Source organism: Balearica regulorum, chromosome 1, assembly GCF_011004875.1.
Source record: "Balearica regulorum gibbericeps isolate bBalReg1 chromosome 1, bBalReg1.pri, whole genome shotgun sequence".
Taxonomy (NCBI): Eukaryota; Metazoa; Chordata; class Aves; order Gruiformes; family Gruidae; genus Balearica; species Balearica regulorum.
The window spans coordinates 22681236-23201627 of NC_046184.1; the positions used below are offsets into that span (position 1 = coordinate 22681236).

Consider the following 520392-nt stretch of genomic DNA (forward strand, 5'->3'; position numbering starts at 1 on the left):
GTACTCTTCCACTTTGGCCCAGCTCGGATGATGAAATATTCTGGTACTTTCCACCAGCTGCACAGACTCAGAACTGTTCTGGCATCCCCCCCCTTTTTGGGCCACGGCTCAGGCACAGGTGCACCAGGTGGTGATCAATTATCACCATTGTTCCCAAGCAATGAGGGAGCAAGAACGTCACGGTTCAAGCACAGTTGTACCAGACCGTTCCTGTTCCCAAAGAGGCAAGAAACGGGCACATTAAGGGGGTGCCTTAACGCTCTGGTCTGCTGCCCAGAGAAGGGGGGGAGAGATTGTGCCAAGCACCAAGCGGCTCAGGAGAGGGGGGATTGCACCACCACAATCTGCCCCGTGACTAAAGTCAATGTGTCTCGTCCATAGAGTGGCAGTGTGGTTGCCTCTTGCCTCTATGCCTATAAACAGATAATGCCGTAATCCAATTAAAATTGTGAGGGAAATTTTGTGTGTTTGGTTAGCTTCTGCCAATTAACTGAAGTTTCACAAAAGTAATTAAGCGTTATTATTGGGGGGGGTGTGCATATATGTGGGGAAATTTTTGCAGCAATGTAATTTGTGTAGCCATTTTCCACATTCAGGTGTATAAAATAATAATTAGCAACAAGCATAGTAAAACAACAGTTAGCAAAGTCACGATGGGGTGCAACATCAGATTCAGTGTCCCAGTTGCTGTCAGAGACCATCCAAACAGGGCTTCCCACCAGCAGTGCTCTCCGTCTTTTTTGACTCTTCTTAACACTTGATGTATTTCATTCACATCATGATGAACTGTGAGAAGGGTCTTTTGTCCGGTTTCTCATGCTTGTTGTAGGAGGCTGATCAAATCAGGATGGTGGAGGAGTTGTTTGATTATGGTTAGATACATCCCGATAGGTGTAGGTTATAGCATGTAATCAAAAGACAGATCATCATGAGTAATTACTGCTACAGAGTAATTAACATCACAACCAATGATCATAGAAAAATTACATACACATAGATTAAATTGATTGGTTATGTTATAAGCAAAGTTATTGATCAATAAGGATCTATGTCATGTTCACATGCAAATACATCCTTTTTCAAAATACATTACTACAGTTTCAGGAACTTCATTTGGATGGATTTCAAAGTGGCAAATGTTTTGTTCCGTGTCCAAACAGATGCCTTGAGCTTTAAGGGTATTACTTCCACAAATGAAACCCTGTTGTTCTCATACAATGTGTGCATTTACATCAATTGTTTGCCACTTTTCCTCCTTTTGATGGGCCCACACTCAATGCTCTAAGGGATAGAGTATGGTTCCACTGTGATTCAGTTCTAATGCTATGGTTGGGAATATATTGTAGACCAAAGCATTGCATATAGTGAGGACAAAGGCGACAATCTTATCACTTTCTGCGTGATAAGTGAAGTTGACTGATTGCCACCATGATTGAAACTCCTTTTCAAATTCTGAGGTGTTGCCCCAATCAATTTACGAATTTCAGTGGATTAAGGTTCCAATTTGGATAAGTCATCGGTAGTAGCAGTTAGTTAGTTTATTCATTGTAACTTCACTGTCTATGCTATTTAGTACTCCTAATCCTGTTCCAAATAACCCAGAGGCATCCCATTGCATACATCAGGATTGTTTTAAAGATTGTAATGCAATTACAGGTTCAGTAAAAGTGAAATTGTACCAACAATCTAAATTTGAATCTGTTACTTTATAACAATCGTTGCTGTCTTTTGTTTTGGAAAAATTGGTATAAAATATTTTAATTTTGGTTGGCTTATGGTAAGTGGATCTATTGATTACCCAGCACCCAATTTAGATGTTAGATGTGTTGTTTGTTCCCACGATGTCATTGATGGAGTTCATTATTTCTGTTAAAGAGAAAAAAAGAGAGAATCGTCTCGGCGGGGAAGGCCGAACAGGTTACCCCTTTGAAGATATGGAATAAATCTGGTACTGATTTTGTGCTCTATTCAATCATACATCAATAATCAATTGTCAAATGCCATCTCCTGTCCAGTTTACGGACTGGCCAAACTGGAGAGTTATATGGGGAGTGGGTTCTAGAAATAATTTGCTGTTTTTCCAGACCTTTAATTACTTCAGAAATTCCAGTCCGTGCTGCAGCAGAAATTGAGTACTGTGGGACATTAGTGACTTTTGATTTGGGAAGTACTGGAGCTGTGTGGAGCACTCGTACTGTGGCAGCTTGTTGATTTTTATTAAAGTTGGTAATTGACCCAAAAGACCACAGACTACCGTCTGGCAGGTTCAGTCATTCAAGGCATCAAAACCAAGGATATTTTCATTGTAATCTTTGATTGCAAAGCAAAAAGATGTTTTATGCTTTTCGCCAGGGAGCCGTAAATCAACTGTTGCGGTTTGGCACAGAACACAACTTCCCATAACTCCACTAATTTTAACTCTTTGCCGTTCAGGTTGTATGTCCCGCTTGTCGGCATCTTGTTGTGTAAGTACTGAAATTTGTGCTCCAGTATCAATTAAATTTGTTTTAAATTCTTGTCAAGGACCTACTGGAATTAAAATGTAAGGGCCATTTTCGTTTAGCCATTGATATGCTTGCACTTGCTGGACAGGCAGGCCTAATTGCTGTCTGGACACTATTAGCTTTTTTGGCTTCTGTCTTGTAATAGATCTTTACCAAGAGAGAAAGGGTAAAGGCTCCTTCTAGGAGCAAGCAACGGAGGAGTTGGAGTATTTGGATGGTTGCGTTTCTTAAATGTTCGAATTAGACTCAGAATAACGTCGGTAGGCTGTCTCTGAATCACAGCTCTAGGAATTCCTAGGGCCAATGCTTGTTTCCATATCTCATTTCTCCACTCCTGGCTGTTTAGTTGTCGCTCAGAGGATTTGGGTTCTTGGGAGCCATTTTGATATGATTGTTTAATTTGCCTAACAGCACGACCTGTGTTTTTTGTTTCACTGGGACTTTTGTTCCATCCCATTTCTCGTGCATGTTTTATAGTTTCATGCATTAATGCTGCCCAGGTGGGAACTTCCCTTTGCACTGATTCTGCTTCTTCATTATCTCCAACAGCTAGTGCTGAATTTATCGATTCATTGTGTTTTAGATCTCTTTGGATTTCGTCTCGCTTTGCAATGAAAAAGGGTTTGAGTGTGGCAGGGGCTCCTTTTATTACTGTTTTAAGTATAGCAGGATCTACCGGTGCTGAGACAGGAACATCAATGGGATTGTGTTGATGCATGGCCTGAATACAGGCAGCTTTTGTGAAAGCTACGGAGAGTTCATTTAGAGATTTAATGGGTATTAATGGAGGTTCTCCTCTCTCCAAGATATCGATACCACCAGCCCAATATGCCACTCTGCTTGTAAGTGAGTGGGGCTGATCCAGAGGGTCAGGGCCAGCATTTAAGAAGACACCAGGACCCCAAAAGCCATTGGCTTCATCACTGTTTAGCAAAATTCTGTCTCCCCCAGTTAGACACACTCTCCATAGATACTCAGTTTCAGTTTCTCCAGGCTTTCGGCTGTAACGTTCTTGTAAATTGGCCATTTGAAGTGGATCAAATGGGGTTCTTTTACTAGTGCGATCACCTGCACCACCCTGAGGTCCTGCAGTTTCTTCTGTTTTAATAGCTGGTCCACGTGGGAGTTGGGGGGGCTCAGGCAGATGAAGAGAATTACCTTCATCTGAGCTACTATTATTTGAATCACCCCAAATATTACCATCCCAGTCTTTGGGAGACACAATTAATTTTCTAATTTGCACTATGTTGGGGGGTGTTGGAGATTGCATTAGCATATTTTCAATGCATTCTCCCAGTTTTTGTTGTTTTAATTGAGATTCTTTAAGTTGTTTTTGCAGTTGTTCAATTTTAACAGATAACAGCAGCTCGGTGGATTTGCGCCCCTCTATCTCATCCTCTAGATCCTGTATTTTATGGGTAAGTTTTCCTCTTTCCTGACAGGCAGCTTCTAGGCACACTCCCAATATTTTACAAATTATAACTTTATCTTTTCCAACTTCAGTTGAACCTCTGGCATCGTTTAACTGTTTCTCTACTGCTTCCCAGTTATGCCAATTGTTACAAGCCCAGTCCTCTGGGAAGGTGGGATTTGGTTGGATACCGTGTTTTTGTAAGTATTCAGTGATTTTGCTTGTCATCCTGCCGACTACACCAATTTGTCACGGATGAAGGTGTTTGACACGGTTATGGTTTAGTCAATTCAGAATTTATTATAATATAAGGTAAATCAAAGGTTAAATTTTAGCAGCACTTAATGATTGATTAATTTTAAAGAGTTACAAGTAATTCGATAAAATGTATTATGATCAAAACAGTGACTTAATTACAGATTCTAAGATGACAGGATTCACACTAACTTACTATAAGGTATCTTAAATCAAAGTGTATAGATACATATACATATAAACATAAACCGTAAGACCAACAGGTACAAACAGGGATATTTGGGCCCAGTGATATATGCCACCCACACTTGTAAAGGCAAAGGTATTTAAACACGTATATAAGTGGAGAGGTGGATGAAGGGAGCTAGCGTATAGTTAGGATTTCCCTCTCTGAGTTTAGAGTAAATACTCACAATGCATCGGCATTCCTCAACGGGCGATAGTTGAGACTGGAGAAGGCTGGCTTCGCCCTGCCAGATGATTCTCACCAGCTTCGTGCCTCGGAGGTGTCCCAGCTCGGGGTGGGTGGGGGGTGCTGGTGACAGCCCGCTGCAATCCAGGAGAGCTCCAAGGGTCTCACTTAGAATCGCTATTTATAGGGCCCGAGACAATTGACTCTTCTACTTTGGCCCAGCTCGGATGATGAAATATTCTGGTACTTTCCACCAGCTGCACAGACTCAGAACTGTTCTGGCAACCCCCCATCAGGCACAGGTGCACCAGGTTGTCAGGAGGTGATCAATTATCACCATTGTTCCCAAGCAATGAGGGAGCAAGAACGTCACGGTTCAAGCACAGTTGTACCAGGCCGTTCCCGTTCCCAAAGAAGCAAGAGCCGGGCACATTAAGGGGGTGCCTTAACGCTCTGGTCTGCTGCCCAGAGAAGGGGGGAGAGATTGCGCCAAGCACCGAGCGGCTCAGGAGACAGGGGGTTGCACCACCACATGAGCTGATTGTGAAGAGAATCCCATTCATTTTAGAGTCTCCAGATAGTCACTTGTTTACATATGGTTATGGTGTCACACCTGTTCTGATAATTCAGCAACCTTAATGTAAAGCATTAACAGAGTGTTTAGAAGCCATAAGGGGAGTTGTGTTCAAGGCCCGTGACGGGACATGGGACTGGGAGTTCACTTGTGTCCCTGGTCACTTACCCCTCCCGCTCTGCCGGCAGGCAGGACTCAATCTCAGCATTCATAATGTTCTCACTGCTGTGGTTTTACCTCTCTGATGAGTTCGACTGTTTAAGATATTTGTAATGCCTTTGAAAAATCCTCCTGTGTTGTCTTTTCTTTGTTTGAAGGAAATCTGTGCTCTCTTGCAGTTATTTTCCTTCCTACCTCATCATTACTTTTGCACAAATGTATCATGTATGAAAAACTTTATTAGGGCAAATGATATTCTCATGACATTTACTTGATCAAAATCCTGTTAATAACAAATGAGAGACTCACAGCACTTATAGTAGATGTGCCAAATGGCAGGGAAGATACGTATTATTTCCATTTTATTTTGGAGCACTGCCAATAAATCTTTTCAACTTGACCTTAATTTAATGTAAACCACTGTGTCTAGGTCAGGGCAGAAGTGGGGGCGGGGGGCAGCTGGAAACAGCCCCAGCTGCGGACGTGGGGTACCTCCTGCTGGGACATCAGCCTGCCGGTGGTGGTGGCTTGGTGGGACCCATGGCTGGGCGCATGGCCGCAGGGCAGCAGGAGCTGCAGCCAAGGTGAGAGCCTCAGCTGGAAGCAGCTCCAATGGGTCAGGGTTCGGCCCCATGACGTCTGGGAGCCTCTCCCCAGGTTCACCATGGGGAAGGGGCCACCCTTGGCTGCACCGGCTCTGACCTGGCCCCCAGCCTGGGGAAGTGAAACCTCCGCGAGACCCCAGGGATGCTCTCACAGCCCTTACAGTAGAGCTCACCATCATGCTTTCCTAAATAACTACTTCACAAAGGCTGCATTTTTATTATTTTATGGCTAGAGGACAACAGCATAAAGAGATTACAGTCATATGCATCCATCAGTTTGGGGTGAGCACAATTTTCCAGGCACCGTTGGCTCTGTGGCCGTGTCTTTGCTAATAAATTAACCACACCTGGAACAGTGTGCTGGAGCTAAGACCACTTGGCAAGAAACTGCCTGACTCCATGCTATGAAAGCCTCTTACCCTCCAAAGCTGGCTGACGGCATCCCATTGCCTGTTAGGAGCACTACCCGGCCACCGCCAGCTTCTCAGCTGTGCTGGGGGAGCCACAGTGCTGCCCGGCCCAAAACTGTGTTAGCGATTTAACAGAGTAGGCAGCTGAAGTTCAGCACCTGGAAACGCTCCCAGCCCTGGTGAGTTTGTTAGTGCAGAGCCCACATGTCCAACATGCAGCTCCCACTGACCCGCATGTGCAAGCCCAGAGCACTCCCCGCCGGACCAGGCACTCAGGTCTCCAGCTCACCAGCCAAAACACAAGGAACAGTCAAAGGCAGCTTTGGTGGAGGTGAGAGGAGGGATCTATAGCTTCTATAGAGGATCATTTTGGATCCTGTGCTTGGCCTTGTCTTAGCGGTCACACACTTGCCACCTGCAAGAGCTGGGGGGCAGGAGCAATAATCTTTTCTGGTAAAAACATCCTAACACATTCCTAGAGAAGACTTACTCATTGCCCTCAATGGAAGTGATACCACATGAAGAAAAATAACATAAACCTATGTGCTAAAACACATGACAAGGAACTCAGGATCACCTAGGTAAACTGTGCTGAGGGTAGTGATGGTATGGACAGATTGGGACTATAATGATCCTCAGAGATGAATCTCCCTGTAGCTATGTTTTGGCCTGGAAATCCAAAATTAAAAACCCTATCTAAGATACTAAGGGATGTGTTACCTTTAATGTAATCATTTAAATGCAATGAAACATTTGTCTGATTTGATTATCTTGTTCCAGCAAGATGGAACAACATAGATGTTTCTAGATCAACACACATTTCTGAAGGATGCTTTCACAGGAGTTGCCTGCATTGTGGGGTCTCCCTCACCAACATGCAAACCTGCTTCAGGACTACCCGACATTTTGTGTACACCAGTCATATTTCCTCTTTATTGAAAGCTTATACTATGTTAATTTTCTGCATTAAACAAAAAGATTCCTTAGGGTTCTGTAAGAGTTCAAACTCTAACTGAAAATACTGGGTTACTCCAGCCATGGATCAGGATTCTTCCCGAGTAGCAATTTTGATTCCTTGTAACTGAGGTTTATTTCATCATATATCCTAGATCTTGAGAGAGCGGTTTACTTTTTTTAAAATGTTTTCCTGATTAGAATTCTGAGTCACATTTTCTCTCCTTACAGTAGCGCACTACTGTCTTCATGAAAAAGAAAATTCAATCTTGACTCGCAAGCAAAAATGTAAGGAGTTTTCTCGGAATAGCAAAATGGTTGGGCACATGCCAAGCGGTACTACTTGGCAGCAGGAACTCTGTCACGTACAAACAGTGCTTTTAAAATGCCCAAAACACCTGCCTTGGCCGAAGCCCCAAGTGCACTAAATGCCCGTGGTTTCCCAGGCAGTATAAAATTTACTCTTATCATATGTTATACTACAACCGTTATAATGAGTTTCGCATTCATATCAGACTGAATTGGATTAGGTGGCAGTCTTTGGTTGTGTTGGTATCACAAGCGTCACTCAGACGAGAGCCTTGCTGCTGCAGGCACCTCACAAACACAGCAAGAGACATTTCCTGCTCCCTACGAGCATGTGCCCCCAGGACACTGCAGGGCAAAACTGAGAGCATTCTCAAACGAGATCTGAGCAGTTTCATTTGGTTGCTTCACCAGTAACCTCATTTTGCCTCTCAAAGATATCGGTGTATTCAAAATACTTCAGTAAAAAGCACAGGAGTTGCATGTCTGGATTGCTCAAACTTAGCTGGGAAATACCTCGTCGCGTACTGACAAAGACGACCTGGGAGTGAACGAGAAAACTCCAGCATGGAAATTTAGCAAGGTTCAGCATAAGGGAGCTCTGCTTGCAGAGCAGGGTAGCAGCAAATACAATGAATCCTTAAATTACTTCCTTGTCTCCACTTAGCTCCTTGCAGAGGGATGCTGTTCCTGGTAGCTAAAAGCATGCATCATTCCCATGCCCAAGCGCTGCATGTGGTTGCTAGGTGGCAATGCAGTTTTAGATCATTATGTTACTATCCCAGAGGGCTGCAAATAATCTGTGTGCAAGAGCTGCTCATTAAGTAGTAGTTCATGATGTTTCAGTGTCTGTAGGATGGAAGTCTTCCTCCCTTGATCCTTCTCCAACACATGCTTCTGAATTCTTAAAAAATACTTGGGAGGAGATTTTAAGTGCTGTAGTCCATGAAACTGCTTCTGGTATTATTTGACTTACACAACCAGTGTATTGAGGAGATGGAGAATTAATCAGCAGGTATTATGAGCGCCTATTCTTTCCCTGGTACCTGCAGGGACCACCTAAAGCCCTACAGGAATATTTCATACCAAGATCCAGTGAATGATAGCAGCGGCTTCATTCTCTGACCTTAGCTGAAGCAGACCAGAAACATCTGATATTCATATTTGAACAGCAGATCAGAAAGTAGGAAGCTCAAAGAAGCCCACCCAGCTCATATGCCTGGTAGTTCTGAATCAATAACAAAGTGGATCTTCCGAACACGTTTTGTAGGACACGTATTAGCACTGACCTCAGCGTTATCCTGCAAAACCCCCAGGAATAATCAGGAAATGAAATTGGGAGCCACATCTGACCCACAGCAGCACCTTATCAAAATTCATCATGAACGATGAGTCTTCAATGCAACGAAGACTAATACTTAAGGGAACAACCTTGCTCTGAAACAGTCAGGGGCACATGGGTTTTCAGGGCAAAGGTCCCATATATCCTCCTAGAACTCTGTTAACTCAAACTTCCCCATCCAACTCAAAGATATATATGCTTGATGACAGTCAATCTAACTTTGGGTTTTAAAATCAGGCTGAGGAATGCAACTGTTTAAGGACTGAAATCCTGTCCTTTGGAACAAAGCAGAGTTGTCTAGTAACATCCAAGATGCTGTAAGAAATAATGAGGTGGAGCTAGTACAATCAGATCAGCTCTGTGGCTGACTTGAAGTTTGGAAAATGGGAAAAAGGTTAGCATCTGTGGTCTGACGGACTTCCAAAATAAACTACATCAGCAGCCCACGTTACATGAAATGTACCTACACTATTAGGTTTCATAGAGTTGCCTTATACCAAAAATACTATTTTCAGGAATGATTATACATTTGGGAATACATATGGGGAAAATACGACCATTATTGTGTAAAAAACAAACCCCCAACATTTATTTGTCACAATACATTTTCAAGTACATGCAGAAGGTATTTACATTTCTCTTTAAGGCAAACAGAAATTGGGTTCTTATTCCTGAGTTGCTTAGCACCAGTAGAAATAGCAAATAAAAACGTAGGAAATGTTGTCTCTCCCTTTGAAGCAGCAGCTGCCTCCCATGCAAAATATTTCTGCTTTCACCTTGCATTTCTTTTAATGAGCTATTTATACTAATAATCTCTATTGCTGTTTGAAGCCATTTCTGCAGATTTCAATCTCTTTGCAGAAACTTCTTGCCAAGACGTGACAAACTTTCCACATTTTGTTATTTTACCTTATATAGACTGTTTGCTGACTAGACAGCACAGCAGTACTTCTGTCTTTGCTGGCACATGCATCAAGGTCTTCGGTTACGGTAAGAGTTCTGTATTCCTCCAGTATCTAGAAAAACTAACATTATCTTCCTCTGGCTTTCTCATATGGGCTAGCTGCTTCTCCAATACTAGACTAAGATTAAGAGAGGCAAAAGTTCACCTCAGCCAGTGGAGAATTTTAGGGCTTGACTTCACTAAAGCCAAAGGTGGGGGGAAATGAAAATGCCCATTGAAGCGTTGGCAGTCATGAAGAAAATGCAAAGCAGTTTTTCAATGAAGAAAAAAAAAAACCTCCCTCGAAGTCTGACTAACATTTGAGCCACCTGCATTATCTCAAAACTTTAGATCTTTGCTAGAATTTAGGATGTTGAAATTCAATTTAAAATATACAGGGAGAATTTTCAAAAAAGTTTTTGACATTTTCCATTTCCCATTGACTGGCTCTATCAGTCTCACTAAATCCAATAGGCACTTTTCTCCCATGACTTCTAAGAGGACCACAGAGCATGATCCTAAGAAAAAACATCTATTCTGTAAAAAATAAAGTTCCCATTTAACGTAAAAGTGTAGTCCAAGCAGAAAGTCGATAGTGCAAAATGGGGTATAACTCTGTGCCTTCCTTGGTGAGCTGTAGTGTAGAAAAATGTTCTGTTTCAAATTAAATTCTCTGGCTTTTTTTATGCCTTCCTGAAACCATAATTTTTAACAACTTGTCAAATACATCAATAATTCAAGGTTTCTGTTACTATTTAGTCTTTCTAGGTGCCCCTCTCAACTAATCAATGCTCATCACAAACAATTTTTAAACAAATGCTAATAATCACAGGTCTTTAACTTAAACATTCATTGAAGGAAATAACAACTGTGCCTTTACTAAACTTCTGGTTTAAATCGGTTATTAAAGCAAAAATACCCCAAGTAATTTCTTCTTTTCCCATTATTACCTGCTAAGAGCAAATGTCTTCCTTCACAACTGTTTCATTTAGCAGCAAAACACAATAGCATATGGCATTGGGAATAATCCACATCCAAACAGTCAATTGTAAAGACACCACCTTTAACAAGGTAAAGCGATTCTCACAAAGAAATTCTTCACCAAAGGGTTGCCAATTTCTTTTTCCTACCTCTGAGAGATTATTACAAACTAAGCACCGAGGACAATACAGGAAGAGGACAGTAAGATGAACTCATGAAGTGTCTAACCAATCTATCCCATCAGGAAGCTGACTCCTGGTAAGGCACCTCTCAACATAAGGTCTGAGGGTTTTTCCACGTAAGATGAGTTCAACAGGCTAAAAAAAAGGAATGGTTGTTATTCTGCACCTGGCAACACCTCTGTACACTGTGAACAAAACAGCTTGCTGCAGGTATTGCCAATGAACAGCTGCAGTGTAGCATTTTTATCCTCATTTCATTTTCTGTAATGTGACCCGCGTGCAGCTTTATTTCTAAAATCAGCATGTCCTCTGAGAAGATGTACTTTCTCAATGATCATTTCAATACTAAGATGCTAGAGAGCTTACAAAATTTTAGAAAGTTTTAAGAATGTCTCCCCAGAAAACCCCGATCCCTAGGCTATTACACAAAGAGTCTGCACCATATTTAGAGGAAAATATTGTACCTCTTGACAGTGATTGTTCATCCAGTGACTGCTCACCTCGTGTGTTTGTGAAATCTTGTCTTGCTATGCTGGTTACTTTGGAAAAAATCTAGGACATCGACACTTCTCTGCTGCTTGCCTCTTGCCCAGATCTGTCAGAACTGGCTGGAACTCAGGTTCTCCTCCACTCACGTACGACAGGGGACATATAGACATTCATTTGGGCTGTGTCTCCATTACCTGCTGCACTAGCTGAGGTAGCAGAAGCTGATTAGCCTCCCTGGGCATCTTACCAAAGGAAATATTCCAGAGGAAGTCACATGAGTACTTCTTGCATTCAAGATAGTTCAGTGGCCTTGGAGAGCAGTCATGGCACATCTCTGACATACTCTGTGTCTCAGCGTGCTTGGGGTGGTAACTTGTACTCTTCTGATCTCTGAGCTGAAGAATTAGTCACACCTGCTCTTTTGAGGATGGCACCAGGTTATCACAGTCTGAATCCTTTCATGCAGAAGGAAGAAGTTGTAGGCAGGAATACGTTTCTGGATGGCTCTGAAATGCTACTCCCAAAGGCACCAACTTCCACATGCAGGGTAAAAGACATTGCTCTTTCTTACAGTGCAGATGAAACAGATTACATCCAGTTTATTTATAAAAGTTTTATACACCTGAAACATCACAAACATTTACAACTTTCCTGCTTTCTTCCAAGTTTTGAAAAGACCAAGTCATGCAATTACACCGCTGTCTCCTTTGACTCTGACGTTTGCGGTGGCTTGAAGTTCAGTATCTCTTTATATGTAATCCCTGGAAAACAAAAGAATAAACAGAGTGTTGCTGGTCTAATCAGAAAAGGAGCTGCATGGACACGAGCAAGGTGCAACACCCAGCACGGTTAGGCTCTGATCTAGGTCAGGAAGAGAGAGACCTCTTCAGGCAAAAAAAGAGAGAAAGAGTACAAAACGTAAGGGAATCAAGGATCAATTTTTTACCATTTCAGATTTGAAGTAGCCCAATATTGAAATGTTATAGGTGCTTTCAAAGGGATGTAAGCATTGACTTTACAGTATAATGGGCAATATCATCAGAAAGAGCTACTGAGCAAATCAGCTTTAAAAGTCCTCCTTAAAAGCCACAAAACAAACCTCTGACATTAGATGAAAACTAGATTCAGACTTAAATCTCTGCTGACATAGATCTTAAAATTAAGGCCAGCAACCATTGCAGTCCTGTAGAGTCAACAGTTGAGAAATCTGTTCACCTGTCCTGTCCACTGGAATGAACATGTTACAGAAATAATTTCTTTCCTGTGTTGCAGAAGATGGGAGAACAGACAGAAGAAGAAGGAGAATGTTGTTAGGAGGCAGAGAAGAAACCTTTTGGGATTGTTCCAGGAGGACTTTATAAGAGGAACACTGGCTTATCAACAGCATTTCTCTATCTTAATGCTATTTACTCCATTCCATCAAAAGCAGAGAAAGTAATTTGTAAAGGGGAATACTCCTATTTCTGGATGGCCTTTCTATCTGGTTATTTTTGAAAACATCACAAAACTAAACTCACGCTTCCACTCATCTAGCGGAAGATCCATGTTATCAAATGTGTCGTCATATTTCTCAGCTTCAATTTCTTCCTCAGGATCGTGAATTGGTTCAAAGTAAGGATGCATCAAAGCCTCAGCTGCTGTGACTCTCTTCTCTGCATCCAGCACCAGCATCTTCTCCAAAAGGTTTACAGCTATTGCACAGAAAACAAACAGTGTATTCAAGTCACACCACTGATTCCAGCTTGTACACAGTAACGTTGCCCTGGAGATATTTTAAACAAATACACATAATTACAAAGCAGAATCATTGGGTGTTCATTCTATAGCCAGTGGGGCCCATCTGCATGACAAAATAGCATTGTGAGCAAGCTGGGACGTGTACAAAGCCTGATGCAACGCAGAGGTGCTCCCTTGCTTCTGTATGCAATACAGCCACATCACCTCAGCTAATGACTTCTCAGCTTCTGGCTGCAGGACCACAGTGCCTGGGGCTTTCCCAGGTGTTGCCATCACTGCCACCGTATTGTGGTTCTAAGGTACATCATAACCTGACAGCAGCAGTATGAACAGGTGGGTGTAGAGCTAATGGTAATTGCTCTGTATGTGACCAAATCCAAGCCCAAGTACACTTTGAAGTCTACTAAGACAAGTCAGCTGTCCATGCTCAGAATCTCAGCGCAAACACATCTGCTATGTGTTTTTGACCTCAGCCAAAACAATCCATGAAAATCTTTTACATTCCTCTCCAGTGGATTTTGGATCAGGTTCACTGTTAGACTGTCAAAATGGGCTAGTGTAAACAGGTATGATGAATGATTTGTTTATTCTCTGTTTTTCTATATGAAAGAATGTTCCTGGGTTGGGTGGAGCAGCTGAAACGAAGAAGAGGCAGCACTGTGGGATGGGATGCTGCAACTCCTGCTTGCCACGTTGTGGATTCTCTCCAACCTTCTCTCCCAGACCATGAGCAATTGTTCTCTACGTAAGGAGCAGCCAGATGGCCACAGAGGTGATAGGCAGAAACGTCCTAAAAACTAAATGGAAATGTGTAGTTTGTTGTAGCTGAGGTGGTCAGTGAGCTAACCATGCAGTCAGGGTAAGAGCTGCTTATTAATCATGTTTATTTCTACTATATTTGAACATATAACTTTAACTTCTTAAATTGAGCAGATTCAATTATCCTAATTTATATCCTAATAAAACTGGCTTTGTGAGTGTTTCAGTCACTGGGGAACGGATAAGGTTTGGGCAGAGCCATCTCAGAGCTCTGGCTGCCTTGGGTCATGTCACAGTTATGCACACTTGGTATGTTCTTCTGGCTATCAAATCCAAACCAGCGCTTCTCAGGAATGCACAGATGTTTCTCAGGATGTATTAATTCCATGACTAAAATGTCAGCTTTCTATTTGCTTGCATTTCTACTGCAGATCAGATTGAGCTTTCAGAATTGTATTTCAAATACAATACAGAGAAAAATTTGTTGCATGTATTTAATCTCCATGGGCTCTTGAGAAAGCTGCTCTAGTAAAACCATTAAGCAGATGCTGGATCGAAGCCTAAAACACAAAATAACTTCTTTTTTGACACTTCTAAGAAACATTTGATTCCTGGCAGGGTCTAAACTTGGCAAAATTTAGCCATTACAACCAAAGTTATGAATTATGGAAAGCAAGAAATAGAAAAGCATGAGAACCATCACATAACCTATCACATGACTGATACTGCTGCTGCCTCCAATGCAAACACAAGAACAAGACAAATCATACAGATCCACACAAACTATCTTACCCAAAGGATTCGCATACTTCAAGATGGATGCAAAATCTTTTTTCTGGACTTTTGGGAGGCTTTTGATATAGTTTTTTGCCTTAAAAGAAACATGGATATTAAATTAGACCTTTGCCACCTTTGTAATGTGACAACATTAACTATCTGCTTAATAGGTAACTTTGTTTTTTAAATCAAGCCTTAAAATTGTGATTAAGAAATTATAATATAAAGCTTTAATTATTAGTGCTGTGTATTTAATAAATTAATTAGAATAAATATGCATGCATCACTTGAAAGAATGTCATAGTGAGTTTGCAGGAACGTAAACCTTATATAATAATTCATTTTTGAACCTTATATAGTAATTCATTAGTATTTAAACTGTATAGTTAGTCTAATGAATAATTTTAGGTTCTTTATAGTAGGGGCATAACGATTCTAGAAGGACATCCACACAAGAACAGGAAAGACAAAGTCAGACAACTACAAACAACTGGGTTTTCTGAATAGGTTCATGCTTTCAGTACATATCCAATAAAAGTAGTAATGCATCAGCTCAACTGTTTATATGGTACACAATGGAAACTTTGAAGTATTTGAATATATAGATTTTTCAAGTGTTCTGATCATTTTCTGCCCCCCCTCTTAATCTCCAGTAGCTATTCTGGGTGTGCAAAGCACTTCAAGGCAGAGATGCACCATCAGGGGTCATTTCAGTAGTCAATACATATTATCTCAGCCAGTCTAAGAACTGAGCATGGCTTAAGTAAAATTAAGACATGTAAAGCCAACTGACAAAGCAGAATACTCACATCTTGACTGTGCAGTTTTTGAACAAAATCTTGAGCTGGTGTACCTGTTATTTTCATTATTTCTGTGAGTTGGTCCAGATCTGAATACCAGAAATAAGGAGCAAAATCTTTCACCACAAGAAAACTAAGCACCCTGCAAAAATTGTGGGTTTCTTTGCTATTGGAGAATAAAGCAAAAAAATCACAATGCAATGACTGAACAGAAGATTTTCAAAAGATGAGATAAAAGTTCTCCATTTTTCTTGCAAAAGGGAAAGACACTGAAAGCACCTGAAATAAAATATCCTATAACTTGGGAACGCATAATTGAATCACCTGCAAATTCCTCTAATATCATCAGGCCTCTTCCGTATTTTTACTCATAATCAGTCCAAAAGTATTGGAGTATCTGAACAATCAACACATGCATTGTATGCATCGCCCTGGTCTATCCAATACTTAGGTGACGTAGATTCAGGAAGAGTCACAGGGAACATCAGGTGTTATGATAAACAGAGCAAAAATCAGAGGAAATCAGTCTGTGTTAGTTCTTCTCCACACTGAGAAACTTCAAGAGGAAAAAAATTAATCCCTCTCCTCCTCATTTCCCACATGCTTAGCTGGATTCCAGATGCTGAGATGTTGGAGACACTGGGGTGAGCCATCAGAACACTCCCTAATCTTCTGTGTCCTAAACCAGCACAGATTAATCAGCAACAATATTAGCTGTTTCAAAGAAGAAACACCGTATTTACAGGAGGCTAATGCTGCAGAGAACAGCTTTATGACTCATTTGCTACTCTGGTAAGAGCAGCAGATGAGAAGCTAGAAGCTAGATCAGAGCTCAGGGCACAGTAGGATTCCACCAACCTCTGCAGAGAAAGTGGGTAATGCTGATGAAATAAATAAATAAATAAAATCCCATACCAAGTTTGCAGGACAACCTATTCATAATACTAAACCAAAAATCTCTTAAGTTAGCTGTTTTCTTATCCACCTACCCACAGCTGAAAGCACAGCTGCATTTCCCTGATGATAGGTAATACTGATTCACATACTCAAAGGCCAGCAAGGACTATTATGCTGGGGTAATCATCTCCTTCATAACACAGGACGTAGAACTTCAGCCAATAGTTCTGAAATCTCCAAAACCCAGTATGACTAAAATATTAGCTTTTCCACTCTTACATTTGCAGTGCAACTTCAAAATTATGACTCATTCATTTTCTTATTTATGTACCAGAATGCTCAAGGTTTGCATTAGTTGAGAAATGCTGTGTGTTAGTCAACAGCTGTTCTTTGGCAGGCCTTTTAGTATTTTCTTCTTAAGAACTAATGTGTAATTAAAATCTGTACAGCTGAAATAATTTGATGTATTCTCCTTTTCCATAGTCCTGTCATTTTTTTGGTGAATGCAATCTCCCTTTTTTATATTTTTCCTGACAAAACGAGAATAATATGATCCATGCAATGAAGTCCTTACATGTAAGTACTTTAATACAAATATAGCTAAAATTAAACAATTGTGATTCTGTAAACAAGTATTTGCAGATAAGCAATTTATTGACTGGAACTCCACAAGGGGAAAAGCAGTGCAAAATGATTAGGCTGAGCTGTCAAACAGAAAAAAAAAAGTAAAAAAATTCTTACTGTAGTCTATATCAACAGTGTCGTCTATTAACCATCACAACTACTACTGCCAATGAAGTATCACTTGAGGCTGAATTATGGCTTAATTGTAACTATTTTCTTAATTTCTCAGAAATGAAATGATAGGACTAGATGTTTTCTGTAAATCTAAAACATTTTACTAGATGTTACTTGCATAACATTTTTTAGTAAAAGTCTCAAAAAGCATGAAATGGACATGCATGTGTGCCTAAGTCCGTATACTACAGCAGAATCTTCTGTGCGTGTTCTGGAATTGTGGAGTCTATTATTAAAAAAAGTAAAATCAAAATATGCCTTTTCTATCATCACAGAACCTTTTACCTGATCATTTGAGATGTGATTCAAAGATCACCTCTCTTTACTGAAAAAGTTCAGTAATACAGGTTTTAAATGGCAGATGTGCAAAAGTGGTACAGGTATCAAATAATCAATTAATGAGAAAGGTGCAAGCCATTTGACTATTCATTTCAATTTATGCTCATCAGTTTTTGAACAGACCTACGGCATCACCTAAGAACATCGCATCGTTTTCTTACATTAGTGTCATAAATTCACTGAAGGATACGATCATTTCCTTTGAACAGAGGCCTCCCTGTTATCATCTCAGCCATTATACAGCCCACAGACCAGATGTCAACTGAAAAAAAGATGAATAGTCACATTAAATTGCTGAATATTTGTCCACTGAAATATATACAAAGTTTAATTTAAAACATATTTTAAAGAAGTGTAAAATTTACTTTTATAGCCTGTTAGAAAATAAATGAGTGCCTTGCCAAGCATGATGAACAGTATAGGTAAAACTACCTTTTCTAATTAGCAAACTGCAGATAATCTAGTAATACAGACAATCAGTTTCTCAGTAACAGGCAGATGCATGTGGGAAGTAAATTTTCAATGCTTTCAAAAACTTCATAGTTATCCCAGAGTTACTTGAATTCCATCCTTCTGCCACTTTCCCCTGTCTGTTCACGTTACAATCAGCACATCTTTGCAGGAAGATGATGGTCAGTGCAGAACACAAGAACACAGACCAGACTCTCACATCTGTATACATTTATATCACTTTTTTTCCAACCACCGTGGCACTTTCTGTTACTCTCAGAAAATATACAAAAAAGCCCCCAAACTCACAACCACCAAACGACTACCTGCAATTTATCTACAACGAAGTTTTGCATAATTATATTGTCATTTCCACCTCCAATTTTTCATTCACTTCAGAAACAAAGACTTGCTTATACATTGCCTGATTCAGTGAATGCTTTAGCTCTGTTAAGACTTTTCTGGAGAGATGCTGACCTGTTTGTGTGTAATGCATCCAGTTAAGTATGACCTCTGGGGCTCTGTACCACCTTGTAACCACGTAACCAGTCATCTCACTGTCTGTATGCCTCGCCAATCCAAAATCCAGAATCTGTAGTGGAAGCACAAAGAACATCCTGATCAGACAGCTAGTTATCTATTTCATACAGACTTTACAAATGTGGAAAATAAAAGAATTGGAGCAATCTGCAGAGACTGGTTTATTTTTGCATCTTTTTCTCACTGAAGTGTCTTGTTCTCATTTTAAAAATCAAGACAGAAGTAGCAAGGAGTTTTATAATTTTTTTTTCCAAGTTAGATACTCCTATAGCAACACTAAAAGCTGCAAAAGCAGTAAAGAAAATGATAAATTCTTCAATTATTAATTAAAAAGACACTGGTCACATTCAATGCAAAAAATTCCCTGGCCATGGAATCACTATCATATCATGTTAGGGCTAAAACACCCATCTTAGAGGGTATTCATTGCTCTCATATCCCAGGTGGGACAATTATTCAAGAGTGTGTTCCAATAATATTCTGAAAGAAGGAGGTATCATTACTTCTATTTTATGAGTAACTCATACAAAGGAAGGCTTCCTCTAAGTCATATTGAAAATCTGCAACGAGAGGAGAGAATTACCCTTATTTAGTCTCACTGAGTTTTCTCCAACCTACTGCATCAACCACAGAAAAACCCTCTGTAAGGAATGCAAGTTCAGTGCAATATTTTTAAAGGATTATGCACAATTCAGTTTATTTCTAAGACTCTCAGATATTTATCTCTAGATACAGCAATATGTACAGCAGCAAGATTAAAAATGAACATTACGGCCTTTTGTCAACTTCTACAAAATTTGCCTCATAAGGGATACCTGCATGGAGCATCAAAAGATGGTGCCAAAAGGTGCCGCCAACAGCAAGAAAATTCCATTCCTGGAATGACAGTCAGTTTGTCTGAATCAGGAGGATCATGCTTCTAACAAGAAGCAGGGGGCTTGGGTAAGTTAAGTATATTCAAGAGAAATCATCATCATCCACAGATACGTGACTATGTAGCTTTGCATGAACAGTCACTAGTTTCCATGGGTATCAGGCCTCAGATATATATTGACAGGGCAGAAGTTTTTACTAGGAGCACCTGTGCATTACTATAGCAAGAGTGATGGTTTTGTAATGCTCTCTATAATTAAACATTTTAAAATGTTTCAGGATAGTATCATCATTCCCTGGCAAACATTTTAAAGTATTTCAGGATAGTTTCATCATTCGCTGGCCCTAACAGAAAGGAAAATTATATTTTCATTCATAGATCAAGAGTATAAAATGTTATGGTTTATCTTTATTGCCATACTTGAAACATCATTTCCATGTTTTCTCCATACCTGCTGATTACCTACAACTGCTGATTTAAAAACAAGAATAGGATGCAAAGGGAGAGATTTTTATTCTTACCAACAAAATGCACTTGATTACAGCCAATTCTTTGGCTATTGTCAATTTACTGGACTCAAAATATTCGCAATAGCAAAATACAGCTATTTTATATACAGCTTTCAAATTTATTTTACATATACAGCACCCATTATGTTTTCCCAGCAATACGGTGGCGGGGGGGGGGGGGGCGGGAAGGAAAAAGGAAGTTTAATGTAACAGGTCAAAAGCCACATGCGGCTTCCAAGCTTTTTAGGCCTTTTCCATACTAAGGCTTGTGACACTTGGAGTTGGAAACAACTAAAATATAATTTGGGTTTATATTTTTGTAAAAGCAGAAAATGACAGCAAGAATTTTTGTGCCTTATGTATTAACTTCAGGATTTCTTTTCATTTACATATTCATTAGGCTCAGGAACAAGTGTATCCTGTTAGTACTTAATATTAACATGGTACCACTTCAACAACAATCTTCACATGAAACTATTATTCTCATACTCCAATCTTCAACTTTTCAGCGGGAACTTCCAAAGCAATTTTCAGAGCAAGTTTGAAAATCCTTTTCATAATGAAGGAATTATGAAAGAGAGAGCAAATTCCCCTCAGCTCCTCAAGGATAAGCTCCCCTTCTACTCAGCAAACTTAATTTTCCTAACTTGCTTCAGTAACCGTAACAAAAATAACTTGTGACTTCAAGACTGAAGAAAGGGCAGTGATTTCCCCTCAGGCAGCCTTATTAATTAATTACCAATTCAAGGAACTGTTCCAACTTACCTATAGCCTCTTTGCCACCAGAGTTGATGTAAGGGAAGCTGCTGAGTACACAGACATGGGGGGAAAAGAGTTTGGACTGTCCCTGGCAGCATGGTCCTGTGCCCACATTGAATTCACTTTGAAAGTGCGCTCTCTGAGCAGGGCCACATCCTGCCCATTGCACCCAAACGCACGCGGGGGAAGTCAGCTCAACTCCTTCAGTCTAAGAGAGATCCCAGTTAAATCCTTGCCTTGATATTTTTAATGCACACTTCTCAAGATATTATAGTTTGCTTTCTGTTTACAGACCAGTTGCCATTTGACAACCAGTATTTCCTAATTGCAAATTTGCACTTTTCTTCTGCACATGGTATCAGAGCTTATTGTACAACCAGGGAGAGTATTTCTCTTGGAGAGTTAAGAAACAAAACCTAAAACTTATTGCTTCATTTTCTCCTTGTCATTTCACAAAAATGTGTTGTAATATGGAATTATTTGCCTCAGTTTATCTAAAAGCTTAGAAATGTCCAAGGTAACAGAAAAAGAAGTTGTGTTAAATAAGGAGATACAGTGATTGTATCATGGAAGAATGTCTTAGACCTGGGCTGCATCTCAAAATGTAATTGCACAGCTGGGGGGGGTGGGGAAAAGAAACACCTCAACCTGTTTTTTCCAGATTCTCTTTTTCTCCCCATCATCTGGGACCCACTCACCATTTGGCCACCTACAGGCCAGGAGGAGACAATGGCTATTTGTGTTAGGGAAATTCTGAAATGACAGGATGCTTAACATTCAGGTCAGTCCCCAAAGAGAAAAAAATTGTATTACAACAGCCACATGCAAGTATATCGTTTGTACATTATATGCTAAAATACATTTTTGCAGTGTTGCATCAACTTTTATTTCATTTAATTAAGGGTGTGCTTCACAACCTTTGATCTTCTTCTGTATCTCCCAGCTTGCGGAGCTAGACTTTTTACATTTATTGAAAGCTGGAATTCTAACGTAACTGAACTACTCCCATAAAGTCTTATGTCTCTTTTAGGGAGGAAACCTTGGCCGTAAGATCTAAATGTACTTACATATCAGGACACAAAGGCCCCCATTCAAATTTACTATTGTTTTGTGAGGATGTATAGGCCAATTGTGATTCAAGCACAGGATAGAAGACATGGCTTGATTTTGTAATTAATTAAAAAACCCTGACTAGCCTTTCAGATTGCTAGAGCTAAGAGAAGATAGATGATGAAAACAATTCTAAAAATTAATAAAAAATTAAAATACAAGAACAGAATTAATTGGAGACTGGAAGTAGTCTGGGACTACTATCTCTACACTCAAGAGAATAAACTACATTCCTAAAATAAGCAGTGTTGAGTACTACATAACTCTACTTCATAATAAATAATTGGCTTTTTTATAACAAAGTCATTCTACACAGCCAAATAGGTCAGGGTACATTGCAAAATTGTTTCTGAAGTAGAAATATTATCTGCTTTAGCAGGCTTTGGAAGATTTCCAATACATATAAGAAACTGCAATGAGAACTGGTCAGATTCAGTATTTCAGTTCAACAATTTAGAAGGCGGCTTGAGGTGACAAACATACAGGAGAAGAATTACTACTCAGATGGATTCTACTGATAACATTTCCAAGCAAGTGGCAACACCTACACTTTAGGACAGGTAACTTTCCACAATGGGTGCTACAGCCCTGGTCTCCAAGGCTGCATGCCAACTAATCCCAGTTTCCATAGTGGGAAGGGGTGTGGGTTTGCACCAATCTCCTGCCCATCTTTGGAGGGCAGCTCCGATGGGTAGGATGAAGGGAGCCATGGTACACGCCAATACTTGCCCCACTCCAGAGAAGTAGCAACCAGGTAATATAAAAAATGCCATCAAATCAACCTGTCTTGCAGTGTAGTGGCAGAAACAGCTAACAGCTGAACTGTAGGAAGCTGAATTAGGAATTGTCTCCCTTTGATGAATTTTTTTCTCACTACTTCGACTAAGAGCAAAAATGAAGCAGAACTGATATATTCCTGCTATGAAATATACTCTAGCCTACATGCAATTGATATTACTGTTAGTGGTGACAGTGCACAAGGAATCACTTTCAAAGAAATAAGATCTTCTTGTTCGTGATGAGCAGTGTGTGATTCCTCTCATGCCTCTCTGAAGTGATTAGCTGCAACATATCATAAAAACAGCTCTCCATTACAGCTCTTATCCGACTGTAACCATGACATGATTTTTTTCTTGAAAAGTATTTTTAGTTGAGTGACTGCATAAAAACATACCCCTATTCATTGCAACGTACACATCACACAGGAAAAAGGTGACTATTACTGTCATGCACACGTGCTTGGTGTGGGCGCACCCCTGTGGCATGGGCTGCTCCTTCAACGCCAAACCCACAGAAGCAGTTTCAGGTCTTACACTGCCCTTCACCCAGCTGGAAAGACCCAAGTCAGCAACAGCTCCAACAATGCCACGAATGTAATAACCTGCAGTGCTGACTTCCTCACCAGAAATCCTCCCTGGCATCTTGATGCCAAGCCTCATCTCTCCCCTGTTAGAACTGGGTACCACCTTCCCGGAGTGTCCTGTCTGGACATTTTTCAGCTGGGACATCCCAGGCAATGTTTCCAGCTTGAGGCACAGCCATTTCTTGTGCTTGGCTCCAGAATGATCTCAGAAATTCATCATCGCCTCTGCCATTCGTATGAAATGCACGTTTATGTCAGTCAAGGACATACAAATAGAAGGTGAATAGATTCTCACTCTTTGGGGCTTTATTTCTTAAATATTTAATTATTCTTGTGGTGACTGAAGTCAGACAAATGGGAAAATATTTATAAGGAAAATATTTATAATCTTTTTCAAGGTTGTTACCACTGTCCATCTGATCCTTTTCATTTCCAGCATTCCCCTATTTCTCCATGACTCCTCAAAGCCCGTGGGCTGAAAGCCTGGCCCATGGCTGAAACCAGCCAGCACATCTACAGCTGTTGCACACGTTGTCTTCTGTGGTGTGTTTCTATTACATTTGACTGTTTTTTTCAAATAAACATATCCTACCTTCAATTCACAGTCTTCATTTACTGCCAAGTTTCCAGGCTTTAGATCCTGTAATCAGATTTGAAATGGATGTTACTTACTTATTTTACAGCAAGCACAATAAAGCACTCTTTCTTTTCTTTCTTTCTGGTTTAATGGTTTTCATACAACTACTTAGAACAGCAACAGGTAAAAAAAGGTCATAAATCTAAATTAGAAAATTAAATATAACAAATAACAGAAACAAAGACACAAACCTGAATATGTTTGGTTTTTTACTAGTATGTTTTCCCCCAAGACAAATCAAATTTTTTTCTCCTAGAAGTCAGGAAAATACTTGCCAGTGAAGGAATTCGCTCATCTTACTATGAGTGGGGTTTGGACATAAATTTATTGCATTTAATACTAACACCACGAAGTTAAGGATTCACATAGATATTTCTGGACTATACATAGTGCATATTAAAATATACTTTAAAAAGGTTCCATATCCTGATAGACTTAACTTAGAAGGAGTACTGAAGGAATCAAACAAGATTTTACATAAAAGCCTATGCTCTCTTCTGTGGGAAAATCAATTTCCTAACAAAGTCAATTGAATGGAGACTGTAATATGAAAAAAAAAAAAATCCCTTAAGCCTCTTTAGCTAGTGTAGAGACTTCTAATGATCTTCTAAGTTTAGCAGCAAAGAGAAGAGTACTGGCAATGACTAAGATTTTGTAACGTCAGTAACTCTTAGACATTCACAGCTATAAAGAGAAAGAAAAAGTCAGAAATAAATGTTCCTTCAGCTTTTTCAAACCTTTGTTTGACACACTTTGGCACAAGACGTTTAGAAGAATCTTCTCTCTGAACTTTTTGAACTGTTTTATATGGAGATGTTTTAAGATCAGAGTGGCCTTGGAGAGAAACAATTTGGTGCAAAGAACTGTAATGAAACCAAGTAGCTCAAGAGCCATCAAGAGGGAGCTTAGAAAAAGTCTAAGCAAGTGTAAATTTAGACTGTGATCACAGCAGTTGAGAAATAAAAATATCAATTTATTCTATTATTTTGGCAGTTTGCGTAGTTTCCATGTCTAGCTTAAAGCTACTATACAACGTGCGCTTTCTGTGACACCCCTGATATTTTATTACAAACAGCCAGTTTCTACTGTTCTGATGCAGTTTTGGGGGAAGTTATGCTGCTTGGTACTGCAAGGGCATCATTCAGAACTCCTTCACAGTGCAAAAGCGATTTTAAGTGGACTTTAGACACAGCAGGGATTCAAAAAGAATCAGATGCTTAATTTCAGAAAAAAAAATCAAGGTTTTCAAGGCTTTAAAATTTTGGACTATTTTTTCCACTATGTTTTCATTCCCCCATGCCCTAAATTTGAACATTAACATGATGTTTAAACAACATTTAAACATTGCTTTTAAAAGTTTAATCTTAATTTTTTAAAAAACTCTTATCCATCTCAATTTTGACACTATTTGCTCTCATGGGGAATTACAACTCAACTTCACGAAGTAATTTAAGAAATCCAAATCCAAGCTGTATTCAGTGCAACTTGAGTGCCCAACTTCCATTGATGTAGCCATACCACCTTTTCCTTCTACTCATGAAGAAACCGAAGGTATCAAACCGAGACATTATAAAGGCATATTTATGAGCATGCTTATACACAAACACAACTCCCATTATCAGAATATAAACATCTTCTACATAGTTTCCACTTACCCTGTGAATTATGCCCGATGAGTGAATATACTGTAACAAGAGAAAGTATTTTTTAGTTAATGAGGTCCTGACTTTAAGAAGTTGCCTGGGGCATGGGAGAAAGTACTTTTTCATGGTGCTAAAGTAATCTGAAATTAGAAAATGTTTATTTATTGCACAGAAGATCTTTTTAGCTACATTTTTAACGTCCAGATAATTAAACTAGCATTTTGCCCTTCCCCTCCCCCAATAATGAGAAACCTGTAAATCAATTTGAGTACTGCAACAGATCATACATTTTTTCCTGATTCTTCCCATACACAAAATCCCATTTCCAGTTAACTTTTGGCATTGCTAGATATATATACATGTATCAGAATAAATCCTGCTATTTTATATATCAGAAATCCTCTCTTGCAATGGACGTCTCTGGTGTGCTATCATAGCTATCATACACTCCAGCAGCACTGAGTTTTAAGAGATAATTTCAGACCAGGATGAAGGCCAGTCCAGATCTTAGCTGAGAAGTCTTGCTACATGCTTCAATACCTCCTCAATGAAACATGGAGAGGTCATGTTACAAGACATTCTCCTTTACCTGAACATTGGCATCACCCTTCCAGTGATCTATTTAAGGGCTCACAAAAGTCAAACCAACAAACTGGACACCTAGGACTAGCTCTCTTTGAAAAACATCTGGCCAAATACAGATGTCTGCACCCGTGACTGTCACTCAGTGCTCCCCACTGAGGTACGCAGTTCCGCTCACCAGCTGAATGATGCCCTAGAAGAGACTATTGTCATCACAGACAGTAAAGGGAGCCTCTAGTAACTAGTTCGGACACAGGCATCTCTTTTGCAAGGACTGAAATGCAGAAAGTTGTCCTGAACTGAGGACATGCTTTCCAAGGGCAGCCTGGTATGTGCTGGTACTGTTAACTTCAGGTGTGGGGAACTGATCTGAAAACCCCACAGACCACACTACTGATGGCAGCTCATACTACTGACACTAAGCAATACAAGAACAATAAAGGCTTTTTTAAAAAGTCGCCAGAGAAGATGGATGAGATGTGAATCCCACCAGCTTCACCTGGACAGTCTTCATTTTATTCCACCCTGAAGAACAGGACAATAACTGCGAAAAGAGTTACTGGGAACCAGCTGTGAGAGCCAGGAAAGACCAGTCAGGGACAGTCAGGGTGGTCTCGTGGAAGCGTACAGAAGCACTGAACTTTGCAGGGTAAGTGCCAACCAGCCATAGCCCCAGCAACCACTGCCTTCTTCCCCAGCAGCCATGAAGATGAGCAATTAACCTTGTAAATGCAGCAGTCCCTCTGCAAAGCGATCCTCACAGTCCACCTGATGAGGGGACCAGGGAAAAGAAAGCAAAGCTACAGATCAAAGCAAACTTCTAGACAAATCCGATGTGCATTTCAGACTTAGGTTTCTGAACTTAAACAAAAGCCATACAGCCCAAGCAGCACAAGATCTGGATTTAAGGCACCGAGTTTTTAAAGCAGTGACTGAACAAAAATAAAATCTCTGACATTTACTTTTTCCTCTCTCACAGCTGACAGGGTGCTCCAGATGTGGTCTCATAGGTTCTGAAAAGAGGCTAAAATATCACTTCCCTTAACCCTGTGCCTACAACTTTACCAGTCCGGCCCGGACCATGGTAGGGCTCCAGGGTCGCACAGATGCACTGCTGACTGCTGTGCCCAAGTCCATGCAGGACTTGGCATTTGTGGTACACCAGTTCCTGCTGCATCTTACTTGCAGATGAAGTAAGGTTTAACATCACCCACAGGAATTGCCAAAGCGCTTCAGAGTATTTCCTGGGGCAGACACGAGGGTCTGAGGGTGCAGAGCTGTTCCCCAGAACGTAGGCTGTAAAACTGCTACAGCAAACGAAGAACTACCAAACATCGTTTCTGTCATGGATGTGCATGAAGTGGATCAGGATGGGAGGAAGCAGAAGCAAAAAGAGGAAGTTTGTAATTTGTATGCACAGACCAGATAGGATATATACCTTTTTTTTTTTTTTTTAAAGAAATGTATCTATAAGCAGTTAGACTCCCAACAAATGAAAAAGCTGACGACTTCTGCCAATAGCCATCTCAGTCAAGGATATCACAATGACTACTTGCATTCTAAATAATTTCAATATCTTCTTACTAAAGCCTCTTGATTTTCCAGAGCAGATGCTTAAAATATTCTATAGGCTATTTTTGCTGGTATGACTGTACACAGTAAGGAAATAACTGACAGATCCAGGAATTTCTGCATCTAAGAATGCGGAATACAGAAACAGGAATTAAAAGGACTGCACGCTTTGGAGTTTTAGTTAATATCTCACCTGTTTGAGGGGAAGAGCATGGTTTCGCTGGTGGTTCTCCACCCCACTGAAGGTTTTATGAGTGTTCACAGCATCAAAATCATATTAACACTTTGGGGAGAACCTTATTTTCTAAACATTCCTCTTAATGCAACACTACTGAGATTACATGAAATCGCACTTATTCCTGTACACATGTACACATCAGCCTTTCTGTAAGATGAAATACTGGTGCTGTGCTGCACCAGTAACAATACTGCTGTGTTTCTGTAACAATAGCAGTATTTTTTTAACTGCATTTTATTACCTCCTGGCAGGTAGCAGCACTGGAACTATGCCAGTCTTCAGAAAATTTTCCATTTCAGTTCAATAACCTTCTGAAACAGGATCCTGTTCTTACTGATACTCCTCATTAAATTATCCATTTATTGGCAGATTTTTCACACTTAACATGGCAAAAACATCCACAGCAGAGCAGACATATCCTTCACAATGTCATTACCACTTCACCTGAACAGTATTTGATTCAAGAAGCCAGTTAACGTGAGCAAAGTGCCTTGGAGCACAGGAGCTCTGTGCTTTAGGATAAAGACAATTTTTGGTAACATGCATAAATCCTTGAATGCAAGCTTCAGATTGTGCTAGGAAGCTATCCAACCGTTGTCTAAATTCTAAGCATTCTTGTCTGTATATGCAATCTCTGCACAAAATAAAAAGCTAATCAAAAGGGAATTAGAAAAGACTCAGGAGCAAGTATTCTAGGCAGCATGCAAAATGAAAATGAGGAGTGACTTGGCAGGGAAGGAAAAACTGAAGAGGAAATGGGTGAGAGGGGGAAGGGAAAACAGAAGCCCAAAGAACAACATAAACACGGACAAAGGCCAGTAAACAGGGATGTCAAAAGGAGAGAACTACAGCAGGTAGTATTACCCTGAGTATGGCAAAAGAAGGTTGAACAGGTGTTTGCATGGCTATCCGTCCATTCTCAAATACTGAACGAATAAAGAAACAGGACTGCCACCCACCTCCCCCGACCTCTGGGAACACAAACCCAACTGGCACTCCTGCAGAAGAGGGACCCAAGACTGAAAGAGCTGGAAGCTCCAGCCCCTTTCCACCTACATAAAGACATTTATGTTCAGCTTGCCTTCTGTAGTCCTTGACAATATACAGCTTTTCTGTCAAACAAAAAAATGATGAAAGCTCTTCCAAGTTGCAAGCTCATACTTAAATAAAATTTAATGCCAGACTAAAGCTCGACTAGGAAACAGACAAAAGAAAGGCACATCACTGTTTTTAAGCGGTGGCAAATCGCATTGTTTTTTCCCAACCACAGATGAAGTTAAATTCTGATAAATTGCAAGGCTCACCAAAGAAAGAATGAGTATTTCATTATCTATAGAAAGAAGACAGTAAAATGGCAAGACCAGAAAGTAACTGACAAACAAGGACTGCATAGACTTACAGAGCAAAGATCTGAGGGCTTGATACAAATCCCCCTGAACTCAGTATGAACTTTCTGTTGACCTCAATTTATATATATATTTTAAATCAAGCCTGTTCAGCATTTTAGTATGCAACCAATCCAGAACCAGTCTACAGGTAGAATGTAGAAATTAAGCCTGCAAGGAAAAATCTCTCTTATCCCTTCACAATACTCAGGCAGAGTTTCTTTTACATGCATTTAACTGTCACATGTGAACAGGCTGTTAAAATACAAGTATGCAATGTAACAAAAATGATGAACAACCTTTTGCCTTTGACCAGTGCTTATGTACTTCATGTACTTTACACAAAAGACAAATGCATATTGCAGGTAACATCTTTAACACCAAAAAAACCCACAAAAAAGAGTCCACCAAAGTTAAAAGGTGCAAAAAAAATAATATGCATTATAAAAATGAGAGGCTTAGCTTGGGGAGTTGAAAGAGTTTTACAACAAAGATCTATAGTGGCATATTCCTCCTTCCCAGGTGATGCAAGTATTTTTCCGTCATAATGCCTCAACCGAGCGCTAGCTAAGTGTGTGCTTTGTTCCCCTGCCCTGCCAAAAAAGCAATCTAAGTAAACACAGATGGGCTGTCTTTAATCCAGATACAGTAGACCTTAAAAAGTACAAGATTTTAATGCAATACTTGGCAGATCCTTTCTTAAACAGCTAACTTACTGATACCTGTAAAAGAAGAAAGAAATTACTGACCCATTTTCTTTTTTCTGTGCATGCTAGCAATACTGCTTTCAGCTTTACCCATTTCCTAGCATGGACAGTGCTGCAAGAATGTCCCTCAAGCACTGGACCACTCCTATTTCTTAAAGATATTTCCAACTAGGTGTATTATTGAGGCTGGATGAATCGGTTCAAGAAGAATCCAAAATTTAATGGAACAGATACAATAAAGACAGTTGTCAAATGTTTGCTGTGCAATAGGAAATGACAAAACATCAGTCTAGTAGCTGAATAATGTCTTATTTCCTGCTGGTAATTTTGAGGTAAGTACAGTTGTGCTCTTCAAAAATGTGGGGGAAGAGACAAAATAACTCAGGTGAACCACTCCTTATAGAAGATCTAACACAGTTACAGAAACCAGAGGTACAACTTACTAAGACCATCTCAGCACCCCTGCTTGTTGCCTCGTAACTGGAATGAGAACTGCCCTCGTTTTTATAAAATCGTGGCAATAGCAGCTTATATCAAGAACTTCCTGCTCTTTTCCCCTGTGCTGGGCTGACCTTGGCTGGCCAGGAGGTGCCCACTGAGCCGTTCTCTCATTCCCTCTCCTCGGCAGGGGCAGGGGGGTTGCAGAGAAAATACAATGGAATGACTTGTGGGTTGAGACAAGGACAGGGAAATCACTCACCAATTACCATCACAGGAAAAACAGACTCCACTTGGGGAAGATTAATTTAATTTATTGCCAATTAATAAAAAAAGTAGGACAGTTAGAAACAAAAAACAAAACTAAAACCACCTTCTCCCCACTCCTCCCTTCCTCCCAGGCTCAACTTCACTCCTGCCTCTCCTACCTCCCCATCCCGAGCGGTGCAGAGGGATGGGGAAAGGGGACTGGTCAGCTCATTATGTGTTGTTTCTGCTGTTCTTTCCTATTCACGCTCTTCCCCTGATCCAGCATGGGGTCCCTCCCATGGGAGACAGTCCTTCATGAACTGTTCCAGCAGCTGTCCTTTCCATGGGGTACAGTCCTTCAGGAGCGGCCTGCTCCAGAGTGGGTCCCCCACGGGGTCACAGGTCTTGCCGCGAAACCTGCCAGGAGCCTGCTCCAGCACGGGGTCCTCGGTGGGCTGCAGTGTGGATATCTGCTCTGACGTGGTCCTCCATGGGTTGCAGGGGGGCAACTTGCGCCATCATGGTCTTCTGCACGGGCTGCAGGGGAATGCCTGCTCTGGTGCCTGGAGCACCTCCTCCCTCTCATTCCTCACTGATCTTGGTGTCTGCAGGGCTGTTTCTCTCACATTTTCTCACTACTTTCTCACAGCTGCTGCACCGCATTTTTCACCCCTCCTTAAACCCGCTATCACAGAAGTGCCACAAACATTGCTGATGGGCTCAGGGTTAGCCAGCAGCGGGTCCCGTCTAGAAGCGAGCTGGAACTGACTGTGTCTGATGTGGGGGGCAGCTCCTGGTGTCTTCTCCCAGAAGCCACGCCTGCAGCCCTCCACCACCAAACCTTGCCACACAAACCCAACACATCCTCTTTAATTCTTGCTCTGTTTTCTTCAGATGTATGCCAACCATACACCGTTGCTCTGCTTGCCTTCCACATTTACTGATCCAACAGATTTCAGTGTCAACCTTTGAGGCCCACAAATTCCACTCTATTGACCTCTGTGACATAATCTAGGCCACTAGAACCAAAATATGGTTCTAGGCCATTTCACTAGAATTAAATTTATTATTCATCCTTTCCACTACATTCAACTCAAGCTAATTTTTATAGTTCACGTATTGCATGCCTATAAAATTAGCCAAAATGAAGTTTTTTATCTCTGGTGACTAGCATGCCTCTGTTGGAAAACTGTTTCCCAGACAGTTACCTGTAATTAAACAGACCACTCCGCTTCTATCCTCCTTGAGAAAACACTTATTAGAACATGGCTTTGTAATTAGGGAACTAACTACAAAACTGAAATCATAACTCCACGTTCAAAGCCCAGATCAGAGGTGAATTTACTCTAGTTTAAATAAAGCCAATTTTGCTAAACCTGACTTTAGTTTCTGCATTTGTAAAATGGGAATTACAGACACAACCGTAGAATAAAAGGGATAATTACTCAGCATACGTAAAAGGCTGTGTGAGTGAAAATCTACTGAATGAATAACACAAAATCCAAGGTAGGGTCAAAAAGAAATCAATAATGCAGGAATCAACAACAGAGTATATTTACTCAGTTTTGTGATGGGAGTAAAATAATTTACTTGCCCTTCTGTAGCTGTTAAGTACTGAGAGACAAAGGAATCTTGGGTACACTGTTCCTGATGTTCTTGTCCAGGAACAGCAAGCTGTCCTGTGATATTATTTATTTTTAACAGTGTTTGGCAATGCAAATATAGATCTGGAAGAATCAGCATCCTGATGGATGTGCCAGACCTTCATGTATCAAAACTAGTTCTGTATTTCCACGGCACAAGCACATCCCTATGCAACACACCTTCCAGCACACTGACTCCACTTGTCTCCATACCGCAGAGGAAAGTCTGCCCATATGTTGTATGTTGCAGGCACAGAACTGTAAAACCAAAATTGTACAGTGCAAGCAGCAGCCAAGGAACAACATTCAATTCCAGACAGTGCCGTCCCATGGCCTCGTTACAACGTGCATCCCAGAGCAGCACAGGGAATTAAACAGCCATCGCTGCAGGAGAGCCTGGCTGAAGCCTGCAGAGCTAGGTCAAAGTTTTTCTTCTCTTGGAATTGTGTCACCAAAAGAGAAAAATAATAAAGAAGTAATAGCCTTTTTATGATCAATGGTTTTGTACACCCAAAAAGCAAACACTGTAATTTAAGAACTGCAGTACCAATCTAGATTGAGAAGTGTTTTCATGTCACATTAATATAGTTTATAGATGGACAGGGAGCTTAAGAAGTATCTTCTTTTTGTGTTGTAAGATACAAACTTTAATAATCACACTCTGTTTTTTAAAAGCCCAATAGAGGAAAAAAGCAGTAGCAATAATAAACATTATCTAGCAGAGAGATGAGGAAGAAAAACATGCAAAGTATAGGCCAGCTAACACATCTAGAATCATCTTTGTGAGAGTCAGTAAAATTCAAAGATATGTTGTTTTGCTATAGCTGTTAGCTGTAGAAGTATAAGATCCAAGAGATAAGAGAGAGATGAATATAAACATTATTTCTGCGAAAGAGTGGGGGATTAACAGTCAGGCTTAACTGGGCTTACAGTCAGGGTTGTTCTCTGCAAAAAAAATGAGAATCCCAACAACTAACTCAAGGATGGAGTCTGGTTATACTTTTTGTTCAAGTATAAGAAAATTTTACACGGAAATTATTCTTCCCCAGACACCATGCTCTAGCTAAGTTGTGACTTACTGGAAGAGCTACAAGATGAAACTTTCCTACACAGTTCAAAACTAGACAAATCTGAATTGTCCCTTCTGGCCTTTTATGTGCAAAATGCCAGCACATTACAAAAACAGGTGCTAGACGACAAAACCAAGCAAAGGTGGCAGGAGGCCTGCATGATGAACAAAGATCTCCTAAGGAAACCAAAACATAAACAGGAAGCGTACATGAGGTGGAAACAGAGTCAGGTCACCCAGAAGGAATGTGGGGACACTGTCCAAGTATGCAGAGATAGAGTTAGGAAAGGCAAAGCCTAGCTGGTGCTGACTCTGGTGAGGGACATGAAGGACAACAAGGAGGGCTTCTAGATGCACATCAGGAGCAAAAAGAAAACAAGGCAAAATGCCGGTCCACTGCTGAATGGGGCAGAGCATCAGGTGACAAGGGGCATGGAAAAGGCCTGGGTACTCAATGCCTTCTTTCCCTCTATCTTTACTGGTAATATTTGCGAAATCATAGGTCCCTGAGACCACTGGGAAAGTCTGGAGCAAGGAAGACTTAACTTCAGTGGAGGAGGATCGGATTAAGGAACATTTAAACACACTGCATAGACCCAAGTCGCTGGACCCTGATGGGATGCGCTCACGAATGCTAGGGGAAGTTGGCCAATGTCATTTGTGAGGCCACTCGATAATATGTAAAAGTTTACGGTGATCACGAGATGTTCCTTATAATAGGAAGAAAGCAAATATTGTTCATGTCTTCAAAAAGGGCAAGGAGGAAGAGGATCAAGGAACTATAGGTCAGTCAGCCACACCTCAATCCCTGGGAAGGTAATGAGCAAATAATTCTGCAAACCACTTCCAAACATAACAGCGACAAGGAAGTGACTGACAATAGTCAACAAAGGGGAAAATCATGCCTGATTAACCTGTTAGCCTTCTGTGATAAGATGACTAGCTTGGTCGATGATAGGAGGGCAGTCAATATTGTTTACCTTGATTCTAGCAAGGCTTTTGAAACTCTTTCCCATGTCTCCTCTGTCTTCCTCATACACAGAGGAAGTCCGAGTTAGATTAATGGACAGTGGGGTAGACTGAACTGCCTGGATCAAAGTTGACTCAGTCAGTTGGCTGAACTGCATGGATCAAAGGGTTGTGACCAGTGGCAGGAAGTCCAGCTGGAGGCCCATCACTAGCAGTGCCCTCCCTAGGGTCAGTACTGAGGCCAGTCCTGTTTAACACCTTCGTTACTAACCTGGATGATGCTACAGAGTGCAACCTCAGCAAGTCAGCAAATGATACAAAACTGAGAGGAATGTTCATACACCAGATGGTCGTGCTTCCATTCAGTGAGACCTCCACAGGCTGGAGAAGTGGGCTGACAGGAACCCACCAAAGTTCCAACAAAATCCTGCACCTGGGAAGGAATAATCCCATGCACCGGTACAGGCTGGGGGTTGACCAGCTTGGCAGAAAAGGACCTGGAGGTCCTGATGAGCAATGTGCCCTTGCAGCAAAGATGACCAAAAGTCTCCTGCATTAGGCAGAGGATTGCCAGCAATTTCTGAGCTCTGGTGAGATACACCTGGAGTACTGTGTCCAGCACTGGACTTCCCAGCTAAAGAGAGACACTGAAGCAAAGCCAGTGAAGCTCCATGAAGATCATTATGGGACTGGAACATTTGATACTAGAAGAGAAACTAAGACAGCCAGGATTGTTTAGCTGGGAAAAAGCTCATGATGCATCTTATCAATGTGCATAAATACTTGATGAAGGCAGTAACAAAGACAGAACCTGATACTTCCAAATAGTGCCCAGTGAAAGGACAAGAGGCAATTGGCAAAAACTGAAACACAGGAATTTCCATTTAAACATAAGAAAAACTTATTTTGCTGTAAGGAAGATTGAATCCTGGAACAGGCTGCCAGAGAGGCTGTGGAGTCTCCATCCTTGGAGATACTCAAAACCCAACTGCACAAGCACCTGAGCAGCCTGCTCAGTTTGACCCTGCTTTGTGCAGAGGGGTTGGAATATACAGTCTCCAGAGGTCCCTTCCAATCTCAATGGGTCTGTTAAAAGGCATTGAGAAGTTATTCAGTGGACTCCCTTCTGACATCTTTCACAGCTGTTTAACTCAGGTGCCTATTAGTTTGGGCTTGTAAGTGATTTACCTGTGCTCCTCTCAGCCACCTTCAACTCAGATTTGTCACTAAAAATCCACAGTCCTTCCTCTTTATCAAAGCTGTCCCAGACCTGAAGACCTCAGAGACTCTTCAACTTTACATGTGTGTTATGCAAACGACACATACTTTTCAATTTCACAGAAAATATTCAGACATCTGGGTCAGAAAGGTATGTCAATATAGTAATAACCTCAAGGACTTACCTATTTAAATTTAGCAATGAATGAGCTTTAGTACTTTGCAGAACTGGACTTCTAACACACAGAGACCAAACTAGCACTTGCTGTGGTCCTTGAACATTTCCCAAAACCAGTGTGAGCACTAGGAGTCAACAGGGCTCAGAGTCGCTCTCAGGGTCAGACTTTCACCCCAAAATACCATACCTATAGGTTGATAGATATGTATGGCACATATATACCATATCTATATAGCGTACCATATCTATATATAGCATACCTATACATGTATCATATATACAGGTACGGTATAAATATACACACACACCCCCCCAATAACAGATATATATGTATATAACGCGCGCACTCACACACATATGCTCTTCAGCAGAGCACGGAACAACACTACATTTAGAGCAGGTTGGGTGCAGAGTGCCTTAGCAACAGTGTATCAGAGCAGTATTGTTAAGCCATGGAAAAATTTTCAAATTAGAGAAATTTGAAGCTGATGACATAGCTGAGGGCTCAAGTCAAGGGGAGTCCCACCTCTGAACTCACCAGTAATTTCACTCTCAGTCTCTGCATTCTGCAGCTAGCCAGAGGTGTGGCAAAGCAGCACCACAATCAGCTACTAGGGAAGAAAGCAACTAAAAATCACAGGAATAAGGAAACCAAGGTCATCCTGGATCAATGTACTATATAGATCTTGAATGACTACCTTTTCTTTTTGCTTGAAAAAAGCCACAGATAAAATCGTCACACAAAAAAACCCAGATAACATTTATCATTGCAAACCAACTGCTATGCAGAATGTCATTACTTTTACTATACAAGGCGAGATAAATTTTAGCCTGCTATCCAATGACAAGTATTTATAGCTCTCCATAATGGTTTACTAGGAAAAAAGATTGTGAAATCAAAATAATATTAAAAGTGGCAAACCTTTAAGCCTTTCAACATCTGATATACCAGGAACTGGATTCGGTCTTCAGTTAGTTTCTCATGCTTCATTATTTTACTCAAGTCTGTTCCCATAAATGGCATGACAAGGTAGCTTAAAAAAAAAAAAAAAAGACAGAAAAAAGAACAAAATAATTTTAATTTGTCAAATAAATTGAAATATAATTGTATGTTATAGTTCAGTGACAATATTAAATTACAGATCATTCCATCTACCAAACAATTCCATCATCATCCCCCTGCCCTCCAAGTTTCTCTGGTTTTATCTATTTTGATTGTCATAAAGAGGTATTGCCCAACTCTGTCACTGATTACGGAAAGTTGCTAGTTAACAGAAGAGTGCAGATTCTGAACTAGTTAGAAAGAACCTAACCAAGAGCCATGTGATACTTCAAAGACACCTACACAGAAAACAAAGACATCCACACAATTCTATGCTACGTATCTCACAATCACGATCATAGCGTTGAATTAGCATCAACCAAACCGCCTAGATGGTTCATTCAAATAGGCAAGGTGAGACGTAACAGAAATAGTGTTACTGGTATGGGACACCAGTAACACAAAGCTTGAGAATGCCAAGCTGGCAGTTCAGGGCTAATCTTCCTTTAAGATCTAAAACTGGTAGTAAACTCATCCTTCAGAGTCTATCCCTAGAGTCAGGTCTGGAAATAGATAGAGCCAGTCACGTCTGGCACCTGAGGATAAAGTCATCAGTTTTCCTCTTCTTATGAAGATGAGCAGATGCATTTTCATGAAGGGAAGAATTAGATGTGATCATTATTTTGTAGCTACAAATTTTATTGTTTAGACTTAAGTGGGTTTACTCTGGTTAAAACACGCAAATTATAATTCTGCTGATTTCTACTGTTAAATCTGTATGAAGACTTCATTTATTCTATTAGAATTATAACTATAAACAAAATAGAAATTGAATATGAAGTCGTAAGAGAGATGGGACACTGATTTAGTAACTAGGAGTTATAGGTAATATTTTCAACATTTCTTTGGTACCAAACATTTTTCCCCACAACTTTGGGCATCAGGACTCAAGATCCCATTCCCAGCATTCACAGACAAATTTGCTATCCTTTGGATACAACAGATGAGCAATTTAATTCTGTAACTATGTGAGGACAGAGCAAATATGGAGAAGAGAATGACATTTCTTATCTCTGCCCCAGAATAACACACAAATTGTTTCCCATCAAGAGTCCAAATGACTTAGAAACTGGAGTTTAACTTCTTTGTTGATGTTCCAGAAAGCATATTAAGTTCTCCTGCCACTCAGACTTACTAAATACATTTTCCCAGAGGTCATTAATATTTGGAATGAGCCATAAAAAACCTTTAGTCACATGTGCTATGTTTACAAATCAGCGAATTCAAATCTCTTACGGTCAAATAGAGAGGACTAGGTGGGTGGAGAAACAAACAAAATGTAAGAAAGGGAAAACTCACTCCTATCTGGGTTTGAAAATCCAAACTTTAGTAGCAATTTACGAGCAACACAATGGAACAGGACAACAATGGGATCAAACACTACGGGCTCACTTTTAACACTTCGCCTACTACTTAAAATTTTGCAAACTTATTTCTATTACTAAAAACATATTTATGATTCACAGCTGGAATCATCAAATAAGCTGAGAAGGTTAGGCACCTGATTAATAATTCACTTCAACAGGAACTTGATGCCTAACACATTTAAGCATTAAGCATCTTTGCAAGTTCCAGTTAAAACCCCAAATTCTTACAAAATGAGGAGCAGCAACCCGTTCTGGCACACTGTCTATGATACAAGCACAGACAATGCAAGGAATAGAGATGAAGGGGGTAAAAAGCAGCTGGTAGAATGGTAAAGATCTATGCATTTCTGATTTTGTACACCAATCAGCTGAACTTCTAAAACTGAAGGAAGTTCAAGGCAAGCATGAGCAGGGAAAGGATGTTGAATATTCCTTCATAAAGGAAATGAGATGTCGTCTTCAACTGTTGTTACATTGACTGGTAGAGCAGAGGAGCAGGAGAGCAGAGTGGCAGGTAGAACAGGAGCATGCTAGGGCTAGAAGTTGTCTGAGACCTTGGGTTTCTTAGCTAATACCAACTTTAGGGACTGGCTCTGGTGAAACCACCCGCTTTGCTTCTGCTGCTTTTACCCACAAATCCACTCAAATTTGATCTTTATACAATAGGACACAGGCAATGTCTCATGACTAGTCCACAAAAAAGAAAGTCTACCTCAAATGACCCATTTGACTTTTAATTCACAAAAGCAGTTTCACCACTTTTGTTTTAAATGTACACACATCTACCTCTGCTCATTTCTAACAGCTTCCACAAAGTCTTGAAAGTAAATTTTGCCATATGTTCATCTGTTGCAGTTTCAATTATAAAAATGTCCCTCCTACTTGACTTGCACCTCCAAAACTTGAAGGAAGATTTTAGGGTCCCATTTAAAACACAGCGCTTGAAAGCTAATCATATACATGTGCACAATAAGCAATATGGACAACATCCTTTTTGGCTCAATGATCGTTTTGGCCCAAATGATCAATATGAACATACGGTCCATGTTTTCTGTACTTCATTTTCTACATTTTCCTGTCAGATAGCTTTCTTTGTTAACATATAAATATGCAAGTTTGGTTTTGAAACATAGTTACATTAGATGAAATCCAGAACGGTTCTACAAATATGACATGAAATCTACATTAAGCCCACCAAGACTGCTGACCACTCTAACTCACAAGAACTGCAGCAGGACTGACAACCAGAACAACAGACATCCTAAATATCTTGTGTCTGAGATGCTGCCAAAAGGCCAGGGAGATGTACATGCTTGGTGCTAGACACGATCTATAGCATGTGTTGTTTGGACCACTGGACTGGGAAACCAGTCAGGGAAAACAACAAACCACAGTGCAGATAACCACTAAAAAATTCAGCAGCATCAGCAGTTTTGAATTAATCCCTGAATTAGGACGGATGACACCAGAGATGTGTTGTGTAGGAGGCATCATTTTCAGCCTACTTGTTTGGGTGAAGAATTCTCCTGTCATTTGGGCAGCCTGGGCCTTAGGGTAAGCAATCAGTACTGGAAAGGTGGAGTAAGGAATCCACCAAACTGCCATTTACTAAGGCTTGAAAGAAGTACATACCTTGTAAGATAGGTAACTGATTCTAACGACAATCTGAAAACCTCAGCCTATCAATTCTGAAGTTGCATATAAGAGTTATATTAAGATGAAATTCAGAAAAAAATCCATTAAGCAACAATTTTGGAATTCTCCATTTAAAAAAGCAACAACCGTTCCTCCAGGGCAATAATGCCCTGCTTCCAAACACAAACAACTCAGAACTTACAAGTCATTAAACTTCTCCAGTGTTACATCTGGTGTGAATACATCCAGTATTCCAATGACCTAAAAATAAGGGAGGGAGAAGAGAAAAAAACAACATGGATTAATACAAATGGATTAACACAAAAAATCCCAAACTGCATAGTAAGTGAAAAAATATAATCAAAAATATTTCCATAGTGAGACATTAGCTACAGGCATAGAGATGGCAGAAAGAATACCTAAAGTAGCACCTAGCAACACCAGGGTTTGTTATGTGTTGGATTTTATAACTCTGAGGGCTGTTTGACCCTGTGATAAAAAATAGAAAAATGTACTTGAAGAACAAAAAGTTCAGAGGCTAACAGTTTTATGTAAGAGGAGAGACCATCTTTTAACTTGAACCACTGAAGTGTCAAAAATAAACCAGACAAATCGGTTTATAACCTGAAGCAGCTGTAAGTGCTATTCACCTAGCTGGGCCTGCTGCTTGACAACGAAGAACATTTTAAATATCTTCTAATTTCAGTAACAGGGTAATTTAGGTACATAGACTACAGTATCTAATTGGGAGTATGGAGAAGAAACCAGAACTATACTGGTTTTATAAAGAGTAATTATCAAGAGCTTAATATGATTTACTATGGCTTATACCTTTGGTTCTCCTTAAGAGTATTTTTTGTCAAACAAAAGCATTCTAGCACTCAATAGAGAAATATCAATCTAGTAAAACTGATTTCCCACCACAGTTTTTCCTACTAGTATGGTTTTCAGCAGAACTATACCAACTGACTAGGTGCATTAGGGTAAATGCCAATGCTTCTCTCAAGCCCATTAAACACCAGAAAATTAAATATACAGAAGTCGATACTCCCAAAGATGTAGCTGGAATTGCCTAAAGCCAGATCTCAGCTTGGATGCAGCTTCATCCAGGCAGTGCCTAAATAGCACAGGCTTTTAGAGTCGCTTCTTTTCTACTTCTACTATTAATTCATGACTATTTCTGTCTGCTCAGAGGAAGCCTTCAAAACCCTGGACTGCTCGTGGCATTTCCCAGGTGCAGGCTGCCATGTCGATAGGGGCGTGCAGGGGTTTGCTGGAAAGCAAGCTAAAAGACTAATAACCTTTACAACCTTGTTCAGACCTATCTCCACAGCCATACAATTTAAAGACATGTACATCAAACTAAAGCTGTATAAAATTAGAAACTGCAAGAAAGAAAGCAGGGGTAATGGCATATTACATTGCCTGATGTTATCATCAAAACACTAAAAGGAGGACTGAAAAATCCCTTTTGATAACAAGCAAGATAGATTTTGGACATTACTACTATCTCTTAATTGCTTGACAAAACAGAGTTCTTTCAAAAGAGTATGTGAAAGTAAAGAGAAGTGAGAGCAGAAATGCAGGGAAAAAATTGCAGGAAAGGAAAGGCAACTTCCTTTATTTAGAGCTTTAAATAAAAATCTCCAACTGTGATGAAATCCTTACTGCACGCATTGTTATCTTTTCCACATTCAGAGGGAACTACTACAGTTAGCCTGGATATTATCAAAATGTCTTAATGATGAACAAGATAGAAAAACTAATAAAGATGAAGACAGAAAATGACAACTTTTTTTCTTTGTAGCCACATATATCTTTGAAAAAAATCACTAATAACATTTTCCCAAGGACTGTTATATTAAACTAATTAAATAAGAATAACATAACTACCACAAAATAATAATTAAACCCACAGAGCATGTGGTTATTATTTGAAGTAATACCTTCAGTGCTAACATTACAGCAAGATTTTTTTTTTATTATTTTTTTGCATGACAGTTTTACATAAGGTTTTCCATTTCTATGTGGAGGCAGGGAGAGAAAGGGAGGAGAGAGGAATTTGGAAGATGTTTGTGACAACGGCGCATAATGCAGCTCTATGGGCATTTCCTAAGGCAGCGTGTATATGCACACACAGAGCATACACAGCCAGAAAAGTTGTGTGCTCTCCAAAGATTTCAGTATTAAAAAGAAGGACGTTAATATTTTAATAGTAATCTTATCCAATATGCACTTCTACCTCTATTAAGCCCCATTTTTTTCAGAAGTCCTGCTTGTTCTCCTCAAGGAGATATTTCCATGCCTTCATTTACCTAAGCAAGAAACGTAAGAAAGTGAAGCCCATCACGTCTGACTGTAGCAGTGAAAGACGCAGGGACACCACCATAACGAGAAAGGACACAGCAGAGGATGAAATAGTCTGGTTGCCGTACCACATCCATCTGCGCACCAAGGTGCTATCAGGCACCCACTCTGAAACACGGGAGCATGAAGAACACGTTTCCATAAAGAACATAGCAGCCCAAAAACACACTTAATGAAGTTCACTAACTTTTTACTACTTCTCCATTCAAGTAAACAGAGTTCCCAGTAGTTACTTAATGCTGCCTGAGACACAATATACATTACTTCTGAGGTAAGGTTGCAAACTGATGGAAACAAGCTTATTGTTGCTGCAAATCCTTTGCAGGGAAGAGTATCACCAAGACCAACGCTCATCTCCCACTGAAGGGAATTTTAAATAATAAACCAGAAAACGTTTCTAACATGCCAAAGACTTCACAATACTTCTTTTCTTCTTCTTACTTCAGCTTTCTAAAAATCTTGAAATCGATTTTAGTGTTTGAAGCGGCAAGACATGCTAATAGTTAATCAATTTAAAAATAAAAGTGAGGGACTCATTTCCTTTTCCTCAGTGATCTTTCTTTAATAGCTGTGCTTTGAGATGATTTTCCTATACTGAAACAGAGTCATTAGTATTTCCATTTAGGTCACAGCTTGCTGCAGATATGTTAAGCACAAGGAGGTACAGGATAAAACAAATCCTCTGAGGAAGATACAATTCCAGCTACTTCTTCAGGAAAATGAAAAGAACTGAACAAAGTGCAGGAAACTCCCTCCTCCATAATATCACGGAAAATCCTGTGCCCGTCTAAAATGCTCTCAACTAAATACAGTATTTGTAAAAAAAACCCACTTTACAATACTTAAAGATAATATCCCAGCACAAAAGTAAACCCCCGTAAAACAATTACAAGAATCATTTGTTTTTCATAGTGTGGCCTATATGGAATGTAACAGAGGTATCTGATAAACCTTCTGTAGATCTATCTTCGGTGTTAATCCAGCACACTTACTGATACTATCAAAGATGGAAGCATAGCCGAGGAACAAACGCAGTACACTCTGCAATGGCCATGAAGAGCATCTGTGGAAACCAGCAGCACCACTGCCCTTTCAGGGTCTCATTTTTTCCCCATTAAGTCTGCCAAAAGGCAATTTCTCAAATAAATTAGCCCACAAAGGATGCACCTTGTTTCCTACCACCCCATCTGACTGAAAACCAACCAGGATTTCTGCAGCCTCCACTGAAGTACCTTCCTTGCTTGTATCTGGAGGAGAGAGCGTGATACTGTGTCTCTCCCATCTTCCTGCAAAGCAAAACCACAGTAATAGTAAAACTACCTGTCTACTGGTCTAACTTGTTTTCCACAGGTCTGCCTTTACTCAATATATTTACTTTGCTGACTGTGTCTCTTCCCTATGAAGCCAGTGGGGGTGGGTGGCAGTATCTCCAGCCTTTCTGATCCCTATCGTCTGTCCTCCCACCATGGCATTTATACTGCCCACTCTGAACAGCTTTAACTACCACCAACAAATAAGTAACAGCTTTGTGCTGGTAAGGTGGTTTCTGCCCTTCCCTTCTCTGCTGCCTCCTTTTCCAAAGGTTATTCCAGCAGTGGAGCACAACAGCGAGGAGCTCCTCATTTCTATCCTCCCCCGCACTTTCATATATCGGATTACTTTTATTCAAGGACCATTCCACTGCATTTCTGTAAAGGAAAGTTTCTGATGTAAGCAGCAGCACATCAACAAAAGACTCAGATCTCGTATAAATTAATAAATAATGTAGGTTATGTCTCTTATACGTTAAGTGCTGCTTTCTCTTGCAGATGTTATGCATGAAAACACAGTAAAGCTGAATGGCTTTGGCACTTGAGCAAGTACATTTTTTAAGAGAGATCCCTGCTGGGGTGCACTGAACTACATATTATGCTGCATTAAATTTTCTGCAGGGTTAGCTTCAAGTCCATGTTCCTTTGCTGTTCCACATCACAGGGCACCTGCATCCTTTTACCACACTAAGAAGTCTCAATCTTCTTAAAATTTTAAGTATCCACGCACAAGGCTTGCACCACAGTCACCTTTCTTCCTCATTGATTATTGCTCCATGACACGAGGGATGCCTGCTGATGGACAGAGACCCCTTTCCTTTTCTCCTGCCAGTCAGCACACCAGCCGGCACGAGCCACACCCATGAGCATCACCACACTCTGCTTTCAAAGGACCCATATGTAACACAGGACAGATCCAAATCCTGCAGACAGACACATCTTCATCTCTGGATTGGCTGGCAATCCAAAGAAGAGGTTTGGGTTTCAGTGCTGGCTGCCTTACTTTCATTTACTGGACTAGGCTAATCCGTTTGCTTTATTAGTGCCCAAGGCTAGGGTGTGAACAAATGACTATCAGCTGAAGTCCAGCCTAGGTAAAACACCTATTAGGCAGGCTTGTGAAAATAAGCAGAGGTGACAACCAATACCACTATGTTAATTTATTGGCCTTTGAGTACCAAAATAACAGCCTTTAGACAGCAATAAACTACTCAGTTATAACTGTATTTTTGCTTTCATAAGGACCCATAAGGAGATTTGCCATCACCAGCCAAGATTCCTGAATTGCACTTTACTGGCACTTGTGTACCCAAAGGACGTGAATTTTCAGCACCAGTCCTGCAGGACTTGCTGCAGGAAACCTCTTCTAACATAGTGAGCATGCTTTCATCTGTAAAAGCATCACTCATCTACAGCTCCCTTCTTGGTCTGATTTTGTACACTACAGAGGCTGTTGCTCTTCCAATGCTCACATCATGCTAGATGAACTGCAAAAGCTGACAGTTTTAAGATTTTTTCAGGCAGGAACATAGAGTGTCCCACTTTTTTTCTTTTTTTTTGAACAAACTCCACCTTTCGTTGATACTGAATAGGTGTAAATAAAAAGCCCAACATTTTTTGAAAATAAAGAAGTCAACAGAATTAAACATTAGCCAACCTAAAAGTGAAGACCTGCATCATCCTCAGAAATGTAACTAGAAAGACAGACAATTTGGTGTCTGTTTGACACCCGAGTTCCTTCCAAAAGGGGAAAAAAAGTTGCATGGTTCTCATAATGCAAAACACACACTGGTCTTCAGATGTGGGAATACACCAGAGAATAATTTCCACTCAGAGCAATGAATGAGAACATAATATAGAGTACCTTTAAACAAATACTGCAGTTGCCTCTTACATACAGGGTATCCAGGAAGAGAAAACATCTGTAGAATATTAACCAACCCAAGAATCATTTAACAGGCATTTGTCAAAAATTTTGTGCCAGAAATACATTTGGAATTGAAGTTGGTAGAACTGGGTCAGAATTACTCTGCGTACAGATAGGTATATCCATATATACACACACATATGCGTATATCGCACTTTTATAAAATCCACGTTCTCTTCTGACACAAGACATTGGCACAAGCCGCTGCTTTTCTCTCCCTCTCTCCGGTGCCATCTCCCCTCGCCATCTCCCCTGCGCTCCTGCTGGCAACTCCAAGACTTCTGTTAGCAAACTGGGATGTGAGAAGGGCACCAAGACTGGACCGGTACGAGTCACTATGCAGTTGTTTCAACAAAAGTAGGTATCACGGTATCACTTCCTGTCCAGATGCATAATAAAATCCGAGCTATTTACCAAATGAAACTACTGGTTCTGCACCTCTGCTTACTTGTCTGCATTTAGCATTGCATACACAGACATCTCCATTAACTTCAGAAGAGCGCACAAATGCAAACATTTGAGAGCCAAAGCCAGGGCTAAAGTTAGCATGCTGGCCATATTTTCAGTTTCTGGCTTTAAGTCAGAGCTAAAATTGATAGTTTTAAGGGTCCTCACTTTAACTGAGCACAAAATGGAAAGAAACAGGGAACAAAAGCAGCACTACTGAAAAAAAAACTTTGTAAAGGTTTGTTCTGTTGTTCTATACAAGGTGCAGCAGATGCCAAAGAAATAATCAAGAGCTGCTAAGGTTGTAGTGTGATGAATACTTCAAGCTAGCATGAATAAATGAAGAAAAAAACAATCCAAAACAGTGCTTTCTTCATTGTGCCTTAGCTGTTTTTATTCCTCGTTTTCACACCATTCCCCCTCATGTGCCAGAATATGTGTTTATGCAGCTACACAGCGATCCTGCAGCTTATCCTGCTGGAAACTAACTTTTCTTTTTGGCAATGTCTGAGGAATTGATCTGGGTTAGACTGCTTCTGAGGCAGCAGAAGTAGCTCATGATGTTTGTGAAACATCGCAGATCCTCTCAAATTATAAGGCCTACCAAAAAAGAATGGATGCCAGTGCCATTAAAGACAGAATTTTATCTCCTAGCAGCCAGGTCTTGCCCTCCTCACACATAGCCTCTGCCCCATGGTCCTCAACACTATTCCTCCTCAGCATTTGTTTGCAAAGGGTTGATGAGAAGTCCCATGCTACCAAGTTTGCACTGTTTATATAGAAATATTCCTCACTACATTTAAGTAATGTCTTGCTTGACAGCCATGAGAGAGCATAAAGGTCTAGCATATATAATGAAAGATGGTCAGCCTAGCAACCAGAGTCGCCTCTTCTTGAAAACACCTAAATAGACAAGCAAACTGACCCCTGAGCTAGCTTCCTTACAGAGTAAAATACAATTCCAGTAAAATACAGTTGGATGACTCCTATATTTGGTTTTACAGGACTCCTGGTCATCGTACAACCCTTCCACATTAAGCAGATGAACATATTCCTCAAAGGGTCTATAATGGAGGTCATCCAGGGTATTAAGGAGTTTTCCTCCATTTTCTTCACTGAAGCATGACATGCTGATGAATTATATCTCTGTGGCACAGGTTTAATGGTATCTTCTGCCACCTTAATGGAAGATCAGAGATGCTATTTTTAACATGATGTGTCAGACCATTACAATTTCTTCCATCATTCTGAATACAGCATAAGGTTAAATAAACTATGATAATGTATTGCTACATGCTTAATGCAACACTTCCCTGAAAGCTATGAAGGGCAGAGATGGTCCATCGAGAGGTAGTCACAGGGAAACAAACATCACACTTTTCATGAAATCCAACATCAAATGCATCGCTATTACAGAAGTAATTTTAAAAGAAAAACAGATCAGAAGAGCGAATTGGATGTAATTTTAACTATCAGATAAACAGAACCTTGAAATAGTTTATATCCTGAAGTAGGAAAAAAGCAAGGTGAAGATTTGTACTGGCAGATTAGCGCAACGTTGCAACAATATCCGAAGTCTAATCCACAGTGGCAGTACCATTAGACTGCCTGTCACACACCAGCTCCTCTACATACTCAGATTACCAACACCCAAGACAGAGTTAACAATGGCATCGCTATTTTATTGTGGTCTTTGAAACAATTACTTCAGTTTTATTAATTTTTAATAGCAGTTGTATTTATAGTACAGCCAGAAAGATAGGTAACTGCTATTTTATACAAGTATACTATAATGTATTAATTAACAGAAAAATCAAGAAAGATACTTAAATCACTGTTCTATTCTACTAATTCCTGCTATGAGGAGATATGCACCCACGCTGACTGGGGCCTGTTCAAAACTCCATAGCCAGACCCACAGAAGCCACAATGGTAATGACAGAGGACAGGCAGATCTCCTGCCACTAATGTACAAATCATTAAAGGTGTGCACAGCACGCTGGGGACTGCCGATGTGAATAGGAAAGGACCTTACTGTCTGCCTGTAAAGCCATCCTGTGGTGGAAATACGCAAAAAAAAGGCTCTTTGACACAACGGTGCTGGGTCAAAGGAGGGGCTGAAAATCCTGATGAGGAGTGATACTGCCACTCTGATTTAATTTGGGATGGGAGGAGCGGCTAAAAGAGTATCCTGAGACCAGCACAGGGACTAGAAATCCTAAAAGGTGCTGTTGCTACTCCTAATTCACCATGGGTGAAATGACTGACAGAAGGGTGTGAGGCTGGGATGGTGGATAGAAATTCTCTTGATGAGCTGTACTGCCATCTCAGCCTCATCGCGGACAAGTGGAGTAGTCACCTTCTGTCCCCACAGTGCCCACAAATCCCTGCAGGATCACTTATTCAGTCTTTGTTCTCTAATGAGTACATGCCATAATTCATGGTAAAACTTTTATTTGCTACATAGACCACACTCTTCTTTCTGTGACCCAAACTGTTTCCTAAGACTGTAAATTATTCCCTTCATTCATATATATTGGTTTGTAACTTTTACAGATTGTGCTCACGTTCTTCAGTGAGCATTTTCTTCTAGACTCTTTAATTATCAAAACAGTTCCAGAGTATTATCCTGAAGGGCATACACCGCATAAAACCCGCCAGGAGTGGAAAATGCTGCCCAACAGATTATTCTGGGAAACAGAAGAAAAATAATCTCAAAATTCTGGACACAGTTAGGAGCTTGGCAACTGCACAAGGTGCTCTGCTCCCAAATGTTCAGTAAAGAAAATGCTGAGAGTATGAAAGCCCATGCATGACACAGAAGTTCCCTGCAAACATTAACTCTTTAACATATACAGTAGTGGTTATGAAGCAGTTACTTCAGAGGAATCACCAAGTAAAATGATCAAAGGTATTAAAAGATTCAGACTAAAATGTTAAGCCTACAAAAAGCTCCTTTTTTTCCTGGACAGTCAGGATATCCCACAGATTATTCTTCACAATGAACCTGGATATTGTTGGTACTCACAATGTTGATACTAAAACGTGAAATGGCAATGACTGGCTATTGTTATTAACAGTTTCTCTTATCCTCGCTTTTGATCTCTTAGCTTTCCTTGAAGGACATCTGAACGGAGCTATGCTCTAATCTCTTACATTAGTAACATTTTAAACCAGATGTTTATGCATCATATTAACAACTCCCTCCAAACTCTCTTTTTTTTTTCCTTTTCCACATGCATTCACGATGAACAGCATTTAAAACCACTACTGTGATGCTCCAAGCCCACCCTGGGACCCTTCTCACCTGGAGTCTGTGCTTTGATTCCACAATAACTGTTTTCACACAAATCTCTCCCCCTTTATTTTATTCTTAAACCATTAAGCACTGTTGGGACCAAGAGTCTTTATCTCAATGACACTTTCAACACTTCTTTCTACGGCTGTTCTTCTGTCACACAATGTGGGAATCTGCACTGAGCTCTGTATCCTATTCTCTGCTTCCCAGTAAAGCAATTTATTTAGTCATTCACGAACTTTTCCTGTTTCACATTAGTACAAACCCAAAACTTTCAAATGCTTCATGAAAGGTTAAAAAACAAACAAAAAAGGAAAACCCTACCCCCTCCCCAAAGACATGCACATATACCATAGCCATCTTCATGTAAGTTCAGAAAAACAGAGATGCTGGCAGCCGAGACACACAGGCACAGATCCATGCTCTGCATTCTCCTGCACCTCACAGGAACATAGCAATGGAGACTAATTTCTGGTCCTTAATCTCTCTCACTAGCTCTGAGCGCAAATTCCACTCTGGTCCTAACCTTCCCCACCCAACCTTTCCTACATGGAAATGGTGTTTCCCACAGGATATTCTAGTTTGTGCTAACTGACGTCTGTAGATAAAGGACAGAAAGAAAAGACAGGCTGAAAGATTCCTGAATTCCATTCAGCCACACATCTGCCTTGTCCAAATCTGCATATTTTCTTTGTTTTTAGGGTGCGTAAGCTGCAGCCTTGGCGGGGATATCTGCTAACGACCCAACCCACTCACATTTTCATGCTTCATGTGTTTCAGAAGGCGCAGCTCTCGGTAGGCTCGTTTGGCAAAGAGTTCAGACTGAAACGGGCGGTACAATTTCTTAATGGCCACTTTGGTACCACTTCTTCCATCGACGGCTGAGCTTTAAGGGAAAAGGAAGAGTTTGGTGAGTGAGGACCAAAGCGAAACTGCAAACCCTGCGGCGCTGGAGAGCGGCCACATCCTGCCCTGTGCTGCCCAGCCCTCAACCTGCGGCCTGCCGGGTGCCTGGGCGGCCTCCCTGTGCCAAGGGAGGGGATTGCCTCCCCAAAACACCTCACTGGCAGCATCCGGCGTCTAGTTTTGTTCGTCTAAAAGGCTGCCAGGCCCTGCGATGAAAAGTAGCCAATTTTCAAAAGCTCTGGGGAGGGAGAAAAAGAAACGAAAACAACAACAAAAACCCCCAAACCCCCATCAACATAAACCCAAACCTCGCGTCCTGTCCCAAGGGCCAGCACCCCAGGTTTTGGGGACGCTGCCGCTGCGAGTGATCCCCGGGCCGGGGCCGGCCACGGCGAGCAGCGCTGCCCGGGCAGGGCTGGGCAGGGCTGGGGCGGCGCCCCGGGCTCCAATTGCTCCGGGGACTAAAACACGCGTGGGACGGAACGCGGTATGCCTGCCGGCTGCCCCCCGAGGGGCCGGGCTCCCCCGGCGGCACAGCCCGCCTCCCGGCGCCCGGCTCGGGGGGCGGCCCCGCTGCCCACCTGGCTGCCGGGGGGCCCGGCAGCACCGGGCGGGGCCAGGCCGGGTCAGGCACAACAACCGGAAAAAGTTGGCACGGAACAAGGCGAGAGAGGGCCGGGCAGGGCAGCGTCCCCCCGGCCCGGGGCAGAGGCCACCGCGACGCCCCGCCGCCGCCCCCCCACCGCCTCCTCCCGGAGCTGCCCTGCCCCGCCTCGCCCCGCTCACCAGACGGCTCCGTAGGCGCCTGACCCCACCGGCTGCAGGTCCCGGTAGCGGTCCCGCACTTCCCAGAGGGTCTTGGTGATCTCCTGCCGGTAGAAGCCGTTCTTGGGGGAGGACATGGCGCTGCAGCCCCCCGCCGGCACCCGCCGACAAAGAGCCCGGGCGGGGGGGAGCAGGAGCGGCCAGCGCCGCCGAGCCGGGCTGCGGCGAGGGGCTGGGCTTGGGCGAGCGGCGCCTCCCGCCCCCGCCCCGCGCACCCCCCGCGGGAGGCCCGGCCGCCCGCCCTGCGCCTCCTCCGGTGGGGCTGGGACCGGGACGGGGACGGGGACCGGCGCTGGGCGTGCCCCCCCCCCCCCCCCCCCCCCTTGCCCGGGCACCCGGGGGTGCGCTCCGCCGAGGTGGAGGGTGGAGAACCGCAGGGTGTCCCAGCGGTGGTGTGGGGGCAGTGAGCCGTCCAGCCTGCCAGTGCCCGGCGGCAGCGGAGCCTGCATAGGCAGGGAAACAGGTGCCCAGGCTCTCGCCGCCTGCACAAGTCCTTGCTGTGGAGCTGGAAGCAAATCCATCCCAGCCCTCTTTTCGTGCGTGTACACGCCGTGGTGCGGTACTTCACTCGGGGCTCGTTTTGCGATCCTGTTTTGGATCTGGTAAGATGTAACCGAGTTTTACAGGTTAAGGAATGGAGTTTGATGACAGCTGGCAGTACAAAAGTGAGCTTTCAAATGACCTTTGCACGAAGGTGTACAGCTGAGGCCTTCCCAGTTCATGTCGGGGTCAGACCTCAAGTTTCAACATATTTCATGTAGTTAAATAGAAACAAGCACACACTTGATTCAGTTGCTCAGAGTGAGGTGTCCCGTGCGAGGCTGGTGCGAGATGAAACGGTTCAAGCAGCAGCTTGAAACATCTGCCGTGCTGGAGTACGGAGAGTAGCGACCTCAATATCTCTCTAGTAAATAGGCCTGAACCGGCATGTGTAAGGCAAAGACCTACTTTAAAAAAAAAAAAGTTTTACATGTTCTTGGTGTGACTATAATTAAAATTCTTGTCCTTCGGGGTCTGGTGAAGCCTTTGCTTTGTCTGACTTCACCCCTGAGCAATGTTGCTGAGGTTAGATAATTCAAACTTGGTGTCATTAGAGTTCAATTTGTAGCTTAGCTCAAAAGGGGCAATCTGGCTAAGTTTCGTTGCTCCCGATGCCTTTTTGGTAGCTGCCACAGGCCTAGACCTTTTTGTGCCCCACTGCCGAATGTGGAAGAGGAGCCCTGCCCTCCCTCCTCCTGATATTTATGTGTTGAGTATAGGAGAAAAGCACCATTTCTGAAGTTGCTGCAGAGCAGCACTGCAAATTCGCTAAGCCCAGACTAACATCCTTCCACCCAATCACTCTGTTTTCCAGTGCTGCTCTCTGCCGACCAGTGACCTGTTTGACTCCCTGGTTTGATGAGAACAGAAACCAACCTTCTGATATCTGGCAGGTAATGTGAGGCTCATGTCAAGTGTTAGATTATGCACTGTCCCAGCAGATTTATTTTATTTTATTTTATTTTATTTTATTTTATTTTATTTTATTTTATTTTATTTTATTTTATTTTACTTTATTTTACTTTATTTTATTTTATATGATCACTTTTATGCCATGTTTGCTATTCAGATGATGGCTGAAGTGAAATGTAGCATGGGCAAGGTTAAGGATAGAGCAGCTTTACCTTCCACTCAGTTTTGAGCCAGTCCATTAGTTAAATTACTTTTAATGACATATATATATGTCTAGTACAGTAAGGATTAGTTCTGCTTTTGATCTCTCGCCTATTTTTCTTCATCCAGTTGTGGCAAAATTATGCTTTCTTACTACTTGCTTTTTGTTGAGGTAGAAAGTAGATTATTTTGATACAGTAGATGAAAGTACTAACCCAGCACCAAGACAATATCATTCTTGTGCAGAAGCGCAGAAGATTACAGAGCAACTTTTGTAAGATATTTTAAATTCAGTGATAAAATTGGCCAATGCTGTTTCCCCCTTTCCTTTGTGTAAGTGTTTAGAGATACTTTGCTATAGATGGATGAGGTAGCAGTGCAGGTCAGATGGATACAAGACCGCTTTTTCTTGTCAAGTCACACACACAATAGCAGACGAACTGATAAATTTACTGAAAAGACTGGGGGATCGGCGCTGTTGTGAGAAGGGAAGCTTTGTCTAACAAAACCATTACAAGTGTCTATCAAGGGAGTGACAGGGGAAATTTGGATCTCTCCACAGCTGGTAGATCTTACAGCAGCATCACAAGACGCGTGAGCCTCAGCATTGTGCTAGGCTCGGCTGGATGTATGGTGTTATATTTTCCCAAAGATAATCTGTTGCAATGAGACTAATAGGATACTACAGCCATATCTTATCCTAGGCAGTGTGTGCTTGATAGGGTAAATTAAAAAAAGGAATGCTATCAGATGTTTCTGCTTTTGGCATGTATTTATTGTAAAATTTATAGAACAAAAAGGGACCTTCTTCAGACATCATGAATAAAAGGTAACAAATGCAGTAACGATGCAAAAATCCCCCTTTCCTCATGCCTATCCCATAAATGGAAGGATGACAAAGTTATTGCCATGAAGAAACATTCATTTTGATACCTTTTTTTTTTTTTTTAAAGAGCCAACTTTCAATGTGTTGGAAGGTTGCCATCAGCTGCAGAGCATATGAGGTAGATGGGATGTATACAGTAGTCTTCCTAATCCCTCTGGGGACTGAGAACTCAATTTACGCTCCAGCCTGCACATGAGGCTTTGGTGCTGGAGCAGGAGCTCTGCCAGAAAGCCACAAAAAAGCTCACCATGTTTTCCTGAGAAGTTCTACAGGTACTGAGTCTGGTGAGAGAGTTTGACAGCAACATTGCTCACAACGAACTGTTTATTAGCAGTGATAAAATGGCATGGCTTAGTTTGTCAGGAGCTGAACTGCAGGCTGGCTGCTGGGTCCCAGGCAAAGGAGATGCATCTGCATGAGCAGGGAGAGGGACTGGCACCTTGATCCTCAGACTGGGCACTGGCAATGTGGATTCAGCTGGGGAAAGCAAGAGATCATACAAAGTCCTTGGAAAAATCAAATGTCTTCCCACCTTTCTGTCTGTTCACGTCTATATGATGTCTTTCCCACGGTCGTTTTATTCTTGATATGCTAATTCACATATGAATAATTTAGTTCTGTAAAACATACCTTAAATGTCAATAAACATAAAATCTTGATGAATTGTCAAAAGCTGATTCCTAGAGTATTATTTTTTTAACCAGCTTTCTATCCCCACCTTCAAAAAGTACTCTGTTCTCTATTTAGATATGTTGCCATGGAGGAAGTAAGTCCATTTTATTTATTACAAGAACTACAGCTTAAATAAAAATAAAAAAATTCTCAGTTTTCATCTGAAAATATTCCCATGTTATTGTGTCCCCACCCTTCCCCAGTGGAGCTGCTGCCAACTATTTTGCAACTTTTCTGTTTCTGTCTCTCTGACCCCTGAGCAGGGTGCTTCAGTTCCAGTTTCTGTGGGACAGAGAACGCCCGGGAGCGTCACTGTGCTGCGAGGGTACTTGGCCACCAGCGGAAAGGAATAAATATACACCACTTAAGTGCTTTTTTTAAAAAAAAGAAATTCTTTTTTTTTTAAACTGGCCGTTTCATTTGTTCAAGAGGTCGAGTGAGAACTCACTAAGTAACTGTTTACTACCCTGTTATCCCTGCTTGCTGGAGGGGGGTGGGGGAAGTGGGGCTGGGTGTAGAGGGTAGGAGACAGCTATGTGTAAACTAACTGCTTTTAACACTCTTTCTCCTCAGAGCCTGCCTAAAGGTCCTTTTCATACTCATTCCTAGACTAAACTCTAGGAGTTTAGTTTTTAAACTATCACAGATTGTCGTAGTCTGAGATGCTATTGTGCATGGAGGAAAATATGCTGGTGTTGAAGAGTTTCCCAACTTCAATGCAAAAGTCATACAAAAAGAGCATTAAAAGATATCGCTGATAGATTTATGTATTTGTCATTACATAGTTGTGCACATCACCTGTCTAAATCGCCAGAAACTTAGCGGTACATTTACCCTGTATTTCCTATCCTCCTTAACATTGCATTCATTTGTTGCGTTTCCATCTCAACCTCATGAGAGGGTTGGGCAGGACAGAAGTACGCTGTGGTTTTTTTGCACAGGATATAACGTAACTAGGGTTTATTCTTGATTGAAGCCTTCAGGCTCTATTATAAAATGAGTATGAAATAGGAATATATTATCTTAGTGCTAGTCTACAGGTTATTATTCTGTAAGGAGCAAATTATGGTTCAGTGGAGGCTGCCAGTTACGGCAGATTTAATGTATATTTGTCTCAGGGCTGCCACTGTGATTCAGTATTTCTACTGCGTTCAGTAATACTTGTGATCAAATTGAAACCTAAAAGGACAAGCTAAAACCTCTGTACTATGGTACACATCTTAATTTGTGACAATAATTGAAGCTGGGGGACTATGTGAGTGGAAAATGAAGCATTTGTATGCATTCAGGATCGAAGCCTAATTGACCAGTTTCGCTCATTCTGTAAAAATTTCCCATATAATGGATTAAATGTTGGATTGGTTGGAAGATCAGCGTTCGCATAGGAAACTCGTGATATATTCCCTCCTTGTAGTGAAAACTCAGACCTTTTTAGGCATATCAGTTCAATGTTTTATCTTACAGCAGAAAGAAGGTCAGTGGCAGCTACACTAATGCAGGTTTCTGAGTCTCTTGGTACTAGTCCCATAAACCCCCTTATGCTTTTTGCCCAGACTCATAAATTAATGACACTTGGTACTCCCACATATGCCAGCATGCTGATTTTCTAAGGACCAGCTTTAGAGAGTTGCGCTACATCTGTACATGCTAGCGGCACAATTCACACGTAAGAGAAACAAGAAGCTGCTTTTAAAGCAAACAGAGGTGTCACTATTAGTTCCTTCCTAAGGGGACTGAGCTTGCCGAGGCTGAACTCCTTTCTGCTGCTTCCAAGGGGCACAATTTACCCAATTTACAGTGCAATTTTCTTATAGCAAGAATTAAAGCTTTACCATTGCTCATCTGTCAGGGATTCTTGGGCCAAGTCAGCATTTTACAGATGTAGTGAAGGATACTTAAGTATTGTGTGCCTGCAGCTAAAAATGGTACTTTTTTTAGCAGATCCACCGTTGACCAAGTCCTGAGAGTCAGGAAGGTGGATGTCTGGTTTTTGTTACGATCCAGGAGCACACGTGACAGGAAGAAAGGAGGAAGTGGCTTTTGTACTGACTGCTCCCCATCTCTGTCAGAGGTGCTTTTGCTGCCAGCCTTTTGTCCTTGAAAGGGTGTCCCCCCTCCTGCCCTAGGGTGAGCTCCCTGTGTCGGATCCTGCAGCGTACTGAACCTCCTTCCCCCCTGCTTTCATCTTTTGCACCACATGAAAAACGTGCCAAGAGCACTAATGGGAATTCTGCAACAATGCTGTCTAAGTAATGGCTCTTGACCTACTGGTACATGATTGTGGTGGGTTGACCCTGGCTAAGGGCCAGGTGCCCACCAGAGCCACTCTATCACTCCCCTCTTTCATTAGACAGGGGAGAAAAGGTACAATGAAAAAAAAACTTATGGGTCGAGATAAGGACAGGGAGAGATCATTCTCTAATTATCATCACGAGCAAAACAGACCGAACTTAGAGAGGGAATTCATCTTATTTATTACTAAGCAACACACAGTAGAGCAATGAGAAATAAAACCAAATCTTAAAACACTTCCCCACACCCCTCCCATCTTCCCGGGCTCAACTTCACTCCCGGCTTCAACCTCCTCCCCCCTCAGCGGCACAGGGGGACGGGGAATGGGGGTTACGGTCAGTTCATCACGCGGTGTTTCTGCCGCTTCTTCATCCTCAGGGGAAGGACTCCTCTCATCGTTCCCCTGCTCCAGCGTGGGGTCCCTCTCACGGGAGACAGTCCTTCATGAACTTCTCCAATGTGGGTCTCTCCCACGGGCTACAGTCCTCCACGACCTTCTCCAACGTGAGTCTCCTCCACGGGGTGCAGACCTTCAGGAGCAAACTGCTCCAGCGTGGGTCTCTCCCACGGGGTGCAGACCTTCAGGAGCAAACTGCTCCAGCGTGGGTCCCCCACGGGGTCACAAGTCCTGTCAGCAAACCTGCTCTGGCGTGGGCTCCTCTCTCCACGGGTCCACAGGTCCTGCCAGGAGCTTGCTCCAGCATGGGCTTCCCACGGGGTCACAGCCTCCTTCAGGTGTCTCCACCTGCTCCGGCGTGGGGTCCTCCATGGGCTGCAGGTGGAATCTCTACACCCCCTCATCCTTCCCCCATGGGCTGCAGGGGGACAGCCTGCTTCACCATGGTCTTCACCACGGGCTGCAGGGGGATCTCTGCTCCGGTGCCTGGAGCACCTCCTCCCCCTCCTTCTGCACTGACCTTGGTGTCTGCAGATGTTCTTACATCTTCTCACTCCTCTCTCCGGCTGCAAAAGCGCTCCCTAACTGTTTTTTTTCCTTCTTAAACATGTTATCCCAGAGGTGCTGATTGGCTTGGCCTTGGCCAGCGGCGGGTCCATCTTGGAGCCGGCTGGCATTGGCTCTGTCAGACAGAGGGGAAGCTTCTAGCAGCTTCTCACAGAAGCCACCCCTGTAGCCCCCCCCGCTACCAAAACCTTGCCACGCAAAACCAACACAATGATATATTTTTTCATATATCAGGGTTGATTACCTAATTTCCTATCCCCCCACTAAATTCCCAAAGTTATTAGTAACCCTGCTGTTTCATACTCGTGTAGCCACTTTCTATGTTCTGGGAGGAGGGAATTCTGTGTATTATGATGAGTGATACCCTCTAACACTGTGCTTTTCTTCTAAACCATCCTGAGTTTTTCTTTCCATTAGCACACTTGTAAATTAGAGGTTTGTTTAGTCTTAATTCTGCTTTGGCTGTGGTATATCAATTTCCTGCTGCTGGGCTTCAGTGCTGATGAGGTAGCTTAAAAAATGAAGATGCAGATTTTAAAAGAAATGTAGTGTATATTCTTATGCATATCAAAAGATTGAGATGCATGTAAAATTTTTTTTTTTACCTTTTGCGAGACCTTTTGCTTCCAATGATGATAAAATTACTAGACTTGGAGTTGATTTTAATTCAGTATGTGGAGGGATAACAAGCTTTCATGACTGAAAGCTGAAATTAGGTAAATTCAGATTAGAAGTAAATTGTTAACAATAACAATAATTAACCAGAGAAAGCCCTTGGAGAGTTGTGTCCTGCCCCAGTGGAAGCCTGAGCCGCCTCCTCTGCTAGCATCGCCCAGCCATGCTCCTCTGAGCATCCCTTCTGTGCTTCACAGGTTGTCAGGGATGATGAGCACCCTAATTTAGGGTGGGGTAAAACCTACGATGCTCTCCTCATACATGCAATGTATAAAGGACCTTCAAAAGCAGGATTGTAGTAACGAGAGTAAGAGTGGTGTCAGGAGATTAAAAGCCCACAATTTAAGCAGCCTCCACTAAAAGTTTTGCTAATAAAATTTGTAAACAATGCCTTCATTAAAGACATTTTTAGCAAATAAATGTTTATAAAATAAAATCCTTATTATATTTATTTACTCTTTAAAATTTCTTTTTAAGTGATCTGTCTTAAAGGTTCATGGAGCACGACGAAGCCCTCACTCCCAGATGTTTACTTCTATTCACCTGTTTTCTGTTGGTTGACAAATGTTTTTTTCCATCTGTGCTCAAACGATAAGCGTTGTTAGTGGCGAGCCCTCCACCGTTCTGTCCCGGGGGGGTACCGCCTTTCCAATTCCCCTCTCCTGCTGCTCTAAACTGATAAACTTACCACACTGCAGTCCCACGTTGCAGTACCTCAAGGGAGTTGGTTACCTATTCTAGAAAAATACTTTAATTAGTGGCTTCTGAGGTCTAAGAAATTGCCTTCATTTTGTAAATCTAGGAAAAGGATGTCTCTCTCTGCCTACTGTTTTTCTTGACATTAAAATGAGATGACTTACGAGTTTTGATGGTATTTCATTAAAAATAGCTGAGCTCTTGTTACCCGTTACTGTCACCTTGGATTAGTTTAAACGTGGCTATGATCATATTCTTCGTACATAATTTATCTCCTAGAAAAAAATGACATCTTTGAATATAATATTGTAACTGTCCGGTTAAAGAAGATTCAGAGTTGCCAAAAGAGCAAATTTTGGAAGTGATATAAAACTTTCTGTCTTTCTACCTCGAGTAGCAGAGCTGTGGCAAGAGCAGACCGTCTGGTCTTTGCCTATCACGGAGTTTTACACATCCTTTGAAACATTTGGCGACGGCCACCCTCATAGTTAGGAAACCAGATTAAACAAACGATGGGACAAATCCCACACTAAATTAATTATCGTTGGATGCAGAAGGTTCTCGTGAAATGTCTTTATTTCATCCTTGCCATTCCAGCTGGAACAGAGCTGCAGAACAGGCTAGCAAGCTCATACTATCATATTGCAGAGAAAACGAAGCACTGAGCTACTCTTCTGTTAAATGGTAAACAAATGAAAAAAAAAGAAGTATTTAAGACATGACTAAGTGATTATTTTCATTATGTAGTCAGACAAATCATTTAAGGATTTACAACCTTTTCACCTATTTTAATCAGCAGGAAATTCAGTCATTGACTGTTACAGGCCTCGTCTAGGAGTATCCTCATTACAGGAAGCCGAAGTAATGATGGCCAGGCAACAATTCAGAGGATTCCCAGGAAATCCACAAAAGCATTTACTTTCAGATTAATATACCTTGTAGAAAGCCGAATATAAATGGCTGCATTCTACTGGATGCAAGTATCAGATAATTGGCCAACATGATCAACAACAGTCCACTACTTAGCCCACAAATTAGGAGCGCATTTTCTAGAGGGAATGCTTATTTCTATTTCTCAAAGATGACAAACGATACTGTGTCAAGTATCTCTGAAAAATCAGAATTCTTGGACTTGATTTTTTAAAAATCTGTTTATTAAGAAAAAAGCTTCTCTTTTTACATAGAAAAGATACAGAGGAAAGTAAATTACCTCAGGTAATAGCTGTACAACTGAATCTTAATGACAAAAGTTGCAGAAAACCTAAATAATATAAAAAGCCACCTCCAAAATGAGACTCTGACAGAGCGAGAACGAGACATAAAAATGAACATTGAACAACTGTGAATCATAAGTATGTAGAAAGACGCAGCCAGTACACCACAAGAGGCCTCATGCCTGTTTCAGTATTACGCCTTCAATGGGGAAATGAGATAAATTTAATTATTTAAGACATCTTGGTAGCTAGTGTACCCTGCAATTTATTATTTAATTCCCCAACATTTCAGGGCTGGAAAGCCTTTAAAATTTTGCTTAAAAAGCAACTCTGATGAGATGGATGTTTTGTTTTTCACAAACAAATTCTTAAATCTTCTTGGTTTGTTTTGTCTTCCAATGGCAATTATTTGGTTCTTTTCCCAAGGATTATGTGAAGGAAAACAAGACAACGAGGAATATTGAATTGAAAGCTATGAACCGAACCGAGCGCTGTTGTGCTGCCATCTGCGACAGCCTTTGCCGGAGCTTGCCGCAGCCTCAGAGATCTGCCACACCGCCTTCAGGGCACCTTCCCGTAAACTGGGCACATTCGCCAGCACTCCACTGATGGCGTGGTTAGGAGTACCATCGGGAATTAAAATGGTCTCGCAAACTGACACTGTGCAGATTAAAATAATATACATGGGGAAAAGAATGAGAGCAGACACTTGAATGGCAACAGAAGACAAAGATTTATTTTTACTGACTGTCAACTGGTGTTAAGATTGCTTGAGAGACATCCAGTAAATTTGTAAGACCACCACAGATGTGACTACATATGCATATTCTGTCTAGCTCACTACCACACCTCTCTTCGTAAAGGCACTAACTATAGATAATATGAAAACGGACAGATAAAATGCCAGAAAAAAAATGGATTGCTTGTATGGACTTCTATGTTTATGTTCGTATACATTCATGCTTTAAATGTACAATTTTAAAATTAATTTAAAACGTCACCTTTTATTTTGGCAATACAACTGATAAAATGAAACATGCAGAACACACAGCTTGACAGAACTCAGTGCATAATTTTGTCAGAATGAAGCAGTTCTCCATCACCCTTCTGTGAGTTGGGAATACATTCATATTACAAGGCAAAAAAAAACCCCCAACAAAACCAACCCCATCCAAAACAGACAACATCTGGCTTCTGTATAATGCATCTGCTTTTCCACATCTTCTCCAACATCTTTGGATAGTAAAATCTACGTCTGACCACAGGTTAAATTGTATGGTTATATTTTAACAGTCTTCATAGTGCAGCAAGGCAAGACGGAGCTGACTGTATTCACTGTTCTATCTCCAGGCTGTCCATTTTTAAGTCGGGGGGTTTAAAGCTAATCACTTCTTCGTAGGTAAGTTCTGTAGAGAGGGGGTAAGGGAGAGAGAGAATTAGGTGATATTCTCTTCAAAAGAAAAATATTCCAGAAAAAAAAACAACAAACAAAAAAACCCACCAGTTCTATGGCTGCACATGACTTGCAGTTTGTATTTCCAGCCTTTTTATAGTCCAGATGCAAAAATAGACTGAATTCACCCGGAATCCTTCTGTTAACCTCAGATTATGAATTAAGACTCACAAACACTATTATTGTACAACATGTCCATCCCCTTCAGCTAATTACTAAAACACACAGGCCCTGAAATGGAAACATCAATTATGCTGTCAGATGACCTGCCAAAACGATGTAATAAAAGCGAAATTGTAATGGAAAATGGAATCTTTAAAAGCACCCAAACGGATTTTAAAATGTACACTTTTAACTGTGGAGAATGTTCTTTATCATCTCTCAGTCAATTGTCTTCAACATAAATCACTTGCGGCTCTGTGCTAATGCCCTGGGATCTAGGTTTTGGTTGGGGTTTTTTATATATATATTTTATTGTAAAGAACTTAATTTTAAGGTCCTCTGAAAAAATGTTCTTTTGTAGTCTTCTCATCAAGAAAAGCTTAACTAGTAACATGGATTCCTTGCTATTCTACCCTGCTTTGGGAATAGCCCTTTAGCTTTTCATGCTGACAGTCACATCCTTTTTTGTGCCTTCCACAGTAATGGACTATGCTGTCAGTGGTGACGTCCTATGTATTTTCTCAAGTTAGATATTGTATTCTAAGGACCAAATCCTGTTCACGCAAATATATGGCTAACAATGCATTACTTCAGGATCTGTTTTCCAAACATAGATGTTTAAATCGTCTCAAACTTGTGCCTATTAGCTTGTTTATAAAATAGATCTGTCCAAGACAGCTGCTACACATGCAAGTAGAACTTGCACTCCTCTAAAAAAAATCTGTAAAAATATTTGGGCTGAATCTTGCAACCACTCCGGTTGTGTTATGCTGTAGCATGGTGTACAGTGACTGGCGTGCCAGCTTCAGCGAAGGATTTCTCTGAAAGAAATTCTGTGTGCAGAACCCCTGAGGCAGAAGGATTCGTTACGTGACCCTTCCAGTGATTGATCTCCTGCTCTTAAGTAGCATCTGGCCACAGGCAGCCAGGTGGGAGCTAGAGCGGTCCTGACTGAACTCGGAGGAAGCCAGCATCCTCAGAAATTGGATGCCTGGGACTCTGTTAGAAATTATTCCTGTTGGCTGTGTACTGTATGTTTATGAAGCTCCTTAATCGGTTCTCGTGCCACCTACTCAGCTGAGAGTACAGATGTTAAGCTGAGATGTGTGTAACTGGAGCAGCAGCTAAGGAGAGACAGTGCAGAGCATTCAGCTCTGAATAGCATACTCTTCGCCTCTAAAATTTTGAAATATTTTCTAAAACTGATTAAATGTGTCAGAAAGAAATCTATGACCTTGGGCTGCAAACCTCAGCAGTGCACAATAGAGGCCAAGGAAACTCTTAATTGCATAATGTGTAAGACAAAGGTCTGAAATCTCATTTTACTTCAGTGCTTTGTCTCTCTTAGGATCAAGTGCCACTGATTTTTTCATTTGAACAGAAAAAGAGGGGAAATACGCCATTAACATCTTGAGAAACCAGGCCAATATTTCATGAACAATACAAACATTTTATGCAAATGGTGACCTTTCATGTCATCTTACTTAAATGTGGCATGTACCATACCTGAAAATAAAAAGTTTATTCTCCGAGATAAAAATACGGCCAGGAGGAAGAGGTACATGTCCTGTGCCAGTTTTGAGATTTTTGTCTCGGGCCTGTTTTTGTCCCCTGGGTAAAGAAGGAATTTTAACTGTAGTTCCAGCAAGGACAGTGGTGTAGAAAAATATGATTCTGTCCTTCTGAGGGAATTCACCTCCATTTCCCCATTTCAGTTCAGCAAGTGTTAAGCTAAGATTGTTCCTGAAATAATTTCAATGGAGTTTCATCACAAACAGAAATCAGCTTCATGACTCGGAAATTGTTAAACTTTCCTGTTAAAGACTCAGTCAGCTGAAAAAGTAGCAGAAAACAAATCATCCACTGGTAAGTACAGCAGCAAATTGAACATGCCTCTCAATAAACAAGATGTATGGGTGCTGCTGTGCGCTGCCAGGTTTTGCAGAGGAGAGTATTGTGTAAGGAATAAGCGATACCAGTCAATCCTCCTTGTTTGTACAGATGCAGTAGGCTTCTAGAGAACCCTTTCCAGGGCTCTAGGAGGTTGCTTTATTGTAGAAAGACCCATGACCCCACTCCTATCTTTCTTTAAGATGTACTTGCTGTAGTCAGTCTGCTTGTCTCCCCTGCAATGCCCAGGATAAAACATGGCACAAGTGGAAAGGCATGAGTAACACACGGCAGGTCAGTATTTTTCATCATAAACCTACCCACTGTGCAAATATATTTTTATCAAACCTTTCTGGAGTAAAAGTTATAGAATATACAAATAGAAACAGAAGAGTTTTTTTTATATAGAATACATATTTCATCTTAAGCCAAGGAAAGGACTTTATTGATAAACAGGAACAATTAGTTTTCTAGAGTATTAATCTCAATTTAAAATGTCTAGTAAGGATTTTTTAGCATAGTATATCCTCACTAGACAATGATGAAATTGGACTGTACTTTTCAGTACACTTGTAACCTAAATGTTTAGCCATGTTACTTCCGTGGTACTGTAGTGCAATATGATCATGATGCAAGCATGGAATTAACTAATAAAAAAAAGGTGGTTGCACTATTTCTCAAGAATGGGTTTTGGGTTGTCACTCCAAAGTAAAATCATCATCTCCAACAGGATCAGCAGCACAGTTTATCTATTAATCCCAATTGCTTGGCTATATAAAAAATGATTACCCAAATACATATTTATGTGGAAAAGTTTCATTTTTGGTTCTGAACAAAGCTAGGTCAGAATCCCAAATAGCGTCACTTGCCCTAGAACAGTTACTTTAGCTGAGGATCTGACCTAGAAAACTAAGACAGAATGAGTGGTTACCTGGTAACTCGCATCACCTTTTAGTTAAGAGTAAACTTGCTATAGGGAATGTAGTGAGGAGATGGTAGAACGGGGAAAGGGAGCGAAATCCAGAGAGGAAACACAACCCTTTCCACGTCTCTGCTCCCACAAGCACACACACGGACTTACCTTGTTTCCCTGAGGCTTAAGAGTTCAAATTGCTCTGGTTAGAAACAGGAAAACTGTTACTCAAGTAAGGTTTTGTTCTGCTGCGTGCATTAACTACTGCATGCAATTCTGTTACCTTTCCATTCGTCTATGGTTCGCTCCTTGTTCTCTATTGACTCATCATACAGCTCAGCCTCAGGTTCATCATCCGGATCGTGATACTGTACAAAGTATGGATGTGCAAGTGCTTCTGAGGCAGTAATTCTTTTATCGCTGTCTAGTATAAGCATCTTCTCAAGAAGATCTACAGCTAAGAGAAAAAGAGAAACGTAGTTCAAAGCCAGAGGAGACTGTCTAGAAGAAAAGGCAGCTGTTTACACACAATCTATTCTCACTCACCTTAAACACAGTTAATGTTATTGGCAAACCCACAAAATTTAGGTGATATATCAAACAAGCTTTGAGGATTTTATACTGTAAGTACAATTTTCAGAGCTGAAGGAAGCTTCTGGTTTGCTTGTGGTGTGCACAAAGGTTCATTACAGTCTATTTGATATCTGATTCACCTCTTCAGACATCCAAGGCCTTCATTCTGAAAAGATCTCCGTGTGCTTAGAAGTTAAATATCCTGTGTTGTGCATCATGTGCTTAACTTGGTCCTGATCAGTGCAAACTTAAGTAATTTAAAATTGCGAATGTGAGATTACACTTTTAAGTAGCTGCACCAATTAAATCATCAGATGAAAACCGCAAAGCAACTTTACAGGACCCAGCATAAAGAAAATATGTTTGAAGTTGACTGTTGCAGAATATTAGAAATGAGAAAGATCTGTAAGGCTGAAATTGGTTTTATGTGGAAAGTTTATCGTAAGTATTTCAAATATGATATAAAAATGATTTTTAGTGCTTTCTTATAAGCATTGTCATTAATTTGCCTTTATGATATTAATATGCAGCATGCTTCATGTACCTCATGCAAATAAATCCAATTTTTAATAAAAAAGTGTTCACAGATACTTGTATTTGTAAAAATAAAGTTGTCTTTTAATACACAGAATTCAAAACATTTTAACTCATAATACTTCCCTATATACAATGTTTTAATGAGAACTTGATGGGACTGACCAAGCACTGTAGTAAGATGACTCCAGTGACTCAAACATTTGTCTCCTTTGCCATGTCACAAGAAATGGTTCACAGAAACATCTCTATTGCAGAGGCAGAACCAATTGGTTAGACATAAAAACGACTGTGCAGGATCAGACCAAAGGTCCGTCTAGCCCAGTATCCTGTGTCCAACAATGGCTAATACATTCCTAGGAAACAGCACTCAAAAGGGTCATTCAAACGGCTATATTTCCTGGTATATTCTTCTGCTCGCCAGCAAATTACAGCTCATGGCCTTCCTGAGCCAGAAGTGATGTCTCTAGTCTAGACCCCGTGACATTTTTATTGATTCCTGCTATATATAGCTGGCTTTTGCTTTTCACCCCCAGGCCGTTTCCCTTTAGAAGGTTCCCGTAATTTCCACCAGAAACAAAAGACACAGGCTTCATGAAGGGAAAACAGTCTCGGGATAAAAGGTTAAGCAATGCTCTTCTCACTGGTCTGATCATTATTATATGGGATCATATAGCAAAGGAAGGCCTGAGTTCCTATGTTAGTGAAAGATTTAAACTATATCAGTATGACTTTCTTACCTAATGGATTGGCACCACGAAATACTGCTTTCAAATCTTGTTGTGGCATATGTGGAAGAGATTCAATGTATTTTCTTGCCTAGGAATAAATCAATACACATACCACATGCACAGAGGTTAAACTTTGCCCAACAGTAACCATATCAACTCTAAAAAAACAGACGTAATATTTATGTTTCCTATACACAGAAAACCTTCTTTACATAAAACGATAATGTATGATTTTGTTTTAAACAGGCACTCCTGTATATTGCGCAATAAGCACGAGAGTTTTAAACAGGTATATTTTACCCTAAGGGTTATGCGTTAGCACTTGTGTTTTCACCTACGCATACTGGTTCACTGCAGTATATCCCCAGGGAACACATGCATGTAGTCCTCAACCAGAAATTGCAATTTAAATCATCTTTCAGTTACCCTCAGCGAAGTGGTATAACCCAGTCTGTGTCCTTTCCTCCTCTCTCTTCTCTGTCCCACAGCAGCTTCACTAACCAAAGAACAAATCCTGATACTCCCAGGGTGCAGATCTTCAGATGTTTAACAGAATTTATAGCTTGCCTTGTCACCGTAGGTGGGAAAGGCTCATCCAAACTCAGCTAGGAAAGGGCTGCCCTCGTATTTGACCCACAATGTCAGCACGGAGCCTGACATGATGTTAGCCACGAATTTCTGGGCTGAGGTAGACAGGTAAATGTTTATCGGCAAGAGAAGAAGTTGAATGCTGGTCCTAAAGGCTGAGACTGGACAGAACAGGGAGTTCCAAAATGGAACAGTTCAAGAAGAGGCAAACGGCTGTCCCCAAATCCGTAGAAAACCCAGCTGGTCTTTGAACAAACCTTAATCCTTTTAAAACATGTTTGTGCTACAGGGACGTCTCTTCCTGCAATCCTGTTGGAAGGAGACTATCTGCAGGAGGCTAACTGGGCATCCTTGGCCTACTGAAGACAGCGAAGGCAATAAAGTTGTTCACACTGAGCAGCTCCATGGCTTCATGTGAGAGATGAGATTAAGAATTGTGGAACTATCTTCAGGATTGACCATCTCAGTGCATCATGAAGTAACTATAAAATACTCTGCTGGGTGCAATCCTACAACCACACTTAGGAAACACATCCTCAGTTCTCTCTGCCATCATCTTAATTTCTGCAGCTATGATGAATGGATAGAAAGGTATTTTATATCATTACACAGCAGTCTCTTTTCAAATTGTGTTCTAATTTAATAAGGCAGATCTATTTATTTTTTTCTGCTTTTTAGAAGATGTAAGCATGTTCTAACAAAACTCTGGACTACCGTCAGTGACACACTACAGACTCTTACTAAAAGAAGCAAACCTTCATGCATTATGTCCCCAACCTGTTAGATCTATATTAGCATTTTCCCTCTTTATTATGGGGGCTGACAGCAAGGCTTACTAAGAGGATTTTTTTTCTTAGCAGCTGTAGCCATTTATGCAGAGAACAATGTTTAAAGACTAGTCAAACACCTTCACTCCACCTATTTTATGCCCCTGAAGTTCATAAAGGCAGCAAACATCTGCTACAGGGTCAGGTGTGCAGCTCCTATCAGAGTTAAGGCTTCCAGGGCATTAGTTTATACCTGTGTATGAACAGCAGAGCAACAGAGAGTTGTCACACATTTTTGCATGGAAGCGATGGACTAGGGTGGAAACAAGAGGTAAATTTATCTTATAACAAACATCTGTGGATTTGTGGATTATTTGTTTCTGTATGGACATCAATTAACATCACTAATCCAAACATGACTGAACAAGATATGGCCAAAATTATCTCCAACCTTGTCCAGAAGTCCTTTGAAAACAACACAGACCTATCAAAGTATACTTACCAACCCATCCACTCTGCTTATATATTCCCCACAGAAACCTAACCAATAGAATCTAGACATTTGAATTATCCTGAAAATAATTAAATGCAGTCACTGTTTAAACCTGTATTAACGTGAAAGACTGACAAATCAGCTCAGTAATTTGTGCTGAAACATCCCATGAGGTTTCCAATTCTTTAATCCTCTACGTATGACTGAAAATAGGCTTGGCATTTCAGAAAACCTCTGATCTTGCTGTTAGAGGAATGGAAAAAATTGTCCCAGGACTGCAAGCTGCATTAAAAAACGTCTGAGGAATAAAGTCAAACTACAAGGTAAAGAACTAGAATGAAGGCATGGAATAGACACTCCCTTGCAAGAGGCGAGTACCTCCAAGCAAGGTATGTATCCTCCTTTGACATCGCTCCTCTAACCAGGCAGCAGCAGCCCAGAGGTGACCTAGCAGCACTCCCATTCATTAACTTGGTTTTTGTGTTCTCTCTATGCTCTAAAGGTATAATTAGCCCCAGTAAAACAGTTTCAGGTCCTGCAGCTCACTGAGGTATGCTCTGAAACACTATAAATTAAAGACAAAAGCAGATACTCTCTCCAGTCAATATTTAGGGTGCTTAATCTCATAATCAAAAAGCTCACAACTGACTACTTGTGGGCAAACCACACATTTGTGTACACTACTCTGAAAGCGTTACTGCAAAAGCCACAGGATCTTAGCACATGAAGGCTATACAAGGACCTACGCTTAGACAGCACAGTCCGAGATTTGCTGGTTGATCCGGTCCCTGGCACAAGGACGGATCCTCCTCCTGCCCCAGCCATCCCCCGGTGCTGGGTACCCCCAAGCTCTGGGGCTGTGTCTTGGCCTGCTCTGATGAGGTTTCATTACGCTTGGACCTTCCAGAAATAACAGTGTTGCTCTGGCTCTCTTACTGTTCCTGCTTATTTAACCCATGCATGTATCAAGTTCAAAGAAAACCCATCAATATACACACATGAGCTGAAAAAATAGCCACTAGTATTAGACTGAGGTCCATATAGAAAAAATTTAAGAAAACAGCGTCAGCTCAGGGGGTATCTGTGTGCTGCTGTTTATCTGAATTTTTACACTGTGCCCATCGCCTGCCTTTATCAGTCAATACCACATCTCATTCCTCAGCTGGATATCCACAGTTACTGCTTAAAATGAATCCTTTAAGTGCAGCTTTAGCAGAGAAACAAAGTGGAAATTGTTAATTTACTAGATTACTTTCTTAAAGAAGTCATATGGAGAGTTAAAAATCACACTGTTAACTAGAGATATTATCATGAAAGCGGACCTCATGCAAACATTCAGAAAGATGAATAAATATGAATTTCAAATTAGGGATCCAAATAAGAGCACTCATGCAGAACACACATTATTTGATTCTGATATCTCTATTTAGATCCCTTACAACAACTGAAAGCATAAAAATTAAAGAGACATCAGATTTAACAACAACAGTATAATGCTCTGACCTGAGCATCAGTTTGATATTTTTTTTAATTCTAAGTATAGCAGTAAAATAAAAGATCATAAGACCAACTGCAAAACTCCTTTCAAAAACAGTACGTGAGAACAAGTATCAAAATTAATCCAGCTGACAGTCAAGGTATCTGGATACCTCTAACAAGAGTATTTTTTTTAATCACACCGTTCTAGCAACAAAAAAAGAGACATCACTTTGACATGTTTGCCCATCTCCAAATCAGAATATCTGCATAACACAACCAGTGACATATGATGGCAATTAGAGAAAAGAGTGATAGAAAGTCTGTTAACTGAATGAAGCTGTGAACTCACATGTTCTGATGATATCTTCTTCAGAAGTTCAGAACTGGGAGTGCCCACAATTTCCATTATTCTCTTTAGTTGATCAATATCTGCATTATTTCAGGGAAATAAACAGCACACGGTCCTTCTGGGTTTAAACAATTAATGAGCTTTCATGCAGATAGTTAAGATGTTTAAAACTATTCAGCAAGACAATTCCGTCACAGTCCATGGAAGGACACCAATTCATACCTGCTTAAGCCTAGTCCTGGAGTATCAAATTATCTGTTTGCACTATGTGAATCTCTGTCAGGTATGCCTGTATGTGAGAGAGGTGCATGCAAAATATTGCTTCCTTGTCCTAGTTCCCAATTTAACATATTCTTCTTAAGCTTAGTTTTAATAGCACATTTACATTTCAGTGATCTGAAGGATTTCTGAAAAACAGCCTAGTACAGCACATAGGGCTAGATTACTAATCTGAGGGCTGCTAAGTGGAAAATTCCCATTTGGTAGCTTTAAAAATCTGTTTTATATCACTCCCAAGATTAAAAACTTTTAAATGTTCATTTTTCATAGTCATATATGACCTGTAAAGTATATTACATTTTCCCTAGAGACTCTGGGTTATTTTACAGCTTTATCTAAATTGATGTAATCACACAATTGTAGACAATATTTTGTAACAGAAAAAAAAAAAGTAAATCTTATTTCTTGAAAACTAGATATATTGATTTTTCCAAATACCACATATCATGTAATCAAACAGTCTGAAGCACACTCATCATCCAGATGATGAACATCTGGACAATGCCTGTGGTTACAATAGCGCCTAATGATGCTGAGCACAATAGAAAGGTCAGTGGGGAGACTTGGCCTCTCAGCTCTCTTAACAGTTCTGCAGGCAATTCGAACGTCATGTTGTTTTGCACCTGGCAATGGCTTAGTTTTAGCAGAAGCGTTTGCTTTTTGAGGGGTTTCAAAGTAGTGAGAAATGTCAATATTCAGGACAAAAGAACGTGCCTTTGTTTCTCATATTAAAAGCTTTCCTCCTCTGATGCAGTTATTTCCTCATTATCTGTTTTTCTTCAGTTTTCTTTTATTATTTTACTACTATCCTCAACAACGTTTGGTTTTTTTTTCTCCTGCCAGCACAGGAAACGCCAATGGAAATCCCTGACACTCCATCAGGGACCACAGCACAGCACTGAAGAAAAAAGAGGGTTTTGTTGCTTCCATGGCATTTCTGGAACTGCTGGCTTTTTTTAATAACAGGACACAATATGTCTATTAATTCACTTATTATTCAGAAGTTAATTTGTTTGCATTTTAGGAATTTCCAGCCTAAAAGCAGTTCTATTTTTTAGATTATATTAGCTGATCAAAACCTACTGCCTTCAGCTTTCATGTATTTCAGCGAGATACACACATGGAAGAAATCTGCTCTGTTGTAACTAGGTTATTACTTAAATACAGATACACAACAAAGAGTAAATGTAACTTATCATCGTTTAGGAACATCTGTTACAGGGGTTTTTTCCTACCAATGGGTCTCATATTCAGCTGTCATACACACTAAACTGAAAGATTAGCAAAAATTGTTTACTGTTTTAGAAGTTTGTTACCTCAAAAACATTTCCATAGAAACACTCAAGTAATTAGGCAAAAAAGAAAAAATTAGAGAGTATTTTTATAGCTGCTTTTATGTTTTATGTTAAGGATACAATCATTTCCTGGAAATAGGGCCTTCCCTTTCAATAGCTCTGCCATGATGCATCCAACCGACCAGATGTCAACTGCCAAAAAACGGGGAGAGAAATGTGTGCGATGAATCGAAGAGATCCGTAAACGGAGCTGCTGCTTGGTTTAAAACTATCACTATATCCAGCTGTAGCAAAATGCAAGTCTTCGCAGTTTACCTGTTTGGTTGTAGTGCATCCAGTTTAACATAATTTCTGGAGCTCTGTACCATCTTGTTGCAACATATCCGGTCATTTCATCATCAGTTTGTCGAGCTAAACCAAAGTCTAAAATCTACAGAATAAAAAAGAATTAATAAAAATCCCTTTCCACTTTTGTTACAGGTACTGATTCTTCCCATTACTTATTTCTGAGTTTATCCAGAAGTCCAAGCCCCTCGCCATCAGTGAAGTAAACTAGCAACACGCTGCAGATGAGCTCATCTGCTCTCCCTGCCGTATCCCTGCAGCCTACAGGTCTGCGTCAAGACATGTCCACTGCGATGAGCCTGGCCCTTGGTCTGCTAAGGCAGATTTTATATTTTGCCTCAAGTTAAATTTTCCTCTGACATTCGTTTGCTAAAAATAAGCACTGCTGCTATAAAAATTAATCATTCCCAAGTGGGAACGTTTGTGTTAAATGCCAACAGCAAGTGCCACTGGCCGCTTAAACACCTGAAGACCATATGAGCTGACCTCAAATCCACAGAATTTCTGTTGTTTCCCTCTCACGTCGACCTAACCGCTGTTGCACACAAGTCGCAATGCCACTAGGAGAGAAGCATATATACTGCGTAACAAGGTAGATTTAAATCACATACCATCTCTTTTTGGTAGAACTCCCCCACCGAAACAACACAGGAGCTCTGTTTAGGTACACATATTACTCCGAGGCTCAAAGGCAAAATGTTCCCCTCCATATGCTCTCCCTTGCTAAGTTTACATTGATGGCAAATTATTTCAATTACATTTTCCCTGCTCATTTCTTTGCTTTCTATTTTTTGATGTCCCACTAATACGGAGCTAAAAGGTATTCCTAACTCTAAGACAGACTGTTGTGAAAAGGGTGCCATCTGAGCCTCCGCGCTGTTCGTTAAGTAAACAGAAATGTGAATTAAGATCAGTAGCAACCTCCCATGATGAGATCCCGGATTATTTATTAAGATGATGGCTAATCCTTTTCATTGGGAGTAAGAAAATGTTAAGAGCATCATTCCTCAGTTATAATCCAATTTAAAGATATTAAAAACCTAAAGAAAAATATTAAGATATAAAGAACACATTAACATCTTTACTTCTAATACAGTTTAAAAGCATTATTTCTTAAATAAGCAAAAATAAAAGCAGGAGGCAAGCAAGGCATGAATAATGGCGCGAAACTCAAACACTAACACCCTTATTTTTATAAAGGTTTCGGCAATATTTTTCTTTAATAGCCGATCCCTTCTATCCAATGTGTACACACATGTTTTCCTTCTTTTTGCTTCTATTTCCTTTGTGTTTGTACCTGGAAATATCTACTACTTTGTTCTATTAGAAAATAATTTGGTATCAGAGGAAGTAAAGCTATAAATACAAACAAAGCAAAGAGCAGTGTAACAAATGCTAGGCAGGGAGATGCACAGATACCACGATAATAGAAAAAAAAGATTAAAAGTCTCCTTTACTTACAGCACAAAAACACAGCACACATTTTAGAGTGCATGATCAGACCCAGATGACCCATAAAATTTCACAGATGCTCAACATACATGCATGAAGACATTAAAGGGATAATCATTAAACTTACTGAGCATCTGCAAGTGCCACTAAACCAAACAGGAACTCATTTCTCACCACAGATCCAGATTAACGTGAGAACCTAACTGTGCTGCTCTTACTCACTATTGTGATTTTTTTGCTGATCTTGTAGTATTTGGAATCTTTTCTTAAATCCCTCGCAGCTGGAATAAAGTGATTACACCAGAGTCTCAGTCACAGGGAGAAAGATGTTTTTGGCTGTCATGAAGAAATGCTAAACTTCTCATTCTTAGGCTTAAAGGCTTAGAAAGCCAGAAGACATCTTTTCCTTCTCCAGAGTCTCATGCTTATTATGTAATAGCATATCACACAGATACACGTATTTATATAGAAGTATACATTAGAACAGCATTGGAGAAGTGTGAATTACAGGGTTTTTTGGTTGGGGTTTGGGTTTTGGGCTTTTTTTAATTTACTGCCTATCATTGATCACATAAGTGGTAATACTGGTATCTTTTTTCATATCATTGTTTAATTTAGCTTGTATATTCTGTAGACATAAAAATGAAAGTTGTTACAAGGCTTCATCTAAACAAGGCAGATGCAGATACATATCACAGGTCAAACTTTCATGATATACTCAGTTAAGTACTCGCTCATGGGCCAAATTATTAGCCCATGTACCATCTGCGAGGGACTAGGGATGAACATTTTGCAAAGATCCTTGTGTTTGTAGTAAATTAACACTTGGGAGAAAACACATGTTCATGGAAATGGGCTTTCTATGCCGGGGAGCAACAGTAGCACACAGTTGAAACTAATGGAGTCAGAAATAAAAATGGTAGCTAATGTTTTCTCAGAAAACTGTCATGTTGAGAGCTTTTACAACATTCTTCATTACAACAGCATGATACCTACCCTTAATTCACAGTCTTCATTTACAGCTAGGTTACTGGGCTTCAGGTCCTATAGGAGAACAGACAGTTAGTCAAGTACAATTTTAATCTTTTAAAGTATATTATAACTATGTCTTAGTAACACATCTGATGCACAGAGGGACACACTCCATTTTTATTATCGTAATGAGTGAACTCACCCGGTGGATGATTCCAGCTGAGTGAATATACTGTGAAACAAAAAGGAAAAAAAAAGGTAAGATTTGAAGCTAGAGGTGAAGTAAGGTTTAAGTCACTTGTGTTTTCTCTTTGCTTCCGAGACTGATGGTTTTACATACAGAAAAGACTTACGTCACACTACATTTTTAGATCAAACGGAGATACGATGAACTTCAAAACCTCCTTGTTTTGTTTTATCCAGAGCTGGATATTTCAGTAAAGGTAACCATAAAGTCTAGATTCTACCATAAAAGATCACTTGCAGTGATCCTTCTGTTGAAAGTTTCTTACCAATTCGGAATTTGTGCCAGTCTTATCTAGATGTCCATGTTGATCAGCTAGTGCCTCAATGAAGGCAGGGACCTAGGGACCAGTATGGTTGAGTCCTAGATGATGTAAGTCACCTTCCCATGCCACGAACACTGAATGTGGGTGAGAGATACTCACACTGTGGGACAGGTTAGTCACCAAAATACCCACCTAAGCCACAGCATCGCTGCAGGTCCACTTTCAAAGCAGGGACCCAAAGCAGTATCTCAATGGCTATTTAGTGTCTCGGCTATTTTATATAAAACTTGAAAGCTCAAAGATTGAGAAAAGCTTACTCTGTAATTTCCTCTGTTAGAGTTAACAGCCAATTTATCTATGATCTTACTGACCAGGATCAGCAAGACCTTGAAAACCTTCTCTTCTATTCTCCAGAGGTGAATTTACCTTCTTTTTTAGGAGCAGAGATTACACACAAAACCTGTGTATCAACTGGGAAAACCCAAAGAAAACACAAGGGCATTCTTCTTGTTCCAGACCTACACAGTGTTTATCAGCAGGGCAGGGCCACCCCGAGCGCTCCTCGCAACAGCTGCGAGCAGCTGACCGAAGAGGAAACCAAAGCACCACTTGCGACAGAAGGAGCCGCGTCCCTGCTCGGCTGAGACACGAGTTCCTCTCGGTGCCACCGAGCAGCCCCCACCAGCCAGCGCAGGAGCCTGCCAAACCACGCAGCTCCACACTAACGCTTCGCCTGCCCAGACGGCTTCTGCAGGGCGCGAAGCCTCTGCTCCATACCGCTGAACGCACCCACCAGCGAGCCCAAAGCTTGCTTGAGTATGCAAATACACGTTGTAATGGCTCCAGTGCAGATGTAAGGGAGGAGATCAAATGTTCATTTCACTAATCAGACAGGAGAACTTCAATTCCAGAAGAGATGAGCCACCACCAACCCCACCCCTTTGAAACAGAGCCAGAAATGCACCTGAGTGTGCATTTCTGAAATTAATATTCACTTTAGAGAGCACAACTCTTACTATTATTTAGCTCTGACACAACATAGCCTTATATTCAAAACCACAAGCTGGATAATTAACTCCAGAATCCATCTTCCTAATTAAGCTATTAACTTAAGTAAATGAGACAAAGCAATTAAGGGCTCAGTCCTGCAATTTTTATTCACTAAAATCTGCACCTAAATTGACAGAACTCGCATGCATGAATAAGAATTACTGTCTCAGGCACAAGGTGAGTTGCTGAAGATCACGTAATAAGTATATTTCAGAGCCAGTATTTACCATGGCTTGCTTTCAAACATACAGTTATTTTCCACATCTAAAACATCAGTTACTGTTAAGTTATCTACTACAGCAGCTGACTCCTCTTTTTTCTTTTTGCTTATACTGGGAATATCAACACTGGTCTGAGAAAATGCTTATCGCTGAGTAATGGGAAACGTTTTCTGTATCTTCTCCCATTTAAAGACACTTACATGCTTAATATCAGCAAAATGATACACATTTTAATTCTTTTGGAAGAAAATTTTGCTACAGTATCATTGCCAATTGCCCATGTTACTTAATTGTACAAACTTTAACTGATATGATTAAAGGAAACAATGACTTTACAGGCAGAGTAAATCCTTGGTGATTGTGTGCAACATCGTACATTGCTAGGATAATCTCCTACTTCCAGACCTTTCCCATAGAACCCAACTAACTTGGTTATCTCTTCATCCCTGTGACACTCTCTATGAAAATCAGGGCTGTAGTTTTTCAAACTCGCTCATGTCTTTCAAAGCACAAATGTGAGTTACTTGTCATATTGTTCTTTATCAATTTCAAAATAAAATTCTTCAGAAGTTTTTTCACTACCTTCTTGTGACAGCTCAAGTGCCTAAACCACACATTGTGCGCTACAGAACATGTTCACTTGAGACACTATATAGCAAGTGATTCTCTTTCAATAATAAATTAAATAGATATTTATCTAAAGTTAACGTTCAAGCGGAGTATTCACATATACTGCACATTTTAACATTGGCAGGCCCGGGGTTTTATTTCTGGTTAGAAAGATGATCTGATAATTTCTGAAATGATTGCTGCTACCTGCATATTCTTCAGACATAAAAAAAAAAAGTGTTTAAGTACTGTCACTGCTATGAACCAGTTGTTACTACAACATTTGGGTTGCTGACTCTAAAACTCCTGCATTCAGCCAGTACCTTAAGACCTCGAAGTAACTGATAGATAAGAAACTGTATATGGTCATCTGTTAACTTCTGGCACTTCACGATGTTATTCAGGTCAGCACCCATTAAATTTGTCACAAGATACCTGTGAAAATAAAACAGAGAGAAGAAAACAAAGAAATACACCTCATTTAAGAATGGCAGGATGTAAATCCCTCTAAAAGCAGCACATCTACACGCTCCCATGTAGGTTCCTTTTCTATTTTCCACTAACACACAGTTTATACTCTATAAATCAGCTACGAGCTTTAATAATGGAATAACACGAGATTTAATATCATGAAAAAGAAAAATCCTTATGGTACGTTAAAAGCTATTATCTCTGTTTTCTCCATGACACCCTACAGCAGTTCAGTGAGGGGAGAATGCATCATATTTTGACATGAATAGGAAGCCTCACCCGACATCAAATTGGGAGCCTGAGACACCGAAACTGCAGTACCTCCAAGGCCAGGGAATATCTGATGATGGAGATGTACATTGGATGGGTTGAAATAAGAGAGTTTTGTGTAAATTCCCTCCCTGCCCCCACTGGAAGTGTGGGGTTTTTTGACAAATTTTGCAGAAACGTTGATTGTCTTCCAAAAACAGTGCCGGGACAAAAGTATGCATCCATCATACTCGCTTCTCGTTTGTGTAATTTTGCCCCAGAGTCAAAGGAGTTTAATTTCCATGGAGACAAACATATATTAATTACTATTTATTTTGCTAAATTGTTTACCTAAGTGCTTATACACAATGTAAACCAAGAGGAACTCAGTATAAATTGTATGTTTGAGTAACACCAAAATACACCTAGTCCTAGTGTAGTCAGGAATCTAGCCTAAATTTATCTCGTCTCAGTTAACCAACAGAATACTTTCCTTCATTCCTAACCTATCCCATCTAGCTGTAAAAAAAAAAAAAAAAAAACTACAGCTAACGCATAATTGAACTGAAAAAGTTTTAAGTTTACTGGCATTTATGCAGCATCAAACCATAATCTTATTAACTATCATTCAAAAAAGTACAAAAATGAGGCCCATCCTCCTTCCTCCTCTTTTGCAGAAAAGTTGCAAAAATATTTATTTGGGTTCTTCATGCAAAGCCAACTGTGGCTGCAAGTCTATTAGAAAAGTACATGCTTTCTTTTTAAAACCAGCGTGGTGCTTGCTTACTTACTAACTATTCAGAATGTTTTTAAAATTTTACTTACACTTCATTAAAATTTTCTATTGATGTTGCAGGTGTAAAAACATCTAGCAATCCTATAACCTGAAAGATGAAGGAATCAACATATTATTTTTAGAAATCTGTAAAGCAACATGTAATTAGTATTGACAGTGCTTAGCATTTTTGGAATGAAACTTAAAAAAAAATGACATACAGCCCATCCTGAAAACAGTACCACTGGCACAATAGGTGGTCTATACAGGTATAGCCTCATCTATCTCCATGACCAACAAAAAATTATATTAATTACAAAAAGTAATTACAACAAGACTTTATACAATCAGAAATAAAGGCAGGAAAAATAAAGTCTCATTACAGAAAAGCTGACACATGACTTATACACTTGTTATACATAAGATCATGCACATTTTCATGGGCTATCTTGTTTTGTTGTTAACTTTTTCAGCATCCTGTCTCCAGGATACATTTCAATCCACTGTATTTTATTCCGGCTTCAATTCATCACACTACTTTTAAGCAGATGGATACTCCCAGTGAAATCAACTGTTTGCCACATAAACTTAGAAGAGTACTCACTTATTTGGGGCCTTAAGTTCTACTATTTAAAGAATATCCATTTCATCTACATATTACACTGCTGTTGATTTCAATGAGAAATTAGCCCTTAGTTTCTCAACAGAATCCAAATTCAGCAAAAGCAGATTTGAGAGTTGTTTTTTTTCTGGACTGATGTTTCAAGAGCATCCAACTGTGTCGAGCAGAACATTCTTATTACTTTAGTTAGAAAAGAGTAGGACCACTTCTTTTGGATTTCATTAGCTGCATCTTCTAAGATGATAATTTTTCAGTAAAAAGGCAGCCTTTTACTGGAAGTCTCTAAAGCCCAGTGATTTCACTACACGTAAGATGGCTAGGTCCAGGTATCTTGGACAGCTAGAGAGTTGGATACACTTTTCGAAAGAGATTGTACTTAACTGAAATTAAGCCCATATTGCAAACTTTTGTCATAAAAATCCAAAGGGAAAGAACTCACTCTCCACTTACGTTCTCATGCTTCATGTGCTTAAGCAACCTAAGCTCTCGGTAGGTCCTCCTCGCATGAATAAGCGATTGAAAAGGTCTTGAGAGCTTTTTTACTGCCACCTTCTGTCTTGTTTTTGTATCATAAGCTGAACTAGAAGAGAAAAATAAAAAGTCTGCGTTGATGGCATGCTCTACTTCAAAGCCCTCAGCTAGTTCACTGGAGAAACCTGTACTCTCTTGGGGGGTGGTGTCTCGCTCCTTCCTTTGCCCTCTTTCACCTTCTACTGAGGGACTGCAACTGGGGAGCTAGTCAGCACTAACTCTGAGTATTCAAAGACAGTTCCCTTGTTTTCCATCTAGCAAATTACTAATATTTATGATGATGTTCAGGACTCATCCCCAGGTAACCCTTCCCCATATGGCAAGAAAAGTAACCAGAGGATTAGCTCCATTAGTGCAGCTCCAGCTCCAAGGTAAGGCTTGTAGGAAATATGGGGATTCAAACTCTGGGTCTTGCAGAACAAACTGGAGCCTCTACTAATGAGAGGAATGCTGCCATTGTGTCTAGCAATATTAATTACCTATGCGACCATTAGCTTGCTAGACGACAATGCCACAAAATCAAATCAGGTGTTGACATAGCCAAGGCCATACCGTTTCCTTGGGAAATGCCGGTAACAACTGAACAACGGGTACATGTCTTACACTTCAGCCCACGGATCCTGCTGACATGCAGCATGTGCTTAACTTCATACCGATGGAGCCGCCCCTCTGAAGAGGACACTAAATACACTGTCACCATTTGCACAAAAGGGAGACCCATTGTTTTTTGTGCATTAGAAAGACATGACAAGCACAACAAGCCACAAATAAATGTTGCCTGTTATATAGCACAGGAATAAAAATTATCCCCATATGTGTTACTTCATGACATGACACAGTGCAATTATGAAAAGATTCAGTTTGCTATCTTTTCTTGTGAAGAAAAAAATTGTCTTTAAATTGCTACTCTTATCCATTAAGTTAAAATTGTATTCAATTAAAATACCTTGAAATTGTCTGTTTAAACTGTGGGTAACACTATCTGTGCTGGCTAGAGAGCATTAGCAGGCCGAGAACCTTCACACATTTATTTTACAGAACTTTTTTGGAGTTGCAAACACTGAAAATGAGCTAACATGAAATATCCACGAGTACGATCACAGCAGTCAACAGTCACACCAAATGCTAGTAGCTCCTTATGAATAGTGTTTTAGACACTCCCGCAAACTGTGGTAGGAGACACCTCCTAGGGACAAAAAAACATTGATTGTGCCGGGAGTAGCTCCCAAACTACTACGATGAGTCTACAATCAGCTCCAAGTAGGTGGACTCCCACACATATTTGATGCTCTGCTAAATTCATGAAGAACTGAGTGAAGAGCAAAGCCTCTTTATTTGCGTGTAGCTGGAGGACAAGGTGGTGTTCCTAATGAGAAGCAACAAAGGATACGAGCAACAAATGGGCAGGAAGAACAGAGTGGCATCCAAAAGGTGCCCGTGATCCGGTTGTCCTAGAATTCACCCAACCTCCATGAAGGCCAATACAGGGCACAATCCACCAATATTTTTATTTGATAAAAACTGAGTAAAAGGAAGTAGATTTAATCAACAAGTTTCTTGCAGGCACCTTGGAAGGACTGAGTCACTCATGAGATAAATGAAATAGATAAGCAGATTACTTAGCTAGTTTCTTGCAAGCATCACAGAAGTGGATCGTCAGGGAAGTTTTAAAGGTGTGCAGGGCTATGGCTTTGCTGAGCACCTCAGGAAGGACATTTCCTGAGCAGAAGAAAGCAAGCATAGGAAGAAGGAGAAGACTGGCATCACTCTGAGGGGCGAGTGCAAGGAATACAACAGAGATACTTGTTCCGACAGTAGGGTAGGGACACAGTTATTCAGGATATGACAACGCTATGTCGCTCATATGGGGAGAAGCTCAAGGAATAAACAGTGTGAGAAGAACTGACAACAGAGATATCTTAAACTCCACACGACTGGCCACGGAAACAACGTGGAGGTTGCACAAGTGAATTTGCAGAAATAAAAAGGAAGCCAATGTTTAGATGTTAACATAATAAAGATTAGACATAATTGCTCTGCATGTAATCCTGGTGAGCAAAGCTAATGGAGACTCAGAAATACATACTCTCTATATCCTTTCCAACTTCTTTCCAGTGAAAAAGGAAATGTTTATCCAGATAAATAAATAACATTGCCCAAACCAGCAGCCTGTGCTTAACATCTCAGCTGTTCTGGTAATTCACAAGCCTTCCCACTCACACTTGCACCGGTTTGTGAAATACTGTGTACATTATACAAGGCTAGGAGGAATTAGGGTTTAAATCCCGGTATCATGATAAACATCCCTTTCCTTGCAATTCTAAGGTCAAATGGGGGTTTCAGTGGTTTAAAAGCTGCTGATCTTTAAGATGGATTGCTTTTTACCCTCCATATATATGACTCAAGGCTGTGAAGCTTTCAGATGGTATAAAGCACTATTTTTTTTTAGCTTCAGTAATTCTTTTGACAGAAGCTTTTAGACCCAGGGTGGAAGCACATAAGGGGAAAGAGAGAGGAAAAAAAAGGAAAGAGAAAACAAATGGCAACTTGAGTTCTGGGACGTCCAATGGGAAATCATGAATTGAAGCTGCACAGGCCAGGAACTGACTTGCTTTAAATGAGTTCTTCCACAGTCAAGAAACTGTACCAAATGATAAAATCAGAGCTAACGCCTTCAGGCTTTTTCCTTTCCTGCTTTACCATCATCGTAACTCAAGTTATTTACAGTGAAGCATTCAAAAATACAGATTTTGCACTGTTGAACTCTCTTGTTTGTCAGATTCAAGGATGACTTGCATCTGTGATCTCTGCCACTGCCTCTGTGATCACATTTTGCAAGCAGCAGGCCACTGTCTGCATTCCTCCCTGTGTACACTTATGCCTCTTATCTTAGACTCGGTCTCCTTCTCTTGCTGTTACATCATCATAGCTGCAATCTGGGTTGTCCCCTGAATCCTCCATCATCCCCCAAGTAAACTGTTAGGTGGCAGGATGAGCTGCTTCCCTTGCTGTGCATTTCCCCATGAACATTCAGCTTTCAGACTACTCTGTGGATAGGACATCAGCAAGAATATGCTTGTCACCTGCAAACCCTTCCTTGGGGGCAGGTAGCCAGCCTGACTAAAATGACTCAAAACAGCTTCTTAAAAAACCCCAAAAACAAACAACAAAAAAACCCCAACCCATTAGGTATTTTATGGGGAAGAAAAGGGTTAGAGACCCTCACCTTCCCTTACCCTGCATGACACCCAACTCACACCCTCCCCATCTCTGCACCTGGACCGGAGAGGGCTTCTCTGCCAGTCTCTTGGTGGTGTCATCGCCTCACGAACAACTGCCGGCAACTTACAGAGAGCCTTGTTCTTTTCCAAGGTTATTTTCTACAGGCCTTGGCTTTGGCCAACTGCTTGTGTTTATACTTGGTTTATAACCACTTACACCTGGAAACAAATCATCCTTCCAATGGTTCAGCTACTGCTTCCTGAGCTGCTTTGAAACTACTTATTCTGAGGTATCTTACCTCTGATTATGATGTTACCTCATGTAGCTGGACAGAATAGTACGATGGAGATAAACTTTGATACTTGCAAAGGGATAGCATCTCCCATCTCTAATCTATTATTTACTGTTAGCATTTAATGATGTAGGCAGTGAAAATAAGTGGCTTTTTAATTGCATATTGTGAGTATTTTTTACATTACCATAGAGCAATATGCTTGCATGCCCTGATAGTACATTGGAACACCACTTTAGACAGAGTTTCTACCATGCTTCAAAAAGAAATGCAATTTTCACTATTTTTTTATTTTACAAGAACCAACTTTGTAACAATCTCAGCAACAGCTTTTTCAGATACGATCGTTCTTGACCCAGAACCCGTTGCAGTTATGACACATTTTTTGCTGTCTGTCCTTTCAAAGATCAAGGATAAAAAGCCATTATTCTGCTTACAGGGATGGCATCATTTTCACACAGATTAGAGACTTTTGCTTAGTGTGATTTTCAATCATTGCTTAAATTAGACCTACCTTTTCAGTGTTATCAACTCCTATATTTAATAATTCTATTGAAGTTCCACTAGATGAAATACGATTCTCTATTTATATGCACATTTTCCCAGTTCTTAAGGTTTCAGAGAAAAGTTTGAACACCAGAAGCTAATGCAGTCTAAAAAAAACTCAGGAGGCAAAAAGCACAGGATTTTAACAGCTTCTTGCTAACTTCAGAACTTTTGATGGGGCATGGATTTTTCGTAGTTGGTGTTTATAAACATGGCCATACATACAGTCATTTCTGAGTACCACAGACAGTTTATCCTCTGTGGTTGCAGAGCAGTAACACTGGACAGACAGGCCATTCATGTGAGCAGCCTGCTCAGATCCTTCAGCGCTTTGGGGATTAGGAGCACACTGTTCAGCTATGGCTACTGAGCCTTCAGGATCAAATTTGCTTGTATCCTGTTTAGTAAACTCCAATATCCAATGCAGGAAGGATACTGGAACTCTTCGACAGAACTTCCTAATGCTTTGGGCTCAGAGGGGGCTTATGAGCCAGGCACGGTACTTCCCAAAACGCCTGGAAAAAGTTCAGCTTGAGTGCAGTGTTTTGTCTAGCGAGTTGCCTTCACTCCTGGAGCCAGCTCAGGTCTAGCTGATGCAGAATGAAGGTGTGACCCAAGCTGGTTGTGCGTGGTACCAGTCTCGCGTCTGCAGTGAACTCCCCATTCACTGTAGGTTACCGATGTCAGCCAATATTCCATCCCCATCACCTCAGATAACCGCCAGGTTTTGGTTGTCTACAAAGCATGATTTTATGCTTGTTGGAAGCATTATAGCTGTACAAATAATTAGGTATACTTATTCTAAGGGATTCATTTGGGGTTAAGTGCAAAAATTACAGAGAAGATTAACTTTTCCAATTTATTTTATATAATTCAGTGTTCCAGCTTGCGAGGCTATTACCCCTACATCATCACAAGTTTGACAACTGGTTGGACATGCTATACCAAACTTGGAGAGAATACTGTACACAAGCAGATCCTTAAATTTGCTCCATGTGACAATGATACTGGGTCGGGGTTTTCCCCACATTGTTCCAGGCTATTTTTTTTTCTTTCAGTGCAGCACAACGCAAGTTTCTTTCCTTCACTGGGTCACATTCCTCCAGAACACGTGAAGATTCTCCATTACATGTAAGTGTTATGAGAAAAAACAAGGAAAAAAATGCAACTCAAGCTCAAAACAGATTCACATGAGCAGAACTTTACTGATTTTGGTAAGAAAGAAGGTAAACATCCAGAGAACAAAATGGAAAGTACACAGAATTTCTGCCACATATTTAGTAGAGCCACAACTTTGAGCTCTTATCCACAGACCTCAGCACCCTTTCGTGTACCCACTGACTCCTTCCACGACAGGAGACATGAACCTCCCTGTGGCCAAATGTCCCCCTAGTTTGTAAGATCTGACTTCCTAAGAAAAACAAGTAACAGCAGCAGAGGAGTGTATGTGAGCCAACATTGAGGGGAAGGAACGGAAGAGAGGTCAGCACGCAGAGAACCCAATCATTGAGGCAGACAGCCCTTACTGCCCTCTGCACTGGCAAGTGAGATAGAAAGAGGGACATAGAGGAATGCTGTCCTGGGACATTTTCTAGTCCCCAGTGATATCAGCTGTGTTCCTCAAAAATGCAGTGAATGACAACTCTTTTTACATCTCCCAGATGTTATATACGTGAATGAAAGTCATCACACAAATAACATGGCATTTATTTTTTTGTTTGCAAGGTTTAGTTTGTGAGCTTTGTCTTCTGGGTCTTCTCCAGGATCTTGCTCTTTGTTTAAACAGAATTTTTTTTTAATGGGGCTATTTTTTATTGAGATTTGGAATAGTCTTGAAAAAAAGCACATGCAGCATCCATCCACTACCAGAAAACGGACTGTAACAGCTATTGGCAGCACAGCAGGAGAACAACAGAGAAAGGTCACCCATGGTAAGCTTAAGTTAAGCAGCAATGTAAACCTAAACTTAGGAAATAGTTCATTTGTTTCTTCTTTATAAATGTTTTGTTACTTTACACAAGTTCAAGTCGGTGATTTCCACCCTCTAAGAGCTAGACTTCAGGTACAGAGAGTGTATTTGTTTACTAAACCACACAAATCATGAGAGGTACGTGCATCAGAAGGAAACTATAAGAAAAAAATGAGATGGTAGCAAGACAAAAGGTAGGAGGATGGGTAATGGGCAGCTCTGAAACAACATGTTAATCTCCTCTTAGAGGAAAAAAACCCCTTGCTTGATGATGACAGGTTGTTGTATTGTAAACTTCCATCCCATCACTTGGATATTATTCCAACACACCACGCTGACCACTAGCATCAATTGTTTTGGCTTTATCTCAATCACTGTCAATTATCTCAGATTCATTTACCACTAGATCTAAACATAAAAGTACAGAATATCTCTTACATATGAAACAAAAATGTGTGTAGTTTTAAGCAGACATTGAAAAAACCAATAAAAATTAACTGCTATCCATATGTTTACGTGAATACATCATCAGTCTTCTTTCAATGTAACAACAACATGATCAGAAAAACACTGTACCAGCCTCTGAATCCACAAGCTGTTTTTTGGTTTCTGATCTCTCTCTCATGTCTCCACAGTGTTTTAAATATTCAAATATTTACAGAGGAACAGTCATACTTTTCTAGGTGAAGTTATCAACAGTATACCTTACATTAGTGGGAGAAATGCATGTAAAATCATGCTTGTGAAAAAAACCCCAAACATACAGAAGGTTGGGGTCATAAGCTGTTAGCCTCCTCACCACGTGTAACCACCTCATGGATACTAAAACAGCAATGCAGTTTAGATAGCCTATAAGCCTAATGTCAGTATTTAAACAAGAAAATCTGTCAGCTGCTACTAAGCCAGTACACTGCTAATGACAAATGTATTCTATTCATCATTTCATTTAAAAAAGACTGCTAGGTAGTTATAAACTGTGGTCACAGAAGCTAAAGCTAGAAAAGCTAGTGGTTAATCTGGATATAGAGTTTAACATAAAAAATAACGGTGCTTTCAAATGCATTACATAAATCTAAACAAACGAAGTCTCACTTATATCCCTGTCCTTCTTTTTCCTATTCCTCCCCCACTTCTGCTTCACATTTCCTGTTTTCTCTCTCTACAACGGCCAAAATATTAAATAACAGCAATTTGGTCCCAGGTCACATAGAGGTTTTGAAACACCCTTTCCCTTCCTGACTGTACAGATGGAACTAAGGTACTGGATTTTTGGTACCAACTAGCCAATAGGTTCTGAAATTGCAAACAGCTCTTTGGGAAGCTGTGTTGAAGCAAGCAGGCCCTAAGACTTTAAGGGCTCTGGAACAGGGACTGTGTCCCCTAGCCAACTGCAATCATAATCACGACCGACGGCAGGAGAGGAAAGCAGTTAGCTATGCCACTGCTGCATCATGTGGTCAGGAAGGTGCTTATTATAACAAATTATATTGAAGTAGGGATGGAGGATACCATCTGCAGAGAATTTTTATTCTACTAATGTATTCCTACAGCCACACAGAAGGCTGTAATTCCATGATCCTTGCTGTCTTTCTGCCACAAGTGGCTCATCTCGTGCTGCTCATCTCTTTTTCCACCCCGTGCCCCTTCTGTCTAAAAAAGATCTCAGTAATTCCTCCTGAAAGAAAAACTGCACAATACAAAGTGCTCTTCCCCACTTCTTGCATTTGCCTTTTCTTCACCCTTCCTACAACTCCTTCTATCACCCTCCCCACACACAGATGTTTCCCATTTGCTCTCGAACTACTCCACGGGCTTTGTGATAGCATGATACCTAAAGATCTCTGTCACAGCCATTCTTATCTGTCTCCACAAACATCTCCTTCCTGATTCAATCTCCTTCATTAAAAGCATTCTCAGACACTTTCATTTTAAATAGGAACCTTGACTCCACTAATTACCATCCCACTTCCCTTTCCTTTCCGAAGTCAGTAACTACACTGTTCCAACAACTGTAAGATACACAGGAGGAAAGTGGACAAAGGAATGACAAGCAATCTGCATTCCCTCCTCATACCTCAACAAAACGACTCTCAAGGAACTTTCTAGTGATGTTTCCCCAGCCAGTGCTCAGAAACACTCTTCCATCTTCCTTCACATGTCTCTCACAAATTTTCTTGAATTCTTGACCTCCCTTGGCTTGGTAGCTGCAAACCCCATGATGTCTTCATTTGTACTAGCTATTTTATCATGTCCCTCTGTGGATCTTTCTCACTCTGCTACATTTTTTGTTGCTTCACTTACTTTCATCCATTCATTCTAGCAATGCTGCTGCAAAGATCCTCCTCCTCCTAGCCTGTAACGTTGATCATGCAACTCCTTTTATTTAGTTCTCCTCCCTATTGCAACCTCATTTTCAAGGCCTCATTTCTAAGTATTGTTATTACATATACTCACCCTTAAGAGATGTCCTGCCTCTGACTGGACTCTCGTATTGGCCCTCATCTGTCACTCAGTTTTCAAGTAAGTGCTTGAATAAGCTTAGAAGGGCTCATTGTAAATATCTGCAAAACTAATGAAGGCTTCAAAATGCTCCTTATGAATGATGTATAACAAAAATAGACAACTGCTGACAGATCTTGGATAGAAGTATTTTAACAATATTGTTCAAAATGTTTCCAATAAAAAATATAACCATAAACTTATGTAGGATGAAGTTCAGCCGATGTACTTGCATTGCAAACAAAAGACCTAAGCCAAAAGAAAAACAGCCCACTAAAATCAACTAGCTCTACGCATGCTTGGGATTCTGCCTTCAGCCTGTGGAGATCTATACGGTCTCCAATTTCCAGCTGTATTTACATACAGTAGGTGTGTGTTACTACTACTCTAAAAGCTTATCTCAGCATTTACCATTTAAACTAGCATGTAATGTTACAGTGATACACATCATAACTCTGGTACCCTCATCTCCTAGTTGAAATCATATACTTAGTATCACTACAGCTAAGTGAAAGATCCCTTCAAAAAAATACATCCAAAAGTCATCAAGTACAATCTTGGATGAAGGAATTTTTCTCTTTGTCAGTCAAAGACAATTTATATCAGCTTTAAAAAAACCCCAAACCTCACATGCTACGGAGTTGTCTCAGCATCTCCTTAGAGGTCCTCAATGTGAAAAGGACAGTATTAGCAATGTTATATTCCTGTCTTGCAAGCTACTGCCCTCAAAACTCTAGTGAGTGACAATCTAACCAGAAGCACAGGACAGGGTTGATGGGTGGAAAAAAGGGGGTTAAACTTCAGGATTAAAGCCTTCCGCTTCTATTTTTCCACTTGTACTTCCTCAAAGCAGAACAGAAGCCTAACCACCATCCCACCTTCCCCCATTCTCACCGAAAATTAGCCAGGACAAAGACTTAATGGATCTTAAGCATGCACTTAAAATTAGCAGGATAGAGGGACCTACCGAGTGCTGCATTGTGTAAATGACTTAAGGCAGGCTTTGCTTTCCTGCTTTTATTGAACTGATGCCTGTGCCATTCCACTTTGACTTAGCAGACCTCTTTTTTAAAATGGTTAAAAAACCTGAGTTGGTGTTAGGCATTGCATACTCTTAGAATTAAGAGAGACTGACTGCATGATGTAAGTACTGTTGATGCCAATGGCCTCTGAGGAAACAGTGCAGGAGTTTCTGGTTGGGAAGAAGCTCTGGACTCACTTTGGTTCATCTTGTAAGGTCTGTTCTTCCCAAAAAGGGCAGAACACAGAGCTTGCAAAATGCTAAAGGGAAACAACCTGTTGGAGAGATCAGAGACAGCGTGCTGCAGAAGGCAGTCTATACCTCCCAGGCAAAAATAGGACTAAGAGGGTTGGAAGACAGTTTACAAAAGCTGGCATGAAAACAGGCATACAGGCTTTTAAAAAAAAAACCGAAAAAACAACAACCCACAAACAAACAAAAAATCCCCCAACATCCAAAACAACCAGTAAACCAAGAGTCTATCCACGTTACATAATTTGTGGTATAATAAAAAGTCTTTAAAAAAAAGAAGAGATGAAGAAGCTCTTTCTGAAGCTCCCAGAGGAAAAGGCAGACAGTTACCAATCCATAGTGGATCTACCAGGGTAATACAGCAGAAATGCTGCAGCCCAGAGGTCTGGTTTATAAGCAGCATCACTGGGACAGCTGAAAGACTCAAACACAGGCAGAATTCTAATTTAAAAGGGAGAATCACAAGGGACAAGAGTTTAAAATGCAGTTTGACCTGGATGTGAATTGTCTTTTCTCTAGAACTGAAGAGAAATGGTTGTAGATGAAGATTACCTTGTGAAAGTAAGCTTGCTTGCTTCCCATCTAAATGGCTATCAGCTTAAATGCTGTACTTAAAGACAGAAATGTTTTTAAAACTCACAATTAGCAGGGATAATGCCTGGTCTGTAAGAGTCAACTAGCTCTTCGGGTTCTGTGAGAGATAAATCCACCTTTGAGGGAGGACACAGTGAAAATGCATTTTTCAAAAACCTTTAAATGTAACTGAGTTTTGGCTGGAGGAAGAGATAAAATAATTGTCTAATATAAAAACCTCAACTTGACAAGCAAAGCTACAGCACAAAAAGAAAACAACTCCAAAAGAAACAGACATGCATGTAAACTTGATATTTGTAATATTCAAACAACCCCTGAAAAATGAAAAATTAACCAAAACATACTGTTGAAGACTCCATTGATCATTTTAAATGTAATTAAACTACCATACACACACCACACTTCCATAGGGCTTTAATTTTTTTTCCTAAATTTAAAAAAAACAACAGATCTGCCAGCAGCAAGTAACAGAACATCCACCAGCTTGAATGGCCACAGGAAAGAGCCCAGGTAAAAGGAAGCCCTCCGCAGAGTTAAAATACAAGAGTAACACAAAATGTACTGCAAGGGTGAAGTACTTGAGGGAAAGACCTCACAGTTCTCTCTGTGGCTGATGTAGATGCTGAAGCACAACTCTGCTTGGCAGTGCGGCCAAGTTCTCCTGAGGATTTCCAAGAAGGACTGTTCTTTATGATGTGTCATTAAAAAAGTGAGAAAAGCAGTAGAGCTCTTTTTACTAAGGAAGGTTTGCTTTTTATACCTATTCCACATGTAAATAAAAAAAACCAAGAAAAATAGACTGGAAAGTACTGTGCTCGATATAAATACATCTCTAAAAGTGAATCTGTTTTAAAATAATAATACCTATCTCCATAGCATATATGATGCATCTGCATGCAAAAACTAGCTCAAACCTGAACTAGACTTACAAAATGTCAAGAAATTGGGCCAAAACACAGTCTCCTGACACAAACTCTTCTATTGATTTTGAGCTGCAAGCAAAAGAAAGGCAAGTAGAAGTTAGTTTAAAGGCAAATATTTACAATATGTTTCTTATTGTCAGTTATCATTTCAGTTGCACAAGTCTGTTGGATGTGACTGATGAATTACTGTAAAAAAGGAAAAGGCAGGACTAGAGAAGAGTTTCACTGAGGCAGAAAAACATTTGTTACAACAACTTTGTTCCTCTTTTACAAGCCAGTATTTGGAGTTCAGGACCTTGGCTTCTATTCAGCAAAGCACTTAAGAATTTGTTTAATTCCAGTGGTTTCTGTAAGACTTAAATATGTTTTTAGATATTTTACTGAATAGGAGTACAATTATTCACAAAAGCAATATAGCATATTACTCAAGGGAATGATTATGTCTTGTGGGTCTCCTGGGTAAAGCACATGCACATAGAGAGGGAAAAAAAAAAAATCAATTTCAATAGACTAAAAATAGATGGCTTTTCTGAGAGAGATGTGAACCTTTTCCTCACATCCAGGCTTCTGTTTTGGTTTACAGTTCATCGATGTTAACAAGGCTATTAATATAGACTAATATTTTATTGCTGTATTCTGTTCTTAAACGTATATTTTAGAGTAAACCTTTCCCATAGCATCTTCCAGTCTCCATTTTATGTCCCAGTTCCTAGGGAACTCCATTGATAAAATACTAGGACTTCCTTGGCTTTGCAGACAGAAAATAAGTAAGTACAACAAATTAACAACACTAACAGTTTAAAAAAAACAAAGCACCAGCTGTGCTGCAAGTGAACTACCACATGTTTTCATTTCCTTTGCAATTTCTCAAAAGTCTTGACATCTCATTACAAAATTCAGCAGAGTAGGTCTTCTCCTTAAAGCTATGTCAGCATAAATAGGGAAAACAACCAGAAATGCAGGTTCAGTTGGAACACAATAGTTACTCTCCTACTGTATATCCAGCTCCTAGTCTGTAAAATAAAAGAGGATAAAGTAAACTAAGAGTTTATAGTCTAAATAAACTAGGTCCTTGTGAAACTACTCACATCAGATAGTCACAGGACTATATGCTTAACTAGAATGGCAAGTACCAACAGTCACACGGTATTTGCCTAGATTTCCCTGGTCCAAGCATAAGCCTGAGATAATAAAAAAGAGAAGAATTCAGAAATACTTCACACTAGTCCTGAGTATTTCTGCTGATTGTTGGAGGGGTTTTAAATGTGTATTCCTAGTTTACATGAAATTGAGGCATTTCACAGAGCTAGAGAAGAAAACAGCAAATACAAAACTCCATAAATGTTCTCTGGCATCTGACTGTGAAAAGAAAAAAAGCGAGCGACTATTGCACAAGTTTAGTCCACAGTGGAAAGTTAAGTTCTAAGGAAATATTTTTTGGTAGTACATTTATTTACAGGCCCATTATGGATTGTTATTACATAATTCCACTTACCCATCTTACAAAAAACGCATATTTTTTTTTTTTCAGAAACCCCTTAAACATCACTATTACTTCAAAAAATTGGTTCAAAGCTTTTACAAGCATAGTTAAATGTGCATCAGATATGAAAATAATAGCCCAATCTGCACTGGAACGTCCCAAAAGTACAAACCTGATAGAGTAATTAACAAAAAAAGCGAAATGCTTTATGATAAGATGTGATAAGCCCTTACACAACCCTAAGGTGCCAAACCCCTTGGGCGGCAATCTGCCCTAATTAGCGATTCCTCCCGAACACGCCGGGTGAACCCCCCCTTCCCTCCCCTCTGCCCCCCGACACGGCCCGGCTCCGGGGGCTTCTTCCATTGTTCCCGAGGCCAGAATTCAGCCCCGTGTGTGTCCCGGCCCGTCAGGGCAGCCCCGCGAACCTCCCCGCCTGGAAGGTGCACCCCTCCACTGACGGGGCCGGCAGGGCCGCGGCCAGCCGGTGAGCCCTCCCGGGCCGGCAGCGGGGAGAGCTCCGGCAGCCGTGCCCCGCGCCCTGCTGCTGCCTCCCCGTACTCCCCGCTCGGACACGCCATGACTGTGCAAGATTCTCGGCTTTGGGGCAATTTTCACTCCGACGCGAGCGGCGCCATCCGACGAGCAGCCCCGCAGCGGCCGGTCGGTTTCACCGGCACCGAGGAGCGGAGCCGGCGGTGCGGCCAGCGGGCCCGGCGAGACCCTCGCAACTCCCCCGTGAGGCGGCGGAGCGGCCGGCGCGGCGGCCTGAAGGGGTGGCAGCGGCGGGAAGGCCGGCAGGGGCCGCCCTCCGGCGGCGGCGGGCCCGGTTGCCCGGGTTACGGCGAGGCATGCCCCGGTCCCGCGGGGCCGCCGGCCGGGGGGGGTTAGGGGGGTCCAGCGCCGCGCCACACATCCCGGCTGCCCAGCGGACACGCCCCCGCCCTGGCACGCTGGGGGCCGGCCCCGCTGCCGCCGCTCGGGCATCCCCCTCCCGCCCCGCTCGGCGCACTCGACCCCCGGCGGTCGGCACGGCCGCGCGGGCCTCCCGGGCATTGTCTGCCCCCGCGGGGCGGCGCCGGGGCTGCACCACCCCCCCCCGCTGCCGGCCGGCAGCACCTGCCGGCTCCCGGCCCCTCTCACGCCGCCCTGCACCTACCAGACGGAGCCGTAGGCGCCGGAGCCGACGGGGGTGAGGTTCTGGTAGCGCTGGGGCACCTCCCACACCGTCTTGTTCAGCTCCTGCCGGTAGAAGCCGCCGCGCTCGGACATTTTCCCGGAGCGGCCGCCGGCAGCGGCAGCAGCAGCGGCAGCCGCCCCTCAGCCGGGGCGGGGAGCGAGGCGGGCACGGCCGGCGCCGGCGGGGAGGAGGGACCGGGAGGGGAAGGGGAGGGGAAGGCGGGAGGCCGAGGGGGTGGGGGCAGCGTCCGAGGCCGGGGGGAGCCCGGGCGGGGGCGAGGGGCGCCGGGCGCACAGGCCCCGGAGCCCCGGGGTGTGGCGAAGCGCCGAGCCCGCCCCGGAGCGGCCGGCATCGCTGCCGGAGCGGCGCCTGCGACCGCATCGGCCGGACCTGCTGGAACGTGCGGGAAGGGGCCCGGTCACCTAGCCCTTCACCCGGCATCCTTCAGGCTTTTTAAAGCCTTGCCGACACCCTTCTCGTTTTGCCGCGGCCACCTGCAGCTCCTCCTCGGCCCGCCAGACTCCCTCGCTCGCGTTGCGGCGGCAGAGGCGGTGACCCCGCACCGCGGTCTGAGTCGGGGCAGCACCCACCGAGCCGCAGGGCCGGCCGCGGCCCTCGGTCACGGACAGAGCTCCAGCCAGATCTCGGATTTACCAGGAGTCCCCTGGTACCTAGGATTTCCCCTTAAAGCATTAACTCCTGCATGCGTTCAATCATCTGAACACCTCTGCTTTCATCAAAGAAGACTTGACCCCTCAGGATAACAGTGTACTGGTTTTGGCTGGGTAGAGTTAATTTTCTTCACAGTAGCTAGTATAGGGCTGTGGTTTGGGTTTGTGCTGAAAACAGTGCTGATAACCCAGGGATGTTTTCGTTCCTGCTGAGCAGTGCTGACACAGAGCCAAGGCCTTTTCTGCCTCTCACCCCACCCCACCAGCGAGGAGGCTGGGGGGGCACAAGGAGTTGGGAGGGGACACAGCTGGGACAGCTGACCCCAACTGACCCAAGGGATATTCCATACCATATGGCATCATGCTCAGCATATAAAGCTGGGGGAAGAAGAAGGAAGGGGGAGGATGTTTGGAGTGATGGTGTTCGTCTTCCCAAATAGCCGTTAGGCATGATGGAGCCCTGCTTTCCTGGGGATGGCTGAACACCTGCCTGCCCATGGGAAGTCGTGAATGAATTCCATGTTCTGCTTTTGCTTTCCCTATTAAACTGTCTTTATGTCGACCCATGAGTTTTCTCACTTTTAGTCTTCTGATTCTCTCCCCCATCCCACGGAGGGGGAGAGTGAGTGAGCAGCTGTGGGTTAAACCACAACACAGAGGAAAAATCTTGAAAACTTTAAATTCCCCAAACACATATACCAACTAACATAAAATGTTCTCTGATTTGTTTACTACTTTTTTTTCTTTGTTCAAAATGTGTTTTATATGATATATCAATGACTCATGGAATCATTGTAGCACTACTGCAATGTTACCAGTATATTTTGCTGTGTATTATTTCCTTCCATAACTTTTTATGCTTCCTTCAGCACCTCTAATGACTTGTGTGTAGCCTGCTTACATAGATTCAGTGTATGGAGATTGCTCTGCACCTGCCTTTGAATCAGTGAGGAATCCAAGTCCTCTCTTTTCAGAACCCTCATATAAATCCACTGTGTTCCTATAGCATGAATTGCAGTTCACTTTGACAGATGGATGCTCAGCTCATGACAGGTCATCACTGTGAGCGTACAGAACATGCACACTTGAATAGTTGTGAGCATGATGAGCCAGAAGGCAAGTTTTATGGACATTCCAAACACTGGATGGTTCAAGTTCCAGCTCCGAAACCCCAGCCCATGTTGCATGATGGGACTTCCATACTAGGCCTACCTGAGTGAGCAGTGCCAGCAACTTTGGCATTTAGGTCAGCGCATTTCAAATTAAAAAAATATATGAATGACGCTACTACAGCCATTTATCTGCAGCCATCCACTCAAGGGGTACTAAGTACTCCTAAATCATAGCCTAGTTCTCACTTCTACCCTGCGCTAGCGCAACAGACATCTCCAGTCCTCTCCAGACTGCTCCTCAGTCCCACTTGAATTTCTCAGCAGAGGACATAGTACTTGAAGGAAGTGGTAAGTGTAAAAAATCCAACAATACATTAATGTATCTTATTTTTCTCAGTACCACCATTTTGAGTTTTAAAATCAGAACAACAGTGCAGTCACTCTACACCAAGCCAAGAAGAAATACTTCCACCCCCCTCAAAGTAAGCAGGCCCAAATGTTTTCCAGTGCCAAAATGAAGCAAATAATCCTACTTGCTGAATTTTATTCTACTTGGTGTCTAGAGGTGTTTTGGCCTCTGGCCCTCACCCAGTCACCAAGTATTAGATTATTTCTCGCTAACTGGAGCCATGATTTTTGGAAGTTGAGTGTATCCACGTCCACCCAAGCTTCTAATTGTGCAATTTCCACAGGAGTTAATTTTCTGTCTTGTTGATAGTTACAGTCGCTCTCAAATTCCTGTCTTCTGTCAAGTATTTGTATTGCAGTCATGACTCTGAGATTGTGCTTGATTACCTTGTTTTACTGGATACCACATATATGATGTTCTACTCCATGTAATGAGGGAGATGTTAGAAAACAGAGGTTGGAGGACAGCGCATTTGAGCTGTCTCAGAGCTAGGGAGGTTACAGGTGTCCAGAAGCCTCCCATAAAGCCAGCCCTGACAGCTGCTCCTCCCATGGCAGAAAAGGAGGATCAGCTCATCCATCTTTGCTGGCTCTGCAGAGGCGCATGAGAAAGAGGAAGAGGCAGCTCCCTCGTCAGCCGCATTCTTGTCTTTCAGTTCCTGTTTTACAGGCCAGCCAGGTCTCTGTGTGTACAGAGGAGAGGAGAGTGAGCGCACTCTGAAGAGCTGGAAGGCATAAGGAAGAGATAAGGTCTCGGCTTCCTCTGCACATATGTTGCATTCTTAGGACTTCATTTCCTATACATGAAGGACTGCTACATTGAACTGTGCCTGAGGCTGTGCTGGGGCTGCCCATGGGCAGGGGGAGGCCATAAAACTGATGTGGACAGTGCTCACGCCTGACCCTCCTGCCCTGACTGCTGCGTAGCTCCTGGTGACAATTCCTCATCATGCCAAGTGCTGATGGCCAGAGGGCGACAGGGTACGTGGGGTGTCAGATGCGGGCGTGAGGAGGCCGTGTCCCCGGGAGGGAGGGGATGTGCGGTCCCTTTGATGCACAGCAGTTCTGGCAGGTGCTGAAGGAAGAAAACTTGGCGGTATAGCAGGGCACTACTTTTCTATTGTGGGTGTTCTTGCACTGCATAGTCAAATCCTACATTATTCTCACTAGAACAAACTCCAAAGAAAAACAAAGGATTTTATTATTTTAGCCAGTTGTGAGTTACTAATTTCCGGTTATTCCTCATTCATCTTTTACTTCTTTTTTTGTTTTTTTGTTTGTTTGTTTGTTTGACACTGTGGAAAGCTTGCACGTCTTTGCTAACGTGCTTCTTGCTCCTTTTGATTCTCATTTATTCTCTCTCTCCACCTCTGTTTTGATTTTCATTTTAGGAATCACAAATACAATATTTAATGCAGTTTAAAGATTGCAACTTTCATACTAATAAAAGTGCATCTAATAAACGTGGAAATGCAAAGAAAGAAAATGCCACCTTAGTACTGAAAAAGTATCATTTTCTGGTTGGAAACATAATCATATTATTGTAAACTCAGCACCGATTTAAAACAGAGTTTGGAAAATATCGGACAGACTGTCAGCAGATCAGAGTTCAAACTGTTCTCAATATAATTGCTGTAAATGTAGGGCAGCCCTAACTAAAGATTTACCGAGTATCAACGAGGTTTGAAGATGAACCACCTTGATTCTGTCACTAGATCTGTCACAGACTTAATTTTGAACTTGGAGATGTCCATTAATAGATTTCACCATGTCCACCTGAAATTAATAACAGTAAAATAAACCCGAGAATGCCATGAAGATGCTTCCTGTGCCGCTTTCTTTTGAAAATGTTGTAAGGAATAATTAACATATTTACAAAAGACACATTTATATTGGAATGTTATATACATTTCTATTTATTAATAATAAAACATTGTGGTAATTAGTTATAGTGTGGTTTTATTTGCAGGTTCTTGCGAATTTCTGAAACGATGTCTACGAATATGTAATTATAACATAGGAAAGCTGTCACTGTTTGTAACGACAGAAAAGACAAAGTACAGGCAGCAGGAAAGGCTTAATGAAGCCTTCTGTAAACAGTGAGTCAATCATTAGCTAGTCTTAATACAGAAGTTTCCATGAGACTGCTTTGTGAGAGACTATATATCTTTGTTACTGAATTACAAGACACTTGTTCCATATGCCTGCAAGGTACTATCAGTCTTATTTCTGCTATTAACACTCTTGGCTGCTGAAGACCTATTTGGAAGCCTTATAGAGTACTCAAGTTGATTCTGATGACCTGCCCCAGCCTGAGACTATTACGTCCTGTTACGGCTTAGATATTTAAACTGGTGAAGCTTTTTTTGATGTTGTGAGAACATGAAGGGTCTTACTTTGGAGAAAACAGTTAAAATTTAGCTACTCATTTTGAACCTCAAGTTTGATCATGAAAAATCCAAGGTATTTCATATGATCATGTATGATTAGGTATGAAATCCACTGAGGAATCCTGCTATTGACTGAGGACTTTTAAAATCTGGATTATATTATAATATTTACATAGCAAGAATAGGTTTTTATAATTTCTGAGAAGACAGATTCTAATATGGTCTGAGTTCAGAGCTGGGGCTTTCTTTCCTTCTCTCTCCCATTCTTTCTATGTGAAATTGAGATGGGCACTAGATACCTCTGTGCCACCTTTCCACATTTATGAACTGAAGGTAGGATTGTTTCCCTATTTTAAATATCTAAGGTTGATACTACCTGAGATAGTAATAGCACTTGTACAAGCTGTGATTATTGTTTGCAGACATTGATAACAACATTTTTCAAATATTCCTTTCATACTGCTGTGGGTGCAGGGTGGGAAATATTTTCTAATATCCTGCTAAATTAATGTAATTCTGAAAAAAAAAATCAATATCTCCTTTACCTGAAGTTATAGTGAAGTATATCTTGGCCTCCTGTAGTCTACCAGTACAGGGTGGCAGTGTTTTCTTCATCCAGGAGCAACATATAAGTATTATTCTAAGCTCATGTTGAAATTAGATTTTTAATGTGACTGGGACTGCAAACATGCTAGCAATTGCTGTCAGAAGTCTCCAAAGTAAATTTAATAAAATACAATATCCTGCTCAGTCATGACAAGAGCTTCTCACTGTATGTACATTCAGAACAAGGCTATCATCAGAAAAATAAGTACAGATTTAACTTTAAAATAATTCCTAATTAAGTAAACAAAGGTCCAGATATTAGAAGGAAGGCTGAGATGGGCTATTAATATATAATGCTATATTTTGCTTTGTATTTGTCTTGCAACCCATGTAATTATGTTGCCTGGTGTCTCACAACAACTTCATGATACTTTATTCTTATGCATAATACAGCATCATTCAAACACAGCCCAATATTGACATGTATAATCAGTAGCTGTGGAGAGCCCAGCACTGCTCCCATTCAAGTCAAAGGCAAATTTCATTATGTGAATGGGAGCAAGAACACATTGTTCCAAATGCATTAATTTGGGTTTATGTCCTGAATAAACATCAGCTGTAAATTTCTCCTGGTTGACTGAAGACACTCCAAAGATAAAAGCAGATGAGAGCCAACATACACCGAGCTCTATGCTTTTCTGATGCATATAAGAAATCACGCTCAAGGAAGGCTGTTTAATTGACTATTGTGTTGTCTCTTTTGGCTCCAAAGAAAACACCATGGGATCTTTAAAATGACTGTGCATTTCTAATTATGAATTCCTCTAATCGCAATCCAAAAATATTTATGTATTATATATTAATATTGTGTTTATTCTAGACACTAAATCAATATGAACAGAACACGTTACTTACAGGGCTTCTAAACAGCCACAGTTGTAGATGTGTACAAACTTGCACCTACACCTGTAGGGCTGCTCTGCCCGATTCCTGTGAGCTTCAAAACATGGTAAGCACTAATAGAGTGCTTCAAAAATATGCAAATATTTGCAGTTAAGGAAGAACAATATGTGTGTTCTGATTCAGCTTTAATTCTTCATGAACACCTAGAGGAAACAGTTACCAATGCTACAACTTGTAAAAGCAGAACACAAATCTCTAGTAAATTATCAGCTTGGCTTAGTATGGGATGCATGTATTCACATGCCTTCATTTGCCATCTGCTACTCATCTACAGAATTTTGTACTTCAATCTGGTGCTGTTCATTTCCCATAAAGCAGTTACACTCAATCTTATCATACTGAAAATGCTGCATCCTTCTCCATCATTGTGTTTTTCAGTCATTATTCGATATATTGTGAGGATGCAACTCAGGCTATTTGAGAAAAATGGCACAAATTCAGTTGTTCTATTGTATATGTATCTCTCCAACCTATCTGTAGGGTTTTTTCCACCAGCATGACTCCAGTGTACGGTGGGCTATTCCACAGAGGTGAAAAGTGGAATTTCTACTTCAATAACAATTTCCTCCTCACTGATGTTATAATGTCACTTACTTGATTTTGACTTAATATCCTGTCTTTGGATTTTGCTGAACAGACTTTTGGTTCCTCAAAGTAAGTGTCAGCAAGGCTCCAAATAATGGTTGTAATGTGACTGTAACGCATGTCGTGGTTTAGCCCCAGCCAGCGACTGGGCACCACACAGCTGCTTGCTTACTCCCTGCCTCTGGCTGGGATGGGGGAGAGAAGCAGAAGAATAAAAGTAAGAAAACTCATGGGTTGAGATAAAGACAGTTCAACAAGTAAAGCAAAGCCGCACACACAAGCAAAGCAAAGCAAGGAATTCATTCACCACTTCCCATGGGCAGGCAGGTGTTCAGCCATCCCCAGGAAAGCAGGGCTCCATCACGCGTAACAGTTACTTGGGAAGACAAACACCATCACTCTGAACATCCCTCCGCCCCTTCCATCTTCTTTCCCCAGCTTTATCTGCTGAGCATGATGTCACATGGTATGGGATATCCCTTTGGTCAGTTGAGGTCAGCTGTCCCGGCTGTGTCCAGGAGAAGCATAAAAGGCCTTGGCTCCGTGTAAGCACTGCTCAGCAGTAACGAAAACATCCCTGGGTTATCAACACTGTTTTCAGCACAAATCCAAAACATAGTTCCATACTAGCTACTATGAAGAAAATTAACCTCAGCCAAAACCAGCACACACAACAAATTATACTGCAGATGTTGAGCAGTGTGAACAATAATGGACCTGATGGAGGCATGCCCTCTGCTGAGGTGTCACAGGGGCTTAAAAAACCCAGTGAAGTGGTTGTTGCATGGCTTGGCACGCTGTTCATTTATTGGGCACATTCGAACCCACAACATACTTTGCTTGCTAAATATCTGGATCAAACTTTCTGCTTTTATTATGATGGCAGGATGGTAGGACAATAATGTGATGTGTTTCAAATAATTCCAAACAGCCATTTGGATTAAAAATGTGATCCACATGATCCACATTCTGTTCAAGAGCTGCCATCCATAAAAGGGCACAATTTTTCACAGTTTCATTATAATTCAGGATGTGTTTGATACACATTGGATTTTCAGGCTACTTAGACCATGCATGTATTGAAATTTAATCATATTTCTATTACTGAACCTACATTGTCTGTATGAAACTGCTGTGAAAGAGTAGTTAGTTACTCCTCATTTTTTCTTGTACTTATAGGAGTTCTAATGAACTGAGCTGCATAAGCCGTACCCACAGATTAAGCAACCTTCTTATACATGTATTGCCATCTTAAAACCAGTAAAGCCTATGTATATAGAGTTGTGTAGACATATGATATATGTCTACTAATATTTCAGAAATAAACATCAGGTGGCACCTCAGTTTACCTGTTTTATATTATTGTACCTGACTGTACACAGTTAAATTGATAAATAAAAGCAATGGCAGAGACAAGGCTCTTCTGAAAAACAATTAATTGAGGACCCTGAACCCGAGGATTTAAGCCCTTTAAAATGTCCCTTTATAAACTGGAACTTAACAAAGGGAATACTAAATCACTGTAAGATCAGAGGCCCTGGAAGGGAATAGGGTTATCCGCAGTTGCAAGAAATAAGTGAGACAGATCCTGACTGCAGCAAGTATACAGCCACACAAAAAGGTGAAGGGAACTGTGTTGGAAAGAGCTTTCAAAGGAAGGCTGCCGCGGCGATAAGGAATATAAGACTGGAGTTGACTTCCCAGATAGGTCATGGAGTTAAAGGTGCTACATTCACCATCACAAACTTACTACACGCCAATTTAAAAGTAATTCATTTTCGCTGGTCTTATCAGAAAATTTATACTAGTTTGTAAACTACCAATATATATTTGTGCTTGTGCAAATGCTGCTCTGTGGCCTTTCCTCGGCATTCCTGTTTCCCCTGGTGTATTTCCAGACATCAGGCGTGTCTGTGGCGGCATTCAAATGAAATACGCCGAGCTCATTATGTCTCCTGCGTTAAGACATGCTCAGCCTTCCCTGTATGATTCTGAGGAGAAGGGCAAGCAAAAACTCTAACAGCTCCTCCTGTGGAGTTCATTATTTTATGAAAAATACTGTGTGACGGTTCTCTGTGGCCACCGGGGAGTTATGAAGTAGTTCTTTTTTGTACTACAGTCTATTGTTTAAGCTAGAATTAATTATTCCCAATTTCCTTGAGGTTTTACTCAGCCTGTAGCAAAACACACAGACTGTCCTTTTGCTGCTTGCTTACTGTTATCTCCTGCTTCTAATGGTAAAATAACAAATAGACTGCGCTTTCTTATTGACTGAGACTCTTGGACGTGAATGGCATAGCAGTGGGCTTTCAAAAGTAATGGTCATGCCCATTGCCTTCTTTGTGTGAACATTTAAATGACAGGACAGTGACCTGTGGCAAAACCTTTTACATCCCCAGAGTGCGTTTGGGGGCTTCTCTCTCAATGTGAACATAATTAAGCTTGGCAGAGGTAAGAGACCTACAAGCAAAGGCAAGAGGTATTTCAATACAATTTTTCAATGCATGCAAAGTTACCATTCCTGTCACGCTGAGGGGAACCAGTGCAAGATGTCTTTACTGGCAAAGGCAGCACGTTTATGCTAAACACCAGCCTGTTTTACAGCAAAATACCTCGCTAAGTTAACATTTCTTAACACCACTCCTTATCATCTTCAATCTCCATTTTATGTAGGATTAGACTGAGTATACCTTAAGGAAATTCTTATCACCAGCTAATAAGGCAAATATGTCCTTAATTGCAGATAACAGTGATTTCTATGCCATGCTACTGGCGTTCTTAAAATCATCACAGTGATGAGTGTGAGCCCATTTTTTATCACTGACACATTTACATGCTCTGTCTCACCTCGGTTAGCCTTCTTTATACATCTAGTGATCTGCCTCTCTTTTGCAGTAGTGTGAAACAGTGGATGAGCTTTTAAGCAGCCTCTTCTTCAAGTATAATTTTTGGTTTCATCTGTTCCAACCTGTTCCAGTTTCCTCCTGAAAGACATCAGCCAACTGCCTTGTCCAGCAGTTTCAACAATTTTCACCTTGGGATAGAGCCCAGTATTTTCTTTAACACCTTGGATTGATTGTAAGCATGGGCATTGAAACAAATTTTCTCTGGCAGTCTTTATCCCTCTATTTCTTAACATAGAGGTTTAGCAAATAGTGTATCAGTTCTAACTAATTCTCCTTCTAGAAAGCTTCATAGAAGGCTTTTCCCAGTAGGGGTTTTAGAAGCACCAGGTTTTCTGTAACTTTTCTTCTCTTACTAGTTTTCACAACTTTTTGTGTTTTGAAATATAGAAGCAGAAAACCTTGGATCAAGCTTCATTTGAAAGTGGTTTTTGTTATGTATTGTAAAATTCAAGTTGTTTACTGTCTTCTGAACTTAATGGATGTCCTTGAAGGGTGTCCTTTTACTCCTTCTGCCCGATCTGTATCTTGTTTTTCTGTGTGATGCTGTTGCACGTACCCAGCAACTTTACCAGGTCTCTCTTCCCTGACTCAGCAATTATTAATGCATCTTCAAGGCCCAAATGAATATCTGGAGTTGCCTCAGTTTGTGCATCCTACACTAACACATCTTTTGAAAGAAGGGTTAGCAGCATTTCAAGGGCCCCGTGTTAGACTGGTTTTTTACTCCAGTTTAGACAACAAGCATGTTACTAAGAGCTCAGTGGAGTGGTGATGGTTTTGCCTTTATACAAATAGAGAGTGCTGGGTTTTGAGCCCAATGAGATCCAAGTACCTGTGAATGTCGCTGAATCTCTCCCAAGATACGCCATGGTGCTCAGGGCCTGGTTCTGCTCCAGTTCTGCTGTGTGCCACTCAAAAGAGGCCATGTCCCATCTTTGTTACTCCTCCTACAGTTTCCTGCCCCTTGCTTTGGTGTGATGGATTGCTAAACTCATAATGTTTCACCAAACTCTTAATCCAGCCGCATACTGGGAAAATATGGTACTTTCTGTTTGACTCTGCTATGGCAGCAGAAGAGCCTTGCAATCACCAGTGGCTTTGTGGACATATGATCCTGCAAAGTCATTCAATCTCAGCACTACTTTGTGTGCTGACTTACAGAAATTGCTAGCTATAGAGTAGCTCCTTTACTCTCAGAAAATCAGTAAATTGTGTCATTAGCTATTAGAAATTCCCGCACTCCCCATGCAGATGGAGCAGTAGATTTTTTGCAAGCATCCAACCTTTTGAAGCTTTTTTATCTCCTAGACAAGTGTTTTTCTCACATTGCAACAGCTGCAAGGTGATGAGGTCTTTTTAGTTTCATTCAGCTGGCTTCTCCCTTTTCCTCATTTGCAGTTTAGGACTCCAGCCTCATTCCAAATTGGCAGGAGTCTCACTCTGCAAATAACAACCACTTGTTAAGACTGGACCCCATCAAGGCATTCATACTGCACAGTTTTACATCGGTTTTGATCATTGTAACAATATTTGATGGCAGCGGGAGCCTAGACTTGACCTGCGAGATTCCTCCCCAGTACTGTGACATTCCTATTACAAATCACACATGCAAAAGACCAAATGGCAAAGAGAAGGAAAAGATAAATCACAACATATAGATAAGAAACAGCACAAGAAGGAGTTCTCAGGGAAGGCACAGTCCCCGACCTCAACCTCACCGGCCAGTGCCTCATTGTACCTCAAACCCACACTGCACTACAAAGCTTAATTACAATTATTACTCAGATCCTCACAACTACATAAAAAGCCACATAGACCAGAAAACATCTTTTTTGCTTAAAATGAAAGTAAGATGAGAAGGCTGGATTATCTTTCAAGAGTACTCTGTTTTCAGTTATTTCCTTCTGTAGTCATGTGTGCATAGTTATCAGCAGTTCTGCTTTAATAGGGAGAAGAACTTTCCCTAAATATTCCTAGACTTTCCATGTTCCTTTCCTCAATATTCACCCCAGCAGCGTGAACATTTTCCGTTTTCCTTCCTTTCTTTCTTTCTTTCTTTCTTTCTTTCTTTCTTTCTTTCTTTCTTTCTTCCTTCCTTCCTTCCTTCCTTTCTTTCTTTCTTTCTTTCTTTCTTTCTTTCTTTCTTTCTTTCTTTCTTTCTTTCTTTCTTTCTTTCTTTCTTTCTTTCTTTCTTTCTTTCTTTCTTTCTTTCTTTCTTTCTTTCTTTCTTTCTTTCTTTCTTTCTTTCTTTCTTTCTTTCTTTCTTTCTTTCTTTCTTTCTTTCTTTCTCTTTCCCATGTGTCTTAAACCAAAGCAAGCCCTGAAGACATTTCCCACAGTCCCACATGGCACAGAAGACAAAAAGAAACTGCAGGCAGCTGGGCTGGCTATCAGTAGCCCCCACTGCTGTGTTGATCACGCATTCTCTCTCATTAGCTTACCTAGAAAGAGGAAGTTCGACCTACTGGATTCTGCATGCTCTCTTTCTTCCCTTATGTCTACTTTTCACCATTCTGCTGATAGATCTATATGGCTGGAGGGATCTGCCTACCGGGGAATTTCCCTGCCCTAGTGCAAGCTGCAGACAGTATGAATGTGGGAATAGCCTGGAAGGATCATGAGGGCATGAGGACCAAAATTACTGAGCTTGGGCTCAGTGACCTTCTCCTTTCCATTCATGAGTTCTGCAGTAAGCATAACTCAACCTGAACTAATAACAGCTACTTGATATTTGTTCAACAAGTAAACAAAAAAGAACAACAATAACAACAGCTTAACCAAGGTTTGGGTTTGCTTTCTCAGGTACAAATTGATAGAAGTCTAGCTTAGACATAAATATTAGTTTCATCAGATCTCTTGGCACTTAGTGTAAGGAATATGACAGTCGATGCTTTGAGAGGAGATGGCAACAGATGAGGATGCTTAGACTATAAATGTTGTAGCTTTCCCTCTTTATTTAATGAAATAACTGTAATCATAGAAAAGAAAGCAGACAAATGTTTCACACATATGGCAAGCTTCAGCAGTCAATCAAACAATTCCCCCAACACAATGAACACAATCTTTCCAGCTCTAGGCCTTTGCCGCAAAGCTAATAGCTCTACTGTTCCGGAAAGCAATCACATGCCCCATGCCTCTCCCTGCAGGTGCAGCTTTCCTGGTCAATCCGACCATAAACACTGTCTTTTTGCACTCCCTGATACAGGAATAAGTTGCAATCCTGCAATCAGGAAATGCTGTGATCAGAAGTCATTATGTTGAATTCTCTGAAGTAATGCAAAGGCACGCAGGGAATAGCTTTCCATGATTCTAAAGCCTTTACACAAGGGCTTCTAGACTGAAGTAAAATGATAGGCTATTGCTTCCCCCCCCCCCCCCTTGGAAAGGAAAATAGAGATAAATCTATTCTTATGAAATAGAAATAGACTTTTACTATAAATAAATCTTGGACAAAACCAGAGCAAGCAAGAACACTGCTGCTTCTCTTTTTGGCAGGTAACTTGGTAAAGCATGGGACAGGTGGCTTCAGGAAGTAAAATACTCCATACCGCTGCAAGTGCTTGGCGATCTGTTGAAATAGCAGCTGTCCCACTCTCAGCCATAAGGAGAAGGCAATTATAATAGCCTCAGTTACAACTATAGGTAAGCAGACAGGCTTCAGCACAAATTTAATCCTGGGTCTTTTGCTCTTGTTTACCAGAAGCCACACACTGCCCTAGGCATTTCACACAGCAAGCGGACACCTCCATTATCAGCCAGAAAGAGGAAGGGTGTTCACTGACGTTGGCAGTTGCCCAGATCTTAAGAAATGTGGGTTCAGTTCTTGTGCTCTCGCACACATCCTATGGGACTTTATACAAAGAATTTAGTTTGTCTGGTCCAGATACTGAAAAAGACTTGCTTTTTTTCTAATACGTAAAACATTTACATGCTCATCCTCTGAAGAAGACACTATGAAGAAGAGCTTGGTACCAAAGTTGCACAGGGATTGAGCATCTAGAAAGTGTTAGAGAAAGAGTGTCCCTTCTTCTAACACTAGGAGAAACAGACACTTTTCTGTACAAGACTTCAGTATTTGGAGAACTTATCTAGGAGTGAGAAAGATGATTTTCAATTCTTCCTTCAAACTTACTGTCTTGAACCCTACATTTCTGCCCATTGCCTAAGGCTGTCCCAGTTCCCAGGTTCCAAGGTATGAGGGAGGAGGAAGGGAAGTACAAATGGATCAAGATGGGATGGGAAGGAGAAACTGTTCCTCCTACAGAATGTGTAGTGTTTTGTACTGACAAAATTTAAAGACCAAATAAGCTGGAGGGCAAATAAGCAGCTCCTTGGTTGTGCAGCACACCTGGATTCCAGATGTTGCTTTGATCAAGTCATCTCAAGGACAATTTTTTAAATTTAAAATATCTTTATCTCTTTTTCTTAGTGAATATTTGATTCTTGTTTGCAAAATGGAGCTGCTTCAAACAAAGTAAGAGCACTGCTGCACCCACATAACCCAAGTCCTTAAGGTCCCAGTGGATGAGGGAAGGACAGGGCAAAGAGAGGAAAGAAGAACTTTGATTTTGCATAAGCAGAGGGAAGCACAGAATCCAGCCACTCATTTCCTAAGTACCATAACCACCTGGACCATGTCTTCCAGAGAAGGAGTTCAATGGATACACTTCAGGAAAGCCCATTTTTTACGTCCTAGTCAGTTCAAGTATGAGAGCTATGAGTTTCTAGGCCTGAAGAGATGGAGGCGGTTCCACTTGTTCACAAAGTAGAATTGTAGGCAAGGGACCTCCAATATTAAAACCCTGGTAACCATGGACTTAGACACTAGGAGTACAAGCCAGAGTTTTGAAATTCATGTTATTAGACTTCTGCATCTAACTGCTATCTACAAACAGAGGTGGATATAAAAGCTGACCTTCTGGATCTGATCCTCCTTATTTCTTTTCCTCCTCTTCTCATGCAACAATAATAGTTCTTACATTTTCCCAAGGCTTTTTATGAGGGTAACAACCCTAAACATGCTAAGTGGTAAGCTGGCATGGTAATAAGGGTCTATATGAACATCTAAAATGTTGCATATCCAGTGGAGGGCATGTGTGACTGGAAGGTAAGCAAGCACACAAACTTTAGTGTGAGTGACTAACAGTGGAGCATCAAAGGAGCATCTGTGGATGCAGTGGATTATAAGAACATAAGGATATTAACTTATGGGGATGGGATGGGAGCATCAGGACAGGCCAAAACCCAGAAAACAGGCCTAAAGAGACCATATTTTCCTCCAGTGCAAGAGCAGACACCCCACTAATGTGAGCAGGTAAGGGTGAGAAATGAACCCCACTCCTGCATCAGCCCACGCTAGGGGCGTTCTCCCCACCTTACGCTATGTAAAGGGGTACAGCCTTCACTCTGCATCACATATGTCCTCCTGATGTCGAGTCATTCCCTAGCTCCTGCAGATGCAGCCTGACTTCATCTCCTTGCAGCCTGGGAAGGTGCAAGTTCTTGCTGTCATGGAATGGGAGAAAAAGATAGGCTTGTAGGGAGGGACCAAACAATTAAGAGTGTAAAATGAACCAAGTTTTTATTGCCTTGGTGTATCTGGTTGTGCCTGCTTTGGTTGGGAGCATGTGCTGAGGACTGTGATCTTAAGGCATCACAGCCGTTGTTACCAACCCACGATACAATCACACCTTCAGTTTGCCATGGGAACTTATCCTGAGGGGTGTATCTGTGCTGCACGCTGTGTATAGAGCAGAGGTGGATGAGCCAACATTACAGAAAAGGTGGGGATAGTTATGAGATGTGGAACTCCATGCTGCTGTGGGTTATTTAGAAGAAGCCCAGGTATTCACAGGTAACACAGAGTTGTGCTGAGCAGACACATAAGTACAGGAATGGGTGATATTTTTCAAGTAAATATACTTGGCAAAAGATGCTAACAAAAATAATCCATTTTCTAGTCCGTCAGAACTGATACCATTGACTCCCTGTGCCTTGATGATGTTTAAAATATTGCTGACTGCTGCTGTGTTGATACAAATAATGCAAATCCATGCACTTTCTGACAGTGAAAAACACAGGAAAACAGCAGCTCCAGGGCCAAACAGTCTATTGCAGCAGGAAATGTTTTCAGAACAAAAAGTGACTGGGTCATACATAAGCTTTGCGATAGCAGTTATTCTGGCAGCTGAATAGTCTGTCAGGGGAGGCAGGTCAGTTCATCTCGCTTGACCTAGAGTACTTTTTTCCTTTATTTATTGGCTGCTTTGACTTCCTGGTTTTGGTCCCTAAGTTTTGTTTACTTTCTTTCTTTTTCTTTTTCTTTTTTTTTTTTTTTTTTTTGGTAAGAGAAAAAAGATGTATGTTAGAAGAGACCACAGGTATCATAGACAGCAATGCCTCTCCATTGACAATGTCTGATTTTTCAGTAACCTTGGCGTACGTCATATGAAGGGGTTAGGAGATAAACCCCAATCCAGGCATAGCTCACTGTTATTGCAACAATCTATTTAGCTTTACACTGACTTTCGATATACAGGAAGTTTTCAAGCAAGCAAAGATCTCGTGGGAGGTGGGAGTGCATCAAGGCATGGAATCCAACTTCCATATCAGTTTCAGGGACTTTTCCTTCTGAAGCCTAAATCATCCAAATGAGAACATTCCTGAGTTAACAAGAACATGTGTCTCACTCTGAGCCGCCCACCAAAAGTCTTTAAGCAAAACATAAAAAGTGACTCATGGTGATATGAACTCCCCTGACACATGCCCAGCCAAGACTAATATTATGGTACAGTATGTTATGCTTGATTAAACAAAATGTTTTGGTACTCGCATTTGACAAGCTTTTGCATAAAGCAATAGTGTCAAACTACACATCTGAGTCAGAAAACTTTAATTTGTTCCAAGGCTGAGTGTTCACGGTTTTTTCTCCTTCTACTTCCTTGTTTCTCTGACAAGAAGCAGCTCATGCCATCATGAGCCATCACACCTGAATGTACATGACATGTCCAGAATGTCTCGCTGAACCTGCAAGGGGATCCCAACAAGTACGGACGACCTCACTGGAGAGGTGCAAGGACAGTGTAGTCACTGAACAGAGAGCTTGAGGATGACTGGACTGTTTTTGCAGTGTGCCTCTGGTACTTGAAGGAGGGGGAGAGAACACTGAAATGACCAAGAGGCTCTGAACTGGATTAGCCAGATTCAGATAACTTCACTAGCCTGGCTTCAGTGCCTGTTCTGTGGGAAGCAGGTTCAGAGCGAGTGGGAAGAAGCAGAATAAGCATGGGTAAGGAGTGAGCCCGGAGCCAGGAGGGACAGTCCCGGTACAGCTGGAGGAGATGGCTGAGCACACGGAGGCAGTAACAAAGATCCGGGCCCAGACAGGGGCAGACCAGCACTGGTCTTTTTCATACAAGCCTCATCTAGAGGAAGGTTGATAACCACTGAAGCAGCCCAGATGATCAGCTCCCCTCACTCACTCAACACAATTATCTAGCAGACAAAATATAGTTGGCAATGGCCATTTGGAGGGACAAGGCAAATAGATGCTGCAACTTTTAGATGCAGAACTGCCCAAAGAGATGGATTTTGTAGCAGGTGTGTCTTGATAGGATGTAGGATAGCACACATGACTGGCTGAAGTGAGCACGATCCTATGAGCATGATCATCAGCTGAGAAACCAGCTGTTGCAGGAATTCTACCATGAAATAACTGCTGATGAGTTCAGCTTCCCAGGGGGGGTATGAAGTCTTATTAGCATAAGTAAAGATCAAGACTTTCACTGGTTTGTGTCACCAATGTTTTCATATGCTTTAAATTTTCTTATTTTTTTAAGATCTGCATCCTGAAGTACATAAATCATTGATAAACTATTGTACGAGTTCAACCTGCTTATAAATCATCTTTAAACCATGTCACACACTATTGCCTGTACACCTTGATCAAACTGTGAGAAAGGCAGAGAGTGCAAGATCAAAGCAAGCAGGAAACTTCTAGTGTGGCTGGACTGGTGAAAACATTTGCCTGTTGCCATGCTTGTATAATCACTCACGTCGTGGCTCTCAGACAACAACCGATACTTGCATCATTCTGCACACTGCAGTTCACCAGCGGTAGCTACGGTGCTGTAGTTTCAAGGAAGAACATGCACCAGAACTACAAGGCAGTTAATGGCAAGTGAGACCCAAGCCTCTGCTCTTCCTACTGCTCTTCATAGGTATTTTTTAAAGTGATTCCTGCCATATCTTAGCCAAGATAAGGTTTATTTTAACTAATGTCTTCTGTAGCCTTGATTTATTACTTTGGGCTTTTATTACCAAGAAGATGCTCAAAACTACGTTTCCTTTGCATTTTTAAAAAGCACCACATTACGTTTTGGGTTTTAATGCTTCTGTCAATGTAAACTCCTGATGCACTGAGATCTGTGTAGCATTTAAAAGACAGACCCTTAATCAAAAAGTTTGCAGGCTTGTTGAATTAGAGCAGTATCTTGAAAAGAAGAAACCTTGTCTCATTTGTGAGACAGTAAAGGCAAGGATAAAATAGTTACACTTCCCACTGAGTTGTTTTTGTTGCTGGAAATATACTTGCTGTCCTTGAATAACAATTTGGGACTACAAGCAGTGCATAAAAATTAAGTATTTAAGAGCAATCTTGCTTTTTGAAACAAACATTCACTCAGCATGAGCAACCTATGTAGTTTGCATAGGCAATATGAGCAGTTACTCAGACATAGAGTAAAAGATGTCAGAAGAAAGAGAATTCCCTTGCAGCACTTTCCTTGAGGCATTTTTTACTTCAACCTGGCAAGTCCTTGTGTAGCCAAAATCCATGCTGAGGCCTCAGAGCTTCTCAGCTGCACTTTTTCATTATCAAAGTTCATCGCAACTATGCTGCACCTTGGCCACAGCTTTCTGAGAAGAATGCATGATGCAAGCATTGTGAAAAAGGTAATCCATGCCCAATAAAAAAACTCTGGAAGACAGATGATGAGCATCCTTCCAGCAGCTTGTTTTCTTTTCCCTTTTTCCCTCCACTCCCCAGTAAAGATTCATCACAAGTTGTTACAAGTCGCTATTACTGGAGGCCAGTGAGAGGCTGGACCTAGGATTCAGCCTGTTGCCCAGCACTGAATTGGTATCTGCACAAATTTGACTTTGTTATCACTGGTGCTAGGGGTGAAAGAGATGTGTAGCACATACAACAAGGATGACGTCTCCATTACTGTGCTTCTTTCCCTCCATAAAAGTTGAGCTAGTTTAGATCAATTAAACAAAAGCAGTGTTCCTACAGAAACTGCATTAATTTGAAGAGTAGGAGAAATAAGTTTACAATCACAGCTAGATATCACCACAGCCCCAGGCAAAGGCAATTGACCATCAATATTAGACTGTATTTGGATATTACATATACCTGTATAACTCTTCTCTGCACCATTGCTTCTTCTGTCCATGTTCTCTGTTCTCCATGAGGCTGAAGCAATAGTACTGCAGCAGCTGTGATGCTTTAAGGGTGTCAGACTCAAGGTTTGTGGGGAGAGGAATTAGCCTGTATTAGATTAGAAGAGCAGAATTAGCCTATATTAAGTCTCTTGATGCAATTGAAAAAAGAGATATGCTTTCAGCTTTGTAAGTTCTTGACTTTCACAGAGTTGGGCATTTGAAATCAAGAGTTCATCTTAAATTCTGTCTTATGGATTATGGACCCAAAAATTCCTCTTAAGCAGCGCAAAGTCACTTACCTTTGATAATATCAAAGGCCAGTGGTCACCAACTTGTGACACAGGAACATATTTGGAACAGCCCATAGTGCAGTTTGGGACAGTGTTGGGAAATTCTGCAGTTTGAAAATTCACCTGTGGAAGGCAAAAGTTTCTAGTTTCTTCTGAATTCAGTGGAATCCTTTGAATTTAGAGGACACAGACAGTCCCTGCCCTTCAGAGGCAAGGTACTGCCAATTGGTTGATTGGTATCGTCTTGCCTCTCTGCAAGGCAGCATACCTCAGCTCCCACTGAGCTTCTACCAGAGCTCTTCTTAACCTCTAAATTGAGAAAGAAAATAAAACTTTGGCATGTGCTTTTAAAAAAGTTGCTTCTCCAGCTTTACAGCTCAATCATCTTTGAGGATGATCCATTTATTTGGGCTCAAACACAGTTTTTAATTGAAGATGTTAAAGCTCCAGACTGAACAGTGTTTTTAAAATTTGGTATATCCCCTATGAATCACATCATATCCTGAGATCTGTATTGTATCAAGTTGCCTTTTTACAGCTCTAGGCTAAACACTTAAAAGCAAAATATTTTTAAAAGGCTGAATGAAAGAAAGGAAAGACAAAGAGGTTGGTTTGGCTCACAGCCAGGCCAAGGTTGCTATCTGGAGAATATTCTGAAACACAAATCACAAACTATGGAGACTTGCCATGTCATCAGTTATTTTTAGCAGAGTGAAGAAGAATGAACTCAGTTTTAAGACATGTGTAAGATTAAAGATGCAGCCTTAAAATTAACTTTGGTTTAGGCTTGTTCCTTGAACTATTGGTATTGAACACTGTGATTTGTATTTTACATATCCCTTGTAAACATCTGTTGTTCTGTGTACAAATTGAAAATACACTTGTTTTTATATAGTAACAACAGTAAGATTGAATAAACACCTATGAAGTTAAAACATAGCATGAAAAACAAGAGTTAGAATAATTTGGAAAAAAACCCAGTTCTGCACATTTTCAAAGGCCTTGCATTTCTATACTTCAAGTGTCAGCTTGCCTGATATTTCCATGAAATTTCAGAGGGGTGATATCCAAAGATCTACTCATTCAACATACTGAATGAGTACTTACACCTTGCTAGGTTGTTATACATAACATATTTCTGGCCTCTTTATTCTTTATTCTTTTCAAGTGCTATAGTTCTTAATCTTGTACATGCTTTAGACTTCAATGGATCTCAGGATGTGATGCAGATATTGATATGCTTACCTGAAGAACCATAAGCACATGAAGTAATGTTCTAGAAACCAATTTTGCTGTGAGACACAGAATCAGATCTATTGCTTTCCCACGTATGTGGGATGCAAATAGTGATGGCAGTGGCAACCACTCAGTTATGCCAGGCCATGGTGAGAAAGAGGCGAATGACAGCCTGCTGATCGGTTCTAGAGCTGTAGCCCACAACTTCCTTTGCTTCCTTGCACTGTAGCAATGTCCACTGTTAAACACTTATTCCTGACTTTCATTGAACTTAGTGTAGACAGCCTGCTGCAGAGGAAAATCCCTCCTGCTACTCAGTCCCAAGCTGACTGGAAACTGGTTGCTTCTGATAAGTCATCTTGCACTATCTGGGATGTTGCTTTTTATCAAAATAGATTTTTCTCCTTTAAAACAAATTAAATGAAAACTGATGAAGGCTCAAAATTCCCCTCAGGCAAAATAACTGCTCTGTAAAATCAATGACATATTTCTGACACAAACAGTGACTCCTGATTGCTGAAGCTTTTCTCATGGCTGAGTGTGGCCACCAAGTTAGTGGAGGAGCTGGGGCAGCCACTCCTGCGCTTGCGACTGGATGTATTTGTTAGCCAGTACTAGCATGAAAGAGGAGGGAGAGGAACAGGGATGTAGAGTTTTCTCAGTTCTTTGGAAAGTCAAACTGCTTCCCACTGCAGTACTCAAGACATGAGTCCTGGTGTGCGTGCAGGTGATCTACAGGCCTTACTTGCACATCGAGGACCATATCCTCCTCTCTTTTCCGCAAGCAAACTGAGAATAATTCAATTGAAATTCATGTTCCTGAAGCAGGGAGGAGAGCTTTTGATTCCTCTTTTTTTAATTAAGCTTCTCTAGCAAGTTATCACTTGCATGCGATGCAAGATGTCCCCTTGCAGAAACCTTAAGTGCTGTTGGCAGAAATGTTCCAGTTTAATTAAGGTGTTAAAAGAGACTGCTACTTTTCATGTCGGAGGAGGGCTACTTTCAGTGATAGCTACAGCAGAAATAGCTTCCTCCAGCAGAAACTAACTGGCTGGGGGAAAATAAGCCAATAGCTGGACACAGTGCAAATAAGGACTGAATAGCAACCCAAAGGAAGAATAAGGAACAGATCAGCGAGGATGAAGGCCAAGAAAACATACGAGTAACAGTTTTAAAGAAAATGACTTCTCATGCAAAAGCCATGAAAATGCTAGACTATCTCTCTGACAGAACTTTACTGTGTCAGGAAGTAGTGATCACTGTGTTAAATTATGATTTGGAAACTGGAAGGTGAAAAGTGCTAACTTAAAATGCAGCCCACCTCATTAAAAAATCTGAGAGCTCAAAAAGAAGCTATTTTTCAAGATTGGATTGTAGATGCACAGGATGAAGGAACTATGTGTGAAGAAAAGTTCAGAAGAAATGAGAAAAATAAAAAGTTAACATCCAAAGCATTTCTTTATGATTCTGAAAGCAGTTCTTCAGACTGAATGCATGAGAAACCTCAGAGAAATTGGTGAAAGACTTCCAGCACTAAACATTAGATTTCTGCAATTTGTAGTGACTGACCATGTGTGTATAATAAAAATCATCTTGAACAAGAGAAAGGTCAAACTGAAGAAGAAGGAAAAAAAATATTGAAAGGACAAAGGGAGAAAAAGCAGCTCTGCAAATTAATGTGAGAAAGAGGATGCATGAAAAAGCAGCTTGTCGGGGGGGAAAGGGACTGAAGAGCATGATGGAAAAAACAGTTCAGACATATACCTGGTAATGAGTCTGTTCCTGGGTGTCTTTGCCCTGCTGCAGGGATGTGGGGAGGTCAGATCCGTGCTCAGGTTAGTCAAGGATCAAAGGCTTCCAAAAGCCGCATAAAGCCGATTTTTCTTTTTAACATGGTTTGGGACACCTCTCGGCTAGTCCCATCTATACAGCTGGAGTTTAAAGAAGAGGAATGGAATGAAAAGACTGAGAAGGAGGAAGAACATAAACAGGAGGAATAGAGCTATTTTTAGCTTTTTTTTTCCCCCAGTACAGTGTCAAAGTGATGAAATGTAATTAATATTGATCCTCTGTGATTCAGAAACTGCCTGTAGCAGTTTCTTTGAATACATATGCCACTTGCACAGCTGCTGTTGGTTTTGCAGGTGCACAGAACTGCACCGAACACCACAAACCATGCAGAAGAGAAAAGGTACCACTGATGGGGGAGCTAAAGAGAGGTAATGGTTTTAGCAAGTGCATTTAAATAGGTGCCTATCACAGCAATGCTTGAAATTGTTAGGGATTGGGGAAGGCACTCATTAAGTTGATGCAGCAGTGGCTAACACATATGGCTATGTTTGGGAGCACTCTCGTAGACAGAGTAAAGCATAACTACTCCAAGTTGTGACAGTTCATCATGAAGTTCATCATCTGTGTCACCTGCTTGCGCCCTCATACAAAACCTCCTGGAAAACCTGCGTCCTGGAAAGCTAGAGGCAAGAAGAGCAGATCCTGCGGGCTGTCAAAGTGCCCTTGCTGATATATTTCTGTCAATCCATTTTCATGACAAAGTTGCCACTCTTCTGCCCAGCCACAGTAAGGCACTGCATGTCACCATCTCCCAGCCCATCTGTCCTATCAAATTGGCTTTTCTCCCTCTGGCTCTTTTGTGTTTCACTGGCGTATGCAGGTTTTAATCCCTCCATCTGATTACTTAGGAGAAAAAACAGTCTTAATCTGATAACAGCAGGACAATGTAGCACCGCAAAGATAGGATGATTTAATTATCGAATAATTTTTATTTATTTACTTACTTATTTATGTGCTGTTCAGCAGAAAGCAATACTTTTTGTTTCCAAGAAACTAAAAAGTTATCCAAAAAGCACACTGGATTTAAGAACACTTTATGAAATACTGATATTCTCCAGTAAGAAGAGATTTCTCTGAGTTCATCGGTAGCATGTTTTTATGCTGGTGTTCCTAATGGACTTAGCCTGCCCTTGGATTGCCTCTTCTTGCCTCAATTTGCCCAGCCTGGGAAATTTTGTACATTCAGAAAAATAAAACTCAAGCAAATGTACCCTTATTAGAACAAGGAGCTGCTCCAAAGAAATTTCCTTGCATTTATTTCTACAATGACCTGGCTGCAATAATATGCAGATTTAAAGCTTAAATTGACAACATATCAGAAGTTTGTGTTAAACAGAAGTGATTTATGCAGGCCTCAACATTTTAGCTATTGGTCCATGTCTCAGACAGATTAGCTGGGAATTTGGAAACCCATTTCTTTAAATTGTTTAAGTAAGCTTATTAAAAATCTTGTAAGACATGAAAACGGGTGTTTAATAGACTTTTCCTTTGTACCGAGGTGTGAAACCCAACTTGTTCACATTGGGAGGCACACATCTGGCACAGTCTGGATGAGAAAAGGCACATCTGGGTTACATGATGGCAGTGAGCCTCCAGCCTACCTCCCAAGTGCACAAAACCCCCTCCAGAGGTCTGGCTGGGACCTTCTCTCCTGATATCCCTCCTGGTCGGTGACTCCAGGTGACCACCCACAGATGTCTGGCTGCTCTAATTACAGAGGGTCCCGCAGGGCGGGGAGGCTGTGGGGGGGGGACACAGACATGGAGAGGCAGCTTGTCCAGAGCACCTCGTGCCTCAGGCAGAACTCAAAGCACACAGTCAGCAGCTGGACTAACTCAGGCGCAGATCAAGGCCACTGCCACTGACCTCAGTCAGGCTGGAATTCGCAGAGCCCTTTCAAGAGTCTTTAGCTGCTTCTGTTGGCAATATTTAGGCATTTGATTTTAAGCTGAACATATTAAATAATCATATCAAATAAATACATATTTTAGCTTATCTTGCTGAGTCCAGTTTGGGGACTTATGCCAAGGAAAAATTAAAATCACAGCAGGAATCTTCACAATGTAAAGTTGTCTTCCATATAAAAACAGACACACACACACAGAGAATTGTAAAAGAACAGCATTTACAGAAACCAGGCAGAGTAAAACTAACCCTTCTTCATAATAAGCCATGGTACCATAGAATGGTTTGGATTGGAAGGGACCTTTGAAGACCACCTAGTCCAACCCCCCTGGGCAGGGACATCTTTCATTAGCTAAGCTGTCTCAAAGTGCCATGCAAACTGACCTTGAGCACTTCCAAGTAGTTAAGCTGCATTACCTTGTAGGTGGATGTAGACTTCACATGGGGGCTGGGGGCTGACTTCTGGTCAAACCAGCCCAACACACCTCCTCCAGGCTAGTGCTCTCGGTGCTAAGATGTTTTGGCTTTGAGACACAGGACCCATCTGAAGATCACCCAGACTATTCCCGACTGGCTCCCTTGCAACCATGCCATTCCGCATGGCGAGAGCCTCCTTCCTAATGATTTGGTAGCACTGAGCAAGCTTGACTCAGAGCACTGAATATAATATACAAAAATCTCTGCTGAAGTTGGATACATAGATAAATCAATTGATAGACTGATTTATTGATTGATTGATTGATTTTAGAAAAGTCCACGGCTGCCTGACATAATTATTTTGCCATTTTAGGACATTGGTATGTGCATCATGTAAATGCTGAAAGGGGAATTAAACCAGTCTGTTATCTGAGGAAGAAAAGTTTCCTAAGAAAAAAATGAACATAATAATTACAATGAGAAATATGGTCAGAACATTTTTTTTTTTCCTCAGCAAAAGGAAATGGGCAATATGATTCAGGTCTCTTACTAATGGATACTTCTGGCAGTATAAAATATGGAAGAACATTTTTTATCACAGGCACTGGGATTTTAGCTGTAGTGAATTATTATCAATATCTAAATGACAAGAAGATCTTAAAAGTTCAAGTTTCAAAAATAAACGATGTGAAAGACTACATCTATCACGGATCAAAAGGATGGCGCAGGAGAGATGAACAGTCATTGAATTTACACAGGATGATTGTAAAATACAATGCTCTTTTTGGAAGCGTCTGACTAACACTTGATTGTACTGTAACCTTTTGTTAACAAGAATTTAAGTAGTTGCCTCCCCTCGGGCATAAATGAAATTATTTTATGTAGAGTATACAAGTAGTACAGCCCATTATTGATATGGTCCCGTACACTTCATCACATTTATAGTCTCACCAAATGTTACTGTTTTTTTTTTTAAGTTTCCTTGTTGAATATCTGCTTTGCACTGAAATTTTAATTAGAAAATTTTATACAACACAATTGACTCATTTCTTACAGCAGCGCCTTGCTCTGCCATGGAGCTGTGCCCATTCCCCAAGCACTGTCCTGGGGCTGGGAGCCGGTCTGGCCGAGTCCTGTAGCTCTGCTGACACTGTTCTTCAGCTCTGGGCAAACCTGTGTAATGCTGAGAACTACACACTGACTGCCTCACCGGAGTGTTTTAAGCATTCTCTATGCTTTCTGAGCTCAGGAGAGATCTTTAAGCAGCCTTTCAAGTCTCTTACACCTGGCAGGAGGTTCCTTCAGAAGGTCTTCTGCCTTCCTGGTCTTTTCTGTCTGGGTTCTTGCTTTTGCACCCTGATGCCGATGCTTCAGGCGACGGTTACTCAGGTGCGGGCAGACAACGTTAATGCATCTGTCCGCTACTGCAGTTACAAATGTTCTCCACCTCCTTACAGAACTCCCGACAGCAACACCTCTCAAGCATAACACCACCATGTACTCAAAGCAAACCTCTTCCTCATGTCCCCTTTCCACACATCACCTCTTTGTCCCACCAGATGTTTACAGGACACCCTCTCCTTGTCTGAGGAACATGGAGGGGTTTTTACTTTAGGCTTACACAGAGAGGGCTGGTCAGAGAGTGACTCCTGCACCAGGTAAGGCATGCAGGCAACTGAAGTGCAGTTCCTGAAGAAGGGTCATGTCATGTGGCTGTCATCAGGGTGGTGCTGGTTGAGAGGCTGAACCCCTGCAATGGGAGGGAGTGAAAACGAGCTGCTGAGGCTGGCTGTTAGACCAGCCGGGACCCTGCTTGGTCCTGTGGTAGAGGATCAGATCTAAGAAACTTGTTGCCTTCTTCCTCCTCTCAGTTCCCTGATGGTGTGTCAACCATGCGAAGATTTGTAATAGCTTCTACACAGCCTGCTTGTGTCAGCATTGGTAGGCAGCAGCAGGCAGTTACCACTGAATCACGAGCTTTTCTTGCTGCATCTGGGCAAGCTGGCACTTTCAATGTCTGGACAAGTTGCAGTAATATTTTTCAGCAGGTGTCAGTATGTCTCTTTCCAAATGTTAATGTGCAAAGCTCATACCTGCCCCAAATAGACTTAGAATGATGGAGAAAACACCTGCTCCCTGAGCAGATCATTCCAGGAGTTAATATGCTCGTTGTGGAAAAATGCAGTCCTTATTTCTGTTCTGGTCTTATTTGGCTTAGCTTCCAGCTAAAGAATCTTCCTTTTCTTTCAGCTTTGGCTGTTAGATATCTTCTCCTAAACAGATACTTTGATTGAATCAAGTCTGAGCTTTCTCTTCATCGCAATATATAGTTTGAGGTTCTTCTGTTATTAGGTTCCCTAAGTCTTTTTGGAAGTCCTTTCACATTTTTCAGGGTTCTTCAAAGAATGCAGCTAACGCTGGGCATTATTCCAGGTACAGCCACAGTCTTCATCTCAATGGAGGTGCAGGAGTGCTCTGGGGCATGTTGTGCATTCTTTGCCTTCTAACCATGCAATAAATTAAAGCCATGCTGGCCATGAGTTTGTGGTTACGTAAACCACCAAGTAACAGAAATTGTATCATCACTGCTTCTTCAGACTTCAGTGCTCTACAAGCCTCCCCATGTCTCTCTGAAAGGCCACATGCATCTTTTCCCTTTTAATTAAAAAGCCTTAAAGGTTCAGCTCATCTCTGAAAAAAAGAGTTATTAGAAATCTATCTTTCATAATTTACTTCCAAGCCCAGACGCCTTCAGTATCTACAATGTTGATTCTGCTTTGTATTCACTAAAGCAATTTCAGCTTGTTTGGGAACTGGTTTCATTGGTCTCTGTCCATGTCGCTGTATTTTAACACACAACATATTCTGCAAGGCTGATGCATTAATCTGGTTAAGAAACCAGAACAGGTATTTCTGGCCTGAGAGGTTTCACTCGTTGAACCCCCAAGGGCATTTTACTCTGTTATTGTGGATTGAATTTATGACTGTTTTTATTTCAATTGAATCAGAATTGTTATGCTGGGGATAAATTTGTCCTGGCTTGTTTACTGGCTTATTTGAATGATTATACAATTGCCACACTCTAGGAAATAATTTTGCTATTCCGAGCATAAGGCTAATCAGAATTTTCTCCTTGGAAATAAAAGATTATGGGTAAACAGCACAGAGGAGAACAGGCTATATTATCTCATGAAAGCAATCAACAAACACTAATCCCTTTAAGTGCTCAGTTTTGAAGCGGAATAGCACTGTGCATGGTACAGAATTGGAAATCAAATATACAGAATACAAAAGGATCAGTCTGTAGTACTAGAGAGGTGGACAAAGTAATTAGACAAATCACTTCATTCTCCAGTTTGCATGTTTCTGTAAGAAATGTTCTTTCTTCCTGTTGTTCACACGCTGGATTGCTGTTTGCACAGCTCTGTGATTTTCAGTTACTACTGCAAGAGACAAAGTAATTATATTTGTTTTAGAAGTACTGTTATTATGTCAACAGTCATATTTCTGTTACTTAATTATCACTTTGAATCACCCTATATGAACCTTGCTATTTTATTTCTTTTTTTTTGTTTAGTTTGGGCAAATGGTTTAGCTGATTACCATAGGCATTTGCTTCACTTGAAAAATGCTCAAGAAAGGACATCAGGACATTGGCCACATTAGATTGCATTCAGGAACATGAAGGAGACCTGGCTGGAGATCATTCATATAGTACATCATCATTCATATAAAGTTTGCTGACCTCTCTCATAGTTGCCCAGCAACAAAGCATCCAAGCCAGTCTGTTTTAATGAATGACTTGGGAAGCAGGGGGTTAATAAATAACACAAAGATATGGGACTTCAAAGATAAGGTCTTGACAGCTCTTGTCTTCAACACATCGAGCTGGATTTTAACCTAGGAAAATTCTTCTTTCTCTCGTATTATTTAAATAAATGTCTCATAAGGCTATTCAAATTTAAACTGTGAATTAAATGCCTCTACATAGAGTAACTTAAAGATCATAATCAATTTCTAGATGATGGGTGATCATGATCAATTTCTAGATCATAATCTAATTTCTAGATGATGGGTGTTCTACCTGGGTAAGTTGAAGAAAAAATGGTTTTGCCAGACACATGTTCTGACCTTAAAAATCATACAGACAAAACGCTCTTAACACATGGGTTGCTATATAAGGTGGGATTGCCAAGACATTAACACTATCTTCATTTTTTCACTCCTTCTCCATGCTGGGTTTATACAACCTAATTGCTCCCCAGCTCTACAGTGCTATATACGCTGTTTCAGTAAAGTGTTCACAGCTACTCAGGTCTGTTACTCAGAGTATAGCTCTTAATAGAGTTGTAAAATAGCTTCTAGGGAAGCCTTGCCTTCTAAAAATAGGCCAGGACAATAAAGTTGCAATTGTGTTTCAAAAATTTTGCCAGAAATGTTTATAAGCCCTGGTACAGCCCTGGGTGAGGACGGGGGGAGGGGGTGATGGGGGTGGTTTATCAGCACTTGACGCACAACAGCCATATCATTTAGGTGAAGGCAAAAGTGAGGAGAAATATTTCTGTGTGTTACCAAGAAACGAGCTTCCTTGTGAAATTTATTGCCCATGAAAATAATGGATTGTAGAATTAACCTGTCACACAGAGAAACAGATAACCTGGCCTGCTGGTCTCAGCTCAATGGCCGTGGTCAGGCTGGAGGTTACTGGCAGCACAGGAGATGCGGGGCTATACGCAGTTTCATGAAATAATCATGGCAGAAATCTCCCAGGTTTTTGGTTTGCGTTTTGTTTTTGTTGGGTTTTTTTTTTTTTTTTTCATACAGTGCAAACCCGCACAAATTAGTGTCTTCAAGATGTTTTTTATAACCCCAGGGCTGGCACCGCTGCCTGAGTGGTGTTTGGGCCCCGAGGGCCGCAGAGCCTGCGGGCAGGAGGCTGGGCTGAGGGCCTGTGGAAAGCGGCACCAGAGCAATGTTGCTTAATGCCACGGGCTCGTTAAATGGCGCCTGGATGTTTCCTAATGGGCTCTCCAGGGGGGCTCTGAGAGCTGCAGCCCTTCCGGACCGGCTGACTGGCACGGCGATGGATGCGTACGTGTGTTTTAGGCGCTTCCTCTGGAAGCGCTGGGGAAAATGGGGAACGCAAAAGGTCAAAGCAGCCTTCTCCACGAGGCCCCGGCTAATTAGAGGCGTTGTGGGAACTGAAAATCCTGGCCTTTAAAGCACGTTAAAAATAAATGTTTTATTGATGCTACCCAGTCATCTGATTTGGGGTCAGATAGCGCCAGTCAGGCCGCTCTGCCCGAGGGCGAGCACCGGGAAATTCTCTCCGTTCTCTTCCTGAGCCCCCCGGGCAAGCAGAGGGAGCGAGGGCTCCGCCCCGCAGCAGCCCGGCGGGCCCGGCAGAGACACCTCCCCGCTGGCACGGCGGCGGCGCGGGGGCCGCCAGGACGAGGCGCTTTCCCGCCGGCTGCCGGTGGTGCCCGCCCGCCCGCACGTCCGCCGCTAGATGGCGCCCGCCGCCAGCCGGAGCCGCCGCGCTGAGGAGGGCCGGGTGCCTGGCGGGGGAGCGGGGCCGGGGCACCCCTTGGGCGCCCCGTTAAACTTGCCCAAGGGGTCTTCGTTTGTTTATTTGTTAAGCAAGTATTTAGGATTTCGTCAAATGCAGGTGAGTGCCCGGAGATTTACAGGCAGGGAGAGTCGCAAGGCGTTGGCGCCCGTTGGCCCATGTTCCCGCCCGCTCCCTCAGCCCCTCGGTGAAGGCCCCGCTGCCGTTACTGGCGGACAAGCAGCGGGAAGGTTTTTCTGCTGCCCCGAGCCCCGTTTAGAGCAAACCCACTTGCATCTGAGCTCACGTCCTCTTTGCTCCGACCGCCTATTGCACCGAGTGAATTACCGGCACGAATATTTGCGGATAAGACGTGTTTAGTTACGCAACGAAAAGGAAAACACACCGTAAAATCTGTCTCAATCACCAAATTGTATTTTTTTAATGCGATTGCAATATAAAAGGTGGTAAATCCCAATAATATAAAAGCATTTTTTAATCTACTTTAAACAAATTTTGGTTGCATAAGTGTGACTATAGAGATGTTTAAATAATTTGAGGTTTTTTTCACTCAAGCAGTACAGGCTTAGTAGTGTCTATTTTTCAGTTTGCCAGAAGAGAGAGAAGAATTTTCTAGGAATGCAAGAAGCTATTCGGTCTACTGGTTTATGAGGATGTTCACTGGTAATATTTATCAACTTGCAGCGGTTTTGCTGTCTTGTCCGGAGGGGAATTCTAGCCAGGGAGTTTGAGAAGTGTGTTCAGTTTATTTTAGTGTTTGTAATATTTTTCCAAGCTGTGTGCTACTCATTAGAGAAAACAGCAAAAATGAAATGAACCCCAAAGCAGTTGGAATGAATGCAGTAGGAGAGAAAACAGCACCAGATTGCTTTTGTGACCAAGGTCAAAAAGGAGAAACTGAAGGAAAATAACAGCGTAGATATGTTCCAGGATGTCGTCGTTTTAATTTTCTTAGCATTAAGCTAAGGCTTCAGGGAACTGATGCAGCCTTTCTGATAGAAGTGATTTAGTATCAGAAATCTGAGATAAAACTGAGTTTATGTGGGAGGGAAATAGATGGAGGTTTAACTGAAAAACATTTCTTATAAATTAGGACAACAGAGCAGAATGGCAGCAAGGACCAACTTTTGGTGGTTATGATTCTGCTGAAATACTGAGTTTTTTTCTGTAAAGGCAAAGGAAAACCATTCTAATTAATTAGATTTATTTAGAGCAACCAGGTTTGGGATCAAAATAATTGCCTTGAGACTGAAGTGCAGCTGCAACATTCCAGATGTGCAATGTAACACTGTATTGCGGCCGACATTATTTTCTGATTTTAAACCCAGAATTGGTCAGAACTGGTAAAGTGAGTAAATTCATACTGTCTTCTGAATTAATCCAATGCAGAGGTGCTGTCACATTCCCCAAATAATCAGATATGTTTTGGGGACAGGCAGGGAAATAGCTTCCTGCTAGATGAAAGGTCACCCAGGAAAGGTCATCACTTGGGTCTGGGAGGTAGGAAACTGCTAATCCCTGGGATACGTATGCTCACAAGATCTTAATTTGTGTTGTGGTTTGAAGCTTGGCTCAGCAACAAGTTACCACCTCACTCCTCATGTGGATCATGTTGGGATCTTCAGGTGCAGGAATCCACCAGGAATCGCGCCCATGTCCTGCAGCTGCCTCCTGCCACACTTCCTCTGCAGAGAGCAGGCACTTCTTGCTCGTCCTTTTTTTTTATTCTCCCATAGTTCAGATCATTTTTATATTAGGCTACTGAGAGACATCATGTGAACAGCTTAATGAAAACAAATGATAAAATGAAAGAACCTGTAGAAAAGCTAAGCTTTGCCACTTTCCTCAGGCACCTAATGAGACCTACTGTTCACAAGAATATCAAACAAGCTTTCCCATAACTCCCTCAGCTTCTTTTTCAGCAGAGGGTGATGACAAGTGAGTATCTTTCTCAGTAATTTTTAAAGGAAATTGGATATGCTGTCCCATGCTTAATGCTTATTTCAAACTGAGACAGTCAATCTAATTAAACTGATATGTGTATTTTTTTCATTCCTTTGTTACTCTTTCCTCAGCATAGCTGGACAGAAGTATCACAAGCATGTGATGTACATCCCCAGTCTACTATGCTGTTTTTACCTATCATCAGAAGTGGTTTTCCTCAAAACTCCAGCTGGTTTAATTCTTCTGAAGTGTCTTTTTACATCTGTTTTAGGTGTCCAATTGAGATATGCTGAATAGGCCAGATTTTAGAGGCCCAAGTGTCTGATTCCTTAGGAAAAAAAGACAGGCCCCTTTGAGGTGCCTTTGGGAACCAAAATTCAGTGCGTTTTCCATAGGAGGCAGCCTGGGCTTGGCGTAGACAGAGCACAAAACCTCCCACAGTTCATTAGATTAGGGAGAACTGTAGAAGAAACTCCAAAGTTAACTGAAATGTACTTTTATTTCCTCCTAACTTGTGCTATCAGATGCCAAACTTTCTTATAACAGGAAAGGATTTCTTTTGTCATAGGTCATGTTACTGGGTCTCCCTTCCATAAAAATGTCAGTGCTGCCTCAGCATCACTGAGGGCTCAGAGGAGCAGGGGTTGCTTCATTTTGGCATGGACATTCAGGAACAGGTTCAATAATAGACAGCCTGGGATGGTATAATGTCCAGGAGGGTAAAATAAGTCATGTTGAGCACTAACTAACGAATATTCCTTCGTGAAGAGGAAAAAGAATTCCTACAAGAACTAGTCTGGATCTCTGCATTACCTGCTCCAGCTTATGATTTCTCCATTAGTAGAAAAGTCAAATGAGTTTGAGATGTTTCCTTAGGTGGTTTTAAACATTAGTTTTTTGGCGGAAGCCCATGCTGGATTGTAAGGTATTGTGTCGTGCTAGGCAATGGACCAGATTTCACCCTAAGATAGACAAGGATGTTATGGAAAGGAATGCCAGTGTTTATCCTTGAATAAATGAGCTTTTTAATTTGCTCCTTATTGTGTCAGAAACAGCTTGTTTACCTTTTTGTGAGTCAGAACTCTCAAACAAGGACGTATCAGGGACAATATAGGAAACAGCATAGAAAAAGTAGTGCAATGGTAGAAAGTTAAATACAGCCTAGTGGGAGAAAGCGTGGTGTATTATTGTTCTGTTTGAGACATGGTAATTGTCTCAGTGTATTCATTTTTCAGCTATAAATACTTGTATCATTTTAGAGATAGAATTTAATTAATGTTCTTCATGTAATGCTTTTGCATCTATAGGTATAGTTTTGGGGGCATATGTATTCAAAACATCAGAATTAGAGAGTTTACCCAGCAATGACATCAGAGAGTTGGGATGGTTCTTGTCTCCTCTGTGTTTCTGTCTATCCTATGTGCTGCAAGTTGTGTGAATACCTGGTTTTCTCAGCTGAAAAGTAAAACAAAATTAACATCAGACTAAGAACCTTCATATCACTGTATAGAGAACTGTCCATGACAGTAACTATGGCGCTTCAGCAGTAGTACTCAAAGCACAAGAGAGAGTACACAGGATAGTGATAGTGATCTATCCTCCCCTGCTTTCCTGAGTCAGAGGTTGAATTAAGACTAGTATTTAGTTATTTTTTATTATTTTCACCAGTGGACCAGCCCTCCCTGAATTTCTCTAATGACTTTTTGACTTTATGTATACTTTTGGCCTGCACAGCAGCCCGTGACAATATAATTATGCACTATGCAAAGAAATACCTACTCTCTCCTCCTAATTTGACACCTGATAATTTCAGTGGGTGCCCTGTAGTTTTTGTGTGATGCGACGCAGTGAATAATCATTACCTCATCACCTCTTCAGCACCATTCATTGTTTGTAGCCTTCCTCATTTGTCATTTTCCAACCTGAAGACTCCTCATCTGTTTTTGTCTTATACAGAAACTGTTCGCTGCCTTGGACCATCCTCACTGCCTTCATCTCTGCTTTTCAGCTTTTGCCCACCCCCCCTACCCCGCCGAGGTGAAAGGATCAGACTGCATGCACGGGCTCATCCGCCATGGACAGGTTTTTGTCAAAATAAAACATGAGAATGGATTGTAACCTTGATTTGTTTCTGAACAGGTCTGATAAAATCAGAGGCTTTCAGTCTCCCACAGAGTGGGAGAAGTGGTAGTGATGACCCTTATGTGTACATCTCAGTTGTCAAGATGACATGATGGCATAAGTCATGAAAGGAATGAAATCTGAGTTCAGATCCTTTCTGCCTACCTTTGAGAAGGGAACTGAACTAGTGCCTGAGCTACAGGCTGATCTGGACACAGTCTCTCTTGTTTTAGCTGCTCTGGTTTTGCTCAGAGCTCTTTGAAAGCAGCTGGAATAGGAACTGACCCGCTATCATTTCACTTCCCAGGCATGTGCCTTCAGCACTCGGTTAGGGAAATAGTTCCTTGTTCATGCTCTCTCTGCACGCCTTTGCTATGAACAGCACGCTATCAAATGTCCTCAATAGCTATCAGTTTATGTCCTTGAATAAGTTTGGGCTGATGTCCTCCAGGACACAAGAGTTCAGAATCCTAATGTTTTATCAAACAGCTGCAGTTGCTGAGGGTGCAGTTGCTAATTACTGAGCTGGTACTGCATCCTCCTGAGCAGTGCTAGAAGTTCAGGAACAGCATGTCTTTGTTGTAAAACAGTTGTGGCACTGGCCTTGCTTTGACTACTGGGAGAAATTTCTTTGGAAGTTGGGGAGGAGGCATTGCTGGAGCTCAACCCAGCTGCCCACACACTCCTACCAGCAAAGGTGCTTTCATTGATCAAAGAAAGGACAGATGTTTCTTAGACAACACTTAGGCAGAGAGTCTGTCAGCTTGGAGCTTTCTCTTCAGCTTGAAAACTAAAGATATAACTTCTGCTGGGTGCGGAGTCCCAGCAACACATGGATTCTGTGATAAATCTGGGCTCCATGCTGAGCCCTGCCCATCTTCTCCCTGCTCTGGGCCCCCTCCCTCCGGGCTTTTAGAAACACAACAACAGAGATCCCTTACAAAAAGAAGAAAAAACACATTTTCACCTATTGCCAAGACAAAACAAAAAAAGGAAAAAAAAGCATGTGGCCTATTTTGACTGTACAAGCCTTTTAGGTAGATGTAATTAGAGACAGCATTTGTTGGCCGCCATTAGGCTTAATTAGATGTGGATTGGTAGGCAGCTCTCACTCTGGCCAGTACCTCTTCCACATGGTTCTTCCTGTCCTGGAAGTATTCAGCAGCATCATTCAGTGGTGCTTTCTGGCCTCTTTTAGGCCTGGAGGGTTTCACAAAATGCACATGCTTGATCGCAGTTCACCTCATTAACATGGAGCTGTTTCTGTACCAGCATACCTGGATGATCTCTGGTCACTCTAGCCAGCACTGGAAATGCTAGAACTTCCAGTTCTACTTGTCCTCACAATGGTCTTTAAAAACAAACAAACACAAATCAATGTTCGAAGCATGAAAAATGAGAGAAAAAAATAACTTCTTGGCAGTCGTTTTTCTGCTTCAGTAACAGGTTTGCATTTGCATTTAAAAGCACAACCTTGTGTGCAAGCCCAGCCACCAACTCGATGTCACAGGTTGTTTGGAGACACAACATTTGACCCATACGTGACTCAGGGTTCATCTGCAGTGCAAGAGGAGCTAGCTGAGGTTTCCACAGCACCCTGACACATACCCTCTGGACATAGTGATTCCTATCTCTGCATCTGCTCTATCATCCCTGACTTGGCAGATGAATCTAAACAATGTTGCAAGGTGCATGTTACTCTTTTCTGTTCCTAAGAAAATCCTTGGCAAAATACAAGGATCTAGATGGTATACAGGCAAGCAGCATGAGCTGGTCTGAAATCAGTGCCCTGTAGAAACACCTGAAAGGCAGTATGCTGAGCTTGTGGTGATTGCTTCCTATGTCTTCTTCCATTATTAACAAAAGCCCAGGCTGTGCTGGACATTTGAAATGTATTTCTTCCCATCCAATCTGTTTCAAAAAGTGGTTGAGAAACTGAAATAAGAGCGCTTCAGGGATAAGATTGATAGCCCAGGCATAGCTGTGGCAAAACCAGGTTGCCAGCTACCGTGTGCTGTTATTTCAGCCTCCAAAAGTATTTCCTCTTATTGTGGGTACATGCTTAGATTTATCCTGGTGAGCTTTGGAGCTTGATGTAGATGTCTCATAGGGCTACAGCTGGTGTGGGTTCCTGCTGTGACAAAAGAGAAAGAGCCATATTTGCAGGACAAGTCAGATATTCAAAGAATGATTCAACGCATGTACTATGCCTGGTTTCCCCCCGTTGGTTATATTTTTATCAAAGGAAGCCATGTTCCTGATTTAGTTGCCCTGGTGAAGTGTGTGTGGTCCTGCTGTGGCAGCGAGCCCTGTGCTGAAGCAAACACCAAAGTATGCACTGAAAGCACCCAGAGCAACATGACATTTAAACAGAAAGCAAAGGAAATAAAGCAGTAACCATTTTGAGATGACAGATTGATTGGCCTACCTAACATGCCAGCATTGAGTGCTGTGTAATAGGTAAAGTAAGCGATACAGTATTGCCCAATGTGGAATAAAATTATGCTTGTGATAATAACTTATCTCTCCAGTGATATCAAGAAATGAAAAACCTGGCACTCAGATGAACCCCAGAGCTGGAGCAAGGGAGGGAGGCAGAGAAAAGGGGGAAGGAACAAAGCAGAAGGGAAGTAACATGGCAAGTGGAGGGCAACAAAGTTTTCCACCTTTCAACAGCGATGAGCCTTTGATTTGGGTTGTTCATATCACAAAACCATCCCCACAAGGACCCTACCTGAGATGTCTTTACTTTTTGTCTGTTTGAGCTCATGATAAACACTTACATGAGTTTTTTTTCCCCCTGGAGAAAAAGAATAGAGAGCAGAATGACTTTTATCGATCCAGAAAGTCAAACTACAAAGGACATTAAACAGTGTAGTAGAAAAAGTGTAAAATCTCCACTGAGAGTATCTTAGTCTGCATTTTGTTTTATCTAGGCAGATATGATAGCTCTTTTCTGATATTTGTTGTGAATTTTGTCATTCAGAAAATAAAATACAGCAGTTTGGAGAAACTTGGGAGATTGCAACACATGGACAAAAGCTTACCAGATGGAGAAAAACTTACATTCTATCCTTTTTCTCCCTAATATTTCCTGGTCTATGTAATTTTGGTTTTGCTAATGACATTTTCCCATAACTATAATCCTAAAAAACCCCACCCAACATGATAAGTAGTAGAAGAAAGAATTATCAGCTACTGTGAACACGTTACAGAAGAAAATAGGTGATATTTGTTTACCTGACAGTTGCACATCCACAACTGGAAATGCTACACCTGAGAGACGGCAGGAACACTGTTACTGTGAAACTTTCAGTTTGTGCATTAAAGCAAATGATAGTTAAGGTTGGGAAAGACCTCACAATATCAGTTTATCTGCTAGTTTTAAATTAAATTTAGCTGTGGGGAGGGGAGAAGTGTCCTGGAACACAACATCAGGGGCTACTGTGCTCTAGAAAGCCTCTTTCTCCATCCCTTCACTCTGGGACTTTTATTTAGACTTGGAGGTGATGCATTTCTGAAGCGATTAAAAATCCTGATGTAAGTAAGTCAGTGAAAACAGGAACACTAGATCACTTTTTGTATTAAAGGAGAATGCAGTAAGCCTGGGAAGCAATAGCATCTGTATCATATAGAGCCTAATAACGTTACCTTTGGAATAGTTACATATATGAGTACTCCTTTACACCAGTAATTCAACTACTGCCTTGTAGCAATGTAATTACCCTGCTTTCTCTTTGAAGGATGGCTGTGGTTTCATTTACTTTCTAAAGAAACCTAATTTTTTAATAATAAAAAAAGCCTTCTCCAGGTCTTAGCAGGTCTGGAGATCTCTGCTAGGCCAGTGCTGGCCTGAGAATTATGGACAAATGTGATGCTCCTAAAAAGAGCCAAACAGGCTATTTAAGTCCTCTGATCCACAGAATCAGAGCAACCTACTACAGACAGCTGTGCAGACACCCACCCAGTAAAACATGGTTTTGTGGGAGGACGAAACATTCCCAACTGCTAGCCTGTATTCAGTCTTCTCTCAGGAGTGTTTGGTGTTGTGGTGCTGCTTTTGTCTGGACACATGGACATTAGTGGTGGGGAAGAGCATCCTGCCATCAGCTGGTAGCAAACTGACGGCTGCTATAGGTTGGAGACAAGAGCTTTGCTTTCCATTAGCAGGTTGCTGAACACCCGACATGTGAGATACTGGTTTCTCCCCTCAAAAATGCCACAGTCCCAGTAATAAGAACATGAATGACCCAGCTCAGTGTGAGTTTGGATGATATGCAGCCAAGAAGTCCTGGGCAAGAAATGTGTTTTCTGAAGGGATGAGGTAAATACGTTGAGCAGGTGCCTGTTCAGCAAAGGCTGTGCATTCTGCAAACAGGAGGGTCTGTGGAAACAATGTAAGTGTAAAATATGTGGAATGTGAATGTCAAGAGTGCAGAATGGCTGTATACAAAAGCTGCAAATCTTTTTACTTACCTTGAGCCATACAGAAACCGGTGTCTAGTCTAATCTAATTCCTTATCATCCCACTGTGGATCTGACACTCCATCTGGACAAGCCCATCCTCCCCTCCAGTTGTAGAGGCACTGTAGAAGAGTAGATAAAGCTGGAGAGAAACTTTTAGATAGCTCAAGTTAAGTGATATGAATTAGGACTACATCCCAGGAGTCAAATTATTGCTATTATGGATAGCTTCAATTCTGATATTTCCCAAGATTACTGTAGCTCTTTCAAGAGATTTCTTGGATGCATATGGAAGGGGTCCATGAATTCCCAGATTGCATCTAAGTAATTTATACACAGGCTGCGCAGAAATCTGAACTCTCTAGAGATTGGGGAAGTGCTAAAATGCTCAGTTTCTCCTAATGTAACATTTCCAGGTGAAAAAATAAGGTATGTCCACTGAGACTTGACAATCTCAATGACCCAACAGTTTGAGCTGTTCTTAACGCAGTCTCTCTGTTCTCTTAACAAAGATTTTTCACATTTGTGACGATGTCACAAGCGTGATGTGGAGTGAGCTTGTAATATATGATTTCGACTGGTGTCTTTCATTGCCTAGGGACCTTTAAAACATGCCCTCTGTGTCCACTTATGGCAGTTGTATTGAATTGGAGACAATTTTACCTAAGCAAAATAAGAGAGTAAAATCTAGGCAAGAATGTTGTTCCTAAGTGAATTATATTTAGCGCTAACTCCTTGCAGGCCCTATTTTCACTCTGTCAATAACAGATGTGCTGTTTGCAGTGTATGGCTGAACAAATCTATTTTCAAACGTCTCCTTGACTCCTTCACAATCTGTTGCATTCCATTGATAGTACAATAAGCTGCTCAGTTGGGAGAAGAAGTATGGAAGATGGGAACAAACTTGAATTTATTCATTTTGGAAAAAAAAAAAAAGGAAAAATAAAAAAGACGCTTGGGTTCTTTTTATTTATTCATGAATAAGTCAAATTAGGAAATCTAGTTGTGTAACTTCTGACTCCAGGAATGGTGAATGGTGATAGGAACAATAATAAATATTAGCTCTTATTAGTGGAGAGCTCTCTTTTGATTACTTACAACTACTTATTTGCATACACTGTTTGTTTAAATTGTACCCATGCCAGAAGTGCCTTTTTAAGCAAGCACATGTGGTCTTTCTCAAGGTCTCAAGGCACTGCAACATTTAAAATTGTATATCACAAATACATGCATTAATTCTCACTCAGCATAATCTTAATAAATCAATTTTTTACTCTGAAAATAAACAGATTTTAAGTTGATAATTAAATGACTCATTGGGATCGACAAGAACAGTATGCAGTGCTTCGAAAAATAGAGAATGTTTTTTGCCCAAGAACATTAAAATTTAAGAGACAAAGTTAGTTCCAATGAATAGGTGTGCTTTATCTGATTGGGGTTTAATGGTTGTCCTTTCAATGCTATCTTATGTCAGGGTGAAAACCTTCTGAAAGAGCTTTTAGAGAGTGATGGAAACTTATGAAGCACAGCAGTGAAAGCCAATTCCCAGTGCCTTGCAGGTGAGCACTTAAATAATTTGGTCCAGGCAAAAAAAAATTAGGAAACAGGCTGAACTTATGATACTTATCAAAAAATAAAACATGAGGATTTCCCTTTTATTAAACTTCTGAATTTTGAACCTAACAATTAGTGCTTCACCATTAGCACTGATTTGTGGGGCTGGAGTGTAGAAAGGGGTACAGTATTTCCACAAGACCCCAAAATAAACTGGTATAAATCAATTTTGCTCCATTGCCTTCAGCTAAATATGTTGGTTAATGCCAGGTGAGGGCGTAGCTAACTTTATTAACACTACAAATGCAAATACATGTTTGTTCACCTGGAGTAATTCCTGTGTACAACGTGGGTGTGTCATTAACAGCAAACTCAGTGTGCCCAGGGTTGGTCTCTGACACTGAGATCAACTGGCATGAAACAGGCTGTGTCCGTACCATTAAACTCTCTTAAGGGAAGGGCAACTGACGTCATCTACCTGGACTTGTGCAAGGCATTTGACACTGTCCCACACAATATCCTTGTGTCTAAATTGGAGAGACATGGATTCGATGGATGGACCACTCGGTGGATAAGGAATTGGCTGGATGGTCGCATTCAAAGAGTTGTGGTCAGCGGCTCAATGTCCAAGTGGAGAACGGTGACGAGTGGTGTTCCTCAGAGGTCAGTACTGGGACTGGCACTGTTTAAGATCTTTGTCGGCGACATGGACAGTGGGATCGAGTGCACCCTCAGCAAGTTTGCTGACGACACCAAGCTGTGTGGTGTGGTCGACACGCTGGAGGGAAGGGATGCCATCCAGAGGGACCATGACAGGCTGGAGAGGTGGGCCTGTGCGAACCGCATGAAGTTCAGCAAGGCCAAGTGCAAGGTCCTGCACATGAGTCGGCACAATCCCAAGCATGACTACAGGCTGGGCGAGCAATGGATTGAAAGCAGCCCCGAAGAGAAGGATTTGGGGGTATTGATTGATGGGAAGCTCCACATGAGCCGGCAGTGTGCGCTTGCAGCCCAGAAAGCCAACCGTGTCCTGGGCGGCATCAAAAGAAGTGTGACCAGCAGGTCGAGGGAGGTGATCCTGCCCCTCTACTCTGCTCTTGTGAGACCCCACCTGGAGTACTGCGTTCAGCTCTGGGGCCACCAGTACAGGAGAGACATGGAGCTGTTGGAGTGAGTCCAGAGGAGGCCACAAAGCTGATCAGAGGGCTGGAGCACCTCTCCTGTGAGGACAGGCTGAGAGAGTTGGGGTTGTTCAGCCTGGAGAAAAGAAGGCTCCGGGGAGATCTAATTGTGGCTTACCAGTACCTGAAGGGGCCTACAGGAAAGATGGTGAGGGACTGTTTATCAGGGAGTGTAGTGACAGGACAAGGGGTAATGGGTTCAAGCTGAAGGAGGGTCGATTTAGATTAGATGTTAGAAAGAAATTCTTTACTGTGAGAGTGGTGAGGCACTGGAACAGGTTGCCCAGAGAGGTTGTGGATGCCCCATCCCTGGAAGCATTTAAGACCAGGTTGGATGGGGCTTTGGGCAACGTGGTCTAGTGGAGGGTGTCCCTGCCTGTGGCAGGGGGGTTGGAGCTAGATGATCTTTAAGGTCCCTTCCAACCCAAACCTTTCTATGATTCTATGATTCTATCTGCCAAAACTGGGTCAACTCCCACAATTTGCCTCTTGGGAGTGGTATGCTAATGCCTGAATTATGGCCAAGAATTGTGTGGAGGATTATTTCTTGGCCCTGGCCAGGAGTGTGCCGGTGCTGGTCTGGGAATTTAGTTTGTGAGTTAACCTAGCTCACATCCCTTTGGCTTTGTGTTGAGAAAGAGACCATGTGTGCATGTTCTGCTGCACCTCTCGGGAAAGAGCAAGGAGGAAAAGGATGCGACTTGACATTGCCCTGGTTCCCTCCAAACATGCAGAGTCACTCCTCGGGCTCCCTTCTAACTTGATACCACAATGGTCAAAATGTGTGTGGTGGGTTGGGTCTGGCTAGCAGCCGAACTCCCACCCAGCTGCTCGCCTCCCACCTCAGCAGCACAGGCCATGGGGAAAATAGGAATAACAGGAGCGAGTAAGCTCATGGGTCAAGATAAAGACATTTATACCCCTCAGGTATTTATCACGCTTTTTAGTTCCCTCCTCCTCCTCTGCCTGGCTGGCATTTCCTCCTCTTTCTTAAATACATTATCACAGAGGGCCAGCAGGTTGGCCGAGGGGCTGAGCCGTGCCCTGCAGTGGGTGGATTGAAGCCGGCTGGACTTGGCTGTGTCTGACACGGGGGAGCCCTGGCCTCTCCTCACAGAAGCCGCCCTTGCAGCATCCCCCTCTGCCAAAATGTTGCCATGGACACCCAACACAGTGTCCTGGAAGGACAATGGCAGAAAAGCCTGGTCTGGAGCATACTGTCCAAGCTCTGAACATGCCTGGGGAGGTTGTGCTTAACAGACCGTAAGATGAAACTAAGAAAACAAAGGAATCATTAGTAGGATTAAATTTCCCTTTTCTATTGGAAATGACCTTTCCTGTCTGCCATGTTAACAATATACAAATGGTGATTCTCAGAAGCATAGAATTTGATCAAACATAGATGTTTTGTGGCCAGAAGAAGGCAGTGTTCCTGTGCCATATTTCACATTCCTGCTCTAGACCATAAAGACAACAGGCTTACTCAGTGTGTCAACTCAAAGAAAACACCAGACCATTCTTGCCATGCATGAAGTGACTGTAAAGAAAGGAACCATGAAACACATAGTTGATTTTTTTTTTTCAACTTATGTATGGCAAAATTTTAACTAGGAGGAAATAGTGCCTAACAGAAAGTTTTGAGAAAATTTAACTTAACCATCGATCTCAAAACCACCAACAACTAGTTATAAATACCTTACGGGACAGGAGGGGTCCTTAGATCATTTGATGTGGCTTCCCATGTGTCACAGGCAATTAAGGATACCCTATATTGAAGTGATAATAGTTTCTTTCCACTGAAAGCCATGTTTGGGAAAACATGCAGACTTCATTTAAAAATCCAAATGATGAAGACCAAACCTTTTCATTTGGTAGTTTGTTTCAGTGGTCAATCACCTGCTTTATGAAACAGTTCTACAGTTGATCTACCTCCCTACCTGCCTTACTTTTCTTTCTTTCACCACTGGTTCTGGATAGGTTTTTCACTGCTGGAATTAAAAACTCTGTTACTGGTCACTAGTTTATTCCTTTGAAAGTGCTTACCTAACCACTCTTCGGTCTTCATTTTGGTAAGCTAAAAGAGATCAGGCTTGTTATCTTTGTCACTCCAGCTCTCCAAAAATTTAGTTGCTTTATCTTCTCCAGTTTGTCAACATTCTTTTTAAAAATGGGCCCCAAACCACACACAGTATTTCAGTCTTCACTCACCATTACCTGTAGCACTTAATCAGTTTACTAATCCTCTTCAACCTTCCCCTAGCTAATGGATTAAGCTGGGTTTTGTTGCTACAGTTTTGGTCTACCATACCTTCAGTCTTTTCTTGCATTCTTTTCCCTATTTGGTAAGTCTAGCCTTCCCTTCATCTTTTTAGAAAGGAAGACTATCCTTTGTCTATCCCAGTTTGTTTGAATGGGATCAGATTATCATGCAATCAGAGGGTTTTGTCTGCTCTGTTCTCCATTACTGTTTACCACTTTTTCAGTCCTCGTCCCTAGAATTACAATTTACTCCTTGGTCACTTACTTACTTATGAAAACAGTCAAAATTCTGATTAGTGAAACTTTCCCACAGTCACTGATGGTACTCTGTTGGCAATGATGTTTTCCACAAATAGAGTTTACTTTCTACCTTATTGCATTTATGTTATATAGCACCAATTTTTAGATCAGTGTAATGTACTAATTCAACAGATCTATAAAAGTCAAAGATAACTGTGGAGCTATGACACAATTAAAGTTGTAATAACATTTTACATTAATTCAGGTTTATTTGACAAGAGCTGTTTCCCTAAACCCATGTTGACGAGGGTTTATTACATTCCTATCCTCTCAATCTTTTTAAAGTTGAACCAATGAAAAATGATATTTACTGATTCCAGAAGGAAGGTAAAAGAAAGATGTTCACAGAAAGAGGTAAGTGGATGCTCACGGTACAGAAATGAGGGTAAGATGGCATTGATGGTTTAGCATGGGGAAGCATAGCAATACTTTAGCAATCCATATTCTGGTTCTTTTTGCTACCTGCAAGAAGGACTTAAGTCTCCAAATCGCTTAGAGAAGGTGAGAGCATAGTGATGAGAGGTTTCTGTTCCAAGTCTCAAAAAAAAAAAAAAAGCAGAGTCAAGCCATTATCTAAAACTGTTCATACAAGTAAAGAAAGCGTTAAAGAGAAAAAGATGAGATTAGCAAAACCCAAGATTCTCAGTGCTATCCCCCAAAGGCTGTGTTTGATAAATAAGACAAATGTGAAATTGGGAGTTAATGAACAAAATTTTATGTGCTGCATGCTGGGTCTAATAATGAAAGCATGGGTGGCTGAGCCTGTCCATGTTTATGGGGTTGTAAATATCAGTGACAGGAGAACAGATGGACTGGAAGGAGCAAGCTTTACATTCCCACCTCTAGGGTTGTGGGATCCATAGTGACAACCTGTGCCTTCAGAAGCCCAGAGGTGTCACAGCTGAGACAGCCAGAGCCTGGCTAGGTCACATCCACCATGTCTTTCCTGAATATCACCTTTTTTCAACTTCCCTGTCTTCTTTCTTCTCTTTCCTTATCTGGTTGTTTATGCCTTCTCTTTAATGGAAGTCTGGTTCAGCTGACTAAGCTTGAATCTTTGCACTGTTATTCTAACCTATGGCCAAAAAGGCAACTAAAAGAAAAAAGTTTAAACAAGCTGATGCTTGTATACATCTGTGACTGATAAGGCTATGCATGCATCTGTCATTCTTCAGCAGAGAGTTATACCAGAAACAGAGGCTGCATTTGTTATCTCTTGCTTTTATGTGACTTCCTCTAATTTGTGTTCAGGAAAGCCAGATCAGACTCCAGCAGAAAAAAAGCAAAATCTCTGCACTTCAAACTTCAGACATCATCTATTTGTTTATCACTATACAGAGACAGGTTCATTCAGTACATGTGTACTCTGGACCAGTTAATACTCAGGAAATGAACATGGCTTATTTTTATTAAGAGCCATCTGGCTTGTTACCTGGAAGGCTGAAATACTTTTTCATAAATCACAAAATCATAGAATGGTTTGGGTTGGAGGGGACCTTCAAATATCATCTAGTCCAACCCCCCTGCCATGAGCAGGGACACCCTCCACTAGACCAGGTTGCCCAAAGCCCCATCCAACCTGGCCAGGGAGGGGGCATCCACAATGTCTCTGGGAAATCTGTTCCAGTGCCTCACCACACTTACTGTAAAAAAATTCATTTTGTTCAGAAGTTTAGTAAGTTCTCTTCTCCTTTACAACAGACCTGTGTCATGTAGGACTTTTTGGCCTTTAAAATGCCACAGTTAGCATCTCTCTTCAGCTAACTGTTGTAGAGTACAGGGCTCTCAGCACCACATCATCTTTCCCCTCTCACGTTCACTAAGCTGGAGAATTTTGGAGGAGAAAAAGACATCCATATAAAACAAAATAAAAAAAGCATGGAAATGTGAGAAAGTTCCTTTCTGAGTGGGATATTTCTGATGGCCCCCTGGTTCTATGTAAGGTCAAAGTCAAGGAAAAGGTGCTAGTCTAAAAACCTAACACTCCTTTTCCTCCAATCAATCAGCAAGGCTTAAAATGATCCACTCGGAAGGCCTCTCCTCCACTCCAGTCTGGTTGCATCCCTCTAACGAAGAACAGCTGGCACCACTGCTGTAAGAACCACCCGTTGGGGTCAATGGGGATTGTCACACAGCTCCTTCATGGGTATCATTATGGTTCACTGGTATCATTACATGAACACAGCAAAAGCCTGTTTCAATCCAGCCCTCTTGTACTGACAGACAGTTTTCTTTCTCTTTGGCTATTCTCTAATGTAAAACATTCAAACCACAGTTGCTTGCCAGCCTCTACAGTACCACAGTCTGGAGGCAAACAATGAAAGTGCTTCTGGGCATATCCACTTTGTACAATAGCACACATGGCTTTGGCTAGACTGTATTTCACAGTCTATTGCCATAGCAAGCCCAGCACTGAAAGTGGCATAACTAGCTCAGAGTAGTAATTAGAGAGAGTAAGTAGTGCTGAGAAATAGGACAGGGTGGGCTGGGCATCGTGCCATGCTGCATGCAGGTTAAAATTAGTGCCACCTCTGTAGGGACATCTGGCTGTACTCAATGATTAACCTGTCTGCAGATCCTAGACCACACAGGTCCTCACCCTAGGGGTCCATTTTAACAATTCAGAGTAGTAGATAATTGAAGAACTATTTTACCAGGCCTCAGAGAAAGGAGATGTCACAAATAGTTGCAGCATAATTTAAACTAACATCAATTTGTTGGAGAAGAACCAGCACCTACCGTGTGTCTTCAAATTTCTGCTAGAGAAATACAGAAGCAATGTGTCTCTTAGTGGAACTTATCACTGGCTATGTCTAAAACCGCCTGAGCTTCAAAAGCCCTGAAGCAACCTAAATTCCACAGCTGCACTGTTTCCCACGTATATCTCCCAAGCGGGATGTTCTTCACGGGGTTCCCTGGGGGTGTCATTCTGGATCCCTCTAACCTGTTTCTCCTGGCTTGCCATGAGGTTGAAGCTTGTCCAGTGCTGGAGAGTAACTTTGTGGGTTAGGAGGTCCTCATGAATACTCTGCTCTTGCCTCATGGTGGCTAGGGAAGAAGACTTTTCAGAATCTCATTTTCATTGACTTTGGTATACAGAATGTATAACAAAAGTGAAGCATTTCACTTTATGTATTATTTATTATTTCATTACAGTCTTCCTTTTATTTCTGTATTTGTTATATTCCTTTTTACCTCTCATCCACTTGCAGCTGTGTGTGGATGACTGCCATTCAAGGTGGGCTTTTTGCTCTTTAAAAAGGACATCAAAAATCCACTAGGGCCAAGTATGATGCTGTGATTCTATGAAGTTCTATGATTCTATGAAATTCTGTGATTCTATGAAATAACCCTGTATCTGCTCTGCACAGGGCATGAAAATAGGGAGTATATGGAATCTAACTCCAGACTGTTGGTAAAGCTCGTCCTTTAGGTTTAATTGGTGCCCTAGAGGAACATGAAGGCCAGAGTCAACTCTGAGGAGTGAAGTAACCAGCCTTTGGAGTTAACCTCCCTACCAATGTGTGAAACCACTATTGTGATTTCAAAGTCTCATTAAGTATTAAATATAGAGCATACCAGAAGTGATTTTGCAGTTAATAAAAATGTTCATCCATTTAAATAATCAAACTGTAGTCTCTTTACAGCTGTATTGCATGAAACATTATTTGTAGAGAAGAGTTCTTAATCATCCAATTCAGTAAAATTTATAGAGAAACCAGCTTTAGTGAGTGAGTTAATTTCAAAGAATAACATGTTTGGTCTTAGATTATTCTTTCACAGCTGCAAAGAAAATCAAAGTGTTTTGAAAATTATTCTGAAAGAACAGAAAATTATAAACAACATACAGTGAATGACTTGTAGCTGCCCTTTTGCAAGAGAGGAAAACAGGGAACTCGCAAAACAGATCCTGCCTCCAGTAAGAGAAAATCATGTACAGACACTCCCCTGCCTCCAGCACAGGAATCAGACACCAAAAAAAAAATCAAGGGAATAGAAACTCAGAGAGACTTTCAGACCTTCCAGATGGAAGATTTTACCCTTTCACCCAAAGATCCTTTTACCTGAGAGACAGCGTTGACATTGCTAATGAGAGATGGCAAATATCTTTTTAACTCTCGCTGTGGTCTTCTGTGCTATTGTAAACACTATGCCTAATAATAGCGGAAATAAAGTCTTTGATGCTGTTACTGTCTGGGAGGGGGGATTTCAGATGACTGATGTAACATGTTAGTAACAGATATTTTTACATTAATATTTATAGATTTGTAGACTTAAAAAGAAATCTTTTGATTTTCTAAACAGTGCAGGCCAGGGAGTGCCATCCAAACAAAATGACATGTCTCTTCTGGCCACAGGCTCATTCTGGGATTTCGTGAAATGGGTGTTTGCCCATGCCTGTTGTCCTCCTACCATGCCCCACTACAAAGAGCCTGGCTCTGTGTTCCTGATGACTTCCCGTTAGGCAGTGGGGGGCTGCTGTTGGGTCTGCCTGAAGCCAGGCTGGACAAGCCCAATTCCCTCAGCCTTCCCTCCAGGCAACTGCTATAACACCCAACTGTTGCTGTGGCCCTGCATCGAATGTGTTCCAGTTGATAGATATCTTTCTTGTACTGACTGGGACAGACAGACCAGGCGCAGTACTCTAGATGAGGTCCAACAACTTCTAAGTAGAGAGGGATAATCCCTTACTGAAGTCCTTTCCAACCTGAATTATCCCATGATCCTATGGAATGGATGGTGGCTAGTAGGTCCAAGAGGCATAAGGGAACAAGGGTGCAGGAGTTTGTGTGAGAATAGGTGGGGGGGATGAAAAGATCAGGTGTGTCACAGGAGAGAAGCTGTTGGGGCAACAAGGGAAAAGTCACAATAAATAATTCTAGAAAAACTCACCTCCAGAAGTTCAGCAAAAGGCTCCATGGTTTAGCTAGAAATCATGGGAATCTTCTGCAAATGGAGCTGATGAAGTGATTAACCTCAGAAGAAAATTTCTGAAATGGAACCTAGTGATTTTAGGTATAAGATAGTGCTCACTTGAGGTCTCTTTTCTATTATAGAAAAGATCATAGAATCATAGAATCTTAAGGTTGGAAAAGACCTCTAGGATCATCAAGTCCAACTGTCAACCCAACACCACTGTGTCTACTAGACCATGTCCCAAAGCGCCATGTCTACGTGCTTTTTGAACACCTCCAGGGACGGTGACTCCACCACCTCTCTGGGGACCCTGTTCCAATGTCTGACCACCTTTTCAGTGAAGAAATTTTTCCTAATATCCAACCTAAACCTCCCCTGGAATAATTTGAGGCCATTTCCTCTTGTCCTATCACTTTTTGCTTGGTTGAAGAGACCAACACCCACCTCACCACAATCTCCTTTCAGGTAGTTGTAGAGACCGATAAGGTCTCCCCTCAGCCTCCTCTTCTCCTGACTAAACTACCCCAGTTCCCTCAGCCATACCTCGTAAGACTTGTGCTCCAGACCCTTCACCAGCTTTGTTGCCCTTCTCAGTGCAATTATTATTGCTTTCAAATGAAAGCACTGAGAGGAAGAAATGGATACAGGAGTGCCTGCAGGCTTCTTGGTTTCTGGGCATGCTTTAGTGTGACAGTCTATGGCAAAAGCCCTCCCTCTTCTCCTGACTGAGAAGGGAGCATGAGAAAGCAAAAAGGGGAGGGCAACAAGTAAAAACATTCTGCTCCTCTGATCTGGAGACCAGGCTTGTCACCGCTTCGTTGGACTGCATCCTAAGCCTCAGGATATTTTGTTTTCTCTTAAAGCTCTAGTTGCTAGAACTGAGAAGTGAGCCTTTACGGTTTTGGAGAACACCTAGAAAAAACTGAGGACATTGCAAGGTTTAGGGTCTAGAGAGTAAATGCTGCCAACCCTCTGTTTCACACTTTTCTCTTTCCTTTTTTTCCCCTAGTCCCAGGAGCAGTTGGTCAAACTGGCCGCCATAACAGCATCTTTACCTCCTGGAACACTAACGATTGAATACACTGTTCAGGCAAACCTGTGGTGAACAGAGGAGATGTCATCTCTGGGTTTTAAGCTCTCTTTTTTACCTGCTGACAGTGAGGAGCTGCGGACACACCTTTGTGCTAGGGCAGATGGTGGAGGAGGCAGGTGCTGGGCTGTTGGGGAGCAATGGCAGTCCAGACCCCAGGTGCTCATCTCCTGTCTGGTCTTCAGGGGCTCTGTGCTAGAGAAAGAGAAGGAGGAGAAGGAGGAGATTTTTTGCTTTCATCACAGCCCAGGCATAGGACCGGAGGAAATACCTACTGTAGCCAGTGACATGAGAGAAGACCGCCTGTGGTAGGAAACAGCTCCAAATCCATGGTGGCCTACCAAGATGATAGAGTGTGAGGTGCACTGAGACGCAGGGATGGGGCACGTGAGATGCCCCACAGAGCCGCTGGCTTGGTGGGTATGTGACTGGACGAAATTATCCTCTTGTAGTAAATCCTCCCTGAGGGGAGAAGATGAGCAGGGCAATGTGCCCCAGCTCTGAAGGGTCGTTAGCACAGCAAGCTCCTCGTACTTATTCCAATGACAAACATGTTCGACTTGAGTTGCACAAAATCTGCTTTAAAAATTCATGTTTCCTTTTTCCTCCTGCCCCCGGTAGCTCTGTGTGCTGTTTGAAAAATGACTCATCTCTCTCCGAGACCACATTATATTCAAACAGCTAAACTACTGATTTAACCAAGGTTTTGTTGAAAGATTCCCTCCGGCCTTGCCAGCTCTTTTGGGCAAACACTTTTTTTGCCTTGCCGTGCAGATACCCTTATGTATCACATCAAAGAGCAGAAGCAAAAGGTTTTGAGACAATTCTTGCCAAAACAGCAGAGGCAAACTTCAGTTCAACGTGAAAGTTGGGCCAGGAAGCAAAAACCTGGGTGTGTGGAGTGACCCATCCTGGTGAGCACGAACACCGTGCGGCTGCCTCTTCGTGCCGAGTGTGCAGCAAACCGAACAAAAGCTGTGCTGATACAGTACAGTGATGGCACCGGAGCGGCTGGGTATTTTGGCTCTTTTGGGATATATTGTTGTTACTTGTAAATAGGAAATTTTCATGTTCTAAACAATGACAACTGGAGGTGGCAAGACTGTTATGTCAGTATGTCTGAGAGCTAGTGTAAAAAAGCTCACACAAAGAAAAAAAATATACTTTCTTACTCTTCAGAACAGTTAAGAGTAGACAGGGTTTATGTTGATCACAAATATTCACCGATTTTACCATCTTCCCTGCAATAACACTAAGTCTACATTTGCTTCTGGAAAATATTCTAGATGGGTGGCATGGAGGTTAAATTTTAACTAAGCTCTTTGATGATATAGCTGTTCTCTTTCTCATTTATGTCTTGAATAAGTGTAGATAAATGTTCACATTTGCAGTAAAATTCAGAGGCAAAGAGGGTTTCATCTTGGTTTTGCAGTGACCGTATCTGATCAGGGACTATTAATATTGATCATCAAAATCTAATTCAAAGCAGAGAGAAAAACTCAGGGATGTTAAAGCCTTGGGCAAAATTGTCATAATTTACTGTTATGTGCAAAAAATTGTGGTTAGCTGCTTGGATTAAAAATCTCTGAGAGTTTTCCACAGGAAAGTTTTATTAAAGGCATGCAGTGTTAAATATAGTTATACAACACTCCCTGTTCACATATATATTTATGTATCTGTAAAATCAAATTTCCTTGCCCGTGTTAAATGACATTTTAGATTATTTAACGGGGGGAAATCTTTAAAATACCATCTAATCCTTTGTATCAGTTGTATTGCTTTTTTCTAACATCTTATATTTAATTCAGCTCAATGAAATGCTTTCTCCTCTGAGAAAATTCCCAAAGCCAAAACCAGCACCAGTCAGCTTCATCAGGACATCTCATTCCTATCATCGTGTCTGCATGGAAATGTTTTATCCCATCATGACCAGTTTTGCACCATGGTAATATTTATCCCAGCTTGAGAAAACCAGTTTGGTGGTGCTGCGAGCCAGAGTAAGGCTGGCCTTGCTGCCTGGGCATCTCTATCCCGGTCACACATACACGTCCATGACTATGAGGGCATTTTAGGCAATTGTAGGTGGTGCCAAAGTTGCGCTCTCACTTGTTCCAGGCTGGCCGAGTTCTATTCTGCCCACGTTTATAGGATGGGTCAGATTATATGCTGAGAAACACTTAAAAACCTGGCCTCATGTATCCCCTTCATAGATGCTGCAGGTCCATAGCTTGCAGAGTGTAACTTGGGCAAACTTCTTTTTCAACAAATAGCTGTATATATTTAAGTGCAGGCAGGAGTTTTTCTTTGAATGATAGATTTTGAACACAGCTCACCCTTGTCAGGTGGGTTTTCTGTCCCAACCTTGTGTCTTAATTTTTTCCTTTACAAAACCATGGAAAAACTGTCAGCTTGGAGATAGCAATTCAGCTGGATCAATTTTCATTTTTCCTCATGTAGCTTGCTGCCAGCAGATTAGAGTTGGGGACCAAGGATCTGGACTCTTAAGTTTTATTCCCAGCTGTGCCATTAACTTGTTCTCTAACCTTAGGCGAGCGTTTTGTGTATTTTGTTTTTTTACCTTTTTTTTTAATTGCATCAACAGAAAGAGAATGCCACTTCACAGGACTTAATTAATGTTTGTAAGAAATTTCAAGATTTTTGGACAAAGACAGGAATGATTCCACACGGTAATCATAAAGTCTGACAGTCAGGCGTCTGTTTGCAGACCAGGCACCAGGACAACGGTATCAATCATCTGACATACGGTCCACTTGGTTCCCTTCTCCCGCTACCTTAGCCACCTCCAGTTTCCTCTTTTGTGCTGATCGTGTTAAAGCACTAATTGTATTGACTTTAGAGCAAATATAATTGATTTTAGAGTAAATCACCTGGAGATTGCAGGAGAGATCCCGAGTCCATTTAAATCACTAGGGACCTCCCATACGCTTTGGTGGATCTGGGGTGAGCGGGGGCAACATTTGCAGCATAATAATAGCTAGATCAATGCTCCAGCTATGGAAATACATAAGCCCATGTTGAAAAGATAAGGGAATGCAGATGGACCAGTTCTGATCCATTCATCAGTTTCTTTATTGCTTAGCAATTGGGGCTCGTTTATTTTTTCATTACAGGCATGGGTGATCTGGCTGACAGACAGCCACAAGCCATGTCATTCTCGACTATCACGCCCATGTTCACACAGCAGTTTGGCTTCGTCCCTGTTTTGAACAATAGAGACTGTGTTGCTAGTTATGTGAAATGTTTTAAATGAACTTAAAAAAAAAAATAGCCTGGTTTATCACCAAATCAAACAGGTTTTTAGCCTAATGAATACTGACTAAACTGGATTGTGTCATATTCTTAGATCTTAGATCCAAGCAAAACACCCACTAGTTCTAATGAGAACAGAATTCAACCCCGTTTGCAAAAATAAAATATGCAGGCTTGTAAGGCTAAAATTTCCTTAGCAAAGGAATTTCCTTTAGTAAATAAATAAATTAAAAAAAAAAATCCTCATTAAAACCAACAAAAACATACAAAAAGAATCAGGGAGAAGTGCCACTGAGAATTTAAAGTATCTGGATTTGTTATCAGGAACTGTGTATGTATATTTTTTTTGTGCATATAGATAAGCCATAACAGAGCCTGACAATACACCACTAGAATACAGATCTGTCTACATCAGCCTCTTTGGAGACACTTGTACACAGGGAAGGAGACTCACTGTGGAGTTTGGGAAAAAAAAAAAATAACGAAGAAATTCAGCTCTTGCATAGCATAATATGGCTGTGAATGTAATGCACCTCTGTGGTGCAGCCTGTCATCAGTGAAGCAGAAAAAAAAAAGGTCTCTTAGCTCTAAGGAAACAGAAAAACTGGGCAGGAAAGTTATATTTCCTTTAAAAATTAACATATGCCTACTCAACATTTCTGGAGAGGCACCACAATGGTCAGAGCTATAAAAGTGCAGGTACTTCACGGATGATCCTTTTAGGCACCGCAGACTTTCTAACAACACGGCTATCGACACACAGACCAGCGTTTCTCAGAGCTGCTGGTAACTGCAAAGAGTAGGTGTGATCTGGGTTATGTTTCTAAGATGCTTTTTAGATTAGGTTCTCTTTATATCTCCTGAGTTCACAGCTCATTTTGATCTTTGAGGTTTCTTTATTCCTCCTAGCATCGTTCTGACTTTCTATACTGTGAACTAGGATTTCAATAAGCTATGTTTAATTTAGGTGCTCCTAACAATTCGCCCTGTAAGCCACTCCTGTCTCTAGGCTGGAGCTGGGAGCACCCGGAGGGGTCCCTGGACACGGCAGTGCCCCTTGGTGCCAGGTCCACTGCCGCAGCACTGGACACGGACAGCTGGACCACGCTCGACCGAGGTCTGCTTATTGTGCCCCGCGTGTGGCCAGCCATGCAGGTGCGGTTTTGCTGTTTCAGTGCTGGAGCAGGCTCAGTTGAGCAGTGCTGCCCATACCGTGCCCTGGTGCAGTTCATGTTGGGCTCAGCTCCTTGGCAATGGAAAGAGGACGGAGGTCTTGGATGCATTCACAGTGGTCCCAACTGGAGAGAGCAGTCCTGGACGTTACTCTTGCAGCAGCCATTGCTCGGAGCAGCTCCTTCTGGTCTTGGAGGTTACATCTCCTTCCGCAAAGCTTGGCGAGGCTCAGAGATCTGATCTTCTCCCTGACCCTATGGTCTTGCAGTGAACTCATCTGTCCTTGGGTTTGTCACTTGCTGGAGAGAGGCTAAAACTCTCATCCTTTCCCAGCAGAGGGTTAGCAGAAAGGTTTTGGCTGCAGACATGCCAGTTGGTCACCAGCAGTGGAACCAGTCTTCTGATGAGACTCTGAAATCACCTCCCAGCGAGCAGTTTGAGTTCAACAGGAGCTAACCAGGGCCCAGCCTGGAATTTGTTAGGCTCAATCAGTTCCCCAGACAAACACATCAGCCATTAGCACAAAGAACCCCCAAACCGTATCCGGCCCAGCAAGCGGCTGGCGGAGCAGCGCTGGGGCGCTGTGAGGACAGGGCCTCGCAGCCCGGCTGGCAGTCCCACCGCTTGGCCCGAGCAGCGCTGGGGTGCAGGCCCGCACAGAGAAATTGCTTGAAAGTTTAAAATGAATAATTCAGCACTCCTTTGATTTGTGAGTTTTAACTACTGCGGAATGTGTGTCCTGCCACATTACTTCAACCTTGAAATGAAGTACAAATGGATGTGATTCAGACGCTAAATATTTAAAGCCAGAATCTAATCTTAGATACATTGTATATGCTGTCATCTCAAAAACCCGATAAAGAGAGACGATGATGGACAGCACAGATTGAAATGAAATTCAAGCTCTGTATTAAAAAACTTGCCCTGCTAATTCACATGAATGATTAACCGCAAAGAAACTTAAGAAGTCAGTGCGTTACAGCAGTGCTGAAGTGGTCTTTGTCCTCACTGTCTTGGTTAACTTCAGACAAGAAGAGTCCAAAACCGCCTCACAGGGAAAGGACATCACCTCCCGTTTCCCTTCTCTTCTTTCAGAGATACGGCTAAACTATTAACATTTTCCAGTTAAATGGCAAACAAAACATTTCTAATCTTCCTTTCACTGGAAAGAAAGATAAAATCCCAACCATAACCTAAATCAAAAGCTATAATAGCACTCGGGCAGTTACAGGCTCTCACTATAGATGGCCGGGGCAAAGCCATCAGCATATGAATCTTCACACACAGCAAGTGAAAACATAACACAGGTCTCTACTGAATATTGTTGTAAGAGGGGTAAGTGCACCGGGGTATGACCCTATTAAATACCAAACCTGTAGCTCCAAATAGCACAAAACCCAGATGGATGATCTCATCTCAAGCAGTAATGTGCCAGAATACAAAGAGAGGATTGCAAATGCTTCAAGCACACAAGGAAAGCAAAATAAGACCATGTTAAAATAAAGGATGGAATATATATTGATGGTGGAGTAGAATGAAGGATGCTAGACCTGCTGCTGCTGAAACTGATGGTCAGCTTTCTGTTCCTTTAGCTGGACTTGAAGGCCTCATTACAGGACTTCTGGATATCATAACCACATAGCAGCCTCACAAGAGGCTCATCAAGCAGACAGGATGTGGGTATTGGGCCTCTTCTAAAGGCTAAATGGTGTTAACAGGAGCTGTGTTGTTTTCTAGTTTGGGGTTAGCGTGGCGCAGCCGATGGTCTAGGGCAGAGTGTGCTACAGACTTTAGGTAGAGCTTAGATCAACTCAGAAGGGCCAGTCGTATGTCAGACATGAATAGTATTTACGTAACCAGTGGGTTTTTATTAACAAAACAAACACGGCTTAGGTTAGACGGATGGAAATGGTTTCTATTTCAGTAAGACTGTCTGCTCTAGCATAAAAAATCCACTTCTATCATTTTCCAGTGAGCTGAGCCTGGGGGGGCCCGAGTGCCCACGGGGCGCTTCAAGGATGAAAAGTGCATGACTAATCTGGAGAGCGATTGTTTCCTTCCGCGGGCTTTTGGAGGAAAGTAGCATTATGGGCCAGCAAGTGCCACCAAAACACAAGGTGAAAACCCACATGAAGAAGGATCACATGAAGACAGACAAGGAAACCAGCCAGACCCACAACAATAAAATTCCAAATAACATCCTGGAGGCAGTTTTACAATTGTGAGCATTGCCATGGACCCAGATGGAGCTGCAGGAAACATGGATTTTTGGTTTGGTTTATATCCCATGGCTTGGCGTCCAAGCTCTGCAACTAGCAAGTATGATCTCTTACTGAATAGGAGCATAGCCACAGGAGAGGAAAGATTAAGGGTATCAAAGGAATACATTTTTCCTTTCACTCCTTTCTTATTACAGTAGATTAAAAGAAAAAAAAGAGTTTTGTTCAACATTCAATTTTGAGGAGAATTAAATAAGCCAAAAACATTGTTCAGAATTAGAGTACTGAATAAAGGATTTCAAAAACACAGTGTGTGGTTCATGGTGGGATTTTTATTTCCTTTTAAGATGAGCCATATACAGCTATATGAGAGCTATTGTCCTCTGTCCCACTGAAGAAATAGTTTCTTTCTGAAGTGTTCAATCTGTTAAGATACATAGGTGCTTTAAAAGCTGAAAAAAAGAAGGAAAGCACTCAAACTCTCTTCTGGTTCAAATGGCAATTATCTGAAAAGCAGCAAAGAAACAGGAATACATGGGTAAAGGAAATACAGCTTTTGATTGCCTGGCTACCAGGTAGGATTTGTCCTCTTTGGGAATGGCACGCAGCAGCAAGCAGTGTGCACCAGCGAGACAAAAGCCCTGAAGGATGAGTACAACGCAGTGATCTTACCTAGCACGGACGGTTATTAGAAGCCTGCACAGGAGAAGCTACTTTCTTCTCTAATGGATGGAGAAATGCTCCTTGCCACTGAGCCATAAGGGGACACGATTTGAAGAAAATAAAACCCTTAAAAACTTCATGGTAACTGCAGGTCTGGCAAGTCTCTTTTCCTTTTTTTCTGCAGGGATTGTCAAACACCAAGACTTCCACCATCATTTTTGGGCCCCATCAAGGCAAAGGCTAATAAAAGAGGAAGGCTTAAAGAGCAACTCTTATTTACAATTCCGCCTTTGAAATTCATCATTCATCAACTGAAGGAGGGCTTCTCGAAATAAAAAAGACAGAAACACAGACTAGGTAAGCACAGAGCCTGAGAAAACAGAAATACCGATCATTTTAGCTTGCCTGCTGCTGTCATTCATTCTCCAGGGAATCCCATGCTCCAGGCAGAGCTGGCAAAGCAAACCTCTAAGAACAGAGGAACTTGCATAACGGAGAACCTGGAAAGCTTCGGGCACTGAGTTTGAGTGCAGTGAGCTGGGAATGAGGGATGAAAGCAAGTCACAAGGACCATAGTGCCGAGGTTTCCAGTGCAACAACTCAAGAGACTCAAAGTGGCAAATTTCAGCCCCTCTGAGTGTAAGGCAGAATAGCCCAGGACTCAAACCAGCGGCTGGTAGAAAAATGGCAGCCAGACATCCTCCTTTAAATGGCTGAAATCGACTCATTGCTCTGACAGGTTATCTCTAGACAGAGGAAGAACAAAAAAAGCCCCAAACAACTTCCCCCCATGAGCTTTTTTTTAAGAGAAGACAACAGTCTTGGAAAAAGTCTTAAGGCAATCTTTGCTCAACATCAAATTCTTTAGAGAGGAAATCCTCAGAGAACTGTGACACCACGTGCTTAGGTGCAAATGGGAACCCTGACTAGAACCCAAATCTAGCAGGGTAAATCGAGGTGTTGCAGCCATAGGAAGTGTGTGAAAGAGGCGTTTCTGGGTCACATTCAGAGGGGGTTTTAGGCCATGCAGGTACATACCTCCAGGGCGTACTATGGTTGAAAATGGTTGCGTTACTAACACAGCTTGAGAACCTGGAAGAGTAAAGGACTGGCCACAAAAATCTCATCAGTGCTGGAAAGTCCAGGACAGCTGAAATTCAAGCTCAGAGACATTTCAAGTCTTTATGCAGCTGGCTAAAAATCCTCCCGTGTTACGACAGTTTGGGAATTTGTGAATTTATGAATTCCAGTTTGAGTTTCTGAATTCCCTGTATGTCTTTGTTTATAGTGATGGCTCTGTTGGTCCTCAAAAGGTTGCCAGAGAGGCCAGCTCTAGGAAAATGCATGTAAACACAGCTCAGACTGAGCAGGCTGAGAAACATGTGTCCAACACGGCAGCTGGCAGAAGGGGGAGGCTCCGGTACGGCTGTAACTGGCTGATCAGAGAAACCATCTTGAGGAAGCACGATGCCTCGCATATGCATGCTAGCCAAGGTCCTCTCCACCCGTAACCTACAGCATATAGTGTGGCAAAAAGAGCTAGTAAGGTGTCAGAGGAAACCTGGCACTCGGGAACAGAGAGTAAATTCCTGGCCATAGACGAAAAAAAAAATTCCCGTTCAGTTGGGTGAGTTACTCTGTATTGGGCAAGCAGGGACAGGGACCTTGTCCCATCATCTGACATCTCTACTTGTTAGTTTGCTGGTGGGGAAACAAGGAGTAAACCCTTTGGAGAGGCTGAAATCTGCAATGGGATTCAGATCTGCTGGTGGTGGTTGACAGCCTGGACCCACCTCTGAACTACAGCTGGGAGGTGTCCAAGCGAGGGTGGTTGTTCACAGCTGCTGCTGAGCAGTAGAGTGGCTCCCATTATGCAGAGAAGGTTCTTGTGCTCAAAGAAGTGCCCCTTAGAGGGGCTGTGGAGGGGATGAAAAGGAGAGGAGACCCCCAGTGAGCTTTTTTCTTTTATCTTGCAGATGAACCAGATGGCAGGAGCAGCAGCAACCAAAGGAGGAACATGAAACCTTTAAGAATCAGATTGCTAAAACGTAGGGAAAACTGAAGCCAAAAACTAGGCCTGGACAAAACAGAGCACCGGAGTGGAAAAACAAGCGCTGGAGGAGCTTAGCCAAAAGGGGAAAGAATAAAATAAACCAGCTCAGTTCTTCAATTCAAATTCCAACTCTCTGCTTTCAGGAGAGGAGACTTAGAGAAACTGAACTGGCATTAACTCTCCTTTGTAGCTGCAGCTGCTCACAGATATCTGCCTCCGTGTTCCCTGGCAGACGGCACTGCAGCACCGAGAGCCTGCGAATTTCCCAGGATGCAAGACAAGGGCACCAAAGAGCGACCAACGGATCCACAATGAACTCGCACGTGCCGCAGACCCATGCGCCTGTCTAACAGGTAAGAAAGATCGTGCTACGGCATCGCCACAGCCCACGGCAGCTTGTGGTCGCCTGCAGCTGCTCTGCATCAGGCCACGGGTGGTGGGAGATACGTAATGTTCCCTCTGAAAGGCCGCCTTGCTCAAGCAGGGCTTTCTGATCTCTCTGGAGAGATGCTGCCGAGCCTGTATTTTAATCGGCTTTTGGGTCCCAAGACGGATTTTCATCAGGCAAGAAGACCTCGCTACGGGATGTTGCACTACATCCTCTCTTCTCAGGAGTACTCTCATTTTTCAGAGCGAATGCCCATAAAAAGGGCATGATGTCAGGGGTACCATCTGTGGGATGTGCTGTGCTCCTCCATTACCAACCGCAGACTGATGGACGCTGCTGCTCTGTCACCCTGGAGGAAGCATTACAAACCCCTTTCAACAACCCCCCCCCCCCCCCCCCCCCCCCCGATTTCAGTAAAGATCCCATGACACTTGGTGGAAAAAAACAACATTGTATTTGATTTACAATTAACAGGATTTACAAATAAGGACAAAGAAACAGATTAGCCATGAAATTAGGATGCCTTTGTTGATGAAGGAGTAGCAGGCAAAGCACCTTTACGTAGAAGTGATGTACCTCAGTCCTAAACAGTGTAAAATAACTTACAGCCCAGGCAGGTTCAGGAACGATTATACACAAATGCGAGAAGTCGAGTACAAAGCGAATGAAAAACCTCTCCCAGCCCACTGGGCAGGAAACCAGTTCTGGCGAGGCTTCTGATTTCCAGAAACTGAAGGAAAGGCCCACTGACAAATACTAAGAAATTTTCAAAAAGAGGGAAAAAAAAAATTAATCAACAAACAGTGAAAGTCCCTGTATGACGAGGTGCCGGGCAGGGAGAGCGGGCAGCAGACACTGCGTTAGCTTGCTGAGAATCAGCAGAGTCCGGGCGCTTGGCAGGACAACGAACGAAGGAGTACAGATGGCAGCGCTTCATTAAAATGCTACTTTACTGCCAAAAACTTGCGAGACAAAGAGGAATAAAGTTCTCTGATGTGCAATGCAGCAATTTAAGAAGATGTACCTAACTTTTGGATTTGTATGGAGCTTACCTATATTGTAAACACACACTTTCTGACGAGTTATTTCAATTGTCTTTGCTATGGGTTATGATGTGTATTCAATCAAATGCAGCATTCCAAGGCTCAAAACTGACTGAGTGGTTTTCAATAGACGGGTATATGATTTTTCCAATATCATACTAGTATTTTACATCACAAATACAATAGAAACAAGTGATGGTATTTCTAGGACAGTTCGAAGATTCAAATAAAAAATCATCAGAACCATTCTAAAATAAGATATTATACATAATCAAATCATGTTAAACAGCACACTCTCGGCAAGCAGCTAATTACAAGCATTCTGCTGGTCATGTTTTTCACACAAAAGTCATTCAATAGCACATAAATACTTCTTTTTCCGATCTGCTTCTTTTTACAAAACCATTCATCAGATTCACAGAATTAGTACAAGTAAGGCACATTAGCATATATCATAAAACTCACAATAATAACAAAGAGTTGTAAAGTTTTAAGGACTAATTCCTTCTTTGCAGTGATTTCTGAACCGAATGAGACTTTATCAGTAGAACCCTCCTACATTGACGTTACTCTTGTTTCCGTTGCAGCCAGCTGTGGTGGGTGCAATACTGTGCATCACCATGGACATAAATAATAACATTAAGAACCGCGTGTGGTAACAAATCCCATTCTCGGGTCTTGCAGAGAAATCAGACACGCTGTTCCCGATGTTCGTTACGAGCACAGACAACGTTTTAGAGCTACGTGGAAGTCAATTTCCAGTTATCAAAATAAAGGGGGATATTGCATGTGTCTCTGAGCATGTTATTGGTTTCCTAATACAAATATTGCTTAATGTAGAAAGGATGCTAGAGTACTGAATTTACTTGCATAATGACTTCTAAATGCTGATGTCTTCGATTCTACTAAATTAAACAAACTATAGGTTTTCCTTCTTCCACCCCCCACCCTGGCCCCAACCAAAGGACTCTCTTTCCCACAGAAGATTCATTTACACACAACACAGCTTTTAATTAGAAGCATAATTTACAGTAAAAATTTTTTACATTACACCTCTGCTATCAAAAAAACATGAAATTTTTCATTTAAAGTTGTAATTATACATTAAAAAATAGAACACTATTTCCTTAACAGGAAGAATGAATTTGAACATCTTCAGATCAGATTTCTTTATTGCGGCTTCTGAGTCAAAGGTCAGTCACTTTATTCTCTAACGCAGCTGCTATTTGCTGTAAACGGAAGGCGAGCTGCATTTTTTGTGCAGCTGGATCCTCTTCAAGTGCATTTATAATCTGGAAGAAATAAACACAGAATGTTTAGAATCATTTAGCTTAAAATATACGACATAGTTCCCGGACCAAGTGTTTGATACTACTTTGGTTGTAAAGTCTTTTGCATCATCCTGTACCAAAGATAAAGTCCATCCAGTAAGCCTCATGTTCTATTTTTACACAAAGGCAACAGAAATGATCGTCTCTGCTACTTTATCTAAGTTGCTGTAATGTTTCCCATTATGCTGGGATCCAAGCAAATTAATAGGTAGTACTTTATCTTGTGAAATGCTGCATTCCAAGATGGAGCAGGCAGAGGGAAAAACGTCTTTATAGCTAGTTAAGAAACACTGCTTTTAATTACAGTGCACCCTACAAAGCTTCAGGGTCATTTACCAGCAGTAATTAAGCCCCGTCCCCATGAGCTTTGATTGTGAGGAGCTCCTGGGTGGTCCATGCACTGGCATTAGGTAGGGCAACACAAGGTCTCTTGTGGCTATAGGCAATACGATGAAGGAAGGAGCCTGGCCGCGGCGTCAGGGAGCTGCCGGCAGCTTCGCTTCGGCTCTCGCCAAGAATTGCCGAGACTCCGGCCCAGCACCGCGTAGCTCAGGAAGCAAAGAGCTCGTCAGAGCAGCCCCACAGCCCCCCGTGCGCAGCCTCTGCTGTACAGAATGTATATATGGGAAGGTATGGCGCTAAGACACAAGGGATTTGAAAACACGAGCTAGAAAAGGTCAACTGTTATGAGAAGGCTTTTCTTCAAATGGAGTTTTTTAGGGCTTCTCAAGATCAAATTTCAAAGGTTTCGAAAGGTTTTCATTTCCACCATCCTTCAGGGTAACTTCTCCACTGACTATTAGATTTCTCCATTAGAAGAATGTGTTACACGTTTTCTAGAACTGCTTTATTAATAAAAGTCAGACCCTGTAATCGAGCAGAAACCTTCAGCTCTGTTTAAACACTATATAAACTTGCAAGTACAAGAACTGGAGAAATAGAGTTTGCCTGTCACTACCCGGGGTTCCCACCGCTCCTTGCACATCACTGGCAATGGAGATCAGTGCAGCCAGGATCAATCTAGCCAATAATTTCACTTAGAAGGCTGCTATAGCATTCGAGTTTCAAACACTGGAGCAAATTTGTTTAGAAATAATTATTTTAATGGATTTGTTTTTAAAGTGTGAAAACATTCTTACAAGACAGAGTTAATAAACACTTATTACAGTTATTTAAATTGGGCCTAATTTAATTTGGTATTGTTCCCTTAATTTAAACAATTGCATCTAGTTGTAACTCCTCACATCTAGACTAAATAATTCATGATTATCTCTGCTGGTGAATATATCCTTCATATAAATGTGGACAATTAGAATGTACCCACTTAGTCATTGTCAAGCCCTGCAGAGATGCAGAAGGTACAGCGCATGCTGGGAACCACTGCATCAGTAATAAAGACAAGGGCAGCTGCAAAATGTTCCAATTTATGCAAATTAAAACATTTTCATGGAAAATAAATAAGCTCGATTAATTTTACTGAATGGTTCTTGACAGATTATCTTCATAACTCTGAATTAGCAGCGTTTTCATCAGACGCACCTTGTTGTTACACAGTGATGTATGTGAAAGGAAGAGCTGCAGCTACGCTGGGCTTTGCTGGCCTGCCACCGGTGGAGTCCCACAGGCTGGTGACCACAGGTTCCACCTGTGCCTGCCACCAAACATGAAACCACGGGTGGAAGCAAGGGACACGGGGTGTGGAAGAATCAGGGCTTTATGGTTCATCTGTCATCGGGGGTCCCTGAGCGTTTCTGTAAGAGGTCAGCCCAGGGATGCATTGGGGGAGGCGCTGACAGCCAGCTCAGTTAGCGATGGGGACAAGGGGTGAGGAAACCAACACCATCTGGTTGGCCTGCATCCCTCTGGCTGCTTCCCCTACTGCCCCTCGTTGCAAGACTTCGCAGGGTGATTCGATTTTCCCTGCTTACATCTGTTTTAAAGCTGCGACAGGCTGGCTGCTCCTGCATAAAGCAGCTGCAGTGAAGCTGAGGATGAGACTCACTGTCTTTAGTGCTAAATGTAAGTGAAAACATGAGCTGTGCTGAGGTGCAAGACAAACCGAAGAGAGCTCACATGTGCTGTACTCCTTTTCGATTCAGCATCTGTTCTTACTTGCTTTGATTTAATTCTGAGAGTTTTCTGGTGACATTCATTTCCATGGAAACCTCAGAATAAAAGTTTCCTTCTCTCTTTTTGTTTTCAGATTAAGTTTGGAGAGCCACAGCCCAGCTACACTGGGTATTCTTTGTCCCCCGTTCCACAGGGCGTGAAGAACCCAAGAATCATTTTGGGCTGAATCTGTGAGCCTCTTTTGGAATCAGGCTATATTCAAGTTACTCTACTTTGGTTTACCTTGGGCAGGCACTTCATTTGGCACAGCAAAACAGGGACGGCAGCATGCATGGAAGTTTTAAGTGCATCTTAACTAATAAAAAAGGCACAGCCCCACAAGCTGCTTCCTACAAGCAAAACAAGTTTAATGGGTTGTTCCTAAAAAACCACCCTTGAAATCTGATATAGCTCTGACAACTACTTTTTGCTCGGTGACATTCTTATGTCCTAATTCTTAGGAATAGTCCATAATGAAATTGTTCATTTATAAGAACACACCTTTGACCACTGTAATTGCCAAGCAAGGCGTATAATTAGAGCTCTCTGCCTAGCATTGCTTTTACCTGATTATCCAGGGAATTCCGGAAGTTGTTCCTTTAGACTGATGTTAGCCTTCATAACTTTTTACCATTAATATTATTAAAAAATGACAATAAAAGCTGCAACTTACCTCATCATAGTATTTGTTGGTATACTGGTAGAGTTGGTGTAGAGCCACAAGCGTATTTAAGGAATCGGTATGTGCCTGTTAAACAACACAAGCGGGCAGCAAACATGTCAAAATGTGATCACAGACAGCTGAAAGTTATGCACAACTGTTGGAAACAATATACAAGATTTCCGAATGCAAGCTCTGCATCCTGTTATTTTTGTTAAATGACAGTTGGGGCAGAAAAGAGGGGGGAGAAAACTTTTGTTTGGTGATTTTTAGATCAAGACTTTCCCGTTGGTGTTTTTCCAGCCTGTCCACGACTCTAACACTGGAGGTGGAAAATATTTTGAACTCAACGTCAAACCACAGAGTACAGCTCAAACATCTGTTAACAACATGAGTATATATAACTAAAGCATTTACTCAGTGCAATCTATGTATTGTTGAGATACTAAGCACTGGTTCTGTCACTCTCATGGCTGTTTGACATCCTTTCTCCAGCTCTTTTTAACTCTTTGAAATTATGCACACCTCACTACAGCAAAGGTGTAGCTCATCAAGATCGTGAGCACATTTGGAAAAAGCCATCTGAATCACGAAGATGAAAAGGGGAGAGAGAGACAGAGAGGAAAGGGACTCTAAATGAAGCAGGAAATAACCCTTCCATTACCTCTTCCTCCCTCACCCGTAACATTTAACTCATTTAGTGAATGTGCTCTACCTGTCTAAATGATGGTTTTCATTCAAATGCACAGGGCTCAAGTCTCTAGCCATGCCTTTAGTCTTTAAGTTAGTTAAGAAAATGAAGAATTGCAAAATATTGCTACTGGCATAAATGATTACCCAAGACATAAAGCAGCAGAGAAACATCCATCTTTCCTTGCTCTATAAAAGTCACTTCTAGAGCTGGTCAAAATTTGCAATGTTCTACCACTCCTTCCATGTTAATTTTTATCATAATTTATAATGTAAATAGAAAGGACCAACATATTCTGCTGACGTTAAAACATTCTAATGAATTTACTTTTAATCACCAAAGGTTTTAATTTTATATACATCTCAAGTTGTGTAATAAATAAAATGAACCGGAAAATGAAATGTCACTGCAGATGAGTTTTGTAGTGAATGACTGAAAATAGAAATGCTCTCATGAGGACGTTGATCTGCTAAATGTTAAGTCCTAAGGGCACCGAAATAAACAAACCACAAAAATTCCCCAAACGTCCTCCTTACGCTAGAACTCTTCAACTAAATTAAGCAAATGAGTGAACCAGCCAGTAAGTGCACTGCCTCTTTGCTCAGGCTAAACAACATCTTTTAAGACCGGTGAGGGCCTCTCCTGGTTCTCCAAGTTAAATCGAGTGCTTCAAAGGCACGAGCCTGCTCTAGCTAAGCTGAGCTGCAGAGCGGACAGGCTCTTTCAAGATCAAAGCAGGTTTTGTCGTATCTTTGCTCCACCAGTCTCCAACCAGAGTCCCCAGTGAGCAACCACCCCCCTTTGCTCTTCTCCGTGAGCAGTGGCCCCCAATAACCTATAATGCAAAAAGAAAAAGTGCCACTGAGGGACCACATGGTGAGCTTCTCACACGCAGAGTAAAGCAGAAGTATTGCCCTCATACAGACAGCTCTAAACCAGGCTGTACTTAACGTAACTGCCTCCCCTTTCATTTCTGGAATCTAATTTTTGCACTCTGAATTCTGGCATTACTTGTTATCAGTATGATCGATGCTAAAAATCCTCTACTTGCTGCAGAGAGAAAACACCATTCAAGAGCGCTATGATTTTTCCACAATGGGTGTGAAAAAATCCAAACGCTTTGCTCTGGCACCTACATCACTCGGATAGATCAGTGATGATAACCATTCTTGCTTCCATTCAATAATCTACATTTCAAAGGGCTAAAAGGAACGACTGCACTAAACAGATATATTTCAGAGATTTATGAAATAACTCATCTGATGTTTGCACATACAAAAAACCCACTCATTGAGTTAGAAAGAGAAGAAAATGAAAAACAGTGCTATACTTGGCTCCAATTTCAGGACAAGGAAATGGAATTTATTCTTACCCTAGAAATCTCTGCTAGATGGGTATTCATGTCTTGGTCACTAACTGGCACCATCTGACGAATACCTTTGTAGTAACTGCAACAGATGAAAACAGACTTTCAAACAGGTGAAATACACTCTAGTTTTCTGGTAATTCTTTCAATTTTGCAATTATTTTAAACATGCTTCCTAATAATGCAGGAGACGCACTACCACAACAGGCCAACAACTGGCAGTAATCCTGCCTTCCAACAGTCATTAGTACCTTCACAACAGAGGCAAATCATACAGGGCCATACCACAGGAAAGAAATCTATTTTTAATTGCAGCCGATGATTATTTTAGGTCTTCAAACTTTTGAAGTCATCAGCTAGCAAGAGTTTTGTCCTACGGCAGATCTTCCATGGCATTCACAGAATTGCCAATTAGTAAATTAATAAAGTCAGAGATGGAATAGAAAAAATGTATTTGTGAAAATGTTTTCAGGATTTGATCTCTGCTGAGTTATGGAAGTGCAGCCTTGGTTAGACAGATCATACAGGTAACAACACCCACCGCAGGAAACTGCATCATGTTTTCTCCTGCATAAATCTATCCATCTGTCTGCGCAGACATGGACAAGCGCTGGGTCACAACAGCACTCCCTCTCAACCCTGCCAACGCTGCCACCAAGGGAATGTTTTAACATTCAGGTGTCAAATTTCTGACAGTTGACTTTGACTACGTCAGCAGTCACTTTTCCTCCAGCGCAGGCTAAAAGCCCTAACAACTCAAAATACGCATGAAAAGAGTCTATACTTACTCTTCCACCATTTTCTTATAGTTAGAGATTTCTTTCGCGTAAAGTAATTTATTACTTGGAGAATCCTGAAAAATTTAAAAGAAAAAAAGAAAAGAAAAAGAAAGTCAAGGACTTAAGGTCAAGCCTTTATATTCACATGCACCTGAGCTTTACGGATATTAACATTTGGATGCTTATTAACATCGGTGGGATAACATCATGCCCTAAAAGGATTAAGTCTGCACACAGCATTACCGTTGAGTTTTACAAATATATCAGTGCAAGAGGATACTAAATCATTGGTGGGCATGAAATAATCAGTTCTTAAACTTGCTTTTTAAAAGCAGTTGCTATTTTCTCCTTTTTATAAATATCAATTGGCAGACTACACAGTAACACTGACACATTCACCAACCTGTTAAATGGTGAGATGCTAACTTCATTATAAAACTGAAAAAGAAACTATCAAGGCTGTATCTCCTCAGAGAATGGGTATTGTCTATGAGGGTGCCCTTCGTCTTGTCAGGCATGAGCGTAGTCAAGATGTAGAATGCAAATCACTTACTCTGCTCAATTTGTGCTCTGTTCTTGTGCAAGCATCCATGAAAGTCTGTGCAATGACTGACAAGGAAGCATCCACTACTTCGTGAACATGAACATCGAAGATGAAATGGGGATTTTTCAGTATGTTTACCCAGAATCTAAGAGGCAGGCTGAAAGCAAGGAAAAACATAAATCATCTTTTTTACATGATAAATGATCTACAACAAGCAAATCAGATGAAATTAAGTACGGCTTTTGCATTTTGATCTCCTCACAACAGTGAAGCTTAATTTTATATTTCAACATTTATACAAGCTATCTGTTGTCTCGTTTCCATGTCTGAAAAACAAGCCTTTCCATCTCTCACAAAGTCGTACGAGAAGAATCTTGAGTGCCTCAAAATAGCAAAAGATGTCTGCGTGGTTAGAGAAACTACCCGAGGAGTATTTTATTAGATTTTGTGCTTTGACAGGTAAATCTAGTCCCACTTGCCTCTTGCTTTCCTCTTCTCTGAGGGAGGACAAAAAGCAGTAAATCTGCCAGTGACAGCCCCATAGGTAGGCTGGTTTCATTTTTGCAGCTTCTAAGCTTACAGGGAATCCTTTTGATCACATAAATATATTATCTCAATTAAAATGATTCTGAGAATTATAAATGACCTTTAGTCTGATTTGTGGTACGAGTGCCAGTACATACCTGGGAATTACACTCTCATTTCTCTGCAATACAAATATTACTCTGTTCATACCGCACCTGTTTGTTTTCCAGATGTGAATGGTATCTTCATCCTTGATATCGTGTTTTTCTGCTTGCTCATCAAGAAAATCGAAGAAATATTTCACAGCTGGGGGCACCACATGGTTTGAGTTGAGCACGCTATGAAAGAAGTTATCTACAAACTGCTGAAGTGTCCCCTAAAAGCAAATTTTAAAAAAATCTATTACATTTGTGTTACAGGCTGAACTCAGTAGCATCCAAGAGTCTTTTATTCCTATTGACACTAACAGCCAGTTGCAGTCACTGATGGCCTTCATCCTGAGTGCCAAGGGAACCAGGTGACAAAACCCAAGCAACTTCTTAGTGCAGTGACCTTGCAAAGTGCCAATACAGTAAAGACTTTCTAGAGAACAATTTGATGTTCTAGCTTGAAAGGTTGCGACTTCGCCAACTATTTCACAATTTTCACAGAAAGGTGTGCTTTCTGCTTGATAGAAGAAACAGAAACTGGTTGCTAAGTATACAATACATTTACACTTCAGGGTCGTTGTGCACATAAAATAATTGTTAGTCATTTTTTAATGATTTTGCAGCTTCCCTCCTCCAGTTTCTCTGACTCTAGAGCACCACGCAATTTTTAGGAACAGAATGAGAGGACAAGTACGAGTGACCATTTGACTTTTTGTTTAAGGGCAAGCACTTGGGTCTTGTCAGACACCCAGCCTGGTCCAGCTCCATGAGCTGCACCGAGCCCAAGGAGTGAAGTGTCCCCAGGAGAACTGTGTGCTTGGCTGGATTCCTGCACCTGCCTGGACCTCAGAGACTGTGTCCCCTTGTTTTAGAGATCACCCTGTTGAGGCCACATGCAGTTTGTCCCCGCCAGCTGGCTGGCCCTGTGGACATGTTTGAAGGGCTGCATCCTCTGTCTCGCTGTCACTCCAGCTGCCAGCCGCAGAACAGGGCAGAGACCGAGAAGGCAAGGAGCCCTAAGCCACTCTGCTGTCAGCAAGGACACATCGACAGTCCTTGGGTTGGACGGGTAGCTGTGGTCCCAGCCACCACACCTCACCAGCTCCATATGAGTTAGTAAAGCTCCAGACTGGTAATAATCTATAAACTGGCTACTGGGAATAGAAAAGGGACTATTGCATGGCTCTCTGCTGGCTCTTTGTCCTGAGTCTGTGTCATCTATACGCAGACTTTCCTTCACATCCACTTTCACACATGGACAAACGGCCTTAGCTGGAGTCAGGTCACCCTTGTTTTCATCAGGAACCTGGCTTTAGCATCATTGAATGCGTTATTCTAAGTTCTTTCTGCAAGGAGGAATGTTTCACAAAATTATTTTGATTGTGATCCATTCTGCAGTATGAGCACTAAAAATACTCTAAGAGGACTATTGTTATTTGAAAACTTTTTTATTATTTTTTCTAGATTATACCACAGCATTGGTCACAAACAAAACCAGGGAAATATAAGGCTCTGTAGCAGTTTATAAAGCATTTGGTTCAAAACAAAACCCAAAAGAATATTATCTAAACAGGTGGCACAGAGAAGAATATCCATCTTTGTCTTGCAAGAAAAATCCTTATTTAACGAATACATAACCATGGTTCTCAGCTTTGATCAGAACTTACACTTTATCTCTTTCCCAGTAATGTTCCTCAGGGCATATTAATCACTTGAAGCCCTGAACACCAGCTTGTATGTACATGAGACATATTCAAAATTGCAGCCAAATGCATTACCAATAGTTGCAGCATTTTCTTCAGTTGTACCTCAAAACCTATAGAAGTAAGGTGTAACTGTGGCACAGCTGAGCCCTACCTTCACAGAGAGAAGTCTGGTCAGGTAGATTTCTGTAATAGCTTTGGTCCTCTCTTTTTCTTTCACGCTGCCCCGCTTTGATTTACCTTCATCTATTTCATCTACTGGCCGGACGAGATGCCAGACTTTATTTTCATCTTCCAGGAGTGCATGCCCTAGAAACAGTAATTGGAATAATTACAAAAAATACCCCACACCCTAATCAGCAACATGACAATAATCATAATACTTATATACAGGTAAGATCCTTGTTCACTATCCTTAACTTACCTTTTCTCTTGCCAAGAGGATCTAGATTATTCTGTTCCTGTCCAACATATATAACTCAAGTACTAAATGCTAAATAATACATAAGCTGGAAAAGCAGCACTGAAGTAGGATTGCGGCTTGCTTTTGTCAAGAGCAAAGGGAAAGGAAGGAATCACACAATAAGGAAACTCCTGTTCAGTCACGTAAGCACAGTATGTGTATTTTTTTGAGGTCCAGTGAAATACTCTACTCCTTTGCGAATTCTCAGAGACATGATCAAGTTACAGAAATTCAGCTAGGTCCGACCTGACAGCCACCACTGAAAAGGTAGCCATAGCCTGCTTCAGGTACAAGACAAGATATTGTAGCAGCTTTGGTGAATTTGGCAGTGGCAATTTAAGCATTTATGATATCAATCTTTTTTCTATTTATCACCATTACAATTTACATTTTCACCCTAATTGCTGAATTCAAAGTATGGTACCTCAGTTCAGATCTGCCTTTATCGGCATTTGACCAGCATCACTTGACTTTGTAGCTGAAAGGAGGAAAAATGCATCCCTTTGTGGAGAGGACGTGAACTCCATTAGACAGGTAATGACTGCAGCAAACTCAGACTCCATTATAATAAGATTCTTAAAACATTTGTTTGTCAGCATTCATAGCTTCAACCAGAGAAAGAGACTCACACCAAGTCTGTTACTGTACAGTGGAAACAGAAGTAAGCTCCTGGATGCTTCTGGCAGCTCATCTGATTACAGCGCCTTGCTACGCTATATCCATGCCTTGGCCTTGCATCCGGGCCCTAAGCTTAGTTCCATGACCACGCGGTGGAATAAAGGGAGCCTCACATTTCAGCATCCACGTGAATGTTCAGACAAACTCTATGCTTGAGAACTTTTTGTTATGAACAGTTCTAAAAGAGATGATACAATTGTTTTAACTTGCAATTAATACCCCCTGAAAGAAGATTCTGTGTCACAAACTTAGTTTCAAGCCTCCTGGTTTTGCTTGTTTTTTCTTTAATTTCTGAATTTTTATACCTACTTGGCATAGTCCCCAAAATCAATGGCGTTTTTCCAGTGAAAGTTACTTAATCAGTGCATTTAAAATCATTGACGTCTTTAAAATGTAAAAGTTATTTTCCCCATAAAAACTGTGATTCAGCCCTATTGCACAAATTGTTTTGCATTACTGCTAAGTTTTATGCTTTAATATATGTATCTAATGTAACCGAATCCCAGTTAAGAGTAGAAAATATCAGTTTCTAATTGCATTAATTTTGTCCTTTCATATATTTGGCCACAGTAGTTTATTAATTAAGTTCCTCAACACCTCCATTAAATTTACCAGCTTGCATGTATGTTCAATATTTTACATCACAGGGGAAAATAACATTTATGTGTAATCTGGCCAAACCAACACTTCTGCTTGAATCTACTTTATATATCCTCATGAAAAGCATTAGCTATGCAGTCTTCTGGGGCCTTTACTTCTTTTTAACCAGGTAGGAAAAAAAATAAATCCCACATTAAATCACGTTGTCCTCTGAGAGTCCTTAATTTGACTTAGAAGTTAATGTGAATGAAGCAAGAAAGAAATAAAAGCTATCACTTTATTTTGAGGCAGCTGCGATTTCGCAATCGATACCATCACAGCAATCATCCGCCAGTACAATAAGAACCACTGGTGGGCCTAAAGCCTGGAATTTCTTTTGCAATGCCTGTTGTTTACTTTTGTAAATTAATAGATCAAACCACGCAGTTAGAGCAGACACTATTTTCCAGCCTTCTGTCAGCCGCTTGGTACACTTCTGCTTCCTCTTTGATTCAAAGGAATTTATCCTCTCTCTGCCCTCCTGATGGTACATGGCCCAATTTAACTTTGGGGAGAAGAAAAACAACCAAGGGGGTTTGTACTAAGATTACTGGCCCGTGTTTGTTTAGCAACAACAGAATTGACTACTAGTGAAGTAGTAGTTATTTCATAAGAAAGTAGGGATTAAGAGACTACAGCTCAACTAGATGAACTTTTGCAATACAAAGATCCCACTTCATTGCTAAAAATAGCAGGAGGAAAGAGGAAGAGAAATTCAGAACATGGGGCAACAAAACATGTAAGCAGTACGGTTGCTAAGAGAAAATAACATTTCTGTGAGATAATATTTTCCCCAATGGAAAAGTAGGAGGTGAACAAAATAAAACACAGGGGAAAACACCTCCTTTTTATTGCGGTAGCCACATTATGCGTCAAGCCGTAAGCGGGGAGACTGTGCCCACTGGGTCGAATGCTTTCCCCCGAACACTTTGTCTTGGCCCTTGGGCATTCTTTGGCCAATATAAAATAATGCTGGGGGGGTTAATGTTAAATGTTGACTGCACTGACTAATTATAGTGGTATGAACCATGATGTAACCATGATGTAGGCAAGTGAGATGGTGACAGGAACTGCAGCCCCTTTCCCCTTGCATGGCTTGCAGAAAATTAGCTTCCTTCCAATCTCCTCCCCCCTGTGAATACACTGCTCCATGGAGGTGAAGGAAGGGCTGCCCTACACAATCTGCTAATCAGTATTTCTCATCTGCAACCCTCTGGCTATTTTTATTCACCATTACAAAAGGAAAAAAAAAAAACCAACCCAGAGAAAAACCCCAGAATAACAGAGTGTGGTTTTTTGGCTCATAGTTCAGTACAGAAATACTAGCATGAAATCACTGAAACCATTCTCCATCTTGATACAAATTAGTAATTGCATTTATTATCTCCAGAAGCAAAAGATGCTGCATTTAATTTGTCACAACCTCCAGCTTCTAGTGTCTTCCTGTTAGAAACTGTGAATCAAAAGAGCATGGAAGCAACGCCAGGTTTTAGAGCAACATCTCTGAACAAGCTTTCACATTTTTGTTCTGTGCAAAGCCTAGTACTTTGGCAGACAGTCAATGGCTTCAGCTGACACTTCTCAATGCAAAAGGTGCAAGTTAATGAGAGACTCTGGATAAAAGGAAAACCACTTCGTCACAAGCCTCATTCATAGACCCAGGATAGGATTTCTATTTATTCCAACCCTGTAAATCTCTGTGTCATATAAATGTGTATGTGTGGGAGGGGAAGCCTCTGATCCTCTCCTCTCCCTTTTATACACAGTGTCTCACAAATCACTGTCACTGCGGGCTCTCATTTTGCACTAGCTTTGTAACATTTTATAGTTTTCCAGAAGAACAAATTGGCACCAGATAGCTCTGAAGACCCTTCGGTGCTAAAGAAAATGGGCTAGTCTGGCATGAAATGCTGCCTTCCCAAATTTGTACACTACCATGGAGCAAGCCAAGGTGTGGAGAAGAAACATGGTGGAAGTTGTCTTTACTCCATACTTTGGAATCTGAATTCTCTCTGCAGATTTTTCTCTCGTGTATGAGAGCCCTCGTGTGACAGCGGTGCCCCCAGAAGTCTGCTTTTCCTTTACAATTAGGTATGCCACACATGTGACTAAGGAGTTCATCTTGGAGTACAGATCACGCATGTTCAAAGAGCTTCATCATACTAAATCACAGCTAAAGATATAATCATAGAGAAGGAGAAAAAAAAAGGAGAACCGCATGGTCTGATCCTCTACTGCCTGCCACAAGGGTAGTAAGGTGGGGAGGATGAAGACTGGGAGCCCAGAACAGAGACTGAACCACCAGGCTCCATTCATGGTCCACTCCACTTCTTTAGAGCGGAGCTGACTACCGCCTCAGCAGTTACCTCAGCTACTGGTGTAGCCAGTACTACAACCAAACTGAACAGGGACTAGGAATCAGCTCCTTGCCTGGCTGTACTTCACTGCCCTCTATATTAAACCCAATGGCTTTTTCAGCTGCTGCGCTGGGTTCGCACCTGCTGTGACAGAGTAGTCACCACTTGGCCAACTGTGGTGGGCACTTGCAGAAAAGGGGTGAGAGGACAGCAGCAGAGGTGTAGCCATGACTGTCAGAAGACCCTTCAAGGATGTTGGAAAAAGTCTCAACAGAAAGCATCCAGGAGGAGAGAGTAAAAAGTAAGTGGCATGTAATTCTGCCTGTCCTAATTCTCTGGCCAGCACTCAACACAAATGAAATGGAAGTCTGCACATTTTTGGTAAATAGCAATACATGTCAGAGCTATCAGCTGACAGCCATCTTCTTGAAAAATGTACATTTCTGGCATATTATTTCCAATCTGTTTGACTGCCCAGCCCTTGAAACCTATTAAACCTAAGATCAGTAAATCTGTTTAAAGGAATGAAACTATTAGGTGAAGCAACGGCTTTTGCAATCAGTGCTAGACAGAAAAGCATATCAAATGAGTTCATAGAAGGAAGAATGATCTCAACAATTATCGTTCCATAAATCTAACTTCTACCTTGTGCAAAATAACTGAATATAAGGATAAAAAAAAGGAGAAACTGAACATCTGAAATGTAAAGAAAAGACATGCGACAACATAAATTTACAAGTAAATATTTCCATAAAAATCTGAGTACATTTTAGGCTGTAATGGATATTGTGCCTCAAGAGGTTTTGAGATAAAGGAAACTGGTCTAGAAAGAATACTAACATGTGGAAGTAAAAGCTTTAGAAGAGGGTTTGCAAGCTAACAGGTTGTCTTCTGTGTTGAGAAGTCCAGCATATTGCAGCAATACAAGCATTGCAATACAGCAATACAAGAATTATGCAATGGCTGCTTTTGTGATGTGAAAGAGAAGAAGCATTATAAGGAAATTCCTAACACTAACTTTCAGTGGATTGCAAACCTCAAAAAGAACAGAGGAATTGTGGAAAACACTGCATCTAAAGAGATAACATGTATGGAACGAATGAAGCCAACCAGCAAACCCTGGAAAAAACCAAGCCAGCATAGCTGGTGAAACATCACTCAAAGGGAGGGAGACACAAAATATGAACGTGCAGAGCTAAGTTTGCAAGGCAACATAGTTGTAAGCAATGCAATTAAAAAAATTACATGAGATCCATTATGTCACAGAGAGGGGAGCTGGTCTCTACTGTGGTTCATCTAGAACACTGCATTCAATTCTAGTCTAATAAAAAGTGGAAGAAATATGGAGAGGAAAGTAAGAAAAGGAAGAAGGAAGGAGAAAAAGGGATGAAGCTTTGGCAAGATGAAATATACTTTGACTATAGATGTAGTGGGATTAAGAAATAAAATATGCAAGGAAATGCTTGCTAAGAGTGCTTTCTATTAAGACACTTATAATGAGGACAAAGAAAACAATTGCAAGTGTGCAGTGGGTAAAAACAAATAAGCCCTATATAGTCTGGTGTGGAATATTTAGTTCCACAGACATGCTTGATAAACAAGATCAAGACAGCAGTGTCACTCTGTATGGGTTTTGACTTCTAGTCTTTTTGGGAAGTAGTGAAGCCACAAGATACTTACTTTCCCCTGGGACATCTTGCTGATTATCCTCTGGCTGCTGGGAAATTCCCATTTTTGATAAGATGAGTGTGGCACCATCTCGGACCTTTGAAAATACAAACACAGGGATGTTACTTGAAAGAAGTATGCACTACTGAACCTCCTTCTCAACACCTAAACTGCCATTTCTGTAATCTTAGCAGGGAATCTGGACCTATAATTAATGCTGCCCTTCAAAGGCTTCTTGGGCAACAGGATCTACAATTCTCCCTCGCTCTCCTTTAATAAGAGATCCCATCAACATCTCCTCTCAGATTACTGAAAATGCTAGAAGCATCTCCAAGACTTCAGTGGTTCCTCAATCTGGTGTGTGCACCCTTTTTATAAAAATGAGGTTTATCATGAAGTTTCTGAGGGAAATCTAACTAAATTCCATCTTTCCTAATCAGGATACCTGTTGTTAGAAAGTAATAAAGAGCATACAAAGGGAAGATATGTGGATTCCAAGCGCTTGGTAGAGTGAACAGTACGAAACCTAAACCAGGCAGTACAAAAACGTCAACATCTGCTCTCCTGACTGGGCTGTTGGACAAACCAGACCAACCCAAAATCTAGCAGCAGAGCAAGGACAAAGACAATTCTCAGGGGCAGGAAGTAGTAGAGAAAAGAAGAGATGAATATGAGACCTAGTAAAAGGAGCTTTTGAATGTTCAAAGGAGATGAGGAAACCAAAATGCTATCATTTAGGTGTTATGTTTTGGGTAAAATGTTTAGGCAACATGTCTAGACCTAGCCTTTCATGCTCCCAAGCTTTTACTGCCTAGACCCAGAGCTAAGGGTTTTTTTTTTATTAAGTAGCACAGAAGTTTCTCTAAGAACAAATAAAGATTTTACTTATTACTAGGGAACAGTTAACAGATGTGAACAACTGCTCTGAAACACCTCCTTACATTATAATGCATTAGTGTGTTGATACGTTTCCATCTGCCATCTTTTTGGGATGTTAAATCCAAGTCTGAGAGGATCTGTGCAGTAGAACCTGGACGCCACTCTAAGGGGTAATTAAAATGAGAAAAAAACAGATTTAAACCACATGCAAAAATAACTACTCCAAGAATGTTTTGGTTTAGAGACCCACTGACGCATTGTGGAACGTTAAAAGAAGCAATATGGCACATGCCACAATGTGTGTTTTTTATTACTTAATAGTTTGACCTTTATTACAGAAGTTTGCATGAACCATTCCTACCCATGCACATGACTTCTGATTATTTTCCATAGAAAGTTAAATTCCTTTGCATAGAATACTACAAATATATATAATAGAACTGCTACCACTCCAAAATAGAGCAGGACTTTGTAAGGAATAGAAAAGGCGTTTTTATGGAATTTACTAGGATTTTCTGAAGAGCAAGAATTACATCCTCTACTTTCAGATTAAGGCAGTAACGCAGATATTGCAAACCTATTAATTGGAGCTTTTATTATGAGATTATTAGGCCTTTTAAGTTATGTCTTTTTTTTTTTCCTCCTCGAGAACAGCAATTTTGAAAGCCTTCAAGGAGGATGATTTTCAGAGGCTGGGTGGCTCATCATCCCCTAAAAATGCAGCTCCTGTAAGTTATAATTCTTCTGAATAACCATCATAAAGGCAAGTCAAAATCAGTACCAGTTTCTGAAATTGCATCATTACTTCTCCTTCAGTTAATTGTCCATGCTGTCATTATCACATTAATTAGTACCTGAGATACTGACTCTGTCAGACACGAATACATTTGTACTAACAGTCATTAACAGGCTCTTTGCACACTAATGACAGTACACCAAAGAGTCAGGAAAAAGAACTCTGTAAGAAAGCATTAATTTTTAATGCATATTAAGATTGCTGCAAAATGCTGTATTTTTGCATCCAGCTGAACACAAATTCAACTTTTAACTGCTTTTATAGACATTTTTTGGGAAAATACAAAACCACACGTTTCACCTGCTCAATATTGTATCACAAGTAGTGACCTACCAAGAACCACACTCTCAGCTTTTGGCCACTGAGAACACGGCAAATTTCGATAGACTTGGTCTATTATCTTTTCCTTGACTTGTGATATAGTATCACAGTTCAGCACTTTCACAGGTATGGAATCAGTTCCTCCATCTTGTACATATACATTTACTGTCTGTAAAAAAAAGAATATACATGCTTATCAAGACAAATCAGCACTGAATTATTTCTGAATCTGTTCTTCTGTATGACTGAAATGCAAACAATATCTAAAATTCATTGTGCAATAATTATTGCACAGCAGCACATATTTGCAATGGCAGTATGGATTATTTGAGGGATCCTTCGCTGTTATGCAGCCAACCAGCTATCATAAATTTCAGCTATCATAATTCCTCCTACTATGACAAAACAGAAAAGATGCAGAATGGATTTACTAATGTCTAATAAGCTTCTATTACTGAGTCTTGGGAATTTATTAGAGAGGGACACACAAGAACAAAGCAGCTGCATCACTGACTAGTTACGTGCTTCTCATATAGCCCGATAACCTGGAACATAGAAAAGCACAAGTAATGCACTGCCCAAACTTAATGAGTTCCCAGTAATCATTTGAGCTGCACTTTGCTGAACTCCCAGAAAACTGTGTGCTTTTGCCTTCCTTCATGCTGTCTCCCCAGTTGTGGTTTTACTTCTCAAGTCGAGCGGACTAGGCCTGTACATATGGTGATTTAACATGGCTCAACTGATGAGCAGTGACTTGTTCAGCACTTTACCTCCTGTGACCAGCTGTTCATTAGATAGATATAAATACACACACATGCACACATACACATATATATGTATATATAAAAGCCATTTATATGATCTTTAGTGTTTGAAGACTTCATTTACTGGTTACTGTTGTCACAACAACTCTAATAGCTCCAGGAAATATACCTAAGTAGCTTATGCTAGTTCTAAAATATTACTGTTTTCTGATAGTATTGACATGGGGTTTTTTTAGTGGTGAAGAGAATTTCTTGAAAGCCTGTAATTTGCTAAATCTAGAGTGATTTTTTTTAAAGTAGCTTCACTATATAAGTGTCAGTTTTAATACAGATAAAAGCAAATGAGAAAACGATGACCAGGAAAGCTCCCCAGAAAGAAAAAAAACCCCACCAAAACCAAATAGGTGTTATGAAAAGCCTCTTTCTTTCACTAGCTGAATCAGTACAACAGCTCAGAGCCCTCGTGGATCTTTTGCCAGACAGGTAGCTTTGGAGGCCTGGCACATTGGAAGCATTGCAGCTCTCAGATACATACGGTCCTGCCAACCCTAATGCCTGAATTTATCATCTCAAACTTCAGAAATAAACTTGCATGGCTGGTATTTTTAAACAGTGAAGAAAAGCTATGCCATACGGCAGTCAAATTAAACATGATTGTACTGTCCCTTGACAGAACTCTCAAACTAATCATGAGATTTCACCTTCCTTTTCCTATTAGCTTTATGGTAATTAGACATGATTTTGCTGCTAGTTCAGTATGCAGCATGTCAGTGTAACCAGTGATGCAAAACAGATTCATCTTTTAAATAAGAACAATTAGAGAGCAGACAATTGCTCTATACCATACTTTCCTACTGTGTCTCACTTTTAGGCAGAAGTGAACTAATTAACTCATGCTTTAACCTACCTTGGTGCACAAATGCTCCCTAACTGTTCACAGTTACCACAACAATGTCATCATCGTGCCAGAGATCCCAATAATTTATAGCAATAGTAAACCCCTTCATAATCTTTGATCATATATATATATATATACACACACACACATATATATATCATCATCTTCCATGCACTCACACACATAAAATCTTTGTTTGAAGGGTAATCTGTAAATCTGGACCAAATGTTGCTACTGTACAATGTTATAATGTTTAATATCTAGCTAGTATGCTTGTTGTGCCCACATCTGATTGCATACACAAATCTTCTGCTTTCACACTGCATTCATTTAGCTTAATTGCAGGCATTGGCTGTTTTGTGAAAAGAAACAGACTGAATAAAGAATTATTGTCATTAAGTCTTACACGATGTACAGTGCAAGCAAATTTTGTTCTTCGTACACAAGAGAAAATATAACCAGCATTGCCAGTCAGTGTGGTTTCTATGGGTGACGCTTTCAGCTTAGATATGAAGATGACAACTCAACTAATCCCCAAAATATCAATTGAGCTTAAAATATTTCTTCTTGCCCAGGACACCATTTTCCTCCAGGCAGTCTAGGTCACAGTCTAGTGATTCTGTGAGTGAAAGTCCTACAGCAATCTCCTCACATCAGCCCTCCCATCAGCATCCCTTCAGAATACAGAAAATGGTGAATTTTTTTTTTTAACCAGGACTTAATAAAGCTTTTTTATTAAGTTTCTCTTTTCACATTGCAGATATGTCACTGCATCTTTCTCAGTTGGAGACAACCACAAATGGCTCCTAACATGTCAATAAAAGAGGAATCAGAGAGGGGAAAAAAATGCTGTGTTTGTCTTTGAAGGACAGTCTGTGCATCTTTGATATGCCTTACATTGTATACTGAAGAAAACCAGCAAGACTGTTGGAAAGAGTAAAACTAGAATTTATGCTCCCTAAACAGCTAAAGAGCGGGCTGCTTCAGTTTTTTAAAAAGACAGTGAATCCATGTGCTGGAGTCTGGTTGAAAAAGTGCTGGAAATTTGTGGCAATAAACAGAATTAAGTCAAAGCAGAATTTGTAATAGAAGAGAACTGGACCATGGCACTGGTGATCAGATTCAGGGGGTAGTGGAGCTCAGAGGGGGAATTCCTGGGGGAGGATGTCCACTTCATCCCACTTGAAGCATCTAACACGGGTCTCCAGAACTGCCTGTAGAGGCAGCTTCTCCTCATCACCGTAGGGAATTATTTCCTTAGGTGGAAATAAACCCCTTTCAATGCCAGTTGGGCTGCCCATGTTCAGGAGAGTTCGACTCACACGGGAGCAAGTGCAGAAATAGGTTCATAAAGTGTTTTGGAGATTGCAGAGCTATCTCTCACAGGACTGCAGAGGACCTCATCCTGGGATACAAATAAAATAATCTCTAAAATGATGTTTGATATGCTGACGAGCAGCAATCACAAGGGAGAAAGACAACCCCAAGTTGAAGCATAATGTTAGTGCAAAAATTCTGCAAAAATCAATTGCCAGTTAATTTAGATGGGAAAAGGGAAGGAGCCAAACACCCCGATCACTGTTCAGACAGACTTTGAAAATTATGAAAGGGATTTACTGAAATGCATTTTACAGTGGCAGGACTTGGATTTACTGCTTAGAAGAGACTTTATAATTCTGTTTTCCTGCTTGGAGACTTGCTTTGGTCAAACTATTGACAGTCCTGCCCATGACCAGAATTTCTATGCAGATCACAGTAGTCCAGAAAAGTATGTATAGACTTAACTCTACAGGACTTAATTTTAAAAGAAAAACTGATTTTATAATATATTAATCATGCTCTGCTTACCAACTGCGTATACTCTACATCATCTCCCAGTAAGCCTGTGTCATTCAATGTATACTTGGCTTTCTTTAGTACAGCATCCACTGGCCCTTTTTCTACCTGGTGTTTGATAGCCTTGAACAACTTATAAAGAGGCTCCCCGGCATTGTCCTGTTTAAAGGAAAGGAAATTAAATAAAGCAAAACCAAAACATATACTCAATGCAGCATGTTTAAGTATTATTGATAAAAAAACCCCCACAGGCAACAGACTTCAACTCTTACCTTGAGGTACTGATATAAACAAATAGACATCCAGTTAGACAACATTCTCTCAACAACCGTTTCAGATCTGAAAAAAAACCCCAAAAAACAACCCTGAGTATGGTAAGGGTACTTAATGACAAACTTTTAAAGAAAAACATCACTTGCTTGAAATATAATGTTTTTACATGCTTAACTGCATGCACTCTCCTAATGCAATGATTTCCCTATAGAGTCTTGAGAGCATGTACTTGCTTTAGGATAAGTGCTTTGTATTGCTCATCATTCCTGGGTACCTTCAGCTCATTACTGAAAAGCACACATGCTTTATGCAAAAATCTTAAATTGGGTCTATGCTGTAAGAGCTAAAAAATTAACCCACTTGTGCAGTTACTGGGAAATAACCTACAGATTACAAAGCTACAACATACACAGAGCAAGGTCTTTTGTAATTTATTTGGGATAACATCAGGGTTAAAAACACTAGAGCAAGCCCTCACTGAATGCACAATGCAAGCTGATTATGTGTGCTCATTATGGAGATGATGTGTGGTATAAATGCTAGATCATTTGGAATAAAATCAGATTAAAAAGTAAATTAAATGTTTGGTATTGTATTTTGAAATAAGGTAAATGTTTCAGTAATCTCAATGCAGATTCTACACTACAGTATCTGAATGAGGAAATCTGTTGACAGCAGTCCTGCCTGTGCCTTCCACGGCTATTCCTGGTGAGCTTGCCTTCCTCATAGGCTTGGGCCAGGCTATTTCTGACTTTCATGGCTAGCTGGCATTTTAATACAGTGATGTTGCAAAAGAAATACATTTACAGAAAACCAGAGAAAATATGGCAATCATTCAAACCTTCTTAGCATCAGCTTTGGGTTTTTGGCCACAACGTACTGCTCCATCAGTTCTAAGAACAGTGTCCTCATGATGTCAGTATAGTATTCTAGTTTTCCATGTAAAGCAACCGTCAGTAGAGATGCAAAATACACTTTAGCTCGAGCAGAGAACTCCCTTTGGTTTTCCAGCGTGTGAATAAACTGAAACAGAAAACAAATGTTAGACCAAGACCGATGACAGGTTTCTGAAGAACCTCAGCACTTGTCTGCACTAAGAAGACAAGCAATACAATTTTAATATTAATCTGCTAAGCACGGAATGGAAAAGTTTTCAGAAGTTTGAAAAAACTACCTATAAGAAAATGTTGCCTGTAATTTGACGCACATAGTGTACTGGACTAACCCAAGGAATGCTTATATACTTTAACTGAAGCCTTATCTAAAAAGGATGCTTTAATTAAATGAAAAAAGGTGTTCTGTGACAATTTTTTAAAAGAGAAAATCAACTCCCCTCTCCCCCAAATTCCCAGTCCTTTCACATCAAATTACAAAGACACTAATCTAAGCACACCTGGGAATGCGCTCTCATCTGCCATAAACTGTAATGCTACCATTAACTAGCTCAGCACTGGAGCTTCATTTAAAAAAAGGAGAAAAAGTTTCAAGCCTAAATCTATATTTAGGTGTCTGACAATCAGCCTCAGTTTTTGAGAGTGAGCAATTATAAGTCTCTTCAGAGCTGCTGTAAGCACTCATCAGTCTTGATGAATAGGCCACTTGAGGAGGCTCTGCCTCTCTGGGACAGAGATCCAGCAGATGCCTGCCCACAGGTGACTCCCATGATGAACCAGGATGGAATCAGCATTCTCTGATCACATTTCTTAAAAGGCTAAACCAAACTTGTAACAGCAGTTTTTATGCCAGATTAGATAATATCTGTTTTCCTACAGCCACTGCAACGTTGACTAACTCCATACTATGTGACCTGGCACAGAAATATGATCTTGCTTCTCTGCCCCACCAGGAAGCTCTGCCTGTGATGCCACATATCTGCAGCGGCTACTGTGGAACCAGAACTGTATGAAAATAATTGATTTTTAATAATTTTTGTTCAGTTGTGCTTGCAAACCTACTGTCTTGCACACACAGGTATGCCTAGCAAAGAGACAAGGCGAATCTACCTCAGTACTCACATTAATGAGAAATGATTTGCTATTGAGGAGGTTGGAAAACTGGTTCAAAGCCTGCTCCACAGTCTGCCGCCTGGCCTCGGGTATATCCAGCTTCCCCGTAATCATCACGTCTTTCTCTCCGTCTTTGGAGGGCAAGAAGAAGACTCTGTCCGTATAGGTTTTGTAGTCCAGTACTGGAATTCCAGCTTCATTGATATCATTTGTCTGATCCTCCATCTCTATCATTAGATCTGGAATATGCAATACAGTTTAAAAGCCTGCAGATTTTTCAGGCAACACGATCTCTTTGGGTGTCTTGTAATGGAGAAAAAGCAACTCAACACCAAAAACTCTATTTCATCTCACATTTTCTCTTGCTATTTTTATCAATTATCCTGTTAACTACTACCACAGCTAATCCTATGGTGACATAAGAATAACTGCCTTTAGCACAGACGGTTTCCTTATTGCTGCCTGTCTGAAAAAGGGCCTTAATGATTGGTTGAGTTCATATATACGAATGTAGGATTGTAGCGCAGAGCCAAAAAAGACACTGCAATATAGTTTTCTTGGGTTTTTTTTTCAATGCACATTCTATTCCCTCTGAGTCCAGGTAGTAATAAAAGTTCTTTTAAAAAACACATAGCAATCAAGGAAAGAAAAGTTTAAAGTGTAAAGCATAGCATGCTAATTTAATTGGAAGGAAGGGGATGGCAGGAAGGAAGAAGGTTAAATGGTTCATTGAAATTGATGGAAACATTGATGGACTCAAAAGCTCTGAAGTTCTTAAAAGGGACAACAATTAAGGAATCATCCTTTGGAGCAGCTATTCTAGCTGAAGGCTTTCCAATTACCCAATATTGCTGATTGACTAGAAGAGCGTGTTAATTAATATAGTGACCTATTGTCTCAGCAATTTTATTGCTCTTATTCATTCATTTACCGCTTTGTTTTATAGCATTCAGCAAAGCTAAGGGAGGAAGCATCTTGTGATTTCCAGCTTTGTGGTACTTGTACTTCCTCCCTGATGTCCCTTTCCTCACCTATCTTTGGCCCCATGTATTTTAGACTGTCTGCATTTGGTGCTGTTGACATTACAGTTTCACAGTATGGATCCAGAATGTGTTTTCACTTCAGTGTTTCATTTTACTGTCAGCCAAGGTGGATGCAGTTTAGGAACTGGATTACTCCTTGGATGTGCATTCTACTTCCCTGGTATTTGCGCTTGGTGTAGCAGAGAGGAAACCTTCAACCCAACACACAGTGGGAGTTTGTAGCCCCCTAGTAGGAGTGTCAGCAAGAGAAACACACCTTCTTCTTTCAGAAACGGGTATGAAGTTCCATGGGACAGGTGGTGAGAGGGAGGGCTGTTAACCTTGATCAATCCTCTCACAGTTCAAAATCCATTTTGAAATGAAGCCCATTTGGGAATAATTCTTGATTCAAAGATTTGCTTCTGTTTTGTGTCTAGAACCTGGAAGGAGTTGGTTTTCCAGAGAAAGCAAGCTGGTACAAGGAAAGAACATCCTGTCCCAGAAATGCCATCAAAACAAGACTGGGAGAGGCTTCCAGCATGGCTGAAATCTTTGAGATATCCTGAGCTTCTTAAATTAATTTCAAGCTCTAACCTGAAATTGCTGTTTAATTCAATTCTGCTTTTTAGCCACTGTCAATATGAAAGAATCTATTTCTCTTTACAAATAAAGCATGTGGGTTATTTTTTAGTAGAGATTATTTCAACATGACCCAACAGTAAGTCTAATTCAGATAATGAGGTGACATTTCATGGTAATCATTTAGGCCAATATTTGCAATGTTTGCACTCAGATGCCTAATTTAAGCATTGCAATGAGTAGTTCAACATGTAGAAATGCTGAGCCTTCACACCTCCTGCTGCCTTCCCTGGGATGATGCCTCTACATTTACACAGAACAATTAGCTAGCTCCTCAAATCAAGCTTAAGGTTTTCCCACGATAAACAGAAAAATGCTATTTCTTTCCTGTGAGCTTGCTAAATTATCCCTTTGTATGCTGATTGCTGCAAAAAAATTTTGCAGCTCTGAAAACAGTTTTTAATGTCCATACTTGGCACATACAGCCATTGGACCTAATAGTAAGTCCATGGTTAGTCACTTTAAAACATTTTTTCCTTGATATCAACGGCCACACTCATTAATGGCTGTAAGTAACCCCAATCTCAAATAGTTTCTAGTTCTCAGTTGCTAACTCTGTGCTTCCTTTAGACTAAAACTATCCATTTCCTTTAATAACCTCAGCTCCCTATTTTATTTACTGCTTTCATATATAATAACAAAATATCTGTTGTATGTCAATGTCAGTAATCAAGACTACTAAGATCTACTAATTATTTTTTTCCAGAAGATAGTTTTAGCAAGCTAGCACCATTGCTCCAGCCCATCTTCTGACTGCTCAGGAGGACCCACAGAAGTGCAAATATCTGTCATACCTGTGAATTCCTTTTTGCACCGGTCTCTGACACTCTCCTCCAGGCCTTCAAGTTGTGATTTAATTTTTTCATACTCTCGTTCTGCTTGTTGGCTCTTGCGTCTTTATAGAATAGAGGTAAGATTTAAAAAAAGTTACAAACTTTAACAGTAAATAATTTGCAACAGCTCTGAGTTGGAAGCCAAAGGACTGGAAGACATTTTCCTGGGTTTGATTTCTTTTTAAACACTGACAGCAGAAAGAGAATGGAGGAGAACAGCAACAGTGGACCAAGTCTTCATTCCATGTAAATCAACCTGGCACTATCACGGGCCTGCTGCTTCAAAGCACGCTTGGGCCAGTGATTTAAAATCCAATAAGCAGTAGCTACATATGCTTTCAGTCACATATTAAGTACAGAAACTCAATTTGTATGTACTAAACAAAGATTGCTTGCAACACATCCTGCACTGGCTCTGAGCTACCCAGCAGTGTGTCTGGGACTGAACTGAGAAGGTTGTAGGAGGTCCATGAGAACATCAGTGCTGTACAGCACATACTTCAGCACTGATTTGGCTATATTGATATGCACCACAAGAGTGAAATCCACCCCCTCCTGAGGGACAGTATGCGGCCCTCATTATTAACCTTAAAATTGAGCTAAATAGGTCTTAAGCGAAATACAGACATTGTTCTGGCCCCTTGTGAAGCATGAATTTCGCCATTAATCATGAAATTTGTGTGTGGGTAACACTTATCTCAGCTGGAAAGGCCAAAATGACCCCCTAGCCAAATCCATCCAGCTCAGACTTACAGTGCTGACCAAGGCAGCGTAAGTGCTGACAGATATGTATACAGAATAAGTTATCATCTCCTTCACAAGAGGCACTTTAGCTGCCATTTCAAGAATGTACGTGTGCAACTCAGTCTGCAACTGTGCACCTGGCAAGCCTGAGACCAATTGTTGTGCTTATGTATAAAGGACGGACTGGGCTGACTGACACCAAGGAATTTGGTGTGCGTGACAGGAATAAATCAGTGCTCATACATATTTCCAGCTGTTAAGTGCCTTTCTTAACTCTGCAGCCCATAAAAAAGATAATTTCTGTAGATTGAGCTGAAAACAAACAGGTAGTACCTTGAAAGCTTTAGGACAGCAAAACCAGCTAATTAAAGAAACTTACCTGTAACAGATTATAGAAATGACGATGATTGCTATCATAGGAATAAGTACCAGTGGCAAAATAAGATTCAGCGGGATGTCACTCACACGAGTATCATATTCCACCCTTCCGAGGATCCATTCCCGGAGTCCAAATTTCACCTAATTAGATAAGCACAGACATTCATCTCAAATAGTGCGAACGGACAGTGGTTCACTTCTCAGTTGCACTCTAAATTCTTAGTAATTCTCACTAAGTCAATTTCTAGCTCAAACTGCCAAACAAAGGAATTTTGGAATATTTTATACTAAATTTAGGTCACTAGCACTTTATTCCATGAAGTAATTTTATTTTGCTTAGCAAAGGAAGAAAAATCCCCAGCCTGCCTAGCTACAATTTTACATTCCTATGTAATAAAGGTAGAAGGCACTTGGCAGCTTGGGACTGCTCTTTACGTGTGACATCTTCTAGACAGCGGGCAGAAGCCGAAGAAAGAACTTCAAGGAGTTTCTTCACAGTACTACAACATCTTTGGAGAACAAATTACTTCAGTGAGGAAGCACTGTATCAGTGTCACTTACAAGTGATATTAAATTCTATTGAAAAGGTAACCTACAATGAATTCAGGAAGGTTATTGATGGTATCTCTCTTCTGCCGTTTCTTTGGTTGAGGCTGTACTTCTGGTGGCTCACAATATAAGTCTGTTTCAGTTAGTGTTTTTATGTTGCAAGGCTCGTCACCCACAAAAGCCTGGGCCTCGTCTATCGTCATGGCTTTGTTCAGGTTACTGCCCTAGACAGAAAATACAAGGCTAGGTCATCATCACAAAGTAAATCCTGAGTTGCAAATTTCCATTTGGATAATTTTTAGCAGCAGATGTGATTTGCACTGCAGTGTACAGAAGAGCGGAGTAGTTAGGAGTTACTCAATTCCTCTCCTTCCTTCCTGATGTGAGAAGAGATGTCCCCTCCAGTTCTTGGGAGCTCTATGGTAGAGGGCATTTCCAAATGCCAGGCTCAGCAGGATGGGGCATGCCCAGGAAACCCAAAGTATGGCTAAGAAGATAGCAACTATCTCTGAGAAGGGGAGGCGGGGAGGCAAAGGGAGCTGACAATATTCATCATCTAGCAGAGGTAAGGGACTCTACCAAGCATTTTGGGTATGCTACCAAGCAGCTGTTAAGGGTTTGAGAAAAGAAGGAAAAATTCCATACACGCTTCAAGGACAAAATGAACAACCACCATCTCTTGACAAGTTTACCTTTGCATTAATAAGTTTGTTGACTTGTTTTTTGATGCCATCTGTGAAGTTTTCAAAGGTTGGGTCTGCAACATAGGCAAAGGAGTGGCTCTCATTTTTTACAACCAACTCATAATGATCCATTAGAATAACAGTGGTAATGTTATAGTTTTCTGGGTCTTCCAGTATCGGTAGGGAAGAAAAAACCACCGTGGTTTCATTGAGTCTTGTAACAAGCTTTCCATCAAACTGTGAGAAACAAGACAAGAACATCCACATTTTAGAGTTTGACTCATTCCTACACATAACTGTTGATAACTTTAGACTGTAGAAATAAAACCACTGGATTTATATCCTCTCCATACAGCAGAAATAACATTGTATGAGGTATTTTCCAAAAAGAAAATTAAACAAATTTGTTGATAGGAATAAATTGTTGATCTATTATGTTCTAGCAGCTGCCTGCAGAAAAAGCTTAGGTTACAGATCAGTTTCCATTGTCTCCAAATTCTCTGGCTCTGGACCACACTGGGCTGTTATCATTAAATTGGTCTAAGATTAAGAGGTTAACATGGCAGCTTTAATCTAGATCATCTTCTGTACTATTAAGTATCTCAGGTAGATTCTTTTCTACTGACAGTTTAAAAAACCTTGCTGAAATTCAATACAATTACTAAAGTGAAATTTCGTAATAAAATTTACCAACTGTTAATCAACTACTCAAGGTAACAGTTCAGTTAACCTGTCCTCCATCCCCAGTTATACAAATGTTTTTATCCTAGAAACTCCTTCAGTTCTTCATTAACATGAACCACAGCCACCAATACTAATAGGAACTGTCAACATTTCTTCTATCACCAACTCAGTTTCTCGCTTTGCGCAATGCAATTTGGCAGCTTCTCCCCCACATTTCTGATATTGCCATATAAGGGGAAAGAAAACAAAAGATTAGAAAAGTTTCTAGTCTTAACCAAGAATGTGTGCTGTATGTAGCGCCGACAAGCTAACATGCTGAGAAGATGCTAAGCATACATAAGGAGGGGGGTAAGAAATGTTGATAAACACTGTCAAGAATGCTAAGTAGACTTTAAGATTGTCCCAGCAGTTAAGGTTATCAAGATAATTATGTCTTGCAGTTTATGGTCTAAGAAACATAGGTGGTTTTCCTCTTAAATTTCTTTAAGGACAGGGTTCTGAAGGACTCAAATCCAGCTGGCTTTGACATACTCTAAAAGATGAATCATGCATATAATACAAAACATGCACATTACCAACTCTATATGGATCACAAGACAATCTTAAATTGAAGAGCCAGCCTTAGATAAAGTCTTATAACATTCTTACTGGAAGATCACTTTTAAGTCCTCAATCATTGCATTAAATTGTGATCTTCATTACAAGCGTAGGAAATTGAAACTATTAGTAATGTCAGTTCTCAACATGAGATGCAACAAGGATTCAGTTTTTTTTTTTTAATGTTATTTTTCACAGCTTTTTGTGACTGTGCTATAGGTGGTACATGCATGAAGCAAGAAAGAAAAGACTCAGTTCATTGAGGTGTGAGAAAACAAAAGGCACTGATTGTGCAAAGCTGAGTGCTCAGCATTGACTGGATTTGGGCCCTGTTTCAGGCAAATCTCTAAAGCTTGCAGGATGAGAAGAGGGAGAAAGATAAAGAAAAAATAAACACTTCCAAATTCCGAAATACATCCACTTTACCACTCAAAATTTAATTCTTCTGTCCTTATTCATATGGAATGAAAATAATTTTAAAGCAGAAGATTTCAAGGTACAACTGAATGTAAGTCAAGATAGTAGAAGTAGGCTCTTCTTCCATGGAAATCCTGAACAGACCCAGAAATCTAATCAAACCTTATTCCACTCCAAGCCCAGTGAAGTCCAGTGGGCAAACTTAAATGCATTTTTTTGAACAGATTACATGTTATGCACCCAGTGAGATGCCTTTGAGGGGAAAGAAAGAAAATTACCCTTTTGAGATTCGTTTTCCCTGCTTCTGGACGCTCTGCATATACCACCAACGAGAAACTCTGGATGAGCTCAAAGCCGGTTCCGGTTACTGTGATATTTCTCCCTCCACTGAAAGGCAGAATTAAAAAAGAAATCAAGTCATTGGCAAACTACCACAGCTATAGTCTGCTATATCCCGCACTGCTACTACTTCCACTGAAAACAGCTACGTAATGCCTATATGACAATTAAATGGCCTACACAAGAGACTTCTGTTGAAGCTATTGGTGACCATAGCAATTAAAAGCAGCAATGCAAACTTCAAACTTGTTTTAAAACAGCAGAATAAAAACGAACAAATTGCTTTGTCAGTATTTGTGGCTTTTCATTGGTGCCTATCTTTGTGTGCTTTACTTCACCAATGTTTTTGTTAAAATCACTCCACACAGAGACAAAGGTGAGAGTGTATTTTCCACAGGTCTGTAGGGACCTGCCTTCTCTATTCCCTTTCATTTGTAACACGTTGTTTAAAAAATAATGTATTCGCATAAGAAGAAGAATGCATGGAAGTTGCCACTGGGAATTAAAGTCATCAAAGTAACATGGATTCAGAGGGATAGCAATCCTCAAGGCAATCCATTAAAGACAGCTTCGGTTTATATAGAGGAAAAAAAGAAGTCTTTTAAATCCCCTGGGGTAAATCACTATTGATCTACCAAAAACCCCTCCAGGCCCCAAAACCACCCAAACAAAAACTCAAAAGCAAATATTAAAACCAAATCCTATTTCACATAAGTGACTGCTCAATATTCAAGGAGGCAGGTACCAATTTCTCCAAGAGAAGTCATGGCCAATTTTATTTTTAATGTCCTATTTGTAAGGTCACAATGTTACACTTCTTTTTACTGAAAGAAAGTGGAAACATCATGGTCTCTCTCTGCCAACTGTACCCTACTAAGCAGAAAGACCAGAATATTAGGGAACGGTGGAGACCAATGTGAATCAAGGTCACAAGTTTGTCCCTGTATCTGTCACAGAATGACTCCCAGAACCAGAGGTATGCTACAAGGACTTTTATATAGATGATTTGCCATTTTGCTACAAATACAAGAGTGGCATGCATTTCTTTGGTTTCACCATTAGTACTAGGTGAGCTTTTCTCCAAAAGAAACAGCTACCAGATGGGGTGTTAGTGAGTACCACCACAGAAGAGAGCATACCTTTTAAAAACGTTATTGAACCCTGATCTAGGTTTTCTCAAAAGATACTTTTTTTTTTCCTTATCGGACAAAGAGGTGACAAGCCATAACCATCCTCTGTTTCCAGCTTACTTTCTAAAAGCTGAACAGAGGAACTGTTATAAACCTTTTCATCAGAAACCTTTTACATAGGTTATCCTTATAGGATAAAGATTTGTAAGTAACACAAAGATAATGCCTGACATCATGCTGGAATGCTTCAAATCTTTTTCTTTGAGACATCTTCATTTAAAAGAAGCTCATTACCTTTTCTGGTTTCAGGATTTAGCTTTGAAGTGGGGATTAAAGCTTGGAGATAAACAGAATATTTTCAAACATCAGCTGCGGTCAAGAAAGTTCACAAACTCTATGTAAATATGTGCATGGATGGAGTATGGGAGTTTTTATTTCAAATGGTTCTATATGTAATAGGTTTATTGTAAATTACACATATTTTAACCTAATTGTAAATGAAGTTATGACAAACATTTCATTACCTGCTGAAGCTATTTACTGGCAGGAACTTGGTGACAGTAGGATTCTCACTGTATGAAAACATCCCTGGTACACTAATTGCTGTGCCCCCATAGTTCATTGTGACTCTAACATCTTCAACCTTGCTATTAGGTCCTGTAATGCAAACGATCTTATCTCCAAATTCAGTGCTAGATTGGAGAAGAAAAAGAAAAGTAAACACCTTCAGTTACTAACATTACAGTGATTTGTATTCTTTACTGTAGTACCCCAGAAGCAACAAAAAAGGGCTCTATTTTTGCTAGGCACTGGATAGTTACAAGAGGAAACAACACTTTCTTCAGATCATTTACGGTCTTTAAAAAAGATATGGGATATGAAAAGGAATAGTGTACAAACACAAGAACAATACAATGTCGGCATACTTTGTGTCATTCCTATTTTTTGGGAGAAGAGAAGGGAAGCAAATAATAAAGGAAAAAAAAAGTCAGAGGAACAAGTGAAGGGGCACTAGAAGATTAAGTTTTTATATGGAACCACCGAGGAGATGCTGAGTGAAAGCATGGATGGATTTGGAGCAGCCAGTCAAGCACAGAAAGCCCAAACTAGAAAACTCTTTGGATATCTGAGTTCTCCCACTTCGGTGTTTTTCCAGTTGCTTCTTCCAGCTGGAGCCTCTAAGAGACTTTCTGTCTGAATGTTACGTGCAGAGCTCCATCGCATAGGATGAGTCATGAAGAGATAGACAATGGATTTGTGTAATTTCTAAAGGCCAGAAAAGGTTAGTGCTTTGTTAGGATACAGCTCTGTATTGTCACTTCCTTGGGGTACATACACATTGCAAGGCTGAGTACCGACTGAAACCTGAACATCCTTCTTGGAACCAGTGGCCAGGTTTGTACCAGTGATGGTAAGTGTGGTTCCACCCGCTTGTGGACCACTTCCAGGTGTTATTTCAGAAGGATGAGGTTTCTGCAAAGAGGAGATGGTCAAACAAATTGAGAAAATTAAAATAAAATTTACACCAGTATTAATTGGTATAATAGCTAACAGAAGGTTAATACTACTACACGAAAAAGAATAAAATTAAAATAATAACAGACAATTCTTATAAAAGAAAAAAAAATCTTTCTTTATTCATGCTGAAGGAAGAAACAAATGTTGTGAATGTACTTTTGTTTTTTCCATACTGTATTTATGAGGTTTTATATGAATTAAAATTCCCTATTTACAAAGTGTAGAGTTAACTGCCATTAAGTTTGTGAGAGCTTCTGGATGGATTTCTCTATTCCTTACAGCTGAGTCTGCCTTCATCTTTCCTTACCCTTTCCTACATTCTGTGTCAGCTACAGGAGAAACAGAGCAAGGTTTTCAAAACTGGTACTGAACAGAAAGATTATTAAGATACCCTTTATCTATAAGGCTCTTAATTGCGGTAAAATTGTTATCCTTTTCTTCAGCAACAAGCTTGCAAAGAAAGAAAATCCAAACCCGCTAAATTTCTTTATGCACCTAGAACCTTGGAGGGGATTTCTTAAAATCAATTGAAATAAGCAGACATGCTTCAAATTGTTATGAAATTTGTTGGAGATTTAAATTTCACAAATTAGTTCCCTCCTTTTGTTCTCAATTCAGTCTTTGTTTCCATGATTGTATTCCAGGAGCTATGACAAATACTGTAAATTAACAGTGAGGGCTTTTCATGAACAGTGTGATTTAATTACTTCATTGCTAAGTAGTCCCTGCTTCCAGTTGAGAAAAGCATCCTTTTTCAGGACCACACTGAAGCTGCTGAATCAAGAGGATGACTGAAGCCATGCAAGCCGCATGAGATGGGTTACCAGCCGGCTCCAGCAAGCACTGCCTGCTGACTCCATGGCCTGGCCATGCCTGCAGACGTGCCGCAGCCCTCGTGCCGGGGTGGTAGCCGTTGTGCAGGCAGGCAGCAAGGTGGTTCCACGCAGCCAGCTGCTGCACGCGCTGCGCACACAGATAGGATGCCAGGTCCAAGTGTGTGGCAGGGACACCGCTACAAAGGACCCTGCATTTGCTAAAGCATACCACGAGGTCAACAGCATAGGGAGGCTGTGAGCAGGCAATGCCTTTTCTGATGTGTAACTGTGCTTCTTCATCCATATTCAAACACAAGCTTTCCTTAAATGAGTCAAATAAGCAATAAGCTTATTTCCCAATCTTATCTACATTTGTAAATGACATCTTCTCTCCTCCTCCTGAATAAAGTCCAAGCTTGAGGCTATTTTGTGTGAAGCCTACACAAAAAAGCAAGAGCAAAGAAGTCTGAAAACTTCCCTTGCTGATGAGGGTTTCCCTGACCGCCATCACACTGCACCAATATCCAACTCTAAGGGGGAAAAGCCCTGCACAGAAACAGAGAGCAACAAGCCCACACGTTACAAATCATGCAGCAAAGCCTTTTCCCCGTGTTGTTTTGCTCAAGCACAGATTGCCATCTCTGTGTCAGCTTACAGCTACAAAACCTAGGGCCCACAAATGGCGGGGAGGAGGGGGACTCAGGTACTGCACTTTACTTCAAAGCTCGGTGAGCCATCAGCAGGTTTTTAACAAGAAGCAGGAATCTATAAAACTGTATCCAACGGACCTCGTGGTTACTTTACAAATTTGTTTTATTGAAACAGTTATTACAGAAACGCGGTGAATCCGTACTTGCTGTGCTTGTTTTATACTTTCATGTCTGAGCAACTTCTCAGTTGCATCATGGTTCAGCACACTTCACAAATCCACAATGACAACTGTAATTTGCTCTCAAGTCATTGAGCTTTAGGAATATGCTTTAACACTAATTGGGTGTCAATTGCTTTTCTTCCCTGAGAGAAATCTGTTTGTAAACCCTTCACTCCTCAAGATGTATGTTTCTGCAGCATATGACTGCTCTCATGTGCTAACCTTTGATTTCATTCTAATTTAATACATCACTCAGGCTACAAGATTTTATGTAGGGAAGTGACTCAAAGTCATTTTTAAGCATTTTTTAGAACAAAAAGGAGCCTTGATTCAATATAACAGATTTGAATAAAACTTGCTCACTTAGGTCCTCACTGTGCATATGCTGCTTTGGATTTAATTGCTTGCTCATTTAAGCTAAATTGAAATAAGTCATGACAGGGTGAATAAAAAATTTGAGTGGGTCAGTTTTAAAAATCGTACTTGAGCTCTAAATTAACACAAGTCTAGACACACACTTCACAGAAAAGCTCATTTGTGCTTTTTTGTAACACAATTTTGTTGCTAAAAATTACAATCAAAATTGTGTATAAAATACAGTTAATACATTGCTTATAAAAATCTATCAAATACTTTAAGTGTAACCTTACCACATGGACAGAAAACCATACCTTTTATTAACTTCAAATTAAATCTTAATTGCTATAAATTGTTAAGCATGTTGGATCACTGTATCATCTGTAGTAAAAATCCACAGCAATGATTAGCTGCCTAACATGCCTGCGATAGCTTTCGGAGGAAGGTAATCCCCAAGAACCACTGAAGAATCACTATGGACAAAATCATTATCCCTGAATCTCAGAAAAACTATTTAAAACTCGTAGCCTTTTCCCTAAATACTACCTCCACTGAAAGCCTAGCCTCTAAGGACAGACTTAGGAAGGAAAGGAACAAGAAAACACTTAGAGCCAAGCCTTTAAGCAGAGACTTAGGAAGGAAAGCAACAAGAAAATGTTTCTGAAGCATCACACACCACTGTTCTCTGTAACCTCAGCATAAAAAATGAAAGGAAGCTTGCTAAGAACTTCTGCTAGACAGCTGTATTCCTTTCTTACTGCAAAAATGTGAAATAATTGCCCTGTTAAAGCTCTGCTGGGTTATCTGATGGGTAACTTTGGCAGCGTGTCAGCTGGCTCTGTTGCTAACAACCAGTAAATATCAAGCGAGCCACGAACTTGAAGCAGAATCATCCAGTACCATTTTCTGTGTGGGACCTTTTAGTAGTGGCCTACATTTGCCTCCCTAGGAACAGGGATATATAGGTAACCAAACAGCAAAGTTATCTCTGAATAACACTGCATCAATGGAGAACTGTAACAAGTATCTGTTCTGTTTTCCCCAGAAATTGGTGGTCGTTTTTTTTTTTTTCCTGGCAAGACTCCAACTCTGCTGGAAGTTGAAGCCCAGCTATGCCGGATGGGAGAACACACCACGCACACCTCTCACCATCCACGGCACAGCTGCATCATGGCGTAGGGACATCTCAGCTTCACTTCAGGCTGGATGGAAAACCAAGGTCAAGAACCGCGCTGGGAGCGAAGGCAGGTAGCAGCCAAGGAGAAGGTGGAACAGTTATGGTTTAACCCTTATTTTCTATCTAATCACTAGTCTTGCAGCAGTTCCTCAAAAGACTATTTTAAAACAGCTTAATTCAAAGTACTCATATTTAACGTATTTAAAGTAATTTTGCAAATACCAAGAGCTCTCCAGAGACCAAATAATGTGTATGCCTCATAAAGATGATCTAATAAGGAGAAGCTGAACCGTGCTCTGTCTGCAGAGGAATGCTTCAGCTTGACTGCTAAGACAAAGCATCATATACTAACAGTTTGTTACTGTAAACCTGTCAGGAAAATGATTTGATTAATTTTAACTTGCTATTTTCTGTTTCACATTTTCCCCCTTTCCCTTCCTCTTAAGGACCTTAAGAAAAAATAAATAGTTAAAATAAATTATCAAGAATTTTAACAATTTTAATAACCATTTTATTGCAAAACCAATGTGCTATGAGCAAGTTTTAGTGTTCTTCTAAAATATTCATGGATGGGTCAAAGAGCAACGCTACATTGGCCCACCTGGTGGTCTTCTTAAGAATACCAATAAAGAAAAAAAATTGGTTCATCCAAATGCTCAACCGGAAAGCATTTTTCAAAAATGCAATTAGGTAGATAGGATCAGCAGGAGAATGATATTTCGCTGAATGCCAAGATAATTTGACAAAGTACCATCAGTGGTGCTACAAGCCTTCAAGAAGAATCGTGTTACCTAAGCAGAAGGTAGCCCCTTCCCACAGCTGACATGGCACTCACCCATGGGACAGAGAGGTTCGGACCCTTGGAAGCTGACAGGTCTAGTCTCATCTTACACAGTCTACAAAGCTGCACCTAACTCATAGCTCTAGGTTGTGTACCACAGCCCTGCATGATTCCTTCTCCTTGCAGAAGAAAACAAAGGGCAGAGGGTAAATCCTTCACTGGAAACCTTGTTTGAGAGATAATAAAACCGCTACTTTTACCAAGAGGCAACTCCCTTTAATTTGGATTCAACCCCAAGCAATACTGAATGTTCAACCATTACAGACAGCACTGACAAACCCAGGAGCTCAAGTGTTGCGAGATCAGTGATTCCACCTTTTCTAAAGCCCCTCAAGGATTTTTTCTCTCCTTGTTTCTGCTCTTTACTCATTTCAGTGCCTGAACCAGAACTGTGCCTGCCATCATAATAAATACCCTGCTTTCATTTTCAGCCCTCTGCACCTCGGGATCTTTGTTTGCTCAGTCATAAGGTGCCCAGGGGAAGTCACACTTTCTGTAACATCACAGTGCAGTGCACCACTATAACATCACACCGCAGTGCTCGGTGCAATTATGATGTTAAACAGAACATTTGATTATGTGTCCTATATGGAATTTGTAGCAGCCTTGTAATAATTCTTCTGGAAAATGTCAGCCCTTGTGAGGACTTGGTAATACTTCATTTCTCATGGACACAGTAAAGTTTAAACAACCCTGCAAACACTAATTTAACCCTTGTTTTATAATTCCTTAAAGTGTAGAAAATAATAATTCATTTTATTTCAGTCTTTTTCTTATTTTGCTTGAAATGGAGGAATGTTCTTTCAGGTTTCAGTGTTCCATACTTCTCCTTTTGTCACCAGGCAAATATTGTTCATGTCTTCCAGGTAGTTTGATGTTTGAGCATAAATCTTTTCTGCAATAACAGCTCACATCGTTATGTGGGTCTTCTGGCCTGTTTCCTGCTGAGTCTGGTAAGCCATCTCTCAGTGGAAGGACTTCCCGCTGCCAGGACTCCCCACCAGCTTATGCTTTCAAACTCATGTCATGTAGGAAGTGGGTTTGCATTTTTGGTAAAGCTATGCTGTTTAGAATACAGTAGAATAGAATAGAATAGAAGTAGAATAGTACAGAACAGAACAGTACAGTTAGAAGGGACTTACAACTAGTCCATCTTGTCAACAGGTGTAGCTTGCTCCCTACTCATGGTTTATTCTGAAAAAATAATTTGATCTTGACAGGATTTCTTGCTTGTAGGTCCAAGCAGATTGTAGCTTGTCAGTCATAGGAAATACGAGCATTTTATGTATCTTACATACAAACCTTCCTTAAATCCTATTTAGGTGTAATAACATTGAACTAGAGGTCTCAAAGTCCATCTGCAACCCAACTTTCCCACGTTGTACCAGACTGCTGGGTTAGTACTTCTGAACTGATTGATAACCAGTTTTCCCAGTGCTTTGATAACCATTAGGCAGCTTTGCTGGAAGGATAATAATGCTACAAACAGGTTACCTCTTCTATTTTATGACTGTGGTCAGTACCCATCCTGTTGATATGGTTTACCTGAAAGCAGTGGTTATCTGCTCCAATTTGAAGCGTTGAGACAATGACAATTTCTAAATCCTTGTACATTGCTTATGGTACGTAACATTCAAATAGTGCTATTTCGTTTGGTAGCACATTCATTTATTCTCTTTGTAATACCAATGAATCCCCTTACATGGCATTCACATTCCCGTGTGCCACTGCCTTATCTTTGCATGAGGGACTAACCTGAGCTTCACAAACTATATTTTTTGGTTTTGTCTCACAGTAATGTCATAGTCTTGCACAGTATGTCCTCTGAGGCGCTCTGTGCTTTGTCAGCACAGAGGTACTGGGGAAAAAAAAAAGAAAAATACTGGCAAAACAGCTTACACTGGCCCAAGTATGTATATGACTTCACACTCAGGCCATTTTCCAGTGTCCTGTTTTCTTCATTGCAGCCAGAAGTCTTTCCTTCGCTTGCTCTGTTTCTATCCTTTGCCTCCTACTTACAAATCTGTTCACAGAAATGCTGAGATTTTTTTCATTGTAGTTCCATGCTTTCTGCATGCTAGAAGGTAAATTATCTCCATGTCTGTTCCACTTATAATCACACTTAGATGTGAACTTACTTATTAGCAGTGTACATGACTGCTGCTCTTACACAGCTACTGCAGACCTTCTGAGCATTCATTCACATGTCAGCTCTTATATTTTTCATCCTGTTTACTAACCTAGAGTGAATTTTTTCATCTTTAATATTTTATGACTTTTAGTTAGTCTTTTTGCACAGTTAGGAAGGTGATCTCTTATTTCTTCAGGTTTCTGATTACATTTTTGGTAAAAGATACCTTTTACAGGCTGAAAATGCTTTCAGAAAGCTTCCAGCATTTTAGATGTCTGTGGTCTGCTGGTGTCAAATCAAAGCACAGCTTTTACCTGGCTAAGAGTGGGGTTACTCCTATTGTCCTTTTCTTTTTTTATCCAGCTTCTTTGCAATTTTCCCATTAAAGACACGCTGGTGCAAAAGAGAATCATTCCCTCAGCCCTTTTTCACTCATCCGACTTGCATTTGGGATCTGATCTGCCAGGCTGATTCACATTCGTTTTCACTCTGTTTGCTTTGTAGCTTTCCTGGTTTACACTGTCATGTCCAGCCAACTTAATTCTGGTCCCTTGCACAGTATTCAAGAATGAGAGGAGTGCACTCCTATGGACCATCACCTAGGTTCTACATCTCTTCTTTTTCCATTTCTCTTCCACTCATCTGTCACCAAGCACATCCTCAGCTTTTTATATTCCTGGGCATGACTCTGTAAATAGGGATACTATCTACTATAATATGAATCTGTGGTAGGCAGTTTCTAGCCCAAGAGCTACACCACCGAGATAAAAGTGGTTACCCTTTATCCTTCACTAATGCAGAAAATTGAAGAGAGAAACAACCAGCCACCAAGGAGGTTACTGGTGGATCACAAGAGGGGCCAGAAATTCAGGAACAGTTGGAAGGCAACAGAGGAGGGGAGCCTCACAGAGATGCAAAGAAACCTTGGCATGAAGTCTATCCTTTAGAGAGGGATCCTGAAGAAAACACAACCATGCCAGACCACAAACAGAGAGACAACTGGGGAGGGAAAAGAGGATGGTGGCACAGTATATCCCCATGATGTCGTGAGAGATGCCAGCTGCAGCACCAGGGGAAGCCAGCAACAGATGGATGTGTTCAAATGGACATAATGGGCAGCAAATGGCAAAGCCACCTAAGCTCCCTTCTGCCAGCTCCTGTGAACTCTGATTGGGGGTTTGCCTTTGATGCAAGTGCACATCTTCACAAGTAGGAATGGGCTCTTGTGCTTCCACACAAGGAGAGCACAGGATGTGTCAAGGACCTGATGACAGCGCACACACATGTGGAAAAAATTTTCACAAATGTACAGAGCGCCTTATTGCCCTGCATTTATCTCATCCATCCTTTCCTCCACAAGTAACCTTTCCCTTTCCTCATCCTGGTCCAGATGCAGTAAGTTCTAGCTCTTGAAGCAGGTCTGTAAAACAGCTGATTTGTTACCAAAATTATCTGTCCCACACTGAAAGCCAAATTATTCTGCCAACCCTTGCACATAATGCACACAAAAATTAAAGGCATTAAAGGCATAGCCCGTGAAGTGCTGTAGACACCACCCACCTTCTTGGGGGTCAAAATGTCATTTCATGCACTATAAAGGTAACCGTAGGAGCTAAATTAAGCTTCTGAACAGGGCACACAAGTCATTAGGAACTGCTCTTTCCCTCTCCACTTCCCTCCTTTCTCAGACTCAAGAGAGCCTGCTTCTTGTTTCCTCACACAAGCCACCCACTCACAGGATATTCAACCAGAGAATTTCCATTGCGCACTCTTGGCAGACTGGTGTTCACCGCAGTGGCTGACCTGACCCACCAGCTCACCTCGTCACAGCATCCACAACACAAGCCAGGCTTCAGTTTCTGGGTTATTTCTGCAACGGCAGAGAAGTGAGCTGAGTCCTGCCTTTCTGGGGCTGCTTTGCCCAAATCTCACACCATGTGAGCTGATCAAATGCTTCCAGGTGCCCAGGCAGAACACTTCCCTGGCAACGCACATTGCATGCTATCTGCTGTGGATGGGATGCTTATGCAAAGGGTTGGTATTTCAAACAACTAATTTTTTGGATTGCAGGCAGCATCTTTTTATCGTGAGGCAGACACCACGTGATTTTCTGAAAAGACTACAGAACCTTGCTGACAGGTTTGATGAAGAAATGGAAGCACACACGACTAGAAAGTCTTCATTATCATACAGCCAGCATTCACTGACAGCTTTCAAGCAGAGCCATGAGCACTGGAAGGTGGGACATTTATTTAAGTGCATAGCTCAGATGACAGAGAATTAAGTTTAATAATATCCACATGAGAAAGGGCCAACTTCGCTAAAACTCAGCTACCCAGGAGTTCTCCTGGCCCCTGTGCAGGCTGACACACAAACAAGAAGTGCTCCAGGACTTAAGAATAAAATAAGATCCTCTGGGAGCAATTCCAGACTGCTGCAGATGTCTGGCTTATCAGCATCAATTGTAATGGCAACAAGCATGTAATACCACCCCCTCCCTGCAAAAACCCACTCAAACCCCCCAACTACAGTGCAAAATGCATGTGTTGAGGTAAAGACTCAGGGAGAAAAATCAGAGTGAGCCAAAACCCTCTGCAAAAGCCTTGTGGCACTAATGGCACTGCACTGGTGAGAGCACCCAGAGCAATTGCTTCAAACATCAAGAAGGAAAGCAGAGGATGGATGGAGGTGAGAGGAAACTGCCAAGTTGGGAGTAGATTAAGGCAGAAGAGTGCACCTTGTTAAATGTAACTGTGCTGTTCAGGTTCACATGTGAGCTTACAGTATGGTGAATAGTCACACTTAGATCAGACTCTAATTTATCCCCCCTTCTTCCTCTTTTTGATTATTAATCTCATCTTATTTAGGCAAATAGACTTCCTGATTTACTAAAAGTCCTTATTTCCAAGACAGTCCCTAAACTACCTTCAGCACTTCAGAAATGTTTTACACTTTTGCAAAGTTCTACCTCTAATTTCCCCATCTTACATTTATATGAGCTTTCTGAAACCATACAGTCTTTTTAACCTGCACAGCCTAAAACTCACAGAATTGCTCTTGCAAACAGATGCTGGAGGTCCCAGAACCAGCTGCAAGCTCTTGTTCTGGTGGCTGGAGTCTGAAGATGAGGTATTCTGAGAAAGGAATCATGGCTGTATGGGATCTGCAAATCTGGGCCATATACCTAGGAAAAGCTGAACTCCTTCCTTTGATACTGGTTCTCACTGTCATAGTAAGAAGCAAATCGGACAAAGTCAACAACAAACGAAAAAGCAGGACTGGCCTTTAGCTGTGTTACTGCTCCACCGACTTAGAGACCAGCCAAGCTCTCAGTAGTCCAGATGTACCGCATAGCTGGATATTAAAATTTAGCACCACTTCATTTCTATTTCACTAAACAGGAGAGTGATTATTGCCTGATCCTGCTTATAGTGAAACAACACAAATGTCAGCAGAGGAGGACCGGGTTACCAGAATTTACTTTCACAGGAACAGCTGGACTTCAGCATCACTCAGGCTGGATAGAGAAATTGTGATGGGTAGGGAGAAACGGAACTTTCTTCCTCTGTTATGCAGCAAATATAGACAAGGTGTTTACTGCGCAGCAGAGACTCTTGTGGACCAGTGCATTTTAGTTCAGAAATAATTTTAAATTGAAACCATGGCTTCCCTTTTAACTGGATTTCTGACCCATTTAATGGAGGTCTCACACATTCCTTGGCTCAGAAATGCGCTGTGCTGGCAGACTGGGCAGAAGCACAAGTCTGAGCCCCAAGTTGTGCTGACTATTGATCCTCATCAATCTGTCTTTAAAAAATGCATCTCATTGTTCAGACTGGATATCAACAAGAGCCAAATGTAGTAGTACTTATAGAATCACAGAATGGTTTGGGTTGGAAGGGACCTCAAAGACGACCTAGTTCCAACCCCCCCTGCCAGAGGCAGGGACATTTTTCACTAGACCAGGTTGCCCAAAGCCCCATCCAACCTGGCCTTGAACACTTCCAGGGATGGGGCATCCACAACTTCTCTGTTCCAGTGAAATTACCACCCTCATAAAAACCATAAATCTTCCTTATATCCAATCTACTTGGTAATGGACTATGTGCTTTTGGTGGTAGACACTAGTCACATGTACAAGGCTGAGACTGTGGGGTGTACGGTGACACCTCCAGTGTACACAGACACACCGGGCTGAGCAGTTGCATTGTCTCCTTGTGCACTGCTTGTGCACTTCTGCCCTGTGCTGCCACACACTGCATTTACAGTGGTCACTGCTAAAGCTGAAGCTATTGTGTTTCGGGTGATCAGAGCACACCGTAAAAACAGCGATAATTACCAGCAGGAGGGTAGACAGACAATGTGCCAAAGAAAGGAGGAAATACATAATAGAAAATTTATTTTAGGAAGGCTCTTGGAAAGAAGAGTATTTTCTTTCCTTTGTATATACTCAATAGAAGAGGTTTTAAACAAAGCACAGATTTCACATGTCTGCGGAAAGAAGTCACCAAAGAACTGCCTGAGAACAGCAGTGAAACAAGATTGTAGCTTTTAAGACAACATCAACTGATGCGATTGTCTGCTCTGATCATCTGTTCTCACACCAAAAGCGCTCGTGTCACACTTGTAGAGGTGATGGTGAATGTGTTGCTCCTGTACTGACTTTAATCCTACTGCAGTCCACAGTTGGCTTCATGTTCTTGTGGAACTAGGAGAAATGAAACTAGAAACCAATCTCACCAGTTTCAAGGCATGAACTGCATTGCTTGCCATTGCTTTGCATTTTGTAGAGTCCCCATGGAAAGATTTTTGCAGTAAATAAAAATGCTCTTTATCGACAGTTAGCTTAGGTATCTGATATTTCAGTAACCACAATGCAGGCAGAGATTGGCACAGAGGGAGTCTGCCAGGAAAACATCTACCTGGATTACGCCTGTGCACGGCAGCTTCTCCTAGAGCCTCACTGTTGGGTGATCAAGAATCTTTCCCTTAAGCAGCCAAAAGTGGTGGCTGCTTAGCTCGCCTCCCAGATGGGCTGAGAAGGGAATCACACCAGAACAAGTTCACAGACAAGTTTTCAAAGTCTGCATGGGGCCTTCAGATTATATTTCAACACACTCCATAACTTCACGTGGTTTTCATGCAAACCAGGGAAGAAACTTTACACACAGGAGAAGCATAGGAGAACTGGTATAAAATATACCCAACACAATGGGTTTATGTCAAAATCTCATCTCATGTAGACTTTACTGTCACAGCCTCTGTCCTAGAAACCACAAACACATAAACATGGGAGATTATGTTGTTCTCTGGTTAAGACGAATGACATCGATGAAGAAAGATTTAATTATAGCCTACATTTCCACAAAGAAACAGTGGACATTTTCAAGCAAAAAGGGTGTTTTTTGCAGAGATATCACCAGGGAGAGGAGGTATTTGCTTGGAAGTTATGGAAAAACCACTTCTAGCCTGTTCTGTGAAAACAAGAATATCCTCTTCTCAGTAGAATATAATTCTTGACTTATTCCATGGCTTAGTGCCGACTCCTTTCCCTTCCTTCTCATAAGATATCAAGAATTCATGAGAAGGAAGTTTAAATAAGGGAGGAGATAAAAGCCTAACCCATGCTTTATGTTTTATAAATTTACAGTTTATAGGTGTAATTTTAAGTATCAATATAAGGACAGAGACAATTTAAACCTCTGAACTATCGCAGGCTCTTATAAATTTTGAAGATGTCATAGATACAGATAAAGCTACTTGCTGCTAAAACCACAGGCTAGACCACCTATAACCTAAGGCCACATTTAGGGTAAAGCACTTAGGACACAAATGAAATTCTCCTTCATAGTGACACTGAAAACAAGGCACATGTAATATGAACACACATCACGCTGTCTGTGGCTCTGCATGCTATATTTTTGAATGAAATAAATTATTAAAAAAGTAATGTACCTTCATTACTTATTCTTCAGCTGCTCTGCATCCATTCTTGTAATTAAGAACATTGGCTAGACTAAACACTGTGATTAAAATAGTGCACCAACTGTACATCTAAAGAATACCTAATTTTTTGCACTGATGATTTTTTTTTTATTCAATAGTGACACTGAAGAGATATTATGTCACTACTGAATAAGTTTATTACAGTTTCTTTTCTACCACATCTTTTTAACTAGAATTGCAAACAACATCATCCTATTTTAAAACTTTGAATCTATTATCAGAATAGATTTTTGGTACACCCTTTATATAAAGAAACGCTCCAGTTAAGTGTTTTCTAACATTCTTGAATGACAGTGCTATTGATGAAGAAAGTTTTTAAAGCAAACACAAGTGATTCTGTACTTAACAGGTACATTTCTAACTTAAGTCATACATGAAGTATAAAACAGGTCTCATAAAAATGCACTTACCTGGTATGTAAACAGGACGTTACTTGGCGATTTACCTAATTTTCCATTGATGTTAACTTCAATTTGACCTTGTTTTGGTTCATTCATTGGTCCAACCTCACATACAATCCTAGCAAGAAAGAATGTAAGTTTATGTTAGAACTAACAGCTGCAATACCAATGCAAAGTATGTGAGCTACCACACACCCTGCCAGCAAAAGCACTAACTTCGCTTTATCCTACACAAGGTACTTGAATGCTGCCTCAGATTCCCAGCAAAACCACCCAAGAATAGTTTAATCTTCTGTCTAAAACTGCATACAGCAGCTACTTTAGCAGTCCGTTAGTAGACGTGTCTTCTATATAACTCTCAAATTCATCCCAGAAGTCAGAGGTGAACCTCTCCAACGCTACACAACGTTTTCACTGGACCTTGTGATGTTAAAAAAACAAAGGCCCCCCCCACTTGATGTGAGATTCAGACCATCAGCTATCATATAATTTTGTGTGCTTTAGCTGCTGATACTTTTGTTGTGCATCCTGCTATCTTTCAGCACTAAACGACTGTATTTTCACACCTATGATGAAAATCCCTTTGAAATTACTGTTCCCTGAAAATAAATCCTCAGATAACCCAGGCAAAATCAGAGGTCAAGGAACACTGGCCGAGAAAACACCACCTTAACTAACACTGCTGCTGAGTGATAGCTAGGATGTTTAAATTTTTATTATTTCAAACAGGTGATCCACAGAATTATAAGCATGAAAATGCAGTAAAGATTCGACACACTTGAAAACTGGGGCAAATGCTTAATGGAGAGCTGATAATACAGCTAGATAAGGAGGTATATAATGTTTGCAGCCTGCGCAGGCAGGCACTTTCATATAGGACATACCCTGAGGATCACTGCTCATTTCCTTTGCTCTTTCCCTCTGAGATTATTGCTATTCTTCTTTAAGCAGTGCACAACTGCTTAAAAAACCCCTCAAATAGGAAAAAAAACCCCCAAAACAGCAACCCCAAATTACTGGGTATAATGTATTTAAATCGGGACTTATAATAAAAGGATTGTCAAGTCCCTCTGCAGATCACTCCAGACTTTTTTGCCTGGGTACTGGCAAATGGACAAAATTCTCTAAATTCTTGCATGTCCTGGCATGTGTATGGCTGCCGGAGTCTGTTCCTCATCATCTCTCTACTGTATTCTTGGAAGTTGTATCTTCTTGTCAGGCAGAAACAGGAAATGGTGCCTTTGGAGGAATTTCTACCATATGTCAAGCTAGGGAAAGCAGTCGGGGGCCGGGGCCGGGGTGTGTGTGTGTGTGTAACGCCATAATGTGGCTAGCAGGGATTTTAATTGAGAAAAGTTCCCTCCCCTCCCCAGTGTTGGCATTGCCTCCCTTCCCCCACGTTACAAATGGAAAACTACAAAGAATGAGAACATGACTTCTTGAAGGCCAACAATTAAATCACCGCAGAGCCAGAAAGCAGCCTTAAGTGCCTTAAATCTTGCTGCTCTCCTGCCCATGGGAGCAACTGTCTCCTAAAAATGACTAGCTTTTTACTGCAGACGGATAGGGGAGCAAGACTAGGCACTTACTTTTTTTTTTTATTAAATTAAATAAAAGAAGGTAATAATAAAACAAAAGAAAGGAGGAAGATAAAGACAGAAAATTATAGACACCTATTTGGAGATTTTGAATAACTTCTTTTTCAAAGCTTCCCTAATGGAGAACATCCTTCAAAACCCCCTAATTTGTTGATAAATGACATTATGCAAGTTGCATTTGTTCTCACCCATTACCACACTGGCAGAGCTTAGGAAACCAGTAATGTTGCTATGATACAAGGAACCAGTCATCTCAGTTCTGGCTCCTTTCCATGTATTTAAAAATATCAAAAAGCTTTAGAAAAAGCCAAGAGGCTGGGGAAATTCTTGTAAGGCTATGCTACAATTCAGCACAGCTTTTGCAAACATTGAAAATAGGGAATGGGAAAAGATGACCGTAAAAGAGTTGGGAATTTTGTGGATGGTGATGCATATGTAAACACACAAGTGACGGCAATGGATTTGGGAAGTAGTAAGAGATATACAGCTTTATACACATTTTTAAGTCTTAGGGGCCTGGGAATCTTCTAAATGCCTGATCCACAAACTGACTAAAGCTAAACATCTTTCAAAAGCTAAAGAAATCACTTAGGTATCTTCAAAATCCCTTTCAAAACACACCACAAAAATAGCAAAGTTACCGTATTACGCTTTAAATTAACTGAAGGGAAAGAGAGCCAAGGTTTCAACTGCAGCTTTAAATATCAAAAATGAATAAAAAATTACACTGCTTGAAATATGTCATTACTCTTAATATTACTACTGAACTTTCATGCTATGCTTTTTATCAGCTAATACCAAAAGAGTATTTCTCTCTTGAAATCAGATGCTTGATACAATCAATCACAGTAAACACCTAGCTACCTATAAGAATTTAGGCACTTTGTTTTAATTTTTGGCACTGCTTAAGAGTGTGACAAGTAATCTGCAAAACATCTACCAACCTGCTTAGGCAATTCAACATCCATGGATTGTTGACTCTGTGATGAAACTTAGTCATCTAAAGCTAAACCAAAACTCTGGGCTTCCTCCCTGCCCCCAGGAAACAAGCTTTATGGCTGGACTAAAACAGAAAGATTGAAGCTTCCTCTTGCTCTGCCTACTTTCCCATAAATGTTGTATGCTTAGCTGCACAATGGTTCAGATTTAGCAAAGATTTCAATGACTAGATGTACATCTGTGATGCCTTTAATTTAAAAACAAATAAATGGTCTTGAGATATCTGCAGTAATAGTTTTATGAAAGCTTTTCAAATGAGGAAAAAAAAAATCAATCAATCAGAAGCAGGGTGGTAGTACGCTATTGTAAATTTGTTGCTGTATTAGAATCTATAACAATTTTAAATACATACTCAGACATGTTACTATGAAATATTGCAGGTATATCACACTAGCTCTTTCCTCTATTGATAATCTTTTATAACCACAGGAAGATCATATTCTCCTGAAAATGCACAGAAGTTCCTTTTTTCTTCTAAAGTCTTGTGAAATATCCAGCAATTACCTTGTGGAAACAGAGTAGAATTCCTCTTTGAAAAGACATTCCTTGTCTGCCACCGTTATATTTTTTACATCTTCTGCTTTTATTCCCAAATTAGATCCCATTATGGTCAAAAGAATTCCACCACTCAGTGGTCCAGTTTCTGGCTCAATCTGTGTTTGCATAAAGGGGGAAAAAAAAGTAAAATTAAATACTGCAGTGATGATGTTGCTATTCCATGTTATTTAAAGCTACTTTGACTTAACCATACTTGAAATGCAAAAGATGTTTCTTGTAGGACCCCCACAGAAACACACTATGTAACTTTTTAATGTTAATTAATCATTTGCTGCTCAGAACTAGTATTCGTCAGCTGCAGATTTTGTGTCTCCTGTGGCAGACTGTTATGTACAAAACTGTTGCCTGGTGTTTACTCTGTTTTAAGTTTGCTTCCTCCACTAAAGCACTGTGATTTTGAAAAGCAAATGGATTGAGTACATCTCACAATCATTCCAAGGAGTTTTTCCAGCATGTTTTTGCCATGATTTTCTCCCTTTAGGTTCACATCAGAACAGTGCACCTTCCTAACATGCAGCGTTGCCCCACATAGTGTCTTCAAAAGTTCCTCTAGTCCCCGATCTTCCTTACTGCATCAAATGGTAGGATGCTGCAGTACATGGGCTGATGCTAATTAAAAAATTTGCAATTAAAATGAGGACTGAAAAAATCCGGCAGTTGCAGTGGACTTCTCTGGTTGAAATACGGCCTGAAGAGGCACTTGAATTTTGAATACTTATGGGGAGACTAACCTGCTTTCCTATGTAATATTTGCACCACCTCCAGCAAGATCTTTGCAGGTCTTCAACTTTGGAGGGCTGCGAGTTTGCCATCAAGAAGAGGGAGGTTGCACAGTCCCAAATGCAGTAATCGGAAGCCAAACAAATGCAGCTTCTGAAAGTCTGGACTTTAATGCCTGCTCCATCAAAATCAGAGTTTCTTAGATCTAAGCAAGTCTGAGCACAGAGACATGGCTGCTGCTGCCCAGCCCAGCTCCAGAATCACTTGCTCTGTTCTCCCACTGCCTTGACTTCCTAAACCTTCTGCCCGCTGGCCAACCCTGTGCACTCAACTCATAAATAAACTAGATGAAAAATGACTCAATGCTTTGTGTAGACGTTTCCAAATATTTTGTTCAAATCTGAAGCTAACAAAAGCTTTACAAAACCTAGTAATTTAGTATTTAGTATTTAATCCACAATCACGTACAAACAGTATCCCAGGTGAAAATTTTCCTTTTCCTTCCCACTCAAATCATCTTCATCTGGGCACAGCTATCACACAAGTATTCTTCTCAATTCTTTCCGTCGAGATTTCAGGGTATTTGCCTTCCTTGACAGACTTCAACTGTTTACCTGCCATTTCTTCTTAGATACACCATCACAGCCAACCTCATCCAGTGTGCTGCTGGTTTGCCTGTACCCACACTGCACCTCTAACTGCACAGCCTCAGAATATTCAGCGTCTCTACTGCTTTGAGCCACAGGTTTCAGAATTAAACACTTCCTATTGAGTGAAACATCCCTGTTATGACTCTCAACCTCTGTCATACAGTTACTGCATTTTGTGATGGCTTGGGATGTGTTCTCATCAAATGGTGTGTCTGAGTTTCAAAGTACTGATACCACTGTAGCAGCAATTTAGATTTGTCCAATGGAAGTATGTATCACTCTTTTCTTTACAGTTATGCCCAGAAAAACAGCATTTGGCTTGTTGCTGGAAAGGACAAGGATTTATTTCTTCTTGCTTTGGCTACTGGTCCATCAAGGTGGACAACGCTCTTCCCTTGCCCTGTGTCCAACCTCTGGGTCCTTGCTCTGCTCGAACCGCAGAGTAAGTCAGGGGTGCACATCTGGGCTCTCTGACTTCTTACATTCAACTTCTATAGTCTTGGGTTTGATTCCAGTGTGGACCAGGAACTATCACCGACACCTGGAAAACACACTGTGATGCAGAAACAATCCGCTCCCTTATTCAACACTATTTAAAAGTCTAGTTTGAAGTCTGTTAACGAGCCTGCTAAGTGCTTGTAGTTCCAGGAGCAGTGAACCTCTCTTACAGACCTATTTCAGGTAGAAAAGACTTTAGGAGAGAGAAGAAACCCATGCTAATTCCCAAGAATCAAGTGCCATGTTTAAGCGTACACTGCTAGCCTGGCTTCTGGCACAGTGAGGACAAAGCTTGAAAAACAAGAAGTCTCAAAGACTCCATTCAGTCTCTTATTTTGAGTCTTTACAAATCTCTCACACACATCACTACTGGCATTATTTCCTCGCAGCTATTTCAGAGGCTTATTTAACACCCTAGGAAAAAAACTGCCTTTCAGTATGAGCTTGCTTGGATGCTTTCTTCTGCAAAAATAATACACTGGTAGGGAGAGAAAAAAAGCAATCTTACGCGAGTGATTTCTGGATGAGGACACGTGTCAGTGGGAGGAGCGTGACAGAGTTTTTCATAAACGCACTTGCTGGGCTTGCCATCTTCTTCACACCAGACACACTTATAGTCATGATGGGCCGCGAGGCATAAGCTGCAGTCGCTTCGTCCATAAGAGCAGTTGTACAGAGTCACTGAAATATGAACGGTAAATGCACTTAGACATTTTCCTCTGTTTTAAGGATATTCAGTGTGTTACAGGAAGGAAAACTAATCCCATGTACAAAGCCTGCCTGTTGCTCAGTTGAACTGTGTGAAGAATACACACACTCTGTACTTAACCCCTGAATGATGCTGAGAGAAAACTGTATTTTTCCCTGTATGGAAAAACCTAAAATCTATCCATGTGCAGAGTATGAATAAACTATCAAGTAGAACCCAAACGCATTTTTGTCACTCGTGCATTGTCAAAATGTTTAAGTACAAAGTCCTTTCTTTGACTATCCTCAATGAACCTGCCTATACAACTGTTCAAAGAATAGTTCAAACGAACAGGTCCTCCTGGCGTATCAGGAGTTAGAGGCGGAAGACTACCAACTCTGCATGGGTGTTGGTAGGGACAGACATCAGTTGGCATGGGACCTCTGCCAGTTGCTTATTTAAAGGAAGAGAGCTGCCTTTGTTGGCTGTTTCCAAGACATCTGGGACTTTCCAAAATCATTGCTAAAGCCTGAACCGAATAGAAAGTTAGCACTTCATGAAGTGTTATCTTTTGTTTAAGTTAATACCTCTTCATTTCTCCTTCTCTATTTTCTTGCTTTTGTTTTCCCTTGTGTCTTGAATTGCCATCCTGATGTATGCCTTATTCCTTCTGTAGTGAGGTTTAATTCTACTTTTTCTGAGCCAATAAATCAGGTCTGACAGTCATGCCTCTCTTACTGATGAACCACGCACCAACTGTCCCAGACACTAAGCTTGTTTTGGCCCTCATCAATCTCTAGCATAATGCACAGTCACTGAACAAAATTAATTTTCCCAATAGATGCAAAGTCTTGAGACATAGCTGGGTGGTTCAACACCATAAGGAAAGCCTGGCTTGCAAGAAAACATTTGGAGATGCACTTGAGAGCTAGCCCAGAAGAAAACAGACTGAAAAGATGCCACATGTTTCTCTAGGGGAAGCGTGCAAGTTGCACAGATTACTCAGCGTGTGAGTGCTGTGCTTTCCTGGGAAGGTGAGCTGATCATCATAAAGAGGGGAACTTCTTGCTCCCTCCTTTTCTGCTCCTTCCTTTCATCCCTGCTTCTCTGTATTTTTTGGCTGCTCATTTTTTCTGGTCACACAGCCTCACACTTTGCCACCAAGGCTCTGGCACTTGTTGAGTCCTCTTGTAAATCAACTTAACTTACCAGAACAGCAGAAAACTATCTAGGTTTCCTCCTGTGCTCTTTCAAGAGTTAAATGTGCTCACAGATGGGAGTGGGGAGTACAAGACAGACATCTCCCCTTTCCAGTAGTGATAAGGTGTTTTATACGCTCATTAAGTCTCAAGAAATGGTACCCTTCATGACATTAGGATTTTTGCAAAGCAGTTTCATCCTTAAAGATGCAGGAAGCAAAGTGAAGTACACAGAGGTGATCAGATGTGAGCAAGACAGACTAGGATAAATCCCTTTGAGACTGCATATGGTAAAGGCCATCAAAAATGTCTATTTAAAGAAACCTTTTATTCTCAGAGGAGCAGGACTCTAGGAAGGACACCAGCAAAAGCACCCTCCAGTCACTAACATTTCAATGCATTGATATCTTCCTAGATAACAGCAGTAGCAGTAGCTTTTTTAATCTAATTCCAAGAGGCTACCATGTCAGATTCCTACCGAAATGAAAATGTAAAATGAGAATGCTGGTTTTCCATTATTTTTCAGCAGTGCCCTTATTCTCCTGCCAGGCATGAACAATATTACAGACGCCCAAAACTTGGCTACAGGCTCTCTGCCACTTGCATGAGAGCATATAACCTCATAAGGGCAGTCTTCCTCTAAATGATGCATATTTAAAAACCTCAGCATTCAGTTTCACAGCTAGTCTTTAGCAGAATAACATGCTTTTATTCTTTTCTTTATACTGAGGAGTTAATGCAATGATGAAGGCTGATCTTAACCCTTCTTACATCTAATCAGCATATCCACTTGATTTTGAGTAGCTTTACCAGCACAAACTCAGTCAAGACATCATTGGAAGTGTATGCAAAGCCAACGGACTTTGGCATTTTTAAGAATGAATCGATGAGAAAAAGCATTCATTTGATTGAACCCCTATCTTGAATTCTCAAGGAATCGATGAGCACAAAGCAGGAGTAGTATCATTTGCTTCATATACTGAGCACATCAATACAGAAGTCACTCAGCAACAAATATAACCCAAGCAGTATTTTCAACAGTTTGTGTGTTAACTATTCACTCTGACTGTTGGGTGTGAACGTAATGCTGGGGAAAAGCACCAGACTGGCAGCCCTGATACGTTGCTGTTTGCTTTTATAAGCAGAAGAGATGGTGTGGGCAGCAGCAAGGAAAAGTTTCCTTGTGTCTACGCTGCAAATTGCTTTTGCAGGAACCAGATTGCTTTCTTAATCCAGCACTCTGAAAGGCTGCTACTGCACAGGGACTTGAGCAGGTAATGTTGTTAAACAAATCTTCCCCTTGCCTTCCTAAACCCTGCATTTCCCACCCAGGCTGCTGCACGGCCACCTGATACAGCATGACAATACGCTTACTGAATTACTTTGTTATCCTGCATTGGTTGGACAGGGATTTTCATCCCATCCCTCAGTAAACAATGTCAACGTTACAACATCTTGACGTCCCTTACATCCAGTTGCACAAATGCAACAGAGAAAGCTATGGCCTTAAAACATTAAATGCTCCCCCTGTTCACTGATCAGCTCATTAAATGTACCAGCAGCAAGCCACTCATTAGATTCAGACTCTTATCCATCACCTTGAGATACCAGCTGTGAAATCATTGATAAAAAGGACAAAGGATAAAAGGGATATATTGGATTTCATACTGTTCAGAACCCCTGATGGCTTGAGATGTAAAAACGCTATCGTAACTTAGTATTCACTAAGTGTTACACAAAGAAAGGGTTCTTTCACTGGCAGGTTCAAAGGTGCTTCTCAGCAGCAACCATATACTGAAAGCCAAATCTTTTCAAGATGCATAAAAAACATTTCACTCTGGATTTCGTATGGCAAAGAAATTTAAAAGCAGCAGAGAATTTGGTTTTTAAAAAATCCATTTTATAATAAAAAGAGACATTTGTTGATAATTTTTCAATTCCTCTCTTGCAAGGATTCTATATTTCAATTTGAATGATAACATTTCTTTAATAATTTAGCTACTTCTTTTATCTATGTTTTTCCCAGACTGGAAAAAAAGATGATGGGAATATTTGGTCAAAATTCTGCAGTTTTAAACACCACAGTCTTTGGAATGGAAATTAAGACAGTGTGAGATTGTAATATGACCTCCTCGTAACATTTATGCCAAGTCCTCTTTTAAGTGCTTTCAACCCGGCACACAGAGCCATAGGGAAAATCTTCTAAAAACGTACTTCTATGCTGCCAATAAGAAAAGGAATACATTTAAATATTGTACAGATGGAAAAATATGGCCTGAAGATTTAATCTGCAGGGGAAATTACTTGGGGGCAGTATTAGTTTTCCTGATTGACTCATCACACAAGTAACAAGTGTGTTGCCTCAGTTTTTGCAAGATTATGCCTTAGACTTCAGTCCAAAGGCGTGTAAGGTATGTCCCAGCTCCCAGATACTGTTCCACTGATTTTGATGGAGCTTCCTCATCTCAGCACTAGGGTCACAGACATAATTGCTTCATTGTTGTATGTTGAAAGAAATAAAGAAATTTATATTTATGAAGGAATTTATATCAGAGACCAAGTCTTTCTGCTATAAACCACTTAATGTACTTTTTGTTGCCATAGAAATAAATGAATAAAGTAACGAGCTGTAAGCACACTGAATATTTCTGTGTATTGCTGATCGTAAAGACTGCAGAACCTGTCTGAGCTGAGACACAGCTGAAAGTTGAGGTTTCAGCTGAAGTCCATATAAGTGACAGCAAAAAGGATCCCCCTTCTCCTATTGGAGGGAGAAAGTTCATTGGGGAAGGGAAATGGCCACTGGAAAAAAAATAAAATCAAACTACGTAAGTACATTTGAACTGTGAAGCTTTGCTATTAGGATTGCCCTTCAGAGCAAAAGAAAACCTGAAAATAATGGTAGCATATTTAAAACAGTCTTTAATATATACAACACTGACGTTTAATTCATGACTTTAGTATTAGTAACTTTTGATCTGTCAGATTTAATTGTTTCACCCAAATCAGTAAAATCTACAAAGGTAACATTCTTATTCACGTGACTCCAAATTACGAAGGAATAAATTTCTGTTTACTGTAATTAACCTCCCTTTAATCCCATATTTCATACTTACCCATCAGTTTGCTGTCAATCTTGACCTCATCTGTTTTTATGGATAAGTTAAGTCGTAGGGTCTCATTTGCACTATAGGAGAACTGGAAAAGGTGCCACAATAGAGATATTTATACCTTCATTTGGCAAGGTTATTTTATGCATTTTCTATGATTCTCAATAATCAGGGCTGTGAAGTTTTAGAAACTATCCCAAAACTTATGGTCTTTTTTTTTCATCTTGGCGAAATACATTTATAGAAAAAATGTTTTAATGAACCTAATCGTTCACAATCAGAATTTCCAAGTACCAAGGGACAGCAATATCTGAATACCCGCTTTTCATTAATTTAATTTACATTTGGTTATAAGTATCCAAGCAGCAAAGGTACCGTTCAGATTCAGTAAGTATAGCTGCTGACCCTGCTGAGTTCTCCCTTCCCACACCATCTGGCCCCATTACTTCTGTGGACACGGCAGACTCGCACCACATGGAGGGGAAATCTCTTGCATCTTTTGTAGTGCAACCCCCTCGTTAGAGCCAAAGCACAAGGTTCACATGCTCCAAGACATGAGCTTCTGCTCAGGTTGAAAGACAGCAGCAATAACAACCGGTGGGAAAGAAAAAAAGTAAAGAAAAATACAGTGGCTTTATAAAGCAAATGCTTTGTGCTACGTTCAAATGCTGCATAAATTCTAATTAGTTCTCAAAACTCCTCTGTTAGCTTATAAGACTTAAAGGTTAAAGTCAGCATAACATTTGTGACTCCAACTTTGAGCTTGGTAAATAGACTTTTTTTTAAAATATAATTTCCTTTCTCTTTAAAATAAATCAAAGTGAAAGAAGCATAGCTAGTAAGTACTCAAACAGCAACATACTGTTACCATTCCCATTTTTACAGATGTAAAATAATGAATTGGAGAGGGAGAGCTCTGAAATTCTCATCTTTTATCTTCAATGATTTCACCAGATTGTAGAAAAAGTGAAGAATAAAAGAATGGTCCTGAATTCCTCCAGGTACAGTTCAATGAATCCATGGATTGCATAGATAGAGAAATCAAGGAGAAAGATCGAGACCTTTGAGGGGAGACCCCAGGAGCTCTGAGCTTTCTTTGACTGCTACTACCAAAGGAGAATCTCCATCAGAGGTGACTTTCTTCTCTGAGTGAAACCAATATTACCCCTATATTTCTGGACACATGTGGACACTGGAACTATACGAACTGAATATATTTGGTAGGTGAATCATATCTTTGCATTTACCTCTTTACTCATGAATGAAAATTGTCCATCTGATTCATCAACAGGAGCTTCAAATTCAAATTGGCTGTTTCCAACCACAAATCTTTTATCCTACGGAAGAGCAAAGTTCAGCTTAAAATTCGTACAGCATCACGAGGCGTAATAAAATATCACTAGGCAATATCCTGTTCAGCACTGGAAATAATAAGACCAAATGGAGAAGGCTAACCAGTTAAAGTCATCTCCTAAAAACAAAGCTAGTGAAACGTCGAGCTGGCACAATCTGCTGCTTTGCTGCACCCTTCCAACAGCCGTTAAAGGTGGAAGCACTACAGCAGTACAAATAAAGCAAGAACCTACCTAGCACTCCATTTCAGGGAACAATTACAAAGAGCCAAGAGATGTGAATACTGGATGGCTTCACACATCAGATGTGTTATTAACAGAGCTGTGTGAATTCTGCCCTTTAAGGTTTTCTCTGTAGGGATCCTGGGCAGAATAGGAATCCAAGAATTACACGGGAAACTGGAATGCACATCTCATACCTTACTGGCTTTGTTTCTCCTGCCTCACCATGACTCCAGCTGTGTTTTCACAGGACAGTCTTTGATGGCAGCACCAGCTAAGGGTATTCTTGCCTCCTAGACACCTTCTTCCCCCTCTCTTCTCCTCTAGCCCTAAATCCATTCACTCCTGCCTTTAGGCTGCAGCACATACCAATCTGTGTCACACTGGCAAAACTCTCAGCTCAGTTGTTCTGTGATTCAATCAAGGAACTGAGCTGGCTAAAAACCAAACACATCACCCCATGACACTGTTTCTGTGCTAGGTCATTCTCCTGCTCTGGCCCACAGCACAGCTGTGCAAACAGCTTTGCCAGAAGAACCAGAGAAAGAAATAAGTAGCAAGGATATTTTCAGGTAGTATTGTTGTGAAAGACTTAGGAAATCAGAGCCCACTGGGGGACAAGACTACCTTCACCTTTTTAGAATCACAGAATGTCTTGGGTTGGAAGGGACCCTCAAAGATCACCCAGTTCAACCCCCCTGCCATGGGCAGGGACATCTTTCATTAGATCAGGTTGCTCAAAGCCCCATCCAATCTGGCCTTGAACACTTCCAATGGTGGGGCATCCACAACTTCTCTGGGCAACCTGTTCCAGTGCCTCACCACCGTCATAGAAAAACAATTTCTTCCTTACAGCCAACTGAAACCTAACCTCTTTCACTTTAAAACCGTTGTCCCTTGTCCTGTCACCACCAGCCTTGGTAAAAAGTCTCTCTCCAAATTTCTTATAAGCCCCCTTTATATGTTGAGAGGTTGCAAAAAGGTCTCCCCGGAGCCTTCTCTTCTCCAGGCTGAACAACCCCAACTCTCTCAGCCTGTCTTTGTAGGAGAGGTGCTCCAGCCCTCTGATCATCTTTGTGGCCCTCCTCTGGACTCGCTCCAACAAGTCCATGTCTTTCGTGTACTAGGGATCCCAGAGCTGGATGCAGTACTCCAGGTGGGGTCTTGCGAGAGCAGAGTAGAGGGACAGGATCACCTCCCTTGACCTCCTGGCCACACTTCTTCAGATGCAGCCCAGGATAGGATTGGCTTCATAAGAACTTTGCTTTGATGCCTTCTGGATATAAAGAACTAGTCCCTGCTTTTGTCCAGAACCGCTTGGGTCTTGGAGTACATGGCAAAAAAATAATAGTTACTCGATTCCTCTCTCCTGCTCCAAGGATTAGTAAGTTGTCTCCTGCTGTCATCTATGCCTCGCGTATGAGGATCTTATCCTATTTATTTGCAGCTACTCCTTCAATGCTAGAATCACTGGTGACTCATGGGCCACTAGGTTTATCTACTCAGTGCAGTGGAAACCTTTTCCTATTGCACCTTCACAGACAGGTTGGGTAGCAGACACAAGAGCCCAGGTTTGGGGCTGAGAAGGACACTCTTTAACCACGTAAAGGGCCTGATTACAGTCTCTGGGAGGTTTACGTTATAGAGGGGAATAGACCTTTTACTTCTTCCTTCTTAGAATCTGCATATAGACAATAAGCTACTGACTGAGTTCTGAAAAGCCTTTTCTGAAAGTTTTACAGCCCATTCTCCTTTACACAAAACGTCTACATACTTCAAGTTTTAAAGCACCTTACAGATCTCTTTGAGGAATGCTGCCTCGCTTTCCCTACTCTACATTTCAGTATATCATATATTTTTCAAAAGTGTTCAAATTCTGCCGCTGCTGCTGCTGCATAAGGCTTTCCCACACGCTTAACAGAAGGTGCGGGGAGAGGAGGGGAGCTTTGGTGTGCATGACAGCTGTCACCTGGAGCAAACTGAAATCAGGAGTTGCTACACCAGGCTCTCGAGCAGAAGGCCACAGAGCTCACGTTCAGCAGTCTGGGTGCAAGAAGAGACATATAGCAGACACTGGGAAGTGGGTTACACATCAGACACACATGACAAAGACAAATCCAAACGGGAAATTATTTTTAATGAAAATCTTTGGAGGGCTAATAAGCTTATTATGATGCTGATACATCTGTCTCTTCTACTGTGCCAATCTTTCAAGGACTCAGCTGGAGAATGCCTCTCAGAAGTTTCACACAATCTGACTGATCAGTACTAAACTTTCCTCTTACCTGCCTGTCCTGGATGAGGCTATTCCCAAGAGAATGATGACAGCTTGGATTTACTTCTCCTTCCTACTGAAATTCTTTCAGAGGCAGGAGGGGCAGAAAAACAGCCAATAGCTTCTCCTCTTTTAGTCTATTTCCCTCCAACAGAAGCCCTCACGAGGAGATTTATTAATTGTACTGTAAATGTTCGCAAGTTAAAGAGGCGCATACAAAAAATGTGAGCATATTCTTTCACTGTCAGTTCTGCAATAGCAGTTTTAGAAGCTGTCCATATCTCCCACTCACTGGGTAATCCCAAACCTTCACTGCTACTCTCCACCTACAGAGATGCTTATATGCATATTGGCTAGTGCGCTTAGTTACCCATAATTAGGTAGGTTGTGCATCACCCTTTAAAGCAAAGCACAGATTAAACCAAGATAATAGAGCTAGTAGTTCAAACTGACAACAGAATATTCATTCTTGCTGATCAACTTTTCTAAGCAAGAATTTAGGCAAGGAAAACAGGAGGAAAATGGATATATACCAACGTTCTATTCAATAAAGACCTTAAATGTGCTCATAGCTGCAGGACTGCTACCTCCAAACACACTGTAATGCCCAGCACATCCTGTGGCAAAATCATTCCACATGAGAAGCCACACGCTATTTTGCCTTTGGGCTGCAGGCCAACGCCTATAAAATATCCATCCATGGCTTCTCCTGAGCTACCCTGCCCTCCATGAGATGTTTACCAAAGGCTGAGTGTAAGTTATGCCCTTACTCAAATGAACTTTTAGTAACTGAAGTTATTGCTTTGGAGAGCATGACCCCACAGGCATGAGTGCCTGCACAATTACAACTATTTCATGCCTTACTTGTCTGTTTTCACATACACTTAGAGGTCTGTGTATACAGCTGTAGTCACTGTGTGTGCCTATTCAAGTCCTGGCACTGAAGGCGTTATTATTTTGGCTTAAAAATGCACCTCTGTACCAGGATATATGGGGCTGCTCCCATGACAGAGATGATGTTCCTACATGGCCCTCACCTAAGAAAAATTATTCTGACATCATATGACACGCATTGCTCTCCAGCATTTTTCCAGCCTAGGGCCTATGCATTCATCTTACTTCTTAGGGAAACCTGAATTCCTTGTAAGCCTTCCCAGTTCCAAGTTAAATAAATGCATAGTAGGTCCGGTCTGCAGGCAAACTGTTAAACACTGCTACCCATGACTAAGCATTCAATCCACAGGATGTGTCTGCCTTTGTTAAATGTAATTGATACCTCACAGAAAGAAAAAGAAAGGGCAGAAGCATTTTCATTCCCTTTTCTCTACTTGTAGTTCAGAAAGATTAAAGTGTTTGTTCACAGAATGATAAGCTAGATGAAGGAGTTTTTGAGTTCCTGCTGCTGTTTCTCCTCCTTGCAGGAAAAGGGTCCTCTAGAAGTCAAATTCAGCACATCTAGATTATGCATCTGTCCTAAATTTGTTCTCGAGAGAGAATGGGCTCTTCCACTTATATCAAGGGAGCAGGGAAAGATTTTCCTCTTGTGCAGAAAAACAGCTCTTCACAATGCTAAACAAAGGAAATGTGAGTAAATTCTATGGACTACTTTGCCATTTTTAGCAAAGAGAGCCGGGGCCTTTAGGTCAAGTGCTGTGTTGCACATCTTGCACACCTACCAGGGATCAATTCTGGCATCTTGGAGAATGGATCAAACTCACCAAATTGCTTATCTTTGTTTACATATATTTTAAAGGTCTTCAAGCAAAAATATTCATTTTTGAACACGTCTGTATAGCATGGTTGATATACGTATAGTGTAATGATACACAGCAAGGTGTTCATATGATTGTAGTGCTTATGGGTTGTTTTTTACCCTTCTCTGAATACCCTTCTTATATTGTTACTCTTCAGACTTGTTTACTCTTTCCATCCCTTGGCAGGTGTAGTAGAAGTGATAGAAGGACTTTGTAAACTATACAGTACTTCAATTTGGCAAAGAAAAAAAACCCCTCAAAAAACAAGAGCCTTCTTTCCCTTGATAGATGGCTGGTAGTTAAAGCAATTGATGCCATCTCCAGCATATCTATCATCAATTTGCATCTACACAAAGACAACACAGAAACACACAATAGAAACTAAGCACAAAACTAAGAAATAAGAAGTGGTTTTTAAGCTTCGTTTTTATCAAACAAACAGTAACATTTTATGCATTGTCTAGATTATAAAACAATTAAAAGCTTGGAGTCAAACTCTGGCTTCTAAGAAGCTTTGTAATTTATTTTCTGGAAGCAAGTACTGAGAAAGAGAAGTCTTTGCTACAGCTGAGAAAATACCTGATCTTCTGGTTTGATGGTCAAACACACACACACACACACACAAAAAAAAAGAAAAAAAGAAAAAAGAAAAAGACTGCTTTATCCAAACTAAGAAACATTTGATTTCTGAGTGCATTTTTTTGTTTGACAAGCGAAAAATGAATTAAGCACACCAAGTGATGTCATTCTAGAATCAAAAAAAAGCGAGTATTTAATTAGAAAAAAGATACCGAACATTCACAATTCCTAAATCTCCTCTCATTTCATTAGATGAAAAATATTTGCTAAGTGTTTCAGTAGGTCCAACTTACAGTCTTTAAAAACCCCCAAACACATCTAGTAGTTAAAATCTTTTCTCCAGCTCTGATTCTGTCATGGTGACGACTCTACCACAGTAACCAATATTATAACAAACTTGAATGCGTAGCTCTTTTCCTTCTTTAAAAACAATTACAAGCAGGTTCTCCAAGGAACACAAACTAATGCTTTAGTTTAGGGGTGTGGCTGCAGTTTAAGTGGAATTCAAGTGACAGGTAGCTTTGAATTAATCTGCTTACCTGATAATAAGCTAGATATCTTCCCTCAAAATACACCGTTGTTCGGTACTCCATAGGTATTATTGGAGGGTTAGGGTTTAGAAACTGCGGGCATTCTTCTTCCTGGGGAGAGAAACATTTTATATATTATTCCAAATAAAAAGTCTTATCACAACAAGCTCCAATGGCCTTCGGACAATGGAATGATTGTTCTGAAGAACTTCATGCTTAAAATACAGTGACAGATTTGATTACACCCTTTCAAATTAGACATGCTAAAAATGACTGCAGCATATGTCAAAGCTGTGGGTGATTATCTTTCCCAGCCTTGAAATCCTGTTCCTCCCACTGAAGCAAAATAGTAAAAGGAACAAAAATATCCTTTTACTCCTTTCAGGAGTTCATCAGTCTCACTGCCCCTCCTCAGTCACACCCTTAAATTCCCACCCCCGCACTGTCACTAAAAAAAAAAAAAGCTACGCTTCTGGAGTTAACTTTAGAATAAATTTTAAATCCCTAATTCAACCATCTGATACAAGAGAAAAAGCAAAGAAAATATTTGTGTTCTAATAAAAATCTAATAATCTTATTTTTAAACATTACCATATTTTGTTTAATCACATCCTGTATTGAAGAGGACTCTTCACAGATATGTCTCTTCCAGTCCCACTGGCAATTCCATCTATTGCTTGCACAAGAATAGCATCTACAAATATAACATGATAGTCATGACAAACTGTCAGGCTTTTTCCCCCATTGACAAAAAAACTAAATGAAATTCTATCTTTATTCATGGAGGGTAGATCAATCTGTTACAGCGTCCTTACTATATTAAGCTGAAAACTTCATAGTAAGAACAGTTCAAGAACCCCAAAAAGCTATTTTCTCCCTTAAATATTTGAACAAGGATCAGAAATCCACAGCATCTCACACAAACTTTGAGATCAAGTCTGAGAGGACTGGAAATGATCTTGATCAGCCTTCTGACCTAAGATGGAACAAAGTGGGGCTTGAGCGGGCTGCGCCTGCACTGGCTCAGCAACATCTTGAGCAGGGCAGATGATGGGGGCAGAATCAGCTTTGATCATCCAATTTGAATGCACTGCAACCCAAAGCACCAATCTAACATTTGAAGGAGCAAGTAGGGAAGCAGATGTCCACAGAGCAAACCTGCAATAGCAATCCAATGAACTGGCCTTTAATTATACGTTTCATGAATATTCCACATTCCACGTGGTTTATGTTACCAGCTTACCTGGTGCCCTTCGACCATTTTTCAATTCCATTAAAATGTAAGGAAAAGGACTGACACTGGCAAATTTTGAGATTTCCAAAGGCTTCATTATGAAATGATTGAGTAACTCAACTGTCAGTTACCTGAAACACCATGCTACAGGATCTGAACACCTAAGTTAAGAAGCTGAAATACTTACGGCTGATTTTCAAAAAGATTCATTGCTTCTTCACAGTCATAAAAAGGGTAAGTATGTGATGCAAAAAATATCTTGTTATTTCCAAAGGTTAACTGAAGTGGAACTGAAACATGATCTATCACAAAAGAAAAAAAAAATCTAAGTGGTTGTTGAATTCTTTAGCTCTTGAGCTGAATGATACTAATGATAATACTTTTATTATTTTACAGGACATAAGCAAATATTTATCTATACTGTTGACACTCTGGATCTCACGACCTGTTATACTTCAGATCTATAAGCTCTGTTTTGTCTTTTTAAGCTTTGCAAATTTTTTAGCACATGGTTGTCAGAAAAAAAGCAGAGATAGGATAAAGGGAATAAGCGAAATTACAGAATAGCTTTGTTTTATGGAAGTTTTTCTCAGCATGCTCTCATCATGCTAGAATTTTAAAGAGTCTAGAAGAATAAGGAAAACTGAATAAGGAGATAATTGAACACAGATGAAAACTGGCATGAGAACAGTCATTTTAAATAAAACATTTTCTTAAATATGAATATGTCTGCATGTAAAATTACTTGTTTCATTTGTGGATTAAAACTGTCATCGTCATGTGAATTAAAGCAAGTGATCTTTGTGGTTAATGCCCAACAGTGCCTGCAACGCTATGTTACCACAGGCATTTGTGATCTTCAGTTTGCCGTACATGATTTCTCCACAAATGTACTTCTTGTCTGGATCATTACTAAACTAAAAGTGGAAAATTTATCTTCAGAAATGGGTGCTTTCCTCAGCGAAGCTGGCTGAAATACCTTTTGCAGAAATCATTAAGCCCTTGTGACAAGCTATTTCACAAGCTATTGGGCAATTTCAAACTCTGCTTTCCTTGAACAGATTCTTTGAAAAAGATGCTTGGCGTGAAGTCACCTTTGCCTGCACAGGGTCCCCTTGAATATTTCAGATCGGTAGGAATGTCAGGGGATTTCCTAACAATTGGACTATGAAAAAGCATCCTTCCTTTCTAGAAATGTCCTATTCCCTTTGGAATGAACCACAACTAAAGTTACCCAGACTTTCCCAAACTCAGTAGGGTTACTTAACAGTAAGTGGATGGCTCAGGACTTTTGTCACATGCTGCCAGGAACCACCGCCTGTGTTCATAACCATCTGCCTTCTGCTGAAGTGTCTGTCAAGTTTCTGAACATCTTTATATTACTTTTGAGCATCCTTTCAGATGGAACCCCATGCAACCAGCTCAGAGAGGTGTATTATTTCTAGGTCACATGGTTACTCTAATGCAATGCCTGGCAGGCTTCTAGTCTCACATTTTATGCTGGAAGACATCAAGAGGTCATGTTTACCAACCCAGTCACTTTATGTCCTGCTTTACAAAATATTTAAGGAATGTGAATTGGCCCTAAGTAACTGAGTGCTGCTTTAACACTTAGCAGAATCTGATACTGTGACACACCCCAGCGAGTTTAAAATTTAAGAGTGAGATTTTAACATCATTACTCTTCCTACAACTAAAACTGGAGAATTAAAACTTATTTTAAGTGCTTCCATGTACTGCTCTGACAGTTCATGGCTGTTATGATACATATAAAAGAGTTATCCTCAAGGGTACTTCTGCAAGCTGCAAGAGCACCCATTTTGGGTTTTTTTGGGTTTTTTTGTTTTGTTTTTTTTTTTTTTTTTAAACTTGATACATAAGAAACAGTGCTATGTAATTAGTTTTATTCCATGTGTTTATGCATCAAGATATATGAACTTAAAGCATGAATAAAGCACCATCTAGGAAATAGCACAAGAATTATGGTTGGTAACAGACCTTAACCATATAATCAGTGGTTCAGAACAATGATACAGCCTGTAATTATACGATCACATATTTTTCCACTGGACTTACTATTGCAGAAGCTGGAGGGCACATAGTAGAAAAGGCAGAAAGCTTTATGAGAGAAAGGACAGCCTTGTGACACAGAACAGAAAACAAGCCACTGAACTACAGCTGACTAGAGCAAAACTAAGACATCAGAGATGAAAAACTTCACATCTGAAGCGCACATGCGGCTCTTCTGGCCCCAAAACTTGGGAGTGATTAGGGTAAGATTAGAGAAGCTGGGGTTTGTTTGTTTGGGACACAGAATAGCACCTCTCGGGCTCCGTGTCTATGCCCCTGCCAAGCTCCTGTTTCAGGTTCCTGGTAGAAACACTGGGAATGCTACAGCTTGTAAATACAGCAATGGAAAAAGTTTAAGCAAACTTTTTTTTTTAAAATGTATGACTGGACAGAGTTCAGCAATAGACTATTTGGGGAAAGAGACTGGAAGAGATAAAAAAAACAAAAACTTATATGCAGCTCATATAAGAGCATCACATAAGAAGCAGCTGGTTTTCCTCTTATTATAGATGGAGGGCAGCAATATTTCTTTACCTTGGCCTTTTGGTGTCGGAGGAATTACATCGGGTGGATCACAGATAATAACCCCTTCTTCTAATTGAGCGTAATGGCTTGTTTCACCAAATGTACACAAAACCTGGTCACTCTTGTTCAAAGTTGGCAATGGACTTACAGTCAGTTCCACCTGGAAACAAAATTTAAGAAGGGTAAAATATTTAAAAGAAGCAAACCAAGACCCAGTAAGATTTATGGCCATAGAATTTCAACGGCTCTTTTGTTTTTGGCTAGTGATATTTTGGCTAGTATCACAGAAGATGGTTCTCCTTTCCAATTTTTATGTCTTCCCATCTGCTAATCTTTTCTTCTTAAATCTCTACCAATTTTTCCAGGCTGGGTCTATGTTGAATTAGGCTGGTACAAAACCCTCTTGTCCTGTCAATGCATTAGATCAGAACAAAAATGTCTGTACAGACACACCCAGAGTCTTTTATGCTTGTCCTCAGCATCCAGTTCAGCAACAGTAAACAGAGTAGTTAACACTTAAATCCTGACAAACTTAATTAAAATTACATTAACCTTAGGTGTTACTAGTGAATAATGAAACCAAGGCTGGATGGGCTGGAAAAGCTGGAGTTTCAAAGGGCTGAACAGAAAAGTGCCTTCCTCAAGACTCAATGCACACGCAGAGATCTATCATTACTGCTGAAAAAAGGTTTCTGAAAGAGTGATGGTGATATCTTAACCTCCTCAAGGAAATTATCAATACAGGGTACATGTGAGAAACTAAAAGCAAAATAAAATTGGAAAACTTAGCAAGGAAAGACAAAAAAATTGAAAAGAAATTTTGGATGTTGTCCTTGGTTTAAAGCTTCGGGTGTGTTAATTATATAGTCTGACTTTTTCCAGTTTGTATTGCCTGTGGAAATGACAACCATCCCTTTCACACTGAAACCGGTCCACTATGTTATGAGCTGCAATGGTTTTTGGTGAGTAGAGGAATCATGAGGAGACAGTGGCATTAGTGATGGTACAGGCAGCACGTAGACGCTCATTTGGGTTTGGTTTTGTTTTTTAGGTATTTTGGCCTCAGATGCTGATGTGAAACACCACAGACTTGTCAACATAAGTTGACAAGATCTGAACTAAGAGAAGGTGTGGATTTTAACTGGACTAGTTACACTCTACTAACATTTTTATTCAACATAGAAATGGCTTTAATACAATGCTGTTTACATCATTTACGAATGGAATTAAACTAACTTGAATAAAAGTCTCTTTCGTTCTGATTAAGAGGGATTAAAAGCCATTTTACTGATTTAACTTGCTGAGCACCCCCAGGAAGCCCTCAGTCTGCAATGGCATGCTCTATTTGGAGTTAGGGCAAGCTATGACACTCTGGTCACACTCTGAACACTCAGTTTTGTTGCCACAGAGTCATTTTGCAAGTTCAATTTACCTTCTCCATGTACCCAGACTTCGCTGTGTAGGCAAATCCACTGCTGATTTTAAAGCAACAGCTTATGGCTTCGCTGCTTACTTAAGTTTATGCTCAAGTAAGCTGAAAGGGCAGCATGAAATCTCCGCTATCAATTACTTTTTATGGGTTATACAACATTGTGCAACACTCTCATAATACTCAGATAAGTGCTTTATCATCCATACTAGTGCATCATTTTGGTTTACAGAGAAGGTCAAAAAGAGCATTTCTTAGAAGAAAACATGAACTGCAACCTGCAAAAACAAGCAGGCAAGAGAAATGCCAGAGACCGAGATACCCAAAACACTATTGGCAACTATTCCTAGTCACCACTGTGCATAAAGAAATGCAGATATTCTTCTTCCTCGTAGTCACATCAATGTGCTTTAAGAACATGTAGGGAAAGCACTTTCTTGTCATACCTTCTTAGGGTTTTTGCGACTCATATTCAGAGGGTTTGCACTAATGACAGTCATGCATGTGCCACTTGGACTCCACAGCCAGTGGTTCTCCTTATCAGCTGTTTCACAGTCAGCCTTCTTCGTGCACCTGACAAAACAGGAACAAAAACCAAAGCAAAGCAATATTATAGCTGGACTCTGCTTTCTCTGAACTACACAACAATCTCAGAATTAGAGACTGAAATTACAACATAAGATGACTGGGAATTTGCTTTAATATTGACTATTCAGGTTGCTAATAGAGAACTTTTAATAGAATAAGTGTTGATGATTTGAGATGCTAAAAGCAAGTGGGGAAACATATACCTATAATATTTTGGACACCACCTTGGATTAGACAACCCAAACCCATACAGAGCCACTAATATTTAGCACAGAAGCCATCATCTGAAATTAGGCTGATTAATCTTCACTGTAATATATAACAAACTCCTGAATGAGTGGGTACAGTCTAGTTCTTCTGCAGGTAAAGTGGCAGACAGCTATGTGTTACCAGTAAAGAGAGACCCACGGCATGAGAGTACAAGGGCAATACAGGAGTATTGCTGGGGGCACACAGGCTTGTGGAGAGCTCCTGTGAAACAGTAGCACTAGAAATGTTACTTTTGTAGTGAATTAACTCCTCCCACTATATAAGACCTCTCTGCGCCAGGGCATCGTTACCATTATGGGAAGACAACAGCAGTTGTGCAGCCTCACCAAAAATATTGGGATATTCTCCCAGTTCATGTACAAGAAAGATGGAAAGAAGAGATGCTGCATTGCAGAAGCTGCATATGTGGCTACAAAAGCTTGATGAAGTGTATGTGGGGACAGTCTCGTGTATTCTTTCCATTCTGTCTAAAGCTTAGGAGAAAATGCTGTAGGATCGCTGGCTGCTGTAGCAGAAGACTATTAACTCTCACAGGCTTTAATGCAGTGCAGTTGCTGCACAGTTCTGTCAACCCTATCCTTAAAGATATCATTTACATACAGAGTCTACGTCTGTGTAACATATCCCTAACCATACTGTTAGGTGCTGTGTATGATCATGAGACACAATTTGCTGCAGATGAGAAAAACATAAGAAATTAAGCACTCCCCCCCCCCCCCCATTGGAAATAAATACTAGCAAATGCAAAAATTCATGTTTGCCTGTTCTCAGAGACCACTAATACTTCGAGATATTGAGGTCAGTGGTCATATCAGAAACCTGAAGGGAAATCTAGGGAAAATTGCCTTTTGTATGATATATGACACGGCCTTCAACTCACAGCAGCCCAGGAGGAGTTCAAGGTGTATATTCCAAATCCCCAGGTTTCATCCACAGCAACTGAAACCCAGGCTGGAAGAGTTACAGTATATTACATAAACCTGCATGCACCGCATAAGTTTCTCTGCAGTGCTCCATATTATGCTACACATCAGGCTGATAGGTAATGTGATAGTTCACATTTTCAGACAGGAAGCTAGAAGCCTGAAATTCATCTGCATACTATAATTAAATAGCCCCTTTGTTCCAACAGCAAGTACTTAGAATCACGAATTCCCAAACGCTCATGCCAAGGGGTTAATTAACTTAGTAGTCAAAAAGAGAGCTGCAGGACTGCTCTTTCCTCTCGCCACTCCAATCAATGAAGAGTGCAAAGAAGAGACATTCTGGAGCTGTTCAGTGCTGTCCTATTTTACATGTGTTTGAATATTAATTCAGTTAACCTCTGCAGATAGTCAGCCAAATGCCACTTTCTACTCTCCTACAGTTAGGTGAGGGTTCAGTGTAGCTACACATCTTGATAGATGGTATTTATATAAAACCAGCATTTGAGCTATATGTATTATTTCAGATGTGAACAGTTTTTTCTTTTATGCTCTGTTTTACACTTTCCTGCTCTACTTAAATATATCCTGTATCTTCTGAATTTTAAATAGGGAGTACTCTTAATTTCTGGGAGAACATTTGACTGTACAGTTCAGAGAGTGATAAAACATGCAGTTAGAAGACGTATACTGATTTTCAGCACCAGCAGAAATCTATGTATTTTCCCAAACCAATCAAATTTGCAGAAGTCAACAGGGACTTATTTGTGTGCACAGAAGACTGATATCAATGTCTGCCTGATAAAATTAAATCAGTAACAGGAGCATAAGGCTGAGTGCAAAAAACTGGGATCACTACGTTGAGCAGTAACCCAGAGCACATGTCAAAATCTGAGCTATTCCACTGCCTGCACCTGAGAAAACACTGGCAGCACTCACCTGCCCTCTCTCACGCACCAGCCGCAGTACGGATCCCTTGCTTGAGTACACTTCTCACAGTCCGAATATTTGTGGCAGTCCTGCACAGGTAGCCGATGCACCTGGAGAACCAAAAGTAAGGGAAACCGTAAGGGATCTGAAGAAGGCACAAGGAGACGGGAACATTTGTGGACAGGACTGTATGGTGCCATTGCCTGTGGCAGCAGAAGACTTGACCCTGTATTATTATGATCAGCGCTCAGTTTGATTTTAAGAAAATCCATACAAAACCAGAGGGTGGTTATCCCCTCCCCCCTTAAAAAAGTCTAAATTCACACACTTCTCCTGCTCTTTTTCTCTCCAATATTCTTTAATCTCTTGCCAAAGTAACACAGGACTTTATTATAATCAAGAATCGTGAACAAGTCTCCAAAAATTGAGTTTTGCAGTCCCTCCAGTTACATTACTTCTGGAAATCCACATTACAGCAGCCACTGCAGAACAGCAACTGCATGAACCGTTCTCTGAATTCAAGAAACATCTACTGCAGGACACATACTTTCAAAAGACTATCCTGGTACTGGTTAGATCATTTTTTTTAAACAAAATATCCTCCCCTCCATATCACTAGCACAGAGATGAAATCGGTTGGAAACGTGACCGTCAGTGGCACTTCTAGCCAGAAGGCATCTCAGAAAGTTTGCAAGCGTGAGAGAGCCAAGGCGCTTCGAGTTACTGCACGTATCTATGCATAACCTTCCACCATGCAGTACATTCACAAAGAAAGTGGAAATAACTATGATGGGAAGCAGCAGGGAAAAGAGCATCATCAGTTCTCATGTCTCAGTCCCCCAGTAAATATACGACTTCTGGTTTTGATTTCCTTTGGTGCTGAGAATAAACAATTTTGTCTTTTTCTTCGGTGCACAGAAAAAGAAGCCAGCACACAACTGTCCCTTTTAGTTATGCTGCTGAAATGATGCAAGAGGAGAACGGGACATACATCTTCCTGTCCATAACTATGTTTTACTTTTAAAGAGTGCAAAAAGTCTAGCAACAGTAACTCTGAGATGTAAGCTTTCTTTTTTTCTACCTTATGCTTTCATTTAAAACAACTGGCAATTAGAAAGCTACTTCAAAAGTCTGAGTTTTGCCTTTTCTTTCACATTTGGAGAGTTCAGTCTGACTCAGTTAAGCAAAATGTCAATATTGGGTAGTTTTCTTGCATTTATTAATACAGAGGTTTACCTTTCATGCATTTTCTCTTCCACACATTCTTACCTAACTGGAGCTGAGTTACTGGCATTCTGTTTCACTAACTGGTACCCATGAGTAATTTAATATCCAGTGAATGGCTTTTTTATGACAAAGTATTTATTTCATAATTCTGGCAGGCAGAAACAAGCCCTAGAGATTGCCAGCTCTGCAAGTTCTATGTAAACTTAATGGATTTTTAAAAAAAAAAAAAAAAGCAGCTCCATTTACAGCGGGCTTCAAAATGAAGAGAAACTAATTTTAGAGATTTTCTAATTGGCACTCTTAATCAAAGAGAGTGGTAAAAGCTAAAACAAGCAAACAAGCCAGTGACCATGGTAAAGAGACTGCCACAGGCTTCCACTTCCCTCCTAGTATGGTACGTACCATAAGGAACCTGGGATCCCACCAGCAATGTTCACTTCTAACGAACCAGCGTGAGCATAGCAGGGGTGGCATGCTCCTTTCCAAGTCCCCCAAGAAGCTGCAAGGGGGTTCTCCTGCTCTCTGCCCAAGATCTAGGAGCAGAGCAGGGAAGAAGGCGCTGACTTTTGAAAGCTTTTTCTCCAAGCCTCCCACTACTATTAACTGCAGAAGCTGGGAGGAGAAGGGGGAGGAGAAGTGAAAGAGGAAAGCAAGAGCTTATTTCTCACTATGGCTCTTAACCTCTGTTCTTCCCTGTATTTCTCTCAATCTGATTTCTTTTCAAAGGCTGCTTCACGTTATCACCCGCCATATCATCACTTTCACTTCGCTCAAGTGCTTACAGAGCCCAAGCAATTAATTTCCAAATGCTGAGGCAGGCTGCATCTGCCAGGTAGCTTAGCATTAAGCACGCCTATCAGCACAGCTAGCCTGCCCTTTATTACCTTATTTAAAATAACTCTAAACCATTTTAACTCCCAGGGCAGGGTTCTGATATCTCTATTCCCACATCTCCCAGCCGTGCTTAACCCAGAAGTGCATGTTTCAGCATTTATTCTTCTCCCTTTGCTTACATCGCTTCGTTTTTCCCAGCTCCAAAGGCCTCCATTCTCCTCCTGTCTATCTGCTTCTAAAAGTGGGTGGGACTGCTCATTGTAATTAACTCCTGGAGATGACAGTAATGTAATGCCATTACAGAGCTCCCAACTTTATTCATATTTAAGCTGAACAGGTTTTATAAAAGAAAACTATTATTCGCATTATTCAGAAACTGCAGTGTCTATGAGAGCTACTTGGAAAAGATTAGACTGAAATCCTTTCTTTGGCAGAAATTTGCCACTTTCTAAATCTAAACAGTTTGTAGAGATGAATTTTTTTTTTTTTGCAAATTTTCTTAAAAAAAAAATTCTGTTGCTTTCCTAAATTCTATCAGTTCAAGCAGACTGTCACCAGAAAACTCGTCTTCTTTCACGTTTGCTGCCACCCCTTACGCTGCTCAGCAGCTCACCCCATAGCCCGGTGGGGACCTCAGGGTTTTTAAGCAACATGTCAGCTTGTCAAACAGAGTGCCAGGCTGCCCAGGCTTTTGGGGACAACGTTGAAGTTTGGAGTTCTGTTGCAAACCTGAACAGAAGCCAAATGAGAAACATCAACTACTCAAAAAAAAAAAAAGAAGTAACCTCTCACACACTGTCATATTATTAAATGCTTTATCAGTCGCTTATCTGGCACTTTTTCCAATGTGGTTTCTAGCCTGAAAACCTTCAGCTAGAATACAACATTCCCACAGCAGGAATTTATATTAATTCTTTTGTAAAACAGACAAAGAACATTCTTCTCGCACTGTTATTCTCAAATACTCCCCTTTCACAGCCACTCTCGTTCCCCCTGTGTTACCGCTGCTGGAGCGTTTCCCATGTCCCATTCCGTGTCACTGTCAGTGCTGCAGATGGTTGCAGCCTGTCACCCACCTGGTCCTGGAGAGGTGCTGAACCACACGTTTGAGGCTGGCAGCTCCAGCCACCACAAAAAGAAATGTCACAAGAGGGTTACAGCTGGAGTGAAGGAGAAATCTGGCATCCCTCTTGTCTCCTACTTGCTTTTTTTCCCTCCTTTCTTTACAAACTGCCATTGTGCCTCACCTGCCAGCACAGCGAAGGGGAACCTAGAAGAGACTGCCTGTGCAAAGGACTTTTTGTCAGCAGAATCTGACCTTTCCTGCTGCACTCACTCAGTTCTAGCAGAAGCTTGAACAAACTTGTAATTCTCTCCATTGCTTCTTAGTTTTTGACAGCAAAACTCACAAAAACTGCTGGTGGCTTTACAGATGTGTAAATGCTATTATGTCAGCTGCCAGCATCCTAAATCCTGAAGTACTCTTGAAAAGGACTGATGGCAGCCACTGCCTCCACCGGTACCCCATGGACACTTTACGAAGCACTAGGGCTGCCTGACTCTGTGGCATGCAGGTGCCAAACATCTGAACTTCATCCTTCTCACAGATCCCATAAGAGAGCTCTAGAGCTGAACTCATTTCTATTCCCAATCACTAAGCATCAAGGATGTAACAGTTCTTCAACTCACAACAATCAAGTCCATCAGCTTGGACTTGAGAAAGGTCTTCATACACACAGAGCAGAGGGAGCCCCACCGAATGGGGCGACTTCCAGGAACAACTAAGGAATGTACAAATCTCAAGTAAAGTTGCAGTGAAAGTGGACCTGGTCCTTAATACAAGTAAGACATGTTACCTTGTCTGTGGTCATCACGTACAGATTTTCTTGGGTTTGGTCAAGGACCAGGTCATTCTTTATAGGTTTGTTTAGTTCAATAGTAAGAGAGCTGTACTCGGTTGCACTGGATGACAGGAACACCTATTTCATGGAAAAAAGAAAGGTGGTTAATGTTGCTTTTTCCCCCTTCAAATGTCATTATATTTGGCTACTGCTGTAAAAGACAATAAAAAGTGTTTCAATAAATACATTAACAACAGAAGGAGGGCTAAGGAGAATCTACATCCTTTATTGGATGTGGGGGAAAATGTAGTGACAAAGGCTGAGGGGACAGGGACAGGGAGCAGAGTGAAGCCCCCATAATCCAAGGGGAAATGGCTAGTGACCTGCTGTACCACTTAGACACACACAAGTCTGTGGGGCCGGATGGGATCCACCCAAGGGTACTGAGGGAGCTGGCAAAAGTGCTCACCAAGCCACTTTCCATCATCTGTCAGCAGTCCTGGCTAACCGGGGAGGTCCCAGTTGACTGGAAGTTATCAAATGTGACACTTATCCACAAGAAAGGCCGGAAAGAGGATCCGGGGAACTACAGGCCTGTCAGTCTGACCTTGGTGCTGGGGAAGGTTATGGAGCAGATTATCTTGAGTGCCATCACATGGCACATACAGGACAATCAGGTGATCAGACCCAGTCAGAATGGGTTTATGGAAGGCAGGTCCTACTTGACTAACCTGATCTCTGACCCACTTAGTGAATAAGGGAAAGGTTGTGGATGTTGTCTACCTGGACTTTAGTAAAGCCTTTGACACCATTTCCCACGGCATTCTCCTGGAGAAACTGGCTGCTCGTGGCTTGGATGGGTGCACCCTTCACTGGGTAAAAAACTGGCTGGATGGCCAGGCCCAAAGAATTGTGGTGAATGGAGTTAAATCCAGCTGGCAGTCCGGTGGTGTTCCCCATGGCTCAGTATTGGGGTCAGTTCTGTTTAATGTCTTTATCAATGATCTGGATGAGGGGATCGAGTGCACCCTCAGTCAGTTTGCAGGTGACACCAAGTTGAGCGGGACTGTTGATCTGCTTGAAGGTAGGAAGGCTCTACAGAGGGATCTGGACAGGCTGGATCGATGGGCTGAGGCCAACTACTGTACGAGATCCAACAAGGCTCAGTGTGGGGGTCCTGCACTTGGGTCACAACGACCCCATGCAACACTACAGGCTTGGGGAAGAGTGGCTGGGAAGTTGCCCAGAGGAATAGGACCTGGAGGTGTTGGTCGACAGCCAGCTGAATATGAGCCAGCAGTGTGCCCAGGTGGCCAAGAAGGCCAACAACATCCTGGCATGTATCAGAAACAGTGTGGCCAGCAGGACTAAGGAGGTGATTGTCCCACTGTGCTCAGCACTGGTGAGACCTCACTTCACATACTGTGTTCTGTTTTGGACCCCTCACTACAAGAAAGACATTGAGGTGCTGAAGCGTATCCAAAGACGGGCAATGAAGTTGGTGAAGGGTCTAGAATCTAGAGAGCAAGTCTTATTAGGAAAAACTTCTTCACCAAAAGGATTGTCAATCATTGGAACAGGCTGCCCAGGGAAGTGGTTGAGTCACCATCCCTGGAGGTTTTTAAAAGACGTGTAGATGTGGTGCTTAGGGACATGGTTTGGTGGTGGACTTGGCAGTGCTAGGTTAACGGTTGGACTTGATGATCTTAAGGGTCTTTTCCAACCTAAATGATTCTATGATACTATGACTAATGAAAATCCTGTGTTTACTCGAGTTCACAAATTCACGTTAGGGAAAACATTTCAATTTGAAGTATATGGCATCGAAAGCAGCAAGCAAAACATAAAAGTCACATAAAGAAATTGCTCACTGCTCACAATAGGTAATACTTGTATCAGGTTTTTTGTAAATACTGATTTATTTTAATACTGTAAGATTAAAATTCTCAGCTTTGCACTCAAAGGTGTTCAAATTTGTTGTCTCCCCTTATAGTAACCAACAGTTTCAGCTTCAAATTTCAAACCACGTAGTGGCACATGACCATCACTCCCCTTCCAGCAAAAGAAGGTGTTTGGCATTGCAGTCTTGACATTTTAACACCACTAACACACGAACCCTTGAGCCTCACACCACACAGCCAGAATTTAGCAGAGCTCCAGCTTGGGCTTTGTATTGCCATCTCTATTCACTGAATGGCCAAAATGATTACGAAATGAAAAGTTGCTCTTAAACTAGTATGGGCTTGACTAGAGATAAGGCTAGAGCAGCTGTTAGATTACCTAAGGCTGTTTATACAGGGCTCTCAGTAGGTATCTAATCCTTTGGGAAAAGTGTCATTCAGGCAATGCTAATTCAATCTGTGTATCAGATAGCTGAGGTACATCAGAAATAATGTGGTTTTTCTTTGAAATTAAAAACACCAAGCTCCAAGAGAATTTGTTCCTGGTATGCGATCTTATAAAGCCCATTTCCTTTTAAAGTAGAAGGATACTATTACTACAGTTCGCGACCTTTTAAACACCTTCCAGTCTTTTAAGTCCAGTCTGTTACCTTAAGAATTTTGCCATCTGATGTTCCCAGAAAAGCCACGGTATGTCCGTTCTCCACAGCCACAGTGACGGCCGTGAGATTCATCCCTTCTTTTTGAAGTACCGGCTTCTCTATAACACCATTCCTACTTCCCAAAAGGTACGGCAAGTGTTCAGAGCCACAGGGGAAATTTTTGCTTGCATTCTAATAAGGAATAGCAACACAGAGCAATGTTAAACATTCAGATCACTAATTCCTAGCCAAGAATGAAGTGCAAGCCTATTACCAGACTATCAGACACAGAAGAGTAGAAAGAGAGAAATGGATTGTATGGCCATTTTCTCCCAGCCAACAGGCAGCAATCAGAAAGCAGCCTGCTCATTGCAAGCTGCTTCAATGCTTTTACTTTCCAGGAGATGTGGGGAGAGAAATTTTTTTGTTTCTATTTCATTATAACAGCACAGCTTAAAAAATAAATTTATTTAATTAAAACAAGTGTGTCATATAGATTGGGTTAACCAATTTTGTATTGAAGAGTGTTTTTTAAATGCTGTTTTGTTTCTTAATTTGCTGCTATGCATACAAAAGCAACCCACTGGCAACAGTCTTGTGAACTTCAACACATTCCCTCTTCACTACGCTTTAATCCTGAGCTGCAGGGAGTGCCACCAGAAGGAAGTTCATTCACACCTTGCCTTTTCTGCTGTATTTGGTAACAAGACTGTCTTTCTGATCTGAAATCCACACCTCCTTTTTGCCGGAAGCCAGGGCTGCTCTACTTGTCACATTCAGGATTTTTGTGTTTGATGCTCACCTCAGATGCAGGGCACTGCAGTGAGTAACAGAGGTGTTTGGAAGCAAAAAGTGTTCTTTGGACTTCTTACCAGTGCTAGCGACCTACTGTGCAGGAGAGGGCTGTGGTTTCATGACACGAAGGATTCTGGGTCAATACCACCATAAGGTGATTCCCATGTCTCATCTCTTCAGCTCCTCACTCCTACACCTGGACTGTAACACACCACTTCTCAAGCTGTGCTCAAACAGCTGCTTATGCAAGTGTGTAACTTGCTCAGCTTGGGGAATTAAGACATCCTCATAAAAGCTGGCTGAGCTATTTTTAAGATGATTCAATTCCACAACCCAGTTTAGGGTTGGCTGCAGTAACGAATGGTGTGCACAAGTAGGGCTCGGGAATAGGTTGAGTGGTGCAGGCAAAACCATTATAAAGTCAACAGAGATGCTGAAAAACGCCTCTCAGAGATGCAGTCATAAATTGAAGAACAGTATCTGGAGAGGTGTAACAACGCCCTCCAAAAACCTTATAGCCAAGGTAATAACAAGCCATAAAAAGAAAACAAAGATGGCCATCATCCTATGGAAGCATTTTGAGCCAGAGCAAAATATGAACACTACCTGAATATAAGAAACACACGTATTTTCAGTTATCTGAAAATTCAACTCCAAGTGAGAAACAACACTGAACTCCAGATATCACCTACAAGATTCTTAATACCATTTAAAAACATCATAAACATGTTGGCTGAGACCAGAATTGTCTATAGTGATCACCCGGAAGCCGATTATAGGCGCAACAAATCACTGCATTTGATTCAGTAATTTCCATACCAGAAGGAACCCTTTAAAACAAATGCATTTATGAAACCAATATTAATCTTTCAGAAAACATAAATTTTTTTTAAAAGACTCAAAATTATGACTATCTTGCCACTTCTTGCTTGACCTGTTCCACAGCCCCCCAATCACATTCCATTTCTATAGTGAATCCAGCTATTGAGTTTTCAGTCATCTGATCTCACTACAGTTCAGCTCAAAGCCACCCCAAAACATGCAGTTGTATATTTTCCACTAATTCTAACAGAGATTCTAAAACTGATACTGATATTACCAATCCATGTGATGCACACGGGTTTTCTGCTGCAAAAAGTTTGTAAAATGAGCTGGTATTCTTTTTAGTGTAGCAATCGTTCCGGTTTTTTTCCATCTTTTCATTGATGTGCCGCAAGGAAAACACACACATGGCAGATTTTAGAGAGCCGTTATCTTTGTTTACTTTGCTGAAGAGCGCAAGAAGAACTTTGTCATCTGAGAGAGCATCCATAGTTTGTCTCTGCTGAGCCATGCTCTCAGCCAGCTCTTCTCCTGGGGTAGTGACGTAAGCAGAATGACAATGGTCATAGGCACCATCATCATCTTTGCAACCCAAGTCCATTTCAAAGTAGGAATAATAATGGGCATCATCTTTGCACAGACGTGCAATCAGTGTGCGATTATTGACGGGCTGTTTCTCTTGCTGATTAAAAATAAAATAAACATAATTTTTATCCTCAAAGACTGCCACAAATTGTTGTGTGCTTGACGAGTGATAAGCTGACTTAACAGCTGCTGAGTCCGTATACATTTCAAAAATGTCTTTCCCATCCCTTTCATAGAGCTGCCGAGTGCTGATTATTATGCCATTGTCATTTGGTCCATTCCCTTTCCCAACAAACAGCACTTGGTCGTTATTCAAGGAAGTGATCAGTCCCACAGTCGATACATTCTCATCATTGCTTGCTACAAAGGACTTTTCTCCGCTACTGTCTACATAATACTTCTCAATGCTAATGTCTTCTAGACCTCTGATGGCACAGATTCCCTTAAAAAGGCTTCCACACACCACAGTTGTATTATCTGCCTTGTTCAGCAACAGTAATTTGTTATAATTGTCAGTCAGTACTGCCTCTTTACACTGATTTTCATCAATGGGAGGTGTGCACTTTTTGTTGTCCTTTCTTGGGCCTGTTTCTACAGACCTTATTACATCCAGGTTTTCTGTAAGCTGATACAGAGCATTTACCACTCCCAAATAGATTATCCCAGTGTCATTATCCACTGTTAGATGATTTAGCTCTGTAGCACTCTGAAAAAATTTCAGTTCCTCATTTCTGGATAAGGTGACACAAAAACAGCTCAAAATGCTCAGTGTCCAGATCCATAAAGCCATTTCTATGTAATACCTAAAAAGGGGAAGAAAAGAACAACATTAAACATATTGAAAAACAAAATTTACACAAAATTCAGCAACATGAAGGTTTTTTCCTTCCATGATCTCAGACACAAATATATTTATTCTTATGCATGTGTAGACATCATGAAGATTATGGAAAGCCTCAAATCCTGTTAATGGCCTAGCAATTTATGTGTTGGGGAAGGATTAAACAAGGTCAAATGTCTAAATGATTATCATATACCCAATTAGATAATCAATCCTGTGCTAAAGCACAATGAAAACAACAGACAATTTGAAACAACATACAGTGCCAAGAAGTGGCAGTGGTTCTCCAGACAGCTTCATACTGTGTGAATTATTTATTGTTGAGATTTTAAAAATAAGGTGTAGGATCCCAATGTTTCAGGTGCCTCCTCCTTAATACAGGGAGAGAATTTACATAAAAGTGTTTGAGACATTTGGTGTTGCAGGGCTTTCCCCAGAAAGGAAAAAAATCTTTCATTGACTACAAGTAAGTCTGGATCTGGCTGCTGATGCTCTTGGGGAAGGCGTTACTCTAATCCTTCATCAATGTAAAGCTGGTAGATGGTAGAGCCCTTAATATGCAACATTGCCTTTGACTGCTGGTATGCATTGCAGTCCAACACTTCAATTCACTCGAACACTGCAACTTAATAGTTTCAAATCTGTCTTAAGAACATCACTTAGAGTTTTATGGGATTAAGATTCTGTTACTGTTTTGTTTGGGTTTTTTCATAATTTTTATTTCCCAAGCAGATGACCTGGCTGTTTGGAATCAGACAAAGACCTTCTGAAACTTGTAAGAAGGGGTCTAATTTTAACATGAAGAGTTAAATGAGGAGCTGGCTTCCTAAGCACAAAACATTTTGCCAATGTTTTCTGCAAGTGATTAGTTCTGAAAGCAGAAAAAAAAGGTGGCATGCTTGGACACACCCGTGTTAGGGGGAAAAGATAAATACTGTTTGGAGGAAGTACTGAAACCCAAATATGATCCACAGTATTTTCCTTTTCAAAGTTAGGCATGTGACTCCATAGCCTGATGAGGAAAGAACCTGTAAACTTAGAGGGAATCTCAAGCTAAATCTGAAAATATCTGGAACAGTGACTAGAAAGGAAAAAATTAAACCCCAGAAAAGAGAAACATTTAACAAAGTAATCTAACAGGCGAAAGCCTTGTAGTAGGAAGAAAATAGCATAGAATGTCAAAATGAGGAACTGAAAAAATAAAATAAATAATAACGGAATCATGCTCCTCTGTTAGCTCTAACTTCTGTTTTGGCAGCAGCAATAGACTCTGGCGGGATGTGAAAGAGAATTGTCTGAATCATCCTTTATACTGGATAACTAAGGTTAAACATCAACAACCAGGCTGCAAAAGTTTGAGCAAGGAGGGAAGGACTCTTGTTGTGAGCACAAGCCATCTGCCAGCTCCCCAAACCACTCCGGCATCGCCAGGAATGCAGAAAGACAGCTCCTGCCCTCCAGCACTGACTGCATTTTGCTCCTCTATGGAGACAACGTGCGTGTAATGGTGAGAACAGCTTTTCTAAAAGCGGAATGATTCTAACTTCTAAAAAACCAAAAACCTACTGAATGTAACTCAGGATAACAATGAAGACAAAATAAAATGCTAACTTCAATCTTGTTTTGCTAAAGCTCTTATCATGCACCAAACTGAGTAGCTAACTGTAAAATGAGGTCAGAGACAGTACATTACCAACAGCACAAGCCTGACTTCTAATGATAGGTTGACCTTGTATGACAGTGACCAAGAAAAGGCTAAGAATTATAACCCATTCTTCAGACGCATGGACTTCATGCACACGCCTTGCAACATAATGAATTGTTGGACCTCTCTACACCAACCTTAGCCCCGCTCTGAGGAACCCAGAAGTTCTGATATTATTTGTCAAAAACTCCTCTTTTCTTCCTGCTCCCAAGGACCTCAATTTTCCAAACAAGCTTTGATCCTAGCTTACATCTCCGTGGCTAAATGGTGTGTCGTAATGCATGTCATCTAGTTTCAAATATTTTCATTGCAGTTACCTGCAATGAAATAAAAAAACAGCTTGACATACTACTGCAATGTCATTTCATAAAAGTTTTATCATTCTACTATCTATTGCACAGGATCAAACTCTGAAGAATTAGGATTCATTTGTCCTGTTTTTCCCACATGGTAATTACTGTCAGATTATTATCATCTCTGCTCTCAGTCAAAAAAAGCCATAAATAGCTCTACTTATAAAATATGCCTCAAATTAATGGAAAGTAATTTATTGTACCTTAATTTCTGTACTCAGTTCACCTCCATTTCCATTTATTTCAGTGGATTAAAAAAATCTTTTGTCCATTTGTGGCATCTATCTTAACGACACAGAAGCTGCACTTGCAGTACACCTGCCTTCATCCCATGGACAGAACGAAGAGCCTTGCTGGTTCGTGCCAGAACCAGGATTTAAGGAAAAGCACATTTTGCATCTCCAAATTAGGCTCTTACAGGAGTAATTCGTCTCTCTGTACAAAAATGGGTAATGCTTCCTCCCTCCTATTTGTTGCCTTGTATACTGATAAAACTTTTGACTTAAATTATTCAGAAATACATGCATTCTCCATTAATTCTGCTTTTTTTTTTTTTTTGGCATTTACTCCCCGCCACCACAGTCTCCTGCCAAACACCGTCAGATTATCTCAGACCTCCATGCAAGGTAACAGTTCTTCAACCTCTGTAGCTATTGGTTTCATTTCCTCCTCACTCCCCCTTCAAAGCAAACAGTAAACAAAAATTAAATACGCTACGGAAAAGACCCAGAACTAAATTCCCATGCAATTCTCAAATATCAGCCTTAAGGAAAGCAAAAAGCAAACAAAACTAAATGAGATGCACTATAACCACAGCTCACTCTCACCAGATCTTAACTTAATTGCGAAGTAGCAGCTGGAAGAATCCTGCTACGGCCAGCTGATGTGGTAGGACATGCAGGGCTGCTATTAACACAGATGCCCTACTGAGTTAGGTGCTATGGAAATGTATCAATGCACAGTTTCCTGCTGCGAAAAACTTCTGGTTTAAATGAACAAGTCACAGAAACACAGGAGAAGATGAGTAAGAAGCCCAGACTGGAGCATGGAATCTGAGATGTTCAGCATGGAAAATGTATTTCCAATGGTTTCATCACATACTTTAATTACATATGGACCTGTGTGGCTTACTCAAAGTCATGCCCTGATCCTGAGAGCTGACATAAACCCTCTGACCTCAATTTGCACTTAGTTTTAAGCCCTTGGCAGACTCAGGATAGAAGAAGCCCAACAGAGCAGTTGTCGACATCATTTTTTTCCTCGCTCAAAGTCTTGTCTCCATCATGCTCCCTACACCCTATGATATCATTAGAATAATCTTCATCACTCTTCTGTCAAGGTTACCTGAATTGCAAAGTCCTTTTTTGGATTCCTCCCTTTTTCATCACTGCCTTCCCTTTCCCTTCCCTCATCTCAAAACATACTCCTTTTCTGATTCATATACAGACAACTGAACATGATTTCGATGAGTATCCTAGAAGGATGGCAGTAATAACACACACGTTCCTAAACCAGAAAAAAAAAGTATTATAAAAAAGTGTGTGTTAATTAAAAAGAAAGTGTGGATAACATACAGGCCCTCCTCAGTCTCTCAGAGATTCCACAGGTGACAAGGAAAGGGGGATGGCAGCAACCAAGCACTTTAAAAGAAACCCACCAAAAAACAGCCTCTTGCCGCTTACAAGAAATATGAAACTCTAAAAGTTATGTGCAGGAAACGCAAAGCACCCAGGAGAACATTTCATACAGGGGAACTGCCATAAAGTGACACCGTGTTGGAATGACATAGCTACCAGCACTCTGCCCCACTGCTGGATCAATTTTAATTTAAGTACCCATAACTTCATGTCTTTCTACTCGAGCAAGACCAATAACCTTTACTAACAGTCAATTCTTCAAAAAGCATGGGGGAAAAAAGAGCATCTATAATCTACAAGCACAAAGTGAGTTTCAAATTGACTTCACATTATTATAAATACCCTTAAGAATTAGCACTAGCAACATGCTGCCAAGAATACGGCAGGTGTTTTCCTCCTTTGCTGCACAATCCCTGCTGTATCTGTATACAGGAACCTTCAACTTTTCAGCCATGCCCAGTCACTTTTCTTTAGCCTTCAATATTACTTTAGCTTTATATTACTTAGTTTCCTACATTCATTTCAGCTGAGGTGAAAGAATAGCTGAAATTTTGCCTGAAATCAGAGTAACTGAGAACTAAATCAAATGTTATTCCCCAAAACGATGGACAAGAAACTCTTCAGCACAGGAATAATCTCACCAGTTTAGCTTCTGTGGTGTTTTTGCAGAGTTGTTCTTCCCTAACCATATGTGTGTGTATATATACATATATATACACACACACACACACAATTACCACATATATATATACTGAATTTAACTCCTTACCTCACCTCACCCAGACAAAGTTTTGGTACTTAAAATTCTGGATCTAGATACAAACATTTCTGCCAAGAGAGGCAGATACTGATACACTTTAACACTACATGATACAGAGAACCGTGGTTCTCCCTGTAAACTTTCCCCTTATCACAGAGACCCTAAAAGGTCCAAAAGAACCTAAACCTGAAAAAAGACAGTTGGTAAAAAGAGTCAAAAATTGCAACATAAAAAAGGTAAAAATCCTAAGAATGCACCCAAATGGCACAGATATTTGGGGAAAGAGGAATGAAAAGAAATTTCTCATCTCCTTCATTTTGAGTAACTTTGCTTTTAGCTTCCAATAGGTTTTCCACAAGTCAAAAAGAATTCAGCTTTCATTTTTAAGCTCAAAGGAATTCAGAACAGAAACTGGAGAATGCATGTGAGGCAGGGGATGAGCAGATTTTCAGTTTGGATTTCAAAACTTCTACTTCTGTGAGAACTGTGGGTAAATGTGAGCACTCTCCTCCCCAGCTACACCTTTTATTACTATTTCCTAAAACCAGTGAACGATGGTGCTCACTGGTTCAGAGAAGGAATCACCTGGAAAAACACTCTGCAGGATTCAAACCTGTTTCCTCAGCGCATGGCAACATGCTGGAAAGGCTTTGGAGAGAGAAGAACTCTCTTGTAGACTACAGCATAGGTCCAAAATTGGTTTAGTAGTACCACCAAGAACAGTGATCACTGTGATGAGTGTCCATCCCTTTAGTTGGGATGGTGTGCTGTTAGCAGATGGGACCTGTGGGTCAGTGAGCCGTGGGAGGTCACTTTGCAGAGAATGAAAAACCAATATCCATTTCATTAGATGTTGCGATAGCCTGTACTGCTCAAACATAAAAGGAGCCATTTTCCTTCTCTTTCGTAGCTCCTCAAAACACAATTTGCTAAGATATAGGGCGTCCTCATGTTGATCCATACTCGTATGGGACAAACCATCCCATCTGGTCAAACTGCTGGAAAAGTGCCAAAAAATGGACAAATACTTATAATATAGATTCTACTCCTGATGTGGAAGATAAAAGTTTTGCTTGCTTTCACAGGGTAAATTCTCAATGTTTTTTCTTAACTATTTTGAGAAATTTTCAATAATATAATGTTTCTTTTTTAACATGAGTAATAGTTATATTGATATAGATCTTCTTTTACAAGGATTGGTTGGAAATTATGGATTTTACAAGGAAATAATGAATATTACGCCTACATTCTGCAGGTATTTTTCTGCATTCCCTGGGTAAAACAAATGGAAGACACGTGGAACCAGAAACTCAGGTTACCAAACACCAGGGTTTTCTATACAGGCCCAAAGAGGAGTAAACCTATTGCTCGCGCCTGTGGCATCAGCGGAGGCCAGCAGTGGCTGGGAGAGGAGAATGTGTACAGGACAGTTCCCCTGGGAAAGGGGGACAGAGAAGAAGATCCTTATATCACTCTGGAGACTCTCATCTTTCAGAAGATCTGAGGTATCAGCAGTGGCTCTTGCAAAAAGAGCTCAAATAACTCACTCCCTGTGAGAGCCCATTAACTTGAGCAGATACTAAGGCATCCCACAGCTTGGCTAGCTGGGAGCTCAAGGACAAAGGGACAAGTTTGAAAGGATTAACCAATGTGGCACGCACAAGGCCACACAAATAGTATTTAAGAACTTTCTTGAGCTTTACCTACAAGATCATCCTCATCAAGGTTTCCACAACAGCAGAAGATGAGTTTTGAGAATCTGTACCAGTCATGTTACTAAAGATCACCCAACCTGTCACCTTCCTTGTGTCTCCCAGTCTCCAAGTGGGGAGGGGATCAAACAGAGGATCTCACCCAGTATCTCTCACAACTACAGTAAAACAGTATTGCCACATACAAACAGGCCAGCAACCCACAAAGAAACATTTTCCCATCCCAATGTGGAAATGGTTTCTCCAGGCATTGCAACTGAATTAACAGCTGCAGAGCACAACTGCTTTCCACGGTAGGTCTTGTACCCACCGGTATCCAAGCACCTCACCACCAAGGACTCTCACAAACTTGATGCAAAATTCACAGGGTTGAATCAGAAGTTTAAGTGAGACAAATAGCTAGTAAATTCAGAGTTCACATCAAAATTATGTCATTAGCTTCCAGCTAAATTAATAACACTATTAGTAGTCTAAATCAAAACCTTTTATCTGTGCACACCTGAACTCCAAAGTATTTAATATTCTGATCTAGATCCAAATTCAGAGCAAGAGGGACAAACGTGAGTCTTAATTTTTCAACTAGGAGTTGCTCAAAAGAGCATTAACAACAGGTAATGAGAGTTGGAAAATGCAACATCAGCAGGTAAACAAAAAAGAAGAGTATTGCTTTGCATTTATATGAACTCTTAGAAGCAGAGTTGTGCTACACAAAGCTGAACTCTTAACGAAGTCACTGGCTTATTACAGCCAGACCTGGCAGCATTTTCATTTTGAAAATATTTTATACCATGGATTCTATCATAGTCCAAGGGTTGCTTTTTGCTGCTCTTAGGAATCAAAACAAAAATTCTCTAAGTGAAAGTACCTTCAAGAGTTCACAATGCCAAGCAGCTTAAAAAAAAGTCAATAAAAGTAGCTGCTGTGGTAAGACCTCATTCCACAGCATTAGCTACCAGCAATTACAGAATATAAATCACTGAGACACAGGTAGCTTATGCCAGAAAGATCTCTTCAAATCCTAATTTTTAGTATTGTAATTTTTATTATGAAGACAAACAGTCATATTATCACTTCAAATAAGAGGGCTGCATATACCCAGCCCAGACCTGCGTTCCTGCCTTCCTAGACCATATCTCCCTTTCAGCTTGGGCTTCTACACTCATCCCTCTTTTTTTTTTTTTGCATTCTCTCAGTAGAAATGAAGTGCCCATTTTAATGAGTCCTCGCTTTCTCAGTGTTACAAAGATGTAGTTGATCTGCAAGATAAGCAGCCGAGTGACATGTTTAATAGCAAGCAGCTGACTCGGCAGGAATCTGAACCCACAGAATCCCCTCTTTGACCCACTTCGTGGTTTTGTTAAAACCACAAGGACTCCTAACTAACAAAAAATTAGGTGATTTTTGGTTGTTTTTTTTTCAACCTCATTGAGCACTAGGCCCAGTGATGCCCTATGGACCAAAATCCAGCTGCATCAGTCTGCTGTCAGCACAGGACCACAGGCCCCTACAGATGCTCCCAAAGTCGCTTACAGACACTTTTACACTCCCCAATCCTGCAAATGGCCAAATCTAATTTGGTCCCAAGTGTAAATACCTGCCGCAGTGTCTGAGCTGCCTGCAGGGACTGCCCCATGCACGCCCACCGGCTCCACGCAAGCCCTGAGTTATTTTGGCCCTTCTGCAACTCAGGAAAACTTTTCTGTTTTCTTTTAGCTGAGACACCAGCAGAAAATGAGAGTGAGCCTGGAGCATGGGAAGGAAACCCCAGGGAGTTAGGATAGCTTTAATTCGCTGTCTTTCCCTGCACTAATAAGGGTATTACGGCACAAGGAAAAAAATGCATTTATACTGATAGTAAAAGGACTCTGTGTCACCAGCTCCATGCTACAACAACGAATTGCTTGTTTTCAATGCTAAGGTCATCTTCAAGGACTGGTTTCGGACTTCCCCTGGAAGAAACAAGAAAGGAGGCGGATTTTTTTCCAGTGTGGGGGAATCTGAGCATGACCACGTGGAAACAAACACAAACTATTCTGGCTCCTTCCTTGCCAGAACCAGTTCTCCCTCATAATTAACCATTAATCACAGGCACAAAAAATAATCAAATCAAATCGATGACATTTCCAGCATGTGTGAAGCGTTACTTTCCCTACAAATTGCACAAACGAGACTCGAGAGGTCACAGGCAGGCGATCCATCTCGCCTTTCCCTTCTCCTCAAAACAGAAGCACCAAAGCACACTCCGGATGTCCAATGCAGCCGCAGCCTTTTACAGCAGCACCAGCCCACTTTGGCAGCATCTCGAACCCGCACATAGCTCTGGCTGACTTAAATGCAGGAAGAGGAGAGCTGGAAATAGCCAGGAATTTCCTCGTTGCAATATGGCTGCACAGGATGGCAAAGAGACTTTCGAAGCTAAGCAGCATTTTGGCATGAGGCAGAGCCATCATTTTTTTTCTTCCTGTTACATTACAATGTTATGGGACTTAATAGAAGAATCATGTACAAGCAACAATGATAAGGCTGTATGAAATTTATCCCATAAATCAATGAGATAAATCAATTTTAATCCATAAATCAATGAAACACAAATATGGTGAATAATTCATAAAACCTTGTGCAACAAAATTTGTTCTCCCTAATTCTGCCCCGTCTTGATGATGTTTGCTGCATAATTCCCTGTCTCATCATACTTCTTATTCTTCTGTTTCTCCTGACTTTGTTTTCCCATTTATGTTTAACAGATTCCCACATTCTTCATTCTAATGTAGTTATCTGGCTGTGCCAGCGATTTATCCAGAACTTCTCAGAGGTGGGACAGAAGCTCTATGAAAATAGGAAGCTGTCAACTGCACTAAATGGAGTACTATGATATATATTATACTTAGGCAGCTGATAATGCAAGCCACAAAGAGAGAGAGGCAGAGGAGGATGGGGAAAATTCTTGAAACGGAAAGTTTACTGAACGTCAGAAGCCAAGAAACACATAGCTGAGGAATAGAGAATTTTCCTGGCTTCTGCTGCTGGAGATAAATTGCAGGGTTTGTCTGGTTCACCTTTCTTGAAATTCTTTAAACTTCCGTTTGGACCATTTGTATGTCCATGGTGGTGATGCTCATTTTGATTGCTCTGAGATTCAAGTGTGGTGTGTTTTTTTTTTCTCTCTGCCCTTCAAATTAATGTTCATGACAGTTTTTAAAAAGCCCTTTTATTTTTTCTCCCTTACACTTCTTTTCACATCTTCTTACAGCTGCTCCTCCTCCCTCCACCTTCCTTTCTTTTCTTTTCTTCTCAGGCACAGCCTCCAAGTTTTCCTCTCCTATGACTGCTGCTACTACAGCTTGAATACTCTTATGGAAAGTCTCTGATGACAAAGCAGGAGGTAGAAGGAAAAAAAGGCGGGGGGGGGGGACGGGGGACGGGACGGGACGTGGGGAGAACAAGAACCTCAGGTGATTCAGACCTCAATGGGGAGCTCAGACATACTCACTGCCTCATTGACTTCCTATCTCTTTTCAAACCTTATCTGGAAACACCTCTTTTGTTTCCTGAATGCTTTTTCCTCCTCTTTTGTTTCCTCCTGCTTTTTCAGGGAAAAGAAAAATAGAGCGAGACTTAACTTTATGGCACCTGCTCATTTTACCTACTCAATGTTCACTGCAACTTGAGGAGGAGGAGGGAACACAGACACAGAAGAGATGGTGCTGGGTGAACTGGTGTCCTCTTGCAGGGATACAAGAAGATGTAGTGGTACATGGTGCAGGTGAAGCAGCACAGCAGAAACAACAAACTGGGGGGGCTGCTTCTGCTCAGAGATAGGTAACTCCTGCAGCTGAGAAGGGAGCCAGGAGAAGGTGGGGAGACACATGGCAACAGAGCAGAAAGAGCCTGGAGAAGCAGAAGAGAAGTGTAGCAAGAAAGGGGATGTGGTAAATATTTGGAGAGGTTTTTAAGGCAGTGGGGAGATGGGTGAAATAGAATTCACAAGAAAGAGGGCTTGCCAGAAATTGAATGTGTGAAAATAAACACCATACACAGTATAAAGGGTTAAGCATCAGAGATGCAAACAAATATAGAATAGGCTGTGTGTTACCAAGTCGAATTTGATTGCACTTATTCATTTATCCATCGTGGCTTTCGGCTGCCGCAGGTGAGAAAAGACAAAACAGAATTGCAGTATTTTGACTTGTATTTACCTTTTACTGTTTGGTTTTGTTGAGGTTTTTTTGTGGGTTGTTTGGTTGGTTTTTCTGTTGTTTGTTTTTTTTTTTTTTAAACTAACAAGTGAGGCTTACCTAAATGAATGGAGTGTCCCTGGCTCTAGCAGAGCAGTGCTGGCTTGCGCTGATCCAATCTGCTCGGACAGACACTGCGCGCACTTCTTCTATGTTTCTATTCATTATATTTCACTCCAAATTTATATAGCCATTTAACCAGTAATTTGCACAGACCTGACAGCAGCGCCTATCTGTGCCTGTCTGTTTAAGGGCCTGTCGGCAAAAGCATTATAAAATCCCCTTTTTATGGATGAATAACACAGTCATAAAATGTGTTTTCCTAGCTTCAGAACTGTCCAACACAATTTCATCTCCAGGAACACTTTATTTCAAAAAAGGAGCACGATACAATGCATGATGAAAATATACTACCAGCCATTTCACACCGGTCTCTGCCTAACCCCTCCAAAACAGAGGTCCTTGCTTTAAAATGACAAGTCCTCAGCCACACTGAACACAACACTATAATCTCTGCAGAGCAGCTCTAACATGTGTGAAACAGATATGAATAAACTCAACCAAATTGCATAGGGCGGCTCAGGCCCAACTCCAGCTGAACCTGCGAGCCTGGCCAGGACCTGTTTATGGCCTACATTGAGGGTTCTAACAGGATTTAGGTGATGCGTAAACTTGCAGAGAATCATAGAATGGTTTGGGTTGGAAGGGACCTCAAAGATCATCTAGTTCCAACCCCCCTGCCACAGCCAGGGACACCCTCCACTAGACCACGTTGCCCAAAGCCCCATCCAACCCGGCCTTGAACACTTCCAGGGATGGGGCATCCACAGCTTCTCTGGGCAACCTCGTCCAGTGCCTCACCACTCCCACAGTAAAGAATTTCTTTTTTATGTCCGATCTAAACTTACCCTCTTCCAATTTAAAACCATTGCCCCTCATCCTGTTACTACAGGCCCTGGTAAAAAGCCTCTCTCCATCTTTCTTATAAGTCCCCTTTAAGTGTAAGTATAGAACAGGATCCCCCCATGCAGGGTGCAATTTTCACTTGGAAATGCTGCTGTCCAGTAAGTGCACATATAAGTATGGTCTTTTCCTCTCTGCCCTGAAAAAAACCCATAGGCCTAAGTCCCAGAATTTGTCCCTATAATTACTGGTCCCAGATTTACAATTTTCTCCTGTCTACTCAAAGGCTTTCAAGAACCACAAGTCATGCTCCTAAAGATCAGAGGATGCAATTTGAGATGCATGGAAGTAAATAGCCACGGACAAGCAGACCAGCCCTTCCACTCCCCCCAATAACAACCCATGGTTTGGGGGATTTCTTTATCTGCCTGTTGATTTTGCAATCAAACCATTTGCAAATAGTATTTCAACCTAAAACAATCGCAAGACTCAGAAATGTATCTTTAAAGAAAAAAAAGGTGGGGAGAGGATGGGACGGGGGAAAGCACTGTTTGAGCTGTAAATAAAGCATCTGGTTTTGGTATCCTAACACTCAGAGTTGACTCCTCCTAAGAGCTGGTAACTCTAAACCTTCTCTATCCTTGACTGATGAGCTGGGCTAACCACGCTCAAATAAAGGAGCAGCATTTTTCATGCTTCTGGCAGCACAGCGCATCTTTAATCCTCTGCTTAAATAAGTGCTGCCAAGGCATCCCTATGAAAAAACACACGACGAAAGATGCAAACCCACGAGTAAAGCCATGTGAACTCTTACTACTTTCTTACCAAAGAAGCCACAGGACAAGTTGGGCCCAGCATTTGCCTCACATACCGTCCTGCCTGTGGCGACCCCATTTCCTGGTGCGATTTCATTTTGATGTTTGAATATATGCAAAAATATGCCCCATGAAACAGTGAATGCTAACAAATGGAAAAGAGGTCTTGACTGAAACTACGGGCTTCCCGCAGACCTGACACAAAATGCCAGGTTAGGTCCCACTGACAAGACCATGGCCACCTGCTCCCCAGGGTTGTAGCCTCTGCTGCTGCAGGGCAGGGTTGAATTCTGGTTGTAACAAGATGAGAGTCTTCAGTGTGTTTGTAGCAGGATGGAGAGGCCACTGCAAGGCTGCTTGGCAGCTGGTGGGAACATTTTTCTTCTCACTGATAAGCGTATTTGGACACATGAGTATGTAGGGCCAATAAGGGCCAGCTACATTACACAAGGCAAATAGAGGGCAGTGTAAATCCTCCTCCTTGCATGACTGGTTTCACCCCACAATCCTAATTATTCAGGCAGCCTCCAAAGACTTCTGTTGGGCAGCTTTCGTCATGCATCTTGTGAGCTCTTAGGCAAAATGTTTCTTTTATGGCACCCACTGATGTGGTTAAAAGGTCTAATCCAAGTATATTTTACAATGTTTGCTTTGTATGTGGGGTACTTTGGTATATATATATATATATTTCAAATTTGAATTTACAGTGGCTGCTCAATGTATTTAGAAATTTTGTACAGTAGATAAACTCTTAAATTCAAACACAGCCTGCACACTTTCTAACAGAGAATATATATCTAGGAAAGTCTTCAAACATGATCACCATGCATAAACACTTTTCTTTAACTGTTTGAAAGCAAATAAGCTGAAAATTTATAGGGCTACATTAAGACATAGAGTTTATAGCGCTGATGTGTACCGGTAATAGGAAATATGCCTCAAAGCATGATGTCATTGAAAATAGAGCCCACATTCCTCTGCAAACAACTGAAGGACAGTCAGAATTGCAGTGTTTAATATATATATTCTGAACCATTTACTTGGAGAGTCTTATTTCCAAGTAAACAGAACGCATAGCTCAGTTGCTTCAGGAGCACTTCTGATTTTATGTATGGTGCATAAGGAAAGAACAAACTGTTACTGTAATAGCTGAAGATTGTGAGTTTTTGTTCAGGCTGCATATCTCATGAGAGAAGTCCTTCTATAGACTCAAGTAAAAAGGAACAATTTTATGAGCTAGTTTACCCCATATAATATTCTCCCTAATCCTTGTAAAAATATGCTTCATGCTAATCCTGCTGCCTGAAAGCATTTTTGCAGACAACTTTGAACATTTCTGTGACAATCTATTAGCTTTAAGGTGATCTAATTTCTCTAATTTTCATCAGGTTTATTAGGATCTGTCAAGATATCAGTTGATAGTTGATCTGATTTTATATAAAACCCTCAAACTGGTACATTTTAATTTCCCAAGCAGACATCTGTCTTCATCTGCGTCTTGTAAAGTACAAAGTACCTTCTCAGCCCTTAATAAATTAGGAGCAATGACCTACACATCAGGTAGTAATAGCATCCAATTAGTGGAAATGTATGATGCTTGCAAAGTACTATCAGTCACATCATAGTAGAGAGATATTTGCCCATTCATGCTGCATGCCGTGGATGTGATGTACCAGCAATCTGTAGCCATGACAGAGCACCGGCACAAGACTAAGAATTCCTACCCCTTGGTCTGGTCTTTACAATGTGAATTTCTAAAGACATTCAGATGCTAATATTTTGTGCTTTTATAACTGCCATCAGAAGAAACATCATATCATCCAAGCTTTAAATATGCCTACCACCAAGCTCATGACAGTACTATAACCATGGAGGTTTATTAAACATGTGAGGCTGGAAGCTACTGGGCACAGAAAGGCTTTGAAGCATTGGAAACTCCCCTGTGCAAGAGCTTCCCCTTCCAAAACAAAGCTGGGAAACCAGTCCCAGAAGCCAGAAATCCCATTTCCACACCTGGAAATTGCAATATGACTGAATCCTCAACAAAAAACAAATTTCCAACAGGTTTTTGCTGCATGTGTACAGAGCCTGTGGAGTCACATCAGAGGAAGCTTCACTCTAAGACATAAATGACTTGTACATCCTATGATGCTTTGCAAATGATTTTGTTAATACAATCTACCATCAAATAACTATGCACCATTTCCCACAGAAAACAGCAGGAGTTGCACGTATGTATCTGAGCACAGATTTCTCTCACTATCTTTCTATAGGACTTGGATGACACAAAGATAAGCCAATAGGAAACTCAAACTTACTATTGTCTGTTTGTTTGATGGCAGAATAGCAGGTATGAATTGTAACTGACATTATAGCAATATTCAGAAATCAGTTACTAAAGTACTGAAATGTGAGGATGTCTGAGACGATGAAGATCATTCTCTGAGTATCTCTGAAATCTGTGTTTGCTTGCTCTGAGAATTCAAGTAACAGCAACTCACCGAGGCTTTGTCTCTGGACTACTTCTGGATCAGCATCCTTTAAAAGCTGGAGTTCATTCAGGCTGAGTATACTGCCACTTGATATAGTTAGCGCGATTGGCAAGTGAACTCCTAATATTGATTCAAAGAAAGACGGCATGGAAAAGGGTTGGTGCCAAAAGATGGAACCATGCTGGACAAGGGGCTCGAGCAAGAAGGTTACTCCACCATGAAGCTGAGCAAGTTGAAGCCTCAATGCTTCAGAATCCAGGCTGTAAGAGTGGGTACAGTGTTTTTATTGCTTTGCAAAGGATGTGTGATACATGGGTGAAAAACATTACATAAAATGAGAATTTTCCTCATGGCAAGAGTCAAAAAGCCAAAACAAGCACCCAGACAGCTCCAGTACATTGCTAAAATTAGCCACAGAATTAAACTTTCCTTAAAGTTTTGGGTAAACATTTTCAGGCAGAGAATTCACATGTATTTCAGACAGAAATGTGTCTCTCCACTCAGTTTTCAAATTGGAGTGTCTATAAAAGACAGCCACTGCCCTTCGGCTGGTCCCTTCTCACAGCGACTAAGGGAAGGCCTGAAGTCCACCACTGTGCCTCCAGCTCTGCTACCTCACTCAGAGGAGGATGCAGCCAGGACTCTGCTGCTTGTTCCAGTCTCCATTGCCACCACATTTGCTTCACAGTAACATGGGGGACAGGATTCCCATGCAGGCAAAAGAAGTGTTTTTTAACAACGGCCTCTTGGCCTCAGGTCTAACCATACAGGGTCATTAAACAATGGCAAGCAAGAGCACTACTTTTGTGCATTTAGAAAGAACTATGGTGGTGCAGTAGGGAAACTATCATGCAAATCAGTCCATGTTGCCCACTATATGCCCAGCCACCCTACTCTCCCTGCTAACTTGATGTTTGAAAGCACCCCCATCACCAAAATGCCAGGAAATTATCATACAATCTCACCCACTGATTTTAGTGAAATCACTAAAATGCCTTTAGCAAAAAAAAAAGACAACACATTTTTAGCCCCAGCTTTCATAGATTTGCTCTGCTTTTCCTATAGTGTGATATCTACCAGGCTGTAAAAGAACACAGATGAGCATGCTTGTTTAGATTTCAACTTTACCTATACTTGTCTGATTTGTTTTTTAAATAAGGTTTTGATATAAGGCACTTCACTTACTTAAATATTTTTAATTCAATACCTAACATTTAGATTTGTTTAGGCTGAGCACAAATATTTATTTAGACATAGTTAGGTTTATGTCAAAGAAGAGTATTCAGCTAAATTGATATAATAATTCAGTAACATTAAACCAACTTGGGAATTCAGACAAGCTTTTCATAAGTAAAAGCGTTAAGAGTGCAAAAAGATTTGCAGAAAAGAATGAAACAAGGATATGGTGAGAAGAACTCATTTACTTTTTAATTCTCTTGAGAAACTGGCCAACCTCTGGGACACCTTCCTGTCCCCAGTACAACCACCCAGAAGACACAGGGAATCTTCTACTAAGCGGAATGGGGATAAGAATTGTCTGTGTTGGGTGCATTTGTTATTTCATTGAAATAATTGATCCCTGATGCTAAAGATAGCAACACTGGTGGGATTAAAATACTCCAGACATTAATGAAGTCTCTCTCGTTCTCTGACAATGGATTTAAACTGTCTCTACTCCCACTGCACAGTGCCTTCAGCAAGAGAGGCAGTGGTTTAGTATTAAAGCACTGCAAACGTTCAAACTGAGGAGGTTATAATTCAAAGAGCAGAGCAAGGTCACCTTACTTGGTCTCACTAGTATGTAAAGCATGCTCACTGCCAGAGGAAGAGCTAGGGGACAGGGCTGGATCCCTACCTCCACAGACAAAAGAAAAAAAGATCCAAGACAACTACACCGCCGATTTCAGAGGCCACTGCTTGATCTGAGTACATCTGGAAAAAATGCACCAGCTCCATTAGGTGATTAAACAAACATCTCCCCCCCCCCCCCCCCCAAAAAAAAAAATAGCTCTGCTCAGCAGGACAATGGTTTGCTTATTTGAAAAAGTTCCTCATCTTGTAATGTCTTTTTCATATCCTTCCAGTCTAGGTCAAATCCTGAGAATAAGTTTAAGAACTGCTGACAAAGCAGTTTGCCATACTTTGTGTTGGACGGCTGATTTCACTGTACCAGGCACCTGAAACACCAGGGTCTCAATCCAAGAGCCGCATCCCCGGGTCCCTCCCACGCAGCAAGCATGGATACAGAGCTCAAGGGAGTGCACTGGGTATCTTACTGATGACACACCGTAATGTTTTATTAAGGTTTGTATTAGCATTTAAGCAGCAGTGTGACAGGAAAAAAAATTTACTTGGAAGAGACAAACACCTTCGTCTAGAAGAATCAATGGTCCTTATCCCCTTCAGCACTGCATCAGTATGGGATGGCCATAAACCTGTGGTAGATGCATATGGAGAAACTTCTTCATTTCTCGTACAAGCCAGGTGTCTCTCTTTTATACATTCTGGAGTACTACAACAATATTCATATACAGCTCCCACAGTGGTCCAGGTAGCTTGACAGGGATCAGCACTTTTATTAATAACACTTTGTTTAAACTTAACTGGAACTGCTATTTGATTTATGATGTCCTTTGCAAGCTTCGGAGCGATTTGCACAAAATCACTATGATCTGCACATGGAAATTGCTTCACCCAGCAATGACTTGGGTGACACAGTACCTATTGTCTTAGCATCACCAATGCTACCCAACATCATCTTTTGACATATGACCTTGTTTAATTAAATAAACAGAGCAATTTAGATAGGCAGAAGGTAATTGGGGCTGGATGGGGGCCAGCTCACTGAAGCAGGAGTGCCATTCTTTGAAAAAAGCTTTATGTTGTTTAGCAAAGTTTAATGACTGGAAGCTTTCAAGAGCTTTGTACTGTACTGCATCCAACGATGAAACATCCAAGCATATGGCACTCCCTTCATACCACAGTAGGCAACAGTCATGAGGTCTTGGGCAAGACTGCTTCTTTCAAAAAGATGTTTGGAAATAAATGGCTTTCTAATCCACTCCTTTTTAGCCCTAATCACCTATATCTTAATTGGACCCTATTTATTTGAACCAATAATAGGTAAATAAGGAATCAGAACTGTGCTGCTACTTTCACATCATCTTGTTTCCTTTCATCCTGGGGAATTGCCAAATCCCATTTCTTATGGAAGGATTTCAACTGTTTTTCACTATCCCTGACTTATTTGCCAGGGGCTTTTTTTTAATGGAAGATAGAGTAGGAAGAAAGAAGACAGTGAATAATAGCGAGAGCTAGCTTAGAAATAAGTCACTTCCTAATGGGTCCATGACAATTACTAGAAAAACTACATTTATGCATGGTAAAGCCTTGATGCCAGAGCTCAGTGACAGCAGAGGGAAGAAAAAGGTCTTAGCTCCTCTGTGTGGAGCTGGATACTCAAAGACATTTCCTTTTTGTGTATTTAAACTCATCTGTTTTCTGTATAAACGAGATCTAATGCATGGTCATTTCCCACTGAGACAGGCTCTCAACAGCCTGTGCCAGCACTCTCCCGACAGGACTTCACTGTGAAAAATCCCTGACTTCTACCAGAGGGAACAGGATGTAGCAAGAATGAATGAAATATTTGTAAGGTCCTCATCCTCTCTGAGAGCCCTTTCCAACCCCAGCCACCAGTTGGCCCTACACTGAGCTTTTTGTTCCTGGCATGTCTGAAGGAGGTCTGAGTATTAGTTTAGCCTGCTCTGGTAAGTCACTCTTCAAAAGCCTTTTCTTAGACTGTCTAACTGCATTCAAACTTTCATTACAGAATCATAGAATGGCTTGGGTTGGAAGGGAACTTTGAAGATCATCTAGTCCAGCCCTCCTGCCACGGGCAGGGATATCTTTCATTAGATCAGGTTGCCCAAAGCCCCATCCAACCTGACCTAGGACACTTCCAGGGAGGGGGCATCCACAACTTCTCTGGGCAACCTGTTCCAGTGCCTCACCACCCTCACAGTAAAGAATTTCTTCCTTACAGCCAATCGAAACCTAACCTCTTTCACTTTAAAACCACTGCCCCTCATCCTGTCACTACAGGCCTTGGTATAAAGGTCTTTCTCCATCTTTCTTACAAGCCCCCTTTATATACTGGAAGGCTGCAATAAGGTCTCCCCAGAGACTTCTCTCCTCCAGGCTGAACAACCCCAACTCTCTCAGCACATCTTCATAGGAGAGGTGCTCCAGTCCCCTGACCATCTTCACGGCCCTCCTCTGGACCTCTACTAACAGCTCCATGTCTTTCTGTACTGGGGCCCCCTGAGCTGGATGCAGGACTCCAGGTGCATTTTGAATGACGCTTCCTCGTTTCCAACAGCACTGCCACTCCACCTGTCTTTCCCATCCCTGGCCGTTCATAAAACCACTCACTGACCCTTTGCTTCCAGTCTCCCAGTTGCCTCCAAGGGTTTAACTCTCTCTCCCCTCTCTAACAACTTCCTCCTTGTACACTGAACAGAAATATGTAAGATTTTTAATTTTTGCAGCTCATGCTAGGAAGGAAAGAAAAAAGGGGGTGGGAGGCAAAGAAAAGATAGAAGCTGCTGCAAGCACGTGATGCCTGTTCTGCATTTCACTCCAGCCTTGGGCTACGCAGCTTCCGACAACCACTATTTTTATATTATGATAAGATCCAGGTGTCCCAGTGGGGTTCAGAACACAGACACAGCCCGATGCAGAAGTGTGCGGTCTAACCCAGCTTGCTCGTGACTGACAAGCAACTGCCGCATCCCTTGTTCCTGCTGAAACACCCCTCGGCACGAGCCTTCCCCCAACACACATTCAGTTTACATGTTATTTAATAACACCCCAGTACAAATGAACAGCTGCCATGAGCAAGTATCCAATTCTGACTCTTGAAATGATTTCAAAAAAACTACTTTTCTTCCCCAGTCAGGTAGGGTTTGGACTAATTAGAGAGAAACTTCCCATTCAAACGAGCAGCCCTTCCCCATCCATTGTCACATCTAGACAAGAACGGTATTTAAGCTGTGTGGGTACTATTAACATTTGAGATTCCATCCAATTAAACACCGATACAAGAGGAAAATTATCCTTTTAACAGATTACTAACAGCACACTGGTTTCTGTTGTCCACATGGGATCTTAAAAATTGACTGGCTGCGTGGAGTTCAACATTTTATACTACTTCAGCGCAGAAACGGAGCAGAATTAGGAAACAATTATTGATAAGTATGCAACTGTGGAACCATAAAAGCCCCATGGGTAAGACCAATCTAAGGAGAAAGAAATGAAAAAAACAGCTTTCACATTTTTCCTTTTTTTTCCTTGTTTGCACAGTTGGAAATTCATTCCCTGCTGTTTCATATTTCCTATACTGATTAAAAGTGTTACCTACTGCATTATTCTCTTCAAGACCTGGATTTGCTAGGTGAAAGCATCATTAGAAACAACAGGGCTGAGGTAGGGAAACGGGTTTTAACTGAAGAATTCTTTCACTATATGAGCAGCAAAATGTATTTTTCCCCAATAACGTTTTATACACGGCAGAAATTGCTTTTCCACATCAAAGTCAAGACATTCAAATAATGAGTTAGTGCAAGAGCCTCAAGGATAAGACATTTACATTTTTAGGAACAAATGGACTTGCTACAAACAATATCAGGTATTAATCCTGGTCAGCACCAAAAATGGGTTTTCTGGGAAAGCTTCTGAAGATCTTTTTGCCCTCCTTTCTCTGCAGAACCCTCAGGAATTGGCAGAATTGACTACTGCATACCTCAAGAGAGTTATACATCTAAGCATAGGAAAGGAATCAGAAGGCTTTTTGAGCTAAACCTCTCACTTTCTCATCTAGGAGAAACTTTTCTATAAAGCATCAATAGTCTCACTATTATTCTAATAATTGTGTTTTAGAGGTGAAAGGAGCAGGTAGCTTCTCTACTGTTTTTTTTCTGCCTAGTAGAGGTGAGCAGTAAATAACTGTGCCATTAGCTTGCTCAAAAATGTAAACAATCTAATTTTAGTGAGAATGGCAAAGGAAGATAAATACACTGGATTCGATTAACGCTGATGCTAGAAGTTGTAGTAGGAAGTCAGCACTTCTTAAAACTTTGTTCATGCTGAGATTCCATGAGCTCCCAGTCGGTTTATCCTGTTTACATTATGCATTCTGGCAGAGTGGTGACCCACATAACCTCCACATTTTTCTCTTGGAGTTACAGTTAAAAAATAGGGCTCAGGTACAACATTTTTTGAGTTATGGTATCCCTGTCAACTGCATTTGGAGTTCAGGAGTTTCCTAGAACCACATCACCACCAATAGCATTAAGATTTTAAAAGTCTTATCTTGATGAAATCTTGGGAATGAGACTCTTTGAAAATGCAGGAATATGCTTTTTCAGTCCTGTTTCTAAAATATGAACTTCAAATAGACAGACAGGAAATGAAAATAACCCATGAACTTTGTTTCTCTTCAGTGACTCTCGTAAAGAGTGCTGGACTCTGTGGCCAGCATTTACAGGAAAGTTTCAACGCCTCCTGATCTGCTGTAGTTCTACTCTCTATAAATGTTAATTTTACTGTTTCTTTCAAAGAGGCATGTGTGAATTTGTTTAATCAATTGGCCTTAGAAGGAAATTGGCCAATTTATTCCATGTTAACAGTTACATGTTGAAATAAACCCTTCTTAGCCCTATAATAACAAAAAATGAAAGCAGCATTCCTAAGGTTTATTTGTCATACCAGAGTGCCCTTCTTGTAACTTCCGCTCATGTATACCATTAGTTTTCTATTTTTTCCCCCAAATTCCCCAAAATTCTGGATTCTACAGAAGTTGAACACCTTGTCAGCACTCAGTGACTCTGCTCTTTTTCTCATGCTCAATCCTGTCTGGGAACCTCAGACTAAACATTGTTATACTTATCTCCAGTAGAAGCTAAATCCAGGATCTGGATTTCAAGCACTTAAACAGAGCAGTGGGGATCTCTGCACTCAGATGCCAGAGCCACCTCCATTCAAGAAGAAACGGACGCCCTTGGCTGGAGGAAGCGGAGGACGGGAACGTGCGGATAACGCTGTGGCATTTGTGCAGTAGATCTGTAGCGAGAATGCTTTTTTTAGGAATTGGGAAATCCCAATTCAGGCTGTTGAGTGGCATCTGCACCCATCTCTCTGATGCTTTGCTACCAGATGCACTTGCCCGAAGTGGGACTCCTTGATCCAGTGCTATACAAGAAATGTTTCTAAGTTTATAAGAACAGATTGAGGGAAACCTGACTTCTTAGGGCACTGAGTTGTGTGGGTGATCTGGGCTCCTGGCGCAGGACCAGCTTGTGCAGTTTACGCAGTGAATGAATGCAAAATGTGTAACCCATTTTCAGAGTGGGAATCTGAGCTCCCCTCAGTTTAACATGAGTATTGGCCTCTATTGTATCTACAAACGGGACTAGGAGAACCCCTAAAAAGGAAGGCTTCAAATACACTTTTCTCCTAAGCATTCCTCGCCAACTATTTTGGGCATTCCTGCTCTGCATCCTGCTTGTTCATGAATTGTGCTCTCATGGGCTTAGTGCTACTCGTGCAATAACTGGAAGCGGAGGCACCTTATTCAAGGCTGCTGATCACACTTGAATTAACCGCTGCTCTGTGCATTACAAGCCCATGTCCTTCTGGTGGTCCAGCCTTGCAGCTGGTGGGCTGAGATAGTACTAGAAAGAAAGAAAGAAAGAAAGAAAGAAAGAAAGAAAGAAAGAAAGAAAGAAAGAAAGAAAGACAGACAGAAAACCCTCCATGTACTGGGATATGCTGTACTTATTATTTCAGTAATATAAAACAAAAATCCAATGTCACACTTCCCTTGTCAGGACACAATCCAGAGCCCCTAATTCTTGACTCAGAAGGCAATACACTTTTATCCGGTTTCCGTTATTTCCTACTGCTGAGAGACCCCCTTCTTTCCCAACCACTACTGTGACATGCTCATCTATAAAATAACTCTTCCTTTAATGTTTTCTTCTTCTCCTGAAAAAGGATTTGGGAACAGCAGGGATACGAGCACTCACCTCTTTTAAACTCTGCATCATAATCTTTATGACATGTTTTATCATCAACCATCTTTAAGCTTTTACCAGGATAACAATCTTTGCCTTTGCAATAGCTCCCACAGTAGTCTTGAGTGAAAATGGAGAGCGCTAAGATGTAAGAGGCTAATATTAGAATTATGTGGACAAAAAAAGAGGATTTAAAGTCTGCTAAGGGAAATCTCAGCAGTAAGCTATGAAAAGGCTGGATACTGGTGCTGTACATCAGTGAATTATATCCAGAGTTCCTCAATTTACATAGGAAACGTTGTTAATAGGCAAGGTACCCACAGCTCTCAGCCACTGACTCTGTCCCTCTCGCAGCTCCTGAATAAGTCCACAAGTCCACAGCTGATCAGAGCTCTCGCAGGGATAACGCCAGCAAAACCTGGCGCCTGCAGTGTGCATTTTTCGGAGTGTTGCCATGGTGATCTCCAGCACGCTCATCCCCTGAGAGCTCAGCTCAAAATTCAGAGGGAACCAAAGCAGGACAAAGAAATGACACCCAAGCAAAAGCAAGAGGAAAATTACATGTAATAAGTATACATACATATTTTCCTACACAAGCTTTCAGAAAATAGGAATTTTTAGAGCTGAACGGTCTGTTGGAAAGAAGCGCAGTCTTCATAGTCCCAACGCTAAACCAGGATGGTCTATGGAATAAACCCAAGAATTTCTACCCTGTCTCAGCTCGTGGATCACTGTTTGGCACAGGGTAAATCTGTACTGCAAAAATCCTGATTTGTGCAGCAACAACAGAGGACAGGATAACTAAGCAGAGAAAAAGATAGGGATGCCTTTAACAACGTAACACCGTAGCGCAGCAACAGATCACTAGATGATAACCAAAATCTGACATTTACTTTTTAGAACATTACATTATTCCATGAAAACTGTTAATACAACAATTCTTAAGTATTTGAGGAATCTAAATTTTCACCAAATACTTTACATCATCTGTTGGTCCTTATGGCAGTTACACTGTCTTACTGCATTCTCAACAAAAAGGAATTACATTTGTGTGAAAGTGAAAGCAACACTCTGTCAAGTGATGTATCATCTCGATATATGGTTGAGAAACCTGTTGTATGGTGCTTTCACTCCTACCCTACAAAAGCGTTGTGTTATAGTGGCCATACACACAGAAATAAACCAGCAAGAAGAGACACCAAAATTCAAAATCTGGGCCATGTCAGATATGCCACTGTCCAGAAATAATACTAAATGAGATCAATCAATGTTTTGCCATTAGGCAGCATGTTTCAGTCAGAGCTTATTATCAAACACGGCCAGGCCCTTTTGTTCCTAAAAGATCTCTGAGATCAGTTAATCCCACATAGCTTGATGCTCAGCCACTTGCATATGGTAGTTTCTTTTTCGAAAATACATTATATTCTTCCTGTTCCTACCAGGGCTTCTTATTGCTGTTACAATTGACTTTGTTAGGCCTCTCCATGTCATCATCTATTAGATCTTCATGTAAATACTTAATCATGTTATGAAAAGCTGCCTCTTCCTGAATAAGCATGGAGCTTTTCAGTCAGATCTGCTTTAACTTCCATCAAACCTTGCTGGGTTGCTACAGCACTAACCACTTCAGTCCTTGCTCAGTCCCTGCTCACCAAAATTTGGTGTGCAGTCTGTCGCTTATGATTGCGGGCAGCACTTCACCTGCCGCCTTCGGACTAGTGCCCAATGTTCATCACTGTGGGAGGTCATCTGCTGAAATGTTGTTCACAGAAGTTTGGTTTCTTCAGCATATTCACAATCTCACAGTCCCGCTGACAATGAACACAGAAAGGGTTGTGCGGAGTAAATACCTCCAATATCTATTTGTACAATGCACAAGAGATTACTCAGTACATGTGCCTCTCCTCACTCTGGTCCCTTGGTTTAGTCTTGCTTTGCTGTCCAGTCCCCAAGTGAATTCTCTGTGCTTCCCCAGGCTGCCACCTCCCTGGTTTTCAAACTAGCACAGGACTAACAACTGCTGGCTGGAGGAAGGGCTGAGGGAGAGACTCAACTATAATCTTTGGTATTTATCATTTTATCTTTAGCGCCTTCTCTCCCAAAGGGTGCTGACACCTGCCTTGTGCAGCCTCCCAGTATTTTAAGCTTTCTTGATCCCCTTTAACAGTGACTGATTTATTTCCAGCATATACTGGTATTTCTGCTGTATTACAGGGAAGAACTTGAACTTTAACAAGATCCCTACAAAATCACTGATTGTGGTAGGCATAATATTATGGTTCTTATGTGCTCATGCCTTGATCCCTTCAGGGAAGAGGTTTTATTTACCACGAATAAAGATGAAGGCTGACAGACAGCCTTCAAATCAAAGCACAAGCCAGAAAATGTCTGATTACCCCCGGAAGCAGCATTTAACAGCTTAACTTAGTCTTTATTTAGATATTATTTTGCATATTTCACCCATAATGAAAGCAAACTTGTCGTGAACAAAATCATTTGGTAATCTAATTTATCAAGATCACTCACACACTGACAGACAAGAATTTTAATAAAATTTGCACTTATGAGAACAATTTGTACTAATTTCTGTCTCTTAGATACTTATGCTTTTTCCAGGGCCGGTGAACGGAAAATTAAGACTCTAGTGCAATTCCAACCACTTCCAGAAAACATAGTTGTACACTGTAATGTGCATCTGCTTAGGGAATATACTTAAAAGACTCTACTTTCCTTACTGTAACAGCATGCACTCTACCACCCACTACTTGTATGACAATATTTTACAAGGATACTGCAGATCTTTAAAACATGGGGATGAATTAACTACCCAGGGGCTGTCAGATATTTATGTTGCCCAAGAACGTTAGATGTATTAGATTAATGCCAAAGACAATAAATGTAGTTCAACTTCAGTAAAGGAGTTGGCAGAACAAGACAAAAAGCATCACTGCAGAGATGCTTGCCCCAAAATTGTGTGTCACAAAACATCAAATGTGGCCCCTCCTTCTCTTCCCTTTCCTCTCCCCAGCTATTCAGCAATTGGAGTCACAGGCAAGGCTCCTGTCAGCTGCCTAACAGACACATGAGGAAGATCACAGCATGCCTAATACCTCACTTGGGACACCTTCTTTTTCCTCTACTGTCCCACAAGGTCACAGTTTCATTTTCATCTAGTGAATCTGACAGCAAGCAGCTTACCCCTCTCCACAGGCTGTCCTGCCATTCAGTTCAAAGAAAGATCTGTGGTAAATGTTATACTTTGCCTAACATCTGGGCGGATCAGTTGATACCTAGTTCATCACTAGAGAGAATCTCTGTTGCCTCTAAGTGCAGTAGTCCCTTGCTCCGAAAGGAAAGTCTCTGCTTTGGGCTGGTACTGGCATGCAAGACGTGGTGAGAAGACACTGATGGAGCTGCTCCAGCAGGAGCTACCCATTTTTCAGCTCCTGGCCAGGTTAGTTTTGAGCTTTTGCTTAGGCTTGAGGTTTGGTTGCACCCATACTTAAGGCACCCATGGAAGTGGCAGAAACAAGCAGCTAGTGGAGATGGGAGAACCAAACAATCTTGTTCGGCAACAGTGTGGACTGTAAAAAAGACTGTATAAACATGTCATGACACAATTTAAGTAAACCATCTTCAGTACGTTTCCTACAATTGGAAAAAGTGCTGTCTCTTACCTTGTCAAAGACAACAGACAGGCTTATTGGGAGAGGATGTTCTCTCCGCTCACTATTCTTTTGTTAGAATAAATGTCTGCTTTTGTAAAAGACAACTATTTTCAGGGTACCACATTTGCTTACAATAATGTTAGCATATTCAATCTTGCTCAAGTCGTGCAAAATAGATGTATTGGGAATGTTTTCCTTTGTTCAGTTTTTTGTTTCCATTCCCCATCTACATCATTTACTTGTTCTTTTCCTCTTGGTCCTATATATACTTCAAAGACACATTTTCAAAGAAGAACTTCTCTCAGCATAGCTTGCCCCCCAGCTGTAAAAGCTTTGCTCACATATACGTCCCTTAGGAGAGATAACTTCTTTGCATAGAGCTCTTTCAGGCAACATCTGTAATCATGCAAACAGGTAGAGCGTTCCCATGTAGCGCAGCTCAAGAAGGAAGCATACACATCCTGCAAAGCACACCCAAGGTAGCACCAAAAATATTTATATGCCAGATAAAATCCATATCCTGCAGCTTGGACCACTATAAACAAATGCTATCCAATATATCTTTCAAGTCAATCAACCGAAGAATTCACATATGGATGGATGGCCTGATTTAGGTTCATCCAAGGGTATGAAAAATCTGGGAATGCAATGAATCAGCTCATCCTCGGGTTACTGACCACGCACACCTTCCCTTCCTAGCACTGTCTTGGCCTTTGAACAGGATCTCCTTGGCTTTGCGACCAAGCAGACCTCTCTAGTCATTCCATTTTTGGATACTTCTGACAAAGCACTGGCAATCAATGCCACTGCAGAACAGAGACCAAAACAGCCCAGTTTATCCTGTATGGAATGATATAGCTCACACTTTCAAAGGTGCTGGCTGTAAGAAGTGCTAAAGGACTCCAGGAATCTGCTCCACCACCCCTGACATCAACTCTACTCTATGTTTCTGCTCAGTACAAGGAAAATGGCATTGTGACCCTTTTTTCCCCCTCAACAAATAACCTGAAGAGTCAAATGGTCAGTAGTCTATGGCAGAGGTTTTTGAATGCGGAACTGATGCAGAGGATGCCAAAGTCAAAACCATGACCCAGCTTTCTGTTCTCACCCAGCATCCCCTGTGGTGTCCTCAGGATTTCTCTGACATGCAGTAGGAGGATCTTGGCAGAAAAGACCTCAAGAAAGGAAGGTAAGAAGGTATCAGAGTATAAATCCCCATAACGGGTAACATGGTTTGTGAAATCATCAGTTCCACAGGAGGGGGAAACCTTCCATTGTCTGGAAATTTCCAGGCACATTTTAAAGAAAACAGTAGCTGTGTATAAACACAAGAGTTACAATGTTTCACAAGCTCAAAAGTTCCCAGGAATTATAATTTAATACAATTAATTTAACTAGTCACAAATGAAACTGATATAATTTTAAGGAAAACCAGCAAGGATAAATAAGACTGTATTTTGTGCATCCCTGGAAGACTTCTGTTTACGAAGTCGTTGGCTTACTGACTGGTAATAAGAAATTTCATACCTAAAACCTAGATATTTTTATGTCTTGACATTACTTCATGACATTGTGCTTGATCAAATTGAGTGCTGCAGTAACAGGACACTAGAATATTGTCTAGATGTCCAAAGGAACAGCTATTTTAAAATACAACATCTTGTGCATATATTGCATTAACTGAATCAAAAAAAGGCTGAGGCTTGCCTTGAATTTAGCCCTAAAAAATATTATGAAGCAGACAAGTATTTAATTCTTACTTTCCTTGTTAAATCCTTTAATTAAATATAACATTGAACTACAGATTATTATAGAGATTTTTTTCTCAACTAATACATTTAAATGCATTAAAGCAGGGAGAAAAACAAAACAAGAACACAAGCCGGGCTTATAAACAGATTCATATAAACAGCATTAAATAAAGTGACACCCTGAGAGCACAGGGCATTTTTTCATGTTTGTTAGCACAAAAGTAACAGCAAAGGTTAAGAGCAGTGGAGGTGGCATATTCCATACAAATCAATATGTTAATGCAAACTGTTTCCATTTAGCAAAGTGACATACCAGTTCACCTAAGACAATTGCTTAAGCAACATCATTGCTATCATAAAGCAAGCGGATGCAGGGCAGGAACAGTGCAGAAGTCCTGGAACTGCTAGCTACAAAGAGACCTGTAATGCCCCTGCAGCCAGGCTGTTCCCGCACCAAACTCAGGCGGATCAGCAGCACGAAGGCTTCATAGTACCATAGAATGGTTTGGATTGGAAGGGACCTTAAAGATCATCTAGTTCCAACCCTCCTGTCATGGGCTTTTGCAGAAGCCCTGGTCTGAAAGCCATGGAGTGAAGGCCCCGTGCAGGGTGCTGGGAACAGTGGGGGCCACTACTCCAGTCTGTAGGGCTGAAGGGAGCTGTGGAGCAGCTGGGCTGAGGGGGGTGGCATGCCCTGCCTTCCCCAAGGGGAACCCCCTCAATGCCCCACTCCCCAGGTTCTGTAGGCTTGAGGGTGTCTCAAAAATTAGCCAGACCTGAAGTGAATGAGGCCTCCTAAAATTGTTTATTCATGAGTTAATTGTACAGTTGTGACAGGCGCAGCACTCAGATGCTTCCCTTGTACCAACAAGCAGATAAAAGCAGCAAGATGATGAGGAAGAAAAGCAGCAGAACAGTGCCCTTATCTGTGCCTGTTCACACTGGCATCATTCACACTGGTACCATCCACTCGCTTAAAATAAAAAATAAGGGGTGTGAGGAGGTTGATTTCACTGACTCTAACATCAGCAGTCCTATGAAAGGGCTCACTTTTGCCAAGAATCAAAGGTTTATGGAGACAAAGCTAATATAGCATCCGAGAATGACACTAAAAATGATGTTCAAACTCCAGAATCAATGCTAGAGTCAATGCTGACAACTGATTTGCAACAGTTCCCTCTAAGTCCATATTGCTTTTCTAAGTGGAGACAATTCTCAATTTTTGTTGCCAGACACAACAAGAAACCTGGTGCCAATACTCTTACTCCTGTGAGAATACAGAATAATACCCCAAACAGGCATCACAACCTGCTTATTCTGTAAAATCCTGTGGGCTGACGCACTGAGTTAAGTGTTACAGGTGTTCAACCACCTCTCAGTCCCACCATGGATTAGGAGAAGGAGTAAACCTGTTACCACGTGGGTGATAACTAAGCAGTTGTATTCACCAACCTTTACAGGAAGAAAAGGAGGATGGTTTAGGCTGGTACCTTTGACAGAAATTTCTCAGTGAATCTCCTCCTTGCATCCCCTCAAAATTGAGATAACCATGAAACTTCAACTTTGACTTTAGCAGGACAAAGAACTAATGCAAAGCCCTATTTTACTGCATCCAGCTTTTCTGCTCTGTTTTGCTAGGCTTGGGTAAACTGCTTTTTGCTTTCTCTTGATCTCCTCAGGATGCAGCAGTTCTTGCCAAAAATAACTATGTTTTAATTTTCCTTCAAAATTCCTTTGCAGAGGTCTGCACTGTTTTAATGCTGTAGCATCACATATCCTTTTAATCCCTGCCTACACGTTTTAACATTTCAAACACATGATTATTTAAAAATGAAAACCCACCGGGGCGTTGGTGAGGTAAAGTGGTTTACTAGGGGCTGAAACTGGGGAGGGGGGAGAGGGGAGGGTGAGTCATCATTTTCTGGTTTTAATCCTTCACTCCTCCTCTGTTTTGGGCTTTGTTATTAGCAGTAGTGCTTATTCACTTTGAGCAGGGCCAAGACAGCAAACAAGTCCTCTGAATTTGAAAGCTAAACAATTCCAACTCCTAATTCAGCCATGCACGCCTGCTCCAGGCTGTTCAATCCCTTGAGACCCCTTTTTGTAGCCTAGGCTTTTCCCTCCTTCAAGTGCCAACCCACCAACGGCCTTTGGCTAGGGTTTTGTCTGTTCCCACCTGCTCCTGCAAGAGGGAGAACAGACTGAGATGGAGTGACGCTGTCCTTAAGTTTTGTGTCGTATTCAGGGCTGGGCATTGCCACACCAAATGGAGCAAACTGGTTACAAAAACTGTTTGTGCAGACAAAGCGAAGCACTTTTTAAAAACCACCACTGCTCCAACTAAAACACCACTTGGAAACAAGTTGCACTGCATACTGAAGGGGAGACGGCACTTGTTGAAAACCCCCTCTCCTTTTTGGTTGTTGCTCAATAGGGCAGCAAAAACTTTGTCCTCCAGCCCAATTACACCACTCTGCTGATGCTGCAACAAAGGGAGAAAGAGCCATGACAGACATAACAAGGTAATCTCTAATGGAAGCAACAGCAGGAGGTAGAAAAATTAACTGCCATCACACACCGTTTCTCTTCCCACTTCAAGCACCCTCTCCTTCTCTAAACACTCCATAGATACACACCTTCCTGCCAAAAAAAAAAAAAAAAGTCTGAATACTGACCCTCCCAAACCCATCTATGCCTCGTACCTTTTGCAGTTCCACTGACAAACAGCCCTTTGCCTTAAGCTCTGAGAGCTGGGCAGTGCAGGAGCCCGAGTCCAGTTTGGGAATTGACAGCACGCAAGCTCCAGCTCTAGACTTCATAGGGATGCTTAAGTTTGGAAAAAAGCCTTTAAGTGTGGATGCCTCAGTTTCAGCTGCGTTTTTGTATCAAAAATACTTGCACTCGGTTTCAAAAGTGGGAATGCTCTTGAGCTCCAAGTATAATTTAGGACAACTAAGAATATGCAGAACCTCTGAGAATTAGACTAGTTATTTCAGTAAATTAACTAGGTAGCAACTGTGAAAATGCTGATGTTAGACAGTGTTTCAGCTTCCCGGTCTATAAATGAATATAATTTTTACTTACCTCATGACAGGTGTGTCATGAGAATTAGCTAATATTGACACTTTGATCTTTAAAATGCTTTGCCAAGTATTAATTAAGGAAGGATCATTTTGCATTTAATATAGCTAGTATTTTGAAGGTGAATTTGTTTCCATTCCTCTCCTAAAATGGTAAAGAATCTACTGTTTGTTTTTCTACGTATTCCTCAGGAGATTATTTCAGAGAAATATGAGAAAGAAAGACTGACATGCAGACCTGTGTTTCAAAGAATGTGAATGGATACGTGTAAACAAAAATCTGTGTTTTGCTGCAAGCATCTTCTCTCCTGCAGGTCTTGTAGCCAGACCTGTAGACTTAGGTCAAATGTTACTCAATGTAGGGAGAAATGTAGGACGCCCCCACCCTCCAATAAACCACCTTTTTGTAACTAACCTACCAGTAGTTTTTACAAGGCAGGTTTCAAAGTGAAGTGTGAGAAGTTCATAACATGTTGCAGATATTCAAGTGCTGCATCTACTGGTAAAGTGTGGCCTCATTTCTCCATAGAGGGAAAGGTGCCAATATATGGGCAAAACTCTATTACAGTTTCATCTGTAGCCAGCGATATGAAATATGACCAAAGCTGCACGATGCTTTTCTTCGATAGGTCACCCGTGTAGGCTGCCACCAGAGAAAGACAGAGAGCCAAGGCTTGCCTGCAGAGCCAGCTCTCTCCTAGCCACTCCGTGCTCAATCCTAAGGGCAGGACTTTCACCATGGGCATTCTTGTCACAAAGATCTAGCGGCAAAGGCATGACATTTGGCCTTTACATGGCCCAGTGAATATAAACCCAGATTAGAGGGAAATAAAAGATTGTACTTGATAGCATACGGGAAAGCAGCAGCATAAGTCTCCAAATAAGCTGCTCTGCACGCCCCAGAGAGATCATGATGCAGGGCTTTCCTGTGGCTGCTACTGCTGGTGATTACAGCCTGACCTGGTGTCACAGGCTGCTTGTACTGGTAGTGCAGAGACATCATCTCTCCTGGAGCTGCAGTATTTTCCTTACTGTCAGCCAGGCAACACAGGGAAGACAGAGCTGAAGGGAAAGAAAAAAACCATGGGACACAGGTAATGGAAGAGATGCCAGAAAGCACATGCATGAAGGTAGATGCAACCCCTGTGTAGTCCCCCCGAATGCCCTTTAGGGTCTCAGGGTGATGACAGCAGAAATTCTGTGAGAACATTTTCAAAGTCCACGTCTCATTCTCGCCTGTTGCCCAAGACACGCAGAAGACACTGGACAAATGTTACTCGATGTTTTCGTGACTTAAGTCCTATGGATCTAAAGATGAATCTCAGAGGTGATTCTGGGGACTCAAGTCTAATTGACTGTCGTATCTAGAAAATACTAGAATTAAAGTTCCTTATGTGAATCCTTCACAATAGTCTCCATGATGGGCACAGCATCGACATTACTTAATGAACGAGCAACTCTTCAATATTTATTTTTCTCCTCATTATTCAGTGTGGCTCTATGCCTTATTTACCATGCTATCCAAAAGCTTCTGAGAGTTATTTATAGCATTCACGACATAGGAGCCAAGTTCTTAAAAACAACAATTAATTTTCAATACCCAGCTCGATCCTGAAACTAAGGTGGACATTTTTGGGATGGGCACTGTTTTAAGCAATTACTTTATAAACATAAAAGTCTAAAAAGCATCTCTGTAGACTTTCCAGAAAGAACCTGCCTAGCAGCAAGCAGAGCTTAGTGACAGCACATGACATGATGTGGTCCTCCCCCTTTCACAAGGGTGTTTGAACCAGGCTATTTATGGTGTCAGTGCACACATTTTACATAAGAAATACTGTTGAGAACAGTGAACAAAACACTCAATGCTACATTAAGAACTTGTTCCAGGGATCTCAGATTACAAGATGTGCAGCGAGAACCTAATTTTGGTATCTAATTAGGGCTGGGTGTTCTCCCCCCCCACCCTGTGCACTTTCCTGCCTGTGCTCTGCTTGACAGTGCCTGCTCCTGATTCCCTAAGGTACACAGTCCCCTGCCTTCTCCTTGCAGTCACTGCCTCAAGATTATTTTGATGTATCATCAGTATAATGCAATACAATTAGCAGCTTACCATCCCCTTCAGTCCATTTTACATTTTTCCCAGCCTTTCCCTACTTTTTTAAAGGCGAAAAAAAACCCCTTGCTCTCCTCATCTCCTCTGTCCTCTTCACCAGGTGAGCAAAACAACATTTCACTGGATTCCTCCAGTATCCCAACTTTTGCTTTCAGCTCTATGAAAGGTCAGTCCAGAAGTTTGTTGGAAGAGAATGAAGAAGAGAAAGTTTCTGCAAGTTTATTCCACTTTCTGGCTTTATGGGTAACCAAAGCCAAAATCCTACTAGCTGTACTACCAAACCATTATAGTGTATTCAAACCCAGTTTCAGATTTAATTTTCAATTTTGACTAAACTAAAAAATTTTAATAAATATCCCTGGATGTGCTACGTATCAAAATGCATGATTGTGAGAGGAGGTGCTGGATTTCATAGTTTCAAGGCTCTACCTGCAGTTTGTGAGTGACTTAACTTCCTGTCAAGTACTTTGTTCCCTCTCTTGGGCTCTGCTGACATTTTATATGGAAATGGCTCCATAGCCATTTCTGTGATACAAAACCAAAAGTAGCTATGAAAAGGTGTTTTCTCCTCTCCACATAAATTTGTTAATTTGGAGTTACTGCAAAAATCCCAGCCAATGTCAGGTCATTTAATTTTTGAAAATTATTCAAATTTAGAAGGATAAATCTGTAATTTTAATGACAGATACTTGGAAGAGCCATATCAAGAAAAAAGTTTCCATTTAGGAGCTCAGTCTACATATGCACAAAATTAAAATATCAGAAAAATAACATCTATTGGAGATTATATTTATTTTTACATCAAGGACAAAGTGCTGTGTTGTTCAAGAAGTGCCACTAGCCAAAACAAGGTCACTTGAGATGTACTTCTAGGACCCTGAAGCAACTAAAGTGACTGGTCACATTAAATGCCTTCCAACTTTGTTTTGTTTTGTTTCAAACTGGGCCACATACCAGTAATGTAGAGTGTCAATGCACAGCCTAGTGTGTAAATCTTTACCTTAGGTACAATGTTGTCAAATCTGAGGATCTTAATTTCAAGCAACCCCATATCAGCAAACAACCTATATAAACCAGACAGCGTTTCGCAATGTTCCTGCAGTATTTCACTGTTTCAGTACTATTGGTCAGTTAGTGATTTTAGAAGACAAGTTTATAAAAGCCCAAAGGCTAAAATTAAAACTGTCCCAGCTTGTTAGACATTTAAGACAGGATCATCATCCTATTTGACATCTAAGTCATGAATTCTGTGCTTTATCCAGTATTTGGAAAGCCTTAGTTGACTGCTTCCAAACTCATCAGACAGGTCTGGGAAATGGAAGGTGAGATTGTGGGAAAAATGTAATATAAAAAAAATACTGGATCGAATTTGTGGCAGCTAGAAGTTCATGACTATCACTACCCTGCACACCAGAGCCACGCAAAGCCTCCAGGGGTATGACTTGGAGAGATACGGCTTTGCTTCACACACAAATCTGTACGTACATAGAGACATGTGCATGCACACAGTTAGGGAGTTCACATTATTATGAAATACAGCGAGGGAAAGCAATTACTTTAAGAAAAATAATGGGGTATTCACCAGCAAAGTAACAGTTTCAAAAGAGTCTAGAAAATGAACCAAAGCTCTTATTGTAAGAGAACTATTGACTCCACGTTTGAAAAAGTGACCTCAAGTGAGCAATGATGCACTTAGCCTGGAACTTGCAGCCGCTGTATTTCACTCTAAATTGAATTGCCAATCCACAGTGCAATCTTCTTCTACTATAAACTCACGTCTTTGGGGCAAGTATACAGAAAAATACTATATACTGGCTGCATTATTCCAAGTTAGACTAAATTTCTCTGGAAATGGAAAATATGTCCATACTACACAATTTAAGGATCCCCATGGGTATTTATACAGGGGTAGGTTTTGGGTTTTTTTCCTTTTAAGGACACTTAGTGACAACTTCATGTTGACTTTTTCCTGCAAACAGTTCATAAGCATGCAAATAACTAATAGTATGTGGCCGCATTAAAAGTATTTAGGTACATATAGCCCACAGACACATACTGAAAACCATGTAATATACATTTTATATCTCACACACACATGCACAATGATCAGATCCAGCATTCCCATACTGAAAGTGGTCTTTTGGGTAAATTAGGCTGCCAATTTAGCATGATTTATAATATCAGCAACGTCAATGATTTGCAAACATAAATAATTGGCACATGCTGTGAAATACTCACATTCACTTTTCCACTAAGTCTTCTTCACTACAATCAAGTTATTTTCCAGGGCAGTGTTTAATCTTCTTACTAAATAAAAGAAGGCAGAGATTAAAAATATATTCGTATGCATTAAGCTATGCTCAATCACCTTAAATTTATGAGCTTTAAAATATTGATTTAAGATCCTCTATAGTATCCCATAAACTTGTAATTTGTTTATATATAGTCAATTTTATTACATTTTAAACACAACTTTAGCACACCATAACTTTCAATCCTGAGGCTAAATGGGGCAATGTTCTGTATTTCAATAGCTGCTTGGATAATAAATCAGATGGACAGTTGCTCACAGATGTACAACTAATTACTGAAGAACTGAGAGCTCAACTGATATATTACCAGAAAGAATGCCTGGCATTACAGATGGGGTATTGTATGATTTGGCACTCCTCTAGCTAGAACTTGAACACGTTCTTCTCAATGGCAGTACTCAGCACCTCCCACGATCAAACATTTAAGAATGGAAGAGAAACAGTGTCTGTCCCTCTAGGGAAGGATAAAATACCATCTGATTTTGTTTAAAGTGATAAAAAAGGGTCCATGTAGATTATTCAACATGAATATGAAGATGACAACTGTCCTGGAAAAAAAATCCCCATCAATAGACATAGTGAGTGCTGAATGCCCTGACCTGTTTCTTACAGTTATTTCTCCACTACTTTTCAGCAAAGCATGTGATGCCCACTCAGTTTGCAGCAAATGCTGACACACGCACTAAAAGATCACCACATGGCAGTTCCCAGAGGAGAGAGACCTGAACACCTGGCAAAATCCACCACATTTTCTCCAAAGGCATCTCATCTCAGCTGAACCTGACTTTGAGACTTGCGTAACACTGGCTCCCCAGGGAGGTAAGCCACAATTATCAGCAGGGCTTTTATTTTCCCTTCATGTTCCTTGGGGCTGCCCAGTACTAAACCAAGTTTATTTTGTTAATGTTCGATGGGATTTAATTTCTTGTTTGCATTCCCCCTATCTAGTTGCTGTGGTAGCACATTCCTTAAGACTACATACATTCACCTCTTCCCAGGGAAAAGCTGTTTGAGGGAACCTGCACCCTCATCAAGTGATGAATGTGGATACTCAGCAAAATCGTGAGATGAGGGACATGGGAGAACAGCTGCATGATACGGCCTAACAGGAGAGTGTAGGCTTGGACTGGGACTGAGGGAAATCGTAGGAGGGAGCATGAGTAGAGCAGCCAACCCAAGAACAGAGAGACACAAATTTTAGACTTTAGGACCGAGGGAAAGGGCAGATTTCTTTCCATGTCTTACTGACAAAGGGAAAAACAGATCTGGTGCAACTTAAGCATATAAAAGAAAAGGAAATACAGAAGTAAAAGGAAGTGCAAAGGGATGTGAAAGATCACGATACTGCCAACAACAGCCAAGAAGGAAGGAGGTGGAGGCAGTCAGCAATTAAACAAGGCTTCATCCTGCTGTGGAGTTCCCTTTATAAGTCCACGTTGCCTTTCCCCTTTATAGCATTTTTGCAAGCATTGCTGAACAGTGATTTAGGCACATCTTGCACCGTTGGTTCACATCTCAATTTTGCAGATGCAACAACTGAAGTGCATGGAAATTGATATTTGGCTGAGACTGGAAAAGGAATCAAATACTGTCAGCCCTGACTGTAGTGTCCAGCCAGTTATACCCCCAGTAATAAAGGTATGTCCCTTGCTAATAACATCACAAATTTATTTATTGGGAAAACAAATCCAACCATAACCCAGGAACTGGCAGAGACTCATCGGACTACTTATATGTCAGTTCTCACGTGGATACACCAGGCATTTTAGTCTGAGTTGGTAATCAGATGTGCCAGAGAATGATGCTACCAAATTGTACTCAATTTTCTGTGCTATAAAATAGGAAGCCTTTTTCATAAGAGGCTTGGGACACAAGCCAGAAATCTCACTCACTGTTTCCCTATTTATTCAGAAGTGAGTCATCAGATTTCCAGGTTTCTCCACTCAAATGGCACACTGCTTTGGCTAGGTTTAGATGGACACAGGTGGTACCATCTGCTGCAAGGCTTCCTGGTTTTGTTTGGTTTTGCTTTTTCTTTTTACCTCCTGCTCATAGCACAACAGCTCTTTTTCAGTATCTTTCTTACACTGGAGCACCATGAGGAACTGGTCTTTCATGGTATGGGTTTGGCCAGCTGGCCAGTCAAAATGGACTGCTTGAACTAAAGGAATAAAAATACACATTGCTATCACAGGTCCTCTGACAGCTGGAGGGTCTTGAAGACTGACCTGAAGTTAACAGTACTTAGACGACATACGGAAGTTGTTCTTTAAAGCTGACAGAAACCATAAGCACAAACAGAGCAAGTGGGTAGGGGGATGCTCACACAATCTAACTTCAGCCTAACTAGGCTGATCTTCCTATTTCTTCTCTCTCCACTGGCTTGACAGAGAGGGTCCAGCCATGGATGACCTTCTGGAGGAGGAATTAATCTTTCCTGAGCTGCTTTTCGGAGGAGATTCCCTCTCCCTTCCATAACTCGCAGAGTACAGCGGGGAGATTACTGCCATTAGACTACATTTAGCTCTTATCCTGTCCCACCCAATCTGAATGCACTTAACTGCTCCGACCTTTCATATGACACAATTTCTGCCTTTCAAATCAAAATACTCCTTTAGGACAAAAGGATGAAGACCACCATGGACGTGTCATGCAGTTAAGACCATTAAGACAGGTCAATAACCCAGCAGAGACTGTAAACAACCTCCCCATCCTGCAAGTGCCCTCTCCCTCATCAGGCAGCTGTGCCTCTGTATTTAGGGTGAATGTCTCAGATACCATCGTTTCAAAAGGATGATAAACTCAGGCTGATCAGTTGTGTCCAAGTGCAGAATTTTGCAAGTGGACAATGTACTGAGCCAGCACTGCAGCTGCCGGGGGAAATGTGGCTTCCAAAAGCTGCAAGGAACAAAGTGCGGTGCTCGTCCTGCGGTGCCTAAAGTCAATGCTGCCATAAGTAGGAGTAAGAACATATTGAGTGCTTTTTTTTTTTTTTTTTGCTTCTAGATCTAAAAACAGATCATAAACCACATTTCTTTGAGGGAGGCTTTTGTTTGTTTGTTAGAAAGGGCAGGCACTGGGTCAGGGATAGAAAGTTGTACTATCCGGTTCCCAGACACAGACCTTATTCCCCCGAGCCTTCAGCTGGATGTAACATATGGAGCAGATACTTTTCATATAGGCTTGTGTACGCCTGTGGAACTTTGATCCGGCTGTTGAGCTAACAAGCACGGTGCACTCGATAGGATGGAGCACATAGGATAACACTACATACTGCTTTTTTTAGCTTAATTTTGAAAATGGATTGTCCCATTTCAGTGCTGGGAAGGCTACGTTACAACACTGAGATCATGTCCATATGGAAACAGGATATAGAATTTACTATAAAAAACTTTAGGGTGATATCAATGTCAGCTTAAGACTCTAAACATTGCAGTGTATTCACATCTTTAATTAACTCTGCATCACACTACTACACTCCAGTATCTGTCCACCTTCAGCTCTCCAGCTTATGTTGCTCTTGGTCATCTCCATTCTGCCCTCTCCACCTACTTGAGCTCAGAGACACCCGCTCCACTTCTAGCACATGAACTTCAGAGTTTTATTACTGACTTCCTTTCTCTCTCCTCTGCTTGGCTACCTCGGACTTAGTATCCTCCTTGTCTTGAAGCTGTTCAACATACCTCTACCTTCAATACACTTAAATCTGACACTTCTTAAACCCCCCTTTTTTTTTTACTTTGGTTTTGAGTCAATCATCTCACATCCTTTTGACCTCAATTTTATGCACTATGAGAAGACCCTGGCCAATCCTGTGCAAAAATTAGCAGAATATTAAAACAATAATGGAAGTGTTTAATATTGCTGGATATATCTCAAAAGAACTGCTGCTTTCACTCAGCCCTTTCATTTTGCTCTTCCTGTAGTTTGTGGGGCAAAAAGAAAAAAAATTAAAAATAAAAGAAAAAGGAAAAAAACCACACATGCTCGAGTTTTCTGTTGTTAAAATTTAAAAGTCTGAGACCAAAATCTGAGTTTTACAGATACACTATAAGAACAAAGACCAGCATAACCCAAAACTGAAACCCAAAAATTTGTGCTCCATTACCCTTTCTGAAAATCCTTCACTTTAGTCTAAGGAGACTAAATACCTTATCTCTTTATAGACTTTTCCAGAGAGATTTCTTAACTGCAGAATTGAACACACTAACCACAAAGTACTTCCTTTCTCTGCTGTCCCTTCTGACCAGTCCAGAAATCCTACCTGCTGTTTCAACAGTATTTCACTGCAAAGATCAAACAGCAAGAATGCTATCCCGTGAACTGCCAACAGGTTGAGGTCCAGCATCTTGCATATTAGGGCAAGAATCAAAGCAAGCATCAGTGGAGGAGTGGTGAGTAGCACTTTTTCCAGCCTCTTCAGATCATCATTTATCAAACCTTACAACTGATATTGGACAAAATTGTTCCCTGCTTTATTCACTCACATAAGGCTCCTCTCTGACCAGCAAGGTGCTGAGCTGGCACCAAATGCTGATCCATACTTGTCGAGCTGCCTGGCCACTCGGCACAAGGATTTAATCCAATGCAAAGCAGCAAAGAAGCAACCCCAATTTCTCAAAAGCTGAGAAACCTCACTTCCTCATCTTCCAATACTGTATTTAGCTTGGTAATTTTACATGAGTGAGGATACCAAGAAATCATATCCATAAGTTTTAAGCCTTTGCAGAAAAAGCTATTTTAGAAAAATTCTGACCTATGAGGCATAAACATGATGCCTGATAGTGAGGTGTAATACAAAGAATTTTACTGGCACACACTTGGAATGACCAGTGAAACTCATGGTGTCTTTGATTGCAAATTAACACCATTGTCCTAAACTCATACCATAAAAGCCATGCTACACAGTAATTTTAACTATATTAGTTACCTATGAATGCTACAATAGCAAACAGGAGAGGCAGACTTTTAGCACAATAATGGTTGTACATTTTTTCGTCATGAAAATGAAGCTTTACAAATCAGATGTAAAAATGAACTCCAGGATGTCTTCAGTTTAAGCACACCTGCGGTGACCCTGCCTAGTCTACGTGACAAGCTCAACACCATATGCAAGTCAGAGAACAGAATTTTTCTATATGTTAGGTGAACCAATACACATTAGAGATACCTCCATATATTTATTTTTTTCCTCCAACTTGAGTTCCAGGGAGTTAAGGTGATAAATTCAAAATCATAAACAATACAGTCTATGCCCATGACTTTTCACACGCCATTTGGTAAATTGTTTCAAAATGAATTCTGTGAGAAGTAACTTCGATCACAGTACAGGAGGTTTACACATGCCCGTGTGGGTGACTCATCAAACCTGGTAGTTTCTCTATGCAGTATAGCCAAAGGAAGAAGGTAGGCTCTTCCAGAAGGCAATGGAAACTGGGTTTCTTGCTCTTACTGTTGGCCAGAGAGGCATCCCAGTTGTTCATGTCAGAAGTCTGTCAAAGTGAATATCCTCATTATGTAATGGAATAACATCTTAATTTTGTGCCCTCAGGCTAAAAAAAGCCAGAAGTTAGTAAAAAACTCATCAATGTCTTTACTCTGATATACTCTGCATAAACATAGAGAGACAGTAAAGAACCCCTCTTTAGTAGCTTAGCGAGGTCTTTTCAGTCTTTAAGATGATCACATGCAGACTTTCAACAGCCATCTTATTAGGCATTTCATCAAGCACTTTGCTTTCTCCACATCTGTCAGGAGACCAGACTGGACTTCTTGGAAAGCTGCTGAGGCAGATCTTTCATTTCTAACTCACATTTCCTGAGTAATAAAGGCTGCCTGCAAGCAGAAATCCAATCTCTGACTTTAAGTAAACACTTGCCACTTATATTTGAGCTGAAGGTTAATTATCAAGTAGTTTACAAAACACGTGCTACGTTGGAGACCAAAGGTGAAATTCTACAGTCACTGAAGTGAGAGTTTCCACAAGGCCAGAATTGCTGTCCTAAATGTGCACTAATATGTGCATTAATGCGTTCACACTGTAAAAGGCTACAGGAGCAACCAACACACTCTTATGCAAAGCCAGAAACTACTCACACTTCCGCTTTGATGAGCCTGTGTATTTAACTAGCCCTGCTCAGTTAAAATACATTTATATGTATCTTCCTTTGAAGGGCACACCATGCTCAAGGTCCCAAACAGACAAGCCTTTATTGTCCAAGGGGCAGAGTGTAATAAATTCAACTGCTCTTTGTGCTTACTGTTACTCCCTTGGCTGGCTGTAGACAGCACTTTTTCAGCATGTGAGGACACTGAATTTTTCTCTGAAGCCTCCCCCTCCTTGCTCTGACAGCAAAGGGGTCCAAGGCCAGCCACCATGACACACTGCCTCCATGCAAGGGGCCTATTTGTGCAACCTGTTAGTCTCCCAGCAATGCAAGATGCTCCCATGTCATAAGCATCATCTAGCGCAGGTGACAGGAGAGAGATCACTGCTACTCAGCAGTACAAAGTTTACTCCTAGTTTTTCAGGAATTCAACATAATACTGGCACAGCCAAATTTTTAAACTACCCCCAATTCAAAATTACCCAAAGCTCACAACTTCACCTTCACCTTCCTTTTCCTTCAAAGTCCTAAAATGATATTGCTGTTTCCCTCTGTTCTCAGTTCTCTTTTTTTTTTTTCTCCCCCTCTCTCTTTTTTTTTTTTTTCTTCTCTTTTGGTTTCTGAGGGCCAGAAAAGAGAAGAGCAATAGAGAGAGATATACTGGAAAATGAAGCAGAGTGCCATCTATGTTTGTGCTGACTGTAAAAAGCAGTATAAACACAGATCAGTTAGATCAGTTTGCATTCACCAGCAGTTTTCAAAGTACTGAAGTAGCTCAATCACTTCAAAATACCAGTAAGTATTTCACTGACAAGAATTATTAGGACTCTTGTGTTATTCTGGCTATGTGTAGACTTACAGGTAGCTCTGCACTCGCCATAAAATATTCTGCAGCTGCTGCTTTGGCTCAAAACAACACCAGCAACACCAGCCACCCCCCCTTCACAAAACACAGCTGTTAACTACTAATTGAAAAACACAAAAATTCACCAAAATTGTCCTACAACCACTACTGTTCAATCAAGGTAAATTGTGCGACATCCAAGGACACTGCTTCAGAGCCTCCCACCTCAAAAAAGAAAATCAGTATCTGCTATATTACATTCCCCCTTTCATCTTCATGTCATTGAAGGCATTCCACTGGCAGTTTTATTTCTGAGAGCACTGATTTTCGATCGATCTGCTCTGGCCTGGATTTGAAATAGGATACTACATGAAACTGGATCCTGGGAGCCTCAAACATGCCCAGACTTGCATAGGAGGTTAAACAAAAAGAAAAAGAAGGCTCTTTTTTAAATACAGGGTGCTCGTAAAACTGATTTTAAAGTGCCCTCCATTTCTCTTGACTGGAAGTAATATACTACCTCTATAAAGTCTTTTATATCAAGCTCTTGAAATTCTTCATTATTTATACAACGCCATTGGTGCACACCTCACCTTAGAAATACACATTTTAATAGTCAACCAAAGTGATCCAAACCACCAAGGTAATTAAGACTCCTTTAAAATTGGCTTCACTACCTTTCCCCATACATCTGCCAAGTAACGGCCCAGTCCTGCAGTCTCCATCACGTAGTCAGTGGGAGTACTCACACAAGAATTTGAAGGCTTACTCCCTAAATTACAAAACGCAGCCTGCCTTATTGGAAAAAGGAGCAGGCATGACAGTGGGAGTGTGAAAAAGGAGAGGAAAAAATGCCAAGTGTAGGAAGGTAAAAAGGAAAAAAAGATCGTTAAATGGGGAATGAGGCATGGATGTGAGAGAATAAGTGACATAAGGAAACAGCAGCAAAGGATGGTGTGGAAAACAAGAGGAAAAGCATAAAAAGATGGAGAACTTATCCTGAACACTGTAAGGCTTTAAATGCATTTCCAAGACATTGAACAGAGAAGAAAGTGCAGGAGAAACAGTTAGAGATAGCAAACTGGAGAGGAGAGCCGAGAGCTTTGTTTTTAATTTTTATTTAAAAAGTAAAAGTCACCCAAGGTTCACTTCCCACTCCTTTTTCATCCCCCACTGGGATGCCAGTTCCTCTGGAGCAGAGCACGAGATGCTGTGAGGACTCCTAGCACGGGGAGCCAGGCAAGTCTTGCCAGAGCCCAGACGGAAAGATCGGTAAAGTTTCGGGTGTCTCCTTTGATTGCAACTGATTTTTCCCAGGATAACCCATTGCACTGCAAATTTTATTTCTTTCGTTCATTTCTAAAAGTGCAAAAAGGAATCACTGCAAAGCCCGGTTTGAAGCTTGAGTGAAATTTCATCCTCCCCACTGAGAAATGTGTAAAAACCAGAACCTTCTCATTAATACAACAGTGACCTGGCTGTGTCTTTTGCTGGCCAGATCAGAAAGCATCACAGCAATCCAAGTTTAAATACCAGGGATGTCTCATTTGTCCATCAAATCCAAGGAACAAGGCAACTCTGCTAATTATCAGCAATATAAGAACACTGCCCTCCTTCAAATCAGGCAGAAGGGCTCTTCTCATCTTCAGTGCCTCTCAGGGAATCAGCCTGATCTTCCCCGTACCCCCCCTTGCTTCCTCCATGAGCAGTTTTCCTAATCTGGAATCCTCCAGAGCTGGGAACTGGACCCCCTGCCTTGATTCCCATCATCTGCACCGATTTATGGTAGCAAGCCAGGTCAGCTGGCCTCCTGCACACCCAAGGAGCCTACACACCCTGATACTGTGCCCTTTTTTTTAAAAAAAAAAAAAAAACAACAAAACAAAACCCAAAAAAGTGCAACAGTCCAGCAGAGCTTTGCCTGCCAGGTTAAAACTTGCTCCATGCCCTGTGAGCTTAACCTACCTGCTGCTGCTGAGCACAGATACTTCTCTGGGTGCAGCTGCTCTTCTGGTGGGCAAAGCCCTCTTCTGCAAACAATTCAAAGGAATTTCTAGGCTGGGGGAAGGGTGCAGGCTTATTGTTTCTACCTCACTTGGAAAGATACATATGTTGTGGGTTTTTTTTTAAAAAGAAACCCTTCCAAGATGTGATAGGAGCTGGGCTTGCGCTGATACTGCCCTATCTTGCAGGGCAAGTCCCAGCGGGCTCTGTGATGGCGGGCTCTGCAAACCCAGTGTTTACTCCCCCCTCCACAGGACCTTAACTCGCCTGGCGCTCCTGAGAAAAGGATGCCTGCGTTTGCAGCTACCATTCCACAGGGAATGGCCAGGCAAACACCCTGTTGATCCAATGGTCCAACCAACTTCACTCCTTCCCCGGCTAACAACCTGCTCTTTTTTTTTTTTCCTTCTTTTTTTTTTTCCTTCTTTTTTTTTTCCTTCTTTTTTTTTTTCCCCACGAAATGTCTGTCTTTCATGTTTACACGGGACATAAGCTGCAGGGAAAAATGCTTGTTGTTCAGTTCAAGCAATTTTTTTTTCCACCAGCGGAGGAAACCGCGTTTGGATCCACACGAAGGGAAAGGCAATATTTATATAGGAAGTTCCCACACTTCCTCTCCAAACAAATCACTCCTGGCTGGTTTTGCAATTACAGCCCTACCGTAAAGAGCAGGGAGGGGAAAAAGAAAAAAAAAAAAAGAAAGCATTGAGCATATTATTTCCTTTTAAAGTCACTTGCCTGTGAAAAGGCAGCTTCCGGAGAGGAAAGAGTTAAGCACTCAGGACAAACTGTCAAGTTTTCAGTAACTAATTTACTCTTCCTGGAGGCCTGGAGGAAATCCACAGCCGCCACAAATATTCCTTGCTCGCTTGAATACTACTCTTTGTGAAATGGATTTTAATGGCCAAGCAAAGCGATCCAAACCGCAGATGTAATTAAAGCCGCTGAAACTGGCTCCACGAAAGGCTGGGAAGTGCCCCGCACCCCGTCTGGGGGCAGCCACTGCGGCCTACACCAGGCAGGGCAGTGGTGACACCGGGAGGCCTCGGCCTTGTCCTCATCCTTGTCCTCATGCTCATCCTCGCCACGGTGTGCCGTGCCGTGCCGCTGCCAACGGGAGGGACCCCGCTCACTGGGAGGGCGGCAGGGGTTTTAAAAGGAAATAGATGTGTGGCAGGAGAAGGACAGAGAGCCACCCTGCAGCCAGCCACTGCCTGTGCCGCCAGAGACCTGTGCGGGACGTCTGCGGAGGAGATGCTGCTTGGGGCTGGAACAGTATTTGCTCTTGCCCTGTGTCCATCCCGTGCCCTGCTCCCTGGGTTATAAAGCAGGTCAGGGCGCTACCACTCTGCCACCACAAGCCCACTTTTTGTAACACTGCAGCGTTAAAAACTTTTCTCATCCATGGGAAAACTGTATTTGACAAGCAGTATTTCCCTCCATGCACAGCAGTTAAAGTCTGCAACACTGGTGTAGGAAGCAGAGAGATTTTTCTGACAATTCACGGTAAATCAGCTTCCTATTTGAACCCACATACTCTAATTTCTTCTGCGGTGAGTCAAACCACTAGTCTGCCTGTAAAGTTGGTAGCCCCCTGGTACTGAAACCTCTATTAGATCCATAACCAGCAAAGGAAGTATAAAGTTTTCCCGAAACTCCTATCCAAAGCGTGGGAGGATGGAAAATAAGATCAGCATACCTTGCTGAAAATAGTTCTTGAGATAAAAGATGTGATTGCTTTGGCACTAACTTCTCCCTCCTCCTTCCCTCCCCCTCCTCAGTCACGCTGAGGTGTGAAAGGCTTAGGAAACTCCCTGTCCCTACTCCACATTTTTTTCCCTGTGTTTAATTTAGATTAGAACACAATTGGATTTGGACTTGATTAACCTTTCATCCAAAGAAAATCCTGCACCTTTGAGTTACTAATTTCATTTGATGACAACTGCAGAAAACTAACTCCATATTTTTGAAGTTAAATCATTGCCAAATTCTGTTTTCAAGTGCCAGCTGCCAAGAATAAGGTTAAAGAACTTCTCAAAACAATTATATTTAAATTATTAATTAAAACCACTTGTAATATTATTATTAAAATCAATTAGTTTATGCAAAGACATCTACAAACCCGAAACAGAGTTACAGTGAAAGAAATTCATTGGCCGATGAATAATTAATACAGCTCTTCATTTGTTTCACCTCGTGCGCCCAGTAGCACAAGAGAAAAGTCATTAATACGAGTGGATTGCAGAGCTAACAGAGATCATTACACATTTATAATCACTAAACTGTTTCAGTGAAAAGTTTGCAGGGCAAAAAAACCCCTGTAATATTAGGTTCAGAACAAACTAAAATCTACAATTTTGTCCATCTGCATGAAATGAGGAAAGAATAGAAAAGCAGAGCTGCCTCTTTGGCTTATTTGCCATAGGTAAGCTGCAAGATTTGTCGTCAGCTGTGAGAAGTGAGGTGCTTCTCTGAATCCTCTGTCTTCAGACCTGCGAGTAAGATTCATGAAAGCAGCCTGACTGCCTTCCCGTTTCTGGAAGCAAAACACCACGGCTTGCAATTACCTCCATGTGCTTACCATGGAGGCATGTGCTTTATCCACGCACGCACTTTTTCGTCTCAGCCACCGAAAGAAGCATTTTTCTAGTCTGACATGCTACAGGTCCCTTGGCAAAGCACATTACTTCTTTAAAAAACAGTAGGTTTTAGTAAACAACACGCAGATTTCCTGGGGATTACCAGAACTACATAGCTCTTGTTAAACAGTGCTTCAGTGACATAAAATGATGTCAACGGAAGAACGGTGTAAATCATTCCTTGCTGCACAATGAAAAACTTAGCATGTGTTAATTTATAACATTCCTTAATTATTTGGCTTGGAGCGGGTGGGAATCAGTGGGATAAAACACAAGTAAGCAGTCACGGTCATCTCACGACTGCTTTCATGCTACTTAATCATTTCTCTCCAGCTAAACCTTTACACCATTTCAAAGAAAAAGTTGAATTTGTACATATTTGGTTTTGTTTTTGAAAGGACACACAGTATCTCTCCAAGGAAATGTCAGATTAAAAAAGTACCTGTGGTAGGAGAACATTCATTGTCTTTTAAATGCTGAATTAGAGCAGAGAAGTTAAGAAATGAGGTAGGTGTTTTATCAAAGAGCTTCCTGCATGCTCTCTTACCAGCTCCTCTGCTTGAGGCAACAACAGGAATATCTGTGAAAACACTGACTTTGCAACACATTTCTGCTCCAAATGGGAGGCTCCCCTGCCTCCTCTCAATACACAATATACCTTCTCCTTCTTACTCGTGCTGCCCTTTTTTCGGTTGCTTTTCCCCATAGCTTTCTCTATGTCCCATCTGCTGAAAACAGAGAGTGCAGCCAGTAACATCAGACTTGAACTTTCTACCTCCTGACATCAGCAGACTCAAAAAACTAGACAAAACAAGCTGTCCCATTTCTAGACATTGTCTGTGCACTGATCTCAGAATCAAAACCCTTTCTGGTCACGAATGATAAATGATGCGACTTCCTCGATGATAAATGATGCAACTTTCTCCAAACAAAGTTTAGCCAACTGTGTTGTGCAAAGCCTGCCTTGCCTTGCCTGGGACTGTCTTGCACATGGGTAAAGTACAGCCACGAAACTCATCTTCAATTCTGAGGGCAACTGTGGCTCTCTGCACAGAGTTCCAGAAGAGTACCATTTGCCTAGTATTGGCTAATCGCCCCTGCCTCCCGGCTAATATTATGCAGTTTCGTGGCTTATGGAAGCGGTTTGCTGCTGCTAACCTGGGAGTATCTGCCCCACACCACAGGGCACCGTGTGGGCAGCCTTACAGAAACAAGACCTCCAGTTCCCAGCTGGTGTGAGCAGCCAGACCCATCCTGCCCTGATGTGCCCATCCTGCTGAGCAGGGTGGCTGGTTCCCAAGACAAGTCACTCACCAGTGGCTGAGAACAGGCTAATCTTTCGCACCATTTAAAAATGGGAAGTCACATTTATACAGGTCCAGCCTCCCAGGTTAGCTTCATTTGTTTCGTTGAGAATATGAAAAGCAGTCTTGCCAGATATGCCATTTGCAGGGCTGGGGTAAAATCCTGATCTCTTTGCAAATAAGAGGTAAAATCCTGAGATGCACATGGTTTCACTCCCTGGATCTTCACACTTGTTTCTCTCCTTACATAAACGGAGCATTGTTGTCTCACAGGAATTCACTTTGCAGGGCAGGAAGTACCTCTTAGGGTACTGGAAATAAAGGATTTTCCATCCTGGGAATGACCTGCCTTCCTTACAGCACCTCTGCTTGCTAGGTCAAAACAGACTTCTGTGCTCTTCCCAATTCTATGCCTTCCACCAACATGCCCTGCCACCACTGTGTTAGCACATACTTTTCATATCTTTCGACCAGATGGAAGTTTTGGGATGAATTACACTCAGTTTCACAGTCAGCCCAATCCCAGGCACAGTGTTATCACCACAGACAAAAGAGCCCACAGATCTGCTTCATATTCCCATAAAGGTTTGCTCTGCCTTTGCACTGATAAAGTACTTAATGGGCAATGCTGTGGCTTAAATATTCCCCAAAAAAGGCAGAATTTTTAAAAAGCAGCACTAGTTCACTCTAAGGGAAAAGTGATCTTTTGCCTGAGAAATGCCCTCTACTCCGCTGTGTTGGGGCCTCAGTGGCTGCAGAGCTGCAAGTAGGAAGCGTGAACTGGAAGCAATGCCAGAAAGGCAATGCCGTGGTCTTATTGGCATGAAACCTATTACTTTTGTAGTCTATGCTGAAAGAGTGCTTGACATATTATAGTCTGGAACATGCCTGTATAGCCTATGGTCATAAACTGGCCAATTTTGATTGCTGGGTGTAGGCAGTAACCAAGTAACTAGAAACAAGTAGTTTTGCCTCTAATTATGGAGTGTTACAGTGCAATGAGATCCTGGGTGATTGTGACGGTTTTCCTTCTCTGTAAAGAAGTTGCAGCTTTTCTCAGTAGTTCCCCTTTGCAGAAATAGCATGCTAAGACACCGCTCGCCGTACAGCCTTGTGCCGTAGGACACAGAGCATCCCGTGGCAAAGCCATCTCTAATTGGCACGCCTATCTGCCGATCTCACCTCTGAACTCAGGGAACAAAAGAAAGCATTAATCCACAGCTTCAAGAATTCAATAGTCATTTAAGCAGAAGGTCAGGTACCTAATGGGCTGTCAAGTTCAGGCTGTCTATCCGCCCATCTTCCCAGCTCCCCAAGTTCCCAGACCTTGACGGACGGATGGTCCTCGGCAACTGGGTACTTTGTTTTCCTGCCAAAGCACTATGAAGGCCTGAGCACAGGCGACTGCTTTGCAAATTTAAGTTGGGATGACATATTCCGGCTTCATTGGAGAGAGGAAAAAAAAAGCAGCCATGAAAAGGTACACAGCAAGGCCTGAAAAATATATTAAGGATGCTATTTGTTCCTGTATCATTGGCACACTTTAATAGAATAGAAATATACTTTCAGATGTCTGCATTGTGCTTTTTGATCCAAATTTTACTATGATTGCAGTAGTTTTAGGATACCTCGTAACAAGGATAATTGTGTGCAAATGCCACGTGGCACCAATAAAGGTAGTGTGCACAGTTGTACACATTTCCCAGATCTTTTTCAGTGCCACAGGTTACAGAGTGAGTTTGAAAACTACAGCCTGGAATGCAGAAACATTCCTACGGCTCCCAGAAATTTCCAGGAGGTACACAAAGAGGAGGGAGCCCTTTCCAGATTCGCTGGGACACGGCCTGCTGCGCATACTTGCTTTTGAACAGTCTTGTAAAACTGAAACATTTTTTTCCAAACAGATCACAGGTCACGTAAGCTTCCCAAGGGATATATTGGTTACAGATGTTTTCATGTAATAAAATATTCCTCTCAACTGCAGTATTTCTAAATGATAATGCTAAAACTAAATTACCCTTGTCTAATGGTTATGTCCCCAATGTACTCCTTACCATGGTAAACACTGGCTCATTTGTTACCATTTAGCCAACATAATATTTAATTTTTTGTAAGAGCATGTCACAAAGACAATGTATTTCAAGTTTGCAAGAACTGCAACATGAAGTTTGAACTTTTGAAAAATAGAGTTCATTTTTTGCGTATTTTTAGAATAAATTATACCTCTAAGTTTCAGCATTATCATGTCTATTTGCATTTAAAAGTTATCTCATTTTTTAAACATGAGTAATTTTAATAATTTCCCAAGATTTCACTCTTGAACTTGGAATTATTAGGGGGAAAAAAATCACTTCTTGATTTTCTCAATGGTATGGGGCTAATAATGAAACATTCAATTTTATTTCCTCCTGGCAGAGTTGTTAGGAAAGGTCATTGTGATGGCATCTCTAAAATGACCGAGTAGTTCAAAATAAAAATAATTTTTTAAAAAAATGAAAAGGGGGGGAAGATCATTGTTTTCAAAATATTCTTACAATATAGCACTAACAAGGATGGCTATGAAAAAGGAAAAAAAAATAAAATTGAAAAAGAAAATGTAACTAGTCTTCTACCGTAACAAGGAGCCTCCCTCAAACCAGAGAAGCTTGTGCTGTTGTACTCTACTATGTCTCTATGAAAACTAACATCTCAGCATTTTTATTTAAAAGATTATAGCACTAGGCTCAAAACATCCATTCCTCTTTCCTCTCCGTATCGGATCATCAAGACCCTCCCACTTGGATTTCAAATACCACCATTAAGAACAATGGAACAAAGTGACTCTTGATGTGATATCACTGTTTCTGTGTTACTGCTTCAAGGATAAAGTCAACCTGTTCTAAGTATGCCTTAAAAAGACTGGAAACATAGCAGGGGCAGAGTGTTCTCTGTGGAGGGAGATGTAAGCTACTTTAGCACAACTGGCATTATATCAAAAGTAGAACCTGTCCATTTTTAAGAAAATATGGAAGTTAGTAAAACTTGGAAGTAGGATGTTTAGACTAGATTAGAAAAACCCATTCTTCTCCAACCTCTCCAGTGCCATGATCCAGGTATTCACTGCTTTAATGCTAATGTTCAATGTTTAGTAAAATATTGTATCCTTTCTGAACTAACCATAATCACCAACCTTGACATGCAATTTTTGTAGCTATCAAATTCAGATGTATGCTTGTGCTTGGTAAAGTAAGACAACATCACTTGGCACAGCTGCAATGGTCAGAAGCATGCTTTAAAAACTTGCTGGGGGGGGGGAACGGGGAACGGGGAGAATTCCCCCTCATCCCAACTGAAAGGATAATTTAGTCTCCAGCAAATCACTCGGGGGAAAATGTCGTTCAGATCGATGGAGATGCTTCCTAAACACAACAGGGCTGAATCTGACCTAAATAGCTATATGGTGTTTGAAGGAGCTGCACTTTGCTTGGTTCCAAGCAACACGCCAGGAAAGCTTTACCCAGTGTACATTTTTACCATAGTCATGCTAGTCTGCCTATTACTTTACTTATCATCATAATATTTGATTAGCTGTATATTTATGATGGAGCTGATGTGGTAATTAAGATTGCCAGCATGTACAGGAGGTGATAATGACTCTCAGATGACTCCGGCATTCAGGAGGGAGGTCATGCAGCACATGAAATGCTAAGCAACAGCCCTGCCCTCACAGCTCAAGAGAACATCCAGGACAGGAACGAAGCACTGCATTGTGACCAATCACTTGCTTTCTGAAAAAAGTACAATCCAGTTTTTCTAAGCAGATGCTCTCACACAGAAGCCCAATCTGCTGATATTTGAAAATTTTTAACTGCTTTAGCAGTTTTTAGGGTGGTATGACTAAGCAGCAGTAAGAGCAGTGGTTGCTGTGCATCAGTGACTTGAAAACACGTGAGTCTTGCAAACTCGAATGCTCTTTTCCCCTTCCCTTAAACAGCCTCTAGCATGGTAACCACCAGCAATGTGCAGACGTAACTCCTTAGAGATCCAGCATACTGGGAAAAGGACCAGCGTTCTGGAATCCAAATCACCTGGACTCAGCAGCAGACCTGATCTGCCAGCGCTGCCCCCAGGGTCTGCTTTCCTGCTGGTCAGCAGGATGCTGCCCATCGAGTACCAACTACCACAGAGCCTTCCATGACTTCTCCTTTTCCCTTGTTATTTTTGCTGGCTGCCACAAAAAACCTCAACTAGCTGACATTACTCCCTGGGCAGCAAATCCCTATTTATTTTAGTGCATGCATAACGTGGGTAGCAGCAAAAAGCACAAATACACCACCCCCAAAGCTCATCTATGGGAGGGGGCATAAGCAAAGCAAAACTCTTGAGAGATTCTGCAACTCCTGACACAAATATGAACGTACAGTTTGCAGGGTGAAAAATTATTATTTTGAATTCATTTTTGGTATGTTTTGCGATATCTTTGTCTTGCCCTGGTTGCTTAAGGATACCATGCAGAAAGCATAGCTAACTAAGATGCCCAACACTGTCATTTGTTGCTCATCTGCCTCCCTTCTCTAGCCCCTTTATCTATGCAGTCAATATCATATCCAAAACCGCACGCTGGCTTCTCTGAATGTTTTACTTTTCAAATAAATGCCTAATTAACTCAACCTTCATTTTAAACCATCCTATATAGCAAAATGTTCCAAAATGGAATGTCTACTAATTTAAGCCCAAAGGTTCTGTTAAGGCAAGTTTCATGAATTCTAAAAATAGAAATGCATTCATACTTTTTTTCCTCACTTTAATTAGGCTTTTTTTTTTTTTTTTGGCTGGAATTTAAATATCCCTCTGCAGTATCTTCAACTGCATTGCAGTAGTAGGAACCCCACGCACAACACAAGAACCATAAGATGAAAGATGACTTGCCTTTTAGTTTTTCTACTCAGAGAGGAGTGTAAACTGGAGGCATGCAGCCCACAAAATAGAAGTGTTGCAATTAGATAGAGAGACTTCAGAAAGGTGGGACTCCCAGAACCAAATAAAACTTCTAGTTGATTTGTGTATAGAGAGATCTTGGTCCTTCTCTAATCTATAGTCTTAAGCGACATGGAAGAAAATAGCATTGTGGCAGTCAAGGTGAAGGTGATGTAACTAATGGTATAGCAGCCAGACTAAGGGCAAGTCAGTTTGGGGTGAGCTGAAAAATATGCTCTATAGGGCTCTTTGAATGACATTACTTATAGCAGTCACAGAATGCAAGGTCATGCTTCCTCAAATACAGGTTAAACTTGTAAGGTGGTGAACTAATCTGGAAAGCAGTGACTTGAAGAATGACTTCAGGGCCATGGTGAGCCGCAACTAAAACTCTGGCAGGGATGCAATAGCTAAGACAATTAATGAGATCTTTCAATACATGAGCTACGGGAAGACACAAAACAGAAAACATAATTGTAGCACTTCAGATGAGCATTATTAGGAACAGACAAAGTTGAGGTTATCCAGGGTAAAGGGGTAGCAAGCAAAATGATGTCTAAGTGGTAGTCATGGACCTGCTGCCTGCTTTGCCTATGCCGGAGCTGAGCTTCCTCCTGATACTGCTGGCATAAACAGCCAGCCCTGGCCATGCCCTCTCTCTTCCTTCCCTCTTCCATAGCTGGGGTAGCAAGCCTTGATCTTCAGGGTGAACTCATTTCACCCTCAGTCCTGGAACAGCAAAAATTCAGTTTCTCTGGCATTGCTGAGATGCCTGGGACTGGTTCTGTCCCTTCATACAGCATTACTGAAATGATTACAAGCATACATGTCCATGTCTGGCATCCACACTGCACAAAAGATGTTGACAAATTGGGAAGTATTCAGGATGGAGCTGCAAGAAGGATTCAGAATCAGGAAAAGACGCCCTAAAGCAAGAGCCAGAAGTAATTCAGTCTATTTAGTTTCACAAAGAGAAAGTTCAGAATGGCTTGATCACAGTCCATAAATACTTACATTAGTGAGAGACATTTAATAAAGGGCATAACAAGATACAGAGCTGAAAAATGGAACTTTGAGGCAAAATTCAGGCTAAAAATGAGGGGGAAGTGCTAGAAATGAATGCAATTAAGTCACTGGAACCTTTTACATTTGCACGCAGTAAATTTGCCATCACCTAAAGTCTTTTAAAAAAAATTGAGATTGGATGTCTTTTTAAAACGATATTATCTAGCTCAAGCAGAACTTGAAGGCTGAGTGAAGTAGTGAATTTGTACAAGTGCATAATACTATAGCTGAGCAACCTAGATGATCATAATGTTATAAAACCCATAAGCATATATTTATTTCTTGAGTGGGCCTAAAAAATCCAATTTTTCCTGTATCTGCTTTAAATGAATACACCAGCTTTCTAAACTTCTAACCTGAGCCTTCTGCTGTAAAGTGATATGTGTCCAGTTCCGTTCTCCCTAATCCAGGAGCCTGAAAGCACTGGCATGCTTTTCCAGGAGCATTTCTGAACAGCCTTGGATCATTCCAGCATGTGGGATGAGATGGAGGGCAGGGGCTTACCAGCTGGAGCTCCTTGACCCTGGCCAACCCAGTTATGCTAAGCAGGACAGTACGGGAGGTATTCAAACACTTGTTGGACACCAAACAGGTAAATAGTTTCACCAGGAGTGTAACACAGGAGAACTGGACAAAGCAGGATAGCCTGAATACATCCAGGTTTAAACTAGTGAAATTCTACGTCTTTGAAATCCAGTGCAAAATTACTGCATACTTCAATTTAATAAAGGTATTAACATCTCAGGAGTGATATTATGCGATGGCAGCATTTCCTAGCAGTCCATAAGCTTTAGGAATGATGCCTTTATGTGGACATGAGACAGACTCAAAAAAGGCACATTCTCCCCTCTGGTTCAGCTCCTCTGCTGAATTGTTTGCAAATCCATAGTCCTTTCTTCCCTCTACCGCCATAAGAGGCATTTACTGTTTTTATGATCTCAGGATGGAAAAATATTAATCAGAAACAGCAGTAACAATTTCTTTTTCTTCTCAAATCTGTGTGGCATTAAGTATAATTACATAAATAACTGGAATGGCAGAAACAGACAATTGCTGGCTTTGTATGGGTATTGGAAAAGATTATACTGTTTTTATCATGTCTCTCAAATAATGGGTATCTTCCAAGTCTACTGTCAAGGAGACTGCTTGCTGCTTTAATGCTGATATGAAAATAATCTTGTAAAAATACTGAGAGAGGGTCTTTCCACATACTTTCTGCCAGGAAAGATTACTTAAATAAACCATTTAACCTGCTATTGACCTAAAACCTAGTTACATAAATGTTTTAAAAATTACTTATCCATCTTGAGTAGATAAAAGTAATCTAGCGAAGTCAGGGATAACATAGGAAGTCCCTTAATGATGGCTACGTTTCTGCAGCCTCTATTAGCATATGTTTTTACTGCTGGCAAAGCAGATACAAATGGACTGCAAGAATACAGGCATAGGATAGCTCTTCCTCTTTGTAAAGGACTGGAAAGAGACAGATACAGATAAAGCAAGAATGAAAACCTGCAAAGAGCTCTTTACAAGGGGAACCTCGACTATTTTTTCCTCAGTTTTTCCATTATGAACATTGCTATACCTTCTTTTTAAAACCAATCATAAAAATTACAGAAGCCATACAGATGTTGAATATGGAGGGTGCATCTACCAATACCTGAGCTAATGTCATCCCACAGTCAATAAAAACAAGTGCATAAAACACTTGGTCCAGATTGCTGAACAAATACACAAAACCAACTGAGACAAATTATACTCAATTCACCGTGGATGTGCTAGAGATATGAAGCATTACAGGCATCCCACTGCAATGTGGGCAAAGAGGACAGCGTCTTTATCAAGCCTAACGAAGGCTAGCCCAGGAAGGCAGACAGCGGCTTCAGCTACCAAAAGTCCCCGATCTTTAACATCCTGGGTTTGTTGGCAGTGAGAGCGACCGTTCCACTCGGTGGTGTGTAATGAGAAGAGCCTCCCGGGCATCTCGACTCTCCTCCCCTGCAATCAGGGCGGTGATGCCAGATGCAAGTTTGGAAGTCTTCAGCATTTCGTCTGACAGCATAAATGTTATGTTTTCTCATGAACCAAACCAGTCATCTGCTCCGCTGCACACTTTCGCCACCTGCTTATATTGGGCACATAGGATGGGACGCTTGTGTTTCAGTGACTGGAGCTGGCATGTATGTAAAACTTTAGCTGCTATAGTATTATCCAAACCTTTAAGGGTTTTTTTTTTTTTTTGCCAAACAGATCACACTTTCAGCATTCCTCACTTTAAGGAAACGGCACCTTTTCTAGAGACCCAAACAGGAGCGTGCTAGAAATGGTTAGGATGCTGTTAACCCTGTCCATGCAACTCCAAAGGGCTGCAGCTGCCCCAGGAGGTTTTTCCTGGCTGTGTACCTGCCCAAATGCTGCAGCACTGAAGACTGAGGCCCGATACAATTTTTTTCAAGACAGGCAGATCATTTTCCCTTCTAATTCCTTTGGGAGAGTTGTATTATTTTTTAAAAACCCTCATTAATAAATTTGTAATCTCACCAGCTGCATACATTTCTGCCTCCTGAAGTGTTAAAAAGAAAAAGCAAACCAGCTCTTGATACTTCATAGAATCATGGAATCATAGAATGGTTTGGGTTGGAAAAGGCCTTAAAGACCATCTAGTTCCAACCCCCCTGTCATGGCCAGGGACACCCTCCACTAGACCAGGTTGCCCAAAGTCCCATCCAACCTGGTCTTAAACACTTCCAGGGAGGGGGCATCCATCTGTCAATAAAGAGCACACTCAGGATCAAAGGAATAAACATGCTAATTATGGTGCGCTCTGCAACACCTCTCTCCCGAGCCAAGTGCTCTGATAACAATCAAAAAAATATTTGTGGACATTTAAAAAAATTGTTGGGGGTATTTTTTGTCATAAAAAAATGCTGGAGTCAGAAGCTTTTGCCCAGAAATTAAGTTACTGGCTCCTAAGGGAACATACAGCAAGATAACACCTCTTTGCAATTTAAATGTGAGTCCACTCTTCTGCCTTTTCTCAGTCAATACCGCATGGCTGTGAAGTATGCCGGTGATGAGAGAGGAAGGCCACTGTACTCTCTACTTTCATTTAAAATGGAATGAGGTAGCATGCAATTACTGGCAAAACCACCTGCCACATTTCAGCAGCACATTTGGATGGAGAATGGGAGTGATAGTACTGGTGAAAAATGACGGCCGAGTCTAAACGAAAGTTAATCCTCCCCACTGATTCCATGGAGGGGAGAAAAATATAATAAATCAATAAATCCCTGCAGCTCAGAAAATTGTATCTTCAGTGGATGCTTACAATCCTTGTTGCACATAGCATAATTGGAAGAAAGAGGTTTTTAAACGGTTATGTGGTTATAACCATATCTTCCATTCATCACTTCCCTCCTTGAAGAACTCATCAGCATTTACTGGCGGTACCTTCCAGTGCACCTGCTTGAAGGATAAGCACTACTTACCACAAAGGAGCTAAAAGGTAAGAAAATTACCTTCACTTCAGTATCACTCCTCAAAATGTCTGTTTTGTACTTACTCAGCCTCCCTGAGACTTTGAGTGGCAGCAGATGAGCAGACTGTTTTTCAACATGAATTCAAAAATTAACTTTGAATTAAACAAGTCATCTAAACACAATGATGCAACTAATGCTCCCGAGTGGATACGTACTTTCCGAATTCCAGGCGTGTTCAAAGTACTCCTGTTTCGCTGCACAGATTCAGCAATCACCAACACCCTTGTTTATGGGGCACCCTCCCATTCATTTCTCATGTATTGCATTGGCTCGCTTAATTATACACAAATATATATTAATAAATACAGCACCATTTTATGTAAATTGATAATTTTCATCTGCTTTAATAGGACAGTAAAGGTTTAAGTGGCTTTAATCCCCTGTCTGGGTGAAGAGGCTTATTACTGCTCTGGTTTGGAAGGGAAAGAGGAGAGGTTCTTCAGAAGGAAAACCCAATATATTGGCTGAGCCGTTAGAGAAGGTCAAAGCCTGGGAACAGCATCCCTCAAAAGGGTGAAAACTACAGATACCTTGTTGCCGATATCATTATCAAGAAAACAAGTATGACACCATGTAGTATTAAACCTCTTGGGCAGGAGTCAGTGCTATTTCAGGGGTCTATGGATGGGGCTTAGAGCTGTCCATGAGGGATTTCAGTCTGTCACACACATAATAGAAATACAGTGAAAATTAGGGAGGAAAAAGAGGGAAAGAAAAGGGATGTCTCATCATCTCCCAGTCCCTCCCTCTCCCAGCTGCTAATTGGCAATAGCCAAGCCCTATGGAAAGAATCACAGTATTACAGGGTGTAAGCAGAGACTACAGCTGGCTGGTGAAGAGTAATGCACAAGACTGGTTATTTGGTTGTTAAGGTACTACTTGTTGCTACATACTGCTTTATATTGTATATATCTTCCACTGCTTAGGTAAGCTCAAACATTAATTCTTATTTACTGTTTGCATTTCACACCAAATTAATTTCCGCTCTATGCATGCATACTTCCAGGACAGGTGGAGAAAAGATTATGCAGTAGATATTCATGTACCGTGGTGATGTGCATAATAAGGGAAAAATGGTGGAATAATAGAGGAAGCAGAAGACTAAATTGCATACTATAACATTAAGACAGATAGTTTCCTGGGAGGAATTTATATGGATGTTTGCACTACCTACACCCAAAATGTTCAGGAATTACAGGTCACATCCTCCTGCTACCTCTCCTATTCAAAGCACTAAGAACCTGTCAGTAGAAAATGGAAAGCAAACTAAACAGATCTGCCTAGTTTCTTCCTGAGTTTTATTACAACAGTGCTTTTTGACTGAGAAAGAAATGTTGCTGTAAAAATCAACACTGTTATATACTATCTAATTACCTCTCTTTATCATACAGTAATCAGAGGAGCTATTAAAGCATGGTCACCAAAATATTTGGATTTGGCTGAGGTTTAAAATATTAGTTACACAAACTTTAACTCTTGAAATAATATCAGCTAATGATATGTGCTTCACTTGGGAGTTAAACACTTAAAGTAAAAAGCTGATGTCTGACAAATTGAAAGTAATTTCACATTGAAGTAAATTAAATGAATTTCCCAGATGTTGCTATAAGAAGAGACTTGAGGAGGTGAAATGAAAGTCACTGCTGATGCATTCAAGCACTTACCATAAAGTTCCCAAGAAGGAAACATTTTAAAAGGAAACTGCGAATAAAGAAGAAATCAGAGGTGGGAAGTTTACAATCCCACTGACAGTCTTCATCAGAGCATCTTACGGCTCTATGTCATTTCACAGGGAGTGCTCCACATTTGTGTACGGGAAACTTTATGTAAACACTAGAGGGAAATCAGTCTTGTTTGAAGGGTGTTGGGTAGTCAGAAAGAGCTGCTCCTCACTTCCAGGTGAGGTGAAAGAAGATGAAAAACAAGACTTGCAGGCCTATCTTTAATATTAGTTAGTTTTCAGTACTTTGCTGTCGCAGATCTCAAAGTACACCTAGGATCTGGAAATCTCAACCTCTCCCTTTAAAACAGGTTTTCCAGTACATAGTAACATATAATTGACTTGGGCAAATGTCAAGAGCTAGCAGCATCCTTGCATGAAAAACCTCAGGAATACCATTCCTTCCTTTCTTACCAACTAGAATAACATCTCCTTCTACCATTCCCCAAACTGAGTAAAGAGCCTACAAGTTTAGGAGGATGGGGAGGAAAAGAAGTTTACAATCCCCTCCTTTATTACTAGATGCCAGAGAAGCCTATATGCTCACCTCCCTCCTAGCAGTTGCACAGGGAAGGCCGTGCACCAGGTGCACAAGCACGGCACTGCCTACAGACCAGCCAAGAGGGTTGTTTTTCCTCTCAGGGTCATCACGTATTTTCCACATTCTCTGCACCTCTTTCTCTCAGCGGTTTCCTCATCCAGCTCTTCATCTAGACTCCTGGAGGTGTTTGGGTTACTATTCCTTCTACATGCTGGAGGTGTGGAAGAAAGAAAACTCTCCCCATATTTGACTCCAGTCTTCAGTATCACTCACAGATCAGGATTTTACTCTATGGATTCGCAAGACTTGTTTGTATCAGAATAACAAAGCTGGCTATGCTCACCTGTTTCATTAATGTAGCCGTTACATTTTCCTTAGCCCTTTTTTCTTCATGTTTCACTAAATTATCATCCAATAAATTAGAAAAAATATTTTTTTAAAAGCAGTGATTATGTCAAGTTCATCCTCTTACTAGGATTACAGATTTTCTACAGTTTACTTGGAAATCTGCTTTAAAGCACAACAGATGTCAACTTTTCATGCTAGACTAACAAGAGCATCTATTCCATTCTCATCTGGTGACCGAGGCAATATATCAGAGGAGAAAAAAGAAAAATACTTGAAAAGTAGAAGGGGATCCAATTTCCAGAAAAAAAACCAAACCAAAACCAGAAACAACCCCAAAGTCTCTAATGGAATACCATGGAAGAAATAATAGAGAGTTATATAAAATCCCGAACCAACAAACATCTTTGACAGTCGTGTAAAAAGCTCAATCTTTTGGCTAGACAGTTATTGCTGCAACACCGACTTCAGATTCTTGGGACGTACCAATTTTACTCTCTTAACATTTGAAAGATGGGCAACTTTATAGATTCGGTAGCTACAGACAGAGCATAATAAAATAGATTCTCAACTTCAGATATATATTTCAAAATGCTTTGGTAGGCAGGTTGACAAACTACTCTATAAATACCTTTCCTATGCTTCACACTGCCTTTCTTTGGGTATGCCCAGTGGTGTTAACAGTAACAGCTAAGCCACAAAGCTGGACTATTACACTAGCCCCTCCTTTTAACTGCAAGAAAAAAAATATCTAACCAACCCCTCCATTTTTTAAATATATAAGGCAGTGAGAGAAAACTATTCCAAATGAAGCCTCCACCGCCACCTCCAACTCCATGAATATCAGCAATCCTGGCTGGCATCGCAGGCACCTCCTGCGAGACCCAACTGCAGGCCAATACTCATTTGTTTCACATTGCTCAAGCATAAACACGAATTACTGGGGTTTGCAACTAACCATATCATGCAGAAGTGGGTCACTTCAGCGTTCCACAAAGGGACAGAGGGAAGCAGCCAAAAACCTCCATTCTGCCACCCCCTTTTCTCTTTTTAAGATTTCAGGAACATGCCTCATACCAAAGGATCCAAAATTTATCCAAATTGAAAATAACCACTTTGGCCCACTTTGTAAGAAAGAAAAGTACCAGTGGATACACCAGCTCTTTATCTGTAATTCTCTCTTAACATGTTTTCTCAATGAAAGAAACTGCATCGTTTCCAAATATTTCATTCCAGTACAGCAGCTCCGTACAACAGACACAAGCCATTTTCTCTAAAACAACCTGAAGCTGAAAAAGAAGTGTTTTTGAACAGGAGAAACACACATATACATGCAGAAAAGAAGTAAGACAGAAGATAACAAGATGCCTAAAACATTTCACAATTATTATAAATCGTTTTGTTATCCTCAAAGAATGCAACACTAGTTACAAGGGTGATTCACTCTTAGTGATAATTTGAAGTGCCAATACTCAACAAAAGTAAGCCATGTATCAAAATGTTAATTTTTGACATTTTAAAGCTCTTAAAAAGAAGAGACCCCACACTTACCTGTTTAGGATAATGACGTTATTGCACAGTCTCCTCCTCACTGTCACAATTTATAAGGGAGGAAAAAATCCCAAAGGAGGACGGCACTGAGCAAAACTGAAACCCAAAAGTACGTTTTCTTTTAATAGCAACTTTTTTTGGCTTGGATACAGATGCATTCCCTTTCATATTCCCCTCTGAAAGCTGCTATAAGCACACCACCGTACAGGATGACAAGGTGACCTTTCCTTGGTGAAAGGAAACAAAATTTTGGTCTCTGGTACTAAGACCTATAAATGCATTTCCTTGCTTTTGCTAGGCTATACAAGGTTCATACACATAGAGGAAGGATGTTACTTTCAGATAACAGAAAAAAGAAGGAAAGCGAGAACAAAAATTGAAGACTTCAGTGAAAACTTTAGTCCGGACAAACAAGGCACTCATTTTTACCTCCAAAAAGGTTAAGGTCACCAGACTAGTGCTCACAATTTCTTACCACAGGGACAAAAGAATACACCACAAAGCCAGTAGCGCACGTATCACAATTGGCAGCTGGCTTGAAAATGCTCAAGTTCAATTGACGATGAAGAATGAATTACCCTTATGTTTGAACAAAAAAACCCCAACCTGATCTCACCAGGCCAGAAGCACAACCACATTCCAGGCGCGATGTGTGACAGCACACAGAAAGCAAGTTTCAATTTATTCTGCGCATTTGAGCACACACAAAAGCCTATATGGTTCTCATTAAAATAACAGATATCTCCAGACTTCTAAAAGAGCAGAGTGATTTAGGTTCTTACTCTTATGCAGAAGAAATAATTTACGCTCCTGTTTGTTGTGCTTCCTCCTGGATCTAGGATTTAAGTCACCTATGCTATTTTCATATCTATAAACAACCACCAGTGGATTAAAGATCTTCCCTTATTCCTTCCACTCTCTCTTTTTTTTTTTTTAATGGAAATTTCTTTGACAAAGAGCAACAAAGCATTCTCTCTGAAAGAAAGAGCACTGCAGATACACACTACTTTCAGCAAGGACATTCAGACCCAACTCCGCAGAGTTTACTTAGAATAGCTTAATAATGTTCTCAAAAAGGAGCTATAAACCTTTCATGAAGGTTTAGTGGTGGAAGACGTTTAACAAGCTCATTCATTAATGACCGGTGTCTTTGGGGTGCTCCTTTGGTGGGCCTTCAAGGAGCAGGTGTTTCTGCTGCAGCTTTTCTCCCTGCTTTACATAGTGTCTGGCACCTTCGCCTTGCATGCCAGGCCAGCCAGGGAGCTGGGCTCACCCACCAGACCTCACCGAAAGGGCAATTATGCACCACAGGACAGAAGGAACAGAATATCTGACAAAAGGAATTTGCGAGATTACCTTCTTCTGCATTCACAAGCTTGCTCTTATGTATGTCCGTGTGAAAAAGTGATTGCAGTGTAAGTACGCGCAAGGCAAATGCAGCGTGAGACATTTCATCGGGACCTTATGTAGGACTGATTCAAGCAAACAGTGAAGAACAAAGGGCTTGAAGGGCAAGTGAGGAGAATAGGTGTCTATTTAATATAAATTAAGAAAAGACACTGAGGAATTAGAAGAGGGCTACAATTAAGGTCTCATGCGATCATGTTATTTTGGTGCTCAGACCCTACCTACAAAAGATTTTTCTAGCTGGAACATCACCATGCCTCGCAGAGGCTGCTGCTTGCGTTTGAGAGAGACTATCAAATACATTTTGAAATACTGTGGAAACGAGTCAGAAGGGGCTGAGAGACAGCAGGAATCTAAAACTAAAGTGCATACAACAGAAATCAAGAAACAGGCATTTGCATCAGCTGTAGGTGTTTATGGAAGAAAATTATGTCAGTGTTCATCATGTTACAGGAAGCGTTCTGGATTGATTTGTAATTAAAAGGGAAGCTTAATGCATATAGCTACTTTAAAATTATGTAGTTACAATTTAGGCAAACTATTGTTTTAATTTAATTAAAAGCTAGTGATTTTATTACTTTGCACATAATAGGAATCTTGAAAAAAACCCTATGAAATTAAATGAAATTTTTGCTTGCTCATTCTACTTCCCTCCAGCAAGCTTAATTCAAATGCTATTACTAAGTTTCTGCTGACATATCATCTAAAGGCAGGGCAAAAAGTACTGAAAAAAAGTGTTTGGCAAGAAGGATAATTAGCCCTAGTTAAGTCAGAAGCTAGCAAGAATTGCACTCCTAAATATTAAAGAGAACATTAACTTAGTAACAAAGTTCAACAGGAAGTATTTTAGTGTTTGCAGCCTGCTACAAAATAATAAAGAACAAAACATGCTATAGTAATATCAGCTCTCACTGATATTCTCACTGGAACTGCTTTAATGGGTACTTTTGGTTTGTTTCTCTAACAGAAGGATAAATATCTTAAATCTTCAATAGCACTTATGTGATTTATAAGATTCTGAAGGAAAAAAAATATGTAAATGAAAGTGAAAGGAAATGCCTAGCTAGAATTTGTCTCACCACTTAAATCATCCATTTTTCATTAGGAGAGCCAACAGGGGTGCCAGTGGCCACATCACCTCTCATTAACTCCAGAAAATTATTTTGCAAAGTAAGAATGCCCTTGCGAGTGACAAAGATGCATTAGGTCTCTCCTCGGGACTTACATATGAACTGTATACTCCAGTGATACTATAGGAAATCTATACTCTAAGAGACAGTCCACCACAGCCAAAGGCACGCCTTGCAGTGAAACAAAAAAACAAATCAAAACCAAACCCAGAAAATAGAGCAGTGAGTGTTCACTAGCAAACAAACTACCTTGGAAGATGTAGGGAAAATACTAAGATACCATGCTGACCACAGCAACACAGTTAATCATCCTGAGGGCTGAGCCCTGGCTCTGTCGTCTTTACAGCCTTCACCTGCATGTGGGTTACTACAAAAGGCAAGGTGCATTCCAAAGGGTAGTCTTTTTTGTCTTTTAAAAAAAAAAAAAAAAAGGAAAAAAAAAGGAAAAAAAAAAAAAGAAAGACACAGCATTTCTCTTCCCCTAGCAAATAGCTCTGAGCTGGAATGCAGAATAAATGTCTCGGACTCCTCTGTGCTGGAGGGTTTAGCAGAAACCCAGCAGTCTCAATATAAACCAGATGTGTCACAACAAGTTTTGGGTGGAGAAATGTGTTTGCTCAGGGTATGAGAGCACTCAGGAGGGACTGCCTCTTACAATACAGACACAGTAACAATTAAGAAAGGCGGGAATAGGCTCAGCAAAAACTTGCCAACAGAAGAACTGATGCCGACTTTCTTTAAAGCACCACCATCATTCACTCTTCAATACTTTAACAGGGCCCTGATGAGATATGCGCAGCATTTAGTTTGCATTAAATACATACTCTTTCAGAACAGTGCAGACCCAAGAGCCCCAGAGACCTTGAAGCTCTTCTATGAGGGCAAGCAAGATAAAGTATGTGATGATTTTGCTAGGAAAATCTGGAGTATCCCAGGCTGACTATGATGTTCAAGCTGTTGTGTCCTCCCCAAAACCAGAACACAGAAGCCAGATTTAATCCGGGGTAGATACATCTCACTAGCTACACATAATTCAGAATTATTCTCTTATGACGTAGATGTGCAAGGCACTTAAAGAATATATGCCTGCCCCAAGCAATCCAAGAATCTCATCTAGACATAATTAGGAGCAGGCAAGTACTTAGGGAAATTAGTCATTAGTTTGCAAATTCAGACTCTGGTATCTCAGCTACAAGCCTCCCTTTGGTTTAGTTCACTTTTATTTCCCCTGCCTATTGTGGTGAAAGGGCATAGGGATGATGCTGTACAGTACCAGAAATTTATGAGTCTCTGCATAGATCATCCCACAATGGTTAGTTTTGTTAGGTGACGTAGAAGGAAGAAAATGTTTGGGAAAAAACTATTTCTCAAATGAAACAGAAGCAAACAAAAGAAAAGCAGAATAGCAGGAACACTCAAAACCAAAAAAGTTGGAAATCCAGGGTGTAGACAGATGTCAGGAGAGAGGGAGGAATGGAGCAGGGAGACAGAAACAAATTTTTCTCCTTCCCCCACCCACGAGTTTTGAATTTCAAAATAATATCCAAATGAGCTCCCTTCCAGACAGTGTAATAAGCACACGGACCCACCTGCAGCAGGCAATCTCTCCTTCCAAAACCTCTTTGCACACATTTCAGGCCCAAAACATGGAGAACAGGCAATTAGCAAATGAGAATCTCTGTCTGAAGGCAAGGATATTCAAAATCCCGCTGTCATATGATGTAAATACACAACCACAGCAATGCCAATCAAGATGCTAAGTGAAAAACCCCACTCTACTGAGTTGCAGGCTCAACTCGACTTTCTTGTCTCATATGTGTCTATCGGCTCAGCATTACTGCATCATCCTACTTCTTTTTTACGTAAGGGGGAAGCTTGTAAAAATGCTAGAGGGATGCTGGATGTTTCTAGGAGAGCCCTGTGGTTTCCCACGAGGTCCTGAGCCTGTCTATGAGGTTCCTATGTGCTGCGGTAATGGAAGCCGTAGCAAAAGCTTGAGAAGTGCTCTTGCTGCTGGCCAGGATCCCTCGGCTGACTCAGTCTGCAGCAGGTCATAAAATGTAGGAGAGTCCATGTGGTGACAGTCGGAGCTTAAAAAAAGGCAGGTATAGCTGTGCTGGTAATTGGTAGGCAAGTGGCAAACAGGGAGGAGAGCCTGCCAGGAGGAGAAACTCAAGTGCACGTAACATTCCTTACCTATTAGTTCACCAAGGAGCTGAGACCAGCCGGGTGTGATCTGGACTGGAAATGGGCCAGGAGAGCAGCTACACGGATATGGTGGACGGAGGAGGAATTACAGGTCTGGGAAGGGCAGCCAGGAGCCCGCGTTGGGACACTCACAGCAGTGCTGCCGCTCTCCAGGCTGTAGGTTTTGGGAATCAGTTGCGCAGCAACCCACGTGCCCCAGCGGTGCCAGACAAGGAAGGGTACATATACTTTGACTCTAAGTCAGCCTTCAAGCTCACTTCATCCTTTTCTGTGTCAAGCAAGCTATTTATTCGGAAGGATGATCTGGCGGGAAAACAGACACTGAAGTGTTTGTTTGGCACTGTCAAGCGTATGAGGATATTTCACGCATTTCTTAAAGGGCACGCTCGCTCCCTGGCATGCATGCCAGGCAGCCCACAGCACTCACTCAGCAAAGATTAATTTTCAGTCCTTATGGCTTCAATTTACTTGAAAAAGCTGATGCCGACGCACACTGAAGGATGAGTGAACAAAAGCGCTCTCAGACCATGTGGGCCGAGCAAGCAGGAGGAGCACGCCAAGAACTTTTGGAGAGGTTGAGGTGTTAGGAGCTGTGAAAGGTCACCCCCGAGCAGGTCAGGCACTGCGGCTGGGACATCCACGCTCTCTCCCCGTGCTTGGGGGCAAGATGTCAAAGGAAGCGGGGCGAGGGTTCTGGGTGCTCCCAGGAATCGGGGGGAGAAGAGCCCTTTTCGGGTCACCACCACAACCCAAGCAGCAGGGAGTGAGGGGGTGTGAAAGCTCCAGGCAAGTCACCTCTGCCTGTGCTTCCCCACATATTACGCATGTTTCAAGCAGCTCAGAAGTCATTTACGGATGACTTGGCTGTTGAGACAGATATATTGTAGGTGCCCTGTAGGCAGCCCAAGAAGATTGCCTGCTGTTATTCCTGTCCGTGGGCAGATGACGATGACATCTTTCAGGAGACCCACTTCTGAGGTCAGCTGTGGGAAATGTATTCCTAAAGGATCAGTTCAGCCAGGCAAGAGACGCTTTTAGCTGCTGGCTATTTGGGAGGATAACAAACTTCTTAACAAACTTACAAGTGCACATCTTCAAAATTTCTTATCAACAAGGCTTGAAGTAAAACTGGAACTCAAACAATATGAATAATAAATGAAAATGACTTGTACTCCTACACTCAGTAGAGCCCAGGGCTTTGACTGAAACTCCACTTCTATCCAGTACTGAGTTTCTCTTCCTCCTGGTCTGTATCCCAGTACAGGTTACATGGTTTTGCTATGCCAGAGTAGAAAACCTGTCCTGACATCTTGTGCTGCTGTACAGAGAAGGAGGTAGGACCATTTTGCAGAGTCTGGAAAGATGAGTACCAAAGGACTGCATTAAATAAATACTGCAGCAAGCCTAAAGAAATACTAGCAATTATATAGCAATTAATAATATAGCAATTATAGCATCCTGGTGCTGGAAACCTAAAACACATGCACGCGCACATGGATGGAGAGACACATGGACACGTTCTCCAAAAAGCCCATTCTAAGACATACATCTTTGTGACCTGAACCCCTCCAGCCAGGGACTCTGAAAGACCAATAAAAGGAACATAAACAAGTGACACAGATGTCAAGAATGTCGATCTAAATATCCTGGAGAGTCACAGTTTTCCAGCTGATTTCAACCATTTTGGTAATACGGTGTCTGATGGCAACATTTTGATGTATTTAAGTCTATACACAGTTTGAATTGGGTGGACTGCTAGAGCAGAAGTAACCACCAGTAGAAGTTCAGGACAGTAAATTTGTGCTAAAAGCAACAACTGCAAACCATGTACACTTTTTTTTTTTTTTTTTGCTAAGGGGATTTATTTGCTTATATGACTATCGTGTTCTAAACAAGAGTAAAACATGCACGAAAAAAAGATTACGAGCAAAAGAAAAGTGAAATAGGAAGATGAAGAACAGGTAAAACAGGATTTGAACAGTTTCACTTCATTACAAAGGAATTCAGCCCATGGCTGGAGGATAAATGTAGGCAGCATAGTTCTTTTATAAAGAAAAAAAAACCACAAACCCAAACCTGTCTTACTTAAGGAATTAACTTGTTGACTTTTTGCTTGGCCATAGGAGTACTCAACATTTTCACAATCTGACAAATTACTTTGTTCAGGGTGTTTGGAAAACTGTTAGATTCACATCCTTTCCTCTCTGCTCAGATGAAATTATTATTACAGACATTCAGACAAGCTCGAAAGTCCCTGTATTCTTTCAAAATTTTCCTAATATATTTTGGGTGGCAGGGAAGCAGAGGGAAGGAGGCAGGGGAAAGGTTTGCTCCATAATGCTACATAAGACTACACAGAACTATACAAAAAAAATATTAAACTGTCATGACAGAAGGACAAATTCCTTCCTGCTATCACCAAGGATCAAAGAGTTCTGAAATTCTGCGCTGAATTATAAAATAAGCGAAATGCAGTGCTGGCACTGGTCTATCATTCAGACATCCCATATGCAACACATGCGAGCAAATCCAGCCTACCTAAATGCATCTCAAGGTGGCTATTTTGGAGCTCTAAGAGCATTGGCCACACAAAAAGCATCGCATGTGCTCGGTTCCTGCGGCTTCAGGCTTCCTGCACTGCTGCGGCTGCCCCTTGCTCTGCTCCGGCGTCTGTCGCGCTCATTCCTTGGGGCGAGCCTGCTCACGCGAGTGTAAGCACTCAGTGGTGTGAATAATGCCTGCACAAACTCACCGCCCCAGCCTGCCACACCAAGACGTCAGCCCTGACAAGCCCAGATGCTCTTTTCAAGTCAACATAGTGCTTAAAGATCTCCAAAACTACATTGGAGCAATGCTATGTAGAAGTCATAATTATCCCCCTCCGTCCTGACCGATAACTACATTGCAACATTTGTAAGCTTCACCTGGAAGAAATTTTGCTAAGCCAAACCTTTTCTAAACACAAAACCATAAGCTTTCCCAGCACAAGTTTTCATCCCCGGAATGAATCAAAAAATTCAGTTTCCAACCCAGTAGAATTTTAACATTTATGGCCTGAGTTGAAAAGACTAGTAGATTTATTTTTTAGCATCTGCAGTGACCATGGAAAACCGTTTCAAAACCAAACTCCTGCACTAATCCTTAGATTAAAAAAAAGTCATTTCTATCTTGCGTTTCGTGTAAGTGATAAACAATATTACTCAAGCTCTTAACAACTCAAGTGGGAGGGTTTTCAAAAGAAGCTTTTTTTGTGGTTATTACTTGCCACTGTATTTTTAGGGAGGAAAAAGCCCAAAATGAAAACAAGGAACTTCCAAATGAATCTGCATCAGACAGAAGTCAGCAAAACTGTCAGAAAAGACATACCAAACACAAATATCTTCCAAAATAGAAGTGCCTACAAAACCACTGCAGTCACGTTATGCAAGTCCAGATCACGCATCTCTATGCAAACACCAGTGCCAGCCACTATTAGGCAAGAAATTCGAAAAGTGTATTTTAAAACACCTTCTCTCTGTTTTTCTCATCCTTGTCTCTCCTACCCTCTAACCAAGTGAACAAACCATGAAATTATCTAGCTCCAAATCAATCCATCCATGCAATTACCTCACATTCCTCTGCAAAGTTTTATTGCCTATCAGGAGTAAGAATTAAAAGCTTTACTTAGAAAGTGTGAAAGTTACCACAAACCTATTTTACAGACTGAGACAAAACAGTATTGTTTGAATGTACAGAGATTTCATCACCGATCGAAGTCTCTCAGTATGGTTGAAAGGGAATAAATCAAATCCACAAAGTTATTCTGTGAGCAGAAATGTTTTAACCTTAATTAGATATACAACAATGAGGATCTACTTCTTCTGAAGTAAGGCCCCTTTTCTACCTATTGTGCACAATACAAACAAAACTCTCGCAGATTACGTTAGACCATCAGCAAATACAATTTACAAATGAATAAAGAAAAAAGCAACAAAAAAACCCCAAGAAAACTTGACAGTATGAAAGAGAGACCTAGGCACCTGAAAAGTATGTGACATACAGCATCCTTCAGCCCTTTGCTTTTCCAAATAAAAATGCAGTGCTAAATCAGATGTGGCCAGACAGCTGAACAAGAAGATAGTGTGTTACCAAGAATGTGACCAAGAGTGACTTCCCTCAGCAATTTGGGAGGGGAGGAGGAGGACAAGAGGACAGGAGGACAAGACTAACTCCCCCGCCCCAGAGGGACTTTGCAGGCTGTAGGCACAGCCGGGCACAGAGACGAGCAGCAGCTCTACAGAGGCAAGGTCACAAGTTGATTCAAGAGGTGGAACAAGGAAACGCAGGGTGCAGCCAGAGTTTTTGCGATTTCATGGGTGGCTGAGATTTCCCACTGGATTGCAGCCTCTCCTTGCACTGAGGAGGAGATACAGATCCCCCGCCCACGTACTGCAGAGCTGCTCAGATTAGAGGGTAGCTCTTTACTCCATGATCTTTATTTTCCATGGTGCTCTGTTCAACTGTGGATTTGTAGAAACAGAATATGCTGCTCCCATTAGAGAGAAGGAAAAAAAACCCCACCAAAAAACCTCAAAAAAGCCACAAAACAAGAATATGCCCAATGTCATTTTAAGATACAAGATATGTAAGATCTAACACATGTAAGAGAATCATTTATCAGGAGACGTACTTGATTCACTCTAGCTTTTAAAAAAACAAAATCAACTCTTTTGTCCTCAAGCAAAACTAGCCTCCTGTGAGATGCAGACACTGTGCTACATAGCCTTTTCCTCTTAAAAATTGTCCGGGAAACAAGTTTTCAGTAGCTACACAAGCTCTCAACAAAAGTACAGATCAATTTGTGTTCTGGAGTGATTAATGTCATTTGAAATCTTATCATAAACCCATTGACCATTTAACATTTTAATGGAGCTGACAAGTAGAACATACACTTTCAGCTAAAGAACTTCAGTGCAGCACCTTTCTGCTAAGAAAGTCTTAGTTTTCACACAGAAAAGCTAATACCTACAAAGAAGAGAAGACTGGCAGGAAAGTAAAACCATTTAAGATGAATGACTGCAATGTTTCATGCATCTTAAAGTCACAAAAACTTAATGCTATTTTAAAAAGAGATTGTTCAATTGAACCAAATGAGATACAGTTTATTTTAAATATCATGGTATATTTTGCTTCTCAATCTATATGTGAAATGTATCCTACATTCTCTGCTACTGTGTAATGATGATTAGATGGTCAGTGCGGTTTCTTCTACCAGAGGTTCCCATCCACCACGCCCCTTGAGAAACTGGTGCCAGAACTGGTTATGGGAGGGGGTAGGGGAGCCGGGATCCTGTTGCTAAAGGATAGGGAAAATACTGATAAGGTGTTTGCCTACTGGCTTTATGCCTGAGAGATGACAAAATTGCTCTTGGAGCTGCAGTTCTTTGGTGTTCACCCAGCGCAGGGGTGAAAGCCACAGCAGCATGGCACGAGCACACCAAGCGGGACGAGGAGAACATGGTTGGTTGTGCAGTTTTCCAGTGGCAGGTGTAGAAACAGGGAGGAATTCCTGTTAACTACAAAATAAGGAGACAAACAGACAGAGGGGTGTGAAGGCCACCCTTGCACAGAGTGCTGCAACGGAGACAGAGGTTTCAAAGACATCCGACAAGTGAAAGCAGCATCTAAAACTGCCAACAAACTTGACATATGGCACCGTACATGGTTACCACATACCCACATATCATGCCTGCTGTGGAGATGCCTAGCGATCCAAGTTAAAACTTTGGGCAGCGTGTGTTTTATGCCCACGTGAACTGCCCTCCCCTCCTTTCCTTCCTTCCCCGTGAGGTCCTTCATCTCAGAAACCAGGGAGTCCTGACCTCAAGCCCTACCAAAGGCTGGCCAGGGCCCTGGACACCCTACTGCGTCTGATCATTTAATCATCTATAGCACCATTTCAGCGGTAGCATGTTCAGCACAATTCAAGAGAGCAGCATTGCCTTTTATTAAAAAAAAAAAAAAATCAGCACATTTTTGCTGCTAAGGCATTTTACAATGTTCAGTATTAAGCTTTAAAGGTACTTTACTTGACTTGGAGTATATCCATTTCAACATTAGCGATTAATAAAGCTATGTTGACTGAGAAAGTATGGTCCCGCTCCAGCGACAGGCTGCTGCCAAATGAAACTGGGGATCGATTAACGTGATGCAAGCCTCCTCCTGGGTGACTTGAGGGCACCGAGCGGCTGCCTGCTTCACCCAGCATTTGAAGAGGCACTGACGAGCAGGGTTGTCGTTTTGACCTGTTACCTCCACATTCTCGCTCTTAAACCAACCTGCATTTATAAGAGTTTCGTTTTTCCCGCTAAAGGGAAATAAAAGAGAGCATCCCTGTCTGAAGCATTGCAACACCGCTTCTCTGAAAGGAAGGAGGACTGCGCAGCTGGTTTATAGCAACATGTTATCTGGTAGGATATGTGGTTTGCAAGAAAAGAGCATAAAGATAGGAAATAGGCAGAAGAGGGGTGGAGGAAGACCTAGAACAGTACAATGATGAGAAGCATATGAGCATCAACTGAAAAATAATATCAGTACATATAGGTATGAAAAAATATATGGAAAGATACTTGAAGTCAGAAAGGACAAATTTAACTTGCTTAATTAAATTAATGCCTACACTTCCCACCCCCTTTCCTTCCCAGTCAGACCTGCTATGCTGTATCTACTTTAGATGCAAATGGAACAAAATAATCTATTTGGAGGATTATTTACTTCCTAGTTATTTCCAGCTTCCACGAAATATGAGTGATCTACCTAAGAAATTCACAGGAATGGAACAGGATGGGAGACATGTGGCTTGGCATTCTCCAAAATTTGCTCCAGCCTTCTGGGAGCACCCCTCCCCATGCCCCCTGTATGTTTTACTGGAAATGGTCCTTCTAAAGAGCTAGTTGGCATCTACAAATCTAGCTATTAGACATCACTCTCAGTAAGTGAGGTTCATTTCTCTTGCAGGCAAAAGATTTCCAATTTTTCCCTGGCATACCGTACACCAACAGAAAGGCGGCAGACAAAATGCTTTTGCTTGTTTTCCAGCCCTAAACTCTCACAGACGGACTGCTCCACAAATTATGTGCCTGCAGTTAGCAAACAGAAGCTTTTGGTTGCACCATATGTTGGCAAGGGTAGCTCTAACCTGGATAAAGCAATTCACAACTCTTCAGCATAGTTTAATCTCATTTAATGTCCCAAAGTGATATAGTGAGGATTGTAGGCATAAAATTATTAAAGTGAAATGTTTACTCTTGACTAATTATATCCCTGGATAGCTGTATGTTTTCCTTGTCATCGATAAAATTAAAAATTCATACTTTGATGGAGAAAGCATACTGTGAAAAAGGCTGTTCACCTAGGCAACGATATTCTAACATACAAGGTTAACATATTTTGGTGTTACATCCTCATAAAAAACATCTAAATATTTCTGGACTCTCACCTAGTACAATAGATTCCTCTAATTCCACAGAGGTGAATCTGGAAGATCAATAGGGTTTTGCTGCTTACTTTAATGAATGCTCCTAAATAATGAAGGCAGCTTATCTGTATATGCTCCGGAGGGACTGTCATCCATCAAGCCAATAATATCTGGTCAAGCAACTTTCAGACGTTAAATGAGATTCTCTTTAGAAAGGATTCATCAGCTTTTGTATCTCCTCTCCCATAAGAAACATGGAATCTCCCCCGCTGATCAGCAAAGGAGTTGACAGGAAAATATTCTCCCAACCATTCAGTATGCTTGTTAGTAGACCAGCAGAGAGGGGAATTATGGTTTTGCATAGGCAAAAACTAGACGGAAATCCCCTGACAGCACTGAGATGCGAGGCAGCTGTGAAAAATAGAGGAGATTGATACTGAGAGCTCACAGTTAGTGAGTTTTAGGGAAAAAGCCCCTTGTTCCCCAAAGGCGTTAATAAGAGACCAAAATGGAATAAGTAATGCATTGAGATGCTGCATAAAATCATAATATTTTCAAAAAGCAAAAAGGTGTCCTCTCTCAAGGGGTACTCCAATAAAGATATTGTCCATTTCATTTAATAAATATGCAAAATGCAGGTACCATTCAAATACATAGTTTGCTATCATAAAATTAGTTTACTAACTGTGGACAAAACATTTTTTTTACCTTCACTTTCCCAAATCTTTACTTTTCCAAATGCCCAATTAAGCAAAAAAACCCCCACAAAACAAAAAAAATAATAAAATATTCCCCCTCCATTTGATTTCTCAGTCTTGCAAGTTGTCTAATGAAGAAGGGATTTATGGCTTTCTTTCCCAATTACCCACTTAAGAGTCAGAAGTTTAATTTCAGGGCAATCTTCATTTAAATGAAAATGCACCTGTGCACAGGGCTGCACATACTAGAAGAGACTGACAGGTATTTTGGTGTATTTCTTTAAAAATAATACGAATTAAACCTACCATTTTTTATTAGTGTTTATAAAGTCAAATGGCAGCACTTATGTTTTAACAATACAGAATAAAGAGAACATCATTTTCCAATGACTAGTCTAATTAGCAACAGCACTGAACACTAAATGCATAAATATTTTATTCCAAAACACTTACACAGCCAGTGGTTTACAGCTCAAGAAAGTAGCACATTTATAGTTGACCTGTGATGATCAAACCACAGTGTGTTAATTCTGATATATATTTAATACTATTTCCACTTGCAGAAATATTCATGACAACATTTCCCAACAACAAGCAAAAAAAAGTTCCAAATTAATCATACACCTATGATCATGAGGTTGGCTTTGAAGTCTGCCATTACACATTTCTCTTTCAAGTACTGCTAGAGATAATCTGTTCTTATTTTCCACATCAGCAATTGCAGTAGGTTTCTATCAGTCCTTGGAAGACAAACTATAACTTAGAATTAGGACACCTAAAAGCAGGCTTAGGCCACTGAATTGCAGCATGCTATTTTAAAGTATTCTGTTTTCCCAGTGAAGCAAAAATAATAAAAAAGTGCTAACTTTCATGGTATGCATTCAGTTTGAATTGGACAGGAGTTCAGATTACTGTTCTAAATCCAAATCCACTTGGAGCAACAAAACATTCTGCTTTCCTGGTTTCCATCAATGTCTCGCAAATTCCCAGCTCCAGGAGTAACAGGATCACGGGAATGTCAAGCATTTCTCCCCCCTCCTGAAACCCTCCTCCCTCTCTGTTGGAGGAACTCTCCGTTTTTTCAGAAGAGGTGGTAAATAACCCCAAGGTCCCAAAACCAGAAACAAATAAAGTAACACCAATTCAGCGTGGTTTCTTTCCAGAAGGGTGGCTCTGTATTATTACTCAGGGCTCAGTCTTACGAATGCTTACTGAAGTCCCAGCTCTCCTCCCTCTTGCTTTATTACCAAAATGCCAAAAGATGCCCATCTTTCCTATAGAGGGTATATATTGAGCATTTTTGAGTACTCCTTTTGACCACGAGCATCTGGATTCTTACTGAATAAACTGTAGTCATTTCATAAAGATATAAAAATATATAAACACTTGCACGTATTTAAGGATTGCTCATAATGTTTTTACACGAGATTTTTTTTTTTCATATCCAAAAATATGTTTTACAGCATGAACTCTAATGTGGAGGGGCAGGGAGGCAGAAGGAACTTCACTTTATGGCATAAGATTTAACTCCAACATGCAGTTAAAAACATACAGAAGCTGACAATTTATCTGAACGCTTGTCTCCGTTCGGAGGCTGCCTTCCAAAGCACCATTTCAGTAATAGATTATTCTGGAAAAAGTCACTGTAAGTCTTAAAAGAAAGCCGCAGGTTTTTTTGACATTAGCTTGCTCAGCTAACGAGCTAACATTCCCTTTCAATTAATTCTCTAATTTGCCCAGGCAGTTAGCAGATATATACATCTTCATATTACCTGAGACGTCTTTCAAATTATTCCTGTGTATTTATACTATTTAAGTCCTTGTGAGCCAGTGACCTGAAGCTGTTTTTAACCACTTGTTGCCCTTTCATCTAGTTTAAATATAACTAGCTTAAAAAAACCCAACAAACCAACACACCCAAACTCCTGCTTTAATAGATGCAGTTCTGAAGCTAGCGAGGGCCGTGATGAATTATTATCAACACTAGGCTGATCTCTTCATATAAAGTTGCAATATAAGGTTGCATTTACATGTGTTATAGATGTGGTTACTGAACTGCAAAGAGGGGGACTGAGGCACAAGGAGAGTGAACACGGCGTGAGGGCAGCAAACCCCTTAACCCCAGCGGTGGGGGACAGGCAGGCCAGGATCAGAGAGGGAAATAAAAACAGAGGGAAGAGGGTGGAAGGAGCAAGGCTGGGATGCAGAAAGGAGCCAGGCAGGGTAAGGAGATCCCACAGGAGGGGGTTGTGAGGAAGAGCGGAGCAGCCCAGGGATGGGAGAAGCCCCGTCCCAGCGGTGGGAGATGCCCATGCAGGCTGCTCCTCTGCCCCTAGTCGGGGCTGGGCTCCTCTCCCCATCTCTCCCTCCATGTCCCCCGAGACCAGACAGAAGCTGTGGGCAGCTGGGATTGTCCCTGGTCTGGCTCTCGGTCTGGGCGGGGTGGCTGGCATGGAGACCCCACGGGACCTGCTTGCCCCCTGCCCACACAGCGCTCCCTGCAGTGCCCCTTTCTGACCAGCCAGCTGCCTCCTCTCTGCATGTGTTATTTTTTTACACTTATGCAGTTGACCCCAAACATGCTAATTCGGTGTTGAAGTAGGGTTCATCTCCCCACAGGCCTGAGACCTCTCAGCTCCCTTGCTGCAGGACTGTTGGCTTCACACCGACATTGTATCATACCTAGCAAGTTTAAAACAAACCCAGCTGTCCCTGAAGGGATAGGTGATTTATGTGCATTAACCACCTTGGAAATACATTTTAAAAGCAGGCAGGATCCCACAGATGCCCCAAAGTCCTCCTGTCTCTCAGATGTGCTCCAGTTTTGGAGCTACGGAGCAAGTGTTCAGAGTTGCAGTCACCCACAGGAAGCTTCACCCACACACTCCCCCTGACAGACAAAACTGTATTCAAAATCAACATCCCAGAAGCATAACCAGCAGGTTATGCCAGTTGTATTTATCATCCACAACTGTGATGCCACAGCCTAAACTAATCATGCAGAAAGGCACTTACTCCATAGCTTCAAAAGTCAGTGCAGGCTCCAATTTTTAAAGGAAACGTAGTAACTTCCCTCTCCATCTAAGGCATCCTGAATGCACTGTAAAACCATCATCAAATTTAGCCCAGATCTCTTTGTACTTATTTCTTAATAAATGTAAACCACATATAGCAAAGTCCCTGGTCTGTGCCCTAACTTTTCTGGCTGCTCCAGGCGCTTGGAGGGAAGCAGCAGGTTTAAGGAGGTAGCAAACCGGAGCATGCCGTTCTGAGCAGGGAGGTATTGCTCAACCTTATCAACTCGCATCTTCTTGGGATGGCTGCATAATATATTGCAATTTAGGTTTTACTACCTGCAAACTAATGCGCCTCAACCTGAAAACACTCTCTCTTGTTTGTACAGTACATTCACTTCATTACGTCAATTAAAATAATCCAGTTCTGCCAAGCACACTAAACCCATGGTTTTGGTATGATTTTGGGAATGCCATTGGTTAAGTTATTGACTGCTAACAGATGCAACATTAAAAAAAAAAAGTATGTCCCTTGCTAGCGGTAAAGGAGCAGTAGAAACACACCGTCGTAAAGCAAAGCTTAAAACATTAAATATATTGGGACTATCTGTTGGCTTCCCAAGATTTATTGGGGTTTTAAGAACCTTCTCCTGAGTAATCACCTTCTCAGGCTGAAAAAGAAAGAGCCCTCTCAAAACGGAGATAACCTCTCTCACTCACTTGCAACAAAGAAGGACAGATGATGTGAAATGCTGAGCACCATCAGAAAGAAAAACAAGCCCAGGAAGAATAGCATCTGCTTATCTTTGGACGCCTAAAGATTTTCTGGGGCTTCACACTAACTCAAATAGATTTTTATCCTTCTGCTTTTTGTTTGCTTTCCTGACTTTCATTTTCCCTTTTCTGCTCCCGCACCATATTTCACTCTTTTATAACCGTGTGCAAAGTTGGCATCCTGTCTGCTCCTGCCTCCGCTCCTTGCTGGATGAAGCAAAATGAGCAGCTGCCTCTGGGTAAAGATGAAAAGTAGCCCCAGTTTGTTCCACAGCCATCCCCATTTTCTTTTCCTGTGCATAGAAACCCATCCATCAGCTCATGATAATGTGGTTTTACTTCTACAGCGTGCAGTTGCTTCAGGGTTTGGGGTACTGTCCCTCAAGGGAGTTTCTGTAGCAATGTTTTCCACAAGCCATTCTTTTTTATTATTATTATTATTATTATTATCATTTTTTCCCTCCATAAGCTTTCTTACCTTTTGCTGTGTAAGTAAATTCATAAACACATCAAAGATAAACAGACACGGCAGATACAAGAGTTGGTATACCACTAGCTATGCAGGAGAATATTACCCTCAGATGATTACTTTAATAAAACCGAACTGGTCCACCCATTACAAGGATACATTTTTGAATTACAAATTAAAAGACACAGGAAATGATAGATTTCTTGATATACGGAGAAGATATGAACAAGGTGGTCTTCAGCTCCATAAAGAATTACTTTTCATGTAATTCTATATATTCTCCCTTGCTCTCATTTTCCAAACCCAAGCAAACAAAACAACAAGCACAGCTGAACTGAATTAGTGAGTGTCCAAAAATATCCAGCCCATCTTTCTTAAACACACACAAGAATGTTTCTAGTTTGCCAAAAGAGAAGCAATACTTTTAATATTGCTGCCCTCAAAGAAGCTGCCTCTTGGCTTTCTGAATTACAAACTACTGACTTCTTAGGAAGATAAAACAAAGAATATGTGAAAACGCAACCGTGTATAGAACGAGCAACATGGGACTCAGTCGGCAGCCATCTCTATGCTGATCCACATCAAGTTTTTACTAATTGTTACTCAAAGCAACAGCCTGTAAAGTCAACAGGATTTTGCCAGAGTAAAACCTCAGCACTTAGCCTGGGTTTTTTTGTTTGCTTTACCTAAAACTTGACCTCTTATTTGCCAGTCTGGAGTCACCTGCAAGACATTTTACTCTCCAAGTCCAAGCTGAAATTTTTCCATGGGATTAGTGGCAGAGAGAGCAGAGACAGCAATGAAAATTTCTTATTAATAGCAAAAGTGACAGGGAAAAAGGTGGGGGGAAGCTATTCAGCTGACAGCTTGGAAGTGATATACCATTTATGTACTTTTCTTAGCATCCATTACAGGTTTCTCTGAAGCATAGCTTTTCTCCATTGTGGTAAATTTCGTGCTGAGGAATGCAAGGGAAACAAAAAATCTGGAAGCACAAGTCATGTTAGAGACCATCAGAAGAAATGGTCTCATGTAGTATCAGGGTCCAGTGAAGACATATTTGAAATACTCAGCCTAGCCACTTCTTCACAACAAAAAGGTACCCAAGTCCTCAAAAGGTGCAAGGATCCTAACCATTGCAAACTATTCTGAGAGCCAGAGCAGTGCATGTTTAGGCCATGTACTGAGTATTTACAGAGCAAAAATCTTTTCCATCAACTTCAAATGGAGTGAGACATCATGTATGGGTGGTTTAAACTGGAAGAAGTCCATGCGTAAAGAAGGAAGAACTTTTTAGGTTGGCCATGATCATGGGACTTCCCTCTTGCACGAGAAGATTAAAATAGAAACACCTAGACAAGTAACTACAATGTGTTGCATTTGAAGATACCTTCTCAAGGATAATGCACACACATGCAAACAAATTAAGCAAGAGACTTTGTTGTTTCTATACTGTGATCATTCCTGGTTTTAAATTTCTGGGTTGTGTTTGGAAACTATGGGTGAAAGGTAGCTTGGTAGAGTGACAAATAGATTTGGACTTTGAGGTAGGGCAGGGCAGGGCATTAAATTAAAGCCGACTGGTATCTTCCTACCATATAAATGTAGAAAGGTTTTGAGAGGGAAGAAAACATTGCGTGAGCTGAGCTAAGGAAGCATTTGTGCCTCCATTTAAAAAAAAGGGGGGGGGGGGTCTGCAAAAAAACCCCCAAACCCTCCAACCATTGCATCTTCTTCTGGTTTTTTTCATTGCCCGCTCAAACACCCAGTTCAAAGATACATGGAAGCCATACAAGGCTCATTGGGTAATGAGGCAGGAAAAGTGAGACAACTGCTGGCACTCAGAAGCCTCCCTTCCAACAAATTAGCCAGGTTTATAGCTTTGAAGGACTCCTCACACGGATCCTGATGGCAGGGCTGTTTGCCAAGCCTAGGGAAGTAAGATCAAAGGACACTGGCACTTCGAGAGAAGGGGAGTGTTGAGAAGTTCAGAAACCCTGCCCTGTGCCTCCAGAGAAACAAGCTGGCTGGCTGGGAGCACCAGTATAGGAAAAACTTCACTGATAAAAAGGCCATGAGCAAGTCAGATTGGTCTGAAATACACACATATAGCTCCCTTTTTGCTTTGCTTACGTGCAAAATACAATTTTGCAAGTGAATTAGAGACTTTGGAAGGACTTTTCCATTCGCTCCAGCCAGCTGCTAAGCAAGATTCTCAAAGAGAAAGCTGTACAGGTGGCCACCCCGTCAGACCTGCTGGGCTCCCTCGGGGCAGAGCCCAGGGGCCTGTCACCCTCGAAGTCCTACCTTGAGGGATGCTGCACTGGAGGATGCATTTGGGCAGAGGTGCCAAAACTGCTCACCTTAACCAGTACCCAGCAAGAGCCTGAGAGAAGGAAAGGGAGGCAGATGGTCCAGGAAACATTTCCTTTCAGCAGTGAAAAGCAACAGATCAAAACTAACTTACTTCTGCTACTCTGTCCCCTATATCAAAGACATCTGCCTGCAATCATGAGTCAGAGCCCTTTAAACAGTGTATTATAGGCCTATCACCTTGGAAAAGTGCATTTCAGTGCTAAATTAATAAAGATATCACCTTTATGTATTTATATATACATATATTGCTAGTTGATGCATAATTAATTAAAATCAAACACATGCAATGCAGCTCTGGAAAGCTTCCATATGAAACAAAATTGAAAAGGCTAAGAATATTTAATTAAGAAAGAAAATGAATAAAATTACATCTTAAACAATACAGACCCAAGCACATCAATTCACTTTGTAAAAATATGCAAACTAATAAAAGAAAATAAATTTTAAAAAGAAAATACGGTGCACAAGTGACCGACACTGTCATCAAGGCCAGTCAGCACAATGGAGATAGAGACATTTAATAGCTAGAAGAAAATCTCATACAACTATAGCAGAAATTAAAGCAAAACCACCAACCTGGATAGAGGATTGAAACTCAGGGGCTTTGGACAAGCTTCTTCAAGTGAGAGCTGGAGTGGTACCATATTACCACTGCCCTCCCAACACTCACCACCCCGACCCGGCACAGCCAGGGCGGGAAGCACACACAAGTCCCCCATGTCATTCTTCCACAAGGTCATTTCTTTGCTCTATCAAGTAAAATATCTCCTTGTACTCTAATTCTCCTTGAGCACTGTGCGTGGTAATAGTTATCCAGGTCAGCTCACATCACACTGGGTTGCAGCAGACCTGGCACTGAAGGGAGGAGGATGGCTCAGCCACTCTGCCCAGCCAGCTCTGCCTGCCCACACCGACATTCTCCAGCAGATCAGCTGTTCATGGAGAGGACATGGGGCTTTGGCGTAATGAACACACCGCTCCCTAACGCACACTGCAGAATATAACGTACGTTCATATAAAAAAAATACGCAGTGCTGTGTGAAACTAAACATAGGTGGACAATGGCACTGATATCACCAGCAAAGTGGTCGAGTCACCATCCCTGGAGGTATTTAAATGTAGGTGTGGTGCTTAGGGACATTGTTTAGTGGTTGGACTTGGCAGTGGTAGGTTAATGGTTGGATTTGTTGATCTTAAACATCTTTTCCAACCAAAATGATTCTTTGATATGGAGGAAAAAATCTTTTGTAATATATTACAGATACAGAAATTATTATTGTCCTATACATTTTCCATCCTTGCCTTCTGTGCAAAGCTGGAGACCATCTCTAGGACAAAAAACTTTTCAGAAGACCACCCACAGCCCTAAATACAAATTAATGGAAGGCAGAAGTCAAAATCATTTTGACCTTAAACACTGTATCCCATTTTCTGCTTTATCACAAGTATAACGATGTGAAATATAACATAGTCTCAAAAAGTCAATTTGCACCGAGTTCCCCAAGCATAGCAGGGAAAAGGCTAATGTTAGAGAAGAATAATCTGTTTACTACATATATTTGGTAAAACTTTCCCAGCACTACTGTGCAATGTTTTTAAGGAATGGGATGCAAACAGCCTGTTTTGAAGTACTTCACCAGATTCAGCTTCAGTCTGAATATTTAAACTGTAAAGGAGTCTTTTTGCAGTCAAGCTTGCCTCCAAGTAAAAACCCCAAATTTGGGGTGGGGGAGAGGAGAGAGGACCTCACAGATCAACTTTGTCAAGTGAACTGGAGGCACAAGCAAAATAGTTTTTGGGCTCTTTTTGTTTATTTTTAAATAGAAACACAGTAGAAGAGATACAGGTCCTTGCTTAGCTGTGCTATTCATTGCTGAAACTGAAATGCTAGAGCTCATCTTTCCTAAAATTCCGTAGCAACAGTGTGGAAATAGCTCTTGCAGTGAGCCAACTAATCTCTCTGTATCAGCCGAGAAAACCAGGCATTTGGAGAATGCAATTAATCTTCTCCAAGGTGGAGAGCTCAAGGGCTGCGGTGGATAACAGTCCAGAAGTGTCCATTTTGCCTCTATTGATTACAAATGAAGTCTGAATTTTTCAGTTTCTGCTGCATTTGTGTTTTCACCAAGAAGTGTTTCATTCCATTCATGAAGAAGAACAAGCAAAGCTCTCAGTGGTCCAAAACTGGAACATTCTTGTCAAAGATTTTAACACATTAGACCGGCAAGATTTAGGAGACTTGATGTGAAAGAACACAACTAAGCAGTGACAATTACAAAAGGGTAGCTTGACAGCTTATTGACTGAGAATGGCTTTCACATCAGGAAGAAAAGAATAAACATAATTTTTTGTCTGCCAGATATGAAACATGCAGTAATATAAGTAACTATACAGATGGCTGACCTTATGGATAACTGCAGGGTAACAAGTAAGTTTTAAACCATACAAAGCTTTTTAAGCAATTTACAGGCTTCTATTTCTGCATTCAGTATTCCAGACATAGAAAGAATTCAATTAGTTTTCTCCCAAATGGAGAAATTTCAGCATGCCTGTCACCAGCAAGAAGTAAGATCGCAAACAAAGAACAGGGACATCAACAAAAGAATCAGGTGGGATAAGCTCTTTATTAAAAAAAAAAAAAAAAAAGATTTTTTTTCATAGATATTCTGGCAGAAAAGGATGGGAATAAAGATCCCTGGCACATTAAAACAGCCAATAGGTTTTATGTTCTTAAAAGCCTGTAAGTCTGGAGTAACACTGACTACTGAGACCATGCCCGAGCTGCTCATGACTGCAACACAGGTGAACACCCAACTCCAAGCAGTCTTGGTTAAGCTCAGCTTAAGACTGGCAGCAGGGGAGCCAGAGGAATGCAGCTGCAAAGCTTCCCTGCCACGTACTTTTAACCTACGAGCTTAGTTACTCCCCTGCTGTCTTTCAGGGTACACGTTCTTCTCTGGCACTAGTGGGATTTGAACAGGTCCTCCACCTTTTTGAAGCAGCAAGTAGCATCCAGCTGCTCAGATCAACTTCTGCACCCCTTCTAAATCTTGTGATTTAAGTTCTTTGTGGACTAATAGGCTTGAGGTGGTGTTCTCAGACTTTCTCTCGTTGCAATTCCCTCTGCCCCGTAACTTAAGGCAACACTATTTCATATGAACACATATGAAGGTTGGTAAGCGTCCTGGTTTCAGCTGAGAGGGTTGATTTTCTTCACAGTAGCTAGTGTGGGGATATGTTTTGGATTTGTGCTGGAGACAGCATTGATAATATAGAGATGTTTTTGTTCTATGGACCTATTGTTGAGCAGGGTTTACACAGAGCCAAGGCCTTTTCTGCTTCTTGCACTGCCCTGCCAGCGGGATGGCTGGGGGTGCACAAGAAGTTGGGAGGAGACACAGACAGGACAGGTGACCCAAACTGACCAAAGGGATATTCCATACTATATGATGTCATGCTCAGTTTGTAAGGAGCTTGGGGGAAGGGGGGCGGGGGTGGGCAGCGGTGTTCGGAGTGATGGCGTTTGTCTTCCCAAGTCACCGTTACGCGTGACAGAGCCCTGCTTTCCTGGAGATGGCTGAACACCTGCCTGCCCATGGGAAGTGGGGAATGAATTCCTTGCTTTGCTTTGCTTGTGAACGCAGCTTTTGCTTTACCTATTAAACTGTCTTTATCTCAACCCATGAGTTTTCTCACTTTAACTTTTCCAATTCTCTCCCCCATCCCGATGAGGGGGAGTGAGCGAGCGGCTGCGTGGTGCTCAGCTGCCGGCTGGGGTAAAACCATGACAGTAAGGAAAAGGGAATGAGGGAATTTCACACATCACTAACATGAGTGCTGTGGAAATGCTCAAAATCAGTAGGAGAGTATTTAGAAAGGTGACAGAGGAACTGGTTACAGCTGGACAGGAGAGTGAAGAAAAGCAAACTCTCTTTCTGTATGCTACATAATTGATCTAACACATCAGAGAACAAAAATTCTTAACAGAAAGGCAGGAACAGTAAGAAGGTAGGAATACGATGGACAAGAATTTAATAGGGCACTTCAGAGCAGTAACATTTCTGCTGGGTAAGGCTTGAGTGAGTCCAACTTTCTGGAAACTATACTGGAGAACACCTAGCCGTGAATAAAGACTATTTTTTATACTTAAGACAGAAGAGAGAGTTTGTCTTCCATTTGAAGATGGTGTATGTCATACCATGTATTATGCCATGAGAGAGGCAACACTTACAAGGAGACAGAGTAGGTTTTGTCAAGTTAAATTACATCATTGGGGAAGTAAGAAGCAGTGGGGCCCTGAGTCTTTTCAGAGGGATGGAACTTTGCTGGACTCTGACCTCAAAATCTTCTCCTTAGTCCCCCAACTGTTCCATCTGCCTCATGATCTTTACACAACAGCCACTACCAGCACTGTAACTTCTACAGACGCTCGTCTCTGTTCAGGGCACTAAGGTATTCTTCAGTAATATACAGTATAATGAACAGCAACAACAACAAAAAAATCACAGGTTAGTGTATAAACAAGACTCCCACTGAATTTCCATAAGGTCCCACCTGTCTTTGCATTGCTCCAAAAATTATTATCTTTTCAAGGTGTTACCAAGGGATGCATAGTCCATTTAAAAAGAAAAAAACACATTGGTGGCCCATGACCGAGACTAAAATTAAACTAAGCGAAATCTGGAAGTGAATTAATATAAACTGTTTTGCATCAAGACTCAAGGGACTGAAATCACACAGAAGGGAATTTTTCCTTTTATAGATTGCTGCTAGTTTTTGGCAGTGATGAACAAAGAGACATCCTTAAACAGAGCGCTTGGAGAGCATCTTTAAGCAGGCTCTTTCATTCCTGTTCGGGAACCTGAACAATAGGAACCACGACAAAAGCAACTTCAAGTCACAATAAATACATTGTTCCCATTTAATTAATGTTTTCCCAATACAATTGGTGTGTAAGAGGTCAGAGGAACAGAAAATTGTATACTATAGAGATCATGCTGTCAGGTAGCACATTAAAAATATTAAAAATGTTTTCCATGATTGTTCCACAACATATACTGAGATGGGACTAGCAGAATAGCACGTGCACCAACCAATTCTTTATAAGCAGGAAGCTGAACCCTGTAATCTCTTTATCATCCTGTCAGTGAGTTAATGGTCATTACCATGAGCAGATTCTTATTTTATCAAGCAAGTCAAGGCATCACTGGTGCTTTTCATATGATAATACTGATGCTTTACACCACAATTAAAATGAGTACAATTTTTTTTAGCTTTATCTAGGCTTAGCTGCAACTTTTCAACTTGCAATCACCACCTTGAAAAGTCTTATCAGAGATACTAGTGTAGCACACTATCCTTACGACCAAACCTCTCTTTCTCTCTGTCTCATTCCCTCTCCTCTAAATACTGTGTAAAAGGCTTAGAGGTGGAAACAATAGAGGCAACTGTTAGCTGAGAAAAACCTTTCCTACGCATAGTCTAACGCTACCATCCAGAGCAGGGCAACCGGAGCTTAACATGTGTTTTCATTCAAGATTACCAAAATTCCAATGAATGTTCCTTTCCTTTACAAGCACTAAAAATATTCTAACAAACATCCTCATGTCAGCAGTTACATATTTTCAAAACAGAAATCTCCCATTGGGCTTGTTTGTTATCAGCAAAAAGTCTTTGTGCAATATTTTGCCTTCCAGCTCCCCTCCCCCAAAACAGCACCACCACCACTGCTGATTTCTTTAATTTACTTTGTCCAAACAAACATGGAAATCAGTTTTCATTCAAATTGCGACGAACTCAAGAGTTAGACTTACAAAGGGTTTTCTTTGATGGTTTTTTTTTTTTTTCAGGTTAAAGATATCCTTGTGTATTTAAATTGGATGGTAGTGGTGGTTTGGTTTTCAAAGGATGCTTCTAATCCTACCACTAAATAAAAAAATAAATCAAGAACTGGACTGCAGCTAAGTGTGAGCACATGTAAAACAGAACTGAGACCACGCAGCACAGTGTTGATCTTGGACGCAAAAAGGAATTTTATTAAAAGTTCAATGATCTTCAGAGGTGACTCCCCCAACTTCATGATTTTCTGTGTTATCTCAGGACACTCCATGTACAGCAAAATGAAAAAAAGAAGTAGCTGAGTCTCAAATCAACTTCTGCAATACCTCCCAGGTAAGTGTTCCCATTTCTTCTTTTAAACTGAAAATCTAGTGAATTGGGGAAGGGAGACAGAGTACAGGGAAGGAATAGCTTCCCTCAGAGAAGTACTTCAAGCTCATGCGCACTTTACTGTAGTCCTTTCTTGGGACAGAAAACCCATTCACCACATAAATCTGTTGAATGTGGGAATAAAATGTTGAATATGGGAATCAGTGAAAGACAATGAGAGCACTGGGAAAAAATAGAGTAGGCTGTGAGCAGTCCCTATTTGTGCTGGTGTCTCCTTCTGAAGGGGCAGCCACTGAAGAGCCAAGTCACACACTGTAGCCTGCACATCATCAATACACGTGAACATCTGTGTTCCATCTACCTGGGCGCAAAACCAAGCCTGTGACCAGTGGAGGAAGGCTCTTCATGGCAGCGCCGTCCTCCACAGCCCTTCCTCCTTACCAAACTGTATTTAATAGGTATGAAGCAAGGTCCTGCCAACCGGTAAGACACAACGTTAACAGCCTGTATGGTAATCTTCTATGTATAAAGGAGGAAGTCAAAGCCAAGATTTTACAGTGTGATTAATGATTTCTGGGTGCACAGTTCAAGCTACTCTGAAGAAATGCGGGGTTCTGCTTCTAGAGGGGAAAAAAGTAATAATAATAAAAAAATCAGGCTCCTTTAACAACTCTTTGTCTAAACCAGCTTTGGGTTGAGGTACCCAAATCACTGGCTGTTTTCAGATGGTTGCCACAAAGCCCTCCAGAGCGCTACCTTGTGAAATGAATTAAGCTGCAATACATCACATTTAAAGCCTGGCGTCCTTGCTTCAGGTTGCTCTTTGCTCCATGGGTGGGGTAAACGTGGATTTAGAGATGGGGAAAAAAATCCCAAAGGTCTTTCCCAAGGGCCTGGGCAGGTGAGTGAGTTTCCGTGAGGTAAGCAAGGGTGCAAGCCCATGGGCATGCTGCAATGGCCCCGGTGCACGCTCTTCCCCTATGCTACACACGAGATATACCTGCTGTGAGCAAGCACGTGGCAGATACTGCCCTGGCTGTCACTCACAGCTCACAGCCTGCGCTCACATCCACAGTGCCACACAGCCATTGCCATGTGCTCCTGGCACGTCCTTCTGCAGGGGCAAGAGGCTGGTGGCCCACCCCTCTGCCTCCTCCCTGCCCCTAGCCTTCTGGCGAGGCCACTGCGTGCTTCTCACATACCACCGATTGTTTACACATCAATCAAACATTGTTCATTCCACGCCACAACAGCCACAGTTTGGTCTTCACACAGGTCTTCTCTGTCTCTCTGCTCTCCATCTCTGCTTCCCAAACCCAAGACCGTCCTTTGGCCTCCTGCTTACCTTGAGAACATCTGCTCCTCTCTGAGCCATCAACCAACGTGTATGGCCGCCAGCTACATCATCCAAGCTGGCAGCCACCCTGGTTGAACACATCCGACATGGCAGCTGTCCTCCAGCAACAGTCCAGTGGTACCCAAGTGCCCACTTGGGCACGGGGCTGACCTCCCCTACCTTTGCTTTCCTGACAGACTAGGGACCCTGGGAGACCAGACATAAGCACCTTGGCTGTGCCTGTGGAAGGGGCAGAGATAAAGACTAGATCCTTCTTCATGCAAAGCCAACAGATAAATAGGCAGAGAAGACAGAAAGGCGATCAGGACAGTGTTACGAGTCTGTTCAAAGGCTATCCTGCTGAAAGGGGATTTAAGGGAGTGTATGACAGCTAGGAATAGCTACCTCAGCCCACTGAACTCAAAGTCTCCCCCTCTCCTGACATCTAATACGCCCCCACCAAATTGAGCTCGGTGTGTAGTGGCCACATGAGAGAGCTACACTGGTTCTAGCACTCCTGGAGATAATCCTGCACCAAAGAGACTGACAGCAAGAAGCACGCAGGTCACCTCCTCTGTTCTGGCATTGCCCGAGTACCAGAAGGCAGTACAATGAGATGCTGCTTTTGTCTTAATATTTAACTGCTTTTAGACCTTTGATGTGTTTACAGCTCAGCCTAAAAAACCCGAAAGGCATCAGTTTGTATACTAGGCACGCTCAACAGAACTCAATTGTACAAGTGAGATGAAGCTCAGTCTTCTCTCCACACTCAGACAAGACATACATCCCAAATAAAAAAAAAGCAGTTCTTCACGTCCTTTTGTTAACCAAAGATGCAAATCAAATGGCACTGGCAGACTGTTCTTCCTCAGTTCTATAAAGAGTTTCCATGCAGCAAACATCTTATATGCCCACTGAATTCTTTCTTCCAGAATATTCTGTTAAACTCTCAATTAGAAAAAAAAAATTAAAAATATAGTACCATTACACTAGCTGTTTCCATGTACTGGTCAAGAAACTTCATCTATCCACCAAAGAGAAACCTAAATTCCATGGAACTACTGCTGCAGTGTTGAAGTGCGTAAGCTGCCAAAGCATTCAGGAAGTTAATAGATTTGTTTATGGACTAGACAAGGCTTAATTAAACCAGGCAGCTCCAAAGAACAGTAAATCCTCTCTCCTCCCGTCTTACCCTCCCCCCCTTTTTTTTTCCTAGAGTATCTTTCTCCTAGTGGCTTTCCTCTTCGTAATAATCCCATCATGAATGACAGATATGTTATCAGTCATCACTGGGATTTGACACGTTCTTAATACCTGTCATGACAGCTCTGAAGTCTGCATGTTACCCCATTGTATTCCAAGGCATTTGCAGGAGGTAATGGACACATCAAATAGCAGTCAATGGCTCTGCTTTATTGGACAGCTGAAGGCTTGCAATATAGAAGTAGATGCTTAAAAAACCCTAATCTGTGATTATTCAAAATTACACACAGAATAATTAAATATAAAGCAGTACAAATAGCTTTTGCACTCTCTGTACCCATTATCATCTTGGCCACATTGTAGAATTTATTATTGTATATTTATTGATAAAACTGCTTTAATATTTAAGAAAAGGTATCAGTATTGGTAATAGTGAAGATCATATTAATAATCCAAGGTCTTCAGTGAAAGGTTTGCAGCATTATACTCATGCTGGTAAAATGGCAGTGTATTGCTGTGCCCATACAGAGTCTCTCCTGGTTCCTTGGGTCTCTGCTTTAATAGAGAACGTGATGCAAAAGTGAGGTGCAAGTCAAGGCTAGAACCAGAGTTAATGTCAGAGGTGAATACCTGTATTGACACGAAGACAATGGCACTGTGAAGCGTGTTATTCACAGTAACTGTCAATACTATAAAACCAAAGACTAAACATGAGTTTGAAAAGAGAGCGCCTCCTTGATGGGGACACAAGGAAAAGGCAATGTGTTAACACCAAGCGATAAGGACAAGGAATACCAACTAGCAGGCTTTGCATTAGTCCATTCCTAATGTCTGCTGATTTCTGTAGACCTCTTAATACAGGTAGTTTTGGTTTTCTTTGTTTAAGCCCTCAAAAGAGCTGTGGCAGATACAGCACTCCACAGAACAAATTCAGTACAGAACTCTCTAAACAGATGTATTTTCTTTTAGTAAAATTCTAGTATTACTTCAGATTACTCTGGTCATCTGTGTGTAATACTTTTCAGGCACAAAAATAAAATAATTTCTTACTGTAACATTTCTTTGGAGCCTTAAACTTGCAGAAGAGTTTCTCTCAGTTTAGCTGAGCTGCTGGAAAGCATCATATAACCACAGTCTCTGCCAGCAGCGTATGAGCTGCATGATAGCAGTGTGCCTTGTCATTAGTAAAGGCAATAGCTTGTTGTTCTCTATGCATTTACAGTTTTGCACAAAAGCAGGAAAAAAAAAAAACAACAAAAACAAAAACCCCACTCAGATTAGAGACAATGCAGCCCTGTGCATGCTAGTAACTTAAGGCCCTTTCAGCAAGGCAATGAAGCTAAGGCAGAATTGTGAGCTGGAGTCAAAAGGAAGTGTCCCATTGACATAATGAGCTTTGGAGGAGGTCTGGAGTGAAGAAGACATGCAAAACATGTAAGAACTCAGGAACAGAAGTGATGGCATTTGGGGAAGGGGGATGTTGTTCTCAGCATGCAGCTTGACAATGCAGCAAATCCTGTTCCAGGGATCTAAACTACTGCAATAACAGCCCTGGTTGAGTATAAACTCACCCTGCCAGCTGAAGCACTTTCAGAAAAGCTGAAAGGTTAAGTTTGTGTTAGCAGGCTTCATACCAGATCAGATATTGCCTGTTCTTGAGCAGCCAGCATAAAAACATCCCACAAACTTGGTGTCATATTTTCTGATCATGATCTTATGCCAGGGCCTGTTCTGGATCAAATTTGTACTGCTGGCTGAGCCTGGGTTGCACGGACGCAAGATGATGGCAGCATGGCCCCATTCAGAAGTCTTCCCAGCAAATATTCCCTTTGGCTTCGCTCCAAGGAGCATTACTGCTTCTCCTGCTGTCTACACTCCCAGTTATTCCTTTCATATACCCTCTCAGCTGTAAGCAAATCAACATGCCAATCCCTTGGGACACATGGCTTAGCTTACATTTAAGACTTGCCATTCTGGTTTGTGCTTTGGACATTGATTTCCATTGTCTCAGCTATCACTCAACAAAAGGGCATTTAATTGCTGTCTCATTTAGGCTGGGGGAGAGGGGGAGAATAACTTTTACTAGCCCTCTGATTGATGGCAGCCATTACCATCTTCTAGCACAATGCAGACTTATTAGAAGCTCGATTTACATGTGAAGTTCATTGCCACACAAGTGAATCAGATTTGCAGCTACGCTTACTTGAACAACTTTAGAGACAAAATCTTCACATGAAATGAATTTGCAGAAACACTTATGCTGGCCACCCATTTAAAGGGAACACTTTGAAGATTAACAAAGTTTGAGGAAAGCTTCTAGAAAGAAAAGAAAGTTTAGTAGAGATCTCCTAGTTTTTGTTTCTCTTTTTAAACACTACCATGTAGGTACTTCAAAAGTTGTTTAAAAAAAAAACCCAACCAACCTGATTTATACTTATTTACACACGGCTAACACCAAAAAACACTTCATATCCATATGCCTCAGAGTTTATAATTGCATACTACGCAAGGCAATGCTGAAGAAACCCATAAACTATTTCCCCCTTTTGTATGAGGATTTTCTATTTTCTTTGTGAAGGAGGAACGAACAAAATTAATATCCACATTTAATATCCTCCATGTTCTGTAGAGCAATAAGCCACATACTCTGATGTTCAAGCCAAACTGCTGACAGTGGATTTTTAATACTCGGCTCATTTTATTAAAAAGCACAAGGATGCTAATCTTCCTTTCAAAGGAACAGAGCTCAAGAAACAACTAGATCAGTGAAGCCTTCTTGAAATACTACCTTTAATCAGTCCAGTTATGTGAAACCTGCAGCAATTTCAGTAAAAGCTTGATGTAGTTTAATGTAACTTATCAAAACGTTTAATCATTGCAAAATCTAAGACCAAACATCTTTTGAAGATCAGCCTTTCCAATCAGACGTAGAAACAAGCTGAGGCACTGGGTACTTTCAGAAACACCTTTGTGCATTTTTTGGAAGATTTACCATAGGAGAGGCAGATCAAGAAAAGCCAACTTGCAGCGAGGTGACGATGTACAGCCAAACACGCGAGCACTCGCACTCTCTCAGCTGTGGGAGCGCTAACCCCAGCTGGGCAGAGGCCTTCTGAAACCATGTTAGCTATACCCACAAAAAAGCACTTCTGGCTACTTTCAGAACATATCCTCTGTTATTCACATAATTGGTTTAAAATTCCGCAGCAAAATTACTCTGCTATTACTTGCTTTCAGTGAGTCCACCCTTACATTCGCATCCCCCACAGGACCCACCTTTGTTCTTTAGCGATACTCATCTTCCCTGATGTGTATTTCTAAACAAGCTTAAATAGTGGCTACTTTCATGCTTTTTTTGACATTTTGAAAAATCATGATTTTATGTACATAAATGAATGTGCGAAGGCAGAATGCACTTTTTTGTTTCAGAACAGCTGTCTTCACTTTTATTCATTCTGCAGCTCACATGCATGTAAAACTATATTTTGATCCCTCCCTTTTCCCTTAATTTTTAAGGGGAAGTAAAACTTCATGCACATAAGCATCAAAAAACCCCAACCTAACCAAAACCCCTCCCAAACTGGCATGCAGCCAGATACTAGCTAAACACTAGAATACACATGCTTTCTTAACTTGGCTCTTTATAAATTTTATTTTCCTCTCCCACTGTTTTGTTTCTCTTTGGTGTCAGACGGGAGATGCGTGTTTCTCTTGCTGGAAGGGATAAGTGCTATCTTCCAAAAAGTACAGTCTACGGACAATTATTCCCGATAGCCGATATGAACGCAGCACGGGCGATCCCAGTGAAATGCCTTGCCTTCCCCGCCACGCTCACGCCAGGCTGGAATCAGCGCTCCCAACAGCAGCGCTTCCAGGAGCGTCGCCAGCACCAAGTGAGCTGCCAAAATGGTTTTAAACCACTTTGCGCCTAAAGAACAGACTGAGAGCCATGTTTGTACAACCCCTCTGTCAATTTTTGCTTCATGTCTCTTTGGCCACTTGAGGATAAAGAAAATTCTTAGTTGGAAGAAGGTTTTACAAGCTGGTTTCTGAGAAACCTGTCAAGCCAACACGTGCTAATCAACGTGAACAGGTCCTGGAAAAGAAGTTGATCAAATCTCTCCGATCGTCTTCAGAGATGCAGTCAAACCCATGCACCTCTGAGATTCAGGTCAATCACACATCTGTTCAGCATCCCCTGGGAGACTCAGAATGTAAGTGCAAAATTAGGGCAAGCGCTAGCACAGCAGTAGGCTGGAGCATCTTGCTGGCAGAGGCACAAACCTGCTCTCCTACCCAGCATACCATCTATAAATAGGTTTATGAATGCAGAACCTCTGCCAAGCTGTTCTTTCCTTTTTTTTTTCCTGTGCTAATTTGTAATGCCTCTTGCAAGATTGGCTCCTAGAAGTTTTATCTCCATTAGTACTAATAAACATTTACTGTATGGGCTCCAGCAATGTCTGAAAGTCTTGATGAATAGCGACAAATTTGTCTAGAAAAATAGAATTTAATCTCCCATTTAGAAAACTCTAATATATTAAAAAAAAGGAAAAAGCAAGCTCACCTGAAAACAAAAAATTCACATGAGAAGTCTACATGCACACCACGGTTTGGGAGAAAGGAACCCACTTCTGCCGGGGCTTCAGGAGGAGATGAGGCAGCGTCAGTGTTTAGTCTTGTTCAGCTGTGCTCCAGTGGGTACCAGGCGAGCCCCAGAACTGAGCCCTGGGCTGTCCCCCTCGCTCTTCTTACCTGGAACAACAGAACAGGCTCTCAGCTCCCCCAGCACAGGAGTGATGCAACACTTCCCATTCAAGACCCAGTGATGGATGTTCACACTGACTGCTGGAGATTCAACACAGCCTTAATAAGAGAAGAAACTCATTACAGCTGCAGTTATTGATAAGCATGGCTCTCTGCTTTTCTCTACTGCAGGTGCCCTTTCAACTTCAGACGTCTTGGGGACAACCCAAAGCACTAGAAAGCTATTTACAAAGCATCCAAACTCTGCCTTGGAGGGGCTGCTTTTCTAGAAGGTAACATAGACCCATAGCAAACTCACTCAAGCCCAATTTATGGCAAGAAGACTTTATGGTAAGAATTTGACTTTGAGCTGCCAGTGGTTGGGTGACCAAATAAACCAGTGCTGATTTCAAATAGGGGCATTAACCAAGGACTTAAATTACCAGGTACTTTCATCTACTATCATTCTCTTGCATCTCCCTTTTTCCCCTTTCTCCCTAACCCTTACATAGTTCAACATCCATTTTCAAGGATAGATGCCTAAATGAAGCCCTTTATTAAGGTTCAATTTTCAAAAGCAATGTCATCTTGCAGTTTCCCTTCACTTCAGAAATTAACTTCTAGGGGCATATTCTCGAAAAGCCTACATCTATACTTATTTCAACTTTCTGGGGAATAATTGAGTATGGAAGTAAGGTTTTGCCTGATGAAATTTTTATTTCCATCTAAAAATAAAAGGAAATGCATAGTAAAGGACTTCTTTCCTCAGCCTCCTTCTTTTTTTTTTTTCCTTCTGAAAGGTGAAGACAAAGGAGACATATTACAATTCAATTTTTTCCCTTTCAGAAATGCCAAGAAACTTACCACATATATTTAAGTTTTGAGCTATGAAGAGTAGACCGCTAAATACTTTATATGTTCTGAGCAACCTTATCTCACTGGCCCTGATCTGAACAGGGTGTTTTACTACATGACCTCTGGTTGTCCCCTCCAATCCAAGTTATCGTATGATTTTTTCTAAAGGGAACACTGACTGGTTTATATCTCTCAGAAACGCAAGGCAACCTTTTTTCGTTTTCCACCATTTTTTACTGTAAGCATCTTCTCCAACACAGAGTCTTTCAATAATTCAAATCTATAAGCATTTTACACATGGAAACTCCTTAAATTAGCAGAAGTATCTTTTCACGTGTCGCAAATTGAAAGGATTTAACAGATTTAGGTAAAACTAACTTGGTAAGAAAACAAAGACAATGTATCCCAAGTCCTCTGTTAGGTAATGCTGAAGAAGGGCTTGGGGGAAAAAAGTGTTGGTATTTACTGTCAAAGAACCGCCAACTTTACAGGAATACATTTTCTATCTGCAGTTCTGAAGTCAGGACGCTGTTTTCAAAATGAGTCTGAGCTCTGGTGTCACATGCAGCTGTCAGATCCGTTCACAGCGAAAGCAGCGGGATTCCTCGCACGCTCCACACCTCTCCCTGCCAGCATGGTCCTCCAGTAACGCCTCCTCCCTCTGCCAAGGCACAAGGTCACGCACAAGCCCACATCTCTTGCAAAGCATCACACAGCCAGCTCCCAGCCCTGAGCTCCGCTGCCTCCATCACTTTCACGAGCCAAAACTTTTAGCTGGCTGGCAGGTTTACTGAGTAGTAAAAAGCTGACTTTTCAAAGAGACTCTCAAAAGACAAACTTTCTCATGATTTCTCCCCCACCTCAAATCCTTAAGCATATGTATATATCTTGATTAATACTAAACCCAAGAAAAACTTGTGTAATGCAGAAAGATCTTTTTCCGTTTCACTGTGTACCTGCTCTTATTAGAGAGGAAGAGAGTCATTATTTAACAGATTAGATATTCGGGGAATAAAGTGCAAGAATTCCAGTCCTAAAACTTCATAAAGACAAGATATTAAAATAAAAAATAAACAGATTTTTTTTCAATCATAAAGGCAAAGGAATGCCATATGGGATTGTAAAGTTCTCAGGTTCAACAGAGCCTGACTCCTGGTGCTCTTCAATGTCTAATGCTCCTGTCATCTCTGCCCTCCTCTCCCTTGCCCCTCCTCCAAGGACTTCAGATAAACTCTCCTAATCGCAATGAGCACGTTGGCCATCAAACTCTATCACTACTACTGTTGCAAGGGCACACTGGGGCAAGAAAAGGATAATGCCATTAGAAAACCACTCACATGGGACTAACAAGCAAGAGGATACACATTCTTTCTTCCTTCATTCTTCACGACTCACAGGTCCAATACAGTGCATTTACAGCTTTATTCTAATAAAACGATCTCAAAGAAATAAAAACCATCACCAGTTTTAAAGCTGAGCCTTAGCCTCAAACAGAGGCTAAGAGACTGTTGTGAGACATGGAGGGCTTGTTCTTCAACACCTCCATAGTTTGCTTCAAAGCTCATTATATTAAGTGGGAGTAGTTGAGATGCAAAGTCAAATTTAAGCATCCTGGGAATAGCTACATGATGCACAGCTGGCAGGCAGGTCTGCTGCAGGGATGTGGTTCTGCACATGAAGTCACGAGACTGAGATTCCTAATAATGTGTAGTAACCAAAGCATGGAAGTGAAATCAGTTCACGAGGTAGCCCCCAGCAGCAGAGAGGAAGTTTTGTTTGCTTCTCTAGACAGAGGACTCTCGACAAATGAGAGCCTGGACCCGGAATCCTCCAGGCTTAATTAGAAGATCATGAAGAGTACAAAATGGCATTGGACACACAAAATGATCATTTTTCAAGTAAATTCAGTGGAATAAGCACTGTTACATTTACAATCCACTCTCCTCCATCCACCCTTTTTTCCCTGTTAATGATACAGAGTTGGCTGCAGATGCAACAAAACCTGTCAGCAACCACAGCATGTCCTAAAGCAAGTCTTGCCTATTATTCCAGCTGGCTAGATGAAGGTCACTGACACTGCTAACACCTCTGACATTTTATAATCAATTGCCAGCATTTACAGAGGAGAAAATACCACTAGCTCTGAGAGCACTCGGAAAGCAAGAAACTCTTTTCAATTAATTTTAAGCTTGCTCCCTCCGATAGCCAAAACATGAAACGACGAGGCAACCTAGCAAGCCAAATATTAGCAAGATTGGTTTCTGGCAGCCAATGCCATATTCTGTTTGTATATAAACAATTGTAGTTTATCCGCCTCTTTAAAATAACTGCAATATGAATCATCATAAGGACAGCAGCAGAGAAAATAGCCAAATACTTGTAGCTGAAAAAACCCATCACTTAATTCTCAAAGCAACTATGAATATCACAGACCATCAGCACGTTGCTAGCGCCAAATACCTATTTGAGAAATCTAGTATTTTGTGGAAGAGATCCTTGGAAGAGAGGCTGACCTGTACCTATCCTTTTGCTGCTGGTAATGGATGACGAAGCTCCTCCCATATGCTGCACGTTCCTCCTGTGCCTGCTTTCATCTTCAGGACAGGAGCAGAGACTGCTGCCTTTTAAACTATTCCTGTGTTGATTTTTAGCCAGCTGCTATATTCCACTGCTATAAGTGAGGATGGAGGGCTAAGGAAGAGAGATTTTCAAACAATACTTTGTAAACAGTCCACAAGTCCCCTCTGATTTATTAACTGCCAATGCGCTGGGTGAGTTCAGCCCTGGATTTGACAGCGCTGCCCTTACCCAATGGTTTGAAGCAATCATTTTGAATTAATACAGGGCCTCAGAGAACAGGGGGATCTCTACCTTAAGACCTCCTAAAGACCTGTATTTCAGTCAAAATTCTTGCTCTTGACAGTCCTTCTCATCCTCCTGCTCCCAATTCAAACCATCGGTCAGGTCTTGCTTTTCACAGGAGCTGGTTGCTGTACGGTATAATGTCTGCATCAAATACAATTGCCAAAGGCACTCCAATTTCTACTAATAATTGTCATTAGGAGAAGAAAAAAATAAACGGTTGTATCTTTGTCAGAAAAGAACCATTTCCTGGTGTTTAGCATAGGCAGGATAATGGTCATGGTCAGCACCTTGGCTCAGCGGGCAGAGCTAGTGGGAGGTAAATGAGAGTGCTGCTGAGGGGACAGATCTTTTTCCAGGGGGGAGAGGGGGCAGTGGCTGCAAAAGGAGGCACCCTGACAGAGGAGATTTATGTATCCTCTCTTGTGTCAGTCTAGGAGGAGGGAATCATTATGCAGGGCCAGCTGCAGGGGTGTGCGCTGATGTCGGGAAAAATTAGAAGTCTAGCAATGAACTATAAAGAAGGGAGAAATGACAGAGTGAATGAAAACCCCATGATAAACCCATTTAGGCTCTCTTCTCCCCGGGATGAAAGATGAAGTCTAATCTCTTTGGCATACATCCTGGCTGAGGCTCAAACAAATATGCCTAGATACGTACAGGCACACGCCCCTAGAATGTGCAATGACAATGTCCACCAAAAGGATCCGTAACTGCAAAGGGTACTGAGCGAGAGTCCTTTTTCTGCACGCTTAGCGAAGTTCTGGGAGAGCACACTAAGATGCTTTTGATCAGAAGAAATCTCATCTGCTGCCGAATGCCTTCCTTATGTAAATACCTTTGAAAGAAAGCTTTCCATTTGAATACCTCGGGAGTGGTGGGGGAAAGGGAGAGGAGAGATGACGGGACTCTAGGACAGTGAAAAGCAACTGAACTAAGGCTCTGGTATTTCTCTCTTATTTGACCAAAGGAGAACTTTCCAATTTCATGTGGTGGCATTCCTTTGCCTAAGAAAATTTCTGGCTGAGTCCAGCAGGTCTGCATAACTTCGTGTCCTATTTAAGGTAGAGGGTTTTTTTTTTTTTCTCTCCCTCATTAATACACTCACAGAAATGAAATATTCCAAATATTTCTTCATTGTGTTTGGTAATAAAAACAGAGTCAGGCTCTCAGGTCATACTGGTATTGGCTGGCAAGGGAACAGGGAAAGAGTGGGCAAGGAAAACAGAGGTCTTTAATATGCTCCCAGAAGCCACTGGTTACAATTCCAGCCCTAAGCCTACAAGGGGAAGTGTTTGGTATTTTTTTCTTCTACCTGTCCTGACCCTTGTTCAAGCCTCGGGGCTGGTGAAACTCTTGCTGGAATGCTAACGCCCTGCAGGAAGCTGGATGGTACAAAATGGGAGCTGTTTGGAGAACACCTTCCTGGGGGAGAAGGGAGGAAAGGAGGGAGGGATGGACTCCGGTACCTTATTTCAAGTTACACAGAAGCACCCACAGCATTAGCCGCATTTTTGACCAGGAACAGAAGAAATACATTTTGCCCAGATTGCCAACATTGTAAATGATGCCATTGTATGTCCTTTAGTATGAGCTCTTCCAGATATAGTTTTATGAGAAAGTTTTGTTCACTTACAAGTGTGAGAATTAGGAAAAAAAATCACTCCACAGAACAATTCTACTGTAAAAGTCTTCCTTTCCACTATACACGCACATTCAGAAAAGCAGGTATTTATTTTTTTTTAAAAATACTTAGGAAAAAAAAATTTTTTTTTAAGGCAGCTCTTTAAAATAGTCTTCCCAGTGATGTCACCTATCAAGTGTAAAAAGGATTTATGCTACCAGGTGTCAGATTAAGACACTACTGGCCACATTCATAACTACCCGGTATGTTATACAAGGACTTACACCCATACAGTGTGGGTCTAACAGCTTAAAAAACACAAACACTCCAAAATATAGAAAAGAGCACCCCAACACCCCAAACTGTGACAGTCTGGGGACTTGAGACATTGGTTCATTGACATTGTGAAGGTGTAAATGGGGTACTGAAGTGAAGAATGTGGCCCTCTGATGAAGTAAAGCAAATGGAAGTTATCTACATTCATGGTAGCTGAAAGAACGTAACTCTGAAGGCCACTGTTTGATCAAAGTTATGTGAAAAATCACAGAAATAAACCACAAGTTTTAACAGTGAGCAACAGAAATAAAACTGGAAAATTCCTAAACTACAAAACCATACCATTGTCAAAGTGCAAACAATACTTCTTACAGCTACACAGTTATGTTCCATTTTTTCCTAAGGAAAGTAAGGACAGGCAAATGTATAATATTAATATCAATTCAGGAAATACTTTCATAGTAAGATATCAAATATATTATGAACGGAGGGAAAAGGAACATGGTTATTTATCTGACTTGAAAACAGCACAGTGTCAAGTTAATTTAAAATTCAATTTCAGCTTAAAGCATTACAAGGAAGAAAGAACCTTATGTATCATAGGTTGTAAATTGAAATCCTAGCAAGGTTTTTGTCTGCCAACTAGTTGTGTATCAGCTATAAAGCCAGATTGCAGGTGCTTCTTTTAGGAGATTGGGCTGCAAGGCTCTCGTAAACCATGTTTGGAGAATTTTGTCATTTACTATTCCCAAAGGCATTTTATTTAAACTTTTTTTCATAGTCTGTCATTTAACGTAAAATCGGTGTTACAATAACCCAGAGGTAACTTCTACAAGGTACAGTACGTGATGCAAAAGCACAAAGGGTCCTACACCCTGTGGAAGTCACCCAGAAGGTCTATGCAGTACTCACATAAACACATATTTTACAAAAGTGAATGAGCAAAAGCAGTTTGTCTGCAAAAACAGCTTTTAGGGTGACTCAAATTTAGAAAAAAAAAAAAAAAGAAACTTAGAGGTTTTTTCCCCTTTCTAGAAAACACAACTACACAAAAAGGCTTCATTAAAACTCCACATAAAACATGATGGTTTGAGGGAAGAGGCAGGATACTTTTCTCAATTTTCTGGGCTGAGGGATAAATAAATCTGATTGAAACAATATTTAATATGTCCCAAGACTATGAACTGAAAGAAAGTCTACTCAGATTTGGTACATATTATAAAAAAAAGTGACCCAGGAATAACGGCTGGGCTTCCAGCTGCCCCTTTCCAGCCCCAGGAGGTTCCCGCAAGATGCCCCGGCCAGTCTGATCAGAAAAGCAAATTCTGCTTCTCGGCCATCAGCCACCAATGACCCAGCTGGCCAGGGGACAGAAACAGGACTGGAAGGGCGCTGAAAACCTGCACTGACAAAGAAAATAAATGTATATCCCTGACCTCGGCCCCTCCAAAGGGAAGGCAAAGAAAATCTGCCATTTATAACAGCTGGGGCTATTTTCATTTCGTCACACGGGCCTTGAACCTCCTTGTACAAACATTTTGCGAAACCTCAAAACCTTGCTGAGGAAGCAGATGAACACCTCGGAAAGCTTTGTTTTTGGCAAACTGGAATTTAAGGTGGGTGTAAATTGGTACTCAGGAAAGGGTAATATTCGAGGACATGAAATTTATCTCCACTGACACATCCACAGCTGGGAACCTGATCCAATCCACTTCTATTTTGAAATAATGTGGAAAACATTATTAGAGATGATACGAAAGTGTTTTCTTATTTCAGTAATGGCTTTTATCCTATCTTTAAATACTACATAATTATGTGTAAGTTTACAATAAAGAGCCATTATATATAATTACATTTACATTTTTCATAAAACAATAATTTCTAAAAATGCTGGAGGATTAAAAAAAGCTGAGGAGGGAGGAATTTGATACAGCATGAGATGGAAAAGAGCCTTTTCCCCCTCACTTATGTTTTTTTTAAATACATCTGGGCTTCCTCCTGTTCCCAAAGCAGAGCACGAGACTATTTATGCCACCCCTCCACTTCCCACTTAAACCCTCACTATTTAAATGGTTTATTCACCTTTTTGCCTTACCATGCATTTTTGGACCTACAGCTCTGAGATGTGTGGGGTTTTTTTTAAACCTTTGCTGGCACTTAATATGGAAACTACCACTACCGCACCAATATTTATACACGTGGTGTTACAAAAAGATACCATTTGCTTTGATGTACTGCTCTTTGCTTACTTCCCACTCCAGCAGAAAGCACAAAGGACGTTTAGCAATGATAAGAAATCCTACTGACATCATCTGTATGCAGAGGCATAGTCAAAAGGTTTAAGTCTGAATTACTCAGTGTCCCTTGCAGAATGGCCAAAACAAGCCTCAGTGTTGCTTAAATTTCTGTTGAAACTAGGAAACGTTGTTTAAAAGAAAAAAAAAATCACCAAAATAACCCAAATTTAAAAACAGGCTGCATCTGTTACTAGGAAAACCAGGCTGCAGCATGGGGAGGTTGCACACAGTACTTGCTTTCTTTCCAAGCTATGCCTTATGCAGCATGTGACTCTCTATTCTAATGCTAGTTTTTATTAAAATTTTTTTTTAGTTGCCAGATGTTGTGCAACACAAATAAGGAGGACTCGAAGCTGGAAATGCCAGCTGCTCCTAGGTAAAATCTGCCCTGGGAATAAAGCAGCCCAAGACTGAGATGCTCCTCACATGATGGAGGGAGCCTTCTCTGCAGGACTCCAGGCTTCAGTTTCTTGCCAGTTTGATGGAGGTTGGGAATTCAAGGTTTACTGGACTCTGTAGTGCTGTTTGATACCATCTGATCGCAAGATGGGCCCAAACGTCTCGCAAAGGTGAGCAGAGATGATCAGATGCAGACACAAAACACGGTGTTTTCATAGTAAGGCTTGCCATACCAAAAGGGCTGGGTAACACCATGAAATGCTGCACCCAACACCGGCCCGCAGCGCTCATAAAAGAAAACGGGTGCAGCAGCAGAGCACAAGCCGACTAAGACTTTGCATTTCATTTTCAATCCTTTCATCTTTAAAAACTAAACAGACTGTTTTCATATTTTCAAACGTGTCAGATGTTCCCCTTCCACTTGATTTGCACACAAGTGATAAAGGAGCTTCAAATGTTCCAACGTTATGCTAAAGAAGTTTTAAAAGTTGTCTCCAATTAGAAGTATTTCAGAAAAAAAGAAAGATATATATCAAAAAACACAAACATATAATCAAGTTCTTTGAAGTTACTTTCTGCTCCACTAAGACATTATACTAAGTGGCGAGTTTCTCATTTAATCTTTTCAGGCACAGATCATTTCTAAATGATTGAGATTTAGGGTATACTATTTTAATACTCATGGCATACTTAATGAGATCAGATTTTAATAAGATTCTAGACATTTATTCTAGAGAAAGGCTTTGACATAGGGGTATATTTTTACAAAAAAAGGAAGGTAGGTAGGTTGCTGTATATGACAGATCGAGCCTGTTCAGATCATTATAATCACCATTTGTGATCCTATTTTATATACCATTACATGGTATAAGCAAAAACCTCAAAAATATATCAAACACAAAAAGCTTGCAGGTCCATTTTTTTCCCCATTCTCAGCATATACAAAAAACTCTCAGTAAACAAACGTGCTATGGAGGATAAACACAAGTATCTTGTGATTTCCCTAACCAGATCTAATTTGGCCAGCAAAAAGCTTAGCTACTTCCTAACTTGTTTATTGACCACTAACAGAGAAACAATTAAGCATCCGCATCAGGACTGATATTCTAATTTTAGGATTAACACTTTTTTAATCCATATCTCACCTGTGAAACATATAATGATGAAAAATAACTTGTGATTGCACATGAATCGGTGCCAATAACTACCCAAATGAAGCAGCAGAATTTTTATAGTAAAGAAGTATATATAGACCTACTCTAGGTTGCAAATAAGACTGCAATGTGTCCAGATGTTAGACTATACACAGTGAAGCAAACGCTGAGGCACATCATCTTTTAGTAGTATAGCAATTTCAGCCTTGTGCTGATTTTCCTACAGAAATACAACCAATTAGTATTCAAGGTTGAGCCGTAGCAGAAACACTCCTTCAATAGTTGCAAGTAATGTGATCATTTACAGCAGCTCTTTTTAAGCAACTAACATGAAAAACTTAAAACAGACGAGAACGCTTTATACCCGCCCCATCCCCGAGTTTATTACAGCTCCTGTTTCTGTGCACTTCCCTCCTTCGCTTGGGCCCCATCCAGGCCACCCTCACTGGGAGGAATCCCTGACCCACATTCGGAGGACAACTTTGTGGTGGGCTTCTGGGGTTTAGCGCAGACAGGCTGAGGTCACCTACACCGCTGCTCTCCCCAGGCTAACGACACCAAGGTCTCTGTATAAAGTACCATTTGTTCCAAAGGACAACAACGCGAAGAAAAGCCTGGCCTTAACAAGGCGTTAATACATCTGCATTGCTCACGAGGAGTCATGTGCCTCCTGCATGAAAACCCTGGAAGGGTTTCCCTGCCTGCTCAGCTGTGAATTGAGGCTGTGTCTGGGAGCTGTCATTTGCTACAGCTCAAAGTCCTTTTTCCACAACTTAAATGAGGGTAGAAAATATCTGTGGTTCCTCTCTAGGAAGAAGTGTCTTCAGAGCCTACAGACGGTATTCTATCACTTCACCTCCTCAGCCTGGAGCACAATGCCCAAGAGAGCTCAAAGAAAGAGATGCAGACACAATTTGCCAACACTACAGTCACTGACGATGCTGTATATCTCCAAAGCATCTGATGTTGTCCATATTGATTTTACCTGCTACCCCGATTGAGGGAGCCCATATTCTACACCTATAACCCAACCATATCTGCAGAGAGAACTGAAACGTAAATGTAGATGGATTTCTGTATGTTCCCAGCAGAGTCTCCCAAGTATTTTCCACAGATTTAGCTGCTTGAGAAATTAGTTAACTCACGACCTCCATCTTAACTTTCTTATAAATAAGATGCCAAGGATAAAAAGAGATTGTGCTCCCACCAGAAAACACAGTGTGTGCCCAGAGCTTGTGTCAGTGCTAGTTACTATTACATTCTCAGAACTACATTTCAAGTCCATCTCAACAGAAGGTGACCTCCTACTGCCAGGTATTATCAGTTCACAAATATTGTGTGCCCAGGAAAGAGAAATACTATATATATATATATGTATGTATGTATGTGTAAAATACAATTGTAATGATTACTAATAAATAGCCTCCAAATAAATAAGAATTAGATGTTTTTGTCTTTACCAGGGAACTATTACAGGGGACTTACATGCAAACAGTGGCCACTCCCTGATACAGAATCCATCACTGTCACTTAACATATGACTCTCTTGTAATGGCTGTGTTAAGAGACAGAAAGTCAAATAATCTCTTTTGCTTTGATGAAAAAATGAGGAAGTTGACTCAGATAAAAGCAGAGAGTAATCTGTTTAAACAGCTTGGGTCCAAAGTTGAAAATTAAACAAAATCAATAACAAATACAGGCTTGCTGCTGGAGAATCTGCCTTAAGCATGACGTAAAAAAGGATGAAATGCTACTACAAAGATATTTCATGCCAGAATATCCTGTATGTGAAGTTCGCATAGACCTTCAGCTGTTTTAATTTATATGTGTTTGTTTATTTACAAATCTATACAATGCCCATTGTTTGCTAGTAATGATGCAGTGAGGCTTTTGGCTAATCTAGAGGTAATGAAGAACATCAGAGTAAATTGATATTTATTAGAAGAACAAAGAAAGAAAAACAGATAGTGAAAGCTCTCAATCTGTTCCCACTATTTAAGCTCCAATCTTTGGCAACACAGTTCTGGCACATACCTATTCAGGTCAGGTTTTTATCTGAGCTAGTGATGTGTACAGAGGGAGCACAAAAAATGCCTGCATCTTGCTGCCACAAAATGATTTTAAAGAACTGGCCATTCACACCTTTGGGAAGACATGTTCAACAAGTCCTCTCTGCCTTTTTAAGGCAAAATCAAAAATTGGCAACTTATGTTTGCAAGGTAGGAGAGAGAATACCTTCCCACTCCACACATGGAAGATTCAGCATAAATACAGAAGACAACATAAATGTTGACAAAATAGGTTAATATTGAATCCGGATTTGGATCACTATAGCACATCCTTTCTATGCTTCAATAGTCAAAGGCGTGAAAGAGCTGCAAACATAGTAAACATGATCTTTAGCTGATAAATATATTCAGGAGAAAAAGCAAAGCCTAAAATAATCATTGTGGGCTTCTGATAAAAAAAAAAATATTAATTGTGCATGGACATTTTCTACATGGACAACCTGCAAAAAACCTCCCCATTGACCTGTCTGAGCTCTTCTGATGTAAAAACAAACCAAAAAACCCCAACGCACCTTTCAATTTCAAGAAATATTCTTCCATAATAGTCACAGAGGAAGATCAGCAACAGTTCATGCTACCTTAGTGAGGGCAGGCAAATGTTTAGAAGCATAACATCCATATTTAAAGCATGCCTGTGAACACAGAGTTTATTAAATTCTTTAAAAATGCACAATTATTGTCATCCTATGGACAAGAAGCACGTAGCACAAATCACCAACTTTGTAACTAACTTCTTTCTAAAATTTGAGTGAAGATAGCTTTGCAGATTTTTACTGTTCTTCTCAGCAGTCAGAAATGATGCTCCTCATGGAATTGAACTCATGGAAAGGCCAGAATTTTCCAGAAGGAAGAGGGAAGATGACAACATATTAGGCTGGCCAAAATAAATAGTTTCAGATTCTGATACTGTGAATGGTATTTATAGCCTTCTGTAGCGGGGGGGGAAAAAAAAAAAAAACAACACCAAAACCCACACAACTCAAAAATCACATTCCCTGAACAGTGTTTAGTCGCCCTAAAGATTCAGAGTGGGACATGTTGAGCTGCAGTCCTGTGAGCAGAGTGACTTGGTGTCTCGTGACTCCATTTGTCACGGAGCTCAAAGTGTTTGAACAAAGCCCATGACACCCACCTGGCCAAGGGTTAAAGCAACCTTTAACAAGGAATAAGCCTTTGTGTGATTCTTGGGATGGCTTCAGGCCCGTAAAGAAACAATTGCATCATGCCCTAATTATTCCAGCTGACTCAATGCATGAACTGGGATCCCTCTCCAAGCATTTCAGAACATTTTGTAATATGGAAAATTAAGGTGTTGCATTATCTTTCCCAGACTTGACAGCAAATTTTTCTGCAGAGCTCATTTAAAGTAGAATCACTATAAAGGGAGAAGAACAAAAGGCATGCCAAAATTATACAAAGGATAGGACTTACAGAAAACAACTTTCAGATACAACATTGGACTGTCATATGTGGCTCTCAAAAATGGTAGCACTATATTCCTGCTGCACTATTTCTGCCTGGAAATTCATCTAAGTTCATTTCAGTGAAAAAAAGATTTGTTATTTTCCCTCAGTAAGTAACACCAGAGTTATTCTTACCTCCTTGTAAAAATGAGCAGTCTCTGCAGCAGATGATCTATAAAGTTTCCAAACTTTCCTGGGAGGAAGAGTATTATATTGTTCAATTTGGTTTCTCCATTATATATATCTCAATCTTCAGTAGTGATGTATAAGGAGTTTTGATCAAGCAGTTTAATATTGGGAAAAACAACTTGTATTTATAGGTAAAACATACCTATAAGGACACGAACGTACAATATAGGATTATAAGAAAAAGATGTAGTTTCCTATATTCATATGTATCTCTTTGTATGTATATTTCCTGTGTGTGTACATGTGCATTATAGATAAGCTAGGAGTAGCAACAGTAACTTTACAGGGTTCTATCTCTTTCTCACCGTATACGTATTCCTGGAATTCGATTAGTTACAAGGACAGGCACACATCTATGACACTGGCAGGTAGCTGCTCATCTTTCAGGCAAAGCAAATATTGCTGCCTAATTTAATGCCAAAATATAATCATAAGGTCTATATTAATTCAATATAAACTGGGCTTGGTAAGCACCTATGGTAAAGTGCCACACTGTAACATAAACTGCAGTAGGTGACTGTTTACATTTCCACACCGGGCTGCAAAGAGAAGCAGCTGAGAAGCAGAGATGTCCTCTCAGCAGCCCTGACTGCTGGGCTGCCATTTCCCACACGGGGCCAAGCTGCTGCCAGGGACGGGTAAATGCTGCAGCTTACCCAGCTGCATCTGCTCGGCTTTGGGGTCAGAGTTTTACACAGGAGACTGGAATCAGAACTTCAGTGAAAAGCAAAGGCAAAAAGCACTGAAACATGTTTGCAACCTCGACCGCTAGCCCTGCATCTGCAACAAGATAATCCGTTCTCCTCATTCCCAGGCCACTATCTGGGGGACTTCTCTCTCCTTTGGCATTCACTGCAAGGTTTTCATTCCGCTTCTGTACACAAAGACCTTCCCAGGATGTATTTGCTTTCTTAACTCCCTAAAAAGATATTGCATGTCTACTTTGCACTTTTCAAACCACCTTCCCCTCATTTACAGCCCAATTCCACAGCAAGCTCTGGGTGAGTGCACTGTGCTTGTGCCTCAGTGATGCTCTGTCTGGGCAAGCATGTTCATTTCTGGATTGCAGTGCAATCCTGTAGCACGGAGATAAACAAATGAACAGCCCACTCCCTCTTGCAAAGCCACCTAAAGACTTAAATTTCCTTTCTTGTCGTAAGAGCTCGTCAGCAGTTAAACTACCCATTTCATCACCATAATTCAACAGGAGGCTGCTGCTTCTACAACAGGATGAAAATGAAGCCCCTAGTAACTAACATTTTGGAGTGTATCTGAACACAGGAACTGGCAGATAGAACGCAGCGTATCTATTCAACCAGTGCACTGAACTCACTACTCCTGTGGCCAGAAGCACTTTGACTCATCTCACCCTCTACCTTGGTTAAATTTCTCTTTTGGCTTCTCTGCCATGACTGTGGGGCAGACAGCAAATGCATTTGCTTCCCCAGGGAGAGTACAGAGCGCAGCTGCTTGTTGGTGGCATGCAAGAGGAAAACCTGGGCCTTTTTTTACCCTTTCAATCTCAGGTCAGACCCACAGGTCATCCTATGTACACAGGATTTCAAGTGGAGGTCAGCAGCTTGTCTGTTGCACGTAATTAAATTTGTTTTACAAGCTTGCCTAGGCAGTAAGTAATTAAATATCACTTCTCAGACTGAGATTATCATTGTCCTGAGTTGCCCGACAATAGGATTTTTCTCAGTCTTGTTCGCAAGCAAATGTGAAATTTCAAAACTGCTACTGCTGATAATTCTGTAAGTACTACAAGGCAACAAGAAGGGTTCAACTACTGATAGTTTTAACGACACAATAATAATTAAGCATTCCTAACACAAGTTCCAAAAGTGTATCCAGATTTTCATCAGCCTGTTGGCAATGGCAATGTTAAAACACAAACACAGAACATTCTGCCTTTGGTTTTATGATAGCCAAGATAAATTCAGAGACAGATCTGAACCACAATTTTAAATTCAAATCTGTTTTTTTCAAGTCAGAAATACATCAAAATTGCCATAAGAATATCCATAGATACTTTCTTAATTGGGAAAACTCATTAACCAAATAAAAGGATTATGCAGCCTTAATTACAAGCATTATTTTAAATTATTTCTACTGTTTCACAATGTACTAAGAAGCATCTTATATTTGCAAAAAGTTACAAATTCCCGACTAAGCCAGTACCACACGAACTTTTCAGGTGTGCAACAAACCCATTTCCAGGATCTGAACTGCAGCATACAAACCAGCCAACATATGTGCCTGCCTCCACTGTACCAGCACTTAAACAGCAGCCCCCTGCAACAGCGAGTTAAAGGACATACCCATGTTTTCAAAAATTTAAAACAGTCTATTTTACTCTGTGGCACACGGTATTTTTCCATAAAGTGCAGACACCCTATATTAGGTTTTGGAGAAAAGAGAACAGATGCTCTGAGACCTTGCTTTTGTGCAGTCAGACACAGGACAGAGGTATGGACACAGCTTCCCACTGGGGAACAGGGTCGGGGCTGTACTCTAAGCAAGTGAATTCTCTTATTCGTACAACTGCCCCAAACTTCTTTCAAGGCTTGGTAACTGTTCCCAACCTCCTAGATTAAGGTGATGGGAAAGGAGGAAGAAAAAAATCCATGTCTCTGTGCAGTTATCCCATGTTAACTGGGTGGGGACATAAACAGGCATCACCTTTTAGAGTCATCTCTTCAAGGTGCCTTGGGAAGAGCATTTCTTGCCTTCTGGCTTGGAAATCAGTTCAAAACAGGATTAGGATACAAAGAAAGTGAGTGCTTCCTCATACAGATTTAGACCAGAACAATCAGGCCAGATTTTGCAGAAGACAAAGGCAGAGTTTAAGGGGCTCCTCAGGATCTACTAATGGAGACAGAAACTAATTAGATACTACACAATGACCTTGCTCCTTCTCAAAATATTAAGCTGGATTTAACTACCCAAAATATGCTGCACGTCCTGAAAAAGGCCACAGAATTAAAAAACGTACATGGGCAACAAAGGCAGTGAGATTTGTATCAACAAACCTTTAGACATGAGACTAAACAGACTTGCAGATGAACCTGCAAAAGAGATGCAGAAGGATATGACCAAGGCCAAACAAAACAAAGTAGTCTAGAGAAAGACTAGGTCCATCAAGAGCTAACAAACAAAACAAAACCAAGCTGGGATCCACTAAATTCCTAAATGTTCAGTTGTCAGAAGCTGCGGGATGTATGGCAGGTGCATGGCACTCATACAGTTCCTGGTTCCTGTGCTTTTCCTCATAGTTCATTGACCTATGTAGATACTCTACTATGTAGATCTTTCGTATAACTGTTCTCACACTTGTTTGCTTTTAAATCTAATGTCTCTCATAATTTCTATAAGCACTATAATTTACTTAAAGCACCATATACTCTTGCAGGACAATTTCCAACATCATCCAAAAATGGCTTCGTTATTTGTTCTGATGCATGTTCAGGTCACAAATGGAGTTTTTGAAAGGAAAATGGATGCTCAAATACAGAACAGGCACATGGAGTGCCCAATTTAGATGTTTGGTTCTGGGGGAATTTTATTAATTGATTTATTTCAACTAAAAAAAATTTAAAATCATTGAGCGTATTTTTCACAACTACAGTATTCTCACAATGTCTCTTAAATATTTTATATTTCCCATGTAACATAAGAGGATGATATATAGCTTAACTTACACGCGATGTGATGAAGGAGGGACGTGTTACTGTATCTCTCCTTTTTTTTTTCCCCACCTATTTTTGGATGTTTTACCACTTGCATGCTGTCTTGCTCTTAGTCTCAGCATTTGCCCAAAAGCAGCACCATCCTGACCTGGAGATAATAGTCATAGAAGAGAACTGCTAAACTGCAATTGTTCTAGGACTATACAGGAGAAAAAAAAAGTCTTAAATAATCTATGAAAAACCCCATCACAAACTCCTAGGACATTATCTCCCTAGCACCTGACCTCTACTTAACAACAGTTTACCCGATACAGATTACTCAAATTATCTTTTGTTTCTACAGTGGAGCTTAGCAATTGTGATGGGTGGCAGACTGAAAACCTGAAAATTAAGTTCACATAATCCCTCAGAAAGAAGTGACAAATCTGCACGGACACTGTTAAGCTGCAACAAGTGATTCAAACAATGAGTGTATGTTTACCATATAATTACTGTCTTTCTAAATCCCAAAGGAGCAGTATGTGAAGACTTGCTTAAAGTATTAATGCAGTTTAAAAAATGATCTGAATGCATATCGAGTTATAGCCCTAAAAAATCCTACTTACATTTCAAATACGTGTATTTGAGCTACCCAGCTTATAGCTCAGTACACCCAATCATTATGGACTGATGACTATTAAAAAAAAAAAAAAGCTATCTGTTACATTATTTTTATTATGACAATTATAATAATTTCTTTCATGGGGCATGCTACCAGTTGTGCAGGCTATAATCTGAGTAAGAAACATAGTCAGTTGATCCAATGATGCAGCAGCATTCCTCTGCAATTCTACACACACTTTTACTCTAGGTTTCAGGTATCGTATAAGGTATCTTTGAAGCTGCAGGCCTGAAGATGGTTCAAGCTCACCATCAGCCCAAGTGATTTATTGATGATTATCAATTATTCACTGTGATAAATATAAACACCACCAGCAAGTTTTTCTGCTTGCTAATACCAAACCACACACATGGCTACTGCAGTTTCCATATCTATAACCTACTTTTCTTTGAAGACTGTCTGAAATAGCCCCAGTTCTCAGGTAAAACACCTGGAAATTCAAGAATCTCCTTATCCTTCTGCCCCTTTTTGGATTTATAATGCTAGTTAAGAGATTTCTAACCACTCTGAGAGAGAGAACAGCCTTGGCACCTCTTCTTCCTTCCCTGCTTGCTGGAGAGAAAAATGTATGGAATGTATTTAAATAATGCAGTTGAACTTTTTATGAGCAAAATCCCCTTCATCATCCTGAATTACTTATTTGTAATGAGTTACTTGTTCAACACTAGCCAAAATAAAGTTTATCCACTTACAAAGAGCTAACCGAGTCAGAACTCTTAGAATTCTGTCTCAATACTCTTAATCTTTTATTGTTAATTCACCATATTAAGAGAAAGGAAGCTGATTTTAATTCATTTAACAGAACCCCAAAGACTAGATTGTTCTGTTATGAACAAATGCTTCAAAGATTTTCTGCCAGTGCTGTTTCCTCTCCAGCTGGGAATAAGTTTTTCCCCCCTATTAATACAAGTCAATCATTCTCAGCCTCAAATTCATCTTTGAAGTTGCCAGTGATCTCAATGTTCCCTTTATGAACATAGATTTCTTTTTAGTATATAAGAATTGCTTTTTATTATAAGATATTTTAATTCATATTTGTTGATTAAGTTTAGAAAACCTGAACTGTAAGTTTCATACTACGTGCACTAAAAGTACTGGGAACGATTGATGATACCTATACACAAATGACGGTCAAAGGATGTTGTCCTCATATTTTCAAGTAGATATAATCATGTTCTGCAGTTGCAAAATATATATCCCTCTGGGCACTTGGGTAAGGTACACTGTGCTGTGAGGTGATCTGTGATAGTTTCATCAGTCCTGTGAAAGGTGATGGCTGCTAGGAAGGTTCTCCAACACCATTAATGCAGTGAAGAACAGTGCAACTATTCCATACAACAGTCAGTTAACCTCACAAATTAAAGCAGCAAAGTAATTAATTTCCATAAACCAAAGCACTGCAGGCCCAATAGTAGTCTTGTCTCTGGAATTCAACTCTAACACGAGCAATTGGAAGAGTGCCAGTATTTTGGAAGGTTCATACTACACCAAAGGCAGTAACAGAGATACCTTTTGCCGTAAACAACCAGTTTGATTAACAGCATAATGGGGCGGAGTGCTCCTCACTACATCTAACCTCATCACCCTGAATCTTTATATACTCTCTCCAAATTCTGCTCTGGGAAGAGCAAGTTTGCCGTATTTCAATCTGATATTAGTCTTCAAGCATAAATAATAAATGGAGATGAGCTAAAACGTCTCATTGATTAGAATTCTACACTGTGAGCTTGTCACATTTCAATGTGCAAATTGCTTCTGTCTGGCCTGCATTCAGCAGTCAGTCGTCTAAACATATATACACACTTGCTTGATTTTAAGTTTGGTATCACAGCTGAACCACAGATCAGAAACAGAAAAGATTCTTCTCTACAATGAATTTGTAAGTAATGATGTATCTGGTCAACTGGTTATCTAATGAGATGACAGTATTACACGATGTGGCTGCCTTCACACAGCTGTGAAGAATGCAGCCGAGTCTTGGGTTAAAAGCTAGCCCTTAGGTTTCTACCATGGTTTGCAGCACTTTAACTATAGCTATAGTCCTCAGACAGCCCAAGAAATCCAGAACCATGGAAAGCTATGGATACCAAATCTGCATAGTAATAAATTTTTACAGATTTACAAGCAATTCTTAAACATACATCTAGGTAATTTCCTTGGAAAGCAAACACAAAAATCAGCCCTAATAAGAGCAATGGTTAACTATCTGACCTCATGCATTTATGGTTAGTACCGCAGAGAGACTGTACACAAAAAGCAAAGGTGCTCAGGGAATTATGATGTGTGTTACCGTGTCACACGCCTGAAACATTTGTTTATAGGACTCTGAAGTCAAATGTTCAAAGACTGAAATGCTCCTCTTGAAAGCAGTGGTCAGACTTGCATAGTTAACTTTAGTGCAAAGGGATGTCAGAGAAGCCATATGTTTGCCCTGTCATGGTAACCTGCTTCTTAAAACCACCTCAGAAGAAATTATTTCCAACTGACTTCTGCTATTTGAGAGCAACATGTTCATAAAAGCTCTTCTTGTTTGCTTTTAGGCTGCAGCTCAGATGATAACTAGATTATTTTTTAGATTCAAAAGGCCTCCCACAAACTCAGTATTTAGCATAACCCAAATGAGCCAAAAGCTCAACAGAAAAAATACAGTCCTGCCTTGACCAGAAACATATTCAAATATACTGCTATGTAAACAAGAAACTTCTCTCAGGAAGGCACACTAATTCAAACACGATAATGGAAGTAACAGTGTTAATGGCCATCAGCAAGAGAAATGGGAGGAAAAAATGCATATAAACCACTGTCATGCCTTCTGCTGAGAGCTGAAGAATGCAGAACCATTCATCCTTCTCCAGAGTATTTTTCACTGTTTACTAGTTCTGGGACCAAGCCTTTTCTTCCTTACCCTATTATAAGTTAGGAACAACTGGTATTATTTTTAACTGGTGAATGTAAGGGAAAGATTGGCAAGGTCTCCATGCTTACCTGCTAGAAAAAAACCCACAATCACACAGCAATGGCAAAGAACGATATGAAGCAATTCTTCTACGAATGAAGGTTATTAAAACAAAATTATTCCTGAAATATTATTTTCTGTACCTCAATCTCTTTCAAAAATGCATACTTTCACTTTTTTTTTTACTTCATGCTGCCAACATTTTTAAAGAAAATATAGCACCTGCAGAGACCACTTCCTCAAATGAGAATTTTAAACAACACTTATTTGACTTGTTATAAAATTTGTTATTTAGTTATTATTACATACTTACATAATGGAGGGAGGAGAAGCCACTCAAAACAGAATGAATCTATTGCATTAGATTTGTTTAGAAAAAAATTAATATACGTAACACCTGTAGCTCAAATACACACACAGAGAAAACCTATCACCAAACAAACAGAAAAAGGGTAGATAAATGTCTGCTGGTAATTTCAGATTATACATGATACATTGTGGAATGTGCATCATACTGATACGCACAAAAGTTTCAAGTTTGTCCATTTAGCTGTATGCGATGGGCGACAGTGCAGAAACCAAGAGCCATTTCAGAGAGGGAAATTGTATGGAAATAAAGCCACTTTCAATTGACCAGCATTTTCCCAGGCTGAAGGCCACGCACTCTGACAGAGCGCTATGAGAAAGGTGGAACTGATCTGTAGCAGTGCACGAGTGCTGCATTTGACCCAGGTTATTAAGATAATGATATAGTAGCTATATTGACATTTTCAATGAATGAATAACCTAGATTTTCCACACTAGTAGAAAATACTAAGGAGCTACCAGAAAACCAAAACAATAGAACAGTAAGTAACATCACGGTAAACTGACAAATCATAAAGCTATAAAGGGGTTTTGGTAGGCAATTGTCATCTTCATAATTTTGGCTGCATTGCCAGCCATCAAGACACAAACCAAAGATACCTGAAATGGGTTAGAGTAATTTCCTGGAGAAGAGGGTATGCCTCTGCCAGAGCTCTTTACAATGAGCAAGTCACTACAGAACATGCCCTACAGGAGTGACTTGAATCAATCACACTTTACAGGAAATGGCAAATCTTGAAAAACAGGTATTCATTTGATATTTATTCGGAAATTCTTCTCTTAGGTGATGCACGGTTTCTGTTAAGACTAAACAATACTTTGTTCCATGAAAGCTATATGCTTACACCTCTTCAAAATGCCAAATGGCATCTAGCCTACAAAATGACTGTGGTTTATTCCCAGAGACCAGATCCTGAAGAAGGCAAAAACCTTAACGACTGACAGCAGCACATTCAGAGCTCCAGTGAAACTAGTCCTTTAACAGCAACACATTCCCCTAGTTTTCTAGAAGCTTCAAAACCGGTCTGACTTGAATTTATTTTATGGACCTCACAGAAAAGCCTTCCCCTCCTTCCACTTCTGTGAATAAGCAGAAAAATACCTTCAATAACACAAGTATTTTAAACCCTGCCTTACACGCAAAGAATAGTTAACATCACCAGAAAGCCCAATTTTGAACTCCTCGAAACAGGGAGCACAGCATACTACAATAAAAGGAAAGAAAAACAAAATCTCAGATGGGTTCTTTCAAAATAAAAGGTACTGCAAGGGCTTTTTCTAAAGGTGAGTTAAAACATGCCCTTGCCCTTCCTAAAGTCCGGAGGAAAGCCCGTGACGATGTGGCCAGACATGTGCACCCGTGAAACCCTGTGAGTTTGCCTCCCCACGCAAAAGGCAATTGCATCTGCTATAGGATGTAATTCCCGGTAAGCAACATACTCTCTGTTGATGCGAGCGTATAATCTATGTTATTTTCGTGAAGTTCTTGGCAAGATAGCACAAAGACCAGTCTCCTAATCCTAACGTAATGCAGTGTGGGCATATGAGCCCAAGCAGTTCATGTCTGGTGGCAGATGCCACCCCAAACTGTCAATCCTGCCCTTGCACTGGAGGTTGCCACCTCTGGAAAAGGATGACCAGCATATTTCAGCATAAGTTACCGTACTAGGCTGTGAACAGTGATGAGGGGGAAGTCCACTTTCATTTTCTTCAACCATCCCTGCTAAAGAAACATAGCTGACAGCTGGAGCAGTAACTTCTTAAATCAATTCAGCATGAAATTCCAGAGCATTTCTGTTGGTGCCCTCAGAAACTAAATGGCTTTAATCACCAGCTGGCTGAGTTACTGTAAGTAGATGGGCAAGGTGGCATGCTTGGTGTTCCCTCTTGTTATCTCTTTATACAGCAGTGTCCGCAGGAGACAAAGTATTCATTAGCTCCTGCCATGGTTAGTCAACAAATGCTTCCTGTAGCCTGCAAGGGTCTGGCTAGCTCTTTAATCTTTGCTAGAAAAGAAAGATGATTAACAAAACACCCTGTAAATATGCATAGTTCAAGCATGTTTGTCATTGACAGGCGAGGACTAGAAGTGCAGTTAAGCAGCACAAGGCTAACACTGCCGCAGAATTTTGCATCTTTCCCATGAAATAGCTGAAAAGGTTTTCAGGTGTTGAGACCGAGTTGCTGAACACTGTCAGAATAACATGTAACCCTACCCGAGCCTGAAGCACAGTCTCCGTGAAATACTTTTCAGCACAAGAGGTTCTGCCCAGGAAACAAACTATCACATCTCCAATGTGATACACTTGCATTTCTTCTTCTCCCACAGAGATACAGCAGACTTACATTTTCCCTGAAGTAATTTTCCAAGTTTTGTTGACTTTAATTAACAGACCAAATGAGGTAAAATTTTTTTTTTTTAAATCCATTTTACTGTGAGATGTGGGCATTTACAATAGTCAGCAACTTGTGAAAGCTGTTGCTGTGAGATACAGAATTACTGAGCTGAAGAATAAAATTTGCCATAGCCCTGGCTTTAATATTTTAGGGTGACGGATCACCTGTGCTGACAGAGGCTACACTTCACATGAGTAGGAAACACGAATAGCTTCTCTGTCATCCATTCATTTTTACAGGTTATAACACAAATGGTTTTATGAGCACCGGGATGAATGAAATTTGTTTTCTAAACCGATTTGTCCTCTTGTGCTTGACTGGCTCTTTTAGCAGAATTGCATGAAAGTAAAGAATATCCCCCAAAGAAATATCAGAGAACCCACATTGAAAAACAGATGAGAGAGGCAGAAAGAGATTAGCATGGTCTTTCCACTGGATAAGCTTTATTCAGTTTGCATCTTGGTGGACACCCAAGAAGGAATGCTTCAGGCACGACTCCCGAGACAGTCGACCCAGCTGATCCGTGCCACCGTGCATGGTGACCTTCTGCCTGCACATAGTCTCCTCCCTTCCTTAGCCTGGACTGTGCAGTCCCAGCTCCTCTCTGCAGCTGGCCCTCAGGAATAAACTGATTCGACTCACTGATCTAGTGAAAAAGTCATTTTCTTTGGTTTGGCGAGTTTGTGGCCACGTGAGATGGCTGAGCTGGCTCGCTGTGCAGACAGGCAAGCTCCAGGGGCGATGCAGGGAAGAATGGGGGCAGGACCACCTCTTTGGGCAGTAGGAGTCAGTAGGAGAAGGTGGTTGAGAGGATGCCAGAACTAACATGGAGATCACTCAGCTTTCCTGACCAAGGAAAAAAAAAAAAGTCTAATAAAATATGTATGTGAGTACCTGAGGCAAACCTACAATGGCATTTTTAACCCCAACACCCGAATCAGTAAAACCGCAGCAGTTCAGATGAGGTTGATCATTCTCCTTTCGTTTCTCTCCCATCTTCGCCTTCCCGGTGCATTTGAACAGGGCCTGGAGGACAGCCTGCTCCGTGCAACACAAAATGGCCTCTCCGGCTCTCCCTCCCTCTGCACTGACAAACACGCAGGCAACCCCAGGGACAGGGGCTCTCTAGCCATCTTCCAGCAATGTTTTCCTTTCAGACAGGTCAGTCTTAGGGCGATAAACCCCTGGCAAACGCGAATCCAGTTTTCTAATGGATTCTGCTGAATAATCTGTCTGGGGACAGCCCGCTGTGAGAGCCTTGCTCTGGGAATGGCTGGCAGGGGGGCGGCCCTACAGGAGCCCAGATCTGGTGAACAGCTGTAGGATCCAGTTCACTAACAGCTTACAGTTTTGTTTCCAGCTTAAGCTGGATTGAAACCAAGTCATTTGTCAGTGAACTGTAAACCACTGTCTCGCCACCTTTGCAGGCATACGTTTTCACCAATAGCCATGCCATTCCCATGCCTTCCTCCGTGACGTTGCACGGGGCTTTTTAACTTACGCAGGGCCAAAAAAGCAACAGATTTCCCCCCTCTCTTCTCCTCACCCCCCAGGTTTGTGGGACCTAATCTGGGAGCACTGGCTCAGACACAAAACCATGGGGTAAGGGCTGTAAGCTTCACTTCCAGTTGGCAGTCACACCGTGTGATTTTGGGTAATGCCATCCTACTGCTGAAATTCCCCTCCCGTGCTAGAAGGATGACATCAACCTGCCTCGCTGAGGGACCATAAGACTAAACTTAGTCACTGGCTTTTAAAACACCCCCTAAACCTCCTCAAAGGGCTTTTCTTAAACACAAAAAAGGCCTAAGGAGTCATCCTGCATGTTACTATAAAAGGAGCATCGCTTCCTTTTGTAAGTTCCAATTTGACTCAAAAGTCATTTCTTTAATTATTTTTTCAAATTGTTACAGGGATAGAAGCCTCCTGTCACCCGGACTTTTAATTTACCCGCAGTTCCTCTAATTTTAAACAGGTATGAAGTTTTAAAAGTAATTTAAAAGAAAAGCAGATACTGACACATTAAAACATAATAGCTCTTTGCAAGACATTGCATTTCATAATCAAAACCTCCTTAGAATTTTCATTAAAAAATGAAATCGCTGATCCAACAAACCATAACAGCCGCAAATTGGGTCTGGAAATAAATACTTATGCATAAAAACCTACTTATTAATATTTTGATGAGGCTGAGGCATGTATTTGAATGAAGAAAAGGCACTCCACAATTTAAAAAGAAACCAACAACACAACAAAAAGAACTATTGACTTTCATGGAAGAACTCTCAAGTGGCTTAGAAAGTTATCTCAAAGGTGGTTATTAATGGCAAAGGTGACCTATCAAAATTAGAGAGCTTGTTTCTTTTTGGCACTGAGGAAAAAAAATAAGTAAAAAAAAAAATCCAGAAAAGGTATCATCACACCCTGTAGGGAAAAAACAAACAAAACAAAAAAGCAACCCTATTTTTTTTATACTCTTGAAATCGAGACCTTGACTGCAGCATACCCATTAATAGGAGGCCTGGAGACAAGAAAGCAAGAAACATTTTCTCACTGTTGTAAGGACTAGCCTTCTTAAACACTAATTATGAGAAGTCAAGCTTGGCTACCCAGTGGGGTGTCTCCTCTCAGAATCCCTCCGGCCCAGCACAGCCCCTTTGCCGGAGAGCGACACTGCGCCCTCCTGTCCCGGTGAGACTCTGGTAAAACATTGTGCCACGGGGAATCCGCAGCAATTTGCTTCCTTTCCTTCCTCTACAAGAAGCCCAGGGCCATTATTCACTTCACCCTTCGCACCTGAATTAGCAGGTTCTGGATCAGAAGCAGTGGCTACAGATAGCGCCCTAGCAAATCAGCAGCCACAGCCCAGAGGGAGGAGGTGACCCCAGCCTCCTCCATGGCCTCCCCCAGGAAAGTCCAGTGCCATGGGGCACTGGGCAGCCACGTAAAGGAGCTGTGGGAGGACAGTAGAGCATGAACAGGAGATAAACGGGGTCTTCATGGTCTTGCAAAAGCAAGAGCCCAAGCCACACAATGTGGGGAATAAGGGGTGTTGAGAGGCTACATGTGAGCACATGGTGGATGGAGACTCCCAAGCAGCTCTGTGCTGATTTTGGCTGGGGTTGAGTTAATTTTCTTCACAGTAGCTAGTATGGGGCTGTGTTTTGGATTTGTGCTGAAAACAATGTTGATAACCCAGGGATGTTTTCATTACTGCTGAGCAGTGCTTACACAGAGCCAAGGCCTCTTCTGCCTCTCACACCATTCCACCAGCGAGTGGGCTGGGGGGGGCACAAGAAGTTGGGAGGGGACACAGCCGGGACAGCTGAGCCCAACTGACCAAAGGGATATTCCATACCATATGGCATCATGCTCAGCATATAAACAAAGGGGAAGAAGAAGTAAGGGAGGGAAGATTCAGAGTGATGGTGTTTGCCTTCCCAAGTAACCATTAGGCATGATGGAGCCCTGCTTTCCTGGAGATGGCTTAATGCCTGGTGCCTGCCAATGGGAAGTGGTGAATGAATTCCTTCTTTTGCTTTACCTATTAAATTGTCTTTATCTCAACCCATGAGTGTTCTTACTTTTACTCTTCTGATTCTCTCCCCCATCCTACCAGGGGAGCATAAGCAAGCGGCTGTGTGGTGCTTAGCTCCTGACTGGGGAAAAACCACAAGTAGCTGGCAGCTTGGGACTTCTGAGGTATGACAGAGACTCCTCTGCCCTCAGGTCTTAATGGACAGGATTGGTACTGTGCCATAATAGCCCAGGATGGGGAACAAACTCCATGAAGTGGGGTCTCAAGGCCTGAACTGAGCATCAGTACCATGAGGAGGGGCTGGGTGACAGTGGCTGGAAATTCCTTTCTGCAGGGGTCAAAGGCACCCATCTACTGACCAAAGATGCTGTCATGGGAGATGCTTTACTTGTGGGGTGCCAGATTAGGGATGAGGTAGAAAGGCAATGGTAGCTCAGCTGTCCTTCCAACTATCAGCCCCTGATGCTCATCCAGATAGGAACCAATGACATTGCCATGGGAGACCTGGTATACATCAAGAACTGCTACAGAGCTCTATGGGCAAAGGTGGGAGTCCAGGTCATCCTCCTTGATCATAAAGGCAAAAGGGAAAAGTCCAGGTAGGAGTGGACAATTCCTGCAAATAAAAGTCTGGCTGTATGACTGGTATCCCAGGCAGCACCTTGGCTTTTATGACCATGAGATTCTCTTGAGCAAGGAAGGCTACTAGAGAGATCCACCTAACAAAATGGAGCAATGAAGAATTGTTGCCCTTTACATGAAAGGGCTGCTTAAATGTGTGGAGCCCATTTGTGGGATGGACGATAGGCTGGGTGAATGCTTGTGGGTTGGCAACAGAAGAGAGACCAATAAGGGTGGCATTGTGACGGGAGGTTATTGCAGACCACACAATGAAGAAGTAGATGAGGTCTTCTGTAAACAACTCAAGGAAGTCTCCAGACCACAGACTCTGGTTCTCATGGGAGACTTGAACCTCTCTGAAGGAGGAGGGAAAGGCAGCAGAAAGCTGATTTCTGGAGGGTGGCAGGGACAACTTCTTAGTACAAATGCTAGATAGGCCACAAGGGGTGACACTCTTCTAGTATATATACATATATATATATACACATAGTTAAAACGGTAACATTACAGAGCACATACACATTACATGCTTCTTGCCTTCAAGTATATCCCATGTGTGTTCTAAAACTGTGGTTTAAATTGTATGCACGGGCACACATAGAGAGCAAAAGATTCTTAAACTGAGTGTAAAATCCAAACACTTTCCTTTTAAAAAAGCTGCCATCTTATCTTCCAATTAAATCTTCCAAGGCAACAAATCAGACCATGTCACACAGCAGAAAGAAAATGTCTATCCAATCTTCAGTCATATAACTTCAGCTTGGAACACAATTAGCAAAACTATCCCCTCCTCAAGCCCTCAAAAACAGCCATTAGTGTAAGCATTGCTTCAAAATGAGAGGTCAGAAACAGCAAACAAACTACATCTTCTGTAACATATTGAGCCCTTATTGCTAGAAAACACAGCTGTCAAACATTACCTGAAGTACTTTTGCTGTGGAGCTCAAGTAGTTTAAATTAGCCAAGTCCTCAAATAGACTTTCACACCCTCTAATCATGACACTGAGTATCAGAGAGTTCTCAGGGTTGGTAATCTACATAATTTCCCACTCACAGTCAAGAAACTCAGACCTTATTTGAAGTAGCTCTTATTATTATTGGCATTTCTTTAAAAGAACACCTTTTTGCCAACAGGCATAAGAAAACCCTAGCTAATGTTTTTGTACGTTAAGCCAAATAATGCATGTTCATTGGACAGCAACTGCCTCTATTTTGAGGTATCTTCACAAACTAGAGTGACTTGCCTCTGGAGAACAAGGCATGAAACAGATCCAAAACACACAACCGTGTGCTGCCTCAGCAGCTACCTGGTGGTAACGAACGCAGACCCTGCAAAGGGAGCCTTGTACAACAGCTGTTCAGGCAACGCACCCAGAGGACCTATGCCATACTGCTAGAAACCATCCACCGCACTATTTGCAGGCCCTGTTGCCTCCTGCTTTTAAGGAATTCCTAAGAAAAGCAAGCATATTGTCAGGAGGTTTAACGTCACTATAGCGGTGTCCAAGTTTGCGTTAGAAACTCGGATGGTGTCAGAGAGATTGCACAACAGGAGATTGCAAGATCAGACAGTGCCGGGATGGACAAGGCCAATTCCCCCTCTGTTTTCTCAATTCAAATCTCCGATATTGGAATTCCATGGAGATTATTAAATATACATCAGGCTGAACTATATTAGTACCATTAACTAAAATTCAGTCTTAAAGCAAGTCATTGGATGACAGTAGTTCTCATTTCAAATAGGTTTTTGTAGAGGCCAAACCTATGCTGATGGCAACTTCAAAGGCTATATATTACCTTGGCAGAAAATGAAGGTCCAGAGAAAATACCGAAAATCAACCTTCTGAATTACTTCTCCAAAATTAAGGGATTTATTAGCCTGACCATAATGAAGGAGATGAAGCAGATTAGAGAATGCAAGCGTTTGGTCAGAAGAATGTACCAAAACTGAATTAATTATGAATTTACCTGGGAGAGAAAGAAAAGATGTAAGGAGCTCATTTTCCCATTAAGCTAATTGAGAGAAGAGCATATTTCAATGTGGATCCGTTTTTTTCCTTTTCAGAGAGACTGTCAGTCAAAGTCAGTCCTTCTTGGTAAACACTACCACAAATCAAGGAAAGAACAAGCCTGTAGTTTCACTTGCTCAATGGGTTTTTTGTTGCTGTTGATGATTCTGAAGGCAGGCTCCAAGGAAAACAAAGACTTAAATGAAGTTTTATCCAAAATAGACAGACACCTTTGAAAGCAAGAGAGGCAAATTACAGCTAAGGCCCACAGGGAAACTCAGCTCCTTCCCCACAAAGAAAGTAATGTAGATTTGTGCAATGGAAGCAGATTTTATCAACCCGCTTTGGAGGAGAGCACACTTATCTCTTATACCACGTTGCTGAGAGGACTGGTGGAAGAGCTTTAGGGTGTTTCTCCATGGGACAGATCCTCTGGAGACAAAGCTGACTGGAGGCTTCCTCCCTCTCCTACAGAGAGTAGTTTCTACACCCTCCACACCCTCTGCTAGAGGTGACCCCTCCTTCCATGGAAGTGCTTTTTGCAGCATTTTACAGACCCAGTTTAGATCTTGGGCACACAGATAGCTCAAGAGACATGGATGAGGCTGAAGATTCGCAACAGAGTCCTGGTAGCACCCTCTGCTTACACCACTGCTGATGTGTCCTCGCCCCATAGCCCACTATCAGCTGTGCTGTGCAGGAGCAACCCAACTTAGGAGAAGGCTGCCAAAAAGGGGGGGGGGGGGGGGGAGAGAGAGAGGAATAATTCTGTGAAAAACTATTAAAAGAGTACAAAACAAGGGTGTGTATCTGTATGGTTTTGTCTCATACATGCATACATACAGATGCGGGCCAAAAATTTTGTCCTACAAAAACACAGCTTGAGGTAGTGGTGAACTTCAGTGGGGACAGAGGAAAAACCACAGAAACTGGAAACTCTCCCTCTGGTTTTGCTGATGAAGGATACAGGAGGTCCAATTCCTCTTTCTTCAGTATCACCACATAGGTGGGCTTCCAGCTGACAGGGCTTCATGAAGCTACTCATCCTCCAAGTTCATATTCATACATGCCAGTACCATGCTGGAAGAGCACCCTAGCCTTGCCAGACTACGAGAAGACCATCAGATCCCTTTCAGCTACTACCCTGACTTAATTCTCTGTTGATAACTGCATTTGTTGTATCTTGAGGTTCTCTAGGAAGCATCAATTAGACATTGTGTGTATTAACTTCTCACAGTACTGAGTTTTGTTGTCAGGCCCAATCACACACTTGTTGGGCTCCACCCACCAAGGTCTAAACAGAGTGATAATCTTCTCTAAAATAATCTGTTCTCTTCGCACTCAAGAGAGAAAATTGTGGCAACCAGTCATGGCAAATCCTCTTGGATCCCACAACCACATAACAGAGCTAAGCACGCACATGACAACACAGCTCTAGGTTTGAGGCACACACTTCTTTAACTACATTCCTACACAACTTCTTCAAGCACAGCCTAAGAGAACAGATTTACCATGAGACACGACACAGGCCCTAGTCACAACTTGTGGCCAGACACCAGCTCCAGCTACACTAGTTAAAAAAGTGACTGCCCTCAGCCTGGTGCTTGTCAGGACCCCTGAGGAGGTTACCAGTCTTCAAAGCTGCCAGCAGAGCCACTTAGATGATACTCCCTTATCCTTTTCTGTCAAAACCAGCCAGGTGGGCGAAGACTTACTATTTAAACTGTTTAAGCTATCCTTGCTAATTCTGACCATGGGAACAGCTGACAGAGTTGTGGTTGGAGGAGGAGCTGTGACCTATCCAACAGTTCTTGATGACGGCTTGGAGGATGAGAGAACAGTAAAAATTAAAAGTATACGTCCTCCTGCATGACCAAAGGGGAGCCTCTCTGACCATTAGCCAAGGAGTTGTATCTTCAAGCAGTAATGGAAGGGAATGACTGCAAAAGCAACAAACTGAAGCACAGGAAAGCTATGAGCTGCCTGTGCTTTCAGACAGCACAACAGAGGCACAGCACCTTTCCTAGGGCTACATGAGGGGGCTGTGGAAGAACTTAACCCAATACCAGCTTCCTCAGGCAGACCACAAACAGATGGGTAGTTGTGGAACCTACCCTTTCTAATGGAAAGGTTGGTGGTGAAAAAACAGGGTGGGGAAAAAATAGAAGTTATTACTTGGAAAAAGGAGTAGATCCTGAGTAGTCCTGTATACTAGCAGTCTTGTCATAAACAACCTTCCAAAAAATATCTCACAAATCCACCAAAGCTGCTTCTGGGTCAGTTCTGTTCTCTCTCCAAATACATGTATTTCTTAAAGCAATGCACCAGCCCCCTATAAGGGAAAAAGCCACTGGTGCCACAAAATATATGAGTAGCAGGGCAGTGAGGAAGTGGTTAAAAACAAAACAAGCATATTTAATGGGAGAGAAAGTGTTCACTGCTCAGAGGCTGGAGAAGGTCATGAGGGACAGTGGCATGCAACCAAAGAAATGATAAATGGATTTGGCATCTGCATTAACTTCTTCTCAGTAAAATCCCATGAAGATTTTTGCTGGCTTTTCTTACCATGTGTGAACAAATCCAAAACACACATGCTGTGTTGATTCAATCCACCACAGCACTTTTAAGTGACTGCTTTTGCTCAGGTCTGAGGCCTCATTTCTTCTTTTTTTTTTTTTTGCCTGCAAAGATACAAACCTTCTCCCTTTCTTGCAAGCAAAACTCCTCCTGAAAAATAATTCTGTTTACCCAGAAATGCTTCCCAGCCCTTCCTCTTGGTGAGCAGAAAGTAGTAAGTACTGTGAAGGAGCCAAACTGTGAAAAAATTTTGGGGAAAGAGCACTGCAAATGCTTAAACTGGCTTCTTGCATCACGTTATGACAGTCGGTCTGCACAGCATGCTGAGTAAGTGCAGGGATCCTCTGCTTCCCTACTAGGTTATTTCATTTTTTAAATGGATGTCAATAATTATAAATGTATAAAGGGTTTGAAAAATAATCTTATCCTGGGCAAATGGAAAACCTAAATCATCAACTTTGGCAAATGAGGGGTTCTGCTAAAAATAATTGTGGTATTTCTGGTTTTGCAAAACCCCAGTATTTTCAAATAAGTTGGAGACTAACGTATCTCAGTGGCCTCTTCCTGAGCTTGAAGACAGACAGCAATAGTCTCCTGCTCCTTACAACCAAGAACAGCAGAATTAAATTAATAAGCGCAGGCAATTTAACTGCTCCATGATGAGTTTACCAATGGCACTAATGAAAAAGGCAAGAATCATGCCAAGTATAGACTGCTGCTCTTTGGAAGATCCATAAGGAACTGCTGAGAAATGGAAGAGGAGGCGGCTGGCGAGGCAGGAGGACTGCAGCAGGCTGAGGAGGGGACCAGAGCAGCAGAGACTTCCCCTTCTGAAGCCTCAGGGGAAGAACTAGAGGGATGGGGAACTTAAAGCTCTTCAACTGTTAGGAGAGTATTGTCACAGAAGAAATAATAGCTTTCCCCCACTAGCACTTGGAGTAAGAGTGAATAATAAAACTTTAAGGCATCTACTAGCAAGACAAAATGCACAGTGAATAGGCAGTGTTTAGTCCTCAAACGCGGGGCAGGAATGACAGTACAGCAGTGCTCCCCCTTCTTGTGAGAGCTGATGGTGTGCGACCAAGGTTCCCTATCGGGTGAAAATCGCTGGCTTTGCTACTTGTCTGTTTTTTTTCTTCACCCTGTAGTTTTGTTAAACTCAGAAGTTGCCAAAAACTGGGAACTTTCAAAACGGAGCTCAAAAGCTTAAGAACAAACAGGGGAAAGATTTGGTCTCTCCAGCACAAGCATTGTGCACAACCGTATTTTGGGCAATGTTAAAAAAAAATATTAGCTCCAGAAAGGTGAGGGAAAAAAAATGAAACTAGCTTGATAGTTGAAGCATGACAGTTTGACTATTAATGCAATCAAAAAACGTTTTCTGAAAGTATTTGTTCCATGGGTCACATAACATAAAAGTACATGGGCCGTTTTTGGCAAGTAATGTTTGGTAGCAAAATATTTTTTTAAAAAATCCCAAATATCTAATTTTCTTATTTGAACAGAGGAACAGCTGGTATGTTTTAGAGAAGATAAACATCCAGACTCTATCCTTGCTGTTTGAGAGTTGATCTTTTTTTAATAGGCTTTTTCAGGATTGGCTAATGCCTTACTCGGCAGCAGTTTGCAACAGAACAGGAAGCTGCTGCTAAGCATCAACTAATGAATTCTGAAGTTCCATGAAGTGGTAATATCAAATATGCATATCTATATATTTTTGTGAATTTCTTACGTGTAGAAAGGATAGGAATTGTGATATAGCTGTTCAAAAAAAGAAAGAAAAAAGAAAAAACACTGCAAGATTTCCTTGTCATTTTAGGGCGCTTCCCCCCCCCCCCCCCCCCGAAAAAAATGTTTAACAATGCAAATGAAAAAAAAAAAACCAAACCCTGCTGCTAATAACCTGAGCTGTCACACCTTCTGGAGGAGAGTATAAAATGGGCCTTTTAAAACGGAAGACTTTGTAGACACAGATTGTGTTTTCTACATCAACGGCAACTTTTCCTTTTGCAATTTATACTGTAGTTTGAAAATGCCAGGAGTTGAAGGGTTATGCAAGCTTTTGCTGTGAAACAGAATTTGGAAGGTGCTTCCACATTTCTCTCTAAATTAAGATGAAGCTAAGAGATCAAATATATTCTAATTAATGGGAATTTTAAAAAGCCTTCCTTTCAATGAGATTGTTGTACGGTGGCTTCCTTCTGTGATCCGCTTTATACTCTTGATTGAATATCTCAGCTTGTTTTTTTCTGATGATCAAAACCGTACTCACAAAGGTCCCCCATGTTCACGCACTAATCTTCAAGATGCCAGTCTTTAGCACCAATATCAAAGTTATTAGCATGAGTGGTTTCTATGCACTGGTGGCTTTTTGAAGGTGGCTGAATGAATTTTATTCATTCACCAAGCTCCCCTCGGAGCTTATACATGCCTCTGTTTACAGGTATGCTAGAACCTGCTACGTGCTTTCTTGTAACGTCCCTCCAAGTAGCTGTTCATCCAGAAAGACCACCTTGAGATGCAGTGTCTGCCCAGGTCCTTCCTTACCCCCTCACTCATTCAAGAAGCCCGGTCTTCCACCTCTGCACACCGAGCGCCGAGCAGAGGTCCCTGCCTGCCTCGTGTCCCTAGTTCTTTACATGGTCTCTCCTCCTTTCTGCAGAAGGCTGTCACGATTTGGTTCAAATCCATGCTTCGTGGCTCCTGCTAGCAAGCACAGGGCCCACATGAAGAGTGTAATGCAACTAGTAGTGTCAGCAGCTGCTTCCTACCACGTGCTTGCCAGCAGATATAGGCAAGGAAGCCAAGAATGTGCGTGTATAGAGACACATATGTTACCACTCTCTCCCTTCTATTGTCCTGTGCAGCCAGCTAGGTTGGAAGTCAGCGGTGGGGTGCCAGCGGGGTTTGAAGGGCCTACAGCAGGATCAGGGGCTTGGGGCCAAGGGATCCGCAAGAGGCAGCAGTCCCTGGCTCCCATGGGGTTTCAAAGCATCTCACCTAGACACAAGGCACGATGGCCTCCAACAGCATGTTGTCTCTTCAAGGGACAGGATTTCTCAACTTGAGTCTACAGGCACAGCCTTTACGGGTCAGCCTCTCATGTGAGAAAGCAAAACCTGGCATAGCCCTCTAAAGAGACTGCCAACCTACAGCTGCTAATTTATGAGTTACTAATTCATAAATGTAGAGCTTTGGGCGGGTCTCTTTGTCAGAAAAGCAGCACAGACTTTCTCTTTCTGACAAGCAGAAGCAGTATGGCAGGGGGTGGAGGGGGGTGATGAGATACATCCCCCTCCCTGGTCTCCAGCACTCGTGTGTGGCTTTTCAATCTCTTCTCTACAAGGACAATTCAGAGGCACCACTTGGCTGCCAGCCTTAGGACTACTGCAGCACTTCATGAACTTTAATCCTCCCCCAGCCTATTCACCTTCATCAAATGAACATCAAAGCCTCCCCTGAAGTGTTTGGGAGGGAAAGTTAACATTTACTGTATATTAAATGTGAACTGGATACACCTCAGTTCACCTTTGCTTTCCCGTACAAGTCAGAAGGTTGAATCATACTGGGACAGGACTGACCTACTCAGGTTTTGCTCAAGTTACTGAGGTTGCTTAGTTATTCCTTTTAAGCCAGACTCTTAAGAGTCTGGCACACAAGGCTGCAGGGGAGCCTCAATGTTTCTGAAAATCTCATTAGGCATCTAACTGTAATGTGAATCCACAGCCTTAACATACAAATATTTGACCTTTCATTACTAGATGCACGTTCTGCAGAGGAGATGCTGTTGTGAGAGCTCTGCCCTGTCTCCTGTGGACATTCTCAAATAGCTACAACAGACATCCTGAGGTGCTGAGAAACTCCAGCACTGCAAGGGAGAGGAGAGGACAACACACAATAAAGATATGTTAAAGAGGGATTATTTCAGCTTCTGGTACCTTGGATTAGATAAGTAATAATTCAGGGTTCAGAAAAACACTGGACACGTCCTGAAGCTTAAACCCCTTTATTCAGAATTAACTGCATGCCTGTGTACACAACTGAGGCACCTTCTGCACAGTCAGTCCCTCTGCCAGCACCTAAGCCTCAAGGATGGAGGGAAAGATGGGAGAAAGAAGCACGCTGGATTTTTGCCTCATCTACCAGACTTCTCCCTAAGGTTGAGAACTTGACTTGTAAAGAGTGAGTTTTCTTACAAGTTCATTTTTAAGGCAGAGTACAGCAAACACTAGCCCCTAGCTCTGCAGCAGCTTCTGCTAGGGCAGATGTAGAGAGCATAAAACCAAAGGAGGGAAAAAATAAAAAACTATATTTGTTACATTCATGATTCCTTACATTCTGGATTCCTTACAAGGCAGCTTAAGAGAGAGCACATCAGGATACTGAACCACACATTTGTATTTTTCATGCTAAAGGCAAATAAATCACATTAGTCACTGACTCCTTAAACACTTAGGACAGATTATAAGCACAACTAGCTCATTGCTGGCACAACCCCCCCAACTTTTAACAGTCAGTTTATTTAAAACCTGCATGCTAGATTTGAGCCTTCTGCACAGCGTGCTCTAGTATGCCAAGTTGCAACCCAAAGTGACTCTTACTACCAGACTATAAACCCCCCAAAATAGGGCTAAGGGTTCATTATGAACCTGGTGACAGACTCCTAATTATAGTGGTGCTATCAAGCATGATAAAGGCTGGTTGGTTTTATTTTAGTCTCATCCAAAGACTTGTTGGATGCTGGATTAGCTCATCTTTTTACTCCTGTTGAACTGCCATATGTTTCCTTTTCTCCTTTATGCAGCATTTGGCAGGAGTTATTTGTCAGCATTTAGAAAAAGAAAACATGTCTGCAGAAACTTAATTTCTAGTTCTTTCCGTGCACAGTTTCTTGTTTTACCTGATAAAGCCTCAGAAATTGCATTTTCATGTCTAAAGCAAAACTGGCTAAGACAAGGCTGCTATTAAAACATGAAGCGTGGACACTCTCACACTGCCCTGATCACAATACTGCAGCACAACATTTCAGTTTACTTCAAAGAAACAGATACCTCAGTAAAAAGCTGTCCTTTTCTCCCTCCCCTTCCACATCAATTCTGCCCAATTTCATTTTCACTTCAAATATCTGCAAGTAAATCAGAGCAAAACGTAGCATTTTACTAACAGATTTGATTATTTATTCACCACTACCATCTACCAGCATTGTTGCAAAGATCCAAGTTGCACAAAACAAGTCACAGGAATAAAAATAATATTGATGCAAGGGCTTTGAAAAAAGCCTCTTTTTTGGCAGCTATAAAACCACCGAATTTCACAAGCTTGGCTAATGCACTATAGCAGAAAGGATTTAATTGCTTCTTCTAATCCCCAAAATCAGGGAGCTGGGAGCCACTAAGCAGCACCTGTACGGGGACAAACCTGGAAACCAGTTAACAACATCTTTGCTAGACAGAAAAGAGAGCCCCAGTCAGTTATACTTGACTTCATAGGTTTTGGAGAGAAACTGAAGCAATGGAAGAGCTTTGCAGAAGTAGCCAGAGGACAGGCAGATTATTTCAGCTGCTCTACAAAACATGTCCAGGAGAGAGAGGAGAGGCAGCACCACTACCCTCCATGACAGAGCAGAATTAGGCAAGGAATGAGCATCTTGCTGCCCCGTGCAATTTGAATGAGCTACGCTCAGGCCATCTATTCCCGCTGCCCTTCCTCCTGTCACTCAGCTTCCTATTCAATGAGCACACTTCTGTCATGGCAAGCAAGGTATTCTTCCATAGGCATCTCCTGTGAATGACATACTCTCCCAACAAATGACATGGACTCATCTCCAGATGGAAAGAAACACGGTTTATTTCAGAGGAGAAAAAGAAGGGCCTTGAAAGGCCCCCAAACGTGACAGAGAGGCAAGATAATGAGAACTAATAGAGCACTTCTGAAAAAAAGGAAGGTCACCTGTCACAGCTGCTATTCAGCTCTGCTAAGTGGTTTTATTGATGGGTCATTAAAGAATTCTCATCCACCTTCAGCCTGAGAATGGTTTTACAAAGCAGATAATAGGGGGAAAAAAGGAGAAAACATCTTGCACCATTTCTTTTAAACTACATGTGTTTGACAGCCTTTTGAGTTATATTCTGTTTTACTTTTTTTCCATAATTTCCTCAATCTGTGTGGGCTTCTCATGCCAACTAGGGAAGCAGGAGGAATGCTGCCTGTTAAAAAAATGTGACTATAAAAATACAAAATTGCCTTAGGTTTAAAGTGTCTTAACCTGATATCATTACCCACTGAGAAGGTGCATAATGTAGGTCTGAGTTTTAATTAAATTTTCAAATGTTATTTTTAAATTTACATGCGGTCCTCCTGCAGCCATGCCTCATCTCCAACAGTAAGCCTGTGTTTGGATGGCTGCGCTCCATTGTAACCCAGTTTGCCTGGAAATAAGTAGTATAATTGATTTCATGACTCTCTGAACCCTTCAGTGTAGGCTTTCAGCTGCCCTACTATTTGCAGCTGTAGACATGTAGTAGATAAAGACTAATGCTACGTGTATGCCAACCCAGAGGCTGAGTGTGCAGATTTCAGGAGCCCTGCAGGACAAGCTGCGAGATGCTCCTGCAATTTCCATGTAAGTAGGCCAATAGAAAACTGAAAGGATAAAGCAATTTTGAGGGCTAGACTGTATCTGCTGTAACCGGTGGACTGGCAGCACTGCTAAAAGTGGAGACAGATTTCCTAGCTTGTTAAAGGGGCTTATGTCCCTTATTTTGATCCATCCCCTTACAGGATCTGGTCTCTGTAAGGATGGATCAAAATCTCCCCAGCACCTGCAGTATCGCACAGGCGGGAGGAGCACCCAATAGAAAAATGAAGAATAAGTAGAGAGCCACATGTTACCCAGGAAAACCCTACAGTGAACAAGAGCAAAAGTAATTAAATTTTGATTGCCTGTAGTATTCTACAATAATAATCCGATTTCTACCACTATATCGGGGGGTGGGGGGTGGGGGGAAGCACCATTGACAAGCACTATTAACAAATTTGATTTTTAACTTGTATTTTGTAGTTTAACACACAACAGTTACAAGGAACGCATTAAGCTAGCGGAAACCATCAACAATGTGTAGGTGTCTACACATCTATTATCTATAGGGACCTCTACCTGTGTTACATATGCCTATTACACACAACTTAAAGCTCTCCAAAGCACACAAAAATTGCTCTCGTGGTCACTATCGCATTCTGCCCCATTTAAATCTTTCAGCCCCCTCCTCTGTATGGCCCAGGCTCAGTCCAGAGCCACGGGGAAGCTGGCCACCACGTGTCCCAAGCACCCGCTCACAGACCTGGGCTCCTGGGGCTGGATAGGAACCAGCTCCCCCGCCGCAAGGATCAGACTCGCACAGCCTGCAGGCATCATCGCCTCTTCGGGGAAATCTGCTGCCACGAATTAAAGACCTGCTAGCTGGTGTTAACTGAAATGTTTTGAGGACTTGCACTTCAGCCTATTTTGGTCAATATTCATAGAAAGAGCACAAGCATCTCTGACAGCGGCTCCCCCTTCTTGCCAAATCCTGCCTCTAAGCTGTTAAAAGAAAAGGTCACCTAAATTTAACAGGACTAACAAGATATTTTCTCAGTCCTCTTTCTTAGAAACAGCTGAGCTGCTCTGACTAAATGCTGGTTTTTCTTTTTAAACAACAATAACAAAATATTCAGCAAGAGGCAGACACCGAGTTAAAGAAATCTCAGTGCAAGCTGTTAAAATTTGGCAAACTTGTAAGTGGCTGAAAATAGAGTCTTATAATGGGAAGTGTCAAACAACCTTGATAATAGGCAGCATTACCAGTCTGCTTCGTAATTCTAAATTATGTTTTATTACAGTGTTAAATATGCCTGAGCTCCGTTTACCAGTTCCACCATTGCCAGCCCGAGAGCAGCTGCTGGCCGATGGCAAATTAACAAGTTGTAGTTTTCCTGGTGTAGACAAGAGGGTAGTTGTTTCTGGCTTTCAGCAGTCGGAGCAGGTTCATCTCAGCGGTTTTTATAGAGCTGAGCATGCTGGCATATGGCCATTAACACATTTCTCAGGTGGCTCTCTGCAGTAATGAGGTGGCTTGAACACATGAGAAGTAAGCTCAAGTTAGATTTTTCCAGAAGCTGGCATAGATGCAGTCAGCAGGTGACTGAGAAAAAAGTACCACAAAATACAAAAATTCCAGAATTTTTGCTATTTTGGAAAATAAATTAAAAACTAAAGTTGACACTCAGGAGGCCCAGGGCCTTTACTGTATCACAGGGTAAGGTTTGTAAGGCCAGGTCCAGAAGGGGGTCCAGGGACCTTTCCTCTGCTATAGGGTAAAAAGTGGTCCACATGCCCATTTCTTTCAAGAGAATCAATACCCATTATGGAGCCAAACCTTGAAGATCATCAATCTTTCTCCTGGAAAAGATGAGCCGTATGATTGCTAAACCTAAAAGATTGGCACTTTGTAAGAATTCAGGGGTTTCAGCTAGTCTCCACAAAGCTCTTTGGATAAATCATGTGAAGAGGCACCTTTTTAGGGTGCCAGACTTGCATGGCATCAACCAACCTTTCACCACCCAGGGCCAGTCAGCCTGTACGAAAGACTGCCAGTTCTAGGATAGTCCAAAATACTTAAAAACTACTAAAACTACAGTCCACATTGTTCCTATGGGGAAAAAAGGGGGAGATAGACATGACACCCTGCCTAGGCCTAGGCTGCACACCCTGGGGAAGACAGATTTTGGCCATCCCAACAGCTCTGGAAGCAAACCACCACCTCGGGCGTGCCAGAGAGCAGCTGCCCAGCGCCAGCGGTACAGAGGATAACGCTGCATGTGACGACGGGTCAGGAAAGCATGAAAGATAAGTAGCTGCCTGTCAGCGCTGGGCTAGGCACCCACTGGCGTCTCTCCCAGCCGAGTCGCAGCAGGGAGCTGAGGCAGCTGCTGGCACAGCATCACGGTGACACAAACACGGCCGTAGCCCCCGCCTTCTCCTTCGTATCCCCCAGTTACCTCCTCATCCACTTCCATAATTTATTCTCCCCTCTGCAAACCAGCACCTTGGGGACCAAGGCGAAGGCGTGGTGATGGTTTGGAGCCATGACACAGAAGCTCCTGGAGGAACCAGGGCTGGGCCATGTCATTCAACCTCCCTTTTCTACGTCTCCAAAGTGGGACTAGCACTTCTCTCTGGCACAGAGTTACAAGGATACATTTTTGAATGCTCAAAGCATCCACATATAACAGCAAAGAATCCAGAGAAAGATTCTCCAAGCAATGTATAAAAGAGGAATGCATTCAAGTCAACAGCGCTGCTCAGCCTTTTGCCCTGGCGATCTTGGGAGGTGCATCATGAAGCACAGGGGGAGCGGGGGCAGAAATCACTACAAACACAGGCAGGTACTGCCCCGAAGGCAGCAAACGTGTTTCGGCGTGCTGGCACACAGAGCCGGAGGCCAGTTTCTAACTACTGGTAGTGCCAGCTTCTTTTTTGCCTGGTACATGTACCAGCTGAAATGCAAAGTGGGCACTGGACGTTTTTCAGAGAGATTAAATAATCTTTTGATCTAGAGAACACAGGGCAGCAGCTTCAGAGGCTGCATGCTCATCCTTTTCTGATGAACTAGTCCCTTTGAGGTATCTTGGAGAGGACATGTTCAAAACACCTCAAGTCTCAGGCTTTTTGGCTAAACTGGACTCCTGAAATCTTGCCTGTATTCAGGAAGAATATGATTTTTTTTCTTCATCATCTCTTACGACCTCTCAGCTTTGATCAACATTTCCACCACCCCAAGAGCAGAACTCCACTTCTCTCATCCTTTCTGTACGCCTTCCAAAAAGCACAATCCTCCACTAACCAATTCATGCACCACCTGTGCCAAAGGACCAGCTGAACATCTCCCTGGCTTCAGAGACACTTGCAGGACCCCCACTGTCCGTGGACTCTGAAAAGCATTAGACCATCCAGAACAGGTGAGGTTTTAATTCCAAGCCCACCAGGGTCAAGCTGAGAAGCTGCTGAACCCTCAATGATCCGATACGGAAGAGTGGGAAGAAAGAGAGAAACAAATTGCTTTCTCACAGGATGTAATGGGGACAAAGAAATAGGTACAACCTGGGCTAAAAACCAAGTCTCTCTTTCCTGCTAGAAGGAAGTGGTAGAAAATAACTTGATTTTTACAACTTGTACCCTCTAACAGGAGTGAGACTCACTGGACTACTTCTTCTCAGGGACAGAGATGCTGGATTTCTCTTTCAGATTCCAGGTAAAACTCTTCCACTTACAGTGGCTGGTTGTTACCATTTATTTCTTCTACAATTCTCACCTCTACCCTTCAGAAAACAATCTTATTAGAAAAATAGCCTTTGAGGCAGGGCAGCAAAAAATTGCAGTCCTTCTAAAGGATCTAACAAGTATCAAGTGCTGTGACTGAAGGAGTAGTTATACATTTAAGTCTTTTCAGGCAGCAAACACGGCTTAAGAAATTTCCACCTATGCTACCGCATGCTTTCACCTCAGCCATGCCAATCCTTGTACCCCACGTTGTTAACTGGCACCTGAGACAACATGGATTTTAAAATAAAAAAGTAAAAAGTTCTTTATATTTCAATATAAAATAAAAAATCAACTTTTTTCAGTTATCTGTGGCCATGCAAGCATTCAGAGCAATAGACACAGAAGGCATCCTCCTTAGGATGAGAAAGGCACTTAGGGGAAAGCTTGAGATACAATTATATCTCACGACCACAAAATGATGTGAAGTTTGGAACACGACTGGGACCTGGTACACCTGTGTCCCAGTTCTGCTTGTCTTCCTACAGCACTGGTACATAAAGGCAGGGCAGTCTAAAAAACATCTTGCAGCGGTTCAGTACACAAGTATTCCTGGTAACTATGTCAGCCAAAGCTAAAAATAAAATGTAACTATTAGTCACAAGAGCACTGTCCAAAAACCTGGACAACTCATTGCACAAGTTTCTCTGAGGAGAAAGGACAATGGTAATAATATCCAACAGCTCCTGAAGCTGTGACTGCTGAGAAGGTATTTCTTTCTTACATAACTTTCTCTCCTATAATAGGATATTCTTCCTTGCAAACCACTGTTTACTTCAAAGGACCACCCTCCTCAGCAGAGCAGCTCCTCATTCATGCAGGAAGGTGTAAGAGAAAACAAGGAGGAGAAATAACTCCTCTGTCCCAGTTTTCTCACTAAAGAAGTACACTGCAAATTGAGAGAGCTCTCATTTATAAGATGTCCATCATGGATTTCTTAAAAATATGCGTGTTGCTATGGAGAGCTTTCTATTTGAAATGTGGGAAGATCTAGGGTTCAAAGTGGGAAAGAGAGGGACGTATTCCAGTCCTCTGACTGTTTTAGGGAAGGGCCCAGCTATAGCTCCATTAACAAACTGGAGAGATCAAACAAGGGAGTGAAATAAAGTGCTGCAACAAAACCTTGATGGAGCACACCAGGAAACCCAGACAGTTTTGCTGGCTGAGAAGAGAAATGAGCAGGGGCAGCACACGCAGCAGCTCCCTCCTCTTCTCCGTGCCGGGAACAGCACAGCCATCTCCCAGCTCCATCCATCCCTCCCCAACCCACGAATTCCCTTTCCAGCTTGCAACCTCCTTCCTCACTGCTCTGGCGAGGGCTCCTCTTTCTCCTTCATTCCTTTGCCCCTGCTCCAATTTGCCAAGCACATAAACAAACCAGAAAAGAGCTGAGCACGTCTGCAGCAGGGAGTGGGGGACGGGGAGATCTAGTGCTGTGTTAACAGACCACGAGTGTTTCATGCAAGAACCACTTTTCTGATACTGTTGGAAAAATCATTAGCATTTTATATACATGTATATACACACATCTTGTTTCCTCAGCTAACTTTCTACTCCTTTTCTCTCTCCTCTCCAGCATACACATCCTTAAATGAAATAAACAGCCACTAGCAGTGCAAGAACATTAAGACTCAACTAGAATAGGAAGCAGAACAGCAAAGTTAATATGCAAGAGCAAAATATCACAGAGCCAACTGAAATAGCACCTCTATTCAGCTTTCTTAATGGCTAGCTGAAATCTGTTTCAAGATAAAAGGCATCCACCAAGACTAAGTGGTGCTAAGAGCAGGAGGAAAGAGCTTCAAAGAACTTCCTTCATAAATATCTCTCAATATTGTAGGATATTGCCCTCAAATTAAGTTAAATCAAACCACATCTGCGAGATTAGACCGCAGTTGAATTGCAGGTACCGATAGCAACAGCAGCAAAACGTGCCACCCTGACCGTGACTTGGTCACTGTTACGTGCTCATCAGTCACCTTTCAGAAAAATGGAGAAACCAATGTTCCGAAAAGCTGGCATCAGCACAGCACAGGCTGCTGGGCACACCTGGCTCAGGTGCCCTGACTTCAGCATTGGCTTCCCACCCACCAGCCTTCTGCTGGAAAACCTGAGGCTTTCAAGTACACTGAGACGGGCTCTGTCACCCCCTCACCCTACCACAGCAGTATTTTGCCTGAGCTTTGGAGTCGGCAGGTACCATTTTCTGAGCAAGTTACAGATGTTATACAGCATTTGTTAAAGTTAAAATGTTGAAGATCTGTCAGAGCGAATCGTTTGCTCCCACAAGTTTTAGAAGTGTGGGCCAAGGAGCCAGCAGGGCTGACGACTGGTTAAATATCACATTTTAAGGACATATTAGAGGACAAAGAATAAAGTATTTTAGCAATATTTAGGAATGGTGAATGAGGCCACTGTGGCAACTGCAGGTCATTTAATTCAACATTGGTCTTGAGCAACAGAACCTAAACATTCATAGAAAATGAAGACCATACAGAATTAAAGTACAGAATCATCAATAAAACAGTCAAGATAACTTTATGAAAATCAAACCTATAATCCTACCCAGAACGTATCCCCAGCCTGATAAGTTTGGTTAATAAAGGTGCATGGCGTCTTTCCGCAAACCAAGAGTGTATTAGCGTCTTATAAGTAACCAGGTCTATTTAAAAACAGGTGCTACACAAGTCAACAAAGCAGATTAAATATTCATCATTCTCAACCACTGGCATTCAATCCTGGCTACATCAGCTCCCCTCTTCTTTAGAAGAATCAAGACCTGAAGTGAAAGTCTTCCAGGAATGTGGAAGTCCTATTTAAGAAAGTCAGTGCTGGTATAAAACCACTGCACCACCAATTGTCACATCACCTGCACGAAAGGTCAAGTCGAGTTCAAAAGTGTGATGATGTGAATCACACAGTACAACAGACTCAGTTGAACAGATGCATTATTACTGTAACCAAACAAGATCACATTAAAAACAGACCCAAAATTTAGGTCACAGCATCAGAATGTAATTTGGAAAATAGTAATGTAAAAGAACATTAGGGCCATGGTGGTTTGCCCGTTAGCACACTCTCTCCGGGGAAGTGGAGAGAGAGCAATTGTGATACTCCAACACACGTAGCATTGAACTACCATGTTTAAACTGTGAGATGTAATCACATCATTTAGCATTGGTCTTCCTAGAATGTACCTGCTCCTGACTGCTTGCATCTAATGTCATTAAATCGGTAAGAGCTCAGACAAAAGTGATAGGATCTATTTAAGAACTAGACTTAAAACCAGATACTATAGCAGATCCATTTAATTTATCCAAGAGAAGGTAAAGAGAGGATGATAAAGAGGTGACGATTGTTGTCTGTGTCACTTATAGGTGGTAAGTCTTTTTCCTGGAGCTGATTTGATCAGAGAATGCCAATCCACTGGATCGAGATGCTGTTCTTAGGAGCTTGACAGATTTGTTAAGATTGATAAGAAGTTTCTCAGGTGCCTGATGCTATGAGCTATTCTGGCAGCCATCAAACCAAGGGATCTCTGTGTAAATCATCTCTGCTTTGCCTAAATTGGAACAGAATTCCCAAGTTCAGTTTTTCATCTCCCAAACAAGAAATTAAACCACCAGCTCCCCGCCTTCTCTCTCCTAGTCACTAGAGCTGTTTCCCTTCACATACAGAAATGTGTTTTGGGCCAGGGGAAGGAAGGAAGGAAAGACAAAGGACAAACTGATGGGGTGGACTAGTGTCCTGTGCAATCAGCTGCTCAGCTCAGGCTGACGTCCAGGCACCCCCATACCTCATAGATGAAAGCCTTGGAGAAAGACCACTGGCTACTCCGGAGTCAATTTTCTTCACGGAAAAAACAAGGCAAACCAACATCTTGGGCTCACCTGCATCTGAACTGAGGAAAGAATCCAAAGTGCTTTGTTCGACTCAAAATTGACCACCACAGACTTTTTGATTTTTCCTGGGTTTTGGCAGTCAGCCTCTCACCTTTCGGTCAGGGATCAATTGCTTCCGTAGGTCCCGTCTGACCTTCAAAGCAACGAGTACAGGAGCTCATTGCCATAGAGACCTAACCCCAACAACCTCTTTCAGAGCCAATCCAAGAGCCCCCTTTTTGGATGGGCAGCCTTTGCTGCTCTGACCTTCCTTCCCTCGCAGCATTTATCCATATTCAAAACACGCCAGGAAAAATGAAATTGTGACTTTAGCTCAGGAATAACTAAGGAGCATTCAGAAACTGTTCAATAGACATAGTAGAGACCAAGTAATATACTACAACTAACTTCTCTAAATTCGTGTCTTTAGCTTTCGAGCTTGATCTTTACTGGAATACAGCATAGAATTTTTAATTATACTGCTACTATGAAGTGGTAATGAGCATTAGCTGATGACTCAGAATAATAATTACTAGGTGGTGCTATCACGAAGGTACAATTTTAGAAGCCAAGCAGGTGTTACTTTCCTGAATGATTCAAAAAAATCACAAGCAGCCAATCCTCCAGCTAATTGCGCACAGAAGCCATGCGCATCTGAAATGCCTTTTTCAAATGTCCAAAAGGGGCAGAGAAGGAAGTTTTGCGTTAATGCTGCTAAGCTGATTGGTTGTCAGTGTTCAGAAATAATTCCCCAAGTACAAGATTTGGCTTTTTCATGATGTGTCAAGCATCTGTCTATTAAAAAGGTTAGGTTGTCTTTTCTTGGAGAAAGAAACATTTCAGGCTTGCTTCCACCTAATCTCCCACAGCCCCCATTTCAGAGTGTCAGTCATTTTGTATCAGTGGCAGCAGCAGCAGCAATAAATGCCTACTTGCAATTACAGCATAAAGATTTTTACATTACAGGGGCTGTAATAACTAAATAAAAATAAATACAAATAGAAATGCATAAAAATATATTAAAAAGGGGGCTCTTTTTTAAGTAGTGGAGTATGTATTAAAAAAACAGTAAGCAACCCCGCTAAATTGTGCGGAACATTCTTGTAATGTTGAGTTTTGGAAACTAGCTGGAACATACCTGTCATAAAAGGCTTCTGCAGGTCACCCCACTGCACCGCAAACTGAATCACGAGAAGGTTTCAATGTCTCAATTTCTAATGAAAAGCCAGCTGACTGAGGATATATCTATCACATTTGTACTACAGAGTATTTCAACATGAGATTGTTTGTGACAGGAGTTCAAAAGTACTGAATCTCCCAACTCCCTTCTTCCCTGGGTGCTTCAGCAGTCCTTTTTCAACCACTCTTGAAATAGCTGTACTATGGAGTTACATGGGCCTTGCTATGGAAACAATAGAGAGCAGATAAGTGTGGGGGTTTTTTAAAAAACTCAACTTTTCCGTTTGCATACCGTAACTTAAATCATCCCCCACATCACTGTTATTTAAACAATTCAGTTAAAACTTTGGGTGATAGCATGGTCTTAATTTCTTTCTTGATTACCTAGTGCACAAAATGAGGCTGAGTGGGAAATCCTTTCCCCACAGTACGGTGATTTTATTTATTTTTTACGAGGTTTGGAGGTTTGGAGGGATTTAGTGATAGAGGCAAGAAACAACAAAACCCTGGGCATGTTGGGCCACCAGTCGTGCCGTGGGCTGGCGGAGGAATCCTGCATTCCACCGCAGGCATGCCCGCGGTGACTAATGCCTTCACACCCTACAGCCTGGGATCACGCTCACCCCATGGTTATGTCATTTTTAAAGCATCTGGTGGTAATTTACAAATCTAAACCCAAAAACCAGACAAGCGCGTACTTTGGTAGTCTACTATACAGAAAAGCAGCAACATAGTCAAAAGTTAAGAAAAATAAAAATTGAAGTTTACTCTTTTTAAGTTTGAGCTGGGGAGTTTACCTGTTTACTACCTTGTCTACAGCACCAAAAGAGATGAATTCTCCCACAGTTTCATCTGCCAGTAGAGCAACACAGAAGAGATGTTTGCACCTGTAGACAGATGAGCTTCATTACTTTGGAACTAGTCTGTGGCACAGAGATGCTGTATCAATTTAAGGCCCTTAATAAAGCAGATTACCTTATTTATTATCACTGCAAGCAATCTCCACAATCAGATGTATAATTAAGTTATCACATGTCAGGCGAGCTGCCCTCATGGATGACGTATGCCCAACTTAGCCTGCTCCAAGCACAAGGCAAATTTCTCTTAGACCTCCTCCAGCTCCCTCACGTGCATGCTGGCTTCGGAGCTCCTTGGTGGGCTCCTCAGCTGACACATGCCACCAAACCCATGTTTCGGCACTCAGCTCGGGAACCCCCAGCACAGACCTGCGGAGCTATTTATTATTGCATCTAAGTCTAAAGATAGCAACTCTTTATGAAATTAATCACATTTTATTCTCCTGGGCACCAGTGGAATGTACTGAAGAGCACTCAGTGTAGGGTGTAATTCTGGAAATGTAATTACATTAACTAAAGATATTTCAATGTTCATCTGTAACAATGTTTGTTCCTTATTCCAGCAGGATTTGTTTCCATTCCCTCCAGCCCTTGAGCCCCTCATGAGACAATGCCACCCACCTAGGTTAGGAGGCTGGAAGCAAAAGAAGAAGGTGACACTGCTAAACCTGGGCATTTAGCCTGGAGCACCTCTTCACACCTGTGATCATCCACAGTCACCCCTCGCCACCCAGCTCCAGACACATTTGAAAGCCAGCCCAACATACACACTGTCCTCGTGCTAAGCCATTCTGAATTAAGGCCCGCACCACCCACCTACATCGATGCACAGCTTTTTTTGTTGTTTAGAAAGCCGAGAGCAATCGTAACAAGACAGACAAAACATCCTCCAGCACAACACCCTTCTCCGAGAACAGACTTCATCTCACTTTTTGCTGAGCAGCCCAAACTAGTCATGAGGTTATTTCTGCTTTCAAGGAGACCGAGCCCTCGCAGGGGCGATCCAGCTCCCCCAGTTTAGGTGCTTATCGCAGGCTTGCATGAATCACCTCAGCCTCCCCTTCCTTCTCTCCCCTGATGATAGAAGATGCCTTAAATAACTGTACAGAGCTAGACGTTAGGCGCCTTGTTGAAGACCGTCAGGGAAGATGAACCGCATTTTAACAGCAGCCAGCAGCAGCCACTGAAGATCAGTCATTTTGCATCCCAAACACTCTCCTGGACTCCTAGGCAAATGAGCTTCAGGACTCTCTAAACTGGAAGTTGCATCAAGGCTTAAAAGTTACCAAAGGCCTTATTTTCTGCGTATGTACCTAATCTCTTCCTTGTATCAGTGGCATTCAAAAGCTTCCTGCAGCAATTTGGTGATTTAACTCTGCCTTGAACAGCAGAAGGGGAAGAAGAGGAAGTTGGACTGACTTTGCATGTTGCCTGATAATTGTATCATTTCTATTCTGTACTTTTAATTTACATTGTATTTTCTCTCTCTTGCCTCTTTTTACCCCCAACTGAAGAGTCTTTCTTCAAAGGAAAGTTGCCCCAATCTTTTTGACCCTAAAATCTCCTACCCTTCTCTATTTCTGTTTTTGTTTTGAGGTGGGATGATCAGAATTCTCTATACCATCCAAGATGCAAATATTTATGGATCTGTAGCATCATAGGGATAATTTTGATTTTGTTCTCTACTCCTCTCTCAGTATTTCTTATTGTTCTATTTACTTTACTGAGCACCGCCGCACACCGAACTGACATTTACAAAGAATTATCCACTGTACCTCCAAGAAGGTGTTGGGTTTTTTACCCCCTCAGCAAGAAGTGGATTACGTCCCTTCCCTGCTCCATGCATTATTTTACATTCTTTGACACTGAATTTCATTTGCCCATATTTCCAACTCTGTGTTGAGTTTCCACAAGTCATTTCAGGCACCTTCGGGTCAGATTATTGTAAATAATTTTGATATGCTCTACGAGTTCTGTCCTCTATTTAAAATCAAATCATTGATGAATATGTTGAACAGCTCTGACAACGGCACAGATCTTTGAAGGACGTCATTCCGGCAATAGCTGCTATAGAACAGGGATGCTAATCAGGTATTCCAGTTCTTTGTTTCCTATTTTAACCACTTAGCAATTTGTGAGAAGAGTTTTTCTTTCATTCCCTGATAACTGTGGTTCTACCGTATTTCTGTGAAATATAGTTTGTACTTTCATTTTCAATGAGTCTTTGACAAGGTATCAGCTAGATTTGCTGTATCCATTTAGTAGCTTCCTTCAAAAACATCCACAGATTCACAAGAAAAAAATTCCCTTTACCCAAGACATGCTGTCACCTCTCTTGTGCATTATATTTCTGTTATCTACTACTTCTATTCCTATTCTGATTTCTACCAAACTACCTTATCGAGGAGCCAGATTTACTGATAATCTCCCTGCATGACCCCAGAAGCCCCCGCTAGATTGGTATATTATTGGTTTATTTAAGCAGACGGCAAACCAGGAGCAATTTCTTATTTTCATTCCTTTAGAGCTCCTGCATGAGCAGCATCCAGCTCCAATGCCTTGTTACCAGAATATTTGATCCCTTTTTTTTCTGTGAAAAGCCTTTTAGAACTGACATTTCAAACAGCGCCAGGCGACTGTCAAAGACACATGTCTGGTCCAGTGAAGGCAAGTCCCTGCGATTCAGCCGCCTTGAAGATACCAACAGCAGTTTTAGCAAAGCTAATGATCTGTAGCCTAAGAGCAGCAAAGGCATGAGAAAGGAGTACAAGGTAAAAGGATAAGGCATGAGTCATACTATTTAAAATAACTGACATCTAAGCTTCTCTTCATCGTGGCACCTAATAACATGCGTGTCCTCAGCCCACTCAAATTGGAGGACAGGAATGGAGGCAGGAGCTCTGTTATGAACCTATTGCATAAAGTTGCCACCCTTATACCCCTAGGATGGGACGCCCTTCTGCACAGTAAGTCAGTCCATGGTAACACCTCAGCAACCTGGATGATGCATCATTTCCCAGATACAGCAGGGACTTCCAATATTGGGGAACACCACTTAACAAGGAGAGGGGGGGGAAACAAGCACTCCCATTAACTCCAGCAAACATGTGTTTGTCCTGCATTTAGGGTGGTGACAGCTGTAGCTTAGGCCCATCAGAAAATGATGAAGGAAGTGATCAGAGTGGGGTTTGAGCACATTACCACTATTTGCTTTGGTGAATGGTACCATGGCTTGCAGTAGCTGTGCCAACCCCAAATACTTTCAGAGCAATGATTCACATAACTCTCTTCCCATGAAAAAACCAACCACAAAGCCAAATATACATAGAATCATAGAATGGTTTGGGTTGGAAGGGTCCTCAAAGATCATCTAGTTCCAACCCCCCTGCCATGGGCAGGGACACCCTCCCCTAGACCACGTTGCCCAAAGCCCCAGCCAACCTGGTCTTAAACACTTCCAGGGATGGGGCATCCACAGCTTCTCTGGGCAACTTGTTCCAGTGCCTCACCACTCTCACAGTAAAGAATTTCTTTCTAACATCTCATCTAAATCGACCCTCCTTCAGCTTAAACCCATTACCCCTTGTCCTGTCACTACACTCCCTGATAAACAGTCCCTCACCATCTTTCCTGTAGGCCCCTTCAGGTACTGGTAAGCCGCAATTAGATCTCCCCAGAGCCTTCTCTTCTCCAGGCTGAACAATCCCAACTCTCTCAGCCTGTCCTCATAGGAGATGCTCCTAGATGGAGCATCCCCTTTCCCTCCATACAGCTTCATTACCATCTCATGATTTTTGAGCAGCTATGCACTTTTATTGTTTTCATTTGTCTTTCACTACAGCTTTTGAAATATAGGAATTTCATTGAAAGCTGGAGTGATTTCTAATGTGACTCTGAGGAACTGTGCTTAAACAAAAAATATGCCATGAAATACTGCAAGATTCATGGAAGAAGTTAGACTTTAGACCATGCTTAAGTGATGCGGCAACACTGAAAGTTTAGCATGTGCATCTGGAGAGAGATAACTACAGAGGTTTGCAGCTTTCAACCACGTCACTTCATAAATGCACTTGCCAAAGCATTGCTCAACATCACGTCAGTGCAAAGAGACCAGGATTTCCAAGGTTGGATTGGTTTTACAGTCTCTCTCAGAAAATGTGTAATTCAGGAAAGCCCAAGTACTTAGAATTTATTTCTTTTTTTTTTTTTTTTTGAACAAAAGGTCCAACCAGAATAAAGCTTTGCAATTCCTTGCAATAATTTAAACACTATCAACATAAAACTTTAGTACTGCAGTTATAACCCCATATTTAGAATAACATCCAAAAAACCAGGAAAAGTGTTAGTACACTCGGAAGATTGTTAATCCGTCTTGGAGAAAAAAATAGCTACATCGGTAGCACATAACACAAGTAAACAGATTTTTAAAGAAGCTGTGGGAATTCTCCAAATTCATTTTTGCCAAGGATCCATCTGGGACTGACTTCCACCGCCACACTACGAGAGTTTCATTAGAAAGGTGTTATAACAATATCCCAGAAACAGCTGCAGAACCGAGGTTTTCTTTTCTCCCTTGAACACAGCTTGTAACTTTTCACACACAGACATGAGCAGGAAAGACTCCCTCTCCCTACAAAAAACCTACCTGCAATTTTCTTCTTCAGCTTCATACAGACATAGGAGACAAAACAGATTACCCCATGAATGAACAAGCAAACTAGCTGTCAGTCAGACCAGGCAATCCTGGTACAAACAGAGGATGATTACTGTAAAATACATAGTTTGACATGCTGACAGAAATCACTCTTGTCAAGTTGTATCGATATGCCATGACTTGCAGGCTACTTCTGGTGCTTCACTTCCCTAAACTTGTTCTTTTTCTCATGACTGTAAATGCTGAGCTACATTTTTCTTATGTCCCCAGTACAGGGTGGTTGGCTTTTTTTTGTATGATTCATAATCAACTGCTTTGAATCTATTTTTTTTCCCTCATGACTTAAGTGAATGTGTCATTGTCACTTGGGAACAAACAACAAAAACCATGAACAGGAGCATGTTCAGCACAGTGAGCAAGGCCAAATATTTTTGGATCTCTGTCTTCCAGCACTACTATAATGATTTCAAAGTTTCTCCCCTAGATCTCTCTTTCGGCTGCAAACTCCTACCCCTTGCTGTGAATTCAGAAGTGGCTGTGCCAATTCAGCCTTTCATTTTAATTAAATCTAAAAATCAGGAGTTATTAACATTATTTTATACTGCTTAGAGCCAGTAATTGGACTCCATGTGCCTCTTCTCTTTGCAGCCAAGGGCATCATTTTGGCAGGTTCACATAGCTTTTGCTCACAAGCACGGAGTACAGAGATCCTTTGAGCCAATTGGGACACAGCTAACAGATGCTCGGAGAGGATGTTATGGGTGGTTTTTTTTAAGGGCTAGGCTCTCTCTGGCTGTTAGACAGGATTCCTCACCGAGGTGAGCCAGGAAAAACTAATACCTAAGTAGAAGCTCCTTAGCAAGGCAGTAACAACACGGCTAATGCCCATGTCTTTTCCAGGGCTATGATAAATTCAGCTCCAGTGCAGGGAAAAATGAGGTTACTGGAGAGGAACCCAGGACCAGGTAGTACAGGTCTCATTCGGAGTACTAGCACCTTCAGCTCTGACCCCTCTTGAGCTCCACCACGGGACAACCATTTCCACACATCTTGCAACTCACACCAAGTGAGAAGACTTGCTGTATTTGCAGATATGGCCGAGTCTTGACCACTTTGTTTTGGAGCAGGAACAAGATTAGAGTGATCTAGCTACAGCGGTGTGAACAAGGTGGACAAGGGACACCTGGCTCAGCACCGCTGTCACGGTGCAGCATCCCTCCACGGGCAAATGTCCCCGGCTCCCCACCAGCCTGGTTGGGCTCTGTGGGTACAGCAGATGGGGCTATGCCTGTAGCCGTGCAGCCAAGAAGATGGAGCGAAAGTCCTCCCAGCTCCCAGGGAAGCCCCTTGGACTCTGTTTTACCAGCTTTTAGCAAGTGGGCAGCAACCTCGGGGAGGGGCGGGAGGCACAGCAAGCACCTGGGGAAGGATGCTGCCGCACCTTGCCAATCCTCTGGCGGCAAAGCTGGTTTGGGAGCTAACTCCTTCCCCCTGCCGCCATCCCCATGCCTCCCTGCCCACACAGGAGGGCTACCACACCTTTCCCCTGCGCCAATTCAGCTGCTTGCCTAACCACAGGCAAGCTGGGTGCACGTTCACACGTGGAGTTTAAAAATAAAACCTCCAAAGGAGCACTGTGTTCTTTAAAGTAACCCAAACAAATCGCCCCCAAATCAAAATATCTCACAGATCTGGCGCAAAGCACAGCCACGCCAGAAGCTGAATCAGCTGGAGGAGGAAGCAGCACCCGCCAGCTGCAGGGAAGGAGGGAGAGAGGCACAAGGAACTGGGGGCAGGATGTAAACCACTGAACTCCACCCTGCCCCAAAAAGAAAGGGGAACAGCACTCAGCCTGACAGCGATTTTTGCAGACAAAGAATGACTACAAGCATGTTAAAGTCTCTGGGAGGTAACCCCACTGGCTTGATGCATGCTTCAACATAACGCACGTGCCCTGCCAGCAGCAAGCCTTCACCACTGCATGCGTGCGGTCTCACAGCACCCAAGCCACCGAGACACTAGGCTACACAGGCTACAGAGCAGTCCAGGCCCTAGCCATACTGAAAATCTCAGGTCCACAAGTGGCAAATAACCCATGTTTTCATTTATCTTTCATTTTTAAGCACTTAGATTTAACTTGCCGTATCTTCTCAAGTTAATCCCAGGAACAAGATTATTATTCTTTTAAGAAAACACTGACATTCCCTCAATCATTTGACTCCAGAAGCTGGGGATTTAAGCTGGGGATAAACTATTTGCAAGACTAGTGATAAGAACATACAAATCAGCAATAACCTACAAGACAAACACACATCTCTCCCTCCAAAAGCTTCCCCCCGCAAGCTGTCAAGCAAGACTTCTTGCAAACACTGCCACACGTCCCTGTGTCTCTGCACCTTGCTCACACAAGCTTCTCTCAGCTCCCCAGCAGAAGCCAGCCAAGATGCGTTTTAATCCCATCTCTCTGCCGCTACAAAACTCGTTAGTGGTGCAAAGTCGAGTTGGAGGCCAGTGACTAGTGGTGTACCCCAGGGTCAATACTGGGTCCAGTTCTGTTCAATATCTTTATCAATGATCAGGATGATGCAGAATATACCCTCAGCAAGTTTGCAGATGACACAAAACTGAGAGGAGTGGCTGATATGCCAGAGGGTCATGCTGCCATCCAGATGAACCTTGAGCGGCTGGAGAAATGGGCCAACAGGAACCTCATGAAGTTCAACAAAGAGAAGTGCTAAGTCCTGCACCTGGGGAGGAAAAACCCCAGGCATGAGTACATGCTGAGGGCCACTCAGCTGGGAAGCAGCTTGGCAGAAAAGGAGCTGGAGGTCCTGGTGGACACCAAGTTCAATGTGAACCAGCAATGTGCTCTTGCTGCAAAGAAGTCTAATGATGTCCTGGGATGCATTAGACAAAGTGTTGCCAGTAGGTTGAGAGAGGTGAGGCCAAATCTGGAGTACTATGTCCAGTTCTGGGCTCCCCTGTACAAGAGATGCCTGGACATACTGGAGAGTTCAATGAAGGGTCATAAGTATAATTAAGGGACTGGAGCATCTCTCCTATGAGGAAAGGCTGAGAGAGCTGGGACTCTTCAGCCTGGAGATGAGAAGGCTCAGGGGGGGATCTTGCCAATGCATATAAATACCTGAAGGGAGGGTACAAAGAGGACAGAGCCAGGCTCTTTTCAGTGATGCCTAGTGACAGGAGCAGAAACAATAGGCACAAACTGAAACACAGCAGGTTCCCTCTAAACATCAGGAGACACTTTTTCACTGTGAGGATGACCAAACACTGGCACAGATTGCCCAAATACTGGCACAGGTTGCTCAGAATGGTTGCAGAGTCTCCATTCTTGGAGATATTCAAAACCTGTCCTGGACAACTGACTTTAGAAGGCCCTACTTGAGCAGGAGGATTTGACCAGATGACCTCTGGAAGTCCCTTTGAAACCTCAACCATTCTGTGATTCTGTGTGATTATGTGATCCCAGGAAATAAAACTCACATCAATCTGTCTTCCACCATTATTATCAATGGTGGTGAGTATGATCCAATACCTAGACTAGGTTTCCCCATGCACAGTAAGACCTCATCTTGAAGGTGGAAAACCAGCACTGCACTTCATTAGTTGCATAAGAGTGTGCAAGTCCAGCGGGACTAGGGCAGGGCTCTTAAACTGCGGTCAGATACCAGGTGCCATGGAACATGAAACCCAGCTGATAGCAAAACAATAAGCGATTTACCACGGGCCGCCTGGATAGTATCTCCAGTCAACTGTTTAACCATGCAGCAGCACAGCAAAGAAGTGAGACAGGTGAAGAACTAATGACATGCACTGGTTCAAAAAACTTGGAGCCAGATGGGACAGGAAAGTGAGCAGGGAAAGAAGAACCCACATCTTCTGCAGCACAGTAGCATATGCCCAGGGTTACAAAAACAAACTAGCCAGCACAACAAACATTGTACTTTTACTTCTTTTTTTTTTCCCCCAAAACGTAATCTTTTTGAACCTCTGATGAGCTATTTTGCCTAGAAGAGTTTGAGAGGCCATAAATGTATTGCCTTTTAAGTTCCATATTATTGGAACTCAGCATTCACCCCATATTCCTATTAAAGAAAAAGTTGAATGTCATCTCTTCACCACCCCTGCAGAAAAGCACCATTGCTTTGCTAGCTTGACAAAAGCCTGTGTACAGCCTCAATTGACAAAAGAGTTAAATTGTCTTATGGACCCTCACAGGTAGGGAGGTTGGGGGAGATGGAAACATACCGAGATACGTGTTATAGACTACAGAATCAGGTTCCAAACACGTCCCAACATCACTCAATGCCTGCCAGAGCATCTTGAGCTAATCATTACTGGAGGTCCTAGGAGATCCTTCCCTGCGGGAAGCCGAACTGCTGAGTCCTGGTCACCAGCCAGCCCTGTCCCGTGACCACCCTCCCAGGGCCAAGGGCGTCAGCGCCAGACACTGAACTTGATCCACCAAAACAAGGAGCTTTGCCTGTGCTGAAAAAGGAAGATGTGTGAGCTCAGACCCATCACCCACCTCCCTGCCACTGCTAGCCATTTTTCTCCACCATCTTCTCATTTGCAGCTTGTCTGTGCTTAAAGGCACAGCAATCATCTGCCCTGAGCAGAAAAGAAAGCTGTGAAAGCTATAAACTTCCTAAACATCCCTCCTGCCAACACCTGTCATTCGCTTCTACATTTCCTATTTGCTCTGTTTTCATTTAAGGTATTATATGACTCAGATGAGCCCGCAACAGCTTCAAAAGAATTCCCATGTATGACTGCCTCAGCTTTATTAAAAGTAACTGAGCCATTGATCATCATCAGAAGATGTAGTCTCAGGAGAAAGGATATCATTTGTAAACAAATGATCCTGTGAACACAAACACTCCACCAGCCACAGTAACGGGGAAACAAGTACGTGGTCAGGGAGGCAAGAAGCTCCCCCCAGCACACCAGCAGATCATATCGAGGATAGCAAAGAGTCGCACCTTTATGAGCAGTCCGGCTAACAAGCGCGTGCTCTTCCAAAGGCAGGGCGAGAGGGAGAAGTCATTTTCTTTGGCTGTTGTCAAGTCTCTAAAGGCAATTTCATGCTGCTGTCTTACGAGGCGAGCAAGCAAGACTGCTCATCCCTAATACGACCAATTCCCTATGTTCAGAGAAGGTGAGTTTTTTAGCTGATAGTTTCCATACATGCCCTCGCATGCTGCATTTCATGGCTGACCGAAGTGTGAAGGCTGGAGAAGGGAATGCATGACCGCATGGCAACACTTGTGAAAAATCAAACTATTTTCCTTCCCTTACCTCCAGCTAGCTACAAACAGGATCAGCCTGTCTGGGATATATGAAACTTGCTTCTACAGAAACAAATTAATGAAGATCAGCACCACGGATTAGAGTGAAAGATACTACATAAAAGTCCGTTGAAGCATCTGCCAGGTACAATCACTCATGTTTCAAGAGCAGAGGACCAGTTATCCATAAAAATAGGTAGAAAGACTTTTTAAAATAAATGACTTCATATGAAAGATCAATGTTTCATATTGGAAAATTTAATGGCCAACTCCTAGCAAACATTTAACTTCAATACGGTGCAGACTCAACAGCTGCTGCTGCTGTAATGGAGCAGCTATTGTGCAATTCTGGTTTTTGGAAGGAAAAGGATGCTGAAATCTGTACCAGATGCCCTACACTCCCCAAGCAAGAGGACATTTAGCATATTCAGTTTAACACCACATAAATGATACAGAAGCCACCAAGAATCTGCAGAGGTCTGTCAAACAGAAAGTAGGCATCTAACCAAGAATAGTCCCAGCAGAGCAGACAGCCAAGGTCCTTCTGGTTTGCAGCCAGAATCCTCAGTACCTAGAAATGATTACTCAGTAAGACAGTGTCCCTGAATCAGCTGGGCAAGTGCCTGCCATTCCAGGAAAACTGCTTGGGAAAATCCTCTTTAAAGAAATCACTGTGCATGGACGGGAGAAAAAAAAGAAACAACCTCACTGTTATCCTCGCTGTTGGGCAAATATATCGTGTGATCAAAAAGATGTCAGCTAGCCACCAAAAAGCCCAGCTGACCTGGTGCCTTGAGGTGAAATTCAGCTTGGTTAAGTTCATACAGAGCAGCGTATCAGAGAGGCGAAGGGTGTTCATCAGTGTGTAAAGGTGCTGAAGGAAAGAAGTGGCAGCACTGCCATGTGGTTCTTCAAAAGAAATGCTGTAGCAGTCAGCAAATTCAGGGCTCATCTGAACTCAAACAGCTTCTCTAGGCGGTCTAGAGTTTCCTTTGAAGTATATATCTACGAGCACATATGGTCCTGGAGCATATCCACACACATTCACCAGAAGGGAATGAGAGTGGGTGGAATACATAAGACTACCCCTAAGAAAGGGAGGAGGAAGAAGAGAGAATAAAAATCCTGGCATAAACAAATGGCTGCTATTTCTAGCCCTTCTGGTTGAACCCCTCCTCCACCCCGATGCCACTCTGCAAGATGCCTTGCTCAACTTAAGAGACAACCAGAGAAATAAAAGCACAAGAGCATGCACTTTTACAACCCAATTATGACCACTTACATACATACTGTAAATCTATTCACTGTTTAACACACCAGTTACGTCCAGTGAATGCATTTGCTCAGTGTGTACCCAATGTAGCTTGATATTCTCCATGTAGCTTGAGTGTGCACATTCAAGCAATAAAAAAATTAAATAAACCAAGCCTGGATTAGACTCAGTCTGCAATAGCAAGGAAAAAAGAGTAATTATTGACAGTGGCTTGGTTAAGCTTAGAAAAGCTTAACGGAAAAGGATTTTTCCATAATTGCCATCTCTAACCTTTTATCCAAGCTCAGTGGGTACATTACCTAAGTCAGCAGGAAGTTTAGCTACTCCACATGAAATTAATAACATTTATGGGCTGACCCGTTGCCCACAGCTTTTTAGAACAAGAGCTATGAAGATGCTTCTGTCTTTCCATCAGGAAACGGTCTGTACCACACTTAGCTGTTTAAAACAAAACAACCGCCCCCCCTTCAATGGGCAGGAGTCCCTGAAGACTGAGCCTCCCTCTTACACATTCTCAGGAGTAAATTAACCTCACCTACTAATTACAGGAATAAAAACAAGCTTCTCAACAGCGGCACATCCCATCTGTTGACCCACCAGTACCTCCTGGGGCAGCAGCTCCTGCACCATCAGGGTATCCCTCTTCCCTTGCCCAGCCACCCCAAGGAGCACCCTGCATCCCAAATCGGGAGCTTCCCACCCGGCCTTGGCGTAGCTACCCCCTGTGCTCGCAGACACGAGTCAGCCCTTACATCTCCCCGTCCCATCCACAGAACAGAGCTCGCCAACGTTTAAAGGACGTGTTTCAAGTTCGGGTGCCTATAAAATGGCTATGGAGCACACCAAGCAAGAGCTTTCAAGACTGACTTTGTGCTCAGGTATACAGAGAACAAGATAAACTAGTTTAACCAATGCTGACCCAGTTTCACACCAGAAAGGACCAAAACAGACATGAGAAGTTAAAATATATTCCTTAAGAGATGCTGTTCATCTGTTTTGAAATGGCAAGCATGAAATACTTTAGTCTCTGTGATAAAATTCTAGGTGAAGACCAAATGGAGCAGAACCAGGTCAGCCCCCCAACTTAACAAAATTGTGTTGAAAACCATTATCAGAAATACAGCACACATGCTTTATAAGATAGTGCTCTCTTCAGTGCCATAGACACAAGAAAGACAACAAGAAAAATCAAGAGAAGGAAAAACAAGGCTGGCTGGGAATTGATTGCTGCCTTTGAAATTTTAGTGGAACAGTTGGAGTAAGAAGCTGACTGCAGCTGAACTAAAAAATCACTATGTGTAGCTAGATTACTCATCTACTGTTAAACCAAATTAAAGTGTTCTTCCCACAGGCAAGGCTGAAGATTTTAGAAAAGGCATAATTTATAACTCAGGAAAGTTTAGAAGAAAGCTCTGCAAAACTGAAATGAATTTTGTACTTAATGGGCAGGAAAACAAAGGACAGATGAAACTTCATGTTGCTTGATACGACAGTAAATACTACACAGCACGCAGGATGCGACTGAGCCAAGAAGCTGATGAGCTGCATAAAAGAAGAGTTCACCTTATCACATCCCAGCTGCAAACCAACCTTCCTCTACAAATCACCATTTCAAGTTGTTACGTAGTAGCAGAGGCAGGAAAAAAAAAAGGTAGATTTTCAGCAATCTGGACCCTCATCGCAGCCAACATTAGGAAGCACTCGCTATCAATACAAGTTTCAATAGGCGATTCTCCGTAACGTTTTTTGTAATTAGGTAGTGGATTCATCTATAGGAAGCGTGAAAAGCAAGCGTGCAAGGCACAGGCCTTTTAGCAAAGCACCGCAGTGAGTACTTTTGTCCAATTTATTTTCCAGGAGTGATCGCACTTTGGACGGAAGCCCATTTCTAACAATTTATTTTTCATGTCTGGACAAGGCAATATAACTTCTACACAATTTAATCTCTTTGCTAATAGACTTAGCTGTTATAGCTGAAATACACAAGCTTAACAATAAGGCTAAAATACCCAGAATACTTAAATCCGAGAAATGTGTTTGCTGGCTTTAGTTCAGGACAAGTAGAAGCAATTGGCTAAAACGCCGCAGACTGGGGAACTGCGGCGACTGCGGTGAGACCTGCCAAGAGGTTACATTGGACTCTGCACAACTGCCTACAGGAGAACAGCCGCTCCAAGCGGAGCACAAACATTGGCTAAAAAAAAAAATCTTTAATTGCCAGCAAAGCTCCTCCAAAAGGGCCGGGAAGCACCTGGGTGCCCCGACAGCTCGCCTCGGCTGCTTGGGTCAGCGCTACCCTAAAATTACAAGGACGCTGGGCCGAAAACCCCGGAGGATCATTTTGCCCATCACGTTTCCCCACGTGGTTGTTTCGTTCTGCTTTCAAGCTGCAGTTCAGTGAACAGGCTGCAATTTACCTCTTCACCCTCACCCTCAAATTTGTTTGGATAAACAGGCTCGCCTTTGTTCCAGGCTGCTACTACATTTACACATTGTATTGTAAATCAGCCGGTACAAAGCAAGGCAGGCCCTTGAATGAAGACACTAGCATTTTTGTTCACAGCAAAATTAAACAAGTAAGAGGCACAGAACACCATTTATAACCCCAGTCTGGAAACAATTGGTTTTTAAAAGGTGAGAGGTTTTGAAAAGTTTACTAAACAAACCTAGCCAGTTACAGAGTCTATAGAGGCAGCTCACAAACAAGTTCAAGGCTGTATAAATTGCCAAAGCAGTGTTATTTCTGAAGAGAACTTTAAACAGTGTAAAAGCTTGTTTTCTCGCCGTTTCAAGGGCCCAAGAATTATTGGCAAGTGATTTTAACTTTTATTGAGTACACAAATGGACAGGAATTATTCACAGAGGAAGGCAATGAACTATTTGCCGTGTCTATTAAAGACAAGAGACCTAAACAGCATGCAGGAGTTGTAGGATAAACATCAGGAAAAACTTCACAGTAAATAATAGTTGAGCAGAGGAATAGACAGCTACAAAGTCTTCCCTGTCAGAGGTCTGGAGAAGACGTTCAACAGGCATCCGTAACAAACGGCTTAACCACAGCTGATCCTGCCTTACGACAGAGGATGGACTCTCTACGTGGCCTCTTCAGACCCCTCCCCAAACCTGTTTTCCATTATTTTGCACGTTCTTTTAAATAAACTGGGTTTGCTGAGACCTCTCCCATGGGTTGATAGTTGGGTACAGCCCAGCAGAAAGATCAAAAGTAATCATTATTTGATAGGTGCCCAGGTTGTCTGGAAAGCTATCATCTCAGCCCTGTAACTATGTATCCACAGTAAGGAAAAAAAAAAAAAAAAACCCCACATTTGCACTGGCTGATCCAAAGGCCAAGAATAAATTGCATCTGATGTTGTCTGCTGTCCAGAAGTGAGGCCCCCTGATGGGATGCTATGGAGAAGCTTCAGCTGGACATATGTATGATGTCATTCACCGCTGCAGACAGCCCCACATCCTTCACAAACATCAAGGTTAAAAAATTAATCCCAAATCTCAAACATAAGTTTAAGTGGCAAAAATATTTTTATTCTTTGGGTTAATTTAAGGGAGAGAGGGGCAGAAACATTATGGATTTGGGTTTAAAAGCTTTTTGCCCTGATTACAAGTAGTATGTTAAAATAAGTCTTCTACAGACTCCTTTCAGTACATCTACCATCCGTGGTACAGAGAAACTTCACACTTCAGTAGTATCAGATCAAAAAGAAAAAAAATTCAGGAGAGAGAGGGCATGCACCCATTTGACGTTTTGGAAGTCATCACTGTCCACGTTGTAAGTTTGACACGATCTGACGATCCATGTTTACTCTCAGCAGCAAAAGCGGGAAAGATGGGTTACAAGTTCCCACTCGCTCTGGTCCCTTCAGAGGCCAGACAGCATTTGCTGAGCGTGATAAAGAGACGCTCAACCTCCGCTTCACCACCAGCCCCAGCAGCACTGCAGTCAGCTGCTGTCATTTCTTCCCCCAGGCACTCCCCAAGCATAAAAGTTGCAACTGAGGTGACTGCCCAAACTGTTGTGTGGCCCTCAGTCACACACAAAAAATAATCTGATGTGGTTATGAGCATGGAACTTCCCCGAGACCCTCGGAGCAGCCGGCTCCCACCAGCGTGAGGCCTGCCCCGTGCCCTGGCGGCGAAGGAGGCAGAGAGGCACGGCCGTGGCTGCTGGGAGCACTGGGGACCCCACAGCCAAACCCTTGTCCCAGGCGCCACACGCGTCCCTGCCAGTGGAGCACAGTGGGCTGGCACGATGCCTCCCACAAGCCAAGTTCAACCCCCAAACCCTGACTGGCTCATATCACCCCCATGTCCTGCCCCACGCTTCCAACCCCGGCTCTTGCTAAGTGATCTACCCTTTATTCCACTTCTCCATCTTCAAATACATCATTAGCAGATTAATCAGCACTGGAGTGCTTCCCTGACCACCAAGCATCATCTGGAGCACGACCAGGGCTTTGCCCTCTCTCCTCCCTCTCCCGAGCTGCCCTTCCCCCTCCAAGCAGCGTTTCACATGGGAACTCTTTGGTTTCATCCCTTTCACCTGAAAATGCCATAAAACATGGAGAGAGCATCTCATGGGACAAGCAACGCTCTCACCTGAAGCTGGATCTGTTTGTGCCCTGGGGCCAACACAGGCTGTATGGAAATCATGTTCAAGGGGGTGAAAAGAAGCCAACAGCCCACAAGCATCTGAGGGTCTGGAAACACTGTAATTTGTACCATGAAGAGAGATTACAGCCCATCTGTCCCGGCCAGAGTACAAAGGAATTCAGAGTGACTTGTGCTTCTCCTTCTTGCCTCCCCCAGCCCCCTGCTTAGCCAAATAACTAAAGCCAATACATGTAACCACGTCCCTAACTTGTTGACACAATCTGCAGCCCTTGTGGGGGTCCAGGCACCGCACTTGGGAAACCACATGCTATCCGAAATCATCTCCCGAAATCTGGCGTGACAGGGGCTTTTCCTACAGTTTAGTCTGAGCCTGCGCTGATGGGCTCCGAGTGCTCTTCCACCAAGATTTATTTTCTTGCTTGCAGATAACATTGCTGAAACATCTGTGAGAACAAATCCATACACTTTAAAATTAAGCCCTCACACTAAGTATTAAAGTGACACTGCCAGATTAAAGGGACTGCAATATTTTTTTTAATACCCCATTTTAAATTCCCCCTCAGATTATTTCCCATGAAAGAGTTTTTAATATCTATTCTTTGACTTAGGTGCGTGACACTTGCCTGTCCTCTGTTTTTGCCCTATTTTTGCTCCAGGTACACGACACTTATCAAGGCCCACCCGGTGTTTTACCAAGCTCTGGTCTGAAGGCAGCGGAGGTCCACATGTCACCCGCAAAACTGAGGGCTGGGACAACGTGTGCCCGTGGCTTCCCCAGACACACGGTGAAGGAAAACCGGGAGGCAGACGTCCCACAAGGAGGGAAACAAGCTGCCGGCCCGGCGGCAGCACCACCCCAACCTCCCACTGCCCGAGCATCCCTCGCCGCAGACATCCCTCGCTGCTCTTCTGGCAGCCAGCTGGGCGCTGCCGCTCACTGCCAGCGCGGGATGGGAACGGGTATCGAAATCTTGTAACGACAGGCAACTCACCCTGTCACTTCACATTTTAGTACTTTCTTATTCTAACAAGAAAGGGCAAATATGACCAAAAGGGTCCTAACAGCGAGACCATACTGAGTCCTGAACAAAGCAAAATGTGCTTAAAAGCTCTCAAGTAGTATCGCTGTGGTGCACACAGACAATAAGGAGCTGTAAGAAGCTTTTCTGTCTTACGTGTCTTTGACTATAGAGCTACTAAAAAAACAGAGCAAAATCACTTAGCAAAAAACCCCTCAAAATCAAAACAAATAAACATCCCCCAACAATATCCCTCCAAAGACACAAAGAAATAATTCGGTGTCTTTTTTTGTTCTTAAATAAAGGCAGGCAAGGAGAAAGCGCGGCTGCCCCTGGAAGTGCTGCGAGCGGGAACTCCCAGAGGACAGGACAATAGGGACCCGGCGCCCGCGATGCCACCATCTCAGCCCTGCGCCCAACAAGTTCCTTCAACTACTCTGGGTCTTGGTTTCCACATCTGCAGAGTGGGGATAATAACAGGTCTTTACATCACAGGGGTGTTACAAAGATCAATTAGTTAATGTCTGAAAAGCGCTTTGAAGATATAGCAGGTGGTGAGTATTATTATGCAAATAACATGATTTAAGAAAATCACAAGTGCTGGATTAATACTAATCCCTTTGATATTTAAAAGACACCATTTTTTCATATTTTAAAGCGGTGAGCGTTTATGCCAGAGCTTTCCATGGCTGCTGCAACAACAATTTTTAACCTTTTCTTTTTGTATGGCTCAATACATAAAACTCTTCTGCAGACATCTTCAAAAAATCGAATCTCAACTCAAAGCTAGGAGTAGTGGAAGAAATTATGCATGTTGATGAACTGGATAACTAGATCCTACGCAGGAATATTTCTCAGAGGATAGAATGTCACAGGCCTAACTTACTGTAACAAACATTGCAGAGTCTTTCGGGTTTAGGGCTTTTTTTGGAAGCACACTAATTTCATGCATAGAGGCATTTGTAAAACACTATAGCTGCTACCTAATTATGGCATTTTATGTGGTGGAAAGAGGGGAGAAAGAGAGAAGGATATGGTTCATTCACTTCTTCCAAGGCTGCATATCTGAATTGTAAAAAAAAAAATTAAAAAAATAAGAAAAATTAAGAAATAATAAACAATTAATCTAATGTCTAATGACCTCATTTGGTGGTCTCGCAGGAGACCAGGCCATTGCAACGTCTGCTCCAACTTCCAGCAAGCGGCCACACAACCACTTCTGGTTCAGGTGGGTGTGGGGAAGGGGCGTATGGCCACAAGCCAGCACAGAAACACAGCCTGGCTGAAACCTTGCAACTTCCAGTGAGAGACAGACAAACACGAGCGAACAGAGAGCTGAGGTGGGATCTGGACAAGGAACCCGAGGTGAGCAGCAACGTCAGAAACCAAGGAGCGAGCACAGCCAAGACCAGCCATCCCTCAGGTCTCCTGCCTCACCTCTGCCAGACCTCTCTGCGAAAGGAAGACATCTCGCCCAGCGCCTAAAATCTCCCCGTGCTTCCAGGGCTTTCACTGCCACATTCCCTTTCTGTGAGGAAGCCTGTTTCTTGTCTCGTGCACCTTAAAATTGAGTGCAAGCCAGCTGGTGCATTCAGTCTAGGAATCTGGACAATACTGTGGTGGTTAAAAACAGCTTAATATTAACCCCCGCCAGAATGCATGCCTGAAACTGATACTAATGAAACAAGATCAGATATTAATATTCTGTATTAATATCAGCCGGTTCCTCAAGCTGTGTTGTAGCATCAAATCAGATCTTGTCCCAAGTCAACGTACAAAATACAAATAGAGGATGGCAGGTAGTATTGACGTGGGAGGAAGCAGCAGGAACGTTTCAAAACTTTAGAAGCTCTTAAGTTTGCAGCTATAGGCAGCTACGCTTCCTTTCCTACTACATTTCCCACAGCAGCCATATTAATAGCTGTTCAATACGGTAATAGGATCCAAGCTGTACACTTAGTTGTTGTGGCTTTTTTTAATCTCCCGGTCAATATTAAAAGCATTTGGATGCTCTTTAGGAGGGAGAAATGATTTTGCACTCCAGGAACAGCGAGGCAATTGCAGCACTGCCGAGGAACGCCGGTGAAGGATTTCCTTCGCATGCCTCTGCTCGTGACTGATGTGGTGATACCTTATTTTAATTGGACCCACTTGTACAGATTCACAATTTAATTTTCTTGCGTAAATACACACTCAGTATAACCCTAGTCTGTTTTCGTTAGCTGAAGTTACACAGTTTACGTACAATATAGGTCCAAACCACCACCTGAGGGTCATTCTTCAGCCAGGAGGAGACCCTTGAGGGTTTCTGAGCACAAAAGCCTTTGGACACATGATTTCTACTCCTGGATTTGCCAGGCCTGGGAAATAAATCCACAGTTCTGATCCTGGGCAATTAAGTACAGCCCCGTCCTTCACTTTGCTCTCCAGTAAAATGGTAGCCACCTCCTCTCCTGAAAAAAGATCCAACGATGAAGAACAACTCCCAAGTGGGAGGATGAGGCAGCATCATACTTCTTCCATCTTTGCAGGGGATCAACCCCCTTTCTTTCTAATCCAAAAAAGAAAGTGAAATTCTCTCTCAAGAATACCCCCTGCCCACAGGTGGCTTGAATTAACCTTCAGTTAATTCATCTTTTCTGAATGTTTTGAGTTTGCACAACTGCTCACTTGAGGAAAACAATCTGATTTTCTTGTAATCAGCTATTTAGTTTGAGGTATATGGGTCCATCTTATTTAAGTAGGCCATAGATATTTATAGCTAAAATTAGAAACAGGAAAAATATTACAGCATTCTCAAAACTTTCATGTGTGCAGCCTCGTCATACCAAAGAGATAAACCCAACTTAGATGTCACCTAGGTTTTTTTATCTCTTGCTTCAAACAGCGAAACAACACAAAGTGGCTGCAAGGATTGCTCCCATTAGCCAACCTTCCCAACATTCCACAATCTGCTGGCAGGTTTCTCCAGATGAAAGAATGAAGAATAAACATACTGTCCCCACTAAACTTAACATATGTAGTCTGAATTAAAAAAAAAAAAAGAATCATCTTTAGAGTATGAAAAAGGACTATTGTAACTGTGACAGAGTAGATAGGCTGTTGCCTTCTGTCTGACCACAGAGCAAGAGGAAAGCCATTCAAACAGTAACTCTGAGGACAAAAAATAAATAAAAATCTGGAACCCAACCTACTTTGCTGATCTTCGCACAAGGTAAGCCAGGAAGGTACAGTTTGTCCCACTGACTACTGCTGCCTTTTCCTCCCCAGAAGATGGGCAGAGAATGGGAACGGGTATGTGCTGAAGGAAAGGTTAGGCTGATGATTTGCAGTTCAGCCACAAAGCTTCTGGGCTGCTGATCTCCTGGCTTTGGTACGATCGGCATCAGATTTGTAATTATATTTACCTGGATGGCTTTAACCTCATTAAGGATTCACAGGTAAAAAGCAGATGCTGAATCAAATCTTATAAAGCATGGTCTGCTTCATGGGGGCTAGGCTAAGCAGAAGGCTACCTCAACTCCTAATCTCTCTCAGGTTTGTAAAGAGGATATTCACAATTTCATTCAGGAAAAAAAATATATATGTTGACTGAGGTGAGGTTTATTTGAAGTAAAAAGCAAAAAAGGTATTGTGCGGTTTGGGATGTTGGACCTCATGCTTTATTGAAGCACAATTATTTAAAAGGAAATTATTTCAGGAACACATCATCATTACCTTGTGGCTAATATAGATTTATAAGACTAAAAAAAGATTTACTCAAATTGTAATATTTCCTCTCCCTTCAGGTAAACAGACCTTAGCATTAAATCTGTGTTAAAAAAAAAATATATCAACTCATGCATTCTAGGGACTATAAGTACCGCAAACTAGCCCCTTGCAGCTGAGTTCACTGCTCTGCATTTGACACAGGCACAAATGAAATATTCCAGAAGATAGGTATGTTACATTTTTTCAGGTGTTTTGAATTAACGTTTATAGTACTCAGGGAATTTCTATTAACAAAGCCCCTATCTTCAAGAAATTTCAAAACCTTCACTTAGGAAACATGAAGGGAAAGTTTTCACACGACTGAGCATACTTTCCTTTAAAACCACTTCAATTTTAACTATAAAATATACAAACTATGTATAATACATATAATTTTATATATATATAATATATAATTTATTTATTTTTTAATAACAAAGATCCTATCTCTGAAAAGGAGTAGAGAGCACTCCATGCATATAACTGCTTTTATGAAGTGGCTAGAAATGTGTGAAGGAGAACCACTATGGGTTATTACGACACTGTCCTTTGAGGCATGCCAAGGGAGTAAAATTGCTAATGAAGGGTCTTCTTTTGGGACAGGGGAGCTCCAGCTTTCTGTGCGTGTTGCCACACGCGTGAGCTTAAATGCAAGTTGTGTTTGTGCTCATGGCCTCATTAGATTATAACTCGACTGTTGATTTGAATTCCTGCAAGCCTCGTACACTCGGGACCTGCCCTCTCACATTTGGAGGAGAGCACATAATGATTATGCCTCCTTAGAGCTACGCCACCCCCTTGTAGCTGAGCCTCAGGGTCGATAATCTTAGGTCTAGTTTTCACATTTAACAAATTTTCCTATTGCTCAATGGGCAAAGGCTGTTCAATATCTAGGCTGGAGCTAAATATATTAAGTGTTAACCATTTCTTTGTCAACTTTTTAAAGTCACATTTTTTACTAGTTGCCTTGTCTCCTTGAACACACCGTGATGGCATCTGCATACCCTAGCACAGGCATTGTACCCTGCGACTGCTGTGTGCCTGCCATTCCAGCATCCAGACCCACAGTTTCCTGGAAATCCTTCTGAGCTTCTTCCAAGAGCCTAATTGAGGTAAGAAACATCATGTTTAGGTAAAGTCTGCTTCAAAGTTATTTTTCATATGTGAAGAAAATTACCTATACTTCTTTGACCCCATCCTTGATATTTTGATTTTCTTTCTCTGCTGCAAGCAATAAAACACCTTTATGTTCAATACACAAATAGTGGACATTTTTTAAAGCCTCACATCTTACAAGGCTTTTCTAAAGCTTCTTAAGAATACGAATGATCTGTGCAATGGCACCATACATTAAAATGCAACTTGGGTGTACCAATCTCATCCTCTCCCTTTACTCATTACTTAAAAAAGAGCTATGAACCATCCTGGAGTGCCTTGCACTACGAGGGAAGGTACATAACTAATTTCCTAACTGCTCTGTTTACTTTGCATACCTTGTGGGCAAAAGTTGGCAAGAAAGGACTGCAAGCTGTTTGCTTTGAAATTATCACCCCATTTACAAGATTCAAGAGCAAAGTCTTCCAAAATGAGGTAAGAGGGAAAAGGAAATGATTATGTGCATGGTGAACACTACGGACTATGCTAGCAGTTCACGGGAGGTCGTTAGCTGAGAAAGAAAACCAACGGGTACCGAGAAAGCTCCCCCACGAAGTGCATATGGACACAATATTAAGAGCATCCATAAAGAATAAAGGCACTAGCCGGTTCTGTGCAAACTGGCTGTATTCAGTTTAAAGCCACCTCATATTATTGCCAGCTACGCAGTGGCATGGCTGCTATTGACAGCACAAGCCCAACACCCTAACTTTGTTCGCAAAAGCCTCCTCTCCCCTGACTAATAGGGCCACCCAGGCGGCAGGAAAGAGAGCTACAGATACGGGTGGGGCTTGATAACACAAAGAATTTGGCAACAAAATTAGTTTAACTGGGTCTTGAATCCTTTTTTTTTTTTCCCCATTGCAGCTTCTCAATCCAACACTGCAAAAGCACATGTGTTTACAGGCCCGTGCTGTGAAACACATCAGAGATGCAGTTAAACTTTTAAATATTTTTTTTCAAGGCCATATAACAACTACATATACTATAGTATAATGCCAGACCACCTCTCCTGTCCAGGAGAGCTCCATAAAACAGTGATGGTAGCACAACCAAGCAGCTCCTGGCCAGTGATGGCAGGAACTATTTACAGCAGAGCTGCCACCAAATACTTCGTATATCATTGAATGATGGTCTGTGCATTCTGCTAACCCACTTGGAACAGAAATGCTCCCACTTGGTGCCAAGTCATCTTGTGGGTATAGAGAGCCTGATGGTGAAAGTGCTCTGTAGAAGGCTTTGCTCAAGCCAGGAAATCTGGAGATGCAGGTTTGCTTTTGTATAGCAAAACATGGGATAGCTAATAGTTAGCAGGTTCCCATCCCTCCTGGTCAAGAAGGAATGCTGCAGCATCCACTTGCCCTACTTATATGTGACAAAAATACCATTAAATTGTATTCTTCATCTCCAGATTCCCCAAAATTCCCCCCAAAAAGAAGCAATGAAAAAAATTTGAGAGAGAAATTAAATTACTTGCTAAAGGCAGAACTAAAACCAGAATGCATGGAGTCCCCAGTCAAGAAATCTACAGGACCCCACTGCATACAGTGGGTCACACAGATGGCACTCTGGACACGAAACCTACAGACAAAGCAACCCAGAATTCATCTTGTATTCCAGCAGATACACCTGTTTCATCTGACTGACGCTACTGAACTATGAGCACGGTGTAGGAGCATCTCAGTTTGGGACAGAGACAGCAGCAACCAACCTGGCCTTGCCAAGTTACTGTACACAAGGTGGGAGCAAAACAGAGAAGTCCGTGAGAGGGAGGGAAAGGAAGAAAGTACGTAGCCACTTCTGGCCACAAATTTACCAGTTCCTTCTTTTCTCAACAAGCTGAGTAATAATGTACAGGAACTCTTCAGTGCTGCCTCATTCCAAAGCTCCTCACTTCCAAGGCTGCTAAACTCCCTTCTGATATCAGAGTTCCCGTTCAAGTATAATTGAAGTAGATTAATTATGCCACAGACAACAGAAAACACGGGCTGCCTCTTCAAATTATCAGTAAGAGTAAATACCATGAAGGGTTTAGTTTCAAGGATGCTGTTTACATTTATTCACTTATTTTACAGGCCTCGGGATCAAAATGAAAAGATAATAACTAATTGTTACAACTGGGAAAAGTAAATTGGAAAGTCCTTACCAAGTACACCTGTACACAATAATTTGAACAGCGGCTGTATATGCAACACAGATTGCAAAAGTGCAATTAGAGAAGTGGAAAGTGTTACTCTGAGCAAATGAGATACTATGTTTTGATAACTAAGTTACCTTGGAGATGATTCACATGCACAAGTTGCTTAATGTCATTTTACACTACAGGTCCAGGAGGTATAAAAATACACATAAAAATCACTATTAAATCAGACAGCATCCAGGACAATTACAAAGTAAATACATTTTCATGCCAGATTGTTGTACTAGATTTCAGGCCGTAATATTTCAACCTAAATGCAAAGCACATAAACCTCACACGGCCATCTCCTGTCTTGATGCACCAAGCCAACGGCACTCCAGTGCTCTACAAGAGGACCTCCTCCTCCTCAAGCAAGCAACACGTCGCTTTGGAAGAAGAAAGAGAGGTTAAAAAAACCCACCTCAGTCCAAATGAGTTCTTAGCCCATCTGAGCAGCACGACAGCCGCTAGTGAAAGGGACTTCTTGGGGCACAGGCTTATGTGCAAATAGCTTCCAGGATGAAGTGCCCTTTGACATGTACTTGTTCCTGCTGGGAGGGACGCAGAAAAGATGCTTCAGAGAAGACATAAGACAAGGGATTGGGCAACATGCACAATCAAAGAGAAATAACTTGCTCAGTGGGTTTATGGGTATCCTAAGCAAGAAATCATTTTGGAGCTGGCATCTCAAGACATTGCAGAAAATTCCTCATTTTCATCTGCATGAATGCAAAAGGGGGAAGAGTAAAGAAGGTGAAATCTATTGACTTTGCACTGTATACAGCAATTGAAGACTTAAAGATGTGTCCTAAGAGCCAATGAACATCAAATCCACAGTATTTTAAAAACAGGATATCAAAACATACAGGCCAAATAGATTAAAAATTAGTGAACTGAAAGATCTCAAAAAAGTTGCCATTACTTGGTAACATCACCATGCAGTTGCAATGCTGCTTTTGCAGTTCACAATGACAGGAAATATGCTCTGTATTACCTCCCTGTTTTATTAGCTACCTGGAAGTATGTCCTTGGTGGTAAAATTAATAGAGGATATGGTTTAGTAGCATGATAAATAAAAATAGAAAGGAAATCACACAGAGTTATCTCAATTACTTGTCAAGTTGGGCTCATTTCGACCAACACAGTCTTAAGATACCTGAAAGCAGATACATGCACTCAGTAACAAGGGATGCAGGTAAGGTTTGCAAATCAGAGGACCATGATCTTACCAAGCAAGGAAACCAAAAGGGATGTGGAGGTCAGCACAGCCATGCAACTAATGCTCGGAGCTCCCACGCTTGGAGCTTCTACTGTTATTAAAAGGGCTCATGTTGTTCATGAACATAAAGATATGAGAGTAAATGGAAAAAACTGAATGGGGTGGGATGGGGTATGCAATGGCAATGAGTGACACTGAAATACTGTGCCCAGTCCCATGGTTGATGCTCAGAAAAAGATGTTGAAAATTAGAGAACTCACAGAGCAGAGTCGCAAAAACAATTAGCATCCAGCGGGGGGGAAAAAGCATTATGTATAATCAGATTTAAAGATTCAGTCCTTCTGATAAGCCACATAGACAACTGACAGCTTACTCGATCATCTTTAAGGAAAAAAATAAACAATAAAAAACACTTTAATACAGCCACAAGAAGACTTAAAAGGGACCATCAGATGCACATCAAAAGCATAGAAGACTCCTGTTAGAAATGAGATATAAATCTGAACAGGGAGAGATGAACAGGAACAACATTCTTAAAGACAGATTCTCTTTTTCTCAGTATTTTCAGGATAAGATATGCTTTAGCCCAAGGATTTGTTCAGCCCATGAGCAACAGCCAAGTGAAATGGTCAAACAACTGCAGGGCTTGATGGCTCCTCTGACCCTAAACTCTCTCTGTCTCAAAAAAACCAAAACACAACCCCCAACCAAAACAAAAAACAAAACAAAACAAGCCCAAAAAGGCATTGCCCTGCATTTCCACTAATGCTACTGAACATTGAATTAAATGCACAATGGACTGTGAAATGCTTGCAGATCTTCCCCCAGTTAAATGTCAAATGAAGAGGTCATTTGTTAATAAACACACGTCACCCCTCTGGATTTTTATCCAATGTACTAATAACTAAACTCATACCACCATTTAGTGCTATGGGATCGCCAAGGTAAGTGAAGTCTTTTGGTTTTTCATCTCAACAACCTGGGTGGGCAGAAGGAGACAACACCTGGAGCACATGGCAGATATGTATTCCCAGTCAATGAGCCAGCTTTATGGTTGTAGAGTTATTGACTCTTGAAAAACTTGTTCAAAGTACTCACAAAGACACTTTTCGCCTCAGTAAAAGCCTTCAGACAAAACCACCTCCATTTAGCATGTTTGGGAGGAAAAATAAATATCCCAGAAGTCAGCTGTCTCAGTTGCTTTTCCAGGTTTGTAACTTATACCCATAAGGGTGATGTGCATGCATCGCGATCCCAACTAGTTTCCATGGTGTGTTGGGTTTGCGTGGCAAGGTTTTGGTAGCAGGGAGGGCTACAGGGGTGGCTTCTGTGAGAAGCTGCTAGAAGCTTCCCCTGTGTCTGATAGAGCCAATGCCAGCCGGCTCCAAGACGGACCCGCCGCTGGCCAAGGCCAAGCCCATCAGCACCTCTGTGATAACATATTTAAGAAACAGAAAATACAAGTTGGAGAGAGCTTTTGCAGCCAGAGAGAGGAGTTAGAAGATGTAAGAAACTCTGCAGACACCAAGGTCAGTGCAGAAGGAGGGGCAGGAGGTGCTCCAGGCGCCGGAGCAGAGATCCCCCTGCAGCCCGTGGTGAAGACCATGGTGAAGCAGGCTGTGCCCCTGCAGCCCATGGAGGGAGGATGAGGGGGTGTAGAGATTCCACCTGCAGCCCGTGGAGGACCCCACGCCGGAGCAGGTGGAGGCACCTGAAAGAGGCTGTGACCCCGTGGGAAGCCCACACTGAAGCAAGCTCCTGGCAGGACCTGTGGACCTGTGGAGAGAGGATCCCACGCCAGAGCAGGTTTGCTGGCAGGACTTGTGACCCTGTGGGGGACCCCACGCTGGAGCAGTCTGTTCCTGAAGGTCTGCACCCCATGGGAGAGACCACGCTGGAGCAGTTCGTGAAGGACTGCAGCCCATGGGAAGGACTCATGTTAGAGAAGTTCATGAAGGACTGTCTCCCGTGAGAGGGACCCCATGCTGGAGCGGGGGAACGATGAGAGGAGTCCTCCCCCTGAGGATGAAGAAGCGGCAGAAACGTGTGATGAACTGACCGTAACCCCCATTCCCCGTCCCCCTGTGCCGCTGGGGGGGGAGGAGGTTGAAGCTGGGAGTGAAGTTGAGCCTGGGAAGATGGGAGGGGTGGGGGGAGGTGTTTTAAGATTTTGATTTTATTTCTCATTCCTCTACTCTGTTTTGCTTGGTAATAAATTAGATTAATTTTCTAACTTCAGTCTGTTTTGCCTGTGACGATAATTAGTGAGTGATCTCTCCCTGTCCTTATCTTGACCCACAAGCCTTTCGTTATACCTTTTCTCCCCTGCCTAGTGAAGGAGGGCAGTGACAGAGCGGCTCTGGTGGGTGCCTGGCCCCCAGCCAGGGTCAACCCACCACACGTGGGCTGTTAGTTCATGAGGGAAAAAGGTCCAGTTGCCAATGATGTGAATTAAAACTGCGCAGAAAAACTTTTTAAAGCTTTTTCTTTTTAAATACTTACTAATCCCACAAGTCTGGAAATAGAAGAGGCTAAGCTCTTGCTTTCATTGCCTTACAATTCAATAGGCCCAACGTTTCTACCAATTTGTCTCATACTGAGTAAATTAACATAGCTCGTAAATTGAACTCACATGTTGCGACATACTAAGGAAGGACAAATAATTGGTCTTCTGAACTATTTAAGAGAGAAGCTGCATATTTTGGACTTCCAATTGCAAAGAGCATAACCTGATCCATTAAAGGGAAAGGACTATTACAAGCTGAAGAAAACCATAGCCTACTACTATTAACCATTCCAAGTGCTATGTGTCTTCACGAAAGAAGCTTTTATTTGCCATGTATGCCTAGGCTAAGTCCAAGCAAAAGATTAATAAATTGTCCTTCTGATTCAGGATGGGAGACCTCACCTTGTATTTCAGTTGCACCCTTTTTACCAAATCAATGTGGGTTTTTTTTTCTGCCCTTTACTTTCTTCCTGTGGCTGAATACATTTGAATAATCACTATTTTCCCACTGGGCAAACACTGGTTACAGAACTGGTCCTTCACAAATTCTAAATAGCGATGCAACTAGGAATGTAAGAACTAGATCTTCTTTACATACAGCTCTTACATCTGTCAGCAAGAGAATCAGAGAACCATAGAATCATAGAATAGTTTGGGTTGGAAGGGACCTTAAAGATCACCTAGTTCCAACCCCCCTGCCATAGGTACTATCTCTTCTCAAACTATCTAGAAGATAAATAAGAGCCCTAGGGAAAAAGATGTGAGGAGTTCACTCCTGAAATTTATACATATTTAAACACAGTCAATTAGTATAGACAGAATATTAAGCTTGAAATGTGAGAAATCTTGATTTCTGCATCACTTCTTCAAGAGACCCAACTATCACCCTAATGATCCCTCTAGACACAGGAAGATTAGTGTCAGGTTTATGAGAGCTTCCTTCAATCCAAATCGACATGTAGAGCTAATCCAGCTTTACTAGAAATATGCTAGCCAGGTCTATTCAGCAATAAGCATGAACGCATCTTGTTCTAAAAAGGTAAGTTCTGTAACAATTCAGTTGAAGTGCTAAAAATCCCATGGATTTTTATTTAAAGTCACGTTGGTCATGGGCAGTTCCTATGTACTTAATCTGGCAGAATGGTCCCAACAGGTCTACCTATGCAGGTCCAGCACAGAAGTAGGAGAAGGACAGCTTAGGGGTAAAGCTTCTCCACAGCTTCCTGGTTTGTTGTAGGACTGAGGTGGCTTTTGAACAACTTGAAACACTAGAAATAAGGTTTTAATTAGATAACTAACTGTTTGAAGAAGACACACTTTGACTGAATAAATCAAAACTACTAACTTTGCTTGTTTCCAGGATCACAAAGCTTTTTGCCCAAGGGCAGGCGGTGGAAGAGGGCATGTTGAAAATGAACCCAGAAAGACAGAAACTTAGAAGCTAACCACAAAGGTGGAACAAGGCTGGAAGTGCCTCAGAGCCAGGTGGACTGTTTATCAACGAGCACTGAGGCTCCCGAGCCTGGGGAGTGCAGCATGGAGCTAATCATCAATCCATGCTGGATCCCAGAAGCCAAATTCCAAAGAGAAATCAAGCATCCAAACAAGCACGTGGCTGGTGGCCACAGCTCTCCTGACACATTCCTGGAGGCAAACTCTGCCCCATGTTACAGCAGCCTCAGACTAAGCAATTAAGCAGGGGCTGGTCATCAAGTTGGCTCCAGGACTTTTTTAAATTATTGTTACTAACATTTGTTAAGCACAGCCACTTTTGGACATTACGTCAATAAGTCAGTCTGTCTTCCCTCACCATCTGAGATGGAAGGACACTTAGAGAGATCCAAAAGTTATGTATTACCAGAGACTTAACTGCAGGACAGAAACTGAAAAATACTTGATTTTAACAGATAAACAAATTGCTATCTACCTACAGAAAATAAGTCCTAACCCCACAGGGTCCCCTGAACGGGTCTCCCTGCCGTTCCAGGGCTTGGGCAAGCACATGCCCTCTCCCTCCTCCATCCATCCTCTGGCACCTCCAGAGACAAGGGCTCCACGGCCTCTTTTTGTAGCCAGATCTGGGCAGCTCTGTAGACAGGTAGAGAGCTTTTTGTACCACCAAGCCACTGATGGTTAGACAAAATGGCTATCTTCAACTCCTTGTTTCCACTTCATCTACATGAGTTTTGACCAAGCAAAGCATAGGAGGTTAAGCCACTCACTACCCAAATATTGGGGTTTTTTTTAAAAAAAACCAGACGCCCCCTCAATGACTTACTCAGGCTGCATTGGGTTTTGTTTTAACAAGGATTGAAAGACCAATGCCAAGTCCAAGCCAGCCTCATATTTAAACAAAACTCTTAAAGTAGTACTGCACTAATTCTAGTTATCCTTGGCTTTGTTATAGCTAATAATGACTTTTTATTATTATTATTTTTCTAATGGTAGCCATTTAAATAGAAGAGGCTGAGCTTCACAACTGCCCATCATGCAGGAGAAAACTTGCAAGAAAAGCCAAAATAAATATCCACTACTGAGTTGAACTAAAAGATAAAGGTAAAGAAGTAGGAGGAACACCACATTGGGGTTGTTTGTTTACTTAATTCCATCTTAATTATTTAGACTCTCATTTTACTAACAACTGTGCAGGTGCTAACTTTACTTCAAGAAGGACCTACAGTTTTTGTTTGCATAAATCAAGTACGTTTAATCAAGTGCACATTAGCTCATCAACACATTGGATTTGATGAGGAATTACATAAGTGACAATGCCAAGCTATTTTGGTGAATATTCATTATATCCCTGCAGAACAGTCTGACTGGAGGAAAGTGAGAACAAAATGACAGTAAAAGAACGGTAGCAATTACTTTACTAGCAGTTAACGTTGCCATTAACTGCTTGCTGGCAAGAGCTTAAAGTTGCAAACCCCAATTTAAGCTTGTTACCTTAATTTTACAATTGTAATTCAACATTCAGAATGTGACACTAGTGTAATAAATATCTTCATTCAGTGCTTCATACAATAAATAATTTAAAAGTGTATGAAAAGTTCCAAATTATAGCCTTTACAGAAATACAAGTGGTTAGTATTATATCTTCATAAAAATAAATAAACGTGCAAACCATTTTCTCAAAACCAAGCCAGAATCCAAACCTGTTAGCAACAAGTCACTGGAATTTTTTTGTTCTGAACAGGCATTTATGAAGAGATTTCCCCTCAAAATATAATTTGTTCTTAGGGTGCTTCTGCATGCAGGGCAAACAGCTCCCAGTTCTGTAAAGCTATTTAAAGCCTTTATCCCACTTCCAACAACATCTGTAGGAAAACTCAGGCAGAAGAGGGCTGTGCCCTTAGTGAGGATATTTTACATAACAGGTCTTTAAGTTAGATGGACAAAGCAATATTTGGCTAAAAGAAAGAAGTATAAAAACCTCATTCACTTGCTGATTCCCAGAATGGATGAAGAGAGGAAGAGGAGGGCTGTTCGGGTGCATGGTCTGCTACATCCTTCTGAAACCCAGAACCCCACGCGCTGTGACCGACCTACCGAGAAGGTCACGCAACCTCTTCTTGTGCAGAGCTGCCTCCCCGCTACCACTGCCCACCGAGGCACAGTACGAGGCAGCGCGCCGGACCCACGTTTGCCACTGCAGAAGAACGTAGGTGCTTACGGGCTCTGGTTCACGACTGCGGCTCGATGTAGCTGAACCCAGCTGTTTGCTTTGTACCTCTGCCAGGACAGAGAGACGAACAGGAGGCTCACGCTACTGGACTTCACAACATTACGTACAACATGAACAGCCATAAAACGCAGTTTATTCGTATGCCAGGCTGTAAACTCTGGCAGATTCAAAGTCCAATAGGAAACAAGGCTGAATGGCAGAGTAACCTCTGGCAAAGGGACAGGATGAACAGCTGGATGCTTCAGCTCCTGGAGCATAAGTCAGAGTCACAAGTGCATTTATTGTGCTATCCTTCCCACGTCATTGACAACCCAGGAGTATCAAAGAAGTCTGATTATCAAAATTGTTGTAAGAGACTACCACAACCATCCAGGGCTTCAGGTGCATGTTTTGGGGCCTCATTTTACTACAAAACACAGCATCACATTTTGGTGGGTTAACACCAGCTTCTTACAGTTAGATCATTTAAAAAGCTTTTGGTACTAGAACCCACCATTCAAACTCCTTTCCCAAACATCGCCATCATTTACTTTCTGTATCACTTTAAGTAATACATTCCAAGAATGACAATTTTCTATTTCTTGTACAATCAGACTAGGTTCCCACCAGGATTTGAAACCACAAGTACTAGAGGGAAGGAGGACCAGCCATGCCAGGCTCGCAAGCAGACTTCCTCCCTTTTGTTTTGGCTGGAAGCATGCTCAGTTCTGGCTTTTCCATCGCAGGCGGCAGCCCCCGTCCCAAAGCGTGCCAAATCTGTCTTGCAACCCAAGATGCAAGACGGGCGTTAAGAGCCAGCCCAACGTGCATGTGCAATCTCACTCCCCAGCTCACAGCGAATGGGTCACCCGGCTGATTTGCTTACGGCGTGGTACACAACCCCTGTCCTGCAAGGCCAGTTATATATTTCAAGCTTTGGAAAGGAATAAAAAGAGATTTTTCAGGCCAGCGTCAGGGCTGATGCCCTTAAAAGAGAACCGTAAAGCAAGCTGAAGCCAATCCTAGGTACATACCAGCAGCCTATTACTTACCAACCTTTGCTTCCTTCTAGATTCCATTGTAATGAGAACATAAACAGTGAAATAAGCATGTATCTCCCTCGAATGAATTACCTATTCAGAGTTCCCTCTGGTGTTCAATAAGCTAATAATCACATTCAAGGTAACAATGTTAGTTACAAAAGCATCAAGTCCCCTTACAAGCAAGTTATCATTCGAAGATGGGCTCAGCGACAGGGACGGGACCGTCGTGCCGTAATTCACGGACGACAAAGGCAATACTATTTTCCATGAGATTTCAGAGACACGATAAACTTACATTTCCTTCTTTGTATGTTCACCCGAGTGGCTGATTAACCCGGAAAGGACCCAAATTGTTACCGATCCCCACTGTCTGGGTGTCACCGAGACTGACGCAGTCTCGGAGAAGGCAAAGTCACAAGCCACAGGTACAGCCCAGCTCAACAAGGAAGGCAGAGGTGTTCTGCAGTTCCCGAATAACTATACCTTGAGTCACAAGCCTTTCCAGCCTCGCACTTTCATTCACTTGCACGAAACGCGACCGAAGTACAGTACAGCTAATTAACAGTTTGGAAAGAAACTTTAAATCTCCCTCTGCAAAGAGACAAAACGCGTTCGCAGGAAAACCCAAACGACCTCCCGAGCCGGCGGTGCGAAGACGGAGCGCGGGGCCGGCGCCGGGCCAGGACGAGCCGCGACACCGGGGCTGCTGACCCCAGCCACGCCGCGGGGACTGCGAAACTCCCGCGAAGAGCGACCAGCCCCCAACCGAGCGGGGCTGCGCTCCGCCGGCGGGGAGCGGAGGGAGCTCCGCAGGGCACCGGCGCTCCCCGGTTGCTGGGCGGGAGGAGCCGCCGCCCCGCGCCTCCCCCCGGCCCTGCGCGGCTGCCTGGGAAAAGCGCTCGAAGTCCGGAGCCGCCACTCGGGAGCCCCTTAACCAAAACCATCTGGGGCGCGGGCAGCGTGGCGGAAGCTCCGTCCGCCCCGGCCCCCGCCGCCCTGCCCCGCGGCCGCCCCGGCAGCCGCAGCCGAGGAGGGGGGAAGTTGTTCTGCCAGCGATTCAGCCGCTTCCCGAGCAGGGCGAAGACGGGGGGGGGAGGGACCTTCCCGCGAAATTCGCTCCCCCCTACCCCCATCCCAGGCGCGCAGCAGCAGCGTTGGGGGCTGCGTTACCTTCAACAGGTGCAGGCGCCGGCGGGCGAAAGCCCCGCGGGCGCGGACCGTCCGAGTTGCCCGAGCGGGAGCGGCGGCGCCTGGAAGCCCGGGGCGGGCGGCGGCGGGCTGGGCAGAGGCGCTACGGCAGCCCCCGGTAGCCGCCCATGCTCCCGGCGGGCCCCGCCACCGCCACAGCAGCCGGAGTCAGCGCGAAGGCGGCAGCAGCTGCGGCCACCTCCGAGAGGAAGGAGGAGAGCGGCGGGGAGCGAGGGAGGGGAAGGCAGAGAGAGAGAGAGGAGACAGAAACCGCCCCGAGAGAAATTAATCATCACATGACGGTCCCGATCCGCGGCCGCCCCCCGACAGCCGGAGACTACGCCGGGGAGCGAGGGAAAAGCTGCGAGGAGGGGACACACCTGTAGGCGCAGCACATATCCGCTGTGAGCACAATGCGAGACAGGAAACTGAAAAAAACAGCCCAGGGAAGGAGAGAGGCTCCCGTTCGTCCCTCCTTCCCTCCCTCCCTCCTTCCTTCCCTCCCTCCCTCCGTCCTCCTCCTCTCTCCACCCCCTGCCCTCGGTCAGGATCCGCTTGCAGCGCTGTCTCATGCAGGAGATCCAGGCGGAGGGCCGGGAGGAGGCAGGAGCTGCACTTTCTCTCCCTTTTCCCTTCCCCGTCTCCTCTTTGTTTTGCCCTCCGGCCCGGCAGAGCCGGCGTGGCGGAGCGGGGCCGCCCGCGGGGCGGAGCGCTCCCGGGGATTCCCGAGCCGGGGCCGTGCCGAGCCCCGCCGGGGAGCCGGGGCCGGGCGGGGGGCGGCTGCTCCAGCACCGGGGCCGGTGAGCCCCCAGCCGCCCGCGGGAGCTCCGCGGCCGGGAGCGCAGCCCCACGGGCCTTCGGCGGCGGCGAGCGGCGGCCGCGGGACTGCCGGGGCGGTGCTGCCCGGCGCCTCCGGGCAGCCTCTGCCCGCGGCTGGGGCCGGCGCTGGGCTCCGGGGCGATCTCCAACGGGGCAGGGGGCACCGCTGGGTAAGGGTGTCCTTGCTGTTCCGTAGCTGAAGGCCTTGGGGTACGTGTTGTATTCGGGGGTGGTTTGGGGACGCTCCTGAGTAGGTAGGGAACCGCGTGATTTCCACCCCTGAGCAGAGACGCCTGGGTCCCAGAGCTTGCATCTTGTCCTGCATGCCCTGACCTGTCATTACGGGCCCGAAACGTGTCACTGGCAACATTTTTAGTGAACTTAAAGTACTCCAGGGTCTGTCTATCTATCTCGGGTAAACTCTCTGTAATCGCAATTTCTGAAAGTCTTTTCTCCCTCTCAGGCACTCTGTTAAAAAGCCTGTGTGGAAATTTCTCCTGTCTTCCCCCAGAAACAGGCCAACAGGAGTTAATGCAGAGCCCGCTCCCTGCCTGTGTGTAAACACAGCATCGCCTTGCTTTAGCATCATGATCTTCTCCACCTTCAGATGTCAAATTTGTCTTGACTATAAGTAATGTAGGGATAATCTATTAAAAAAGAGGGATGTCTTAGAAGAATGGCTGAGGTAAGCTTTGGGAAAGTTGTTTAGACTTTGTAGGTAGCTTTCCATCAGTCAAATGTGGACCAGCAATGTTGCAAGGAGTAATTAATTAGCTGCTGTTGGCGCTTTGAGTGCAGCTTCCCTAAATGCTGTGTGTGTTGGGCTTCCCACTGAAACAACCGGAGAGAGTTGGTCAGAAAGCCACACTTCTCAAATGGCACCCTGGAAATTGCTGAAAAATTGTCATTGCATCTCAGAATTGTGACAAATGCCAAATAAATGAAAATCAGCTCCAAAACCTGGGCAAGAGTAAAAAGGGAGAGGCTGTTGGAGGAGATGTTAAAACTGGCTTTCAGACCTTGGCCATGCAAAGTGCCGCCACAGTCAGCAGTGGGTTGGGACCATTCAAACCTAACGTGTTTTGTGAGGCTTTCCTTCTGGGGTTGCGCTTGGGAGGCAGACTGTGCTGGCTGGGTCTCACCAGTCTGGCTGGGTTTTTGTGCTAACCTCCACCAGAAGGCCCTTGTCCTTCTCTGTTTGCCTCCTTCCTGTTCTTCACCTGACTGGGCTGAGTCAGTGTAAGGCGAGAAAGAACTGCTGTGCTGTAATTGTGGAGCATTCCAGAAGATCTGGATCCCCTCTGTGTACCTCTTCGCTTGCTGGAAAGGAGAAGGGGAATCTGAAGAGGAGGGAGATGGGACTTCCCTAGGAGTATTAGTTGCGTCCTGCAAGTCCCACGAGGGATCCAGAACGAAGAAACTCACGGGCTGCTAATGGGCTTGGTAAGACCTCACTTTCCAGGTTGCTTTTTCAACGTCTGGGCTTCTGGCCAGGTTGTGCCCAAACTTTTGGCAGAATGCCCTGGAATTACCATCCAGGCGGCTCTCCTTGTGCCATGGCCTCTGAATCCCTGCCTCCCGGCACGCTCTGCCCCAGGGGCTTTTGCTGGGGGGCTCTGTCACTTGTCCCCCCACCCTACCTGTTCCACACTTAATGATCTGCTTACCGTACTGAGGGGGGGAAGCCCCAGATGTGGGCCCACACCTGCTTCAGCCGATAGCCACTGGCCAGGGCTGTACTTGCTGTACTTCTTCTGCCTCATGGTGGCTGTCCCCAGGCTAAATCTAAACCTTAGCCCCTCTCCCGGCACACCACACAGTTTCCTCCGGCTCCTGTTGCTCTGGCCTTGTAACAGCCTTTTTTTTTTTTTTTTTTTTTTTTAGAAATCCGCCTGTGGACACGTACAGAGCCAGAGCAATGGTGACAGTTTATTTAATTCAAAAGAGGAGCTGGTGAAGTGAAGCCGTGCTGAATCCTCATCCAGTCCGTAACAGTTACCTGCTGTGCATTTGACCTTGCCAAGTGTGACAGGGATTATGAAGCTGAACTAGAGCTCGAGGTGGCCAGGCAGCATCCCATCCCAGGACAGCTGTCTTCTCTGCTAAGCCTCCATAAGTTGCTGTTCTGCCAGGCACATGTGGATGTGCTAAAGCAGCAGCATGGCATACCAGCCCGTGCTCCTCCTGCCTGCTGGGGCGGCAACAGCACTTTTGTTACTGAATTCAGTGCTGAATTCAGCAGTTGGCCTGCTTGCGAAGGTGCAAAGCGTTTGCAAGATGGTCTTCTGCTTCCCATCGGCCCTTCCTTGTCTTGGAGCCAGCACATTGTCCTCCCCCGCGGAGAAGTATGTGATACGGGGCGATACCTCCTCAGTGAACCCAGATAAACAGCTCCACATCAAAAACTGCTATTTACAGCTGAAGGATTATTCCCCTCCCTTATCACCACCCACCAAAAAAGAAAAAAAAAAAAGAGGTCAAATCAAATCCTAAAGGCAGAAATGCTTAGAAAAGAGCAACAAGTGAAGGACTGAATGAGTAACAGCTTCCCAGACTCCCAGGAATCTTCACTGCCGGCGTGCACTTACACATGCACGGTGTGCAGCTCAGGGAGGAAAGCCTTGCTCGCTCCCTCTCCAGTGTAAGGACGCAGATAATGGGACTGCATGTGAATAAGACTCTAGTCCAGATTTCAATTTCCTATTTATTTCCTCCCTCCGCACTCCCTCTTTCTCTCATCACCCTGTTATCACCCGTTCATCGTTACGCGTGTCCTTCTGGTTTTTTTCTCTGCCTGTTATTATCTTTTACGCTGGATGCAACGCCTGTGCCTCTCTCCTGCTTCCCTTCCCAGCGCCGTCAGTTCTCAATTTTATCTAAGGCGCAGCAATACACAGTATCCTTCCTACCACCGAGACCTTCGAGGCCTATAAAAAAAGAGCTGAATTTCCAGCTGTCATTATTAAAAACACCTTGTTCCACGAGAACTAATGAAGCCGGGTTTCCTGTGGCTTCGTCTCTGACTCACTCGTTGCTATTAGCCTCATCTCCCGGTTCTCTTTCATGCCCGATGTGGCATCTCTTCTCGGTGGCGAGAGGCGGCAGCCGCTGTTGCTGGTCCAGAGCGGCGCGCGTGCTGCCTGCACCGTGCGGCTGCCTGCGCTGCCGGGGTGACTGGCTGCTGCCAAGCACAGCCCTCAGCAGCCGAGTTCCTCCTGCATCTCTCTGTTGGAAAACTAATTTGAGTCTCTAGTCACTGATGCTCACAACCCCCTGGGAACTTAATTATCTTTGAGGCTTCTACCTCTTTTATTCATTTGTTTGCAACTAGCCAATGTGTTCTGACATTTTTATGGGGGGCTGATGGGCAGATAAACAGCCAGATGATTGATTAGCAGCCTTTAGGAAGGAAGGTTGTTGCCCTGTGGTCATGGAGATAACCCGAGAGCAACCCAAACAGCTAAAAAAGAACCTCAAATCCTTTAAAATAATTAAAACTGCACTTTCTGTGTGCAGAAAATTTTGATTGTCTGTGTGCCCACATGCCTGAGCAACCTCATTACATCCTGCTTGAAGGTCTCCTGCATCTCAGCTTTCTTCTGAAGGATGGGGAGGGCGAAGAAGGGGGACAGGATTCCTCCTCGTATGAGCAGCAATGCGTCTGCTGTACTGGGCAGCAGCTGTAGTGGAGATTCAGCCTGCCCTAGCACACTGCTACTGCCATCCTTTGTAAGAAATTTATATCAATAAAGGGAATGCAAAGAGTACAAGAAGTAGGACACTGCCTGAACGGGTTTTGTCTCTTGGTTAAGATACAGACAAGGGCTCTACAAGAATTTTTCATTCTCCATCTGAGTGCAGGGCAGTGTGATGTCTTCGGTTCTGATAGGGCACCGCATTGTCTTCCGCCAGTAACTGAAATGACCCAAATATACATATTTATATTTTCACAGTCCATAAATCACCCTGGGATCCACTTTTTCTGGATGAGAAGTGCCAGATAAATCTAAGGTGTTATTATTAGATTTGTGAAATGTCACTGCGCACATCCTGACTTTCATGCCCTTTGCACCAAACTCACGTGGCAGATCAATTTGTGTCTATTGGGTTTTTTGTGGTTGATGGATTTTGCAGTGCCCGTCTTCCAACAATCCAGAAACAAATGTTTAAGGGTAAAATAACCTGAGATTAATTGTAGGATTTCCTTCTCTTTTTCCTTTGATGCTGGAAAATATTTGAACCACATGGAGCAGGCAGTTTTTGGTATTTTCTAACCAACCATCCCTTGGTACATTTGTTTACCCCCCAGTGCAAAATATTACCCAGTCAGAATTTTGCTTTTGTTTAGTTTAGCAGACATTTTGCATATACTTTGCTACAGATATAAATTGCTGCACAAAGGTATGAGATAGAAAACCAGCAGGCCTGGGATACAATTTCCATGTGGAATCCACAGAAAGCCTTATATGGATGTGTGCAATGTCTATATGCATATGTATAACTATTACAAGTAGCAGCCTTCGCAGGACTTGACATTCTGACATTGCCCTGGTTGTACCTGATTGTGTGTGAGCCCAGTTAAGACATCCTTGGGTAATGAAGAGGTTCATATGGGCAATGCTTGCTACCTTGAATTTTCTGAGGAATTTAATTAAAAAAAAAAAAATAAAATCAAAAGACGATAAAAAATGTCAGCAGAAAGTTCAGTGTTGTTTCAAAATGTAGCTCAACTGAAAATGAATATAAAATGTTGACTACTATTTGGCCCTGCCCTTTTTTTCTCCCCCTTTTTTGTTTAAATAGACCCTTCACAAACACACACACACCCCTGTATATATATAAACCAGACAAACCAGCATTTCCAACTTTAATTAAGGCAGCTGCCTAGCTAGGTTCCAAAGCCACTGCTCTGCTATCACAAAGTAACCATTCATTTTAACCACAGCTGATAGACCCGATGTTATTGCTAATTCTGCAACTAGTTGGAGAACTGGCTATTGGAATTAGTTAAATGCCACGCATGCTGTGATAAATATATCTGTATTGTAGAAAAAATCAGAGAATCTCATTATCTACTAATATTTGAACTAGTTTTATTATGGAGAGCTAAGCTGTTGGAAGACAATTGCAAGTAAGAGTGCGTGATTACAGTGTTCTGTTCAGGAGTGGAAAAATCAGATTTAACTATTTTATGCTGGAAATAATGCATCTTTTTACATCAGTAACCTCAGATAGTGTATAATTGATATTTTCCCAACATGTATTGCAGAAATTTTGTGTTTATACTATCCAAGCGTATCTGGACAATAGTAGTTAAACATACAGCTAAAATAGTAGGAGTTTAATACGGTACAACAGAGTTAGAGAAGCATTTATCATTTTAAAAGACTTAGATCAATCAGAATTCATCAATGACACATCAGTTAAGATATAAAAATAAAGTATTGACTACTAACACAGAGGCTGTATTTTACCTTTTTATTCGTAGGAAGATTTCCAGAATACTATGGGTATTTTAAATGACTAGCTGAGCTTCCATCATGTGATGGCAACTAATCAATAAATCATATGTCATTGTTGTGGCTCGGCATGTCAAATAGCTGCATTTCAGTGTCTGTATTTACAGGTTTTGAGCAATTTTTTTGTTGTACATTTCTAGCTCATTAGCCCTGATTTTAGAAGTGGTTATTTTCATGTCAATGAAATTGGTAGAAAAATCATGTCTTTGCTGTTTCTGCCACAGGGAGGAGATGGAATAGGGTAATCGACAGGAAACTTCAGTTACTTAACACTGCTTGCCACCCCATGTGGGTTTACTAAAGCAGCTCTTCCTCACGAGCAATGTGAAAAATAAATACACGGCATCCTGCTAGACACATTGGACACTTTGATACTCATGGGACATGGTAGAAGGATGAGTGTTTTCAAAAGCAGCTTTTGGCATACATAAATCATGAGGTTTGTACTGAGGCCTGGGACATCCAACTCAAATGATTTTGGTTAGATAACGACATGGACTAACATGGTTTTGATTACCTCTGGTACTTTTGCCTACCAAATCTCCAGCGCAATCTCAATCTGCCGTATGAATAGTGCCCTGCGTGAGTATGTGAACTGGCTGGTCCGTACGCATCCGAAGCTCTGGTTTAGAGCAGTGGCATACAGCTGAAAAAGCATTAACCTTTGTTGTGATCTCCCATTGCCATTAATCACATTTTGAGCGCCTTTGCCACTGTGTCAGAGTACCTAAAGAAATGTTCGTGATGAAGGCAGTCGGTTCACTTGAACCCAGGCCAGAATAAAGCGATGTTTGTCCTCAGAGAGAGATGCTACAAAGAACTGGCCAAAATGCAGTTGCTGTCTTTTGTCTGTGGTAAACAGCCCTCGTTCATCAGGATATTGCAAAATCGCAATGTCGTCTTCACATTGGTCTCAAAAATGCCTATTTTTTTTTTTCATGTTTTAGTTTATTAGAAGATTAAGTTAGTTTCTTGTGGACAATGACTCGGGCTGTAATAACCCCCATGTTTATCACAGGCATGTCAGGTAACTGGAACTCAGGCAATCTGAAGTGAATTGTGAGAGTCTGTGTAGGTTTCCACAAGTACAAAACTCAGACGCTCCATTTTCCAATGGCTTTGGTTTATGTGTGTGTGTGTGTGCGCGCATCAAGTTTGTGCTCACATTCCTTCCCTGGATGCAGTGTAAGAAAGCCTGGGTCTTCACTTCTGAAGCGATTAATAGTTGAGGCTGCAGATATATTTCACTCTAATAATTCTTGCAGAAACTGCGCTCCTCTGGGACAAGGCAGAACACAAAGACTGGTATAAAATTTGTGAGAGCTAAATAAAATTCAGTCACATCAAATAAAGTATGGAACTGTCTTGCACAGTGGCTCAGGCAAATCAGGAATTTGATCATCTTTTAGATAGTTCTGAATGTTTCACTGCCATTCAAGAAAATAACCAAACATACATGTAGAGCTCTAACCAGACAAAGCTGTACTCCTTTGACATGATGGAATTAAGCCAAGTCCTGCTAAGCTGCCCAGTGCCCAAACTAAAACACCTTGTCAGTGCAACTCTAACCCAGTGATGTGGCTCCTGGAGCAGCCATCTCACATCCAGCACCTTGAAGCCTGGGCAGAAGGGTTGAGTCTGAAGTCATGTTTATTTAGAGACATGCTAAAGCGGCAACTGGACCTTGTAGCCGACAACTCCCATCTCCAAAATCTCCACTCTAACTACACTGCCGCTCCCTTTGGCGCCTCTCCCAAGCAGTACTCTCAGCATGGTGCTACATGGAACTGAGCACATGAACACTGAGAGGGGCAAATGATGATTAATGAACACCTTGTCCCTCTGTTACACTGTCCTTCCCCTCCCAGCATGTCCTTGATAATTAATTTCTTCAGGAGGGGTTTCTTATTATGGCTAAGCTGATCTAAGGTTCTCTTTCCGTGATTAATGGTCCCCATCCTCTTCCCTGTTTCTGGCCATGTAATCCCCCAGCATCTCTTGGTCCAGCTCGGGTACATACCTGATCCCATAATGAGCCTCTTTTGGGAGCCAACCATCAGCAACCAACCAAGGAAAAGTGATACGGTTTTTTTCTGCTTCCAGAATGGCTGATGATAGTGCTCCCACAGCTGGTTCACCACAAGGTCAGGGTCTACCAGCAGCGGCACACCGATTCGAATGGAGTGAGGGAGCGGGACATGGAGGCAGCAGACCACTGGGTCAGCCTCAACGTTCCTTCTTGCTGTTAGAGAGGAAAAGAAGTCATGGGAAGCAATCACCAGGTGCTTCATTTATGTTTTCTCTTCTGAAATCTGTGTTTTTAACAGTACTTGAGCTTCAGCTTCCACATTCCTCTGAATTTGCAGCTGTCTGTGCTTGAAGTAGGTGGGAGGCTTAAGAATGAGAATGTTACAAAAAGGCAATGCAGTTTTAATCCTTCTTTGATCATCTGTTTTTCTATTTTTCTGTAAGATTTCCCCTCCAGGCCAGTCCCAGAGCAGAAGTCAATAATGCAGTAGGAACATTCACATATTAAGCTTTCTGCATACCAGCTATCGTGGGGCATAACAGCGCTGTGCGTGCGAACTCCCGTGCCATCCGCCTCTCCTGCCTCCATCGCTTACAGAAGGACAGAGACAGCAGGCAGGTCAGCAGAAGCCAGAAATCATGCAACATGAGAAATGGCTGGAGAATTGCAACTGACAAGCAGGAGACTTGTAAGAGGCAAGTTTTAAAGCCTTATTTCAGTTTTCCTTGTTAGGATGCTGTTAGGCTTCCTACAACAATGACAAGCCCGATGTTATCTTGGCAATATTGTATGGCTGAGAGCTGAATGAGGCTCTATTGGACATTAGAATCTCTCCCTAATGTTTTACTTCTGATACTCAGGAAATTTTGTTCTGTGCTTTGACCAGAAGAGAAGTCATCATTTGAATAAAGAAAAACAACCAAACATTTGGCAAATACATTATTTTAATTGTAAATGTGGTAACTATTTGGAAATGTTGATATTTTCTGGCAAACGCAGTGCACACATGTATGTTATTAGTCACCCAACACATTAGATCTGCGATAAATATAATTCTTAAAATAGATTTGCTCAGTGTTTAGAACTTTTGTCTTCTTTATTCAATAAATCTCCAAAACTGTAGCAGATGGAGAGGGGAAAAACATTTTTGACCTCAGAATGAAATAGTTTGATGGAATTTCAGTAGACAGATGACTTCTGTGTATTAAAAGCGTCATATTCAAAATGGTTACTACCATGGATCACAGCACGGTACTACAGGCTTATGGTAAGTATTGCTATACAGCACACTTAAATAAGGAAGGGTAGAAAGAAAAATAACTTCATGTACTGCATCTGCTCCTGAATCCTTTAGCCGTTTTTGTGGTTTGACATACATTCTTATTTTTTACCGTGTTCTCCTATGGAAATAAGACTTATGCAGTGATGTTTTGGATTTTTATCTGTTTGTAATAAATTTGGAACCTATGACCTAATTTCAGGTTTCATATGTATTAAAGTTCTGGAAATTTTGTAAAAATAGGTATAGAGATAGAAGACGACAAATCAGTGTTCTCATAAAGGAAAACTGTGATCTCAGCAAGGTTGTTAAGCTGCAAGGGATTGAAACAGCAGAGAGATTTAGGTAAGTTTCAGGCGTGAGAAAGGGTTCAAATGGTGCTGTCACAGTTTTAGACATTGAAAAAGAGTGATAGGATCAGCTACAGAGTTGACTGATTTTGATCATTTTATTATCCTTCGTTCTGCGTGATACGTCTCTATAAGGAGGAAAGTGACTGTTGTGTGCATTGCACAGAATGAAGGAGACGCTTTGCTTAATTTTTAGTTGTTTTGGGTATTATTCGCAACAGCAACAGCTTACAACCAAAATCTTGTTTCTCTCTGAATGTTTGAGATGATACATGACCCACTGAGAATGTACGCGGGTTTTGGTCTCCTGAGGTGGCTGGTAGAGGAGTGGACTCAGGTCTTGATCTCACCAACATTTGCAGCACGTTGTTAGCTCTGTGCATATTGATAGCCCAAATGGGAGTATTTTTATAGGTTTAAGATGAAGCACATGTGTAAGTGTTGGCAGGGTCAGTTCCCATGAGCTCCGTGTTTCTATCAGCTAATGGAGCAGCTCTTAACTCAGGTGAGTTTGACGCGGGTGCCTTACAGAAGGTTTAATTCTCACTGACAGCTCGTGTTAGCAGCTAAGTTTTCACATTGTTTCTTTGTTTTCACATGGTGCTTTGCCAGGTTATGAATACCTTTAAACTGGTGCATGCCTACAATTACATGTGAAAGCAATATTTGTTGCCTTTCCAAAACGTGAGCTGCGGAAGTCCAAGAGAGAAAACTAAATGAAAGGTCTTGTTACGTGTGAAAAACATATCAATCTGTGCTAACAGCTGATTTCAGCAGCCTCTTCTGTCGCACTCCTGTGGCCAGGAAGAGGAAGGTTCTTTCTTTCCTCTAAGAAAATTGCCCCCCTAATGTTACTCTGAGGCAGGGTGAGGAGAGCGAAGAGGAAATTAGTGTTTCTTCTCTTTTCGTCATTTTGTTCCACTCAAAGGCTGTTAGCAGCCAATGAAAGCAGTTGCGCTCCTGTTGGCTGCCGCCTTTGTGTATTAGGCAGAGGGAAATGACAGCCTGCTGTAAAGGAAGGGCCCTTTTCACCAGAAATCATTGAAATTCCCTTATCCTGGCCCTGAACAAGCAAGCAAGGAAACAACAGCAGGAGACAGCACGATGTGTTTGCAATGGAGGGGAACAGCCATGGAACAATTGATGTGAAAGCCTTCAGCTGAAATCAGCATGTGGCCCATGCAGCCGGCCAGCCTGGCCGCCGGTAGCTGCGGTGAGGTATTTACACCTTGGACAAAGTAAGAGGAGTGCTAAAAAAACATGAGAGAATCATTAGACTGTGTTTATTAACAACACGGGGCTTTATCTTCAAAGTGTTGCGCGCAATTAACCAATATATTCAGCAAGAGCAGTAAATGGGTAGCATTCATTATCACCCAGTCACTATCTTACAAAACAGATTTAAAGTGATGAGATGCACTTGAAGCCTTGGGAAGGAAGATTTTTAACCTACTGTCTGAACTAGTGCGACAACATTTTGAACTACTTCTCACCTCCTTGTCCTTTCAGTCTCTGTTTCACCAGGCAAGAATTGCACACAGGGCTGAGAGCATTCCAGTGTCCTCTTTTGTCACTTGGGTACCTGCCCATTAGGAGCTAGAATGAAATCAGTTCACTTCACGGACAGGCGTGATTACTCTTGGAGGACAGTCCCCACTTTCAATCATTAGCAGAAGTGGTCCAAAACCAGTATTTTATGTGAACATCCTCACCGAGTGTGCACCTGGCCTCTGGATCCAGGGGAAGCTGGACTGGAACTGTGCTCGCATTGAACAGAAAACATGACACCTTCTCCAGGTTCGGAGAGGGTGGTGATTCAATGGCGTTTGGATCAGTCCCTAAGTCCTGGGTTGAATTTAAGCCACTGGCAGCAGCAAAAGAAATCTATAGCCAATCCTCCAAGGCAGCCAGATTCCAATTAATTTCTGATTAGCTACAGAAATGATACATGAAGTCAGACATTCCTACATGCTCTCACACAATAATATGTAGATTAGAAGACAAAATCAATCCCAGAGAGAGAATTCAGATCATGGAGAGCTCTTCTAACATAAAACAATATAGCGGTGTTGCTAGTTGTCTGAGCATTGTCATTTAGTGAATAACAAACCTTTTCAAAGTGATCTTGTCATTCATAGGACAAAGTCACTTCAATGTGGATGCACAAGTACCAGTTCCAAGAAATACTGGCAATCTTTTCATTAAGGCCTTTTTCCCCTCCTGTCTTTTTCCCTCCCACCATCGCTCTTTTTTCCCCAAAGAAAGCATTGCACAATGGCAGTAAGAGGAAAAATCTGTGAAAGTCCAGGTCAACAAGAAGGTCTCGTTTCTATTAGATTTGTTGGGAACCTTTAGATTTTTTTTTTAAAAATTTTTTTTTTTTTTTTTAAAGAGTGGGCTTCCAGTGCTGCTTGCTTCTGTAGAGTCTTTGTAATTTCAGACCATTTGAAATGACTCTGAGCAATCCTTTGGATGTTTTTAGTACTTTCTAAAGAAAATCTACTCATTATAAACATCACCAGCTCCAGTAAAAATGGAGCTTGTGCACAAGTACCAAAGTACTTCCTTCTGCTTCTGTTTAGTTTAATGTGTGAGAGATTATTATTCAACTAGGATTTTATTTGTGATAACAGCCTGATAAATAGAAAAAGGCAGTGATTAATTTATGCTTTTATTAAACTATCAAAGCTTCAAGTACTACAATATTACAATATAAATATTGTGAATTGAAATGCTAAGAACTGATGAAAAAAAAAAAAAAAGATATAAAAAGGCCTTTGATGGTGCACACTGTAGTCCAATTTGTACCGAAGAGTAATCTGGCCATACAGAGAGCTCAACAGGCTAAAATGCAAGTCCAAGCTGTGCCACAGATTCCTGCGCTGTCTTAGATCACCATTAGCAACTGCATTTTTAAAACAGTTGCTGATGTGCAACGTTTCTGTCTTTGTATGCCCTAACGAGAAAGTAGCCGTCAATCCAGGGCTGCTCCAGAGGCCTTGGTGCTTCAACCGTGCAGCTGCAACGGGCCAAGCTGGGCACCCAGCCTGTTGGAAATGAAATGAAGTCTCCCTTTGTTGCACACATTCGTGATGATGTGAGCTGTATGTGTACAATGTGGCTGAGTTAACATGACTGTGGTAACTGCAATGTTTTACATTTCCTTCCAACTGTAGCTAACTATCCCAAAATTTATTTTGTTGCTAATGCCAACACATTACTTTAGAAATTTAAAACATGCATGGGCCAAAACACTTTGCTTCGTCAGGATTTTTTTATAGCTGTGATTTCACAAAAAATCCATTCTTGGTTTAGAAATTAATGGTAACGTACAGTATTTCATGTACCCGGAGTATCATCCTTTTGCAGGCCAGGAGCAAAAATGCAAATAGTTGGATTTGCAGCTATTGATTCTGAATGGCATGACAGCAGGACCACGACATTTCTGTTCTTAAATTGTTCTGCAGCCCATACACGGATTAAGGGCCCATTTGCTGTGCCTAAACAGGCAAAACTCTTGAACTACTAGCATTCAGCCTTACTCCGTAGGTCACACACAACTAAAGATCTTGGCAATTCAGAACAGATGTACGTACTTTCCCCCTTCTCTATTCTTGCACTGTGTCATGTGGCTGGAGGGGGCAGCTCGGATGGCACTAGGGTGGGAGATGGGCTGCAGCCGGCTCAGAGCCACCGTGGTAGGAAAGGGAAGGCGGTGCAGGCTGCCCGGCCATGGGTCAGGAGGAGAATGTTAGTATAAGACAGCCCTTTAGGCAAAGTGCTTAAGACCCAACACAGGAAAAAAAAGTATGAAGGACACGTAGTGTGAACTTCTTAGCAGGACTGCTGCCAGGCTGCTTTGTCTTTTGCTTGTGGAATCATCTTAGATGTGCCGCTGATGTGTAAAGGTGTTGAGCCGAAATGCCACTCCTTCTCCATGGGCGCCTGCTCTCCTGCAGTGCAACAGCAATTGCTCCTGGATGCCCCTTCTTTCCTGGTGGCGGCAAACTGCCTTTGTGTGAAGGGAAAGCCAAGATGCTCTGCAAGTAACACCCTCAGTACTATGGAAAATCATAGAAAATATAATTAGCCTTTGTCCTGCCAGGATTCAGTCAAGGCTGTCACAGCAAGAAAGGATGGAAATGTTCTTGGCTTGCTTGTCCTCAGTCATCACCTTGCTCTGTTCTACACGTGTGCTCACCCGCATGAGCTGCTGGATTTCCACTGTTGTGCATTGCCATAGTGGCTTCTTGCCTAGAAACTAGGATGATCCAACACCTCCACCTGACTCCAAACTGGACTGTGATAGGCAGAAGCAGTATGCAAATAGCAAGCTCATAGCTGATAGCAGAGCAAACGCCTATGCCTGGGACTAATGGTGCTGGGTTGTCCCATCAGGTGCTGGAATTTATAGCAAAATAAAAATCTGGAGGTGTGATATGGTGCAGGATATTTAAGATTACTGTTCCAGTTCTGGTAAATATCTGAAGAGACAGAGGAGACAGATCCTGAATTTGCATTTAAATGAAACAATAATCATATGGTGAAAATGACCTTTTGCTGCAATAAGAAGGAAGTGGCAGGAAAACTGGAGAAAATCCCTATGGGCAGTGGTGGGAAAGCCAAAGACTGCAGCTTGCATGGATGATATCTGGCTTACAATATCTACTGGTACAAAGCCACTGTTTTTTCTAGGTTGATTTGAGCTTGCTGAATAACTTTACTCTGATCCAGACACTTGCATTCTGTGGCTTCACTGTTTTTGACCTAGCACTTAGGATCCCTGGAACTGGGTTTGTGAGTGAACAAGGGTCCCAGACAGGCAGTTAAACAGCACATGATTGCGGCTCCAGTTGTTTGGTAGTGTGACTTGCAATTGCTTTTTCACTTACTATTCCTTCAGGCAAGCAGACATTTTAATTCCTGTGCATTTCACAGGAAGATTTGCAGATCTGCCCTTAATGTTTTGCTTCATCTGATCGTTGTTAAGAAATACCAGGGACTTGGACTTGAATCTCTGCCTGGAGACATTTTTGTTTGCTTAACAGACAAACAGGTCATACAGAGAAATTTTGAACAAAACTTTCTGCAACTCCAAATCATATTTTGTATGTTCCTTTAAAGTTAGCTTTGTAGCGTGCAGATGTCTGTGCATTAGAGAGTAAATGATTTATCCTGCCACAATGTTCTTCATTAGTGTGGAAGGAATGAGATGAATTTCTTGGACAAAGACTCTTTTAGGGTTGAATTTTAGGCTTGGTTTTTAGAAAGCCACATCAGTCCTGATCTAATTGCACTATTTCAGCAGAGCTGACATTTAAAGTATATGATAATTCTAACCACTTCAGAGAACCACTATTTCAAGGACTATCTCCTGGAAACTAAATTAAGGATCATCTAGACTGAAGTAAGAAGTGTTGAAGTATTGTCAAATAATAATAATAAAAAAGTAGATTAATCTACAGGGAAAATAATTGTGATTTGTTTATGCAGGAATTTGAGATACACTAGCATTGAAAATATGCGGGTGGCCAGTCAGCCAGAAAGTTTTCACTTACCAGAATTTTAAGTCTTCTTCATTCTACTGACATAAATTTATTGGTAAGAAGACAGCCGTGTTCGTTTTGCTGCTTAAAACTGCATATTGGGACAAATGTCTCACGGATTAATCTTAATAAATGTCACTCTCAAAAGATAACCAGCTTCAAAATCAATCTGTCAATCCCAGCCATGCATGTGTGGTTAATACACTCTTTGTATTAAAAGTAACTTTTCACAGTAAAATGTTGGAAGGGGAGGTACTGAGGGGTCTCTGCCTGGAAGACAAGCTACGAGGGGCTTAGGTGGCATGGCTGGGCAAAGAAAACAGAGCAGGCAGCAACTGTTCCCTTGCTCCTCCAAAGACTAGCATTGATAACACTAAAGTGAAATAAAATAACATAATCCAAACCAGCCCATTTCTCGTCTTGGTTTTCAGCCCAGTCATATGTCAGTGAGTGTAGATGTCTGCCTCCCAAAGGCATTTTCTTCACTCTGCTTCTCTAAAAAGCAGTTCCCATGGCTGTTCACTGCCTGCTTAACTGGGGGAAGGAAAAGATGAACTAGTTAGGTGCTGGCACAGGGTCTTGCCATAATATCTCTTTGTTTGTCTCTCTTTTATAGCAGCACAGTTAAGAAATGTGTGCTTATTTTGATTTTAAAAACAATCTTCTCTTTATATTCCTATTTCTTATATGGCATTATAGAATTATGGTGCATTTTACACATGCAGGCGTTGTCCTTGTGTGAAGCGCTTGAAATGTAAAAAGAAAATAAGCCAAAGCAAATAAACACAAGGTAAAGCAGAGGACAGCAGCACAGGAGAGAGGAGAAAAGAGAATTGGTTGTTTTGCGAGGTAAGATTTAAAGGGATTTTGAAGACAACGTGGAGGATGGAGGCAGAATAATTATTCAATTGCAGGGACTCAGATAGACTGGGAAAATAGTGAAGCAAAATAATAAAGCAAAAAGAGTAAGAAGAGCAGAGAAATCAGGAGGAATGGAAAATAAAACCAGATGTTGGCCATTTCAAATGTATTTAGTTTTAAGGACCATTTCATACAATAGAACTTGGTATTTAGGCGGTGGAGGAAGGATGTGAACACCAACCTGAAGGAGTTAAGGAGCCGGTCTCAGCATCAGTAACCTTTCAGACTTAACCATTGGACATGAATAACGGAAGGAAGCAATTACTGAAATTATCTGGGCCATTTAGCTGAGGGCACTACAAGGACGGCAGTGCCTCCCCACTTGGGCTCAGCCAGTGAGGCTGTGGACATGCTGCATTTTCCCCTCGTGCCTCAGTTCTCCAGCTGCTTCCTTAACCCGGTGTCATTGTGGAAAACACTACAGTGGAGGGGGCCAAATACCCACGTGAATAAACATGTTCATGCCTGAGACCTCACGTAATCGGACGCCGCACAACATCCAGATGGGACAATTTCTGGTGGACAGTCCCATATTCCAGGATCCTGGTTCTGCACAGCAGGGTTGCTAGCAGGCAGGCTTATTGGCAGAGTCACAAGTACCGAGGTTGCAACACGCTCAGCCTAGCTTTGCTGCATCTCTCGTTAACAGTCTCCATTTAATTTGATGGGAGTTGCTTACCACTAATGATGCCCAACTTAAAAATCAGAATTACATTTGCATAAACATTGAGGAATGCAAAGGCTCTGAGCCTTTGGGGACTGCACTTTGGGGAAGAGGTGGAAGCTATGGGGCAATACTATCATTCAGGGGTCCTCGTAGGCATGGTTGAAATCACTTTAAAAGCATTATCTCCTTTTTGGGCACTTAATTTTAGGTGTATACCTGCACTAGATCATTGTAACTTTTTGTTGTGGATGAGGATGGAAAAAATTCCTTTAAAGAGGGAACAATTGAAGCTGTACACTATCTTGATTTTATTGTAGCTTTTCATAAAGCCTCACATGACGTTCTTATAAGCAAATTCAAGAAATATGGTAAGTTCATCTGAACTATAAGGTGACTATACAATGACTGAAAAATTCTGCTTAGAGCAATTTAAAATTTTATAGAATGCTCATTTATTGTCATGAAAAGGTTGTTATGCAGCCACAGCTTTATTAATCAATAACCCTATGTTAGAAGTAAGAGAATGATTAGAGAAGATGCAATTCCATTATTTATGGGGAAGTAAGCAACTAATGCACAAAATAGGAGGAAGACTGAAACATTCGGTGCTTTTGTTTGTCTCCACTGTTGAAAAAAATCCTAGCTGTGACCACAAATTATTGATCTAAAAAAAAAAAAAAAAAGAAAAGCTAGAGACAGTGAAGAAGGAAAGAATGGATTAAAAAAAATTATAAAGAAAGATATCTAAGCAAATTATTAATAATTTCAGGCCCCTAGATTTGTAAGAAACAGCCAACATGCATCTATCAACACTCACATAATGCCAAATCAATCAGACTTTTTTTCTTGACAGGCTAACCAGCTTAGAGGATAAGAGGAAGCAGTAGAAATAGGATATTATATCTTGATTTTAGAATAAGTTTTGATACAGGATCGTGTGACTGACAATCCAGGGAAACAGGATTAAGATGGACTTACACAGAAGGTTGAAAAGCTGCATTCAGAGAAGTTACCAATGGTTTCTTCTCAAACCAGGAGGCAAGAATGGTTCTAGTTCTCCGTTACTTTCATCAGCAGTGAATGATGAGGTAGAGAGGAAATCTGTATAGATGCAATTATGGTGGAAAGGATTACATACCCTATGGAAGACAAGATCAAAACTCAAGATGACTTCGGTAAACAGGAGAAATGGTTCAAAACAGTGAAAGTTCAATGAAGAGAAAGACAAAGTGCTGTGCATAGGGAGAAAAAGTTAGTTGACACACACATGACAGCAAGAGACAGCAGAATTGACAAGGGTGTAACTACAAGCAGATGTTAACACTTTTGGGTTTTATTCTTGGACATCAGGAAGCCTCATCTGAGGGAACATGCGCAGCTTAGGTCCTACATTTTAAATGAGGATAACTGAAGAAAGTTCAGAGGGGAACTACACTAAACGACAGGTTTAGAAAAAAATGGTCTAGGCTGCAACTCTGAGAGAACTGGTTTCTAATACTGAAGAAAGTAGATTGTGAGGATATGATAAGAGTTTAATGATATATTGACACCAGGAGATCATTCTACAAAACAAAATAATAATCAGGTTTTTTCCATTCTTGCTGGGCACAGATCAAGTTCTAGGGCATTTCATTTGCAACAGAAAGACTCAGTTATGTAGCAAGGACTGTTTTTGCCATCTGCTGTCTTCTTTGTTGTTAGGATAGTGAAGACTGGAGCAGGATACAGGGAGGCTGTAGAATTGCTGCTGTTAAGAAATTAAAGAAGCATCTGTCATGAATGTTCAAAGTACTGTTAATCCTGTTTCAGTGTAAGGGAATAGACTGGAGACAGGCATGCCCGGGGTGTGGTGAACATCTGAATCACCTGGACGTGCCTCTTCACAGAAACTAGAGAGGCAGTATTATGCAGGATCTAGGCTCCAATTTAGCTTCTCCAGAGTTAACTGGGAAGACATTTTTAGGCATTTGGCTCTTGCTTAATGTCAAGATCCACATGTCCTCTCTTAGGTCCAGTTTATCATTCCCCACTTCTCATTTGTGAGGACTGGTTGGCACATGCTCTGCTGGCCGTTGTGCAGATCTGCTTAGGGCATGGTGCTGACTGCCATTTTGTCTAAAGGAAGGCAGCTGAAGAAGGGATTCCTTTCATCCCTTCACCCTGCCCTTCTCTGCATCTAATATCATGCTTTCAGATGTCCACCAGGGAAACTATCCCAGGTCAAAACCAAGAAGTTTTTATTACTTTAGTTTTTATTATTTTATTTATTTGGGAATTTTTGCTATTTACTTGTCTTTTGTGTGGCCCAACCACCCTTATCTTTGGGCAGCACAGAGAAAGAGATCCTCGTGTGGGGGAGTTTCTGAAATAAGCACCGCTTCCAAGAAGTGTAACATGAAATCGTACTCTTTACCTTTCAGCTTGTGTCACTAAACCCCTTACAACAGCTTTTTCTCACCAAAGACTTTTTCTGACTCTATAGCAAGGTATCAGTACATTTCCAACATCTAGTAGGATGTAATAATGTTCTGTCCTTGCTGGTGTCTAGTGTAGCCTCAGGTTAACAGAGTGTTTTGAGTGTATGAGAAAGGAAGCAGCGTAACAAAATGCAGTGAAGGATCCCCTGGTTGACTGCTCACCAGGTTGTTATCCAGACACGGACGCCCCAGGTGCTGTGAGCCTCTCCTTTCTGTGCAGCCTTGATCTGGTTTCCAGTCTTGGGCTCCCCGAGGAGCCACTCAGAGCTGCAGTGCTTTTGGGAGTCCCGTCTCCCCCCTCAAACACCAAGGTACCGGCAGGCTCAGGAGACTTGCAGAATGCATGAGTGAACAAGTTTTGCGCAATATTTCTGGGTCTCCTATTATTTTTACTCAAGGGGCAACCGTGAGAGGTTCCACATCCCTACCAGCAAGCCCGGAGACTCGCTGATGCAGTTGGCCACTGCCTGGGAGCCGGGGAAGGCTCATTCACACCTCTTCACCCAAGGGCAAATGTGGCACCTATTTAGTCCTCCCCAGTGAGCCGTTCACAGACCCCCCGCCAGGTGACTTCTGGCCAAAATCACCTTCTCTTTGCTCTCTTGAGTAAGGACCTGGTTTATTGCGGAGGGTGATTACATTTCAGTGGGAGAGCACTTAAGCTAATTGCTCGGTATTGTTAGTCCTGTGCCAACATTCCTCTGGAGTTTTAGTTCAAAGGCCTGTGTTGCAATCAAAATACTTTGCTATTTGACATAGATATACTCAGAGTTCATCAGCTGGAAGAGAATGACTGCATTGTGTGGACTGAGTGCACAAATATTGTCAGGGGAGCAGGTAACCAAGAGTAAAATCCGAGGGTGAGATTTCCTGTTTAGGTTCCTGAGGATGAATGGTGCTGAATAATTGAGAAGCCCTTTTCCTGCAGCTGCTGCCGTATCGAAAGGCCATCAATGATGTACCTTCTCGTCACCAAAATTTACTTTATTGCTCAATTTCATGTCTTGATAAATGCAGTGGGGATATTTATATCCAGTTCACTTGTTCAGCTTGATAAGCCATACAGAAGCGATGAACTTCAGGCCGTTTAATTTGATAGAATTTCCAGTCTAGTATAAAAAGAAAATTTTCTGCAAAACCAAGTCTTATTGCTATTTACAACACATGCTGTGGCTTTTTACTGTGAAATATTGTGACACCTATCAACAAAGGTTAGTGCAGACAATTTCTTAGGAAAGCATGCGACGAGTATGAAATTCACAGCTGGTATACGGAGGCGGTATGGGTGGAATAGTTGCCTTCTAGAGAGACCATAGTCCATGAATCTTTGTAGAGAAAACAATGAGAAAATAATGAAAAGCATGTACTTTCCTGATTTCCCCCCGCCCCTCTATTCAAAACCAAATAATTTATTGTAGTGTTTTTTTCTAAAACATTGCTTTTGTGTAGAACATGCATTATATTTGGTAAGTTCAATATACATTTGTGTATGTATACACACGCTTCCGCATACATCACATCTTTTATTGGTGACTCTGTCTTCCACCCAGGTAAAATCTGAAATGCTTTCCAAGCTTTAAAACAGATCAGGGAGCCTTTTTGCTGGCATGTGTAATTGCTTTGTCCGTTTTTACAGGGAAGCTCTTTAGTGTGCAGCTATTCTGCACAGTAGTTTAGAACAGTAGAGCCAAATGAAATTATGGTGGGAGTTTTCAGCAGACAGGCTGTAATTATCCAGTTTGGAATTTGACCAGAGTGAAATAGAAGCTTGCCTACCAATAAACATACTTGAAGTAACACGTTTTTGAAGTTTTTAAACAAAGAAGCTTGTTTGGATGGTGAAAGTGCAAGATGGGAGTCATAAAATCTGTGTTGCTGTGGCATACATTTAGTAGCTATAGCGTGAATTATTTAAGCTCTCCTCCCCTCTGTTTTTTTCATTGGAAGGAACAATTGTGTGGGGCCTTTCCACTACTTGCTCTCTTAATTTTTACGCTGTATTACCTTGGGAATGATAACATGGTTCTCAGGAGTATCTTGGACTCTTTTATCTTCTGTTGTTTGGTGCTCACAGGGTTCTCACCTGTGACTCCAGAATGGCCATGCCTGTGCAAGGCCAAATTAATTACCACGGCAAGGACAATTGTGTGAGCGTTTGTCTGGAGTGACTCCACCCTGAGGAATTATTTATAATTTTAGCAATTATTTAATTTTCCAAATAGGATTGCCATTATTTATTTAGTTCAACAGAATACTTTCCCATGGCAAGTTACTGTATGGTGGCTGTGAGCTGCTCTGTGTAGACAATCTCCTTGCTTAGGACTTTTGCATTGTTCATCAGATCTGCGTGGAAACCGCTAGGAAGAATAAACTACCATAAGGGATCTAACTGCGATACAGCAATCCAAAGCAATGTTTCAGTTGTGAAACAGCCATGTGAAAGCGAGGAGTTTTTTTCATGTTGAAGTTTTCCTCATAATTTTCACACCTTGATTTTTTGAAACTTCCAAATTTTGTTGTCCATTAATTTGTCCATTAGTTTTGGCTTATGGAAGAGAGGGAGAGAGCTTTAGGAATGCACAGGATGAATCGACGTACATGTATATACTTGTAGTGAAGCAGGGCAGAAGTGACAAAAGATTGATTTGCTCAGAGCTGACCTCAATTACTGGTCTGCTGCAAGGGATATGCCAGGGCTAATTTCACCGTAAGTGTCATGACACGTGAAAGTTGCAATACGGGATAGATGAAGTGCCATCATGATATGCGGACATGGGTAACTAATGGGAAAATATGAAAGACTGAAGAGCGTGTAGTGGCAAACCCAGTAACCTCTCAGGCTCAGCTTCTGGATATGCTTCAAAAAAACTTCTGAAACTCAGTAAAGCTGAAGCACTTGAAACTATGCTCAGCACAATTAAGCTTTTGCGACAAAAATCAAATGCTTATCCAGACTATCAGTATTCATTGCAAACCTTACCAAGCTAGAAGGTTGTCTCTTTTTCAGAGACTGGGTCTTCACTGATGCCATTCTCAGTCACAAATCTCTCAGCAGACAGGCTCAGGAGATGTCAGGAGACAGGTGGCAGCTCTCTATCACGCATTGTGCTGCAGTCAGGAACAGCACAGAAGCTCTTTCTAATGCTACCTCCACAGTGATGGGATTTTTTTGAATGACCTAGAGAAAAGCATAAATTCTAGTCATGGGCTCTATGTAAATGAGTTAAAAACATTCCTGACTAGATGGAGAATATTTATAACTTTTGTGAAGCACAACAAGCTTGTGATGTTGCAGCCACACAGTTAAAAGTGCACTTAAATTCTTGTAGTCACCCTGAGAACATACCACACATACTTTCACACACAAAAAACTAGACATATAACCTTTTCCCCTTGCATTGCTTCATTTTTTCCTACTATTTCACAAAGTAGCTATGTTTTCATTAAGGACAAAATATGTTATGAATTTATCACTCAGCACACTGTCATTCTTTCTTGCGTTGCTTCCAACCTAGTACTTCTGTTTGGGTTGGGGTTTTTTGGTTTTTTGTTGTTGTTGGTTTTTTTTGTTTGTTTGTTTGTTTTCTTTTTAATGGGATGATACTATATAAAGTTGGATTCTGATCTTGGTCATTGTGGTAGACCTCTGAAGGCATGTCACTGGCTGCAACCTGGCTTCACAGATAATTAGGCGGCATTGTGCTTCTGAATTTTAAATTTCACCACCCAGATTCAGATGCACAATTCTATTATTTAAAGAAACTACATTGTTCACGTTTGCTGTCCAAGTGGTGACCACAGTGGCTTACTGAAGTATTGGCTGAGGGAAGACTGGGCTTCACATACTTGAGCACTAATTTACATTGCCACATATCCCACCATCTTCTTGGCCAGCGTGACAATGGCTAACCACACTGTCTGGTTTTAAAGCTTTACAAGATCTGTGTTGCTGGTATTAATTCTGTTTATATTTACAGCACCACTGAGTCTCCGATTTGCTTAACGCAATAACATAGCGATAGACTGTTACAAAGGAACATAGAGTACAAAGAGCTCAGCTGCTGGTTGAAATATTCCAATCATAAAAAGTGCTGCTAATTTAGCTAGGCGATAAATACATTAATTGAGAATATTTATGAAGACTTGTTTGTGCAGATGGCCAAGGACAACAACAGAATGATATTTCCTTATTACATGAGGAGCTCATGTTTATCACATGCTAGTATGACAGGTATTTACACTGTTTACTTTCAGCATGTACATTTAGATCTCTAAGTTAGGGACCCGGACATGATTTTATCTCATCTGACTTAGGCACTTAACCAAGCTGGGTAAATTGGAAAGTAGAGCTGTCCTATTTCTCTTAAGTAATCAAAGCAGGAGGGAGAGAGAGAGAGAGAGAAAGGAGGAGAGAGAGACAGAAAAACATTTCCAGGAAAAAGCTTTTGTCCCCTGCAATCCAGGTTGCCTTCTGGAGATACCTAATTCTCCATTGATCAGGGTGATTCAGTTAAGTGCCTGAAGTCATGCAGGGACATATCTACATCACCTCTTACAGTAGCACATCTCTGTCCACTGACTACACGTGGAGAATGGCCTCCTAATTTATTAATCCGAAGTCTGATAATTAAGTTGCATGAATAGTCCTCTCCAGGCCAGAACTGGTAAGAGGGAAATTGTTTTGAGGGTTGTCCTTACCTCTAGGGTACTTCTCTCAAGGGAAGAAAAGCACGGTGGACTTTGGATGGCCTGGTCCCAATCCTGTGCTTTTGCTAAAAGCAGCTTCCTATCACTCAGGAGAAGTGTTTGTGAAAAAGGCACTCTTAAATCACAGGTGTGCAATTCAGGTTCATCTTCTCAGGCTGGCTTTCCCGCTGCAACCCAGTGCGGCCAGAAAGACATGTGGAGAAGTAGGAAACACCATTTTTTACTGCTTCAGAGTTACCTGCATGGGAGGCCCTCAGGGACAAGAAATTTAAGGAAGTTTCGTGCTTCTGATCATCCTGCCATTCATTTATTTCCAAAGTATATCTAATTGCAAAATATTATTTGGCACAGTAAAAGCTGAAACAGGCCACAGGGTTCTCAGCAGTATATTATTCCTAGTAGATCAAATGCTCTTTTATAGGGGTTGGATAGCAAGGGCACTTTCAGTGCTGCAGGGTTTAAAATCCAGCCATGTCCAGATCATTCTGCAATTCCATTATGTCCTTAAGTAGATGTGCTGAATGTGACTATAACAGTTCTATGCCTTCCATCACCACATATTTTTTGACAAATCATCCATATTCTGCCTCTGATTTTTCCCCCCCCCAGGCAAATCCTGTGTTCTACAGCATTCCTATTCTTTGTTAACCCTGCTCATAAAAGCTCAATCAACCAGCTGTGCAACATAGTATCTCTCCTATTCTAAGCCCTGGTTTGGAAGGTTGCAAGTACTCAGAGCATGTATGTGCTCTGAATCCTATTCTGTCATTAAATGCAATTTTATTCTTTTTTTTATCTCACAGGTTTTCTATGAGATAAAAATTAATAAATACCAAATAAAAGCCCATTTTCACTTAAAAAGGGGGAAAGTCACGAGGAGATTATTTAGAATGTAATTTACAGATGTTTATTTAGTTCTTTTTTTAGTACTCAGGGGAAAGATATTTCTAATTTACTGCACTCTGTCTGATGGTCTACAAACCAAATCTAGTCTGTGAGATGCTTCCATCTGGGTAGAGAAGATGGAGATCAACTGTTCTTTTTAATGTCCAATTGCATCTTTTCATTCCCATTTTTTTTCAGAATTTGGAAAAAAAAAAAAACCCAGCCCGTACTGCATAGATTGTACTCAAGTTATTCATAATATTTGTCCTGGAGACGAAATAAACCACAATACAGATAAAAGAGCTTAAAAACTTTGAGCATGTGATTTCACTCTCTTCCTCGTTCACTCATGTGATGGGCTGAAACTGAAGTTGGAGGAAATGAAAGTCAGGACTGCAAAAACTGAGTGCAGGCAGTGACTCAAAAGGAAAATGGGTTAGGCTGACAGTTTCTTTTGACAGCTTTTCAGGTAAAATTTGGGTCTAACAAGGAATGCAAGAACATTGACTTTCTGTTCCTTGTGCTGTCTTGAAAACAGTGTCAAAGAAAGCATTAGCATGCAAAGCTTCCTTACAAACAAAGGCTGGTAAAAATTCAGAAGTCATCGTTTGTTCAAGTTAAAGTTAATTCAGAAGCCATTTCTGATACTTTTACTTCTCTGTTGGATTGTGTGTAGCAACATGCCAGGGATGGAGGAGGAAGCATTGTGTAACTGTGCTGAAGAGAACAACTTCAAGGCAAACTACATTCAGCGCCATGCAGGCTGATGCTCATTTAACCTCCCTTATTGCTCCTAATATTGTTCACAATCATATTAAAACATGATAGCATCAAGAATGCACAGACATCTGCAAACTAATTTCTCTAAATCACTGTACAAATCTGTTCTTATTAGATATCTTTTTCTCAGTAGTAATTTACTGGATATTTTAATTATTTCAATGTATTCTATGTTCCAGTTAATAAAAGCCTTGTAAGAGTATGTTGATCTCAAGGTGCTAGTGCTTATCCAAGATACAGGTCTGGTGTCTAAAAATGAAGCCTTTTATTATCTCTGATAGCAGAAAACTACAGTATCAGAGCACACAGATCCTGACCTAAAGGGAAGTTCAAATTCATTCTGCCATGAAGCTTTTATGACTGACCTCCAGCTGCCAAGTATGTGGAGGGTTTTTTTTAATGTGAACACCTGTCAAGAGTAAATGCCTTGAGACTACTTCTTTACTTCACGTAAGCTACTAAGAACCTCCTCAAATTCATGGAATAAATAACATGAGTAACCTGGAAGAGGGTAACCTGCCCTAGCATGTACTGCAAAACCCCATCAGAGGAAAAAAAAAGGAACTAACAGCAAGCAACTTTCACGTACCCACAAATCACACAAAAAAGTAAAAGGGAAAGTATCATACACTGAACCACATCACCTTTTATGCTGTGACTTCTTTTTGAGTAATACAAAATGATAAGAATAACATCCTTGCTCTTTGGCTTTCCTTGCAATAAATGGGTTTGTGATTACAGAACAGAGCAAATCTACTAGACATTCAGTAGAAGGAAATGGATCAGATCTAAGCAACCTAGAGAGTCTAACAATTTTTTTTCCACTCAAGATCTCAAAGAATTCCAGACCCTTATCAAGATTCTGCCTACATACTCCTAGGAAGACTGATCTCAAACTGCAGTAATGCTTAAACCCAAAACACCACAGCGAGAATCGTCATTGAAATTATTTGTTGTCATTGGTATTATTTTCTTGGTGAACCTTACAGTGCCAGTCCAGCCCTCAAAAAAAGATTGCTGCTTATTACAGAAAGAAAAAAGACAATAGACTAATTGCACTGTTATGAATTTCTCAGCTGAGCATGCAGTGTTTGATGTACTTAACTGGTTGCTTATTGTTTGTGCTATCTCGACTGTATAGTACACAGAGTACATGCAGCCACCGTTCTAGGCAACACTCAGTACAATGAATCATCATACCCAAGTCACGGGCAGTCTTCCCTTCAGTCCCAGAGTGAGGAGTTTTCCCAGGCAGCACGTGGTGATCACCGGCAACAGTGGGAGGGAGGCTTTGTAGCAAAGGCTATGAGACCAAGACAACAGCAGTCATAGGCTGGTAATCTGGAGAGGCATGTGGATGCCTTGCACCAGCTGGGAAGTTGCTGTCTTTCACTGATTAGCATGGTTAGCTGCTCACTTCTTCAGTCTCTTTGGTTCTCACCTTCCCTCAGTCCATTCTTCTTACCTCGCTGCTCATCCATCCTATGCTGTCCTTCCTTTCCCAGTTTCAGCTGGTGGGTGGTATGCATATTCCCCATTTCTTTCCTGGCTCCACTTTTGTCTGTTACTGATCCCTATGCCCAGCCTTTCCCTGGACTGTGCATCATTTCAGATGTTCCTTGCAGGTCTCCGATCTGCCATCGTGCTTTTCTTAGTTTATGCACTCAGTTTTATCGCTCCTCTGCTCACACTGAAAAAAACCCAAAACACAGAGGAGCAAAGAAATTAACAATTACGGCTTCTTCTTCTTTATTTCTGTTTGTGTTTCTGTACTCTTTATTTATCTCTTCTATTTTTTAGCACAAAGAAACAACTACATTGAAGACATATAAAATGTTATGCTTTGGCATTAAATCACTCCCAAAAGCTATTTGTTGCTCTATATAATCTTCTGACATTCATAGAATACCTTAGAACTTCTGGGTCCCTTCCATCTTACATTACATCTGCTTTCTTTCCAAGCAAACAAATTGTATTTCCAATGGATGAAAGTCCTAAGTGAATAACTTTTTTGGCAAGAACAAAGGGCAAATAAAAAGGTAGAAAATTACAGTGGATGAGGCTGTAAGAAGAGGTAGTAATTCAGGGAAATAAGGAAAGGTAGAAAAAGAAGGCAGAGATGTGCAAGCAAGGTGAGCTGCATACTATATTTGATCAAGCTCATCTAAATGTAACAGTCTTTAAAAGTCTTAAAAATGAGTTTCCAGAGGTAAGATTTTTGCTTGGTTTTGGCACACCCCCCCACCCCCCCAACATTGTTTTTTACTTTCCCAATAAGACTAAAAATAGAAGAACAAATTATTTCAGCGAGTTTTCCACTGAATTATACCTTATACTTTGGTATTTTGGGGAGGACTGTTACAGGAAAAGAAAAAAATTGAAAAATTGTATTCACCCCAGGGAGAATTAATGGTTTGAACTAAAGAGGAAGATTATTTCCCACAAATATTTAGCTTATGAAATGCTCAACTTAAACTCTAATACTGCAAACTTTTCACAAAAGCCAGAGCTTCTCTTAAGCTGACCCATTCCTACATGTACTAAAGTTGCAACTACAAGAGGTGAATGGAAAAAAGACCTCAGTCAAATATGATATAACCTTTGCTTACCACACTTGAATATTACTGCAAAGACCTCTGACTTCCATAGCTGTCACTTCCCACCTCAGCTGTGAGCTCGAGTCCGGTTTCCACTCGAGCAAAACCTCCACAGATGCCAAGAAAAGCAATGAAGTCAGAACTGTGAACTTGGTGATTTTGCAAGATTTTCTAGTTTTTGTGTTTATAGCAAAATTTTTCCACTCTGCAACATGCTGGTGATTTCTACGAGATTGAAAAAAAACCCCACCAAAAAAGCCCTATGCTTTTAAGGGTACAGAGAACCAAATCTACTGTTTCATCAAGAAGCATCACCTCCCACTGTACAATTTTCCTTTAGTAGACTTAGATGATTAAGAAGGATTCAGCAAGAAATAAAATTAGATTGTCAATAACTGATTTAATAAATAGGAAATAAAAGTGCAAATACATTAAGTGAGGTTATTTTTGTCTGCTTTCAACAATCCATAGAAAAGCAATGTGTTTTCAGTGATTTGATTTACTGACCTACTTTGCAAGACTCTATAGAAAGCTGTCTGTAGATGTTGAATCAGATTCTTTCAGACGAAATTTTGCTTTTCTTGCTGTGTGCATAAATATCTAAATATGATAATGATGTACACACACAAAGGCTGATTCAACTCTAATTGATGGCAGAACTTCAGTAATGCAAGATCTGGTCTTCGGCAATTGGTAGAGATGTCTGAAACAGTGAAGATGTTAGAAGCAAAAGGCAGTAAGAGATTTGGCAGTGGATAATACAACAGCTATCCTTATACTTTTCCGTTTAAAGCTTATCTGGGCTCCTATCCTGTGATGGAAACTGCTGTCCCTTGCCTTACAGCTGCCTAAGAAAGCTGGTAGTTCCAACCACCATGCCTAACTGTCCTTTAATCTGTGATACGGTTTCCCTAAGATTACTTCTGAGGGACAGGGACTCCCTATTATTTTACAGAAGGGAAAGTGAACTACAGAGAAGCTGAGTAACTTCTCCTTGGCCCTACAGGAAGTTTATATTAGAGTAGGTATTTGAAGCTAGGCTAGTGCTTTAAATACTAGTTCATGTTTTCTCCTGCTGGCCTCCTGCTTGCCACATCTTCACAGCCGTGTGCGTTGAAGAAAGCTCTGTGGTTTTCCCTGGAGCAGTGCATGACAGTAATGTTCAGACTAACACTTGAGGCAGGAAGCAAAATAAAAATCTACCAAATGCATAGCATAACAGGCAAAATTAAAAAAAAAAAAAAAAGGAAAACGCGTTTTAAATTTGTGCCTATTACAGTAACTTAAGGTACTTCTTAGAGCAACAGTTAGCACTGGATGTGACAGGAACAAAACATAGCACTGGAAATGCGATTTGCAAGTGGATTGTGTACCCTTCAGAATACCAGTACTCTTCAGTCCTTCCAGTGGTACTTTCTAGGAAGCATCTGCCCAAATCAGTGCATTCACTCAGCAATCTGCTCAGGTTCAGGGAACCTTTCATAGGCTGGTCTTGCTTTCTGTCAGAATCAAGCACTGCAACAACTGCAATATAAGCACCTCTTAAGCTATTTTTAATTTCAAAAGAACAAAAAATAAATAAAGCCCTCTTTTACACAGCTCTGCTCTTCACTGTCAAGTCCTCATCCTTCTTTCTTTATGAAGCCAGAACTTAACTATCTCCCCTTCTTCTGACTTGGAAGCCTATCTAAATTCAGAAGCTTGACCTTGGGTGTGTGGGCTGTGTCCTAATGTCTGTGCATAGTTTCTTTATGAAGCAGGACCACGTGCTCCTCTAGACCTATGTAAGGTCAATAGACTCTCATATGTCACCTGGGTCATCATATAAGCTCCTCTGCAAACATAGGCTCTTGTGTCTCATTTGGAGGGCTCCATAGGATATTTGCTATATCCATCACCACAAAATGTGCAGCAATGCACTACAACAACAAATTCAAAAAAATTAAAAAAGCCTAAAGCAAAATGTTAAAGTGCTGCAACAAGGGATCAGATCCAGAGTATGAAGTTTTTTTCTAAACCGGTAAAGGAAGCTCTGTGGCCCCATTATTTGATTGTTGCCTCTGCTATATTTTTCTGTTTTCTTTCTGTAAATAGAAGGATGCTACTAAAAGTCATATAACTCATTCTGGTTTATGACCTAGTGGAGGAAGTCGGGTCTAATGCTTTATGGTACCAAAGCAGAATATTTTTGCATTGGTTCTGTTACACTGATTATCTGCACTGTAAGAACCATAAATCAATATCTAGTACATCTTAAAACATTTCAAGGTTAACAAATAAACATTATTTCCCTCTGCAAGGAGACAAAACCTGTCAGAAATGCCTCTGCATTTGATCTGCAAGGCATTTAATTTTAGCATCAATAAACATACAGGAATGTCCTCAATTTAGCCATTCTGATTTATATAGCTTTGTGTGCGTGCATACACATGCACACGTGTGTGTGTATATATATATATGTAGTATATATATTCAAACAAGAAATACAGTCTTGTTTTGCTTTACTGGCATCTGTAAGGGAAGATATTTGCCAGGGAAAAGGGATAAGGTATCAGTCTGAAAAAAAATGTGAGAACTAAAAGCTTTGAAAATGGGTAACTTCTGGTAAGATCATTTTAGATTTGAAGAGATCATCTATCTTCCCAAAAACTCCTGAGACTCAATATAAAACAAATAATTTCCATAAAGCAACCAGGCAATTAACACTTTTGCAATGTTATCTCTCCAGCCACGGTAATATGTACAAAGTCAGAATTCATCTACAGTGCTGTCATGAAGACATGACCACATCAGCTGCTGGTATGATAGGAGCAAAGACCGGTATCAGTTGATGTCCTAGGTTACTCAAGTGAGGTTGCACCAAAGGTCAGAAGTTACAAAAACATGTCTTGTTATGTCTTCTAGAACATCACTTTTCTCTTTGCTTGCCCCAGAGAGCAAAAAGCTTGATAGAACATGTAAAAGGTTACCTATGATTTAAGCATATACATAAGTGAGACAAAAATGTCCATTTAGCAAGTGACTTTATGTTTCAAGATATATTTAGCTTTTGTAAGGAGAAAGAAAGTTCCCCAGAAGATATGCAACTGTGTTATTTTTGTAGTAAATCCTTCAATTCATTCTTTACCCAGACAGAATTCAGAGCCTTGCAGGACTGGTCGTGGGTCAGAAAGGGCCTCTTAATGGGCAAGCTGTCCAAAATAATATGCAAGCCAGGAGGATAGCTGCCATTCCTAGCTATTCACCTCTTTGCTAGTCTGGAAAATAACATTTTTGTTCAGGCTTTCTTGGCTTTTACAAATGCTTTAGTAAACACCGAATGACAACTTCAAGCTGTTTACCCAGAATAGCCAAATGGTCAGCATAATGGTGTCTGTCACAACAGTGGGAAATACTGTATTACCTTATGAAGTTATCACTTCTGTTAATAAACTCATGTCCTGTTTACAGTAAACAGCAGTACAGGAAGAAAAGAAATCAGCAGAAAAATATGGAAAAGAATACATGTTATTACCTAAAAAAGGCTAAAACCAAACCGTGAAAACCATGCGGTTAATCAGGCTATTTAAAGTGAGTAAAGTTCAAAAATGTAAGAGCAAACAAAACAAAAAAGAAACAATTAGCTCAACATTAGCATTTTGTAGAAAGATTTCTGAAGACCTGAAGAAATGTTGCCCCTATGGAGTGAGCTGCTACAGACTAGGAATGAAAATTTGTTGTGTTGGTACTGTAGAAATACTTCCATGTTACTTGTGCAAAAAATACTCATTAGTTTGGGGGAAAAAAGAAAAAAAAATTGATACGGAGGGCATTCTACAAAGAAAGAATGCTCCTTTTCAAGGTATGTGAGCCACTATTGAAGCTTTGTAAGAGAAACTGATAGGTATTAATAGAAAGTTGGGCATTGATCACAGGCATGAACCTAATGAAGAAATACAGGGAAACATTCCAATTTTGTGGAGAAGCGAAAGAAATATGAAAACCTGTTAGGACTTCCTTGTTTCGCTGCTGAGGCCAGCTAACAAGTTATGAACAACAGCCACAGCAACATAACTAAAAGAGACTGAGAACTGTAGGCTTAGCTCTTGATCAGTCTGGGGACAGAGCCAGCATGTGAAATTGAGGAGAGAGGGAGAACAGTCAGTGCATTGCAGTGTAGTACAGCCTCAGATATTCAAGTAACAGCAGGAGATTTTGGAAGCCTGCTAATATTAGAAAATAAATGGCATAAGTTATAAGAAAGCTGAAATCCTGGTAATGATGGTGCATTTTTTTCCATGTACAAAGCTAAGACGTGCTCTAATGTGTTACCACATTTCAGATTCTAATAGAAGCTATTGGTTTCTGCGGTTTCAAATCTCTTTCTTCCCCTTCCCCATTTCTAATTCATTTTGAACATATTCCGGATTTCCTGACAAGTAGGATGTGCCTACCACACTAATGCTTACAAAGAGATATGAAGAAGAGAGGAAGCTATGCTTGTATTAAGCAACGCTAGCAACATTTGACACATCAAAGGAGGCCACTAGCGCTCATTTATGGGAAGAAACAAGTCCGGTAAAGTTCCCTGGTAAAGGGAATCATTACAGATTCGTGAACTCTTGGCTCCCGGGCCTGAGCCATGTCCCTGCTCCATGTTGGGGCAATGATGATGTTGTTAGCCATCCGTGCGTGGTGAGGAAACTGCAGGGGACTGCTCACCCAGTCCCTGATCTGGACAGCTGGAGGAACATGATTCGCAAAAGACAGGAGTATGTCCCAGCTGGTCATCTAGACACAGCTTGAAATGCCAGGCAACAGTTACAGCAGAACATGATACCAGGAGTGTTCTGCTGACATCCCAAAAATATTTCACTCACCATCCTACTTGGAAGAGAGATTTTCAGCATTACAAAACTACATTAAAATACAGTTTGACTGACAAATGTCAGGATTCAGCACAATAGATGCAAACGTCATAAACTGACTATGCTGCCAGAGAAAATGTGCCTATACCCCAAGCAACTACTTTTGCAGATGGGCATCAAGAGAGACTGCACATATATGTGTACGCCTCACCTACACATTTACAAACATTTCAATGTTATACCGAAACCTTACACGTAAGAGTAACGAAGAGAGGAAATCCATATGAGGAACAGCAACAGATGTATGGCAGAATTTATCTCACCTAACTTTAGACACCCAGAGCGTAGGCGTCTCCATCTGAGCTAGCCAGCCTGTGCTCCTTTTATAGTCAGTGGAAAGAAATAGACACTTTCAGGGCATGATTCCCTGCTTTATTTTAGATTACATCTACATTACAATGAGATGAGATGCATCCTAGAAATGCCAGTTTCATTCTATAGACTATGAAAGGACCTTGAGGTGACCAACTTAAAAATAAATTTGAATGCTGGCTAAACCAAGAACTAAAAACTTTCAACCAAACACTTTTTTTGCAGAGATTTTTTTAAAGCTAGCCTTGTTTTCTGTTCAGTCATAACATGGTCCCATAAAGCAATGTGGTTTATGAGCAAGTGACAAGGGCTGTGGGGCCAGAACTGTCTTAAATTGTGTTGCTACAGAACTCTTCTGTGTCAGGAAACCATGACTGTGATGTTAATCCCACATGGGGATTTAGGTACGACCTTTACAAATTGAGGATGGAGTAGGTTAGCCCATCAAACAAGGCCGAGATTTATTTAGCTCAACGTGCACAGATTTGAGCAATCTACACCACAGTTACCTGAGTGGTTATCCAGGTGACCAGCAGATCCCTAGTGCCAAATGGCTGGCCTGGTTTGGAATGGGCATATAGTCAGTGAATAAATACATTGGTCCTTGATTACTCTAACAGTGATAGCAATGGATGTAAAATATCTGAAAAAATGGAAAAAAGGTCTTATCCCTAAGGACTCTGTTCTGTAAGACAGACCAACATGAATCTTCCCACATCCATGTAAAATTAGAGAGATCCATGAGCAATTCCCTGTAAATTCCTCAAAAATGTCTTGCTGTAGGAGGATTAAAGTGTCCATTTAGTGGCCTTCAGCTTTCTTGTGTGGTTTTTGTTTCTCCTCCCCCAGGGAGACTTTTGTTTCACTTCCTTGCTCAGGGAAGCAAGGTACAAGCGGTTCCCGTGCCCACTGAAGGCCCTTCCTGCCCTGCCCATCTGGCACCATCCATCAGCTATCTGTGATACCTGGAGCAGTACAAAGCCGACACACTTGCAGTATGTTCTTCACTTACAATCTGTAGTGTGGGGTAGATGCAGGAGCTCATTCACTTTAGCTACTTACTAGCTGATTTACTGATCTTGCTTCTAAATTAAATAAATGATTAAATAATAATGCTGCAGCAATCTAATTGCAAAACTAGAGAAACACCAGAAAATCCTCATTATTCAAGACTTTGTTTCACATTCTCACACATTAAAAGCTACTTCTCCCTGGATATTTTTCTGCCTTTTTGTATCAGAGATTCGATGCCCAAGATAGTTATTTATGTGAGAAAGACCAGGGTCTGAGCCAAAAGGAGAGAAAGCACAAGTTTTGGACTCAGGATACACATTATCTGGTGATAGCAAATCATTTTAAGAGGATTCTTTCTTCTGATTTCCCTCAGTTTTGTTTCCCTTTCCTTATAGTAGGAGTTGGTGCCCCAGCAGTTGGGCCAGTTCATCTTTTTTACATGACTTCCCTATAAATTGGACTTCTGGAAAGATTCAGCTTAAAAGCATATTTTACCCCCCTCCCCCTCCAATCTTATCCTGAATGTGCTGCAAAAATAACTTGTAAATACAGCCTGATTCTCCAGGTCCATGATTAGCAAGGCCAAAATTCCCTCTAGTAAACCCACCCAGCCATCATTTTACCTATAAACTGAACACATCTTAGAGCTGAATGCAGAGAAATCAATGATAGACAGTAACTGTGGGTTCCTACAATATTGTTTTACAAAATCATTTTACTGTCTACCACATCTGAAATAGTTTTTGTTTTAACAGCATAATTTAAAACTTGCTTGAGGTGCATCAAGTGAATAATAGGCTGGCAGCCAAAATATGCCAAAGGTATTAAAATTTACATTAAGCAGAGATTTGCAGGAAGCTCTGGACTATAAAATCTTTCTGATTAAAGTGTGGTTCTGGGCTGAAAAGTGTGTATGAAAATATGAAATACAGCACCTGCTTGATGTTTGCTCTAGAGATAAAGAATTTTCACTACAGCCTTGTTCCTGTTTCTGCTGCAAAGCTTTCTCAGGCACAGAAGAGTAATTTGGTTTCTGTGCATTCCTGTATCCTTACAATTATTAATTCAGTGTTATATGCAGGGCTTGTTCTGTCCTCTGAATTTTTGTTGTTGCAGTTAAGCACCAAGGTGCTAATAAGTACACAATACTTGGAAATAGTACAAACAAACAACAAGAAAAATTCAGAGGACAGAACCTTGCTTAGGTGCTAATAAACAAGGATCAGGTTTTCGTTGTTCCAGTCTCGGCCTGGGAGAGCTCAGATTTAAACAGACAATATAGACATGGGGAAATCACACAAGAGAATTGAATGATTTGCCCAATGTCTTGCAAGTGGGGGCAGAAGGGCCAGAGTAGGAATAACAGTCAGGTCTCCCGACTCCAGCTCCAAGACTTACTCACTGAAAAATATTATCTTCTGAGTATATACAACAATAACTAATCCCTGACCAAATCGGTTTACAATTTAAGCACAATATGAAAGAAAAACTTGGAGGCTGGGAGGAAACACTAAGGCTGCAATGAGATGCATTGGCTAGCAAGTTGCTCAAAGTGGTCTTCCTGCTCTTTCCTATAATCTCTCTTTTCCTTTTCCCATCCCTTTCCCACCTCCTGTTCTCCCGGTGGCAGAGTCCCTCCCAGTCCCTTGGGATCATCTCAGTCACCATCAAGGCACTGCAGTCTGCCAAGGGAGCAAGGCTCTGTTCTCTATGGGTTGCCTTCTGCCCAGGAGGGTGAGCGAGCTGCCTCACTGAGGGAGTAAAGAAACATCAACCCTGGTGGAAGAAGTATGGGTAAACTATATCATCATCATCAGAGCCTAAAAAGACTAGCAGCTAGAAGCTGCTAGAGCAGCTCTGTCTTCCCTGTTGAACAGCACCCAAATGATGGCATTAATTAATTTTTACTTCTCCAGTATTGCTATTATTAATGAAGATTGCGATTGCCTCTACTCAGGAGAGCAATGAGAACATCCAGAAATCCCTCCCAAAATCTATCATTAGTCTTGCAGAAATCCCCTTGTTGCTAAGGATCTAAAGAGGGAATTTTGGTCCCAGAATTATCACTGCTAGTGATGCTGTGAGAGCAAGCAAAGTATCAGGCTTTACTTTCCAGTCCCAGGTGAGTATTGTAGAGATGGAAGTTCATTAAACCACCTTGTGAAAGGAGCCTATTTGATCCTGAAGTCATTCAGACATGCTGCCATTGAATCCTAAAGTATGATTGCTGTCATTTTTCAAAATGTAAGTATTTCTATAGGTATCTGCTTCTATTCTGAAGGATTCTAGTCAGAGAAAACCCATGCTCAAAGCAATGGACATTGACTAGTTTGGATAATTATCAGTGTTGCTGTTATCCTCAGATTTAACTTGTTGCTTAAGAAAGTGAGGGTAAAAATGGGCTTGCTTAGAAGGCAACTGGAAAACTTTATTGAAGTGACAAACTATGTGACAGCTAAGGAAATAGGCTTTTATGCACAGGGAAACAAGTGTTAAAGTCAAAACCACACAAGGCTTATTAAAATCGTATTGAGTGTTGGCAGCAAATAAGTGCAGATGGTTTTCTGAAAGCAGCTTCCTGATGGTTAAAAGAATAGAAAATAAAAACAAAACAAGAACAATTAACAAATTGCCATGATTGTTGAAGTGGAGATGTGGGAAGATGGACAAAAGAAATTACTGAGTGTCAGGGCAAATTTGCTTGTTGGCAATGATGTTGCTTAAAAATGAAGTAGGTGAATGCACATTTACAAGTTCTCAGCTGCCAAGAATGAAAGTCGCACATCTGGCTAACAAAATGGATTTGTTCTTGATTGCTCAGTTTCTAGTGGTGTGAGGTAAAGATGTAAAATTCTGGAAGAAAGGAAAAAAGGTCTTATCCCTAAGGGCGCTGTTCTGTAACACAGACAAACATGAATCTTCCTACATCCATGTAATATCCATGAGCAATTCCCTGTAAATTTCAGTGCTTCATTAAAAATGTTTTGCTGTAGGAGGATTAGAGTGCCCATTTAGTAGCCTTCAGCTTTCTTGTGTTTGGTTTCTTGTCCCTACTCCCCCAGGGAGATTTTTGATATGCTCTCTTGCTCTGGCCAGTGAGGAACAAACTGTTCATCTGCCTTCTGAAGGTCCTTGCTGCTCTGCCCATCCAGCACCATCCATCAGCTGACATGTGGTAGCACTGGACCAGTGGAAAGCCGACATGCTCTAGTTACCATGTGGCTGGTCTTCCAGATAAAGTTGTGGGGCAAGACACAACCGGGAGGATAAGGAGCATTGGGTTGAGGAAGTAGGGTAAAGGGTGGGAAGAGAAGGAGAAAACAAATGGGCTGGGATTCTGAGAAGATGCACAAAAGTATGAGAGATCAAGGTCATAACACTGGGATGAAGGTCCTGGCTTAAAACTGGAAGACGTAGTAAAGAAATGTATGTAGATGACGTTTAGCATAGGGTTTTGACAGTTCATTTGGACATGGTGCAGCTCATTTACTCTTTAAAGAAATATCTAGAGCCAAATCTTTCAATCTCTCTTAAGCTATTGGCTTTCTTTACAAGTCCAGCCTCATTTCTGATTCCCATTTCAGATTCCAGTTTCTGATTCCCAGTGATATAACACTTACATGCTCATGCAGGTCAACTGATTCCTGTTTCATCGACATGAAATAGCCCCCCTAGCCCAGGCACGTTCTTTTTTCTTTCATGCCCAAACAGTTCACTCTGATTGCCTATTTATCACTCCTGAGACCCTGAAGTCAGGGTATTGCAAATCCCAGAGTTGTCAATAAAGTCACTCATCTATCTATGAACTACTTTTTGTTTCCTCTCACAGGCTCAGGCATTCACTATTTACTTAATACCGTTTTGACAGTACTGTTTAGTGAGATTGGAAGTTGAACAGTTTTACTGCTGCTGGGCTGCAGCCAATGATGCTTCCATCTCAGTTGGAAAAGAAAAAAACCAGAAAGTATAATAAATGTGTTTTTACTTCATTTCTCTATGTCAATCACAGCTGTTGCATTTACAGAATAGCACAAGGCCACACAGCCTCCTGGAGCACATGTGACTCACAAAGAGCTCCAGTGTGACTTCCAAGCTGGGGATGCATTTCATGACCAAGGGCTGTACTCATGTAGTCCACATCTCTGTCTCAGAGTGAGTTAAAGGAACCACTGAAACTCAGATAGCAGCTTGTCCTGGGACTCACTTGTATGTCCAACCCAGGTAAATCTTGGAATGGAAAAGTGAGAACTGTGACTACTCCATGTATGTAATGTATATTACATGCCTATTGGTATGTACTTTGATAAAGTTTGGTATGGAACTTTGATAATGTTTTTGGTGTGTAGCTCACAAGGTCAGGAAAGTTTGTAATTACAGCTTGGATGGGTGCAGCAGATGTAGTGATGCAAACATGCTTTGTAGGGAGTCCAGGGCAGTAGGATTCATCCCTCCTGGCTTAGGGACTAGTAAGTAAACAAGATCTCTTTGCACTTTACATACTTAGTGCAGAAAGACAGGGACATTCAGAGGGCCATGGAGTCCTTTTATGATGTGAATTTCCCTCTGAGACGACTCATTGGTCAATAAGGTGCCTATAGCTACAACCACCAAGTTTAGCCAGGTGTAAAGCCTGACAGCATTAAGGGGATACTTTTTTCTTTAATTAACAGACATCTTTAGTCATGAAGAATGCCGTGATCCAGCACTGTGAAAGCAAAGACTTTAGTATGTCAAGGAAGTATTGAATATACCACAGTCTCTCACAATATACCATGAATAAAAGAAAGATTTCTTGTAATGTTGACCATTAAAGGTGTCATTGGTAAACATGATCAGCTTTAGGGTAATCCTTCACAAGTGCAGTCCCACTTCTGAGCTATAAATTGTTGATGTGACTGTCAGCCACTGCAGCAAAACTGGACAAACCATCGAGGCTCCAATGTTCTGTGTGTATGTAAAAAGAGGAAAGAAATACGCCCCTTCTAGGCTGTTTGATCTTTATTCTTTTCTCCACATACATAGTACTCTTACACCCAGTTGGTTCATTTGCATGGAATTACATGAACTGTAAGGTCAGTGATTTGATGCCCTTGAAAAGCAGGGAGTGTGCTATTAACGTCTGCTGGTGGATGGGGAAAAGAATGGCCCAAAAATCTCCAAAAAGTCCTGATGACCAGAGAAGAGACATCCCTCTGCAAGATGTTGTAAGCTAAAGAAACTGGATGAGCAAACCGTCAGAAGCCCTTCACACAAATGGCTGCATTGAGTAAATGAATGTCATGAACAAACTTCAGTGTGCTCCCTGTTGAACTCAAGGTAGTGGGCAAGTGGAAGCCCATGAAAGCAGCTGGTTGCACAATTCCTCCAAGCCGGGGAGTGTAAAATGTGTGCATGTAACTAAGGTATGGAAAACACAGAGGGGAAGATAATTCGACAGGTCCATAACATGAAAGAGTAGATTGCTGTGTAAAGAAATACCATAATCTTCTTTATGCTTTCATGCCATTATGATTTACAAGCTGCACATGGAAAATAAGGAGGTGATTGGTGACAGCCAACACAGCTTCACTAAGGGCAAATTGTGCCTGACAAATTTGGTGGCCTTCTATGATGGGGTTACAGCGTTGGTGGATAAGGGAAGGGCAACTGACATCATCTACCTGGACTTGTGCAAGGCATTTGACACTGTCCCGCACGACATCCTTGTGTCTAAATTGGAGAGACATGGATTCGATGGATGGACCACTCGGTGGATAAGGAATTGGCTGGATGGTCGCACTCAAAGAGTTGTGGTCAACAGCTCAATGTCCAAGTGGAGAACAGTGACAAGTGGTGTTCCTCAGAGGTCGGTACTGGGACCAGCACTGTTTAACATCTTTGTCGGCGACATGGACAGTGGGATCGAGTGCACCCTCAGCAAGTTTGCTGACGACACCAAGCTGTGTGGTGTGGTTGATGTGCTGGAGGGAAGGGATGCCATCCAGAGGGACCTCGACAGGCTGGAGAGGTGGGCCCGTGTGAACTGCATGAAGTTCAGCAAGGCCAAGTGCAAGGTCCTGCACGTGGGTCGGCACAATCCCAAGCACAACTATAGGCTGGGCGAGGAATGGATTGAAAGCAGCCCCGAAGAGAAGGACTTGGGGATATTGACTGATGAGAAGCTCAACATGACCCAGCAGTGTGTGCTTGCAGCCCAGAAAGCCAACCGTGTCCTGGGCGGCATCAAAAGAAGTGTGACCACCAGGTCGAGGGAGGTGATCCTGCCCCTCTACTCCGCTCTGGTGAGACCCCACCTGGAGTACTGCGTCCAGCTCTGGGGCCACCAGTATAAGAGAGAGACATGGAGCTGTTGGAGAGAGTCTGGAGGAGAGCAACAAAGCTGATCGGAGGGCTGGAGCACCTCTCCTATGAGGACAGGCTGAGAGAGTTGGGGTTGTTCAGCCTGGAAAAGAGAAGGCTCCGGGGAGATCTAATTGCGGCTTACCAGTACCTGAAGGGGCCTACAGGAAAGCTGGTGAGGGACTGTTTATCAGGGAGTGTAGTGACAGGACAAGGGGTAACGGGTTCAAGCTGAAGGAGGGTCGATTTAGATTAGATGTTAGAAATTCTTCCCTGTGAGGGTGGTGAGGCACTGGAACAGGCTGCCCAGAGAGGTTGTGGATGCCCCATCCCTGGAAGTGTTTAAGACCAGGTTGGCTGGGGCTTTGGGCAACGTGGTCCAGTGGAGGGTGTCCCTGCCTGAGGCAGCGGGGTTGGAACTAGATGATCTTTGAGGTCCCTTCCAACCCAAACCATTCTATGATTCTATGATTCTATATATGACCCGAATAGAGTGGCAAGAGTAGGCAGTACCCGGAGGATACCAAGATGAGTCAATGGGCAGGATGAATAGCAAACAAATGGGACTACTCAACAGCAGCCTAAAACAAAGAAATAAGTAAGAACCTGCCTGCCTGGTACCAGACCTATCAGTCACTTCAGCTGGCATATGAACTCCTCGGGTGTGAATGTTTTTTAGGGTCTGACCCCCATTTGGACTTTTCTGAGGCTGCTTTGTTGGGAGGGGAGGGGAAGAGACTGTGAACAGTTGCCCATCTGCATACAGGTGCCAGTGAGAGGCTAGGTCACGTTACTGGCAGGATACCTTGGAGGTATCCAGCTACAGGCCAACAAGAAGGCCAGATAAATCTTAAGGGGATTATAGCTCCTTGAACAGTGCCTTATACAGCACAGGAGATCTGAGTAATGTGATAGTTGCATCCACACAACTATGATCCCTGGTTTCCACACTAGGCCCTCTAGTCTCATTGACTCTTGATTTATTACCAAAATAATTGTGTTCCCAAGCTAGTGTTTATTACATTTTCATTTTCCTTTTGATAAAGCTCTGTGGTTTCAGACTTTGGATCAAGTGCTTGTCAGAGGTCAGATATAGTTCAAGAGTCCTTGAACCATGATACTCTGTTTTCCAGTTTTGGGTCTGATAGCTGGAGCTAGTTTTGCTTAAGTTTTGAGAAGCCCCCACTCTCAGTTCGTAATCCTCTGCTGCTTAGCAGCATCTTGCAGAGGAATTGCATAATCGTGCTTTGAGAAGCTGCTGGGTATAATGTGTCTTTTGTTGTGCTTCTTGAGATAACAAAATTAAGCAGGAATATCATAAACTTCTTACTTAATATTCTATTACACCTCATAAAAACAATACCATCTTAGACATAACCGTAACTTTCTTATTTTATTAAGTTGTTTGACAGCTAAGGAGCTCTAATTCACAATCCTCCCTAGGTTTTAGATGCAGTGTTTGAAGAGGCCATTCACCTAGATTCCCACCCCTTTCCTTTATGATTTGCTGGAAGGGGCAGAATGGGTGCTATGGAGCAATGATGAAAATGGGTAGCTTTCTCATTAGCTACTACAGTTCACGTCTGGTCTAGTTACATAACCTAAAATCAATGGCAGTTTAAGTTAATTCACTGGCTGTGAACTGCGGCAGTTAAAACATCTGATTCACAATCCCTGGTGGATTATGCTGTGGCAGCTGAAGAAGCTACTGCTCCAGCTGTGGGGGAGGTCACCTCTCTAGACTACTGCAGCTAAATGTGACAAGGAAAATGAATCAAAGCTATAAGGCATTTTCCTCTGGTTTGGGGACAGGGTTTTTTACAGACTTTCTATTATACATAGGTCTTTTGTATACTTAGCAGGCAGTTTGATACTAGGCTCCATTCAGTATCAGCCACTCAGCACTCAATGTTCCTTTTGCATCCTGCTGATCAATTTTAAGTGGAATGAAAGTTTCATCCAACTGCACATAGATGTTTATGGCCTGTGTTCATAGTGAAAAAAGTGTCTGCGGCTTTCATGCTTGCCCATCTACTACTTTGCTGAGTTCCAACATTGTTCAAAACATGTGGCTTGCTTCTAAGCACACGATTTATTCAAAGAAAATAGGCTGAGCTAGTTGAAGTTTACTTGCTGACTGTATTCAGTCTTGGTATGCATGTTACACTTTTCACCACGGCTATCTGTACTACTTAACATTCATTCAAATAGCTGACACAACAGGCACTAAGGTGAGTGTATCTCTTGGCATCAAACATGCATCTGTGCTGACTGGATCACCAGAAGACCAGTGTGGGAAAGCAGATGTTTTCCTCCCAAACATGGCTTCACATTCGTTTCCTTCTTTACAGCACTCTAATTCAGCCTTAGCAATTTTAATCACTGGCTTGCTTTTGCTACTTCACTGGCTGTAATGCAGTAACATTGTGGTAGAATTTCCATTTCTTTATAAATATTACAAATGTCTCTGGGATCTGTCATCTGAAACTCTGCTTTTTAGGACACATTGGATATCTCTATTATGTCCATATTACTGGAAGACTGATAGTGTTTATTCTCTGGTCTCCGTGAAAAAAATAGTAGCTACAGGCATTCGTTAATTTTTCTTGCATAATTTGCTCTCAGACTTTCTGCAGAAGCTGGAATATGTATGGCTGTTTAGATCTTCCTGTGTTTCTGCAAGCACAAGCACCTGCCATGTTGCTTTTACTCTTTGCATCAGGTCAGAGTGCCTGGAAGGGCAGTAGGGTGGGATTCATCTAACCTGATCCTGAGTCACTCATCCAGGCTCTTTTAAAGTCAGTGGTAAGAAACAGACACTTCCAATGCGTGATTCATCTCATCCTAATATAGGTATCCAAAATAGGTCAAGTGTATGCATTCTAGAAATGCCTGAAGTTATATGAGCTGAATCTCTTCCCAAGTGTCCCAAGAGCTGCAGTCAGTTTCAATTCTGCCACGGAAACTTCTATTTATTTCCCTGGTGTTGCTGATCATAACATTGGGTGTCATCATTGCTATCTGTTGCAGATTCCTCAAAGTTGTCTCCAAGTTAATACACTGGAATGCTGTGCATCTGTTTGGATTTCCATGAATCCTAGCAGTCCCTATTATTGGTGAAACTGATATTCTTTGTAAATTGATCCCAAATTATGCTCCCAAACATCTAGAACTGCTCAATGCTATGCAAGACAAAGGAAAGTACCCATTCACTTTTCCTATAATTCTTGGCTTTGGCAACAGCAGTACAGAGAAGAAAGGTCATTTTTAATTTAGCTGAAGGCACATGAGAACAATGCCTTAGTACATGTAAATATTCAGTTTAGCTAAGTGCGGTTTAGCTAAGTTTAGCAGCAATACCTCCTTTTTCCACTCACTTTATTATTCCTGTATCTTTTTTCTCATAATAGAATGAGAGGTATGAGACAGCAGTGTGGTCGGTGAATAGTTTATATCTATTTCCAGGTAAAATATGTCCAGAAGAACATATTGTATAGAACTTGCTACAAGAATGCTGCGATATATTGCCAGGATATACTTTTTGTTTTTTTTATGTGTCTACTATATGAATTGCTTGTTCCCCATATAGTGTAAATATGTTCATTAATGAATTTATTTCAACAGGACTTTCTGTACTATTTGCAACATTAAGCATTCCTTTTTTCCTCGAGACTCTGTCTCCTTGGTGCAGGCCGTTCCAAAGGGCTCCAATCAGTGCAGCCATGGCCTGTGATGGTCAAAACAAGGAACTCCCATTGGTAGTCTCCCCAGAGGAGTGCCACTATTCTGGCTGACATACAATCACATTTGGACAATTTATGAAAGATATTTGTACCTCTGTGAAAAAACACTGACTCATCCTACTTACACTGTGATGAACCTTAGGCCATAACCTAACTTACTACCAACTGAATGGTACACCCTTTCTCAGAGAGGAACGCAAGAAATTCACCCTGTTTTCCCAGTGTCCACTGAATGTCTCAAGAACCTTGGACTGAATTTATAATTTTGCTTACAATTTGTAATATCCAAGTGATGGTGCCATCATATAATTTTAATTAGCCTTTGCTTGTCTGCCATTTCGTTTTGAAATCTGTGATGCTATTGAAGTCTTTGTAATCTGGCATATTCACTGATACCCCACTGCCTATTCATTATTTGATTTCTGGTTTGCTGTGTGCTGCTGCCTTGTCTTTGCATTTACTGATAGAGCATTCAGACATTATTTCCTCCTCCACTGATAGTGTGCTCTCTCATCAAACCTTTCCCAAAAGTAATTTAATCATACAGCAGCTGCCATCCTCTCTTTTCCCTTTTTTGTATTTATAATATAGCCAGCAATACCAAAACAATGCTTACCATTCAGGATGCAGTCGTATGTGGCATTGAGCGAGAGCTGCTTCATGCTTTGTAGGTATATGGTGGCAGCTTGATAACTCTAGGCAAACATTTAGATTCTTTATGTGGAGATTTTTTTACTCCTCCTCTGTAAAACAAAAGTCTCATTCATAGTCCTCTTCAGATCCCTCCCCTTAGTAGGATAGAATATATATCTTCCTTCCTCTGTTCTTTTTATGTTACCTTTTTATGGTACAAAAAAACTGAGGCAGAGAATAAAGGCTAGATTTCTGCATGTACATTAATGTTTTGGTTTGCAGCAGGACAACAGTTTTGAACTGAACCCCTGATCATCCTCACTAACTGCATTGGTTTAGTTTGCAGAGCTATGCTGCTGTGTGTCAACTAGATCACTTTCAGAGAAAAACTAATCAAGAAAGTCTACTTGAGATCTGTATCCAAGGTACTCCACACTTTAATGGGAACACAAAGGTCGAAACTGATAATGGCTCTTTGGGCAGCCTTGACTTGCATGTGTGTTTGGAACATTTGGTCGTGGCGAGCAGTCTAACTCTAGTCTGCACTCAACTCCTGAAACCTTGCAGCATGTAGATGTGGTGGCCACTGCATTGATCTACTAATTGGCTTCTGTTGTGTTAAATTATTTGGTAATGTAAACAAATCTTAGGTTTTGTAGAACTATAACAAAGTAAGTATGGTCAACATGGCCTCAAATTCACTTGTACCATGTTAATATTGGTACTTAGTAATCAACAACTTAAAAAAAAAAGTCCATTAGAAGCAATCTCTTCCAGATGTGGTCTGAGGATATTGATTTCAAAACTAAAAAGTTTTAAATCAGATGGTTGCATGAGGACTTCCCACAAAAACGTTCTAACTTTTAGGACTGATGTGATCAATTTCACTCGAAATGTTCTTGCTTATTATAGCTGGCAGCACATATCCTAGCAAAGCTAATCAATAAGCACTAACACACAGATTGATACCATCCTCTGTCAGGCAGTTAGGAATTTAATGTGTTTGCAGAACAGGACCCTGGGAGTGAAAAATAAAAGAAAAAATATTAGTTTATTGATTGTGCTCCTGTGACCCATTTCCTATACCTTTTTACTCTATTTGTCACAATGTAGCTGAGTTAACCATATCTGTCTGTGCACCATTCCACAGCATACTAACAACTCTGCACTAAACTATAATTTGACTTAATAAAACATCATCATCAGAAGCTTGTAACCTGATCAGATATAATGCCAATATTTACAGAAATGCTCAAGGATATTTTTTTCAACAAGGGCTAGCCACAAGCCAGATTGAAATGTTCTGCCTTCAGTTGTTGCAATAGCAAATGTGCTCAGTTACAGAATTTTTGAAATGGAAAAAGAATTTGTTTTCTTTACCATTCTCATGCTTCAAGGAGATAAAACCATTTTTACTGAAATTGAAAACAAATGGACCTTTAGACAGGCTACCTTTATTACTAGTGGAAGCTCTCTGGAAAAAAAGCATTTTCTGCTTCCATTTCATCTGCATGCAATAAATTCCAGTGGAATGGGAAAACTACAAATGGAAGGTAGTCTTTTCTCTGGCAATAGCAGCCTTTAATGCACTTTATGCCCTTAATGACTCTTGATTAACTCAGGCAAAGGAGGTTAGCTCTGACCCCTTACAGAAATTAAGATGATACTGTCCTCCATATAAAACTGAAACACAAGAAATGTGTTTTCAAATAGACAGTATAGAAATTAAATTAAATAGAAGAAGAATGTGACTACTGAAGACTTAAGTCCATTTCTGAGAAACTAACAGAACTGAGGAATTTAAGGATGCCTGTCATCTATAGCAAAAATATAAGCTAAGTCAATCAATGGAACTGTCTTGATAGCATAGAAAAACCTGTTTGTATTGTCCAAGGAAACATTCTGCTCATTCTATATAGCATAAACTCATTCTAGACTACTATTCTAAATTGTGTAGATAGCTTTGCACTAGAAGATATGATAACTGGATAAGCAACTATGCATGCTAATGCTATTTCTCCCAGACATAGTAGATTGGACATATTGAAGACTGTAAATAGGTATGACATTTGGATTTCAACCTGTAATCCCTAATCCCTATTTTCAGTCTGACAGGCTAATGCAAAATGGATTCATCACCCATGAACCACAGCTTGCTTACTGCAGATATTGTGTTTATTATAAAAATAAGATTTAGCTGAAGATGATGTAAGAAGTGTTTGGGATTTGCAGAAAAATTAGGAGACAGGTAAAGATGAAAAAATGTGCTCTCTCCTTTCAGTAAAATTAGCTGTTACCGTATTATGAATCAGTTGCATGCACATCTCTGATAGAAGTCAATGGTTGCAGACATTCATATGAGGTTTTTCTCAGGTGGTAAACAGCTATGACTGAAAATAAGTCAATGATACCTTCTCCACCTTCCAGACCAGGGGACATAAGGGGCTTAACATTGCTTGTTTGCACCAGAATGTATGTTAACTGGCCACAGCTGGAACAATTAAAGCTGATTGTGCCACAGATGTAACAGGTGACAGATAAAATAACTTGGTCACAGTCTGGTCAGATATTCATGACTTTTGGAAGACTTCCTTTTCTTCAGGCTAAACAACCCCAGTTCCCTCGGTTGCTCCTCGTAAGACTTGCTCTCTAGACCCTTCACCAGCTTCATTGCTCCTCTTTGAACACATTATAATCTAAATGGCAACGTAACTGAATGATATCAAGACTAGTGTAGGATATTCTCTAGTGGAAACAAGATATGGATGGTTTTTATCTGGTAGCTTAAACTAATCTTACTGAGTTTGGTTTCTTTGCCAGTAGAGATGTATTTATCTAGCCACTTATCTGATCTTAGCAACTGTTACCGCATTGTTATGCAAACTTGACTCATAGTATGGAATTTTAATTTTGATTTAGTGTCACTGTTTATTCTTTTCTTATGTGTTCTTCTGTCTTTTGAATCTGACTTCCATCATAAGAGACAGTTTTATGTGACAGAAGTGCTGAATCAGTAGAAAGAAGTTTTTTTTCCCCTAGATCCTGTTAAAAACTAGCAGTCTCTAGTAATATTTTGATAAAAATATAGTAACACTTCCCATTTAAATCTTCACCTTCCTAGAGAAAAGATTTCTTGGCATATTGCACAGGTTTTTTGCAGTATATTGTTTTCTATTTAATTTACATTATTTCTTCTCTATTTGTGATTTTTACACTAGAAAGAGCAAATGTGTTCTCCTTACTTTAAAATAAGGTAGTGCAAAATGAAAGCTATACCAACAAGTATAAAGTAAGATTGTGCTGGCATGGCTGGCTTGTGTTTTTGATTTACCTTATCTGCAGCTGTGGTAATCTGCTGAGTACAGAGGGAATACATGACCCTTAAAACCTATCTGCATAATACATTGGTGACTAATTTTCGAAGTAGGAAGCAGATACCGGATCTGTTGAAATCAGTGGGAGGTTAGGTGCTGAAATATCCTCATGCATCTTGCATTCAAGGATATATTTAAACAGTGTAAATTCCACCTATATCCAAATATCTTGTCAGTAGAGGAATATTTCAGAGCACCCACATAAGGTGCTAAGAGCTAGATGAAGTACCAAGCAATATGAAACATGAGGCACAAGAACTTAGAATTTAGACTCATGAGCTGTGAAAACCCTTCTATCACCATGGCAGAGATACCTATAGGGCATTCATTTTAAGGTGATTCAGTTACCTATCTCTTCTCGTAAAGCAGAGGTCATTGGATTAACATGATCAGCTGAAGGACAACTAGATTACAACTCTGTGAGGGGCAAATGGGTTTTAGGGCACAGCAGAGCTGAATCGACAATCCCAATAAGAAGGCTCTGGGAATTATAAACCTATAGAGAGCTTTTAGATGTCAGTGTTAGAAGACAAGTCTGGTGAGGGAAACTATAAAATCCCTGAAACTCAAATAAAACAGTGACTCAATGCAATGTGAGTCGGTTAAGATAAAGCTTGAGAAAGAAGTTGAAACTAGTAGTTCTAAGATTGTTCTTGATCATATAGAAGTGCCCATCTTTAAAGGTCTTAAAATGCATGTGTGGAACCATTACAGCTTGATCCTAGAAACTAATGCTAAGTGTTTTCCAGGTTTTAGCCAACTACCCAAACCTTCATAATTTAATTGTCCTCTTGCTCACATTATATTCTGAGCTAACGTTAGTAATGACATGGACTCAAAATCAATTCTATAGTACATTGGGATTGTCCCTAAACCAGACATTTTTAATTAGCTGCTTTGGTATGTACAGGCAGCACTGTATGAAGGTATTAGCAAAAAAATGGAGACTTTCCCACTTTTTCTGTGAAAGTTGAATATTCTGTTTTCAGCTTTGTATGCATAGTCTATGGGAAATAAATGATGTGTCAGTACTCAAATGTGCCGAGAGAATGCTGATATATTGTGTGCTTCACTCTCAATTATCCATGGACTGTTTATCCAGGTTGTAGATTAACTATGTTGTGGATGCAAGACAATGGAGCTGGCTCTCTGCACAGCTGGCTGGTTTTGGCTTGGATTAACTCAGGTGCAGTTGAAGTATTTCATCAGCTTTCATGTGATACAGACCCCACACCAATAACTCATGTAAACCCTGACCTGGCCGCATGCATATTTGGTGTGGGTGTCTCTCTTATTCCTGTTACCTTCTGTGGAGTGCCAGTTCTCATCTGAGTGGCTTGGGTCAAATTTGTTTCTTAGCTCCCATTCAGAGCTGATACTACTGGACCAAAGGTGGTTTTGCAAAACCTTACAGCCTCAAATTTTGAGAGGGCTTGTCAGAGGGAAGTCAGTACCCTGACAGTGCTCAGAGCAAATTGGATGTTGTGCTGTGTATGAGTTAAGAAGCCTCCCCAAGTCAGTGGCACTGGAAAGTGGAGTATACAAGTACCAAGTGAATAGTCTGAGCAGGCCTGGTCCTGTGCAGAGCCATCAGGATGTCTCTTATTAACGCTTCCCAGGTTGTGTGATCTGGGATGATCTCAGACCCTGCTTCTGTGACAGAAAGGTTTTACAGGCTTAACTGGTAACAGAGCTAGAGAACAAAGTCCGTATTTAATGCAAAACACTAGAGCCATTGTATAAATTAGCATGAGTCATTTCAGCTTGTCTTGAGATAGATTCTGCCTGGCTACCTCTTATTTTTCATTGCTCTCTGTTGTTTTTCTGGTTGCATAAGCCAAATAAGTTTAAGTTTGCTATATCAGCAAAACTGTCCATTATGTCTGTGTTGTAGTAACCCAGTCAGCTAAAATAAGCTTCTTACTTCTCAGCCTTCTGTCCTCTCTTCAATGAGCGAATACGGGACAGATTTATTTCAGAGGTCATAGACTGCCCATTGGCACTGTATGTGAGGCATATACATAGCAGCATAGCTGCTACCACATCATGTGTGATGAGGATATTTTCTCTCTCTTCCCCCAGCAGGTGGCTGTTTCTGGCTGTCCATTTTCATGCCTACACAGTAGTCCTTTCTCCCTCATTTGAAATCAAAGACTCAGTGACAGTAGGGCTGAGTCTTGAAGTTTAGACCCTTTAGAATAGACCCTTTCTGCAGTGCTGTAACAGGCTGGTGCCACAGTGTCCTATAAGCAGAGCTGCTGAGGTGAATACATGGAGTATATTATTTAGAGGAAAGAATTAGAGAATGGTATGTTTCTGTAGAGCTGTGCATACAGCCAGAGAAATTGCAAAGATCCTTTTTTATTTGGTTATCAGTCAACTTAATTTGAGGAAAATTCCTTAGTATAATGTCCCAAGTGGAGGTTCAGGAAAGTATCCTATATTCTTTTCCTACTTTGGAGAGAGAATGGGAGCTCCAATCCTCCATTTTATAAAACGAGATATAGTTCCCAGGAATACTCTTTTCAGAGACACACTAGAGTCCTACTAGCTGTTGCATACCTACCCAAGAGGGTAGCTCATTCTGGAAGGTAGCTTTTCCTCATTGCTTTCTCTGTCTCACTCAGAGCAAGCATGCCCACCAGAAAACTACAGAATCACAGAACAGTAGGGGTTGGAAGGGACCTCTGGAGATCATCTAGTCCAACCCCCCTGCTAAAGCAGGATCACCTAGAGCAGGTTTTGAATATCTCCAGAGAAGGAGACTCCACAACCTCTCTGGGCAGCCTGTTCCAGTGCTCTGTCACCCTCAAAGTGAAGTTGTTGATCAAGTCTAGTCTGCCTGGATCTGGCCTCTTCAGGGGCTTTTGCTAGCAACAATCTAACTTCTTCCCTGCTATCAGTCAAATGTCTTCAACCCACAGTTGCACGATATTACTTTTGATTTTAGAGTCATTTAGTCAATTTATGTGACTGAAATTATTGATGGCTGACAAGGAAAAAGAGATTAGTATGCCCACATATGAAACATCACAACCATGACGATCTACTCTTTGACAGAGAGTGTAGGCCAAGGCATCACACATTTGTACTTACACTATTCAGCCTGAATCTCCTAAAGACTTGTTGCTTGTTACAGATTCCCCAAGTAGGAGGAGAACTGACTGAAGTATAAAAGTTTAGGACTCAGGCTTCCAGTCAAATGACTGTGTTTCAACAGCTTACTGTGATGAACAGAGCTGTGGTAACTGTGCGAATACAACTGAAGCTGTATGACTTCACTAACACTTTCTCAGCGTAGGCTGACAGTCTCTGTGTGCCAGCTGAGCAGAAGTTGTTAGGCCACAGAACTTGATTGGGAGTAACTTAATGCAATTATTATTAAATTTTCAGTTGACATTATGGTTCAGATTCCTCCCTTTAAGTGAAAACATGAAACTGTCTCTTGTGAGACATCTCACATGAGGAGAAGGCGGCAGAAAGGACAGATTGTCTTCTCTGAGCTGAGCTGGTCTAAAGTTCCAGTCTGAGTAACTGTGTGGCACAGATGCTTTCAGGACTGACTGTTTTTCATCAAAAACTGTTGGAGACTTGGAGAGTTATAAATAGCTCCTACTTCATTAGCCGAGACCTCAAAGACTTCAAGCACAGGTGCAGGGATTTCTACAGGGATGAGAGAGGAAAGATCACTTTCAGTGGAATTGCTGTGTCCTTGAGAGTGAAAAATCACAAGTCACTTTTCTGTTCCTTGTTGCTGAATAGAATATAACACTTAAATCAACACAGGTCACAGAGAAAGAATTAAAAGAGATCAGATGTTGATTCTGGTAATGTTTCCTTGAATTATTCTTGATTTTGAAGTGATTTGAATGGAAGCTACTGTTAAACTGATAACATGTGAAAAAGTGTGACGACTGGCTCCCATGAACAGTGAGAAAAATGGATTCATGGAAAGTATGGTATCTGATCAGAATGTTAATAATCTCCTTCCCTTGTACATTAGACCAGTAAACACTTAAAAAAAATATAAATTCTCTGTCATGAACATCTGTTACCAGTCAAGCAAATGCTAACAACAGTAAGCAGTCTTTCTTTCATCCTGTGCAGCGGTTCATCATTACACATCTCCAAGTTCAAAATGAAGGTCAGATTGGAAAGGTGAGAAACATAAGAGTTCTACAGCAAATACTCTGAGAAAAACCCCAAGGTTATAGCTCTGAGCTCTCCTCCTAAGTATAATCTGATCCATAGCTTGGAGAGATGTCATCTTTGTAGTACAAACAGGAAGAGATAGCATAGCAACAAAAACATAACAGTGTCTGAGCAATGATTTTAATGAAGAAGAGGGCAATAAGAAGAGTTCAGCTAATGGCAACAGAAGAGGAAAACAATACAGTTAAGGAACTTCTTAGCCTTAAGAATTTGAACATTTTTTTTCTGGCTGAACTGAAACTTTTAAATGTCTATTGAAGCTTATCAACTTAGCCAGAATCTAACATATTATTAAAAACAAGCCAGTGATTGAAAACTTAAACAAGTGAAATGTGTTGACTAATGCTATTATATGGGAATTTGAAGACTGGGACCTATGTAAAAATAGGTTGAGATTCTTATAGTTCTAAGCAGGCTGAGATTCTTAGAGCACTGAGATGTAATTTAGCGTTGTAGCTATTTCACATTTTCACAGCTGTATCCAGATGCCTTAAAATATTAACATAACAGCTGCTCTAATTTTTAAGTTTATACAGTTTTTTTCTCTATTTGTGGTCAGAAAGCTAAGCAAAAGAAATCTGTTTTACATGTTGATCTGGCATGAAGATTGAGTTATTTCTTAGAATTCCTCACATCAAGACTCTCAGCCTTAGACCTATCATCAATAGAGCCCACTTCCCTATATAGTTATGCTCCTGATATCTAGAGATATCACATAAAAATCTGTCTAAAGATATCAAGAGAGCTCATAATTCTGGGAGTGAGGTTGGTAGACTGGATGTGTGAATTAAAATTAATCTTGAAGGTACATTGTGAAACAACTAAATGGAGTCATCAGAAAGGAAACCACATTGCAGTGATGAATGACAGAACTAGTAAATATTTCAGTTGAATGAGCTTAGTTTATGATGGTGGTACAATAAACTTAGTTTAAAATTTGGTTTGTTTGGTTTTTACCTGCACTATAGCTTTGTACTCCTTTAGGGTTCCTATCATAAGCATCAGAATACTTCAACACTTTGAAAATTCACTAACTTAAAAGAACTGGAAAGCTGTAGTGTCAGTTCTGTAAATGCCATTAGAATCCACTTAAAACTAACTCACTTTTTTTTTTAGAAACAAAAAGCAGAAAGGAATTCGAGAGGTTACATTAACTCTGGTGCTTTTGGATAGTTACATAATGTAATTCAATTCAAACGCTATGTAAAACCAGGTATGATTTATTTTGTCCCTCACTAATCTTAAAGTTAGCTGACCAACACGCATATGCACATATATATACACTGCCCAATACAAGTCCCTTTTCGTAGGTCTATTTATAGCTCTATTTCTAAGTGCTACAGCAACTTGGTAGAATTTCTCTTACACTATGAGACTGTCATTCTAAACCACAATTGATCAGTACTGTACACAGTACTCGAAGTCATGAAATTTATAGGATGACCTTAAGACTTTTTCTACTTATTTTACTGGAAATACTTCCTGTTATGTCTTAGGTTCTTAGCCCTTTCTGTTAACAATTCAGAGCCCTCAGCTGATCAGCTAGATATCCCAGTTCATTTCCTCCCAATCACAGAGCTCTTCCCATTTAGAGAAGAGATTTTTTTTGTTATCACTCTGGAACTGCAGCATTTTGAAGCATCAACTGGTATACAATTACTGTTATGACAGCCTTCAAGGTCATCTGATACTGCACGATAGCACGATGCTTCTCTGTATTGCAGATGCTTCCCAATTTTGAATCACTAATTAAGTTTGTAGAAAAAGGCCCCTATGCTGTTCTGTTCTTGAACTCTGTTAGCCATTGTGCCTTTCACTTTGCATTCTGAGCTACTGTCATTAATGAAAACTGAGAAGAGGATACTTCATGTAGTTTTTAGATAAGCTGAGATTGTCATTGTTTAATGGCTTCTCTTATCTTTTTCTTTTTTTCTTCCTGAGTTTTTCATGTATGAGGCTGCTCTTTTTATTTCTTTATGCTCTGTCAGGTCTTATTCAGCTTCATTCTCACTTTACCTCTATATTTCCTGTGTTTGAAGACATAATTTTACCCTCATTCCCTTCCCTCTGTCGGTATATTTCTGCATTCCTTGTGGACTCTTCTTCCTTCTAATCTCTCCCATAGCACTTGCTATCTTAGGTTATCCTTTTGTTTCCTGATCTTAACATGCTTTTGCTTTTTTTTCCTAAGGACTTGAAAAACTTCAGTGACTACCATGAGCTTTTAAGTGACTGAATGCATTCTTCAACCAGGAGACTCACCTAATGGGACACTTGTGTCACTTGTCCCAACATGAAGGATAACCAGCTCATTCTTCTGGCTCTTATCAGAAGCCTCTTTAACCTTACAGTCTCATCTAATTTATATTCTTACTAAATGCATCCTGACAAGCAACACACTTTCTACTGGATCTGCTCAAATGACAAGTCTACAGTTTCTTAGCCAGGACTCTTGGGTAATAAAAACCTGCCTCTTTACTACACTTTTAAGAGTCTTCAGTCCTCTATTCGCTCCCTTCTGTCTCAGAGTCATGTTTCTTTCTCCTTCTCAACATCTTGAAAATCATTTATATTTCCCTTGGCCTCTCAGTCCCAGCCCTTAGTGAAAACACATTTTCTTTTCTTCACTGCCATCTTGCTTTTTCTATTCACTTTCTAATGGAGCAAGTCAGTGTCTCAATCCCTCTTGCCCTGGCCTCACCTCCCTCTGTCCCCATGGTCTTGTGTTACCTCCTTCATTTATGTCTGTTCTTCAGATTTTGCCCAACACGTGCTTGAAAATCTGAAGTTGTTTGTGCTTCTGGCATTCTTCCCACAAATCCTTAAACTCACACTTACATTCTGTGTTGATCACTGCCTATGTTCTAGCACTCAGGTCTTCTCTGATGAGTTCTGTCAATTGATACTTCATGCATTAACAGACTCTGTGAAGTTTCCACTCAAGGACAATGTAGACCCTGAAACCTCTGCATCCAGTAATCCTGATTGTCTCGGCAAATCTTAAGATTTTACTCACTGAAGGCTTAGCCACCATTACTGTCTTTTCTTACAAGTTCCCAACTTTAAAGAAATAAAGAAAACTCTTCTGTTTTAGCCTCCATGCTTCTGACTTCATGCCTTTATAAGCTTTTGTCTGGGTCAATGCTGTCAGCTCACTGAGACTCCGCAGTTCGCTGTTTTTCAGCTGTGATCAGTCAAAAGCAGGAAGCTCTCTTAACACCATTAGCTGCAATGCCTCAATCCTACTCATGAAAGAAAGGTGATTTGAGAAGCTGGGAATATTCCAGAAAACCAGAACTGAAAGCTTTAAGCATGTTACCTGAAAGGGACAAAAGCTAGTGACTAAATAAAAAGCAAAACATTCTAGAATGTTCTACTAACTCAAACAGAATATTTTTAAAACAGTGAAAGAGGGATTTATTTAAATTGAATAATCTTTCATAATTCAATGAGACAATTTGAGTGTGTTAGACTATGGTTTTTTGGCACAGGGTTTGTTTGTGTAAGGATTTTTTTCTTTCCTTTAAGCTAGTAAATTTAAAATTCCAGTTTCCACACAATTTTTTTTCATGGTAGTTTGATGGCTTTTTAGTTGGAAACTGAACCTTTGGTTAGATTGTAATGATTACTATTTGTCTTAAGTAAGCAACCATGCAATTACTTTTTTGCAAAGGCAAAATTACTTTGCATACCAATGTCACCTACCCTATTGCCAAATTCCAGAGATCTTACCTTAGCGTTTTTCAGTAATGATAGATACCAAAATAGCACTGGGTGTACTCCTACAGAGCAATTACTTGGATCAGTTCCATTATTTTAATTCTTTTTATGCCCCGATTCCTTAATCCCCTCCTTTATAGTGTCCCCACAACCTGTACCTCCTTTGGCAAAGGAGGAGGAAAAAAATCTCCATATACTTACTTCAGATTTAATTTTTTTCAGAGCAGAACTCTTTTTGAGTTTTCAAGGGCTGTCCCGTCAGCCTGTCTCCTGTTTTCTTCTTATATGGAAGACCGTTAATTATCTTCAGTTTTAACCTTAGTATTGTATGTGGATGGATACACTTACTTGAAACATAGGGGAATTTTTGGTTTTAATCCAAACTGAAAATCCAGGAGGATAGAGTATTTCACTGTTCCTTTCAGATCCCTCCTGAAATGTTCTGGTATATATTAAACTTTTTATCTTTACCTAAAACTAAAATTACCTAAAATTATATTGCTATCCCCCCCCATCTCCCCCCCAATCATTTTGCCTAACTCTAGTCCAAACAGCTTGTTGACTTTTTGCTTGTAGGGATAGAAATATTCCTTCCTCCTTTCTCCCAAGAGTTATGCTTTCTACAGCTCAAGACAAATACAAGCATAGGATTGTGAAATCCCTCAGAGGAGTAATGATGTCACTGCAACAAATGTCATGAAAGAAGATGAACAGCAAAACCAAATTCATGAACTGGGCCATTTCTACAGGCACTTTCAGCTTGGTCTCAGGAAGGGATGGTAACATACTGTTTTGTCAGGAAATCTGCTAGAAGTCATAGCAGGCCTTGGGCTAAATCCTCAACTGGGTGCAATGTGGGGGTTCATTAACTGAAATCCAACTACACCAGTTTAGGCAGCTGGAAGAATCAGTCCATTATACTGTCTCTCAAATAGTAGCTTAATTGCCTTTCAGGCAATTCCCAAATACTATGTAGAGAAAGGACAGGACGTATCACAGCCATGACATCTGACTTATTTCATGAATTGCTCTTCTTTTTGTTTTGTTTTGTTTTTATTCACATGTGGTACTCAGCAGAACCAGTTAGGGGATTAGAAGATTAGTGTTATATTGGTATATTCAGGGCCCAGCAACAGAAAAGAAGAATGGAAGGGCAGAATGACCAGCAGCTGCAATCCAGGCATGCTACAAAAAAGATGCTGCAGATTTTTATTTTCCTTTACATCTGAAGAAATGACCCATTGTGCAAGCATGGCAGTTGCAAAGGGATGCAGCATTCATTTGGCTCTAAGCTCAAACGTTCATGCTGGGCTTACTGCGCTCCTGCTATATTCATATGTTGAAAATAGGCATATGGCTAGGAAATGGAGTTTAGAAGTATAACATTCCTCCAGGTATTCTACAGCTACAAAGAAACCCAAGGAGTTTTGCAGAGCAAAAACATGGCAGAGTTGCAAAGTGCATTGTTCCTTCAGCAGAACATCCATGAAGCCATGCCCAGTCTGTACAGCTGCCTTCAACTGAGGTGTAAGTCCTCTGTAATTACTAAGTGCTACAAAAGTACAGTCTTATCTCACTGATACCAGAAGGTGCAGTTTCAGCTAGCATGATTATAGCTCAGAAAGCTCAGAAAGGCCAGACTCAGTCTGCCATAAGTCAGAGGAGTTACTGTCATCAAAATGAATCTGGCCTTAGATATTCAAAGAAAGTATTAGATGAAGAGCCAGAGAGGATCATATGCTCAGTATGCATGGCCTCCATGGTAGAGTGTGCATGTCTCTTTCAGGTACTCTTACACACAAGCTGTGGATGCTCAGTTTTTGGCTGCATAACTACTTGGAAATGTCCCATACTGTTTGATAAGACCCAGATGGTAACCAGATGGCTACATGTGACTCTTTGGAAGTGCCGCTGCAGACGGGGACTAAGAAACCAAAGTAAGGCTACAAACATCTCCCTCTCTTTCCCATAACTTTTATTAATAGGGAGTGGAGATAACCATACTATATCACCACTGGTAAATAACAGCAGATGTTGGGGAGGGGGGTGGGCATGTTTCAGATCATTTTCCCATTTCAGGAAAAACAAAACCACTCTGACCCAGAGTCTAGGCACTTTCCAACGGTGACTTGTTTACTTACTTGATATATCCTACATTGTCAAACTGGGGACAGTTTTAAACTTGAAATTGCTAGGAAAATCCATAAATATTACATCATCTTCAGGAATATAGCAAACTCTGCTCCAGCTACTCCCTTTCTAAGAGCTCTCTCTTTGACCAGCTTAGCAGCCATCCATTTCTTAAGGTGAAAGGCACACTCTTACGTGAACTAACCACCTAACAGATCACACGCAGGCAAATAACATACAGGCAAAGTCATCTTTTGGAAATCTTGGCTCTGACACCAATGACTAGCTCTTGAGAGAATTTCTGTATAAAAGCTTATTCCAACTACAGAGATACAAACAGAAGTAACTCTCTTGCTATTTGTTAGTACATTCTCATCCCAAACCAGAATTACAAAAGAGTTGTACCATTTGTTCTACAGTACTTTTCCAGATGCTATATTGTTTACGGTAAGAAAGAGAACTTACAGGACGGTGATGATTCACTCCATCACGGTATTTTCCAGACACATTCAAAGACAAGGTGATGATTCAACTGCTTCTTCCAGTCACGTATCAGGAACTTGTAGTAGAATTTGAGCCAGGTTTTTTGCATTTCACAAAACCATTGACTGCCCATACTGTTCTCTAAGTCACCATACTCTTCTCTAAACATAACAGAAAAGCCTCTTATTATACAGAAGGGCTAAAAGATGATTTAGCATAACCTGTAATACCAGACATCTTTCTCCCTCTCTCACACATTGCTTTAGTTTGCAGTCAATGAAAATATGCTGATGTGAAGATTTAGAGATACAGATGAGGGCTGGAGTATTTAAGTGTTGCTAGTCAAATATTACTACAATGCCATGGAAAGTTAACATATCCCAGTTTCTGCTTGTGTGGAAATATGTTTTTTGCAGGAATTTCTTTTGGGAAGTTCTTCATAAGAATTTATTTGGCACCAGATGGGTTGTATCTTCTCATCCTGCTAATATTTCCTAATGTTGGTCAGTGATTTACTCTAAAGTTTCTGTTTTACCTTAGTTTAGAGCCTATTATGCAATCATCACTTCTGTATGATAAAACACAATAAAATACCTTCATAATGATACCTGACATGACCATTTCAACATATCTGAGTTTAATGGTACCAAAGCTTCTCAGCATCAAATGCTACTTACTCCATGAGTCATAAATGAAATAAATAATATTCATCTCTATAGGTAAAGGATACATTCTGTTGTTTGTAGTTAGGGACATAAACCAACTAGATAATGCATGTGCATCAATAGGAAGGTGTACGTGTTTATATGCATGAAGGAGATATGAGACAGAGAGGCAAAGGAATAGAAGGGAGACATCTGTGGTGGGGAATAAAGTATTGCCACTCAGGATAAGAATCGAGACGTTATTTTTAAATATCATAGCTGTCATTTTGAAGGAAGAAGCAATCACAATTACACATCACAATTACATTCATTGCAGCTTAAAGCTTTGCTGGGAGTTCACCAGGATCTAGTTGAATGCTAATATTTTTCTGATTTGGTATTTTTAAACTGTACACTGTGTTAATGAACTTCTGTCAAAAGGTTCATTACTTAATCATTATTTTTAATAATGCATGTTTTAATGATTTTTGCCCCTTCTTGAATATTTGCTCTCTGGGTCTTTCTCCTTGATGACTATTCTGAATTTTAATTTTGATGTGCTTTAAACTGTTCAGTCTTAACTAAGAATGCAATAAAATCAAGAATCGGGAAGATCCAACACATCTCTGGGAAGTTGCTACTGAAGCATTTGTTTTCTGTTTTCATACTGCCATCTTGAGTATAAGTATTAAAACTACACTTATTACACATCCTTGCAATCATACCTTTGCTTTCTTCCATCAAAACATCATGTTGCATGCTTGAAAGTGGGTTTAAAATACTGCCAACAGTATTTAAACAAAATTAAAAAACAGTTAAAAAACAATTGGACTTTATACACAGGGATATAAATAAGTAAAGGTGAACCAGGTCATCTGTGATGACTGTTCAATACCACCACCACGTCATGTTGAACAAATAGTAGTAACCTGTACCAGACAGTAAGATGTTTATTTGCCTTGTCATATATATTGGTTAGAACAAATATTTCCATTTTCAGCAAAACCCAGGAAATATCTGAAGTAAGAATTCTTAGTTTGTTGTCTTTTCCAACATGAAGACATTTTTGTAGGTCCCTGAATTCCAGGAATGTGACGAGGGTACTGGTTTGTAAGCACTGAACATTTATTTCCCCATATTTTCACATTCTCACATTTTACATAAGAGTCTGTTCTGCTCTTTTTCTGTCACTGTCTTAAAGAATTAAGGATTGGCCCCATAATGCCTTGCTTCCATTTTCAAAGTTGGCTGGTGATTTAGAGACTAACATGACCTGATGCTCAGAAAGTTTTGAGCCACTTGTTCTCCCATCAGGCTACCTTTAGGGCACTCACAGGCTGCTGGCTGAGAAGGCTGAGATGCTGTGGCTTAGTGAATTATTGGTGGTCAGCTGAACCTTGCTACTCATAAGGGCCAGCTGAAATGGTTGATCTTCTGCTTACAGGGATTCCTTCAGGATAGCATGATAACGGGTAGGTCATTAATAAATGTATATAAGGATAAAGCCTTACAGTTCTTATTTACCAAAGCCCTATCTGATGACGTATCACTTGATATACATGAATCAAGGTCTTCAGAGATTGCTGCCTCGAACATATGAATAAAGACTATACTTTGTATGGCTGCGCTGATTTAACAGAACTTCTTGCCATTCAAGAAACAGTATTCATAAACATATAGTCCCTAGCAGAAGAAACCTCAAACATCCACCCCCCCCCCCCGCAACTTAGAAAAAGAAATCCAAATCTTTGATAATCATACAAAAGGCCTTACACTAAATATTTGTTTATTTATAAATTAGAACAATTTAGCCATATTAAGAGCACAAAAGGTTTGTGGCAAGGAAAAGCCATAGTTTAAAAATATTAGAAGATTTCATCTGGCAAGTTCCCCATTTTTTCAGTCGAATATAATCACAGCTTTTAGACAATGATTTTAATTTTTGTGGCCATTCTGACTTTGTGTAGAAGAATAGATGAGCAGATATAATTTCTTAATCAGTCTTTCTTCTTTGCTTAAGTGATGCATGGAATGAGCATGGGGAACTCAAATTATATTCCTGCCTGCCTATTTTACTTGTGATTGTGCTTAAGACAGGCACAAAATAATAATTAGACTTTACATATATAATCAGACAATACTCTTGGCTGAGTGGGCAGGAGAGGCAGATGGGTTATATGGTTATGGCATTCCTTATCACTAAAAAGAAAAGAAAAATATTTTATTACAGATATATAGCAGGATGCATTTAAAAAGCTTCCCAGAACAAGTTAACAGGCATTGTCCTAAAAACATGTGATGCCAGGTTCCTGGGGATTGGTCAAACTTAGGCACATTTCATTGTACCTCAGAATCTACGGCACACCTTGAAATGCATCTTGTCATTAATCCCTTCTTTTCAACCTTACCTGTCTTTTTTTCATTTAATACCTACTTTTTATTCATTAAATGCCTACTTGAAAGCAAACCTACTTTCTCAAATGCATATATTTGGACAAGAAGCCTTAAATTCTCATATGCTAACTGAAACATGCCATGAATTGGTCAAACTGTTGACAGTAACTTTTGGGAAATGAGTGTTTGCCCAACAAGTTTCCCTTTGAGAAACACATTGCATCTGGAATCCTTTCTTCTTTTTAGCTGAGAGGTGATTTCTTTGAAATAGTGAACACTGCTACTCAGAACATGGTGTGGTCTGAAAAGCACCATGTCTGTTCTTGGCCATGCTTTGAACTGGACACAGTCATTGGAAAATTGATAATTTTCATGTAGCTTGGGGGAAAGTAGGAAGGTGGGAGGTGAACCAATGCTGGAGAAGTGTGAGCTATCATAAAACCTTTTTGGTTCATTTAGTCTTGCTTTTATCCTCTAAATTGGCAATAGAAGTGGCTTGTCCAGTTTTTAATATCATAATAATTATAGCATTGAATATAAACAAGTATCATAATATCATGATTATGCAACTGCAGGATTGCTGTCATTAATTCCCTTAATTAACAATAACCACACCTAAAGAAACAACTTTTTATGTAACAGTTTTGTTTAACTACAAAAATTACTCTGAAACTTCTTGAAGTTGTGTGTTTGTGACTACACGGAAGAGATCTCGCATTCCATTTAGATGCCTAGATCAAATGAATGTTTCCAAGAATTACACTTTCATTGTTCCTGCTGCATGCTGAACAACTGTAAATATGTGGTCACTTTTTTTTAAAGGTTTACCTTAATGTGGATCATTAAACATTCAGAACTTTTAAAAATGAGCAGAGATTATAACCCTCATTCCCTCCTTTCCTGTCTTTTGTTTACTGTAGTCTTTGTCTGCCACTGACAATTAATGTTTTACTGCTTATCTGGGATCTGTATCTACCTTTTTCACATAAGATTGTAAGTTTTGGGGGCAGGAATCATCTTTTTGTTCTGTCTTTATACAGTGCCTAACACAAAACAAGTCACGCATGCTTCTGCTGTATACCTAAGTATATCACCACTCTTGCACAACTAACAAAAAAAAATTTTCTCAGTTCACCTGCAATAAAAACAAAGAAAAAAATCCTTCAAATATTAAAGTAATTACATCAAGAATATTGAAGAAACTTTTCTCACAATATCTCACACAGACTCCATGTTGCAACTCCAGCAGTGACACATTAAAAAAGGCAGAAAGCAAACACTGAGAAGTGCCCCATTATAGGTAGCCACTTCAAGAAAAACAAAGCTATGATGGAGAGAGTCCAAAGAAGAATGAGATAACGATGTTTAGAAACTGAATGTGAAGGAATCTGTATAGTTAAATCTAAGGGAGGAAAATCTAATGGAGTACATATGATAATAATCTTCCATTGTGTAAAATGGTTTTTAGTAGAGAAAATGACAGGAACAATAGGAAATTAATTTTTCTTGTACTGAAATTGGCACAACTGTCTAATTGGGATGACAAAGCCCTGAAGCCTAAGAATGCTATGAAATCTCCACTGGAGTGTCTCAGACAAACTGTCCACATAGCTGGCATGTATTTGACCATCCTCAGTTCAGCATCTGGCCAAAAAGACCTTTTCTAACCCCTTACCCTTATGTAACTCTGTGATGTCTGGGTGAGGACATACTCAGTAATTTTTTGACCATTTGATCTACTATTTAGCAATTTAAATTTGCATGAAAGGATAAGTTGTCCATATATAAGGAAGTACAGCACCTTAGAGGGAAGGAAGGAGATGCAATTCAAGAAGAAGCTTAGAGATGTACATTTAAGTCACCTACATATCTGTTTTCACCATGTGCTGCAGATTCAAACCAGGACAATAAGGTCAAATTAGTGAAACACCAGGAGGAGTGGGCAGTCTATACTGAAAGTGGTGGCAACTTTCCCATCTGCTGAGAGCTGTTAAGTAACAGATTCAAGAAAAGTTCCGAGAAAACATCTAGGCTATGCAGGACCACGTCAAGTCCTAGATTCCTACTGACATATGTTGACTGTTAAGTGGCCCAACAAAACATGGCTACATAGATCCTTTTAGAGTATCCTACCCCTGTGGAGAGATAGGGGCTAGGAGGTTTTGGAAATGGGAGTCCCATTAGTATGTATTCCAATTCAGCATGGTATTAGGAATTTATTAAGCACTGATCTGAAATGTTCTGAATTACTTTGCTCAGTGCTATACATTTCAAAGAGAAAAAAAGCAGTATCACAGGAAACCAAATAAAAATGAAAATGGAGCTACCAAAAATCACAACACTAAGCAGCAGCAACGATGCATCCAAATCCCCTCCAAACACAAAGAGCAAGAGGATAATTCCATACAGACCACCAGTGAACAGGCTCCTATAGAAGAAACTTTGATAAATGTTCAAGCCATAATTCTCTGCAGGAAATCATGGAAGATTCAGTACTGAAAATGCAGGTTGCCATGCTTTGAAGTTGCATTATCTGCACTTTATTTATAATGCTCTTCTTAAGTTTAATTTTAGGTATGGGAATGTCATATTGACAATGGGGAAATGATGAAGAACAAGAATTTAAGAAACATCTAATTAGAATATGTGCAAATCACATCTAATATTTTCTGTGAAGCTAGTTTAATTACAAGTAGTTTACTTTTTCCCAAATATTCTGATAAATTAGCTCACTGGCATGTTTGATGAAAGAGCAATGGTTGTGGAAATATGTAACAGGTGAGAAGCAGTTAAACACAAACACTCTTCTGATGAAGTCTCGTCTGATGTTGAAAAGACATTTGATTGTTGTATCAGCAATGCCATTCCCATTTCAAATAGGATGCAGGGCTTGGCATACCATTGTCTTGTGCTGCAGAGACCACTTGGTGGTGGTGTTGCGCAGCGCCCCTGGAAGAGCAGCCCCCGAGGAGCTGCACCAGCTCATTCTTTGCAGCCAGGACAATCAGCGCGAATGCAGCTAGCCTCAGGAGTCCTGCAGCTCCCGTCTAGTGTTGCCCACTAACTCATATATTTACCAACCCATACGCTGCAGACCCCCTTGGAACCAGAAATAATTTAGTCTCAGTTTGAAGTAATTTAAACAAATCCATACCTTGCACGAGTAAAGTACCTCTGTGATTTCTTCCAACTTTCTAAAGGGAACTGATTTTTTCAGACTACACACAAAAGAATTCAAGCTAAAAAGCAGCTATGGGCTCATCCTATTACTGATCTCATTTCCATGTTGCCAAAGGTTTATGATCTTCTTCCCTCAGCCTAAGTTCTATCTTCCTCTGGTTAATACTCATTTAAGTGTCGGACAGGTTGCAGTTGGGATAAGGGCAGCAACCTGGCAGAATGGGAAGTCATTGCAGTCTTAGCATTAATGTCTGAGTGGGATAAATCAGCCAGGCCTAAACATGCTATTGCAACTAAGGTATCTAAGATAACCTGAGTTAGCCGGTTTCAAATGATCTTGGCTGCTTTCCTTTTACAGTGCTGGAGCACTGACATACTCTCAGCCTGCTATGCCCCTCTGTGACAAAATCACTTCTGTTTTTCACAGTGAGTAGATAGCTATAATGCTGGCAGGGCTGCTTTAAGGTGGCCCTGGACATCGCATGAACAGCTGTGCACAGACTGTCATCGTGAGCACAAGACAATACTCATACAATCCCAGGTGGCTGGACAAAGCTTTAAATTAGGACAACTGCCTGGAGCCTGCGTGTTTCAGATACCACAGTGCACTGGTAGCTGGTACTCAAAAACACATGGTTCCTAAGAGCTGCAGGTCCTGTAAAATCTCACCAGAAATTGCTTCCTCTCTGAGTCTCCTGTGCCAGCTGACAAGATCCATCACCTTTCTAAGTCACCCCCACCCTCCCATGGTTTTTTGACACTGGATGATGAAAAAGATGAGGAAGGATTTAAAGCAGAACACACAGGTATCTGACCAGCCAGCTCCAATGCTTTCGATAATGTTTATTAGATGTTCTTGTGTTGTAAGTCCAGTCTGCACATGTAGAGCATGTCTGTGGATGCCCTGTCTTCCACTGAACAGATCTCCATCTCCTCCTAGTGGATCTAATGCTAGATCTTGTGTGCTTCTGCTATCTTTGTCCTGAGTGTAACTTTACGATCTACCAATCCAGCTGCAAATTGCTGCTGAAATTAGTTGTTCTACCCTTGTTCTTTGCTGTGCACTTGAGCGCAAGCTGACAAGCAAATGGGGCTCATTAACCGCGGAGTGTAGGTGAACTGTAGTTCAGTAGTTTGATAAAAAGGGCTATTTGATAGTCTGGTGCATGCAGAAGCCTTTTTCATATTCTCATAGAGGACTTTTCTATTAATTTCTTTTTCAGACAAGATGGCCTGAGAAATCAGAGCACATCTCAAGTTAGTGTTTGGGAGCATGGAAATGTTTCAGTGGATACCTTTCTAGATGAAACTATCAAAAGAATGTGCTAAGAACGGGGCATTTGGCCATCAGGCAGAAAGTCTCACACTGTGGTCCTGTGTTCAAAATTAACTGCCAGCCTATCAGCACCCATGTTGACCAAAATGTTTTAACTGTACCTCACATGCTTATCACGTCACTGAAGCATCTTATAAAATATATGCTCTCACTCTCTGTCTTAAGTTGAAGAAATGTGGTAAGAGGGTATAGGAAGTCATGTATGACAGTAAGAGCATGAGTCTCAAGCTTTACAGGAGAGCTGAAATAATTTATAGAGACTGAGAATAAAAACTATTAATATAATAGTATATTGCTAAAGATACTATTTAGAATCAAAATGTGTTACCAAGCTCTTTGCAACATGTACATAGAACTCTGCCTACCACCAATATATTGGTTTTGCAGCTGTAGCAAGGAGGAGCATTACATACATTTACAATGACAGACAGAAACTGCACCCAAAGGCATTTGAGTGTCGAGTTTACATGGACTCTGGATTAGTTCATTTGCCAGTGCTATCTGAAGGCAGTTTGATCTTAGGGTAATTTACTTTGACCTGTAAGCACAATTAGTAATCAAACAGGAAAGCAATTATCTAAATATGGAATTTAGTCAACATCCCCATCCAACGTTTATTGGATTGGACTATAAAACTAGAAATCAGTTTCAGTGCCTATGCATTCTTAGCATTCAGCTGGGAAGATGAATGAACTACAAGGTAAATGATGAAACTAATGTTTATGACTTAACAGTAGATCAGTAGAGCCTTTGACCAATCATATCCGAACTGGCTGCTATATTGATTTGTGCCAGCCATATTGGTCATTATGAAAATTAGATTAGGAGGCTGACCTCACATGAACCTCCATATTTTCCAAATGTTCTCATGTCCCAAAATAAAAGTACTTTTTTCCAGATCAATTAGTAAATTAATAATGTCAGTGAAAAAAAAAATGGAAGTATTCAAATTTTGCTTTAGCAACTTCTCAAGTCATCATTGCTATGTATATGACTACCAGAAAAAAGGTTATTGATTTACTTCCCCAATTGTTTAGTTACTAGCATGTTCCACCTAACCAGAGCTGGAGACCTGAGCAGGTCTGACTACCCTCTTCTACATTTAATATCTAATTGATAATGAGACCTAGACTAAGGTTTCCAGACTAAAGCTTAATCCAGATAGAATTGAGATAATGTGAGATTGTGACAAGCCACTGGAAAAATCTGAAAAGAATTTTTATGTTAATATTCAACTGCAATACGTTATTAGGATTTTCAGCCTGGGAATATTGTTGGATGCTCAGCCATTGTTAGAAGACCTTTTGGCAAAAGTTCATTTGAAAGCCCCTTTCTAACTTCATGGGTACTTTTGGAGTAAATTATGCTCCATAATATGTTATAATTAAAGCAAACCTAAGAAATACCGTTGGCTGTTTGGTCAGAAAGTCTGTGATTTACTAAACTGGATCCTTTGTTTGAGGGAGCATTTAAATTGCTTTAAACGTTTTCCCATACTAAAAGCTGCAGTTGTGAGGTAGAGCTAGCACCAGATTTGTTTGCAGGTCAGACTTTTAACCTCTTTCTGCCCCAGCCAAACACAGAGTTTATACGCCCCATCGGTTTTAATCTGCAATTCCTACAGTCGCGTGTGTTGTATAGTAAGTCTGTATTGTAAAACACAACTCTTGCGAATGGTATGGTGTACACTTTCAGTCTTAAACTGCAGCCAGTTAAATTTTCACACATTGTCAAAAGAAGCCACCACAATGGAAATAAATTCCCAGCGACACCCTATATAGCTGCCAGGGCCTTTGCCGCTATAAGCACATATAAACTTCCATAGTAGATCCTTTAATTTACTGGAGTCCAATATCTAATTCTAGCAGCAGCCATTAGGAGATATTTCAAGGCATTACGAAGCCCTTAGTCTGTGTGAATTACTGCAGAGAAAGAAAGTAAACTTCCAGCCCAAACTCTTTTAGAGACTCTCCCTCCGAGAATGCTTTATTGTCCACAAGGCAGTCAGGGAACCACACAATCAAACTAAAAACCACAGAGCAATCAAGGAGGCAGAAAGGGAACACACCCTTTCTAACCCCTCTTCCCCTTTCTTTTATAATCTACCCCCAACGTGGTAGGACACACCAGCTGGAGCCTGTTAACCCCCTACTAATTGAATTCTGTTGTCCACTATGCCATCCAAAGAGGAAGTTTCTTTTTAATTTTTAAGGGTTTTTTAAGCCATAAAGTTTTTCAGCTTTTCTATTATTCTATTATCTGATTATGATAAAAATTACTTCTTAGTGTAAAGCTAATGAGCATAAAATGCTTATTTCCCCTGATTTATTTTCCTTCTGTTCACATCACTAAACTTCTCTTTTTTTTTTTTTTCAGGCTTGACTTCTTCCCACCTGGCCCCCTCTCTACCTTTCCTTCAAACCCCTTCCTTACCAGGGCTTTGGAATGAAGACAGAAAATAAGTAATTAATAATAAAACCCCCCAGATCAGTTATATAAGTGCTGAGTTTTACAGTTACTTGTGAGGAAAGGGTTATGTGTCCTACAAAGATTTATATTTGTACAGAAATATTTGCAACATCAACCACAATTTGCCAATTGTTGGAGAAAACCAAACTGGAGCACAGTTTTTCTTTAATTTAACATAATTATGTATAGAATCTTTACTTATTGTATACTTCAAAATAAGGAGTTTGGATTTAAAAAAATTAAAAAAAAATGAAAAAAGTAAAGCATTCTCAATTTCTTGGCATAGCTTTTATTCATTATTTAGCTATATAAATATACCTAAATGTAAGTAGATAGGTACACAGACAGGAGTGCTTCTGTCCTTACTCTATAAATTTCTTTGTTTAGCTCTATTGCTATAAAATAGACTGAAATTCTTCTTATGAAAATAAACATACAAATGTATCTTATCTAATAATTACTATAAATGTAGTTTAGTATCATAATAATCAAATGCACAAACCACAGCTGTCAAGATGATGTAACAAGTAAAGATTTCTTGCATGTTTCATGTCTTTCCCTACCATTGCCCCTGGCTGAGCTTCTACCTAGGCTCTTCAGCAGATTTATCCAGCTCTCTTTTGCTTTCTGCTATATTGGATTTTTCTCCCTTGCCCCCATCTCAGGCCGAAAAGTTGTCTCAGGAAAATAGGATGTTTTGCCCCAGGTTAGAGCTGCAGTTCACATCTGCAGAAACAGAAATCCCTGCAAATTACAGTGCTAGGGAACTTGAGCCATTATCAGCGCTGCTATTTCATGTCCCCCAGATGTACAACTTGCTGGTGGCTGTTTTCTCCAGCTACTGACTGGAGATTGCCCTTGCTGGAAACCTACCAGGGGTGAGAAGGAGCATCTAATACATTTATTATTCCTTTGACTTTGCTAATGGGTTTAAATTTGGCCAAGAAACAGCTATTTACGCTACCTGCAATGTTTTACTGATTAAATAAAGCTACTTTAAATGTGCTGGCAGCTGCGGTGAGCTAATCAACCAAGCAACATTGTGACATGTTTGCAACCCTCTCTTCAATCAGCAGTTGGCCACCTGCTTTTAAGTAGCAGGCTTCTAGGCAGTATGAACAGCAGTCTCACCTAATTTTTAAGTCACCTTGTGGAAACCATTTCCTTGGTTTCTTTACATCTCCCATGCTCTTTACCTGGGGTGTGCACAGCTCCTTACAGCTCCTGTGCTGTGGGCTATGCAGGGAGACTGAAACTGTGTGCCCTGACAAGATGGCTGCTGCTCTGTAGTGAAACTGTGTCCCCAACAAGATGGCTATAACTTTGTGGTGCAGTGGGGTGGATTCCCTGCAAAACAGAGGCAGTGGCAGCTGGCTTTGCTCACAGCAGTCTCTGGATGAAAATAAGGAGGAGGCGTGGAGAGGAAAGAGCAAACCTCCTCTGATTTCAGCTCCCTCAAGAGGTACTGGGAGATGACTGCTGCCATTTTGTGTAAAGGAGGATGTGTGTGATGGAGGCCTTTCAGTCAGGTGAGAAATGGAACCACATCTTGAGAGCCACAACACATCCCCTCATAATATCAGCATCTGTGAGAAGTGTGGGTTGTTCTTGCCCCATAAATGCTTTACCAGGCAGTTGGCTTAATAAGAAGTAAATAGCAGTAGTGGTAAGACAAGTTTTCCTTCTTTGCAGACCTTTAGTCAGGCAATTGTAATTTCTTTGATGAGAACCCTCTCACGGCAGTTTTACCTTTGTTACATTGGTTTATTGTAACGTACCTGAGGTGAGACTATTCTTTAAGTCAGCCTGAAAAATCAAAGCCCAAGTACACACCATGACCCAGTTGCTAAAGGGGCAATTCAGCTCTGAGTACATGCCCTGTGAGGGGCCAGTGCTGTGCCTCCCTTTCCGAATGCTGATAGAGGTGGTGCTTTAACTCTACTTTTGAAACACAAAAAGATAGATTTCAAAAAGTATTTAGAGATGGTTTCATTTTATTATTAAATGAAAAATATCTAATTTTCCCACAAGAAAGGTTTACCACAGATTTCATGAGAAAGTAGAGGCAGGTCAACTGCAAGTGCTTCTGAAAATCCTATAGTAAATATTTTGGTGCCTGTTTGTCCCTGTGCTGCACTGTTAAGGTAATGCTCACACAGGGCTGCTGTCTCTGTAACAAAATCAGGAAATCATGGGAGCACCTGAACTATGTTGGTGCTGCGGTAAGGCACAATGTATCATTTCCACACACCTGAGATCTGTCAGCCAGAACTGGGGTTTGAGGAAGATCTGGCATCCAATGCTCCATTTTGGAAAGCCTGGAGAAGCAAGATTTTCTTTGTATGTTTGCAGCAGCTGGGGGTTTTTGCCTGGGTTCTACCCTGGCATATAGAAAAAGGTACTGAATGTATATGAACAGGTAAGTCACACGTATCTATTGCAGACACACCAGCCCTTCTGGGTATGTACTTGATCTGTGCCTGGGCAGGTTGTCTCGGCTCCATGAACACAGAGACTCTGACTGGATTAGCTCATTGCTGACTCATGCGTTAGGAAGGAATTCTGCATCTGCTCCTCAACACATGTGGATGAGATTTTTTTTATACTATAGAGAGACTGAATGGGCTCTCCAGATCTTCTGGGTATGGGTAGGCACAGACCAGTGCCTGCCTAGTGTTATGGACTACCTAGTCTTATGTACTATTATTTGCTGTTATGTATTTCACCCTGCCTGAATAAATGGTTTCCTATGTGAGGCTTTCATAGGCTGGAGTTTTACTGATGGCAAAGATCTGGAAACCAAAACACTATTTGTTGGTTTATTAGGTTGTTGCTAGTTGGGGGCAGGGAAGGATAAGGGACATGGAGGACTTAATTTATTTTTTATTTGATTGTGGGAGCACAAATAATTTTAACATACAGCAGAGACTCCCATAGCCCTAGGTAAAGACTGGGGTGTGTGTGGGAAATTAGGAGGCTTTGCATTACAATGGCCCTGTCTTGCAGTGCTTTGTCATGTATGCCTGAGCATATGCTTTCTTAGGTTTATCGAGCCCCATGAAGTGTGCATGCTACTGCTGTCTGAAAATGAATTTCACCTGTGGCCATCAACAGGGTGAGATGGAGCTGAACTGTCCTGTGGCCCTGTCTTGCCTCTTTGGTTGCATTCTGTGGTCCACATGAGCTTCCTGGGAAAGAAATTATAAAATAAGAATAAATTATTTGGGAAATATCTGGGACATTAGACTTTCTTTCACTTTACACAGAAGACCAGTTGTACCAAGAGGTTCAACCCAGCGGTGATGGCTGCAGTACAGCAGATAAGATACTGAATCCAGGAAAAAAACTGAATAGCTTTCTGCTGGTTTAGTTGTTGTAATTGTCTGGCTGTAGAGCCAGAGAAGATCCTGTGCTGCCCCACAGAAGCCTCAAATAATATCACTTTACATTGTTCTGAGAGCGTTCAAAGGACCAGTTAGTGCAACGTAGTAAGTATATTGAAATTTGTATCAAAGCTTGAATTCTGCGAACTTCCCTATGTAAACAAGTCCTCAGATTGCTATATGTAAAGTTCAAAGAATAGGTCATCAAAAGTAAAAGCAATGAATATTGTTTGACTGGTTTCTCTCACCTAGCTAAATCATAAGTAAATAAATCTGCCCTGGTCTGTAATGTCAGCTACAAAAAGCCAAAACCAAACAGAAAAGCACAAAAGGAAAACAAAGAATGCTGTCTTTTGAAATACTGCCTTTTTTTAAAGTTCAGTCAACAGGAAGGACATACAAACTTTTCACAAGTCTTGTAAAACAGAAAGGTGAAAATGAGGTAGGTAAACTCCCCGTGCTCTGTTACTGCCCCAGATTGGGGTAGCAAAATGAAATGCTGTTGTATGACCAGAGTGGTGGCAAGTCTGTCTTGCTTTTTGCTTCTAGGGATAGGGAGGAATATTTCTTAGGAGTGACTACATAAATTCTCTCAGATGCTTAGCTCAGTACGAGTTCTGGCAATTTACTAGTACTGTTGTTTAAATGAGTGTTTCTTTCTTCTAAAGGAAACTTCTCAGCTACTCTCCCATCCACATACAACTGGTGCTACTTTATTTTTTTAAGTTGACCTATAAGACCTGGGGAAAGAACTAGCTATTAGATGCATGTACATGTGCCTGAAACTAGATAATCTGTGGAAACTTTGTAAATCTGATCGCTTCTTTGGGCTAGGAGTCAAAAGCCATCTTTACCTTGGTAAAGAAGGGTTGAGTCACAGAATAAGGCTATAACTTGGCATACATTTATGACAAGTTTCCAGAAAGTGACTGCTGAAAGAAACCTGTTCACAGTTGCAGAAATTAACCCCACCATTCTCAGCTACTATATGCATTCAAGTATTTGAAATCTTCAAGTGATCAGCACAGCAAAGAAGTACAGTTATCTCAGCTGAAAGACTGATGCAGAAAGACACAAACTGGCTTTATCGGTACCAGCCTCTAGACTACCATGCCTCACTCTGCTAGGCTGTCTGTACTGTCAGGCTGTGGATTTTGTGCAAATATACTTCCAAATTTGTCATCTTCTTCATGGGAGGATTAAGTAAATGGGCTAATAGTGGGGTGGAGAATAATATGATCAGGATAGGGAAAAGACAATCCTTTTCCCCATTCTGTTACAATGCAAGAGTGCAGCTGTAATCTCTTACTTTATCTCAGCTCTGCTGTATTCCCTCATATTCCTTTTTCTACTCAACTCGTGCAGTGATTTTTTTCATTCTGCTAAAGCACTGTCCATTGTCTGCTCATCCTCCTTTTTCCTTATCAATTCACCTTGTGTATTCCTGGATATATTTCCAGGAGATCCCCATATGGGGTCTTCCAACTCCCAGGTTGACTGAATACATTGTTTGTCTCAGGCCATTTTAACACAGCAGTTGTCATCTTTGGATATTCCTTCTCACAACTCTGAGTCAGAAGCATCTCCCTGAAATGTTCTGTGTAATATAATAAACATACAAATGGAAAAATCAAAATTAAATTGGAAAGTGAAAAGTCAACATTCAGTGATAAAAATGTTGTGCTGGTTTATAAGATTACCAACGATTATGGATTTCATACATATCAAAACATTTCTTTGTGAAATTAAAAGACACTGCCAACCCTTATTTCTCTGCAACAGGATTGTCTGACAAAAGCCTTCCTCTGGCTTCATTTCTGATTGTTAATACTGAAGGAAAACTATATAAGACTACTGCAAATCTACAATGGGAACACAGTCAAAGAAAGCAGTGTAATTGGCCATTTCACAGACATGGGGATTTTACCAATGACAGACTTATGAACAGCCAGTCTAAGGAAATAACAGCACTTAGAAACCTTGAAATCTAATGTTCTTATACTTACAACAGCAAATGAAAGATACAAAGGGCATCTCTAGGACAGATAATCAAGTGTCTTAAGATCAGATTGAGTTTAATGCTCTGAAGGCTTTGGATCTTGGAAGAGTATGAAACAACTGTGAAAACAGATTGATCTGAACCTCTTTTCCTGTATGCCAGTTTAATTCCATTGATTTTGATCAAGTTATTCTAGATTTGCACTAATATAAGGTTAGAACATGGTCTATCACTTCGTAGCCTACAGCTGTTTGGAAAATAACCAGTCTTACAAAACCGCCCTGGCCACAACTACCTCTTTTTTCTTTTTTTTTTTTTTTTCTTCTTCAGTACTCTGTTATGCAATCTGAAAATACAGTGATTTACCCTGGAAAGAACTGATTAGAAGTGTGCATATCTCATATGAATGAGAGAGAATTAGGTAGAAACTTGAAACTGCTGACATCAGTAAAACATTGATTAATTTCAATCTGTTCTAAGCACATACAATAGAAATAATTTCAATATACAAGAAAAATGCACCTCCTTAGGAAATGCACCAGTGTGCTAGTAAAGGCTAGCCAAAAGTGGATTTCAGCATAGCCAAGCTGGATGTTACCATATGGGGTTTTCAGAGATTGTCCAAGGTAATGATCCCTACAGGTGGTCTAATCAAAAGCTGGGCTTTGCCAGCAGATAATGGAGTCCCCTCTCTTCCTGCAATGCTATGGCAGCAGCAAACTTTCCTTACTGACTTCCTCACTGCACCCACCTCTGTCTCCTTGGCCCATCCCAGAGGATTGCAATAAACCTGGAGAAAGTCCCTTGTCTCACAGCAGTAGGTGAGTTTCCCTCTTCTCATCTTCCTTCTATCCACAGCCACAGTCAAATCTGTGCAGTGGGCCATTAGCAGAGCAGGAGGAAGAGTGCAGCCACTTGAGCAGTATTCATTGCTTTTTCTCCTTTAGGAAAACCACAGCGGGCTGGATGGGAACATCTCATCTGCTGGATTTTAACTGAGAGCTGTTAGCTGAATGTCACTACCTTTGTAAGGCATAGTAGTGTTAGATAGTTAATGAATGCATACAATTCAGTAGATTTTTTTTTCATTTTTACAAATATTCTTGGGTACAGTGCTAGTGATATTGCCTTCTTGGTTTTTATTAAATAGTTTAATAGAATGCTGAATCTTAGACCTTGATGTTAACTCTGTACATAAGAGTTTTAGGGTCAATTCCTTCTCCTTTCTGAGAAGATCTGAACCCGATTCTAAAAAAAATCTCAATTTTATACATCCAAAATAGCAGGGTACTGAAGTAAAATGGATTGGATGGGACAAACAGGAATAGGCTCACTATCCCTCACATTAAAATTATTCCACTTTAAATACAGTAATACATTGGCTGGGAAGAGAGCGTGACTCCATAGCTCACTGCTGAGACTGTCTCTCAAGAGGAACAACAAACATGCATGGCTTGTATTACATGTTCTTGGGAGATGATCTGCTGTAGGACAGATGAGTATTTTGGATACTAGGCTACCAAGTGGTATTTCTTTCTAGTCTTTTCCTTCCCTATTTTAATTATTCCATGTGAAGTGTAATTCAGCCTGCACAAGAGGCTCAGAGTGCCCCCTGTAGAATAATCCATGCTGCAATTTGCCTTTGCAAATTGGGGATGATGATGCAAGTTCAAATCCCTTTGCTATCCAGCTGGAGTGTTCGAACAATTGATTGAATGATTTAGTAAGGGAGCACGGCAGAAGCACTGCCTCATCTAGCTGTACTTTGTGCAGGCTGTAATCTGATATGCATAGCTAGAGAATGCCTATTTGATCAGACTTCGCTGAAAAATGGCAGGGATCCTGTGCTCATGGATCCCGAGGGGTTTACCCTGTTATTGGCTTCCATGTTATGACCTGAATCTGGGAATGCTTACATACAGATTCAGTTTATGGGACTTTACTGTTGGGAATTAAGTATCTGTAAGTGGTTAGGCATTTCCAGGATTAGGCAAAAAACCCTGAGCATGTGTTTGAAGATCTTTATGTTTAAATTAGGTCTTTTTACAGATAGTTGGACATCTAAAAGTGTCTTTGGATCTAGCCATGAGCACCTGATTCTACAAAGCTTTCTGCAACCTAATGGCTTTTAATGAGATTTAACATGCATGTTTGCAGGATAAAGGCCTCATTCCAGAAAATACCACATTTTTATACTTTTCTGTGGGCTGAAACTATTTAGTACTGGAAGTGTTGCAATACTGTCATAATTCATGTACCTTATGGTAAAGATATGTCAGGGACAAATACTGATTGAAGTTACCTTATTTTTTTCGGACAAAGCAGCAGCCGTTATGACTGACTTTAACAAGTTCTGGTATTTATTTCCATTGAATATGTGGAATGACATACATATAAATATTTAACTCTTGACAGATTTTTAAAAACTCAAACTGTGTTTCTAATTGAATACGTACTCTTTCATAGTGTAACTGCATGATTTCTTAAAAAATGTTCACCCTTGAAACACATAACTGATTTTACATTAACTTTTCTTGTTCCCAAGATCACAAAGAAGAATAATGATTTCATAATTGCAAGCAGTAAAACAAAGGTTGTATGCCCGTGCATTGGTAGTTTTTACAAATATACATTTATTACATAGATTTTCAAGGCCTCTTTTCTCTGTGGGAGTTATTTCTGTCTCCACAGGAACATTTTCTTGCTACACAACATTTATTACTAGCACCACACACTTATTCCATAAAATACAAGAAGTAAATAAACAAACACAACCACTATATTAAAATGGTACCATTCAAAAATCTAAACCCCATTGGAAGTGACTAACAAAAGCATTCATCCAGTTTCATCCTACAGCAAATGACTTTAATATTAGTTGCAGCTGCTCAGCTTTTCAGCATCTCTCTCGGCCTGATGTGTCCTTTAAGAGGCAATGGCACATATTGCTGCACATGTTCAGTTGCTCTACCTTTGTGCTGCAGTTCTTTACTCTGTAAAATGTTCTCTGTACACAAAAGCAGCTGCTGAAGAAACTGCTTCAGACTGAGGGTGAGAGAACTGATGGCAGCACCACTAAGCAAACTCCAGTAGAGACTGAGAGCACGAGACGGTGCAGAGACACCAAAGGAGCTTCTGTGAGAAACAAAAATATCAGCATTGTTACCTGTCACCAGAATCCCAGGTGAGATTGAAAAGCCACTAGAGACTTTTTGGCTGTAGATCTATGGATCTGTTATGCTTGACTCAAAAGGGTTCACCTTAGATTATGGAATAGAATATTTTGCAGAAATGATACCTGCAGCTTTTTCTTTTTCCTTTGCCTCACCAGTGATGATGATGATGATTTTGTGCAGTAGCAACAAAAGAATTCTGGGGGGAATTATCTGTACCTTTTGGAAGTTTCATCACTTATTGTTAAGTTAATTAATTAAAAATTCCAATGCACATAGACTTCAGAAATGTCTATAGCTGGCTAAATTATCTATGCAATACATCAGTGCCTCCTGAAAGCGGTGGCGGAAAGCCAAACAGGCAAAAACTGATGCTTGCTACTTAATTTACAGACTTATATTTAAATATATTTTATTCTAATCATTTGTAGAGAGAGCTTTACCCTGGAAGAGCCCCAAAAGCTTCATGTGAAACATGCACAGTTATTTCTGTTACTGCTCAGGCTTTATTTCAGACAGGGTTTTTTTGCACTGCTCTAGCCATGCAGCGATCTGTAAAGGGAACCTACTCTGATACAGTTTGAAAAGTGCATTTTGTACTTGGCTCTCCCTTTGATCGAATTAATCTGGGCTTTTTTGTAGTTCTAAATGAGGCCTATGGGCTGACAATGTAGCTGTTTAAAGGGGATTTTAGGGGATAATAGCCAATGCAAATAGTGCCATGAGAATGGCAACTTGCTTTTGCACTTTCAATCACATAATAACAGCAAAGAAAGCTTTTAAAATGAATTGAAATTTTGTGGCATGCCATCTGGGATTATTTGGGGAAACAGTTCTGAATACTATGGTTGTGTAAAAGAATGGTACTATGGGGCACTCTTAAGCTGACATGTTTCAGATGGCACCCTTATGCTAACTGCTGCAAAGTTGGCTAGCATTTTTTTATTATTTTCTTTCTCCTGGATTATCTGCAAAAAATTCTCTTTGCTGGTATTTGGGCCTGAAAAACTTTTCTATTGTTAAAGAATTCAATTCAAACCCCTTGCAGCTGCTGATCCCTTTATTGTTCCAAACGTTATGTATACGCGTCTCAGATGAATGTAGCCAAGCCTTTTAGTGCCTTAATAGGTGTCTGTATAAAGGTCATTTATTCTGCAGTACTTGTTTTAACAAAAGTTTATACACAAACAACAACTGCAGCTAAAACATTCACATTAATCAATGCTCCTCACAGTGTAAAATGCAGAGAGAAAAAGCCTAACTGGAGAAAGTATCTCCAAACATGAGAGCTCTTTCTGTGTTTAACTGTGAAGCAGCACATATTTTAGACTTCATCATCAAAAGCTGCATAAAAAATCATTTCAAAGCTATTCTGAGCAAGGATTGATGATTCTAGACTTTTCAGGATAAGCACAATTTTGATGAGGTCACTGAAAGGTTTAATACACAGGAATCAGTGGAAATGTGGAAAAAATATATATCTGAGTTCCCCTTTCCAATTAGTTTTGGAACTGAGCTTTAGGCTAGCTAGCACCTTGACATTTCAGTTGACATAGCTGCCTTCTTTTCTTTTCCCTTTCCTTTTGTCTTAGCTCCAACTGGCTGCCCTTATAAACACTCCTTGAGGAATTAGAGTTCGTGTCAGATCTTAGATGAGAAGAACTGACTACGCTTCTTTGGCACGCAAGATTTTTCTTTTTATAGAAATATTAAAATACCATCTGTAAGCTTTAGGAATATAGGTCATGTCCATGGAGAATTAAAATTTGAGGTTATGACAGATGTTGGGTGCTGAATTAAAAAATTGGCTCCAAGTCTGTAAATCTAACTTGGTTCTGTTGACTTCCCTGGAGTTAGTTCTGCTGACACACATGTAATGAGATCAGATTCTGACTATCTAAGTAGTCAATTTAGCTCAGCAGAATATAAATCCATCAGTGATATGAGGGTTGAAGCTTGTCAGGAAAATAATGTGTGAGCTACAGTGGGGACACATGAGGAACAGGGCCAAGGAAGCCCAACTACTTGATCTCTGATAGAAGAAAAGGTAGAGCAAGCTGTGCTTCGTTGTTTGCTGCTTAGTATTTTTTATCATTCTTGACAATAATAGATTGTGCTCTGATCTCTAGATGTTGTGTGATTTTTAAATATACAACAATGAAGCTATTACTGCTGCTGCTAGGGGCATTACTATATACCACTCCACCAGCCTGTGTCAAGCTGTATATATGGATGACCATTGCTCTGTACAAAAAGCTTAAAAATCAGTTGTTACAGCAGAGGTCTGAGAAAAATTGATATGTATTCCACTGTGTTAACATTTGATCAACAGCTATGGGCTCTGCCAGATAGGTGAGGACACGGGTCTGTCAAGGATTGCAGTGAGAATACCCTATCTCTCCAGTCTCAGATTCTCAGCAAACACAGCTCGGTTGCTCTAAAATGTTACCTGTGAGACAGAGGCAGGCTGCCTGCGCTGCCTCACGCAGGACTTCACGGAGTGCCGTTACTTCCACCGCAGCCATATGCAAATAGGTGGAAAGTGCAGCGTTTGGAAACTTGATGTACTATGTGCCTCACAGCTCACGCTGTTAATCTCATGGGCAGCCACGTACTGCTCTAGCTGTAGCTTCCAGGTGGTCTTCAAAACTAGCCACATGTATAATGTATTGTAATAATCCCATTTGGCGACAGCACAGACACAGCTAACTGTGGCTAGGTCCTCATCCAAGCGAAATGACTGCAATTTTGCCAGAGAAGATAAGGTGCCAATGCACTTCACTAGTGAGACAACTGGTCATAATCCCAAATCAGAAAACCCAAATCCTTCTTTTGGCAGGTAAATACTGTTGCTATAAATATTCTAAATATTTAATAACAACCAGTATAGTGATTCTGTGGGAGAGATACAGAGTAGCCATGGCGTGGCACTGCAGAATGCACTAGAAGAATAGTAGGAGGGGATGGGGAATGCCATTATCAGTAGTGGGGGGAAAACATTTTCTCTTTCTGGTAAATCTAGCCTTCCTGAGACTAATAAAACATAAGGGAATAATAAAAAAATAACCCAACAGAACATGCTGCCAATCAGGGAGGCATGTTTCCTTACAAGAAACAGAATTTCTTAGCTTCTGCTGAGCTCATTCGACCTTGAAATGTGTGATCCAGCAGGCAACGTCCATTATAGAAGCAAGATACCACTAAATAGCTGCTTGGTGGTGTTTTGCTGCACTGAAAAGTAGTGGCTCCTGGCCATCATACCTGCTGCTGCATGCAGCAACTCAGGGAAAGCAGCACCTGGCACCAGGTTCCTGAAGACATTCTAGATGAGGCTGTTTTGCCCCAGAACAGGAGGTATGGCTGTGGGTTTTATAGGAAAAGGGCTGTTGCAGCAGTTTGTGCCACGTCACTTGGCTTTTATTTGTGCCAAACTACACATATAGATACACAAACTCAAAGCAAAGGACAAACTTCTCAAGATGTACATAAAAGATGAAGTCATGGGGTATTTAGAGTGTTTCATAAAGAATTTATGTACTGCTGTTACTTAACTTAGAGTGTATTTAGTTTAAAACTAGAAGAGGGTTTTTAACAGCATCCATGTATATCCAAGGAATGACATTTATGGAGAAAAAGAAACATGCACCATCAAGAAGCAGGAATCCTTCCTCCATCCAGCATTTTGGCTACAGTTCAGCAGGGGAGGGGTGACTGGAACTGCTACTGTGTCCCAGAAGCTGCTGAAACTTCTGCTGGCACTGGGGGAGCAGTAGCTGTGTCTGGAAACAAAGGGATCCACCAGTCACCGTCCACCAGTGAATCTGGACTCTGGAAACCTTACCCTCTCCCTGGTCCTCCCTGTTCTCTCCCCAGGGCTCATGTTATGAAACTGTTTCAATTTTAAGGGAAAGGACTGGTCCTCCTATCAATAGTATGTCTCATGCAGAAGATCAGAAACTGCCCCCACGCTGTTGGAGTTGTTTTATTGTAAAAAGAGGGTATGCTCTGCCTGGTTTTACTTGAATTTAGTCCTCTTCAATTCATTAAGACTAATATAATAATAGTGAAGCTGAGATCTGTTAATTGAAATCTGATCCCGGTGTTTTAGGTTGACACGATCATGCCATTTTCAAAATATTATTCATCTATATTAAGTCAGGTAATTGCTCGATCAAGACTGCTAACTCTAGTCATTGCTCTGGATAGCTTAATTAATATAAGAGCATTCACAAAATATTTTTGTGTCTCATTTGATTTTTCTGAAAAAGGTAAAATGTTTGTAGGATACTGTTATGCCCATATCAGGCCCAATTTAATGAAATGAGGAATCAGTCAAATCTCTAAATGGCTTTTACAATGTATCTGCAGCCAAGCCTCTAGCTGGGTTAAACGAAATATCCTTTCACCTTCCTCTTCAGATTGCAAACCTGATCTCATAAATCCCAGAGTATCACTTTTCAGTGTGTTTTTTTCTGCTTTTTCTGTAAAAGCATTGCCCCAATTTCTACCATATCCATGACTACATGCTTACATCAAATTAATTTTTAATATTGCATGATGCAGCAGGTGTAAGTGCAAAAGGTATCTCTCTTACCCCCAAGAAACGTCTACACCCTTTCAACTTGATTGATCACTAAATCAGCTATAAGTGGCTTTACAGCAATAACACCAACAAAACAATATTGACATTTAATAGTATATTCTGAAATAATGATTCTGACTTAAAGGCTGGAGTGATCACTAGCAAAAAACTGACATAGATCATGAAGAAGACTGGTCAGTCAATCAAAAGTGTAGAATATGTAAGGTTAATATCACCACCAAATGCTCAGCAACACAAGTTTGCTGCTTGGTGACAGGCAACTTTTTAATTTACTGCAGGATATGTTTTTAAGAAAGTTGCAGTCTTGTGTATCGACTCACCCAATATTATTAATCTTTGAGAACACTGTATTCTTCCTGATGCAGCAAAGCTAGTAATTATAATATATAAAAATAGCTAAATACCTAGGATATATATAATTATTTTGTCACTCACAAGTCAATTATTTTAGTTCAGCATGAACTATGCATTTTGCCCTTAATACAGTACTTTTATAATTCCTTTATTAAAAAAAAAACAAACCAACCCTCCAAACCCAAAACTCTGTGGCAGTAAAATGGGGTGAGAACTGTTAGGCAAAAGACTAACATTGAAACATTGAATTGTTTGTAGTATATCGGAGGGAGTTGGCAGGCTGTGCAGGAACTGCAGAAGTGTTAGGATTTAATTTTTTCACTGGTTTAATCTCCAGATTCCCTGATTAGATTTGTAGACAAATTATGATTGTAGCTGTTTCACAAATATGTAGTAATACATGGTCTCCGCACTGATGAGCATGAAAATCTGCTAACATTGTTCAGGGTATTTAAGTGTGTTTTCTCAGCAAACAATCCTCAGGTACTCTTCATGGGAGTTGTTACAACTTGGGTGGAGGTTGTTTTTTTTCCCCCCAGTTGAATTTGAAATGTTTATTCTGCTGTGAATAAAAGTGGCATAGGAAGGTTCTTAGGCAGAGACATCTAGGACAGACTCTAAGATCTCAGCATGGAATTGCCACAGGCCAATTTGGAGGGAGTGTAGGCTGCTGTTAACCTTTTGTTAGTCTGTGGCAGAAAGAAAGTTAACCCCTCAAAAAAAGGCAAATTTGAAACAAATCCAAGGAGACTTTTCCTGTCTCCCACCCAGCCCCTTATTGGTGCAAGAGCTATATGAAGTTCTCTGGTCAGAGATGTTGTTGAAGCTGATGTAAAGGGCCCTATACTCAAAGTCTTGCATGGGGGTGAATAGGATCTCAGGGTAAACCCAGATGGTAGGGTCTGTCTGTGTAGTACCATGGGGATTTTGCAGAGCAAAGTAGTCTCTTGGAAATTGCTCTGACTTGTCATTGCAGTCCTTGCAGCAGATCTGGAGGGCATGGACAGGGTTGTAGAGTCCTCTTTACGTCCTGACATTTTATGCTACACTTTTCAGTGATGTGACAGCTAAAACCCAGTGCATGCAGTTTTCTGTTTTACTGAGCAAGGTGAGAGTAACAGGTTTAAAGTTACTAACTCTGGTGGTTTGGTGTAGGAATGCCACATTCCCTTGTGACTCAGATCACGCTGGATCCATATTAACTAGAATATATTTATGTTAAAGCAAGTAAAAATAAAAGTGGTTACATCATTTCTCTTTCACCATTCTGTTACAAAGTTCAGTATTTTCATTGTCTGGTATCTTTCATAGGTATTATACTCTAGAACTGTGAAACTGGCTGAACCACAACAAAGAAAATCTTGTTTGAAGTCTTGATTACCTTGCATTCTGGTGAATCTTGCCCATTTTGCATCTCGGATACAAATGACTGGCACAGGCAATTTCCCCTGTGTAAATCATTACATAGCTGGGGTGAATTGCCCTCTAGGATTGTCAGGCTTAGCTCTTATTCTGAACACAGTTCAGTTTGACTAATCATGGTCTGCCAGTCTGACTTGCTTTCTGCAGATTTGAATATCTAGGCTGATCCTATCCCTTGATTCCTTTCCTGTAAATGCTGGCATCACAGCACTGCATAATGCACATCTAAGAGTCGGTGCTGCGTTGAGGAGACATGGTAATGTTCTTTGATCGAGGGAAGGAGGGCAAACAGGTTGCAGGGAGAGCGCTGGAGCCCATACATGACATGAAATGGGAACTAGAGGGTTTTTTGAACTCTCATTTACCTTGGAAGAGGAATTGTTTTTTAATGTGCTGAAGGCTGAATTAATTATTGAACTGTTCAAAAGGAGGCTACCAATCACCAGACAAGTGAAGACAAGACTATTCTGTGACCTTGAATGACTATAGGATTTGCTGCCAGTTCAATTTAGTGTTCAATTTGTTGCTGATGTTGCTTCTTTTCAGAAATATTGGAGTCATGCGGTAGAAAACACAGGGCACATACCAAAACATTGCTTCTTAGGTCAGCGAGAGTTTAGATGGCTGTTCCTAATGTAATGCTTTGGTAAATACACTGTGGAACAGGGTCATCAGAGTTGGCTTTGTCATTAGGAGCTGAACTTGGAAAGCTTCAGTTCTCAAATCACACATCTTTGCTCTGAACGGTAGTTATAGTAGCCGATTACAGTAGTAGGTCTTTATCTTCTGTGAGGACAGCCAGGAGGGGAGTAGAGGAGCTTGTGGTTATGCTGAAAAGCAAGGAGATCCAGTTGCCTCTCTGTTTTTTCTGTAGAGCTTACCTCTGCATGTAGCAGCTCCTCACAAAAAAGCTCATGTGGAAGCACAGACCACTGCTACAATAGGAGGGATGACACAGTGCAGCTTCACTCTTTTACTATTCTGGTGGAACTCGCCTCATTTTTTCACAGGAAGGGAGGAATGAAAAAGACACCACATTGTTAGTATTGAATTTCCAGGTCCCATCTTACACTTACAGTGATGTAAATGGAAAAGCTTTTGTGACTAAGTTACAATATGTCTTTCAGTGCTTTATTGGATGTATTGCTTACTACAGTTGACATGCTGATGTCAGGAACACTGAAACAGTCTCTGGACATGCAAGAGGCACTGGTGTGCACTGATTTGTTGTAACTGTTGTTAGACCTCAGCTGCGTACGAATCTCAGCAGATATGGATCTCTACTTCCAGAAAAACTAAGGATCAAGTCTCCAGGTTTTGTCTTGCATTTGGTTCTTCATATCCAGGTGAATTACTTACATGTGGAGATAGATGGGGGTGTATTAATTGAGGTTGAGCTCTTGGGTCTTCTGAAAAGTGTAGAGCTGTAAAGATGCCGTTAGCATTTGGCACCCTTGTTACCAACAGGTGTCAGTGTTGGCAGTGTATTTTTATTGTTCAGGGGCTGCTCCTGTTCTGCTCAGCTAGACAACTTTGCTCCAGATGAGTAACAGTCCACGCACACAGGTGCACACACTGCTTTAACGCATCCCGTCCTGAAGAGCTGCCACAAAGAGAAGGACTTTTTTCCTGGTACGGAAGGCTATTAGGAGAATATTTCGTATTGCAGATTGCTAAATTAAACAAAGCTCATATAGTGATATAGTATTAGATAATGACTGTGCCTGTGAAGTGAAAGGAAGAATATAAAGCACTGGTCTAGCTGATGGCAAAGAAACTTGCAGTACAGGCAGTTACCCTCTTCTTAAATAAGGGCTAGACTTCTTGTCTACAGTGTTTGATCCTTCAAAGGAAAATGGTTAAGTGTGTTACTTTTTAGATGTTTATGGAAAAAAAACTTCATCCCTATTTTTTGTACAGCAATAAGTAAATATCTAATTTTTTATTTTATTGATAGTGACAACAAATAACTGTTAATAGTGACTTTTAAGTCAAATTAATATGATACATGTAATGGGACTAAGATTTGCTGGATCACTTTCAAACATCAAAGCCAAAATATTCTAACAGTGGTGTCTAAACTTAAGATCTAAATTCATAGTTAAGCCCATAAATACAGATTTACAAGGAATCTTCATATCTTCTTCACAAATATTTGCATCTTCACATGCCTCATGTAAGCTATGATTTCTAGCAAAAAACTGGTTTGGTATTCTCATTTCTAATAGATAAGAGCAGGGGAACTTCCATCTTAGCTGAGCAGAAAACTCAGAATCTGCATCTGTCCAGAGACCTTCAAAATTCACAGATTAGGTGTCTGTATGTCTAAATCCTCAATCAGCCCCACCTGGCAGGGGTGATCTGAGCATAGCTAGCCCACACTGGCATCACTGAATTCAGTTAAAGGCACAAAGCAAAATAGAAGGACATCTCCATTTCACATATTTCATATATGCAACAGCAAAGACATTCCTGTTTTATCTTTTTCCTTTTCAGGGACAAAAGAATTTTTCCCTTACTTTGACATTGTATTGAGAGACTTTTTCCCATTTTTAATCCCATCTGCTATGACCTAACAGGCAATTAACAACCTTCTGTCCGGATGAGTCAGGATACTATTCATTTTTCAAGTTTTATCACTCTCAAGGGGTACCATTCTGGAAAAAAACATGAGGACAGGTCCCTTTAAGGTAGTCAAGACTGACTTTGGAAAATCCTAGGTGAGTGTAAAAAAGGCTCGTTTAACTGGGCATTCTGCATAAAGGCAATGTTTTGGTGCACTGTAATTTTGTTAACCTGGGCAATGTGAAAGCTGTATCTAAGTAAGTGTCTGACTCAAATGAAAGGTTTAGATAAAATAGATTATCATCTGTTAAATTATGCATTTGTCATTAAGTCTTCCTTATTTATGCAGTTGTGTGATGCGGACTGCAATGACAATCTCAGTTGTTGAAAAACTAGAAGTTGAGCCCCCAAAGCCTTGTCTTAAAACCATGATTTAAAAGATAATGGGTTAGATTTGCTGACCTATTGAAGCTTTTCTTTGTAATTTTGAAAAGCATGCTTAAAACAACACAGTGCAAAGCAGAAAAGATGCCTGATTTCCCTCCAGAAGTGGATAACCACACAACAGTAAGATGCTAGTCGTCTACTTAAAATTGCCTTCTTCAGTAAAACTGTTGTACCCAGGAACTAAGTAACCACTACTGCATGTCAGTTACCTGCTGCAATGTCCTGACTTGATGCTGTATGCAGTGGTTATGAGGAAGTAAAAAGCACCCTATACTTAAATGCAGCAAAATATGTAAATGCACTGCATAGTCCTCTATTGCATTGGCACCTTGACAGAGAGAGGTAGACCGCCTGTTGCATGTGTGCGTAAAGAAAATGATTAAATATTCTGCAATTCAGTGCTACAGGACATTGTGAAAAAGCTGAACTTGACAACAGAAGTTAATATAAAAGTATTTTTATTGCATTGTTTAGTATAGATGTTTGTGAAGAAATATGTGAAATAAGCAGATTTATATTGCTGCTGCTGATGCAGAGCATATTTGCATTGTGTGCATTAAAGAAACAATTCAACAGACATTAACTTGTGAGAGTATAACGCTCACCGTTGCTAAGATTAACAAGAAATTAGTCATATAAATGTTGGCTCTGTGACATGCCTGCAAGTGTCTTTCTTACTGAACATATACACTGGCAGCTATTGCTGTATTACGTTACTGGTAGCAATAAACCCAGGGCTGAACTGGAGCTCAGTATCAGAGTTGCTCTGGCTTAGGTGAAAATCATAAAGCTTATGTGGTGGGTTGACCCTGGCCAGCAACCAAGAACCCACCCAGCTGCTTGCTCACTCCCCTTCCCCTGGTATGGGGAGAAAATAGAAAGAAAGTGAAAAGACTTGTGGATTGAGATAACAACAGTTTAACAGGTGAAGTAAAAGCTACACATGCAAGGAAAGCAAAATAAAGCATTTATTCACTGCTTTCCACTGCCTGGAAAGCAGGGCCTCAGCACATGTTACGGTGAGTTGGGAAGACAAATGCCGTGAAGACAGGTGTCCCCCCTTTCTCCTTCTCTCCTTGAGCTTTTATTGCTGAGCACATCATCATATGGAATATCCTTTGGCCAATTTAGGTCAGCTCTCCTGGCTTTGTCCCCTTCCAGTTTCTTGCCGACCAGTAGTCTACTCACTCGTGGGGGGAAAAGACAACGCCTGGACACTGTGCAAGCACCGCTCAGCCATAGCCAAAACACTGGTGTCTTATCAACACTGGTTTAGTCACAGACGCAAAATGCAGCACTGTACAGGCTGCCATGAAGAAAGATAACTCTATCCGACCCAGACCCAGTACAGCTCATCAAGGCAGAAGGTGTAGGGCATGAAGGATTCATTAGAAATTTGCCCCTTTCTGTCTGCTGCTTAAAAAAGTAGTGCTCTTGATAAGCAAAGACATGTTCCTCATCAATATCTGTCACTCTTCTCTGACAGAAAATGAGTGAAGGTTGTATGGTGGTTTGTTGTGGCAAGACATCCTGTCTGCAGTCATCTGAATCCTTTCTGCAACATCGGATGTCACATCTCTTCTTCTGAAGAATGGTAATTCCACAGGACATGCTGAAGCAAACTGAGCAGGAGCGCAGGTTCAACTTTAACAAAAAAAGATGGTAACAATACTTGCAATGTGTCACACTTTTACCTGATGTATGAAAGAAAATCAAATGCAATATATAACCTCAGTCTTATTCATATCAGTAGAAGTTACATACATGAAATTGCAAAAGTAAAACATTGCAAAGTTCCTTTATTATATTAGTAAAAAAGATGATTGGCACAGTATACATTATTAGTATAGATGATTAGTATTAATATAAAAGATGATAAAGCATAAGTTTTATGATTTAGCAGTGGGTTTTTTTGTTTATTTTAGAGTTCCATATACTATCTAAATACTTGCAGAGTCTATCAGGGAATACACACTTCATGTCTATAGTGCTATAGCTGAGTGTAAATATAGAAGTAGCTTTGGTGTCATGAGCATTTTACCTAGAACTAGTTTTTAGGTCACTCTGCCGGGAAATTAAATATGGTATTATTACCATTGTAAGGTGAGGGACTGAATTTCCCTTCTTAGAGCTGGCTTCCTTCTCACCACAGCCTTGCCCAGGTCCTAGAGTTATCACTGGGCTTTCCAGGTATACATTCCCCCAAGGTTTTGCAATGCATTCTCCAAGTGGAAATGGAACTCCAAGCTGGTTTAGCCTCGTTTTCAAAAGAAATATGTACCTGCTTGCCTACCAGTACTCTGCAAATAATGTTGACAGCTTGCCAGTTTTAGTTACAATTGACAAGGGTGTAGGGGCCTCTCAGATAAGTAAGTTTGCATCTTTCTTACAAAAATCACCAGCTAGGCAGGAGAGGGATATAGTTAATCTGGCATTGAAAGAACAGTTGCAGTTACCTGCTTTGCTTAGCCTGTTAGCTGGCCAGTCAGTGCTGACAGGCAAAATTGATCGATATGATCTACGTATTAACAGTGTGGAGCCATTGAAAGTAGGCGATTTCTTCCTGCCCAGATGGCAGGAGAAGACACTGGAGCGAGCTGGGGCTTACTGTCCAACAGGAGAGTGGAAGAGAGGAGCTTCTGGCACTGCAGTGGAAGTGATACTGCAAAGGATACGTAGAGCTAAGATTTGTGTTTGTTACTGCAGAATAGTAAATGGATGCTGAAAACATCTGCAGGAAGTCATGGTTCGTTAGTTTTGTTGTTCTCAGTAGGGCTGGTTTATTCGTTCTTTCCTTCCTTACCTGAGCAGCTCTATTGAGTCTGCCTGAACACCCTCTTCTATCCTCTATATCTGGGTCCTTCAGATTGTGCACCTAAGAAATAATTCTCTGAAGACCTGTAAACCCTTTAGCACTGTTTACAACTTGGAGCATTTCTGAAACCACAGGGCATGTACCTTTGTCCTCCTTTTATGTTCGCTGCATTTTTACCATAATTAGCATAGTATGTGAAAAACAGAGTATGTTTATTCCTCAAAATAGGGGAAATTGTGCAGGGTTTCTTTTAGATTTTTCTTAATAACTGACACGGGGTAAGAGTTTTCTAATAAAGAGGAACGAGAAATGAATTTTCCCTGCAGTAATTTTCAAATATATTGTGCTTGTAATTTAAATAAGCAAGGATCATTAATTCTTCTAGCAAGTTTTTATTTACTTTTATTGCTTAGCCTAAAATGTAAATGCAGTATGAGAAATTTAGCTCATTATTTGTCAGAGGTTTTAACTGTTTTATTTTATTTAAGTCTCTTTGTACAAAACTTGGTTATTTCAACTGTTTTTACTCTATTAGTGCAAATTTGTTCCATAATTTTCTAATGTTAAATTCAAGATTAAATTAAAACATGAAGTTGTACAAATGAAAAAGCAAGGACAAATTACCCTGTAAGCCAAAACAAAGTATTAAGAAAACATTTTCAAATAATGAATGTCTGCTGTAGAAAATTTTATGGAGTACAATCAGTGTCTTCAGACAAATTATGTATTTTGTTGCATTCTTGCAGCTGCTTATTTACACTAACCAGAAGAAATGTACCACAACACATTTTTACTTGTCAAATTATCAGATGTTTTTGTTTTGGTGTCCTGTTATTCTCTAGCTTTCTCAAATATATAGGTATTCATATATATAAAAAAAAAAAGCTTCATAAGAACTTTTTTAAAAGCTCTAGAAGTTTTTAACTTACCTTGATAACACTTAAAATTAGCTAAAAAAGTTTGAATGAACTGTATCCTTACTTACTAAATATAAATTATTCATAATATTACCTCATATGCAAGTAAGAGCATTTGTAAAACACCAGTTTGTGGGAAAATGTATGAATAATGACTTTCTAAGGTAAAGTCATAGAAATTGTATAGACAAATGCTACAGGACAGCATTCCCTCAGCCTCTCCCTAAAGGTTCCCACCACTGAAGTAATCTGTAAGATTCTTCAGAAATGCAGCATCATATTTGCAGCTTAGGAGAGGTGCTACTTTGGAAATGGAAATATATAACTCTGTTCAAGGAGTGGTGGCTGGCTCTGATTGTATATAAGGGACTGGCTTTGCATCAGCTGAAATTCCTCTGAAGTTAGGTGGAAAAGGAAACCAGTCCCTTGCCTTTAACCCTGCTTGACCACAACAGCTGGTCCAAATTGCTGGTTGGTCACCATGTGACCAAGATATTTACTGACCCACTCTTTGGAGATTTGTTTGTATTTGCTCCTAATAGCAATGTATTTTCTGACCTTTCAAGTGCTTGAAAATATGAGATATGTCTGATTTGGTTTTGCATAGCCCATTCCATGTCTTCCTGAGTCTTTAATTAACATAGAACCCAGGATTTAGTGATTAATTTTAAATGTATCTAGTAGGTAAGAAATTAAGGAACCTACATAAACATCTGTTTTTAGGCCACAAAGTCATCTACACAAAACTTATGAAAGGCCATAATTAGAGCTGCCACAGAAAACTTACTTTGATCCATTGTATGGCCATCTGCTGCATTAAACCAGAGAAGTTTCTGTGTAAAAAATGCCCTATAGAATGACATTAATTAGCAGCAGGACATCCACAGAAGGTGACTGCTGGCAGACAGTTGGGAGACCCTGCCATAGCTTGTTTCTCCTCCATAGCAGGGGGACACCCCTGCCTGACATAAAGTTTTCTGGAAAGCAGCTGACCCTCTGAAATTCACATTCTAGAAAAAATTTTCCTTCCTTTCTCAAATTAGCAATTAAATGAATTGATTAAAATTCTTGAGAAGACACAAGATGATGCTTCTCAAAAAGGCAAGTTGCTGACTGATTGTCCCTTGTCTGTTGTAAAGTAGATTCCTAGCTGGTGACTTTGGCCAAGTTTCAAATTCATAGTGGGGTCTGTGAGATGCTGCTTTGTAAAGCAGGGATCACCCTGCTGACAATAACCCGCCTGTGTGTAAAGCAATGTCTCCTGAAGCCAGAACTCTTTGGAAACTGGTAGCCAGGAGCTTTGGGCTCTGACAGATACCTCCCTCAAGGTGCCATCCCCACGAGCTAGGCTGGTTCTGTGTGTATTTGGCTTTGGGACCAGTGCAATACATTGCTGACTCCTGTTCTGCTATGTCCATGTGCCAGCCTTGGATCATACCAAGTAGAAAGCCTGGTCTGTCTCATCCATTCAGTTTTGTTTGAAAAGCTCCCAGGTAATACCAAGCATTGTTTCTGGTCTGCAATCTGTTAATGTGGACTAATTTGATTATTCTTTTGTTTTTATTATGCTACCTTAAAAAGGCTGTGATCAGCTAGGTAAAAATTAAATGAAGCATCAAGGTGAGAAAGATAGATCAAAGGCAATATGTGGAGAAATACAAGGGGGAAAGCAAGATATTAACTTAGAATGCCAAGAGCAATGCCCTGAAATTAAGATTTTAAAACCTTTCAGGATAACAGTTTAACTCAGAAACATTGCTAGTGAGGCAGTTGCATAGGGTATATAATCACAGCATTGGGCGCATAAACCGTAGATCAGTTGCAGAGCCTACCTCACTTCCAGCCCCCAAAACCTCCAGCAACAGCAAGAGCAACAACTTTTTCCTGCTCTTATCTGCCAGCTTTGAATCTGAATGTTATTAACAGTGCAGTAGCTAAAAAATGCAGTATCAGCAGTGGTCCTCCAAAGGCAATACTGCAGACGCAGTTCTCCAAACAAGCAGAGTCCACCTACTAATTGAGAGAATGCAAAAGGTTGTAGGATGTGAGTTTAACGAAGAAGAGTGATGTGAAACATGAAGGCTAGGTGCTAGGAAATGAACCATATTCTGAACAATCTATAATGAGAATTGTACTTGCACAAATACGAGCAGTAGAGTTAATGTGATTCAAGAAATTACTGTTCATTCTCCAGTGAGTTACTCCCCTTCATAATTCACTGACCTCAAGCTCTTAGTCTATTACAATGGCAAGTAAAATGGTTTATTTAAGCTTCAATGCAGTCTTGGTAGATTAAACTGTCACCTGAATAGGTCACAGCCTTAGGATTCTTTCCATCAGATGAGATATATTTTAAAGATTAATTTTCTTGCTGAAAGAAGGTAACAGTAATACTGTTTTTTAAACCTATTTAAAATTGAAATGCTTTCTTTCATATGTATCTTGCTTAATATAATTTTCTTGACAAGTCTTTTCATCTTGACTATTTTTAGAGTGTATAATCCTCCATAAGTGATACAATAACTTTTTTTCATGACTACAGATTGTGACATGACAAACTTATTAATGTCAATAATCTGAAGAAACATATGTTTTGAAGCAGAGAGCTGCTAATTAAAAATGCATAATACACAAAATAAATTCACCAGAGAACTATGAAGAAATAAAATAAATTCTTTTCTAAAATAATCAAATCTTTTTCAAAAGGAGGAAAGCAACCAGCAAAGATGCAAGACATAACAATTTGCCAGCTGAAAAGTGCTAAAGCTTGCAAGATGTCATCACAGCTTTTCTTGAGACTTGCATTTCTTTTCTTGATGGAACTGGAAGCTGGAATTCTCTCCTTTAATTTTGTTGGGGATGTATTTTAGCTTAAAGAACAGAAGATCTCTCAGAAGGGAGACCAATCTTGTACTATGGAAAAGATAAAAGGTAAAACATAAAATAGGTAAAGAGGAAAGGAATAAAGCATCCTCCATATCCAACGGAGACTGGACAAAAAACAGCCATAAATTCCAGCACGGAAAAGGAATTAACATTGAGGACTTTTTTTAGCAGTCAGAATACATATACCCTGAGAAAGTTTGCCAAAGGCAGTTGTGGTATTAGGGATTTTTAAGTATGGCTTAGATAGATGTTTATAGAAGTTAGACAAGATTTTAAAGAAGAGGCTAAACAACTGTGAGAAATGATTTAGATATAGTTGATTCTGCTGAAAGAACTAGGTTGGATAGGTGGCCTATTTGGGTCTCAAATTCTTTGTTGAAAACACTTCCAGACAGACCTGTTCTGTCTGTTGCTGTCCCCTTCCAGGATAAGGCTTAATGAGAGACTCCTCCTCTCCGGTTTAGGACCAGCCCAGGAAATCCCTGTCCCCCTAAATGGAAAGTAAAATGGGGACACTTTTGTACTATGTCTTTGACCCAGTAGAGCTAGGCAAAATGTAATCCAGAATATGAAGCATTCCAAAGATCTCTACCAGAGTGAAAAAGAAATATGTTTAATTTATAATGTATCATTTCTTTGAGAATTTGCTTTGTAGGAAAGAAAATGGTCTCTGTCACCCACATTTTCATTCTCCACAACAAACATACAAAAGTTTGGTTTATTGAGAAATGGATTCAACCATAATGTAGAACTTTTCAGCATCATAACTTTGCCTCACTTTTTTGTTGCTATTGTTTTTAGAGAAATTAATTTGAGATCTTGGGACCTGTTAGTTTGAGAGCTGAATATCTGCTTTTTTTCTGAGGTTTTTTGTACAGAAGCTGAGGAACAGAAAGTTTGGTGAGATAAAACTCCTGTCCCTAGTCCCTCTGAGGATATTTTTTGAGTAAGGGAAGATAAAAGTTACAGCAGTTTGAACGTTCATTGACTTAAGTGACTTCCTCTTTTCCAGGCTTAGATTTGCTGTTTATGTGTTTACTCTTCCTGGGCAGATGGTGTGAGTGTATGGAGCAGCAGGGATTATACCAGTTGTGTTAACACCGTTTTCATAATTTCTTTGATGTTGCCAACTGTTTCATTTTAGTAAGGCTCTTGCCACTCATGCATGACTTAGTTGAAACACATTTCCAGAAATTTTCTGGAAAATAATACAGCAGTGAGATAGAATCTACTTTTTGTGTATTTTTTATCCTATGTTTTATCCTTGATCTCTTTGGAGAGGCTGACCATTCATTCTTTGGTAACTTGGAGCTGAATTTCTTATTTTGCTTTCTTAATGGTGTTATCCTAGATATTACCTCTACTCTTACCACATATGAATTATTCTAAATTATGGAAAAGGACAAATGAGAAAAAATGCACTGGTATTTTATATTACCTCATAGAATCATAGAATCATGGAATCATACAATCATAGAATGGTTTGGGTTGGAAGGGACCTCAAAGATCATCTAGTTCCAACCTCCCTGTCATGGGCAGGGACACTCTCCACTAGACTAGGTTGCCCAAATAGATTAGGGATTTTTCCTTATCATATTGTAATAATAATATCAGGTCTGGTTCCTTTCTTGGGCTTCATCTACATTTCTGATTTGCTTTGATGCAGACCTATGATCTGACTCACATCAAGGAGGAAGGGTCTGCAGATTTTAACTTCAAATATTAAACTTTGAAAATAATGTGACCTTAAGAAATACACATTTCCCTACTTTCAGAAATTTTCCAAATTATCCATTCCTAAACATAAGGTACACCACGTAGTCTTGAAGAAAATGGCACCTGACAGCTTCAAAAAAATTGTGTAGGACGGAAAAAATGTATCATTTTAATTGTCAAAGCACTGCATTTGAGTGCTTCAGGGTTTCACTGTGTCTACAGCATGCAGATAATGAGTGCAGCGAAAATACATCATTGCTCAGATATTTTCAAATTATTTTAATGCTTTGTTTTATTTTAAGCATTTGATCTCAACAAATATCTCACATATAATCCATAAATATGTGTCGAAACTAAAAAGTGAAAAAAGCCGGTGCTTTGGGATTAGTCTCTGCAGTATTTTGTGAATGCAGGAATGTTCACAAAAATGTTAACTTTGAAGTGCAAAATGTTGGAGAATATTTGATCAATCTACGTTTTGAACTTGTAAGGAAATCTTCATGTCATATTCTGGATTCTAAGAGCAATACTTATACTGGCAGGAGTCAGATCCAATAATATGTGACACACATAAGCAATGAAATCTAATTGAAACTTTTCAATTTGCAGATATTGGTATGAACTGCTTGCTTGTGAACAACCTTCAGAGCAAAACTTGTTCATCTAATTATCCACTGGGTGACTCTGAATAACAAATATAATTGAGCAAAACTGTAAGCTACTCTTCAACCACTCTTGAACAGAAAGATGTTTGATCCATCCAATTATTCACGATGCCGAGGTTCCCTCCGGCAAATTCTATCACTACTAATATGATGGCCCCATGCCTGCTGAGTTTACTCATACAAAACTCCTGCTAACCTCTCCTAATGTCTGCAGAATGTCGAAGCAAAGGCTGGGAGTTAGGGTGTCATGACTGTGATGGAGAGCTGTGGGCATGTTTGCAACGTCCACTGCTGCACAGCTTTTTGTGTCCATGAACATCAATGCAGTTTTGTGTTCGTGACAGATTATCAGGTCTTTCAACAGCTTGTGCCTTGCTGTTACAAAGATTACAAAGGTTCTTCTCCTTGCAATGTCTCCCTTTTTAAAAAAAATTATGGTATATGTCTAGAACAGATATATCGGAAGTTCTTGTGCTTTTCACAGGTGACGTATGAGAGATAAGCCCAGTCTTTAAGATCCTTAGGGACAGATGCCATACACAGTGTACTTACAACTTGTAGGATGTTTCATTTGTGGTTCCTGCCTGTTGTTCTAGGTCTGCTAGCAGGAGCAAATCTGCTCAAACTCCAAATAACAGAGTTTAGTGTAGACCCTGTCAACTTTCTGCTGGTTTCCATCGCATTAGAAATGCTTTCATGTTTCACATTAATGGTGTTGATTCTGGTTGATAAATGTTTAGATCATATAACCATATCATTTTCTTATAATTTCAACTTGTTTTCTCATTACTTTCCTTTGTTATCTTGTCTGGCATCATGATCTGAAGCCTGGTATTTCCATCTTTCATTATTCATGTCCTTGAATTCTCTAACTGTTTTCATCATGCCACCATCTGAATAAATGTTGTATTCCCTTGAGAAGACAAGGAAGGTACTCATGTTGGCAGCAGAAGAGATTACTAATTCTCAAAACTGCAAGTTTTGAATGTAACACATTGTGCTGGGTGTCTGTGCCCCGGCGCTGGCAACAGGGATGCGGGGTGGCCTCTGTGAGGAGAGGCTGTGGCTGCCCCATGCCAGACATAGCCAGTTCCAGCCGGCTCCAACCCACCCACCGCAGAGCATGGCTCAGCCCTTGGCCATGGTGGTGGTGCCTCTGGGAAAACAAAGTTAAGAAAGGGCAAAATGCTGCATGGCAATGAGGACTGAGGAAAAAAGTGTGAGAAACAGCCCTGTGACACCAAGGTTGGAGAAGAATGAGGGAGGAGGTGCTCCAGGCACTGGAGCAGAGACTCCTCTGCAGCCCATGGAGGACTAGGGTGGAGCAGATATACCCACATTGCAGCCCATGGAGAAGCACAGCTAGCGCAGGTGGATATTTCCTGAAGGACTACAGCCTGTGGAGAGCCCACTCTGGAGCAGATATTGTTGAGGGACTGCAGCCCCTGGGAAGGACCCACACTGGAGCAGAGGAAAAGTGTGAGGAGGAAGGGTCAGCAGAGAGGAGCTGTTCTGGACTGACCACAGCCCTTCATTCCCCATCCCCCTGCACCACTTGAAGGCTGGGGTGGGTGGAAGAGCTGAGAATGAAGGAGTGAAGTTGAGCCTAGGAAAAAGGTATGGGTGGGGGGAAGGTGTTTTAATTTGTCTTTGTTTCTCACTATTCAAATCTGTTTTAATTGGCAATCAACTAAATTAATTTTCCCCAGTCAAGTGTGTTGTGCCTGTGGTGGTGATTGGTAAATGACCTCCCTGTCCTTATCTTGACCCACGAGCTTTTTTTTTTTTTCACCTTATTTTCTCCCCCCTGTCCTGCTGGGGAGGGGGAGTGTGAGAGCATCTGGGTGGGTATCTGGCAGCCAGCCAAAGTCAACCCACCACACATGTAACCTCATGAAGTCAAAAGTGCTTTCAATTAACAAGCATTTTTCTTTAAGTAACACTGAAAGTAAATTTATGATTGCTATTTATGAAATATAAAAAAAATCTGTATGAACCTAGGATCTAGTGTGGTTTGGATGGATCTGCCATGTTTCCTAGCAGGTGTATGCTTTCCACTATATTCTCCCTTTTGAGTTATCAGACTTCTTCAAGTTTACAATGCTACTTGTGCAAGAATTGCAAGTGACCAGAAATTCTGAAAAGTGATTAATGTGTGATTCCCTCTGCACTTGGTCCTGCCAAGTGATTATTTGACGACCTGCCTTCAAAGAAGAAAATACATGGCAAACAAGGAAATGCCTTTATGCTATAAAATCTATATGATTTTTCCCCATTGGAAGTTACAACATGATAACTTCTACTGGTGTATTCTACTGGCAAGAAAATTTCCATGTTGAAAATCTCCATATGATGTCAACGAAATCAAGAACTGTGAAGAAAGATTTACGTTCCTGGTGCACTGAAGAAAGCAGGAACAAGAGACCAGGTCCATTAATCCTGAATACTGAGTCTAGGCTGTTTTAAGAACAACTGCTGTAGGGCTGGTTCATGAGGTAGGTGGTCCGTTTTTTAATCTGTAAGGGATTTTATTTTTTAATCTTTGTAATTCTTGATTTCTCTTTCTGTTTCTCTTTTTAGATACCTTTTCTAATAAAGAAGGAATGAATGGGAAAGCAAGGACATGCAGGACTGCCCTGTGAAAGACACATTTGGGAAGGGAGGAAGAGAAGTCTTGAGCCTTCTGGAGACATAAATATATATAAAATGAATATGTACTTACACAGCAACCTCATATGAAATATGCCATCTAAGTAACAATTAATCAGATATTCTCTTTATATAGTGAAAAGCTTGATGAACTGGCTGAACCGCCCTCTCTGAAACATCATAGACTTTTAAAAGAAAGATTATGCTACAGGGCTACTGTAGTTAGAAATATATAACTTTGTACTCTGAAAGACTGCTTTTAACAACAGTTTGTAGACCTGTTATTCCACAGGTATAAGTAGTATAATTCCAGGTATAAATAATGCAAGTATTGGCCTTGAAACTTTTATTTCAAAGCCTTGTTGTCTTTTGGATATGGAATTTTCATTAAAAAAAAAATCCTACCTGTCTAACTTCTTTACTTTTGCGCCAAGGACATTTTATGCTGATAAAATTAAAAATGATGCTGGATTCTCAGAGTGGTTTATTAATTAAAGGGCTGGAGGATATTTAATAAAAGACTTGCTTAATAAAAGAACTAATTGCTTGTATCCAGAAATATAAACTTCACTATAGATTGTATTGTGTAGTAGTATGCTGAGGCAAAGCTTACTGCCTGAAATGCAAGGTATTACTGCATCTTTCTTTTCCTCTGGATTTTGAAAAATGCTAAGGTTTGATAAAAAACTTACCAGCTGAGAAGGTGGAATACAGGGTCTTAATTAAGAACTTACAAACAATGTATTCTGCTTTTTCACTCAGCCTGACAACTCCTTACTGTGTCACCAGTAGTGGCTTTGTTCATATTATACTGAATCCATTTATACCTTAAGGAAGAATTCTTACCTCTGATGAATGGCTGTAAACTCTTCATCCTACTCAAGCTAAGGAAACTAGTCTGTAACTTTCCAAGCCAAGACATTTAGTTTGGGATTTACTCCTGTAAGTGGTTTTAAAGCTTCATAAACAGTTAAGCCAATATTACAAAAAAAAAAAAAAATTAAAATTACTTGTCCTTTGGAAGAGGGCATCTTCTAAGAAAATACACTTTTTTTATTGAACAAAGTTGTCTTAAAAATACTGTTCTTGAAGAAGAATTTGGGGAATCATTGAGGAAGTCCCACTCCACCTTTCTGGGACTGGATAGTAACACAGAATCTCTTTGGTCACTCAGGTTTGGGAAACAGGTTGGACTCTTGAGAGACATCACACTCCCTAGATTTGGAATGCTTATCATCACCACCAGTAAAAGAGTGATAGCTTGTGTCAAAACAGTCAAGTGATGCTGTTGCTATACCTTTTGTGGTGTCATATAAATAACCAGGATGACAAGATATGTGCTCACTGCTGTATATACTATGGATATTGTCTGTGCTCGTGTCTGACAAGTAATCATAATGAATACAGATCTTTATTGGCATTTAATAGTCCCTGCTGTTTCCCTACTGGCCCCTTTTTCTGTTTTAATTCAGGAATGCATCATAGAGCCCTGTGTTGCTAAAGCCCACAGGATACAGAATATCTTAGCTGTGGTGACTTCAGTTACAGATGTGCTCTCTAAAGCTATCAGCTCCCCCTGTTTGGAAAAAAAATAAAAAAAAAAATGTTCCATAATGCAAGAGCAAATGGAACTTAATGATAGGAATGTCTCATATGCTTTAAACAAATTAAAAGAATTTATCTTCATACTCAGGATATGGGATAGCAATTCGGATAGTGTGCAGGATTCATTTATGTAAATCTATTGCAGTAGTGCCTTTTAAAAGGATGTTGACATTTTTGAGAAACTAAATATAATACAGCCCAAGACAGGGAGAACTAAGGTTTTATGAAACCTTTCTTACCTGGATGTTGATTAAGAGCCATCCTAGACTAGGAACCCAAGTTGAAATCTATATTGTCCGCAATACACCGCATGATAAACATCTTTAGGAGCTGCATGCTTTACAGAAATACAGCAGCAAATCAGCAAATGGTCTTCAAAGAATTACATGTGACTCTCATAAAAATACATGACGGTTTTATACGTATGGCTGGCTCAAATTCAGCTGGGAAGCTAAATATGAGAAATAAACATAAACTCCACCAGGATTCAGCATAAGAACACATTGCATAATTTTAAAGAACCCAAAGGGAGCTATAATATCATCTATCTTTCAAAATATTACTGTTCCACTTGCACAGAAGAAAAGGACAGAGCTTTCTAATATTTCTGTATGCTTCTTTTTCACACACAGCTTTTTGAGAATAGCAGTTCTATCTTATTAATTATTAAAATTTAGACAGGAATATCTACAGATAGTCCTGAGATGTGAGGTGCTGGCAAGACTGTATTGCTGAGGATAGCCCTTTTGGAATTTTCACAGATAGAATCAGTAAAGTAAAACAGCTTTTCAGTAAAACAGTACCAGGAAAAGCCTTTAAAGAATAAAATTTAAAACATGCTAAAGGCATTTTCCTAGATGATAGCAGCAGCTATGGAATACATCAAGACCTGGTTCCAGGCAATGCCGAGTATAAGAGTTTATGCCCCATAAATTTCAAATTATGCTTAACTTTGTAGTCCTGATTCATTGACTTTAACGGAAAATGTCCTTTTGGCTCCCACCACAGAATGAGTTTGACTCCTGCAGTGGATAAGCACAAAAATATGGCCAGCTGGCCTGGAGTCATGTTGTGTCTAGTATTGTCTGAGCCCTGCACATTGCACATTGTAGTAGGGGAAAAGAGGCTGCTTGTAGGCAGAACCAATCAGTGGATTGTCTCAAACTGCAGGCCCTTTCTTACAGAATGGAAAACATTTTTGGTACTCATTACATTCAAAAAGCATTGAAGAAACTCAGCACCTCATACGGAGGACTATGAGTAACTGGGAGAGATTTTTTAATAGATGAAAGCAATAACTAGAAGGCATGTTACAAGCAGAATACTTCTTGGGTACCTCCCAGGACTAATCTTGTCTCTTTCTGCTTGTCTCAAGGGTTGTCTGGATTCCAGGTTCTTCCCTCTACTGAAGCAATTGGCAGGAGCCATCCAGACCATCCCTAGTCTCCCAGTTTGGTTCCTCCACTGTCCTTGTACAAATCAGGCTAGCAGAGAGGTCTGTGGTAATATCCCTACTCCGACCCAGCAAATGCCAGGGTCTAAATAAATCCCTCAAACTGAGGTTATATATGAATGGACCCGGTTGTAGTAAAAGATAACAACTTTTATTAGATCAACTGATATGGCTGGAAAAAACAGATGAGCTTTTGGATTTTTAAATTCTCCTTTAGATGTGAAATAAAAAATTGGTTGGAAATTTGCAAGCACTTTTTCAAAACCAAAGAAGGATATTACTTGTCCCTACACTTTAGAGACTCATTTTTATTTTTAGGATGTCACAACTACTGCTTCTGCTTCTTGCTGCTTCTGCTTACTGCTTTGGTGTGTTTTACATCTGAAATAGTCCTAACGTGACCTGTTTATGATCTAGATTAAATTTTGAAAGATTACGTAGGATTCAAATGGTACATTTATGTTGTGCTAATTCTTTATATCATGTAAATTTAATCAGATATTAATGACATTTGTTTGAAAACCTCAAGAGACTCTAAAAACAGCCACAGAGGGGCAGCAGACATTTACACTCAAATGATATGATGCTCGTATGCTTTCCTCACTAGTTCTGTTTTCTGTTTAATGAAAAAAAACCCCAACAATCCTGGACAATTGTCAAGCTAGGCTTTTCCCTTGAGAAGTACAATCTCCTCTTCACTTCCTTCCTGAAAAGGTCATTAAAAATATAGAGGAAACATGCATGCTTACAGATAAAAACCTTTATCAAGTTTTTTTTTAATTAGTAATTTTTTCAACCATCTTTTTCAAGGAGGTCTGGTGCCTAATATTGAAGTCTAGACCTATTATATTACCCCTATAGCTTTTGATTTTCAGAGATAATGTTAAAAGAACACACAAAAATTACTCATCCTCACTGGCAGGGAAATTGTTGTTCTACACTAAAAGTATCAAATGAAAGCTCTAAAAACTGCTTGAACAAGTAATTTCCTGTATAGCAGATATTTTTTACTACTGATAAGAAGTAAAGATTGAATGTCCATTCCAGCATGAGCCTTCTACAGTGTAAGAGAACCAAAAGGTCTCTTACCTATTTGTTGGTTTATTTAGCCTATTTGTTGATTTGAAGACAGAAACTTGAAGGTATTTTGGTAAGCATCTTGCATATGGATGTACATAAAATTTAATTTTTATTATGTGTTTTCTGTCATTTACATTGTGATTTCTTTGTTCTACTGTAGAAATAATTGTTTGCAATAGTGGGCATGCAACTAAGAGGTGATTATTTTATAGAATTTCAGATAATTATGACTCCATTTAAAAACAGTAGTTTATGTACACTTGCATATGTAATTATCAGTAGTCTAACTTGAGTAAGATCATATCATAAGCTTGAAGTAATGTACAAGCTGACGTATCTTTTCCTGAAACAGACCTACTTAAAATAGCTGATATGCAACTTTTCATTTTCTACATGTGATTTATTGTGATGTTTGTGTTGCAGTTACAGACCTTCAAGTAAAGGCGCCCTAGATTTTTACTCTTTCATTTTCAGCAATTTAATTTTTCCAGAATGTGACTATATAAGCTGAAAATTCTTATGTTTGTTCACTCAGCTGTGAACATTTCTCCAAAGTTAAAAGGAAATCCATTCGGTTCATTTTTAATGATCTGAATATTGTGAGAACCCTGTGGTTTTCATACTTTCAGAAAATTGCTCAGTTGTTATTTCTTCTTGGATAACTCAGAAATCTGTTGAATGTAATACTTCAAACTTGGCATGAACAAAATTACTAAGTTGAAATATGAGGTTTACTAAATTTAAATTGAAATGGCAAAAACCCTCAAGCTCTGCGTATACAAGCTCTGCATATAACACTCTCCACATACTCAGTATGTAGTTTTTCTACTAATATCCTCACATTTTGATTCTGCAGGCACCGATACCTGCTATCAATGCAAGACACAGTCATAACTGTGCACAAAGAGGCAAAGAATAAGCTTATTACTGTGCCTGAGCAGCTAGGCTAACAAAGTTCATGCAGGAGGTATCGCTCTTCTCTTAGCTATGTTACAACAATAAAATTATGCCACAGATATTTCCCCAGTGCAATGGCTTGAACTGTCCCTGTCTATGTGCTACCCATGTGGACTCTGTTCAAGGCAGAAGAAAAATACAGTGTTACGCCTTTTTAAGAAGGAGTTTCACCCTGTTTAAACCCTGAGGATGCCGACAAAGATGCTGCTAAGAGGAAGCAAATATTCCTTTTCCAATATAAAAAGTGTTGGCTACACTGAAGCAGCAACTTGTCTCTGTCTCTTTCCCCTCTGTTTCTTATGATTTGCAAAAAATTGTGTTACTCTTTTGTATGACAAATGAAAAGACAGGTGAAAAATCAAGTGATGTATTTCCTATGACCTGCTTCAGAAGGTTTGTTTTAAGCTTTATCTTTACTGAAACAGTCAGTTCGGATAAATTTGAGTTAACTTCCAGGCAGCTTACCTACTCTGACTGAAGAGCAGTGACCTAGACCAGCCTTGCTAAAGTGAGAGTGACCACACTTTGTGATGATAGAGCTCCAAAGAGTGATTTGATTAGCAGCTCAAAATCTTAGCAGTTGGATTAAACTAGCCCTTGATGGTACAACCTCAGTACCTGTATCTGCACAGACCTATTCCTCTACAGTATATCCACGTAATGATTTCCCATCTGTTGCTTCTTCACTCATGCTGTGACACTTCTTTTTGAGTTCCTATAGTAAACCAGATTGGAATCCTAGAATCCTAGAATCATTCAGGTTGGAAAAGAGCTTTAAGATCATCAAGTCCAACCGTTAACCTAGCACTGCCAAGTCCACCACTAAACCACGTCCCTAAGCACCACATCTATGTGTCTTTTAAATACTTCCAGGGATGGTGACTCAACCACTTCCCTGGGCAGCCTGTTGAATTGAATAGCCATTCTTCTTGCCAAAGTATATTTCAGTTGCATCAGTGATCTGGTCCAGTTTGACATGCAGCCTTACAAACCATTGGGTCAGCACAAGACTGAGACTGCAGTAAATAAATGTCTAATGCTGGTGAAGATGATTCCGTAAGGCCTCATTGCTGCCAAGAAAAAGGTGCCTGGGGTCACACCCTAAATGAGCATTAGGAATATTCAAAACTTCAGCCAAATCCCATCAAGGTTATGGCACTAATGGACACATGAACAATGTATAAATTGATGTATAAAAGTGGAGCAAATCACACTTGTGACAGCTGCTTACAATAAAGCAAGCTGTGAATCTGAAAGCATGAGAAATAAACAGGCTGTGTATTGAAAGGCATACAATTAAAATGTGACAAAATCACCTCTGATTCATCCAAGGGTAAATTTGTCACTGCTAGAGCAGGGCCATATTGTTTCTAGAGGTTGAATCATGTTGGTGGCTTTTAAAAACTTGGACAGCTTAAAATACTAGTTAACCCATTCATGTATCCGTGGCTTCTGCGGGATATGTGGATGCTGCATTCTCTGTAGCAATACTAAGCTACTGTTAAGGTAGTTAGCCCAGGTACTTCCAGTTATCTGGGCAATCAGCCAGTAATTCTGTGAAAGCTATCTAAATGCTGATCCAGCACTTTCAGCTATTGTTGTTAATATTTGCAGCAGCATCAAACAAAGGGAAAAAATAGATTCCAACTAAAAGCAAATGAGTGAGAAGAAGCCCTCAGAAATGGAGGGATGGGAGCAAATGTTATAAAAAATTATGCAAAAAGTACATGCAGCTCCACACAGTATGACTTGTTAAAGAGCATTTATACTCACTTGAAGGACTTCCACCAAAGAAATTCAGTCCAAAGTACTTTGGATGTCTTCTGTACACCAATAATCAGAATGACTAGAACCAGAAGTGAGGTTTGCAGTGATAAAAAAAAAAAAGTGGTAATAGAGGGTCTCACAGGCCTATAAAGTTTTTTGGTAAGAACAGGAGCACCTTTTCCCCAAAAGCACATTGATCATGACTAGGGCACACAAGTGGGTTGACTAGTTTGAGGATCTCTGCTGAACCAGAAGTCGTAAAAACTGTGCTATTGTAGATCACAGAGTCATAGAATCACAGAATGGTAGGGGTTGGAAAGGACCTCTGCAGATCATCTAGTCCAACACTCCTGCTAGAGCAGGATCACCTAGAGCAGGTTGCACAGGATCACATCCAGGTGGGTTTTGAGTATCTCCAGAGAAGGAGACTCCACAACCTCTCTGGGCAGCCTGTTCCAGTGCTCGGTCACCCTCAGAGTAAAGAGGTTTTCCCTCATATTCAGATGGATCTTCCTGTGTTCCAGTTTGCGCCCGTTGCCCCTTGTTCTGTCACTGGGCACCACCGAAATGAGTCTGGCCCCATCCTCTTGACACCCACCCTTTAGACATGTATAAGCATTGATCAGATCCCCTCTCAGTCTTCTCTTCTCCAGGCTAAACAGACCCAGCTCTCTCAGCCTTTCCTTATACAAGAGATGCTCCAGTCCCCTCATCATCCTCGTAGCCCTCTGCTGGACTCTTTCCAGTAGTTCCCTGTCTTTCTTGAACTGGGGAGCCCAGAACTGGACGCAGAACTCCAGATGTGGCCTCACCAGGGCAGAGTAGAGGGGGAGGATAACCTCCCTCGACCTGCTGGCCACACTCTTCTTAATGCACCCCAGGATACCATTGGCCTCCTTCGCCATGTGGGCACATTGCTGGCTCACAGAGAGATTGTTGTCCACCAGGACTCCCAGGTCCTTCTCTGCAGTGCTGCTTCCCAGCAGGTCAACCCCTAACCTGTACTGGTGCTTGGGGTTGTTCTTCCCCAGGTGCAGGACCCTACACTTGCCCTTGTTGAATTTAATTTGGTTCCTCTCCGCCCAACTCTCTAGTCTGTCCAGGTCTCACTGAATGGCAGCGCAGCCTTCTGGTGTGTTGGCCACTCCTCCCAGTTTAGTATCAATGTTTAGTGTCATACAGATGTGCATTTGTTCCTGAATCACTTGCAGTATCCTTTCAATTAACGTACAGATGTTTACCAAATGGCTTGGATGGGGAGGTTTTAATTGACCTTGTTAATAACCTACTCAAACATTTGCTGTTAATTGTTTTATGTTTATGAAATACAAGTTTCTTCATTACTGTGTCTGTGCCCCAAGATAACTGTAACTGTCTACTTTTATGCTAGAGTATCAATTGCAGAACAAAAACTTGTTTGTCTATAACAATATCTTACAAAGAACAGCAATTTCTCGAACACTGCAATGAGCAAAACTCCCTTTCCATAAATGCTAAGAAACAGTTAATAACAAGGGGCACTAATAGCATCACAAAATTCAAATGTTTGGAATTCAGATGAAGGCTCATGAATACTGCCTTACTAAATGCCATGCCACATTTATGACTTCAGGGCAAAATATATGAACACCAGACAATGCGAACATATTAATTAATGCTAATTACATCTCTGCAGTACAGATGGACTCTATTCTCTTGACATGAGTATGTAATATACTTGGCATAAATGTCAGGTAATGTATTTATGCAGGAAAAAAATCTGTTGTTTGCAAATACACAATCAGCTGTCCTTTATTTGTGAAGATGCTGTGTGCTACAGCCCATACATGTTGACCTGTAATGTGAACGGTGCAGATTTTCGCCACCATATTTACTCTGTTACAATGACTCCCAGGGATCCTTAAGCTTTTTGCCGTTCCTGCTGTGTGACTATCAGTACAGCACGAATGCAGATGCAGTACGGGCAGGGGTTGTGGAGCCTCCTCTGTGTCACAGAACTGGGAATGAAGGGCAGGAAAGATTTCCCCCTTCAAAATCCACCCTCAGATACATATGCATTACTTGTACTGTTTCCAGTGTATATTCCTATGCCATATGCATACCTCTTTGTGCCAGCTGGTTATACTCACTGCTGTGCATAGGAGGTAGGATTTTTGTCTTCCAGCATCTCCATCCCTTTGGAGTTCTGAGCATTGCCGTTACTGATCTCCAACAAGTATTCTGTTCGGTGGATCAGGGAAGCATAAGGCCTGCAGTTGTGTCCAGTCTTTGCGTGCAGACTCAGAGCAGTAAAAAGCTATCCAATGGTAAACTTAAATAAAGGCCAGACAAAATAAAAATAGGCTGTTTATACAGTTTACTGTAATATTTTCCAATTTGGGATTGGGTGGCTATTTGTCTTCACTCTGTGATGTGCTTGTAGAATCTCTCCAGAGTGTTTCAGCAATGCCATGAATGAGAGGAAGAGATGCCTCTTGGATGAATGGTCTTTTTTATTCAATAGCTATTACCTTTATTGAGGCATGGAAGCAACAACTTTCTAGTGTGCCTTAATATATTGGTAAAATACAACATCCCAATATATAATATTGATGTTCAATTCCATCTAAGAAAACACAGTTACTTGTAGCCCAGATTCCATCCTTTCCTTCCTGTGTAATCTGTTTTACTTTTTTCTATTTTTTTTTTCAACATAAATTACCTTTCCCTTTGGAGTAGGCATAGGTGACAAGCATTAGATTTCAGATGTTCTAGAAATACAATACATTAATTGTGAACCTGACATTCACTAATTGTCTGGCAAGCTGTTGCTATCTAATTTTAAAAACATGTCCAACTATCATTAGTTGAAGAGTTACAAAAACATTCCTAAGAGCAGGAATGAACTCTACTGTGGATGCTTAAAGTCACAAAAGCAGCGTTTTCAGGAGGTGGTGTCATTCAGTCTTTAACAAAAGTGGCCCCTAAGATGTACGGGTTTTCAGCCCTGATTGCGCAGATGAGTTTACCAGTGCAGACTCCCCTGTCTATGCAGGACACGTTCAGCAATGGGCCCGTTCCATGTAATTCATTCCAGTTCCATTCCAGTACCGGTCTGAATTACAGCACTGAGACTGAACACAGACTCAGGACTCCTCTTCCAGCACAACCATAACTAAAAGATGCTGGTTAATTTAGCTTAATATAACGTTATATATCACATTAATTTCATGTAAAACATTGTATTAAATGATTATTAAAACAGACAATTAAAACCACGCATTTTGGCCTTTTCTAACAAGAGTTATTATACTCAAATATTATTGGGCACTTTTCCACTGACTTAATCAACCTGATGTCTGTGAGCTTGGCTTGAAACAGTCATGTAAAATTAGGCCTTTGACATTTGTTTCATGACTAGCAATTACTTTT

General features: G+C 41.3%; 3 protein-coding genes across 14 annotated transcripts; all 3 read right to left on the reverse strand.

The window, feature by feature from the left end:
* Positions 1-9494: 9494 nt before the first annotated feature.
* Positions 9495-51128, reverse strand: MAPK12 (mitogen-activated protein kinase 12). Of its 2 annotated transcripts, XM_075742853.1 has the most exons (12): positions 50913-51128; positions 49977-50106; positions 40074-40132; positions 36690-36801; positions 25532-25561; positions 23832-23879; positions 18562-18676; positions 17825-17896; positions 15610-15689; positions 14816-14894; positions 13045-13218; positions 9495-12288 (listed from the first exon to the last, which is right to left on the reverse strand). In XM_075742853.1, exons 1-12 carry the CDS (start codon positions 51026-51028, stop codon positions 12218-12220), a joined length of 1086 nt encoding a protein of 361 aa, XP_075598968.1. In that variant the 5' UTR covers positions 51029-51128; the 3' UTR covers positions 9495-12217. The 2 variants fall into 2 exon arrangements, with proteins under 2 accessions (XP_075598968.1, XP_075598973.1); XM_075742858.1 differs by lacking the exon at positions 25532-25561.
* A 9589-nt stretch (positions 51129-60717) lies between these two features.
* On the reverse strand, positions 60718-93493 carry MAPK11 (mitogen-activated protein kinase 11). Of its 3 annotated transcripts, none has more exons than XM_075742840.1 (12): positions 93276-93493; positions 79235-79364; positions 78213-78271; positions 76991-77102; positions 74481-74510; positions 74303-74350; positions 71825-71939; positions 71630-71701; positions 69936-70015; positions 66269-66347; positions 64705-64878; positions 60718-61409 (listed from the first exon to the last, which is right to left on the reverse strand). In XM_075742840.1, exons 1-12 carry the CDS (start codon positions 93386-93388, stop codon positions 61336-61338), a joined length of 1086 nt encoding a protein of 361 aa, XP_075598955.1. In that variant the 5' UTR covers positions 93389-93493; the 3' UTR covers positions 60718-61335. The 3 variants fall into 3 exon arrangements, with proteins under 3 accessions (XP_075598955.1, XP_075598957.1, XP_075598963.1); XM_075742842.1 differs by lacking the exon at positions 93276-93493 and adding an exon at positions 88979-89139; XM_075742848.1 differs by lacking the exon at positions 79235-79364 and having other exon boundaries at positions 93276-93436.
* A 60127-nt stretch (positions 93494-153620) lies between these two features.
* On the reverse strand, positions 153621-411543 carry PLXNB2 (plexin B2). 9 transcript variants are annotated; one of them, XM_075742891.1, is made up of 39 exons: positions 411440-411543; positions 401861-401990; positions 329082-329204; positions 269522-269590; positions 232836-233946; positions 230951-231133; positions 228415-228537; positions 224507-224607; positions 222233-222359; positions 220367-220517; positions 217950-218064; positions 217120-217222; positions 216538-216639; positions 211064-211153; positions 209823-209904; positions 205328-205500; positions 202898-203046; positions 199806-199914; positions 187016-187152; positions 186204-186371; positions 184489-184597; positions 182522-182749; positions 181877-182053; positions 181282-181421; positions 180120-180220; positions 177674-177903; positions 176500-176681; positions 175658-175724; positions 175398-175544; positions 171900-172056; positions 170833-170933; positions 169904-169988; positions 164241-164395; positions 162450-162610; positions 161719-161866; positions 161175-161239; positions 160393-160468; positions 158342-158416; positions 153621-155520 (listed from the first exon to the last, which is right to left on the reverse strand). In XM_075742891.1, coding segments are annotated over exons 4-39 (5535 nt in total). In that variant the 5' UTR covers positions 269524-269590; positions 329082-329204; positions 401861-401990; positions 411440-411543; the 3' UTR covers positions 153621-155415. The 9 variants fall into 9 exon arrangements, with proteins under 9 accessions (XP_075599006.1, XP_075598977.1, XP_075598988.1 ...); XM_075742862.1 differs by having other exon boundaries at positions 329017-329204; XM_075742873.1 differs by having other exon boundaries at positions 329017-329204; positions 401861-401987; positions 411440-411530.
* Positions 411544-520392: the final 108849 nt, after the last annotated feature.

Coding starts and splice junctions, on each gene's coding strand:
- PLXNB2 (XM_075742895.1), bottom strand. Junction 162,611..164,240: donor CCAGACTTCTCTCTGTGAAG/GTAGGGCTCAGC, acceptor ATTTGCTTTTAG/GGGACACTTCAGCAGTTTGT. Junction 155,521..158,341: donor CCAACAAATACTATGATGAG/GTAAGTTGCAGC, acceptor TATTTCTTCCAG/ATTATAAATGCACTTGAAGA.
- MAPK12 (XM_075742853.1), bottom strand. CDS start 51,028: ATGTCCTCCCCCAAGAACGGCTTCTACCGGCAGGAGATCACCAAGACC. Junction 13,219..14,815: donor GAAGTATGCGAATCCTTTGG/GTAAGATAGTTT, acceptor TCTGTGCAATAG/CTGTAAACCTTTTGGAGAAG. Junction 12,289..13,044: donor TCCGCTAGATGAGTGGAAGC/GTGAGTTTAGTT, acceptor TTTGTTTTCCAG/GGATTACATATAAAGAGATA.
- MAPK11 (XM_075742840.1), bottom strand. CDS start 93,388: ATGTCCGAGCGCGGCGGCTTCTACCGGCAGGAGCTGAACAAGACGGTG. Junction 74,511..76,990: donor AGTTACTTCGAGGTCTTAAG/GTACTGGCTGAA, acceptor TTTGTTTCACAG/TATATTCACTCAGCTGGAAT. Junction 74,351..74,480: donor CAGCTGGAATCATCCACCGG/GTGAGTTCACTC, acceptor GTTCTCCTATAG/GACCTGAAGCCCAGTAACCT.